The sequence below is a fragment of the Sciurus vulgaris genome (genome assembly GCF_902686455.1).
Source record: "Sciurus vulgaris genome assembly, chromosome: 5".
In the NCBI taxonomy this organism is placed as follows: Eukaryota; Metazoa; Chordata; class Mammalia; order Rodentia; family Sciuridae; genus Sciurus; species Sciurus vulgaris.
The window spans coordinates 160,044,927-160,495,378 of NC_136465.1; the positions used below are offsets into that span (position 1 = coordinate 160,044,927).

Sequence of the window (450,452 nt, forward strand, 5' to 3'; positions counted from 1 at the left end):
GGGGGCGGGGGCGGGGCGCCGGCGGGAGGCTCGCTCCGCTTCGGTGGGCGGGCAGCCTCCTCCTCCGGTCTCCTTGGGAGAGGTTTAACTGTGTGAAGACTGGCGTCCTCCGGGCGGCAGCGACGGCCCGGGGCCCTGATGCGGTGGGCAGGCCGCGAGAGCTGCGAAGGGGCCCTTCTGCAACGGCTTGGGACCCGCTCTCGCCCTCCCGCCTTACGTCTCCCGGAGGGTCCCCGATATCTGGCCTTGGTTAGAAAGAAGAGGCTTGTTTTAGCCTAGTTTCTGTGGCACTGGCCGCTGAGCAGTGTGTGACTGTTCCAGTTTTTCTGGGGTCTTTCATCAGCTTATATTTTAGTTCTTTGGAGATCTGCTGACTTGTAAAAATACCAGAGAAGAGGCTCTCATTGGAAATTCTTCCACATCCACAGTGGGGAAAAATATAAATGGGCATGGATGAGAGAACCACTTTAATTAGCATTTATCATCAGCAATTCACTGCGCGTGGTTGGCTTGATTTTGTTAGTTGCTCTCCCTGCCAGTGGTAGAGAACGCGTTTATTTTCTTTCGAAACTTCTTGTGACACCTTTGCTGCCCATTGTCCTTGGAATGGACTTCATAAATGTGAACTTGTTGATAATCAGTTGATAGGAAGGAAACTTAATAGGCACTTTGCTTCCACCAACCCAGTGATCTGCGTATAATTACTGTACATTCATTTTAGAAATAAAGTAGTGGCTCAAAGAGTTAATTGAAATTCTTAAGAAGCCACACACGGTAATTGGTTAATTCAGAACTGAACCCCAGAACTGACTCACTGCAGTCATTCACCCCACACTTCCCAATACACCTTCCTGGCCCAACGGAAAAGTAAAATGGGCAGATAATTACTGCAGATATTTGAAGAGCAGCTACTACAATACAAGACGCTGCACTATGTGCTTTCCATATTTTTATCTCAATCCTCACAAAAATCCCATGAGACGGGTACCATTTTAATCCCTTAAATGTAAAAGTAAGGAAACAGATGAGCCCAAGATCATGCAATTGGAAAGTAAAACAGCCAAGACTCAAATCCAGGTCTGCCTGCCAATAGGCCAAGATCTTAAGTAAATAAAAGGCAATCTCAAAAGACATTAAAAGATAAATACAAAAATAATTTTAAATGTTTTTTATGGAATTTAGTGTTCTGAGATTTCATTTGAATTATTTGAAATATTAGTTAAATTATGACTACTCATCGGAGGCTTCCTGAAGTATGTAAATATTGGAGCTAGTGTATGGTTTTACTTTGGGTTTTTTGTTGTAGAATATGTTTCGATGATAAGATGACATATGATCCCTGGCATAATAATACTAGCAAAACGGTTAAATAAACAAGCCATAAGGATCCATCAGATTAATTTTAAACATGGCATAGGGAAATTCTTCATCCCTTTCCTTTGTTGCCACCTAAGTAGAACATAACTTTCCTGGAATACACTGTTAGTATTCAGTTGGGCAGAGCTAAAAAAAAAAAAAAAAAAAATCACCCACATTTTTCACAAACATTTAATCATGGATGAGTTAGTGATTGGAGGCTCTGAGTCATCATTACCAAACTCATGCAACCTCTGAGGGGAAAACCTTAGTAATGATTTACTCTAAGGATCAGTTCCACAATTCCAGGTGCTCTACTGACATATGATGCTCAAAGGCAATTTTTCAACTCTATGCTTTTTTTTTAATTACCTCATAATTTCTTTTTGAAGAGAATAAAGGTTTTGGCTGTATGGGAACTAACATGTAAATTAAAAGTGAAAACATTCTTCCAAAAATCCAAAAAGAGGCACGACAAATATCCAGGTTTTTTAAATGTCCGTATTTCCTCAGGATGTTTTGAATCTGTGAATAGCAGGAGTCTCAGAAAATCTTGGGAACCAATTAGTCAATCTTGATCTCAGTCTACACAAAGAGAAATTAAGTTTTATATCTGATCTCCACTGGCATTACCAGTCCCAATATTCTATGTCTATGATGAAATATGTAATGTTTATGTAATATGTAAATGTGTAATATGTAGATTCTTCAGATTGTCTCATTTAATCCTGATAATTAGGGCTTAAGGTAGATATAATTTCTGCAGAAACTTAATTCCTTATTTTACTTTTATTTTTATCATTTATTTTAAATTCTGATATACACAAAAATAATTCTCAGTATGTTTTGGCAAGTTGAGAATTATTGCTCATATATATATTGCAAGTCACTCCTGTTGGAATTGATTAATAAAAGAAAGGACTATGGGTTGAGAGGAGAAATGAGACGTAAAGCAAAGACAAAGCAAGCATAGAAGTATTTGCAGAAAACAAATATATAAAACCTTTAGAAACATAAAAGTTATTTAAGGAACATGAATCCAAATCAGTTTGAGAACTATATTCCAAGATCTGTTTGCAGTAAGGAAAAGGATAGGATGATGTTTTGTAATGTGAAATATTAGCTAAGCTAATATAGGATAGCCCTGCAATTTGAGTGGAGTTAGAAAATACCTACTTTTCCCCTCTCATGCCCAGAAATCACTGTGACTGATAGCTGTGGAGTGGAAGTGAAGCTACACAACACAAATATAGTAGACACCTGGATAGGAGACAAGTTTTTGCCTCCTGCATTGATTGCTTGCATTTCCATTCTTCGCCTACCTGGCAGAAAATTTATCCCTCATCATCTTCTTAAGGAAACCCAAACACCAGGCATATCACAATGTTTGCAGTCTTTCTGAAGACGAACTGTCACAAGTGTTGAGGACCATGGGATGCCAACCACTTAACCTCAGGAACCAAATGAGAATCTCATCCATGTATCCTCTTTATTATCAAGTCAGGTTATGCATTTAATATCCACAAAATGCATTGATCACTACTAATACTAGACCAAGAAGGAGACTAGGACCTACCTCTCTATAAATACGTATCTTGGGACCTGCCTGTGGAGAAAGTTTTATCTGCAAAGCTGACTTCACATACCTAGCCAGACTAAAGCCTGTCTTATAAATGGGGTATGACATGATCCCTGAAACTCCAGATCATGTACAACCCAAGAATGGGATCCTAATTAGAATAAGTTATACTCTGTGTATGTATAATATGTCAAAATTCACTCTGTCATGTATATCTAAAAAGAACAAAAAATTGTTTAGAAATTAATGGGGTCTGAGCCATTTTTGAAAAGCAGACTGAAAAGGTCTTGATCCAAGAATGTAGTAGGAAGCAGAAGAAAGCCCAGTGCCTTTCTTAGGGATTCAGGAGAAAGGTGAGGCAAAAGAAAAAGAAAACCAGAGTTGAGCCTGAATCTTGTTTTGAAAGCAAGGAACTCCCACCCACTGGTAAAGTGATCCCAGTGGAAATGAGTAGGGAGAGACACCAGAAGTGTTCACTATCCTTTTAGAAAGGAGCAGACGTTTCCTCTCTAGGGAAAGTCAGAGAGGAGGAATAGAGTTCCCCCAGGATCCCAACCACACAATATTCCATTACCATCCTGCTGATTCTGCCATTACCTCCCTCCTCTCTCAGGACCAACCTGCTAATGTGATACTACCTTTGAAAGGCTGGGTGCCACAGGGTAACCCCACACACAACCCAATGAAAAATGTAGTCTTGGGGCTGGGAAGATAGCTCAGTCAGTAGAGTGCTTGCCTTGTAAACACAAGGCCCTGGGTTCGATCCTCAGCACTCAAAAAAAAAAAAAAAAGAAAAGAAAAATGTAGTCTTATCTCCAAATTATTTCTTTACGTGGAGTATCTCCCCAAAAATTCAATATATTTTCACCATCTCTTTAAGGTGAAGAAAACCCCCAGTATCCTGACAAACCATTTACTCAATCTCTAGAAGCGTTGCTAAGAAGACCCAGAAGTTCACTATCTAATTTTAACATCTTAACTCAAGTTGCCAAAGGCTAATCAATGGCTAATCCCATCTACCTCCTCCTTAACCCATTCTCTACTTCTGCCCTTCTCCTAAGGAAGAGGTCAGCAAACTTTATGTAAAAGTCCAGACACTAAATATTTTCAGCTTTGTGGGCCCTACAGCCTCTACCACACTGTTCAACTCTGCTTCTATAGCACAAAACTGCCCCTGTGCAATATTCAAACAAATGAGTCAGGCTGTGATCCAGGAAAAACTTTATTTATGTGGGCTGGGGTTGTGGCTCAGTGGTAGAGCACTTGCCTAGCATGTATGAGGCACTGGGTTCAATTCTCAGCACTGCATATAAACAAATAAAATAAAGGTCTGTTAACAATTTAAAAATATTTTTAAAAACTTATTTATGATACTTAAAGTTGAATATTGTGTCATTTTCACATTTGACAAAATAACCTTTTGACTTTTCTTTTCTTTTTCTTTTTTTGTTTGTTTACTTCACTGGCCATAGGGTCGCTGGTGGAATTGACCCAAAAGCTATAAGCCTACACATTTAGCAGTGACTTATTCTAAAGCCTCTTTGGAGGATACTGCTTCTTTGATAGGTTCAGTTTAGACATGGGGTAAAGGTACGGACAGAATCCAACTGTCCACTCTAAGCCTTCTCTCCCACCCCAGTGTGGGCAAACAGGAACCCTCCCCATCATTGAAACCTCTCTAATTCCCTGGTATCTCAAATAGACTCTCTTGTGATCTCTATCATTGTCACTTTACTGTATTATTTGGGCTTTTATTGCATGGGTGCACCCTTCTTCACCACAGTTACAGCATACATCTTGAAAAAGGGGCTTCACTGAGCCGAAACTCACTCTATGAGAGGTGGTGCTGGTGTCTTTGACCTAAGACAGGGGGCCCCACAGGACTAAGACTCAAACCTCTTGGGAGTGGGCACCACCTGGTTAGTGCTGATGCCTCTGAGGGAAAGCAATATCTGGACGTGCATACAAGAAAAACTGCAAACTGGATTCTCAACTGACGCTTCTGTACAGCCACTGCCAGGATGAAGTGCATCTGGAGGAAGTGTAGTCTCCCTCTAGCACCCTCTACTGGTGGATCCTAACAGAACCAGGTGGCAAAGTGGTAATGATGACTTGCAGAACAACACAAAACCTAAGTACAGACACACGTCACATAACGATGTTTTGATCTTCATCCAGCTACATACACAACAGTGGTTCTAGCTGTAAGCAGAAATTATATTGCTGACAGTGTTGTCATAGTTTGTGTAGGCACACTCTATGCTGTTCACGCAACAAAATTGCCTAACTACACATTTCACAGAATGCGTTGCTGTTATTAAACAATGCATGACGGTATATGAGAATGGGTTTAAATTTTAGAGGCAATAGCATAATAATTGCATAACAATGACAATAGCTGCTGCCTGGAAATGAGGTTGGTTTTAATTCTTCACATCATCATCCCTAATTTCACAACCAATATTCTATCTACAACTTCTGAGTATTCGTGATTTCCTATCCCCATTCTTAAGACTCCTGATCTTAAGCCTCTACCAAAATCCATGGACCTATTAGATTCTGCTTCCTGCCCTGGCCTCGTAGCAAAAATCCAACCATTTTCAAGAAATTAAAAAAGTGACACACTGTTTTTCACAGAATTTCACCAACTGCCTGATGATTATGTATCTCTTCAATCAGAGCCGACTTCATCACACTCTGCTACTGTCCAAAGTCTCCTTAGTCCAGAAGTTGGCTCTCCCTACAAACAGGGACCCTTAAGATTTGTGGTCCAGTTGTAACCCAACACGTTCCAACTGTTTTTCCATGGGGAATATCCTCCCTGATTTTGATAGATAAAATTTTCACTATTTTGTTATATCTACAACAAGAAATTAATAGGCATATCCTTGAAACATCAGAAAGAAGAATTGTTAAAAATATTATATGGATGGGGAATGGATAGTGAATGGATAGTAAAATGGAAATTAACTGCACAATGTTCATGTAAGCATTTTGGACAAAAATTAGATTAGGGTCAGGAAAAGTCAGTCACAGGATTCAGTCTCCAGTATCACAAAAGAAAAGAAAAGGAAGAAAAGAAAAAGAAACTTCTAAAAATAGTACAAGTGGAAACCATTCCAAAATCTCATTTGTGTTAGTTACTGGTTGCTGGTAAATGAAATATGTAGAACATAGATATATTGTTAAAATGGAATGTTGTTTATATGCATTTTATGCTTTCCCATAAAATCAAAGGAATCTTGATTTCATCAGATGCTTTTGTAAAGTCAGACAATTTTCTCCCACTTTTCTAATGTTTGATATGAGGGTAATGCATCTAGAAATTGAAACCAGAAGGCGAATGACAAGAGAGTCCAGTTAGATTTAACATTCTTTAATTTCTAATAGTCTATAACTAAATTTTAACTTTACTGCGCTATTTCTCTCAACTCCTCTTCATATATATGCGTGGGTGTAAAAAGGAGGAAATGGATACATGCTGGAAAATGTTCATTTGTTCTTACTAGTTGAACTCTTAGAAATAAGAAATCAGTTATTTCCAATTGTCATTCTGCTGCTTACACTAAATCAGATATATGGAAAATCATGGGGAAAGAATCAAAAAATTAAGTTAATAAATTATAGAATGTCAGTGTGTTAAGAAATTAATATACAGATTCTCATTAAATACTAAATATTATTTTATAAAATACTAAAAATTTATTAGGTTTTTAAAATTAAACATTAAACCTTTTGCCAGTTAGGTCTGAATAAATAATTCTAACACTAATGAAGAAAGTTTGGATTGGAACTATATTCTGGAAATGTTTATATAAAAAACAAACTCTACATAAAATGTTTGAGTTGATATTTCTGTAATCACCTCAAATCTTTTCATTGACTTATAAACCATATACAAAAAAATCCCTTCCATTTGGTGTAAAATTGGATGTAGAACAATAAATAGAAGAACATTACAAATATATTCAGAGGCATTCTTCTACGTCAGGAAAAAACAGAAGGAAATCCTGCCATCAAGTGAGGTCCAATGGCAGGAACCAAGTTGTGGCACTAAATTCCGAAAGACAAGGTAGCTGTGGTTAAGGTAATGGGCAATAGAACTGAAGTAGTCATCAGAACGATTTGACCATTCTGATTTGATCTTGGCACTGACTAGTTAAGCATGATGTCCTTAGAAACTGAATAGAACAGGGCAGACTTCTAAAATCTTATTTGATTTGCAATAGAAAAGGTCTAGGTCTTGGTAAATGGTAGTTTGACAGAAATAACCACTACAGAGTCAGAGCCCTTCCACCAATTCCCAGACACAAATCCTAAACCCTTTTCTTTTTTGAAAAAGCATCTACAGTGCCAACTATGACCACATGACCAGTTGTAGAAACAAAAACTGTAATAGCTGTGAGTAGGTCTTCCTTACTTTTGATATGAATGTGTGTGTGTGTGTGTGTGTGTGTGTGTGCGCGCGCACGCGCGTGTGTGTTTGACATTAACCAGAAGAAGAAATATAACATCAACCAGAAATGGATAAAGAGGTATTTTGTTTTCTCTTCTGGGAGAGGGTGGCATCTTTTCAATTAAGATCAAAGGATCATTACATCATCTTAAATGGAAGCATTATTTTACAATTATCTTACTTGAAATTAAGTATGATTAAAATTTGACAAAAGATAGACTTCAGTGACTGTGTATAGTGTTAAGTTAGCTAAGTTAGGAGATGCTGTTTCCCAGAATTTCCTTCTTTATACAGTCCTATGTAAAGATCGACCACAATAAACATTTGCATAAGATTTAGAAAGCTGATATGAAGCCACAACCGTTGTCATCTGAAAACAGAGGATGTCGTGGTTACTGATCCCGACCTTGTTGGTGGAGGGCAGCATCCAGGCCTGCACATCCTCCGTCTCTGGTATTATCTCCTCTGAGTTTCTTCCAAAAACAGGGACAGTTCCTTGACTTCAAGGACTAGTTTCTTCTTCAGTTCATCCATACTATCAGAGTTAGGACAGGGAGAAAGACAGCTACTTCCAGCCTTGTTGTCATTTTCAGATTGCCTTGTTCTTTTCCACCTCATGGCCCATTTTTCTTCTTGACTGACAGCCTTGTCAACCTATAGCAACGTCAGGCCCACCATCAGACAAGAAGCAGCAGCCTCATATTGGCTTCATCACCAGCTCCATCAATCAACCATGGTGGGTATCTTTTTTCTATACATTGATGGAATTAGGTTAGCTAAAATATTGTTTGATATTTGCATTCTGTTTATGAATGAGACACACTTGTAATTTCCCTTTCTTATATGTCTTTATTTCACTATGTAATGATTTGGGAGTGTTCCTTCTTTTTCAATTCACTGGTAGAGTTTTTGTAAGATTGGAAGGTCCATTGGTCATTAGTGAATTAAAGAATTTTTTTTATGTGGTAAGAGTCATATGTTTAGGTTATCATTTATGGGTGTAGTTCTAGCTACTAGAGAGACAGAGGTAGGAGGATCACTTGAGCCCAGGAGTCTGAGACCGGTCTAGGCAAAATGTAAGACTCCATGTCAAAACAAAAAACTATTCTTTTTTCTATTTTTTTTAAGTAGATCTTTTTTGTAACAGGCTTAGATTTACAGAGAAGAGAATATCATTACCATATACCTATGCCTAGTTCCCCCTATAATGAACATTACATTAGTATGGAACATTTGTTAGAATTGATGAAAAATACATTATTATTAATAGATTATTTGGATGTCCTTACTTTTTACCTAATATGACTTTTCTATCCCATGTATTAGTTTGTCATGTCTCCTTGACAGGTTTGAGGAGTGCTAGCCAAGTGTTTTGTAGCTTTCCCATCTTTTGGTATTTGTCTGATTTTTTTTTTTTTTTTTTTTTCTCATGATTAGACTGGCACTATGAGGTTTGGGGATAAAGACCACGGAGGTGAAGTGCCATTTTTATCACATCATATTGAGGATACAGAAGTGAACATGATTTATCATGACTGATATTAACCCTGATGTCTGTTTTTATTCTTCATTCTATTATCTAAAACAGTATGAAATTACTTCTGACTGAGATAGTGTCCATCAGGGGTTTTCCTCCATTTGGGCTGCTATAACAAAATCTCATAAACCGAGTAGCTTATAAACAACATAAATTTATTCTCACACTGCAGGAGGCTAGGAAGACCAAGATCAAGGCATCAGTAGATTCAGTTTATGATGAGAACCTGCTTTCTGGTTAATAGATGGAGACTTCTAGCTGTGTCCTCACATTGAGAAAGGGCCTGACAAGCTCTCTGGGTCTCCTATACTTAGGCACTAATCACAACCATCACAGCTTTGCCCTCATGACCTAATCACATCCCAAAGGGCCCTCCTCCTAATACCACCACATTAGGGGCTAGGACATAAACATATGGATTTTGGGGGGGGGGGGGGTGGCGTAAACATTCAGATGACAGCATCAAATTTCCTCTCTGTAAACTTGCCCTTTTCTCCTTTTTCCACACTATAAACAAAGTCATACTCTCACATTTTAAACAAATACATCCCACTCTTAAGGAATGAAGATTAATGCTTCCCTCCCCTGAGGCTGGAGAATCTACACAAATTATTTGGAATTCTGCACAGATTTATCTCCTCTTCCCCTTTTATTCAATAATTTATACAAGTACAAACTCATGGATATTTACTTTATACTTTGGCTCATAATCCAACACTATTTTTATTTACTGTATTGCTCAAATTGTTTCCTCTTTGGCCATTGAGAATTTGGAAGTACAAACCTAAATTACCATACTGTTTTGCTTTCCTTTGTTTCATTTGTATTTGTCCATGTATTTACCTTTACTAAGTAACTTTGTATTTTCCTGTGGCTTCAAGGTACTGACTGACATCCTTTCATTTCAACTTGATGACTCCTTGAGCACTCTTTGAAAGGAAGGTCTAGTGGTAATGAACTCTTTCTGCCTTTGTTTACCTATAGATGTATTAATTTCTCCCTCATTTTTGAAGAATGGTTATGCCACATATCAAATTTTTGGCTGACAGCTTTTTATTATAACACTTTAAATATGTCATCTCACTGCCTTTTGCTTTACAAGATTTTTGATGAGAAATCCGTTGATTATCTTACTGAAAATCCCTCGAATACGACACGTCGCATTTCTTGTGTAATTTACCTTTGACTATACTCTTTCTCTTTCAACATTTTGATTATAATCTCTCTCATATTTATCCTACTTAGAGTTTGCTCAGCTCTTAAATTTGTCTAGTCATGTCTTTTCTCAAATTTGAGAAATTTTTGGCCATTATAACTTCAAATCTTCTCTTTTTCTTTTCTTCTTCTGAGACTGTCATAATATGTGTGTAGGGGTGGTGTGTGTGTCTGCTTAATAATGTTCCATAGGTAAGTTGCTTAAGCTCTGTTCACATTTCTTCGTTATTGTTTCTTTTTGCTCATCAGATTGATAATTTCAAACAGTCTGTCTTCTGGGTCTCTGATTCTTCTTCTGCCTGGGTTAGCTGTTAAACACTTTGAGCATATTTCAATTCAGCTATTAGGCTTTTCAGTACCAGATTTCCTGTTCTTTTTTGAAAAATTCTCTTTGTTGATACTCCTCATTTCGTTTGGATATTCTGATTTCCTTTCATTCTTGGTGAATATTTTTCTTTAGCTTGTTGTTGTTGTTGTCGTTGCTGTTGTTGTAGTAGGTGGACCCAGTAACTCTATTTTATTTATTTATTTTTATGTGGTGCTGAGGATCAAACCCAGTGCCTCCCACGTATTAGGCAAATGCTCTACCACTGAGCCACACTAGCCCTTTCTTTAGTTCTTTGAGTATATATAAGTCAGCATTTTTAAGTCTTTGTCTACTAAGTTTTATGCCTGTGTTTATTTGCACGATTGTTTTTTGATATTTGGTGCCCTGAATGTATTATGTTTTCCTGTATCTTTTTAAGCCTGGTGATCTTTTGTCAAAAATTAAACATTTAAGGTTGGGATTGTAGCTCAGTGGGTGAGCATTTGCCAAGCATGTGTGAGGCATTGGGTTCGATTCTCACACCTCATGTAAATAAATAAAACAAAGGTCCATTGACAACTAAAAAGAATATTCAAAAAAATTAAACATTTGAAAAAAAAAAAAAAAACCATCTCTTCCAATCTTTAAAAACTGGTTCTGAATAGGGGAAGACCTTCACTAATCAGCCCATTATGAAAGTTTAGCGTTTCTCAGGCCTTTTGTAGTATGCTTCCTGTGTGTATGTGTGTGCATATAGTCACATGCTGCGTTTTTCATTCCCTAATACACATACTGACTTTAAATGTCTGAATTTTCCTAAGAGACCTACCTTTGCTTCTTCTTGAGGTTCAGCTGCCCTATTATATTCCTCCATCAGGAATCCCTTGCCCTAACTGCCTGTGGGTCTGTAGTCCCTTTCATTTTTCATGAACCATTTTCAGTGCTTCTTGTGGGTTCTAGACTGAAATCCAAGCTGTGCCACTTTGGGTCAGCTGAGTTCTGAATTAGGCAACATACAGACCAAGCAGGCAGCCCCTAGGCAAGTTAGAACATCAAAAATACCTTCCACTCTATTACCTCCACTTCGCAGAAGGGAACTGAGCTCCAGAAAGTTTTTCCTCAAACTGTGCTGGGCCTTGCCATTGCCAGGGAGATAATAGGACAACGGTGAAGGACAGTCCATGAAATTTCCTACTGTTTGAATGCCATTTTTTTTTTTTTTTTTTTCTGGTATTAGGGATTGAGCACAGGGGTGTTTTAACCACTGAACTACATCCCCAGTGCTTTTTTTTTTTTTTTTTTTTAATTTTTTATTTTGTGACAGGGTCTCGCTAAGGTCCCCAGGCTAGCCTTGAACTTGTGATCCTTCTGCTTCAGCCTCCTGAGTTACTGGGTTTAAAGGAATGCACCACCACATCCAGCTAATTTTTTTTCTTGACTAGGCATTCAGTTTGTTACTGTAGATCTTGACTATAAACGGCACTCATAAAGTTGTACTGGCAGCTTCTAGTTGTTTAAAGTTTCCGTGGGGGACACCCACCTGGAGCTTCCAGGTCCACCATTTTGCTGAGGTCACCACCATTCTCTCATATTCTCATGTGGTCCCAATTATATACTAGTCCACATTCAGTCACAGCTACTCGTCAAATCTACCATTAATTATTCCTCCCATTTTATAGCTCAGTGGCCTCTACTCCAGGTAAGCTGATCTTGGTTCTTTTTCTCTATTAATCTGTCTCTCTTGTATTAGTAGGGGCAGTTTACCCTGCAACCTCTATTCTCTAGTAGGTCCAAGAAAAGCCATTGATAATCAGTTTCTTCAGTTTTTTCCTAGTTGTAAGGATGGGAATGATGATTTCCAAGCTCTTTATATGTCATAACTTCAGCTTAAGTTGTATTTTTCTGGTTATTTGCCCCTTTTATCTAGGTTTTTATTGGCATACATCTAACTCCCAGATCTTTATTTCAAAATAACATTCCCCTAGGTGGGAAGCAGGATAAAGACAAATTGCTTTGTTAACTTTTTCTGAAATATAAAGAGTTGTTTTATTTTAATTTTTCTGTTGAAACTTAATTATGGATATAATACATTGGGGTTCTGGTATAATACTGGTATTTTTAATGTGCTCTCACCTCTTTTTTAAAATATTTTTAGTTGTTGATAGATCTTTTTATTTATTTGTTTGTTTGTTTATTTGTCTATTTATTTATTTATTTATATATGATGCTGAGGATCAAACCCAGGGTGTCACACATGCCAGGCGACTGCTCTACCCTTGAGCCACAACCCCTGCTCACAATCTCACCTCTTAAGTTTAAGGCTTTTTCTGCTCTACTGAAGAGGCAGTGAAATGTCAAGGTAGCCAGGTTTGCAGAGTGAAGGTTGCTTTGGCACTCCTGTTCATGGTATTATAAGATTTCACATATTTTCTTATTCTTGTGACAGTTCTTCACTACATTTTTTAAAAGACTTTTTTATGTGATACATGTCTTCATATGCATACAAGTAATTTACTCCTTCAACTGGAAAAATATGGTAGATTGCAATGTGACCACAAAGTCTTCCCATCTCTATATGCACCTACCTTTGTGTGCTACTTCCCCCCAATGTTAGTCAGTTTTGTGTTACATGACAAAAATACATTACGTAAACAACTTAAAGGAGGAAAGGAGTTCTTTTGGCTTCTGGTTTCAGAGGTTTTCGTCCCTGGTCAGCTGGCTCCATCACTTTGGGCTTAACGTGAGGCCAAACATCATGATGGAAGGGCATGGGATGGGAAAGCTGCTCAGGTCATGGCATCCAGGAAGAGGAAAGACATAAGAGAAAAAGGGGCAGGGACAAGATATAGTCCCCACTGACCTACTTCCCCTAAGTGGGAAGCAGGATAAAAACAATTTGCCTCACCTGCCTACAGTTTCCACCACTTCTGTAATCCATTCAAATTATAAATCCATCAAATGGATGAATCCACTGATGAGGTTAGGGGCCTTATGATCCTATCACTTCCTAAAAGCCTCACCTCTGAACTCTGCTGCACTGGAGACCAAGTCTTAAAGCACGAGACTTCAAGGAACATTCCAGACCCAATCCATAACAGCCCCAGCTTCTCTACACTTTGAATCTAGGTTTGGCCACATGATTTCCTTTAGCAAATGGGATATTAGCAAATGTGAAAAGGACAGAGATTTTAAGAGGACTGGCATATTGGAGCTTGACCTCTCTTGTCACTGAGAAGTCTGATACCTGAGTTAACTAATATCTAGTTCCATTTAACATGGCTTATGTTTTCTCCATGACATAAAGGCAAAATTGTCTGTCGAAAGTAAGGTGAGGTTTATATAGGAAGTTGGGGGAGAGTAAAGAAGCTCTTGATATTCATTGCAGAAGCAAATCATAAGCAAGAAGGTAAATAGTCAAAGGATATTGAAATTCCAGGAAGTTTTAGAGAATATGAACTTGTAGTATCATTCTTTTTCCCAGAACCAGATATAGAAGCAGAAAAAGCAGATTGTGGAATTGTTTCTGGGTTTCAAGATCAACACAGTGATGTTGAACATTTTGGCAAGAGAAACTCTTTAGGTGATCACTCTATGGGAAGTAACAGCCAAAATGTATTTGGAAGCTTTGTATGTGGTATATATTTAACATGGATTCTTTTTCTTAGTCCTCATGAGTTCTTGAGTTATGTACATCTAAAACTGATATCTAAAAATGAAAATACCACACTACTGCCACCACAGAGATTCTACCAGGAGTGAACTTTAGGATTGAATTAGTAGGCTACACACTTGACTAATTTTGCCTCCTACAGAATAACTTCCATTTAATTGCACTGTTTTCCCATGTCCTTTGCTGTTATCAAAAGCCATTGACATCTGTTATCATATAGGATATGGGAACATTCTTGGAAACTTAGACCCCTACTCTGTATAGTGAATTCCATACAAAGCTCCACATTTACAAAGATATTAAACTGTACCAGGAAAGTTTTGTTACCATTAAAGCATTCATTTTTCTTTTCTGATAATAATCATAAGTAATTTTTGATTCCTATGTTCCCATTAGCTCCCAGGAAATAGCCAAATTTAAGGTTAGACATATTTGTGATTTTTTTCTTCTTATCCTGTGTTTTATTCTTTATTTTACATACTTTTGTCTTGATTTTTATTGCTGTTTAGCAGTATGTTACTTGACATGTCTTTATTATCAGAGATATATGTCATAATTAAATTTGCTATCTGCCAGGTACTGCTCTAAATAATAGAATGAAAAATAAAAACAAATATAGTCCCTGCCCTCACCAAACTCCAACCAGAAATGATTAAAATGTCATAAGTGCAGGAAAAATAGCCCATTCTCTATCTTTTCCCTAATTTTTCATTTACTATCACCTAAAGCAGAAATGAGAAATACCTTAGTACTTAGTTTCTCTTTCAACAAATACTTCAAGACACAAACTTACTTTGGCCTGCAATGACACAAAGAAAGTATGAATTTCTCAATTTTGTCATCATTCAATAGTTCTTGAGTCCCCGCTATGTACCAGGAGGTTTGCCAGGTGCTGGAGATTCAGCAGTGAACAAGGCAAATGAGATCACAACCTTCATAGAACAGACATTCTGTCAGGAAGAGACATGGAACAAGTACTAACAAATGTGACGAGTGTTATACAGAAGGTGCCATCAGTGCTAGGGGCTCAAATAGTACAGACCTTCTAGCAAGTCTGAGAGCTAAGTGGAAGACTTGTCCCCAGGTGAGAGATTTGAACTGGGACCTGAGAGATGAGTGGGAAAAAGGAGACAGGAGGGCGAGAAAGAATGCCACACACAGAGTCCTTTGGGAAACACTGCACCTCACTCTGCAGCGAGTAGTTGGGAATTACACTCTCACGTCACCCTCCTTTCTTTATCTCTGCTTTTACCTTGTTTTACTTATGCTTCTACCTCATTTTACTTACTCACATCTCTCAATCATGTTTGTTTTACTCATTGAATTTAAGTTTATTGTTGTTCCTGAAAGTTAATTTCTAAATTGTATTAGGTATTTAAAAATATTTTTTCCAAATATAAAGTTACTTTTTCATTTGTTTGTGATTCTGATTCCCTTTTTAAAAAAATATTTTTTAGATGTTGATAGACTTTTATTTTGTTAATTTATTTATATGTGGTGCTGAGAATTGAACCCATTGCCTCACACATGCTAGGCAAGAGCTCTACCACTGAGTCACAACTTTAGCCTTTGATTCCCCTTTATATAATAATATTTGCCTGCTTCGAAGAAGCTTCCATCATTCTTCATTTGAAGAAAGCCAAAGTAAAACAGGACTTATACTTTAGAAAACATAGGTAGGATCAGTGAATGTGAATGGAAATAGTTTCAACAATTTGTCTGAAAACAAAGTAAGCTAAATATGAAAAAACGAATAGCAAATTCTAACTATAATTGTCCTGCATACATATGCTTTTTAGTTCTCTTGCTCTAACAAAGAAACATGTGCAACTAATTCTCTATTTATTTGCCACAATCCAAAGTCCTCCCACCTACCATATTCATAGGCTGGCTTCTTCCTGTTACCCAGCTGAGGTCCAAGCCTGCCAATATGGAGACCAAGCTGGGCTCACTTTGCAGCCAAGAACGGAAGGGGAGTCATTGTGAGATTTGGGGGACTTAGTTGCTCACATCTGACTAAATACATGTGTCTCCTACATTGGTACCTAAATGCTTTCCAAAGCACTCTTTCCATTATGCTGCAAATTACAGTTTTGTAATAGAAAAAGCACTAGCATTGTGGTCAGAAGACCTGGGTTTGAATCAGAACATCTGGGTTTCAAGTCTGGTGGAGCCTCTTCTAATCTTTGAAAATTTGTAGATCCGTAAGTGCCTACAGGAGGAATATTGCAAACCTAGCCGTAATCACAGATTGAGTGGTTTAATAGAATTCTATGTCCCCGCAGTTCTGAGGCTAGATGTACAAGATCAAGGCTTGGCAGAGTTGGTTTCTTTGAGGCCTTTCTCATTGGCTCGTCTTTCTCCTATGTCCTCTATTTTCTCTCCATGTGTGTCTTTGTGGTGATCTTAGAAGGATACCAGTCATTTTGAATTAGAGCCCACCCTAATGGCTTATTTTAACTAGGTTACCTCTTTAATAAAGATTCTATCTCCATAGGGAAACTGGTTATCCATGTATAGAAGAATGAAAATAGACCCTATCTCTCACCCTGCACAAAAATCAACTCAAAATGGATCAAAGACCTAGGAATTAGACCAGAAACTATGCAACTTCTAAAAGAAAACATAGGGTCAACACTCCAGCAAATGGGAACAGGTAAAGACTTTCTCAGTACCACCCTAAAACTCAGGAAAAAATGCCAGGAGTTAATAAATGAATAGCATCCAATTAAAATGCTTCTGCACAGCAAGGAACAATTAACTCGGAACTTATAGAATGGGGAAAAAATCTTTGCTAGCTACTCTTCTGACAGAGGATTAATATCCAGAATATATAAATAACTCAATAAAACTTAACACCAAAAGAAAAAAAATGACCCAATTAATAAATGGGCAAATGAACTAAACAGACACTTCCCAAAAGAAGAAATACAAATGGCCAACAAATACATGGAAAAATGTTCAACATCATTAGCAATTAGGGAAATGCAAATCAAAACTACACTGGGATTTTACCTCACACAGTCAGAATAGCAATTATCAAGAATACAAACAATAATAAATGCTGGAGAGAATGTGGAGAAAAAGGAACACTTTCACACTGATGGTGGGATTGTAAATTAGTACAACCACTAAGGAAAACAGTATGGAGATTTCTCAAAAGACTAGGCATGGAACCCTGGAACATGATCCACTATACCACTCCTAAAGAATTAAAGTCATTTTACTATAGTGATATATGCATACCCATGTTTATCAGCACAATTTACAACAACCAAACTGTGAAAACAGCCTAGGTGTCCATCAATGGAAGAATGGATAAAGAAAATGTGGTATATATACACAGTTAACTGAGTTTTATTCCACCATGAAGAAAAATGTAATCATGTCATTTGTAGCAAAATGAATGGAACTTGAAAACGTTATGTTAAATGAAATAAACCAAACTCAGAAGGTGAGATATCATATGTTTTCTCTCATATTTGGAAGCTAGAGAGGAAAAAGGAAAAGAAAGTTAGGGGTCGTTGGGTAGGGATTTCATGAAAATCAAAAGGAGATTAGTAGAAGAAAGGGACCAGAAAGGAGAGGGAAAAAGAGGGAGGGGAGAAGTTCTGGGGAGTGATAGTGGTCAAATTATATTGTTATATCGCATGCATGTACCAATATGTAATAGTAAATCCCATCAATAGTTACAACTATAATGCACCTATTAAAAATGTGGAAATAAATAAATAAATACAATGCAAAGACTATTTCCAAATAAGTCACATTCTGAGGTATTATGGGTTGAGAAAATATGAATTTGGAAGTACACAATTCAGCACACAGAATGAGGTTGACTATTTTGAGAATCAGATTAAGTGAAACTAAAAAACTGGAAGCACCTAGCTTTAGTGGATGTTTATTAAATAATAGTTAAATGTAAACAAGTAGTTTTTACTGCCTGGTACAGTAGTGTATTCCTGTAATCCCACAATTTGGGAGACTGAGATAGTAGGTTTGAAAGTTTGAGGCCAGCCTCACCAATAATAATAAAAAGGGTTGTGTATATAAGTTAATAATAGAGCACCCCTGGGTTCAATCCCTAGTACTACAAAATAAATAAACAAGCAAATTCTTATTTACTTACTTTTATTTATTTATTTTTGCAGTAATGGGGACTAAACCCTCTGGAAGCAAAGGGATCTACCACTGAGTTACATACCCAGAACCTTTTAATTATGAAACAGGGTCTTGCTAAGTTGCTGAGGCTGGCCTTGAATTTGTGATCCTCAGCCTCCCAAATCACTGGGATGTGCCACCATGCTTGGCTACAAGCAAGTAATTTTTAAAGTACTTATTGTTTCTAATGTTATGCATATCTTTACTTCAGAAAGATGGGTAATTTAGTGTTAAAGGTAAACTTTAAATAAGAAATCTGTATAAGGATACACAACTCCAATCTTAAATTTAAGTGCTTCAACTAACTCCTTATTGCTTTTTAGAGTCAGCAATAATCAAGGAGAAGTAACTTCCTTCAATATCCACATGATTGTATTGTTCACTAGGTTTATAAAAATTTCCTCATTTGGAGAATTCTGAGTATTTTTAAAATTCTAGTAATTGGAGCTGACTTTGCTCAGAGTTTTATTCTAGATCAAACTCTTAAGTTTGATCTTTAAATTCCATTGCTTTGCTCAGGAATTTAAAATGTGAAAATGTGCATCTATGTGTTTCCCATGCATATAGTGAAATTGTGAAATCAGCAAAAATACTGCAGCTGTATTAATAAATATATTAATAAATACATGATTAATGTAAGTCAAACATTAAAAATAGGTGAACTTTTTAGAATTTTTTCAGGGAGCAAATCTAGTCTAGAAATAGAAAAGAAAAAGACCTCCTGAATATTCTCAATCATTGAATTACTTTTCTTAAAAACTTATCAGCCCAGCGTTCTGATAATATTCAGTAGCTATGAAGTATCTATTTAATGTCCACCATGACATTTACAAATGAGAAATACGGATATCATTTGACCTTTATATATTTGATCTAAGATTTTGAATGAAGGAGGTTAAAGAATTAAGTCATGCATATAACTTGCAATCTGAAACCAGTATATTACTAGCTTGTTTTTTGGTTTGATTATGTTGTTTTAGGTAAGGAATCTACACGAAAGTAGATCACTGCAACCTGACTCAATAAAAAAGAGACTGTAAACATCTAGAGTCTAGAGACAAGGGCAACAGGGTATGTCATAGTATTTATAATTAGGGAGGCAGCACAGAAAAAATTCCAGGGTCTTGGAGTGAGGAAAGGTAAAGAAAGCAAGCACTGAAACATTCACACTGTAGGGTAGGTAGGGACTAGGTGAACTACTTTTCTTTAAAGACTATGAAATAGACCAGAACATTAAAAACACCTTCCATATAAAACATCCGAGACTCATTCTAAGGGGAGGTTCTGGGGAATGAAAATGACCAAATTGCCAGGTGCGGTGGCACATGCCTATAATCCCAGCACTCAAGAGGCTGAGCAGGAGGATCACAAACTCAAAGCCAGGTTCAGCAATTTAGTGAGGCCCCTAAGCAACATAGTGAGACCCTGTCTCTAAATAAAATATAAAAAAGGACTGGGGATGTGGCTCAATGGTTAAGGGCCCCAGGATCAATCCCCAGTACCCCCAAAAAAAACATCAAACAAGAAAGAAAGTGACCAAATTATGTTATGTGCATGTACAATCTCGCCATAATATATAATTGCAATGCGCCAATTAAAAATTTTAAAAAACTCATTCTAATGAGCAACCTTCTTCTCTAGATATACCATCACTTACATTTTTTAAAATGAAGACAGTGAAAACTTTTTATGAAATCCTTCTCTCATGTTTCCTTCGCCTTTGCCATTAGCACCCAACTTCCCCCAAAATACAGGCATCTCATTGCTCAAGGAAGGTACTTGGAAACTTACCTGAAGGTCTCTGATTTTTGGCTTCAAAAATCCCATAGGCTTCTAATGGTCTATAACACAGTACAATAACTATGGATGACAATAATTAATTGACTATTTCAAAATGACTAGTAGAGCTGAGCACAGTGGTACCTGCCTATGTAATCCCAGTGACTCCAGAGACTGAGACAGGAGGATCACTAGTTCAAAGCCAGCCTTAGCAATTTAGCAAGGCCCTAGGCAATTTAGCAAGATCTTGTCTCAAAATTTAAAAATGAGAGATTACACTCTATTTATGTATGATCTATCAACATGTATAAATGCATTTTACTGTCATGTACAACTAATAGAACAAATTTTAAATTTTTTTTTAAATTAAAAGGGTTGGGGATGTAGTTTGATGAGTTTAATCTCTGGTACCAAACAAACAAAAAAACTAGTAAAGAGGATCTTTAATGCTCTAAACACAAAGATGTGATAAATGTCTGAGATGATGCATATGCAATTACCTTGATCTGATCATAACACATCATACACACATCCTGAACTCTTACTGTCCCATGAACATGTGATTATTAAGTGTTAACTTAAAAAGTGTCATATTTTAAAAGGCACTTGAACTAATGATAAGTATCAGAAGGAGATATTTTATGCCCTGAAACCCTAACCAAGCTAAAGATAAATAGCAGCAAAGTCCTCAGATAGGTTTGTGAACTCCCCAGGAGCAGAGCAGACCTGTGGTTTTTAATAGGGGAGAGCAAGACCCCAGAGAAGAAATGATTGTTACCATGTGTTCAAGGTTAAGCAAATGGGGTATTAAACTCCTCACAAAAATTAACCTCCTCACCTATCATAGTGATGTGGATGCCAAAGAATGCTCTTGCACCTGAGTATTGCACAAGTGAGAATGGGAATTCAAATAGCAACATCTCCATGAGCAACTAAGGACCAGGAGGGGTGATGGATACTTCACAGATGCAACAGGGAACAGAAAACATTAGGGGTCAGATGGCCCCCTCTGTGTAAGTTCCCCAGAATTTTGCCACAAACCGAACAAGGAGTATGTCTGCTAAGTGAGATAGATTGAGTGAGATAGATTTCTGCCTCCCTGGCAGAATGAAATCCCAAATTAAGATGAATGCTAGAAACACATAAGAAAGTTGTATCTTTCACATCTATACTCTCCTGAGATACACATTTGCACCTTAATGTCACAGGAATTGTAGCTATCAGATAAAGGTTCTAGAATGCTGTTGCTGTTTTAATTAAGGCCATAAGTACCAATTTAGAATAAATGTTAGTGATTTAGCAATCACTTGCTTAACTGCACACTCTCTTTGGAACCAGAAATTTTGAACCATTAACCATCATAACTTTCAAAGTGGGTGTTTATAAGGAAGAAAGTTTATTGATCCAAAACATAAACAGGGATACATATTCCAGTTGTTGTTGTTGTTTTGGCTGTTTGTTGTTTTGTTTTGAGACGGGATCTTGCTACGTTGCCCAGTTTGGCTTCGAACTCCTCAGTTTCCCAAGTAACTGGGACTATAAGTTCACACCATCACACCCAGCTTAGGGCATATATTCTTTAGGAATAAATTTATAGTTTGCTTTAGTACATTAAGTGCTGTTCAGTAATTGTATTGACTCAGGCTACAATAACAATATACCATAGACTGAAAGTCTGAAATAGTAGAAATTTATTTTTTCACTGTTCTGGAGACTGGAAGTCCGTGATGCAGGTGTCAGAAAATTTGGTTTCTAGTGAGGTCTCTCTCTTTTCCTGGTTTGCAGAAGGCTGCTTTATTATGTCCTCACATGGCCTTTCCTCTGATATTTGCAAGAAGAGAGAGTACTAATTTTATTGGATCAGGATATTACCTCATTTAGCTTTATATGCTCTATCTCTAAATGCAATTATGTGGGGGCTAGGCCTTTAACATACAAATTTTGGGGAGGACACGACTCCATTTGTAGCACTAATGTTTTAGGATAAAGACCTAGAAAAGGTACCATTCTATAGGACCAAAGATATTTATTTCATTTTCCCTAGTTCTGTTAGCTTACTTTATATTTGGAGCTAAGAGGCAAATGACTTCATTCAAGACAATATTCATAGAATAAATGGCATTTAGGGGGTAATTTTGAACTACAAATTAATCTGTTTTATTTGGTTAAAAAAAGAAGCATTTTTATATTCAGTCCTAGAAATTATTTTAAATTGTAAGTGACTTACATTTCTTCTCAAATGACTGCTATTACAATAAACTGTTATTCCAGAAAACAATTTGTGAAATGCATTATTGATTGTTGGCAATGTGCTCATTTCTTTGTTAACAGAAATAACCATTCATTCTTTTGGACTGCTCCTAAAACTCTATGATTAGAAATTTTAATCCAGAATCAGAAATAAAAAAAATTTATTCTTCTAAAAGTAGATGGTGATGATGACAGTGGTGGCAAATATGATAAAAAGTTATAACTAGCTTGGTGTAAATATATTTAATTATACATTATTATCCCTTGTGTAAACTTTTCATTTTGGCAAATAATGTACTATGTCATTCACAGTGACTTGACCAGCACTTACCTTAGAGATATGCTTTAATCTCAAATCAGCTATCCAAATTTATTTTTTATTACTTTCAGTTTCCTGAATTTGCTACAGACATAAGAGAATAAGGGACAATTAAATATCAAATACTGGAGTTTGCTGGAAACTTTAAAATTATATTAAATTAATAATACCACAATCCATAGCCTATTACTCAAATCATGATAGCCTATAAATTATTTATAATATGACTATGTATTTTTAAATATTATGGCTGTATTGAGCAAAGACAATTATGCTTCCTAGAAAATGGGATGTTAGACATTTTAAGCTGAAGCTTATCAGGAACTATGTGCTGAATAGCAGTCCTTTCTTCTTTCTTTAAGAGATACCACCTTGAAGTTTAACATATATACCTTTAAGATCATTATTGAAGAATAATTTTACATACCATAAAGTTCACTCATTTTAAGTATAAAGTTGCATAATATAGAGTTGTGCAGTCACCACCAAATTCAAACGCCAGTTTGCCTTAATCAGCCTCCCCAAGCCCCTATGTCCCCCCTCAGTCCAGCCATCTCCCCACAGCTGTGAGGCAAGCACTGACCTGATCTGTTACATGCCTTTGCCTTTTCCAGAATTTCACATTCACATTTCATGTGTCTTTTGTATCTGATTTCTTTTATTTATCAATATACCACGATGCCGTTGAGAGTCCTCTATGTTCTGAATATTAGTATAACTAGTTGAGTTATATTCTGTTGAATACACATGTCACATTTTGATCATAGGCACCAGTTGACAGCTACTTGTTTTCATGGCTTGGTTATTATGGACAATGCTGCTATGCACATGTATTTTCATGTTCTTAGGTAAATGGCTAGGAGAGAAATTGCTAGGTCATGTGGTAAATATAGTTTCCACTTTTAAGACACTACCAAACTGTTTTCCAGTGGCCGTTTGCACTTAATATTCCTACCAGCAACATAGGGGAGTCCCAGCTGCACATCTTCATGTGACATTTCAGTTTTTTCAAGATGTTCAAATACATAAATGGTAGGATCTTCCTGTCATTTTAGTTTGCATTTCTCTAATACCAATGAAATTGAGCATCTGAAATGAAATTAAGATTTACCTGTGTAAATCTTTTACTTGTGTGTAGGTGGGGGGGGGTGTTTGTTTTTTAGTTAGTGTACATTTATTAAGTTGCAAAAATTCTTAATTAGATCTGGATACAAATGTTTTGTCAGATGAATATTTTGCAAATATTTTCTCAAGAGCTGTAGTGTGCCTTTTCATTTATTTACTTAATAGTTTCAACGAGCAAAAGATCTTCATTTTTTTGAAATACGTTTAACAATATTTTCACATATGATTCGTGCTTTTTGTCTTACTTCAAGGTTACAAAGATTATTCTTCCATGCTATGTTCTAGAATACATATGTCTTTGTCATTAAATGTAAGTATATGAGCCAATTTTTTAAAATTTTACTTATAGATGGACACAATACCTTTATTTTGTTTATTTTTTATGCACTGCTGAGGAGCGAACCCAGTGCCTCACCTGTGCTAGGCAAGTGCTCTACCAGCTACAACCCCAGCCCTTAAAAATCACTTGTTGAAAAGACTATTCTTTTCCCCTTTATTTTTTTTTTCAGCACCTTTACTGAAAATCAATCGACCACATAGTGTGAATTCATTTCTGAATTCTCAATTCTATCCTATTGATCTATATATCTATCTTTATGAATCCATTCATTCTTTTTAAAAATATTTTGTTTTAGTTGTAGCTGGACACAATACCTTTATTTTATTTTTATGTGGTACTGAGGATTGAACCCAGGGTCTCATACATACTAGGTGAGTGCACTACCACTGAGCCACAACCCCAGCCTCCCAAGGTGATATTTAGAGAAAATTAAGCATGTTCAATACTGTCCATTGAAGCATAGAATTTATCAAAATTTAAATATAAAAATAGACAAGGAAAATATTTTTACCACACATTTTAAAACAAAAAATGATAAATCGTTTTTAATTTTTTTACTGGAACTAGAAAAAATTAGAATGGAAAGATTTGTTGTTTGAGGAAATAAATTGCTGTTAATAACTACTGCATTGCTTATATTCACCAAGAAGAATAACTTTAAAACTTAAAAGGGTTAAATAAGCATTAATATAAGATAATTAAAGCATAGTAAGAACACACCTTTCCTTTAAACTGGTTTAAATCTTCAGCTGGCAGTGAATTACATCAGTGGATATAAAACACACTACTAGATGATGTAACCGTGGAACCACTGTCAGCAATTTTTAGAAATGGAGAACACAGAAGTTGCCAGAAGACTAAAGGTGTGCAGATGTTTCCATTTTCAAAACATAAAAGCATAGATTCCAGAAACTAAATGCTAATAAGTATGATATTGAAAGCTGGAAAAACTATAACGCAGATGAAGAATATAGTTTATCAACATCTTTTAGAGTCATCAGAAGATAAAATTTCTTCACTACACTAAATTACTTAAATTACATATCTGAAAATAACTAACATAGATCCTGAATTATTTTAAGTATCCAGTAAATATAGCTTTATAAAAAACAAACCAACCTCACACCTGTCTCTGGAAAAATCACATTACAAAAAGAAACAAGAGGATGTGAAGTCAAAAACAGAGAGAACTATACAAAAATACCTTTTTTTTTCTTTTAAGTTTTTTTTTTTATTGTAAACAAATGGGATACATGTTGTTTCTGTTTGTACATGGAGTAACAGCGTACCATTTGCGTAATTGTACATTTACATTATAGGGTAATGACGTTTGATTCATCCTGTTATTTTTTCCTTCCCCCCCACCCCTCTCACCCCTCCCACCCCTCTTTTCCCTCTATACAGTCCCTCCTTCCTCCATTCTTGCCCCCCCAACCCCCATTGTGTGTCATCATCCGCTTATCAGTGAGATCATTGGTCCTTTGGTTTTTTGAGATTGGCTTATCTCACTTAGAATTGGATATTCTCCAATTTCATCCATTTGCCTGCAGATGCCATAATTTTATCATTCTTTATAACTGAGTAATATTCCATTGTATATATATACACCACAGTTTCTTTATCCATTCATCAATTGAAGGACATCTAGGTTGGTTCCACAATCTGGCTATGAATTGAGCAGCTATGAACATTGATGTGGCTATATCTCTGTAGTATGCTGATTTTAAGTCCTTTGGGTATAGGCCAAGGAGTGGGATAGGTGGGTCAAATGGGGGGTCCTTTCCAAGTTTTCTAAGGAATCTCCACACTGCTTTCCAGAGTGGCTGCACTAATTTGCATCCCCACCAGCAATGTATGACTGTACATTTTTCCCCACATCCTCTCCAACACCAATTGTTGCTTGTATTCTTGATAATCGCCATTCTAATTGGGGTGAGATGGAATCTTAGTGTAGTTTTGATTTGCATTTCTCTTATTACTAAAGATGTTGAACATTTTTTCATACGTTTGTTGATTGCTTATAGATCTTCTGTGAAGCGTCTGTTCATATTCTTAGCCCATTTGTTGATTGGGTTATTTGTATTCTTGGTATAGAGTTTTTTGAGTTCTTTATAGATTCTGGAAATTAGTGCTCTATCTGAAGTATGAGTGGCAAAGATTTTCTCCCACTCTGTAGGCTCTCTCTTCGCATTGCCGATAGTTTCCTTTGCTGAGAGAAAGCTGTTTAGTTTGAATCTGTCCCAGTTATTGATTCTTGCTTTTATTTCTTGTGCTATGGGAGTCCTGTTAAGGAAGTCTGATCCTAAGCCAACAAGTTGAAGATTTGGACCTACTTTTTCTTCTATGAGATGCAGGGTCTCTGGTCTGATTTCAAGGTCCTTGATCCATTGTGAGTTGAGTTTTATGCAGGGTGAGAGGGGTTTAGTTTCATTCTGTTGCATATGGATTTCCAATTCTCCCAGTACCATTTGTTGAAGAGGCTATCTTTTCTCCATTGCATATTTTTGGCCCCTTTGTCTAGTATGAGAAAATTGTATTTATTTGGGTTTGTGTCCGTGTCCTCTATTCTGTACCATTGATCTACCTGTCTATTTTGGTGCCAATACCATGACATTTTTGTTACTATTGCTTTGTAGTATAGTTGAAGTTCTGGTATTGCTATACCCCCTGTTTCATTCTTCCTGCTAAGGATTGCTTTAGCTATTCTGGGTTTCTTATTCTTCCAGATGAATTTCATGATTGCTTGCTCTATTTCTGTGAGGTACATCATTGCGATTTTAATTGGAATTGCATTGAATCTGTATAGCACTTTTGGTAGTATGGCCATTTTGACAATATTAATTCTGCCTATCCAAGAACATGGGAGATCTTTCCATCTTCTAAGGTCTTCCTCAATTTCTTTCGTCAATGTTTTGTAGTGTTCATTGTAGAGATCTTTAACCTCTTTGGTTAGATTGATTCCCAAGTATTTTATTTTTTTCAAGGCTATTGCAAATGAAGTTGTTTTCCTCATTTCCCTTTCAGATATTTCATCGCTTGCTTATAAAAATGCTTTAGATTTATGCGTGTTGATTTTATAGCCTATTTTGCTGAATTCATTGATGAGGTCTAGAATACTTTTTAATATTATGAATAATTCTATACTTTAAAAAAATAGAAAATCTTGATGAAATGGCCTCATCTCAAATTATCAAAATCAGTGCCCACTCCTCACTGTGTGGCAAGGCTAATGACCCAAAGTAGAAAGTAAGAAATATTCAAATAGAAGCTAAATATATGAGTTTAGAATCCAAGGGAAAAAATCAGGATGGGAAATATAAATTTAGGAATAGTCAATGCACTTGTGGTATTTACATCCAGGAGACCAGAGGAGATCATCTGGGAAGTAAATATGGACAGAGAAAAGTCCAAGGATGGAATTGTGGGATCGTCAGAAATGTAGAAGATTCAGTAAAAGAGATTGAAGAGGGGCAGCCAGTGAGAAGGAGGGGGAAGACACGGTACAGACTGGGACTTGAAAGCCAAATGAAGGAAGAGTTTCTAAAGAAAAGAACGGTGGTGCACACCTGTAATCCCAGCAGCTGGGGAGGCTGAGGCAGGAGGATTTCAAGTTTGATTGAGGCCAGCCTGGGCAACTTAGTGAGGCCCTAAGCAAATTAGCAAGACCCTGCCTAAAAATAAAAAACAAAAAAAGTCTGGGGATGTAGCTCAGTGGTTAAGCACCCCTGGGTTCAATTCCTGGTTACCCATACCCCCACTTCCCACAAAAGGAGAGAATGATCAACTGGATCAAATGGGTACTGAGAAATCAGGTAAAATGAGGACAAAGAACAGAAGCAAAGTTGAGATTGGTCAAGAGCAGTTTCAATTAGGCACAAAAGCCAAAAGATTTGGTTCAAACTTATGGTGAAGCAACAATGGGGTAACAAGGCTGCAGTCGTTTCTCCCCTTCTGTTTTGCTGCCGCCATTATTCTGCCTTCCCCACACCATTTTACAACCTAGATTGCTAGCCCGCGAACTTCCTAGTCAGTCATTGGTCCAGATTGTTAGTAGCCTGCAAAATTCCACTTCTTAACAATAGCTCCCCCACCATCTTCTGTCTCTCTCTCTCTCTCTCTCTCTCTCTCACCCTGTGGGCAGACACTCTGCCTGTCCTCTTAATAAAATCTCTTCCATGAGTTCCCGTGTCCCAAGTGGTTTTCTGGGTGCTTTCATTGGTGCTGTGACTCAGATGGGCTCTTCTACCACCACTTAAGCAAGTGGAATCCCATCTGACACCCCAGATCCCTGGACGCTGGTCTCACCTTCCATTTGCCTGGTTGCTCTCCTCCACATCCAGACACCAGCTTCAGATTGGTGAGTTTTCCCCTAGGTCGACTTAAACACTCCTCTGCTGACCTGAGATGTGATTGTTGATCGTCTGGCACCCTTGAGATGGTTGAGGAGTGGGGGTTCCCCCAGCCATGACTTTTACTATTACAGCTGGCCCTCTCATTTGACCTTATCTGACAGATGGGTCCTGATCTTTATGGGGGAGATTCTCTCTCAGGGTTGAGGCTCCTCTTCATTTTCTCTCTTGAAAATCCTGATGTCAGTTCCTCAACTCTCTTGGCTTTTGCCCAGCACACACTGACGGGGGCAATGACTCCCCTCATTGTGCTGCCTTCTCATCTCCAGCCAATTAGTCTGTGACCTCTGGACGCCTTGGACACTGACTCGACTGTTTATTAGTCTTCACCATGGGATCTAGGTCTTCCATTCCAGCAGACTCACCCTTGGGACGTTTACTATTAGATCTTAAATCCCTTCACCTGATCCCTGACCTAGAGCCATCAAAACTTATTTGCTTGTGTAATGATATTTGACCACAGTATTCTTTAGATAATCAATCAAAATGGCCAATTAATGGCACCCTGGACCCCAATATTTTATGACACTTACACAACTTCTGCGAGTGAGCGGGCAAGTGGAAAGGATTTTCTTATCTTCAAGCTTTCTCTTTCTTGCACACTAAACCTGATCTTTGCTCTTCCTGCAAACCCCAACACCTTCTTTTGGCTTCTTCTCCCCCTCCTAATCCCTCCCCCTCCTCTGACTTCTGACTCGGCTAATAAACCACTTGCATATTGGTCCCTGTGGCAGAGGACACTCGGGCCCCTGTTCCTCTATCTCCTTTGCCATATTCTGTTTCTGCTTCCACTCCCCCACCCAGCCCACCCGCTACCACACACACGTCCTGTGCCAGGTCACCCTCACCCACTTCCCCCAGTGACTTACTGGGATTGGCAGTGGATGACTGAAGGGGCCCAGGATTTCTACAGCTGACAGCCATCACCACTCAGGAGCCCTGGGTGACTCTTATTTGGCAGGTGGGCAGCTCCCTTTCCTTATAGATACTGGAGCCACCTTTTCAGTGCTGTGGGAGTTTTGGGGACCCACTTCCCCTGCCAAATCCTCTATTGTAGGGCTAGAGGGAAAACCATACCACCCCCTAAATATCCCTCCAATAAGTTGCCATATCAGACAAATTTGTTTCATTTATTCCTTTTTGATAATTCCTACATGTCCCATTTCCCTCCTGGGAAGGGACATCCTAGCCAAATTGGGTGCCTCTATTTCCTTCTCACCCACCATGTACCTCCACCAAGACTCCTTTCCTCTCCTCATGACCTTGCAGGAATATATGAGTCTTCATAACCCCTTCCTCCCTCTCTGCTTGATCCCAAGGTCTGGGACAACCACACACCCTCTGTAGCCACATGCTCACCTGTACTCATTTGCCTAAAGGACCCAACATCCAGGCCCAAAATCCCCTTCCCCAAAGGAGTCTCTTAGGGCTTCAATCAGTCATCCAGGATTTAAGGCAGAAAGGCTTCCTGCCCCCCACCAACTCACCTTATAACACTCCCATCCTTGCACCATTTGGTGCAAGATCTCCACATCATCAACTGGGCAGTTGTCCCCACCTTCTCAATTGTGCCCAATCCCTACCCCTTGCTTTCCTCTATCCCCTCCTCCACCACATACTTCTCTGTGTTGGATTTGAAGGACACCTTTTTCACTGTCCCTCTTCATCCTGACTCACAGTATCTCTTTGCCATCACCTGGCCTGACCCTCTCACTCAAGATTCTTCTCAGCTGACCTGTACAGTTCTCCCATAGGGATTTTGGGACAGCCCAACACTGTCTCATGATCTTGCCTCTCTTACTTTTATTTCTTCCTCTCTCTTACAGTATGTTGATGATCTTCTATGCCCTCTCTCGAGGACTCCCAACAGGACACTATTAAGCTTCTAAATTTTCTGACTGATAGAGGGTATAGGGTCTCTCCAGCAAAGGTACAGCTTTCCTAATCTCAGGTTATTTTCTTAGGAGTCAGCCTTTCATCTGGATTTAAGGCCATCACTGTAGAGAGAAAAGCATTGTTGCAGAACATGCCCACTCCATCTACCAAGGAAGAAATCCTTTCCTTTCTAGGGCTAGCAGGATGTTATGATCCTGGATACCAAATTTTTCCATCCTGGTGGCTTCCTCATATGAGGCTTCAAAGGGTACTCCCACTGAACCTCTCCTCCACCCAGTGGAAGGCCCTTTCTGGACCCTAAGGAAAGCTCTTTAACAAGTCCCAGCCCTACACCTCCCTGACGTCACTGGACCCTTCTACCTGTCTCTGAGAAAAGTGGATTTGCTTTGGGGGTCTTAGGGCGCATGTTCGGTCCCACCTTTGGCTGAGTGGCATACCTAGCAAAAAGGCTAGACCCACGATAAGAGGCTGGGCACCATGTCTTGGGGTATTGGTTACAGCATTTGTCTTAACCCAGGAATCAAAAAAACTTTCCTTTGGGGCTCTCACTGAAGTGTTTTCACCTCATCATCTGTCTGAGCTTATTTATAAGGGTCTGCAAACTCTACCGCCCTGTCAAGTGTTAGCCCTGCAATCTGCTCTCATTGAGGACTCTTCCATTTCCTTTAAGACATGCCCTCCTTTAAATCCAGCCACCCTCTTACCCCTGCCTTCTAACATACATGCTTCAGTAACCCATAGCTGCCTTGAGATTCTGGACCACCACACACCACATACTCAATTTAACTAACCCTCTCATGGCACAGAGATGTTGGATGTGCATGAGAGCAGGGTTCTCTAATCTCCTGGCTAGCACCCTAGACTATAATGGTTCTTTGACTTTCAACAGCACCCCCTAGGAGCAGGTGAATATCACCCCAAAATTATCAGGAGTGCCCCTCTTCCACTTTGCTTCCAGGTGCATATCTTCCAATGGAGGACACCTTGTGGGTTCACTAGAAAAAGGGAAGTGCTCTCAGGAAGAGTGCTGCTTCTACATCAACCAATGAAGTATTGTGAAGGACAAGATCAAATAGCTGCAGGAAGACTTGGAAAGGAGAAAGAACAATTCTCCCATTTATGTCCCCAACTCCTCATAATTGCCATCATACTGGCCTTTGCCCCCTGTGCATTGAGATGTGCATAAAATCAGATTCAAAAAATTTTTTTTCTAATTAGACTATTAATCAGCTCGTATTATAGGACTATCAGGACCTTATAAAGGAAGAATCAGGGCCTGGCTACAAGTGCACTCCCCAAGGGAACTATCCAGTCCACAGTCCTCGCCTATTGCAATGACATCTCCCTCCCCTGAATCAGCTCTATGACCACTCCCAGCAGGAAGCAGTTACTAAAGATGGATCTTTGCCCATATGCCCCCCCAAAAGTGGATCTTCTTATAAAAACAAAAACAGGGGAATGAAGGAACAATGAGGGAAACAAGGTTGCAGTCATTTCTCCTTTGCTATTTTTTTGCCGCCATTATTCTGCCTCCCCAACACCATTTCACAACATATATTGCTAGCCCATGAACTTCCTAGTCCGTCATTGGTCCAGATTGTTAGTAGCCCACAAAATTCCACTTCTTAAGAATAGCTCCCTTGCCATTTTTTCTCTCTTTCTCTCTCTCTCACCCTGCTGGCAGACACTCTGCCTGTCTGCTTAATAAAATCTCTTGAGTGAATTCCTGAATTTGGAGTGGTTTTCTGGGTGCTTTCACTAGGCAAGGTGGGGCATGTCTGTAATCCCAATGCCTCTGGAGGCTAAGGCAGGAAGATTGCAAATTCAAAACCAGCCTCAGCAACTTAGCAAGGTCATAAGCAACTTAGCAAGAGGCTGTCTCAAAACAAAAAGGACTGGGGATGTGACTCAGAAGTTGAGCACCCCTGGGTTCAATCCAAAAAAGGAAAAAAAGATAAAAATGGAAAGGGACAAAAGAGGTTTTTATTCATTTGTTTTATAAGATGAGAGATTTTGCAGGGGGAAAAATATACTACAGAAAGAGAAAAACTGATGACCTAGGAAGGAGAGAAAACACTTTCAGGAGAAAAATCCATGAATGGTTTATAGACATGCAAAAGTGGAGGATTTGGCCTCATAAGGCAGCCCACATAGTGCATAGACATTGTTAGACTGAAAGATTTAGGAGGTGTTGCAAGTTTGGTTTTACAGGAAGTAGAAATTGAGACAGAGTGAGAAACCTAAAATCTTTACAAGAGAATGACTCCTATAAAAAGAAAAGATATGGGTCAGGGACATAAGACAATGATGTAGACTTCTGTGATGCTGTCCTAACAGTCTCTGTCAGCACAGCTCCAAAGGCAAGACTGCCCATTAGAGTAGTCCCACCTTGGGGGAAATGGACAAGCTCTTGAACACTGTTTGCTCTATCATTCACTGGGGGTTACTTGAGAAACTTATGACCTCAGTTTGAACTCTGAAGGCATTAATGGCTGGGAGCTGTCAGTTCCACAGTCTTCTTATAAATGGACACATATCTTCATGTCTGACACAAGGCAGGAAGATGCAAACATTATTTTTTGATTACTTCCATCTTTACAATAAGCAAAGTCATGGACTGGAATGAGACACAGGGAGGAGTGCTGGAGGTCTGTAGGAAGGGGAGAAAGCATTAAATAGTTGACTTGAAGAGGAAAGTGCATATAGAGGCATTACTAGGCAGCTCTGATGACTTCAGTAGTGTTTAGTGGTCATAAATTTAAAGAAAGTTTAGCAGAAGAATCAGAAGAAAAAGCAAGAAGCAGTGAAATAATTAAAACGTTTAGTATTATAGAGAATTGAATCTGTCAAGTTAAGGAGCAAATACCAAGAAGAAAACAGACCAATAACTAGACATTGCTATTTTTTAAATGTCAAATATTTTTAAAAATATTGTGAGCAATCAGTCAATGAAAACTAATTATATGTACAGGAGCAAGCATCATGCCACATTCATATTTCCTTGAAGAAGCAATGGAACAACATGTGAAATTAAAAGTTAAGTATCAAGAGATCTTTAACCCCAAGAAATAGAAAATCCAGTACAGCTGGTATAAAGAGTAAGGCAGATTTATTATCTCACTAGGATTTCTAACTTGTTCCCAAGAATGGCTAATTCAGTGGCTCAAGGACCATTCTTCCCATTATTTTGCTTTACCAAGTCCAGGGGATCGGTGCTGTCTTAAGTTATTCATCCTCTTACATGATATGGTCCTCTAGTTCCAGGCATTGCATGTAGAAATAACAATAATCAAGCAGAAGAAAAGAAACGATCATTGGCTAGAGTAGTGTTCCATGCCCATTCCTAAGCCAGTCACTTTAAAGGAGAATGCAATTGGCTCATTAAAGTGCATGGCTAGGTAAAGAAGAGTGGATTGCACAAATAAAACCAGCCTTTTGCTAATAAGGAATAAGGAGAAATGGCAATCAACAGCACCTCCTTTATGAGAGGAAGAAAATATTGAATATGTTGAAATTTTTTAAAAAATCAACATATGCTATCATTTTTCACTGAGGGGACATTCTCCATAAAAATACCAGATACCCTTCTTGAAAATTTTTTGAAAATATTAAAGATAACTAAGACAAATCAAAACAACTCAAAAAGGGCAAGTCATGTTATGAAAGAAGTGACAGTGATCAGTGAACCCAATAAAATAGTTACATCTTATTCATTATTTTTAATAAATATATATTCAAATTACATTAAAAACAAATGACATTTAAGCTAGGACTTGAAAACCAAGAATAATTTCGAGAGAGAAAAAGTTGAAAGAAGAGTATTCCAGACAGAAGGAATGACATGTGGGCATTTCCTTAAGGCTGGAGTGGAGATAAGCAAGCACAAAGTACATTAGGCACAGTCAGATCCTATAAGCCTTGTGCTCCATGTTAGAGACTGGAGTTTTAAGTGTATTGAAAATTCCTACTGTGTTTTAAACAGAGGAATGACATATATATTTTTTATTTTTTATAACTTTATTTTATTTATTTTTTATGTGGTGCTGAGGATTGAACCCAGTGCCTCATCTGTGCTAGGCAAGCGCTCTACCACTGAGCCCCACCCACAGCACTGCATTTTATTTTAAGATCATACTGGTTGTTCTTTAGAAAGACAGATGAGAGAGGGGAGGTAGAAGTTAGGAGGCTGTTGAAGAAATTGTCTTGGACTGGAAAAAAGTGTGAAAATTGGGAAAAGTTGATAAATGGGAAATATGTAGAGAGACTCAATAGGACAAGTTTAAGGATCACATGTGTATGAGGATGAGCTGAGAGACACTGCAGAATTAGGATCCAGACTTTGGCCTGTGTGGTCATGATTGTGCTATTTATTAAAATGGTAAGAACCAAAAGATGAATAGGTTACAAGTGGGGAGGGAAGATGGGGAAAGGAGAACCAAGAGCTCTATTATTTTCAACATTTTAAGAATTAGATGTGCTAGAAAGTCAACTCGAAATGTATCAAAGACCTAGGAATTACACCAGGAACTATGCAACTCCTAGAAGAAAATATAGGGTTAAACACTCCAACATATGGGTGCAGGAAACAACTTCCTCAGTAGGATCCCTAAAACTCAGAAAATAATGCCAGGAGTTAATAAATGGGATGGCATAAAATTAAAAAGCTTCTGCACAGCAAAGGAAACCATTAAGAATGTAAAGAGAACCTGTAGAATGGGAGAAAATCTTTGTAGCTACTCTTTTGACAGAGGATTACTATTCGCAATTCATAAAGAACTCAAAAAACTGAACACCAAAAACCAAATAACCCAATTAATAAATGGGCAAATGAACTAAATAGACACTTCTCAAAATAAGAAATAAAAATGGCCAGTAAATATTGTTAGCAATTAGGAAAATGCAAACCAAAACTACACCGAGGTTTCATCTCACTTCAGTCAGAATGGCAGCCATCAAGAACACAAACAATAATAAATGCTGGCGAGGATGTGGAGAAAAAGGAACACTTCCACACTGTTGGTGGAATTGTAAATTAGTACAACCACTATGGAAATCAGTATGGAGGCTCTGCAAAAGTCTAGGCATGGAGCCACCATACAACCCATCTATACTACTCCTCAGTATTTATCCTAAAGAATTAAAGTCATCGTACTACAGTGATACATGCTTACCCATGTTCATAACAGCACAACTCACAACCACCAAACCTAGATGTCCATCAACAAATGAATGGATAAAGAAAATGTGGCATATACACAATGGAATTTTATTCAACCATAAAGAAAAATGAAATTGTTATTTGCAGGAAAATAGATGTAACTTAGAGCATTATGTTAAGCCAAACTCAGAAAGTCAAGGAGCATGTTTTCTCTCATATTTGGAAAATAGAGAGAGGAAAAAGGGAAAAAAAAGGTGTGAGGAGGCAGTCTCATGGAAATCAAAGGGAGGTTAGTAGAGTAGTAGAAGAAAGGGACAAGGGGAGGGAGGAGGGAACAATATAATATTGGCCACATAATACTGTTATATTGTGTACAAATATGAATGTTTAATAATGAATTCTACCATTATGTACAATTATAATGCACCAATAAAAAATATGGGGGAAAAAAGAATGAGATGGATGAGATGTGCTAGACTTGGTGTCACACACCTGTAGTACCAGCTACTCAGCAGGCTAAGGCAGGAAGATTGGTTGAATCCAGGAGTTTGAGATCAACCTGGACAACATAGAGGGATCCCCACCCTGCTGCCTCCCAAAATAAGATGTATATGTGAAACATTCACCCTCCAACAGAAAATGTTAATTAGGCAGTGGGAGGTGGAAATTTAATCAACTATGGTGTTGAAAGGTGGGGCTTTGGGAGCTGATCAACATCAGTTACCAAGCTGAAGGCCCATGATTAAATTACTGGTAGCATTATAAGAGGGAGAGAGACAAGAGGACACACACACACAAACACACACACTCTCTCTCACACACTCCCTGTCTCTTGCCATGTGATGCTGTTTGTTGCCCTAGGTCTCTGCCTGCAGTTGTGGCCCCTCCACCTTGTGCCTCCAGAACTGTGAGTTAAAATAAACCTTTCTCTCTAAAACTTCCCCAGTCTGTAAGTTGATATCGGCAACAATAACAACAACAAAAAAATGGACTAATACAATTGGAGATATATTTTTAGAAGTTTGGGTACCTAGGGACTAGTGAAAACCATAGGAAATGCTGAGATTACCTAAGAAAGAAAAAGAAAATGAATCTCAGCATTTAAAGGTTGACCAGTGAAAAAAGAAATAAAGGTGAAAAAGGAACAGGCAATGAATTAAGAGGAAAACCAAGAGAGTATTAGAGTCACAGGCATATTTGATTGTGTCAACTGCAGAAATCTAGTTGTGACACAAGTTTTTATTAGATTTGGCAGCATGTAGGCCAGTGGTTAATAAAAGCAGGTCAGTTGTGTGGTTGAGGCTGGGGTAGAATTTCAGGTTGAAGTAGAATTGAGGAAACAGTGTGTGAAGAAGTGGGGACAGGGCTGGGGTTGTGGCTCAGTGGCAGAGACTTCCTTAGCATGTGTAAGGCACTCACTGGGTTCAATCGTCTACACCACATAAAAAAAAAATAGATACATAAATAAATAAAATAAAGTCATAAAAATGTTTTTTTTTTTTAAAAAGAAGTGGGACAGCTTATTTCTAGATAACTCTTCTGAGAAGAGTCTAGGCATGATGAAGACTAGATCAATATCCAGATGAAGATTCAAGGAAGTTTTTTTGTCTTTATTTTCAAAGATGGGAGATACTAGTGTATATTTGAATGCAGATTTAAAAAAATATAAGAGTGAGAGGCTGAAGATAAGAGGAAGCTGGATTTTAAGGAAAGGAATAAACATTTTCAGAAGGCTTTAAACCCACCAGTAGCTTTGAGGGAATGACATCTCAATGTATTCATCTGTCAAAAAAATAATTGAGTACCATGCGCCAGGGTATTTTAAGAATTAGTGCAATAAAAATAAACAACACAGCCAATAAACTTGGCCCCAAAGACTAAAAGTTCTAATATGTAAGGAAGATAACATGTAAACAGGTACATAAATTAGTAAGATCATTTTGAATGCTGACGAGTGCCACAAAGAGGAGGACATCTATGAGCCAGAGTAAGACCATTCTCTGCAAGCCTCCATGTATTATCCATCAGCAAAAATTAAATGGGGGTTTCTGAATCATATGGAATCCTGGCAAGATCCCATTTCTCCTTCCCCTAAAAGGCTCCCCTAAAGAGCCTTACCACCGCCTCTATTTGTGAGAATAAAAGAACAGGTATCATCATATGTTTGATCCCTACTTATGTCATTGGTCTCAATACCCCCATACATTACTCCCTGTAATCTGTACATCACGTTCCTGATCTATCTTTCATCCCTGCTCAGCACCCAAACCTCTCTGTGTGTCCTCTGGAACTCAAGGTGAATAATCAGCAAAACCACAATTTCTTCCATGTCGTCTTTAAAGAGTCCTTAATCTACTTTAACTGAAACCTGCGTTTGCCCTTAGAGCCCTACATCTCACACAGCCTCTCAAGTAATGGCCGTTTTCTTCCCACAGCCTTCATATTGAGGGCCTGGAGGTGGTGTGGATCTCTCATACTAAATATTAACATTTCCAGAACATTACATTTCCCCCTCTCTTCTCTTTAAAAGTCATCTTTGAATCTTAAAACGACCTTGAGCAGACACTACCCATTCCTGATTTTATATTGTACACTAACCCCTTCCCGGTCTTTGGTCCTTGAAGATGTTCACTTCTAGATTACTCTCACTCTCTAGTCCTCATCATCCTTCTTGGAGATTTTAACATCCACACCAATGATCCTTCCAGCACTTTGGTGCCTCAGTTCCTTTGTCTCTTGTCCTCCAGGGACATGGTCTTCCTTTCTTTGTTACCTACTCAATCCTAAAGTCATTCTAGATTTTCCATTACCATTAATAACCCCTACGGAATCTCAAATCCAAACATGCCATCCTATAAGCTCTACCTCATTTCCTCATTTCTTGAATCCCAACTTCAACCCCTCTGGGATCTAAAATCTGTTGATACTACCACTATTTCACTATTATCCTCCTTTTGCCCTTCTCTCTCTGCTCAGGTGCTGTGGATGCTATTTTGTCCCCCCCCCCCCCCAAATATATGTTGAAGTCCTAACTCCTGGTACCTGTGAATGTGACCTTACTTCAATATGGGGCTTTGTAGATGTCATCAAGTTAAGGTGAATAATTGGAATGGACCCTAATCCAATGTGACTGGTATCCTCACAAGAGAAATTTGGAAACACACAGAAGGAAGGCGGTCATGTGAAGATAGGGAGAGACTGGAACCATACTACCACAAGCCAAGGAAAGCCTGGGGCTACCAGAAGCTGTAAGAGGCAAAGAAGGAGCCCTCCCTAGAAGCTTGAGAGAGGGCATGACCCCGCCAACAACCTTGATTTTAGGCTTCTAGCCTCTAGAACTGTGAGACAAGAAATTTCTGTTGTTTAAAGCCACCCAGTTTGTGGTACTTTGTTAGACCAACCCTATGAAACTAATTTACTAGTTTAAATTACACATGGCCAAATTATAAAATGATACAATTATTAAACGGCCAAATAAAACGATTTCATACTTTCTGAATACTCTTGCCTCTTACTTTATTGTATTTGCAATAACAATAAAAATCTCATAACATCCAATTTTCAGCCCTTTCCATAACTATACTTTCACAGTGAAAACTGGCTGCAGAAAAACACACAACTCTGTTGATTGATTTCACTTAAAACACGTGATTATTAACCACCATTGGACCCTAATGTTGCTTGGCTATCATTCTGCATTTCTGTTTCATTTATTCTTCTTTTCTTCCATAAATATTTCATATCTTCGCTAAAACTCTCCAATAACTCTTCCATAACCCTTACTCTTAACTATTTCAGTGAGAAATATACTTCATTAAAGAAAACTCCACAAGCTCCCATGACCACATTTTGTCTATTGTCTTCTATGTGTTCCTATAAAATCAATCCTCCCAGTTGTGCATTATATATTACCTCCTCTTCTACTCACAAAATGTCCTTTCTCTCCTCAATGGCAAAACTTTTCCTCTCTACTAGGTCATTCCCACTATTATTTTTCCCTCATTAAAAAAATAAACAACTAAGAATTCAAGGGGTTGGGGATATAGCTCAGTTGGTAGGGTGCTTGCCTTGCAAGCACAAGGCCCTGGGTTAAAATCCCCCGCACTAAAAAAAAAAAAAAAAAAAAAAAAAAGAATAGAATTCAACAATCTCTGAATCCCACTTCTCTTCCAGCTACAGCCTCTCTTTTCCTTCACAAAACGAGATTTATTCCAGTTGCATGACAGCTGCAGTTTATACTTAATAACTCTTGACTTAATTATTAATGGTGCCCTTTTCAAATGTGTTTCAGTTTAGACTGTGACCTATGTGGTTAGCTTCCCTTTTAATGTAAAACCACTTCAAAGAGCTATCTCTGTTCATTCTGTCCAATTTCTCACTTTTTATTCTCTCTTGAGCCCCACTGCAAACAGATCTTGCCCCCACTACTCCATGAAACTGTTAATTTCAGGTCAGAGACCATATCCGTGTTGCTAAATCTAATTGTCTACTATCATTCCTCATCTTTTTAACATTTTAGAAGCATTTAACAGAGCTAATCATTAACTTCTGCATTTTTCACTTGGCTTTCAGTGCTACACACCTGATTTCCATCTCCATCACTTGGGAGGAAATATTTGTGTTCCAGGTGGTGGGAAGGAAAAAGGAATAAGTTAGGACAGGCCCCTCCCTTTAAGGAATCTTGAGTAGTTCATAAGTCTTCTGTTTGGTCAGATGACCATCTTAGCTTCCTAAGAGGCTTAGAAATATCTATCTACAATATCTATGAATATTTATTTATTTATTCTAGGCAACCACCTGAAAACTGGAAATTCTATTATTATGGAAGAAGAGGAGAAAAATATTGGGAAATAAGTACAGTGATTTTCACATTTTCTAAAGGAATGTATTTTTAAAAATAATATAACAAATTTGCTTAAAAAATAAAATTGAATAATGGTAAAAGGAGATGAGAAAATTAAAGACTGACAAAAATACTTTGGTCTCAGATTATTTGACAGGTTTCCTTCTTGCTTTTTCTTCAATGAAATTTAGAAGTGTTAAATATGTGTGCAGTCAACACAGTCAAAAAACTTAGGCTATGTTTTTGGAAATGTGATATAGTCAGTAGCTAGAGCAATGTCGGTAGCCAGAGCAGTTACACAATTGTGAGATAAAATGCTTAAATCCCAAAAGTAAAAACAAAACAGTAACAAAATATACCACACTTTTTATCTTCACCAGTAATTATGAAAAATAAAAGAACAAATGAAGACTTACCTATCACTTTTACAATTAAGTGATGATATTCACTACTAGGTGAAAGTGCTTCTGAGAATAAAAACTTTGTCAAAACTTTTGGAAAGTAATCTCTATCTTAGGAAATTAATGTCCTTTGATGCAGTTATTATACTTTTGGGAATCAATCCTAAGAAATTAATCCAATATACACATAATTATCTTGATACAAAGATATTCATTACAGAGTTCTGTACAACAGTGAAACATTGGAAAAAACCCACATGATGAATGATAGAGCAATTGATAAATCTTACTATTCTACTCCATATTACACAATTAATGTTTATAAAGAACACACAATCACATAGGGAAATGTTCATGATGTATTATAAGAGGAAAAGCATTGTTGTTGTATAAATGTAAATGTGATTGTCTACTTAGATAGTAAGATGAGAAATAACATTTAAAAATACTTAGTATGCTCAAAAACCGTATTAGAACTAAGTATACAATTCAAGCAATTGTGTTAAAAAATAGAAAAATAGAAGCAAAAGATGTTAGGCAGAATACGGAACCCCAAAGGGTTTACTTTCCTTCCTGAAATGTGTGTGTGTTCTGTCACATGGCACAAAGGATTTTGCAGAAGTATTTAAGGCTACAGACCTTATGATAGGGAGATTGTATTGATTATCCAGCTGGGCCCAATCTAATCAAGGAGCCCTTAAAAGTAGAGGCCTTTCTCCAAGGAGAAGCAGAGGACATGAGGTTAGAAGGATTTCAAGTAGGAGAACTTGTGCTGTTGCTTTGTAGGGATTGGAGAGCTAAGGAACACACGTGGTCTATAGAGGCTTCCACCAAGAGCTAGCGAGGAAACAGTACCATCAACCTGAAGCCTGGAAGCAGATCCACCCCAGAGAGAAACTCAGCCCTACTGACACCTTGATTTCAACCTTTGTGACTAGTAATGAGCCCAGCAGGGTCATGCTGTCTAACCTACTATACCATGAAATAAATTTGTGGTAATTTGTTATGGCAGCAAAAGAAAACTAATAAAAAGGGTGAATAATGTTGCCGAGGGTATCAAACCACAATGATATATAATGGTATGTTAATCAAGGGGAAACAGTTTGGCCATCTGGGCAATTATCAAGAATACAAGCAACAGTAAGTGTTGGCGAGGATGTGGGGAAAAAGGTACACTCATACATTGCTGGTGGGACTGTAAATTGGTGCAACCACTCTGGAAAGCAGTATGGAGATTCCTTAGAAAACTTGGAATGGAACACCACCATCTGACCCAGCTACCCCACTCCTCGGTTTATACCCAAAGGACTTAAAGTCAGCATACTACAACCACATCAATGTTTACAGTAGCTCAATTCATAATAGATGAACTGTGGAACCAACCTAGATACCTCTCAACAAAGAAAATGTGGAATATATACACAATGGAATATTACTCAGCCTTAAAGAATGAAATTATGGCATTTGCAGGTAAATGGATGGAACTGAAGAATAACCTAGTAAGTGAAATAAGCCAATCCCCAGGAATCAAAGGCTGAATGTTTTCTCTGACAAGCGGATGCTGATCCATAATGGGGAGTGGGTAGGGAAGAATGAAGGGACTTCAGATTGTGCAAAGTGGAGTGAGGGGAGGGGAACAGGAAAGGATGGTGAAATGAGACGGACATTATTACCCTAAACACACGAATGATTATACTACCCATGTGACTGCAGCATACACAGCCAGAGGAATGAGTGGTGCTCCATTTGCGTACAATGTGTCAAAATGCATTCTGCTGTCATGTATAACAAATTAGAATAAAAAAATAAAAAATAAAAAGTTGGTCATTTGTTTTCTTAGGAATCTGGATGGAATTGAGATGAAACTAAGGAATGGGTGGTATTATGGTTTGGATCTAGAATGTCCCACAAAGGCACATGTATTGAAGGATTCATTCTCAGTGTTCAGAAGTGGGGCTTTTGAGAAGTGATTAGATCATGAAGGCTCTAATTTAAAATACTCATTAAGGCATTAAAATAATAATTTCAGGGCATTAGTGGGAGGTGGTGGAAACCATAGGTGAGGCCTAATTAGAGCAAGGGGGTGGGAGGTCACACACCCTGGAATAGTATACCTTGTCCCCAGTCCCTTCCTCTTTCTGCTTCTCTGCTGCTAGATGAGCAGCTTTCCTCCAGCACGCCATCCTGCCACGACGTCCCACCTCACACAAGCTTAGGCCCAAAGCAGTGGAATCAGCCAACCATTGCCTGAAATCTCTGAAACGGAGCCAAAATAAATCTTTCTCAGGTATTTTGTCATGATGAAAAGCTAACCAGATGGTTACAATGTAAATGGTGAACCAACCCGTGGCTTAGGTGTTTGAAGATGTAGCTTTGTCTGGTTGTCAATATGATTAATAAAGTCATTTAGTAACAGATCTACATCATATTGCTTCTTTATCAGGTCACCGTCTTTATATGGAAGAAGGGCTGGATGAGATGGAAACTCATTTTACTGGTGCTGAGTGTTAAGTTACCCTGGGACCAGAATAAAGGTAATGTAGGTTTAGATCAGAGGCTGGCAAGATGAGGCTTACGGTCTATCTTTATTAATAGTTTTATGGAACATAGCTATGTCCATTCATTTACATACTTTCTGTAGCTTTATTTTTTTTTTTTTTTTGTGGGTTTTATTTATTTATTTATTTATTTTTTTTTTTTGCTCTGAGTATTTTTATTTTATTTTATTTTTTTTTATATTTTTTTATTGTAAACAAATGGGATACATGTTGTTTCTCCGTTTGTACATGGCATAAAGGCATACCATTTGTGTAATCATAAATTTACAGAGTAATGTTGTTTGATTCATTGTTATTTTTTCCCTTCCCCCCACCCCTCCCACCCCTCTTCACCCTCTATGTAGCTTTACTTGATAGTGGCAGAGTACAACCAAGACCATAAAATAGTTAATCTGACCTTTTGCAGAAAAAAATTTGCTGACTCCTGGCCTATACCTGAGTCTAAACAAAGTAAATGAGGGGCTGGTGATGTAGCTCAGTTAGTAGAGTGCTTGCCTCACAAGCACGAGGCCTTGGGTTCAATCCCCAGCACCGCCAAAAATAAATAAATAAATAAATAAAAAAATAAAGTAAATGAGATTTATATTAAGGTGAAAAAAAATCAATTATAAATATACAGGAGAGACATGACTCAGTAGGAATAGGCTTGAATGAAGCCAGGGGCAGTTACACATGCCTGTAATCCCACCAGTTTGGAAGGCTAAGGCAGGATTAAGTTCAAAATTAGCTTCATCAATTTAGCAAGGCCCTAACCAACTTAGGGCCTTAGCGAGACTGTCTCAAAACACAAAAAAGGGCTGGGGATGTGGCTCAGTGGTTCAATCCCTGGTGGGGGAAAAAAAAAAGTCCTGATGGATAGATATAAATCAGCACAAATATATTCAGAAAGACAAACAGCTTAGAAAGCAAGTAAACATAATCCTAACCCTAAAAGAAGCAATATCTGGACCAGTAATTGCAGTCCTACTGGAATCAGTCATGCTCCAATGTCCTTATCTTTCTTCTGCTTAGCACCTGCTAACTTGTGGTTGACACTTATTTTAGACTTCAGATCAAATGTCATCTCCTGAGAAGCCTTCAATTCCCCAAGACTAGGTTACATGTACTTATTATAACATTTTATGCATCACACTGAAATTGTCTCCTTGTCTATCTCTTCCACTAGATCAAATTTACATGGGCAGGGAGGGAGGTAGCTGGTATTCCATTGGGCCTACTACCTGCCATATACCCATTAAATTCCTCATCAATCAGACTACCTGGCTTAAGTATTTGGTTTGGGTAATTAGCAGACTGTTGATTCCCGACTCAAATCCATACCCTCCCTGCCCTTCTGATAGATAAAGTCTCAGTTTTAACTAGGTTCTTCGTTGTGTGGCTGGCCATGTGTTCAAGGTAGAATCAGTACTCCAGCCCTAGGTATGGGTCAACCTAAGCAATGATGGTTTAGGCAGGAATGTGATGCATTTAAATATAGCATGATGTAACTGGAAAGCATGCTGAGGAATTTCTGGGAGTGAGCTTTAGTTAAAAGAAATGCACAGAGGAAAATGCCTTTTATCTTCTTGCTTTTGAATGTGGCTATATTTCAAGAGGTTTTGCTTGCAACCATGAGACCAAGTAAGAGGATTAAATCCCATGTATTGAGGATGGCAGAGAAGACTAGAAGAAATCTGTCCTTGATAACACTAGTAAGCCTGTGGAACCATCTGTTTCCAATTACACTACTTTATTACTTGTATTTAAACCAATTTTAGAGTAATACTTTTAGTTGGGCTTTCCTTTGCTTGTGTATAAAAGCATGCTAATTTATGTAATGACCACATATATTTTAAGTGAGGTGCTGGCAAATGGGGTACACATCAAAATGACAAAGGTGAAGGCTTTGGAAACACTGCCTTTTGCGGAATAAAATATTAGGGATGTTTAGGCCTGGGGAGGGAAAGAAGACTTGAGAGGAGATGTAAGAGCTCTTTCATGAGGTAAGAGATAAATCTAAGACCAACATATGGTGTAGGACATTTTAAATTACTCAAGGGGCAGGGGCAGTCAAAACAATTAGACCTACCACAAAACAAAACAGACTAGGGTTAGCATTTTTTTCTCATTAAGAATTTCAGTTGTAATTTGGGGACTACCTTTAGGAAGCATTCTGAACTTGCTTTGCTGAGAGGCTTGACCTAGAGAGGCCTTATGTTACCTTTCAACTTTTTAAACGCCATGATTTTATTCTTAGGACTTTATAATATGCACTGCAATAGTAATTGTATAGCAGGAAGAAAAAGTAAGAATAAAATAACTGTTGTATATTTTCACATTTTTCATGCTTCCAACTCTAAAATTTGTCACACTAAAATGGCTTTTGGATGACAGAAAATAACAAACATCTATCATAACAACACTGAATGTAAATGGTCTCGACTCCCAAGTTAAAAGACATAGGTTGGCAGAATGGTTTAAAAAAACAAGATCCAACTATATCCTGTTTACAAGACTCATCTAATAGGCAAAGATGCTCCCAGGATGAAAGCAAAAGGATGGAAAAGAATATTCCATGCAAATGGAGTCCAAAAACAAATAGGAGTAGATATTCTCATATCTGACAAAGCAGATTTCAAGCAAAAATTAAACAGAAGAAATGGCGAAGACCACTGCCATATGGCAATGGAAACAATGCAAAAAGAGAGAAAAACAGTATATATTTATGCCCCAAATGTCAGTGTGCCTAATTACATTGCATTTCTTTTCTTGGCATTAAATCCCAGATAGATACCAATGTCATAATACTGGGTGATTTCAACACACCCCTATCATCTATAGACAAGATCAATCAAAACTAAACAAATCAACAGGCATTTGACCTAAATAATACTATAAATCTAATTGACCTATCAGACACCTACAGAATATTTCACCCCAAAACAGCTAAATTAACTTTCTCCTCAGCATTTCATAGAATCTTTTCCAAAATATTCTATGTTACAAAGTAAGTCTTGGCAAATAGTAAAAAACTGATATAATCCCATGCATCCTATCAAATCATAATGGAATGACATTAGAAATTGACAGCAAGAAAAATAACAGAAACTACATAAACACATGGTGATTGAATAGTACTTTTCTAAATGAGGAATAGAACAGAAGAGAGAAGAAATCAAGAAATTCTTAGAAAAAAATGAGGAGAGACACAACATATTGAAATGTTTGAGACAGTATAAAGTCACATATAAGAGGAAAGTGTATAGCATTGAGTACCTACATTAAAAAAAAGAAAGATCTCAATAAATAATCTAATGAAACACCTCAAGGTCCTAGAAAATGAACAAACTAATGACAAAACCATGTGAAAGCCAGGAATAATTGAGAGCAGAGCCAAAATTAATGAAATTGAGAACGGAAAAAAAAAAAAACCAGGATCAAAGCAACAAAGTGTTGGTTCTTTGAAAGGACAAACAAGATCAATAAACCCTTAGCCAAACTAACCAAAGCAGAGCAAAAACCCAAATTAACAAAATTTGTGATCAAAGTATCACTACATACATGAAATCCAAAAGATCATTAGAAACTATTTTGAAAATTTATACTCCAATCAACTAGAAAATCTAGAAGACACTGACAAATTTCTAGATATGTAACACTTCCTCAATTGAACCTGGAAGATGCAAAAAACCTACACTGACCATATCAAGTAGTGAAATTGAAATATTAATTGAAAGCCTTCCAACAAAGAAAAAGTTTGGGACCAGATGGATTTTCAGCTGAATTCTACCAGCCCTTTAAAGAAAGTATTAATACTAGTCTTCCTCAAATTATTCCATGAAATTGAAAGGGAGGGAGCACTCCTAAATACATTCTATGAAGCCAGTAAAACCCTGATTAGTACACCATGATCAAGAGGGATGCAATGTTGGTTCAACATACACAAATCAATAAATGCAATTCACCACATAAATAGAATTAAGGGCTCTTGTCAATGATCATCTAAATAGATGGAGAAAAGGCCTTTGATAAAATCTAGCACTCATTCTTGTTAAAAATGTTGGAGAAACCAGAAATAGAAGGAACTTACCTATATAGCTTATAACAGCTACATATGACAAACCCAAAGCCAACATTTTACTGAACAGAGAAAAACTGAGAGCATTTCCTCTAAAACAAGAACAAGACAAGGTTGTCTATTCTTACCACTCCTATTCAATACAGTTCTTTACAGTTCTAGCCAGAGCAATCAGGTAAAAGAAGGAAACAAAATAGATAAAAACAGTAAAAGAAGTCAAATTAGATCCTCTATCTAGAAGACTCAAAAATTCCAACCAGACTTCTAAAGCTAATAAATGAATTCAGGAAAGTGGCAGGATACAAGGTCAACATTCAGAAATCAACAGCTTTCCTGTACTCCAATAATGATTCTTCCAAGAAAGAAATCAGGGAAACTATCCCATTCACAGTAACATAAAATATTGGGGAATTAATCAAAATAAGGAGGTAAAAGATCTGTACAGTGAAAGTTATAGAACAATGAAAAAAATTGAAGACAACCTTAGAAATCTTCCCATGTTCTCAGACAGGCAGAACTAATACTGTCAAAATGACCATATTACCAAAAGTTATATACAGATTCAATGCAATCCCCAACAAAACACCAAGACATTCTTCACAGAATTAGAAAAAACAGTCTTAAAATTCATTTGAAAGAATAAAAGACCCAGAATAGCCTAAGCAATCTTGAGCAAGAAGAGTGATGCTGGAGGCATCACAAAACCTGATCTCAAATTATACTACAGAGTATATACTAGAGTAACAAAAATAGCATGGTACTGGCATTAAAAAACAGACATGAAGTCCAGTGGAATAGAATAAAAGACAGAGACAAATCCACATAGATACAGTCATCTGATACTTAACTAAAGTGCCAAAAACATACATTGGAGAAAAGATAACCTTTTTAATAAGTAGTGCTGGGAAAACAAGATATCCACATGGAAAAGAATTTAGCTAGATTTCTACCTCTTACCTTGTAACAAAAGTCAAATCAAAAGTATGTCAAACACTAAAGAATTAGACCAGAAACTCTGCAAGTGCTCAGAGGAAACATAGGGTCAACATTCCAACACACTGCTGTAGGCACTGACTTCCTTAATATGAACCCTAAAGCTCAAGTAATAAAACCAAGAATCAACAGGTGGGACAGCAGTAAATTAAACAGCTTCTGTACAGAAAAGAAAACAATTCAAAGCATAAAGAGAAAGTCTACAGAATAGGAAAATAATCTTTCCCACCTACTCATCTGACAGAGTATTAATATACAGAATGTGCAAAGAACTCAAAAAGCTCAACACCAAGAAACAAATAACCCAATCAATAAATGGACAAAAGAACTAAACAAACACTTTTCAAAAGAAGAAATACAAATGGCCAACAAACATATAAAAAAATGTTCAATAAGCAATCAGGGAAATGCAAACCAAAATTACACTGAGATATTTCAGTTAGAATGGCAATTATCAAGAATACAAATAATAAATGTTGGAGAGAACATGAGGGAAAAAGTACACTCATATAATGTTGGTGGAACTGCAAGTTAGTACAATCACTCTGGAAAGCAGTACAGATTTCCCCCAAAACTATGAATAGTATGATTCAGCTATCCCATTCCACAGTATTGACGCAAAAAACAACAACAACAAAACCCAAAACCTAAAAGCAACATCATAATAATGATATAGCCACATTGATGTTTATAGTAGTGTAATTCAGTTCTCTGGAATACTTTTGCCTTTATAATTGCAATGTTTAATATTAAAAATCTCTTTTATTTAACTGCAAAAAAACAGTAAAACAGTGAAGAAAGAAATATGCTTATAATTCCTATTTTAATTCTGGGAGAATTATAAAGTAAATATATTGAATTCAAACAACACACTAAATTGTCCCAACATCACAGGCATGATAAAAATATGAATCCAATAGCAGACAGGGTTCTGCCTCACTTTTCCTGTGCAAATTGGAATCATACCATTCTAATATATTAACACTGTTGACAGTTTATTAAAGAATTGCATGTAACTTTTTAAAAAAATAAATTGAACTCCTATATATATATTTTATATATATATATATAATATATATAATTTATATTTTAAATAATACCTGCCAAATAAATTCTATCACAGATCTTTCTTGTGTGCTTAGTGAAATTTTGTTCAATATATTTCCTTATACTTGTTCACTATGGTTATTTTATTATTGTTTTTTAAGTGCTGGGGACTGAACCTAGGAGCACTTTGCCACTGAGCTATATCCCCAGGATTTGTCTGAAGACGGGATCTCACTAAGTTGACCAGGGTGGCATTGAACTTGTGATCTTCTTGCTTTAGCCTCCTGAGTTACTGGGATTACAAGCCTACTCCACTGTGCCCAGCCTATGATTACTTTTAAATGCTCCTTCTCTGACTTTACTACATATCTATTATAGATGAAGTGATTTTAAATATTGTGAAGGATGAACTTTTCATCATACTCCAATGAATTTATTTTACCCATATCCTTCAGGGATAGTTCTGATCTTTCTCGTGTTCATTTTTGAAAATCTTGTTTATTCTTCATGATATGTGATTTAGCATTTTAAATTTTTTGTCATTCAATCAAAATGCTTTGCTGAATTATTTCAGGTTTAAACACCACTCTATTCTCCTAGCTTTCACGTAATGCTCAAGTGCTTCTAAACACAGTCAATGAATATAAGAATTATATGAAATCTCACTTGCCAGAGTTTAATATAATTTGTAAATAACAAATTGACTTTTGATTGATGACACAAAGAACACTGAAAATAAAAACTAACTTATAAGTTATACAGCAATGCTTTTTTATCTAAATAGTTTCGGAATTTTTAAAAACCCAGATTATTATTCTTGGTGATTATTCTTCCTAGCACCAAAATTTTATTGCATGTGTTTCATACTATATACTAAGCAGAAAAAAAGACATAAATGTGATTTCATATTTCTTAATATTCCCTAAAAATATTCAAATTCTCAAACATGCTAAGACTACACAATAGTGTCTACAACAAATATGCTGAATTTCAATATTTCGACATTAACATTAATTTCCCTTCAGGATAGATTATATCTAATGGTTTATAAGAAACCATCATGTTTACATTTTTACATAAAATTTTTGCACCTTTCAAAAAAGAGCACAAGAACCAAAATAAAAATGGATCAAGTATAATTTCATGAAATTAAAAAAAAAATTAGTGTTTTAATGTTTCTATATACTAGATAATTCTAACTTTTAGTAATTAATGTATTTTAAAAGGAGAATTAAAACATAGTTCAAAATTTATTTTCTATACCACAGAACTCAATGTGCAAGCTAAAATGAGATTCTCTGCAATTTAAGAAATTAGATACAACTGAAATTAAATCTGAGTATCAATTAGTTTCCCAAAGAGAAACCATTTCAGACACTACTCTTTTGGCCTTGTTTCCATTCCATTTAGCAAATGGGACCAGCAGATCTCAACAGCCACAACACCATTTGTTATAATAAAAGCCAGATGACATTCTGGCACTGTAGCAGTACCACAAAATGAGGAGCTTATTTTCCATTTATGACAACTCAACTAGAGGTTCAGATATTCCCAACCCTGAACACAGGATGAAAAATAGTCCCATTCCCTTTCTTTTCCCCCTTTTAGACATAAAGTATTTCTCCCCTTTTAATAACTAAGAGCAATTACCTTTCTTCAATCAAAAAGGGAGAATACTGGGAAAATATCCTTAATATCTTATTCATTCATTTTATTCTTTTTATAGTATTTTAAAAATATTTTTTAGTTGTTAATGGATCTTTACTCATTTTTTTTATATGTGGTGCTGAGAATTGGACCCAGTGCCTCACACAGGCTAGGCATGTGCTCTACCACTGAGCCACAACCCCAGCCCTTCATTTCTTCTTCTTTTTCTGTTTTCTGTTTTGTTATCAGAGATTGAACATAGGGGTACTTTATATCCTTGGCCCTCTTAAAACAAAACAAAACAAAACAAAAATTTTTTTTTTTTTAAATTTTGAGACAGGGTCTTGCTAAGTTGCTTACGCTGGCTTTGAACTTGCAATCCTCCTGCCTCAGACTCCCAAGCCTCTGGGATTACAAGTGTGCACGACTGTGCTCAGCTATTTTATTCTTTCAGTAAGTTCATCGAGCAGCTATGATGTGAACAAGGTTAAACAATGACAAAAACAAAATTCCTGTTCTCATGGAGTTTACAAACTAGGTCTGAGACTAATCAAACAAATACATATAAAATTACAAAGGCATTAAATGCTAGAGGTACATGATCATGAGAGAATGTATAGCAGCTGGTCTTACTCTGTGACAGAAACCAGACAAATAGAATTAACTAGGTAATGAGGAGGATATTGTACTTGAAGCCAAAGAAACAGTATGAACAAAAGTCCCATGATCAGTTCAATCCCAGCACTGCATTTAAAAAAAAAAAAAAAGAAAAAAGAAAAAAAGTCCTGATAAAGTGCTTTAATTCTCACTCCAGATACTTAAATAAGGACAATGAAGATAAAAGAAAGTGAAACATAGTATAAAATGAGGCTAAGTGATAATGATAATAGTGTGTTTTAGGTGATGTGCCCACCAGTGTTATCTTTTCAAACATTAACTTATTTAATGCTCAGAACTACTATACAAAGAGTGGTCTTAATATATGTTACTCAATAGCTCACATAAAATATTTTTTCATTAAAAAGCAATGAAAAGTCATTAAAATGTTTTAAGCTAGGAATGAGAGTCGGGGTAGGTTAATTGTCTTGATTAAAATTGCACTTTGAACAAAACAGAAATTCTGCTTGCAAGAGAGAGGGAATCCCAGGAGGGACAGAATATCTGCATAAAAACAGACACACAGTTCAATGGAATATAATAACCCAGAAATAAATTCATGCATGTATGATCAACCTATTTTCTAAAAAGATGCCAAGAACATATATACAACAGGGAAAAGATAGTCTCTTCAATAAATGGTGCTGGGAAAACTGGACATCCACAAACAGAAGAATGAAATTAAGTCCTCATCTCATACTATATACAAAAATCAACTCAAAGTGCATGCGAGTCAGGGACAGTGGCACATGGCTGTAAACCTAGCTCCTCGGGAGGCTGAGGCAGGAGGAGCGCAAGTTCAAAGTCAGCATCAGCAACTCAGTGAGACTTTCAGCAACTTACAAAGTCCTGTCTCAAAATAATAACTAAAAAGTGCTAGGGATGCAGCTCAGTGGTAAAGCACCCTGGGTTCAACTCCCAGAACAACAATGACAAAGAGATCAGAAACTGTAAAAATACTAAAAAGAGAACAGGGAAATCTCAAGTCCTATGACATTAGTCCAGGCAAAGGTTTTTTGAATACAATCCCCTAAGAGTACAGTAAGAAGAGCAAAAATTGACAAATGGGACTATACCAAACTAAAAAGATTCTGCAAGCAAAGGAAACAATAGAGTGAAGAGACAACCTATTGAACAGAATATATTTTCAAACTATATGTCAGATAAGCGGTTAATATCCAAACTATGTAAGGAAGTCAAACAATTTAACACAAGAAAATAAATAACCCAATTAAAAAACGGGCAGGTGACCTGAACTGACAGTTCTTAAAAAGATATGCAATGTTAAGAAAGATGAAAAATGCTCAGTTTCACTATATCAATAAGGGGCAAGTCAATGAGAACATGAGATATCACCTCAGACCTAATAGAATGGTTATTATTTTAAAAAGACCAAAAGATTAGTGTTGGTGAGAATGTGGAGAAAAGGCAATCCTTGTGTAGAAATGTAAACAAGTAAGCCATCATGGAAAAAGTATGATGGTTCCTGGAAAAAACGAAAAGTAGAAAGACCACATGATCTAGCAACATTACCACTCAACATACACCCAAAGAATGTTAGAGTTGAAAAGGTACCTGCAATCTCAGCTCCATTGCCTCAATATTCACAATAGCCAAGATGTGGAACTATCGATGCTTCCACTAATGAATGGATAAAGAAGATGTGTATTAGAATATATACATTATATTATTCTACTCTATAATAGAATATTATTTGGCCTTTAACAAGAAAGATATCATCATTTGTGGTAACACAGATGAACCTGGAGAAAGTTATGCTTAGGGAATAAGCCAAACACACAGAGTCAAATACTGCAAGATCTTATATTACAGGAAGAGTACAAAAAAAGTTGAACTCACAGGAAGAGTAATACAATGGTATCAAAGGCTACAGGAAAGAAGGCTGGAGAGATGTTTGTCAAACAAACAAAATTTCAGTTTGGAGGAATAAGTTCAGATCTGTGGTACTCCATGGTGACTACAGTTAAGAATAATATGCCATATATTTGAAATTTGCTGCTGAGTGCGTACCTGTAATCCCAGCTATTGGGAAGGCTGAGGCAGGATGAGCACAAGTTCCAGGACAGATCAGGCAACTTAATGAGACCCTGTCTCAATAAAAAATGAAAAGGGCTGGAGATAGAGCTCAGTGGTACAGTGCCTTTAAGTTCAATCCTTAGTACTGGATTGGGGAGAAAATTGCTAAAAGAGTAGATTTTAAGTATTTTTTTACCACCCCCAAGAAAGTACATGAGATGATACATAGGTTAAAAGTCTTGATTTAACCATTCCACAATGTGCATATACATCAACACATCATGTTGGACACCATAAACACACACAATTTTTACTTATTCATTAAAAAAGCTTCCCCAGGGTTGGGTTGTGGCTCAGTGGCAGAGCACTTGCCTAGCAATGCGTGAGGCCCTGGGTTTGATCCTCAGCACACATAAAAATAAAATAAAGGTATTGTGTCAACCTACAACTAAAACAAATTAAAAAAAAATACAAATAAAAAGCAAAACACAATTACCATTTCTATTCCCCGATCATTAATATATGCCTGCTAGGGATTTAACCAAGGAAAATTTAAGGCTATGACAACTTTATTACCAATTTAGAGTCACTTAAAGAAAAAAATTTGGTAAGTTTGTAATAGGTTTATTATTGTATTTCTCACAGTGCTATATAGTTTGGAAATAGCTTTATAAAACAAAAACTGTCCCACTATCTTTTAAGTAGTAACATATACACACAGTAACACATCAACACATGCATACTACTCAAAGTATTACCTCATTGTATAAGGAAAACAGGTTAAGACAGCAATTCCTCTCCTTACCCTGTCCTCGCTGCAAATTAATGACTAAGTTAAAGTAAAAGCATGTAACTGGGTTAAGTCAAAAGTCTGGGTTACTAACCATGATTTTAGTCAACTCACTCATCCTTTCTGAGCATTAAGGTATTCCCCCGCCCCAGACTTTCAACAATTAAATAATACCTACCTCTCAGGGTTTATTGTGGGAATTACAATGTGTTTGGACTTGTCTCGTGAATTTTAAAACTCCATAAAGTAGTATTTCTCATAAATTAAAAAAAAAAAAATCCAACAAAGCATATGGAAAGAAAGAGTATTATAGTCTCTGTTGTTTGTATGATTATCTTGGGAAGGCTACATACATTTAAAAGGAATAAGAAAACCATTCAGTTTCTATAACATTAAGCAACTGTAATAATATACCACAGAAAAACTTAAGTTTATAAGAACAGGTCCATCCTAAGAAACACTATCATCTCATGAATCCTTCTTTTCCGTAAGAGAGTCTGCTTTTGCTGAATACATACCTATAAATCAAAGGTTCATAAAGTATTTATAAGCTAAGGACATAAACTATGCATTTTAAATCTTTAACTAGATCTTTGCATTTAATCTAAGGCTATGATACAGTTTTAGATTAACATAATTTAACATGATTGTTTAAATATTTTGAGGTATTAACAATTTAATTTGTTCTTGGCTATATCCTTAGCTCCCCAAACAATGCCCGTATTTTAAAGTATTGTCAATGAAAATGAATGATACAAGAAAAAGAAAACCCTCTAGTTTACTATTTTCAATAAAACCTAAATCACTTCATTCAATACTAATGTAAATGAAATATGTATTTCCTCCCAAGCACTCAGATACAGGTATGGCTAGATATACCAAACAAGCAAAGCACCAGAAAGTGTTGCAACATGGTTTAGAATTTTCAAGTTAAAGAAAGAATAGTCCAGTTGCTCCATGTTCTTTTATATATTTATGTTTAAGAATGTAAATTTTAAAATAGACACCATTTACTTTAATTCTATCAGAAATATATTTTAAATCTTCAAAAGCCTGTTTCTTAAATACTCATGTACTTTTATTCATAATGCATGATTGAGATTCTCTCATGTTGTTTTCAACCTTAATCCTTAGAAAATAGAATTCAAAATTTACTAATGACTATTATAGAAGACTGTATACATATATATATCACATAAGTGTTAATCAAAACTAGCTTTATAAATTCATTACGTGTAAACACCCATCTGATACTACAAGAATGGTATGAAACTGTTTATGTTCATGAAAAGCAAATTCTCTGAAAATATTCGCCTCAAAGAGGAAAGATAAAAGAAATATTATAAATAGTATTAATTAAAATTTTTACAGTTACAAATGTTGCTCAATTTAGCAGGATAATTAAATTACTTCTAAGAATAAATGCTTTAAGGAATGTACAAGTAATGCTTTTAAATCACATGGCCATATATTCTAATATTTGTGCTTTTTATTTTTACATTTGTACCATCTTTTTGTTGAAAATTATAGCTTCTACGTACACAATTTACCCATCATTTTTCACATCTTCAAGTTACTTACTTTATAAGTTCAGGAGGGTGAAGATTTTTCAGAGTTCTTAAACTTATTAATTATATAATTTATTAATTTGATTAGATATTTTACAGTAATTAAATAATTATAGACTTCAGTACATAATTTTAATAACATTTAAAATGTAAGCTCCTTTTATTTTACATTAGCCCTAAAAGCATCTGTTCTTTGTAAATAATAGTAAATTATTAACAAATAGAAATAAATTCAATCTGTGTGAACATGACAGGTTTTCATTTTTCTCTTAAAAAAATGGTTATGAGATATAACAATTAGGAAATGACATCTTCTTTTCATGAGGCATATAATTATTTTACAGTATGTGCTGACTTTCCTAGATCGTACCAGTTTAAATGAGGGTTAAACCCCCAAACACAGAACAATCAAAAGATTGTAATGCTCGTACCTAATACTTTCTAAACTGGCTTTGGAATAGTCACCACTTCACCACATTCCATTTCATTTAATTTTCATGAAAAGGAAGTCTTCCACTATTGGTAATATCCACATTATAAATATAATCTTCCCACTCCAGAACTGTAATTTAAGTTCTGAGAGCCACTCCTGTTATTCAACAGTCATCTTCTTTATATGATGAAGAAGTGCATCTTTTTCCAAGTGAGCCTCTGCAAGAGCCATTTTAGCTTTAGCCAGTTCCTGTTTAAGAGATTCATTCTCTTCCATGAGCTGAAATAATAAATTTGAAAAATAAGAGAATTTAATCATTGCCAGAAAATATACACTATTTTCTAGATTATCAAAAGGTGTGATACTTGGGATAGTAAAAAATATCCAATGCTAGTCTGGGTCCAATAAAGTTAAAATTCCCTTGAGAAGTTATTTAGAAACACTTATCATAGCATTAAAAATGTCCCTAAGTTTTGACTCCATAATTCAAAACACTAACTTCTCATTTCCAAATTTAATAGTGATTTTGTTTCATTGTAATAGCCTTGGACCTCTCTACGGCTTTGGACACTGCTAACCTCCCCCTTTCCTAAACACCTCTCCTTTTACGGTCTTTATGTTGCTGCTCTCTCATTCTTCTCTCTCAACCTATGCCCACTTCATCTTTTCTTCTTAAGAACACTTAAATTTTCATATTCTATTTATTTCATAGTTGGTCTCTTTTGTCATCTGAGTCATTCTCTCAGATGGTCTCATCTACTTCCACAGCTCTACTATCATAGACAGCCTGATCTAGAATAAACCTGTTTCCTGAGCTTCAGACTCATAATCTGAATGTTCCATTAGACATTTTTTTCTAGATAGTGTTCCTTCCCATTTTAAAAATTAGGTCAAGTATTCTGTTGTCTTAACCCTCAGGAGGAGGATACAATAAAACTACGGGCTTTCTACATTTACACAGATACACGAACATATTTCAATTTCAAAGAATTCTCAGACCTCAATTAGTCTCAGCTTACAATTTCCTGCCTTATAGATAGAGAGATGTTGTTCCCTGTATTTCCCTCAATCTGTGGCGCTTGACAGTATGCTATGACCACAGAACAAACTTCTTTCCCACCAGATTTTGAGTTCTTCAATAGATAGGAACAGTATACTGCTTAATTTTACATTCCTAGCTCAGAGGGATTATCCAATAAATCCTTGGTGAACAGATGAACTCATTCTGTGTCAACTAAAACTCTGCTGAACATTTTGTTTACTTACAATGGAAAAAAAATTATAAGCAATTTGAGTGTTAGCAAATGTTAAAAGGAAGGTTCAGAAATAATAATATATCTGTGTCCATATTACTCAGTCATTAAAATAAAAATGAAGCAGATGTAACATGTAAACTGTTAAATAACAGGCACTCGGTAAGTTTCATTTAAATAAGTAAACAATGTGTTAACTATTTAGTATATTAATAATTATTTTAATTGCTGAAACTGAATCCGAAATAGGGTTTCTATTACCTGTTCTCTAGTAAAGTCAAAGGTGCATTCAGGAAAGTTTACTGGCCAAGGAACCTCTGGGCTTGTCTGAGTAGCTTGGGTGACACTATGTTGTTTCTTCAGATCATACTTTCCACTGGTCAGCAACGCTGAATCACTTCTGACATTTTCTTTCAAATCATCTCCAGTATTAAGCAGATGAGAATCTGGTCAAACAAAATGCTCAGATAAAATTTCCAAATACTTGATGAATCGTTATAATTTCTACTGTAAAAAAATAATTTAAAATGCATCTATGAGCTGGGGTTGTGGCTCAGTGGAAGAGCGCTTGCCTAGCATGTGTGAGGCACTGGGTTCGATCACCAGCACCACATAAAAATAATAAATGAGTAAAATAAAGTTATTGCATTCATCTACAACTAAAAATTTTTTTTAAATTAATCTATATATATACATCCCTATCAGTGTGAGGACATTAACGTGCAACAGAAAATGGGAAATAAAAAAACCAGTAAAACCAAAAGCTCATTCTTCAAAAAGATTTTTTTTTTTTTAAAAAAAGGATAAATTTTTAGTAAGGATGACCAAGAAAAAAAGAAATTATTAGAATCATCAAAAATAAAAAGGGGATATTCCTGCCAAACTTACAGAAACAAAAATGACAATAAAGAAATAATTGGCTAGCTAAGATGAAATCAATTCCTAGGAAGATAGAAACTACTCAAATGGACTCAAGAAGGCAATGTGAATAGACATACAGCTGGCAAAGATATTCAATCACTATTTAAAAACTATCCACAAAGAAGAACTGAGACCCAAATGGCTTTACTGATAAATTCTTTCTTTTTTTTTTTTTTTTTTTGGCAGGGGGGTGGTAGGGGATACCGGGGATTGAATTCAGGGGGCATTTTACCACTGAACTACATCCCTAGCCTTTTTATTTTTTATTCTGAGACAGGGTCTCACTAAGTTGCTTAGGGCCTTGCTAAGTTGCTGAAGCTGGCTTTGAACTTGAAATCCTCCTGTCTCAGCCTCCCAAATGGCTGGGATTACAGGTATGCACCACTGTACCTGACGTTACTGGTAAATTCTTTTAAACATTTAAAAATATTACCAAGATGATTGTGGTCATACACATGTGTCCCAGCAACAAGGGAGGCTGAGGCTGAAGGACCACAAATTCAAGGCTAGACTGGAAAACTCAGTGAGACCCCATCTCAAAATAAAATAAAAAGGGATAAAAGCTCAGTGATAGAGTGCTTACTTCGCATAAACAAGGACCTGATTTCAATTCTTAGTACTAAAAACAAACAAATAGCATCAAATCTTTATGAATTCTTCCAAAACAGAAGGGGAACACTTCAAACTCCTTCTATGAAGCCATTCTTACTATGATACTAAAGCCAAAGAACTTATAAAAAGAACTAAGACAAAAGTGCTTATGAATATGAATATGGACATTAAAATCCTTAACAAAATATTAGTGAGCTGAATCTAGCAACATATAAAAATAATTATATACCATGGCCAAGAGGGATTGATCCCAGAAGTGCAAGTTTGACCTAACATTTAAAAAAATCAATTAATATAATGCATTAAGCCAAAAGAATTATAAAAAACAAAAGTCACATGAACATAATAATACATGCAGAAGCATCTGACAAAAACCTAACACCTTTTCATGATAAAAATACTCAACAAAGTGGGAACAGAAAAATTCCTCGATCTGAAAAATGGGCATCTACAAACACCCCATATAGTTAATATCATACTTAATGGTGAATAAACTGGATACCTTCTTTTCCAAAACCACAAACAAGACAAGGATGTTTACTCTCATCACTTTAATACTGTCCTAGAGGCAACTAAGTAAGAAAAGGAAATAAAAGGTATCCATGATGGAAAGGAAGAAGTAAAATTATCTTTATTCAGAGATGACATGGTTTATGATTTTGTAAACAGAAAACAGCTATGGAATCAACTAAAAAAAACTATTAAAATTAATAAACAAGTTCAGAAAGGTAGCAAGATACAAAAATCAATATACAAAATAAATTCTATTTCTGTATACTTTATAATTAAGAACCTTAAAGTAAAATTAGAAAATAATTCCATTTAAGATCTGTTCAAAAAGAAAAAGCACAAAGCCATAGGTTCCATCCCTACTACTGCCAAAAAAGGAAAAAAAAAAAAAAAAAAGAATATTTAAGCATAAATTTAACAAAAGTGCAAAACTTGTACTCTGAAAATACAAAACATGGTTGCACTATATTGAAAAAGATTAAAGATGATTTAAATACATGGAAAATTCTCCATGTACATGGATTAAAAGACCTTATTAGTAAGATGGCAAAGCTCTCCAAATTGATCTATAGCTTTAACCTTATCACTATCAGAATCTGAGCTGGCTTTTTACAAAAATAATTATCAAGCTGATTCTAAAATTCATATGGAATTGCAAATGACCCAGAAGAGTCAAAATGTGAAAAAGTACAGTAATGCTGAATGATTCACATGTCTCAAAGTTTACTCCAAAAGTAAGCTGGTAATCAAGACAGTGTGGTATTATCATAAGGAGATGGATATGTGTGTGTGTGTGTGTGTGTGTGTAAAAGTAACAGACTTGAGCTAAATTTAAGAACCAGATCTTAGCTGGGCAAGGTGGTGCACGCCTATAATCCCAACAACTCAGGAGGCTGAGGCAGGAGGATTGTGAGTTCACAAAGCCAGCCTCAGCAAAAGTGAGGTGCTAAGCAACTCAGTGAGACCCTGTCTCAAAATCAAATACAAAATAGGGCTGGGGATGTGGCTCAGTGGTTGAGTGCCCCTGAGTTCAATCCCTGGTACCTAAAAAAAAAGAAGAAAAAAGAAAAAGAGAGAGGGGGAGAGAGAGAGACTGACCCAGATCTTTAAAAAGGAAAAAAGGTAAATCTTCATAATCTCAGAATTGGCAACAGAGTCTAAGAAAGTACAAGCCAAGCAAAAAAGCAACAAAAGAAAAAACAGATAAAATGAATTTCATTAAAATTAAAAACCTTTGTGCTTCAAAGAACTCCATATAAAAAGTAGAGCTGGGTCAGCCGCAGTGGCACACACTTGTAATACCAGTTACTTGGGAGGCTAAGAAAGGATAATCAGAAGTTCAAGGCTAGCCTGCGTAACTTAATTGGACACTGTCTTATAATAAAACAAACAGGGCTGGAGATTCAATCCCTAGTATCATTAAAAAAAAAAAAAAAAAAAGTTAACTGGGGATGTGGCTCAGTGGTACAGAGCCTGAGGAAAATTCATAAGGCCCTTGGTTCATTCTCCAGCACCACAAAAAAACAAGTAGACATCGTCTACAGAAAAGGAAGAAGTATTTGCAAATCATATTTTTCATAAGGGACTTATTATCCAAGAAAAGAACTCTTGTAACTCAATAAAAACGTTAACAGCCCAGTTTTTAAAAAAGGGCAAAGGATGTGAATGGGCAGTTCTACAAAGAAAATACACCAATACCCAACGAATACTTGCAAAATACATGATGGCACTGGCATTCATTCATTCATTCATTCATTCATTCATTCACTCATTCATTCATTTATTTTGCTGTACTGGGGATCGAACTCAGGGCCTTGTGCTTGCAAGGCAAGCACTCTAACCAGCTGAGCTATCTCCCCAGCCCGGCACTGGCTACTATTAGAGAAATGTAAATCAAAACCACAATGCCATTTCATATCCACTAAGATAACTAGTGATGGCATAAGCCTAGGCTTAAAGGGTGAACAGAAATTAATTCTTTTTCTCCTTGTTTAAGGCATTATTTACATATAATAAAAATACCAATTTAAAAAAAAAAGATAACTAGCAAATGTTGGCAAAGAATTGAAAAGTTGAAATCCTATACCTTGCTACTGGATAACATGTAAAACAGCACAGCCACTTTGGAAAAGTCTGGCAGTTCCTCAAATTAACAGTTAACCATATGACCTAGACATTTCATTCCTACCAAATACCCAAGAGGAACGAAAATACATTCATGTACAAGTATTATTCATATAGTCAAAAAGCAGAAATAACCCAAATGTCTATTAAGTGATGAGTGGTATGTTCACACAATGGAATATTATTTGACTATACAAAGCAATGAACTAATAATGACGTATACAATACACAAAAAACATTATGCTAACCAGGTTACAGGTTGCCATTTGTAAGTGTCCAGAATAGGCAAATCCATACATATAGGAAATAAATGAGTGGTTGCCTGGGGCTCAAGAAAAATGGGGTGAGTGTTAGGATAGTTTAAAAACAACAGTTTAACTGAAGTGATGTCTGCACCACTGTGAGTATACTAAAAAGCCAGTGAATTATATATATTAAACTGGTGAATGCATTGGTATGTATAGCTTGTGAATTACATCTTCAAAGGCCTGTTATTAAAATACAAGTATAGGATTGCGGACACCTTGTATGCCTAGTTCAGTGATTGCCTAGTGTATGTAAGGCCCAGGGCTTGATCCCCAATACTGCCAACAAACAAACAAATAAGAAATAACTATAAACAATAACATAGGATATACATTTACACGTCAGTCTTTTTTCTTAGTTTGGAGGACCACATAGTTCTTCAGGTTGCAAGTGAATGGAAGCATAACTTAAACTTGCTTTAAAAAAAAGAAAATGTACTTGTCTTCTAATAGTAGAGTACAAGTGATGATACCGGCTTCAGGCATGGCTGGATACTGGGATTCCTATGTTATTTTTAGGAGCTTCATTGAGTACATCACTCTCTGCTTTTCAGGGCCACTTTCCTTTTCCTCTGCAATGGTTTAGCCACTGTAGCCACTGGTGACCCTTCCTTTCTTGATGACCTCTCAAATATGCAAATAGGACTCAGAATGCTTGAGTCATAGTCAATTCATGGATCATGCATCACGTTCAAGGGCACTTTTCAATAGCAAAGCTGGGTCCTATTCCCACTCTTATTAACAGGATCATACAATAGCCAGGTCTTTCAAAATCACATGAAATAAAGGAAGAGCAGTTTATCAACTCAAACTATGAGCAGGCAGACAAACTATTTGATATAATCCCCCCTTAAAACCATTTCCAGAAAAGGAGAGTAAGTCAAAGAATACAAACACTTTTAAAGCTTTTGTTCACATTGTTGAATAACCTTCCATGATGGTTATATCAATTTCACTCCCGTTTTGTGTATAAAAATAGAATAGTTTTATCTAAATGGATAAATGCTAACAAGTTGAGTTTTGGATGGCTCTTGATTCATTTTAGTGGTACAAACTCAGAAAGTACTCATTACAATATTATCTTATACCACTTATGATTTGTGGTAATATAACTGGAAACAAAAACTATCATACTGCTTCAAACTAACATAACACCATTCAGTTCAGTATGCATTTAAGATCAACCCAAGAACTATGTCATGGGAAAGCCAAATTTTTCTCTATTCTTTCTACCTTGAGATTTTTAATACCCCTAAAATACTACTTGATCAATAATTTTAAATGTACTTTTTAAGAGTAAAACTCTTCTTTTAAATGAAATCTGACACGGAATGCAATATGAACAAAAGATAAAAGCTGGTTAAACTGGCTACAGGGACCAAGGGCTTATTCTCAGCCTATTGTTTCCCTATCCACAGAATTCTATGAATAAAAAAATCCACTGGCTACATGACTCAGAAACTCATTTATTTCAACTACTGAGAAGCAGAATAAGAAAAGGGAAGCAGAATGGAGAAGGAAAACTAAGGGGTGAGGGAAAAGGAATGGAGTCAACTAAGGAAGACGGAGGGTGGACAAAGTGAGGAGGGAGAATGGGAAGAGAGGAAGGGGAAGTGTCTGTAAGGGACTTGGAAGAGCCCTTGCCTCAAACGTGTGGAGCACTGGTTTGATCCTTAGCATCACAAAAAAAGGAATAAAATAAAGGTATTGTGTCCATCTACAACTAAAAAAAAATTTTTTTTAAATTCATGCACTCTAAGGGACATCTTAAAATTTAGGATTTCATAAAACAGTGTCTAGATGCTACTGTTCAGCATCCCAATCTAATGTCAGTATGCTGATGTGAAGATTTCTCCTGTTTCTGAGGAGGAACTTCTCTAGTAGAGTTCTCTTAAACTCTCTTGGCCACGATCCTTACCTCTTCCCAGAGAAGAAGCCATGACTTACCTGATTGATAAGTTTAGGAAAAAAGAACTATGTATGTGTAGTTCAGTCTCTTCTTACTTTGGCATATGACTTGCCCGTAAAAAGGGTGCATTTTGTTCTGCATTCTATGAAACATACCTGTAGTTTTGGGAACTAAAATATTGGAAGATAGCTGTGCAACAAGCCTCTCTTCTCAAAGACATAAGTTATCTTCCCCATCTGAGATTTTATCAGTAATGAAGCTGCCATTTTGATCTTTGCTGGCCTGACTTCAATCTGAGAGTCTCCAGTTAAGCCCAAATTCCAAAGGGGATGAGTCAAGTTAAATGTTCCTTATAAAATGTTCTGACTTCAGTGATAGTCCTACCTTTCGTGAGTTTATGGCCACATACTAACTAATCAAGTTTTGCCTCTCTGGTGTAGCACTCTGTTGAATTTTTTAACAAATACCAAACTCCCTGATGGTACTTATTCTTCTTTTGCAATGCTGAAAATGACTTTATTGTTCTTTTTCTGTTTTCATTTCATGAGGTTTTTGATAGGAGATGAAACAGATACATATATCAGTTACTCATGTTTCATCTTCAAAAAGCAACTAAAATTGTGACAACCAGAAGTAAAACATCTGTAACTACTGACTCATACTTTCCTGCTATATCACACTACTTTATAAGATCTTTATATTATATCCATTAAAACCTTGTTAGAGTGGTGAAACAAGCATTAACAGAAATTAATATCCAGAAATGTACTATGAGTAACTAATGCACAGAAAAGTACTGTAAGGATTATAAGAATTCACATCTGATTATAAAGAAAGTGTCACTAAAAATAAAAAGCTTGAAATAACATTGGAAGGATGGATTAAATTTACATAGGGGATGAGTAATTCTAATGAAGCCTAACAAGGCAAAAAAGAACATGAAGATGGAAAAGTTCAAGTCAAGTTCCATTACAAGCATAGGACACATGAGGGAGTATACAGAAAAGAACAATGAAAAACAGAACTAAGGACTTCAAGAAAGAAACACAAGAAAGATCAAGAGTCATGTAAGATCATGAAAGCCTCTCACACTTTCATTCAAAACACATTTGTAGAAAAGGTATTAAGCCAACTATGGAGGAGTTATATATACTATTTTATTATAATGTACTGAAAGTGTCCCTCAATCATCTACTACTAAACATATATACAAACATACAAAATAAATAATAAGTGAAAAGAAACAATCAGCACATAAATAACTTTGAAATTTGAGACATTCATTTAAATGATGTTTCCTTTTGGGCATGTGCGTATGTATGTACACTGGCAAATGAGCTCAGGGGCATTCTAGCACTAAGCCACAACCCCAGTCCTTTTATTTTTTATTTTGAGACAGTCTCATTATGTTGCTGAGTCTGGCTTCAAACCTGTAATCCTCCTGCTTCAGTCTCCCAACGTGCTGGGATTACAGGCATATGCCACTACACACGGCTTAAATTATTTAAAATTATTTTTCGTATATACCTCTAATATGAAAAGAGCCATCATCATTTCTCTCCACCACAAGATGATCAATATGCACAGTAACAGGAGTTGGTTCAAGAGAGACTGTGCTGCTCCGAGGACTGTCATCCTACAGGAAGGAAAATGATACTGGCATGTTCTTATTAAAGTAAATAATGAAATTAAAATGGTCATTTAATATAAATATTACTTTAGTCCACTGAAATTTAATGAATTAGGAATATATCTATACATCTTTATATGATAAAAATAAGAAAACTACCGCTCTATTATGCTATACTCTAATCTCTAAGAAGGATCTCCATATCATTCACTGTAAAGACCAATAGATTCATTTTCTTAAACAGAGTATATATTATATATTATATAAAAGGCAAATTCTTAGATATGAATCAAAGTTCAGGTAGGCAATGTGAACATTTCTAACTTGAAAATATAATTATCTTTTAACATACTTTTAAATTTATTTTTGTGTTAGAAACCTGTATCTTCATTGGCATGACAGTTGCAACAGTTTCATCTTCCAAAAAATGTTGAATATTCATAAGAGAAGATGTAAGAAACTCAGTGCTAAAGTTTTCTATATGGCATTGCAGAAATCCATTTTTTTCTGCAAGCAGAGAGTGTATTACAGCACCAGGCCCACTTTCAAACCTCAGAGAAATCTCAGGAGAGGATTTGGAATGAGTTGTAGCTTTCTGAACAGAACCTAAGAAAAATGAACATTAAAAAAATCATCGTTTTGCAGTGCTATTCAAAATATCACTTCTTTGTCATTAAGAGGTTATAATCCCTTTGTATATTAAAGCAATCAGATTAAATAGTTTAACATTTTACCACTAATTTAAGTGATATACACCATGCATACAATAATTTCAATTTTTCTAGGTAACTTTCTCCTACAAAAATGTTGCCTTTTCTGAAATTTGTTTTTTTAGGAAATAGGAAAAAACATAGTATAACTGATACAATACATACAATATACACCGTAGATACACAAATACACTCTTAAATGTATTTAAGTATTTTAAATGTATTACATTTGTAATATAATAGACAACTGTGATGAAGAAATAGTCATGACATTTAAAGTGATTCTTAAACCATTTCTCAAGAAGTAGCAAAAGCCTGAGGTTTTACACCTTCTCATTAAACTAGGCCCTTCAATAATGGAAAAGTAAATAGAGAACACCTCATAAAATTAAACCTGAAATTAAAGAACATACAAAGAAATATGATAATGATTTTCAGAGATATAAATACTCAAATTCAAAAATTTTAAATTTTATAAAAGTTCTTACAGAATATCTAATTAAAAAAATTAGGGCTGGGGTTGTAGCTTAGTGGTAGAGCGCTTGCCTAGCACGTGTGAGATACTGGGTTTGATTCTCAGCACCGCCTATAAAAAAAAGAAACTTTTAAAGAAAGGTTCGCGGAAAACTAAAAAAACAATTTTTTAAATCGAAAAGATTTTAAAAGTAAAAATAAAACTACTGGTGGGAGGGGTGGGGGTAAGGAAAAAACAACAGAATGAATCAAACACCATTACCCTATGTAAATGTATGATTACACAAATGTTATGTCTCTACTTCATGTACGGAGAAACAAGATGTACCCCATTTGTTTACAATAAAAATAAGTGAAAAAAAAAGGAAAAAAATTGCTATAAATTTTTTTTCTTACTACTGCTTTTTTTTTTCAGCTTCACATAAGTTTGGATATGTTGTGTTTTCATTTTTCTTTTGGTTAATATATTTTAAAAATTCTTTTGGTTTCTTTGATTGTTCAGAAATGTGTTATTTAGTTTATGGGTGCTTGTGAATTTTCTCATTTTCTGTTATTGATTTCTAGTTTCATCTCGCTGTTCAGAAAAAAATATTTGGAATGATTTTGATCATCTTAAGTTTATTAAAGCTTATTTTATGAAATAAAAAAATAAATAAATAAACAAAATAAAACTACTAGTGGAAAGCCTGAAGTAAATTACTTGCAAACTGGCACTCATAGTAACCATTTTTTTTGTTTTATTTTATGCTACTCAGCTCCAAAATAAATAGGAGGCAATATAAACTTGGTAGATAAATAGGAGACAAGTAAGAAGGGGAGAAGAAAGGTGAAGATAGGTGATAAGGTTAACAACCCAAAATACATTATTTAAATCTGTGTGCTAAAAGTGGATGAAAAACAAACTTCTTAGCAACTAAGAGAAAAATATGACAAGTTTCACAATTAACAGAACTCATGAACTAAAAACAAACTAGGTGTTCTGGAAAGGCAAAGTCATTTCTATTTCTGAGGAATGAAAGTTAATTATCCCAAGGGTCATCATAAGAAGACTCAACTTAATTATGTAATTTTTTTTTGCAGTGCTGGGGATTGAATCCAGGGCCTTGTGAGGCAAGCACTCTACCAACTGAGCTATATCCCCTGCCCCTCAACTTATTTAAATCTATGATGGAAAGACAATTTATTGTCTCTCAGCATGGATGTGAATACTATTATAGAAGACAGATATATATACATATTTGTAAGGAAGGGGTGGCAAGAATTCAAAGATATGTATATCTATGCACCAAATTCATACACAACTCAATTTAAAACTTTAAAGGACAGAAGTATATATAATTAATGTCAGTACCATTTATTAACATTCAAATACATAATAATGTATAAAATATAATTCTGAAATATTTGTTAAATATTTAAAGCTCAGATATTTTAATTTTTTAAAAAGAAGGTAAAAGAAACAACCACAAATTCATAATGGTTAGTGCTCTCTCCTATATCAAGAAAAAGAGTAAGAGTTAACTTGCTGATTTAGTAATAAGAGAAATTCACAACAAACTACTTGGTTAATGTAATTTTACATCCTTTTATTTATCTATACAGATATCTGCTGGGGTTGTCAGCACTCTGGTGGAGCAGATTCCTGCTTGGAGGTGTGAACCGGATGGGAAAATAAAAAGTCTGAAAATAATCAGTAAGGAATAAAAGACAATAGACAGAAATTAGATTTAAAAGTGGGGCACCTGGTAGGTCTTCCAGCCCTGATAGGAACTGGAACTGAACATGTGAAAAAGGCCCTGATCCTTTATTTACGGGGAAATACATCGAAGGATTTCTGTGTGGCAGGCTTCTTGAGGAAAACAGGATAAAGATGGGAAAAACATGTTGTTTGGGTTTGGGAGGTTACATCCATCTCCTGGTGGCTTTGTCTGAACTGTGAGCCAAGGGAGGGCACCAGCATGATCTGGGCTTTCTGGAACCTGGGAATTTCACCGGTGAGTTCCCAGAAAATAGCCTTCCTGTCTTATGTTGGCTCAAACAAACCCATAATGTATACAAGGCTTCCAACAGTTATCTACATCTGTATCTTCATACAAATGTATATATATGTTTGACATCCAGAATTAATTTCAAACAAACAGAATTTTGGGACTGGGGTTGTGGCTCAGTGGTAGAGCACTTGCCTAGCATGTGTGAGGTGCTAGGCTCGATTCTCAGTACCGCATATAAATAAATGAATAAAATAAAGGTCCATCAACAACTAAAAACAATATTAAAAAATAAAGAGTATTTTGGTGGAGCTAGAGGTACAGTTCAGTAATAGAGCACTTGTCTAGCATGTGTTAGCTCTGGATTCAATCCTGGGCAGCACAAAGAAGAAAAAAAAGTTTTGGAGCAGAGATAAAACAAAATATTAATCAAAAATCAATCCTCTCTTCTGCCCCTTATCCCCTGGTACTACTGTGCCATATTTTCCTGTGAAAAGAATCTAAGATATGCATATCATAGGGAAAAAAAACATAAAAAATTTTACGATATTGGGTTCAAGTATATACACAATAGTGTATACATACTGTTGATCAAACATGATCATTGCTAGTATTGCTTAATATCATATGAACTGTTCAAACCAAACTGTTGTTTTCCTTAGCCCTTTATTCCTGTCCCCTTCCTCCTTTTCCTTTATTTTCTTTATTATCTTCAAAAACCAACTGAGACAGTTGAGAAAAAAATAGGTATTAGCACTGACTATACAACCCACACATATAAGGAATTCCAATTTGTTTTAATTGTTTTAATTTCTTCAATTAAAAACAAAATGAAACAAAGTAATAGGACATGGTATTAAGTGAACAATAATAAAACAATAATGCAACTGGAAATAAGAGTACAATGTGAAGTGTTGGGTAGAGTACAGTAAGGTCTAGATTTTGACTTCAAATCACTTCTTTTTGCATTTTGCCAACTATGAAACTTTTTCAAATTAAAAACTTAGCTTCCTTCACTCTGCATGTTATTAGGATTTATACTTCTATTATAAAATTCCTGAATATTTAAAAACAGACATGTTGTGAACTACAAGACATAACAACAACAACAACAAAAATCCACAAGAAAAGGTTTTTATGGCAATGACTTATGAACAAATGGCACATCTCCCTGTAATTCCCTGGATGTTAGGAGATAGGATATTTGTCTGATATTATGCAAAACTGCATTTATTTCAATGTATTATGTATCAGATATAGAATTTTACACATATGGCAAAGGAAAATATAACAGCGAATTTTTTCCTAAGTGCAATTTTCCTTGAATTCAACTTATGAAATGCAGAACTGCTGATGAGCCATATATGAAATATAAAACAAGTTTGAATCACTAAATAAAGTTTTTGGTGTGAAAAGTAACTTAAAAAAAAAAAAAAAAAAAAAAATCTTACCAACTGGACGATTACAGAGGTAATGCCGAAGACTGACATTGCCTAACTGATCTGGTGTCACCTGATTCACTTGAAGACAAATTTCCGTATCTTCTCCTCGGATGTCAATTTCTCCATTAATACCAGTAATTTTAAACACCACAACTGACATCTATTAATGATTGCATAAATAATATTAGTATATAAACTAATTTAAAATAAAATTTAAGAAATAAAGAAAACACCATTAACCTCTAAAAATACAATTATGACTTATCAAACCAAAAATATATTTGTGACCTACAGAACACAGTTGTTACATTATACAGGTTGAGCATCCCTAATTAAAAGATCAGAAATTCAAAACATTTTAGATGACATGACAAAAGTGGAAAAATCCCACATGATGAAACTTTTGTTTCATGCACAAGATTATTAAAAATACTGTATAAAATTACCTTTAGCCTGTGTGCATAAGGTATATATGAAACAAATGAATTTCATGGTTAAACTCAGGTCTCATCACAAAGCTATCTCATTATATATATGCAAATATTCCAAAATCCTTTTAGATAAGGGATACTTAACCTGTAATGAGAAACTTCAGCTTCTTTTCAGTCAAGAGAAAATACTTTGATGGCAAAGATTAATTGTGCAACATTTCATGTAAAATGACTTTCACTAAAACATTGTCTTTCATAAAATTTTTCACTGGGTCGGGAGGGTTTAAAACAAACAAGTAATATTTCCTTTTTAGAAAGTTCCTTATTTTAAGGACTACCTTCCTTGCCATCAAACTTTCTGAAGTGTATTTTAAAAGAAGTAATATATAGATCAAAAAATAAAAGACAGAAAGACCCTCCCTTCCTCAGTATGAAAGAAACAAATTTAGAAAAGTAAAACAGAAGTTAATTAAGCAAGAAGCAAACATTTTCAAAGAATTCATTTTATATATTAATATCTTAAAATGTGTGCATATCAAATACAAAATAAAACTGGGAGCATTTCTTTCCATAGAATCCTTCTGAAATGATTACCAGGTCATCATGATTTTCTTGAGCACCCTCTGAATTTGTACTAATGGCATCTGGAGAAATTTCACCATAATTCTGCACAGCTGCACTGGTATTCAAACTCTCTGCTGGACTCTGATAATTTGTAGTTGAGTTCCTTTTAATTTCTGAAAATTAAAAAACTAATCCATTAAAATCAGTTTACATATGACCCAACAATGTTGCTTTTATCTAACCAACTCTTTCTCAAGTATAGCCTGTTTTAAAAATAATAATTAGATTATAATTAGCTAGCAAATAAAGAGAAACAATTTCCATAAGTTAGAGATACTAAAGTCTTAAATTTGGTATGAAAAAAAGTGTTCCATCAATGAACACAGGGTGTCTTCCCCACTGTAGCTGCAGTGCTGGTTCCTGATCAGTTTCATCTGTGTCCCCTATCTACCCACAAAGTAGTTCCAGAACTACCATGATCATCGATATGATGATTTCCCCCTCCCCTTTTTTTTTTTTTTTTTTTTGGTACTGGTGATAGCACCTGGAGTGCTCTACCACTGTCTTTTTTATTTAGAGACAGGGTCTTGCTAAATTGCCCAGATTGGCCTTGATATTGTGGATCCTCCTGCTTCTGCCTAAGTTTCTGGGATTACAGGTGTAAGTCACCATGCCAGCTTTATCTATAGTAAAAATTCTAAAAAATTATGAGTACATCACAGTTGAAACTACCATAAAACAAATTATTACAAAAAACAGATCAAAAAAACCAAAGACCTATGAAACAGAAGCTTCAATTTGTTACTTTATTCACTACTATTTAACTGGATTCTAACCTAGTGCTTGGCAATATAGTAAATGCTCAAGTTATCTATTGGATGAATGAGTCAGATAAAATTAATATAAATACAACTGGGGTATGAGGAGCCAACACAAGCATTTCCAAGGGCCTTCCTCAGAGTCAGAGGTTTAAGAAGGTATCTTTGATAATGTAGTTTTGCTGAAGTGTACAGAAAAAGAAAGTGTAAAGAAAAAGAAAGGTACAAGACTCCAAAGTGGAAAAAAGTTTGCCACAGCAAAGAAACTCAGACAAAGGCTGAAGTACAGTGAGCACATGTAAACGCACCAGAACCTAGGGCCAAATCACACAGAACACTGCAAGGTTGATGATTTTAAGTTTAATAGCCCTAGAGCAATGTAAAATGATCAGGATTAAACTGGGAAATGACACAATGAAATCTGCATTTTTAGAAGGATATTCTGCCTATGGAATGAAGAATATGCTACAAAGGGACATGAGGAGATGTAAGAAGACAAATTAGGAGACTATGGTAGGCTGGTAGTCCAGCAATGTGTTTATAAATATTTATATATATTCATAAATATATATATACATAAATATATATGCACATTTGTTAATATACGTGTATATGTGTATGACACACACATGTACATAAAAATACAAAGGTAAAGTCTGGAAGTATATATATTTCAAAAGTTAAGGGGTCTGGGGTTGTGGCTCTGTGGCAGAGCACTTGTCTAGCATGTGTGGGGCACTGGGTTCGATTCTCAGCACTGCATATAAATAAATGAATAAAAATAAAGGTCTATCAACATCTAAGAAAAAAATTTTTTTTTAAAGTTAATAATAATAGTTACTTCTGAAGTGGGGGAATGAAATCAAGGGTGTATTCAGGGTGATGTTAAAGTGGAATCTTCAATTTTTACTCTAGATATTTCCATAATATCTGATTTTTTTCCTCATCAATGCAAGAGTATTCATACATTTCCTATAAATTAAAAAAAAAAAACCCAAAGGAGTCTCCTCTTAATGAGTATCAATTCCTCTTAACAAACTGAATAATTAAGAGTTCAAGAGAACTAAGAATATATGTCATTTAAATGTTACACACAAAATCAACATTTTTCAAGATCCTAAAAGCAGTATACTGGTGGAATCTACTTTAAGATAGGAATTCACAAAGTAGGAAAAAAAATATGAACAATGATATTAATGATAGCATTTTTGTAACTGTGAAAAATTATAAACAATCTAAATATTCAACATTAGGGAAATGCATAAAAGTTAATGGTACTTTTTATGATAATTTTATATAGACAAAATGTTTCCAAAGTAGTTTATATAACATTAGGAAATACAAGTGATAAAAAGAGTTTACATAATTATAAATGTAATATGACAACAAATACATAAACATATAGGTGCACTCACACAACAGGCTATTTCCAGAATGTGAGTCTTTTGGGTGATTTTACAAATTATAGTGTATTTTCCAAGTTTTGTACACTGAATGGTAGTTATTTATTTAATTATTAGAAGAAAATCACTGTTTTTTTAAAATAAATAGGGATATTTGCCACAGGAACACTCTTTCTTAAGTATATTTGGATTATACAACAGAAATTCTGTTAAGGAAAGATTTTAAAACTATCAAGGGAACAGATTAACTAGAGATGTCTACAAATCTATGATAGTTTTTTATAATCCACATTAGTATCTCACTGACATTTAACTGGTGTGCCAAACAGGAGGTTGCTATGAATTACCTATACTAGAATTAGATTAGGGATTTTTGTTTACACGTGGTAATCATTCCCCAAATCTGGATGGCTAGTATAGCATGATGACTGCTCAAAAGCTTGGGCTTTTGAGACAGATTAGCTGATAAATCTGCCTCTATTACTTCTTGGCTATCTAATTTTGAACTAGATACCTAATTATTGGAAACTCTAATCTGTTAATCTCTTATATGGTTGTTTTGAGGATTAAAGGAAACACTATATTTTAAAGCAGCTGACAGAGTGATTAGGATATTCATTAAATGTTTACTACTGATACTAAATGACATCTATCAGATAAAGCAGACTATTATCTCTCATGAAGTGATGGTGAACAAGTAGAGGGCTTTTTTCCCTGAGTTTTATGTGAAGAGTACATGAGGTTAAGAAAACTTAATCTGTTCAGACAGAAGAGCTCAAGCTCAAAAGAGTCTCTGTTCAAATGCTAACTCTACCACTTACTATGTGACCTTGGATAAGCTGTTTAACCTCCCTAGAATTTGTTTCTTCACCTTTTAAATGGATACAATAATAGTCCCTGTCTCAGATTTATTTGAAGATTAAATATATTATGTAAAATGCTTAAAATGGTAAATGGTATATTAAGTACCTACTAAATGTTAGCTAAGAACAAACAAAAAATGACAATCCCAGTTCTACCTATGTGACTATAGGAAAATTATTTTACCTCTGGGATCCTCTATTTCAATAACTGTGAAATGGGGCTAAGAATAAATGTTTATACTCAGAGGCTTGAGACAATTTGGTAAGGCTCTAGTGCCAGAATATCTGGATTTAAACAACTTACTTAGCTGTGTTACTTGGGTTTGTCACTTAACCTGTCTGAAAATAATGGTACAGTATTGATTGTTCTGAGGGATAAATGTATTAACATATGATAGGAAGCACAAAGAATAGTGTCAAAACAGAGAAAGTGTGTTAAATAAGTGTTAGCTACTATTATTATAGGGATGCAGTTCAAAATGAATGAGATAAACTATTTATATGCCTGCTATGATCTGAATGTGTCTTTTCCAAAATTCATGTGTTGTCAAGGTAATAGGCGGGGCCTATAGGTCCTGAGGGAGCCTCAGGGGATGAGATTAAGGTCTTTTCAAAAGAGGGTTCACTTAGGGTCTTGTGCCTTTTGCCTTCCATCACATGAGATTACAGCATATCTCCCTCCTCAGGATATATATATATAACCCTCACCAGACAACCCAAACCTTCCAGTGCCCTGGTCTTGAACTTCTCAGTCTGCAGAACTATGAAAAATAAATCTCTGTTCTTTATAAATTACCCAGTATGTGGTAGTTTGTGATAGCAGCACAAAATGAACTAAGAGGGTATCTAGTAATAAAAGCAGCTATTCTAGTGATTTTATTATCAATACTTATTTTGCTATTACCTATGTTATATATATTATTATTAATTATCTAAGCTGTTTTCAACTGCACCAAGAGGTTTATTTCCCTTCAATAGAAAATTCTTTCAATTTGCCTCTGTTTTCCCATGTTTCTGTGTCTGTGGCAATAATTCTCTGCCTATGGGCCATAATTTTACTTTTATTCACAGTCTCCAATGCCTTACTGATACGACTACATCTCATACTAAGTCATTCATGGTGGACTTTACTGGATATCTCTGAATGAAATGGGGAAATCACATATTTCCATTATGCATATTAGGCCCACTTAACCAAATTTCAAGATACAGAAGTCTGTGAAATAAAGGTAGGTAGCCTTCATGTTGGCTACATTATGATCTAAATAACTGCATACACATGATTGCTGGGTATCAGCTATAAAAAGGAAGAAATAAGAAGAAATGGAATAACCAATGGAAAGGTACTCTAATATTGTGTCTAAATAAAATGAGCCTTTTGTGGGAAGACATAATAGTTATTGAATGTAACTGAAAATATTTAAATATCATTTTTTATTCTAACACTTGTTTATACATAAGAATTGTTAAATTGTATTGTTTTACCTTTTTCCAAAAACAAATGACTATCACTTCCATCACTTTCTAACAACTGTTCTTCCAAAATCATGCTATCAAGTGAAATGGTGTCCAGTGATATTTGTGAGGAACTTCTTTTCATGTTCTTATAAGAAACACAGAGTGGAGCCAGGTTGGGTGGGAGACGTTCCTTAGGCTTTCCACTGTTAACAAAATTAATAAAAAATCAGTACACATGATGGTTGCATTACTTTATAAATATATGAAAACCACTAATAAGTCACAAATAAAATCAATACACTTCATGTATACAATAGAAAAAATAATATTATTACACTTAGAGCGAAGAATTCTAACTTAAAAATAGTTCTAACAAAATTAAAATATATGCCCAGTATCCACAAGTTTTTAAATTATATTTAAAGGTGTAATAAGCTCAAAGAATTCTCATCTTGAGAAAAATCTTTTTCTGTTAACAATATCACATTTTGTCACAAGATTTTCTGCCCCAAAACAAAATATACACACGTGCACATACACTCAGCAAAACAAAAATCTCCCAAAATTCCAACACTGTTACCTTAAAGATGACTGTGATTTAAGTGTTTTAACTGTGGGTGCCTCTTCTTTTTCCAGGTTCTCAGGGAATGAAACTGCTTCTGAAAGTAAATCTTCAGCTTTAAAGACTGACTCTATGGTGTCATTTCCTTTAGTAGTTAAACTATTTGAAAGTACATTTTGATTACCATCATTATCAAATGACAGCATATTTGAGTCTTCTCTGGAGTTTAAGACACTACTTGAACCTATACAAGACAAATCCTTTCTGTCAATTATTTCTGATTCAATTTCTCCTGAACTCTTATGAACAAGTCCACTGCTTTCGTCTTCACTTATTTTACCTAAATGTTTATCTGATAAATAGTCCAGAAAAGAAGTACCTTTTTGCAGATTTGTATCACTAGCTGATTTAAAAAGCAAAGGATCCTTTAAAGGGACGTGGCTAAGATCAACACTCATAGATCTGTTATCTGACATATGATTAACAGTTACACTTCTAATTCGATTTATACCACTACTAACTTGTTTTCTTTTTGAAGACAAAAATTCTCCATTTTCTGTGGGCAAATAATCTGGAACCACTGGGCTCACACTTTCAGAAATAGGAGACTTCACAGTGTTTGCATGATCCACTGGATGTAGTAAAAGAGCCAATTCTGCACTTCTAAGTAAAATTCCAATGCAAACGGATGTCTGACTAGCAGGACTGCCAGTCACAGCTTCTACATCTTTCCTTAAGTTATCTGAAAGCAGAATAAGTGAATCATGTAGGAAAAGCAGGAGTAGATACTGGTAGTGATTGATCTGCATACTGACATGTTTATGAACGTGAACCAGGACATGAATATCTGCGTCCAATGATGAAGAGGAACATCTTAAAAATGTATCTGATGAAGAAGGCTTCTGACTAGCATTTGTCAAGGGCTCAGACTCTGTACTATAATACTCCTTCAAGAGCTTTTTCCGCTTCAGTCTGCCAGCCAGATCACTAGATTCACTTTGCGATGTATTTAGAGATACTTGATTACAAGTATGCAGCTCTTTTTGTGACTCAGCATATCTTGTTGGTTGACAAATCCAGATAGATAAAGGGAAAGAGTCTACAAAACTTATTGGTCGTCCTTTTCCACTTTTCATTCCCTCATAGTCTACCCAAAACTGAGAAAAGTACACAGCCCAAACATCCATGGCAGCAGAAGTTTTAAGAGTGTGTTTATTCAATTTGGGAGTAATATTTCCTTTATAAACTTCATGCATTTTGGTATCCTGTTCGTGAGCATGTCTCTGGAAAATTGGATGTAGAAGATTAAAACTGTCACAAGATTTGGGGAAGCTAGTATATGTTTTACTAAAAAAATCACAATCTTTGAAGTCTTGAAACAAAGCTTCTAGATCAGAATGTCGACAGTTTGGACAGTGCCTTGTATTTGTGGCGATCATTTCAGAACTCTGAATGGAAACTGCATGTGGCTGATCTTGATGACATTCAGATTTCATTTCAGAAGGAATGACAAACTAGAAGGTAAAAAAAAGTAATCAAGTCCAACTTACAAATCCATACATCTTCAAAATAAAATAATTAAGAACACAACTAGAAATTCTTTTTCTTGCCATTTCCCCATTTCCCTATCTAGTTGTTAAACACAAACTCTCCTCTTTCAGGTATTTTTATAAAATTTTTTTCTAAGAAAGATAAATTATATAATGAAGCTTTTAAATTATGAGTTTTATTTTTTCATATTTATTTTGTTCTTAACACCCAAAGGTAATAAGTATCTTTTTACTTGTTATAAGTAAAAAGTATAGCCAAGTAGTTTAATATAGTTTAATAAATGAAATGGACTTGTACATGAGTCACATGTACAAAGGTACTTAGATGATTGGCCAATAAGAAGAGAGCACATTCTTTAAAAAGAAAACATGAGTTAATAATGTATATAGAACATATTTTTTCACAAAATAAATCCATAAAAATAAATACAGTTGAGTTGAATCATTATTACAAAATGTTTACATGCCCTGAGTATGCAGTAGAAGTACCAAGTGTGGAAAGGGTATTTTTCTGTTAAGATACTTTAAATACAAATGTTTTGGAAGATGGCTGGAAGAACGAATGCGATGACTATATAGATATCATTAGAATCAGTTTTCTGGAAGAAAACTATTAAGAAAATAAACTTAAGAGGATTATTTCAAGGCATTTCTAAGATAATTCTCAAGGGTAAATTAAATCCAGTCTTCAGAATATTCCTATCAGAGAGGTAAAGGTGACTTGTTTTAGTACTACCCATACTCAGAAAATGTAAAGGCATTATAGAACTCAGTCTCGAAAAATAATTTGAAGGTTATAAAACATGCCCTTATCAGTTATATTATATAAGATCCTTGAGAAGATCTTTAGAATATTTCTGCAATACAACTGTTAAGTATTATGTGATTTTACAGAACAGAGATTAAAGGTATATAAATCTAGTTTATTAGCAACAGACCTAGAAACTGACAATGTGACTCATGTACAAGTCCATTTCATTTATTAAACTATATTAAACTACTTGGCTATACTTTTTACTTATAACAAGTAAAAAGATACTTATTACCTTTGGGTGTTAAGAACAAAATAAATATGAAAAAATAAAACTCATAATTTAAAAGCTTCATTATATAATTTATCTTTCTTAGAAAAAAATTTTATCAGCTCTAAGTTAAACAAAAATGACTGATTTTAATCTTACTTCTACAGCTCACCTTCAAATGGATAGAAATTACAGAAAGATTTTAAAAATCCATCAGAAATATATAATTAGGGGGGAAAGCAGTCCCTTAAAGCTTCTATGATTGAGAATCAGAATTAAATCTGAAATTTCATAATATTTATATTTGAATACATATCTTATACCCTGGCAATTATAAACTACCAAATTTTCTTCCATAAAAATGGTTTTGGTCTCATAGCCACTTATTTATATAATACCTTTAGCATTAAGCCATCAACTCGAATATCAACATGTTCATCAGATTTTGAATTGTCATTCAACTTGTAAACTGCCATGAACTGATTAAGGCTCTGTTTTAAATCCAACAAAAATTGATTTAACCACAGAATACTTCTTTCATCCACAGTAAACTGCAGTGCATTCAGCTGGCTATAAAGGTTGGGAGATGGAACTGCAGAGAAAAAAAAATTAAAATCCTGTTAATAAACAGTTCTAAATGTTCCTTAATAAATGAAAAGATATTTTAATAAGCTTTATTCTCTCTTAAAATAAGGCCAGGCACAGAGGAGCATGCCTGTAATATCAGCAGCTGGGGAGGCTAAGGCAGGAAGATCTAATCCTGTCTCAAAATAAAAATAAAAAGGGCTGGGAATATGGTTCAATGGTTAAGCAACCCTGGGGTTCAATCCCTGGTACCAAAAAAAAAAAAAAAAAAAAAAAAAAAAATTGAGATGTACAAAAAAATTCGAAGGATATGTGAAGGATATCAAACATAGAAAAACAACAATTTTATATGCTTCACTAACTGAAAAATACATGGCTAATCTAAAACATTTAAATGCATTAGCTGACTGAACCACTTGAGCATCCTAAAATTAAATGTACAAATAGGAAATGCTATTTAGATTTCTTTCTCTAAGGTTGTGTTTATGAAGAAGCAAACTTTTAAAAATATTACCATCTTGATGTAGTATCACATTAAAGTTGTAGTCCTCAATGACATTTCTATGAGGACTTTACTATCTGACTCTATTAATCTGTACCCTTTAAGTCTAATGACCAATATCCCACAAGAGTGGTAGGTTAGGCAGAACTCCTTGAGAGTTGGGAATATGTACTTTAATCAAGTTTTAGAATAAATCTGGAGGTAAAGTAAAACTCAGGTAATCTTTTGAGCATTTAAATAAGTACACTCTTCTTTGATAGTTCTCCCAAAATAAACACGTACAATTAAGACACATTACTTCCTAAAATCCACAATTATTTCTCTCATAAAAGCTGTGTTTCACCAAAACAGTGTGGTGAAGATCTTTTATTCCAAAAATTCTAACATATTTGCTTCTACCAAAGCTGCAAGTATGCATATCTAGAACTTTTAGACCAAATTTATTTAAGGAAAATAAATACAAAGTGTGGGAAACCAGAAGACAGAGAATATTGTAACAATGTCTTACATGTGATTATTTTTGCTTATGTGATTCATTTATTTTCTTTCCCAATTTACCAAAGATTCACTGAACGTCAACTACTTTTTGTGCATTATGCTAAGCACAATTCAAAAAGTATATATAGCATGATTTGTTTCCTTAAAAAAAGCACATATACACACAATTTATTACATGAGACAGACATGAGACCAAAAAGATGTAATAATTCAAGTCTTTCAAAGATGTATAATGTGATGTGGAAGTGTTTGTCTTGGGAGCAGAGAAAGGAAGTGTGGTACTGAAGAGATTGTATCATGGTCTGGAAGGGAAGAAAGGATAGGAAATATCAATGCTCAGATCGTGTGATTATGTTAGCCAAGAAGAAGACAAGAGAACTAGTACTCAAAGCTATAACAGAGAGAATGAAGGGGGCTGAGAAAGGAACCCGCCACACTGAACAGCACAAAGATCTACAAACCAATCTATTTCATAAATAGACGGGGAAAGGATATCTTTATGAAATAGATCATTTTGTAGATATAAAGAAATATATTTGGTTTTGGGGGAATCTTTTGCAATGCTGGAGATCAAATACGGGGTCTTGTACATGCTAGATAAGGGCTCTACCGTGGAGTTACATCCCCAGCCCCAGAGATACTTAAAAGGAGCTTGTAGAAACCTTGAATATGCTCATATCATTAAGGGAAAAGGATGTAAATCAAATATGTAAAAGAAACACATATATTAAAAACAGGATGAACACTATACTTATAAGTTGAATTATACTCCCCCTCCCAAATTCCTGTGTTGAAGTTCCTGACCCCCAGTACCTGAGAAATAAGGTAAAATGAGTTCATATGGGTAGACCCTAGTCCAACATGACTGATGTTCTTGTAAGAGAAGGTATCAAAACAGACACACATTGTGGGAAGTCCATGTGAAGACAGATATCTACAAGCCAAGAAGAGAATCCTCAGAAAAAAATTACCCTTGATCTCTCTGACTTCTATCACCCAGAATTGTGAGAAAATGTTATTTAAGTCACATTGTCTATGGTATTTATGCAACTAAATATATTTAGGTTTTAGCAGAAGTCTCTAAGTTGTAGGCTTATGGACAATTTTTTATTTTAGACATTTTCCTTTTTAAATGTAATGAGTCTGTTACTTTCACAATGGTAAAAAATAGTTAATATACTCTTAAAAAGTTAGATTGCTTACTCATGTTTAAAATAGAGATCAAGTAGCCTGAGAATTGCAAACTGATTTCTACACATGGGTGTTCAATATTTATTTTTGTCTTTGTTAGAAAAATTTCACAATAAATTTTAAAAGTTAAATATAACCTAGAAACTGTACTATGCAGTATATAGGGGTGAGGGTTTAAAATGCTAGAAAAGAATTTTGTAATTTTTTGTTTTAGAACAAAATGTACAGATTAGAGGACAGAATTATATGTAATTCCTTTGGCACAAACTGACATAGTCAGTCTAAGAATTTTAGAGTTTCACCTATTTTTTTTTTTTGGTGGTGGTAGTGGTACTAGGACTGAACCCAGGGGTGCTTTACCACTGAGCTGCATCCCCAATTTTTTTTCAAAGATGTTTTTGAGACAGGCTCTCACTAAGTTATCCAAGCTAGCCTTGAATCTGCAAATCTGCCTCTCCCTCCTGAGCTGCTAGGATTATAGGCATGTGCCACTGCACCTGGCATGGAATTACAACTTGAAAGAAAAGTCAAAAACTTGTGATAACACAACTTATTTAATCTAATCTTTTCTCAATGTGTTTTCTCTTTGACTTTCTTAGTTGAAAATAATGGAAAAAGTACCATATAAACGAAGGCATGAAGAACTCAGAGGAATTGAGACAATAGCACAACATTTTAATATTCAAAGAACACAAATGTATAATCATTTTAACTTTGGAAAGTCAGAGAAACTTACAAACAAAACTTCAAAAATTCAATGTTTCTAATAAAATATAAGTACCAAAAGTTACCCCCAATGTTAAGTGGACATTTAAAAAAAGCCAAAATAATTATCTATAATTGTCTACAAGGACAACTTCAATTTTTGATTTTTTGATTTTTCAATAAAATGGAGTTTTACACAGCTGCATACAAATAAGAGTTTTACAAAAGAATGACCTTATTCTACAAATAATCTAACGTTCATTCATTCTTCAATTAACCAATAGTCTCTAAGCACAAAAATGAGTCAAACTTCAGGGATAAAAATTAGTCATAAATATCACACAATTTCTGCAACCAAGGAAGCCACAAAAGTACTGAGGGAAAAGTATATATGAACAAATAATATGTATGGATGTTATATTACATATTGCACACTAGGATTACAAGAGTGAAAAATAGTGGACTTTTTTCACATTTATAAAACAAAAAAAAAAAAACAAAAAACAAAAAACTTTCCAAATAATTACAAAATAACAAACACTTACTTGGAAAATCCTTTCCATCTGGATAGTAATATTCTGTGAATTCTACATACACAGCTGACATTTCTTGTGGAAGATACAGGGATTTTTTATTGCAGGAAATCATACTTTTGGGGGAAGAACGGCACTGTTCTGCTGTAGAGACCTGAAAAATAATTTTTTGTTAAAATCACATTAAACAGGACTAGGAATATAGTCAGTTGGTGGAGTGCTTGCCTTGCAAGCACAAGGCCCTGAGTTCAATCCCCAGCACCGTGAGAGAGAAAAAAAAAAAAAAAAAAAAAACCACATTAAACAAAGTCATTTTCAAAGAATTTATGCAACTTGAACATCACTTTTATAGTCTTTTAATGCTACCACCAGTAATTTGTTAATGAGTATATGCCAATGCAAAATGTATTATGTATTTAACTTCATATCAAATTATTGTAAAATAATACCAACTATTTAAAAAACTTTATAATCATCTGGCATTCTTATCAATTACAAAATCAACTTTGTACACTATTCCTTGCAAAATTATTACTTTGAGCCTTAAAAGAGAAGCTAGGAAAATAATAATAAAGATATGCTATCAGATAATATAAATAAATGGCAGAGTCAGCATGTAGATCCAAGACCTCACAGCCAGAATGCTTCCGCAGTATGTTCTTTGTAATAGTTTTTCATCATAAATTCTCCATTATTATGAAAAACAATAGAGTTATATAAAGAGTTTCAGTCTGTGGTCATGAAAAAATTCTGGAGATAGGTGGTAGTCACACAACAATGTAAATATGTATTCAATGATGATTAATCGTAAATTTAAAAATAGTTATAATGGTAAATTTGTTACTTTTACCACAATAAGTAATTTAAAATAATATAGCCATAAAGAGTTTTGTCAAATAGTTTGATCTTTTAAATAATTTTCTTAAATGACTGTTATAGTTTGGACTCTAAAGACTTATGTGTTAAAGACTTTGTCATCAGTAGGTGGTTTTCTCTATCTCTATCTGTATCTCTCAATGTTATGGTTAGATTTTTTTTCATTCTCCCCAAAGAGCCAATTTTTAATTACATCAAAAAATGTAGAAGATGGGAGCATGTTGGCACATGCCTGTAATACAGGCCTTAGGAGACTGAGGCAAGAGGATTGCAAATTCAAGGGCTGTCACAAAATAAAAAGCATGGGCTGGGGATGTAGCTCAGTTGTAGAGTAATTCCTGGGCTCAATCCCCAGAACCAGAAGGAAAAATGTATATATTAATTTCCTCAAAGCTCAATCAATAAAGTTTTACTCATTTATTTATTTAAGCTAGTTTAGTAGGCATAGAGGTGCATCTTGATGTTATTTTAACTTTTTTTATTCATTCAACAAAAGTGTATATTCCTCAAATGAAGCAGAATACTTTTCCCATGGATAATGTTTCTGCTTACAATAATCTTCTGATTATTTGCATAGTTTATGAATTTGTTAGTTCCTTACCGTCCATAATTAAAGACTTTCTCTGCATAAATGGAACTAAATCCTTCTCAATTATGTGTCAACTTTTTTGGGGGGATGGTACCAGGGATTGAACACAGGGGTGTTCTACCACTCAACATTTTTTATTTTATTTTGAGGCAGCATCTGGCAATCTTTTTATCTCAGCCTCTCAAGTTGCTGAGATTACAGGTGTCTGCTACTATGCCCAGTTCAACTGACCTTATTAAACAACTGTTTATTTTTCTTTCCTTAAATGGTTAAAAAGTTATTCAAAACAGAATAAGATACTATTTTACTTTCTACTAACTTGGTTTGTTTTGGCTATGTTTGTGTCTGTGGGGTTTTCTTACTTCTCTCTCAATCATTTTAGATTATGGGTAGTTCCCCTCCCTCACTTTCCAACAGATTCACTTTAAATCTTAAAATTTAAGTCTATTTTTAATAAGCAGCATTTTATAATGAGAATATAAAGAAAGAAGCTAACTGTACAATGAGAAAATAACTGTTAATGAAGGTTTCTCAAAACTGGCACTACTGATATACTGGGGCCAGACCATTTTTAGTGGGGAGTCTGCTCTGTGCACTATATGATGTTTAGCAGCATCACTGATCTTCATCCACTAGATGTCAGCAGTACTTCTCTACAATTGTGACAATCAAAAGTGCCTTCAAACACTGCCAAATGTGATATAGAGGACAAAAATTGGCTAAGGCTGAGAACCACTGAATTAAGTAAAAACCTGTCAGATAAAGTAATAGTCTCATCAATATAAACCAGAACACAAATGTTAAGCTGTTATTTTATTTTTAAAAAATTTTAGTTGTAGATGAGCACAATTTTTTAAAATTTATTTTTATGTGGTTCTGAGGATTGAACTCAGTGCCTCACACATGCTAGGCAGATGCTCTACCACTGAGTTACAACTATAGCCCTGTTAGGCTATTTTTTAAAAATAGGAAACATATTCTACTTTGTTGGTCTCTTATGATATTGGACCATATTATGATTATAGCCTGAATAAGCCTATTACTATAAAGGTGACAGAATTATTAGCTGTAAAATTATTTCCACACTATGGCCAATACTTAATAGTCCAACAAAGTGAAAAGGGCATTTTAGTTTTTTCCACGCAGACCACTGTGTATTAAGAGATCTGACCTCTAGCTGAAGGTAATGGGACACACCTGTAATCGCAGCAACTCGGGAGGCTGAGGCAAGGTGAGTGCAAATTCAAAGACAGCCTCAGCAACTTAGTGAGGACCTAAGAAATTTAGGGAGACCCTATCTCATAATAAAACAGTGGTGCCCACCTGTAATCCCAGAGGCTTGGGAGGCTGAGGCAGGATAATTTTGAGTTCAAAGTCAGCCTCAACAACTCAGTGAGACCCTGTCACTAAATATAATACAAAATAAGGCTGGGGATGTGGCTCAGTGGTTGAGTGACCTTGAGTTCAATCCCTGGTACCAAAAACAAAGAACAAAAAAGAAAAGAAATTAGACCTCTGAAGAGTGTTCTGGCTTTTGTTCCTGCTCCTGAGATATAACAAGAAATGTTATTTCCTATTCATGGTGGGCAACTAACAGTTCATGCAAAGATGACTGTGGCTGTGGGGCTGCCCACCCTTGACAGCATTTATTTGTGTTTACAGGAGAGGAAGCTTTGGCTCATTAGCTATTAGTTCATCCTATGCCTAAGTTTGACTACATGGGCAATAATACTTCATGCATTTTATTACACAACTGTACTGGGACGCTAAAACATTCTGAGGACAAGAAAGTTTCAAATTTACAAGTCTTCCAGGATGACCTAAGCATCTTTTCCTTTGGTTATTTCTAATTTGTATTCTTTCTTTATGATAAAGGTAATAGATCACAGTGAGTTCTTTGAGTCTTTTGAGTCAATTGTTAAACCTGAGGATAGTTTTAGGAAATGCCCGAACTTGCAATTGGTATCGAAGTCTTGTGCAGCATTGGCAGTCTGAAGTACTATGCCCTTGACTTCACAGTTTGGCTAATTCTAAGTAACCCCAAAAATCAAAATTAATGAATTAATATTTTCTGTACCATCTAATTTAGCCATTTCACAAAACTAGCCAAGATGTTTTTAAATAAAATGGTGACATTAGTTATTGTTTATGTGAATACTATAAGTATCTATGAAAAGACCTAAGTTAAAAAGTAAAACATACCTGGTATATATTGAAATCTGCAAGTCTTACCACAACAGAACTTGACATAAGCTTGGCTTTGGAGTGTTGAGATAAAACTGAAGATGTTCTAGAAGTCCCTTTCAGTGTGGAATCCTTCTCTGTGAGAATCAAAAACTCCCTTTAACTTATTTAAAAAATTATTTTAACAGCATTCTTCTATTAGTAACACAGCAACTAGAAAAATAAGTGTATGCTAATTTCTCAAACAAGAAAATATATGTGGAAATACTTTACAAATGATAAAATGACAAAGAAATGTAGGTTTCTGTGATAACTATTCATTTTCAAACAGGAATCATATTTATATTTCACTTAAGTCACTCTTCTACAAGGTTAAAAATGAGAAACCTACCAGGCATTTAAGTGTTTTAAAAAAATTCTATCTGGGTACTACTTTTATTTTTAAACTATTCTTTTCTTATATTATTCTTGAAAATGCTTTGGTTCATAAGCCTATGTTGGTCTGAATGAAGGATGCACAATTTTTAAACACTGATTAGAAATAATACTTATTTACAGAAAATATTATGTAAATATAATTTCCCTAAACACACACACACACACACACACACACACACACACACACAATTAGGAGAATGCTATAATGTTGTTATAGGTAAAATACCTGTTTGTGTGTGCTGGGGAGAGGCATGTGTTGGGGATTTAGGAGGTGAACCTACATTATGATCTTTCACAGCTTGTTTAAGCATTTCAACGTTGCACTCAAATTCATGTAACAACTCATTGGCCCATCCAATTTTTGTTTTGGTTGCATCACTAAAATACATCCAATGATTACAACTATCTCCTGTAAAATGAACAACAAATATTTCACAATGCACAACTTTCATTTATTCTACTATAGACTATTCCTAATAAAATTTAGTCATTTTCTCAAGGGAGTATTTAATCTCCCTCCAAATTTACAGCCTTTACCTACAACTTCTCTAAAAAATAAGATATTTAGAATAGAGGGAAAGAGTATTAAAAACAAATGATCTGGAGGGATTTCTATCTGGAACCCATCCTTAGTGGGAGAGCACTCAAGTTTCAATTCAAAGGCACAAGAAGATTGGTCAATTTTCAGTAGATGCTCAATATTCTGGCAAATCTCCACTGAGCAGAATCCCAGAAAAATACTATAAAAAATCATTTCAGCCAGGCGCAGTGGCCCATACCTATAATCCCAGCAGCTCAGGAGACTGAGGGAGGAGAATAACAAGTTCAAAGCCAGCCTCAGCAACTTAGAGAGGCCCTAAGCAACTTAGCAAGACCCTGGCTCAAAATTTAAAAAAATTTTTAAAAAGGGTTGGGGATATGGTTCAATGGTTAAGTGCCCCTGGGTTCAATCCTTGGTACCAAAGAATAAAATAAAATAAAATGTAAATAATTTCAAATATTTGTTAAGCAACTGACAATAATCTAATCAATAAAATCAAAGAGATAATGAATGTTTAAACATTTAAGAAATGAATTTCTCACCATGGACATCAGTCATAAAGAGATACATGTTTTTGGAAGGAAATTACAAACTCAAGACTATTAGGTTTTGATATAGCAACTAAAAAAAATTATATGCACTTACAAACAATAGGAAAATTTACTCTGGCTAAAAGTTTTATCTTCCAAGATATGAACAATTTCTAAGATTTTAGGTGATAGTAAGTAAGTTACTTACATCAGGATAGGATATAAGACAAAGCCGTTCAAAAGAAAATTAAAACAAATAGCAGAACCTTTAAATATTGCCAGGTAGTGATACAGAAATAATGAACATTAGTAGGTAGAAATATGAATATTAAATTTTACTGCATTTTTTAAATTCTGGAAAATTCATTATAAAAAAGCTACATACTACCAAAAGGCAGAGATAGGTGCTAAGTTATATTACTTAATTTGGCTATAAATAATCATACTGATTTTGTTTTTATTATTTGAGAGAAAACCACCTATCAATACTTAAGGAGCCTATTAAATTTCATTTATTGATGAAATTTAGAAAGTACAGAAAAGTAAAAACAAGTACCTAGAAACCTGCATGTAATATAAATATAAATATATTATTTAAAAATGCAAGAGCTAGGCATGTAGCTCAGGGATAAAGTGCTTGCCTTAGCATGCATGAGGTCCTGGGTTATATCCCTAGAATGGGGGGTGGGGAGAATTCAAAACTTTAATTACTTGGCTTTTGTCACAACTAACAAAATAGCACAAATACATGTGTGCTGTGTTCTGATTTTTTTAAACAAGTTTTAAATCAGTAATTTAGAAAACTGTCAATTTCTAACAATTATAGTTTCTAATAATCTATATGAACTTCAATACAAAATATATGAATATATTCTATGGCAACTGTATTTTCTTGGTAAAACTGTGCTAGGAGAAAAGTAGTAAAGGTCTTTTGATCTCTTTTCTCCTTAAGAAATTAAGACACCCCGGGGAAGGGGGGAACCCTTAAAATTAATTAACCATGTATATTTAAAGCAAGATTTACATATATTAAAGAAATTATTATACAGACCTGCTTTATGATATGGATAATAATCTATGGTTAGCTGTGTAAAAGACAGTTGCATAGCACCTCCAGTAATACGTCTGTTTGACTCTGTGAGAAGAAAAGGAAAAAATTGAGAGAAAAAAACATTAAGCAAACAAAAGAAACAATATGCCACATAAAATCTATACCATAATTGAAGTCCATAAAGTAAAATCCATCTCTTTTACCATGACTGACATGTTACAAATTTTAGGAAATGCACTCCAATCTAATAAGTATGCACTGAATCCCTACTATTTGCTAAGTGCTGGACTAAAAAGGATAAAATAGTATCTAAATCCCCTAAATACTTAAGTGATAGGAGCAGAACCTTCACATTTATAAGCCCTAACCATATGTAAGGCACTGTTTTCAATTCTTTAGGCATGCTTATTCATTTCAAATAATGCCAAGAGAGAGATACAATATGCCCATAAGGAAATTGAGGAACAATGAGGATAATAGGCCAAGATCATAAAACTAGTTAAGCAAAGAGCTGGGATTTGAATCCAGGAAATCTTAACCACTTTATCACATCATTCTACCTCTTACCAAAGAGAAAACTTAGTCAATCAGATTAGATAAGTTGTCTAATACAACATAGCTAAAGTATGATCAAAAGTAGATCATATTGGCATAACTCCAAACTAAAAATTAAATTCTGAACTAAACATGGTGCTACACACCTGCAATCCCAGCTACTTGAAAGACTGAGACAGAATGATCTCAAATTCCTGGCCATTCTGGGCAACTTAGTAGGTGCTATATCAAAATAAAATTTTAAAAGGCTGGGGCTACAGCTCAATGGCAGAAATCTTGCCTTGCACATGTGAGGCCCTGGGTTCAATTCCCAGTACTAAAGAAAAAAAAAAATCAGATTTTAAACAGCATGGGCAAATCAACTAGTAGTAAAGAAAATATAACCTAAGACATAGTTATGTATACACTTTCTATAATCTGTTAACTCCAATTTACCTCAACTAGAATTTTTAGTATAGAGCAATAATCCCTTCCTACAATCCATAGAACTAAATGTTTCAGAATTGAGAATTTTTGGATTTCATGAAATTAATATGGTATATACTGTGTATCATCCAATACTCCCAGTAGTTTCTGAGGCAGCACTAAGGAATAACAAATAGTAATTCTGCAGCAAAACTTTTAAATATTTCCACTACATGGGTAAAATTAAGATGAAAAATAACATCTTGATCAGGTCAGGTTTTGCCACATTTCAGAACCTTTTGAACAGTGAATAGCAGAAGTTAACTGCAGACTATTACAGTGCAAGAGATATGTGGCAGTGGGGTTTTCCCCTTAAATAAAATCATTCCATTATGAGGGAATAATAAAGAGGAATATAAAAAAAGCTTAGAAAATACTTTCAGAAAAAGAAAAAAAAAAAAAGAAAGAGTACTTTCTAAGAAAAAATGCTTAGTACTTTACTTTGACCACCTCATTTTGTTACTTTGGTTTGCTTTAACTTTTAGATTTTCCTTTCAAATCACTAAAGCAGAAGACGACAACTATAAAACAAAAGCCACAAAGGTGGACAAAGAAAAAACAAGTCCTTCTACAAATCTTAAAACTTCAGCTTTGTCCCCCCATCCTTTTATCTGATAGCTGATTCCTGGCTGCCTTGTCTGATGAAGGGAGAGTAACTACTACTGTTAAGTATTCAGTGTTCTCACTTTCTCAGCTTTAAAAAATCCAAAGCAACAATTTTCTTGGATATAGATTCCGATTCAGATGTGAGGTACATGGGTCAAATATCTATATTTCTAAAAGATTTTCAGCTTGACTCTAATACTCACTGAAGTCCGAGAAACACTGTGCCTGAGTTAAGCTCACCTGCTGAACTCCCCAAACGCTAGTGGGCTTCTGGCAGTGAAACAGGAATGACCAGCTTTTTTCCAGGGGTATAATTTGTTAAACAACTTAGTTTTGTAGTCAATTCTATAAAGTTAAAACCATTTGAAATAAGCAGATCTTATTACCTTTTTCTTTTGCATGAATATCATCGCATATATGTAGGTCTAGATGAGAAATTACTAAGTGATGGGAAGTTTCTTTAACATCAAAGTCATTGAATAGTTTCACAATTGCATCATTTAGATCAGGCGCATTTGACGTCTGTGGTGTCTTTACTTGCTGGGTAGATGGGGTTACTGTAGAGCTCTAAAAAGGATTCAAAGCTGCATTATCATTGTCAAATAACACACATGAACTTGCACAAACAAGCAAACCTAAGTATTTTCAGTAAGGAAGACATGAAAAATAACATAATACATTTTCTTTTGTATCCATAACTCAGTTTCCCTAAAATATTTTCTGAATTACATAAGAATAAAAATAAAATTTAAACATTGGAGAACTATAAGCAATTTGAGTATGAACCCAATACTTCAGTAAATATTTGAATTATTATGTTTAGATATTTATGGCCCTTGTTCTAGTAAACAGTAACTATTAAAAGAAGTGTATTTGAATATTACTTCCAAATACTAAAAGAAAACAAATGTAAGCTCTATATACACTATTATATATCCTACAGGAAAAATATTACTTCTATGTAGAAGCCCTTGGGATATTATTTAGTATTATAAATGCTCTGGTACCTCTCAAAAGAGATATAATATATTCTTTATACTTAGATATATAGAGAAACCAAAAGAGATAAATGGTTTTGAGTTCTAATATTTTTCTCCCTGAAGAGAAAAGGCACAGAATATTGCTGAAGCATAAAGACAGATACGAATCTCTAATTTCCCAAAATAATTACATATACATAAGTATAATGTAAGATAATATATACATAAGAATACTGTGAGATAAGACCAATGATGTGGCTCAGTGGTAAAGCACTTGCCTAGCATGTACAAGGCCCCAGGTTCAATCCCCAGCATTCAAAAAAAGAATGCGGTAAGATAATCTTCCATAAATCACAGGCCACAAAACTGTATATGGAACTTTGATAATAATTATCAAAATGAAGAGCAAATTTTAAAAATTAACAACTTTCAAATTATAAGCAATTTAATATTAAAATAATTTATGGAAAATCAAAAAATATATATTTTACACATATATAACTTATACATAGTATAGCTATTAAATTTATGATCATGCCGCAAAAGTGTTTGCACAGTATACTTAGTAAATGAGAAACTCAATGAAAATGGGGAATTTAAAAAAAATGAAAAAATGAAATCTAGTTATAAAACTTTAAATTCTAGAGGCTTAAGCAAACTTTTTAATTAATTGTTAAATTGATTCCAATCAGAAAAATCACTTTTTCTTGTATTTTTCAAAGCCTTAAAAGACTAGTTTTTATGCCTATGATATACTAGTACTACGGAACCCCCCCACCCCCCACATACCCTTTAACTACATGGATATATGTTCCAAGACATCAGTGTAAATTTGAAACCTATATAGTACCTAACCCTATACACAAGCACTGGACACCACAATAGTCAGTCTGATAACCTAGACAGCTACTAAGTGACTACCAAATGGGGAGCGTACACATCATGGATACCCTGAAGGAAGGGATGATTCGTGTCCCAGGCAAGAGGAGGTAGGACAGGGTGAAATTTCATATTACTGAGAAAGGTATGCAATTTAAATCTCACGAATGATTTATTTCTGGAATTTGCCATTAAATATTTTCAGATTGTGGCTGATAACATTCCCCAGTACTTCTTTAATCATGTTTTCTCACTTCTTCATCAGGACAAATAATGATACAAATTAAACTACAAGAATTAATTTCCCTACAAATCTTTTTTTCTTAAAATGTGGTGAGTTCAGGTTTTTGGATAATAATTTCTCGGGGGCAGGGGATAGAATGGTCTATAATAAGCTTTTCTGCCTCACAAATAATCTCAAAATCTCTTATTTGTTAACATATTATTCTTTCTCTTTTGGAGAAGTGTAAGATGAAAGCTTTAAGCAAGTATTTATGACAGAAGATGGCTACCAAGTTATAAAGCTGAGCAAAGAAACACTATTAACTACTTCACTCTCTCATCCACTCTTCTGAATCTCAAAGCAATCAGAACATTCTAATGAAGCAACAGGACAACTGTATTGTAATGTGGAGAGTTACGTAAAATCACTATGAAATAATATAAAGTGACAGAAGATACTAATTAAAAAGACCAAAGACAGGAGAAAACTGAATATATTCACTTACTACAACTAGAACAAAATGCAGTTGTCTAGGCAAATAAACCCATTAGGAAATCCCTCAAAATGCTAATAACACTAGTTGTTTTAGAGCGGTAGGATTACAGAATTTTCTCCTTGCTTTTAGTTCCTAATCTATGTCTCTACTTAGTTTCTAAGCCATATTCAATTTTATATAAACATATCCATACATTAAATAAGTAAAAATTATAGTAACATCAACCTTTTTATCTATTTGTTTTTAATTGCAACCACTATCTCTGTTAGGACAACCTAATCTTCATTGTAAATCTTAATAGACTAGTATTGATATTCATGATAATAATCAAAACATTCTCTTCTACTTCAATTACATTTTTCAACTTCAAAATGGCTTTTCTTACTCTCACCTCCTTTAATCAAACCTGCTTTCTTCTTCTACATTCCCTTTTCTGGGTAACAGAACTTTCAATTATCATTCTGAAGTCCTCAACTTTTCTCTCCTCCTTATCCTCAACTGATGAAAGATTCAGATCTCTTTCCAATTTTCTGTCTTGCTATTTCCTCTTTCAAACAATTATCAAAGGCACAAGTCCACCTCTGCTCTAGACTGGCAGTCATTCTCTTCTTCAACTAACCCTCTATAATGCCACCATACCACATTTGATTGTTCTTTCTTACTTAAAAAAATTCCTTTGACTCCTAGATGCCTATAGGAAAATGTTCAAATTCCTCAACCTACATATCTAGTAGCTGCGTGCTTCTGCTTCAACACAGGCCATCTGTCCAGGAAAACTATTCAGTGCCGTAGTTCAATGGTCTGATCATCAAACTTTTAAAATTAGGTTCACCTGGAAAATTCTTAAGTGAACCACTGGATAAATATTATGTATTTGGTACAGTGTGCAAAGTTCAGCATCAATTCTATATCTACTTATTTGTTTTTATATCTATAAACTCATAGAAAAAGGTAGAAGGAATGAAAGAAATTTTGTTTTAGCATTGTGACTTGAGTATTTAAACACCTTTGAGTTAGGTGCCAATGTGAGCTATTACACAGTTATTTCAATAATCCAATAGCTGAAAAGTATTAGATCCTCCTTCTGATATGTTCAAAACAAAGATCACATGATCTGTTACACTGTCATTAGAGTCATTAATTTCCAAATGAACAGCAGCATTTCAAATTTCTATCTGTCTTATTCTCAGAGGGTATTTGTGTTTTTGTTTTTGTGTTTTCTTCCCACTTCCTACCTGGATAATCCATCAGAGACTGAGGCTGAGTCAGAAGAATTCCTTTCTTTTGTAGAGAAGAATGACAGCAATTATGGAAAGGGAGAATCAGTCTGACATGGGAAAATAAGTATTCTCAGGCAGATCAAATTTTTTTAGATGTAGATGGACACTGTGCCTTTAATTAATTTATTTATTTTTATGTGGTACTGAGGATTGAACCCAGTGCCTCACACATACCAGGTGAGCGCTCTACCACTAAGCCACAACCCCAGCCCAGATCAAATTTCTCAAAAAGCACATACCGGAGTGGAAAGTGTGAGACTCAATTTCCTTAAAACATAAAACTTGAGAAGTTGTTAATATATCTTTAGAGGGACATGTATGTCAGCCCAAACACACTGCTCTGGCAAAAACAAACCTCCTCATCTTATCAAAAAATCCCATGTTCTTTAACAATACCATAGTTTTATAGATACTACTGTCTCCTCTGAAATACATTTCTTTCCTGTCTGCCTGTGAAATGTTAACTCCTTTTAAGATGCAATCTCATTAACTTCTTTGTAAAACTTTTCCAAACTGCAAACAGTTAATTAAAACTTTCTCTGTGCTTCTATGCCTCTCCTCCTATATTTCCTCATTCTGACATTTATGTTGAATTATAGTATTTGTTTTATATTTCACTCTCTCGTTATATTCTGAGGTCTTTGGGAGCAGGGTCCAACAATATTTACTTTCACATTGCAATGGGTACCTATGTACCTTATGATATACCAGGCAGGCAAAAAACAACACTAATTTGATAGTCAATGAAAGCCTAATTCAAATGCTATTCCCTTATACCAAGCCAAATCAACAAAAAGTCACATATCTAAGATCTATTATTCTGTTTCCCAAAAAGTGGTGTTAAAGTAGTGTCAATTCATTTGTGCTTTTAATAAAATTATCAAAGACATCAACCATTGGAGATTTCCATGTCCCTTCCTTCTACAGAGATCTTCATGCATTAGCACAAATTTAATACTAGGAAAAACCAGAAAACATTTTTTCTTTTTATACAAACCAGTAATGCTTCTGATTTTAAGAAAGTGATATCTAAGAGCTGGGGAGACAGCTCAGTTGGTAGAGTGCTTGCCTTGCAAGCACAAGGCCCTGAGTTCGATCCCTAGCACCAAAAAAAAAAAAAAAAAAAAAAAAAAGAAAGAAAGTGATATTTAAATAAATCATTAAGCTTCCCCGTTTTGGGGAGTTTTGTTTTGTTTTGGAGGTACTTGGAACTGGACTCAGAAACTCTCTAACACTGTATTATATTTCGAGTCCCTTTTTTTTTTTTTTTTTTGGAGACAGGTGCTAAGTTACAGAGACGGGCCTCAAATTTGCAATCCTCCTGCCTCAGCCTCCTAAGTAGCTGGGATTACAGCAGTGTGCCCCTGTGCCTGGCTTGCTTCCTAGTTTTTTGCTCCCAGCTGTCAGAAACCTCTAACAAAAGTTTTGTTTTCAACTTCAGCAATTCCCCACTGTTATTTCTCTGTGCTATCAATTCCCACGCACTCTCTCTTGTCTATAATTATCTAGGTTTTATTACATCATCTTCCTTTACTTTAGATGTTTTAAAATTGTATTTTTTAACTTCCTAAAAAGTGATATAATATTATGTCATCAATAACTCTAGTGCTCAATACAGAGTTCCAAACCAAAGAAGCATTATATACATAATAGTATATTTACTGTTTTCACATAGATATGCATGTAAAATTACAGTAAGATATCTAGATAAAAAGGATTCCTGGAGCTGGGGAGATAGCTCAGTCAGTAGAGTGCTTGCCTTGTAAGCACAAGGTCCTGGGTTAGATCCCCAGCACCCAAAAAAAAAAAAGGATTCTTGGTCTCAATCTTACAATGCATTTCATATAAAGAAAACAGCAACTAACCATTCTGGTATTTTAACTATTTATATGTAAAGTAAGTCTTTTCTTGTTAATTTATAGCATACCTGGGTAGGTTCAGGAGCCATACTCTTCCTCTGTTCTGTTGATTTTTCTATTGCTTCACTTAGAGATTTTGCATATTGTACCATAGCCTTCAACTGGGAATCCGTCAGAACCCATAATAAATCATCCAGTATTAGAACTAACTTTGTTGCTATGACATTGCAGTCCTTTAACTGTCAGAAAAATGATTTATAAAATTAAGCCAAGAATAAAACTTATAATACACTTATAGATTTTAAGAAGCTTCGTTTTTAATAGAATCAAATATAGATATGGATACTTCTTTCATTCACCAAATATTTACTGAGTTCCTATAATATAGAAGGAATATCTCCTAGTGCTAGAGCTAACAGTGGTAACAAAAGACTAACAAATTCCTGTACCTTAACAAGTACAAGTTCTATAGCACTTACATAACCACATTTAATAACTGATAAATCACAATATTACCTGTGTTAAATCAACTAATTCTGGTAGAGAAAGGGGCATTAAAATGAATTAAAAACCAAAATTATATTTCATCCACATTTTACATTTCTGAATATCTATGTTAAACACTATACTTTGACAAATGTTTTCAATTTAATATAGTTATTTTTAGGGGCTGGGGAGATAGCTCAGTTGGTAGAGTGCTTGCCTTGTAAGCACAAGGCCCTGGGTTCGATCCCCAGCACCCCCCCAAAAAAAAAAAAAAAAAAAAGAAAAAAAAAATATAGTTATTTTTATCTACTGACCCAAGCCTATGTTGCTGAGTCTGTAATTACTGAACCCTGGTTAAAAATGTCATCACTTCCTCATTAAATTTCACCAAAAACCATAGGGGATTCACAACTTCAATATTCTTAAGTAACTCTCTTCCCCCATTTAAGTAAATTACCAGTTAAAACTAAGAGTTTTGTCACCAATAAGGGTTTTGTTGTTTATTGCTGAGCAAGATTCAATAAGAGAAATAAAATTACTTTTTTATGTTCGATTGTTTTTACAGTGCTAGGGATTGAACTCAGGGCCTTGCATATACTTGGCAAGTGCTCTAACACCAAGGTAAACTTCCAGCCCAAGAAATGAAATTATAAGACAGCAAATGTTCAATAAATATGCAGCAACTAAGAAACCTATTTAATTTATCAAAAATAAAAATTGTTTAAAATTTAAATATTAAGTCTAAAAGATGGAGGAATGTTACAACTATACTGACTTTCCATAAATATTGCTTGAGACATTATGTCACCATTAATTATTTTGCCTTGTTTTAATATGCCATCCATAGTACGCCAATAATCCACTTAAAAAGTTATTTAAAATTTCCTGTCAATACTAATGAACAAGACCCCGGTTTTGATCATCAGCAAGACACACACACACACACACACACACACACACACACACACACACACACACACAGTAATCTGGTTGACTTACTCTTCTTTTAAGTGTGACTCTGATTTTTGATTGATTAGTTATTAATCGAACAGGTGCACACATAATTTCAAGATGTGAACTTTGAGTAGCATCTGCCTCTATTCGAATCATCTGCCAATTTATTTCTTTAAATGTCAAAACCTAAGGAAAACATGGAGATTAGCTTCACACACTCATGTAAAGAAAATGAAAAATAAAAACAATGTTATCTTCTCAACTAATTTTCATGACATTCTAGAAACATTTATGTTTTTATCATGTTTTAATTTTTTAATTATGTCCATAAAATTCAGTAACACATATTCTCAATTATATTTATCATTTATAAAACTGTCAACACTTATTATTCTAAGAAAGTTAACAAAGTACAAAAGGCTCTTGAATCATGTGGCCAAAAAGGATTCCAATAATATATTTTAACTTTGTAAATTTAAAATTAAATTAAGCAATTGAAAAGTTAATACAGGGCTTGCTAATTCTTTTTTCTTTTTTTATTTGTTCTTTAACAAATAAAATGACATGACAGTAGAGTGTACTTTGACATATTAATAAGGGCTTGTTAATTCTCTAAGGTGACTTATCATAGTCAAAATATTAATGTGTCCACATTTTATAAGGATTAAGAGTAATAGAAAAAGTAGAAATATTTAAAAAGTCGAAAAGAGAAAATCCTGATAGTAGACAAATATGGCAAACATGGGCAAACATAAAATATAATTATTTTAAATTTATCATTGAAACATTTTTATAAAAAAGAAAGAAAAAAAGTTTACCTCTCCTCTCTGTGGATCTTGAATACGAGTAAATCTCAAATCTCCATGCTCCCAATTTGCATTTACACTATAGATCCTTAGCTGAGAAAGTTCAAATGATGCATTGAAGGCTTTTGCTCCAATTCGGATGACAATAGAATTTACAGAAACAGTAATTCCCTCAACAACTTTTTCAGCAAAACCATACTCACTAGAAAAACAAAGCAAAACAAAATATAATGCACTAAAGCCACACACAAAGTATTCTCACACAAGTACATATATAAAATGACAACGCTATGCCATCATTCATTTTTGTTTAAAAAGAACAAATTTGATTTGTTTTGTTAAACAATAATCTACCCTGCCTACAGTTCAGATTAGCTATAAAAATGTTCTCAAAATGTCAAAGATTTAAAAAATTGGAAGGTAGTCTGAATTAATTTACTAATAATATTCATACCTATTTAATCTCAAAAAGCCTTGTTCAATTAGCATCTATAAATAAGAGCTAAATTCTTAACATGAAGGCTATTGAGATTAAAGGGATGCGGTCAGAAAAAAATTGTATATTCTAGTTCAATTCAACAAATATTTACTTTCCCGTGTAACTGATCCTGGAACACAAAGAAAACCAAAATCCAACAGTAGCATTACAGGGCTCACAAGTTACTTGAGAGAAAAAAATATACACCCTAGTAACTGTAACAAAGTTAATAGTTCTATAAGTTTCTTATTATAATCTGCAATCAAGAGTTTTTAAAAAGGAATCAACAAAATACTTCGTAGAAGAGAGATCACTTACATAACTATGGAGAAGAACCATTTTTCCATAGGAAGAAATGCAAGAGAAGGGAAATCTTAGAAAAGGGGAAAGCAGATGAGCAAAGGCACAGAGAGGTAAGAAAGTAAAGAAAGATCACATTTCAAGGATGTAAGTAGTACACTATAACTGGAACCCAGAATATGAATGTATTTTGGCAGAAGAGGTGGTAGAAATTTGCGCAACTGGCAGATTATTTCATGTATCATCAATATGCCCATCATTTTAATTTATATCTCTATCCAGATCTCTTATTGTCACTTCAGACTGTATAATTCAAATTGTCCACCCAATCTCTCCACCTGGCTGTCTCTCACACATACAAACACAACATATCTAAAAGAGAACCCATCATTCACAACCCTCCCCATACCTGCTGGCCATTCTTCTTGACTTGCTATCTTAATGAGTGAGTATATTACTTAAATTTTCCAAGCTTCAGGGAGCTTTTTTTTTTTTTCTTTCTCTTTTTATTTTTAAGACAGGAAGGAGTTCGCTATGTTGCCCAGCCTATTCTTAAACAGATGACAGGTGATTCACCTGTCTCACAAGTAGCTATGACCAGAGGCACGTATCACTGTACCCACTTAGATAACTCATCTTTTAAATAATTTATAGATTATATGTAGAATGAGTGAAAATCTAACCACATAGACTCATTTCTTAACTCATTAATGCTTTATAAAATGTAACTATCACTTATAGAATTACTGATAGTACTAAATTATTAATAAATGTTGACAGTCTCTGAGCCTCAATTTCTTCATTTGTAAAATAAAAATACCTGCCTTAAAAGGTTGCTCTTACCTTAGGTGAAATTATATATATATATATATATATGGTAATTTACACACTCCTTGGCTTGCCTCAAGTAATTTTGTTATAAAACAAGGTGGTCAGCTATTGAGTTTAAAAAACTGAGAAATAGACAATGCTCATCAGCATCTAAGAACTGCTTTTATCCTAAGGACAAATACTGGTTACTTAAGATAGAAATAATCTTAAGAGTTAGAAAGATATTTATGTAATAATTATGTGGGAATGCCCTTTTGGAATAATCCAACCTTATCTCTTCTAATTCATTCATTTATTCTTTTTTTTTTTTTTTAATGCTGGTGTTGAGCCCAGGGCCTTAACACATGTGTTCTGCAAAGGAGATATAACCACAGCCTGAATTGTAACATTTTTAAATGTACCTGGAATTAGAGCAGGTGGGGATAGTGGTATAGCTCAGTGGAAGAGAACATGCCTAGCATGCATGAGCACCTGGAATCAATCCCCACCACAAAAAATAAATAAGTTACAATCCATATTGTAGAATCCACTGTCAAAAGGAGGAAGACTGAATCAATGACTGAAGTTTTTACTTTTTTGGTAGATACAAGGGATTGAACCCAAGAGCACTTAACATGAGCCAAATCCCAACCCGTTTTTATTTTGAGACAGGGTCTCACTAAGTTGTTGAGGGCCTCGCTAAGTTGCTGAAGCTGGTCTTGAACCTTCAATCCTCCTGCCTGAGCCTCCCAAATCTCTGGGATTACGTAGTGTACCACTGCACCTAAAGTCTACATTTTTTAGGTTATGTCATTCAATATAAACTTGAAAGATGGAATTCTAGTTTGCAAATAGGTCTCTTCAGAGTTTGAATATTTCTCAACTTAAAAAAAAGTTTACAAGACTTTGTATTAATCTTTGTAGAAATTAATCTGTGTAAACATTATCAGCCTACATAGGGAAGGGTCAGTCTAATAATTACTATTTATTTTAATCTCTTAGCTAGAAACACAAAGATCAGTGTTTTCCTACATTGCATGCCTACAGGGATTGTTGAAAATACATATTCAATATTTATATATTTTTGGTGGTACACAAAACTGGAATGGAACACAAATGAGATGAGATGGAACACAAGGGTATCCCACCACTGTGGTAATATCCTTGGCCCTTTTTGTTTTTTATTTTGAAACGGTGTATCACTAAGTTGCTCAGAATAGCCTCAAACTTGCAATACTTCTGCCTCAACCTCTTGGGTAGCTGGGAATATGGGCATGTGCCACTGCACTGGCATTAAAAAAAAAAATCATATTTCTGATACTCATTCTGGACCTAATGGATCACAATTTCAAGAGAAGGAGCTTTAAAGAATCTGTAGATTTAATATGCACCCAACTGGCTGTTACAATCAGGCAAGTCTGGAAAACACCAAAATAGATTAACCATACTGCCAAAGGTAAAAATATAAGGATAATTATCATATGTCTACAAAGCCAAAATAGTAATTTATTGATACCATAAATTAGGAAGAACTACACTAAGTGCACATGAACAAAATGGTTCACTTCTTCCACATTTAATTAAAATGTCTTTCCTTTAATATAAATTTTTAGTTTTCTTCTTTCAATAAAAGCATTTCTTTTTCTCCAATTCTTTCTGACAAGCCAATCTGAAGACCAATTACTCTATTAAACTTAAAATCATAATCTAAATTTAAAATCTCAAGTTGCTGAATGAAGCACAAATTATAAAGAAGTTAATGTGAATATTCTTTTCTCTGTCACCATTACTGTAGTCCAAACATAAAGTATACATTTGATAAATACTGTATGGCCTTCAGTCAACTCTTAGCAGCAAAAGAATCAACATTAGATTCCCATGTGGAAACATATTGATCAGACTGTAGATATTCTCAAAGCATGAACTAATATAAAGGTGGTTCAACCTTTGTGAAAGAGAAGGAGCGTAAGCACCACATTCATTTTCAAGAAGAAGCACCAAGAATACTATATGTTCAGGGCTGCCATGTTGCACAGCTTGAGGAAGTAGATTACATTAAGATACATGTGGACATTTCATGTGAATCCAAAAACAAAGCAGAAATCCTGCCGGGAAATGATGTATAGCACAAGTTTCAAATTAATTTTAATTTTTTTCTTTTGCAGTGCTGAGGATCAAATCCAGGGCCTCGTACATGCCAGACAAGCACTGCACTGGGCATGAGTTACATGCCCAGCCCAATTCAAAAGTGTTCAATGTAAAAAACAAACAGGTATTTTTGAAGAACAATTTTAATTTTTCAAGATGGTTTTACAAAATGGTTCTCATGCTTTCACCTCATAAGCACCAAACTTTAAACTTTTGAAATCCAACATGTGGAAAGTGTGAACATTTTATATTTAATGAATTTCAGAGTAACCCAAAGGTCTGTAATTTATTAAGATAGCACTAAGCTTTCAAAGTTTCATTGATAATAAATGATAATGCAGAGAAATTATAGTACCCCATGATCTGAAGGAGATTCATTCCAGACTCACAGTGGATGCCTGAAACCTTGAATAGTACTGAACCTATATACTATGTCTTTCCAATAAATTCAAACTTATGTTAAATTTTTATTTCTAACTTAAGCATAGAAGGAGATTAACAATAATATCTAATAACAGAACAATTAATGTCATCTCGCTCTCAAAACATCTTACTGTATTGTACTTACCTCTTGTGATAAAGTGAGATGATGTAAAGCCTACATCACAAGGTAAGATGAGGTGAATGACTTAGGTATTGAGACTTAATCATTTAACCTCATCTTTTTTTTAGGGGTGGGTACTGGGGATTGAACCTAGTGGTGCAAACTACATCTCCAGTCCTTTTTTTTTTTTTTTTTTTTTTTTAATTTTGAGACAGGGACTCACTCAGTTGCTTAGGGCCTTGCCAAGTTGCTGAGGCTGCCCTCAAACTTGTAATCCTCCTGCTTCAGCCTTCTGAGTCACTGAGATTATAGGTGTACACCACTGTGCCCAGCATGACTTAACCTATACTGCTACATAAGTTATTTGAACACAGCACTGTGATACACTGACCATGGATCTAATAACTCAAGGAAGCTACCAAGTAACAAATGGATGGGCAGCCTATACAGCACAGATACACCAGACAAAAGGATAATTCACATTTCCATCGGAGGCAACGAGATTTCATGCTACTTGTAATGATGTGGAATTTAAAACAATATGAATTGTTTGTCTCTGGAATTTTCTAGCTAATATTTTCAGGCTGTAATATACCATGCTGATGCTCTGCCCTTGGATAATCATTACTACTTAAAAATAAGAAAATCAAGATGAGTTCAAGTAGCTAAAAATCCCCTGCTATTTTGCAAAGTATATAACTAAATCTGTAAGATATTTGATGGGAGAAGTGACTACAGTAGAGACTTTTTGAAATTAAGAGATTTTATTTTCTTTATGTTCTGATACTGCAGATAACAGAACCAACTACAGAAAAGAACTCCCTTTGGCAGTCACACATATTAATGGGAATAGCTCACCTTTGTCCTGAAGCAGTTGCTATCGGTGATGGGCCATTAGGGGCTCTTGGTTCTTCACATGTACTCATTTCCATTATTACTTTATCTAGAGACTAGTAAGAATGTTAAAAATGTAAACAAAACAGTAAATACTGTACTTTATTTGTATTATGAAAGTATTATTTGACTATTTTCTTTTTCATTTCTTTGAGAGCATATTGAACAGTAAATGAGGAAAGTCTTAAGTGTCTCTAAAATTCTAAAAAAACAAATACCAGAAAGGAAAACAAAAGTACTCAGTTCTATCTCAAGGCATTTATCTGGTGGAAGAGTTGTGAATATTCTATGAGTGTGGGAGAAAATCAGAAGTAGCCACTAAATGATGAGGTCATCAGAATTTATGGACATACCATCTCTAAACCCAGACATATTATTGATAAATTATACAGTAATGATTAGAATTAATCACTCATAAAAGCTTATAACAATCTGAGATCTGAGATAAGACATAAAACTAATCAAAGTGTGAATTAAGTCAGAAATATGAAAAAATAAATTCCCACATATGGAAAAGGTTCTTTCCCAGGGTTTTTTCCTTCTCCCCTATTGAATAAAGAGTTAACGTCTTTAGTAGTCATCACTAACCACTTTGCTCACTCTTCATTCTCTATTTTACATGCCACATTTATTATTATCTGAACTTATCTTGTTTTGTGTACTCATTCAGTTGGTCACCTCTATTAAAATATAAGTTCCCTCAGGGCACAAAGCAGATGCTCAATAAATATTTATGACAGCCAAAGCAATCCTTAGCAAAAAAAAGTAAAACAGGAGGCATCACAATATCAGACCTTAAATTATACTACAGAGCTATAGTAACAAAAACAGCATGGTATTGTCACCAAAACAGACATGAAGACCAATGGAACATAATAGAAAACAGACTCAAACCCATATAAATACAGTTATCTCATAGAAACAAAGACACCATAAACATACAATGGGGAAAAGATAGCCTCTTCAACAAATGGTCCTGGGAAAACTGGAAATCCATATGTAGCCAAATGAAATCAACACCCCCCCCCCACACACACACACACACGAAACAACTCAAAGCGAAGGGCCAGGCCTGGGCCAGGGTGCAACAGCCCAGGAGTCCTGCTGGAGGAGGAGGACCAGGTGGAGGGGGGTGATGGGGTGCAGAGCTGCCTGGGATGGGGACAAGCGCAGCTGTCCTGCAGGGGAGGACTAGGAGCAGGCCTGAGCAGCTGCAGAAAATGGTTCCAGGGGTCAAGTGAAACTGGAAAAAAACGTATAGATACAGCATTGCTGCCTCTCCAGATGTTCTGGTGTGATATTCCAGAAAGAAATTGATCCCTTGGATTAGGTAACTGGTCATAATGAAGAAAATTAGTCTTAAAACCTTTCGGAAGTCTTTTAACTTCAATAAAAGTAAAGAAGACACTGATTTCATGGTAGTACAACAGCCATCACTAGCCAGTGACTTTGGGAAAAATGACTGCTTGTTTCGAAGCTGCTATGGTAAAGAAATGGCCAGCTACAATTACTAATAGCAAAGATGAGAAAGGTGGGAAAAGCAGATCAAAGAGCAAAAGCCTGACGGGGATCTTGAAAAGGTGACTCTGTGAAGCTGAGGCCCAAGGGAAAGGGCAGCGCGCCCTCTGGGGGTTTGGCCAAGGAGGACACCTCCTCCTCCTCAGCTCCAGTGATCTTCAAGGACGTCAGGGCACTGAGGCCCATCAGGTCCATTTCCCTCCATAGTCACCACTGCAGCCCCACGCCCTGGCCTCTCCAACCCACAAACTGAGGAGAGCTGTATCAAAATGGAAGTGAGGGTCAAAGCTTTGGTCCACTCTTCCAGTCTAAGTCCTGTGCTGATTCAAAAGGATTCAAAAGGATTTCCATGACCTTCAGACTGAAACTGTGTGCCAGGAGCAGAATGGTCCCCTCAAGCATTCAGATTCTCCCCACGGAGACTTGCATCTCCACCTGGACCAACATGTGCCTAGTTCTTAGACTTGTGTCTCAGGACTACATTCAGTACACAGTGCTTTTAGACAAGGGGATGTGTCCTCTGGAAAGACAGCTTGCAGCTATTGTCTGGACACTTCTTCGCCCATGGAGGGCTCTGCAGTTCCTCCTCAAGTGGGAGGGAGCTCTTTTGTGGAAGATGAGAATCAGGCAGACCAGGACCTAGTTGTTGCCCCACAGTCAGTGAACAGCTTGTTGACTGACACCACAGAAGTCATATTGCAGAGCCCCAGAGAAGTCTTGATGAGGTCCCTCCACTCTTGCCATTGCTACTCCAATGCAGATTAATCAGATCCAAAGGAACTTCAGTGGGCTCACTGGCACAGATGCCCAAGTGTCTGAAAGTATGCACTGTCATTTGAATTTTGATCCTAACTCTGCCCCTGGGGTGGCAAGGGTTTGTGACTCTGTGCAAAGTAGTGGTCCCATGGTTGTGACAAACCTTACTGAGGAGCAAAACAAGGATGGTACTGAAGACCAATCACATATTGGGAAGCAGAGGGGAAACTAGCAAATGTGCCCAATGGCTCTCTCTTTTCTTGTTTGGGATAGTTCTGACCACCATTATCTTGTAAGCTTGAGCTTTAATTCCCATGGTAAAACACTTCACACTAGAATCGAGCACTCAAATTGTAGGTTTAGTTTTTATGAACAACCAGATGTGAAAGGACATTATGTCCATAGCTGATCTAATTAAGCATTCAGTCAGAGACTCTGAAAATGGAGCTTTTTGTTATTCAAGATCTCGGCCTGGATCTGCAACATACCCTGTCAGACTGACCAATCCGGTGTCGAGGTTCATGAAGGTGCATTCTCTGCAGTACCTGTGTCATTTCAACATACGTCATAGACCGGAAAAGACCTAATTCAGAAACTGCCTTTGCCAAACAAAATGAAGGATTATTTATAGGAGAAGCACTACTGAAAGACTGAGAACCCTGCATCTCGCACTTTGGGAATAAGAAAAAAGGAGACCGAAATACAGTTTACAACTTTCACTGCCATTGGAATCTTTTGCTGCCATAACTATTTTAGTTCTATGTGTAAGAGTCATCGGTTTGTTTAGGGGTGGGGAAGTGTCTGCAAGGTGTCTTGGGTTTATTTTGGTTCTTTGAAAAGGGATGTCTTGAAGTTCTAGAAGTGTGAATTATCTTTCATTAGTGTGCAGAATAATCAATGTGAATTATCAGATTCTCCTTTATGCCCCCCAAATCCTTTGCTGCTATTCACTGTGATTTTTTTATGCATTAAAAGCACATTTCACGTGTCTTCAACCCTAAGTTGGATGAAACTTACAGACTGAAAATTGCTTTGACCTTTTAAATAACCAATTTTCAAAAGTTAGTATTGAATGAACATGTGGTAAAACTATTTACACATGTACTGAAAATAACTTTTTAATCTCATATTTAAAAGGATTTTTTAGAATTACGAATTGACATCATTTTAGTTACTGGGATGGAAATCTGCCACGTATCTTTACAACACTCTTCTAAATTATTTTTAAAGTTGTGCTAATATTTTTGGTTGTGAAAAGTTGCTTTTCTGTTGCCTTCATTTTCATCTTGTGATTTGTCCATTTTAATAAATGGTCTTACATTTAAAAATTATAAAAAAATATATACCATAAATTTAGCAGTTGTGTTTTTTTCTGTCATTAAACCCAGGTACAAAATGTCATAGCATAAAGACCTACAGACTGGAACGATGACTACGGAAATGGGATCAGTTCCTCTGAGAGCGTTGTTTTCGTTTTGCCTGCACTGTTCCTTTGGTTAAACGTTTTATCTGTGATTTCTTTAGTCAACATTTTCTTAGGTGAACTTGATTGGAACTAATTTTCATAAATGGACTGGATTCTCTTACAATGTTAAATTTTATATAAAAGTTTGAAGTTGATTTGAATAGAAAAAAGATTGTTTTAAAATCTGATTTATATTTTTCTTTTATGTAGTCATAATACAATGTGCTAGATTTGACTACTTCTTTCCCCTGCCCCCCAGAAAATCAGCCCTTAGTGACTTGAGTTAAAAATGTTTGGAAACTGTGGATTATCACATGAGAAAAAGATGAAAACAGTATCACAGATACACAGAAGCCTACTTCCTGCAGTTTCAGAACAGGGTTTTCATTTGTTTTGTTATTTTCACTGAACCAAGTCTTGAGTAATTTGGCCTCACGATTTTTTCTCTCTGAGTCAGTCAATGGGAAAGGATATTATGCCTGAGAATTTCTAGTTATTTTGGAATGTGGAACATTTTTTCACTTTGTGATTGTACAATGTATTTTCAGATTGTTCCATTCAGAAAACATTTCCAGCTATCCTTAAAGCAAAATGTTGAACATTTCTTCTTGTTCACTTGAAGTTTTCCTATGTCTTCCCTTCTTTAAAACACAAGGATAAAGGTCTTTGGTCCAAACTTGCTGGCTTTGTCATCGAACATCTCTGTATCCTCACTTTTTCCTTAGTTTTTTTTTTTTTTTTTTTTTTTGGGGGGGGGTTACTAGGATTCATCCCCAGCCTGTTCTTAGAGATAGAATGGAGCTATTACCAAGAAAAGGCACAATGCCATATCACAGTGTTATTGTATTTTGACTTAACAGGGGAAAGGTACTTCATTTTGGTGAGATGTTGATTGTACCTTGTTACAAAGACTCATTTTCTGATGTTTTCACCGAATAAGATAGAATATGGCATATATTCATATACTATAATAATAAAATTTAAGTGTTTACTATAAGCTATTTGGATTAAGAACTATTACAGAGCTGTAAGCTTGTGATCAAATTGATGCAAGACATTTAACTATTTTTTTTTTTTTTTGCAAAACTATTTATTTTTAAACAACTTAAAACATATCTAGGGTGAGATGGAAGTCCTTGTGCATCCACATTAGATGGGAGGTGTTGTCACAGTTGCTTGTGCTACTGGCAAGTGTTGGCATGGCTTCTCTGTGTGTCCTTGATGGAGCCAGTGGTGCAGACGCCTTGAGACCACACCTACCCATCTCTATGGATGTAGTTTGCCCCCGCATTTCCTCATAACACCATGTGCTTAAAATATGCCCATGTAGTGTCAAGATTATTCTGATCTTCATCTAAATGTTTTTAAAATTGCTTTTTTTGTTTTTTGGAGGGCAAGTCTTGATACTGTTCTAATTTGGAAAGCCAATTTTTGATGTACTTTTGTGTACCTTAAAGTAATATGCCCTATTATAATTCAACTTGAAACCTAGGTTCTGATTATATATAGATAAAAATCAAAGTATTTGCCAAGAAAATTAAATTCGTAAGCAGAAAAGTGTATTGCAAAATTTTCTGCTTATGTGTAGAGAGACACCCCTTTGACATAGGTACCTCAATATAATGTGGAAGATTGGCTTTTCTGGTACCGAAACAGTCTGGTAAAAGTGAAAAGTGGGGAAAGAGATCTTTTTCCTATAGTTTGGTCTAGATCTGATTATTAAAGTTTATGGATTCTGTTGAAAGGAAACTTAGATGATAAGAACACAAAACCTAAGTGATTCTCAAATATGTACTTAAAAGAAATCTGAGCTCTTGGAAAACAGGAAAGTTGCTTCCATTTGTGACAATAAACAAATCAGAGGTTACTTTGTTTTAAATCAAATATTTCATCATAGAGCATGATGGAGGCTGGAAGCTATTTTGAGGCTTACTATGACACTCAGTGCATTTTTATAAATTAAAAAAAAGCTATGAAAAGTACTTGAAAAATGTCTCCTTTTTCTGTCTAAGGAAAACTATTTCCTTTCTGCTTGGTGCAATATGAAAATTTAGAGGGTCACACATTATATCACAGGAAAAGACCACAGAACTAAAAATAGTTTTAAGGAAAACAGCTACCCGGGGCAGCCCTCTTGCTGTTGAAAAAAATCATGTGCCAAAAAGCAAAATAAATGGCATATAGGAAATTAAACACAAAGTAATCATTATATTTTCTGAGCCAGTATTATTGAAACAGGATAAAACTTACTGAAATCTTAAATAAATTTATGCAATGTCTCTTCTAGTGCCACAGCTCTATCTTTTTAACAGTGCTTTCAGGAATGCCAATTTTAATTACTGTACATGTCACATAGTATATGGGAGATGTTGCTTTATGAATGATTCAAAATAATATATTTTGACTTAAATTTTAATTGCTTTTCCTTGACTATGAAGTATTAATTTGAAAGTGAAATAACACTATCAGCAATAGACAGTTTTATTGAATAATAAGGAACAATAGTCAGTTCCATAAATAAATTTCTAAAGGTATTGGTACACTAGTACACAAATTTGGTTTCTTTTTTCAATCCTGTAAAGAGGTATCTTATAAACAACCTTTTTATTGATCAATCATAACATGGCAAAATGTGTAGTCACTGTTCCTGAAAAGTAAACCAAATGCTACAGCAAGATGATAAAAAATTCTTACAGAATTTTGTAAGAGTATACATGTTGGGTTAAAGAAATTTCATAGTCGTTGGAATGCCATGAAATTAATACTTGCAATCCAGATTGCTGTAGTTCCCCCCTTTTATGTATGTTTCAAATTAGGTGTGTACCGTTTGTACTGAGAACACCAGAGAACAAACTATCCAAAGGCCAACAATTTTAATACATGTTTTGGTTTGTAAACAAATTATAGTAATTTCTTACACATTTTTGGAAAGTAATTGTATAAGAGTTTATGTACCTGCTCCTAGATACAGTGTGTAAATTAAAATTTTGTTCAAAAGAAACCTCAAAGAGGATCAAAGATGTAGGTATTAGACCAGAAACCCTGCACCTAGTAGAAGAAAATGCAGGCCCAAATGTACATCATGTCAGCTTAGGAACTGACTTCCTTAACAATACTCCTAAAGCACAAGAAGTAAAATGAAATCAACAAATGGGATGGAATCAAACTAAAAAGCTTCTTCACAGCAAGGAAAATAATCAAGAATGTAAAAAGAAAGCTATTAAATGGAAGAAAATCTTTGCCACCTGCACCTCAGATATCATATTGATCTCCAGGACAAATAAAAAACTCAAAAAACTTAACCAAAAAATGAATAATCCAGGGCTGGGGTTGTGGTTCAGTGGTAGAGCATTCACCTAGTACATGTGAGGTTTGATCCTCAGCACCACATAAAAATAAATAAATATATGGGCAAATAAATAAATAATAAATGGGCAAAGGAACTGAACAGGCACTTCACAGAGGAAGAAATACAGTCAACAAATACATGAAAAAATGTGCAACACCACTAGCAGTTAGAGAAATGCAAATTAAATCTACACTGAGATTTCATCTCACTTCAGTCAGAATGGCAATTATCAAGAATACAAACAACAATAAATGTTGGCGAGGAGGTGGGGAAAAAAGTACACTCATACATTGCTGATGGGACTGCAAATTGGTGCAACCAATCTGGAAAGCAGTATGGAGATTCCCTAGAAAACTTGGAATGAAATCACCATTTGACCCAGTAATCCCACTTCGCAGTATATACCCAAAGGACTTAAAATCAGCATATTACAATGATTTAGCCACATCAATGTTCACAGCAGCTCAATTCACAATAGCTAAGCTATGGAACCAACATAGTGCCCTTCAACAGATGAATGGATAAAGAAAATGTGGTACCTATGCACAATGGAATATTACTCGGCCATAAAGAAGAATGAAATGATGGCATTTGCCGGTAAATAGATGGAACTGGAGACTATCATGCCAAGTGAAATAAGCCAATCCCAAAAAACCAAAGTCTGAATGTTCTCTCTGACATGTGGATGCTGACTATCAAGGGGGTGGGGGTGAGTATAGGTTCACCAAATTGGACAGAGGGGAATGGGGGAAAGAGAGGGAGGATGGGAATGGGAAAGACATTAAAATGAATTGAACATCACTGTCCTATGTGCAAATATGATTACATGACCAATGTAATTCTACATCACGTACAACCAAAAGAATGAGAAGGTATACTTCATATACGTATAATATGTCAAAATACATTCAACTGTCATGTATAACTAATAAGAACAAATAAAAAAATAAATATTTATGGAACTGAGGGTATAAATAACTGGTAGCACAAGCTCAGGAGGCTCAAGGTTCTGGATTCAATCTCTAACACTGAAAAAATAAATTACAGAATGAATGAATAAATGATCAAATGATCAATTTTATTCAAAAAGCAAAGTATATTAAAGAAAGCAGTACTTAATTTACTAGATCAGTAAAACAAAATACACAGAAACATCTGGATCACATGCTCTTAAAATAAGAATTCCATAGTGTGGGAAGTCATCCTTATCTAGCAGAATCAGACAGTTCCCTGTCTAGTTTCCCTGAGAAAATGACTCCCCTAAGTCCACCCTATCCTGCTCAGCACAGTAGATCCTCCTGTTTTGGGTCCATTTACCTGTGTGCCTATAAATAAAAGACAGTTGGGCTACTCCATGTTCTTAGAGGCCAGAGTTGGTAATGGCCAGACCCGTCATGCCCCTTCTCATTATTGGCTCTTGTGTATTTATTGATTTATTTATAGCCGACCTCATCCTCCAGCAGTTAACCCTTTTCTCATGCATGCAGGACATGGCAGAGAGACTCCCTACACCATAGTATGTCAATAAAGAGTTTAAATGATGCTATAAAATGTAACAACTTATATGGAACCAGCCCAAATAACCACTGACAAATGAATAGATAAAGAAAACATGATTATATTCAAAATGAAGTTTTATTCAGCCATAAAGAAGAATAAAATTGTGGCACTGACTGGTAAATGGATGGACCTGAAGAACATCATGAAAGTCAAGGATCAAATATTTTCTCTCATATGCATTAGACCAAAATAAGTTTAAGAAAAAAGAAAGAAAGAAAGAAAAGTGGGGGTATTGGAAAATTACATGAAAATAGGAGATCAGTGGACTGGAGGAAAGGGATTGAGGGGAAGGAAATTAGGACGGGAAAGGGGAGGAAGAATAGAATGAAAGTGACCAAACTATCCTATGTAACTCAGAGGTGCTCTCTGTTCACAGAAAACTCTCAATACATACATATGTGAATATACACAGTGGATTTCACCTTTATGTGTTATTTAAAAACTATAAAAAAACAGAAGAAAGACCAGTAAAGTAGGGAAAAGAGAACAGGGGAGGGAGGAAAGAAGGGAAATGGTAGGTACTAGGAACTGAATTAGAACAAAAAATATTCCATGCTTGTATAATTAAGTGAAAATGAACTCCAATATTATGTATTTAAATTTTTTTAAATGTATCAACTTAGAATATAATATTCCAAACCTGAAAAAGTATATGCTCTCCTTTTGAAGTTCAAACTTCTCATACAAAAGTTCAAAAAACTAAGTCAAATCAATACAAAAGGAAAGCTAGTGGGTGGAAAAATCCCAGAAATTGTTTCCATGAAACCAAAACATTTACAGAATAGATAACTGACATATAGAAATGTTTATTTATAGGCATTATCAAAACTCACCAAAGAGATAGGATGTGTTTTCAGTTTTGTCCATGGGATCTACAAATAAATTTTTTTTTCATTAAAATGAAGTACTAAAAATAAATATATAAAATGGTAATTAATTACAAATGCTACCTTTATATAGTGATAAACACCAAATTCTATGGGATGACTTTTTTCTTAAAATGCAAAATAATAAACGAGGCAGCTCATTCATACCTTTCAAATCAGATGTATCTATCTTATAAAAAAAATTACTAGCTGTTTTTTTCTTAATTGACTAAATAAAAATTTCAAGTTCTTTTAATTATGTTTTTCCCAGTCCTTAAAAACATATTTTAATTTAATGATTTAAATTAAGAATTCCAAGCAAAGCATAATCACTGCTGTTTATTTAACAGAATTCTGACCAATATTTTTGTAAATATTCAAACAAATACAAAAGTTAAGGCCATTAATGTAAAATGCAGGCAATATAAAAACTTAAGGCTCAACTATATCCTGCACTAAAAATGTCAAGTCTGTGTAGGTATTTGGGTCTATGGAGGATAGAACCAAAATAAAGATTACCATAAAAGTATATAGGAAGCCAGGTATGGTAGTGCACACCTATAATTCCAGCAGCTCAGAAAACTGAGGCAGGAGGATTTTGAGTTCAAAGCCAGCCTCAGCAATTTAATAAGGCACTAAGCAACTCAGTGAGACCCTGTCTCTAAATAAAATGTAAAACAGGGCTGGGGATGTGGCTCAGTGGTCCAGTGCCCCTGAGAGTTCAATCCCCGGTAACCCCCCACCCGCAAAAAAAAAAAAAAAATACAGGAAAATTTTTCAATCTTTTCTTAGAAATCCAAATTTTAATTTTGTGAAAAAAATTAACATGCAGTGTATTTCAAGTAAGTAGACTCTCAAAATAAGCCTGTTTTTTAAAAAATATTTTCAGCTGTAAATAGACATACTATCTTTATTTATTTTTTTATGTGGTACTTAGAATCCAACCCAGTACCTCACACATGCTAAGCAAGTGCTCCACCACTGAGCCACAACCCCAGCCCCTCAGACTGGTCTTTAAAAGTAAGAAGTGATACAAATCAACAAAGATAAGGATAATAACTTATAGTAAGTACAGAGTATGGTAAAAACAGTAAACAAACATTTAAAATTTTAGAAAGAGGAAACAAATGACAAAACAGGTAAAATTCCAAATAAAAGCATAATAAAAGCAAGTAAGAAATAACAGTTCTTATGCTTTCACTTGAAGTAAAATACTACTTGCTACAAATTTAAATTGTCTCATTTAGGATTAGGGATATAGCTTAATGGTAGAAAGATTGCCTAGCAGGCATAACGTCCTGAGTTTGATCCCTAGCACCATAAGAAGAGAGGGAAAAAAAGTTCCAATTGGTGAATATTATGAAAAAAATGGTTTTTGAATATGGGCCAAATTAGTTATTTTATTACTAACAAATTAATGATTTTACTTAAAATATTTATTACATTATAAATAAAATTAAAATCTATGAATATTAATGACTTCAATTATTCATAAAGTACACAGTCATAAATATTTATGCAAAGATATATTTCTTTCAACAAAGGACTTCTTCATATAATGATTTAAAACAAAATATTTTAAAGGATAGAGATGAATTAAAAAATGATAACACAAGATGAGGCCCTTCACAGATGTTAAAGTCTTACCCTAATCGATGCTTTGTTACAAAAAACTTTGTTGATAGCAAGCCACGTGGGCAAATCCAACATATTCTGGAGCACTTCTTCATCCAACTCCAAATTCTTCAGTTCACCTTCTCCTTTAAGAGTACTTAGATTTATCTTGTCAGGAGATAAATTTTTGGTAAATCTGAAAGAGAATATATGTTACATGTATTTTAGTGCCAGTTACTATATGCCAGCATCATTCTTGCAAATATACAGAGCATTAAAAACATAATAGTGGCTCTAAGAAGCACAAAACCACAGCGATAGGTTCTGCTTAATCCATGTTCAATGTGTTTTGTTGTTGTTTTGATTTCTCATATCCACAGCACTCCTATACAAAGCCTACAGTTTGGGTGGCACCCGTTTGAATGTCATGTTCCCATAAACAAGCTCTCATTCTTACTTTTTTCCAACTTGTCCAGTATTTAGTGGGTACCTACCACTATTTTCCACATGCTATGCAAACAGTGGGATTGACATTTTGTTCATTTCACTACAGACTGAATTACAGAAAGGGATAGTCCAATGCTATTAACCAAGCTACAAAGAAGGGAGGGGAATGAGCAGCAGCAGCAGTTGCAGCAAACAACAGCAACAGGTGTCATTCATTATCCCAAGAATAATGGCCAAAGGACAACAGTACTCCTTCTAGAATTATCTGGTGATTGCTGGTATTAGAAACTGATCTTAACCATTTCAGAATAAAATCTGGAACATATATACTGTGTTAAATAGTCTATTTAGAAGCCAAATTTGGTGTTTTCTGTGTGATACTTTAAAACATCAATTATTTAAAATCTTGAATTAGCTGTACAAACACCAATTTTTCTTTCTATACGAGTTAAGATAACTGAACCGAACCATAAATTTTTTTATGTAACTATTACCATTTCAATGGACCTTTATTTTATTTATTTATACGTGGTGCTGAGAATTGAACCCAAGGCCTCACACATGCCAGTGTTCTACTACTGAGCCACAATCCCAGCTCCAACCAGAAATGATAAAGGAAAGTGTCAAATATTAGAAAGGAGACAAGACCTTGTTTTTTTTTTTTTTTTTTTTTTGCAGTGCCAGTGCCAGAGATTGACCCCAGGACCTCATGCACAGCAGGTAAGCATCCCATCACTGAGTTACATTCCCAGCCCAGTAAAAATCTTTAGCTTAAAAAAATATTGGAAACAATAACAGTTAATGTAACAACTAACTTGTTCTAAGGGTTTACTATATGCCATGTGTTTATTATTCTTTGCATGCATGACAACTACACCTAATTCCTGTGATTGTCAATACTAATTTTATCTCTACTTTTGAATGAACAAACATAATAAGAAACTTGAACTTATATGCCTAATGTCACAACTATTATAATAAACTACAAAGGAATTTTGAAATACTTTCATATATATTATTTAATCCCCAAAACAATCCTAAAAAATGAAAAATTGCTAACTTTACCTAGGAAGTACTTTTGTGAAAGTGAAACCAAAGACAAAATTACTTTTTTTAAGTTAAATATTAAAGCAACCATGTCCTGAGTCATGTGCATGCTTTACATGTCAACAAGAATACCAATCAACACACACTACTTCTCCACTGATGACAAACCAGAATTTCTTGAGACAGATTCTACCTGGATTCATATTTTCTCATAGAATGTCAACTGAAAAACACAAAATTCATTTTTAACCAATATTTGACCAATGACACTAGGTTGTATTATAATGTTAAGTTTATTATACCTCCCATTAATCATGTCTGACTCAATAAGTTTTTTTCTATATTTTTATTGGTGCATTATACTTGTACCTAGTGATGGAATTTGTTATTAAATATTCATACATGCAACAACATAATTTAGCCAATATCATTCCCCAGCATTCCCTCTACCCTCACTGCCTCCCATCCCCTTGGGGCCCCTTTTCTTGATCTCCCCTTGATTTTTAGGAATTCACCCCCACCTTTGTTTTCCTTTTCTCTCTAGCATCCGCATGTGAGAGAAAATGTAGGACCCTTAACTTGAGTTTGACTTACATCACTTAACATGATGGTCTCTAGTTCCATTCACTTTCTTGCAAATGACATAATTCATTCTTCTTTAAGGGCCGAATAAAACTCCATTGTGTATATATATCACATTTTATTTATCCATTCATCTGTTGATGGACACCCAGACTGGTTCCATAGTTTACTGTGAATTGTGCTGCTACAGACAAGGGTATGCATGTATCACTATAGTAAGATGACTTTAATTCTTTAGGATAAATACCAAAAAGTGGTATATTTGGGTCAAACTGTGGTTCCATGCCTAGTCTTTGAGGAGCCTCCATACTGATTGCCATAGCAGCTGTACTAATTTACAATCCCACCAACAGTGTAAAAGTGTTGCTTTTTCTCCACACCCTTTCCAGAATTTACTATTTGTATTCTTGATGACTCCTAATCTGACTGATCTAGTCTCAGTGTAGTTTTGATTTGCATTTCCCTAAATGCTAAGGTTGAGCATTTTTTCATGTATTTATTGGCCACTTGTAGTTTTTTTTTAGATGTGTCTGTTTAGTTCATTTGCTCTTATATTAATTAGATTATTTGATTGTTATTAAGTTTTTGAGCTCTATATAGTCTAAATATTAATCCTCTGTCAGAGGAGTAGCTAGCAAAGAATTTCTCCCATTCTGTGGGTTTTCTCTTCACATTCCTAATTGTTTCCTTGCTGTGTAGAAACTTTTTAATTTGATGCCATCTCATTTACTATTTCTTGGCATTAATTCTTGAGCTTTAGGGGTCCTATTGAGAAAGTCATTGTGACTAAAAGCTGGAGTGTTGACCCTATGTTTTCTTCTACGAGTTGCATAGTTTCTGGTCTACTTCCAAGGTCTTTGATTCATTTTGAGTTGATTTTTGTGCAGGGTGAGAGACAGGGTTTAGTTTCATTCTTCCATATATGGATAACCAGCTGTCCTAGCACAATTTGTTAAAAAGGCTGTCTTTTCTTCAACATATGTTTTGGCACCTTTGTCAAGTACCAGCAGACTGTATCTGTGTGGGCTTGTCTTTGTCTTCTATTCTGTACCATTGGTCTTTAAGTCTGTACCACTAAGTTTTTGATAGGCTGTCCTTCCTAAACATAGATAATCTTTAAAACAAATGAACAGAACAACCTGTCACTTCCTTGAAGAAGAATATCAGGGCTAGAAGGAAGCATCTAATAAGTACATATTGAGGATTCATGATAGAGACACACTGGTGAGCGGTATACTTAAGGTCCCTGACCTTGTGAAGTTTTTGGTTCAGCTAATGAGACAGAAGAACAAAGAGTATGACTAAGAGAATACTGGAGGGGCCTTAATGCAGAGCTTCTTTGAAACAGAGGCTTTTGAACTCGTATCTAAAGGATGAGAAGATGACCCAGCTATACAATACCACTACTCAGTATTTGTCCTGAAGAACTAAAGTCATCATACTACAGTGAAACATGCATACCCACGTTTAAAGCAGCACAATTCACAATAGTCAAACAATGGGACCAGTCTGGGTGTCCACCAACAAATGAATGCATAAAGAATAAATGTGGGCCGGTTTCAAGATGGCGGCCTAGAGGGTGGCTGAATTTCATGTTGCTCCAGGACTCAGGATTCAAAAGAGGAGATATTGAGACACTTGGGACCAACTCAAAGCAGCCGGGTGACTCTCACCCGTTGGGAAGGCGTCCCAGATGGGACCGTGGTCCTGGAACGCAGGAAACTTTGTGAAGTAGAGCTGCCGACGAGACGCCCCTCCCCCCGCTGGAGCAGTGAACTCGGACAACGGGGAGCGCCGTAAAGGAGGCCGCTCAGCACAGCGCTGGGACTCGGAGCAACCACTGGGGCTCCGGCGGCTGCCCAGGGGAGGAGAGGCGAGGAGAGCTGTGTGGACTCAGAACACCGGGGCCTGCCCTGAGGAGGAAGAGGAGGAACGTGGCCGCTTGGATTCGGAGTGACTGCACCAGAGCTACAGGCGGTTGCCAGAGGAGAAGCCGCACGGCGAGCTGTTTGGACTCAGAACGACTGCTTCTGAACACCGGGGCCTGCCCTGAGGACGAGGAGGAGGAAGAGGAGCGCAGCCGCTTGGATTCGGGGTGACTACACCAGAGCTACAGGTGGTTGCCAGAGGAGGGGCTGCGTGGCGAGCTGTTTGGACTCAGACCACTTCTGAACCCCGGGGCCTGCCCGGAAGAGGAGGAGGAGGAGGAGGAGGAGGAGGAGCGCGGCGGGTCCTTTGGACTCGCAGTGACTGCATTAGCGCTCCAGGCGGCTGCTCAGAGGAGAAGGCGAGTGGTGAGTTGTTTGGACTTAAAGTGACAGCTCCTGAACACAGGGGGGCTGCCTGGAGGAGAAGCGTGGTGGGTCGCTTGGTCTTGAGTGGCCGCACCAGAGCTCCAGGCGGTTGCCCAGAGGACCCGTGCACCGGGTCACGTGGATTCAGAGCCACTCAGAGCGACCGCTCCTGAACACCCGGGGGGTTATCTGGAGAAGGAGGAGGAACGGGGAGGGTCACTTCGACTCGGAGTGATTGATTGCCCAGGGCTACGGGTGGTTGGTGAGAGGTGGAGGCACGCAGTGAGTTTCTTGGACTCCTAGAGACCGCACCGGAATACTGGGTGGCTCACTGGAGGAAGAGGCGTGTGGCGGGTCTCTGGGACTCAGAGTGATTGTACAGAGCCCAAGGTGGCTGCTCAGAGGAGGGGCCACATAGCCAGGCGATTAGGTGCAGAGCAGGGTCCCAGGATCTAGGAGGCTTCTTGGTGGAAGAGCCGCACAGAGACAGGCTTAGGGAGGAGCGAAGGTTCCAGGCCTGCGGACAGATTCTCTGAGGAGGGGCAGCCTAAGGAGATTCATCTGCGAAGGGTGAGGCTCCCAGGCCCAGGAGGTAGGGCCGGGCCCCTGGGAACTTTGCAGAGGAAGGCAGGCCAGCCCAGGCGGTAGCTGTAAATTGAGGGGAACCTCTAGGAGGGAACTGACCAGCAAGACCTCCCCACCGGGTGAGTCTTCCCTGCCGGGTGAGGTTTCCCCACAAGGACGGTAAAACTAGAGACTCAGGCTCAAACAGGCCTTGCCTCAGCCCGCAGCCTAGGTCCCCTTTGGATGACCATTGGTCAACAAGTGGAGGCACCTCTGCCCACTAGCAGGGATTACACCCCACCTGAAGGCCACCACTCCTAGAGAGGCAGCTTCCTTGTGGAGCACCGCATTATCAACTTCCTCCAAGACTTCAGGCTACTGAACGCTAAGGGGGGATATATATAGAAATCTTCAGGGACATTGTAAGTCAACAGAGGAAATCTGCAATATCTCAGCGGTCCACTGATACCTGAACAATATGAGAAAACAAGGAAAGAAAATGCTGCAAACAAATCTAGATGTTACATCAATAAAACCCAATGACAGCATGGCAGAAGAAATGACAGAAAAGAAGTTCAGAATGTACATAATTAAAATGATCAGAGAGTGAACTCCGACAACTAGGAGCGCCGAAAAGGAGGCCGCTCGGCACAGCGCTGGGACTCGGAGCAACCACTGGGGCTCCGGCGGCTGCCCAGGGGAGGAGTGGCGAGGAGAGCTGTGTGGACTCAGGACACCGGGGCCTGCCCTGAGGAGGAGGAGGAGGAGCGTGGCCACTTGGATTCGGAGTGACTGCACCAGAGCTACAGGCGGTTGCCAGAAGAGAAGCTGCGCGGCGAGCTGTTTGGACTCAGAACGACGCTTCTGAACCCCGGGGCCTGCCCTGAGGACGAGGAGGCGGAAGAGGAACGCGGCCGCTTGGATTCGGGGTGACTACACCAGAGCTTCAGGCGGTTGCCAGAGGAGAGGCTGCGTGGCGAGCTGTTTGGACTCAGACCACTTCTGAACCCCGGGGCCTGCCCGGAGGAGGAGGAGAAGCGCGGCGGGTCCTTTGGACTCGCAGTGACTGCATTAGCTCTCCAGGCGGCTGCTCAGAGGAGAAGGCGAGTGGTGAGTTGTTTGGACTTAAAGGGACAGCGCCTGAACACAGGGGGGCTGCCTGGAGGAGAAGCGTGGTGGGTCGCTTGGTCTTGAGTGGCCGCACCAAGAGCTCCGGGCGGTTGCCCATAGGACCCGTGCAGCGGGTCACGTGGATTCAGAGCCACTCAGAGCGACCACTCCTGAACACTCGGGGGGTTATCTGGAGGAGGAGGAGGAACGGGGAGGGTCACTTCGACTCGGAGTGATTGATTGCCCAGGGCTACGGGTGGTTGGTGGGAGGTGGAGGCACGCAGTGAGTTTCTTGAACTCCTAGTGACCGCACCGGAATACTGGGCAGCTGTCTGGAGGAAGAGGCGTGTGGCGGATCTCTGGGACTCAGAGAGATTGGACGGGGCCCCAGGTGGCTGCTCAGAGGAGGGGCCGCATAGCCAGGCAATTAGGGGCAGAGGAGGGTCCCAGGATCTAGGAGGCTTCTGGGTGGAAGAGCCGCACAGAGACAGGCTTAGGGCGGAGCAAAGGTTCCAGGCCTGCGGGCATATTCTGTGAGGAGGGGCAGCCTAAGGAGATTCATCTGCGAAGGGTGAGGCTCCCAGGCCCAGGAGGTAGGGCCGGGCCCCTGGAAACTTTGCAGAGGAAGGCAGCCCAGCCCAGGCGGTACCTGTATTTGAGGGGAACCTCTAGGAGGGTACTGACCAGCGAGACCTCCCCACCGGGTGAGTCTTCCCTGCCGGGTGAGGTTTCCCCACAAGGACGTTAAAACTAGAGACTCAGGCCCAAACAGGCCTTGCCTCAGCCCGCAGCCTAGGTCCCCTTTGGATGACCATTGGTCAACAAGTGGAGGCACCTCTGCCCACTAGCAGGGATTATACCCCTCCTGAAGGCCACCACTCCTAGAGAGGCAGCTTCCTTGTGGAGCTCCGCATTATCAACTTCCTCCAAGACTTCAGGCTACTGAAGGCTAAGGGGGGATATATATAGAAATCTTCAGGGACATTGTAAGTCAATAGAGGAAATCTGCAATATCTCAGCGGTCCACTGATACCTGAACAATATGAGAAAACAAGGAAAGAAAATGCTGCAAACAAATCTAGATGTTACATCAATAAAACCCAATGACAGCATGGCAGAAGAAATGACAGAAAAGGAGTTCAGAATGTACATAATTAAAATGATCAGAGAAGCAAACGATGAGATGAAAGAGCAAATGCAAGCATTGAATGATCGCACCAATCGACAGTTAAAAGAGCAAATACAGGAAGCAAAAGATCATTTCAATAAAGAGTTAGAGATATTGAAAAAAAACCAAACAGAAATCCTTGACATGAAGGAAACAATAAACCAAATTAAGAACTCCATAGAAAGCATATCCAATAGGATAGAACACCTGGAAGACAGAACCTCAGACATTGAAGACAAAATATTTAACCTTGAAAACAAAGTTGAACAAACAGAGAAGATGGTAAGAAATCATGAACAGAATCTACAAGAACTATGGGATATCATGAAAAGGCCAAATTTAAGAATTATTGGGATTGAGGAAGGCCTAGAGAAACAAGCCAAAGGAATGAACAATTTATTCAATAAAATAATATCAGAAAATTTCCCAAATCTGAAGAATGAAATGGAAAATCAAGTTCAAGAGGCTTATAGGACTCCAAATACACAAAATTACAACAGACCCACACCAAGGCACATTATAATGAAAATACCTAACATACAAAATAAAGACAGAATTTTAAAAGCTGTGAGAGAAAAGAACCAAATTACATTCAGGGGGAAACCAATACGGATATCAGCAGACTTTTCAATCCAGACCCTAAAAGCTAGAAGGGCCTGGAACAACATTTTTCAAGCCCTGAAAGAAAATGGATGCCAACCAAGAATCTTATACCCAGCAAAACTTACCTTCAAATTTGACGATGAAATAAAATCCTTCCATGATAAACAAAAGCTAAAAGAATTTACAAAAAGAAAGCCAGCATTACAGAACATTCTCAGCAAAATATTCCATGAGGAAGAGATAAAAAACAAAGAAGCAAATCAGCAAAGGGAGGAATTATCCTAAAGGAATTGTCAAATAAAGGAGGAAACAAGTTGTGTCAAACAAATAAATAAATAAAATTTAAAAAATGAACCAAATGACCGGGAAACCAAATCATATCTCTATAATAACCTTGAATGTTAATGGCCTGAATTCATCAATCAAAAGACATAGACTGGCAGATTGGATTAAAAAGAAAGATCCAACAATATGTTGCCTGCAAGAGACTCACCTCATAGAAAAAGATACCCATAGACTAAAGGTGAAAGGATGGGGAAAAACATACCATGCGCATGGACTCAGCAAAAAAGCTGGAGTATCCATCCTCATTTCCGATAGTGTGGACTTCAAGCCAAAGTTAGTCAGAAGGGATAAAGAAGGTCATTTCATACTGCTTAAGGGAAGCATAAATCAGCAAGATATAACAATCATAAACATCTATGCCCCAAACAGTGGCTCATCCATGTATGTCAAACAAATCCTTCTCAATTTCAGAAACCAAATAGACCATAACACAATAATACTAGGTGATTTTAACACGCCTCTCTCACCACTGGACAGATCTTCCAGACAAAAATTGAACAAAGAAACCATAGATCTCAATAACACAATCAATAATTTAGACTTAACGGACATTTATAGAATATACCATCCAACCAAGAGCGAATACACTTTCTTCTCAGCAGCACATGGATCCTTCTCTAAAATAGACCATATATTATGCCACAAAGCTAATGTTAGCAAATACAAGAAGATAGAGACACTAGCATGTATTCTATCAGATCATAATGGATTGAAGTTAGAAATAAATGAAAGAGTAAAACACAGAAACTATTCCAACATCTGGAGATTAAACAATATGCTACTATATGACGAATGGATAACAGAAGATATTAGGAAGGAAATTAAAAAATTCTTAGAGGTAAATGAGAACAAAGAAACATCATATCAAAATCTCTGGGACACTATGAAAGCAGTACTTAGAGGGAAATTTATTTCATGGAGCACATTTAATAAAAGAAGTAAAACTCAACAAATAAACGACCTAACGCTACAGCTCAAAGCCCTAGAAAAAGAAGAACAGACCAACACCAAAAGTAGTAGAAGACAGGAAATAGTTAAACTCAGAGCTGAAATCAATGAAATTGAAACAAAAGAAACAATACAAAAAATTGACAAAATAAATAGTTGGTTCTTCAAAAAAATAAACAAAATTGATAAACCTTTAGCCACACTAACAAAGAGAAGACGAGAGAAAACCCAAATCACTAAAATTCGGAATGAACAAGGAAATATCACAACAGACACGATTGAAATACAAAACATAATTAGAAGCTATTTTGAAAATCTATACTCCAACAAAATAGAAAATTTCGAAGACATCAACAGGTTTCTAGAGACATATGAATTGCCTAAACTGAACGAGGAGGACATAAACAATTTAAATAGACCAATTTCAAGTACTGAAATAGAAGAAGTCATCAAAAGCCTACCAACAAAGAAAACTCCGGGACCAGATGGGTTCTCAGCCGAGTTCTACAAAACCTTTAAAGAAGAGCTCATTCCAATACTTCTCAAAGTATTCCATAAAATAGAAGAGGAGGGAACCCTCCCAAACTCATTCTATGAAGCCAATATCACACTGATACCTAAACCAGACAGAGACTCATCAAGGAAAGAAAATTTCAGACCAATATCCTTAATGAACATCGACGCAAAAATTCTCAACAAAATTTTAGCAAATCGCATACAAAAACATATTAAAAAGATAGTCCACCATGATCAAGTGGGCTTCATCCCAGGTATGCAAGGTTGGTTCAACATGAGGAAATCAATAAACGTAATTCACCATATTAATAGACTTAAAGTCAAGAATCACATGATTATTTCAATAGATGCAGAAAAAGCATTTGATAAAATACAGCACCCCTTCATGCTCAAAACACTAGAAAAAATAGGGATAGTGGGAACATTCCTTAACATTGTAAAGGCCATTTATGCTAAGCCCATGGCTAATATCATTCTAAATGGTGAAAAACTGAAAGCATTCCCCCTAAAAACTGGAACAAGGCAGGGATGCCCTCTTTCACCACTTCTATTCAACATCGTTCTTGAGACTCTGGCCAGAGCAATTAGACAAACCAAAGAAATTAAAGGGATACGAATTGGAAAAGAAGAACTCAAACTATCCCTGTTCGCTGATGACATGATTATATATTTAGAGGAACCTGGAAATTCCACCAGAAAACTCTTAGAACTCATAAGTGAATTCAGTAAAGTAGCAGGTTACAAGATCAATGCCCATAAATCCAACGCATTTTTATACATAAGTGATGAATCTTCGGAAAGAGAAATTAGGAAAACTACCCCATTCACTATAGCCTCGAAAAAAATAAAATACTTGGGAATCAATCTCACAAAAGAGGTGAAAGACCTCTACAATGAGAACTATACAACACTAAAGAAAGAAATTAAAGAACACCTTAGAAGATGGAAAGATCTTCCATGTTCTTGGATAGGAAGAATTAATATTGTCAAAATGGCCATACTACCTAAAGTGCTATACAAATTCAATGCAATTCCAATTAAAATCCCAATGACGTACCTTACAGAAATAGAGCAAGCAATCATGAAATTCATCTGGAAGAATAAGAAACCCAGAATAGCTAAAGCAATCCTTAGCAGGAAGAGTGAAACAGGGGGTATTGCAATACCAGATCTTCAACTCTACTACAAAGCAATAGTAACAAAAACGGCATGGTATTGGTACCAAAATAGAAAGGTAGATCAATGGTACAGAATAGAGGACACGGACACAAACCCAAATAAATACAATTTTCTCATACTAGACAAAGGTGCCAAAAATATGCAATGGAGAAAAGATAGCCTCTTCAACAAATGGTGCTGGGAAAATTGGAAATCCATATGCAACAGAATGAAACTAAACCCATATCTCTCACCATGCACGAAACTAAACTCAAAATGGATTAAGGACCTCAGAATCAGACCAGAGACCCTGCAGATTATAGAAGAAAAAGTAGGTCCAAATCTTCACCTTGTTGGTCTAGGATCAGACTTCCTTAACAGGACTCCCATAGCACAAGAAATAAAAGCTAGAATCAACCACTGGGATAGATTCAAACTAAAAAGCTTTCTCTCAGCAAAGGAAACTATCAGCAATGCGAAGAAAGAGCCTACAGAGTGGGAGAATATCTTTGCCAATCATACTTCAGATAGAGCACTAATCTCCAGAATCTATAAAGAACTCAAAAAACTCTACACGAAGAATACAAATAACCCAATCAACAAATGGGCTAAGGAAATGAATAGACACTTCACAGAAGAAGATCTACAGGCAATCAACAAACATATGGAAAAATGTTCAACATCTCTAGTAATAAGAGAAATGCTAATCAAAACTACCCTAAGATTCCATCTCACCCCAATTAGAATGGCGATTATCAAGAATACGAGCAACAACAGGTGTTGGCGAGGATGTGGGGAGAAAGGTACACTCTTACATTGCTGGTGGGGCTGCAAATTAGTGCAGCCACTCTGGAAAGCAGTGTGGAGATTCCTTAGAAAACTCGGAATGGACCCTCCATTTGACCCAGCTATCCCACTCCTTGGCCTATACCCAAAGGACTTAAAATCAGCATACTACAGAGACACAGCCACATCAATGTTCATAGCTGCTCAATTCACAATAGCCAGACTGTGGAACCAACCTAGATGCCCTTCAATTGATGAGTGGATAAAGAAACTGTGGTATATACATACAATGGAATATTACTCAGCCATAAAGAATGATAAAATTATGGCATTTGCAGGCAAATGGATGAAATTGGAGAGTATCATGCTAAGTGAGAAAAGCCAATCTCAAAAAGCCAAGGGACGAATGATATCGCTAATAAGTGGAGGATGACACATAATGGGGGGGAGGGAAGGGTTAGTGTTAGGGTTAGAGTTAGAGTTAGGGAGGGGGGCAAGTATGGAGGAAGGAAGGACTGTATAGAGGGTAAAGAGGGGTGGGAGGGGTGGGGGGAAGGGAAAAAATAACAGAATGAATCAAACAACATTACTCTATGTAAATTTATGATTACACAAATGGTATGCCTTTGTGCCATGTACAAACAGAGAAACAACATGTATCCCATTTGTTTACAATAAAAAATAAATAAATAAATAAAATAAAATAAAATAAAATAAAAAATAAAATAAAATGATCAGAGAAGCAAACGATGAGATGAAAGAGCAAATGCACGCACTGAATGATGAGATGAAAGAGCAAATGCAAGCATTGAATGATCGCACCAATCGACAATTAAAAGAGCAAATACAGGAAGCAAAAGATCATTTCAATAAAGAGTTAGAGATATTGAAAAAAAAAAAAAAACAGAAGGAAACAATAAACCAAATTAAGAACTCCATAGAAAGCATATCCAATAGGATAGAACACCTGGAAGACAGAACCTCAGACATTGAAGACAAAATATTTAACCTTGAAAACAAAGTTGAACAAACAGAGAAGATGGTAAGAAATCATGAACAGAATCTACAAGAACTATGGGATATCATGAAAAGGCCAAATTTAAGAATTATTGGGATTGAGGAAGGCTTAGAGAAACAAGCCAAAGGAATGAACAATTTATTCAATAAAATAATATCAGAAAATTTCCCAAATCTGAAGAATGAAATGGAAAATCAAGTTCAAGAGGCTTATAGGACTCCAAATACACAAAATTACAACAGACCCACACCAAGGCACATTATAATGAAAATACCGAACATACAAAATAAAGACAGAATTTTAAAGGCTGTGAGAGAAAAGAACCAAATTACATTCAGGGGGAAACCAATACGGATATCAGCAGATTTTTCAATCCAGACCCTAAAAGCTAGAAGGTCCTGGAACAACATTTTTCAAGCCCTGAAAGAAAATGGATGCCAACCAAGAATCTTATACCCAGCAAAACTTACCTTCAAATTTGACGATGAAATAAAATCCTTCCATGATAAACAAAAGCTAAAAGAATTTACAAAAAGAAAGCCAGCATTACAGAACATTCTCAGCAAAATATTCCATGAGGAAGAGATGAAAAACAAAGAAGCAAATCAGCAAAGGGAGGAATTATCCTAAAGGAATTGTCAAATAAAGGAGGAAACAAGTTGTGTCAAACAAATAAATAAATAAAATTTTAAAAATGAACCAAATGACCAGGAAACCAAATCATCTCTATAATAACCCTGAATGTTAATGGCCTGAATTCATCAATCAAAAGACATAGACTGGCAGATTGGATTAAAAAGAAAGATCCAACAATATGTTGCCTGCAAGAAACTCACCTCATAGAAAAAGATACCCATAGACTAAAGGTGAAAGGATGGGGAAAAACATACCATGCACATGGACTCAGCAAAAAAGCTGGAGTATCCATCCTCATTTCAGATAATGTGGACTTCAAGCCAAAGTTAGTCAGAAGGGATAAAGAAGGTCATTTCATACTGCTTAAGGGAAGCATAAATCAGCAAGATATAACAATCATAAACATCTATGCCCCAAACAGTGGCTCATCCATGTATGTCAAACAAATCCTTCTCAATTTCAGAAACCAAATAGACCATAACACAATAATACTAGGTGATTTTAACACGCCTCTCTCACCACTGGACAGATCTTCCAGACAAAAATTGAACAAAGAAACCATAGATCTCAATAACACAATCAATAATTTAGACTTAACGGACATTTATAGAATATACCATCCAACCAAGAGCGAATACACTTTCTTCTCAGCAGCACATGGATCCTTCTCTAAAATAGACCATATATTATGCCACAAAGCTAATGTTAGCAAATACAAGAAGATAGAGACACTAGCATGTATTCTATCAGATCATAATGGATTGAAGTTAGAAATAAATGAAAGAGTAAAACACAGAAACTATTCCAACATCTGGAGATTAAACAATATGCTATTATATGACGAATGGATAACAGAAGATATTAGGAAGGAAATTAAAAAATTCTTAGAGGTAAATGAGAACAAAGAAACATCATATCAAAATCTCTGGGACACTATGAAAGCAGTACTTAGAGGGAAATTTATTTCATGGAGCGCATTTAATAAAAGAAGTAAAACTCAACAAATAAACGACCTAACGCTACAGCTCAAAGCCCTAGAAAAAGAAGAACAGAACAGCACCAAAAGTAGTAGAAGACAGGAAATAGTTAAACTCAGAGCTGAAATCAATGAAATTGAAACAAAAGAAACAATACAAAAAATTGACAAAATAAATAGTTGGTTCTTCAAAAAAATAAACAAAATTGATAAACCTTTAGCCACACTAACAAAGAGAAGACAAGAGAAAACCCAAATCACTAAAATTCGGAATGAACAAGGAAATATCACAACAGACACGATTGAAATACAAAACATAATTAGAAGCTATTTTGAAAATCTATACTCCAACAAAATAGAAAATTTCGAAGACATCAACAGGTTTCTAGAGACATATGAATTGCCTAAACTGAACGAGGAGGACATACACAATTTAAATAGACCAATTTCAAGTACTGAAATAGAAGAAGTCATCAAAAGCCTACCAACAAAGAAAAGTCCGGGACCAGATGGGTTCTCAGCCGAGTTCTACAAAACCTTTAAAGAAGAGCTCATTCCAATACTTCTCAAAGTATTCCATAAAATAGAAGAGGAGGAAACCCTCCCAAACTCATTCTATGAAGCCAATATCACACTAATACCTAAACCAGACAGAGACTCATCAAGGAAAGAAAATTTCAGACCAATATCCTTAATGAACATCGACGCAAAAATTCTCAACAAAATTTTAGCAAATCGCATACAAAAACATATTAAAAAGATAGTGCACCATGATCAAGTGGGCTTCATCCCAGGGATGCAACCATCAGGAAATCAATAAACGTAATTCACCATATTAATAAAGTCAAGAATCACATGATTATTTCAATAGATGCAGAAAAAGCATTTGATAAAATACAGTACCCCTTCATGCTCAAAACACTAGAAAAAATAGGGATAGTGGGAACATTCCTTAACATTGTAAAGGCCATTTATGCTAAGTCCAAGGCTAATATCATTCTAAATGGTGAAAAACTGAAAGCATTCCCCCTCAAAAGTGGAACAAGGCAGGGATGCCCTCTTTCACCACTTCTATTCAACATCGTTCTTGAGACTCTGGCCAGAGCAATTAGACAAACCAAAGAAATTAAAGGGATATGAATTGGAAAAGAAGATCTCAAACTATCCCTGTTCGCTGATGACATGATTATATATTTAGAGGAACCTGGAAATTCCACCAGAAAACTCTTAGAACTCATAAGTGAATTCAGTAAAGTAGCAGGTTACAAGATCAATGCTCATAAATCCAATGCATTTTTATACATAAGTGATGAATCTTCAGAAAGAGAAATTAGGAAAACTACCCCATTCACAATAGCCTCGAAAAAAATAAAATACTTGGGAATCAATCTCACAAAAGAGGTGAAAGACCTCTACAATGAGAACTATACAACACTAAAGAAAGAAATTAAAGAACACCTTAGAAGATGGAAAGATCTTCCATGTTCTTGGATAGGAAGAATTAATATTGTCAAAATGGCCATACTACCTAAAGTGCTATACAGATTCAATGCAATTCCAATTAAAATCCCAATGACGTACCTTACAGCAATAGAGCAAGCAATTATGAAATTCATCTGGAAGAATAAGAAACCCAGAATAGCTAAAGCAATCCTTAGCAGGAAGAGTGAAACAGGGGGTATTGCAATACCAGATCTTCAACTCTACTACAAAGCAATAGTAACAAAAACGGCATGGTATTGGTACCAAAATAGAAAGGTAGATCAATGGTACAGAATAGAGGACACGGACACAAACCCAAATAAATACAATTTTCCTCATATTAGACAAAGGTGCCAAAAATATGCAATGGAGAAAAGATAGCCTCTTCAACAAATGGTGCTGGGAGAATTGGAAATCCATATGCAACAGAATGAAACTAAACCCATATCTCTCACCATGCACGAAACTAAACTCAAAATGGATTAAGGACCTCGGAAGCAGACCAGAGACCCTGCAGATTATAGAAGAAAAAGTAGGTCCAAATCTTCACCTTGTTGGTCTAGGATCAGACTTCCTTAACAAGACTCCCATAGCACAAGAAATAAAAGCTAGAATCAACCACTGGGATAGATTCAAACTAAAAAGCTTTCTCTCAGCAAAGGAAACTATCAGCAATGCGAAGAAAGAGCCTACAGAGTGGGAGAAAATCTTTGCCAATCATACTTCAGTTAGAGCACTAATCTCCAGAATCTATAAAGAACTCAAAAAACTCTACTCCAAGAATTCAAATAATCCAGTCGATAAATGGGCTAAGGAAATGAATAGACACTTCACAGAAGAAGATCTACAAGCAATCAACAAACACATGGAAAAATGTTCAACATCTCTAGTAATAAGAGAAATGCAAATCAAAACCACCCTAAGATTCCATCTCACCCCAATTAGAATGGCGATTATCAAGAATACGAGCAACAACAGGTGTTGGCGAGGATGTGGGGAGAAAGGTACACTCATACATTGCTGGTGGGGCTGCAAATTAGGGCAGCCACTCTGGAAAGCAGTGTGGAGATTCCTTAGAGAACTTGGAATGGACCCTCCATTTGACCCAGCTATCCCACTCCTTGGCCTATACCCAAAGGACTTAAAATCAGCATACTACAGAGATACAGCCACATCAATGTTCATAGCTGCTCAATTCACAATAGCCAGACTGTGGAACCAACCTAGATGCCCTTCAATTGATGAGTGGATAAAGAAACTGTGGTATATATATACAATGGAATATTACTCAGCCATAAAGAATGATAAAATTATGGCATTTGCAGGCAAATGGATGAAATTGGAGAATATCATGCTAAGTGAGATAAGCCAATCTCAAAAAGCCAAGGGACGAATGATATCGCTAATAAGTGGAGGATGACACATAATGGGGGGGAGGGAAGGGTTAGTGTTAGGGTTAGAGTTAGGGTTAGGGAGGGGGGCAAATATGGAGGAAGGAAGTACTGTATAGAGGGTAAAGAGGGGTGGGAGGGGTGGGGGGAAGGGAAAAAATAACAGAATGAATCAAACAACATTACTCTATGTAAATTTATGATTACACAAATGGTATGCCTTTACGCCATGTACAAACAGAGAAACAACATGTATCCCATTTGTTTACAATAAAAAAAATAAAAAATAAAAAACAAAAAAAAGAATAAATGTGGTATATGTACACAATAAAGTTTTATTCGGCCATAAAGAAAATTGAAATTATTCATCTGCAGGAAAATGGAGAGAACTAGAGATCATTATGCTATGTGAAATAAGTAAAACTCAGAAGGTTAAGGGTATATGTTTTCTCTCACATGCAGTAACTAGAGAGGAAAAGGAGAAAAAGATGGGGGTGGATCTCATGAAAATTAAGTGAGGAAAATCAGTGAGGAAAGGGACCAAGGAGTGAGAAGTGTGGGGGGAGAGGGAAAGTGCTGGGGAATGATACGGGCCAAATTATATTGGTATACTGTGTATTCTGTGCATATACAAATATGTAACAACAAACCCAACAGAATGTACAACTATAATGCATTGATAAAAAATGTGGGAAAAAATAAAGATTGTGAAGAATTAACTAGGCAAGGAAGAGAAGGTGGCAGGCAAAGTATTCTAAGCAAGAGGAATAAAATGCATCAAAATTCTGAGGAACAACTGAGCATGGTATAAAACAGAACTGAAAAAAGATCAGCAAATGGAATATAAAAAGGCCAGGATAGCACAAGATAAATCTGGAAGGAATATGGGTAGGAAGGCAGAACATACAATGCCTTGCCAATTTCATTTATTCATTCAATAAATATTTGCTAGTACTCACAATTTAATAAGCACCAGGTATCTGAAAATGAACCAAAGATTAAAATCTCTGTCTTCATGGGAAGGAGACACAGAATAAAAAGAAATAAATCCATGGTAAGTCAGATTGTGATAATTATGAAAATAATTATAAAAATGCAAAATAAGTAGTATAAATGAAGGAGACAAAGAGAAGGAACTAGCTATGTAAATATCTGGAGGAAACATGCTCTAGGTAGAAGAACGGCAAGGGCAAAAACTTGAGATGGAAACATGCAAGACAAGTCTAAAGAACACCAAGAAGGCCAATGTGGCTGGGAAAAATAAAGGACTTTCATCTTTTAAAGAATCACTCTATTAGCGGATGATGACACATATAGGGGGTGGGAAGGGGGCAGGAATGGAGGAAGGAGGGACTCTACAGAGGGGTAAGAGGGGTGGGGGGGAGAAAAAAAATAACAGAATGAATCAAAAACTATTACCCTAGGTAAATGTATGATTACACAAATGGTATGCCTCTACTTCATGTACAAACAGAGAAACAAGATGTACCCCATTTGTTTACAATAAAAATGAATTTTAAAAAAAGAATAATCTTAACCAAAATCTGAAGTGAGGAAAAATAAATAAATAAAGCAACCATCTTTCCTCATTAACCAAATCTATTATAATTCTTAATAAAAAGTGAGTAACCTTAAATTGAAATTCTAGGCTACTGCTTTATCACTGATTCACTCCTTAAATTAGGAGGAAACAGAGAATCTGAATAAATACACAACCAAAAAAAAAAAAATCACTCTATTGAGAATATGTGAAAAAAAGGACATGGACAAAAAGGAAGCTTTTGTTATGATCCAGATGAGAAAAGATGTTGCCTTGGACCAAAACAGAACAGTGGGAAGAGGTGAGAAGGGAACAGTCCAGATATATCCTGAAGGTAAAGCCAACAGGATTTAAGGCTAACGTATGACACCAAAATTTACTTCTGAGTAAGTGGAAGAACAGTAGAGTTGCCGTACACTCTAAAAACGGAGTGAGGTAAAAGGTAAAAACAGAGAGAGAAGTAAGTTGGAATTAAGGGTCAGGGTTTAGACTTTGAACAGTCTGAGAGCTACTTCTGGAGGGCTGAGGGTATAGCTCAGTGGTAGAGGGCTTGCCTAACAGGCTTAAGGCCCTGTGTTCAATCCCCAAAGCCCAACTCCCCCACAACCTCCGCCAAAGAGATGCCATCCAGGACAAAATGTCAACTAGGTAGTAGTAAGGTATTGGCTGCAGATATAAATTTGATGATCACCAGATAAATGACAGATAGCATTTATAGTCATGAGACAGATGAGATCACTGAAGGACTGAGAATAAAAAAGAAAATGACTCAAGACCTGTGGTTATGGACCACCAAGAGTCCAACAAAATATAAAAGAAATGAAGAAGGGACATTAAGATGGTAGGGCCAGTAAGACAGGGGAGAAATCAAATCTGTTTTACTTAAAGATGAGAGAAAATTCAGCATGCTTATATGCTTTATGCTTGATGATAATGATGCAGAAAAAGAAAATTACTAATAACTAGGAAGGACCAACAATTGTTGGAGCAAATCCTTGGGAGCAGGCAGATACAGTACACAAGAGGAAGGGTTGGATTGAGAAGGCACATTGAGAATTCATGCCCAGTAAAAGGAAAAGCAGAATAGATGGCCACAGGAGCTTGTAGAAATGCTTCTTTTATTTTTAATGAAGCAAGATTACCAACTAAGAGAAGAGAGTGTTTTAGAAGAGAGAAAAATGCGTGAAACTGTCAAATAGGGGAGCAGAACAATAGGCTAGAACAACTAGGATTACAGGGGAGTACTAAAGACTCACTTAAAAATAAAGGTAACTTATTTAAAGGGAAGTCAGTTACTGTGATTTTTCTTCAGAAATTATACTTGTCTATTCTGTCAGTCATGATTTATGGTCAAGTACAATAAACAAAGAGAATGGTCATGGGAACTGAGGAATTACACAAGAGAGTGATTACAATGATGGACCACAGAATCTGCTAGGTAGAGAGGTCAAGTGCAGATAAGGACTAAAGAGCAACAGGTAAAAGACCTGGGAAGCTAGGAGGTGCCAGAATGCAATGTTTAAAACTAAAAATTACAACGCGGGTGGCAAAAGCAAGATTCAGATCTGGCTAGGGAGAAAAGTGGCTGATCACTGAAGGAGTAAAATCAAGGATCAGGAAGCCAGAACACTCGAAAGGCCCTATTCGTGGGTACTGAAATCGTCAATCATGATTATAGGAATATTATATTCCACATCAAGAATTTAGCAACAGTGGGCTGGGATTGTGGCTCAGTGGTAGATCGCTTGCCTAATGTGTGAGACACTGGGTTTGATTCTCAACACCACATGTAAATAAATGAATAAAATAAAGGTCTATCAATATCTAAAAATATTTTTTAAAAAATGATGCATGATCACCATGAGGTGATGCAACCAAGGACTGGTCCTGGGCCATTTGGATATTAAGTCTTTAAAACTGTGAGCTAAGTAAACTTCTATTTACTTCATAAGTTGCCAGTCAAACATTTCGTTACAGTGACAGAAAGGTGACTAACATACCCAGCTCAAAGAAACTCTTCTAGAAATTTGCCCTGGCTACTCCAAGACATTTACTCCCTTTGGTGTGTTTCAAAACCATTTTGTCTGTGACATCTGTCACCCCATTGATGGCCAGGGTTGATCTGGCTGATATGGCTGGCTAGGTAGGTCTTCCCTTCTTCCCTCACTCCTCCATATTTATCTTCCCCAAGCTGCACAGCTGGGAGAAGAGGATGACCTTCCCCAATAGAGGAGAACCATTCTTCAGTCAAGAGTACTTGAATAGCTCTGTTCTCCTGCAGAACCTACAAACAAGCTCTCAAGGTCCAAATCATGCCAGGATGGTGGCTCACACCTGTAATCCCAGCAGCTTGAGAGACTGAGGATCACAAGTTCAAAGCCAGCCTCAGCAACTTAGCCAGACCCTGTCTCGAAATAAAAATAAAAAGGGCTGGGGTTGTGGCTCAGTGTTTGAGTGCCCCTGGACTCAATCCCTAATACCAAAAAAAAAAAGTCAAAATAATTTTATACTATAACCATAGATATCACTTCTCAGGCACTCACAGCTATTAAGTACTGATCACTGAAAAACTTTATAGTCTTTACTTCAATTTACCTTAATAACTATAAAGTCGGCATAATATCGTCTCCATTTTTAAAGTGGTGAATCACCAGTTATGGTGGTGCAGGCCTGTAATCTCAGTGACTCAGGAGGCTGAGGCAAGTGGATCACAAGTTCAAGGACAGATTTGACAACTTAATGAGCCCCTGTTTCAAAACACACACATAGACACACACACACACACACACACACACACACACACAGATCTACATATGTAAACACTGTGTGTGTGTGTGTGTGTGTGTGTGTGTGTGTGTGTGTGTGTAAAGGAAGGCTGGGGATGAAGCTCAGTGGTAGGGTGCACCAGGGTTCAAGCCCCAGTATCAAAAACTTTAAAAAGTGACATGTGGTGATGCACAACTGTACTCACAGTGACTTGGAGACTGAGGCAGTAGGATTGCCAGTTCAAGGTCAGCCTCAGCAACTTAGCAAGTTCCTTAGCAATTCAGCAAAATGCTATCTCAAAATAAAAAAGGTTGGAGATGTAGCTCAGTGGTAAACAAACCCTGGATTCAATCTCCAGTACCCCATCAAAAGTGGGGAAACCCATTCACTAAGATGTTAAATAACACAAAAAGTGCTAGAGCCAGGAACTGAACACAGGCAGTCTGATTCTGGACTTAATGGTTTTAACTATTATACAGAACTGCTCCCAAGAAGTAACTTCAAAATACTAAGCATTTAAAACTAGTTCTACAGAGCTAGGACCATGCCTTAATAATCTCTGCATACTCTCCAGCACATAACACAATAAGTACCTAGTGCATGCTAAGAATTCCTAAGTACTCCGTAAAGAATGAGGACTGTCTGCGAGGAACACAATGTTCCCTACTCCTAAATCCAAGGGCCCAAAGGCTAGGCATAAAGTTCTTATAGATCAGTTTTTCTGGTTGTGTTTAGAAAGCTAAATTCAGGACATGTCAGTTCTTTAAGTGGAACTGCTAACAGGAAGTCTCTAGAGTGCTCTCCATTTCAGAGACAGGAAGAGAGAAGAGAAAAAGAGAAACATTTCCTAGCACTTGAAGTAGTTTTTTCACTTGGGAAAACAAAAAGTTTCTCCTTATACCTTGAGTACAAGTACTTCCAAGTAATAAACAGTTGACTACTTTCTATCATTTGTCCTACAACATCTTGTATAGTTCTAGGACAGAGTAAATTCGTCAATCTATAATTTACAAACTTAGTTATTTAATTTCAGATTTTCACCATCATCAACCCCCATGGTATACCTAGAACCAGAAGAAATTTTCCTCTATATATTGGGACTTAAATGGGTTTGCTTATACACTTGGATATATTTAATATCTAACCACTTCTTTTGTCAATCAGGCTAATGGGCTCCTTGTTTCAGTAAGTCCCTTTAATCCTTCAAATACACATCTGTTAGTACCTGTTCACCTTACTAAATCCTTCTATCCTTCACTGGTAAGACCCAATTTAGAATTTATATCCAAAAACTAGTTTTTATAACTAACTCTTTGAAGATGACCAAGAAGGGCACATGGACCATAAATTTTCAAAGAACAAATAAAATTTAAAGAACACAAAACTATCCATAATTCTTTTATTACTCAGAAGGTACTCAGAAAATTAACAATTTTTTCTAATTTATCACTAGGAACATCCATATGATTTGTAAATACAGCCACAAAGAATTAAATTTATAAAATACTTACTGACTACATGGCAATATTCAAAAAGTTTTTTGTTTTTTATTTCAGTGTTGGGCTGGGAATGTAGCTCAGTGGTAGAGCACCTGCCTAGCAAGTGTGAGGCCCTGGGTTCCATTCCCAGCACTGAACACAAAAAATTTATTTCAATGTTAAACTTAATTCCCAGTATGTTTACTTCAACTTTCTTTAAAAGGAAAGGGGAGGGGGGCGCAAGGGGAGAAGGAAGAAAGGAGGCAATAGAAAAAAATGAATCTTTAAAATTTAAATTTATCAATGATATTTGGACTTTCTGACACTTAAAAATGCTTTACTTTGTCAGATGTACTTGGCTTTCTAAGCTGTGAGAAGTGGCACATAGTTGTAGTTCCAGCTACTCAAGAAGCTGAAAAATAGGAAGATCACTGGAGCCTAGGAGTTCCAGACTGGCCTGGGCAACAAACCAAGAACATATATCAAAAAATAAAAGTCATCTGCTTACAAGCCTGCTTTATCTGTAGTATAAAAATGTCTTTTCATAAGTTTTACATTAATTTTTAATTTTTTGCACCAAACAAAAGTAGATAACTATAACTAGCTGGATGTGGTGGCACACAACTGTAATACCAGCAACTCCTGGGCTGAGGCAGGAATCCCAAGTTCCAGGCCAGCCTCAGCAATTTAGTATCTACCTATCGTTATGAAAGAAAATGAAAAATAAACCAGAAGACAATGAATTTGACTACCTTACAAGGGGTGGGGGAGGGAGGCCAAGGTGACAGGGATATTTGGAATAGCACACCTCTGAAAATACCTTTCTAAATAGTTTTAAATTATGGAAAGCACATTAATACCTCACATTAAAAAAAAACTAAAATGAGAAGGGTCTGGAAAAACCTAAAACTGCAGCAAATTCAAACAAACCTAATTGTACACCAGAAATACTATCCCATAATCATAAGGAAGGAATGATAGAAACTAATTTGAATAATTCATGAACACATTTGATTATATACAGTCTTAGTCTTAGGCAGGTGTGAGGGCAAGGAGGGACAGTAGAAAAATCAGGCAACACCTTGACTAGGCATATAAAAAAATATTCACCTCAATGTTACTTACCAAAGGAAAAAGTAAAAGAAATACAAATGTTGAAAGAGTCAAAGCCCTTCAGACTATGTGTAACAGTCAGCTTTTCATGACTGTGAACATTCCTTTAAAAAAAAATAGGAGGAAAGAAAAAAGGAGAAGGCAACAGAAAAAATGAATCTGAGAAAATCAACTTTTTTAAAACTTTACATTTGTTCTTTATATATGACAGTAGAGTGAATTTTGTCATATTATACATACATCAAGTATAACATTCTAATTAGAATTCCATTCTTGTGGTTGTACATGATGTGGAGTTTTAATAGTGGTATATTCATGTATGAACATAGGAAAGTTATGTTGGATTCAATCTATCTTTCCTAATTCCATTCCCTTAAACCTTTCCTTCATTCCCCTTTGTCTAATCCAATGAATTTCTATTCTTCCCCCCCCAACACACACACACACCCTCTTATTGTGTGTTAGCATCCACATATCAGAGAGAACATTCATCCTTTGGTTTTTGGGGACTGGTTTATTTCACTCAGGATGATAGTTTCCAATTCCATCCATTTACTGGCAAAGGCCATCATTTCATTCTTCTTCATGGCTGAGCAACATTGTATGGTGTATATATAGCACATTTTCTTTATCCATTCAACTGTTAATGGTTGCTTCCAGATCTTACCTATTGTGAACTGAGCTGCTATGAACACTGATGTGGCTGCGTCACCCTAGTATGCTGATTTTAAGTCCTTTGGGTATATATCGTGGAGTGAGATAACTGGGTCTAATGGTGGTTCCATTCCAAGTTTTCTAAGGGATCTCCATACTGCTTTCCAGAGTGGATGCACCTATTTGCAGTACCACCAGCAACATACGAGTGTACCTTTCTCAACAACATTTATCATTACTTGTATTCTTGATAATTGCCATTCTGACTGAAGTGAGATGAAATCTCAGTGTAGTTTTAATTGGCATTTCTCTGCTAGAGATGTTGAACATTTTTTCACATATATTTGTTGACCAATCATATTTCTTCCTCTGTGAAATGCCTGTTCAGTTCCCTCTGCCCATTGGGTTTTTCTGTTGTTAAATTTTTTGAGTTCTGGGAGATCCAAGATGGTGAGCTAGAGCGAGGCTGCATTCCTTGTCCCTCTGTGACTCAAGTTTCAAGTAGAGGAACTACTGTTTCTCTGTGAGGCAGCCATCTCTGCCCACTAATCCCGTTGTTTAACCACCATTCGTTTAACCATTCGTCAGCTGCAACTGGCTGCTGCCTGCCAGCATATCTCCTGCCTCTTGAGCACAATCCCTCAATGACTGCCTCCCCTCATCCACCATTTGCCTGTTTGTCCACCTCTTGCCTGCCCTTCACCCACCATCCACCCACAGACCGGCTGTTAGCAGGCAGACCGCCCACAGACCACCAGCGGATTGCCCTCTGCCCACTGCTGCCTGTAAATCCATTGTTACAGTACCCACAGGTTTGGTTACACGTGACAGGCACCACCTTGGGTCACAAGCCAGGGCCTGCAGTCGCAGCCACCACCACCATCTTGGGGCACTGCCACCTCAGTCTAGGGCCACAGGCCAGGGTCTGATATTGTCCAAGTGCCTGCTGGTCTAGTAGCATCTGAGGTCTTTCTGCTGGATGTGCTAGTGGCTGCCATTGGATGCCTCTTTGCAGGGTCACTCCTTTGTGTAAGCGAATCCCTGGTGGTCTCTCTGTAAGTTGAAAGGGCCCTGAGATCTTGGAATTGCAGCAAAGCAGAGTCTGAGAAATCTGAAGCCCAGGTCCATCAGATTGCAGCTGGGTTTGCGTGGGCCAGTACGGGTCTGGCAAGCCTGTGGAAAGTCGGAGAGTAGGGGCAATTCCCTGGGGGAAGCACAAGTTGGAGAAACTGGAGAAAACCGGGCTCTCTCCAACTCAGTGAGTCCTGCAGTGTGTGGGACTGAAGGGACCAGCTACAATGGGTGGGAAGACAGGAAGAGGGTGGGAGAGCATCATGCTATCAGCTCACCTAACCAACCAGTCCAGCACCCACCAGACTGGAGCTAAAAGCTAACATCAAACTTCAGAAAACCCCACCTATCAGCAGAAAAGGGAAGCTAAGAAAATTTCTGAAAGTCAACAGAGCAATCATTCAATTTCCATTCAGTCTTTCCTTTTTCTTTTTTTCTTTTTTGGGCCCCCTCTCATACCTCTACCATCTTTGAATCCAAATATTTTTCATGCATCAATTTCCTATGGAATGGGATATCTGAATAGTATACTACAGTTTTGTTGGGCATTCTTATATTTTTACTTTTTTTTAAATCTATATATTTTTCTCTTACCTGTCTCCCTGGATTCTCTTTCTCACTTCTCTCATACTAAAAGCCAACCTCTATTAATTCCTCCCTTGCTCTTACTGTAAATTTTTACCGTATCTTCTCTCCTTCTCCCTCGTAAATGTCATATTTTACACTACTTTTGTTCCCTCATTGCCCATCATTTGAAACAATAAACCCTTTTGGCAAACTTCCTGTTTATATTGTATACAATAGGATACATTTCTATTTATTGGGAAAAAACTATAGATGCCTTAATATGAGTTATTTGGTTTCAGATTGTATATTGTTTGCATTGGGAGCTGTTAATATTGGTCTCCCCTTAAAGGTGAGGTACTGGAAGCTTTCAGGAACACTATAATGCCACAGGGTAGAAACTGTACTGCCTCAGATCCATCGCACTAAATGGGAAGACACACAAACTACAAGAAAAAACAAGGGAACAAAGGCCTCTAACGGACCAAGATGTTCCAACAATAGAATCCATAGACAACACAGTAGAAGAAATGTCAGAGAAGGAGTTTAGAAGGTACATAGTTAGACTCATCTTCAAAATAAAGGATGGTATCAGAAAATACAGGAAGTAAAAGATCACTTTGATAAAGAGGAAGAGATTATACAAAGGAATCAAGCAGAAATCCTCAAAATGAAGTAAACAATAATCAAATAAAAATTCAACAGAAAGTATCACCAACAGACTAGACCACTTAGAAGACAGAATCTCAAGCAATGAAGACAAAATACACTCTTGAAAATAAAGTCAACCATATAGAGAAGATGGTAAGAAACCATGAACAGTACTTCCAAGAAATACAGGATAACACAAAAAGACCAAATTTAACATTTATCAGAATAGACAAAGGTGTGGTGATACAAACCAAAGGAATGTGCAATCTTTTCAATGACATATTATCAAAAAATTCCCCAAATCTAAAGAATGAAATGGAAAATCAACCACAAGAGGCTTACAGGACCCAAAATATACAAACTTACAGCAGACCCACACCAAGGCACATTATAATGAAAATGACTAACATACAGAATAAGGAAAGAATTTTAAAGGTTGTGAGGGAAAAAAATTAAATTACATATGGGGGAAACCAATTCAGATCTCAGCTGATTTCTCAACCCAGACCCTCAATGCCAGGAGATCCTGGAATAACATATATCAAGCTCTGAAAGAAAATGGATGCCAACCCAGAATTTTATATCCAGCAAAATTAAGCTTCACATTTGCAGATGAAATAAAAATATTCCATGATAAACAAAAGATAGAAGAATTTACAAATCAGGGAAGAAATTTTAAAAAATAGACGTAAATGAGAATAGCAACACAATATATCAAAATCTCTGGGACACAACGAAGGCAGTGCTAAGAGGAAAACTGGCTGCATTAGCTCATACAATAAAAGAATAAAAAGTCAGCAAATACATGATTTAACATTACATCTCAAAGTCCTAGAAAAAGAACAAACCAACACCAAAAGCAGAAGACAGGAAATAATTAAAATCAGAGCTGAAATTAATAAAATTGAAATAAAAGAAACAATTCAAAAAAATTGAGAAAACACAAAGTTGGTTCTTTGAAAACATAAATAAAATTGATAAATCCTTAACCACACTAACAAAGACAAAGAGAAAGAAAACTCAAATTACTAAAATTCATGATGAAAAAGGAAATATCACAATGGACACTATCAAAATATATTAGACAATTAGAAACTATTTTGAAAATTTATACTCAAATAAAATAGAAATTCTCAAAAACATCAACAAATTTCTAGAGACATGATCTACCCAATCTGAATCAGGAGGACATACACAATTAAAATAGGTCAATTTCAAGCAATGAAATAGAAGACACTATCAATAGCCTACTAATGAAGAAAAGCCAAGAACCAGATGGATTCTCAGCAAAGTTCTACAAGACCTTCAAAGAAGAATGAATACTCCACAAATTATTCCATGAAATAGAAAAGGAGGGAACCCTTCCAAACTCATTCTATGAGGAGGCTAGTATCACCCTGATACTAAAACCACACAAAGTCACATCAAGGAAAGAAAACTTTAAACCAATATCCCTGATGAACACAGATGCAAAAATCCTCAATAAAATTCTGGCAAATCGCATACAAAAACATATTTAAAAGATAGTACACTACAATCAAGGGGGGGGAGGGTTCATCCCAGGAATGCAGGGTTGAATCAACATACAGAAATCAATAAACATAATACATCACATCAATAGACTTAAAGACAAGAATCATATGATTATCTCAATTGATGCCGAAAAAGCATTTGACAAAACACAGCACTTCTTCATGTCCCAAACACTATAAAAATTAGGGATAGTAGGAACATATCTCAACATTGTAAAAGTTATGTATGCTAAGCCCAAGGCCAACATCATTCTAAATGGAGAAAAATTGAAAGCATTCCCTCTAAAAACTGTAACAAGACAAGGATGCCCTCTTTCACCACTTCAACATAGTCCCTGAAACTTTAGCCAGAGCAATCGGACAGACAAAAAGAAATTAAAGGGATACAAATAGGAAAAGAACAACTCAAACTATCTCTGTTGGCCAATGATATGAATCTATATTCAGAAGATCCAAAAAATTCCACTGAAAACTTATAGAACTAATAAATGAATTCAGCAAGGTGGCAGGATATAAAATCAACACTCATAAATCTAATGCATTTCTAGTCATAAGTGATGAATCCTCTGAAAGAGAAATTAGGAAAATTACCCCATTCATAATTGCCTCAAAAATAAATAAATAAACAAATACCTTGGAAATCAATCTAACCACAGAAGTGAAAGACCTCTACAATGAAAACTACAGAACTAAAGAAATAAACTGAAGAAGACCTTAGAAGATGGAAAGACATCGCATTCTCTTGGACAGGCAGAATTAATATTGTCAAAATGGCCATACTACCAAAAATGTTATACAGATTTAGTGCAATTCCTATTAAAATCCCAATGACATTCTTCATAGAACTAGAAAAAGCAAGTATGAAATTCTTTTGGAAAAAAAAGAGACCTAGAATAGCCAAAGCAATCCTTAGCAAGAAGAGTGAAACAGGAGGCAACACAATACCAGATCTTAAACCCTACTAAAGAGCTATAGTAATAAAAATAGCATGGTATTGGCACCAAAAGCAGACCAACGTTACAGAATAGAAGACACAGAGACAAACCCACGTAAATTCAGTTATTTCATACTAGACAAAGGTGCCATAAACATACATTGGAGAAAAGATAGCCTATTCAACAAATGGTGCTGGGAAAACTGGAAATCCATATGTAACAAAATGAAATTAAACCTTTATCTCTCACCCTTTACAAAAATCAACTCAAATTGGATCAAAGTCTTAGGCACTAGAACAGAGAAGAAAAAGTAGGCCCAAATCTTCATCAAGTCTGCTTAGGACCTGACTTCCTTAACAAGACTCCTAAAGCACAAGAAGTAAAATCAAGAATCAACAAATAGGATGGATTCAAACTAAAAAGCTTCTTATCAGCAAACAATCACTAACATGAAGAGAGAGCCTATACAATGGGAGAAAATCTTTTATCACATGCACTGCAGATAGAGCATTAATCTCCAGGATATATAAAGAACTCAAAAAACAGCAAAAAACAAATAACCCAACCAATAAATGGGCTAAGGAACTGAACAGACACATCACAGAAAAAGAAATACAACTGATCGAGAGCCGCTTTAGCACTCAGTCCGCCGCGCTCGCCTGCGGGAAGGACGGGTCCCCGGAGGGTCCATCCCGAGTTCCGGCTGCCTGCAGCACGGCGTTCACACCGTCACCCCTGGATCTCATCTTGAAGAACTTTGGCTGTCTTTGCGCGCTGGGGCGGGGGCTCGAGACCGAGACCTCGCCTCGGTGCTCATTGGTCTTGCCCGGGACTGGAGGCCACAACCGCTTGCTGAATGCATGCGCCAGTGGCGTCGCCCGAGACCAGAATGGTGGATCACCTGCTGATGGTCTCTTGGCACCTGGTGTTTGCATCGGGCGTCGGGAGCTGGCACTGTGGTCCTAGGCACTGGGATTACATTGCCAGGGCTGGGTCCTGTCGCTAGGCATTGGGTCTGTTGCCAAAGCTGGAGTCCTGTTGCTAGGGTCCGATACTATGTTGCCAAGGCCAGAATCCCCTTGCTAGGGCTGAGGTCTGTTACCAAGACTGGGCTTCTCTTGTTAGGGGCTGGGATTGCTTTGCCAAGGTGGGGGTCCTGTTGCTAGGGGCTGGGATAATGTTGGTAAATCTGGGGTCCTGTTGCTAGGGAGCTGGTCTTCTTGCTAGGGGCTGGAATTATGATGGCTGGGTCCTATTACTAAGGGCTGGAGTTGATCTTTGCTGCCAGGGTTGAGTCATGTGCTGGGGCTGGCCTTACTACCTGTCCTGGGTAGAAGGTGTTGAAGAACTTGAAGGCTTTTTTAGGGTTTGGATGTTATTTCTGGGGACTGGCACAATGATGCCGGAGGTGAGGGTCCTGTTTGACTTTTGGTTTTGTGGCAAGAGCCCTGATGCCTCAGAGTCTCAGGGCACTTGCTGGGGTTTTTTGTACCAGGGATTGAACCCAGGGGTGCCTAACCACTGAGTCACATCTCCAGACCTTTTTATGTTTAATTTTGAAATAGGGTCTTGCTAAGTTGCTTAGGGCTTTGCTAAATTGCTGAGACTGGCTTTGAACGCGCTGTCCTCCTGCCTCAACTCCTAAGCTGCTGGAATTACAGGCGTGTGCCACTGTGCCCGGCTATTTTGGCTCAGTGTTGGAGGTTCCATCCATGCTAAGTGACCCTGTGGCAAGGCAGAACACGCTGGTGGAGTGACTGGGGGCACAAGCTGCCCACCTGAGGAATGGAACGAGAGAGTGAGAGGACACTGAGGTCCCACATCCCCATTGATGGCAGGTCCCCCATGGCCCAAGGACCTCCCCTGGGCCTATCTCTTAAAGGTTCTGTTGCCTCCCAACAGTGCCATGCTGGGGACTAACCCTATAGCGCTGGGCCTTTGGGGACAGCCAGGATGCAGACCACAGCAAACCCAAGGTGTCACGAGCAGGCAGTGGTGTGCCGAGAAGTCTCAGCCAGTCCTCTGCAGCAAAAGCCAGGTCCTTGGGGTGCATGGTGGTCGCAGGCCGTCAGCACCCAGCAGCCTGGCCACAGCACCCCCGAGGCCACGGTCAGCCTACACAGCCCCAGCCCTCTGCAGCTGGCATGGGAACAAGATCAGCCAAGGACTGCCGTGGGCGGGGGAAGGACAGGGCAGGGCCTGTGCTATGGTGTGGGGTGGATTGTGGGCTCATGGAGGGACAAGGACGTAGTCGATTCAGGTTTGGGTGGGACTTGCAGGGAACCCGCGGCATTGCCTGGGAAAGGCCGGGCAGGTGGAGGGTGCAGTGAGCACGCGGGGAGGGCTGGGGAGGGCCCCAGAGAGCAGGGCTGCTGGAGGCCCTGGGCAGGAGGAAGGACCGGCATGGAAGCCTTGGGCACAGCCCCCCTGGGCCCCTGGGTCTCGGCACACAAGGCCTTCTGTCCCCGGACCCCAGTGTCCGGGGTTAGGGTTAGGGTCGTGGCTCTGGGACCGCAGGCCTGGGGCTCGGTGCCCAGCAGAGCGGGAGCACCGGTTCCTCTTGTCCTCAAGGAGGGGCAGGGTGGTGGGAGGCACCACCTTGCCTCTGTGTCCTCAGAGGAAGGACAAGAGTCCCTTGTTGGCTGGATGGGGCTGGCGGATGGGGGCAGAGGGTGCCCTGGCACTGGATGCAGGTGGTGTCACTCAGGAGCACCTGGTCCCCAGCCTTGCGCCAGGGACACAAAGCAAAGGTCACCAGAGAACCCAGCCTCCTGGGAGGCGTCGCCTGCTGAGGCCTCCTGCCATGGGGTCAGGTTGTCCTCTGGGCCAGGATGGAGGTCACGCCCCTGGGGAGCCTGCTCATGCCTCAGGGTGGCTCTCATCCCTCCTTTTGTCTCACACCCTTCCCCACCTCCCTCCCTGAGAATATCTGTGACTTTTGCTTCCAAAGCAGGCCCCAAACCACCACCCTGGCCATCCCAGGCAGCGCCCAGCGGGAGCCTTCGAGACCCTGTTCAGATCGTCCCCCTCTGCCCCGTCCTGCCCACGCAAACCCAGTGTGCCCCCTTGTCCACAGGACTGCTGCCCTGCTGCCTCGCTGCCTGGCCTTCGCACTGGCTCTGCCCTCTGCCTGGTGCTCCCTCCCCAGCTGCACCGGTAGCCTGAGTGGGATCCTCACTTCCTTCAGGTCTTTGCCAAAACTTCTCCTACTTGACGTGGTGTCAGAGAGAGACTGGAAGACACTGTGCTGGCAGCTCCAAAGATGGAGGCAGGGGCTGCAGCCCTCTGCAGGGTGGAAGAGGGGCCGGAGCCTCCCTGGGCCTTAGGAGCCCCACCTGGATCTGGCCCAGGGAGGCCCGCGTCTGGCTCCTGATCCCAGAACCACAAGCAAATAAATCGGTGTCTCTAAAGCCAAAAAAAAAAAAGAAAGAAAGAAATACAACTGATCAACAAACATGAAAAAATGTTCATCATCTCTAGCAATTAGAGAAATGCAAATCAAAACTACTCTAAGTGGCTAGGGCTATACCTCAGTGGTAGAGTACTTGCCTAGAATGTGTGAGGCACTGGGTTGATCCTCAGTACCACATTTAAAAAATAAGATAAAATAAAGGTATTGTGTCCATCTACAACTGAAAAACACAACAACAACTCATTTTACTCCAGTCAGAATGGTAATTATGGTAATCATCAAGAAGACAAGCAATAATAAGTGTTGGTGAAGATGTAAGGGAAAAGGTACCCTCATATGTTGCTGGTGGGACTGCAAATTGTTGCAACCACTATGGAAAGCAGTATGGGGATTTCTCGGAAAACTTGGAATGGAACCAACATTTGACCCAGTTATCCCACTCGTTGGTTTATACCCAAAGGACTTAAAATCAGCATACTACAGTGACACAGTCACATCAATGTTTATAGCAGCTCAATTCACAAGAGCTAAACTATGTAACCAACCTAGATGCCCTTCAACAGATGAATGGATAAAGAAAATGTAGTACACATACACAAAAGAATATTACGCAGCCTTAAAGAATAATGAAATGATGGCATTTGTAGGTAAATGAATGTAACTAGAGAATATAGTGCAGTGAAATAAGTCAAACCCAAGAAACCAAAGGCTGAATGTTTTCTCTGATAAAGGAATCCTGATCCATAGGATGCGGGGGGGGGGGGGGGTGGAAGGGAAGAGTGAGGGAACTTTGTATTGCGCAGAGGGGAGTGAGGGAAGGGGTGGGGCAGTGGGGATGGGAAGAATGGTGGGATGAGAAGGACATTATTATCCTATATACACGTATGATTTCACTACTGGTGTGACTCAGCACCATGTACCGGAGGAATGAGAAGTTATGCTCCAATTGTGTACAATGGAATGTATTATACTGTCATTAGAACAAATTAAAAAATTAACACTGTTTTTTTTTTTTTTTTTTTTTAGTTTTCTAGTTAACTTGGAGGTTAATGCTCTATCTGAGGTGCAGGTGGCAAAGATTCTCTTCCATTCTGTAGGCTCTCTCTTCAAGTTTTTGATTGTTTCCTTTGCTGTGGAGAGCTTTTTAGTTTGATATCATCCCATTTATGAGTCTTGATTTTACGTCTTGCACTTAATGAGTCCTGTTGAGGAAGTTGTTTCCTAAGCCAACATGATGGAGAGTTAAGCCTACACAGAAAATCAATTTATAAGGAAATATTTATTTTGGTTCAAGGTTTCAATCTACGGTCACTTGATCCTGTTGTCTTTCACAATGTAATACATTGTAGTGGGGAAAGCATGGAAGAAGAAAACTGCTCACCCCATGGGTGACTACCCAGTTACCAATGATTTACTCTTCTTGAGGAAGTGCCGCAAACACAAGGGGAAAATGCACAACTAAAATGTTTTTTAACGTACTTCCTTGATTACAGCTAATTTATCTAGAAGATGGCATGTTAATATGCTGTTCGATCATATTTTCCTTCACAAATTTGAAACTAATACATTACTCAGGATCAATCCGACAAATAATGGAGTATGACTGAGAAAAAAAAAAAAAGACCCACAACATGTTAAAACTGAAAAGTATCAAAAAGATTGTTCTCTATCATTTTCCATTCTCACAACTGCACCCAATCAAACCCTTGTATAACTGAAAACTAGTATCTCAAGATTCTGTGCTCCTAACAAGTATTAAATTCTCATTACATATGAAGAGCTATTACAAGAACCAATATCTTTAAGCAAAATTACGTTAACATCTTCTGCTTGACTATGTTCAAACAGTATTTGTAGGAGGAGAGAGAACCTTACGACATTTTAAAGTTGTACAAAAGAGAATGTTTCTAGAAAGACTTCTCAGGCTCTGATAGACTGCCAAATTCTCTGGCTATGAGCATTAAGTTATTAATCTGCAATTAGTTACATCTTTTTACAGTCCACAGACTTCACCATATAGCCATAAAGATCCCTCCAATCAAAACTAAAAACCAGATATGACTTTTCTAGAGAAACCACCATTTCCTCATTTTCTCCTTTACTCAACAGCATCCTTTCATCCCAAATGTACATCCTTTAATCTGACACTCCCCTCTCAGGGTTAGTGCTTTCTTGACCTACTCTAGGTCCCATTATTAGCAGGCTTGAAAGTGAATTAGTTAAAAGATTAAAAGATTAAAGATTGACATGATCTACAGCAAGAATCATGATTTAGTAAATGCACACTTAAACAAAAATTTCACTAAATAATAGTTTAATACAGTCTGATATGTTCTATTTCATTAGTGATCATAACCTACTAAACTGATTTTACAAGTCAAACTAAGACCCACAATTTAAAAACAAGTAGTTGTCCCTTAGTATCTCAGAAAGAATTGGTTTCAAAACCCCCACCAAGGATTTAAAATGAATAGTAAAACCTATGTATACGTCCCACATCCTCCTATATACTTTAAATCAAATGTTGGCTTAACAGTTAAAAATGCAGTAATTTAATTCAACATACTAAATGTAAAATCACATGATGACCTCAATAGGGCTATTAAAAGGCATTTGATAAAAGTCAAATAGAAACATAACTCTCAATAAACTAAAAACAGAAGAAAACTTACCCCAAACTATAAAGGATGTCTACTAAAATAAAAGTTTAAAAAAAAAAAAAAACCTACGACTAAAATCATAATTATAAGAGACTAAAATGCTTTTCCGTAAGACAGGGCCAAGGCAAGGTTGCCTGCTCTCTTTACTTTTATTCAACAGCATATTGGATATTCTGCCCAACAAAATAAAGCAAGAAAAATAAGTAAAAGGCATTCTGTTTGGAGAAGTGAAACTTCTCTTTTTTCCCAGACAACATGATCATATATACAGAAAATCCTACAAAATTTTTAGAAACATTATCAGAACCAATAAATGAGTTTAGCAACATTGCAGGAACTAAGACCAATGTTCAAATATTAAGTTGAAGGAACGAAGGAGTCAAATCAAAGAGCTCCCAAATGTGGAATAATTTGTGTAACAAAATAAATACACCAGTACTAGTTAATAACCCACACTATAAAATAAGTATTCACGGGTCAATGATGATAGATATACACAATTGGATAAGTAAATGACTGGGAGGGAATAGACAAATCTTCTATGCAGGAAAGTTCCAAATAATTTACACTGATACTTTAACCTCAAGGAATCTGAGCACACAACTTTTTATTCCTGTATTGTGGGCAGCACCTGTACTTCCTTTTAAAGTACACTCTATGAAAGTGGAAAAAAGAATAAGTTTATAATATAGACCTAACAAATACAACATCAGCCAAATGATCAAGGTAAACATCAACAATGAAAAAAAGACGTTACAATATGTACCCTTCACATGGTAACAATATATGAAAAAATGTTCAATATCTCTAGCAGTTAGAGAAAGGCAAATTAAAGAAGTGAAAGCCTATGTCCTCACAAACAATTATTTATGAATGTTCACAGCAGTTTTATTCATAAGAGGCAACAACCAGAAACAACTTAAATACTCATTAAGAGGTAAATGGGGGTGGGGGTGTACTGGGGCTGTAGCTCAGTGGTAGAACACTAGCCTCGCATGTGCAAGGCACTGGGTTCAATCCTCAGCACCACATAAAATAAATAAATAAAGACATTGTGTCCATATACAACTAAAAATATTTTTTAAAAAGAGGAAAATGGAACCAGAGACCCTGCAGATTATAGAAGAAAAAGTAGGTCCAGATCTTCAACATGTTGGCTTAGGACCAGACTTCCTCAACAGGACTCCCATAGCACAAGAAATAAAAGCAAGAAACAGTAACTGGGATAGATTCAAACTAAAAAGCTTTCTCTCAGCAAAGGAAACTATCAGCAATGCGAAGAAAGAGCCTACAGAGTGGGAGAAAATCTTTGCCAATCATACTTCAGATAGAGCACTAATCTCCAGAATATATAAAGAACTCAAAAAACTCCAAGAATGCAAATAATCCAATCGACAAATGAGCTAAGAAAATGAATAGACACTTCACAGAAGATCTACAAGCAATCAACAAACACATGGAAAAATGTTCAACATCTCTAGTAATAAGAGAAATGCAAATCAAAACCACCCTAAGATTCCATCTCACCCCAATTAGAATGGTGATTATCAAGAATACGAGCAACAACAGGTGTTGGCGAGGATGTGGGGAGAAAGGTACACTCATACATTGCTGGTGGGGCTGCAAATTAGTGCAGCCACTCTGGAAAGCAGTGTGGAGATTCCTTAGAGAACTTGGAATGGACCCTCCATTTGACCCAGCTATCCCACTCCTTGGCCTATACCCAAAGGACTTAAAATCAGCATACTACAGAGATACAGCCACATTAATGTTCATAGCTGCTCAATTCACAATAGCCAGATTGTGGAACCAACCTAGATGTCCTTATATTGATGAATGGATAAAGAAACTGTGGTATATGTATACAATGGAATATTACTCAGCCATAAAGAATGATAAAATTATGGCATTTGCAGGTAATGGATGAAATTAGAGAATATCATGCTAAGTGAGATAAGCCAATCTCAAAAAGCCAAAGGACGAATGATATCGCTAATAAGTGGATGATGACACATAATGGGGGGAGGGAAGGGTTAGTGTTAGGGTTAGAGTTAGGGTTAGGGAGGGGGGCAAGAATGGAGGAAGGAAGGACTGTATAGAGGGAAAAGAGGGGTGGGAGGGGTGGGGGGAAGGGAAAAAACAGAATGAATCAAACAACATTACTCTATGTAAATTTATGATTACACAAATTGTATGCCTTTATGCCATGTACAGAGAAACAACATGTATCCCATTTGTTTACAATAAAAAAAATAAATTAAAAAAAAGAGGAAAATGGAAAAACCTAAGCACTAATTAATAGGTAAATGGATAAACACGTAGAATATACACAATTGAATACTACTCAGCCACAAGAAGGTATGCATACAACAAAATAGGTTCATTGCAAAATAATTATGCTAAGAGAAAAACGTATACATGAATCTGTTACCTAAAATGCAAATTAACATTACAAAATGCAAACTAATATAAGTGAATATCAGGAGTTGCCAGGGATGGGGCAAAAGGGGAGGAAGAGGATTACAAAGGGGCACGAGGAAAATTTTTGAGGGTGGTGAATACGTTAATTTTCTTAATATGGTGATGGTGTCATGAGTCCATACATATTGAATTCCCATCAAATTATATATATTTTAAGCATGTGCAATTTATTGCATATAAGTTAAATTTCAAGCTATTTAAATCAGATATATAATACGTATACATGTACGTATATGTGTGTGCATACATTCTTAATATAAATGAAAGGACTTTAATAAAATACCAGTGAATAAGAGTATATAAGATATCTGAACTATGGCTTTTTGAAAATACTGCACTGTATGTGCCATTTAATGAAGATATTAAAAAACAATTAATAATTAAGTAAAAAAAATGAGTAGAACTATAGGCAACCTTCATACTAGCAACGAGTATCAGAGAATTTTAGTATTTGTAAAGTTCCTCTTATTTAACTGTCTCATTTTATTGTAGAGAATGTGAAGGCCAGAGAAATTAGGTAAACTGCTCAAGGTCACACCAATGGATATCCAAGACTATAACCCAAACCTATAATTTCAATTTAAAAGGCATCTTAGAATCAATTACCACTCTATTATTATATTGATAAATTTTCAATTCAACCTTTAGTGAGCACTTGTAGAAAATGCTCTACAAATGTAGAAAGGCATTGTAGGAATATATGGCAACTCTTACCCTCAAGGAGCTAGCTCTCAATGTCAATATGGGAAGCTTATTACATAAGTGATAACATTATTTTAAAAATAAAACCTATAATGTTAATGGAATAAGGAATCAGGTGTGCTCACGAAAACTTAAGTTACCTATTTTTTATTGTTTTTGGTGTTCTCAACTTACATAATGTTTGGTTTGGTTATTTTTGTGAATGCACATAAGGAAAATCAATCAATTGTATAACCAGTTTTTCAGCATAAACATTTAAAAAATAGAAAAGGTTTTAACTGGCAGACTATAAGCTATGTTCTGCCCACGGATATGTTTTGTCTGGCCTGCACAATGCTTTAAAAAAAAAAATCTAAATTTGTTACTAACCTTAAAAATAAATGAGTAAGCCCTACATTAAAATTTGGATATCTAGATTTTTTTGAAATGTTAGAAGACCTGAAAAAATTAGGCTCTTTGGAAACTAAGAACATAAAGACAGAGTTACTGCTTTTCCAGGGATCACACAGTTTATTTTTAAAGACAAGCATATAAACAAATCATCGAAGTACATTACAATCTTACTATGTGCCAGGCACCATGTGATAGACGTTACAATAAAAATGAGAACAGGACAAAATGGAGGCACAGGGAATGGATGATCAATTCTGTTAATACTAAAGAAGACTGTTTTGCAAGGCTTTATGGAGGAGGCAACATTTGAGATGTTTTTAAGTTTTTTGCCTGGAGAATAAGGCAGAGAAAAGGGCATTTCAGACAGAGGCAGTAAAATGTTCACGGTTATACAGTCACACACAGTGAACCCAGATGTAGTATAAGGAACTGGGTAGTTTGGAAGAAACTATGTGCCTTGAGAAATGACCAAGAAGAACTCTTGTTTCCCATAACAAGGAATATGGGTTTAATCCTATTGATCAATGTTGCTCTCACAATGCCCCTAAGGAGATTGCTCATGGTTCATCCCAGGTGGGAGAAGAAATAAAAAAGGAAAGGATAAGCCAGATAACCTCTTCGGACACTGGGTCAACTAGAAGTCTATTTTTGTCAATTTTATGTACTAAAGTTCTATCTTTAAAATTCTTTGGACAAAAAAAAAACTCTGACAAAATTAAAGAAAAACTGAAAGAGGCGCCATTAAAAGATTTTTAGTAAGAAATTAAATAAAATTCACATTTTTGAAACATTTATCTGATAATAGTGCCAAGGATGAACAGGGAAGTAGGAGACCAGAAGGAAATGAGAACATTTAATTGCAATGACTGATAAAGAAATGATTGATTAAATCTGGGTAGTGACAAATGAGATATTCAAATCTGTGCCAAGTAGTCTGCTACATCCTAGGTTTAAGATAAGAGCATAAATTTTGGAGTTATTTAAATAAAAAAGAATCACGACTGCTAAGTAAAGAAAAAGGAGTTAAATTTAGTAGGTGACCTGAAAAAACACCTAGACAGCTGTGTTTTGGGGTAGAAGAAATAAAAAATAGGGAGGAAGGAGACATAAATGAAGGACAAGGAAGTATAGTTTTAATCTGAGGTTCTGTATACCTTTCCAGGTCTGTCACTCCCCAAGCCAGTCTTTCCCCCAAGCCATCACTCTCAAATTTCTAGAAAATCTATAAATCTTAAAGTGACCATAAGTTTGCCCACTTTTAAAAATTACTTTGTGTACTATTTGCCCACCAATAAGTAGATTCAGAGAGATACAACATTTTAAGAGCTCTACAATTCAGGGGATTTTCCAATCTACTAAATCAAATAATGGAGACAATGTCAGCCTAAGAATCCTAAGATCAGATTGATGTCATCCTCACCTATCTTCTCATGCCCACTCATCAAGTTTCCTGTAAAAGAGTCAAAGCATTATTCCCTCAGGAGATGGCCCACACTCCCCTTTTATTTTGTATGTATGTATGTATGTATTTATTTATTTTTGGTACCAGGGATGGAACCCAGGGGCACTTAACCACTGAGCGACATTCCCCAGCCCTTTTATTTTTTATTTTGAGATAGGGTCTCACAAAGTTGCTTAGGACCTAAATAAATCACTGAGGCTGGTTTTGAACTTGCAATCCTCCTGCCTCAGCTTCTCAAGCCACTGGGATTACAGGCATGTGTCACTGTGCCCAGTCTACATTCTCTTTTTAATGTGTAACTGTTTACTTAAGTTTGTGTCTATGATTCATGTATGCTGAAATTCTTTTCTGTTGCATATGTTAAGAACCCCACTTGTGGTGAGTTGAGTTCCCTCTTCTCCAGGAACTCCTTGGGACCTTCTTCCAGTGACAGCTTAAACTTGGAATACAATTATAACTCTTTTTCAATAAACTCAGCACTAACTAGGCCAAAAAAGATATGTTAAGGAAATGTAACCTACAAAAAGCCAAGAATTAGAGATGTGATTGTACTTTATAAACAGCTGTCCCAGAGATTTCCTGGAGGTATATACAAAATAAGAACTATCCTTGAGTGCCATTATAAGCAAAGCTTTTAGTTATCAATATAAAATGAATCTTAATGTTTCTACCTAAGGCTAAAGCCTGGTATCTTTCCTTTGGCAACTTTGGTTGGGATCCTGATTCCCAAATGATAGCATGGTATCAAAGCAGACAAGAATGGAAAACAATGTTTAGGTCATCATACTTACACTACTGCCAGTTAGCATATGGCAACAAGTTTATCAACCATTCCAATACCCCTAGGAGAAGTATGTAATGAGTTGCACAATTCACTCATGGTTACGTTTATTTTGCAGTGCTAGGGATCAAACCCAGGGCTTCATACATGTTTACACAAGTGCTCTGCCTCTGAGCTACACCAGTCTATGGTTAGTTTTGAATTAAAAACAATTTATTTACAAGGCTTTCAGAATAGGTTCAAAGTACTTATGTAGATTAATTTCCCAAGGATTAGAAGTGTTTGATGATATGAGTTTCTTAAGTTTTTCTTTGGATCCCAAGTTAAAAGAAATCCAGCACCATTTCCATGAGTTTGGTTTTATAACATAATTGCTTTCCCTGAAAATGAATTTTTAAAGGGGACAGGGAAAGAGAGAAGAAAAGAATGTTGGGAAACCCTTATATTCCACAAAAATGAATCCCATTTGGACTACTGTTGTCTTATTTCAATCTCTATGATAAAGATTATAATTAATATTAAATACAAAAAATATACTCTTGAGTCCTTCAATGATGAATGAGAGAACTGATTAAAACATCCTCATTGGGGGTGGGGGTTGTAGCTCAGCGGTAGAGCGCTTGCCTAGCATGCATTGAGGCAATGGGTTTGATTTTCAGCACCACATATAAATAAACAAAATAAAGGTTCATCAACAACTAGAAAAATATTTTTTTTTGGAAATCCTCATTAGACAGACATGGTGGTGCATGCCTATAATTCCAGCAGCTCAGGAGGCTAAGGCAGGAAGATAATGAGTTCAAAGCCAGCCTCAGCAAAAGCAAAGTGCTAAGCAACTCAGTGAGACCCTGTCTGTAAATAAAATACAAAATAGGGCTGGGGATGTGGCTCAGTGGTTGAGTGTAGCCAAGTTCAATCCCCAGTACCAAAAAAAAACCACCTCATTACCAAAAAAGTCTTCACACCTCACTAATTATATTAGAACATGAAATTTTATCCATTATAGTAAATCAATACTAATAACTATTTCCAAATAGCTGGCTGTAAGTTATAAAATTCTCCCTTGCAACATGAGAAAGAACTGGTTACAACTTTAACTGCATTGCCAAACCTTATCTATTAGAGAAGTCATGCTTCTAAGAGAAGATTACATGAGCTGGAGGCTACCTAGTAGAGAAAGTGAAATCAGAAAATATTCTTAAAGTATCCTTACTGTGGGGCATAATAATTGCTTGCATTTACAGAAAGAAAAAAAGAAGAATGGGGAATAGAAGTATTACCTGAGGGCAGGAAATTCAGACAAAAGGTCCCTACTCCTGGTGAAAGCAAGTAGTCAGTTGCCAGGGTTTCTTAGACTCTTCTGGTACTCATTTAGGTGATTATGCAATTCACAGCACACCAATCTCCACCACAGCCAGCAGGGAACGCTGCAGGGAATGGGTACACAGAGGGCACAGAAGGGAGCAAGTTTAAGGGAAGGGAGAGGAAAGGAATGATATGATAAAAATATTTAGCTGTGGTGCACTTTAAAAAATACAGTTGTATTTCACACTGGATTAACTAAAGCAAACACTGCTTAAATTCTAAGATGAATTAAGGATTTTCTTCTGTCTACCACTGGTATTACTACTATTACATTCATATTTTTAAAAGGATTTCATATTAAAATATTAATAACAAAAATGAAATAGCTATGTTGTATGCAAGTTATACAAAGGTTGAACTGTCCAGTTTAACATTAAATGAAATCAATCAACACTGGCACTCTTCAAAACAAGCAACCTACAAATATGAATTAGCAAATCAATTTAACTGCCAAGAACCTTATTTAAAATTATAATCCTCATTTCTGAGAATACAGAGGTATAAAGTTACCAATGAAAAATAATCCATAAACCAAAGAAAGATACTATAGACTACATATACCCAAAAGTATATTAGAGAACTATAGCATGTTCTAGAAAAAAAAAAAAAACATTCAAATTAAATTTTCTAGATATGTCAACTTTTTAAACCTGCCAAGAATGTATTTAGGGCAACCAATTTATGTCCTATGAATTCTATGGAAGTCAAAGTAGTAGAACAAATTTATTTCTCCAGTCAGTTCAACATGTGTTTGAATAACTTCTACACACCACAGATGCTAAAGAAACTATGATGAACAAAAGAGCACAGGCACTGCTCTCGTAACTTGAAGGTGATTCTGCCCTTAAATAGATGACAATTCACAGAAGTAACAGAAATGAAGTGTCTGCTTTAATAAAACAAAAAGATATATTTTAAGACCTAAATGAGTTTTAAAATAAAGGAGATCAGTAAAGACTAACTCAGTTAAAACTGCCCATGAAAAATGCACTACTGGGCTGGGGAGATAGCTAGCTCAGTTGGTAGAGTGCTTGCAAGGCAAGCACAGGGCCCTGGGTTCAATCCCCAGCACACCCCCCCCCCCAAAAAAAAAGCACTACTAAAATGAAGTCTGAGAGACAACGGCCTTTCACGAAGGAATGTAGACAATCTGGGTACAGGAAGTAAGACAATAAAAGATGGGTGGGGGAAAGGGGAAGAAAAATACAGTATTGGAAAATAAAATCACTGGCAAAATGGACAAACTAAAAAAAAAAAAAAAAACTTTATCTACAGATATTTGCCTTACATAAATATTTTGTATGCATGCTCTAGTCAAACAAATTTAATGACGATTTCTATCCTCAAGTCATTTATATGCTTTTACTTCATTATTTCTTTACAAGCTAATCTAACATAGACTACCTTTGTCTCTGATCTCTCTTGTTAAAGTTGTATATAGTATTTTGCTCTGACCCTCTCGTAAGACTTATATTCTATCTTGAATTCTATTTGTTGACCCATCTACCAAAATGTTTCCAGAAAACATTTATAAACATTAACTTTATTTGTGTATCTTATAGAACATTCCATAAGTACTGGTAGAAAAAAAAAAATGAATGACCTACCAATGGAGATAATCAAATAATTATTCCTTAAAGATAAGATAAAGTTTGTATTTTTAAATGTCCCTTTCTATAATATATCTCAGTTATATATAAAGTTGCATCACAGCAGGCAGAAGTAAATGTTTGAGGCAGAAACTCAATTTAATATCTAAAAGTGTTGTTTTACCAAATTTTAAAATAACCAAACTTTCTGGTATCACCAATTTACTCCTAAATATTAATTCTTATAACAAATCACAAAGGGTTTATGAATAAACAAGAGTGGTGGAAAACACCACCTAAAGCTATGCTAATAAGTGACCAAAAAAGCCAGAGATCCTTTTCTTTCTTTTCTTTTTTTGAAACATAAGTGAATCTCTATCAAAAATGTGCAGTATTAATACATAACCATTCTTGCAATAACAAGAATTGTTTGTTTCTACTATTGAGGATTAAACCCATGGATACTCAGATATATCCTAAGCCTTTCTTAAAATTTTGAGACAGGGTCTTTCTAATTTGCCCAGACTGGTCTCAAACTTGAAAGACTCCTGTCTCGGTCTCCCTAGTAGCTGAGATTACAGGTGTGGGCCACCATGCCTGGCACCATAAATGTGCTTTTAAAATTTTTAAATCTGAGTTCATTTGCCCATTTGGGTGCATAAAAATTAAAACAGTATGAATTTACAACTAACTGAATTGGCCCAGGATGGATTCCTTTGTATTTAATTTTAAGTTGAATGTTGAGGCAAGAAATGCCTTTGACTTAAGACAATGCCAATTAAAACTTTAAAGAAGCACTAAAAGAATGGTATAAAAAACGATATTTAAAAAATCATTTTATAAAAGGGGGGGCATTAACTAGTCTATCACACCCATGAGCCTCCTTGGAGCCTCTCCTCAAAGTGGCCATCACAACACTACTGGAAGCACAAAACAATTAGTTTCAGATTTGGCACATCCAGTCTATTCTGCTGCCACTAGTCGGCACTAGGACTACAAGCACAGCCCTGCTGAGGGAGACACCTGTCACACCAGTCTGGAAGTACATACACTAGCCCCAAAAGTGCACTGGGGTTCCCTGAAAAGAGATGTGGCTCCTCTGCGAGATCCCTTTCTTAACAGTATTTTTAGGTTAAAAAATGAGTGTATAAACATAACAGAGATGTAGTTCCTAAGAGATCTCTTTTTTTAATTATTTTTTTTTAGAGGTCTCTTTCTTAATAGTATTTTTAAGTAGAAAAAAGGTACATACATATAAAGATCAAATCAAGCCTCAAAGACAAGACTAATATAGAGATTTAAAATTTATATACAACATTCATCTTGGCAACAAGACACCTTCAACATAGGTTAATGAGTTATCAGATGAACTATCAGTAAATATAAGGTCTGAAAAATAAAACAATAAATATTATATCCTGAATCATAGTGGCTTCAGTTCTCAATTTTGTTTTAATAACTTGGGTGTTGACTCCTCGTATTTATCCTGAAGAATTAAAGTAATTATACTATAGTAATACATGCATACCCATGTTCACAGCAGCACAACTCACAATGGTCAAACTGTGGAACCAGCCAAGGAATCCATCAAAGGATAACTACATAAAGAAAATGTGGCACATATTCACAATGGAATTTTATTCGGCCATAAATAAATGAAATTAAATCGCATTATGTTAAGCCCAAATCAGAAGGTCAAGGGTTATGTTTTTGGAAGCTGGAAAAGAGAAAGGGCAAGAAAGGTTAGGGGGAAATCTCATAAAAATCAAAAGGACACCAATAAAGTACAGGAAAGGGACCAAGGGGAGGGAAGGGAGGAGGGAAAGGGAAAATACTGGGTAATAACATTGGCCAAAATATTTTGTTATATTGTATGCATATACAAATATGAAACGAATTCTACCATTATGTGTAAGTACAATGAATGCACCAATAAAAAAATGAAAAAAAAAATCTTGGTGTGGATATATCTCATTTTTCACTCACAGCAGTAGTCCAAATCTTTCACTTGTAATTTACAGCAAACTGAGCACCAGTCACTCATACCCACTGCTAAATACCAATGCATAATACTAAATCTATGTAATATGCATAATTGTAAGCACATATAATTGATAAAATATCAACTTATTAAAGAAGAGCTTAGACTTTGGAAACTGCAGTACTATGGCAAAGTTTAATATTGCAAAAAGTAAAATTATGCAAACAAAAAGTGAAATTATGCAAGCAAAAAGAAATGGAGAAATTATGCTCCCGAACTTCAAAGAATTGCTGAGTCAAAATATTATGGTCCCCCAACTTCAAAGGATTGCAGAGTTTAAGGACTGTAATCATCTTACAAAGGATATTGCAGCAGGAAGGCAAAAAACCATAATAGAGTATTAAGGAGAGTGCTGAAAATTCAGTACAAGAAAAGCAAACTGTTAAGTGGGTACAACCACCTAAGCAGGCAGAAGAGAAAAATCAAATGAAATGATATTGGACCAGTAACTTTACCACTCAGCATTATCTGTCAGACCTCAAGCAAAAGACAAATCTTAACATTTTAATAATCTCCTTCACTGATACAGAAATAGAGCCCTTCTGATTCTAGGATGATAATATTACAACATGTACTAGAATCCAATTCCACTTCACTTGAGTTTTCAAATCAATCTGAAAGTAACTTTTATAAGAATCAGTATAGGGTTCTAGCTGGAAACTAATGTGAAAGAAATAGAATTCTGCTCTGTCAGGTATTTGTATATAGTACCCTTCAAAGCAACTCTCAACTCACAATTGGTTGTAGTAATTATTTATTGTATCACCCAAAGGATAACCATACAAAAACACTTCCACTGTTGTTGCCAGACTAAAACCTGTATTCTAAATCAGATCACAAATAAAAAGGGAGACCATCTTCATTTAGATAACCTAACATTCATTCAAATTAATGTATCCAAAATAGAACTCAAGTTCTCCCATAGCCTGGTCCTCCTCCAAGCTCCTCCTGTTTAGTAAACTGCAATTCCATCTTGTCAGTTGCTTATGTGAAAATCTTTGAAGTCATTCATTGTTCTCTCAATTCACATCTAGAGGTCAATCCTGGCTCTACCTTCAAAGCATATCTAAAAACTATTTCAACAACTTCACTGGTATCATTTACCTTGGTACTAGAAACTTGATTAGTTAATAATTTCTTTATTGGCCAACTGTTTTTGCCCTTGTCCTATTTTCCCACACTGCTGCCACAGTGATCTTTGGTTGAGAGCTTTCCAGTAGCTTCCAATTTCACTCAGGGTTAAGAGTCAAAGTCATTATGAGTCCCCACATTATCTGGCCCCTGTATTCTCTTTGATCTCTTCTTCATCACTCTTCACTCCACCTTTATTAGAGGCTTGGTATACTTAAAAAATGACAGGCTCTCCCACCTCTAGAAACTTTGCAATTTTTCCCACCACCTCTTTCATGTCTCTTCCCAAATAATACCTTCTCAAATAAGCCTTCCCAGTCACCAGATTTAAAACTGCAAACTCTACGTAACAACAAATCCCACCATTATGTACAACTGTAAAGCACCAATAAAAAATGTGAGCCAGGTGTAGTGGTGCACACCCCAGCAGCTCAGGAGGCTGAGGCAGGAAAATCTCAAGTTCAAAGCCAGCCTCAGCAACACAAGGTGCTGAGCAACTCAGTGAGACCCTGTCTCTAAATAAAGTACAAAACAGGGCTGGGGATATGGCTCTGTGGTTGAGTGTCCTAGTTCAATCCCCAGTACCCTCTCAATGGATGAATGAATGAATGAATAATTAATTAATTAAAAATATAAAGAATAGGGGCTGGAGTCATGGCTCAGTGGTAGAAAAATTGCCTAGCACATGTGAGGCACTGGGGTTGATTCTCAGCACTGCATATAAATAATAAACAAACAAAATAAAGGTATTGTGTCCACTTACAACTAAAAAAAAAATTTTTAAAAAGTGAAAAATAAATTTCAGATAAAGGGAAAAAAAACTACAAACTCCATTCCTAACTTTGTACCTCCTATTCCCTTTCCCTTTGTTATTTTTTCCAAAAGTACTTAACACAAATTGATATACTATGTATTTCACTTATTTATTTACTTACTCTCCTCCTCCTCTGATTAAAATGTAAACACTCATAAGAATAGACACTTTTAACTGTTTTGTTAACTGCTATATCCCTAGCACTCTGGAGCAATATTGCATAAAGTAGGCATTGAGTAAATTATCTGTTAAATAGCTGGTATGTCTAGTGTAAAATCCACATTAGAGATTTTGTAAAATGAATACTGTCAATTTAAAGAAACCAAAAATTACTCTTAAAAAAAAAAACCCAGGGACTGGGGTTGTGGCTCAGTGGTAGAGCATTTGCCTAGCGTGTGTGGGGCGCTAGGTTCGATTCTCAGTACCACATATATATAAGTAAATAAAATAAAGGTCCATCAACAACTAATAAAAATATTTAAACAAACAAACGAACAAAAAAACCCAAAGTGCCCAACATGGTGGCACTCACCTGTAATCCCAACAGCTAGGGAGGTTGAGGCAGGAGGATCCCAAGTTCAAAGCTAGCCTCAGCAACCTCTCAAGGCCCTGAGCAACCTCCAGAGACCCTGTCTCAAAAAAATTTTTAAGCACGTCTGGGTTCAATTTTTGGTATCAAAAATCAAATCAAGGCTTTCAAGATGGCGGCCTAGAGGGTTGCTGCATTTCATGTTGCTCCAGGACTCAGGATTCAAAAGAGGAGATATTGAGACGCTTGGGACCAACTCAAAGCAGCCGGGTGACTCTCACCCCCTGGGGGGGCATCCCGGATGGGACGGGGGTCCCGGAACGCAGGAAACTTTGTGAAGTAGAACTGCCGGCGAGACGCCCCTCCCCCCGCTGGAGCAGTGAACTCGGATAGCTGGGAGCGCCGTAAAGGAGGCCGCTCGGCACAGTGCTGGGACTCGGAGCAGCCACTGGGGCTCCGGCGGCTGCCCAGGGGAAGAGTGGCGAGGAGAACTGTGTGGACTCAGAACACCGGGGCCTGCCCTGAGGAGGAGGAGAGGAGCGTGGCCACTTGGATTCGGAGAGACTGCACCAGAGCTACAGGCGGTTGCCAGAGGAGAAGCCGCACGGCGAGCTGTTTGGAATAAGAACGACACTTCTGAACCCCGGGGCCTGCCCTGAGGACTAGGAGGAGGAAGAGGAGCGCGGCCGCTTGGATTCGGGTGACTACACCAGAGCTACAGGCGGTTGCCAGAGCAGGGGCTGCGTGGCGAGCTGTTTGGACTCTGACCACTTCTGAACCCCGGGGCCTGCCCGGAGGAGTAGGAGAAGGAGGAGGAGGAGCGCGGCGGGTCCTTTGGACTCGCAGTGACTGCATTAGCGCTCCAGGCGGCTGCTCAGAGGAGAAGGCGAGTGGTGAGTTGTTTGGACTTAAAGTGACAGCGCCTGAACACAGGGGGGCTGCCTGGAGGAGAAGCGTGGTGGGACGCTTGGTCTTGAGTGGCCGCACTTGAGCTCCGGGCGGTGCCCAGAGGACCCGTGCAGCGGGTCACGTGGATTCAGAGCCACTCAGAGGGACTGCTCCTGAACACCCGGGGGGTTATCTGGAGAAGGAGGAGGAACGGGGAGGGTCACTTCGACTCGGAGTGATTGATTGCCCCGGGCTACGGGTGGGGGAGGCACGAAGTGAGTTTCTGGGACTCCTAGTGACCGCACCGGAATACTGGGCGGCTGTCTGGAGGAAGAGGCCTGTGGCGGGTCTCTGGGACTCAGAGCGATTGTTCGGGGCCACAGGTGACTGCTCAGAGGAGGGGCCACATAGCCAGGCGATTAGGTGCAGAACAGGGTCCCAGGATCTAGGAGGCTTCTGGGTGGAAGAGCCGCACAGAGATAGGCTTAGGGAGGAGCAAAGGTTCCAGGCCTGTGGGCATATTCTCTGAGGAGGGGCAGCCTAAGGAGATTCATCTGCGAAGGGTGAGACTCCCAGGCCCAGGAGGTAGGGCCGGGCCCCTGGAAACTTTGCAGAGGAAGGCAGCCCAGCCCAGGCAGTAGCTGTAAATTGAGGGGAACCTCTAGGAGGAAACTGACCAGCGAGACCTCCCCACTGGGTGAGTCTTCCCTGCCTGGTGAGGTTTCCCCACAAGGACGGTAAAACCAGAGACACAGGCCCAAACAGGCCTTGCCTCAGCCCACAGCCTAGGTCCGCTTTGGATGACCATTGGTCAACAAGTGGAGGCACCTCTGCCCACTAGCAGGGAATATACCCCACCTGAAGGCCACCACTCCTAGAGAGGCAGCTTCCTTGTGGAGCACCGCATTATCAACTTCCTCCAAGACTTCAGCCTACTGAAGGCTAAGAGGGGATATATATAGAAATCTTCAGGGACATTGTAAATCAACAGAGGAAATCTGCAATATCTCAGCGGTCCACTGATATCTGAACAATATGAGAAAACAAGGAAAGAAAATGCTGCAAACAAATCTAGATGTTACATCAATAAAACCCAATGACAGCATGGCAGAAGAAATGACAGAAAAGGAGTTCAGAATGTACATAATTAAAATGATCAGAGAAGCAAACGATGAGATGAAAGAGCAAATGCAAGCATTGAATGATCGCACCAATCGACAGTTAAAAGAGCAAATACAGGAAGCAAAAGATCATTTCAATAAAGAGTTAGAGATATTGAAAAAAAACCAAACAGAAATCCTTGACATGAAGGAAACAATAAACCAAATTAAGAACTCCATAGAAAGCATATCCAATGGGATAGAACACCTGGAAGACAGAACCTCAGACATTGAAGACAAAATATTTAACCTTGAAAACAAAGTTGAACAAACAGAGAAGATGGTAAGAAATCATGAACAGAATCTACAAGAACTATGGGATATCATGAAAAGGCCAAATTTAAGAATTATTGGGATTGAGGAAGGCCTAGAGAAACAAGCCAAAGGAATGAACAACCTATTCAATGAAATAATATCAGAAAATTTCCCAAATCTGAAGAATGAAATGGAAAATCAAGTTCAAGAGGCTTACAGGACTCCAAATACACAAAATTACAACAGACCCACACCAAGGCACATTATAATGAAAATACCGAACATACAAAATAAAGACAGAATTTTAAAGGCTATGAGAGAAAAGAACCAAATTACATTCAGGGGGAAACCAATACGCATATCAGCAGATTTTTCAATCCAGACCCTAAAAGCTAGAAGGTCCTGGAACAACATTTTTCAAGCCCTGAAAGAAAATGGATGCCAACCAAGAATCTTAAACCCAGCAAAACTTACCTTCAAATTTGACGATGAAATAAAATCCTTCCATGATAAACAAAAGCTAAAAGAATTTACAAAAAGAAAGCCAGCATTACAGAACATTCTCAACAAAATATTCCATGAGGAAGAGATGAAAAACAAAGAAGCAAATCAGCAAAGGGAGGAATTATCCTAAAGGAATTGTCAAATAAAGGAGGAAACAAGTTGTGTCAAACAAATAAATAAACAAAATTTTAAAAATGAACCAAATGACCGGGAAACCAAATCATTTCTCTATAATAACCCTGAATGTTAATGGCCTGAATTCATCAATCAAAAGACATAGACTGGCAGACTGGATTAAAAAGAAAGATCCAACAATATGTTGCCTGCAAGAGACTCACCTCATAGAAAAAGATACCCATAGATTAAAGGTGAAAGGATGGGGAAAAACATACCATGCACATGGACTCAGCAAAAAAGCTGGAGTATCCATCCTCATTTCCGATAATGTGGACTTCAAGCCAAAGTTAGTCAGAAGGGATAAAGAAGGTCATTTCATACTGCTTAAGGGAAGCATAAATCAGCAAGATATAACAATCATAAACATCTATGCCCCAAACAGTGGCTCATCTATGTATGTCAAACAAATCCTTCTCAATTTCAGAAACCAAATAGACCACAACACAATAATACTAGGTGATTTTAACACGCCTCTCTCACCACTGGACAGATCTTCCAGACAAAAATTGAACAAAGAAACCATAGATCTCAGCAACACAATCAATAATTTAGACTTAACGGACATTTATAGAATATACCATCCAACCAAGAGTGAATACACTTTCTTCTCAGCAGCACATGGATCCTTCTCTAAAATAGACCATATATTATGCCACAAAGCTAATGTTAGCAAATACAAGAAGATAGAGACACTAGTATGTATTCTATCAGATCATAATGGATTGAAGTTAGAAATAAATGAAAGAGTGAAACACAGAAACTATTCCAACATCTGGAGATTAAACAATATGCTATTATATGATGAATGGATAACAGAAGATATTAGGAAGGAAATTAAAAAATTCTTAGAGGTAAATGAGAACAAAGAAACATCATATCAAAATCTCTGGGACACTATGAAAGCAGTACTTAGAGGGAAATTTATTTCATGGAGCGCATTTAATAAAAGAAGTAAAACTCAACAAATAAACAACCTAACACTACAGCTCAAAGCCCTAGAAAAAGAAGAACAGACCAGCACCAAAAGTAGTAGAAGACAGGAAATAGTTAAACTCAGAGCTGAAATCAATGAAATTGAAACAAAAGAAACAATACAAAAAATTGACAAAATAAATAGTTGGTTCTTCGAAAAAATAAGCAAAATTGATAAACCTTTAGCCACACTAACAAAGAGAAGACGAGAGAAAACCCAAATCACTAAAATTCGGAATGAACAAGGAAATATCACAACAGACAGGATGGAAATACAAAACATAATTAGAAGCTATTTTGAAAATCTATACTCCAACAAAATAGAAAATTTCGAAGACATCAACAGGTTTCTAGAGACATATGAATTTCCTAAACTGAATGAGGAGGACATAAACAATTTAAATAGACCAATTTCAAGTACTGAAATAGAAGAAGTCATCAAAAGCCTACCAACAAAGAAAAGTCCGGGACCAGATGGGTTCTCAGCCGAGTTCTACAAAACCTTTAAGGAAGAGCTCATTCCAATACTTCTCAAAGTATTCCATAAAATAGAAGAGGAGGGAACCCTCCCAAACTCATTCGATGAAGCCAATATCACACTGATACCTAAACCAGACAGAGACTCATCAAGGAAAGAAAATTTCAGACCAATATCCTTAATGAACATCGACGCAAAAATTCTCAACAAAATTTTAGCAAATCGCATACAAAAACATATTAAAAAGATAGTGCACCATGATCAAGTGGGTTTCATCCCAGGGATGCAAGGTTGGTTCAACATCAGGAAATCAATAAACGTAATTCACCATATTAATAGACTTAAAGTCAAGAATCACATGATTATTTCAATAGATGCAGAAAAAGCATTTGATAAAATACAGCACCCCTTCATGCTCAAAACACTAGAAAAAATAGGGATAGTGGGAACATTCCTTAACATTGTAAAGGCCATTTATGCTAAGCCCATGGCTAATATCATTCTAAATGGTGAAAAACTGAAAGCATTCCCCCTAAAAACTGGAACAGGGATGCCCTCTTTCACCACTTCTATTCAACATCGTTCTTGAGACTCTGGCCAGAGCAATTAGACAAACCAAAGAAATTAAAGGGATACGAATTGGAAAAGAAGAACTCAAACTATCCCTGTTCGCTGATGACATGATTATATATTTAGAGGAACCAGGAAATTCCACCAGAAAACTCTTAGAACTCATAAGTGATTTCAGTAAAGTAGCAGGTTACAAGATCAATGCCCATAAATCCAACGCATTTTTATACATAAGTGATGAATCTTCAGAAAGAGAAATTAGGAAAACTACCCCATTCACAATAGCCTCGAAAAAATAAAATACTTGGGAATCAATCTCACAAAGAGGTGAAAGACCTCTACAATGAGAACTATACAACACTAAGAAAGAAATTAAAGAACACCTTAGAAGATGGAAAGATCTTCCATGTTCTTGGATAGGAAGAATTAATATTGTCAAAATGGCCATACTACCTAAAGTGCTATACAGATTCAATGCAATTCCAATTAAAATCCCAATGACGTACCTTACAGAAATAGAGCAAGCAATTATGAAATTCATCTGGAAGAATAAGAAACCCAGAATAGCTAAAGCAATCCTTAGCAGGAAGAGTGAAACAGGGGGTATTGCAATACCAGATCTTCAACTCTACTACAAAGCAATAGTAACAAAAACGGCATGGTATGGTACCAAAATAGAAAGGTAGATCAATGGTACAGAATAGAGGACACGGACACAAACCCAAATAAATACAATTTTCTCATACTAGACAAAGGTGCCAAAAATATGCAATGGAGAAAAGATAGCCTCTTCAACAAATGGTGCTGGGAGAATTGGAAATCCATATGCAACAGAATGAAACTAAACCCATATCTCTCACCATGCACAAAACTAAACTCAAAATGGATTAAGGACCTCGGAATCAGACCAGAGACCCTGCAGATTATAGAAGAAAAAGTAGGTCCAAATCTTCACCTTGTTGGTCTAGGACCAGACTTCCTTAACAGGACTCCCATAGCACAAAAATAAAAGCTAGAATCAACCACTGGGATAGATTCAAACTAAAAAGCTTTCTCTCAGCAAAGGAAACTATCAGCAATGCGAAGAAAGAGCCTACAGAGTGGGAGAATATCTTTGCCAATCATACTTCAGATAGAGCACTAATCTCCAGAATCTATAAAGAACTCAAAAAACTCTACTCCAAGAATTCAAATAGTCCAGTCAACAAATGGGCTAAGGAAATGAATAGACACTTCACAGAAGAAGATCTACAAGCAATCAACAAACATATGGAAAAATGTTCAACATCTCTAGTAATAAGAGAAATGCAAATCAAAACCACCCTAAGATTCCATCTCACCCCAATTAGAATGGCGATTATCAAGAATACGAGCAACAACAGGTGTTGGCGAGGATGTGGGGAGAAAGGTACACTCATACACTGCTGGTGGGGTTGCAAATTAGTGCAGCCACTATGGAAAGCAGTGTGGAGATTCCTTAGAAAACTTGGAATGGAACCACCATTTGACCCAGCTATCCCACTCCTTGGCCTATACCCAAAGGACTTAAAATCTGCATACTACAGAAATACAGCCACATCAATGTTCATAGCTGCTCAATTCACAATAGCCAGACTGTGGAACCAACCTAGATGCCCTTCAATTGATGAGTGGATAAAGAAACTGTGGTATATATATACAATGGAATATTATTCAGCCATAAAGAATGATAAAATTATGACATTTGCAGGCAAATGGATGAAATTGGAGAATATCATGCTAAGTGAGATAGGCCGATCTCAAAAAGCCAAAGGACGAATGATATCGCTCATAAGTGGAGGATGACACATAATGGGGGGGAGGGAAGGGTTAGAGTTAGGGTTAGGGAGGGGGGCAAGTATGGAGGAAGGAACTACTGTATAGAGGGTAAAGAGGGGTGGGAGGGGTGGGGGGAAGGGAAAAAATAACAGAATGAATCAAACAACATTGCTCTATGTAAATTTATGATTACACAAATGGTATGCCTTTACGCCATGTACAAACAGAGAAACAACATGTATCCCATTTGTTTACAATAAAAAATAAATAAATAAATAAAAAAAGAAAATAAAAATAAAAAAAATCAAATCAAAAACAAAACAATCCCAAACCTATTTATTTATAATCCAAAAAGCAACACTTAACTCATTTTTTTCCCAGTTGCCTAATCCAAGTAAACCAAATTTCACAAATTTCATATGGCAGTACAGTTTAGAAAAACTATAGTTAGTGATCCTACTCATGCTTCTTATATCAAAATAGAATCACTGAAATTTCTCAAGAGTTGAGACCAGGTCTTATTCATTTTTGTATCCCTAATACCCAATATTTGGCACATGCAAGTACTTGAAAACCTGAAATAGATAGATTCTCAAAAATAATTTATTAAGTTTTACCATAAAAGTGAAGCATGTAAATAATCAGTCTTTAAACAATGATATGAAGTTACTATTTGGCAGCATAATCTCTAACAGATGAATCTTCCACAATGATTATAGACCTCACAATATTCACTTCCAATTATGCTTCTCTTTAGCAACTTACTTCCATGGCCATGCCTAAAAGCCTGAGCGAACTAGCTGACTTCTGCCTCTAAAATCTTAAACTTCAAGATGATACTTTCAGACAAAAACGCCAATCATTTCTTTTTGCTACTGCTCATCTTCCTGGATAGCATTTGCAATCCTTTAATTGAAAAGGTTCTTTCCTTTTCTCTCCAGATGGTAATCTTCTCTCCTCTTTCCTTTAGAGGCCCATCCCACCAACACCTTGCGAGGTACTCTATAACTCTAATCACACTGCCATTAGGTCACAAAATCCTGCAAAGGCTCAATCCTTCCTAATCTCCATAAGAATATTCTGAACATTCAAAGGTCTTCTCAGTCACCTGTTCTACTTGTTCCTTCCTCCTAGATTACAGAACAAGTCATGTTGAGACCATCAAGTAAAATTTCTTCTTACATCTTTGGAACAGGTCTGGATCCAATACTTTCTAACTCTCATTCTCCAACCTTTCTGTAAGTTCTGAAGGAAATCAATAACCTGCCTATACATTAGTTTTCTACCTAAATTACTCAAAGTACATGTAGGCTCTATATTGCCACCTTATATTGCTCCTCAACCCTGTATTCCAAAAACCAGACTACTTTACTGATCATATCCCTCTTTTATCTATAATTCTTTTAATCAGCAGTCCCCAACTCAGGGAGTAAGTTCAATTTCCTTAATGTAGCAAATGAGGGTTCTGGAAATCTAATTTGGATCACTATTACAGATACAAATAAAGCAGGAACCTTGACTCAAAATAATTCTGCCCATAATCATACCTTTGTTGCACATCCCTTTGCCATTGTTAATTGATCTAGGAATAGACAGAACTGGGCCACATAGAATTCCTGTCCCAGAATCTGAAATTTGACAGGAGAGGTCAGAGACTAGAGTTGTGAGAGATGGGTCAGCATCTCTCAATTGTGCTTCTAAGTCAGGAGCAATTTTGTCCCCCAGGGAATGTTTGGCAATGTCTGGAAGCATTAAACATCCTATGAGGCATAGAATAGCCCTCCACAAAAAAAGAATTATCTAGTCCAAAATGTCTACAGAAGTGAAGTTTAGAAACCCTGCTCCAAAAGGAAGGTTCGGGAATTCTTCCAATGAGTTTCTAGGAGATATATGGTTCCTGCCCTTCTCTTGGTTTGCCATTGAGATCTTCCTTTGATTCTGTGACCCACCACAATGACTTTTTAAGTAGTGCAGGTTTCTGTTGTTTGCAGACAAAATAAGTTTAACTAGCAAATGCCCTAGCTCAATCATTTGATACACATCTGTATACTTTAAACCAGTTTTTCAACCACCTAACTTATACTGACATTTCAGTCAAAGAATATGTTATTAAAGGGAACTGTGCTATGCATTGCAGGAAGTTCAGCAGCATCCCTGGCCTCTACCCACCAGGTGACAATAGCACTACCCCTCCAAGTCATGACAAACAAAAAATGTCTCCAACCATTGACGAATGTACCTTGAGGGGCAATATTGTCCCTGGTTGACCACCACTGCTTTAAACTATACAAAGACTCCATCCATGCACCTGAGTGTATGTCTTACCAGCCAATTCTCAGTCAGCACAAAAGGTTGTGTATAGATAGTAAGCATAAAACCTTGTGTATAGATAGTACACAATGCCCTGAGGCTCAGGGAATGAGGAGAGCATTTGTATCTGAATCTTCCCTACAGACTTTCAGGTTCCATCTTAACATATGCCCCCTTTGTGCCTGAAAACGTAATTTTGTTGTACAAATGTATACACACACACACACACACACCCCAAGTAACAGATACGAAGATCTTGAGCTGAAATGTAGCTCCCGCTCTTATTTTCTTTCTTACATTTGCTACAACTTTTAATGTTTTTTAAGAACTTTCCACTCCCTTGTGGGGAAAAAAAAAAAATTCACTTAGGAAAGCCTCTAGCAGGGCTGGGATTGTAGTTCAGTGGTAGAGTACTTGCCTAGCATATTGAGGTACTAGAATTAATTCTCAGCACCACATATAATACAACTAAATTTAAAAAATAAAGATCCACTGACAACAACAACAACAAAAAAAAAAAAAATGTAAAAAAAAAAAGAGAGAGAGAGAGAGAGAAAACTTCCAACACATGCCCTGTGCTATTCTAGTTTAAAGGATCTGAGTATTTCTCCCTCAAAGGATTTTCCTGTTTCACTTCTCTTAAAAATGTAATTTCTCAGGCTGGGATTATAGCTCAGTGGTAGAGTGCTTGCCTAGCACACATGAAGCACTGGATTCGATCCTCAGTACCACATAAAAATAAATCAATAAAGACATCAAGTCCATCTATAACTAAAAATACATTTTTTAAAAAATTTAACTCCTCTAACCTTCCCCTCCCTCAAACACACTCCCTGTCCTCCATTCAAATTAGTCAAGCACATAAACTTCTGTTTAATGTAAGAGATGCTAGGAATACAAACTAAACAATTAGCCAAGAAACTGTAGATTTATACTTCTCAAATAGTTCAGCATTTACTCAGAGCATTTTTCAATCTCTCAAGAACAACAATCTTTCATATTTCTCCCACAAATCAGCTTCTTAAATCCCTATATTCGATCAACAAAGTTTTTTAATCTCATAATTCCACTATACCTCAGTATCAAGGCTCAGAGTGAGCATTCTCTTCTCTCCTATTGTTTTCTAAACAAACTTCTTCCTTACCCGTTGAGTCCCTACATAAGATCCTATAGAATCAGGTCATTTTCCTAGTTCTTTTCCAGGACTCAAAGGTACTGTATTCATTAATGATTTAATTACCCATTGCTTCTTAAAAAGACAAGGAGACTGGTCATCTTCAAATCTTTGATAATATGGGTAGCATACAGTCTTGCCTCAAGGTAAGGGAAAGTCAGCTCAACTATGCTATTCATTCAACAAATAGTTACTGAGTATCTACTTTATGATAGCCTCAAAAGAAAAATCTCTCCCTTCATGCAGTTTACACTCATTTAAGTAGTGACAAATAGATGGCCACAGGCCACACAGATGCCTATTATAAGACAGTAATATATTTTGAGCATTTCATGTTAAACTGTAGCCCAGATCACTAGATCAATATAGTAACATCTTCATGACAATGGATAATCTATACAATTAAACTTGACCCAATTTCAAAAGTTCATTCCTACTGGAATAAAGGTGATCGATCACAAAACCTGACTTTTTTGTCTAGTATGGCCTTTAATCAAAAACTATTTTTTCTTAAAAAGTTAACAGCAATACCACTAAGATCAATATGTTAACCAAAAATATGAATGTGATACTCTTCAGTTATCTGATGTTTTGAAGTATAAAATAATGGAAAACACAAGTATTCAAAAATTTTATTTCTGAAAAAAATCACTACTATTTACCACAAAGCTATATGAAACCATATAGATTATAAAGTAAGGACTTAATTCTGAATACATAGATATTCCTTATTTTATGAAGTAAGCCATTACTGTTTTGTTCATTTGAACAAAATGAACTACAGGAGAATTAAATGCTAATGCTCTAAGACACTTATTGATTGATTTAAATTTTTGTCTAGGCATCTGGAGTGGTACTAGCTATGTACCATCATCCATGGGGAAATGAGAGAATAGGAATTCAAGTCATTTTCGTAGGTCTGAATTTTCTTAGGGAACTGGGTATGAGAAAGGGGGTGGGGCCCTGATAAAAGTATCTAAATAATGAAAGAAAGGAAATAAAACCTTTTTCCAAAATAAGATTGCACTTTACTATATGTGTACAGTTTTAAAAGAAACTTTCCACTTAGTGAAAATATTAAGAACTATATATTCAAAGACGTTGTTAATTTGCTACATTAAAACTATATCATATTCAATGTTACAAGACAGGAAAATATTTGCTGAATCACAGAAGTATTGTTTTTGTTTCCCAATATATCAACCTGTGGTATAAAACAATGTGGAAAATCAAGAATTATGTTTATTATAAAAGGCTATGGTTACACCCCAGTCTCTTCCTAGAATCAGTTTTAAGTAATCATTAGCTTACAAATTACAGAGTAGTAAGGGATCCTAACCAAGAGCTGTGACTTCCTTGTTTCCAACTTGGAACAAGATCCTACATTTAGCTTGTCTTGAGACAAATATGGAGAAGCCCGGAGCAGTAACAAACTGCCAGTCTACTGAGTCATGTTTCTGACTAAAACTGTGTTATGAAATGGAAAGAATGACATGTCTAGGGTTTAATCACACCGATGTTAACACCCTGAATTTAAGGGTCTCAAATGCAAAAGAAAGCAAAAACACTCTTTAGTAAGAATGATATGGGACTAAAATGACCCCAGTAAAAACTTGCCAAAGCTGGGAACTCTGGGTTTACACCTAAAACAAATCCTAACTGTGCAAACAGGCACACCCTGTAATGCACCAGAACGGGTACGCCAGGTGAGGGGAATTGGGAACAATCGCAAGGTTAACGTTTCACTGGGAAAACAGCCTCAGCCCCGAGTCCACACTGCGCCAGAAGCCCTCGGTTAACGGAACCGCTTTGCTCGGAGCCGGGCAAGCACCGAGTCCCAGCTGGACCTACCCCATCAATCAGGCACCGCCAGGTCAAATCCAGCCGGGGCGTCCCCCGCCCCGAAGCGCGCCGCTCCCGCAGCCCTCGGCGCTTCCCTTCGAGCCCGCCGGGGGCAGAGCCCGCCGGGGGCAGAACCCACCCACGGCGGACTCAGAGCCAGAGATCCTCCGGCGCGGCGACCTCTGCCCCGACCGCAGCTGGACAGCCCAGGGTCGCCTCCCGCAAGCTGCCAGTCCCCGCCGCCCCCGAAGCCGCAGGTTGCCTTGAGTGCAGGATGGGGCGGAGGCGGACTGGCCCCCACGCCCGCGGCGCTCACTGACCTGGAGAGGTGCTTCAAGATCTGCTTCTTGATGATCCCAGCCATGGTGCCCGGGCGGCAGGCGCCGTGCTCTTGCTGGTCCTCACACCCTCCTCACGCCGTGGCCGTCTCCTCTCTGTCCGGGCTAACCCGGCCGGAGGAGAGGCGCCTGAGCGCTCGCCCCGGGAGAGACTCGAGGCCCCGGCCGAGGCCAACAGCCGCCGCCGCCGCCCAGAACCCCGAGCATGACGCTCAGGCCTCCGCGGCCGCCGCCGGCGCCATCTTGGCTGCAGCATCACCTAAGAGACCGGGGGAGGGCGGGGGTGGCGCGGCAGGCGCAGGCTAGGCGGGCGCGGGGCGGAGTCTCCGCGGCACGAGGTGGGCGGGGAAGACTCCAGGCCCCGCCCCATCGCCCGGACCTGCCCGCCCACTCGAGCCTGCCCTCACCCTGCAGGGTCCTCGGACTCCAATCCCGTGACCTACTTAGACTTTACTCCTCCCTCTCCTCTTTCTGGCCTCTCTTCTGCTTCCATCAGTGAGTTGCCCTTGCTACTTCCACATCCTACTTCTCTTTTTCATTTCCTCAGAAATTACCCCACAAATTGCCCTATTGCTTTGTTCTTTTGACCTACTCAGCTTTATCCATACGCCTCCTTGCTTTTTATTTCTCTTTTGCTAAGATCTTTCCTTTAGCTAAATGCTGCAATTTAATGTTTTCCCTGGTTATTTCAATCCTAAGAGAAGTAAAAGTTGATAACATATCTGTACAGTCAGTCTGACAGATGAGAAGGCACAAATTCAAGTCCCTACTCTAGTTTTTTCTAGTAGTGTTTACCTGGAGAAAATTACTTTTGGCCTCACTTTCATCATCTATAAAATTGATTAGTGCCCTCACTGGAAGATGGCCGAACTGGGTGGAGGATTGGGAGGACGGATCGGTGCTGTTCGTGTATCTGGGTAACCTTTTGCTGGTCACCCATTGCAGGCAGTTTTCATAAAATTTATAACCGAACAAAACAGTTAGAATGTAGCCACTTACATGTATGATGGGGAAAACACCCCGCCAACTGGGGAGGACGGAGTTGAATAAAGCATGACCTTCCCATAAGTCATGTTGCCAAGCGGTTTACCAAAGGGTTTGACACATTCAAGTATATACGATGCATAAATGAAAGCAATTTGAGAGACTTGGGTTTAAAAAAAAAAAGGTAATCAATTAAAAAATGCAAAACTAACACTAAACTACTTGGAAACTCTGATCCACAAAAACAACTCGTTGCTGAAAATCCTTATTATGGGAACAACTTCTTTGAGCTTGTGTACCACCAATGTCACAGGTGCTGCAGAGTCTTCCTGGAGAAGACCCACTAGGGCTGGTCATGCCTTGTGGAAGAACAGGCCAGGTCACTCCTCTTCACATTGAGCTCAGTCCCTGTGCTCAAGTGTGATGCTGTTCCTTAGCCCCAGGCCTCACCTGTTGCTTCAGTCAACTTCCTGTTTCTTACCTTGAAAGTAATGTTAAGTGGAGATCAGTTGCATCTGCAGAGGAATAAACGAAGAATATGTGATTCAGTTTATGGTGTACAGTAAGAATTTTCAGACTATTTGAACCTCTCACTTAACCCTACAAAATGGTGGAACAAAATAGAACACAATGAAGTAAAAATGAGGTGAGCCTCTGAGCTCAGTGAGAACTGGATAGTCTGGTCTACATCCAGTGAGTTTGTATGGTCAGTCAACATAGGATGGGAGCTCTCTACTTGCCTATAAACCACTCTGTGTCTCCAACCTCTTAAAAGTCATAATAACCTGGTCCATAACAGCTTTCTGCTTACATTAAAAGTGTTTTAGTTTACACACTCATAGTGAACACTTGTATATTTAAAAGATACAGAAGAGAGATTAGTGGAATTAATCTTTAGCTCTTTTAATACTTCTTGGTTGTCTATTTTGAGAGAAGTTCAATTCATTTGCTCCCATTTGAACTGTTTTACCTCTAAAAATTAAAGCTATACAAATAGAAGGACATTTATGTGTAGTTTTTTACTTCTTCTTGTTTTTGTTTTGAGACAGGGTCTCACTAAATTGCTTAGGCCCTAGCTAAATTGCTGGCCTTGAACTTGTGATCCTCCTGCCTCAGCCTCTCATGTTGTTGGTATTACAGGTGTGTGCCACCATGCTTGACTTTTTTGTATTTATCTTTTGTTCAGTTGAGGGATACATCTGTTTTATTTGCACGTATAACACAAATGTCAAATATGAATTGGCTTAGGTGTGATAAAGTAATTTTGAAAGTTAGAAAAAGTTCTATTATGTTCGTATGCTTAAACATTGATATTTTAAGGAGCATTCTTCATCACAGTTTAATAAAATTATAGGCAAGTACAGGTAATTTCAGAAAACTAACCTCAAGTTCATATGGCTATAGATCAGAAAAAATTGTTTTCAGAATAAACTGGAGGGTTATAAAAATACAACTGAGAGGGGCTGGGGTTGTGGCTTAGTGGTTGAGCACTGGCCTAGCATGTGTGAGACATTAGGTTCCATCCTCAGCACCACATAAAAATAAATAAAATAAAGATATTGTGTCCATCAACAGCTAAAATATATACTAAAAAATAAAACTGAGAAATAAAATAAAATAATAAAATAGGTTAATCGTATCAGCCTTACCCACTTAGTTAGGTTGTTATATCTAAAGAACTGAGTTTATAAATATTACTTGAAATATTCTGTAAAAGGGGAGGAAATTGTTGAAATAGGAAAAAACTATTACAACTCTGTTCTTCCAGTTCACCCAACCCCAAACCAACGTTTTTCAGATGTGAAAATGACCACAAGGTGATGTCTAAAAGAGGAAAAGAAATTACACTGTGCCATGAAGGATGTATAAGGAAAGGGTGGCTTTGAAGAATGGAAAAGTTATGGAGCCCTGGGGGGTTGTGTGTGACTGTAGTCCCAGGCACTCAGGAGGTTGAGATGGGAGGACTGGTTGAGACCAGAAGTTCAGGGTCAATCTGGGCAACACGACAAGAACCCCATCTCAAAACGAGAGAGAGAGAGAGAGAGAGAGAGAGAGAGAGAGAGAAAGCAAAAGCCCTGAGGATGGAAAGAATAATGTGTGGGTTGACTGTTCACTCTCTTAATCATGTAGTAAATATCAGGCTCTGTTCAAGTGTCTAGGGTTACCTAAACAAAACCCCAAACCTGTTCCAGCCACTAAAATGTTAAGAGCCTGGCGTGAAGGTAGATTCATAATGCTAAGACCTTGAACTCTGTTCTTTGACTCTAGTGTAAATGTTGGTTCAGCCACTTGGTAACTGCATTTACACTGGGGCAAGTTTTTTACCCTTTGTTAACCTCAGTTATTTCATCTATTGGAGATAATATTAATAGTATCCAACTCACAGAATTTTATGAGGACTAAGTGAGATTAAGCATACAATAACAAAGTGCCTGTATACAGTAAACTTACTAAATGCTAGATTACTATTCATTATCATTACCAAAATCAGAAGCAAGGGAATGATCACTTAGAGACAGATTTACAGTGGAGGTATTATTTCAAAGATGAGAATAAGTAACTTAATTTGTTAAAAATAACTGACCCTGAAATTTAAAAAAATCTGAATTTGAAACCCTGCTCTGCATATTTTTTTAGCTATCTGATCAAAGGAAGTGTGTTGAACCTCTCTGAACCCTGTGGTTTATATGCTTTCATGAGGCTGTGAGGATTAACCAACATAATAATGCAAAAGTACTTAGAAGAGGGCAGGACACAATATAATGGTTGCTATTGTTATCAATTCACTAGGAAGAGAGTGTTTTGGCAAATGGAACACAATTATGAAAGAGAATTAAAGTGTGAAAGTTCAAGACTATTAATGGTAGGTGGCCTAATGTCATTAGAACAACATACAAATTCCTTTTCAAAATAATAGATATCAACCCCACAAGTTAATGATTATAACATTTTTTTTCATTGTGAAAATAAATGGTAATAATTTCGCTTTTACCTTCTCTGGATTGAGAGAATAAACAATATCACAAAACTAGCATGAAATTAGTAATGCTTCTAAATTAATTTACATATTTATTAATTGCTATTCAATTATCAAAGTATAATTTTGAAAAAATAAAAGAATGACTATCATACAAATATGCAATGAATATACATATTTATTAACCAGACGGGGGCCCTGTAATCCCGGTGGCTTCGGAGGCTGAGGCAGGAGGATTGCAAGTTCAAAGCCAGCCTCAGCAACTTAGTGAGACCCTAAGCAACTCAGCAAAACCCTGTCTTTAAATAAAATATTAAAAAGGGGTTGGGGATGTGGCACAGTGGTTAAATGCCCTTGAGTTCAATCCCTCGTACCAAATATATATATATAAACTCATTAATGCAGGAGCCAACAAGATAAGGTATGAAGCTGATCCATGCATGAAGATGACTTAAATAAATCAGTTACATGTGTTCATTATTATGTATATGTAAGTTATGTTTTTAATGCTCTTAAAATTACACACTGTCAAAATATGCATGTATTTATTTGAAAAATGGTATCTACATGTTTGACATTCTTTATGCTAAAATCTGTGAGGGGAGAGTGTGTGGTGTGAAGGTGAAGAGAGTCAGAACTTTTACTGAATGGTTTGTGCCAGAGCCAGTTCAGCTGGCTCATAAAAACCAATCATGTGCATCTCTTACCTACTCTGGGTTCAGTGTTTGGTGACTTCAAAGTAGTTTAAAATCAACCATAATGATAGTACTCATGCCATAAAAAAATAATAAGCACTACAATCCAGGGCTTATTTTCTTCTAGAGATCTAGTTGTTAAACTTTACCAGCACACCAATGTAATATGGTTGGAGGGAGATGAGATTGTAAATGTGATAGCTGGACATTATTTTATAGGCAATAGCAAGTCATGAAGACTTCTGTGATGGGTGAGTTGGGGAAGACAGTCATATTTCTTATTTAACAAAATATTTACTGATAATTATCCTTTCAGTACAGAGGATGAAGAAAAGAATGGAGGCAGGAAGTTCAGTGAGTAGGTGTGGCATTATTTCATGTGGAAGATAAGACAATATAAATAGAGTTGGAGGAAGTTCAGTGATGGATTCCAGAGATCCAGTTAAAGATAAGCATTCAAGGTAATTCAGGTTCCTAGCTTGGAGTAGTGGGTGGGTTTTGGGGAACACCAATAATTGAGATAAGTAATATAGGTGGAACAAGCAGTTATGGAGAAAATATGTGGTGCTAAATTTGTTTTCTCTAAGAATTTCTCAGGATTTCTGCATGGAAACTTTATTTTTTAAATTTTATTTATTTATTTTTTATTGTAAACAAATGGGATACATGTTGTTTCTCTGTTTGTACATGGTGTAAAGGCATACCATTTGTGTAATCATAAATTTACATAGGGTAATGTTTGACTCATTCTGTTATTTTTTCCCTTCCCCCCACCCCTTGCATGGAAACTTTATAAGGTTACATTTAAGAGTAGAAATTCTGTTTTAAGTTTCATCAGTATTTAATAATAGCTAAAGCCAAGAACAAGAATAATCTTGATTACAGAGCATGTAAGTGGTGAGGAGAGCCAAGAAAATGTGCTGATAAAAGAGGGGAGACAAGATTGAAAGAGTATATTTTGAAAGATGAAAAAAAAAAACAAATGAAATGATGACTGCTCTATAAGATTTATAAAGTACATTCATTTGGAGTAAGAGATCTTATCACTTTAATATTAGTTGGAGAAAACAGAATGACTAAGTTTGAACATAATTAAACATTCAATGCTTAATATTCCTTTTTTGATTAAAGGGATATAAATGCCAATAGAATAGAGTACCCAACTTCAAGGAATTTGCCACTTAGGCAAGTTGATAGAGGATGATCACATGATCAAAGACTGCTAGTTACTTGACTTTTATATATTCTCTTCATGAAACAATTCTTCAAGGGGATGTTAACATTTTTTTCATTTTATGTGAGGTAACTAAGGCACAGTGTGGTTAGTTACCCATCCAAGTCATGTAGTGGCAGAGCCAGGATTTGATCCAGCAGCTTAAACTTAGAGGCTGCACTCTCAACCACTTCTGTGCTTTTATTTCAATAATAGTAATAATAATAGTAGTATTTATTCATAAAATTATAAAGATTACTTAATATATGTAAAGATTTCAGGAAAACTGCCCAGTGGTGCAGGTCTGTAATCCTAGCAGGTCAGGAGGCTGAGGTAGGAGAATTGCAAGTTCAAAGTCAGCCTCAGAAATTTAGTGAGGGCTTATGCAACTTAGGGAGACCCTGCCTCAAAATAAAAAAAAAAACAAAAGGGCTGGGCTAGGTCTGTAGCTCAGTGGCAGAGCGCTTTCCTAACACTTGGGAGGAACTGGGTTTGATCTTCAACACCACATAAAAATAAACAAATAAAATAAAGGCATTCTATCCATCTACAACTACAAAAAAATAAAAGGGCTGGGGAAAAAGATTTTAGAACAGCATACACTCAGTAAGTGTTGTGTAAGTTTTAATCTTTAATCTTCATCACCCAAGGCTACACAGTCATTTTGTAGAGTCTGGATTCCAATCCAAAATTAATTTTCTTAACGATTATGAAATATAGGCCTGGAGTATTACAGGAACACGTAGGAGGAGAACCTAATTCCAGGAATGAGAAGTGAGAGGGAGTGTGACAGGAAGCCTTTTTTTTTTGGTATGGGGACTGACAGGGGCGCTTAATCACTGAGCCACATTCCCAGCCCATTTTTGTATTTTATTTAAAGACAGGGTCTCGCTGAGTTGCTTAGGGCCTCGCTAGATTGTTGAGGCTGGCTTTGAACTCGCTATCCTTCCCAAATCGCTGGAATTACAGGCGTGCACCACCACGCTCCGCAGGAAGCCTTTTTTTAGATGAGACACAGTAAACTAAGTCCTGAGGAACAAGTAGGCAGAAGAGGGGACTGTGAATGTGAGTTTAAAAGCAGGGCGGATGCCGGGCTCCACCGCGCCCTCCTGTAATCCCAACGGAGTGGGATCGCAAATTCGAGGCCGATCTCAGCAATTTAGCGAGGTCTTAAGCAATGAGTGAGACCCTGTCTCAAAATAAGAACTTTAAAAAAGGACTGGGGATGTAGTTCAGTGGCAGAGCGCGGCGGGATTCAATCCCCATTTAAAAAAAAAAAAAGTTGGTTGACAGAACAAAGCATATGTGATTCGAGGTTGGATCCTACAATCGGATGGGAATGAGGCTGGAGAGACCTCATATCCAATTCCATGCTACATATGGTTTTGCACTTTATTCTCCAAGAAATGTCGCTGTTTGAACAATAGCTCAAAGACACACCCACACACACAAAAACCGGTCCGCTGCAGGGGTTGGAAGAAACCTGCAAGTGCAAGTCAATGAATGCATTTAGCAATTCCTTCTCGTAGAATCTCGCCACCACCTAAACAGGTTAAGCTTGGAAACCATGGACGCCCGCTGACAAGCAGTCTCGCTCCTTTCCGGCGTCGTCCGTTGCTAGGGTAACCGGAAGCGCGGTCTGTCGCTCCGCCCAGCAAAACCATAGAGAACCGGAAAAAGCCTGAGCGGAAGGGTCGGAAAGGAAAGAAGCGGGTCGCGGAGGTGTGGTTGGTGTTAAAATGACGACTTTAGTGCTGGATAACGGAGCCTACAACGCTAAAATCGGCTATAGCCATGAAAATGTCTCGTAAGTATGGGCTTTCTCCGAGGGACGAGACGTAGCCCGGGGGTTTCGCGTGCTGAGCTTCAACTCCGAACATCAGCGAACTGCAAACGCCCTCGCGCGGCCCTAACCTGAGCCGGGAGATGCGCTAGTTGGAGCTGGGTTAGAGGTTGTGATGCTTTGAACTGGAATTGATTTTAGTTTTAGTTTTGGGGTGCGCAGCTCCGGAAGTGGGATGTGTCTTTCGTTTCCTAACAGGCTTCAAGAACTGAGTTTCTGACCGCGGGATAGGTCGACAAAATTCATGAACCTTCAGAAATCGTGGGCAACATTTTTGGTGTATTTGCATTTTAGGAGAAAATCGCATTTGGCGATTATAGGCTTCATCAGATCCCCAAAGGGTTCTGTGACCCTCCAAAAGTTAAAAACCACCGTTTGGGATCTAGAGACATTGAAGACTTTGAAGCCCACTGGCTCACCTGGTCGATTAGGCCACTGATACAGAAATAATACGATGACATTCAGGAGGTGTACATTCATAAAATGTGCTTATGTTTAAACTGATCAAATTCACAAATGATTCTTTGTCTTACTGTTTCTCTCTCTATTTGTGATGGTGGTGAGAATTAAATCCAGGACTTTGAACATTTGAGGAAAATGCTCTACCATTGAGCTATATCCCCAGTCCTGCACTTAACTTCTTTTAAATGTCTTTTTTCCCTTTCTTTTTTCTTTTCTTTTCTTTTCTTTTCTATCTTTCTTTTTCTTTTTTCTTTTGTGTGTGTGTTTGTGTGCGTGTGTATGTGTGCAGAAAGGATTGAACCCAGGGGCACTTTGTCACTGAACTGAATTTTTAATTTTTAAAAAAATTTTTCCCCAGCCCTTATTTATTTATTTATTTATTTATTTATTTTTATTTTGAGACAGGGCCTTGCTGATTTGCTGAGGCTGTCCTCGAACTTACAATCCTTCGGTCTCAGCCTCCTAATTTGCTGGGATCAGAGGCGTGCACAGCCGGTCCTTGCTTGTTTTTGATCTTTTGAGTCAGGTTCTCACTTTATTCCTCAGGCTAACCTTATGCTCCTGTACTTGAGTGATCCTTCTGCATCAGCCTCCCAAATAACTGGGACTGCAGGTGCCTGGCTCATTTCTCTTTCTTCTCTTCTCTTCTCTTCTCTTTCTTTTCTTTTCTTTTCTTTTCTTTTTTCCTTGAATTGAGGGTGGGTACCAGGAATTGAACTCAGGGGCACTCAACCACTGAGCCATATCCCAGCCCTATTTTGTATTTCATGTAGAGACAGGGACTCATTGAGTTGCTTAGCACTGCTTTTGATGAGGCTGGCTTTGAACTACTGATCCTCCTGTCTCAGCCTCCCGAGCTGCTGGGATAATAGGCATACACCACCGTGCTAGCCTGGCTCATTTGTTTATAAAGAGGGAAGTCAGACTGAGTAGGAATGTACCTTGTTAGTCTTTCTGGAAAACATTTTGGCAGTGTGCTTCACTGTTCATATCCTTGACCTAAATTCTGTTATAACTTTTTGTTTTTACTTCTTTTTTTATTAAATTTTTTTTCATACATGTATATAGGGTAATAATGTCTGTCTCATTCTACCATCCTTCCCACTCCACCACCCCACCCCTTCCCTTACTCTCCTCTGCATAATCCAAGGTTCCTTCATTCTTCACTACCTACCCCACACCATGGATCAGCATCCACTTATCAGAGAAAACATTTGGCCTTTGGTTTTTTTGGGATTGGCTTATTTCCACCTAGCATCATATTCTCTAGTTACATCCATTTACCTGCAAATGCCATAATTTAATTCTTCTTTAAGGCTGAGTAATATTCCATTGTGTATATGTACCACATTTTCTTTATCCATTCATCTATTGAAGGGCATCTAGGTTGGTTCCATAGTTTAGCTATTGTGAATCTATTACCTCTTAAGGAATTAACTAGAGGTTCTCCATAAGTACAAAGATTTTTTTTTTTTTTTTTTTTTTTTTTTTTTTTTTTTTAGTATTATTCATAGTCAGTGTGCACAGTTAGGGGGAAAAAAAAAGGAAAAGGAAAAAAGAAAGCTAAATAAACAAGAACAGTACCCATACAGTGGTGCATTCCTGTAATCCCAGTGTTGGGAGACTGAGGCAGCAGGATCCTAAGTTCAGAGCCAGCCTTAGTAACTTAGCAAGGTCCTAAGTGACTTAGTGTGACCCAGTCTCAAAATAAAAAATGAAAATGTGACTCAGTGATTAAGTACCCTTGGGCTCAATCCCTAGTATTCCCTCCCCACAAAATAAATAATTAAATAAATAAAATAATCAAGAATAGCAAATCGGCCAAATACATTATTATACAATCATGAGATTGACAACAGTGAGCCTATTAAAGTTATGTCCTCCAAGCATGTTTAAACATGTAGAGAAGGTGCTGACAGTGCAGAAATTGAAATAAGCTGGTTCAAAAACATACTGCAGCATTATCCTTACATCATTGTGTGTGTTTGTGTGTGTACATACATATGTGTTTGGTAATGGCTCTGGTTTGTTTTCCTACCCAGATTGTAAACTCATGGTGAGCAGCAACCAATTTAAATGTAATTCCTACTTATACCATATAACATCCTATTAATTGAAAATCTTTGGTTTCATGAAAGCACAGTTTTATGGCCAGAATTTTTAACTTCTGTATCTTTTACCAGAACTGTATTAAAGAGTTACCACATTAAAGATAGAAAGACTAGGACCTTTACCAAAGCCCTGTTTGTTATCCTGGAGTGGCCGAACTAGTATCCACCTGTAACAGTTTCTAAAAGTAATTTGAGAAAGATAAAGGGTCTGGTATAGAACCTGTTACATACTGCAATCATTTTTTTTAAAGGCATTTTTAAAATTATTTAAAGACAAAATGAGTAACACCTGCTCTGGGTATTTTGACCATTAGAACAGTAGTTAAATAAGGCACTTTTAAAATTATATAGTTAGGGGATAATTATGTCATTTGTTTCTTTGTTCCTAGGGTTATTCCTAATTGTCAGTTCAGGTCAAAAACAGCACGTCTTAAAACTTTTACTGCTAACCAGATAGATGAAATAAAAGACCCTTCTGGACTCTTCTATATCCTTCCTTTTCAAAAGGTAATCTAATTATTGTTTCTAGCATTATTGACCAAAGGTTTATATACTATGATGTGCATAGGTCTAAAAAAATTTTCTTCTTTTACTTTATTTTTTTGTGGTGCTAGGGACCAAATTGAAAATATTTTTAGGTCTCCGAGAAATATTGACTTAAATTTTAACTAATATTTAATTATAACCAAAAGTTGAAATTGTCTTGGTAAAAATAAGTGCCCATGATTTAGTTATTGATTGTGAATACTGAATTTTACTTAAATTAAATCTAGGTGGTGTGCACACATGAATTTAAGAAAAAAGCAGATAGAAACATTCTATATATTGGTGTGTCCTCTTAACCCTTGACATCTTGGTTTCATTAATTTGCAAGTTTTTAAACTTTGTATGTACATGTACTGGGGATTAAATTGAGGAGCACTCTACCACTGAGTAACGCCTCCAAACCTTTTTTAAATATTTTATTTTGAGACAAAGTCTCACTAAATTACCAAGGCTGGTCTCGAACTGCAGTCCTTCTGCCTCAGCTTCTCAAGTTGGTGGGATTGCAAGCATGTGCCACTAAGCCTGTAGTTTTTTTTTGTTGTTGTTGTTTTGTTTTAATTTTTAAAAGGAGAAAAACATATCAATATAATTGGTTGGAAACTCATACATCATTAGACTGGAAGAGGTAACCATAAAGAGATAGAACTCAGTGATTTAGAATATATTAATCTGATTTTTAAAAATTGCTCAAATAGTTTTGATAATTAAATTTATTAAAAATTTTTTAGGGCTACTTGGTGAATTGGGATGTTCAAAGACAAGTTTGGGATTACCTTTTTGGAAAAGAAATGTATCAGGTAACAAATTAAGAGTATGTATTCAAATTTTATTTCCATGTCTTAGTCAAATGAAAAATTCAGTCTTACATTTTAAGATTTATAAATTTATGAATGTTTCCAGTATATATTTAAATCACTTAAATATAGCTTTGCCTAGCTTTGATTTTCTAAATATTTAATAAATGCAAATTAGTAGAATGTCTATAGTGTGAGTTGAGATATATTGGGACAATGTATAAGTTTTAATACTTCTAAAGAATGTGTGGAAGAGCACTTTCCTTTAGACACCCAAGATGCCAAAAGGAAAAAAGATTAAGGGGAAAACTAGTGGCCCTAGCCCTGCTGTCATGAAGAAGCAAGAGACCAAGATGATAAATCCGCATATGAGAAAGAGCCTAATAATTTTGACATTGAATAGGACATCCTGCACTTCTTCCATTTGTTAAATGGCCCCATTACATCTATCCTCAGCTGCAGAGGGCTCTCCTGCTATATGTGGCTGAAAGTGCTTCCTGTGATTGACTAGTTCATCCATGCTGTGGACTGCCACACATGTATTAGACTGTTTAAACTGATCCACAAATGCAGACCAGAAACAAAGGAAGAGACAAAAGAAGGATTGTTAACCTGAGCTGAGAAGAAAGCTGCCAGCAAAGGGGATGACCCCACTAAAAGAATACCTGTCTTTTGAGCAGGAGTTAATATTGTCACCTCCGTGGTGGAAAACGGGAATGCTTAGCTGGTGGTGATTGCACAAGACTTGGATCCCATCAGGCTGGTTGTCTTCCTGCCCACTTGTGTCTTTAGATGGGGGTTCCATGCAGTATTAGCAAAGTGGAAGGAAGCCAGACTAGGACATCTTGCTCACAGGAAGACCTGCACCATCCTCACCTTCATATAGCTTAACTTGGAAAGCAAAAGAGGTCTGGATGGGGTGGTTGAAGCTGTCAAGACCAGTCACAAAGATAGATGTAATAAGAGGCTAGGTTATAGCTCAGTTGGTAGAGTGCTTGCCTCGCATGCACAGGCCCTGGGTTCAATCAAATACATATATATATATAGATAGATGTAATGAGATCCACCATCAATAGAGAGGCAGTGTTCTGGGTCCAAAATCTGTGGTTTGAATCGTCAAGTTGGAAAAGAAAAAAGCTAAAGAAACTGCCACTATAAATTGGGGTAAACATACACTGTTGATTTTATTGTGCATAAAAATTCTCCAAAAAATAACAACAGGGCTGGAGTTGTGGCTCAGTGGTGGAGCATTTGCCTAGCATGTGCAAGGTGTTCTCAGTACCACATATAAATAAAGGTCCATCAAAACTAAAAAAAAATAAAAAATAACAACAACAAACATGTAGGGGAGAATTATGTAATCTTTAATATCTTGAAATTATTTTTTTAAAAAGTTTTTACTTTTTATATATATATATATATATATATAGTTTTTAGTTGTAGGTACTCACAATACCTTTATTTTATTTTTATATGGTGCTGAGGATCAAACCCAGCGCCTCATACATGCTGGACGAGTATTCTACCACTGATCTGCAACCCCAGCCCCATCTTGAAGCTTCTTGCCTTTTTCCTTTTAAAAACAACATAGCAGTAGTTACTTGTAGTTTTATCATTCTTTTTTTTATAATTATCTTTAGCAGTTTGATAATATTTTATTAATACTAACATTAAGAAAAGTTGAATTGTGTAATAGTTAAGTGCATTGTTGCTGTAACCAGACTTGCTGAGGTCAAATCCTAGCTTTGTCTCTAAGTAGCTATATGAAGCTTGGTAACTTATTCAACTTTACTGTTTCAGTTTGCTCATCTATTAAGTGGGAAAAATAATAAGACAGTAATCCTGATGAGTGAGGATTATTTGATAATTAAATCATTTTATTTTCATATTTGAAACAAATATTGATGGAGGTCATTACAAATTATAAAAATTTGGGGGATTTTTTTCTTCCCTTAGGTTGATTTTTTAGATACTAATATTATTATCACAGAACCATATTTTAACTTCACTTCAATTCAAGAATCAATGAATGAAATTCTATTTGAAGAATATCAGTTCCAAGCAGTATTAAGAGTAAATGGTAAGTGAAAGTTCATTGAAATTGAACTGTGTGATCCTGGTGCAATAGTGCACACCTGTAATCCCATTTACTCTGGAGGGCGATGCAGAAGGATTACAAGTTTGAAGCTAGCCTTGGTAATTTAGCAATATACCCTGTCTTAAAATAAAAATTAAAAAAGAACTGGGAATGTGGCTCAGTGGTAGAGCTCCCCTGAGTTCAATCCCCAATGCCACAGGGGGAAAAAAAAAAAAAAAAGTAAACAGAAATAGAGTGAAAAAATTCTGAAAATTCCAAGTACTAGGTGGCATTCTTTAGGACTGAAGAAAGTAAAACACAGAATTTTAAAAGTAGCTAGTCCTGTAGAGTTTAGATAATTGGATTTCTCTCAGTATATGTTTTTACTAATATGATATTTCTCCCTAATAAAATTATCAGCCTCATATTTCTATTCTCCAGAATATTGGAGATTATTGGGTTCATTTTCTGTTAATTGTTGTATGCTGCTGTTATTACTGAAATTATATAGCTTAGACTGTTAGTTAATATGACAGAAAATGACCTGAAAATATCATCTAAAAGCAAGTTTATTAAAGGCTATGATTATATTATCTAATTGTGTACATGAAAGTATTTAAATATTTAGCTCATAGAATTTAAATCTATGTAAGCAATAATATGCCATAATGGTTAAGAGGATAACTTCTAGACATAGTCTCAACCAATGGGTGATTTTGTCTCCCAGGGGACTTTTGGCAATGTTCCTCTAACAACTTTTAGTTGTTGCAACTAGGAGGATGCTCCTGGTATCTAGTGGGTATAAGTCACAAATGCTGCTGTGCATCCTGTGATACATAGGAAAGTTCCCAAGAAAGGAGTTATCTGACCCAGAATGTCAGTGGTTCTGAGGTTCAGAGACCCTGCTCTAAAGCGTATCACCTAGGTTTGAATGCTGGTTCTGCTGCTTCCTAATTGTATGCCCTAGGACAAATTACTTAAAGTTCTTTGTACTTCAGGTTTCTCACCTGTAAATTGGGATTGTTGTGTATATTAAAACCCATACTCATTGCATAGAGTTGAGAAAAAAGCCTGGCATATAAATTCTCACTAAAAATTAGCTGCTGTTGTAATAATTTTTATAAGCTAAGAACTTTACTTTTGAAAACTGATGGCAAATTTCTTTTGTATTTACCATGTGTGATTTTTTTTTTAATTTAAACATAAAGATCTCATGACAGTTGTGAATATTATTACAAATTAACATTTTTCTTAAAATTCAAGGGAAATTGCCGTCTTTGTGCTTGCTTTTAGTCTGCTTCCTTTCTTTATTGATTTAAATTAATGGTTTATTTTATTTAATGCATTCTTTTTTTTTTTTTTTCTTTATAGCTGGGGCTCTCAGTGCACATAGGTATTTCCGAGATAATCCTTCTGAATTATGCTGTATCATTGTTGATAGTGGATATTCCTTTACACATATAGTTCCTTATTGTAGAAGTAAAAAGAAAAAAGAAGCAATTATTCGGTGAGTTGTATTTAATTTTCATGTTATTTCTTAGGATGAAATATGTAATAACTGAATTAAAGTTGAATTCTCCTCTTTTAGGATAAATGTGGGAGGAAAACTTTTAACCAACCATCTAAAGGAAATCATATCTTACAGGTAATAATTGGATTTGATTCTTTCAAAGGATGATGTGCTAGAAATGAACTTTCTAGAATAATTTAAAATTATATTTTACTTTAGTTGTAGCTATGGACAGCAATTCTATATGATTGCTTAATAACATATAAATACTAATGACATTTAAATTGGAAAGTTTTTTAGGATATATAATGATAGTACCTACCAAAGAGACAGTTCCAAATTCTAGAAATTTAACATATTGATTATGTGTTAAAAATTATAAATCATGTACATGGACATAGTAAAACAAATTTAAAAAGCACGTAAAGGAAAAGGATCTAAAGTGGAAAACGGATCTGCCCTCTGCCTCTTGGATCAGACCCACTCCACATAATGTATACCATTTGACATTTGAATTGCGTCTTTATGTTTTTAATCTTTATAGACCTTACTAATATATTGATTTTCTGTTTCATTGTTCTTTTTTCTTATTTTCTTTTTCTTTCTTTCTTTTTTTATTTTTTTACTTTTAATTTTGAAACAGCGTCTCACTAAGTTGCTGAGGCTGACCTTGAACTAGTGACCCTCCTGCCTCAAGCCTCCTTAGTCAATGGGATTACAGGAATGTGTCACTGCACCCAGCTACCCTTAGTACATTAAATTTTTTTCTTTTTCTTTTGAAATAATCACAGACTTAGAAAGTTGTAAGAATGGTAGTCTGATATTACTTTAATAACATTTTATATAGCTGTAATAGAATATCAAGACAATGAAATTGACATTGGTACAATGTTATTAACTAGATCATAAACCATATTCAGGTTTTACCAGTTTTTACATGCATTCATTTGTATAAGTGCATGTATAGTTATCCCATGTGTAGATTTGTGTAATCATAACCACAATTGAGAAACAGAACTATTCCTTTACCACAAAGGAACTTCTTTGTATTTCTTTATATTTGCTCCACTTGTGTTTTAGTTAACTTCTGCATTACTGGGACCAAAAGGCCTGACAAGAACAGCATAGAAGAGGGAAAGTTTATTTGGGACTCATGGTTTCCATGATCTCATTCCATAGGTGGTCAACTCCATAGCTCTGGGCCTAGCATGAGGCAAAACATCATGGTAGAAAGGGATGGAGAAGGAAAGTAGCTCAGGACATGGCAGTCAGGAAGCAGAGATAAAGCTCCACTCACCAGGGACAAAATATAAACCCCAAAGGCATGCCCCCAGTGACCTACCTCCTCTACACCAACCCTACCTACCTATAGTTACTACTCAGTTAATCCATTCAAGTGAATGAATGTACTGATCATGTTAAGACTCTCAAACCAATCATTTCACCTCTAAACTTTCCTGCATTGTCTCACACATGATCTTTTGCATGTTACCTCATATCTAAACCATAACACCCACCATATTCCTGTCTCTCCTTTCCATCTCTACATTTTTATTATTTCAAGAATGTTACAGAGGGCTGGGGAGATAGCTCAGTTGGTAGAGTGCTTGCCTTGCAAGCACAAGGCCCTGGGTTTGATCCCCAGCACCACAGGAAAAAAAAAAAAAAAAAGAATGTTACAGAGATAGAATCACATAATAACCTTTAAGATTGATTCTTTTCATTAAACATAATGCTCTACCATTTTCTGTCCCCACAACCCCCATTCTGGAGATAGAAACCAGGGCCTCACATGCTCTAACTCTGAGCTGTATGCCCAGCCCTTTATATTTTATTTTAAGATGGGATCTCACTAAGTTGCCTAGGCTGGCCTCAAATTTTTCTGCCTCAACCTCCGGCATGGCTGGCTCTTAATTATTGAGTTTATAACATTTATATGCTACTTTTTATAGTTCAATCTGTCTTGCGTTATTTAAAGTTTAATTCTAAAAATATAAAACTCATGAATAACATTTACAGTATGATGATGTCAGTGTTATTCAATATAGAACCAAAAAATAGTTGGACTCAGTTTCAGTAAGTTTGGTTATTTAATTCCTCACCCCAGTCATATTAGAAGCAGCAAGCTGGAAAGGGAGAGAAGGTTGAGGCACATTAGGATTTTAGACTTACATAATTTAAACACACACACACACACACACACACACACACACACACACAGAGAATGCTGAAGTAGCTCAGTGGTGGAGCGCTTGCCTAGCATGTACAAAACTGAGTTCAATCCCTAGCACTGCAGAGATAAACAAAAAGCACAGCAATAAAATATAACTTGAGTTACTAAGCATAAAAACAGTGGTAGAAATAGTTCAGGGTATATTTTTCTCCATACAACTTTATTGAAAATTTATTGGAATAAGACATATATAGAAGAGTATGTAAACCATGATCTACAACTGAATTTTTAAAAAGTGAACATACCCATAAACCCACAGCACAGTGGGGCTGGGGATATAGCTTAGTCGGTAGAGTGCTTGCCTCACAAGCCCAAGGCCCTGGGTTCAAATCCCCAGCCCCACAAAAACACAAACCAAAAAAAAAAAAAAAAAAAAAAACCCACAGCACAATTCAAGCAAAATATTACTGCACCCAAATCCCCCTCTGTCCTCTGGTCTGGAAAACTGCCAACCCCTAACAGGATAAGATTTATGTGTGTACCAAATGTATGTACATACATACACATGTATTTACTTATTTTTAATTCACACATAACATTTGTACATACTCATGGGGCAGTGTGATTTCAATACTTGTATACAGTATGGAATATCAGATCAGTGTAATAGGTTTATGTATCACTTCAGACATTTGTTATTTGTTTATATTGGGAATATTCAAAATCCTCTCTGCTAGCGCTTTTGAAATATTTAAATAGCTGTTTCAGCCATCATTGTCTTACTTCACCATGGAATATAAAAATTTTTCCTCCTTTTCAGTTGCGCCCCGGTACCTGTTAACCATTCTGTCTTCCCGTCTACTTCCCACGTGTCCTTCCCAGGCTCTGAGAACTACACTTCCACGATAGGTTTTTGATAGCTTTTGTGTTTTAACAATATAAAAGTTTTAAACCTTATCAGTGGTCAAAAGCCTTTGTAAACAAAACTTAGGTAAACATAAGAAGTAAATTGAAATGAATAGGCTCTACTGTTAGTCAGCTTTGTGTTACTATAACAAAGTACCTGAGATAATTAACTTAATAATGGAAAAGGTTTATTTTGGCTCACAGTTTCAGTAGTTTCAGGCTGTGATTGCTTAACACTGTGCTTTGGGTCTGTGGTGGAACATTTCATTGTGGTGGGAGTGTGTGGTGGGAGAGACCTGTTTACCTCACCTGTGGGAAGCAAAGAGAAAAACAGGAAGGACTGGGGTCCTAATATTCCCTAAAAGTGCTTCCCCAGTGACCTAACTTCCTTCTACAGGGCCCTGTCTCTTATTTAATAGAACCAAGCTGAGCACCAAGCCTTTAACACATGGGTCTTTAGGGGGACATTCTACAACCAAATTATAGTATATATAATTGTTTTATCTTTATATACATATTAGGAGCGCATATCAATCCATGAGAAAACATTTTCCTGTAAAAAATGTGTAAATGATTCTCAGAAAAAAATGAAAAAGGGTCAGTGGCACAAATAGATAATTCTCAGGGAATTGTATACAGTCAAAAGATAACAAATGGATAATTCTCAGACATGAAAAATGTTACATTCCTAGCCTGTCATGGTGGCACATGCCTGCAATCCCAGTGACTCAGTATGGGGGCTAGGCCAGTGGTTGGAGTTGGTGACGAGTCAGGAGGATCACACGTTCAAGACCAGTCTGGATAACTTAGCCAGACCTTGTCTCAAACAATACAAAGAGCTGGGGATATAACTTGGTGGTAATCAATCCCCAGTACCATTAAAAAAAAAAAAAAAAAGTTGTATTTCCTGTAGTAATATCACAGATTCAATTCAGCAAATATTTAGTACTTAGGATCTTAGGGTACTTGGACAAACAAGCAGAAATTCCTCTTCCTTAGGCGTTTACTTCTCAGAGAAAAATAACAAAATGCTGTTTTTCAAACAGTGTTGCAGTTTTTTATATGGACATTTATTGATTGCTGTTAAGACCATGACTTGAAATAACCTTTCTGGTAAACAATTTGGAAATATATTTCCAAATTTGATATTCTGTTTCCTAGAGTATGACTAATTAATGAGGTAATCAGAGATATAGATAAAAAATGCCTGTATTTCATGGATTCTGAGTTGTACTTTTTTCTTTCCCCACATTTTTATCTTTGAAATTGGTTGAATTTCCCAATCCTCGATACCTCAGAATTAGTAGTTTTTCTTCTCATTGGTACAGTGGTACATCTTAGAGAAGATGAAATGTGGTATATAATGATGTTTAGTATACAAAAGTAAAAAGATAAAAACTTTTTAATAAGTACAGAGACTGTGTTAAATACTTTTTTTTTTTTTTTTTTTTTTTTTGTGGTGCTGGGGATTTGAACCCAGGGCCTTGTGCGTGCAAGGCAAGCACTCTATCAACTGAGCTATATCCCCAGCCCTGTGTTAAATACTTTACATGTATTATCACAATCATTTACTTCTTACAATTCTGTTTAGCAGTTTTCAGCATTTATGGGATTTAATCCCAAAGAAGTAAAGTAACTTGACTGCTACAGTTGTGTTTCAAATCTAGGTTTCTGACTCCAAAATCCATGTTAATAAACACACAAGTATCTTCCCTCTGATCTAAACTTCCAAGATTAGGGACATCGATACGTATTGAGGCTTATATCGTACTAAAACAATATTTTAAAAAAATAATAGCATAAGGAAATGCTCATGAGATAATGTTTATATTGATAACAAAAAATAAATGTAATAAAATCTGAGTGCACAGAAAAATATTAAAAGGTTATAACCTCACTTATTTTTTATTTACTACACTAAATATGTATCTTCTTAGATTTGCTTATCAAATATTAAGCATCTTCTGTATGCTAGGTTCTGTGAGCTGATGGATAAAACTTCTACAATTAGAAAAGTAAGCAAAGTGTTAAGGCATTATAGCAATATTCTATTCAGAATTGTTGCAGGGGAAGTTTGCTCTTTAGTTGGGAAATCCTTAATATTAAACACCTCTGTTTTCTGTTTCCTTATCTACAAACTGGACTGAAAACCTGTCCATAGAGGAATAATGTAGAGATTAAATAGGTAGAAATGAGAGTATTCCATAAAGTTAAAAATATTTTATACATTTAAGAGTTTAATATTTTAAAAAACCAGTGACCCAAAATTTAATTTCAGAAAAACATTTTAAATAATAATTGTAAGTTATATTTAAGTTTTCTCCTTTTCAAATTTTACAATATATTTCTGTTAGGCAGCTACATGTCATGGATGAAACACATGTGATTAATCAAGTGAAAGAAGATGTATGCTATGTGTCTCAGGACTTTTACAGAGACATGGATATTGCAAAGTATGTATAATAGTAATCTAATTGAGAATTGGATTTTTGTATGATGTTATACGTAATAAAATATTTCATAAATTTGTTTCTTTTTATAGGTTAAAAGGAGAAGAAAATACAGTAATGATAGACTATGTTTTGCCTGACTTCAGCACGATTAAGAAGGGCTTTTGTAAGGTAATTTAAAAAATTGTGCTAGGCGTGTGGAATACACCTGTAACCTCAGCAGCTCCAGAAGCTGAGGCAGGAGGATTCCAAGTTCTAGGCTAGCCTCAGCAACTTAGTGAGGCCCTAAGCTGCTTAGTGAGACCCTGTCTTAAAATAAAAAGAGTTGGGGATGTAGTTCAGTGATAAAACTCTGAGTTCAATCCCCAGACTCCCCCATCAAAAAAATTTGTCAGTAATATTTCTTCAAGTGACCTTCAGTCAGGTTTGAAAAGCATTTCACATGCAGCTGGGATTGACAGAGCTTAACACAGTTGTTGATGACAGCTTTTCTGGTTGCCATTTTTCCAGTCACATATTGGATTAATAAATTTTTCACTAAATTTATTTGGAAAAAGAACTATCAACCAAATGATAGCACATGGGACAAATCTGTTATAGTTAATCTTTCTCTGTTCTCTGTTTATTTAAGGAGAGTTAGTTTATGGAGCACGCCTGCATTCTCAGCTACTCAGGGGCTGAAACAGAAGGATTCCAAGTTTGAGACCAGCCTGGACGACTTAGCAAGACCCTGTCTTGAAATAAAGAATTTTTTTTGGCTGTACTGGGGATCAAACCCCAGGGCCTTGTGCGTGCAGTGCAAGCACTCTACCAACTGAGCTATCTCCCCAGCCCTTGAAATAAACAATTCTTTAAAAAGTGGGGTCTGGGGATGTGTCTTAATGGTCGAGTGTTTGCCTAGCATGTGTGAGGCCTTGGGGTTCAATCCCCAGTAATCACCATCCCCCTCCAAAAAATAATTTAAATTTATTTGGAAACTGGTTATTTTCCTGTTAGGAAATCAAATTTATTTATTTATTTATTTAGTTAGTTAGTTAATTAGTTAGTTAGTTAGTTAGTTAGTAGTGCTGGGGATTGAACCCTGGGCCTTGTGCATGCTAGGCAAGCACTCTAACACTGAGCTCTGTCCTCAACCCCTGTTGTAAAAATTATTGACATAGCTTACCCAGGTCTGAATTTTATTAATGTTTATCCAATAGGTTTAGATTGAAAAGGGCAAAATCCAGTGCACTTTAAAGTTTTGAGAAGCAGTATGCCTTGGCTTTAAAAATGAACTAGTTTTTCCTTACCTTTGATCAGCTTAGGTAATGACAGTTCTGTGTTCAAGTAAATGTGAAGTTTGCCCTTCTGGTTGCTTGCTTGATAAGGAATGTTGGGAAGTTGAAAATCCTTAGTCATAAAAGAAAGGAGAAATGACAACAGGAAAAAAAAAGAGAAAGTTCTGGGGATATAGCTCAGTGGCTGAGTGTTCACCTAGTATGCATGAGACCCTGATTTTAATCCCTAGTACTGAAAAAAGAAAAAAAAAGAAAAGAAAAGGAGACATTTATAATGATACTCATGTAGCATATTATAGTGAAAAATTTGGATCAGCCTAAATATTCACTAACAATGCATTTTTGATATATTAATTTTATGAAATAAGCAATAGTAAGCAATAGTGAAAATGAAGTAGAGCTACATGATTAGCATGGACAAATCTCAGAAACCTGATGTTTAATAGAAAACAAGTTTTAGAAAGCAGCATACACTTAGCCTATGCAGAATAATAATTTACATTGTTTAGGTACACATAAATAAGAAGTAAAAGATTATGTGAATGATAAATTTCAAATTAAAAAGGCAAGTTTTAACTTATTTACAAAGTTCATTGAGTTGGTTGATGGATACATGAATTTTATGTAATTATTAGTATTTAGCATGCCTGAAGCTTTTATATATGTGTGTGTGTGTGTGTGTATTTTTTGACCAGATTATTGAGGTAAAACAAATCAGAATTCAGCAAGGGAAACTGGCCTCATACAAGATTGGCATTATAAAGTGATTTCAAGGATAAAAACCATGTATTTACTTAAATCAGTTGGAAACTGCTTTCTGATAGAGTGAATAAGTAGTAAAGCAATTTAAAGATTTTAGGGTTTTTTTTTTTTTTTTTTTTCATACGAAGAAACCTTAATAGAATGGAACCACATGTCTAATAAGCATCTAAAGCAGTAATGAAAATAGATAATGATAGGGACACAAGACATAGTAAAGTTTTTTTGTTCCTTGTTCTCTAGAAATTTGAATTAGTATGCTATCATAGGTAGATTATGAAGTTTCTTCTCCTATGTTTTCCTTTTCTTTCTTTTTAAGTGGAGAATGATATATAATGGAGGTCAGGGTGGTGGAGAATGAGAGAAGAATGGGGGAACTTTAGAATATGTAGAAGGAAATGAGAGGGAGGGGGTATGAAAAATGGTGGAATGAAACAGACATCATTACCCTATGTACATGTATGATTACACGAATGGTATGAATCTACATCATGTACAACCGTAGAAACGAAATGATGTACCCCATTTGTGTAGAATGGATCAAAATGCAGTCTGTAAAAAATTAAAAGCTAAATTAAAAAAATAATTTAAAAAAAAGAATGTAGGGAATAAAGCTGCTAGATTATCTTTGGGGGAATAACCATATTAGAGTCAGTAATGTTTTATTTATGTTGTTTTGGCCACAGGAGGGAAGACTACATTTTTCTAATTTTTGAGACTTCTGAAACTTCCAAGGACACAGTTAATATATTTATATTACGTATTGCTAATTATTTTTAGTCATGTGAACTAGATAATATAACTTAAACTTTTTATTTTATTTTTCTGTAAGCCAAGGGAAGAGATGGTGTTGAGTGGAAAATATAAATCTGGGGAACAAATTCTTCGTCTGGCCAACGAGAGATTTGCTGTTCCAGAAATACTCTTTAATCCTTCTGATATAGGCATTCAAGAAATGGGAATTCCAGAAGCTATTGTCTATTCAATTCAAAATTTACCTGAAGGTACATCAATAATTATAGTAAAATATTGAAGAATATAGACTTCCAGATCCCATAATGTATTTAAATAATTCTTACTTGATTTGTTTTGGATTATAAATTTTATTTTGGAAAAGTCATGGTCTATTGAAACATGAAGAAATATATATTTCCATTAATATTCAATTGCTTGAATATTTAGAAAAATTTTAATTCAATCAAAATCAACACTGAATAGAAATTTATAATTTCACAATTGGGTGGTTTTCAACTATTGATAGAACTGACTTATTCTATTATACTTGGACTACACATAGGATTAATTTTAATGAGATTACAGTATAGTGCTTCATAGTGATGTGTGGTTCTCCTAAAGCATGATTTAAGTAATTAATATTGCAGAGTTTGAGTACTTTTCTTCCTCTTATCTTCCTATTTTATAAGGAACAACCTAGGCATTAGAGAAAATCGAGCACATGCAATGTGCTTTCCTTGCATTAAAAAAAAAGAAAGAAAAAGTCATAAAACTATCACCTTCACATTTATTTCATGATTTTTTTATTAATTTCACATTTTATATAAAGTTACTATCATGCCATATACAACATTTTATACTACACTGCTTTAATGTTATGCCATGGAATTCTGTTAATACAAGGAAATTTTTTTTGGTGAACAGAAGCATTGGGTGGGATTTACTGGTGACACTTTGTAGACTTTTAAAACTTATTAACCTTATAGCACTTAATGTTTGCCACTGTATAACGAGTGAACATTCACACTTAGATCCTTTCTTTAAATGTTGTTAAAGATTTTTTTTTTTTTTATTTTCAAAAGTTAAGTATCAAAGAATAAATATATCTTATTTTGGAAATTTGGGCTTACAAGTTTAAAATTTCATGAAAGACCTTTTCATTCTACGGTAGTTTTTAATCTCAGCCTTCATTTTTAGGGAAGAAGAATTATAATTACCAAATGTCTGCTATCAAATGGTACTCATTTGTATAGCTTGCATATGCGTTAGTAGCCAGTAGTAACCCACTCCTCACTTCAGCCTTTTCTTTTAAAGATCTGTGAGCTTATATTGTTTAATGTGTCTTTCCATGTCTTTCCAGAAAGTTAAGTGAACGGATTTTCTAATGCAGTTTTTCTTCCTTTTCTCCTTTTTTTTTTTCTTTAAAGAAATGCAGCCACATTTTTTTAAGAACATTGTTTTGACTGGAGGAAATTCCCTCTTCCCAGGATTTAGGGATCGAGTTTATTCAGAAGTTCGATGTCTCACTCCCACAGACTATGATGTTTCTGTTGTGCTGCCTGAAAAGTAAGTGTTGGTTTATATAGAAACAAAACATGGATGTCATCTTGTAAGTAAGGTGGTTTTTAAGAGACTTGAGTTTAAAACCTGGTTCTTCCACCTTAGCATTTCACCTGTTGGATCCTCATTTTCTTTATCTCAAAAATTAAAATGATAAACCTCATGTTTTAGTGAATTAAATGGAATGAAGTGTAAAATGCCAGCCATCATGTTTGGTACATAACGGGTGCACAATTAACATTAGATCAGTTCCATATAGTAAATCAGTCCTTGTTCCTAAGAGATTTTTAGAGGCAAAGAAATCGAATTATCATTTATTGGATTATCTGAGAAATCATTTCTTGACAGTTTCTGTCAAGATAGAAATTGTAAGAATTGAACCATTAAGTTATGTCAATTTATAAGTTATGGAATTTTTTTAAAAATTCTAAATGTTTTCAATGAACTTTTACTTTTGGTCTTTTTTTTTTTATTTAAAATTGTTTTATATTATCTCCTAGTCTGTTTATGAGAAAGAGCAGATATTATCATTTCCACTTTAGGAGTAAAAAAGTTAAGGTAGAATTTTAGAGCCATAAGAACATACATATTATCTTGTTCAGTGTTCTTATATTATAAATAAACAAAGGCTTATGACTCAACAATAACAGTGACCAGATTAAAACCCAGTTATCTTAGTTGAATCAGGAAATCTTACCAAAAGGTATGTCTAAATAATCCACCGCTAGTGTTAGTAGCAGAGTTGCAAACAAAACCCCACATACCTGACTCTAGTTTAGAATTTTGTTTTAAAGCTAAAGAACTTTTCAAAAATGGTATTTTTCAACAATAATGTTCTATACTCTTTAGAATGTGAATTATATTGAATGTGTGTGTGTGTGTGTGTGTGTGTGTGTTACTGGGGTTTATACCCAGGAGTACTTTACCACTGAGATACATCCCAAGTCATTTTTCTATATTTGAGACAGAACTGAACTAAGTTGCTGAGGTTGGTTCTACTGCCTAATCCTCCCAAGTTGCTGAGATTATAGGCATGTGCCACCATGCCCCACAGAATATTGGTTTTTTATTCTGTATAAACACATCACAGGCCAGGGGATCCACAGAAACAGCTATTATTCTTTTATTCAGTAAATCTTGATAGTGCACCATATATATATATATATATATATATATATATATATACACACACACACACACACACACACATATGTGGGATATATAAATATCTCTCATATATATATGAGATATATAAATGATATCATATGCAGACCCTATATGTAATATAGGGTCTCTTTAAACTGCCCCAGACCTTGAACTTGTGATCCTCCTGCTTCTACCTCCTGAGTTTCTGAGATTATGGGCATGCACCACAGCACTGGGGGACAAAGACCCCAAGATTTTATAGTGGTGACCAAGATTCCTTGCCTTTTGAGTTAACTTGTGAAACTTTTAGTTATTTCTGCACCTTGAGTGATTTTCCCTTAAATTCATTTGACTAGAACTTGCAGCATTTTAGTTAGTAATTAGTGTTTCAAGCTTTCATTTGTTCATTTCTGTAAATCATCAATTGATTTCTGTAAAATCATCTGGGTTTATTTTTTTTCAGCCCCATTACTTATGCCTGGGAAGGTGGAAAATTGATATCAGAAAATGATGATTTTGAAGATATGGTGGTAACAAGAGAAGATTATGAAGAAAATGGACATAGTGTCTGTGAAGAGAAATTTGATATTTAAAAAACATTTCTGAATGAAAGCCTTGATTGGTTGTAACTGAATGAAAAGTTTAATTTCCTTGTTTCTTTTTTTTGAGTTGGGCTGGGGATTGAACGCAGGGCCTTGTGCATGGGAGGCAAGCACCCTACCAACTGAGCTATATCCCCAGCCCTCCTTGTTCCTTTTAAAGGAATTTAAGGATCTGTGTTGCATTTCATTGTAAGGCAAAGTCTTGAATTTATGTAAATACTTTGATCTGTGGCTAATTTTCAAAGATGGGTACAGGTGGGTTACAATAGTAAACTGTAACTCAGCCCATATTTTCACTTTGGAGCTAGGCTGCCATAACAGTGTTTATGCTGTTACTGAAAATATCTTTAGGAGATAAAAGAACAAATGCAGTTCATTTCTTCATAGATGAAACACAAACTTTACTGTCTCACTGCTCTGTTTTCATTAGAAAGTAGTTTTGTGTGACTTTGACTTGGAATTGGCCAAAGTGTTTATATACTTTAGTTCTCTGGTTCTTAGAACTAAGCATTTTATTTAAAAGTTGTAATGTTATTTATACATAATAAAGAAGGCTAATATATGTATGTATAATCTTTTTTTATTTAAAGTACGTTTAAAAAAGAAGAGACTGAAGGAAGTTTACTAAAGGTTTTTTGGTCACTACTATTCTGGCAGAAGTGTGTTTTGTTTAAAAAATTCTCTAATATCAAGTGGTAGACTACTTGCCCAGCATGCCTAAGTCCCTGCGTTTGCACTTACCACCACCAAAATAAAAGTACAGCTTTCCATTTTAAAGAAACAGATGACAGAGTAGTGAATGGGTCACACAGGCTTCTTGGACTGCAAGCAGAAGAAACTTCCTTGGGCTATCTTCAGCAGGACAGAAGATAGCTTGTAAAATATAAGAAAAAGGGGCTGGGGAGATAGCTCAGTCGGTAGAGTGCTTGCCTTGTAAGCACAAGGCCCTGGGTTCGATTCCCGGCCCCCCCCCCCCCCAAAAAAAAAAAAGATCTAAGAAAAAGCTGGACCAACAGCCTTAGGAAGGATAAAACTAGAGTAACTTTAGGAATCTAGGTTATAGAAGCTGAGGGACAGACTTTGTAGAGTCCTACCATCAAAATATCTCACCTCTGATTTTTTTAATATGCCATTGTGCTCATGAATCAAATGCCTAGTGGTCTGTTTACCCTTTGCTGGGATTATATGTCAACCCTATGGTTTGAGCAGCTTTGATTGAGAGCCCTACTAAGATGTGAAAAAAAGGTTTTTTCCCAAAGTATCACTGAGGTGAAAACATGGATGTTGGGCAGGGTGGAAGAGCTGTCCATTGCAATCATATTTTGGATTATATTGGTTTAGGGTCTGGTCCCAGTACTTCATAGACCAAGTCTGGTTATTATGATAGAGTTGCAAAGTGACTATGTTTGTGTGATGCTGGCTATTAGCAAGTAACTTATAGGTAATGTAGCAAGAAGATGCTGGTGACATAACACTTTCTTCAGCCAAACAATATAACTGCTAGAATTTTGAGGTGATGTGATTAGAAATAAAAAGGTAAGTGCCCATTGAAAGTACTTCTCTTGATTTATCACAACCTAATCCTGGAAGAGGAAACTGTCACTACCAATTAGGTGTTTTTCCTGTGAGGAACTGGGTTATTCTTCAAAGTCACATTCCCCAAACATACCCCAGCCTGATGTCTCCTATTATACTCTGCTGAGAATAAGGAGTAGCCTTATCAAAATAATTTTTTCCCCCTTTTTTGCAGCAATGGGGGTCAAATTCAGGGGCATGTGTATGTTAGGCAATTGAGCTCTACACCCCAGCCCCCAAATATCTTTTAGAAGTATCAGTTCTAGCCCAGTGGCTTAAGAGGCTGAGATAGGAGGATTGCAAGTTCAAAGCCAGCCTTTGGAATTTAGTAGGGCCCTCAGAAACTTAGACTATCTCAAAATAAAAAGTAAAAAGGACTGGGAATTTAGTTCAGTGGTAAAGTGCTCCTGGGTTCAATCCCCAGTACCAAAAAAGGTTCTCTTGCCCTTCTGCCTTCTGCCATGGCTTGATGCAGCATGAAGGCCCTCACCAGATATGGGCTCCTCAACCTTGAATCTCTTAGCCTCCAGATCTCTAAGAAATAAATCTATTCTTAAAGTACCCAGTCTCAGGCATTCTGTTACAGCACAAAACGGACTAAGACAGGGTCAGTGGATGGAAAATTACTATGAAGAAACCCCAGAAGTAAATATTCTGGCTAAGCAGACTAACAGGATTTTTGCTGAAGACAGGCCAGGGTGATCAGACATCCTTGGGGTTGATGGAGGATGAGAAACCTGATCAGATGTAAAGGGTGAGAGGTTCTCCTGTTAAACTGACTTAGCATTCTTGTTAAAACTATTTTACAAGGAAGTACACAGGTGGACTGAACATGTTCAGGAGTCCAACTTATGTTTGGTCAACAAAGAATCTGTCATACCTGAACTTATGAAGCATCTAAGATGTTTAAGTCTCAAGCATTATGAATCAGACTTATTTTCATGGAAATGTACTGAATGTTCTACCACAAGGTAAACTTTAATTGGAACTGGAAAGGAAAAAAAAAAAAATGCTTTGTGCATAAGTTCCCCCCAAAATGTTGAACCTAAAATTGAATGGCAAATATCCTTAGCAATTGAATTCTTTTAAAGTCTAATAACTGTAATTTATGGAGATGTCACTAGGTGGCAAGTATTTGCTGGGTTAGGGATTTTTCTTTAGAAATTAATGCCTGAGAATCTTCAAAAACATTTAATAGAAGTCAAATATCCTTTCTATGGCTGAGTCACATTCAGCCAAAGATGGCTGCACCAGGTCCAGCAGAGTAAAGGTTGTAGCTTAAACTCTGGCAGGTTAGAACTGGAGAAGCACCGACTGTTGGGAGGAGAGCAACAGGGTCAAGATGGAAAACCATAAACCACACGATACTGTCGAGGAAAACTCAATTTTTGATATCGTAGCCAGAAATATTGAACATCTACCAGAAACAGAAAGGAATCTACTTGAACATGGATCCACATGCTGCTGATAGCAGTCATTTTTTCTATGCATCTTGCATGTGATAGGCCCAAATAACTGTTGGCTTACCAATGGCAGTGCTCCCATTTTTGACAGCGAATACATCTTTCAAAGGTTTTGTAAGTTTACCTTTGAGTACAGGTACGTTTGAATTGTGAAGCATCTACTATAACACAGGGTGGACTCGCTGGTTTTGTTTCAGGAGCTCTGTAGTCTGTTTTCTTGGCTATACCTGTAAATGATGTCCTAGCAGCCAGGTATCAGCCCTGCTACCACAGAAAGGAAACACCTTAATTTACTGGATTAGAATTTCTAAGCCTATCTTCAGAGAGGTGTTATTTCCCATTTTACTTCAGACTGTATTTGCAGCATACTTTGGATCTAGACAATCTAAAAGTACTTATAAAGGACCTGAACTTGGCCTAGAAATTCACTTATTTTAAGCAATTGTATATGCAAAAATAAAATTGTAAAGATAGTCAATTATCTTTTGTAAACAAATTTAATAATATATATATGTATCTATAGATCTAGACACGTCTTATCTCAAAATAAGCTGCACTAGAGAATGTTGCAGGAATTGTCATTCAACTTAATATTTAAAGCATGCTGAAAAACTTCTAATGATTATACTGTTTCTAGATTTTATTTTACCTTAATTTGTGGCACTCACCTGATAATAATTTCCCTTTAAACCCAGATAAGTAGTAGATCCAGGTCTCTGACACCAGAGCCCATACTCTCGTCACAACATCATACACTGCCCTTGATTAGCTACTATTCACAGATAGACTGATATCCGTCAGAGAGTTGGAAGGCCCCTTTGATATTGTCTGGTCCCATCATAAATACAAATCTATGCATGTATATTTTTATTTTAGAAATTAAACACAGACTCAAAGGATAGATATTTGCCTAAGGTTTTAATCTGAGCAGCAGATCCAAGTACATGCTAATGTCCTTAAAGCATTTGTCAAAGTGTCCATCATTCATAGTGGTGACTAGCAATTCCCCCTTGATTCATGCTGCACATTAAAATGATGGTGGCTTTCCTAATAAGGAGACTTCCCATGCTATTGTAGACAGTCTACTGCATCTTTCCAGTGTTTTCCTTGTCTCTTGAGCCAGTCAGTTCTTCCACTGGAGCTATACAGATATCCTCCCCAACTCCAGAAATAACCGTATACATAAGGCAATTCTCTTCTAGTTCATAGAATTGTTCTGCTTTTTTTTTTGTTTCTTTTTTAAATGGGAAGAAACTGAAGTCATCTAGCTTCATGCTTTTATTTTAGTGTGTAAATATTTAAACTGGGCATGGCGGCATACGCCTGTAATCCCAGCAGCTCAGGAGACTAAGGCAGGATGATTGCAAATTCAAAGCCAGCCTCAGTAATTGGTGAGACCCTGTCTCAAAATACAAAATAAAGAGTTGTGGATGTATCTCAGTGTAAAGAAAAAAATATCTGAATATTTAATCTTAATCGTTTATCCACAAAGTTTGGAAAATAGCTGGGCATGGTATCTCATACCTGTAATCCCAGTAATTCTTTTTCCTATTTCTATGATTTCAAGTGACTTAAATTATAGCAGACTAAGGGGGTAGCTTGAAAATATCTTAAGAAAAGTGCAGAGTGCAGATTTTCTTAAGAAGGCTCATGTATGAAATATTCTCCTGTGAGAAAAAAAAATTTTAAGGAAATTAATTATACTAAATCCCTAATAATAGCATTTTTTCTTTTTTCTTTTGGTGATGGTACTGGGGGATTGAACCCAGAGCCACTGTACACTGAGCTACATTACCAGTACCCCCCTGCCACTTTCCTTTTTTTTTTTTTTTTTTTTTTTTAATATTTTTAGTTCTAGATGAACACAACACCTTTATTTTTTTTTTTTTTTTAATGTGGTGCTGAGGATCGAACCCAGTGCTTCATACATGCAAGGCAAGTGCTCTACCACTGAGCCACACCCTGTTCCCATCCCCAGCCCTTTTCATTTTTCAGTTTTGAAACAGGGTCTTGCCAAGTTGCTTAAGGCCCAAGTTTCAAGGCTGGCTTTGAACTTGTGATCCTTTTCCTCAGTCTCCTGAGCTGCTGGGATAACGGGGTGTGTGCCACCATGCCTGGCTGTTTGGATGGTGTTTTAATCAATTTTTTTATTTGTTTGTTTCAAACAGATGCTGGAGTTACTATTAATTTCAAGAGCCATCTGGTGAAGATATTGAATTATCCTTCCCTTTAGTTTTTCAAACTCCTTGTTCACCATGGCTTGACAAAATGTGAAACCTTAAGAAAAAAAAGTAAAATTGGAGAAGCAGGTTAAAAAAATGACAACTAAAATTACTTATTCAAATTGGCCTTAGGCTGCACTTATTTTAATTTTTTTCAAAATGTAGTAATATACCTATGCTCATACTTCCTTTGCTCCAGAGTAATAATACTGTTTCTTTACAAAATGCTTTATACTTAAGTAAAACATACTCTTACTTTATATACTTTATTTCATTTTGAAAATAACTTCAAGTAAGAGAGCAGAATCTACAGTTCTAGTTTTAAGAGGTACACATAAAGAATTTAAGTGACATGGCTAATAAACTAGAGGCATGTTCAAACCACAAAGAATCTGTGAACTCTTTTGCACTGCTCTCGGAGCTGTGTTGACCATAGGCAACGGGTACTCCCTCTGCTGACAAAGAAAACTCAGCCTCCACACACGCTAAAGCAATTCTCAGTTAGAAATCCTAAAGCCCGTTAATACCCATTTTTTGTTTTGTTTTGTTTTTTACCTATTCTCACCATAATGGCCTTTACCTAAACACACCTATAGTGTTACTTTGGAATGACAATCCTCTGAAAACTTAAAATTCTTGTACTCAACTCTATTTAGAATCTCCTCCTTCAGATAATAATAGCTAACAATGAATGCTTACCATTGCCAAGATTGAAATAATTTTTTCATTAAATCTTCTTTATTTTTTATTTTTTTATTTATTTTTTTTTTCATTAAATCTTCTTTAAAATGTAAGTATGTAGGTGTTATCAGCCATACCTTCCTGATAAAGAAAGAAATAAAACTTTGGACCACATGGCAGGCAAGATGCTGAGGTGGAATCTGAAACCAGGGTTGTCCCCTTCCAGGACTTGGGGTCTTTACTATGATGCTATACTGTCTTTAGTTCCGTCAATGCCTTATAATCTCAGAACATAAAACCTTGATGTGCCACTTTTCTTTGTTCATCAGCTTCTTTTCTAGTATCTCTTCTTTCTCATTCAATTCAGATTTATTTCAACATCTGAAACACTGTCTCGCTAACGTGTCTTCAGTTCCCTTGTATTCTTGTCCTTCTGCAACATCTGACAAAGCAAAATCTCAGCTCCTAATCATTGTGCTAATCTACCTTTTTCTGGTCCAATTTTCAAGTAAATAAGTGCTGCTGAGAAAAATCTTCTGTCTGATTGGCACCACTAAAATTTGTAATCTTCTACTTAATCTGAATAGTCAGAATTACTCATCAATTCATGAATTAGTCCTTTCTCAATTCCTTTCCCATCTATTCCATTCCTCCCTCTAACCCCTTCTCATGCTTTTCCCCCAATCCTCTCAGGCAACATAGTCTCATTCACTCACATCTATATACACTGTCACCTTTATTCCAATATCTCTCCTCCTGTTCCAGGAAAACACTTGATCTCATGCCCTTGAACTCACTTCCTTATGCCTCCTCCAGGACCTGGCTCCCTCAGCCATCTTTTTTTTTTTTTCCTTCAATGTTCCCTTTCTTCTGATTCCTTCCTCTCCACAGATCAATATGCTAAAATCTCTCCCTTACCCCAGTTATTGTCCAGTTCCTCTCTTCTTCTTCTTGTGTATCTTCTCTTCGTTGTCCATTCATTCCTCTACAGCTCACTGCAACCTGACACTTTTTTGCCTCTCCAGCTACTAAAACAGCTTTTACTAATTGGCTCCAGATAGTGTCCTGATCACCTGCCACATGGGACCCTCCATTCTAAAATGTTTCATTTCGTTGGCTTTATGGGCATAACTCCTCATTCTTTTCCTGACATTTCTTCTCTCTCATTCATAGGTTCCTCTTTACTCATACTTTGACTATTGGTGTCCCTTAAACTTTTATTCTTAGACCTCTTATTTTATTTAATAGACTGTACATGATCTCAATTTCCACCCACAGCTCGATGTCTTCCAGTTATTTATTTTTAGTGCATATCTGTCCCCTGGACTTTAAAATTATACATCTAATTGCCCTTCTGAAAATCTTAACTAGAATGTCCCACACGTATATTAAATTAAAAGCCCCAGACAGATTTACCTCTCTAAACATGTTCTCTTCCTTTTTTTTTTCTACTTGAATTGTTGGTAGTCACCCCACCTACAAACCTGAGGGTGTGTATGTGTGTTTGTTTGTTTATTGAGACAAGGTCTTGCTCTCTTTCCTTGGCTGGTCTCAAATGATCCTCCCACCTCAGCCTCTCAAGTACTAGAACTATGGATATGTGCCACCTTGCCCTGTGAGAGTTATTTGTGAATCAGCTTTTCTCCTATCCTCCAGATGTAATCAAGCACTGCCCATTTTACCTCCTGAATAGTTCTCAAGCCTGTCCCCTCCTCTGCATCTCTTGCTTCTGCCATAGTACAGGCCTACGTCATTTCTCACTGGCAATACCCTCCTAAGACCGTTTCCAGTCCCGCTGCCAACCCATCCTCCACATAGCTTCTTGCATGCTCTATCTCAAATACAATATGGGCATGTCACTTTCTTAAACATAACTTCCAATACCTTCCTGACTGCCCAGTGGGTTCCCTTGGTTGCCAAATGAGACCTATTCATGAGCTGATCTCTCTCTAGTTTCACTTCTTGTCACTCCTTGGCTGCAGTTTCTTCTGCTTACCCATTTTTGCTCACATTATTCCTTCTGTCTGGAATATCCTCTTCTCCACTTGTTTGGCTTAGCTAACTCTTCCTAATTATTTAAAGCATTATCTCTTCCACAAGCCTAGTCTGAATCCCTCAAATTAGATCAGATAATTCTCTTCCAGGTTTCCATAAACTCCTCTGGCTTGAACATATCCTTATATCATATATAATATATATATATATATTTTTTTTTTTTCCTTTTTTTGGTACTAGGGATCAAACCCACGGTGTGAAGCATGCTAGGCAAGTGCTTTACATACCACAGACCTGCATCCCCAACCCTATCCCTATCATATTTTATGATTGCTTTATATGGCTGTCTCTCATTCATTGATTCTTTCACTGAATTTTTTGGACAAACATTTATTGAACATCTATGTGGCAAATATTTTTTTTAATTTTTTTGTTGTAGATGGACATAATACCTTTATATTATTTATTTATTTTTTTAATTGGGTACTGAGGATTGAACCCAGGACCTCACACATGCTAGGCAAGTTCTTTATCACTCAACCACAACCCCAGCCCAATCACTTTGAACATTAGAATGTGAGCTAATTGGAAGCAGGAGCATTTCTTTTTTTTTTTATTATTTGGTGTTTGGCAAGTAGTCTGGCAAATAGTAGAAATAAAAAATGCTTAGTGAATAGCTGAATGAATGCATGGAATCCTAGATATGGGGAAACATTGTGAATCAACACACACATTTTAAGTGATTACTTTAAATTTGGGGAAAAGTGCATATAGCATACAGCACAGAGACAATTTGAAATTTTAAATATTTAACAACATTTTATAGTGTTACAATCTGATTTTCTGAAGAATAGATAAACATTAAAAAGAGATAAAATAGCCAGAATGGTGGCCCATGCCTATAATCCCAGAAATGCAGGAGGCTGCGGTGGGAGGATACCAAGATGGAGGCCAGCTTCAGCAACTTAGCAAGACCTTGTCTCAAAATAAGAAATACAATGGCTGGGGATATATCTCAGTTGGTAGAGTGCTTGCCTCGCAAGCACAAGGCCCTGGGTTCAATCCCCAGTACCGCAATAAATAAATAAACAAAATAAGAAATAAAAAAAAAATAAAAAGAGGCTGGGATGTGATTCAGTGTTAAGCACCCCTGGGTTCAATTCCCAGTACCAAAAGAGAGAAGGGGATGGGGGATGTTAAACAGTTAAGCTATTTAGGGGAAATTATGATCAGCTGACTCCACTTTCTCAGTGCTTCTTGCACATGGCACTGTGCAAAGCACTTATATTCATTATCTTCCTTTTAAAAAGCATACCATTGAATGAAAATAAATATTAAAATGTTTATAGTTCTTCCACTTCCCTCAAAAGCAATAAAAAATTGAATGTAAAAAGCTGATGTGGTAATGGCAGTCAATTTGAATTTATTAGGAAATTAGACAAAAAATCAAATTAATCTGAAAAGGTTCCAGATGTTAGTTTCATAATACTTCCTGAATATCACTGTTTAATTGCATCAAATAGGATACATGTGGCAACACTCCTGTTGCCATATGTCCTGTGTTCAAAGAAGGAAATTAGAAAAAAATGGCACTGACCGAGAAATTCTATGTAATAGAAGCAAATAAATTTGTGATCTCCTCTATAAATATTCTTCTAAAAATTAATAATGCTTTTGAATCTTATATTTTTAGGAAAAATGTTAGTTTTAATATATTCATGATATAAATATTTAACAACTACACTATGAAATAGTATATATATATAGTATATACGAAATAGTATTCCCATTTTATGTCAGAAAACACACAAAGGGGTTATTAAAATGGCTTGTTTGAACATTTTGGCCTTAATACCCACAGTATATCTATTATGCTATCAGACTCCCACATGAAAATCTTGGGAAATTGGTATTAAAAAATATTTTGAAGTTTTAAAAAAATTCTAAGTTAAGGATCCAGATCAGTTGCCATAAGACTTTGGGTTTTGAAAAGAATCATGGAATCTACTCAACTGGGTTGGGGGTGGTCAGGTTCCTTCTCCATAAAATTTGATCCTTTCTCTACAAAGGAAGGGGGCAGGGCTGAGAGAATAAAAAAATAAGAAAAAGAATCACACAGTCAGGGGGTGGGGGGGAAGACAACAGCACAGGAGCAAAGAATCAGACAGGTGAATGATAACTGAAGGGGAGATAAGAATCAGAAGCAGCAATGGGAAAGTTTTCACTTTCTTAGAAGAAAGGTAATCAAAGGGTTTCCGAGAAGAACTTGCCCTGGGGATATTTAAAAAATAACCTTAATAGTACCACTTTTTATAACATTATATATTTATTACATATTCATTTTTGGCATCTTTTCCAACATACTTACCAATAACCGTTACTTAATATTAAGGAAGGAACAAGTCTGAATCCATACCTGGATATGGCATCTGAATCTTCTCCATGCAGAAGCTTCTGAAGTTTCTTACTAGCCAGATCCAATAAAATAACTGGTGTCTACATAAAAACAGGGATTCCCAAATACTTAATGTGATTTTTTTTTCTAACCAAGACTTCAACATAGAAAAAATATCTCTATTTTCAACCAATGGTAGAGTAAAAGGACAACAGATGGAGAGAGGGGGTGGGTGGTAGAAGGCCTGTGAATTATAAAGGGTATGAATACTTGAACATTTTTTTGGCATTCTTAAAATCTAATTTACTGCTCTCATGTATGTCCTATATTTGAAACTAGGTTAGTGAAATGTTACCATCATTAGTGAAATGTTCGCCTATAATAAAAATGATTGTACTTCCATAATAGCACTTGTCTAAATAACCTTACATTGTAATTACATGGTCCATGTATAGAGTGGCTCTAAACATTAAAACATTGTCTTAGAATAATTAATACTTCTTTCCCAATTTTGGTTTCCCCAAAGTTAATCCTAGACTACAACACATATCTGGAGAAATAATACCTCAGCTAATATTGTTACAGAGGGTACACTCCAGCCCTTCCAGTGCTGAAGCTCATATACAGATAGCCCTTCATCATGGCTCCCAGGTGGCCACTTGTCTGGCCACTTTCCAGCCATGAAGCTGTCCTCATTAGTTCATTCTGCCACTCAATAAAAACTGAGTGATTGCTATGTGCTAGGTGCTATTTCAGGTGACAAGTAAGTAGAGCAAATTCCTGAAGTTATAGTCTCAAAGGACAGAATGCAATTTTAAAAATATATTGGGCCGGATGTGGTGATGCACACCTAACAATCCTAGCGACTCAAGAGCTGAGGTAGGAGGATTGCAAGTTCGAGGTCAGCCTGGGCAACTAAGGGAGCCCCTGTTTCAAATGACTAAAGACTGGGGATGTAGCTCAGTGGTAGACTGTCCCTGGGTTCCATCGCCAATACAGGAAAAAAATATAAATATGTGTAAGGTCAGATGCAGGTGACCAGATAGGAGTCCGACCAAAAGCGGTTGAACAAGGCTTTATTGGGATTTGGCCCTCAGGCAAGATCACCAGTCCTCCAGGGTAGAAGGCTGGAGAATCAGCGCGAGGTTCTGGCTGGCCCGGAATTGGAGTGGGAAGGCTTGAGGGTTTAGTGTCCCCCTGGGGTTGACTGGGGCCTCCTTTGATTGACGGGCGGTTGCAAGACACCACTAGGGTTTATCTGCCGGGGTCTGATTGGTTGTTCTTTGGCACATGGGGGCTGCCTGATGCTCCGCCCCTGTACAGCTGCTCAGACTATATGTATACCAGCAAATGCATAACATAATTTTAAACTGTGATATGGGTCAAAAGAAAACATGAAGTAGCAGGGTAAGAGGCTAAGCGAAGGAGGTAGACAACTCTCTCAGATAATTAGGGCTTCCATCCTTCTGAGGGGTAATATTTTAAGCATAGATCTGAACAGCTGTGAAGAAGTAAGCTATAGGAAGAACTGGAAGAAAAATGTTCCAGACTGACACTAGACAGCACAGATAAAGCCCTCTAACAGGAACAAGCTTGGCATGCTTGGGAACCTCTATATAAATACTCCCAGCTCAGCCTCTCTGAAATACCTCAGTCTCTAATCTCTGGAAACCAGTCATCAGAGACCTTTTCCTTGCTTCCTGGATCCACACCCCCTTTTCCTCCAGCCGAAGCCAAGTTCCTTTTCTTCTTTTGTGGTCTGCTACAAAATTTGAACCAATGTTTTTTTATGACATTACTACTTGTGACATGAGAGGGAGGTGGAAAAATGGAAAAATGTTTTCTAACTTCTGTGATGTATGCAGGAAAGATGCGAATTCATTTAGAGGAGGAGGAGGATAGAAGAAGAAAATGGAGAGAAGCTGAGTGGTAAGGAAGAAGAGGGAGAGGAAATATTCTTTCTAAATTCCTGATTGGAATCTGGGACCCACCTTGCAGGTAAACTATATATGAAAATTTTGGTTAATGGGAGACTCCATTACTGATACTTAGGATCACCTTCTCTTAAATAATAGAAACTTCAGTTATGGCTTGACAGAACTGCTGCAGAATTTGAATGAGCCTATTTCTTTAAGATATGAGATAACTTTTAAGTGAAAAAAAATGGAAGGAGCAATTCTATATAAAAGTGGGATTCATTGTAGTATATTTGAATCTGGACATGGCATAATTGGTAGATTTAATTCCCAAGTACTTCTCCATTCCTTTCCCTTCTCCCTCCCTTTCAATCCTGAAAAGAGCAATTTTTTTTTTTTTTTTTTTTTTTAGATGCTTAGGAGAAATAACACCACTGAAAGTACTGTCTGGTACTGAAAATTTAGTAGTGAGGCTAAAAAAGCAAATTTTTTCTAAAACGTTTTAAAGTATATTAAGAATTTGACCATGTTTTACTGGCTCTACTGTTGCCCTCTGTTTTAAGTCACCATATCTCATGCCCATATTATTTCAGTCTCCTAAAAGGTGTTCTTACTTTTGCCCTTGCTCCTTTATAATCTATTCTCAACCCAAAAGCCAGTTATCTCTATAAATGTCAGTCAAATCTCACCACTGCTTTGCTCAAACCCTCCAGTAATCTTCTGTGGGAAGCCATCCTTATCTAGCAGAATCAGACGAGGTTAACCCTCATGACACAGAGGCCTGGAACTAGCAGACAGGGAGGTCTGTCTCAGATTGCTGGCTGTGGGGTGCGGGGTGCGGGGTAGGTTTGTGATACTGCACTGTGGGCGTGGTTCCCAGTCTGGTTCTGTGATAGTTCCCCTGAGCAAATTGGCTCCCCTAACTCCACCCCATCCGGTTAATCTCAGAAGCAGCCCCTCAGGTTCCAGGCCCCTTTACCTGTGTGACTAAATGAGAGTCTGGCTACTCCATGTTGTTAGAGGCCAGAATTGGTATGGCCAGACCCATCGCGCCCCCTCTCATTTAAAAAGAGTATTGGTTCTTTTGTGTTTATTGATTAGATAAGCTTATGGGTAACTGATTGATTTATAGCCAACATCGCCCTCTGGCACTTAACCCTTTTCTCATCCACATGAACGTGGCTGAGAGACCCCCACACTCTTCTATCTTACTTCAAAGAGAACCAGCCTCCACTAGCCTGTGAGGGCTTTACTGTGATCTGCGTACCCATCACCACATTTCTCATCTCATCTTATGTCTTTCCCCTCTGTTCACCACTTTGTTGCTGTTCACACCACCCAGGCATGCATGACACCCAGGGCTTCTCTGGGAACTATTCTCCCTGCCCAAATACACTCCTCCTCTCTTTCCTTCCAGTCTTTGCTCAAATTTCATTCTCTAAGTGAATCCAACCTTGGCCACTCTATTTAACACTGTAAACTCCTGTCCATCCCTGGCCTACCCTCTCCATAAATCCCTTCAACCTGCTCTTTTTATTTTTTTTCCCCTGTGGCATTTATCATGTTCTACCAAACTATATGACTTGATGACTTATTGTGTGTGTAACTTAGTCTGTCTTCCTCCTCTTCCATATATAAGCTCCCTGAGTCTTGGATCTTTGTGTTTTGTTTGCTGATATATTTCAAGCACTTAGAACAGTGCCTAGCATATAGTAATACACAAGAAATGGGTTGAATAAATTAATATACTTGCAAATACTGAAACTGTTTTAAGTTAGTTTCCTTCTTATTAGCAGGTGTGGGGGACAGTGTTCCATCAAACTTTGCACATTACTTATTAAGTAAATTACTTACTAAGAGAATGATTTTTCTTTTTGCTTGGCACAAATAGCTAAGTAATAAATATACTCAAGCAAAAAACCAGAGATACCTAGAAAAGCTCAGAGTAATACTCCAGGAGAAACCAGATCACTTGTTCTGCCTTTACTTTTTCTTTTCTTTTATTAGAGCTTAATGGTTATATATAATGGTTCATTTTGACAAACTCATATATGCATGATTCTGCCTGTACTTTTAATAATGATTTGGTTTGCAAAACTGCTTTGGCAAGTTTTCAGACCACAATTTTGTTAATATACTGTAAGCGGAAAGATAAATATTAGGCTGAATGGTTTTTAAAGAAAAAAATGGCAAAAAATTGTAAAAATCTTACTGTAATTTTTGTCACTTGTTTTTGCAACTTTTAGGCATCAGGTTCTGATGCAATAGCCATAAAAGTAAGTAGTTGTTGTAATTCTTCTCTAATGTTGGGCAATGACATTAGATAGAGTTGTATTGCTTCAGTGCTTCTATTATTTTCTCATTTTCTATTATGTGGGTTACAAAGACAACAGAATATGGGACAAAAAATGGAGAGCAGAGTACTTAGTAGTGGATTAAAATGCTGTGGTGATAATGACTCAGGAGGCTGGGGCAGGAGGATCTCAAATTCAAGGTCAGCCTCAGCAATTTAGTGACCCTGAGAAACTTAGTGAGACCTTGTCTCAAAATTAACAATAAAAAGTACTGGGGATGTAGCTCAGTGGTTAAGTGCCCCTTGGTTCAAACCCTAGTATTAAAAAAAAAAAAAAAAAAGGCTACAGTGCTACATTTGATTTACATTTTTTCACTTTAATTTTTTAAAATTATAAAACATTTCAAATACACAGGAAATTATATAATATGCTGTGCAATTACTTCTAGCATTATCAAAGAGTATCGTGTATATAACATGATAGCTACATACAAAGCTAAAAAGGTGACATAATGTCATTCAATTCTTATTTTGCTAAAGGGTCACCAAATTAATACATCAGAAATTAGTATCTCCAGGTACTTAAGTTCTCTAATTCTTATATTACCTACATGTAAATACATGTTTCTTATAATCTGTGATATTGTACCTTAGATCTATTACATTTGCTAATACAGTTTACATGGTAGCAATAGAAATAAAATGAAAAGAAAAAAGACTCCATGAAGTACCTTGATACCGTAAAAGAAAACTATTAAAATATAATTATCATAAAATACACAAAATTTTCTATTTCAACTCATATATTTTTAAATGTTTCATTATGCAAAATTACAGTTTAAACATTCTCTCTTACCTAAAAGTTCAATAATTCCTAAATCTATATCAACATACTCATCGATTAATAGCAAATCTCTTTCTTGATTATAATACTTAACTAGTTCAGTAAAGAGTATCTTCTTCTGACTATTCAATCTTGTCTCTTCATTTCTGCTTTGCATTAACTGCTGCCTAATTGTAAATATGAATTGGTCAGGGAAATATTTCAAACATTCAATTGCTGTATTATGAATTGCTGTTATCCTTCCTGAAGAGAAAATGCAAAACAAAATAAATTATGGTTAACATTTGCATTTAATGAAAGCACTGTTTGATAAAACACAATAAAATCTAGCTTATTTTTAAACCCAAAGAAGTAACTTTTTTTCTGAGAGAATTCTTTCAATAAATTTGCTGTATAAATAAAGGACTGAATGAGGGGGAATGGATCTTTTCCTTACCAAATACCATCATACTTTTGTGTACCTTTATATTCTAGAAGTTAAAAATTTTTTTGGTCACCTTTTTGTTATTTCTAATTTTGTTAAATTTTGTTCAGAGTTCATCTGTTCCATTCCATTAGTGATTTCCCTTCCTTTTCCTGTCCAATAATGAGATGCACATAGTTCTAGTATGATTTCAAAATAAGACAGGTTGAATATCCTTTACTCAAAGTGCTTGGAGTCAAAAGTGTTTCAGATTGGGGGAGTTTTTCAGATTTGGGGATATTTGCATAGACTATTAACATCTTATCAAGTTCAGGTCTCCAAAGTTTCAAATTTCAGAGCATTTCAAATTTTCAAATTAGGGATGCTCAGCATGTAACAAATATTTCCCCAAATCAGATGCACTATTTACCCTACAACACATTGTTTTCTGCCTACCTCAATAAGATAAGAAATTTAGGATCCTATTACCCCTCCCAACACACCCCACAGACTCCTTTGGGAGGCCTTCATGTCTGCTGCTCTCCCAAATCTGCCCTACTATTGCGAAGACAGGTTGCTATTTACTATAACTTCCCTTAATGGTATATCCTTTCTTAACTTTTACACATTCACGCACAGTCCTACCACATCCACTTGGGATCTGTGTGTGTGTGCAGGTGTGCACACAAAGTGGAGAGAAGGGAAAGCATAGGTGAGAGCAAAGATCAAGTGTGTTACCTACTAATGTTTATTTTTCTCTTCACTTCTTTCTCCATCTTGGGGTTCTGATTATTTCTTTTCAGTCTAATTAAAGTATTTCCTCAAATATTTCTTAGGATAGTGATCTTTTTAAATGTATTTTTAGTTGTTGATGGACCTTTATTTTATTTATTTAAGTGTGGCTCTGAGAATCAAACCCAGTGCTTCACATATGGCAGGCAAACATTCTACCACTGAGATACAACCCCAGCACAGGATATGGTTCTTGAGTGATAAAGTATTTTTCCTGTGGGTGCTGGGGATCCTTGTGCATTCTCAGCAAGCATTCTTACCTCTGACCTCCATCCCCAGATCAATATGAATTCCTGATAATTCTTAAATATCCTTCCTTTCTCCCTCCCTTCTCTTCTTTGCTATTAAAGAATGGTAGATCTTGCCTAATATGTGTGATTCATTATCTTTTAGATCTAAGCATTGCAGATGAAGAAATTATTGACAGTGATTGTTTTCTCTTATAGATAACCTGCCCTTTATGTCTAGAAGCTTATGAAGGCAGATGGACTGCTGTCAGTTTCCAGCAGGGGCACCTAAAGAAATTCTGTTTCTTTCTCAGAAAACTTGGAATGGAAGCATCATTTGACCTAGTTATCCTACTCCTTGGCCGTATACCCAAAGTACTCAAAATCAGTATACTATAGAGACACAGCCACATCAATGTTTATAGCAGCTAAATTCACAAAAGCTAAACTATGGACCCAACCTAAGTACCCTTCAACAGATAAATGGATAAAGAAAATGTGGTATATATGCACAACAGAATATTACTCAGCCATAAAGAAGAATGAAATTATGGCATTTTCCAGTAAATGGATGGAACTGCAGACTATCATGCTAAGTGAAATAAACCAATCTCCCAAAAGAGTAATATTCTTTCTGATATGTGGATGCTAAAACACAATGGGGTAGGGGGAAAGCATGAAAATTCACTGGATTAAACAAAGGGGAATGAAGGGAAGTGAGGGGAAACATGAATAGAAAAGACAGTAGAATGAGTTGGACCTATGTGCATATATGAATGCACCTCAGTGAATCTCCAATCATGTACAACCACAAGAATGGGAAATTATACTCCATATATGTATAATATGTCAAAATACATTCTACTGTCAAGTATATCTAAAGAAGAACAAATAAAAAATTAAAAAAACACAACCTAAAAATAATAAAGAAATCCTCTTTCTTTTCTGGTGTCCTTATATTATACTTTGAGTTAAAGGCCCTTTATTTGGGTCTTTCTTATCCTATTGTGATAAAGGGAAACCTGCCATATGCAAACATGACTACAAGCTGACTAAGTGGGTTCACAGGTCTTTTAATCACTAAGCTCTTTCCAGGATCTGAAACTTTCTGGCCTTGGAGTCTAATGTTCTTTTCTTATGTGGCCCACATGGAAAGATAGCATTGTATCAGTTCTCTCTGCTGGAATCCCAATGGTACCCAAGATCTTATACCCACAGCAGCTGGTTTATCAGGAGTGACAAATCTCATGGAGCTGAGAGTAAAAGGGAAGGAAGCCTCTTTCAGGTTACAGGCTTCCCTGAATCTCTTATTCACAAAATGAAGCTGATTTTATGATAGGGCTTATCTCATTGGACTGAAAGTTTTTTCTTTTGTGTATGTTTTACTAGATTATGAACTCTTTTAGGGCAGGAATAAATAAACTCGTAATGGTTATATTATTTTATGGGTCATAAAATGTAAATGAGAACTTTGGATGTTTAGGGACAGAATAATTGACATATAAATGAATTCATATAAACAAAAACCTTTGATTACCAATGATTTTGTAATTCATAAAAAAATTGCTTTTTTTGTTAAGAGTAAATGAATATTCTCAGTGATTAATTTGTAAAACCAAGATGTTATCAGTTTATAATATGGATATGTTCTCACATCATAAAGTGCCAAAGGCAAATATGTAAAAGAAATTTTTAGTTATAAATGACTTGTCAAAAAAAAATGGTCACTTATTCAGATAGACATAGCTTGGGATAACTTCTCTGTCTAGACAAGTGTTAGAGATAACAAGATCTTCCTGTTTATTTAATTGAAGACTTTGCATTTTAGCTGGAGGCTCCAAAATATTTTCTAAGAATGGAAGATGAATCAATTGAAGAATGCTTAACAAACTTTGCTGTTTCCATATACCCTCCACAGTTGAGAAAGAAAAACAATGCTCTTATCAGGATTGATATATAAAGAACACACATTCAACCAATATTATAAAATTCTTCCATTTCTAAATACTTGAAAAGAAAAACTAATAGTAATATAATGGATTAACTCAGTGCAAGGAAAAGTTTATATTTGTTTAATTTTTCTTTTCAAGATTGATTGTTAAATAGAAATCAGGGTTATGAGCCATATTGGTTTTATTTTCTGCTCATACTGATTATAAAGTGTTATTAACTTTTAAAATCAGCACTAGACTAATTCCAAATATAAAAATCTACTAGTCATGCTTATAAATTATTTTATAAATCTGAGAGAACATGAGATTACTAATTATTTATATTTCTATTTAAAGCAACACAGATTCTTGGAGTTTGATTTTAAATTAAAATACAGGATTAGGGACATGAGTGGTGACATATGCTTGTAATCCCAGCAACTCGGAGACTGAGGCAGGAGGATGTCAAGTTTGAGGCCAGCCCCAGAAATTTAGGAAGACCCTCAGCAAAACAAGACCCTGTCTCAAAATAAAAAAAAAAAGGTTGGGGATGTAGTTCAGTGATACAGTGCCACTGGGTTCTATCCTCAGTAACAATAACAACAACAATAAAATACAGTATTAGGTTAATCTTAACTTGGACTTATGGTCATTCCAGTTGTTAATTAAATCTTCATCACTCTAGCCACCAGATCATAATGTTTTACCTTTCACTTAAACAAAATTATAAAAGCAATAACAATAGAAAATCTCTGGCAAAGCTCCCAAGTTAGTGAGTGGCCTCTGAACTGTTTGGCCCATAATTATGATTTGTGTGGTTATACAAGTAGTTTGAAAAAAATTAACTTGTATTGAAATGGGAGATTTCATGTGAGATTCTGGGTTTTAAGTGTCTTTTTAAAAAATAATAAAATCTCACAGTATTGAACCTAAATTAATGCCTGACCAGAATCAGGTGACACATATGAGGGCCACCCCATTTGGACTGGCATTTACTTTCATTTAACCACAAACCCTACCACTCTCCATTGTACCCTAAGCACTGACACTGAGTATTAGCTGCCAGTTTTGTAGTATTCTCCAGTTGTTTCTGCTACAGTAACAACCTATTTCCCAGTGCTATCTGTGTTAAGTAGGAAAAGGAAAAATAGCCTGAGAGGGCCATATATTTTAAGAAAAATTTTAGTATGTTCCTACATATCTGATAATTAATTACTGGCTCTCTGATCTGTCTGGATCCTACAGGTATCTGATTTGCTACCTCTGAGTTATTGGTCAAATATAAGATTAATATTTTTTAGTAAATACTTAAGATCATGAATAACCTCTAATTCACTGGTCAATAACTACCTTTGGGCAGGGCACTGAACCAGGTGCCAGAAAAAGACACACAACAAATAGTGGGCTTTATACAGCCATACCCTAAGTAAGGAGGCAAGGATACCACACATGAAAAGAGGGAAGGAACATCTTACCAAGTCATCAATTAGTGCAAATAGATATATTATGGAATAGTCTGAAAGGAAAAAAAAAAGACTCAACTGCAAGAAAACTGAACATTCATTCATTCAATCAACAAATATTTATTGAGACCTATTTTGGGTTATACATTGTTCTAGATGGCAGGGATATAGAAGTAACCCAAACAGGCAACTATAAAACAAGAGCAGAATGCCATTAAAAAAGAAATACTGAGAATTCGAGTGTGCTTTTAGATATCAGTAGAAAAGTTAGGGGATAAACTTGAAACTATTTGCTAATAGATAAAACCAAACAAAATTAAAAAGATGTATAATAAGAGAGAAAAAAAATATAAAACCAGAGAACTAGTTAAGAAGATCCAATATCTAAATATGAGGTTAGAATTAAAACAGAGAAGGGATGATTAGGGAAAATGGAGAAAATAATCAATGAAATTATCCAAAGAAATTTCTAGGTTGAAACAGCCCAGTGGATGAAAACAGATTTTACCTTAAAGCACATGACTTTTGAATTTCATGAAGTGTGGGATAGAGAAAGGACCCTGTGAGCTTCAGGAGTGAAGGTGGAGAAAAGATCACATTAAAAAATCACTAATCAGAATGGTTTTAGACTTCTTAACACCAACACAATAAGCAAGAAGATAATGGAGAAATGCCCTAAAAATTCTTTGGAAATTATTTCCAACCTAGAATTTTGTCAATCAAATAAGAGACTAAATAAAGAAATTTTCAGAAAAACAAATAAAAATGATCTCCTGTGTATCCTTTTTGGGAAACTACTAGACAAATGTATAAAACCAAAATGAGGAGTAAACAATAAGAAGATACAGAAGACAGGATGTAAGAGATCAGAGAGAGAGGGAGAGATAGAGATAGAGAGAGTAAGAGAGAGAGAGAGAGAGAAAGAGAGAGAGAGAGAGAGAGGCACAAAGGCTGTGTCTCTGATGGGAGATTGCAGGATCACAGCTGTGCATCAAACATAGCAGGCGACCAGTACAAAATGAAACACATCAGAAATTCAGGGAAAAGATTTACCCCAACAAGAAGAAATTGATAAAATACGTGATTTAAATGTTGGAATATGAAGCTGAAAATATATGTGAGTATAAAACAATTAAACAAAACAGAAAACAAAAAAGTATTTGTTCTAAGAAAAACAAAATGTTGTAAAGGAAAAGGAATCATGGTTTACTCAACTTTATGGCCCAAATTTTGGGAACATGGTTTATTTTTCCAAAGTGATTTTCTAATTATATCAGGAAGATTGGGGGATGGAGAGTATTTCTGAGAGAGGCAAGGAAGGAAAAAGACCCAAATTCCCATTTTTCTTTGTAGAAAATTAACGTTATGTGCCTAAAACTGAAAATTCATGAAGTAGCAATAAAAGCATGTAATTTAGAGGTGAGTTTTAATTGGCTGCCTCTGAGGAGGAGGGAATGCGTAAGGGGACAGGGTCAGGAACCGTTATTATTATTATTATTATTATTATTATTTTTTTTTTTGGAATGAAACTCGCAGGGCTATTTGAATGCTTTACATTATGTGCAAGTATAACGAAGATAAAAATGTTTACTAAAGCACAGGAAGAGTGCCAGTTTTTGTTCCCTTCTGTGTTCTTTTATGTTAAATGTGATCTTTCTGATTCTTGGTTTCCTCATCTAAAATTGGAATTTCATCCCTCACTTTACAGGTCTACTGCAAGATTACAGATAAATATAAAATGCATAACACACTGCTTAGCTCAGAAAAAGGCTCAATAAGTAGAAATTATTAATCCCTTTACTGATGAATCATATCCAACTTTAGGAATTTCTAGAGGTACCTCATGTTCTCAAGGGAAATTGATGGGAAAAGTTGTTTTTTTTTTTTTTTTAGTGGTGCTGGGATTGAACCCAGGACCTTGCACATGCTAGGCAAGCCCTCCACAACTGAACTACATGTTCAGCCACAAAACTGTACTTTTGTTGACTTCCCTTCTGCTTGTCCTCTAAATATTAGTTTCCCTTAGAGTTTTCTTCTAGGACCTCTTCCTACTTTCTTACATCCTTTGTGTACCCTATATTTTTTCCTTTTCATACCAATCTTGAGTCTTGTTGCTAAACAAAGCCTCTCCAGTGCACATATCATGCCTATCTTGCTGGTGTCGTGATTTGACCAAATGAAGTGGGCAACCATTAATGTGTCTGTTTCCCTCCTGACTGTTCCAAGGAGCTCCTCTTTCCATTACTGGTGGCCTTGTGAGAAGGAAAACACAAGCAAATGAAGCAAACAGTAAAGGGGAGTGGGACAGTAGGTAGCCTAAGTAGTTTGTTTTGAGAAAGGGAAAGAATAGAGATGTCTTGGAGGTAGTTATTCAATGGACAAAGGATATACTCATAAGATGGTCTTGGATTATAAATAATAAGGACTGGTAGTGCGACTCTTTGTTTTCCCTGGTAGTACACACGATTGCACTTCCAGGTAATCTTGTTATGATCATTGTGAAAAATAACTAAGTATATTGTTGAATTTATGTTGCTTCACCTGTCTTGTCTGATGCAACTGCTACGTAGGAGTAAACTTTTACAGGGAAGAGAAGCACAATCAACACATTAAACATAGTAATGTTATCATATTTCAAAGATCAGTTTTTGGAAACAGTAAAGTATTAGTGGTTGCCAAGGGTTAGAGGGGAGGGAAGAATGAGTAGGTGAATAGAAGAGGAGTTTTAGGGCCGTCAAACTATTTTGTGTGGTACTATAATAATGGATACATGTCATCATACATTGATTTTAAACTATGGAATGTCCTACACCAGAAGTGAACCCTAATGTGAACTATGGGCCTTGGGTGATAATAATGTTCCCGTGTAGATTCACTGATTTTAACAAATGAATCACTCTGGTGCCTGGATGCCAATAGTGGGAGGTTGTGTGTGAGTGAGTCCCATACAAGGGTGTATGGGACCTCTGTGTACTTTTCACTCACATTTTGCTCTGAAACTAAACTGGTTTTAAAGTCTGTTTTAAAAACTGAAGTCAGTTCTTCCTTACAAAGTTCTGAAAAAAAAAATGGTACAAACTGAAGTTACCTTCTTTTGAAAGCTAGAGAACAGAATTCACTGAGATATTTGGAGGTAGATCTGAATTCACACTCATTGTACTAATTTTTCTTACCAGTCTCAAGTGCTTTACATGAACTATTTTTATCTTCTGTTTGTTAAAGTAATGTGAATATTTTTAATACAAACAAGATCAAAATTTCAAATATACATTTTAATTAATTTATTAAAATTTCTTTATATGTTTCCTAGTTCCAAAAGGCAGCTTACAACAAAGGATACAAATATTAATTTAGTAAAATACTACCAAAAGAGGACAAAATAGGATTCTAAATAAAAAGAAAGCATATATGTTAATTCTAAGGTTAACACAGTTGCTATGATAAGAATAGAAAAATTTGGCTCTGAGTTTCTGGAGTATCTTGACCTTTATTATAAAGACTGTCATTTTTAAAAAAATTAGAAGGTATCAATTCTTCAGAGGACATGAAACTTTTTTTATTTTGGTATAAATTCAGAAAAATTTATGTGCCAATGTCCATCACAACAGCTTTAGAACAAATGCAGAAGTGGTTTAGTTTTTATCTGGCTATTTCTTTCCTTCCTTATAGATATAAAAAAAGAAACCAAAAAGTATAACATTGAGCTTTAGCTCAAAGAAGACAGTTCTGCCAGGGTTTAACCACAATTTTTTATAGTGTTTTAGTTAACACTAACCACTAATATTAAAGGTTCTTTTGCTTTTATTTAATCAATTAACCCATTCTCAGCATCCTATTTTCTTTTGCAAGAAACAAAATAGTGTACTATCTTGAAACCTGTAAAGACTACTGTTGGACTCTTCAGATTCTAATTCTTTTTCAATTTTGCATAACTTCATTCCTGCTGACTCAAATACTCTATGATTCATTAGAACCTGGCAAGATGAACTCCTCTAAGATGAGAGATACCACTGCTACTTTAGGCACATATTTTACATAAGGTGATTTATACCAACAGCATTAAAACCAGTAAAACAATCTTTGAATGTCCATAAATGCTGCCTCCTTGTTTTTATTTCTGTGTGGATCTGAAGGGAGTGAATAGTATTCCTGCAGTTGAGTAACTTGAAAAAGCCCAGAGAATCCTGGGAAAAAATATTTCTAATAAATTAATTAATTTATTTTGGTACTGGGCATTGAACCCAGGGGTGCTCTGTCACTGAGCCCAGCCCCTTTTTATTTTTTATTCTGAGATATGGTCTCACTAAATTGTCCAGGCTGGCCTCAAACCTGTGATCCTCCAGCTTCAGTCTCCCAAGTAGCTAGGATTACAGATGTGTGCCACCACACGTGACCCTAACAAATTTAAATTATACAAACAGAAGTAAGTTTTTCAGTTTTAACAACTTAATTTTTATCTAAATTAAAATTTTCATGGCATATCTGCTGCTAATGGCTTTAAGTTTCATCTCCCATTTTATATAAGCTATAATGTATTACCTAAATAAAATTAGACTACATTTGTCTGTCAATAATGAGCAAAACTAGGAACTTAATGTTAGCAAATATATTATCATGTAAGCTAACATACTTTTAACATTAATGATTAGCTACTAACTATTCTTAACCTTGAAGAATACTACTTTAGAATATATTGAAAAGGAATGCAGATACATTCAAGTCTATTACTATGGAGCAGTGGTCTCACCAGGGGTTTTGCTTTTTTATTTTTTCTTCTTTTATCCTTTTTGACCAATAACAAGGTGTTTCTCAAAGAGAGCTGGGCAAGGAACTGAATAAAACCAATTTATCAACTTTTTGTTTTTGTACCTGGGATTGAACCCAGGGGTGTGTAACCACTGAGCCACACCTCCAGCACTTTTTAACATTTTATTTAGAGACAGGGTCTGGCTAGGTTGCTAAGGCTGACCTTGAACACATGATCCTACTGCCTCAACCTTCTGAGTCACTGGGATTATAGGCTTGCACCACCAAGCACGACTCTCTCTTTCTCTTGTTAAGATATACATGGCAGTAGAGTGTATTTTGACATATTATACACACATGGAGTATAACTTATTCTAATAGGATCCTGTTCTTGTGGTTGTATGTGAATACTGCTGGGTATTCATATATGAATATAGGATAGTTATGTCTGGTTCATTCTACTACTTCTGTCAACTGTTCTTGTTTAGAAATTTGCTGAGAAATAATGAAAACCTGTAAATCCAAATGTCCATTACATGGGGAATAGTTAAATAAATTATGGCATAGCTTTATTATGGAATAGCAGGATGAAACAAAACTAAGTTTGTCATGGCAAAGATTTTGTTAAATATGAAAAAAACTGAAAACAAACAAACAAAAAACTCAACGAGCTAAGCAGAGTAATTTCTAAACTATGATCCTACAACCTACACACAAATATAAAGATCTGGAAGGATGAACTTCAAATTAGTAACTTTTGGGAAACAGTATTGTAATGTGGCTGATGAAAGTGGTTGTTCACTTTTCTATCTCTGAATTTTTATAATGTGCTTATACGTAGTTTTTCTTTTTAAATTAATTGAAGACAGTAAAAACTTTTTATTGAGATATAATTCACATAGCACAAAAACTTTTTTTTTTTTGCAATGGTGGGGCTAGAACCTGGGTCTTGGACATGAATCACTCTTATCACTGAGATAATGCCCAGCCCAAATTCACCCTTTCCAGGTAATTTGTATGCATGTTTGAGAAGCGCTGCTTTCCTGGACCCTCCAAGAGGGTTTTACAAAAGTAACTTCCAAAAGGCTAAGTCTGGAATCTGGGTCCTGAACTTGGGAAGGTAGGTAGCCCAGGAAGGGGCGGGTCCAGTAAAGGGGCGTGTCCAGAAAGGGGCGGGACTCAGGTCCCGCTTCCCTCACCTGCTTTCCGCCACTATCACTATATATTTGGCTAGGCTGATAGGGGTACGCGTCCTGCCTGTCTTCTTTCTCCGGCAGAAGCTACCTTTAAAGACTCACGGAACTCGGCCGGCTCTGTCCTGGGCCCGGAGGACTATGGAACCGCGGAGTCAAAAAAGTACTGCCGTAATCTCTTGCGCCGGCTCCTCCCCCTGTTCTATAGCACCGCCCCCACCTGACTCGTGGGGGCGGAGAGAAGCCCAGGGCCCGCCCCTTCCGAGCCAACCGGAAGTGACGTCATGCCCGGGCCGGCAGGTCTTTCGGTCTTCTTTCCCCTCCCATACTCTTCCTCCCCGGTCCCTTCCCTCCCTTTCCCCTTTCCTTCTCCCGCTTTAGCCTTTGCGGCCGCAGGGCTGGCGGAGACTATGGAGTAAGCAGACGGCAGCGGCAGTCGCGAAGGCTGAGCAGAAACAGCCAGAGCGCCTTTAGGGGGGCGGGGGGAACGCGCCCCAGCACCGCCCCTCCCGGGCGGAGAGTGGAGAGCCGAGAGGTAAGTGCCCGGCTGCGGGCACCGAGCGACCTCCCTCTGCGGCCGCGCTCTCACCTGGGCCTCCAGTGGTCGAGGAGGGAATGGGGAAGGACCCGTGCGCACGGTAGGCCACCAGGGGCCACCCGTGCTGGTGACTGTTGCCTAGTGACGGGCTGCAGGCCGGGCGGCCGGGCGGTGGGCGCCCACAAGAAGACTGGCTGGGGGAGCGCAACCTCGAGGGAGCGGATCCGAGAGGCCCGAGGCCGCCGAAGAGGCCTTGAGGCTACGCGGGTGACTCGGGACCCCGGTGGTCTGTCGGGAGGGAGAGCCGTCCGCGCCGGCGCGGGAGCTCGGGTTTCGGTGGTGATCTTGGTACCCATTGGGGAAATAGGACACTACTCCGGAACTGGGTGAGACGGCTCCCCTCGGTTCTGAGGTCCGGCTCCCGTAACCTGGGTCACCTACCAGGGCCCAACCCTCCCGGTGTCCTCCGACAGTAGCCTGTAGTTCTTGAATGGAAGGTTATTGTGTGTGAGGTGGGTGGGGCAGGTGTTTTGTTAAGGATAAAAGCCCCATCGGTGGTTCCAACCTTCTTGTTTTTCTGAGAGAAAAAGATGAAGATTTAGACCTATAAAGCTTGCAAAAACTTCTTGGGATTCTACTGCATACCTGTGATGAGTAATTAAACACCCAGTGTTATCAAATCTACCTCTCTCATAGTCTTGATGAGCCACCAGACTCATTGGACTTTAAAGTGCCATGTCAGTAGTGACTTAAAAGTTGCCAGCTAGAATTTTTTGCAACATCAAATTCAGAAACAGTTTGTAGGATGACACCTAAAACATATAAGTAAGTTTTCTAAATTACATGTCTCTGTTCTGAAAAATTAATAGTTTAAGCAGAATACTCCAAACCAGCCTGTCATAAAACCTAATCACGTTCCGGTGGCTCCAAAGTCAGGTTCTTGAATATTCCTTTTGGACTTTGCTAGACTTTTTTCTTCTTTTCTTTAATAAAGCTTCCTGGGGTGTGTGTAAAGGAATGGAACGGGAAGTAAGATAAGGGTCTTCATTCTGTTCAGATCTACTTTACACGTGCAGAAACTTATGCTTTTGTCTCTAAGATCCATTAACAACCCCCCCCCCCCCAATAAATACGGGCACCTTGTTCTTCCATGTAATGAAATATTTTTATACAAATCAACTCTATATTTGAGAATATAAAACTTAGACTCACATTTGAAATTCATGATCTGCCCCCTCAAGAAAAAAATAGGTTCATTTATTGTGTTTTTATCCCTTTATATAGGAATTGATTTTTGATATTTCTTTTTTTATGCCTCGTAGTCTCTCGTGAAATCCTGTTTGTCACTTTAATATCTCTTGAATCTGTCCAGATCTTCAACTCTTATTTTCTACTTTCAGCCACCATCATCTTTCCTCTGAGCTGCTCTGTTAACTTCCTGATTATTGTATACCTACATCTACTATGACCTCTTTGGTTTTTTAACTTGCTAGACTGTTTAAAAACTCAGACCTAATGACATTGTATCTATGTTTAAAATCCTTCAGTGGCTTCTTACTGTTATGATACACTGAAATGCCTTATAAACCCCTTTGGTTGGCTCTCTGATTGCCTTTCCAACCTTATCTCCCCTTAGGGTTCTGGCATCCCCTTTCTCCCTGGTCACCTTGTCTATCTTTCTGTTCTTCTGATACGCATTTGGTTATACTTTGTGGAAACATCTCTGACTCTGGAAGTACTTTTTCTTTCCTTTTCATCCAGTATTGTCTATTCATCATTGAGCTCACTTCAGGGAACATTTTGCTGATGAGGATAGATTGTCCTGATTATATGTTCTCATGACATCATTTCAGAGTTGCCATATTTACTAATACTTAAGTAGATGTTCCTCATCTCCTAATACTGTATAAATGCTTTTAAATGTTTTTTGCAATGAATGAATTCATTGAATGCTTACCAAATGTGTCAGGAATTATTCTAAGCATTCTACATACATCAGCATCTTTAATCCTCAAAACAATCATCTGAGGTTTTGCGGTGCTGGGGTTGGAACCCAGGAGCGCTCTACTATGGAGCTAAATCCCCAGCCTATTGATTTTATCTTGAGATAGTGTCTTGCTAAGTTGCTGAGGCTGGCCCCAAACTTGTCATCCTCCTGCCTCAGCCTCCCACATAGCTGGGATTACAGGCATGTGCCACTATACCTTGTTCTCACCTACCCCCATTTTATAGAAATAGTGTAGCTGGGTGCTGTGGGACCATAGAGCAGCTAGTTGATGGTCACAGCTCTGTTCAGGGTTAGAATTGATATTCAAAATCAAGATTTCTTTGTTACTGAAGATTATATACTTAAACATACAGTAATTCTCACACTTGTGGGTTTATCAGAATCACCTGGGGGGCTTGGTCAAGCTACAGAGGTCCTGACTGTACTTTTATAGATTCTGTTTCCAGACATTTGAGATAGTACTTAGATATTCATTAGAATTTGAAAACCTTTGTTTTAGATAATACTTAAGTGCTTTATGAATTTGTTCCACATATTGTGCCACACTGTGTTCTAGATTTTTTTTTTTTTTTTTGCAGTGCTGGGGATTGAACCCAGGGCCTTGTGCTTGCGAGGCAAGCACTCTACCAACTGAGCCATATCCCCAGCCCCAGAGTTTTTTTTTTTTTTTTTTTTTAAAGACAGTAGATGTACTGAAGTGACTTTATTTAGTTTAATTTCATACCCAGTTATTCCTTTTTCCTCTCCTATAGCTAAAGGGACTGAATAGAGAGAAGCTGCCAGGGCTACTGTTTCCTTTTCTTTTTTAAATTATAATAAATCAAAGACTCTTATAAAAGCTATACATTAATTATATCGACTGGAAGTATCAAAAAACCTGGGATGTTTTTCATCAGTTCTTATATGTTTATGTTACTAATTTCATTTTAATTTTTCAAATTTTTATTTTTATTTTTAACTTTTAAATTCATTTGAATTAACTATACATGACAGTAGAATGCACTTTGACACATTTGAAATGGAGTACAATTTCTCATTCTTCCGGTTATACATATACCCCACTGGTTGCATATATGTACATAGGGTAATACTCTCTGATTCATTCTACTGTTCTTCCTACCCCCATGCCCCCTCCCCTCCCTTCACTCCCCTCTACCTAATCAAAGTAACTCTATTCTTCCCTAGCTGCCCCCCACCCTATTGTGAATTATCATCCACATACCAAAGAAAACATTTGGCCTTTGGTTTTTGGGGATTGGCTTGTTTTACTTAGCATGATGGTCTCCAGTTCCATTCATCTACCTGCAAATGTGATAATTTCATTCTTCTTTACAGCTGAGTAATATTCCGTTGTGTATATGTACCATATTTTCTTTATCCATTCATCTGTTGAAGGGCACCTAGTTCCATAGTTTAGCTATTGTGAATTGAGCTACTATAAACATTGATGTAGCAGTATCTCTGTAGTATGCTGATTTTAAGTCCTTTGGGTATAAATCAAGAAGTGGGATAACTGGGTCAAGTGGTGGTTGCACTCTGAGTGTTCTGAGGAATCTCCATACTCCTTTCCATAATGGTTACACCAGTTTGCATTCCCCCCAGCAATGTATGAGTGTGCCTCTTCCCCCACATACTCGACAACATTTATTTTTGTTTGTATTCTTGATAATTACCATTCTGAGGTAAGATGAAATCTTAATTTTGATTTGCATTTCTCTAGTTGCTAAAAATGTTGAATATTTTTTCATTTATTTGTTGATTGATTGTATTAATTCTGTGAAATGTCTGCTCAGTTCCTTAGCCCATTTATTGATTGGGTTATTTGTTTTTTGGTGTTAAGTTTTTTGAGTTCTTTATATATCTTGGAGATGAATGCTCTATTTAAGTTTTGTGTGGTAAAGATTTTCTCCCTTTCTGTAGGTTCTCTCTTCTCATTAATGATTGTTCCCTTTGCTGAGAAGAAACTTTTTAGTTTGAATACATCCCATTTATTGATTCTTGATTTTTCTTCTTGTTCTTTAGGAGTCTTGTTAAGGAAGTCAGATCCTAAACTGACATGGTAAAGATTTGGGCTTGGTTTTTCTTCTGTTAGGTGCAGGGTCTCTGGTCTAGTGCCTGTCTTTGATCTACTTTGAGTTGATTTTTGTACAGGGTGAGAGATAAAGGTTTAATTTCATTTTGTTACATATGGATTTCCAATTTTCCCAGCACCATTTATTGAATAGGCTTTTGTTTGTTCAGTGAATGTTTTTGGCACCTTTGTCTAATATGAGATAACTGTATTTACATGTATGTGTCTTTTATTTTGTACCATTGGTCTACATGTCTATTCTGGTGCTAATACCATGCTAGTTTTGCTCGGTGGCTCTGTAGTAAAGTTTTACCTCTGAATTTGTGATGCCTCCTGCTTCACTCTTTTGCTAAGGATTCTTTGACTCTGGGAATTTTATTTTTCCAAATGAATTTCATGATATTTTAATTTTTTTTATGCTGAGAATGGAACCCAGGGCCTGGTGCATTCCTGGGCAAGCACACTACCATTGAACTACACCTTCAGCATTCAAGCTACTAAATTGCTGTTTTAGCATATGTTGCTTAAAATTTCTCTGTTTTTATTTAAATCTCATTGTACAGTGGTCATAAGTTTGTAACCAATGACTGAAACTACTTATTGTTTCTCCCCTTGCATTTAGCATGGTTCTTTTTACCTTTAGCATGTACCCAGTAATTTGTTGTATAGATGTGTAATTCACTGTACATAGCTAAGTCACTTAAGTTTTTTATGTTTTTTTAAAAATCAGCCTTGTCTTCTGTAAGTAGTCTGTTTTGGTTCAACTGATAATAAATTAGGTACTTCTTGTGTTTGTAAAGAGAATGATTATATTCAGCTGGTATAATCTTGGTTCTGAATAAGATTAAACATGACTTTTATTTTGTCAAAGAAACCGTTTTTTTAAATTTTTTTTTTTTTTTTTTTTTTTTTTTTTGTAGTTGTAGATGGACAGAATGTCTTTATTTATTTATTTTATGTGGTGCTAAGGATCAAACCCAGTGCCTCAAACATGGTAGGCAAATGCTCTGCCACTGAGCTTCATCCCCAACCAAATAAACCATTTCTTGAAAACTTTCTTTTAAAAAATTTCTGGTAATCTTTGAATTCTCCTACAGAAGAAACATATATTTCAAGAATATATTTCAAGGGACTGGAGTTGTGACTCAGTGATAGAGTGCTTGCTAGGCATGTGAGGCCCTGGGTTTAATACTCAGCACCACATATAAATAAATAAAATAAAAGATTCATTGACAACTAAAAAAAAAATCAAAAAATATATTTCAAAATCTTCATTCTTTAACTGTAACAAGTAAGCACTGCCTGTAGGAATATGGCTTCAATTTTTTCCCCAAATTTTGAGATGCATTTTACCAAAAGTATTTAGTTTCATAGAAATGTAATTGTAATTCAGAATTATAATGTCTTACTTTATGCATACTTCACTATATCAATGATTATGTTAGTGATATTTTAAGGCATTTACATAGAAATCTCAGACCCTCGTGCCTCTTTATGGGATGAAACATTTGAGCTCATTTTGTGTTTGTTTATACAAATGTTCTTTCTAGTCAGTATTATTATTTTGTGCTTATTGATGATCTAGTCTAGAAGTCTTAATTTACTTTGTGTGTGTGTGGGAGAGGGTAGTGGGGATTGAATCCAGGGGCACTCTACCGCTGAATCTTTCCCCAGCCCTTTTTATTTTATTTTTTAGTTTTTTGGGGTGCTTGGAGATTAAGCCCAGGGGTGCTTTACCACTGAACTACATTCCCAGTCCTTTTTTTACTTTTTATTGTGAGACAGGGTCTCTCTCACTAAGTTGAGGCTGGCCTTGAAATTGGTATCTTCCTGTCTCTCAGCCTTCCAAGTAACTGGCATGTGCTACTGTGTCCAGCTTAAAGCAGCCTTGTTATTTGCATTGAAATATTTTCAACAAAAATGGCAGCTAATCCTGCTTTTTTACATTTTATTCTTGGGGAAGTAAGGGATTCTTTGCAGTTGTGTTATTTGAAAATCCATTTTTTAAACATAAATATAAATACCTATTCTGCTGTATATAGAGTTCATGAGCAGGCAGAACTGAAAGAATTTCCAATTCCTCTTTGCTGCCTGCCAGCAGAGGCTATAATACTCAACCTACTTTGTGAGGTACAAGTAAAATCTAGTGTGACAGCAGATTCTCCTTTTGGGTCTACTGAAAGCCAGGTAATAGCTGAGCCAGGTGATAGAATGATACAATCATGGAATAGTATAGAAACTACCCTGTGTCTTGTTTTGGCTGAGATTGAGGAGGTGGTTGAATTTCAGGTGAATTCTACTAAGTATACAAGGAGAAATGGCTTACATGAGTAAAGCATTTCTGTCATTTATAACTTTGAAAAAAATGGTCTTTATTAATCAAATGAAAATTTCAAGTTACCATTTTTAAAAAAACATTTGTCTTTATTTCTAGTGTCCTTTATTTTCTTGCTTTACTTTCTAAGCTATGTATACATCACCTCTGAATTATTTATTGACATTCTTTTCAGTCTTGAGGTATTCTCTGCCTCCAGCCCTAAAATATCTTTTACTCCACTAAAATCTTACTCATGCTTCAAACCCTTCTGTCCATAGTGATCTGGCTTTTCTACTCTCCTTTGCCATATTTTCTTTTTCTCCAGCTTTTATCTGAATTGCTTTGTTTTTGCCTTGTACTTTTACTCCTACATTTCTTCCATTCTCTACTTACCTTTAAAAGCTTTTCTTACATTATCGTTTTGGAGAAACATTCTTTTTCTAGTCTTTTTGCTCCTTTAACACTCTGTGTATTCTATAGCATTTTATCTTTTCTGTAGTCTAATGCTATAGTCGTTTTACTTGTATGTCTCTTCTCTCCTTAATGGTAGATCCTCATAGTTTATTTTTCCTTTACCTCCTCTGGTTTCTTACATATGGTATTAGGTGCATAGAAGGTATTCAATACAAATTATATCACCAGATGAGTTTCCATATCTATTCTCTAGCTTGTGTACATCGTTGTTGCTTTGTTTAGGTGATGGACAGACATTTCAAATTTGAATATCAACCATGAAAATATCCTTTGTTTTTCACGCTGATGTCTTTAGTTTTCCAATCATATCATAATCTTCTCTTCCATATCTTGGCACATGGTAATATTCCCCCCACTCTTTTTTTTTTTTTTCCTACCTGAAAAACACTTATTTTTTAGTTCATCTCAGTGTTCCCATAGCTTGATATATTCATGTCTGCAATCATTGCTGTACTCTTGACAGTCTGTCTGCCACTGGACTGAGTGCCTAAGGAGCAGATATGTTTCCATTTACATCTATATTTCCAGTGTATAACAGTGCATAGCAGTACTATGTCAGGCAGGTTAGAGGAACGGAGAGGTAGGTTTTAAGTAGGATTTATATTCCTTCATTTCCCCATCAAAATCAGTAGCAGATGTTCATAAAGAACAACTTGGCATAGCAAATAAATGTTTTCATAATGCCAATAGTAACATTTTTCTAACCACTTAAAAATGCAGCAATAAATTAAAAAGGGAAAGAATACTTCCACTTATAGTTCAAGTCTTTGATAGAAGAAAGGAAATTATATTTACATAAATATAATTACTGGAGAAAACAGTGTACAGACTAGTGCTGCCTTATTCCAGTGGTTTTCAAAATTTTTTGCTTGCGTATCCAGTAAAATGATTTTGAAAAACAGCATACCTCTTTGCATGTTTTTAGGCTACTGGCATTTGATGTATTTTGTCAAGAGCTTAAATAGTTATAAAGGATCTAATTTCTAGGTTGTATATTGTGATTGTGCATTATTTTTATCAAAATTTTAGAATTGAAATATTGGAATGTAGGACTTAAACATTTACTAGTTTTGAGATCTATAGCCTTACTGACGTTTTCTGTGTTACTGAGAGAACTCTTGAAGTCTCCAATTAAAATTGTGGATTTCTGTATTCTTTCAGTTTCTGTTGCCCTTATTTTGAAAGTCTCATTGAATGTGTGTATATATATAAAATTGTTGTGTTTTCTTTGTGAATTGACAACTTTATCATTACAAAATATCCTTTTTATCTTGAAGTCTATTCTGTTATTAATATATCCATTCAAACTTGGTATACATTCTTTTACTTGCATTTTTGTATTTTTTAAGTGAATTTCTTATAAGCAACATATAGTTAGGTCTTGCCTTATAAATCCAACTTGACAATAGAGTCTTTTAATTGGAATTTTTAATAATTTACATTTAATGTAGTTATTGATGTGATTGGATTTAAGTCTGCCATCTTGCTGTGTACTTTTTGTTGGTCGCACTTGTTCTTCTCCTTCCTGTAGCCCTACTTTGTTTTGTTTCTATTCTGTTTGCTTTAGGATTCTGTCTTTCACCACTATTCACCTTTTACTTATGTTTCTTTATTACTTTAGTTATTTTAAGGTTTATAATGTATATTTTTAACTTGCCACAGTATGCCTTCAAATGTTATACTGCTTCTCATAAAATCCAAGAATCTTTCAAAAATATACTTTCATTTCTCCCATACTTTGTTTAGGTATATTTCTTCTACATACATTATAAAGACAATACATTATTACTTTTACTTTAAATGATCTGCCATCTATTAAAGATATTCTAACAAAAGTCTTTTCATATGCCCATATAATTTTTATTTTCAGTTTCCTCCATTCCTTTTGTAGATCCCAATTTCTACCCGTATCTTTTTATTTCTGTTTGAAGAGATTCCTTTAGTATTTCTTGTACAAATTATCTTTTGGCAACAAATTCTCTAGGTTTTGTTTTTCTAAGAACTCTTTGTTTCCTACTGATTTTTATTGTTCCCCCTCTTTTTTGGGACTGGGTGTTGAACCCAGGGGTAATCTCCTACTGAGCTACATCCCTAGTTCTTTTTATTTTAGACACGGTCTCAATTATGTTGCCCAGACTGGGTTTGGACTTGGTGATCCTCCTGCCTCAGTCTCCTGAGTTGTTGTCTCATTGAAACTTTTTTAAATTTTATTTTTTATATGAATCTTTTATTTATTTTTAAATAAATATTTTTATTTTTATTTGTTCTAATTAGTTATACATGACAGTAGAATGCATTTTGATAAATCATACAAAACTGGGAGTATGATTTCTCATTTTTCTGATTGTACATGTTGTAGGATCACATCAGTTATGCAGTCATATGTACATGAGGTAAAAATGTCTGTCTCACTCTATCGTTCTTCCTACCCCCTATCCCTTCTCCTCCCTCACCCCTTTTACCTAAACTAAAGTAACTCTATTCTTTTTCTAGTGCCACCCCCTCCCTTATTGTGAATTAGCATCTGCATATCAGAGAAAACATTCTTGGTTTTTTGGGATTGACTTATTTTGCTTAGCATGATATTCTCCAACTCCATCCATTTACCAGCAATTGCCATAATTTCATTCTTCTTTAAAGCTGAGTAAATATTCCATCCCATATATATTTATATATGTGTGTGTGTACATATATATATGGTGTATACACACACACACACACACACACACACACACACATTTTTTTTATCCAGGACACCTAGGTTGGTTCCATAGTTTAGGTATTGTGAATTGAGCTGCTATAAACGTTGATGTGGCTGTGTCTTAAAATCAGCATACTACAGTTTCTCATTAAATTTTCAAAATTTTTTCTTTTTGGTTGTAGATGGACACAATACCTTTGTTTGTTTATTTATTTACTTATTTATTTTTATGTGGTGCTATGGATTGAACCCAGTGCCTCACACATGCTAGGCAAGCGCTCTACCACTAAGCTACAACCCCAGCCCTCTCATTGAATTTTGAAAGTTATTTTCCCCAACATACAGGATTCTAGGTTAATAATTTCTTTAGCACTTTACTGACCTTATTCAGTTCTCTGGTAGACATAGTTCCTGACATGAAGTCTGAGGAGATTCTTGTTTTTGTTCCTCTCTATATTATTTACCTGTTTTCTACAGCCACTTTAAAGATTTTTCTTTTAATAACTGATTTTCAGCTATTTGGTATAATAGATCTAGGTATTGTTTACTTTGTGTTTTTCCTTCCTTTTGATTTATTGAATTTCTTGAAGCTTTATATAATTTTTAGGAAATTTGGAAAAATTTTGGCCATTATTTTTTCCAATAAGTTTCCTCCCCTCTCTTTATTTTGGGAATCTATTTTCATGTATAAGATCTATGATATTATCCCACAGATCACTGAGACTTTGTTCATCTTTTTTTTTTTTTTCAAATTTTTTACTCCATCTTCAAGTTTTACTATTTTCCCCCTTACACTGTGTAATCTGTTTGTCTCATCCCTGAAATTGAGATTTATTTAAACTTATTTTTCATGTCTTGAGTTTTCATTTGGCCTTTTAAAAATTCCATTTTCTTTCATTTTGTTTATGTTTTCCTTTAACTACTTTGGACCTGTGATAATTTCTACTGTCTTTGCTAATTCTGTTTATCATCTTGAAGTCAGCTTTTACTGACTGATTTTTCACTTGATTATAAGTTATATTTTCTTTTTGTCATGTCTGATTTTTTGATTGTATGCTGAACGCTTTGTTACATTGTTGAATATATGATTTTTGTGTCTGTGTCTTCCTTTGATGAGTATTGGATTTTCTTCTGGATGGCATCTTAGTTAATTAGGATTAGTTTGGCCATTTGAGAATGACTTTTTGTTTGTTAGAGAAGATTTATCTTTTATCTTTTTTTTTTTTTTTTTATTAAGAGATGGGGTCTTGATATGTTGTCCAGGCTGGCCTGTAGCTCCTGGGCTTAAGCATTTCTTTTTCCCCAACCTCCCCAGTAACTGGGAGTACAGCATCATCACTTCCAGCTAGGATAGGTTTATCCTACTAAGGCATAGTCCTGCTAAAATACCCTAGTGATCAGTGAAGACTGTCCAGCCAGTTTGAGGAGTTATTGAATGATTTTGAAGCCCTGTGTGAATTCAAACTATTCTGCTCATAAACTCTTAAATTAATTGACCTGGTAGAGTCTCAGACTGCATGTGTGCAGTTAACATGAAGGGGACCTTGTGCTCTTTTCAACATAGCTTCCTTTACTTTGAAATTCCATCCACTTCAGCATCTCTTAATTATAGTACATCCCCTCAGATAACAGGTTAGATTCTGCTTATTGTTCTATGGTTTGATATGTGCCTGGTTAGTAAGCTGGGGCAAATCCTAGGGCTCACTTTTCAGTGTGATGTCTGACCTTCTATACCACTTTAAGTCTTAAAGGGAACATGTTATATAATTGAGCAGCATTGATTTTTTTTTTTTTCCTTTATGTAGTATCCATTATGAATATGTCTTTTCCTGGTCTGTGAGAAGTGAGATTGAGAGGAAATTTTTGATTCTAGCCATAAATGTGTAGTCAAGTGTTTTGGGTTCTCTGAAGGTAAAACCAACATGTAACTTATCTGTTTGGTATTGTTTGTTATTAAACTTTTCAAACTAAATTTTGAATAAATGCTTAGACAAAAACTGATCAGTTTTCCCATAACCTTCTGTGTTTCTAGGTAACTGTAACTACCTAATACACAGCCATGGAGTCCATGCTTAATAAATTGAAGAGTACTGTTACAAAAGTAACAGCTGATGTCACTAGTGCAGTAATGGGAAATCCTGTCACCAGAGAATTTGATGTTGGTCGACACATTGCCAGTGGTGGTAATGGGCTAGCTTGGAAGATTTTTAATGGCACAAAAAAGTCTACAAAACAGGTAAGTTATTTTGTGCAGCTGGAAAAAAACACACATGCTGAGTACCATAAAGCACATGCATGCATTTTTATGTTAAGAAATGCTGAAAGTTCTTAAAAAAAATAAAAAATTCTTTAGTGGGTTCTTAAATTAACTGTTTTTTATTTCATCTTATGAAGCCACACAAAAACAAAAATTTTAAAATATATCCCGTGCCTCCTGGTTACAGATATGCTGTGCGACATAGCATACCATACCATCTTGAACCTGTTTTTGTTTACTTAATAAGATGAATATCATTTGAGCATATTAAAAGATAATAATTGGCAAAATGTGTTTTAGGTTAAAAATTGCCACAGGCCTTAAGTTTTCTTTTACATTTGTCAATAAATTATCAGCAAAATATCCAGTTAAATATTATTAACATTAAGTGTACCCTGTTTAGTGCATATTTTCCCCCCAGAGCTGGGGAATTGAACCTAGGGTTTTGCCCATGCAAGCTAGGCAAGAATCTACTTTTGAGCTATACTGCTGGTCCATTTAGTGAATTCTTATTCCCTCTTTTATTCTATAGCCTTACCGAAAATAGGCTTCTGAATTTTTTTATATGTGTGTTTACTTGATAGCTTTTGCTTTAGAAGGGATAATGGTTATGGGAAATGTTCAGTAGTGTGTTTTGGGTTGTATTATTTTGTAATCGTTTGTTTTTGGAATTAATTGTTCTTTTAGGGAAGAGTATTGTGAATTTTTTTTTTTTTAATTTGACTTAAGAGATCAGTAGATGGTTCTTAGAAATGTAGAGGATCATTAGTGTTAAATTGTATCAGCAACTTTTGTTGGAATTGTTAAGGTATAAAAAATGGTCAAGGTTTAAAATCTTTATAGAAATATGATCTTGAAAAAAAGAGTCTAAAAGTATTTTTACTTCCTTACATGTGAAATAAATATATGGCATTTAAGATGTGAGGGATTTATTACACATACTTAATGACTACCCATAATCATACAGTTGTGGGTATGCATTATTTGCTTCTTTTTAAAGTCAGCTTATTTCCCAAACAATTATACTGAAGATCAAATTGGCTTTGGTTATCCTTTTATGAATTAGGAATTCTTGGTCCTGAGACAGATTACTAGTATGTACTTCATACCTGACTTAGGAATTTTGTTTTTATTGTTTGGAAGTCTTTTCAGATCCATAGTTAGTCCATGTCGTATATACTGATTGATTTAAATTATCATTTTTGAGCATTATTTTCTGTTTCAGTTCACCAACAACCCATCTACAAAGCAAGTGGTTTCTTTTTTTTTTTTTGGGTGCTGGGGATCGAACCCAGGGCCTTGTGCTTACAAGGCAAGCACTCTACCGACTGAGCTGTCTCCCCAGCCCCAGTGGTTTCTTAAAAGTACTCACAAGTTAAAAAAGCATTTACAAAGTTATGTAAATGACCAGTCTCCTGCAACACTAACACAAATTGCTTTTACAGTCTTTTACAGCCATGTGTCATTTAATGACAGGGATATGTTCCCTGAGAGATGTGTCATTCATTGGTTTTGTTGGTGTGCTAGAATTATGATGTCATTGGGGTATATAATCTTATGGGACCACCAAAATGTTATGTAGTACATGACTATATATATAAGGAGAAAATGAACACCATTTTCATTAAGGATGTGGTAATAAAATAGCATCTCTGTACTTGAACAAAAGGATGCTAGGTATTTGTGTTGATATGATAATTTTTATGCAAAAATCCCCTGATAAGAGTAGTAATTACAGCACCTTCAAACCAGATGAAATAAAGTAAATATTTATGAAACCTGGGATGCAGCAAGATAAAGAATTAGTAAATAACAATTTCCTTGTGAACTTGGTAATTTCACTTAGAGCTTCTGTTGCTGCTTATAGAACAGGATAAGTAGGCACAAATGATAGAGCCCTATTATCAACAGCTTACTGCCAAAACTGGATTCTCTTTGAAAACTTTAATCTTTTATTTTCCCCATAATTTTAATTTTAATCTTTATTTTTGAGTACTGGGGATTGAACTCAGGGGCACACGACCACTGAGCCACAACCCCAGCCCTGTTTTGTTTTTTATTTAGAGACAGGTTGCACTGAGTTGTTTAGTGCATCACTTTTGCTGAGGCTGGCTTTGAACTCTCGATTGTCCTGCCTCAGCCTTCAGAGCCACTGTGATTACAGGTGTGCGCCACCTTGCCCGGCCATTTACCCCACCCATTTACTGCTTTTGGGGGAAGAGGTAGTTTTGAAATACATCAGTACTTCTGCTAGATATGATTTTGAATTTTCTTTCTTTGTCAGAACTGAGTATCCTATATTTGCTACTGATTAATTCTTTAGTGAAGAGCTAAGTCTGTAAACACATTGACATTAAAGCTTCATTTTTAACTTCTTCCTTAATTGAAAATATTAATTCTTTTTCAATGCTTCATTTTTATTGAGATCACATAAAGTAGGTGATCCAGAGCTGTGCTGTCCAGTATGACAGGCACTAGACACATCTATTTAAATTAAATTAAATTCCTTCGTTGTCCTAGTCTCCTTTCAACTGCTCCTATCTGTGTTGGGGACTTTGAGTTGGAGGGGGTCTCATACTGTTTCAATAGACATGAAGATGTTTTCTGTTGCTGCATGACAGTAAATACCATGATGTTCAAGTCATTGTATTTAAAGTTCACTTCATATTTTCTTCCTGAGCAAACACCCTTCACTTTTTTACATGATTTTTGAGGAGATTATTATAATGTTGTCTCCCTCCACCACCCAACAATAGTTCTGAGTTAAAAGAATCCCTATAAAAGTATATTTAAGTTAGTGGACTGAGACAGACATCATTACCCTATGTACCTATATGATTACATGAGTGGTATGAATCTACATTGTATATAACCATAGAAATGAAAAGTTGTACCCCATTTGTGTACAATGAATCAAAATGTAGTCTGTAAAAATAAAAAAAGAAAAAAGTATATTTAAGGCTTGCATTCCCTTTGAAAGTTTAGCTGGGTGTTTTTGGGTTATTTCAAGTTTACATAAATATATGGTGAATTATAATTTTAAGATCTTGTACAGTTTTTGACTTTTTAATCTAGATGTTGGAATTACTACTCTGGGAAGAATAATAATTATAGCACCTATAGAGAAAATAAAAGAAAGCAAATATTTATGAAATCTAGGATGCATCAATGTAAAAAATTAGTAAATAACAATTTACTTGTGAACTTGGTAATTTCATTGTACCTAATTGGACATATCTCTGTTAGTATTCTGGCTTTACATTCCCAGGAAAAAAATCTACAGAAATTGTTCTGCTGATATTTACTGTTTTTAAAGGACATCATTCAAGAAATTCCTTGTAGTAAATAATTTATGAGAGTAAAATAAAGACTTGCTAAGAATTGTCAGTGTATAATTGGTTTCTTGCAATAATTAAATTGAGTTCTTAAGCCAATTTTATATAAAAAGCCATTTAAAATTTTAAAAGTTACTATTTGGATAAATTTAACCAAATATGAAGTTTATGAACATGTTGAAATAGTTTCTATCAATATGGTCAGTTGATCTTTAATTATATCTGATTGTCATTTGATGCTGTCATTTAGGCTTACATACTAATGATATGAGCCATTAATGTACTTGTGGAGTTGCTTTTCTGTTTAAGCATTCAGTTAAAAGCAATTCTTAGTCCCTTGTACTCTTTCTGGACTCTGAGATCTATGTATTTTTTGAAATATAAGCTTATTTTAAAGAATTTAATGTACAACATAAAATAGTGTGCAAATCATGAGTGTATGGCTTGATGAGTGTTCACAGTGAACACATTCTTGTTACTAACATCCACATTAGGAACTAAAACATGGATCTGAGAATGTACCTTTGTGGTAGATAACTTGCCTAGTATGCCACAAGGTTTGGGTTTAATCCCCGGTATCACGAAAAGAAAACAAAAAAAAGAAAGAAAATATTACTAATGTTCTTATCCTCTCCTAGTTATATCCTCACCCTCCTCTCCAAGGGTAACCACTGTTGTGTCCTTTAACACCTTAATATGATTTTGCCTGTTTTTGAACTTTATTTAAATGAATTATATGGTATATACTGTTGTGTTTGGCTCTTTTCCTTAGCATTGTGTTCATAAGAAATATGTTGAATGTATTTATTTTCTTTAATATATAGAGTATTGCTATGAACTTTCTTGTATGTACCATTAGCATATATGACACATAACCTGGATGTGGAACTGCTCTATTTTACTACGTTCAGTATCAGTTTTCCAGAGTGGTTGTACCAGTGCACACCTCTGCCAGCAGTTACAGTTTCTCTATGCCCCTGCCAAGCTTATTACAATTAATCTTTTTAATTTCAGACATTCTGAGTAGAGGATCTAGTTAATTTTTGAGAATTCAGTGAAATACTCCCCATTTGCCTATTTCCGGAGCCATTTTAAAGGTAGCTGATAGAGACCTGGGTGTGGTGGGCACAGACTGGTAATCCCAGTGACTTGGGAGGCTGAGGCAGGAGTATCATAAGTGAGCGAGGTCCTAAGCAACTTAGTGAGCCTCTTTCAAAATTTAAAATAAAAAGGACTGGGGATGTGACTCAGTGCTGCCACAGTGCTGCTGAGTTCAATTCCCAGTGCCAAAAAAGAAAAAAAAAAGTCTGATAGGTAATTGTGTGTATAGCATTTATGCCATTGTATATCTTTTATGGCTTTGTAAGTGACTTAGTTTTTCTGTAGAACTTCATATTTAGGCTTAAAATGATTATCTGAACATAGGTACACTTTTCAAACATATTCTTTTTTTTTTGATATTTGAGAGGTATCTCTGAAACCCATGTCCTTGATTGGAGTTCTTATTGGCTTTTGTAATTTTTAAATTATACTTTATTTATATAAATCATTAAAAATGAATTTTTTGGAGGGGGGTTCCAGCAATTGTACTCAGGGTCACATGACCACTGAGCCACATCCTCAGCCCTATTTTGTATTTTATTTAGAGGCAGGATCTCAATGAGTTGCTTTCGTGCCTCGATTTTGCTGAGTCTTGCTTTGAACTCACGATCCTACTGTCTCAGCTCTCAGAAACTTTGGGATTAAAGGTGTGTACCATGAGCCCTGCAAAAAATGGAATCTTTTAAAAGTCAGCATACTGTAGCGATACATTTTGAAACTAACCTAGATGTCCATCAACAGATGAATGGATAAAGAAAATGTGGCATATATATGCAATGGAGTTTTATTCAGCCATTAAGAAAAGTGAAACTGTGTCATTTGCAGGAAAATGGAAAGAACTTTTGGAGCATCATGCTGAGTGAAATAAGCCAGACTTAAAAAGTCAAGAATCTGATGTTTTCTCTCTTGTGGAAGCTATAGAGACAAAAGGAGAAAAGGAATAGGGCAGGGGAAGTATCGCATGAAATTAGAAGGGAGACCAGTGGAGTAGATGAAGAGGGTCCAGGGTGGTAGGAAGGAGAGGGAAAGAGGAGGCCCTGGAGATGAATTTGACCAAATATTATTATGTAATTTGTGAGTATGTCACAATGAATCCTACTGTTGTGTGTAATTATAATGCACCAATAAATAAATTAATCTAAAAAATGGATTTTTTTTGGCCAAACTATAATAATTGAGGATTGTTTAACATATTGTATATTATGTACACTATGTGCACACACACATATGTATGTATAACACACATAAAATTATTTAAAATTTTTAAATTATATAAAATTATTTAAAAATTGGAATACAAAAAAATTGGAATACTATTGTTGGAAACTTAGCTTTAGATGGGAATAGGACTACTGTGAGACTGATAGTTTGTTTAAATAATTTGTAATAAAAGCAGCACAAAATTATAATTTCCATCTTACCCATACTTAATTTTACTTCCTTTCATGTAGAAAAATAATTTTACATTTTGAAATTGCCTTCAACTATTTTATACCAAGTGTTTTTTCTTTGTTTTTTTTTAAATATTAAAAAAATTAAAAAAAATTTTTAGTTGTCAGTGCACCTTTATTTATTTATATGCAGTGCGAGGGCAACTACGGTGTTATTTTGGCTTCAGGGTCATACACATTGGCCTGGTATATATTTTCCTCCTAAGTGCTTCATGAGCTTCATAACATCTCCAGTTAAATGACTTGTTTTTTACTGTGAGGATAATGAAGATTGGTTGGATTTTAAAATTTTAAACATAATAAACATTTCATTGTTCATATTTTATTTAGCCTACTAAATGTAGAGTTGGACTTGGTTCCTTCAGTATTAAAAAGTATACATTTGTCATCATTACCCTATGTATATATAAGATTACACAAATGATGTGAATCTGTATTGTGCACAACCATGGAAAGAAAAGTTGTGTCCCATTTGTGTACAGTGAATCAAAATGCAGTCTGTAAAAAAAAAAAGTATACATTTGTTATTTAATTGTCAGTATTTGTGGGTGAAGCTCACAAATATTCTGTGTAACTAAATTATAAAAGTAAACAGATTATACTTTGTATTTTAAAATAAAGGAAACCATTATGCAAAGCTTGATGTATTAGTCAAGTAATTTTAAGGGGTATGTGTTGCTGCCTTTCAGTCTTCTATAAAACTCAAGTTATTTTTAACTTACTTTAACTTAAAATTTAATTTTTATTTCATTGTTTTGAAGGAGTATTATCTCAAAGTCAGATGATAGACGAAGAGTGTGATGCTTGGCAGTCACTATTGCCCAGTCACAAAGGGTCCAGAAAATAGAAATCACAGGAAACATCTGTGTTTTGGAAAATGTCTCTGTTGGCTCATAAGAGATAGGTTAAAGGAGGGCATGATTGCTGTTAGGGAATTCCAAATGCATTACTTTATATCTCATAATGTATTTTTATTTCTTGAATAATCTTGTTTTCAAAGTTCACCTTTATAGTAAGCAAAGTAGCTTTTTAAAAATAATTAAATAGGTCTATTTCAAATGGAAATCCTCATTTGTGACAAATATTAGTTTTTAGAAGAATTTCATATTCTTTTTTTTTAAAGTGGGCTGTTGGAAAAAATACTTTTTAGTGGGTGACTTTCAGTTTGTTTTAAACGATATGCAGTGAATAAACAATAGAATACCAAATATTGCATGTATTTTGTTCTAATCAATTTTTGTGTAAAAAGTCATTTAAACTAAAGTTAATCATTGTCTACTCTTTACTGGATAGTTGAGAAAGTCATTGTTTCTTCTGTATATTTGAAATTATAATAAAAAGATGAAAAAGATTTTAATTTGAGATAATAAAATGCTTCTGTTAATTACTTACCATTATTGACTACAAGTCCAGCAATAAACGTTGGAGAGTCTTCTAGCAAGATCTAAGTACTGGATATGGGGACCAGTAAAACATTGCTTCGTGTTTTGTTTGGTTTTGCCATGCTGGGGATCCAACCCAGGCCTCACTCTTCAAGCCCTCCACTACTCAGCCACACCCCATCCCCACCAGTAAAGCATTGTTGCTTGCTTCAGAAAGCTTATAATAGAGGCAGGCAGGGCTTTTATGGAAGTGGTATGGTTAGCAGAGTGCGTAGGACAGGTTGATTATCCCTTATCTGAAGTGCTTGGTATCAGAAATGTTTACACTGAGTATTCATAACCAAAAATCTGAAACTTGAATCTTTTTGACCATCTAAGCTTCAGTTTTGGAGCATTTTGATCTGTTTTCAGATTAGAAATGCTCAGTCTGATAACAAAATAATAAACGAAAAATACAAGTTGGAAATTGATTATCATATATTCTGATGAAAGGGAAATACAGGCTAAGAGTTTTAGGAAGTTAGTATGAGGTCTGAAGAGTCAATAACACAATTTTGTGGAAATTGATTGATTTCAACTGATACAAATAGAGAGAAAAGTATTTTCAAGATAGTTGGTAGCCTGTTCTGACTTATGTAGGAATCTGTTATCTTTCACCTTAAATAATAAATGAGTCTCTTGAGTCTCTGAAAGAATTTTATGTTCTTTATTTTTTCTTTATGTTCTTTTAAGAGTGGTAAAACTAAGCTCAAGAACCATTTTATATGATCTTTTTTTTTAAGACTTAAAATATCTTGAAAAAACAAACACATTTAAATTAGATGCATTTATAAAATGTGTTATAGCAGAACACTTACTAAAATAAAATTTTGCGCATGATTGGTGCGATAGCAATTGAACTTCTAGGTTATTTTTTTTTAGTTCAAATTAATATTACATAAAACTCTTACTTTCTTCTCTTGTGTCTCTTAATGATCAAAAGGGCTAAGTTGATCTGTTTATATAGGTTGAACATTCCTAATCCAAAAAATCTGAAATCTGAAATGCTCCAACATCTAAAACCTTTTGAGTGCCAACATGATGCTGTGTGTGGAAAATACCACACCTGACCTCATGTGGTAGTCAAAATGCAAATGCACTAAAAATATTGTTTAAAGTTACTCAAGTCTATCTGAGTAAGGTATGTATGAAACGTAAGTGGAATCTGAAACACCTCTGTTCCCAAACATTTCAGATAAGGGACACTCAATCTGTATATGAATGTTATTTAAAACTGCCAGTCAACTTCAGTGCTTTCTTCCTGGAAGTATGTACCATGTTATTACTTGAGTGTTCCATATTTGTCTTTGCTATTTTTGAGGAGACAGGATGGTATATTGGTTCTAGGATTAGACTACCCAGGTTTGAGTCTTGGCTCCTCATTTTTTTTCCATGAAATCTTAGATAAAACATTTCTTTTGTTCTCTTTAGATGAGAACTCTGGGTGTCATACCTTTAAAATTATTTAGATTTATTAATCATGAGGAGACCAACAATTTGATGAGAAAAGTATTACAATGGTGCTAAAATTTTCATGGCATTAGGTTTTACTTCTATTTTTAGATTACTGACACTCAAATATAACTTTATTACTTTTATATAGTTCTTGATTAAAGTGACAATTCTTTTATTAGGAAGTGGCTGTTTTTGTCTTTGATAAAAAGCTGATTGACAAATATCAGAAATTTGAAAAGGATCAGATCATCGATTCTCTAAAACGAGGAGTCCAACAGTTAACACGGCTACGACACCCTCGTCTTCTTACTGTCCAACATCCTTTAGAAGAATCCAGGTAAATTTTTATAAAAACTTATAAGGAGATTTGTGAAAAAAGTTAAAAATTACTATATTTGAAGTCTGTTTCAAATATTATCAGTGAAAAATTGTTATAAACTGTCATTCTTATGTATTAGTTTCCTAAAATTTATTTGCATTGTGCATGTATGTTTCTTTTTTGGAATATTGATAAAGACTTTCTTCACATTTGCTTTGAGTCTATATTTAAGTGCCTACTCTATGCTCAGCACTACAGTAGTCAGAATGGAAGATGTAGAAGTATGGAGTTCATTTACTGCCTGAAAGTGACTGTCCTTGCTAATTCACTAGAATTTCTTGTCTCTGCCTCCCCCCCCCCCCCCGCCTTTTTTTTAGTACTAGGGATTGAACCCAGCAGTACTCAACCACTGAGACACATCCCCAGCCCATTTTTAATATTTTATTAGAAACAGGGTCTTGCTGAGTTGCTAAGTACCTCGCTGAGATTGGCTTAGAACTCGAGATCTTCCCGCCTTGGCCCCCTGAACTGCTTGGATTACAGGCATGCGCCACTGCGCCTGGCTATTGTCTCCTTTATGTTAAGGCAGTACTTGGGGACCAATTTTGTGTATGTGGCAAGTGGGATTCCAGGCATTCCATCTTATGTTACACCCAGCCTGTCAGTCCCATAGCCCCCAGTTACTTTACCATCTATTTTTTCTTGAAGATGATCTTGGGAAATATTGCTGGCCAGAAAATGAAATTTATGTGATCTTGACTGAACCCTCAAGCCTGTGGTGCTTTTAATACTCCTTTGGCTACCCTAGCTTTATAAACCTTTTCCACATTATTCATAGCTCCAAATGTATTTATTTGTTCCTTCTTAGCAGACTGCATTCCCTTTTTAATAGGATCCTTACTCAGGTGATTTGCTATTTGTGTTCTGTGGTCCCTAGTATTTAAGGATAGGGGAAGAATAGGCAAATGGGGGACACAGCTGGCAGAGTTCCAAGCTTCCCATCTCCTTTCAGGTAGTGTAATTTTGCTTTTGTCAGTTTGGCATATTGGGTTTCTCAAAAATTCTTACACTTTCATCTTCACTAATCAGCCCCCCTCCTTAAAAAAAAGCAGGAGATCCTTTGTCCTCACCACAACCTAAAAAAAGACAGAATTTACCATGTGAAAACTATCCTAAATGATTCACATTGTTTAACTCATTTAAATCTCACAGTTATATAGGATGAGGATCAGAGATATTCCTTAAAACTGGCAGCGATGATTCCTGAGCCCCTAGTTTTTTTTAAGTGTACCATGCTATGTTTGCCCAAAAATTTGCTCATATATGTTATCATAAAAATATCCTTATTACTTGTATCTACATCTTATAGTTCATAATTACTTTTTAGATTTCTTGAGACAACCAGTGTATTACACTTTCTCTGTCTCAGTGCTTCTTTTATAGTGATTTAAATATTATAGAACTAGAAATTTATTGTCAAACAGGAAGAGATAATTCATAGATTAAGATATCTTAATTGTGAGGTTGTAAAAATTGTAGACACATTAATAGAAATAGGAACACTTTAGGGAAGGAAAAATAATAGGTTCCAGTTGTTAAGTGAATTAATGATATTGAGATGGCATTGGAATTATCCAAAGGAAATCTCCTACAGAAAGGATAATTCATCTGAAAGTTCAGAGTTGGTGATGTGTATGGGAGTAACAGAGGCAGTAATTGAAACTGGGTTAAAATGGATTTTTTTCAAGAATATGAGTAAAAAGAGCAGTATACGGAGGAATGAACTTTGAAATGTAGGAAGGAAAAGAGCCAGGGAAGGAAAAAGGAGAAATCATTGTCATATGGCAGGAGAAAACCTGGCAGCATGTCACAGAAGCCAAGGGAGAGGGAGAAAAGACTCACTAACACTGGAGACCTCATTATGAAAAGAAAGTAAGGAATGAGAAGAATCCATTATGTTTGACTAGTGAGAGGTGGTTAGTGACATTCAAGTTTCAATGAGATGGCAGTTTGTAACTAGAAAATGCAAAAGAACCCAGGAGAAGACATGTGGGTCAAGTCCTGTTGGAGGAACTCAAAGGAGGATGGTTGAGGAATCAATAATATACTCAGGTGAAGTTTCATGTTAGATGAACTGTACTTTTTTGAGAAGTAGAAAGTGACTACTAGGTAAGTAAGGGAACCGTGGAATAGGAATTAAATAAGAGGACTGTGAATAAATGTTGTTGAATATTGAAAACAAAGAGAACAAGATTCAAGTGTATTTTGTACAAATGAAACCTATCATGGTCATTACAGGATTAAAATTTGCCCAGTTAAGGTGATAGTTTATTGTTGTGGACTTTGGGGGAAGAAAGGAATCAAGTATAATGAAGATCTGAATTTGTTGTACACAGATATTGGGAAGCTAAGTTTTGGTGGAGGTGGTGAAAGTAAATGACTGGTAATTTGTGATCGTGGAGATGGTCCTTAAGGACATATAGCATTTCTGCTCTGTGATTAATGGTAATGGAAATGAATATTCATGAAAGATTATAAGGCCTTGGAACTTTATTCTTGATGTGACCAAGGATGATTTGGGGGTCAAGAGAGAGCAAAAAATAAGAGTTGATCAAATAATTGAGTCCTAGGAAAGTATTTGAGCAATGTTAGAACAATTTGGCAAAGAATGCCTGGTGTCCTCTGGGTTAATGAAGTGAGTCGTAGGCATAAAAACAAGATATCATCCTTGATAACGACTGAACAGGCAGGAAATATGATCCTTTTTCTCTTTCAAAAATCTAAGCAGATCTGTCTCTATACATGTTGAGTATATGTGCTTTTGTTTAAAAAATAGGTTCAATACAGAAAAAAATTATTCAGGGATTGTGGACATGTGAAACAACAGAGTTCATACTTAGCGTTAAACAATCACTGTGCTGGCACAGAAGCTTGGTTTAGCCCTGTTGCTCCACTACCTTGTAATTCTTCATTGCCAGAGCCCAAAGCCCAAGGCCTAAAATGTTAAGGCTTGAGCTCAGGTGTTTGGTAATTTTAACAGCAGTAATAAGCATTTATTGAGCATGTACACTAGATGCTTTGCTATGTATTTTATATGATTATCTCATTTGATCTTCATAGTAACACTTGAAGGTGCATCTGTTACCATCATTTTACAAATGGGCATAGTGAAGCTGAGAGTTAAGGTGTCCAGTCTCACCAAGGTAGGGAATCGGAATGGTGGAACTTTGTCTTCAAAGTTTGAGGTCTTACTCAAAGTTTGATCATTACTCTATAAGGGTATTGAATGTCAACATCTAATGTTTTCTGGATTTGTAAATCTTATACATCAAAAACCAATAATTAAAAAAAACTAAAAACTGTGACACCTTAAAAAAAATGCTACATAAAGTAGATAAAAGCAAAGTCGCTTTGATTGAAGTAAGAATGGGGGACCTGGAGGTGTGCACTGTCCCTCTTCCTGACTCCTCTTGCTCCTGAGGCGTCTGGGAAGTCTGTAGGTTCCCTGAGCACATTGTGAAAATTGCAGCTTTAGAAATAAGGATATCATAGGTATGCGATACCGGTATTTTAAGTAAGTTTATTGGTTTCACAAAAGGAATAGCAATCATTTGAAGAAGCACAGTTGAAATAATATTTTATTTCCTGACCTTTTTTAAAAAATATTTTTTAGTTGTCAGTGGACCTTTGTTTTATTTATATGTGGTGCTGAGGATCAAACCCAGTGCCTCACATATGCTTTGCAAGTGCTCTACCACTGAGCCCCAGCCCCAGCCCAATTTCCTGACTTTAAGTTTTAAAAAAATGTATCAGTTGTCACAACACTTAATTTAGAAGATTGATTTGTCCAGGATAATTCATATATAAAGCCTCCTGATTTTGTTTGAAATGTGTTATAACTATGCTGAAATTTATAAACCTGAAATAGTCTACCTTATTGATAATTTAATGGAACCTTTAATAGTTTATGTATATTTGATTTTGATAATGAATAAAAAATGGTAGTATTAACTCTTTGTTTTTTAAAACAGGGACTGCTTGGCATTTTGTACAGAACCTGTTTTTGCCAGCTTAGCCAATGTTCTAGGTAACTGGGAAAATCTGCCTTCCTCTATATCTCCAGACATTAAGGATTATAAACTTTATGATGTAGAAACTAAATATGGTTTACTTCAGGTATGTACTTTTATTTAACATGTAAAAGTTTTTTCTTTTAAAATTGTTTTTGTTTTTTTCAAGTTTATTAGACATTGTAAACTATTTTGTGTAAACCTTTGGTTCTTGTTAGTAATTTGAAAATGGTTTCTGTGTTCTATCATTTTTTTCTGCAGTTTATTGTTAGGCTTGTATAATATTTTAAATATATAAAACTGATAACATTGGTAACCTTTGAGGAGGGGAACTTATTGATTGGTAAATGGGGTGAGTTCCTTTTGATTCTTTTTTGAAGTTTTATCCATGTAAATTCATTTCATAAAAAAATTACATTGAAATACAGTATTGAATAAGAATATTACTTCTCTAAAAAAATTTAGTAGATATCAAGAGATGTTGGTCTTTTCATATACTTTTAAGATTTTCCTTTCTTTTCTTACCAGAATAATATCTTCCGCTCCACAGAGTAGATTTATGCAACAGATTCTGAGATCCTGGGGGACAGAGATCATTTATTTGATTGATTATGGGGCTGGGGATTGAACCCAGGGGACATTTTACCACTAAGCTACTCCCCTGCCCTTTTGTTTGTTTTTGAGACAGATTCTTGCTAAGTTGCCCACATTGGCTTTGAACTTGTGATCCTCCTACCTCAGCCTCCAAAGTAGCTGGGATTATAAGTGTATGCCACCATGCCTGGCTGCTTTATTTATTGCTTAACAACTGTATTAAGGCATAATTGGCATACAATAAACTGCACATATGTGAAATTTGACATATATACTCCTATGAAAACATTACCAAAATCAAAATAATGCATATATATCCATCACTCTCCAAAGCTTCCTTGTACTCCTTGTAATTCTTCCCTCCTATTCTGTGCAGTCTCTCTGTATCTTGTCCCAGGAAATCAATGATTTGCTTTCTATCACTGTGGATCAGTTTGTATTTTCTAGAATTTGATAAGTAGAATCTTGTGCGTGTGTGTGTGTGTTTAAATCTGACTTCTTTCAGTCAATGTAATTTTTTGAGGTTTACCCATATTGTTGTATATATCAATAGTTGATGCTTTTTTATTGCTGAGTAGTAGTCCATTGTATGGATATACCCAGTTTGTTTATCCATTTTATCTCTTAATGGTCACTTGAGTTGTTTCTAGTTTTTGGCTAATGCTAATGAAGCTGCATGAACATTTGTGTACAAGTTTTGTATGGACATATTTGCTTTCATTTCTTCTGATTGAATAAATAACTGAGAGTGGAATGATCAGATCAAATGGTATTTGTGTGTTTCATTTTTTAAAGAAACTGACAAACTTTTTCCCAAAGTGATTACTGTCTTTCATTCCCATAAATAGTATATGAGTTTCTTTCTTTTTATCTTTGTTAAAACTCTGTATGTTTTTGTCCTTTTAATTTTAGCCATTTTAACAGGTGTGCACTAGTATCTCTTTGTGGTTTTAATTTGTATTTCCCTAATGAATAATGTTACCACCTTTTCATATGCTTCTTTGCCATATGGATATCTTCTTTGAATGTCTGTTCAGATATTTGCCCAGTTTTTTGAATGGGTTGTTTTCTTATTAATGAGTTTTTAAGATTTCTTCAAATGTTGTAGTCACAAATCTTTTGTCAGATACATAATTAACAAATACTTTCTCCCAGTCTGTGGCTTATCTTGTCATTTTCCTAACTATATTTTTTAAAGAATGGTGGTAAAAATTGTCTTTGTTATTTTTAAGTGTACATTTCATCCATTAAATCTGTTGACTTTTTGTACACCCAAGACCACCATCCACATTTCCATAACTATTTTCATCTTGCAAAACTGCACCTGGTAAACAATAACTTATACCCCACCTACTCCCAGCTTCTGGCAACTACAGTTCTACTTTCTGTCTGTAAATTTGACTACTGTGTACGCTTTATATAAATGGAATCATATAGTATTTGTCCTTTGTGACTAGTTTATTTCACTTAACAAGTCCTCAGGGTTTACCCATGTTATAGCATGTGTCAGAATTTCCTTCCTTTTTAAGGTTGAATTCATTTATCACATTATAAGAAATTCAGTTGTATATCCATCCATCCACTGACTCTTGAGTTGTTTCCATGGTTTGTCTTTTATGAATAATCTGCTATGAACACACACATACACGCGCACACACACACACACAAATATCTCTGAACTTTTCTTTTTCTGGTGTGTGTGTGTGTGTGTGTGTGTAGGTACGAGGGATTGAACCCCAGGAATACTTTACACCCCCACTTCCTTTTATTTTTGCTTTGAGACAGGGTCTTGCTAAATTGCTGAGACTGGCCTTAAACTTTGATCCTCCTTCCTCAGCCTCCTGAGTTGCTGGGATTATAGGTATGTGTCACCATGCCTGGTCAAATCTCTCTTTGAGATCCTGCTTTCAGTTCTTTGGGATATGTACTCAGAAGTAGAATTGATGAATCATATGGAGTTTCTATATTTAATTTTCTGAGGAGCCACCCTACTGTTTTCCATAAAGCCTATACCATTTTACAGTTCCACTAATAGTGCATAAAGATTTTAATTTCTCCATGTCCTTGCCAATATTTGGTGTTTTCTCTTTTCACTTTATAGTAGCTAGCCATCCTGCTGGATATAAGATGGTATCTCATTGTGTGTGTATGTATGTGTTTAATATGGAATGCTTCACAAATTTGTGTGTACCTTTGCACAGAGGCCATGCTAATCTTCTCTGTATCTTTGCAATTTTAGTATATGTGCTGCCGAAGCAAGCACTGTCATTGTGTTTTGATTTCCATTTCCTAATGGAACATCTTTTCATGTGCTTATTGACCATTCATATATCTTTGTAGAAGTGCCTATTCTTTAAGTCCTTTACCCGTTTTTAAGTCAGGTTTGTGTGTGTGTATGTATGTTATCCTGTTATAAGAGTTCTTCATATATTCTTGACATTAATCTCATACCAGATACGTAATGTGCAAGAATTTTCTTCCATTCTGTGGGTTACCTTTCACTGTGTTCTTTGATGCATTGAAAAATTTAAATTTGATATAGTCTCTTTTATGTACTTTTCCTTTTGTTGCCTTTGCTTTTGGTGTCATAGTCAATATATTATTGCCAAATCCAATGTCATGAAGCTTCCCCTGCATTTTTCTTTTAAGAGTTTTATGGTGTTAGGTCTTAGATTAAGTATTTTTTTAAAAATTTATTTTTATTGTAAACAAATGGGATACATGTTGTTTCTGTTTGTACATGGAGTAACAGCATACCATTTGTGTAATCATACATTTACATAGGGTAATGATGTTTGATTCATTCTGTTATTTTTTCCTCCCCCCCACCCCTCCCACCCCTCTTTTCCCTCTATACAGTCCCTCCTTCCTCCATTCTTGCCCACCTCCCACCACCCATTATGAGTCATCATCCGCTTATCAGCGAGATCATTCGTCCTTTGGTTTTTTGAGATTGACTTATCTCACTTAGCATGATATTCTCCAATTTCATCCATTTGCCTGCAAATGCCATAATTTTATTATTCTTTATAGCTGAGTAATATTCCATTGTGTGTGTGTGTGTGTGTGTGTGTGTATATATATATATATATATATATATATATATATATATATCACAGTTTCTTTATCCATTCATCAATTGAAGGACATCTAGGTTGGCTCCACAATCTGGCTATTGTGAATTGAGCAGCTATGAATATTGATGTGGCTGTATCTCTGTAGTATGCTGATTTTAAGTCCTTTGGGTATAGGCCGAGGAGTGGGATAGCTGGGTCAAATGGTGGTTCCATTCCAAGTTTTCTAAGGAATCTCCACACTGCTTTCCAGAGTGGCTGCACTAATTAGCAGCCCCACCAGCAATGTATGAGTGTACCTTTTTCCCCACATCCTCTCCAACACCTATTGTTGCTTGTATTCTTGATAATCACCATTCTAATTGGGATGAGATGGAATCTTAGTGTAGTTTTGATTTGCATTTCTCTTATTACTAAAAATGGTGAACATTTTTTCATATGTTTGTTGATTGCTTGTAGATCTTCTTCTGTGAAGCGTCTGTTCATATTCTTAACCCATTTGTTGATTGGGTTATTTGTATTCTTGGTGTAGAGTTTTTTGAGTTCTTTATATATTCTGGAAATTAGTGCTCTATCTGAAGTATGAGTGGCAAAGATTTTCTCCCACTCTGTAGGCCCTCTCTTTGCATTGCTGATAGTTTCCTTTGCTGAGAGAAAGCTGTTTAGTTTGTATCTGTCCCAGTTATTGATTCTAGCTTTTATTTCTTGTGCTATGGGAGTCCTGTTAAGGAAGTCTGATCCTAAGCCGACAAGTTGAAGATTTGGGCCTACTTTTTCTTCTATAAGATGCAGGGTCTCTGGTCTGATTTCAAGGTCCTTGATCCATTGTGAATTGATATTTGTGCAGGTTGAGAGATAGGGGTTTAGTTTCATTCTGTTGCATATGGATTTCCAATTCTCCCAGCACCATTTGTTGAAGAGGCTCTCTTTTCTCCATTGCATATTTTTGGCCCCTTTGTCTAGTATGAGAAAATTGTATTTATTTGGGTTTGTGTCCGTGTCCTCTATTCTGTACCATTGATCTACCTGTCTACTTTGGTGCCAATACCATGCCGTTTTTTTTACTATTGCTTTGTAGTATAGTTGAAGTTCTGGTATTGCGATACCCCCTGTTTCATTCTTCGTGCTAAGGATTGCTTTAGCTATTCTGGGTTTCTTATTCATTATTATTTCATGATTGCTTGCTCTATTTCTGTAAGTTACATCATTGGGATTTTAATTGGAATTGCATTGAATCTGTATAGCACTTTTGGTAATATGGCCATTTGGATAATATTAATTCTGCCTATCCAAGAACATGGGAGATCTTTCCATCTTCTAAGGTCTTCCTCAATTTCTTTCGTCAATGTTTTGTAGTTTTCATTGTAGAGATCTTTAACCTCTTTGGTTAGATTGATTCCCAAGTATTTTATTTTTTTTGAGGCTATTGCAAATGGAGTTGTTTTCCTCATTTCCCTTTCAGATGTTTCGTCGCTTGTGTGTAAAAATGCTTTAGGGGCTGGGGAGATAGCTCAGTCGGTAGAGCGCTTGCATTGCAAGCATAAGTCCTTGGGTTCCATCCCCAGCACTGCAAAAAAAAAAACAAAAAAACAAAAAAAAATGCTTTAGATTTATGCGTGTTGGTTTTATAGCCTGCTATTTTGCTGAATTCATTGATGAGGTCTAGAAGTTTTCTGGAGGAGGTTTTTGGATCCTCTAAATATAGAATCATGTTTTCATTAAATAGTGACAGCTTAAGTTCTTCTTTTCCTATTCTTATCCCTTTAATTTCTTTGGTCTGCCTAATTGCTCTGGCTAGAGTTTCAAGGACAATGTTGAATAGAAGTGGTGAAAGAGGACATCCCTGTCTTGTTCCCGTTTTTAAAGGGAATGCTTTCAGTTTTTCTCCATTAAGAATTATGTTGGACATGGGCTTAGCATAAATAGCCTTTACAATGTTCAGGTATGTTCCTACTATCCCAATTTTTTCTAGTGTTTTGAGCATGAAGGGGTGTTGTATTTTGTCGAATGCTTTTTCTGCATCAATTGATATAACCATATGATTCTTATCCTTAAGTCTATTGACATGATGGATTACATTTATTGATTTACGGATGTTAAACCATCCTTGCATTCCAGGGATGAACCCCACTGGATCGTGGTGCACGATTTTCTTAATATGTTTTTGGATACGGTTTGCCAATATTTTGTTAAGGATCTTTGCATCTATATTCATTCAAGGATATTGGTCTAAAATTTTCTCTCCTTGATGTGTCTTTTCCTGGTTTGGGTATGAGGGTGATATTAGCTTCATAGAATGAGTTTGGTAGGGTACCCTCCTTTTCTATTTCCTGGAATACTTTGAGACGTATTGGAATGAGTTCTTCTTTGAAGGTCTTGTAGAACTCGGCTGAGAATCTGTCTGGTCCTGGGCTTTTCTTGGATGGTAGATTTTTAATGGCTTCTTGTATTTCATTGCTTGATATTGATCTGTTTAAATTGTGTATGTCCTCCTGGTTCAGTTTGGGAGGAGCATATGTCTCTAGAAATTTGTCAATGTCTTCGGTAGTTTCTATTTTGTTGGAATACAGATTTTCAAAGTAGCTTCTCATTATGTTATGTATCTCAGTGGTGTCTGTCGTGATATTTCCTTTTTCATCATGAATTTTAGTAATTTGAGTTTTCTCTCTCCTTCTCTTTGTTAGTGTGGCTAAGGGTTTGTCTATTTTGTTTACTTTTTCAAAGAACCAACTTTTTGTTTTGTCAATTTTTTGAATTTCTTCTTTTGTTTCAATTTCATTGATTTCAGCTCTGATTTTAATTATATCCTGTCTTCTACTACTTTTGTTGTTATTCTGTTCTTCTTTTTCTAGGGCTTTGAGCTGTAATATTAGGTCATTTAGTTGTTGACTTTTCATTCTTTTCTGGAATGAGCTCCATGCAATGAATTTTCCTCTTAGTACCGCTTTCACAGTGTCCCAGAGATTGTTGTATCTTCATTTTCATTGACCTCAAAGAATTTTTTTATCTCCTCCCTGATATTTTCTGTTTCCATGTTTCATTCAATAGCATATTATTTAGTCTCCAGGTGTTGGAGTCATTTCTGTTTTTTATTTTGTCATTGATTTCTACTCTCAGTCTATTATGATCTGATAGAACACAAGGCAGTGTCTCTATTTTTTTGCATTTCCTAAGGGCTGCTTTGTGGCATAACGTATGGTCTATTTTTGAGAAGGTTCCATGTGCTGCTGAGAAGAAAGTGAATCTGCTCATTTATGGATGGAATATTCTATATATGTCTATTAAGTCTAGGTTATCGATTGTGTTATTGAGTTCTATGGTTTCTTTGGTTGGTTTTTGTTTGGAAGATCTATCTAGTGGTGACAGCGATGTGTTAAAGTCACCCAGAATTATTGTGTTGTGGTCTATGTGATTCCTGAAATTGAGAAGGATTTGTTTGATGTACAGGGATGCACCATTGTTTGGGGCATAAATATTTACTATCGTTATGTCTTCCTGATTTATGGTTCCCTTAAGCAGTATGAAATGTCCTTTTTCCCTTCTGATTAACTTTGGCTTGAAGTCCACTTTATCTGATATAAGGATGGAAACCCCCACTCTTTTACTGAGTCCACGTGCGTGGTAGGTTTTTTCCCATCCTTTCACCTTTAGTCTGTGGATGTCTTTTTCTATGAGATGTGTCTCTTGCAGGCAGCATGTTGTTGGGTCTTTCTTTTTAATCCATTCTGCCAATCTATGTCTTTTGATTGATGAGTTTAGGCCATTAACGTTCAGGGTTATTATTGAGATATGATTTGCATTCCCAGTCATTTGGGCTTATTTTTGTTTTTTAATTTGGCTTGATTTCTCCTTTGAGCGGTTCTTCTCTAAGATAGTTCCTCCCTTTGCTGACCTCCATTGTTATTTTTCATTTCTTCCTCATGGAATATTTTGTTGAGAACATTCTGTAGTGCAGGCTCTCTATTTGTAAATTCTTTTAACTTTTGTTTATCATGGAAGGATTTTATTTCATCTTCAAATCTGAAGGTTAGTTTTGCTGGGTATAGGATTCTTGGTTGGCAACCATGTTCTTTCAGAGCTTGAAATATGTTGGTCCATGTTGGTTCTAGCTTTTAGAGTCTGGGTTGAGAAGTCGGCTGCTATCTGTATTGGTCTCCCCCTAAAGGTAATCTGATGCTTTTCTCTTGTGGCCTTCAAAATCCTATCTTTATTTTGAATGTTAAGCATTTTCATTATAATGTGCCTTGGTGTGGATCTGTTGTGATTTTGTGCATTTGGTGTTCTGTAAGCCTCTTGTATTTGATTTTCCATTTCATTCTTCAGGTTTGGGAAATTTTCTGATAATATTTCATTGAATTGGTTGTTCATTCCTTTGGTTTGCCTCTCTGTGCCTTCTTCAATCCCAGTAATTCTTAAATTTGGTCTTTTCATGATGTCCCATAGTTCTTGGAGATTCTGTTCATGATTTCTTATCATCTTCTCTGTTTGGGCAACTTTATTTTCAAGATTAAATATTTTGTCTTCATTTTCTGAGGTTCTGTCTTCCAAGTGGTCTAGTCTTTTGGTGATGCTTTCCATTGAGTTTTTTTATTTGGTTTATTGTTTCCTTCATTTCAAAGATTTCCATTTGTTTTTTTTTTTTTTTTTTTGAGAATCTCTATCTCTTTGTTGAAATGATCTTTTGCTTCCTGCACTTGCTCTGTCAGCTTATTGGTATTATCATTCATTGCCTGCATTTGCTCTCGTATCTCATTCTTTGCTTCGTGAGTCATCTTAATCATGTATAATCTGAAGTCCTTTTCTGACATTTCTTCTAACATGCTGTCATTGGATTCTATTAATATAGAATCTATATTTGTTTGGATCATTTTCTTCATGTTGTTCATGTATCTTCTCCTCTAGCAGTGCAGATCTGGGGTATTGCAGCTTTCCCTCTATAGGCTTATAGTGGCAATATAGGTTCCCAAAACTTTTTTTAAGGGGAGATCAATATGAGCAGTGCCCAATTCAGACACTATGCAATCCTAGCCCAAATAGCCCCTATGAGGACAATAACAAAATAGTCATAATAAACAGAATGAGTTCAAATATTATCTTCAGTAAAACAGAGTTGCAGTAAGGTCTGCAGTTTCTAATAGAGGACAAAGAGGATGCAGAGGGATGTAGAATATACAGAAATTCTAGATAATAGAAAGGGTGAGAGTGTAATAAAAAGAAATTGGATGCTAGCATGCAAAAAAGGGAAAAAGAGACTCTGAGGGAACAGGTAAACAAAAGGAAAAGAGAGCAAGAAAAGTAAAGAAATAAAAACTTAAAATTTTTCAATAAGGAGAAAAAAGAAAATCTACAGTATAAAAGTCATATAGTAATGAAAACTCTCAGTGTTCGGTAGCCTGATGCATGAGAGGTACCTGACATTGAGGTGCAAGTCTCCAGCAGGAGTCTCAGGATGGGTTTTGCCCCACCTAAAGATTGGAGCTCTGGCTTCCAGGATTATCCAAGATGGCTGCTCTGGCTTCCAAGTGTGTTGGCAAATGGGGAGCTGCAGCTCAGGGTGTGGACGTGGTCAGCTGGAGGTCCTGGAGGTGGGGTGCGGTTGGTCAGGCAGGGGTCCTGGAGTTCGGGTGTGTTTGGTGTGGTTGCGGGATCCTGGAGGCCAGGTGCAGTTGGTCTGGGGTCCCAGTGATAGGGCGCAGTCAGTTGGTCTGGGGGTCCTTGCGGCAGGGAGCAGTCAATCGATGTGAGGGTCCCAGAGGCAGGGAGTGATCAGTTGAGCTGAGGGCTCCTAGAGACGGGGCTCAGTCAGTCTGGCCTAGATTCAGTATTTGATCATTTAGAGTTATTGGTTTTTGGTGTTGGGGATTGAACCAGGGCCTTGTACATTCTAAGCCATTGCACACTCCCACTGAGTTACATTACCTAGTTCTGATTTAATTTTTATTTATGGTGTAAAGTAAGGGTCCAACTTCATTTTTTTGTTGGGTGTTTCTGTTTTCCTCACAGTATTTGTTGAATTCTGTCCTTTCCCCATTCAGTGGTTTTAGTACCCTTGCTAAAAATCATTTGACCACATATACAAGGGTTTATTTCTGGTCAACCTAATTCTGTTTCACTAGTTTGTATGTCTGACTTTTATACCAGTCTCACACTTTGTTGATTACTGTAGCTTTGTAGTAGCATCTGATCTTTTTTCTTAATCATAAAGTGGTTCTAAAGATTCCTGAGATTATTAAATAAAAACATCTACCAAATCTGTGCCTGAAATGTGTAATATGGAAAGAATTAATTTTTCCTTATAAAATTAGGAAAATTTCTCCAGATTTGAAAAACTTTGTATATTTTCTAATTTATATTTGGTAATATGTATTTTTGAAAATGTGAATTTAAAAAAAATACTGGAGATTGAAATAAGGGGTCCTCAGCTACTGAGCTACATTCCCACTCCACCAGCCCCCACCTTTTTTTTTTTTTTATTTTGAGACAGGGTCTCACTAAGTTGCTGAGGATCTTGCTGAGTTGGTGAGACCAGCCTTGAACTTGCAATCTTCCTGCCTCAGCCTTCTGAGTCACTGGGGTTACAGGTGTGCTCCACCTCACCCACCTGAAAATGTAAATCTTAAATGAACTTCATGGGTTCAAATGTGTTGTAACTGAAGAATAGTCTTTTATTTGAAAAATACTGTTAAACCTCTAATATTTGCTTATTGTACTATTCACTTAGTAATATTTATGAATTAGAAGTAGCAGGTTATATTTAAGAGAGGTGAAAAATGAAATTGGAAAGCTGGAAACATGTCTTACTGGTGATGGGAAATAATGAAAAATTTTAAGCAGGGCAAATGACATGGTCTGATATGTATTTGAGAGCTATCAGTCTACAAGAATAGAATTTTGGGGTAGGGAAAGCATATGAGAAATAATCCCTACAACACAGAGTTTGATGGCAGGATCAAATGTGTAAATTTCTAAATGTTTATATAGTATTTGCACATAGAAAATAAGAACAGTGAAATACTATTCTTCTCTAGTATAACACTAGAGAAGAATAAACAAGACCAGTAGTAGGATCAGAGAGCTCTCCGGGGAGCGAGGTCTTTTAAGTTTGATAAATACTTTACTCTGAAAGGGGAAGCCTTTAGAGGTTTTAAGCAGGAAAAGTGACATGGTCTGGGTTATATTTAACAGATTACTCTAGCAGCTATATTGAGAATTAAAGTATACAGAAGGGCAAGAGCAGAAGCAAAGAAATGAGGTTGGTGATTGTGAGAGCAATTCCAGTCAGAGATAATGATGGCCCAGAGCAGGGACCGTGGTAAGACTGGATTTTATTCTAATTATATTATGTCAGTGGAGGTAACAGGCTTTGCTATATAAGAAAAATAGAGTAGTATAGGATAACTCAATTTTTTTTTTTTGTCCTAAACAACCAGAAAAATGAAGTGATTATTAATGAATACAGGAAAGGCTACAAGAGGAAAGAATTCAGATTCTTGAGAGAAACTCGATTTGGATTCCTCTGAGATTCAGTTGCTTATAACCTTCAAGGGGAGAGAATTCAGGAAAGTAGTCAGATGATCAAATATGCATTTTAGAACAAAGGCACAGGCTGGAAGCATTGAGAACATTCAGCACATAGGTGATAATTATAGCTTTGGGAACACCAAGAAAATGAGAATAGATGGCGAATTGCAGAGGTCCAAACATTGTGTCCAGGAGATTCAGAAAATAAGGAGGAACCAGCAGAATGGACTGAGAAGCAGTGCCCAGTGGAGTTTGAGGAAAACCAGGAACAGTGGTATTTTTGAAGTAAAAATCTACTTCTTGCCAAAATCTGCTTCTTCCTGGAGACAGAAAACTAGCCTTCCATTTTGTTTAACAAATTCTGTGATAATGTCAGGTATAGATATAAAAATTACCTACATATTAACCCAATGTGAGAATGAATGAATGTCATCTGAATATTTGAGAACAGCACAATACTATTCAGAAAAATTATGTAAAAAAATCTTAATTTTTTGCTATCTGTAACTCAATAAAAAATTCCCTCACATTTTGAACTCTGGAACTGAACAAATTTGAACAGGAAAAGGTGTTTTTTTTTTTTTTTTTTTTTTTTTTTTTTTTGTTTCAGTACTGCGGATTGAACCCAGGGCCTTGTGCTTGCAAGGCAAGCACTCTGCCAACTGAGCTATATCCCCAGCTCTGAAAAGGTGGTTTTTTTTTCTTCTGTTTATGTGCATGTAGAAAGGAACTTAATAGATAGTTGTATTGTGGTTTTATAGTTAGATTTTTTTTCTACCAATGTTTAGATTGTCCTGCCAGCTGAGAATATCTTAAACTTTTGCATTTATAATGAGACTTAATTGCTAGCTGTCATCAAGAACTGTTGTTACTTGGAGAACCAGCAGTAATTATGATTTTTTTGGAGGTGGGTTATACTGTGATTTGAACTCAGGGCCTGGAACTTCTGGGCTATATCCCCATCCCTTTTACATTTTATTTTGAGACACCCTCTCACTAAGTTGCCCACCCTTGCCTCAGATTTCCTCAGTCTCCCAAGTAGATGAGATTATAGGTGTACACCACCATGCCCAGCTAATAATTATGATTTTTTAATGACACATTGTATTGTTTTAAATAGTTTTATTTAATAGAAAATTGTTTTTTTTTTTTTTTTTTCCATTTTCAGGTTTCTGAAGGATTGTCATTTTTGCATAGCAGTGTAAAAATGGTTCATGGAAATATTACTCCAGAAAATATAATTTTGAATAAGAGTGGAGCCTGGAAAATAATGGGTTTTGATTTTTGTGTGTCTTCGACCAATCCTTCTGAACAAGAGGTAATGAAAGTTTTAATCTCTGAGTTTTCTAAAGCCATGGAAATTTGTGATAGTATCTGGAATGGACTAGAGAATTTAGTGTAATCTTGATTAACGAGTATATGTAGGCTATGTGGTACGATAGTATATTTAAATTTACATTTTTATAGAAAATTTCTAGTGTTCTTTGCAACTAAAAATATGCTTCAGCTCATTAATTCTCTAGACATTAATGTTACTTGAGAAAAGGATGTGAGAGTTAAATAAATTTAGAATTATTTGGTTAAATAGGGTTATTTCCCACTCAGAATGCCGTATATATTAACATACATAATCTCATTAGATCGTGGAATTTCCTTTATGTAGCATAATGACAGCCATAGTTATGATAGCAAAATCCTTTATTGAAGCATTTTCTGAACACTTTTCATATGTTTACTTACTTATTTATTTATTTATTTTAATTAAAATGATTTTATTTCATAAAATTTTTCCTCACAAATTTATTTTGTGATAGGGTTAAAATTATCTGTTATAACAAAGTAATTTTAACAGTTAGCAGATAACTTGTGGATAATTTTTTCCTGTATCTGCACTATTTTTTAAATATATTTACATTAATTTTTATTATGTCTGGCTTCATTTGCATATTATAAATTTTTATTTTTTTTAATTTTTATTTTTTTAGTAATCTAAAATAAAATGTTTACTTATTTAATCGTCACAACAACTCAGAGGTATAGAAACAGTACAAAGGAGTAAGTTAGGCTCATAGAATGCAATAACATGCCTGAGTTTAGGTGGTTTGTAAGTGGCAGAGTCAAAATTTGAACTTAGTGTTTCAGCTTCCAAAGCACTTGTATTTTTTTGATTAGAAGACCTGCCTATTCACACTTTGTTTAAACCCTGTTTTACATCAGTCTTTTTTTTGTTGTTGTTGTTGTTGGTTTGATTCCTGATGACATAGAAGACTTCTTGTGATGTGACTCCTGTTATATTTAAGATGTGTAATATAGACAGTTGTTAAAGGGTCTATAATTTGACCTAGGATATGTAATTTAACAAGTATTTTTAAGGGAATCAGAAAGAATTGGTCTTGGTTGTATACCTACTATGGGTCAGGCACTGTGCTAGGTCTGATTTTTACACATTTGTTTAATTTTTACTATGGTCATTTGAACCTATTAACTAAATCACATAGCTGGTTAGTGAAAGAACAAGGTTTCAAACAAGTTTCCATATAAGCCCATAAAACTTAAAGCCTGTGTATCAAAAAAGTATGAGCCTTTACATGTTCATACGGCACTTTGTATTGATAGAAGTCTTCTAGAAGAGAAGTCACAATTATCACAAGAGTTTTTGAGAATTCTTATCTCTCATTTTGTTCCATATACTTCCATATTTGGGAATCTGGGAATTTTACAATGATATTGGCATTTTTACTTACATGACTTAAGATTAAAGATAGGTTGCTCGATAATGCTTTCCTTTCATTTGAAAGATTTCATCTATGTCATCCCTTTTTTGTCTTACTACAGCCTAAGTTTCCTTGTAAAGAGTGGGACCCAAATTTACCATCATTGTGTCTTCCAAATCCTGAATATTTGGCTCCTGAGTACATACTTTCTGTGAGCTGTGAAACAGCCAGCGATATGTATTCTTTAGGAACTGTTATGTATGCTGTATTTAACAAAGGGAAACCCATATTTGAAGTCAACAAGCAAGATATTTATAAGAGTTTTAGTAGGCAGTTGGATCAGGTATTTGTCTATTAATACTTGCTTTCATTAATAATTAATTAAATGTTTCTTTTTTTCCAAAAAGTGTAGCCAAAATTCTTAAAAGAGTTGAGTGCCTCATTTTATGTTATCATAAAATCAGTTTAATAAAAGCAATTTGTATAAATAATGAAGTCTGGTTAAAGTTTGTTATTACAGTTTTAGTCATTGCATTTACCAGAGGGAATATTGAAATACGTTTTTATTTTATTTTATTTTAGGAGTGGAAACAGTTTCAGGTATTAAAGATAAATGTTTTAATTTTGTAACAGTGAAGTTAGTATTTGTTTAATCTAAAAATATATTAAGTAAAATTTTAAAAGTTTTCTTATATAGACTTAATATAAATGCATGTTTTTTGAATATTTTACACTCGTATTTACTGTTATCACTCTTGAATAGTTGAGTCGTTTAGGATCTAGTTCACTTACAAATATACCTGAGGAAGTTCGTGAACATGTGAAACTATTGTTAAATGTAACTCCAACTGTAAGACCAGATGCAGATCAAATGACAAAGGTGAGTACACACAGTTTTCTGCATTATTGACTGGGCAAAGGAAAAAAAGTTAAAATAGATTATGTTTTTCTAAAGTAAGATTTAGTCCACTGATAATATCTGTATTTTTGAATATGTTAAATATTTAATCTCTTTTAAAACAGCTAAATAATTTATGTACACAATTGCTGTGATAGGAAAGTAAGATTTCAAATAAATAGAGTCCTAACATCTGTGATTAGGTATGCAGACATTTTGGATTCCCAGGAAAAATACAATCTGTTTCACTCATATCAGAATGGATTTTAATGAATAATTAGTGCTGTCTATGCCTTCAAGGTGTTTTGCTTAATCTTTCAATATTTTAGAGGTTTATGTATATAAAAAGTTGTTGCCCAGCCAATTCAAAGGTACTGATTCTGAAAATTTGAACTTGAAAAATAATTTGCTTTCTTATTCTGATTTTTACAATTAGAATTAAGTGGTCTTTAGCATCTTGTGTTTCTGAATGTATTTTCACCATATGTGCAATTTCAGATATGAGAAGTACTTTCAACTTAATATTTATCAAAATAATTTATTTCCATATATTTAGATTCCCTTCTTTGATGATGTTGGTGCAGTAACACTTCAATATTTTGATACCTTATTCCAAAGAGATAATCTTCAGAAATCACAATTTTTCAAAGGACTGCCAAAGGTTCTACCAAAACTGCCCAAGGTTTGTGTTGATCAGTTTATTATAGCCACGATTTTTTTAATTTGAAGTTCACTTTGACTTACTATAATAACTCTTCCAAAGAAATAATAAAACTTTTGCCTTATGTATATAAATAACTATAAAAAGTTATAAATGGAAGCCAGAAAAAAGTTACGGTCCCAAAATAATTGGAATTTAAAAAGTTGAACATTAAATGTCAGAAGCCTGTGTACTTCATTGTGGAGATCACTGTTTCACCATGAGTTAAGGGGATACTTCTGTATTGATGCTAACCTTTCAATTTCTTCAAAACTTTCTCTGACATTTTTAATCATAGGGTAAAGTGGTCTAAAAAAGTGTTGGTAAATAATAAACAAAGCCAACGATTGTAAAAACTAGTAATTCCTAGTTGCAAAAATGTTTCCAGTGTTTGATCTATCAAATAGCTGTTGCTTACCTATTATTTGTCTAACCATTTATTTAAATAGTTTTATAAAAACATTTTTTGCCTTTCAGCGTGTCATTGTGCAGAGAATTTTGCCTTGTTTGACTTCAGAATTTGTAAATCCTGATATGGTACCTTTTGTTTTGCCCAATGTTTTACTGATTGCTGAGGAATGCACCAAAGAAGAATATGTCAAATTAATTCTACCTGAACTTGGCCCGGTATTTAAACAGCAGGAGCCAATCCAGGTATGTTGTAGGTATTTTTGCATATTTATCTGTTGTTATTCATGAGAATGACTACCTCTGAAAACAAAAGAAGTGAATATGTGATTTTTTAAAAATTGGGGTAAGTATATGAAACTTGATTTTTCATTAGTCAGAAGCTACTTTGAACTATTCCTAAAATTATAATTAAACTTTGCACATATTTGTCTACAGTGCTTTATAAGTTACTGTCTCAGAAAATAAGTTGTAGTGAAAATTTTCATGTGTTATTTTGTTCCCAGCTGACTTTATTGAAAGTTACAGGTTTGGGAAAAGAAATATTAACTTTCTTACCACTTTTGAAGTATCTTTGTTTATTTTATTCTGGTTTTTAGTTGATGCCAGTTGTTTCTCTGTATTTATGTTTTGCTAATAAATACTTTAATTAGAAGAGTGAAATGCTAAGAGCACCATGGGAATAATGTGTATATGTATTATTAAGTGAAAAAGTTATTCTCTCTCCCATGTGGATTCTGTAAAAATATGTATTTGTCAGATTGAAGGTCATCTGGATTTAAGAGCAGTGGGGTCACATGCCTGGATTTGAATCTGAACTTTAAAAATTTTTTTACTAGAAGTATTACTTGGTTTAGTCAGTACCACCTTCAAGCTTCCATTTCCTCATTTCTAAAATGAAAGGAGTTGTTGAGATGAATTGAACTTCTGTGGCATATATCATTTGAAATGAACTTCTGTGGCATATATCATCATCATCATCATTATTATTATTATTTTTGTGGTGCTGGGGATTGAACCTGGGGCTTTGTGCTTGGGAGGTAAGCGCTCTACCAACTGAGCTATCTCCCCAGCCCCTGCGGCATATATTATTATGTGTTTCTGTCACTATATGGCAATAGTTTGTCAACTATCAACTATTTGATGTAATGGTATTATGATTCTGTAGTCCTTCCCTTGAAAAGAGGCAGTCTATGACTAGAGTTCCTATGGACTAGGAAGGAACAAGAAAGGGAGCTGTAACCTTTGCAGCAGGGCTCATTTGGGAAAATTGGTGGAATCACACACGTTTCCTAAGCTATGTATCTGTCAAGATAGTATCCTAAGAAGCAATCTGAATTTTTGTTTGCCCCTATTGTTTGGTATTTTCCCCCCTACCTGTTCAGTTAAAAATTCCTCTTGAAACTTTTAAACTAAGTATTTGCAAACTAGTATTCTGCATGAATAGAAGGGGCAATTTAGGAATGTGGAAGCAGCCAGATGGTGGGGGAAACAATATCAGGGACAATTAAAATGTTTCTTTCCAGAATTCTTCCTTGTAGGCTTTTTTATGTCTGTATCCTCTCTTCTCTTGAACTTCATAGAAGCCAGAGATGGAATGTATTGAGGGACATCTGACTTTGTTGCCCTCAGGCTTTTTTATGTTTTTACCCAATAGCTTTTCAGATAGTTGGTACTTATGGATTAGTGATACATTACTCTACATATGTGAGATTTAGGAAATTAGTCTTTATTTAAATTATTAAACTGAGAACAGATGTTAAATATTATGCTTTTAGAAATGTTGAGAGACTTGATTTCTGTTTTTGTCTTCCATGCCTTCAGGCTAGCAACATGGTGAGTGTCAAAAGTATAAACTTATTCTTTTGAAAAAATGTTAAATTTTGGCATAAATTTAATCTCTTAAAGATTGTAGATATTAATGTTTTTCTCCCCTTTCTAAACAGATTTTATTAATTTTCCTACAAAAAATGGATTTGCTACTAACCAAAACTCCGCCTGATGAGATAAAGAACAGTGTTTTACCCATGGTTTATAGAGCACTAGAAGCTCCTTCCATTCAGATCCAGGTACAAAGCTTGTTTTTCTCCAATGATGATTTTGATTCATAAAGCAGAAAAAAGAAGTAAAGTACATTTTAGGTTTAAGTCATAACATTTCATATGAAGCCCAACAGTAAATATATTTATTGAATTACATTATTGATGTACTATTATTAAAATGTATCTGTTCATAACTAAAGAATCAGTTGATAAATACCTGTTCATGAACTAGACCTGTTGCTTTTATTTGTTAGAAATGTACTATTGTGGAAGAAAATTTGATTTACCATGGTTTGAATTATAGTTTACCTTCTTTTTGCTTCTTTCTGAATGGATAATTATCAGTGAAGATATATGTGACTTTCTCATGAAAGCATTAGGTATTTTCCATACTCATAATATTCTTTAATGCTTGATAACTCAAATTTCTATTTAGAAATACTGTTCCTTTTGCAGTGAGTTTAATTTGTATTGCAAGGAGATGGATAAACACAGTAATTTAGTGTGACCATTCTTAATTCATGTGTAGTCATGCTTTTGTCACTAACTCTGTGGGTTCCTGTGTTCTCTATTAGAAGATATCTTTAATATAAAGACACAGCTAGGCTCTAGCTGCCATATTGTGTCCCCTTGTGTGAGGGTCTAATTTCAGGTGGTCTGCCAGAGATTCTGAGTGCCAACCCTAGTTCTCCATGCGGCCCCATTTCCGCTCCAACAAGATGAAAGAAACTGTTATGAACCAGGAAACACTTGCCAAACTGCAGGCCCAAGTGGAAAAGAAACTGCTCACAGAAAGGAGGAGGTGGTTCATAGAACAGCTATAGCAGATATAAACACTTCAATTCTCCTTAAAGAAGTTAGGTATTGTTTACAAACCAAGGAACAATGATCCACTTTAACAACCCTAAGTTGGGGCATCTCTGGCAGCAAATACTTTCACCTTTACAGGCCATGCTGAGACAAAGCAACTGATAGAAAAGCTACCCAGCATCTTAAACCAGCTTGGTGCAGACAGTCTGCCTGGTTTAAGGAGACTGACTGAAAGTCTGCTCAAATAAACTGTGGAAGGAAAAACACCATTTGCTACTGGAGAGGCTGATAATGATGAAGTTCCAGATCTGTGGAGAATTTTGATGAGGTTGCTAAGAATGTGGCAAACTTAATCGATCAACTTCTGAAGAAGATAAACTTGAAAAAGTTACTGAGAGCTGCTATTTTATATTATGACTGCTTTTTAAAAATCGTTTTGTTTATGGATCTGATAAATTCTAGACCTCTAATATTTTTAAGCCTTAGCCCTTGGACACTGCAGCTCTTTTCAGATTTTGATTATACACAGTTTATTCTTTGCAGCTAATTGAGCTGAAGAAGCCTGGGAATAAAGTTTGAAACAAATGTTAATAAAGTTCTTTGCCTAGTTAAAAAAAAAAAAAAAAAGACTACTAGGACAGAAACAGAACGCTTTGTTACGCTTGAGCACAAGGAAGACAGCATGTAGGAACAGAAATCCCAGACTAACTCAGAGGACAAAAAGTGTACAGCTTTTATGGCATCTACAGGGTAGGCAGGGTCCCAGTGTCTTGATGTCATCACATGTAGAACTGGAGTTTTAATTGCACCTGTTCTCTTCATCATGCCTCTTCATGCAATTAGTGTCTCATTATAAGCTTAATCTCCACCTTGTGCGGTTTTTACTATGCTAATAAAGGTAACTGCAGATTACTTTAGAGACTATTCTATACATGAATTTGCCCCTCACCACTTGTAATTTTCTCCTTCTCCTCTGAGAAAGTCCCTAATGTTTTCAGAACAGAAAACTATTGTCCTGTTTCAGTGGTTTGATTTTTAGTGACCTTGTCTTGTCTCCCTCTGGTTTCTTGGTGTTTCTGCTGACCACATAGTTTCAGAAGACTGAGCTGATTTCCCAACCTTCTGTCTCTTGGCGTGTTATCTTAATTTTATAGCCTTGAAGATTGGTCCACTGTTTAACTCCCAATTTTCTGGTATATCTGTTAACCTGATAAGACTTGAGAGCTGGCTTGGTTGTCTCATTCCTCCATGAGAGGTTTTCCTCCCTTATTCTTAAGGGGACCTGCTTTTCATGCAGGTCCTTACTTGTCTTAACCTTGTCTTATAAAGGTGATCTTAAAACAATTACTTTGCTAAACTGTTAGTTCTGTAGCCTTTGCTATTAAAATTTTTATTATTTGGGCTCTCTGTCTGGAAAAACATTCTGGATTGCTATTAAAAGTATAATTTAGCCAGGTGCAGTGGTGCACACCTGTAATCCCAGTGACTCGGGAGGCTGAGGCAAGAGGATTGCAAGTTCGAGGCCAGTCTAATCAAATTAATGAGGCCTAAACAATTTACTGAGACCCTGTCTGAAAATAAAAAAGGGCTGGGGTTGTAGCTCACTGGTTAAGTGGCCCTGGGTTAAATCCCCAGTAAATGCTCCTCCCTTAAAAGTATAATTTAATTTTTTCACTTTGGAAAATACATACATCTCACTGCAGAAATGGCTTCATGTTTGAAGTTTATAGTCTTATTTTAAAAATTCTTTTGCCAGAGAAGAAATTCTTCCCTCACCCCCCCAAAAAAAAACTCAGAATTTTAATTTCTAAAAGTCATTAAAACTTTTTTTTTTCCTCCTTTTTGTGAACCTAGTACCATATATTTCAGGTCACTTTTTTTTTTTTTTTTTTTTTTTTTTTTTTTGCGGTCCTGGAGATTGAACCCAGGGCCTTGGGCTTGCAAGGCAAGCACTTTACCGACTGAGCCCTTCAGGTCACTTTTTAAACTCATTTCAACCTTTGTAATTTTATTCAAGGGTGTGAGGTTGTCGTCAGACCACCCCCCCCCCCCCCCCCCCCCCCCGCTTTGAATTAGATCATGGGTTGAGTGGGGAAAGTGTGCTTACCTCTGCTTTTCAGCTCTTTTTAAAGGACTCATAATTATAGCCTCTTGAAATGTTAGTGAAGGCCCAGTACAGTCAGGCTGGTTTTATATACAGAGAAATTAAGGAGGGAAGAAGGTTAAGTGTAAAAGGTGATTTTTCTTCATAGTTAAATCAACAAGCATCAGCTAGTATTTTATTAAAATAGTTAATATATAGTTAAATCTAATAGTGCAACTTTGCTAAATTTTAGAAACCAGCAGTTCTGATAATCACACAGTATAAACTTTAGTCACCAGTCTAATTAACTAGTTTCAATGTTGTCTGGTAAGAATTTGACACATTTAATCTAAACAATTGAGAGAGTTCTAGAGAAAGCAGGAAACAAGAATCTTTTCTTCAAGGTCCATGCAAGTAGAAGTCTGGAATATATCTTCTGAAATTCATTTTTAAGTACAAGTTTTAAAAGTAAAGTTTGATTATAAATATTTAAGAGACACACTTAAATATTTAGGTGGTTCTGAAGCACACTTGAAAATGTAGTAGATGGTTTACAAAAGGTAGGGTCCTTAAATAGAAGCATAAAAATACATCTGACAAAGCTTAAAAATTATTCACCTTTTAAATTAAACATTGAACTGTGTACATCACTCGACCACCAATTATAGAGAAGACATAAAATAAGAAGCTGCAAAGTTCCTGAGAATTTGCTGATTAGATTTCCTTAAGGTTTTGTTTCTTTCATTCTTCTGTTAAGTTATGCATCCTGAAAGAGCTCTCTTCTCCTTTAGCTGAGTGACTTAAACATAATTTAGCTTTGCCTGTTTATAACCTTTTGGTCTGAGTTTAATTATACAGCATAGAGCACTTTCAAATTGCTTTTAGTAATACAAGTATTAGAGGTTCTTGGCTGAAAGTCTGTCTTGTCTCTCTTTGTCTGTTTCTCTCAAAGGCCGATCTTCCCTAAGGTCACAGGAGCATAGTGTTTCACTGCTAATACTTGCCCTTTCTCTTCTCTCATTTGTGAAAAGTTGTCCCTTAAATGTAGCTTGCCGTTTTAAAAATTCTATTTTTTATATATTTTTTGTTTTTAATTGACATGGTAAGTGTACAGTGTGACATTTCAATCCATGTATATAATGTGTGAAGATCTGATTAGGGTAATATCAGCCATCTTAGGCATTTATCATTTCTTTATGTTAAAAACATTCCAGATCCTCTCTACTAGCTTTTTTGAAATATTTATTGTTGTCAACCATAGTTATCCCATTGTGCTATAGACCATCACAAGCAATTCTTCCTATCTAGCTGTGCCCCTGTACCCAGGAACCATCCTGTCTTCCTTTCCTGTATGCTTCCTAGGCTCTGATAACCAGTATTCTGTTATTTACTTTTATGAGATCAACTTTTTATCTTTCACATATAAGTGAGAACGTGGTATTTGTTTTAGTCGACATATTTCCTTCACATAGTGCCTTTAAGTTTCATTCATGTTGCTGCAAATAACAGAATTTCATTCTTTTTTATGGTTGAATAATAATAATCCATTGTATATTATATAATATCATATTTTCTTCGTTTATACATTGATTATATATCTAGGTTGTTTTCATTTCTTGGCTTTTGTGAATAGTGCTGCAGTAAACATGTAAGTGCAGGTATCTCTTCTAGGTACTGTTTTCAAATCCTTTTGGATATACACCCAGTAGAAGGATTGGTGGATTATAATTTACTTCTATTTCCAGTGTTTTGAGGAACCTCTATGCTGTTTGCCATAATGCCTCTACTAATTTGCATTCCCACCTTCTCCGCAGACATCCTCACCTGTAACTTATATTTCTTATCCACAAATTACTCAGTTACTATAGTTCTGAGAAAATACAAACATACAAACCTGTTACATCTGTGTTTGGAAATTTGGGAGTAAGTTAGAACAAATGAAATTCATTCCAGTGTTTTGGTAACCTTTTCTTAGTAGTTGATTCATTTCTGTCTGCTGACTATAAATGAACGTCTTCCTTTGCCTGGTATTGCCAGTTGCTTCTTCCCTGATATACATATGCACTTCCATTTTTCTCTGTAATGCCCTCTTCTGTGCTTTCTACAAGGATCATTTTGTTCTTACCAGTTGTCTAAAATCTGTTCTGTTGCCAGTTAGTTCTCAAGGCATTTCTTTTCCTTATCTCATTGAATCCTCAAAACTCCCTGTCTCCCTCATTTTCCTGTTATCACCATTCCCAGGTAAAATTATTTGTTTATTTTTGATGTTGGGGGTTGAACCCAGGGTCTCACAAATGCGAAGCATGTACTCTACCACTGGCTGTACTCTCAGCCTAAAATCATTTATATTGTAGCATCACGTTAGTTAGCAAGAATTAAATTTTTTCCTTTTTTTTTTTTTTTTTTTTTAAAATGAGTTATGCTTTCAGAGTTTAAAAGTATAGTTGTATCTTGGTATCTGTAGGGGATTGGTTCCAGGATCCCCTCAGATAACTAAAACCTGCAGATGTTCAAGTTCATATATAAAGCAGCATTTGAATATGATCTACGCATATTCTTCTATGTACGCTAAATTATCTCTAAACTACTTATAATTCCTAAAACAGCGTAAATGCTACACAAATAGTTGCATTGTTTAGGAAATAATGTCCCCCCATTTTTGTATCAGGGATTAAACCCAGCGTTGCTTAACCAGTGAGCTACATCCCCAGCCCTTTTTATTTTTTGAGATAGGGTCTTGCTAAGTTGCTGACGGCCCTGCTAAGTTACTGAGACTGGCTTTGAATTTTCAATCCTCCTGCCTCAGCCTCCTGAGCTGTGGGTTTACATGTGTGCGCCACCACACGCGGTGCCTTTTTGAAGTCTGTACATATTCAGTACAATTAGTTTTTTGAATAGTTTTAATTTTGATTGGTCAAATTCATGGAAGTGGAACTCATAAATACAAAGAGTCAACTCTACTTAAAAATGTAAAGAAAAGTAAATTCCTCTCTCAGAAATGACCACAGTTGACATTGATTCCAGATAAATCATTCTAGTCTTTTTAAGCTTTTATAGTCAGATGCATGTACAAAAAATTTAAAAATTGAAATTTTATAATGCCATCTTAATACATTTTCTCCTTGATATTATTAAGTACTCTAAATTTTTTAAAAGCATTATATTATATACTATCGTAGGGATATATGTAACAGCCAAGAGATCCTTTAATTAAAAGGAATATTTTTACCTGATTTTATACTTGATTTTTCCTTATGAAAGATAACAAAACCTACGCATTCTTACTTTTAAGGGGTCTCGGGTTGTAGCTCATTGGTAGAACCCCATGCTCGGAATGCAAGCCAATAAACAGATAAGGATTTGTGTTTTAAGGAAAGAGATTAGGAATCAGACCAGGGAATTTTGTGTACTGTGTGCTAGCTATTATGACCTAGTATGACTTTTATTGTTTTTGAGTTTTTGTGTTTTGTTTTTGAGATGGGATCTTGATATGTTGCCCAGGATAGTCTCTTAACTCCTGGGCTGGTCAAGTGATCCTTCCACCTCAGCTTCCATGGTGCTGGGACTAAAGGAGTACACCTCTGTTGTCTGACTTAATGATCTAGTATAACTCTGAGGAAGGTCTTCTGAGCTTATCTGTAAAACTGAAAAGTGTTTATAGCTATTCTTTTTACTGAAGAATTATTGAAAGAACAAATAATATATGAGGAAGTTTATTTCAAACTATGATAAATTAACCATACAAATGCAAAATGCTTTTGAATATGTGAGATAAAGGATGAGAGAATCTTTTTCTAAGATTGATCAGATTTATTTTCTTAATAGGAGCTCTGTCTAAACATCATTCCAACCTTTGCAAATCTTATAGACTACCCATCCATGAAAAATGCTTTGATACCAAGAATTAAAAATGCCTGTCTACAAACGTCTTCCCTTGCTGTAAGTGACTGCATATTTTTTTCAGTAATTTAAATCATTTTCTTATTGTTTAAGAACCCTATTAAACAGTGTTCATATAATTTGTCTAGGCTATAAGGAATCTGTGTACTATAAAAGTGAACTATAGTTTTTATGATATGTAATTTATAATATTACATCTCTAACCTTACCCCACTTCCCTGACTGCTTCAGTAGAAAAGCTGATTATTTTCCTCTTAGTCCTTTTCTTTTTAAACTCACAAGTTATTTTGTTCTTTGTTTTAAAGTAATCATAAGAGTTCAACTTGGTGTATAAGCCTAAAACTTTTTGAATGTCTTCCTTTTATAAATTGTCTTTACTTTTAGTCATCTGTCTTTAAATTTCTTATTCCCCTCTTGCCCCCTTTCAGAAAAAAGTAGAGGACAGTAAAATAATAAATTAATATGAGTACAAGTGTGGGAAATAGTTGTACTAAAAAATATGGACCAAAGGTCCTTTGATCACAGAATTTTAATGCTAAGTTATTTGTTAGTCAAGGAAGTAGAATAAATAACATAGTTTGCATTATCTCATACCAAGTGTAGTAAAGTCCCCAATCTTTTCTCTAACATTGAATCTAAGAATTTATCACAGTAATATTTCATTGTAGAAGTAATATTGAATACTCTCAAATAGCTTTAGAAAAGAGGGAGAAATGTCTTTCCTTTGCCTGACTAGTTCTTTATATTGATGTTTGATAAAGGGCATATTATTAAATTTGAAGATCCCATCTATCTTTATTTGATGGAATGCAAATTTAAATAAATAAACATTATTAGCTTAATATGATTATAGGCAAAAAGCAGTATGAAGGACACGGTTTTACTTTATAGCCATCTAATCCATTGCAGTTCATGTTTTTTGGTAGACTGTGGAAAACATAACATGAGAATGGGGGAAAAATCATTACCAAAATGAACGAGCATGATGAAATGAAGTTAAAAACTTTGAGTTCTTATTCTGACTTTGATATTAACTATCCTTGTGGCCTTGAGCAATTCCTTTTACCTCTCTGAGTCTTTCTTCATTATCATTAAAAGAATTTCAAAGGCAGTCCTTTTCTTTGAAGTTCTCAAAATTTATGATTGAATTTTCAAAATAGATAGTGGCAATATACATAGCTTAAAATTCAGTTTTCGAAATGCCATTTCAAAAAATCTTACTGCTATATCTTGTGGCAGTATACATTTATTTTTAGCATACATTTTCTGAAAGTATACATTCTAATTCAGTTCTGAGTACCATATTTACTTCAAAATTGTCAGATTTTATGCCAGTTTTTCTTCCAAAAAAGTGAGATGTGACCATTATGTGAATTTTTTTACCCTCCCCCAAATTGTGTTGGTATTACTTAAAAATAATTTTTTACTAACCTGTCTTTGAAATATTAGGTTGCATTAGAATACTCATGAATACATGTTAGTGCTGGTGACAATTATGTGGTAAAATGAAGGGGTATGTATGTAGGGGAACCTTAGGAAATTGAGTGAAATGATCTGCATTAATGCCCACTGATGTTTATGTCTCTGTTAAAGATGCTAACTGATGCTTAGAGAGGTGTTAGTCACAAGAATGTACAATGAATTTATTTATAACAGTAACTGCAATAGATTTGCATTTAGTATATCACTTTTTAAGTGCTTTTTTTTTTTTAATATTGGGTGTGTGAACCCAGGGACACTTAACCATTGAGCCACATTCCCAGCCCTTTCTTATTTTTTATTTTGAGACAGGGTCTTGTTAAATTGCTTAGGCCACACTAAATTGTTGAGGCTGGCTTGAATCTGCAGTCCTTCTGCCTCAGGAGACTCCTGCCTGAGTCTTTAGGATTATAGGTGTTTGCCACCATTGCCTGCATTAAGTGTTTTAGATAGCACTTTTCAGTGTTTCTGCTTACCTTCAGAGTGGCAAATGTGAGTTTCTCAATTGCATTCATTAACACATTGTCTAAGATTAAAAAATTCTAACTAGGAAATTTGTAAAACATATGTTATTAGTTAGACTTATACCTTAATATTGAAAATAAAGAAAAATAAATTCAGGTAAAATGCTCCAAGAGCTATATTAAATCCATGACTTGTGTGATTAATATTGTATACATCGTAAGATAAAGTCAGCATTTCCAGTTTCTGTTAAGAAAAAAAAAATGCATATATATATATATATTCCTGTAGATGTAGCATTTCCTTTTATAAAACTAAATCTGACAAAGTTAAGCCTTCAGATATCATCATGAATTTACAATATTTCTCATTTAAATTTCAGAAAACTCATTTTTTTCAGAAATGGAAAAGTATTTTCACTTTTCCTGTACAAATATGGTGTGATTTTAACCAAATTATTTTCCACTTTTCTTAGTTTACTTTTTTTTTAAACTGTAATTTTATTGCTGTTATAGATCTTGATGTAAAGGTATTCTATTTTAACAGATTCCAGCTAAAAACTAGGATATGACCTATTTATTAAAAGTTGAGTCAGGTTTTAGTAGCTGTGTTTAAGACATATTAGAAATAGAAAACTGCATTTTTAGGTAAATATGGATAATTTCCAATGTGAAACTCTCTAGCTTAGGAATGAATTGAACCAGATGTAGTGGCACACACCTGTAATCCCAGCAGCTTGGGAGGCTGAGGATTGAAAGTTCAGAGCCAACCTCAGCAAATTAGTGAGGCCCTGAATAACTTAGTGAGACCTTGTCTTAAAATAAAAATTAAAAAGGGTTGTGAATATGACTCAGTGGTTTAGCACCTCTGACTTCAATCCCCAGTACCCCCTCAAAGAAAAAAAAAAAAAAAAAAAAAGGAAAAAAGAAAAAGAATTGAGCCAGAGTTAAAATAAAATATTGGAATCCTTGTGAATTTATCAGTCAGTAAGGAGAATGTATTCCTTTTTAAAACTGAAATGTTCCCAAAGGAATGTTCTCAGTCAATACATATGCTAAGTACATAGTTTCTCAAATTCTCATCACTGTGTTTAAAATAATACAAAATTGAAGTCATTCCTTGTTTTCAGTTAACCAGTGTCCTAATAAAGCAATCATAAATTCTTTCTGAAGTAGGTCAGGAAAATTAGAATAAGTGAATTTCCTGTGTTAATATAACATGTCTTCAAAACCTACTTTTATTTTTGAGAGTTTAGCATATGTCTATATGAAGATTAAATTACAGTTATATTTTGTTCTATATTACACAGACTTTACATGGCTAATGCAATTTATCTATTCTAATAGGTTCGTGTGAATTCATTAGTGTGCTTAGGAAAAATTTTGGAATACTTGGATAAGTGGTTTGTACTTGACGATATACTACCCTTCTTACAACAGATTCCATCCAAGGAACCTGCAGTCCTCATGGGAATTTTAGGTAGTTGAAACTTAAGATCATTTTCTGCTACTTTATTATTTTATAGTTATGCAAATAAATTTTCCATTTTATAAAACTATTCAGCACTTAATAATTAAAAAATGGTGGCAGGATAAATGTTGTAATATAACTTTTCTGTTTTTGTTGATTTTAGTAAAAGCATTAGAATCTTGACATTTATAAAGGAATAAGGTTTGGGAGTCCTAGCTTTGCAAATATCATGATAGCAAATAATTTTCCCCATAAAATGGTAAGAGGCAAACAAAGCTACTTGAAATGCTGGTAACAGTCTTCTAAGAGGCAAAGTATTTTTTCTGCCTTACTTTATCTTCCCCCAAAGCCAATGAGATATTTATTATTATTATTATTTTTAACAATGAAACAGGCTCAGGTAAGGTTAAATTATTCAAGATTATACAGCTGGGAAGTAGTAAAGCTGATATTTAAAATTTAGATGCTTTTGAATCTTAACCAGCATGTTTTATTGCTAAGTGATTTGTTGATTAAGCATATTAGCCTTATAGCATGTTTTGTACTATTAGCAAATTACTCTGTCTAGAACTCTGTGTATAGTTAAAGTTGTGAATGTATAATCTGGAAACGTCAGTGGTTCGTTATACCAATAGAAACAGACATAACTGTGGAAGCCAAAATAAATAAATAAATAAATTTGCAAGTTTGTCTTTTACTAAATTTGAGGTTCTTTGTTTTTAAGAGAAACTGTACTACTTATTTATGTACCTTAACACTTACTATAGTGTGCAACTTACATAAATCTCTTAGTGAATATTTTTAAAATGATGAGCAAGTATTTATTATGGATCTCTGTGGATGTAGAACTCTTGGGTTGTGGTATGGATTTTTTTTTTTTGCTCAAAGAAGTTCATTTTGAGCAAGAGTTTTACATAGTAGAAAGGAACTCTGGTTCTAATCTGGGTTCTCTCAGTTCCTGGGGTGACCTTGAAAAGTTTCTTCATTTATCAAATGAGGATAAAAAATAACATTATTGTAGGATTCTTATGAGAATTCAGTGAAACAGAGATAAAATGAGCATAGTGTCTAGTAAATAAACACCTAATAAGATGTTCAATAAAATTATTGTTTGAGTGTATCAGCTTTTTGTTTGTTAATAGCAGATAGGGTGTTCTAAAGCTTTGGATTGTATAGAGAACACTTAATAAGACAAAGGTGTTCAGAGAATTAAAAGCAAATGTACATAGTTTACAACAAAAAAAAACTGTGTAATGAGTATAACAAGTGGGGTTTTGAAGGTCAAATAAATAGATGAGATAACAGGGAAGGATAGTGGGGTTAAATTTTTAAGTTTCAAACATGTTGACTTTTATTTAATAAAACAGTGAATAAAGGTATAGGTCTATACATGTACTGTACACATACTTAATTTGAAATAGATGTTTTAAGTGTAGATGCAAAGTCTGTTTTATGAACAGAGGGACATTCCGTAACCTTATTACTACACTATAAGAACTGAATCTGGATCTCATTAAACTTTTAGTGTGTTATTGTTACATGCATAAAAGAACACAGGATAAATATGTCATGGTATTTAAATCTGTACTGGTGATAAGGCTGAAGTTACTCTGATCCATATATAAGAACATCCTCATTCTTGAGGTTCTGACTGGGAAAAATTTATACTGTATCAGTTACCAAAAATTTCATGTAGAATACTGTTTGCATGATTTCTATTAACTTGTAATGTTAGCTTATAAAATTAGTCACATTCTTTTCTATCAGGTATTTACAAATGTACTTTTACTCATAAGAAGCTGGGCATCACCAAAGAGCAGCTGGCTGGAAAGGTTTTGCCTCATCTCATTCCTCTGAGTATTGAAAACAATCTCAATCTTAATCAGGTAGGAATATTTTTATGCTTATTCAATTTACTCAATATACTGTTGTCTTGGCATTATATATGTTGTATAACTATAAAAGTATATTACATATAAAAATTGCTAAAACAAGGAAAAATATGGCATAGAGTTAGATGAAGAAAGTGTATGGGTGGGAGGGAAGATAGATTAATGAAGGCCTCTTTGGGAGTTGATAAACGAGCAAGATGTTGAAAGATGAGTAGTATTTGTAACTACTTTAAATTCAGACTGAGAAGTTAAAGAACAAACTCAAGGAATGTGTTGGGGATTATATTTGTTATTCTTTGCTACTAAAATCACTGCAAATTTAGCATTGTATTTATCTCCCCATATTTTTGGTCGTGAATTTGTTTGTTTGTTTCATGGTGTTAGGGGTTGAACCCAAGCCTTGTACATGCTAGGCAAATGCTCTACCACTGACTACTCTTCTTAAAATTGCCTGCACTGTCCTTGAACTTGCCATCCTCCTGCATCAGACTCCCAAATAGCTAGGATTACAGGCATTGACCACTCATGTCTGGCTACATGTATTGTTTTAAAGCAAATCACATTATCTCACAGTTTCTATGGGTCAACCAAGCCAGGGCCTGGCTTAGTTGGAGTCTCTACTCAGAATTTCTCATAGTGTTGAGTCAAGGACTTAGGGCTCCTCTGAAGGCCCATTTGGTGGATACTCTACTTCTAAGTGCACTTAAATGGTTTCTGGAAGGATTCAGTTCCTTTTGGCAGTTGGAATGAAGGTCTCAGTTCTAGCTATGTGATAGTTGTATGACACTGTTGGTTCAAGGCCACATTGGCCTCTCCAGCATGGCAGCTTGTTTCATCAAAGCCAACAAGAGTTTGCTAGCAAGACAGTGGTCACAATCTCCTGTAATCAAGGAAATGTATTCTGTTACCTTTATGATAATTCTGTTGCGTAGAAGGGAGTCACAGGTCTTGCTTAAACTTAAAAATATGGGATTACACAAGGACATAAATAGCAGTAGGAGGAGATAAGTGGGAACCATATTAAAAGTCTGTCTGCCACAGGAAAGAAGTAATTCAGTTCAGTAGGTAGGGGAAAATGGGATAAGATAAAGTAAGACTAAAATAGATAGACTTTAAATGCCTGTTCAGTTTAGGTATTTGAACTTGGAAGATGTATATGTTTGGGCAAAGGTATAATGTGTGTTCAAAAATTATTATAAAATTCTTTCTACATCCTTTTGCTATAGTCACCATAGCTATATACTTATTCTGACTCTTCTTGAAGAGTCAGACTTTTCCTCAAAGTTTGGTTATTATAGCTTATTCTTCTCTGTAGCCCAAGCCTTAGTGCAGTGCCAAAAGCAAAAACCAAATTGAGAGAAAACTTGAGATAAAAGTAGCAACAAGCCATTTTTGTTCATGATGGAAATGGTGTTTAATGAAGTATAAAGTAGAAGTCTTAGAAGAGTTGCTACTTAACTGAGAATGTCAGAGATGGATTGGCAGGGAAAATTTAGAATGAAGGACTCAAAAGTGATTTATTGCAATGAAGGAAGCAGAAAGCTTTGAAATAAAAAGAGCTTTTGGCAGTATGGACAGTGCTGAATGAGCAATTTTGCAGGTAGTTTGTAAAGGATTTAACATTTTGTTTGAAGGAGTAGGGTAAGCCTTTGAAAGTTTGTCCCTAGACTTGATATTTTATTTCTTGTGTGGCAAGATTGGGTTTATGGTTAGCAAAATGGAGATATTGAATACAAAGGAGGAATAGGATAATATACCTAAAATTCATCTGTTTTGTAATTTCTGTTCTTAGTTCTCATATTTCTGATTTAGGATGTCTTAATATACTTCCAAATGCTTATTTTAGGATATATAATTCCATTTGAAACCTTATGTTTTCTTCAGCTTTATGATATATTTTAGGACCTATTTTCATCTTCAGATATACTTTGAATCATATCTTTCTGATATTTTACAGAAGTTAGCAGAGATATGTTCTGCTTTCCTATTCATGGTCAGGGTTCCTAATTCAGGTTCTAATGGTTGTGATTTAAAATAATTTAAGTATATTATATACTAAGTGAAAAAAGATAAAGTAACTTAGTAAAGGACATTTTAAACATTTGATTAAAAAACTGCAGATACACATATACACATATACATCTCTGATGTGTTTATGGAGAACTTCTAAGACCCCCCCCAAAACCCAGATTAGATGGTTCACTGGGACCCCATATAGGTATACTTACAGTTCCTATTTATTGTGGTGAAAAGATATAAAGCAAAATTGGGAAAGGGGAAAGATTCTTAGGGCCCAGTATGGAAGAAAGTAGACACAAACTTCTAGAGGTCTTTCCTAGTGGAATCACACAGGATGAGTTCAGTTTTGCCCAGTAATGAGTTGTGATAATACATGTGAAGTTTTACCATCTAGGGAATCTCATTGGAGACTCAGCACCCAAAGTTTTTATTGAGAGCTGATCGTATAGTATCCTCTGCCTGGGATGTTCTTAAATTCAGACTCCCAAAAGGAAAGCAGGTATTCAGCATGGGATATATTCTTTGTACAAGCAGTTTAAACACAGGAAACCACTTTTATCAGTTAATAATTTGACCCATCCTGAAATCTAAGTTCCATTCACCAATCAGAGACTGATCTGGTAAGCAGACCGTCTAAAAATAGCAGTTTAGGGCTATTGTGTTAACTCTCTTCTGCACAAACTACATGTAATAATAGGAATGAATCTCACAAACATAAAGTAAATGAAACCAGACAGACGATTCTATTTATACAAAGTATAAAAGCAGTTTAATCTACACAGCTGTAAGTCAAAATAGTGCTTGTCTGTAGGGGTTGGAGGTGGGAAATGACTAGAAGGGGGCAGAAGAAAGCTTCTGTGGTGCTGACAATGTTTTATTTCTCTGTCAGGCTCCGGGTTTCATTGGGCATGGTCAGTTTGTGAATTTTTTGAGCTGTGCATACACACACATACTTTTCTATTAGTAAACATTTTAAAAAATCTAATCGGCAGAAAGTCAGTCATGGTAAACAATTGAAGCAATATACTTTTTGTAATTCTCATGATAAGATGAAGCAGCTGTTGATAGAGCATGGTGAAAAGTAGTGCAGTGTAGCAGAAAAGACCTCAAGCTCTGGAGATAGACATAGTATGAATTCTAAATCTGCCATATAATCTATTTAGTATCTCTGAGTAAGTTGCTTGTCTCTCACTGAGCCCAAGTTTCCTTGTTTGTGAAATAGAAATATTAATAAAACTACCTTGAAGAGTCATGAAAACTAATAAAATGTGTATGTATACATATAAAGTATATATGTATAAAATATGTATTTACCTGGTACAGAGATGTAGTTATAAACTTTTGGGAGACGGGAGGACATGGTGTCATTTGAATAACTTGTTTAAGATGATCCAGAGTACCATAAGAATTATCAGCGATTAACCAAAGTTTAACCAAAAAAAGAAGAAAACCATGATGTAGTATTAGGTGTATTTTATGAAATTTAATTATTTGAAAGATGAATTGTGTTGATTTTATATTTCTGCTAATTTTTCAGAAAACAAGGTTGATTCTTGCCAAATATGTCATTTTTATAACAATTTGTTTAAACAGAACTTTTCTATATATTATTAGATGAATTGTTTCCAGATAGGATGAATTATCAGTATATAACTGTTGGGGTAAACTTACATAAGACCTTTGAATAGCTCAGCCACAGAGTTTATACTTGGTATGTGTGAGGCCCTAGGTTCAGTTCTCAGTGCCAGAAACAAAAAAACCCTGAAATAATAGCTGTCTGACAACTTAGTATATAACTCATTGAAACATGTTTTATGGAACTTAAAAGCCTCATCAACTGTCATGTCACACCATACAAAGATTGTAAAAACTTGCTGTGATATGCTAAGTTTAAATATACAATGCTTGTTGTGAGCCGCTGGAAAATGGACTATTGTGATTAACTTACTGAATCACCTTAATTGATTACTGCAAACTTGACATTTTATAACCATATCAATTTTCTTATTATACCAGTTCAATTCTTTCATTTCCGTCATAAAAGAGATGCTTAGTAGATTGGAGTCTGAACATAAGACTAAACTGGAGCAACTTCATATAATGCAAGAACAGCAGAAGTAAGTAGGTTGTAAATGAGTTTCACATTGTCCAGGAGTGAGATTAAAGTTACCTCATGATTGATATTTTAGAATATGGGATAGAAAAATTCCTGGATTTTAATTTGACCATATTTAAAACATTTAAAAATTTTCTGACATATTAAGTTGAACTGAGATAAAATAGTATGTTGAAAATCTGATATGACTTCGAGTACAAAAATGTAATATAATATTAGCATTTTCTCTGTATAAGGGATTTTTTCAGAAATAAAATTTTGTGATTTCTAGGTATTGGCCTTGTAATCTCAGGTTATTAAACACCTTATCTCTAATGTTGAGTTTTTAGAAGGACTTACATACAAATGTTATTTTTTTGAGCAAGCAGATATTATTATTAGAAAACAAAGGATAATATTATACGCCCTCTAAAGAATGATGTTACAATTTATTTGGGTTCTAATAAATTTTGAAGGCAAACAGTTTTTAGGATGTGTATTTTAAAATATCCCTTTCTTTTTTATTGCTTTGTTATAATTCAACTCTTCTATAGATCTTTGGACATAGGAAATTCGATGAATATTTCCGAGGAGACAAAAGTTACAAATGTTGGAAATCAGGTAAGATATTTAATTTTTGCAGAAAATACTTGATGGTGTGCTTTATTGAGGGGCCTTTTAAGCAATAAAATTACATTTTTATTGGAATCTCTTTGAATGATGGATTTTTTTCTGTTTCAGCAGATTGACAAGGTTTTTAACAACATTGGAACAGATCTTCTGACTTGTGAATCAGAAAGTAAAGAAGATGGGTTACAGAATAAGCATAAAAGAGTGAGTTTCTTTACTGTTTACTGCACTCCTATTGTATTGACAGATTTCCTATAAACCACGTTTTTTTTTGTTTGTTTGTTTGTTTTAGGGAATAGTATTTAGCATCTTAAAAACATTCTGTAATTATCTTTGAGTTATCTTTAGGAAATATCTTTATCAGTGGAACATGACCTACCCCAGGTTGAGAATAAAACCTGCTTAAGATTTTTGGCTTCCTTTATTACTCTACCTCCCACATGGTAGCATTTCTAGATTGCCTGTCTTTTCTCCCACTCTGTTTCCTGTGTTGATGGCAGTCATTGCCAGATTTATGCTATCCATCTACCTCGGGCTCTCCCTAATTGTTCTTCAGTTATTTAATTTCTCTCTTTACTATATTCCTGCCAGTTTGAGTTTTAAACCTTTTCCTTTCTTTTTTTAACACAACAGCCTCACCTCTCTTCTTCCCTTTGATTTGTGGTAATAACTTTAACTTTTATGGTTCATTAGACTTTGACCTTGACATTTTTGAAGAGTACCAGTCAGTTATTTGGTAGTATGGTCTTCAGTTTGTTTTGCCAATATTTTCTCATAATTAGTTAAAGGTTATTCAGTTTTGGCAAGAATACCACAGAAGTGTTGGAGTGTACCCCTCTTGGTTTATTCTTTCAGGAGTGCATAACATCAATATGACTTACTAGGGGTGAGCCAATACTATTTGAAAGATAATTTTCAAAATAGATTTGATCCCACCTCACAAGTAAATTAAAAATCTGAGAATATTTTTTCTTCTTTGTTTCCTATTAAAGTTTGTTCTTCCTCTAAATAGTAAACTTTACAATGATACTTTTCTATTGAAATTGTAGTTAGCATCCTATATAAAAAAATACTTAAGTCACTTTTTGACCTCTACTGTCATTCTTTTCTTCATTCATCAAATAACGAGTTCCTGTATGTGTTAAGGGTCTGCTGGGCTTAGTAGTTTGTAAAATTATAAGAAAATATATTGTATGACCTTAAAGGTTAGCAAAGTTAATAAAAGAAAAAGACATCAAATCAGATGCAGATGTTGGCAGTGAAAGAACATATTTGTTTAGTTCTTCCTTAGCTTTTTGGTAAGTTTCTACAATATTTTTTGAGTGAAAAAGATCAGAATTGAACAAGATCTCTCTTCAGGATGAAGTAACTTAATCATATTCTCATTGGTTGGAACAAGATGCTTCTAATGAATGATTTAAAAATAATAACCGTTTTTGTATTAGAAATACTTTAGCATAGATTCTGTGAATTTCTACCTAAAGCTAAATCTTATAGTAATTAGAAATACAACTTAGCTGTAGGAATCACCATTGTTGGAGTAGTTTGCTTTTTGTTGAAATTGTATTGCCAAATGTACCAAGATATAATTTACCAAAGAAGAAATATTTTGTTTTACAAATGGACTTATGGAAGTTGCCAGTTGATTTTTTTTTTTTTTTTTTTTTTTTTTTTTACTTTCTTTTATTTTAAGGCATCACTTACACTTGAAGAAAAACAAAAATTGGCAAAAGAACAAGAGCAGGCACAGAAGTTGAAAAGTCAGCAGCCTCTTAAACCTCAAGTACACAAACCAGTTGCTCCAGTCAAACAGGTCAGAGTTAATTTCTTTTGCATAATTTCAAGTATACTACTAGTATGGAGCATAGACTAGCTTACTATTGTTTTTAAAAGATGTATTTCAAAGAATAATTTAATATGTAGTTTCTGAAAAAGTGTGAGCATAAAGACCTTTCCAACAATTCCTTCATAACGTACCTAATGTGTAGTGTTTCATGACAGTGCTTATTACCAGTAAAGAGGAAACTGGATGAATAGGTGAGGTTTTTAAAAAAGATTAGGCCTCATAGTACCTCTTCAACTCTCTTCACCTTGAAATGACGAAGAATGTTGTTTATATACTATTAGTATATTCATGTTCTTATGTATGAATATATTCTCGAGCTAAAAGTAGTTTTCTATTTTTGGTTTTCAGTTATAGTTATTTAGGTTTGTAACATATCTATGTCACCTGACCAGTATTTACTTCCTACTGCGTTGCAGATACTATTCTGGATGCTGGTGCTATGGCAGTGAATAAAATCCTGCTTGTAGAGAGCTTACATATCTTACTAGTTTAAGAAGTAATCATATTTAAAAGCTTTCTTTAAAAATTTTTTTTCATTGCCTCTTAATCACAAGTTCTCTTTCTGAGAAGAAAAATCTTTGTAGGTTGAGAGGCAAAATTGAGACTTTATTACAAAGGTAATTATGTAAGAATGGAGGAAATGTTAATGAAATAAAAAATATAAAAATAATAACATATCCTTTTTTGTTACATAGATCTAATGAGAAGAATGCAATTTTACTTTCTGGAGATAATAGTTCACTTACTTGGGAGTTTAAAGTTTAGGTGGCAGACTTTATTTGGCCTAAAGGCTATAGTTTGCTGATTTGGTGTAGACCATTGAGCTTAATTTTAATTTTGTCCTTTATAATTTAATTTGTCACATATTTGCCAATTATGAATTAATTTGGATTTCTTGGAGATAAAAGTAATTCCCTCATATTTTTCAGACTAAGGACTTGACAGACACATTGATGGATAATATGTCATCTTTGACCAGCCTTTCTGTTAGTACCCCTAAACTTTCTACTTCGAGTACCTTCACTTCTGTTCCTTCTGCCGGTCTTGGTATGATGTTTTCTACACCAATTGATAATACAAAGAGAAATTTGACAAATGGCCTAAATGCAAACATGGGTTTTCAGACTTCAGGATTCAACCTGCCAGTTAATACAAACCAGAACTTCTTCAGTAGTACAAGCACACCTGGAGTGACCAAAATGACTTTGGGAGCACCTTCTACTTTGCCAAACTTCAGTGCTTTGAGTGTTCCTCCTGCTGGTGTGAAGCAGACTCAACAAAGACCCACAGATATGTCTGCCCTTAATAATCTCTTTGGCCCTCAGAAACCAAAAGTTAGCATGAACCAACTGTCACAACAGAAACCAAATCAGTGGCTTAATCAGTTTGTACCTCCTCAAGGTTCTCCAGTTATGGGCAGTGCGGTAATGGGAACACAGGTGAACATGATAGGACAATCTGCCTTTGGTGTGCAGGGTAATCCTTTCTTTAGCCCACAGAATTTTGCACAGCCACCAACTACTATGACCAGTAGCAGTTCAGCTAGCAATGATTTAAAAGATCTTTTTGGGTGAGGTTGCTTGCTCCTATTTTTGAAGGATTATTTCTGTTTTTTAATCATGGGTAAGCTGATTTACATCTGTATAGTTGGCTTGAAGAAACTGCTTCTATGGGAAAGTGAATGGTTCTGTGACAGAAAACACCTGTTTTCATGCCAGCCAGCATAGTAATTGTATGGACTCCTAACCAGTTGAGTTTTTTAAAGCATTGAGGATTTTTTCCCTCTTACAAACAACTCTTCAGGTTTTTAGAGACCCAGTCCTTATCAATCTCAAAGAGAAAAAGGACAACTGAGTTATCTTGACTAGCAGAATTTTTAAATCAAATGTTTATTTTGGCTCGTAAATCTTGGTGTTATTAAAAAATTGAGTTGATGGTAACTGCAGGCTCACCTGTTACATACTGTGTGGTACAGTCTACCTTTAACACGTCATTAGTCTTCATTTTAATATGTGAAAAATCTTGATGCTGTATTGATTTGTTTGCATTTAGTTTGAGAAAATGATAAGCATAAAAAGAAGGATCAGGTCATTTGCTTTTTACAATCTTATTTAAGCTTTTCCGATGAACTAATGTTGCTAATGTTGAGTACAAAAGACAGAAATACTGCAAAATTTAATTTGATTTCATTGGTTTAAAAGCATTATTAACCATCTCAAATGCAAACTAATCATTGTGAATTATATTTTAGCATGATCTGCCTCAAATAGCAATGTATTTTTCTGCATTTACATGGATATATTTAGAATCATTTTTTTTCCTACTGTGTCACAGAAGAGATATGTACTGATTTGTACTGCTATTTGACGAAGAACTCTGATGTGATTTCCCTGACTACTGCCTTCATATTTCGTTTTCGATTCAATCTTCTGAGGTTGTAGCATATACGAATCACATTTTCAAGAAGAAATTTGTAAGAATTAAACTATATTTAATGAGTAAACTTTTGAGATTTCTTCTGTATTGTTTTAAATGTAATAAACTTCTTTAAAAATGAGCAGTTATATGTTCTGGCTACCCACACATTAATTTTCAGTTGCCATGATAGTCTGAACTCATCGGTTACTACTATTAATTCTTTCTTTTCTAGGAATTCCAGGAACTCTTTGTTTGTACACTTTAATGTTCATAATCAGCCATTTTTAGAAAGGAAAGAATAAATTCTTCTAACAGGAAACATTTTATTTTTCAAAATCTCTCTCTGTTGTTTTTCTTTAATTTGCTGATCTTTCAACCACAGAGCCTTATGCTGTAAATGTCATTTGTATTTTTAAAAATTATATTTCACTGTCATGTGATAACTTTTAAAGAACCGTATGTGTATTATAGTTGCTGCCATACAGTTTATGGTTTTTAATTATCTGGAGCCAGCAATCATTTAAAATAAATCATATGGAGTTTAGTGTGCTGGTACTTTGTTTATTCATTGAATATGAATATTTGTTGAAAAATACACACATATACACAACGATATATATTTAATATGCAATGCTTGACTACAAAATGTGATGACATTAATATTGCTAACAGCATTTAGTTCAGAGGGCACTTAAAAAAATGTTAGCTCTCATATCTGGTTTTTGAAGCTATACATTGTAGCATGATTTTAGAAGGACTGATATGATTGCTAAAGAAACTTAGCCAAGAAATGAAAAACACTCGGAAGATCAAAAATGTTTTTGTCAATACATCTACAACTTGATCAAATTATTTGTCTTGTTTTTAAGCACAATATTAATATTTCTTTTGGGAAAAGTTTACATGTGGAAAAAATGACTTATTATAGGAGAACTTTTCTTTGTAACAATTCAGTAGTGACTTACTGGGAAATTATTTTTTTAAGTTTTTTTTTTTTTTTTTTTGTAGTTGTAGATGAATGAAATGCCTTTATTTGTTATGTGGTGCTAAGGATCTAACCCAGTGCCTCACATGTGCTAGGCAGGCTCTCTGCCACTAAGCCACATCCCATCCCCTGGGAAATTATTTTTTAACCTTATAAAATAACTGATACCAGTGTTGAATTCTTAATTAGAAGGAAATCTTAATATAGTAGTTTATTTGACTTGAACTTCTAAGTATGAATAGAAGTTATCTGAAAACACATGTCATTCTTAAGTAATTCTCACTGGCTAAAATTTGCTCATTCATTGAGGGAATGGTGCTACACTTTTATGAAATTGTTTCTACACTAGATCAGTTTAGTACTAGATCCCTTTATAATTATTTCAGATACTTTTAAGTCCTTTGTGCTTAGAGTAGAAAATTGGTAAGTTAAAGAGCATCCATAGACAAAATTTACAGCAAAGATTCCCTTTCATTCTCTTTTCTCCTATTGCTAAAAATGTATAATATATGTAGAAGATGTATAAAAGGAAATGGAAATAGACTAAGCCTAAGCCTGGTGTATTTTTTTTTTTTAATTTTGGAATGCTTATAACCCTCCTTTTTATTGAATAAGGAAGTGGTGTTTTCATTTTTTTGAACCTGTAAAATGGTTGCTTCACATGGTTGCTTTTACATATTAAAGATATATGTTAAAATACCTGATAGCAAGCAGAGTATGCACTGAATAAATTATAGCTTTGATAAACCTTTCTATATTAAGTTGTGGTTTTATACTTTGTGATTTACTGGTCTTGGAATTTTAGAACAAATGAATCTGTAAGAATCCAAACAACACAGGATTTTAAGAGAGAACCCACATTAGAGTATCAATCTCCTAACATGCAGTAAGACATACATTATGTTGCAACTGCTATAAAATATATACCTGGAACATAAGTTTGAGAAAATGTCTTTATTAAATGTAGTATGCTCTATTTTTTTTAGTAATTTCTTAAAAAGTTAATTTTAATCCCTAAAAGGATTTCATGACTATAATTTGAATAAAACTGTAGAAATTTATCCCTACCTCTCAGAGGAGATGTAGAAACAGAGGGCCTGACGCTTTCATGGCTTACTCAAGGAGATCAGAGGCAGGAGTAAAAGCTAGCTTTTTTCCTCCTGATCTGAAGTCCAGTGCTCTTTACCACATTGCATCCTTTATTGAATGAATTTTTTTGGAGAAGTTTTGGAGAAGTTGAAACTGATGTATGTAGCAAGTATTTGTTCAATATTTATAAGGTGCCATAAATATATTTATACTGGAAAAAATTGGTGTTGAAGAGGGAGTAGAAAGGGAGATGACAGAAAGGGAGTTTACGTAGTCAAAACAAAGCTCAGGACCGCTGCTTTGGATTGTGAGGAGGACTGGAGAATCTGAGGTGAGTAGTGGTTGCAGTACCACTGTATAACACAATTAAAGCTTACAAACTTGAGTGGAGGTGCTGTTGGAAAAGCCATTTCAAGCCATTGGAACTCGTTAGATGTTAGAATTTTTTTCTATCCAGAGTAGCCAAGTTGTTCCAGCCACTCAGGGAGGATTAGCTACCTAAAGTGCAAGCCACATCTATAATTTAAAAATTACTGGTATTCCAATTAAAAATAGGTGAAATTTAATTTTAATGTATCAGAAATATACTTTCTGCATGGGATTGATATTAAAAATTAATGAATATATTACTTTTTGTAAAGTAATTACATTTCTTTTTGGTACTTTGAGATCTAGCCTATATTTTATACTTAGCATATTTTAGTTCAGACTAGTCATATTTCAGATCTCAATAACTACATGTGACTAGTAGCTACTGAATTGAATAATGTGAGTATATATGTAAGCTGAGTAGCTATAGAAGTGAGCAGTGATAATTATCAACTACCAGGTCCTAGCTCCTCTTTTTTCCTTTTTCTTTTGCTCTGCTTTGTGCTACTGGAGCAGGACCCTATGAACTCCTCCCACACTAGCTGGCAGAATGTTAAGCTTCATCAACAGAGGGCACTGGAGTGCCACTGCAGAATGGTAGCAGCAAAATAAGCCTTCATTTCTGGGTTCTGGTTCTCCATTTTTATCCACCATTAGAAGCTCTCTAGCCCAGAGGGGCTCCACCTATACCTCATGTGACAGCCTTCCCTGCTGCCACAGAGGAGCAGCTCCAGTGGGCTGCTTCACTGGCAACTCTGCCACTCTGTGGCTCATGCCCTCTCAGAAGTCTCTTCCCTGGAAGACTGCATGTTCCTGTGGAAGCCACACCCTCAGAAGAAGTCTGACTTTCGCTGTGGGAGTGGGATAGGGGAGGAAGAGAGTCTCTTTAGAGTTTCTAGTTCATTTCTTTTTTTACCTTTCCTTAACCTAAAGGTAGTAGCTGCCTTTTTTTTTTTTTTAACACTGCTTCTGTACCCCTTCAAGTCCTCTTTTTTCCCTTTAAGTAGTTAACCAGCTTCTACTGGTTATCATTCATTGTATTTTCTGTTCAAACAGCTGATACGGTTTGCCTCCTGATTGCAACTTTACTAATAGACCCTGAATTTAATACTAAGCCATTTTAAAATGGGGCTGTGATATATGTGCTGCTAGCAAAAGATATGGAATCATATATACATATCCTAGATTAAAACCTTTCTAAAAGTTCTTTTGAAATGTGCTAGCAGTGGAGATATAGTTTAGCTACTTTAATTATACTTATTTATGCAGACCCCCTTCAATTTTTTGATATATTCCTTTGTATGGTGGCCTAGGTTCCTCCTAAACCCAGTGTTTGACTTTTATGTAAAAGTAATAAGACAGAGACTTAAGTGTCTAGAATTTGGAGGAATCAACATTGGTTTAGGATTTTTCCAAGTCTGCCCCTAAGCCTGTCAGTCTTTCTAAATGAAATGATGAAACAAGTAAAGGCATTTCCATGGGCCCACTGGGAGTATACAGTGCTTGGACTTTAGAACCAGGTAAAGGCTTTGTGTGTGTTTTCATTTAGGCTAAACTTTACACATATGTTCCTGAGCAAAATTGTTTTTAAGAAACTCTTGTCTCTTAACAGTGGGCATTCTGAAGATCATTCTTGTAAAGAGATGGAAAGGTCTTTCACTGAGGTGGGTATCCTCATTTTGTTGCTCACATTTCCTAAGGGTTTATTTCTGTGCTTAGCTTCAGTGATTTGTGAATCTACCCTCGGTCAGGAATAATACCTGTGTTCCAAGCTTGTTATAGAGCAAGCTTTATTGCCAACATTCATAATCTCATTTTTGAGAAAAAATGAAGTAGTCCCCAAATTGAGTAGTCTATTTACTTTTATAGAAATTTGAAATTAAACGAAGCCCACTATTGAGATCTGTGCTTGGGTTGCCTTGTTTGAGGCCCCCATTAAATTTCCTTTACTGTACTTAGCTTTGGACTGTGTATTGAAGCTTATATTCATGCCAGGAATGACATTGGTTTACTCTGACATCTCTGAAGACCCACGGGAGAAATTTTAGGTTTCAGTTCAAGGATAAATGTGTTTCTAAGCAACTGGTTTGACTTTATCTTTTTAAAGTCTCTGAAAAACATTGGCAGCAAAAAGGATGAGTGAGATTTACAGTGTATCTAGCAAATGTATAGGATGTAATAGTATGCAGTATTCAGTGCTTAAACCTTCACTCTGGCTTGATCTGATTTTTAAAACCCTTATTATTTGCTGTGATTTATTTTTTTTAAATTGTATCATGTTCATGGAAACTCTTTGTTAGGAATAAAATAGCTTATAAAATAAGCAGTTATCTGAATTGAATGAATTTAAATTTTCTCTCTTTTGCTAACTGACCAGAACAAGTTTTCCCAGTGATAAAATGAGGATCACACCTTTCAGGCTTATTAGGATTAGATGAACTAACACTGTAGCTAGCACGATTGGAATACATTTATTCTTCCAAACATCAGCCTTGGTGCTATAGGCTTGGGATTGTGAGGATGGGCAGCAAATGCCCTCAAGGACTTTGCACTGTGATTATAAAGTTAAGTGGGTAAGCAGCTGGTTACAGAACAGTGTGGTACATGCTGTGACAGTGCCGTGGAGGAGAGACGCCCAGTCCAGTCTAGGGCAGCCAGGAACGCTTCCCAGAAGAGATTTGGCTTGAACTCAGGTACATGGAGCCTTTTAAGAGGTTGATTTTTTTTTTTTCCCCTGCTATCAAATAATTACTTGGGAATGACATTTGCTCAAATTAAATTGGACATACTAGGAAGGGTACTAGAATAGGTAATTCCTAAAAATCCTTCTGAATTCTGAGATCATATGAAAACCATTTGTATTCAGGGAAATTTGGTCAGATAACTTTTTTCGTTGTTCTTTTTTAGTTACATGTGGCAGTAGACTGTATTTTGGCAAATTACACGTACACAGAGTATACTAATCAGGATTGCATTCTTGTGGTTGTACTTGATGTGGAGCTACCTTGGTCATGTGTTCAAATACAAGGCTAGGGATTTATGTCCGATGAATTCCACTGCCTTCCTGTTCCCCCTACGTTCCCTTTATTCCCCTTTGTCTAATCCAGTGGCCTTCTATTCCTCCCCTTCTCACCCTCCCGTGTTTTAGGTTAGCATCCACATCCACATATCAGAGAACATTGGGCTTTTGATTTTGGGGATTGGCTTATTTCACTTAGTATGATAGTCTCCACTTCCTTCCATTTACAGCGAATGCCATAATTTCATTCTTTATGGCTAAGTAATATTCCATTGTGCATATATATCACATTTTCTTTATCTATTCATCTGTTGAAGGACATCTAGGTTGATTTCATAGCTTAGCTATTGTGAGTTGAGCTGCTATGAATATTGATGTGACTGTGTCACTGTAGTATGCTGATTTTAAGTCCTTTGGATATATGCCAAGGAGGATAACTGGGTCAAATGGTGGTTCCATTCCAAGTTTTCTGAGGAATCTCCATGCTGCTTTCCAGAGTGGTTGCACCAATTTGCAGTCCCACCAGCAAGGTATGAGTGTACCTTTCTCCCCACAGCAACATTTATTGTTACTTGTATTCTTTATAATTATCATTCTGACTAGAGTAAGATGGAATCTCAGTGGAGTTTTAATTTACATTTTTCTAATTGCTAGAGATGTTGAATATTTTTTCATATATTTTTTGATCATATTTCTTCCTCTGTGAAGTGTCCATTCAGTTCCTTTGTGCACTTATTGAATGAGCTATTTTTTGGTGTTAAGTTTTTTGAGTTCTTTGTATAACTTGGAGATTAATGCTCTGAGTTGCATGTGGTAAAAGATTTTCTCCCATTTTGAGGACTCTATCTTCACATTCTTAATTATTTCCTTTGCTGCGAAGAAGCTTTTCAGTTTGATACCATACCATTTATTGATTTGTGATTTTACTTCTTGTGCTTTAGGACTCTTATTGAGGAATATGGTTCCTAGGCTGACGTGATGGAGATTTGGGCCTACTTTTTCTTCTAGTAGTTGCAGATTCTCTGGTCTAATGCCTAAGTCCTTGATCCACCTTGAGTTGACTTTTGTGCAGGGTGAAAGATAGGGATTCAATTTCATTCTGTTTCATATGGATTACCAGTTTTCCCAGCACCATTTGTTGAAGAAGCCATCTTTCCTCCAATATATGTTTATGGTGCCTTTGTTTAGGATGAGATAACTGTATTTTTGTGAGTATGTCTCTATGTCTTCTGTTCCATTGGTCTTCATGGCTGTTTTGGTGCCAGTACCATGCTGTTTTTGTTACTATAGTTCTATAATATAATTTAAGTTCTGATATCGTGATGCCTCCTGCTTCACTTTTCTCGCTTAGGATGCTTTGACTATTCTGGTCCTTATTTTTCCAAATGAATTTCATGATTGCTTTTTATAATTCTATGAAGAACATCATTGGAACCTTAATAGGAATTGCATTGAACATGTATAGAGCTTTTGGTAGTATGGCCAATTTGACAATATTAATTCTGCCTATCCAAGAATATGGGAGATCTTTCCATTTTCTGAAACTGTCTTCAATTTCTTTCTTTAGTGTTCTGTAGTTTTCATTGTAGAGGTCTTTCACCTCTTTTGTTAGATTGATTTCAAAGATTTTATATCCTGTTATGCTGCTGAATTCATTTATGAATCCTAGAAGCTTTCTGGTAGAGTTTTTTTGGTCTTCTAAATATAGAATCAATGTTGATGCAAATAGTGATAGTTAGAGCTCTTCTTTTCCTAGTTGTATCCCTTTAATTTCTTTCTTTTGTCTCATTGCTCTGGCTAGAGTTTCCAGGACTGTGTGTTGAATAGGAGTAGTGAAAGAAGGCATCCTTGTCTTGTGCCAGTTTCTAGAGGGAATGCTTTCAATTAGAATGATGTTTGCCTTGGATTTAGTGTATATTGCTTTTACAATGTTGAGGTATTTCCTACTGTACCTAGTTTTTCTAGTATTTTGAGCATGAATGGTTGCTGAATTTTGTCAAATGTTTTTTTCTGCATATGATTCTTGTCTTTAAGTCTATAAATGGATGGAGTTGGGGAATATCATGCTAAGTAAGATAAACCAATCCCAAAAAACCAAAGCCCAAATGTTTTCTCTGATAAGTGAATGTTGCTACGAAACCGGGCTAGGGTGGGTAAGGGAAGAATGGTGGAACTTTGGATAGGGCAGAGGAAATGAGGGGAGGGGAGGAAGAAGGGGGTGGGAAAGATGGTGGAATGAGACGGACATCATTACCCTATGTACATATATGATTACATGAATGGTGTGACTCTACCTTGTGTACAACCAGGGAAATGAAAAGTTGTACTCCACTTGTGAACAATGAATTGAAACGCATTCTGCTGTCATGTATAACTAAATAGAACAAATGAAAAAAAGTCTATTGATGTGGTGAATTATGTCTTTTGATTTCCAAATATTGAACCAACCTTGCATCCCTGGAATGAAACCCACTTACTTGATCATCATACATTATCTTTTTGATATATTTTTGTATGCATTTTGTCAGTATTTTATTGAGAATTTTTGTGTCAGTGTTCATCAGTTTGGTCTCAAGTTTTCTTTCCTTGATGAGTCTTTGGTTTTGGTATCAGGATGATACTAGCCTCATAGAATGAGTTTGGAAGGGTTCCCTCCTTTTCTATTTCATGGAAAAATTTGAGGAGTATTGGTTTAAATTCTTCTTTTAAGGTCTTGTAGAATTTGGTTGAGACTCATCTGGTCCTGGGCTTCTCTTTGTTGGTGGACTTTTGATAGTGTCTTTAATTTCATTGCTTGAAATTTATCTGTTTAAATTTTCTTTGTCCCCTTGATTCAATTTGGGTAGGTCATATGTCTCTAGAAATTTGTTGGTGTCTTTATGATTTTCTATGTTATTAGAGTATATATTTTCAAAGTATATATTTTCAAAGTAGCTTCTGATTACTGTCTGTATTTCAGTGGTGTCTGTAGTGTCCTTTTTCATCACACATTTTAGCAATTTGGGTTTTTGCTCTCTTTTTCTTCTTAGCTTGGCTAAGGTTTTGTCAATTTTGTTTATTTTTTCAAGGACCAACTTTTTGTTTTGTCATTTTTTTGGTTTCAGTTTCACTAATTTTGGCTGATTTTAATTATTTCCTGTCTTCTGCTTCAGATAACTTTTGATGACCAAGAATACTGGAAATGCTGGATATGGTGGTCCACACCTGTAATCCCAGTGACTTGGGAGGTTAAGGCAGGAGGATTGTGAGTTTGAAGTCAGCCTCAGGGAAAGAGAGGCATTAAGCAACTCAAGTGAGACCTTGTCTCTAAATAAAATACAAAATAGGGCTGAGGATGTGGCTCAGTGGTCGAGCCTCTGAGTTCAATTCATGATACCCCCACTCCCCCCACCCCCCCAAAAAAGAATAATGGAAATAATAAAGTTAGCTGCTTAAATTTAAGCAGGTTTTGATAGAACCAAGGATGACAGCAAGGCAAGGAGCAAAATAAGTGAGCTATAATGTTACTTTTCACAGTCATTTATACTTTATTGAATATTTTGGAACTTTAAGAATCCATGCTAAGGGACTCAATAAATGTAGACAGAATAAAGCTATTCTTTTAGAACAGTGGCTGGTTTCTGTGGGGGAAAATGTTTGGCATTAATATATTTAGTCTTTAAACTTCCAGAAGATGTCACTGTTTCCCAAATAATCGCAGTAGCCATTTTTACAGGTATATAGGCTGGAGAAAATATTGATAAAGATATCTGGCTTGTGGTATTGAATCAGTAAAAGGTTAGGACCTCAAGAGAAATACTTGTGGAAGGTGTGTTTGTTTTGCCTTGATTTTTGACACCCTAAATATTTTGTGTACCGTATATGTTGAAATTATCTGAACACTTGGGATTCCTTCCAGCTGTACCTTCAAGAAGAGTTAAAGTGGTAGAAAATCTTCCAAAATATCCTCTGATCTTGATTTTTCCCTACATTTCAGTTTTCATTGATACAGAACAGTTGCAGTACACAGTATGATACAACTGCATTTACTAAATTACCAGATTTTGTAATATATTTTTATGCTACCTAAGTGTCCTCAATTTTTTTTTTTTTTCCAAATTCATGGTGTATAAAGCAAAACTAAAGTGTTCCATGCTATAAAAATACTGGATGAAAGAAGCAAATATTTCCCCATTGTCCTCACAGGGGGAGAATTCAGACAGCATTGGAACCAATACATACTCAGAGAGCACAGGTTATACATGTTAAAGAAAAATAATTCCATCATCTTTACAGCCAGAAAAATGGTCTTAAAAATTGTCTCCATACATTTGACTTCCATCAGTAAAGTTCGCCCAATCCAGTTCCATTCGGGGTTAGAAGACTTAAAGAACATTGAAGAATGAAGCTAAAAGTGCTTTGTAAATATAAGGAAGGCATGTTCTAAGTAAATTCTTGCCTCCTATGATAAGTATGAATGATTGCATTGCCGTGTAAAGACCTGTTTCTGTATTTTAGTTATTTGATCTTTTTTCCCTCCCTCCCTCCCTCTCTCCCTCCTTTCCTTCCTTCCTTCCTTCCTTCCTTCCTTCCTTCCTTCCTTCCTTCCTTCCTTCCTTCCTTCCTTCCTTCCTTCCTTCCTTCCTTCCCTCCCTCCCTCCCTCCCTCCCTCCCTTCCTTCCTTTCTTCCCTTCCTTCCTTTCTTCCCTCCCTCCCTCCCTCCCTCCCACCCTCCTTCCTACCTTCCTTTCCTTCGCTCAAGATGTGCAGATCTTGACCATTAAAAAAAAAATCATTAATGTATTTGGGGAAAAATGTTACCTAAAATATTTAGGCAGTTATGCTAATAGACTAAAAGTAGAACTTGGTATGTTTTTGTGTGTCAATGCAACTTTGTATTTGCAAAGTAATATAGAGACATATTTAATGTGATATAAAAATTCTAGTTTAGGAACATAGACCCAACTTACAGTGCATTGAGTTTAATGGGACTAAAGTGTTTTATTGTGAATTGAAAGCAGTTTGGTGAATATAGTGAGATTTGTAATCAGATGGATTTAAATCTTGGCTCCACCCAAAATTATTATTTCAGACAAATTCTTGAGTGAGCCTCAGTTTCCTTACATGTAAAATGGGAATAATATTTAGTCATTCTAGTTTGTCTTGTTTACTTTTCCATTCTATTTTGTGAGGATAAAATGAGATCCTGAATTTCAAGTCAGCAGACAGATAGAAGGGAGCTAGAGATGTAGCTCAGTGAGGTAGCTCTTCCCTAGCATGTGCAAGGCCTTGGGGTTCAATCGCCAGACCACCCCCACCCAACATATATATATATATATATATATATATATTTATTTATTTGTATGTGCAATTGGATGGAATGACATAAAGGTTTCCAGTGTTCTCCCCTTAGAAGGGGTGTCTTACCCAGTCTGGGGTTGACAGTGGCAATCTTGGTATAAGGTCTAATACATCAGTCTCTTATGTTACTTTCTCTTTCCTCTGTTGCCAGTTTGCCTTAATTTTCCATGGAGCATTTTAATAAAAGCAAATCTATTAGTATGTAATCTCAAGAACCAGCACCCTCTTTTATTTTAAAAATTTCCAAGGTGGCAAGAATAGAACAAACTTACCTAAAGTTAGATGCTCAGTAAAGTTTTTAGAGATACAAGGATTGTGAGTTTATCTTTCCTGAGTTATGTTAAAGGTATCAATATAACCCAAAGTAGATTCACAGGATCTCAAATTACTGTTCCATGGTGGAAGAAACCCAAAGTATGGCCTTTAGGACATCCCAATTCTCCAAATTCTCCTGGCCAGGTTACCTTGGGCAAAATTTGAGTTGTGGTTTCTTTATCTGCTTGTTTGTTTCACAGGATTCTGAGAATCGGTATATAAGTTCAACTGCTAATTAAAGAATGTTAAAATTGGGAGTTCATGAAAAAGTCAAGCTTTATATACATTTTGGCTTGTAGTAATGGTAGTTATCAAGAATATACAGATTTTAAAGAATTGGGAAAAGTCTTGGATAAAGGAGAAAACATCCCAGGATGTTCTAAAGGAATGAGCAGGAAGAGAAGGAGTTGGGGATGAGAATGGAGTTGACTGGAAAAATTGCCACAGAATTTAGGATGAAGGACCCCGAAGATGACTATTCCATTTCGTTTTTTTTTTTTTTCTTTTTTCTTATGAAGTTTCTTATCCACACAGGTGTATAATATGGTTCAACTTAGCGCTGACACTGATTAAGATTCTCCATTTAACACTTTGGTTGGATTTGTTGAGATTATTTTATTGAATAAATATCTTCAGGTTGTTATTTGTCGGTTTGCTGATTTGGTCTAGGTGGTAGATAGATGGGAACAACTTGGCTTGTGGCCAGCTTTTGTGCTCTACCTATTTCACTCTTGAAGACTAGCATTCTACCTATCATTGAGCTGGACAGTCAGGCTCACCCATGTGGTGTTAGGGAGAGATGATTTGGCATTAAAGGATTTAGGTTTTTTAAAAATTGCAATAGCCAAGATTCAATATTTGCAAGGAGCAGAAACTGTCTTAGGGCAATTTTGTGTAAGGGCAGAAGTACAGCTGAGTCTAGACAGATTGGAAGGCCATTAGAAACACACACACCATTACCCTGTTTAAGTTTTGTTGTTTCATTCTTACTCTGACAGACCCATGATCTCTGCATCTCTAATCCAGACAGTGAGAGTCTCACTTTATGAATTAGAGATTAGACTTCCAACATCATTTAAGATTAACTAGCAGTCTTTCAATTCCAAAGTTAAATTACTAGGAGAATCTGGCATCTGACTGACTCAATGTAGTGCAAGTGCCGACCCCTAGTTCATTCAACAGTGGTAAGGGGGATGGGGAGCATAATATATGCAAGACTTTTGGAGGTTTTTCACAATAAAAGGGGAGGCAGTGGGGACATTGAAAGTGTCTTGACCTCTGAAGATGTTTTAGTATATATATATTTATTTTTTTTTATACTAGGGATTGAACCCAGGGGCACTTAACCACTGAGCCACATCCCCACCCCTTTTTAATTTTTTATTTTGAGACAGAGTCTCACTGAGTTACTTAGGGCCTCACTAGATGGCTGAGACTGGTCTTGAATTTACAGTTCTCTTGCTTCAGCTGCCTGAATCGCTGGGATCACAGGCATGTGCCACTACGCCTGACTTATATGTTCTTTAATGGAAGTGGATTGCTCTCTCTGTCTTCTCCTTCTTCCTTCCTTTCAGTATAGAATGAAGGGAATCCATGAAATATATTGCAGTGGCTGGACTTTTTTTTCTAATGTATCAGCAGTCTTCACATTCTTTTTTTTAAATTTATTTTTATTGTAAACAAATGGGATACATGTTGATTCTCTGTACATGGAGTAAAGGCATATCATTTGTCTTCACATTCTTAATAGGGGCCATATTTTTTTGTTTCATGGTCCTCAGTAAATTCTTCACTACACATAATTTCCTGCATCTTTGCTACATTTGACATCTAAGATGAAGGACACGTGTTTAAATGATCTGCAACAACTGGATTATACCTTCAAGGTCATCACTGCAGCCTTGTTTTCTGGAGTATGTTCAACCAACTCTCAGATACCATGCAGGGTTCCCATATGCCATGCTCTATTAAGCATGTCTGTTCCTATGTGTTTTTCTTTTGTTTGTCTCGCTCTTTCTTATCCTGGAAGCTTGCACTACCACCCTCTCATCTTGGAAGCCCTCTTCCACTCCCACCTGCAGGCTAGGTTGGCACCTTGCTTATACTCCTGAAGCTGCCGTGAGTACCACTGTGATGGACTCACTTATTCTCTGGTTCGCTTTTTTATTGCAGTTCACCTGGTATCATCACTGCCTAAAAAGGGCCTGGCATCTAGTCGAACCTCAAAAAAAGAGCCAGGAGTAGTGGCACACACTTGTAATCCTGGTGACTAAGGAGGCTGAGGCAGGAGGATTGCAAGTTGAAGGCCAGCCTGGGCAATTTAGACCCTGTCTCAAAATGAAAAATAAAAAGATCTGAGGATGTAGCTCAGTGGTAAATGTCCTTATATCCAATTCCCAGTACTTAATGGGGAAACAGCCCCCCAAAAACCAAATGGATCAATGAATGAAATGAGCCTCAGTTCTGTAAAGTCTGATTGTGTTAGTCAACTTTCCATTACTATAACAAATACGTAATATAATTAGCTTATAATGAAAAAAGATTTATTTTGGCTGATAGTTTTAAAAGTTTTTGTCTATAATCAATTGGCCCATTTGCTTTGGGCCTGTGGGAACATGTAGACGGGCAAAACTACTGGCCTCATGACTGGAAAATGAAAGAAAAGAGGAAAGGAACAGAGTCCCACAAGGGCACGTCTCCAGTCACCTAAAGACCTCCCATTAGTTCCCACATCCTAAAGGCTCCATCACCTTCCTTCCAATAGCACCGGCTGGGAAGCAATTCTTTACCACATGAACCTTTGGGGAACATTCCAGTTCCAAACTATAGCACCGACTTTATATTTTTTGACCTCTCATCAATAGCTCTAGCATAAAGTTAGGAATATAGATTCCAATGTCAGACTTCTTAGGCCCATATCCCATCTCTGATAGGTTTCTTAGCTGTGTGAACTTACTTAACCTCTCTGGGTCTCAATTTTCTCATCTGTAGGTGATATAATGATGGTACCTACTTCAGGGTGGTTGTACCTAGAAAGTGCTCCAGAAACCTTAGTGATTATTATTATCAACCATCTATCACCAAGAAACTGTAGATCTAGGTATATTTCATGAGCACTGTGTTCTGTAGAAATGCTGAGTTCTTTCAGCCGCCATTCGTCCTTAGAGATGGTTGTGGTCTTCCATTGTGTGGTAAGAGATAAGTAACCTAAGTGTGTCTGGGGATTGAGAAAGGGGTTAGAAGCTCCATCAGTGGATGTTTTCTAAGCAAGAGAGTGTGTTTATCATATTTTATTGTGATTGTATCTGCTTTTTACAAATGTGTGAGCTTTATGGAGATAGGTAAAGACTTGGTGGAGTGATTAGACATGAGGTTTTCTGAGGTCTTAAACAGTTATGTTGGCAAGATTCATGACCAAAAAACATCCTTTTAAGAGCACAAAGCTTGACGGGATATTTTGTGTAGACACTAACAAGTTGTTCCTAAAATTTATATGCAAAATGCAAAAGATCTAAAATAGCCAAAGTAGTTTTTTAAAAAGAGCTAAGTTAGAGGACTTTTCATTTTCCAATTTAAAAACTTACTATGAAGCTATAGTCAAGATGGCATAATACTGACATAATAATAGACATATAGATCAATGAAACAGAATTGAAAGTCCAAAAATAAATCTTTATATTTTTGTTCAATTGATTTTTGACAAAGGTGCCAAGGCAATTCTTTGGAGAAAGAATAGTGTTTCTAGAAACGGTGATGGGACAATTGGATATCCACATGATGAACTTGGACATTTATCCCACACCATGCATAAAAATGAACTCAAAATGGATTATAGACAAATATAAATTCTAAAACAATAAAAAGTCAGGAGAAAAACTTTGAGGCCTCAGGTTAAAGATTTTTTAGTTATAACAATAAAAACAGTTCATAGAAGAAGAAATGAATAAATGTGACATCAAGATTAAAAAAATTTGTACTTAAAAACAAGAAAATCAGAAGACAATCAGCAGACTGGGAGAAAATACTTGTAAAACGCATATCTGATGAATTTATATCCAGAATATATAATCATACTCCTCAATAATGAGCAGACAAAAATCCATTTAAAATGTTCAAAATATTTGAATAGAAATTTAATCAACAGGAATTTGGATGGTTAACAAACATATGGAAATACAGTCAGAGTAGTTAGTCATAAGGGAAATGTAAATTAAAACCATAGTGAGATGTCATTATCACACCCACTAGAATGGGTATACTAAAAATGACAGAAAACAAATATCAAAGATGTGGAGAAATGGCAACCTCCTAAAAGCTGGTGGAAATGCAAAATAGTGCAGCCACTTTGGAAGATAATTTGTCAGCTTCTTAAAGAGTTAAATATATATTTACAATATGATCCAGAAATTCTAATACTAACTATTTACCAAGGAGAAATGAAAGCATATGTCCCCATAAAGACTTGGATACAAATGTTCACCACAGTTTTTTTTTTTAATTCATTAGGTTATCAGAAATAACCTAAATGTTCATTAATAGATCAACAGATGAACAATACGTGGTCCAACTATACAATGAAATATTATTCAGCAAAAAAAAAAGAGGAACAATTACTAATACATGCTGTGACTTGAACAAACTCTTGATTCATCACACTGAAGTGAAAGAAGCCAGCCACAAGGGACCATATATTGTGTAGGCATATTTATATGAAATGGCCAGAAAAGGCAAATCTATAGAGACAGAAAGTAGATTGGTGGTTGCCTAGGACAAGGTAAGGGGTAGTAGATGGAAATCAACAGTGAATATAAAGGATCTTATTGTGCTGATGGAAATGTTCTTAAAATGCTTCATGGTTATGATTGTACAACTTGGTAAATTTATGAAGAATTATTGAATTGCTTGAAATAATTTACGAAATGCAAAATGTACTTAAGTGAAGTACAAAATATACTTCAGTAAAGTGACAGTGGGAAGAGAGGAGGAAAGAGAGAGGGAGGGAAGGAAGGAGGGAGAGAGAGAGAAAAACAACAACAAAAACCCAGGACTTTTTGAATCTGAAACCTGGCTTGCTACTTCCTAGTTGTGTGATCTCAGACAAGTCTAATTTCTCTTTGCCTGTTTCTTGTTGATTAATTTGAGGGAAGTAAGAAGTTATGAATTACAACAATGTTGGGAAGGTAGTGTTGATACTTTAATACTGGACCATTGAAAGAGCTCTGTAGATACAGCACGTGATCCTCAGTCATGAGCAGCCCTGGGGGTGTGGAGCATTGGAGCTTCTCAGATAAAGTCTTAATGGCAGCATCACTGATGCAGCCTTCACCCTGCAGTCCATATATGTTGGAGCAACATGATATTTTAACCCCAGTCCAACTGGTATTTATTTAGGTTACCAGCCAGGTCTTGCCAGAGCAGAGGACACCTGATTTGCAGGCACAGAGTAGGGACACCTCACCATTTTTATGAGGCTCTGAAGAGCAAGTGAAATTTCTGTAAGACTTGAAAATCTCCAGAGTCTACTCAGCTGAAGTGGGAAGAGGGTCACCAAAGGCAACAGGGGAGTTTGCTAAGTTCAATGAAGTTGTGCTATGGAGAGCAGAGGGACAAGAAAAAAAGGGTTCCATGGAGAGGCCTGGGTGACCTGATAAAGGGTTTATTTATAAGGAGGACAATGAGGAGCCAGCTTAATTCTAAGCAGATCTCAGATCTCAGATCTCTCAACCACATGGTCTAATGGCGTCTGTGTGCCACACCTTGAAAGAGCCTGCTCTGTTGATGAGGAGCAAATAAATGTCCCCTAGGTATTTGTGGCCTGGGGTTTGCATTCACGCTCCTCATGTGCAAGTGCTCCTCCAGGGACCACATCCATGCTAGCACCAGGCTGAGAACAGCTTCACAGCTCCCACAAGGAGAATAAAAGGCTTTAAGTGGTGTCTGGGAGCTGTCTGCAGGGCCAGACTTAAAAAAGCAGAGGACTTGTAAATGTTTCATAAACTTCACTGTGGGTGCCTGCTCTGGCTGAGAGCCTATTAATAAGCCCGGGTGGCGGAGGGGCAGGTGTCCTACTGGTTACTATAGCATTACCTGGGGAAGGATCACTCAGAGAGAGCCACAGTCCAGCTGGAGCGAAGCAGGAGGGGCTGGAGCTCAGCCACAGATGCTGCTCCCTGTCTGGGGACCCCTTGTAGGCTGGAGCCCACTTTGGCTTCTCCAGCTGCAGCCAGGGAGGGAGAAAGGCTGCGCTCAGTTTGAGTGGCTGCCTGAGACAGCGGCCACAGGCTGCTGCTGAGCTTGTAGCTTTTGCAAGGGACTGAATTCCCAGCTAGAAACCCCTGGGCCTCCTTTTTTTTTTTTTTTTGGAGGAAGAGGAGGGGGTTGAGTCTGCTTGGAAAATCTGGACTGGGTTTCATCTCCTTTTTGATTTTAAGTAGTTCCCTCTATGAGAACTGACTTCCAGGTGTTCATCAAGTGAAACAGTGCTCCGTATGCTAGAAATGAGAAAGGATGACAGTTTCTGAGGCTGACTATTAACGGCTTGGAAGTGTCCCCCATTCAAAATGCCTTTTAAAGCATTTGATACCTTTAAAGAAAAGATTTTGAAACCTGGAAAGGAAGGAGTGAAGAATGCTGTGGGAGATTCGCTGGGGATTTTGCAAAGGTAAAGTTTGAATGCAAACTTTAGATTTATTTCTGAGTAACCTCATACTGCCAACATGTGAGAGACTTTGTATCATGTATGTAAAACCACATTTTAATGAGGAGGAGGTGGGTCAGAGTTCATGGCTTCTGGACCCCTCTTCCAGAGCCAATATTCTGTGCCAGGAAGAGAGTGTGGGAGATGCATGAGAAGTACTGGGTTGAATTAGGAAATATTGTTTATCCAGCAGGATTAGCACTTACTGGTGAAGGTGATGTTACATATGTTATGTGTGGCATTGAATTAGAAAAGATTTAGGAAGATGATATTTCATGTTAATAGTAATAACAAATATAAGTTATGCTTTGAGCTGAAATAAATTGTTTTTCACTTTGGTTTTCACTATAACTGAAAATTAAATATTTGTAATTTTGTTAGCTTGTTATGTAAAATATATAAAGTGGTTCCTGATTGTATAGTTTTCAAAGAGAAGGATAGTTACAAAATAGTTTGAAGAAGGTCACTTAAAAATGAATATTCATTAAAGCAGAAAATCTCACATGATAGTAGTGGGAAATGTTCAGCACTATCATATAATTGAATGAGATTTTAGTCCACACCCAAAGTAAATATTTTTAAAGTAAAATATAACCTTATTGGCAGGAGAATTTTCCATAAATGGATGGATTGATGTGACATTTTAATCTGTTATACTTTATAGATGTAGTAAATGTCTCTCAGGTTTTATAGATGAATTAATCAGTAATCCTTATGTGTGTAACGTAAAATGATTCCTTTATCTTTCTGACATAAATATATGCGAGAAATACCCTTGATAATCTTTTTATGTGTTTGAGTAATTATTTCTAATCCTGGTGAAGGAAAATATTACCTGGCATTTCCTTTTAACTTTTCTATGTTCTCTGTTAAATTTAAAAGACTTTTACATTTAAAGGATTATTTCTGGGCAACCTATTTCTGAGATTGTGTATTTTGTGTTTCATAACATACATGCTCCTGTTAGTGTTAAATATTTCACTGTATCACTCTTGATGAGCTTTCATAATAAGAGAATGATGTTGAGTACCTTATTACTTTAGTAATTAAAAACAAAAGGACTTTGATCAGCTATGCTGAGTATCACATATAGGTGAAAACCTAGCTCAGTGACTGTACCATAAACCAGTCAAATATAGAAGATGATTATAATAACATTTTTAAAGGAGTATTTTATCCTTCTGTTGAATACTCCCCAGGTTTGTGTGGCCTTCATTTGATTAGAAATACAAAAAGAAAGCACAATGGCTTAATTGGCTTATTCAAGCGATGACAAAGGAACCTGGCAGAGACAGGAATAAAAACCATGACTTTGGATCATAGTCACTTGGTTTATAAAATATTTGCCCAAATAAACCCCCAAAAACCAAAAAATTCAGTAATTTTCTTTTGAAACTATAGGTTTTTTTTTTTTTTTTTAAGCTTAATTGCCTTTTTAAATAGGAAATTTATCTAAGTGCTGGTTTTGCTATGTTTGATTAGGTAATACACATGAAGATCTCTTTGTTTACCAAGTAGATGTGCTTTGGGATGTAACAGAATTAGTAATTTCCAAGTTGTGTGACTTCAGCCCAAAATTGAGCTGTGGTTCTAGGCTCTTTGAGCAGCTTCCTCTGAATTGCATCATAGGACAATAAAAGAAATGACTATCAAAATGCTTGAGGCAGAGAATGCACTATCCGAAGGCTAGATATTGTCATTGCTGTCGTAATTATGGAATGACGTTAGAAAAAAACAAAACTGAACCAGAATCTTTTCTTTTGGTAATTTCTAGGTAGAAATTACTGGAGGAGGAAGTAAAAATAGACATTACCACCAATCCAAGTTGATCCTCAGCTCTAGTGGTATTTGAGCAGAGCACCACAATTATTGAAAGCAGCCCTACCCTGTATTTGGTGTGAATTTTGTCTTTAAGATAATTACATGCAAAGTGCCATGCCAAGTGGGCTTTTCCACCTCACCTCATTGATTTTCACATAAGACCAGTTGACAGAATCCAATATTCAAAACAAACAAACAACAACAACAAAAACACAAAGAACTGTTTTCTTTAAAAAAAAAAATTTTTTTTGTAGTTGTAGATGGAAAATGTGTCTTTATTTGTTTTCATTTTTATGTGGTGCTGAGGATCAAAGCCAGTGCCTCACACATGCTAGGCAAGTAAGTGCTCTGCCACTGAGCTACAGCCCCAGTCCAAGAACTGTTTTCTTGGTAAGAAAACTGTTGTAACTGTTTTCTTTGAAACTGTTTGTTTTGTAAGAGGCATTTGGAAGTTGGAAACCCTGCTTTCTAACTTAGTCAGTGGGAATCATAGATGTCTTATAAAGTTTGAGCCTGAGATCATCATCTCCATGGAATTCTTGAGATCACAGTATTCCTCCTGATCAGAGAAGCATCTGAGACTTCACACACGGGGTTGATTATAGTCGGGCACTGTTAGCTTTCTTGAGAAAAGTCATCGATAAGAAGCAGCTGAACAAGGAACCAGCTAAAGGCAGGATAGTATTTCAGAAGGGTAGAATAACATTCCAAAGTGTCTAATTTGGAATACATAGATGACACAGAAGGCATTGAGCCTGGAAAGGAATGCCTGGAAATGGACATGCCGATTGGTTCAACCTCAGTGACAATGTGGGCATCTTCTGATTGCTTATGTGTAAAAAATAATAATGGCAAAAACATAGCATGTTACTGACACTGTAACTCACTTAATTCTATTAAAAACCGCATGAAGATGGGACTATTATTTTATAGATGAGGAAACCAAGATACAGAGAGGTTAAGTAACTTGTGCAAAGTCTTGTGGCTTGTAAACTGCTGAGCTGGATTTCAAACCAGATGTTCTATGCCCATCTTTTTGTTTTTAGTTTATTTTTAATTGACAAGTAATAATTACATATATTTATGAACTAGAGTGATACTTTGATGCATATATACAATGTTAAATGATGAAATCAGGGTAATTAGCATTTCCATCTCCTTAAACATGTATAATTTATTTGTATTAGAACCTTTGAATTCCTCTCCTCTAGCTCTTTATAAATAAATCCTGAGTCGTTGTGAACTGTGTCTCCCTACTGTGCTGTAGAACACTAGAATTTATTCCTGCAATCTAATGTATTTTAGTGCTGTTATCTAACTCTTCTTCCCTTTCCCTTCCCTTCCTAGCCTCTAGTGACCATTGCTCTCCCCTATGCTTCTGTGAAATCAATTTTAAACTTCTGCATATGAGTGATATCATGTGGCATTTGTCTATTGGTGCCTGGTTTGTTCTACTCATAATGCCCTCCAGTTTCATCCACGTTGCTGCAAATGTCTATGCCTATATTCTTTTTTGGGCGGGGGGGGGGACCGGGAATTAAACTCAGGGACACTTGATCACTGAGCCACATCCCCAGCCCTATTTTGAGTCAGGGTCTCACTGAGTTGCTTAGCACCTTGCTTTTGCTGAGACTGGCTTTGAACTTATGATCCTCCTGTTTAGGCCTCCCAAGCTTTTGGGATTACAGGTGTGTGCCGTGGTGCCTAGCTATGCCTATTTCTTAATCTTTCCATGTGTTGGCCCTCTGCATTCAGCAGTTGTGTGTTAAACAGCTCCATCAACAAAGCAGTGTTGAAGGTACTTTGAGATCAGGGGATGCTGGGTTGCGATGACCTCAACATCCTTTACGTTCCTGCTCACTCTGGCAACCTGACTGCAAAGGGGGCGGGTGAATCTATTAAACCAAGTCAGATCACATCTCACCCCCACTCCAAACCTCCCCATGGTTTCCTGTCGGACTCTGACTTAAAGCCAATGCCCTGTAGGACTTTGAGAAGTCTCTGACTTTATCTCTGACAGCCTTTTCCTGCCTGACTCCACTTTGTACTCATGGCCTCCTCACTCTTATCGAAGCTCCCGTGTCTGATTGGGAGCCTGTGTGTAGCCTTCATCTCTGATACCACGGTTACTTCATTCCTGAGTCCACTGCTCTAGTCACTGGGTGGCTGAGGACAGAAGCTGGCTAACGTCAACTGGCCAAGTCAGCCTGTCCATGTGTTGTTTAGTACCTCTTTCAAGTGGACACTGTCTGGCCTCTGTTTGTGTGCAACCTAAAGATCTCACACTGTATGTCCACTCTTACTGGTTTATCCACGTCTCTTCCCCAGAACCCCTTCTTCCCTGTCTTCCAATATTGCCCTTTCTAGGCCTTGATCTGCCAGCTGAGCCATTCACCACTGCCTATGAGTCCACACATGGCATCGTCTTAGAATGTTTCTCTTTCCATACAAAACGGATGGTCAGGTGACTGCTCAAAACTCTTCCTCTTGGAAGGATTTCTCCTTCTCACTTTCTTTCAGGACTACCCCTGAGTGGGATTTTCATGCAGCAGCAGTCTGTTTTCAGCTTCCTCTAACTTACCAAACTTACCATCTGTGAATTACAGTTTTTTATTTTTTACTCCTGTCATTTGTTCAAAGGTGTGAACTGATGGAGAGGCATTGGCGCAGGAGTTAGAAGTCACCTGGGAGTTTGGACCCTCTGAAGTAGGCTTCGCGACACCCTGTTGCTCTGTTGTGTTCCATCCCAGATGTACCACTTCCATCTTAAGATGTGTTATGACTTGGCAGGTTTGATGGTACTCAGCTCATGATGGGTAGTTTGGGCAACATGATCTTTTGATAGTCTATGGTCAGATGCTCCATCTTTACCAGGGCCTAGTAACATGCCGGGAGCTATGTTTTGTGTGTTGGGTATTGCTCAACTGTAGATGGCATGGCCTTGTTCCAGAATCTATGCTGTTTCTTCTGTTAGGTTTTGCCAGAAACCTCATATGGTATTTTTTCCTATGTAGATTCGTTTTATACCAGAAGTATGCTGGATAACATGGTCTTACTGGCAAGATTGCTCTTACTGCAGCCTGGACATGCTGAGGAACACATTCTTGCTTTTGGATCTCACTAATAAAAACTAGCAGCCTTTAATGTCATGGAACAAACGGGTTAGAATATTATTTCTTTTTAATTTTTTTCCTTGTCAATGGATCTTTTATTTTATTTATTTATATATGGTGCTGAGTATTGAACCTAGGGCTTCACACATGCCAGACAAGCGCTCTACCATTGAGCCACAACTCCAGCCCATAGAATATTATTGCTAAATGTGGAATTTACTGTCTCAAAAACCCAAAAAGGTATTCTAGATATCATGCTTCCTTCTTAGTGGTGGCAAGTACAAAATGCAATAGCCTTTCCTTTACTTTGAAAGGAATGTTCAGGAATGTCCAAACCACTAGGCTTCTATGAGCCTTGCTATGTAGTGGACCTTGAATCTTTGTTCTGTGTCCTCTGGAACTTGTGTTTTATTGAGACATCAAGAGACTTATTACTTCTTACTTATGAGGTCTAAACAACATATTGGTTATAATAGATGAATGTTCTGCAGAAGATCTTTCTGACAATAAGAGAGAACAAGACCATGTATATATATATATATATACATATATATATATATATAATTATTCATCAATTTATGGAAAATTCTCCTGTCAACAATAATATATTTACTGCATGCCATTCTGTGGATTCCAGGTTTCTTTGTCATGGAGACTCAACTTCTTCAGCCAATGAATTCTGGTCTAGAACCCCAGCAAGAGAGTATGACTTTCTACCAACCTTAGCCTACCTCTCATACTTCAGTTCTTGATCTTTTCTGATTATATATAAGTGACATCCTTGCTGGCTGCACATTTATTTTGCCCTAAGAGCATCATGCCATCTGTGAGGTTCCTGAGGTCAGATCCCCTGATGGTCACTGCACATCTGCTGCCCTTGCCTTTGATGGTGAAGTACCTCCACTGGCCTCTAGTGTTCTAGGACCCTGTCATCCCAGTTGCCACTAGTTTTAGAATTGTACCTCCTGCCATGAAACCATCCTGCAGAAGATGGCAGCCTCTGAGCTCAGTGTTGCTCACTGCAGCATTCTTTATTACCTTTTTTTTTTTTTTTTTGCAGTGCTGGGGATTTGAACCCAGGGCCTTGTGCTTGTAAGGCAAGCACTCTACCAACTGAGCTATAATCCCAGCCCTCTTTATTATCTTAATAAAGGGAATATCAAGCCTATTAGATCATGACCCAGTTTCATTGAGTCCCCACTTCAGGTGTTCACTCACAGGGGAAAGTTACTGACAGTCAAATCCACTTTGAGATGTGCTCTTCTGGGCTGGTGGTGTAGCTCAGTAGTAGAGTGCTTGCCTAGCACAGGTGAGGACCAGGGTTTGATCCTCAGCACCACATAAAGATGAATAAATAAAATAAAGGTATTGTGTCCATCTACAACTACAAAAAATACAGCTGTATGGAGCGACGGGAAACCCTCAAGTTATTTTAAAAATAAAGTTATGGTGGCTTAGCCTGTGTTTCTGAGCATAATACATTAATGACTAGAATTCAATACATAATTACATTTAAAAAAGTAATCAGATTCCTCTTGAGGTGTATTTTATTTATGTTTTCAAGAGGAACATTAGCAACATATTAGACCTATTTTTCTACCCTTTGCCAGGATGTTAAATTTTGTTCCATGGGATGACAATGCCCCCATATTAGTTTCCCAGGGCTGCTGTAACAAGGTACCACAAAGTGGGTGTCTTAAAGCACGAGACATTAATTTTCTTACAATTCTGGAGGCTTGAAGTAAAAAATTAAGGTATCTGCAGGGAAATGCTATCTCTGAAGAAGATTTCATCCTTGCCTCTTCCTACCTTCTGGGATTGCTGGTAATCCTTGACATTTCTTGTCTTGAAGATGCATCAATCAAGACCCCCTTTTTTTTTTCGCTTTCTTTTAAAAAATTTTTATTAGTTCTTTTTCAGTTATACATGACAATAGCATGTATTTTGACATACATGAAGTATAACTTCCCATTTTGTGGTTGTACATGATTGTGGAGTTACACTGGTCATGTATTCATATATGAGCTTAAGAAATTTATGTCTGATTTATTCTGTCTTTCCCATTTCCATCCTCCCTTCCCCCCATTCCTCCCTGTCCAATTGGTGAACCTCTACTCCCCACCTATATTGTAAGTCAACATCTGCATATCAGAGAGAGCACTTGGCCTTTAGTTTTTTGGGATTGGCTTATTTCACTTAACATGATATTCTCCAGTTCCATCCATTTACTGGCAAATGCCACAATTTCATTCTTTATGGCTGAGTAATAGTCCATTGTGTATATGTATTATGTTTTCTTTATCCATTCATCTATTGAAGGACACTTAGGTTGGTTCCAGAGCTTATCTATTGTGAATCTATTGTGAACATTGATGTGGCTATGAAACAGTAGTATGTTGATTTTACATCTTTTGGGTATATGCTGAGGAGTGGGATAACTGAGTCAAATGGTGGTTCCATTTCAACTTTTCTGAGCCTTTCCATGCTGCTTTCCAAGTGGTTGCACCAATTTGCAATCCCACCTGCAATGTGTATGAGTGGACTTTTTTCCTCATATCCTTTGCCAACATTTATTGTTACTTGTATTTTTTATAATTGCCATTCTGACTAGAGTGAGATGAATCTCAGTGTAGTTTTAATTTTCATTTCTCTAATTGCTAGAGATGTTTTACATTTTTTTCATATATTTGTCAACCAATCATATTTCTTCTTCTGTGAAGTGTCTGTTCAGTTCCTTAGTCCATTTATTGATTGGGCTATATATATATTTTTTGGTGTTAAGTTTTTTGAGTTCTTTCTATATCCTGCAGATTAATGCTCTGTCTGAAGTGTGTGTGGTAAAGATTTTCTCCCATTCTGTAGGCTTTCTTTTCTCATTCTTGCAAATCCCTGTCTTCATTGTCACATGGACTTGTCTCCTGTGTCTGTGTGTCTGCGTTAAATTTTTCTCTTCTTATAGTGATACCAGTCATTCTAATCAGGTATGACCTCATTAAAATTTTTATTTATTTATTTTTATTTTTACAGACTGCATTTTGATTCATTGTACACAAATGGGGAACATTATTTTGTTTCTATGGTTGTGCACGATGTAGATTCATACCACTTGTGTAATCATACATGTACAAAGGGTAATGATGTCTGTCTCATTCCACCATTTTTCAAACCCCACCTCCCTCTCATTTCCTTCTACGAAATCTAAAGTTCCTCCATTCTTCTCTCATCCCCCATCCCCCACCCCCACTTTATATCATCATCCACTCATCAGGGAAAACATTTGGCCTTTGGTTTTTTGGGATTGGTTTATTCCACTTAGCATGATATTCTCCAGTTCTATCCATTTATCGTCAAATGCCATAATATTTAGGCAATTAATAAATATACAAAAAAGTGTTCAACATCTCTAGTAATTAGAGAAATGCAAATTAAAACAACTCTAAGATTTCATCTTACTCCAATTAGAATGTCTATTATCAAGAACACAAACAATAATAGATGTTGGTGTGGATGTGGAGAAAAAGGCACACTTTTACATTGCTAGTGGAGTTGCAAATTGGTGCAGCCACTCTGGAAAGCAGTGTGGAGAATCCCCAGAAAACTTGGAATGGACTCACCTTTTGACCCAGCTATCACACTCCTCAGTTTATAGCCAAAGGACTTAAAATCAGCATACTACAGTAATGCAGCCACATCAATGTTTATAGCAGCTCAATTCACAATAACTAGATTGTGGAACCAACCTAGATGTCCTTCATCAAGATGAATGAATAAAGAAACTGTGGTATATATGCACAATGGAATATTATTCAGCCATAAAAATTTTGTTTAAATGTTTATAGACCTTTATTTTATTCATTTATTTATATGTGGTGCTGAGATTTGAACCCAGTGCCTCACACATGCTAGGCAAGCACTTACCACTGAGCTACAACACCAGCCCCATGACCTCATTTTAATTAGATTATATCCATAAAGATTACATTTCCAAATAAGGTCTGAGTCACACGTATTATGAATTAGGACCTCAACATGTCTTTTTGGAGGACACGATTTAATATACTTCTCCATATTGACAAATGATCCTGCTATGGTTTTGATACAGTTTGAGTGTGTACCTCAAGCCTTTGTGTGTTAAAATATAATTCTCATTGTGAGGTATTAAGAGGGTGCAAATTTAATCTAACTATGGTATTTAGAGGTGGAGCCTTTCAGAGGTGTTCAGGATTAGATAAAGTCATTAGGGTGGGGTCCCAGTGATCAGGTGGCTTTATAAGAAGAAGGAGAGAGGCCAGACAGAGAGATACACAGACATGCATGCATGCTCCCTGTGTCTTGCCACGTGATGTCCTGGACTTTGCCAGTAGGAAGACCATCATCTGATGTGACCCCTTGACCTTGGCTCTCCAGAACAATAAGCCTAACTAAACCTCTTTCTTTATAGCTCAGACATTTTGTGGTATCGTGTTACTGGCAATGAAAAGCAGACTAAGACATCTCCCTTGTCCAACTGTATTACTCCACCCCTTCCAAATTCAGCACATTCAGAATCCAGTCCCAGGCATACTTCCCAGCTTTTAGCTATAAATGTTAGTCAGATGCTGCTCCTGATCCATGCAGGGATTCAATTCTAGTGATTGGTCTGATGGCCAGAAGGGAAGGTTGGAAATAGATCCTGATGAGCTCCAGAAGCTGTGAATAGTCCACCTACTCTACCAGTGACCCACCTGGTCCTCATGGTCCTCATTCCAGTCAACTAGTGAGCAATCCAACCGAAGATCTCATTTTGCAGTCTGTTTCCAAGGACTCCTCACCTCAGGGTTAGTTCATAGTGCAAGAAGCAAAGTCCAGGACCTCTGAGCTCTTAAACCCTCATCCTTTCTTCTAACCATCTCTTCTCCTAGCCTGGGGAGGATACACACATACACACATGTATATGTATATACACATGCACGTGTGTATGTGTGTGTGTGTCTGTCTGTATTTGTTTATTTATTTTGTGCCAGGGATTAAACCCAGGGCCTTGCTTGTTCTATGTGCTCTATTACTAAGCTACACCCCAGTCCCAAAAGTTTTTTTTTTTCTTTTTCTAAGGCAGGGTCTTGCTCAAACTCACCATCCTTCTGCTTTAGCTTCCTAAGTAACTTGGATTATATGCATTCACCCCAGTGTCTATTTTTTTTTTTTTTGAGATGAGGTTTCCCTATGTTGCCCAGGCTGTTCTCAAACTCCTGGCCTCAAGTGATCCTCCTGCCTCAGCCACCTAAGTAGCTGGATTATAGATGTGTGCCACCATGACTGTCTATTTTCTTGTCTAAAGTTTGTTTTCTGTTTCTCCCAACTTTTTCCAGATATTTTTACAATAACTAAATCCTGTGAGTACTTCTTAAAGCCCAATGCAATGGTTATCGGTCAATACACGTGGAGTGAAGCACGTCATATTGTATTTTTGACATAGAATATTTAATTAATTAATTAATTATTTGCGGTGCTGGGGATTGAACCTGGGGCCTTGGGCATGCAAGACATATTTTATATATTAGCAAAATAAAATAGTCTGTACCTCCACAAAGAAATATGTTGTATTGAAGTTGTCAATTGTAACCAGCAGAATCCACTTTAGCTAAAGTGCTACGCAGTTTAGAAGAACATGTTAGGAAATACTCAAAACTCCCTGGGAGGACCAGTCTGGATGCTCCACTTCCAGGAAGAAAATAGCAGAAAGTATATTAGTATCATCCCACTGGATTGTTCTGGATAAAATGCAGTTGCTTCCACTGCCAGCTCTGAAGTACCGATTATACTTAGGCTTTGTTTCAGAAATTCAGCCATAGCAGTCATGGAGGAACAGATGCTTCCACCATTGCATTTACTACCATTTGCCTCTCCACTTCTCCTGCACACTGCATCCTCTGGTTCCTTCCTTCTGCATTTGCAACTCACTCAAGCATTTCTGATTTAGTAGAGTTTGCCCCTATTTTTGTACCAGGGACTGAACCCAGGGGTGCTTAACCACTGAGCCACATCTCTAGTCCTTTTTAATTTAATTTTTTATTTTGAGACAGAGTCTCTCTAGGTTGTTGAGGTCCTTGCTAAGTTGCTGAGGCTGGCTTTGAACTTGAGATCCTTCTGTCTCAGCCTCCCAAGTGGCTGGGATTACAGGTGTTCACCACCATGCCTGGCTAAAGTCCACCTCTTAATCCTGTACTTTAGCTGCAAGAAAACCTAGGAAAAGCAGTTTTATCTCTGTTGTTTAGACAAGATTTCATATCTCAAGAATCAGTTAACATATTGGAGAGCCGCAAATGACGGTTGTCTACTGCATAGTTTTGCTCTCAGTCTAATTTGGTAGAGATTAGTTTTAACTATAAGTTTATAAAGTTTTTTTATTATACAATAATTTTAAAAAATTTCTTTTCGTAGAATACATTTTCTCATTAGCAATTCCCACAGTGTAAAAATAATTTATTATTTATAGTTTTATATTTGTAGATAGATTATTTTAGGAAAAGTAAAACACATTTGAGGATTAAGTCTGTTTGGAATCTCTTCCTTAACTAGAATTTGTCTAAATTCAGAGCTTTCCAAGATTTCCTTCCTAGGTTTAGAAAAATATAATCTGAGAGTTTAGCTTCTCCTAATTTTTAAGTTTCCTTAGGACATGTTACCACTGATAGCTGGAATCAATTGAACAGACAGGAAAGTTTCCCAAAATTAAACACTAATTTTCTACAAAATCTTTACTCATGAATTAACAGTCTTTCCCTTCGTCCATTTTTCCCCAAGACAAACACAGAAACATGACCATATGTTGATAAAAATAAAGCTGAATTCTCTTTAAGACGTTGATAATTAAAAGGGAAAAGTCTCATATGTAAAGTTTGGTTATACTGGGAGTCTTGTAAGCTAGAAGACAACCCTTTGACTCACCAGAATGTAGAATTCGGTCACATAGTTTCTTGGATACATTTCCTCTCAAAACTTCTGCCTCAACAATTAGATTCCAAAATAACCATGTGATTAGGAGGTTTGTCCACCAGTGGACTTATCTGTCATCTCCTTACTGTGAGCTGAATGGCATGATGGAGCAGAGGTTAAGAGGCACGTGGTCAGTTCTGAAGGGTGGCACTTCCACAGCATAGCAGAAGCTTTGCAGATTCCCACATCATGACTGTTGAAATAAGAAAGCCCAGCACAGGTTAAAGGTGAGAGCACTAAAAGGCCTGCCTGGGTAGCCTTCTGCAGTGCATCCCCATGAACACAGTAATAACTTGTCCAAAGCTCTTGTGACTGTGGAGAGTGAGGTTTGCAGATGAAGTAGTCCATTGCAGAGCAAGGATTCAGATATGCAGCTGGAAGCAGGCCCAGGGGCAGAACACAAACAAATTTCTTGCTAGTCCAGTGGAGAGATGTAGCCTCAGATCCAGAATGGCAGCTTGGGGACAGGTGAATGTGCTCTGTTTCACGCTGTCCTGGGGTGGGTGGGTCCTGGAAGCATGAGCAGGTCTTGCCATTGGGGTTCAGAGGAACACAGCTGGTTCTCTTTGAACCACTGCAGAGAATACCCATTCTCAAGAGAACTGCCATCTAGCTCTTAAGCAAAAACTTAGTTTAACTATAAGAAAAACAACAGTGCAAGAATAATATGAAATGGCAATTCAGTTCAGTGTAGGGATGACAATAGGGAGTGGTGAGGACTGTGGTAAATGGGAATGCCAATTATAGCCATGGGAGTGTGGGTCTAATAATTCCAGGTCCTCACATTTTTCAAAAGAAGCCAAAAATTCCAGGTTAAACATCACACACACACATGCACACGTATACACATATACCTCCTGATATTTCAACTGACAATTTATTCAAATTAAAAAAAAATCCTTACATGTACATCATATAATATAAACAAAACATGTCTGTGGGCCAGATGTGGCTATAGAGCTGTCAGTTTGTTACCTATGGCTTAGGCTTTTGGAAATAAAAAACAAAAACCAAGAGCCTAAGTCTTTTTCTTATCCCTCCCTGCTGAAGCAAGGAGCACCAACTCTGTTTAAATGAGGGGACAGGAAAAATTACCAGGAGGAAAATAAAAGCAGCATAGGTTAATGCTTCAAAATCTGCAAAACTGCACCAGGTGTGAGGGTGGACCTTCATGTGAGATGATCGGTGCCCTTATAAGGAGAAGAAATTTGGATTACAAGAGATACTGAGGATCAATGGGACAGAAGAAAGGCCATCTGAGGACGCAGTGAGAAGGTCGCCATTTGCAAGCTAAGATTGGGGGCCTGTGTTAGTCAGCTTTAGGTTGCTGTGACCAAAATATCTGACAAGAGCAACTTAGAGGAGGGAAAGTTTATTTGGGGCTAGCAGTTTCAGAGGTCTCAGTCATTGAAAGACAACTCCATTGCTCTGGGCTCAAGGTGAAGGAGACTGAATCATGGTGGAAGGACCCAGTGGAGGAAAACTGCTCACCTCACTGTGGGGTCAGGAGGCAGGGCTGGGGGTGGGGGAACCTAAACTTAAATACAGTATATAATGTACAATAAAATGTAATGATAAGAATAATGAAGTTATGTTATAAAATAGTAAGATTAATATTATGTATATGCTCTAGTTTATGATTTCTTACCCATTTTAATTCACCTATGCCAAGTTCATTGCATAGTCATAATTGAAAACTTGGGACTTAATGGGTTAAGCTCCCCAGTCTGGTATGTTTGTTATGGCGGTCCTGGCAAACAGTATTCTAATTTGCCTTCTGAAAGGGTCACAGTTACCTCAAAGATGTTTTTTCACAGATCATTTAGTTGTCGTGTTATTGGAGAAAGGAAGGAAATTGAAAGACATTGACTACCTTCTCCATTCTAGGTACTCTGAGGTTTTCTGATTTCGTTTTAGCTTTTTAAAAATATATAGTATCTCCTTTGATCATCAAACAGTCTTGAGTGGGAGGATTTATCCGTATCTTATAGCTCAGAATTCCATAACAAATATCACATGTAACTGAATGAATTTAAAAACTCATAGAATTATACGCAAGTTCTGTTCATTTTGTGCTCCAAAAGTGGACCTTATTACCTTCAAAACAAAACCTCCTTCACAATTGGTGGGTACATTTGGATTATAAGTAAATAGTTCTGTAAGTGCCCACAGGCTAGTTAGCATGTCTTGGACAATCAGACTCTTGGTAACAGAAGCTTGCTGGACAGAAGAGTGGGCACGTACTGCCCTAGTATGTGAAGGACCAGCAACCCACAATCTGCAGCTTTCTATACTTGGAGAAACAATGACGGATGTCACCCTGGAAAGAATGAAGATGCTCAGATCTAAGAGTCTGAGGGCAGGCACAGACAGAGAGAAAACCAAATGGGGTAAATAGCTATTAGGGATAATTAAAGTCCTCCGTTTCTTAAGAAAGGAGTTCTTTTTTTCTCCCTTAAGTATTTTTCCCTTCCCCCATCCTTTCTATAAAGTTGTTTCTGAGCAGAGATGAGTAGATTCTTATCCCTGTCTCTTAAGTGCGCCACGTCAGGAGCGACGGTTGGAATTGACTCACATTTCCATTCGGTTGAAGGATTCCTTGTGTCCAGGCGCTATGCTGAGCACTGGGAATGGAGATGGCAGGAGCCATCTCCTACCCCCAGCAGGCTCATGACCCACTGGGTGGGAATCTTCATTAAAATTCACTTATGTGAACCAGCAGATCCGCTCCCACCTACTGTGCTGATGAAAACCAAACTCTCTAAGTCAGTGTGGTAAGTGTTCAAAGAATGTGTGATACCCAGAGGTGGCTGGGATGCAGGGCAGTGGTCATGCAGGGCAGTGGTCAAGCCAGTGCTTGACATGTGAGAGTCCCTGGGCTCCATCTCCAGCACCACAAAAACAAAGAACAAAGCAACCCTACGGAAACACCAGGGGTGGTATCGATCATAACATTTAGTTAATGCTCGCTTATTGATGGTAACATTTTACTCTTTGTAGTGCAGTCTCATTCAATCTTAAGAACAGGTCTGTGAGATATTGTATTTATTGTATGGATGACAAATTGTGAGATTCAGAAAGGCCAAGTTCCTTGACCAAAGTCACACAGCTGGAAGTGGGGGAGCTGGTAATCACATCCAGGTTATCTGACTGCCCGAGCCCCTGGTTCCATCACACAGTGTGAAGTTATTCTCAACCTTCTTCTCTGAGCTTGCCTATAAAAGAAATGTCCCACTCTTTTCATTTTTTATATTATAATTAGTATTACTATTATTCTGATGATTGAACCCAGGGCCTTGTACAAACCAGGAAAGCACTTTACCACTCTGAGCTACACCCCAACCCTCCTGCAATTTTAGGGTTTTAAAAACAAATTCAATCTGACTCTGAGGGCCCCCTGCCTGGTAGAAGTTAAATTTCAGTCAATTTTGATGCTTCCCTTTCTGCTGCACCCAGGTTGGGCCAAAGACTCACAGACAATTCAGGAGGTCCCTCTAGTTGTCGATTTACATTTGCTCCTGACTCCATAGTCCTTTGAAATGGTGACTCAGCTGCCACTTTGGGCAGGGAAAACTGGAACAAAGTGCCCAGGCCACCCCCACAACTCCCTACATCTGGTCTCCTCACCTGGGCAGGTGCTGCGCTAGGAGGAGGTTCTTCAGGTGGGCAGCTGTGGGTCCTGCCACTCAAGGAGCCCACCCTTCCTCCTTTGGAGATACCTGCTCTTTTCTCACCATTCTCTCCCCTTCCCCTAGCCCCAGTTCCCATACTGTTGTCTTATCCCTCTGGAAAGTCTCAGGACATCTAAGATGGCGCCATGTTGAGAGGGTGCCTGTGTTGGTTCAAGTCCTCTAAGAAGTGGACAGGAAAACAGAATTAGATACACGAGAGGTTTATTGAGGGAAAATGGAGAAGGAGCTGGAGGGGCTGGGAGAGCATCCAGACTGAATGCTATCTGTGCAGGAGATGGGCAAGGAGGGAAGCAGAAGCATTTCAGACTAGACAACTAGACATTTTGGCAAGGCCAATGGGGAATCCTGAAGCCAGTCATCTGTCAGAGGAGTCCTGCCTGTCCCTGCTGGGCTCAGTCCTTGGCAGAAAGCAGCCAGTGAAAAGCATGGTCCCTGTGCCAAAGCCAAAGCCATAGAGGAATCAGAGCACAGCAGCTGGGGCTGTCTTCCGTTAAGCTCCTCAGAGCCCCATGGTACCTGAAAATATCAGCCTGAAAATATCATTCCTCTCCATCTAGAGCATGTGCACGCTTATAGAGTTTATGAGCTTTTGACAGCTAGCAATTGTATTAATAGCAATAATAATGGAATTTACCATTTATGAATGTAAAGCTCTCTCATGTGATGCATTTACATGCATGTCAGTAAACAGCCCTATGCGATAGCTAGCCTGATTAGCCCATTTTAGAGATGGGGACTGCTATGGGCCAAATTGTCCCCACTCCCTGCTGCCACCTCCCCAATTCATATGTTGAAGTTCTAATCCAGTACTTCAGAATATAATTGTATTTGGAGATAGGACCTTTAAAGAGATCATTCAGTTAAAATGAGGTCCTTAAGGGAAACCATAACCCAAGTGACTGGTGTACTTGTAAGGAAAGGAAATTTGGACACAGGGACGTACCGAGGAAGATGATATCAATAGGTATAGGGAGAAATGGGCCAAGGAGGATGGCCTCAGGAATTTCCTTCTTTCTTTTCATTATGAATTTTTCCTTATGCTTAGTACACTTACCCCCTCCTAATTATGGCTTTTCTTCTCTGTCCATTCTTTTTCCAACGTAGAAAAATCGATGGGACCAATGAGGAGGAAGATAACATTGAACTGAATGAAGAAGGCAGGCCCGTGCAGGCATCCAGGGCACGCCCCCCACTCTGCGACTGCCACTGCTGTGGCATCCCTAAGCGTTACATCATCGCCATCATGAGTGGGTTGGGATTCTGCATTTCCTTTGGGATTCGGTGCAATCTTGGAGTTGCCATTGTGGAAATGGTCAACAACAGCACTGTGTATGTGGATGGAAAACCAGAAATTCAGGTCAGTATGGATATCTGACAGGACATTTTTTTTTTGCTCATAGCTGTGCAAATGCTCTGCCACATGAAAGAAAGCACTGTTGCTCATTCATTGATGTGGCAAGAGTGTAGAGTGACTACCATGTGCTGGGCGCTGCGTGGTGATGGGGAGAATATGGTGAACCTTGACTGGGCCTTGTCCTGACAGGAACAGACAGTAAGTGAGGACAGTTTGGGATTCTAGGGGCTATGTTTAGCGTGCACAGGCTCCTTGGGCTCATCTAGCCCAGATTTTGATATAATGAAAGAATTCCCAGAGAAAAGGGATGGCTGGAGCAGACAAAGTGTTTTGGTGGGGTGGAATAAAAGGAATATCATAAGGGAGAAAGAAACAGATGGAAACAGCACACAGGGTGTGTTTTAGGAACTGAGACCTGAGCATTTCACTTTTCTGTGCCCTGAACCCGTCTGACAACCTGGTGATAACTTATGAACCTTTTGTCAAAGTCAATGCATTAAATTCTTAAGGTAGAATGCAAAGGAGGAACAGGATGTGGTAGAGTGCTTGCCTGCCATGCATGAGCCCTGGGGTTTGAGCTGTGGAGTGTACAAGCGCGCGTGTGCGCGCACGCACACACATGCACACACACTGCAAAGGATTAAAAAGGAAACCAATTATGTTAAAATACATATACCAAAATATTAAAAAAAATCAAATTAGTGGTATAGAGACCTATGGGCTCCTTTATTAACTTATCAGATGACAAAATCTAGCAATGGCTCTATAATTGCTGGACTTTTAATTTTGAAGTACAAACAATAGTTTGAGATAGTGGTAACAACTAGTATGATTTGAACATGTTTATGACTTCCAGTAAGAGTCACTACTGGCAAAACTATTGTAGATGCTTGTCTGTACTGATAATTGCAGAAAAGGCTAAATTTTAATTAGCAGTTAGTGAAAACAAAGATGCCAGCTCTTCCCCATCCAAGTACACAGATCCATAGGAGTCCATCAGTAGGATGAGAATTCTCAGTAAGAAGGCAGAGCACCAAGAGATGGAGGTATCAAAGTCAATAGGGACCAGATCACACACAGCCTGGTAACGAGGCCGAGAGTCATGGATGCTCCAGGATGATCACCACCCAATGGGAGAAGGCCAGGTACAAGTGAGATGAGAGTGGAGGCTGAGGCTCATTTCAGAGGCTGCCATAGTCTTAAGCAAGCAAACTCTGGTGTGATTTAATAAAATTGTTTTACGATTCATTAGAAACACAAAATCTGGTTTATTTCTTAAACAATAGACCTACAAGAAGGTTATGGGAGAAAAATACCAAAATAAAATGTATGCTCACTGGACACCCAATAAATATATATTTTGCCAAACTGAACACATGCCCTGAAATGACTCCTGTGGAGATGTGTTTGCAGCGAGTTATCTAATAGTTCTCTGGTTCCTCCTACCTCTATTTGGAGAAATTTTTAGATCAGTTTCCCAGACTGGGAATTCATTGCTTTGCTGGCTGTGTATTGAAGAAGGTGTTACCTGTACTGGTTTGTGTCCTATGCAACTGTCCAGGATGGGCACATGAGATACAGTATTCTTGGACTGACATGATAGCGTGTGACATCTATTAGCATCATCTGGAACAATCTCCTGCCAAGCGCTGGCTTGGGAAAATTTGATGTCAGTCCATTAAAAACAGGTCTTCAGTTGGACTGCAGGCTTTAAAAAACAAACAAACAACAACAACAACAACAACAAACTAAGATAATTCTGCTAGAGGAAAACAGCACCATGGAGATTCTTCTAGTTTCTTTTTGATGCCACAGCTGAACCTGTCCTAAAAAGATATCCTGTCTTTTTGTCGGGGATGGTGCCAGGGTTGGGACAGAGGTAGAGAAGCATATCGTGCATTTTAAAAATAAAGAATGATGTATATTAGTGAGGTTTCAGATGTGTATCACATGCATTCTTTCAGCCTTTTGTGAGCAAGGCCGGCTAATTAAAACTTGTCTGCTGAGACCCAGATCAAAATGAGATGCTGTTTTGCATTTGTTTGTTGCCTGAAAAGACAGGCCTGGGTCAATAGAATCTGCTTTGAGGCATATAGAAAAGACATTTTGATAAAGCCGAGGAACAATGCTAGTGTGTGCTCTCTAGTTTCTCTGGTTTTGCCTTCTGGAGTCTTAGAGGAACTGATTGAGATCTAAAACGTGCTTTACATGATTCTCTCTGGCCTCCACAGTGGCAGTTCAGTAGCATTTTGGAAGTTCTAACACAACTCCAACTTACATCAGGCAATTTCTCTCTTGTCCAAGTAGAATACAGCTTAGGTATCTGCCGAGTATGTCCAACCAGATCACAAAGTGCTCTGCCTGGTACCTTTGTTCACCTGTTTATTTATTTATTTATTTATTTTGTGGGGGGAACTAGATATTTTGCATTGAGAAATGTTGCAGCCCTCATTTCTGAGAGAGAGAGAGAGAGAGAGACAGAGAGAGAGACAGAGAGAGAGACAGAGAGAGAGAGAGACAGAGAGAGGCAGTGTGAATAGGTAGAACTATGTGGTATGTGTTCTATAGGTGGCATAAAGGGTGATTTTAGCTAATGTGCAGATAATTACTTTTTAGTTTAAAAATTATGTGTTAGGACTGAGGGTGTAACTCAGTGGTAGAGCATGTGCTCAAGGCCCTAGGTTTAATCTCCGGCACTGTCTCCCCTGCAAAAGTGTTAAAACGCGTGGGGTACTAAGAATAATATCTGGCATATGGTAAGCAAAAAATGACTGAAGTTTAAGAAACCTTCTGATTATTTCACAATTACACTCAGGAAAGTCCAAAGTCCTTCCCATGGATCACAAGTATTACAGGTTAAGAGGATGGGCTTTGGAGTTGGCCAGACCTTCTTTTTAACCTGACTGCTATTATTAGCTCTGGGGTTTTGAGCAAGTTGCCCTTGTGTCCTCATCAGGGTTTGCTGGTTGCAAAGAACAGAGGTGCAGTGAGGCCAGTTCAGGTTAAAAAGGGGGTTACTGAAGGGCTGAGGGGGAATCTCATGAGAGTGAAGTGTAGGAAGCAGTTTGGTTATGGCTGCTCGTGTGGTCTGTGCCATGGACAGGGAGACCCAGACTGAGGAGGAGCTGAAGTCTAGAATATACTCCATCCAGGGGAGGAAAAAGCAGATTAGCTGAGTCTAGGCTGTGGTTTAACTCTCTCTATTCTCACCTTCCCATCAGACCTGCTAGTCAGCAGGGGAGAAGTCCACGGAGGAGAGGCACAATCCTCTTAAAAGGACACAGGAACCAGCATTTCTAGCAATTCATTGCTAATGCTCATTGACCTTATTGTAAAGGTGGAAACTCTACTATCATTCCTTCCCCCCACCCCTGCCCTTTCTTTTACTCCCCTCTACCTAATATAAAGTAACTCTATTCTTCTCTATCCACCCCTCTTATTGTGAATTAGCATCCGCATATCAGAGAAAACATTCAGCCTTTGGTTTTTTGGGTTTGGCTTATTCTCTTAGCACAATATTCTCTAATTCCATCCATTTACCAGCAAATGCCAGAATTTCATTCTTCTTTAAAGCTGAATAGTATTCCATCATATATATGTTTATACATATATACACACATATATATCACGTTTTCTTTTTTTTATTGTAAACAAATGGGATACATGTTGTTTCTCTGTTTGTACATGGCGTAAAGGCATACCATTTGTGTAATCATAAATTTACATAGGGTAATGTTGTTTGATTCATTCTGTTATTTTTTCCCTTCCCCCCACCCCTCCCACCCCTCTTTTCCCTCTATACAGTCCTTGCTTCTTCCATTCTTCCATTCTTGCCCCCCGCCCTAACCCTAACTCTAACCCTAACACTAACCCCTCCCTCCCCCCATTATGTGTCATCATCCACTTATTAGCAATATCATTCGTTCTTTAGTTTTTTGAGATTGGCTTATCTCACTTAGCATGATATTCTTCAATTTCATCCATTTGCCTGCAAATGCCATAATTTTATCATTCTTTATGGCTGAGTAATATTCCATTGTATATATATACCACAGTTTCTTTATCCACTCATCAATTGAAGGACATCTAGGTTGGCTCCACAATCTGGCTATTGTGAATTGAGCAGCTATGAACATTGATGTGGCTGTATCTCTGTAGTATGCTGATTTTAAGTCCTTTGGGTATAGGCCAAGGAGTGGGATAGCTGGGTCAAATGGTGGTTCCATTCCAAGTTTTCTAAGGAATCTCCACACTGCTTTCCAGAGTGGCTGCACTAATTTGCAGCCCCACCAGCAATGTATGAGTGTACCTGTCTCCCCACATCCTCGCCAACACCTGTTGTTGATTGTATTCTTGATAATCTCCATTCTAATTGGGGTGAGATGGAATCTTAGGGTGGTTTTGATTTGCATTTCTCTTATTACTAGAGATGCTGAACATTTTTCCATATGTTTGTTGATTGCTTGTAGATCTTCTTCTGTGAAGTGTCTATTCATTTCCTTAGCCCATTTGTTGATTGGATTATTTGCATTCTTGGTGTAGAGTTTTTTGAGTTCTTTATATATTCTGGAGATTAGTGCTCTATCTGAAGTATGATTGGCAAAGATTTTCTCCCACTCTGTAGGCTCTTTTTTGCATTGCTGATAGTTTCCTTTGCTGAGAGAAAGCTTTTTAGTTTGAATCTATCTCAGTTGTTGATTCTTGCTTTTATTTCTTGTGCTATGGGAGTCCTGTTAAGGAAGTCTCATCCTAAGCCGACATGTTGAAGATTTGGATCTACTTTTTCTTCTATAATCTGCAGGGTCTCTGGTCTGATTCCGAGGTCCTTAATCCATTTTGAGTTTAGTTTTGTGCATGGTGAGAGATGTGGGTTTAGTTTCATTCTGTTGCATATGGATTTCCAATTCTCCCAGCACCATTTGTTGAAGAGGCTATCTTTTCTCCATTGCATATTTTTGGCCCCTTTGTCTAGTATGAGAAAATTGTATTTATTTGGGTTTGTGTCCGTGTCCTCTATTCTGTACCATTGATCTACCTGTCTACTTTGGTGCCAATATCATGCCGTTTTTGTTACTATTGCTTTGTAGTAGAGTTGAAGATCTGGTATTGCGATACCCCCTGCTTCACTCTTTCTGCTAAGAATTACTTTAGCTATTCTGGGTTTCTTATTCTTCCAGATGAATTTTATAATTGCTTGCTCTATTTCTGTAAGGTACGTCATTGGGATTTTATCACATTTTCTTTATCCATTCATCTGTTAAAGGGCATCTAGATTGGTTCCATAGTTTAACTATTGTGAATTGAGCAACTAATTAGAACAAATAAAAAAAAAATGATTGAAAAGGGGCTGCTTTGAAGATCAAGTGAAATAATTTAAATATTTAATTCATTTGATGTTACTTATATCAGTTTCCTTATAACAAATTACCATAAACTTGATAGCTTAAAATAGCAGAAATTTATTTTCTCATAGTTGTACAGAACAGAAGTCTGGAATCAGATTGTTGGCAGGGCTCATCTCCTCTGATGTCTTTAGCAGAGAATCCTTCCTTGACTCTTTCAGCTTGTGGTGGCCCCAGGAGTTCCTTGGTTTGTGACAATCCCTCTATTTGCTCCCTCCATCTTCACATAGCCTTTTCTTCTCTGTGTGTCTTCTCTTCTGTCTCAAATCTCCCTCTGCCTTTCTCTTATAAAGACACTTGCCTTTGGATTTAGGACCCAGCTGGATAATCCAGAATATTTCATTTCCAGGTCATTGACTTCTCACATCTGTGAAGACCTGCATTTATATCTTCCAGGGCTTTGATGTGGATATCTTTTGGGGGCCATATTTCAGCCTACCACAGTACTTGACAAAGTGCTTGGCTTATCACAGTAATGGTTCATACAATTTTTAATTTTTAAACTTTTTTTGTGATAAGAATGCTTACCATGAGAATTACCCTGTTAATAAATTTTAAGTGTCCATTATTGTTGCCTATAAGTACAGTATTGTACAGCAGCTCTCTCCAGAGCCTGTTTATCTGGCTTGACTGAAATTTTATGCCCATTGATTAGTAACTCCCCATTTCTCTCCAACCCCTGACAACCACCATTATACTTTGATTCTGTGATTTGACTATTTCAGATGCTTTGTGTAAGTGGAATCACATAGTATTTGTCTTTTTGTGACTGTCGTATTTCCCTTAGTTCATCCAAGTTGTTGGACAATATTGAATTTCCTTATTTTTTTAAAGGCTGAATCATATTTCATTAAATGTATATACCACATTTTCTTTATTCATCTGTCAGCAGATATTCATGTCATTTCCATAACTTGGCTATCGGGAATAATGCTTCAATGAAGATGAAAGTGCAGATACCTTTGAGGTTCAGATTTTAATTCTCTTGGATAAATATCTGAAGTGAGGTTGCGGAATCATATTTTTAGTTCTTTTTTTTTAATTTTTGAGGAGCCTTTGTACTGTTTTCCATGGTGGCTGCACCATCCTGTTTTCCCACGAGCAGTATGTGCACATTCCAGTTTCTCCACATCCTCACCAGTGTGTGTCAACTTTCTGTCTTTTTTAAAAAAATACAGATTTTTTAGTTGTAGATGGACATAATACCTTTATTTTATTTATTTATTTTTATGTAGTGCTGAGTATTAAACCCAGTGCATCACACATGCTAGGCAAGTATTCTACCACTGAGCCATGACCCCAGCCCCCATCTTCTTTTGATAATGGCCATCCTGACAGGTGTGAACTAATATCTCATTATGGTTTTGACTTGTATTTCCCTGATGATTGGTGACATCGGGCATCTCTTCATATAGATGTATGGCCATCTGCTTGTCTTCCTTGGAGAAATGTCTGTTTAACTTCTTGGTCCACCATTATGATTTAATTGGGCTCAAATGATGATGGAAATTCTCAGTAGATCCAAGTGTCCTTTTCAGGTATCATTGCTTTCAGAGAAGCAGTATCTGCCCAGAGAGAAAGGCATGAGAAAGGGATGATGTGATTGACAGCAGCTGGATAAAGCAGGTAGAATGGGTTTTATTACCCTCATTAAGAAATGAGATACTTAAGACTCTGATTCCCTTTACGTGATCACTGAACTGATATCTGAATAACCTACTAAATAACCGAGTAATTCTAGAACTTATTTTTTGTTTTATTCACACTAATAAAATTTATTTTATTGATATTTAGCACTAATCACTATATACACAAGCATATATGTATCTAATTTATATATGTAATACACACATATATATAATATATATATATACATACATATACATAATTTGTGCACATCTCTTCTTTCACTAGAAGGCAAGATGCATTACAGCAAGGAGTCTCACTATCACTACTGTATCTGAAGTGTGCAAGATGCCTTACAGAAGTGTTTGTGGAATAAAAGAAGTAAAGAAGAACCTCATGGGGTTTTTATGTAGGATCATTGGTGAAAATGGTGGTCAATTGTTATTTTATCAACATACTGTATCTGATTTCTCATTTGCAGATGGCACAGTTTAACTGGGATCCAGAGACAGTGGGCCTTATCCATGGATCTTTTTTCTGGGGTTATATTGTGACACAAATTCCAGGTGGTTTCATTTCAAACAAGTTTGCTGCTAACAGGTAAGACAGATTGATATGTGTGCTGCACAGGTTATCACACAACTTTGTACTTTAAAAAAATCTGCATAATAGGGTCTTGATTTGGGGGTGCAGAATGAAAAACAGGAACCATCCAGATAAATGCAATTCATAGATATTGATCCCAGATGATCCTCTTAAGAGTCTCTTTCAATTAACTTTTTTATCAATGTAATTTACCTTACAACTCATTGATTATATAGTAAAGAGAACAATTAGCTCTGAGCCTTAAAGAAGTTGCTCCTGGTCCCTTATCCTGGCTCACCAAATTGCCTCTGTTGAGTCACTTTTCCTCACTCTCTGGGCCACAGTTATTTCATGTGTGAAATGAAAACATTGAACTAAATTGTGTTTTAGTTCCCTTTGATCAGAGATGTTCTGTAATCCTATGTACTTATGTTAACATTGTCCAGGACCATAAAGGTTCTGTCATGTGAGTATCAAGGATTTGCCTCTAGACTTCCAGTTATGTTTTTTTAATCTTCTCGAGACTCTATGGGAGTTGTTTGAGCATTTAAGTGTCTAATAACAGAATGAACTGTCTCAATAAGCAGTGAGTTATCTGTCATGTAGAGGTATTCATGCAGAGGAAGATGGCCACTTGGAGAAGATGTTGTGGAGTATACTGTATATCAGAAAAGGAATATGCAAGAGATCTCCAGGTCCCTTTCGATGTATTTCTTATATGACTTTACATAAATTGATTTCATGAAGTATATTACATTTTGTAAGGCAGTATATGTCAAACTCTGAAGTACAACTCATTAGATGGTTGTGAAATCAATATAGTGATTTACCAGTAAGTATTTTATAAAGAGAAAGAAATAGAAAAGAAGATAATAAAAAACAGAATAGAATGTATCTGAATGAATTGCATATAAGGGTAGTATTGGTTTTTGAAACTTGTTGAAGTTATATTCGTGTGTATGAGTGTAAGACTGGGCTGCAATATAAAATATATTTTAAGGGTTAAGATAAAAAAGTTTGAAAGTCACTACCCTAAGATCTAAAAATGTATAAGCATAACTGTCTTTATTTATGCTCTTACCTAATTTGTAGCTTTTATTTATTGTTACCTATTATATTATTCTTAAAAAGTGGGCAAATATTGGTTGCTATGTTTACATCTTGGTCTGTTTTAGTCAGCTTTTTTGACATTGTGACTAAAAGGACCCAATGAGGAGGAAAAGTTATATTATAGGGCTCTTGGTTTTAGAGGTTTTAGTCCAAAGAAGGCCAGTTTCATTCCTCAGGATTCGAGGTGAGGCAGAACATCATGGCAGAAGAGTGTGTCAGAGGGAAGCAGCTAACATGGTGATCAGAAAGCAGAGAGAGAGGTCTCCACTTGCCAGATACAAAAATATACCCCAAAGCCATGCCGCCAATTCCCACCTCCTCCAGCCACACCGTATCATTTCAGTTACCACTCAGTTAATCCCACCAGGCATTAATTCACGGATGAGGTTGAGGCTATAACACAATCATTTCTCCTCCAAACCTTCTTCTATTGTCTCACACAGGAGCTTTCAAGGGATGCCACATCTAAAATATAACATGGCCCTAAAAAGAAATCACACATAATATATGTAGTCTTCCATATTATGGAAAGGGTTGAAGAGTCATTAACATATGGGAGAAAGGAAGTAAATGCTGCTTGCTCTTTTTTGCTGGGTAGGGAGGAGATGGTAAGTGACATTGGCAGGAAATTTGCTAAGAGAAGCATATAACTTGTGCTGTGCTGATCTGGTCCTAAGATGCTTCTTGGATAGTCTGTGTCCCCTCATCATGCACTGAAAACGGTGTGGGAAGCAGTAAGCAAAAACCCTAAAGAGGCAGAAGCCATAGGTAATAGGAAGGGTCACTAGGGTGGAACCAGGAAGATTGGTGGGTCTTCAGCAAGTTCACTTCGATCTAGTCATTTCGTAACTTTCCAGGATATTATCCAAGCAGGACATCCCTGGGCTACCATAAACATGTCCATAATTGGTTCACCAACTGGAGCTTGGGAATGAAAGCAACTGAGGAGTCTAGCTTTGGGGACACCAGACACCAACACACCATTTACTTCTCCATATTAATGTCTCTTAATTTCCATAAGGATCTTTCATGAACTGTTAGAGTTATTGCTGATGTTTAACTGGAGTGTCTCAGCCATTCTCAGCCTGTCCAATAACACAGTGCTTCCATCCCCTAGGGTCTTTGGAGCTGCCATCTTCTTAACATCGACCTTGAACATGTTCATTCCTTCTGCGGCCAGAGTGCACTACGGCTGTGTCATGTGTGTCAGGATTTTGCAGGGTCTAGTGGAGGTAGGAGACACACTTTCCTTACAGTTTTTGATATTACTAGAGACAGCATGGTCGTTTTAGAAAATTTGGTTTTACTCAGTTTTTCTATCTCCCACCTTATCCTGCTCTCTGGTAATGGTGAAAGTTATGAATATTTTAATTAAAATGCTTTGTGTGTCTTCACATTTATACATAATAAGGGACTATTCATTCCATAGAGATCTTAGAGATAATCTAATCTAACCCCCTTTGTTTTAACAGATGATAAAACCGAAGCCCCAGACCTAACAGTTCACATAACAAGGACTCTTTCCTTTAGTGAAAGCAATGTAAATGCATTTATTAATCAATCTGTAAATTTCTGCTGGGTACAGTGGCACATACCTGTAATTCCAGCAACTCCAGAGGAAGATTCCAAGTTTGAGGCCAGTCTCAGCAACTTAACATCTTCAGTAACTTAGTGAGAAGTTGTCTCAAAAAATATAAAAAGGCTGCAGATGTAGCTCGGTGGTAGAATGGCGCATGCCCCTGGATTCAAATCCCAGTGCTGCCAAAAGAAAAAAGAAAAAAAAAAAAAAAAACTTAAGTAAATTTCTAAGGGTGAAAGATACAATTCAGTGGAGGAAGCAGCATCATTCAGAACTGCAAGGTAAATACTCTGAGATTTGCAGTCCACATGGCATCTTTAGCAATTCCTTGATATTGCTGTTATTGCACAAAAGAGCCACAGACACCGTGGAAGCAAATGGGCAGGATTGGATTCCAGTGACATTTTGGATCCTGAAATTTGATTTTCACATGATTTCTATATGCCATGAGATATTATCTTCTTTTAATTTTTTTTTCTTGAGGACTTTAAAATGTAAAAATCTTGTACAAAAACAGATCGTGGGTCAAACTGGGTCAGATTCACCAACTCCTGATGGACAACACCATTTCCCAAACTCTGTAATTCTCCTCTAACCTTTGTTATGTCCTTGTGTGACTTGTCTTACAATTCATCTATTGTTTTTCCTTAGATCAACTCTCTTCAAAAACAAAAATAAAATTCCTTATTCTATGCAACAGTATCTTTGAAATCATGGGTTTGAGGTTGCTAATTTTTTTTTGTCATAAGCATATTATAATATATATGTAACAATCATAACTAAGACGTATATTATTATTACAGCTCAAATTCAACTCTAGTCTCACTCTAGTCCCACTGAAGGGACACAGGCCATACTTTGGGAAATACTGAAGTGGTGGAAAGAATGTGACATTGGCAACCATGAAGATGAAGATGAAGATCTTTAGAAGTCACTTAATGACTCTGAGGCCTCAGCTTCTGTGCCTTAAAATGAGGGGACCTGACAGTGGGAGAAACTTCCAACACTGACATTCTTTAATAATATCAGATACAAAGACTTCCTTCGAGTTCTCCACTGGGCTTGCATTTGAATTGTGTTCGAATTTCAGTATCTGCATTATGAATCAAAATAAATGAATTATGCTATTTAGTGGCTTTTCAATCTGTTTGAACATCTAACAATACAACTTTATTTCTCATGGTTGGCAAGTCTAAGATTCAGGCAGATTCAGCAGATTCAGTATCTAGTGAGGGCCTGTTTCCTGGATCATAGCCATCTTCTCTCTGTGTCCTCATGTGGCTGAAAGGACAAGGGTGCTCCCTGTAGTCTCATATAAGGGCATCAATCCTAATCTTGAGGACTATCTTTATGCCCTAATCACCTCCCAAGGCCCATTTCCAAATACCATCATACTAGGGATTAGCTCTCAACATATGCAATTGGTGGGGACAAAAACTTCAATCGAGGGCTGGGGAGATAGCTCAGCTGGTAGAGTGCTTGCCTCACAAGCACAAGGCCCTGAGTTCGATCCCCAGTACCGCAAAACAAACAAACAAAAAAACAAAAACAAAAACAAAAACACTTTAATCTATATCAGTGTCGGGTTTTTATACTGGGTTTTTATATTGTAGACTGTAGAAGAAGCTGCATCCATGCTTTAAACACAAACAGAAATTGGAGTCAAACTTAATAATCGATTTTCAACCCTTCTGCCAGGGTGTGACTTACCCAGCCTGCCATGGGATGTGGAGCAAGTGGGCACCACCTTTGGAGAGAAGTCGGCTGGCCACAACTTCCTTTTGTGGTAAGGGTATTAGAATCATAGCAAGTTTCATTTAGAAATGCTTTCTGACTCCAAGTCACTGAAAACCTTGCTAAGACCTTAAACAGAGTCTCCTCTTTTCACCTAACAGAATTCCAAAGGTGAGTGGTTGCTGGTGTTGATTCTGGGGCTCAATGATTCATCGAAGGCATAGGCAGATTCTGACTTCTGCTCTGCAGTCCTTAGAGTGATAACATTTTATTCTTAGGCTTGCTCCATTTGTCCCTTTCATTGGGAAATCAAAAGCTTTTCTAAACCCCTCACCTGACTTCCACTCATATTTTCTTGGTTCTCATTGTGTCATAGACTCTCCTATCTGCAGAGAAGCTTAGGAAAGCAAGTGCCTAGTTTCCCTACCTTTGTAGTAGAGAAGGAGAAGAAAGAAGGTGTCGGAAGTGATTGTTAAATTAGCCAACAAATGACTTTTGCCAAAGATGAAAGTGGAAGAGATGAGATGATTAATCCTCCCACCCTTCTTCTTTTTACATTGAAACTAAAGCCCAAGACTTGCCCTGTGTCTCCTCCCATTATGGAGGTGGAATGGACCACCTGACTCTAGATATGGAACTTTCCTTACTACCCACTACTACCACACACACATTTCACAGAGATATTTAAATTAGTTGCCATTATATTCCAGATATAAATGGAGCCCATTCATCTTACTGTAAACTAAACTAGTGGCCCCCAAATAGTGATACAACTTTAATTTCTGGGGCTCCAAACTTTACCTTGCTAAAATTTTGCCTCACTCTAAGCTACCCCTTTGGGACGGGCCCTCTGGGTATCCCTGGTAGTACTCGGTGTTCTGAGGGGTCTTACCCAGGTCCTGATCCACAGTAGGAAAAGGATAGCACAGGTTCCTGCTATCAACACAGTTGTGAAATATATTTTTTTTTGTGCCTTAAGGTGCAAAAGTTACAATATGGTCGGGATGGGAACTTAGGTTTGTCCTATTTTTTTGTTTTGTTTGGTTTTATTCCTTTCTTCCTTTTTAGATAACTATTATCTTTATTGATTCATTGCAATATAATCATTAAAATAAATACGATGAAAAATGAGAGTTGTTTTTTATAAACAGTTTCTGCTGGGTATGGCAGCACACACCTATAATCTCAGTGACTCAGGAGGCCAAGGCAGGAGAATCACAAGTTTGAGGCCAGCCTGGGCACCTTAGCAAGACCCTCAGCAACTAAGGGAGACCCTGTCTCAAAATAAACCAAAAGGACGGGGGATGTAGCTCAGTGGTAAAGGGCCCCTGTATTTAATCCCCAGTATAAATGAACAAACAAACAAACAGACAAACAAACAAACCAGTTTCTGCCTATGAAAGAATCACTTGCTAAGAGAAAAGTTGATTTTACATACTATGTTTGGAACACATTTTAGTCATATAATTGTTTTAGGAACTTTTACTCTTAATTCCTAGTTTTTATTCTGGGAAGATACAAAGCATCCTCCCTTTATGGTCTAGTTTAGGGTAGGAAGATTTGGCCATAGACTCCTGGTTGTTGCTCCAGCCTAAGATCTCTCTGCTTTGTTGATATTCAGATTCCTTATCTAGGAATCAAAGTCCTCTGAGTTCTCATTTCATTGTCTTTGTCCATATGATCCAATCTACTCTCAGCATAATCCCAAATACTAGTTTAATTTTTTTCATACAGAATTTATTCTGGAAGCTGTTAACTCTTCCTCATTAAGCTCCTTAGGCTGTCTGAGCCCAGTTGAGCTGGCTTCCTTAGCTGCTGTAAAGATGGTTTGGTGTGTGAGTAGGTGTTCTAATTGGTCTGTCTGGCTTGGGGATGCAGCTCAGAGGTAAAGTACTTGCCTAGCATATCTGAAGACCTGGGTTGATTCCCAGCATCTCAAAACAAATAAGCAAACAAACATAAACAAACAGAAGAGCCCAAACTGGTCTTTCTCAAACAAAAGAGCATATTGGTCTGTTTGTGGTGACACATTCCTGGAGGGTCTTCCCATGTTGCCCCACCTCTCTGCTGATTTTTTTAAGTTCAATGCCTTTCTTAAGACAAGCGAACCTGCACTACTTCTTTATTTTTGTGAATGTTTTATTTTTATTTTTTGGCAATCAAAATGTGTCATCTTTATTCAATTTACAAGTTGCACACAGAAATGCATACAAATGCACACAATTGTTCTCTTTTACATACACAGGATCACACTATTACAGTATTTTGTAACTTCCTTTTCCCTTTCAACAATGTTTCATTTTTTATATTAAGTATTCTTACACTATAATTTTAATGATTCCATAGTAAACCACTATGTAATGGTATTATAATAATATTTGGCCAGTCACCTATTGGTCTGTTTGGGTTTCCAGTTTTTATTTATTTATTTATTTATTTTTGTTCATTGAATGTTTTATTTATCTCTTCTTCACTCTATCTCCTTTAAATAACAATACCAGTAAAGTGTTTTCTGGGAATTTGTTGTAAACTATTCAACAATGTCCCTTTCTTGTGCTTCATGTGGAATTCCATGGACAGCTAAGATATCTTACATCTTTAGCCTTTCTTATCTTTAGAAACCATCTCTGGCCTCTTGTTTGTAGTTCAAGAACATCTCCACCCTCCTACTCAACCTAGGAGAGTGTAAGGCTCCGCCCCGAAAATGACTCCCTATCCTTAGTGTGTTTTTATGATCCTACAAGGGCTGACTTAAGAAATGGTTTGAATCTCAAGGAAAGTTATCTGATCAAAGTCACTGGCCTTATTACATTTCTCAGTTAAGGTGTGGCACTGTTAAAGAATATCCACAGGAAGTGTCATTAGAAGGAAAGGCTTCAGAGTCCCACAAAAAAAGGACTTATATCTGTGTGACCTCAGGCAATTTGTTTCACCTTCCCTAGGTTTGTTTTCTCCTGTAAAATGGAAATATTGGCACCTAAGTCATCAAGCTGAAGGGTTGAATAAAATCATGGGGACAGAGTACTCAGAATAGTACTCAGCACACAGAAAGCATGCAATGTCTCACAGCTGCTGTTGGTTATTCCTGACCCTCCCTGTCCTGGCATGCCTTGGTATTACCCACCCCCTCCCAGGGTATTGGCCTAGGGCAGAAGACCACCCTCTCCACACATAGAATCAGAAGTGGCATCCTTTTTCTGACATATGCATTGGAGTCTTTCCTTATCGGTTTGAGGAATTCTGAGGTTAAAAAAAAATACGCAGTCATGGTGTACATGATAAAAGCAGTAACAGTTGGCATTTGTGTGACTATTTATTTATTTATTGCACTTCTTGGAATGGAACTCAGAGCCATGCTACCATTAAGCCACATCTCCAGCCCTTTTTATTATTTTTTAAATTTTGAGATGCATCTTGCTAAAGTTGCTCAGACTAGCCTTGAACTTGTGATTCTCTTGCCTCAGTTTCCCCAGTTGCTGGGATTACAGGCAGGTGTTACTGTACCTGGTTTATGTAACCATGTATTTTTTAAAAAATTTTTATTTGTTCTTTTTAGTTATACACGACAGTAGAATGTATTTTGACATATGATACATGGAGTATAACTTCCCATTCTTTTTGGTTATACGTGATGTGGAATTACACTGGTTATGTATCCATATATGAATGTTATGTCCCATTCGTTCTATTGTCTTTCCCATCCCCATTCCCCTGTCTTTTTTCTGACTCTTCCCTGTCCAATCCAGTGAACTTCTACTCCTTCTTCTACCCCCCTACCTATTGTGAGTCAGCATCCATATATCAGAAGGGACATTTAGCTTTTGTTTTTTTAGGATTGGCTTATTTCACTTAGCAGGATAGTCTTCACTTCCATTCATTTACTGGCAAGTGCCTTAATTTCATTCTTCTTTATGGCCGAGTAATATTCCATGGTGTATAATGTACCACATTTTCTGTATCCATTCATCTGTTGAAGGGTGCCTAGGTTGGTTCCATAGCTTAGTTATTGAGAATTGAGCTGCTATAAACATTGTTGTGACTGTATCAGTTTAATATACTGATTTTAAATCTTTTGGGTATATGCCAAGGATGGGATAATTGGGTCAAATGATGGTTCCATTCCAAGTTTTCTGAGGAAACTCCATGCTGCTTTTCAGAGTGGTTACACCAATTCACAGTTCCACAAGCAATGTATGAGTGTACCTTTCCCCTGACATCCTCACTAACATTTACTGTTACTTGAATTCTTGATAATTGCCATTCTGATTGGAGTGAGATAAAATCTCAGTGTAGTTCTAATTTGCAGTGATGTTGAACATTTTTTCATATATTTGTTGACCGATTGTATTTCTTCTTCTGTGAAGTATCTGTTCAGTTCCTTTGTCCATTTATTAAGTGGGTTATTTGTTTTTTTGGTATTAGGTTTTTTTGAGTTCTTTATATATCCTGGAGATTAATGCTCTATCTGACATGCAGGTGGTGAAAATTTTCTCCCAATCTGTAAGATCTCTCTTCACATTCTTGATTGTTTCTTCTGCTGTGAAGAAGCCTTTTAGTTCGATACGTCCCATTTACTGATTCTTGATTTTACTTCTTGTACTTTAGGAGTCTTGTTGAGGAAGTTTGTTCCTAAGCTGACGTGATGGAGATTTGGTCCTACTTTTTCTTCTAGTAATCGCAGGGTCTCTGATCTAAGGCTAGGTCCTTATTCCATTTTGAGTTGAGTTTTGTGCAGGCTCAGAGTTAGAGGTCTAATTTCATTATGCTATATGTGGGTTTCCAGGTTTCTCAGCAGTATTTGTTAAAGAGGCTGTCTTTTCTCCAATGTATGTTTATGGTGCCTTTGTCTGTATGAGATAACTGTATTTATGTGGGTGTATTTCTGTGTCTTCTATTCTGATCCATTTGTCTTCATGGTTGTTTTGGTGTCAATACCATGCTGTTATTACTATAGTTCTGTAATATAATTTAAGTTCTGATATTGTGATACCTCCTGCTTCACTTTTCTCGTTAAGGATGGCTTTGGTCATTTTGGGTCTCTTATTTTCCAAATGAATTTCATGATTGCTTTCTCTATTTCTACAAAGAATGTCATTGGAACCTTAATAGAAATTGCATTAAATCTGTATAGTGCTTTGGTAGTATGGCCATTTTGACAATATTAATTCTGTCTATCCAAGAACATGGGAGGTCTTTCCATTTTCTAAGGTCTTCTTCAATTTCTTTCTTTAGTGTTCTATAGTTTTCATTGTAGAGGTCCTTCATCTCTTTTGTTAGATTGATTCCCAAATATTTTATTTTTTTCAAGGCTATTGTGAGTGGAATAGTTTTCCTGATTTTTCTTTCAACTGATTCGTCATTGGTGAATAGAAACACAATTGAGTTGTGGGTATTAATTATATCCTGCTACTTTGCTGAATTCATTTATGAGTTCTAGGAGTTTTCTGGTAGAGTTTTGGGTCTTCTAAATGTAGAATCGTGTGGTTGGCAAATAGTGATAGTTTGAGTTCTTCTTTTCCTATTCATATCCCTTTAATTTCTTTGATTTGTCTAATTGCTCTGGCTAGAGTTTCCAGGGCTATGTTGAATAGAAGTGGTGAAAGAGGGATTCCCTGCCTTGTTTCAGTGTTTAGAGGGAATGCTTTCAATTTTCCTCCATTAGAATGATGTTGACCTTGGGTTTGGCATATATTGCTTTTGTGTAACCCTTTATTGCTTACACAGCATCTTGTATACATAGTGTAGTTTAAACTCAAATCAACCCCATGAGACAAATATTTATTCATATCTTATCTGTGAATGAATCTTTCAACTTCGTCTGGTGTAGCCTTAAAGATTCCGGAGTCCATGTTGGGCCTTTCTTGAAGGGTCAGGTGAGTTCAGAAAGATACCGTTTAATTCATTTCTCTGGAAGATCCCCCACCTCCCATTTCCTAAAGATTTTCTTTAGCATTGGACTCTGGAATGTGTGATTTCCTTACATGATGCTTATTTTTACAAAGCAAGAATTTTCTTATCCAAGGCCCAGGGGGAATTTTGGATAGAAATTTTTCAATTCAGTTAGTATTTGTTGGGGATTTGTAGGGATGGTGTTTCCTTTCTAGATGTCCTGTAGCCATAGAAGATAGGCACTCCAATTCACTGCCTCTAGCCCTTATTATCTTGTTTAGAGAAGATGAACACCCTACACAGTTAAGTATTTGCAAGGCTAAGCATTTACAAAGTAAGAAATGTAAAAGGACAAAATAACGATTTTAAGATTTTTTTTTTTTCTGGTACTGGGGATTGAATCGAGGGTAGCTTTATCACTGAGCTATATTCCCAGTCCTTTTTATTTTTTATTTTGAGACAAGGTCTTGCTAAATTGCCCAGGGTGGACTCCACCCTGCAATCCTCCTGTTCTGTAGCCTCCCAAGTTGCTGGAATTATAGATGGGCACCTGGCTAGTTTAAGGATCTTAATTGGTTTTATTTTTGATTGTGGAATTGGCAGCAGTTCATTTCATAAAATAGAATGATTATTCCAAATGGGTGGTACAGAAGAGGTTGGTTTTATGTACAGAAAAAGGCTGAAAAAAGCTGAAATGAAGAACAAAAAGCAGATTGATCATTTCAAAGTTACTTTCCTTGCAGGACAGCAGGGACAAGTGCATATGACAATGGAGAAATATCAGGCTAACATTAGGTTATCTTTTTTGTGTAAGTATTAAAATATAGAGCACTCCACCATGACCATTAAACTGGCCTGTTTGGAACATTGGTTTCTTGAAAAGTCAGATAAATAGCTTAATTTTGGATTGGTGGAAGTTCAGCATGAGTAACTTCATTTTGATTTTCAGTCTGGTCTGTTGGGGCCCAGTGCAAAAACCTCATTCAAAATAATGGCCTCCTCTAATTTTTATTCAACAGAAATTAACTTTCAAAATGTATCTATTTATGAGCTGGGGATATAGCTCAGTTGGTAGAGTGCTCACCTTGCATGCACAAGGCTCTGGGTTCAATTCCCAGCACTAAAAAAAAAAAAAAAAAAAAAGTCTCTATTTAGGAAGTGAATGGAGACAAGAACCAAGAACCTTTGCTCCGAACCCTTGCTCCATCCTGAAATTCAGTTGTTTCCTTTCCTTTTTAAAATATCAAGACTATAAAAAAAAATCCTTTTAATAGTTCAGTGTCACTTATTTAAGGATGTAGGTGAGAATCCTCCCAGCTGTGAACTCTGCAAGGCAGGTTCCATATGTTCTTTCAAAGCACCCCATGCTGTGCCTATTTAAATTCTTAAAAATTCTCTTAGATTTTTCTCATCTTCTGATTCCATTCTTTCATATACTTCCAAATCATGGCACCCGAGCAATCTTTGTCTAATCCCTGGAGGGTTCCTGGGTGAAGCTAAGGGGCATTGTGTTGACCTTCCTTTCCAGGGAGTCCTTTTTTAGGGCACACTGGGAGTGTGCCTGACTCATGCTACAAGGGCTCAGGGTGATTTGTCATCAGCTTTGTCACATGAAAATGGGCTGCAAAGGTTTCCATGGCGACTGGTCACTTTCCCTCCATCTTTTCTGGTTCCAGGCTCCTATGCAGGTGCCGTGGTTGCCATGCCTCTGGCTGGGGTACTGGTGCAGTACATTGGATGGGCCTCCGTCTTTTACATTTATGGTGAGTGGTTTGTCTTTATGAGTTCACACCGTGACTCATGGGCATGGCACTTAATTCTAGAAGGATTTGGCTCAGAGTTTATTATATGAAAGCAGAGGTTAATAAGACCAGTTTATTATATAAAAGGAACACTTATCTCTTTGAGATTAATTTAATATTTATATTAAGCTTGATTTTTTTAAAAATCAGTAAATGACAACAGGAGAGAGAAAAAAATAATTTCTCTTGGCTGAGAAATTCTTATTGTTATTTGGGAATATTTTCAAAATTGAAAAATTGAAAGAAGGAAGAAGACAAGATCATATCATCAAGCCTTCTGTTTTGAACTGCAGGTATGTTTGGGATTCTCTGGTACATGTTTTGGCTGTTGCAGGCCTATGAGTGCCCTGCAGCTCACCCCACAATCTCCAATGAGGAGAAGACATACATAGAGACAAGCATAGGAGAAGGCGCCAACTTGGCCAGTCTAAATGTAAGTAGGAATGGAAAGATAAAGTCTTGTCTCCTTTTATGGGTATTTCTCTTAGTGATTGTGTCATACTCTTCAAAAAATAAAATGTCAATATTTTCGCTAAAAATATCATGATATTTTCACTCCTTAGAAATTTAATACACCATGGAAAAGATTTTTCACATCATTGCCGGTTTATGCAATCATTGTGGCAAATTTTTGCAGAAGTTGGACCTTTTATCTACTCTTAATAAGTCAGCCTGCTTATTTTGAAGAGGTCTTTGGATTTGCAATAAGTAAGGTAAACACACGTATGCTTCAAATATTCTTGAACTTCAACTCTCTTGATTCTGAGAAAATATTTGTATGATAAAATAATTAAACTGCTGATCATAATTCATAATAGTTCTGTGACATCTAATAAATTGGAGGTAGGACAAGTTATATGTTCAGTGCATAGTATGTTGGGTATTTACTTTCTTCTTAGGATCAGATCTGTGTTAAGCTGCTTCTAAAGATTTCGTTTCTACTTAATTTGGAGGTGTTTTTCAAGCTAACTCAATGTGTATTAGTTAAGAATAAAAAGTTGTGTTTTCTTTTCTCTCTGTCAACTATGAGTAGTAGAAAGAACCTTGAAAGGTCAGTTTTTAGACGCTCTTCTCTCCACAGTGGTGGTAGTAGCAGTAACAATGATTGCTTGGGTTGGTTTAGAAAGAACTTCTTTTAGTGTCCCCAACCACTGACATTAGGCTGTTTGCAGGGAGAGAGGCTTTTGATGGTGAAACATGCTTCTCCATGGAAGAATAAAATCTCCTTCCTACAGGGAAGGAACAAGACCTAGCAGAGGTTGATGTCTGCCTAGCTATGAGTACTCAGAAGAAACCTTGGAAGAACCAGTATAGTCACCAAATGGTGGCTGCCACCAGTGAGCACTCACCCTGTGCTGGCTGCTGGGGCCTCTGTGATGAATAAAAGTCATCTTCTTCCTCAGGGCCTCTGTGATGAATAAAAGTCATCTTCTTCCAATCTGGTGGAGGAGACAGATACGGTCTATGCCTAAAATCATTCACTCGTTCGTTGTGTTTATTATTAAATTCAGGCCATCCTGGATCCCACATTAAATGTTTAAATTTGGTGGAGGCCGTGGGGGCAGTGGAATGAGGGTGAGCAGGAAATGACGGAGAGACGTCTTTTAGGAGCAATGAAAGGTGGCTGCTCACGGTTCCTTTTGCTTCCAGGTGGGTCTCTTGTCGGCAGTCCCACATATGGTGATGACAATTGTCGTGCCAATCGGAGGGCAACTGGCTGATTATCTAAGAAGCAGGAAAATTTTGACCACGACTGCTGTCAGAAAGATCATGAACTGTGGAGGTACTGTGGATTTCACAGGGAGCTTAAGCAGCTTCTGTAGAATTAGAGTAAGAAGCTTTAGAAGCCATGTCTAGTTATTGGAATGGACCTTAGAATCCCCTGAGTCCAGCAGACAGCTGAGTCCTGTCTGTCATACCCCTGCCAAGTGGCCATTCAACCTGTACCTGTGCAACCTGAGGTAGGACAACTAGCTGATGCCTGATAAATTAGCGCATACTTAAAACCAAAGAAATGTTTATTTTGCCTACTCTCAAACCAAGGCCACATGACTTCCAGTTATATATCTATTTATTATTTATCTTTTCCACACATTCTTCCACATTTATTGTTTTACATTGTTTATTTCCTTTCCTCCATCCCTTTCCACATACATGTATGTTTTGGTAAGACATAAAAGAAAATATTTTTATTATTATTATTTTTTTGGCTACTGAAGATTGAACCCATGGGCACTTTACCACCGAGCTATATCCCGACTCCTTTTCATTTTTTTATTTTGAGACGGGGACTTACTAAGTTGCCCAGGATGGTCTTGAACTTGAGATTCTCTTGCTTCAGGCTCCCAAGTCTCTGGGATTACAGGCACATACTACTGGAAAGAAAAGTATTTTTTTCTGAACAGTCTTCTTTCTTCCCAAAATATGCTTGTGCATGGGTGCATGCATACACACATAACACATGTGCACACACAAATACACAGTACACACATACCAGTCTCTTTTGATTGTTTAGTTCCTGCTTTATGTTTTCATTTTACAAAGCTAAAGTGAAAGGTGATTTCCCAAAAGAGGTAGGTGAAATTAGTCATGAACATGCAATGTTTATATCTATTCACCTTTTTTAACCTCTCCATTCTTCTCGTTTTGCTTTTTTTAAATTAGAATTTATTGAGTGATTTCTATGCCACACACTAAGCTCTTTACATATATTATCTTATTTAATCTTCATAATCCCCATATAGAGCAGGTGCTATAATTATATGCAATTTACAGAAATAAAACTGAGGCAAAATAAAGTAACTTATTGGAGTGGCAGATTCGGTGCAAGGCATTAGATCAGACTAGAACATTGCCAATCCTTCCAGTCTTTGCTGCTACCTCTTCAGGGGACTGGGTCAGGTGGGAGTGAGAGGGTATATTGAGAGAGGTCACAACTGGGATTTAAATTGAAAAGGAGGGTTTGGGCATGCTCTGATTCCAGATTAGATGGGTCAAGTCCGTTAGAAATGATTACAGTGTGGAGGGATACAGGGCAGGTATAATGACCTTACAGCACCTTGGGAATAAAGTCTGACTAAAGAGGCTGGGAACCTAGCATCTCAGCAGCCTGATTACTGGTTGGGCCTGACCTTAACTTGAGCCTTTGTGTAGGAGACTGAAGGTTGGCAGGTGCAGGCCTACTCTCTGATGTGTTGAAGGAGAACTTTTGGAGCTCTGCATTTAGGATCCTCCCCAAACAGCTACAGTAGGCAGAATAATATCCAGGTTCTAATTCTTAGAATCTCTGAATATGCTTGCTCACTTGTCAAAAGGGACTTTGTGGGCATGATTAAATTATGGATCTTGAGATTGGGAGATAATTCTATATTATCTGGGTGGGCCCAGTGTGATACAAGCATTCTTATAAGAGGAGGCAGGAGGCTGTGTCGGAGAACACAATGTGTTGTGGAGATGGGAATCAGAGTGAGGCAGTGGTGGGGATGGTGTTGTGTGCCGGTAATGAGAACTCAAAAAATTTTAAGTGTTAACAAAGTGCCTGTTGAGAAAAAGGAGAATATATATACATATATATATATATTCTCCCAAACTTCCTCCCATCTTTTAAAAAATACCTTTCACTGGCTTTTTCTTACTATTATATTTTGACATAGTATGATCAGTGAATTCTACCCAGAAACTTTTTAAAAAAAGAAAAAGAACATAGTCATCCCTCTTTGTTTAAATAGAGATGTTTGATCAGAGACAACTACCTAAAAACATAAATTTGTATGATCACTGAATAAGCCAGATTTGTTTTGCTATGACAAGACATTTTCAATGATCTTCTAGAGAATTTTAATTGTTTTCATGTTTCCTGAAAAGATACACCGGCCATTTCTCATGTAAGAAGGATCACAGATATCTTGGAGTCTGTCTTGTCCTTTTCTTTCCACAGACAAGGGGTATGTGCTCTTACAATCAGTTAAAACAAGTAGATCACCCTAGGACATGATGTTCTGTTCTAGTTCATTCTGAATCAGGGCATATTTCCAAGATCCTTGTATTCTCCACTAGAGTACCTGTAAGTAGGACTAAAAGGAAAACATTCTAGTCTGGCTGAATCAGTTGCCTGTGTGAATTCCACCCAGGCTGTTCTAGTACGAAATGAAAATGTTCTTAGGTCTTTAAATCCTAATGCTGCTTATCTTGTCAACTCTGCATAGGTTCATTTTCAAGGATCTTTTGGGTATTCCTGAAATTCAAATTTTATCCTTAAGCTCCTACAACAAAGTTCTCTCTAGCATTTTGACTACCAATAGGAACCATTTAGGTGCTCACTGCTTTTACTTGCTTTGACAATCTGCTAATAATTTGGTCATGATCACCTTTTTCTTATAAATGAATCAATACAAATCATTTCTAAGTTTTATTCTTCATACAATGTCCTCATTCTAATTCTTTGGGGGAATTAACTTTCTGGCACAATCTTTGTTGAAATGTTAAAAGAGAGTCAGCCAAATGCTTTGTTATTTAAGATAGGTTACTTCTAAAACACATATAATCAGTATATTGAACACTAGCAATTTTTCTCTGAAAAATTTGAAATTATGAAGCAAATTAAGAACAAGTATAAAATGATATAAAACCCAGTTTTCTCTCCCATTCCCCAATGTTGGGATCAAACCCAGGAGCTTGTGCATGCTGAGCAAGTGCCAGACCACTGAGCTACATCTCCAGCCCAAACCCTCAAGTTTTTTTTTTTTTTTTTGGAACTGGGGATTGAACCCAGGGGCACTTAACCACTTAACCACTGAGCCACATCCCCAGCCCTATTTTGTATTTTATTTAGAGACAGGGTCTCACTGAGTTGCTTAGTGCCTCACTTTCACTGAGGCTGGCTTTGAACTCGTGATCCTCCTGTCTCAGCTTTCCCAGCTGCTGGGATTACAGTGTGCACCACTGCACCCGGCCCAAATTCATATTTCAAAGGCACAAACTGGTTCCATAGTTTCTTTTGATTCTCTTTAGATGTCCATCTAAAATAGCAATCAATGCTTGCCTTTCTCTATGGTAATTTTGAAGAAATGGGTTCAGAAATTTAAGTGACTTAGCCAAGATTTACGATAAGTGCTGTAGCTTGTATTTCAACCTAAATGTTTTGATCCCATTTTCTTTCCTTGGTGTTAATTGGTTAAGTGTTATTTACTGAGTGTGCACTTTGTGCTAAACCAGACTTTGTGTTAAAAGTATAGTTTTGTGGGGGAGGCAGAAACACAAAGGAAAAATCACAAAGCAATATGAAAAGTTCTATAGCAAGTAAGAAGAAGAAGGAAATGTCAGTTACACTGGTGGAGGGTCAGGTAAGGCTGTCTGGGAAGCTTTCTAGAGGAAGAAATATTTGAACCAAACTTTAAAGGAGAGTCTCAAGTACAAGAGAAGATGGTGAAAGAAGAATGTCCCAGGCAAAGAATAGTACATGAAAATATGCACGGGCATGAGACAGGATTGGGAAACAGTTTTAGAGCTGTTAATGCAACACAGAGGGCTGTGTGTGGACAGGGGCAGTGAGGTCAGAGGTGAGGGCTGGCAGAAGAGGAAAATGGACCAGCAAGAGGGACTATTATATAAGGCTGTTCTATGGATGTGGAGCCCTTGACCAATGTTTCAAGCAAAGAAGGGGTTAATTAAACATGTGGTTTAGGAAGACAGCGGTGAGCAAATGGACAAGAGGAGGATGAGGAGGAAAGACCGCCAAAAAGGCTATTGTAGTTGTCTTGCTGAGAGGCAAATGAGGCCCGGGACTAAGGCAGAGACAGAGGTGGAGAAAGTGGAAGTTGGATTTGGTAGATATTTTTGAGGATAAACCCATGGATTTTTATGTGACAGCTGAGGAAGGAAGAGAAATCCAAGATGATTCTCAAGTTTCTGCACTGGGCTTTTGGTAAACATTTGTTGAACTGTGCCCATCTGCCTCACAGACCCGATTTCATTTAATCTCCCAGTATGCTACAAGGTTATATTATTATCTCCATTTCTTTTTTGAGGAGGAATTGAAGAGCTGAAATAAATTGTCCACAGTTAAACCACCATCAGTGATTGTGAGGTGGAACTGGATGCCAATCTTGTCGGACTCTATAGTCTGAGTCCTAAACACAAGTATTAGGAGATTAATCTTGAGAAGGAAAACAAAGAACTTGTTGGTGGTGGTTTGCTTTGTTTTTCTTAGGAGCAAAAAGTAGGGGAAGACTTGATTTGAATATGTTGCCTTCGATGTAACTGCAGGACAATGGTGTAGGGATGTCTAGAATCAGCAGTCTCCAGAAGGAAGCATCACCAATTGTCTCCCCCATCCCAGGCACTTCATGTACTGCAAATGGTATTTTTACCACTTTTTTTTTTCTGTCTGCTGTTGGCTGATTTTTTTTTATGAGAAAAAAATTTCATAATTTTCTCATTCATTTTTATTGTGCTGGACTCACTTATTTTGAATGAAAGGAATAGAAAGTACTTTTGTTCTGCTATGTTTTTTTGTGCAAATATATTGTGACTTTTTAAAAAAGAGACCTGAGATCTTGTTGAAGAATTTTGCCTTCTGTGTTACAAGCAGTAGGGCCCTGATTTTTATTTCAGATATCTATTACAGCTTTATGGCCATTTCTGGCAATAAATATTAATATTGTTATGTTATATTTATTTTATTTTTTTGTGGTATTGGGGACTGAACTCAGGGCTTCACACTTGCTAGGCAAGCACTCTATCCCTGAGGTATATTCCCTGCCCTTTTTAAAAAAAAAAAAAACAATTATTTTGAGACAGGCTCTTGCTAAATTGCCTGGGCTGGCCTTGAATTCACAGTCCTTCTGCCTCAGCCACCTGAAATACCATGATTACTGTGGCCATTTTGACATGTTACTTTTATGTGGGTGGCCATAACTTATGTAGTTAAAGGGGATCAGTGAAAGCATATAGAAGTTTTAGTATTTAGAAATGGTAGGTGCAGGGCTGGGGAGATATCTCAGTTGGTAGAGTGCTTGCGTTGCAAGCACAAGTCCCTGGATTCGATCCCCAGCACTGCAAAAAGAAAAAAAAAAAAAAAAAAAAAAAAAGAAATGGTAGGTGCAACGACTCATGAATTGACTAATAACATTCCTCATCCCAGGAGCATCATTGGAACCTACTGGAACCATTTGGTATTCAATGTGCATCAGGATAATGTTGAAAAGTTCACAGAACACCTGGGTGATAATAGCATGGTCACATGGGCATGGCACATCTGGGTAATAGCACTGTACTAGAATGTATGGACTAAAAACTTGGGTCCATGGAAATATGGATTCATTCTTATGTGATAAATTAATAACTCTGGCTGATATGAAAATGACCCCCCCCCCCATTGTTTCCATTTGCAGGTTTTGGCATGGAGGCAACCTTGCTCCTGGTGGTTGGTTTTTCCCATACCAAAGGGGTGGCTATCTCCTTTCTGGTGCTTGCTGTAGGATTTAGTGGCTTTGCCATTTCAGGTAAAGTGTCCTTTGTGTGTCTGAATCTTGAATCTTGTCTATAGATTGATTCATCAAATCTTAGGAGGAAGGAAAGACAAGGGTTTTGTAGCACCGTCCATCAGCAGCCAGGCCACTGCAAGAAGGAGGGCCTCTGCCCAGAGAGTTCTAGCTAGTTGGAGACTTTGTGAAATGACTGGGATGGGCTTAGTAGTCCATTCAAGCTGGAGTTAGTTGTCTTTCTTTACTCTGCCATAGAAAAAGGCACAAATGCTGTTGACTTCTCTGAGGCATGAGCAGAGATCTAAGTTTTTTTTAGGGTGGGACACTTTCTTAAATAAAGCCTTCATTAAAAAAAAAAAAAAAAAAAAAAAAGGAATGCAGGTCTGGAGAGGGAAGGGGACTTTCAGTACAGGTAGAGCAGGTAGGAACAGCAATGATGATATGAGCTTACCTTGATCAAGCAGACTCTTCCAGGCACATTCAAAACCCTAGGGCTATCAGGGCCATTAGGATCCCCATTTTATAGGAGCAGAAATCAATCTACTATGAGAAGCCAGTGTGCCACCATGTCATATCTTACAGACTTTAGAAGCTCCCTGTGCAAAACTGGATGGCGAAACAAAATTCAGTTGTTTGTCTATTTTTAAAATATTGCAATAAAAATTGTTATGTACAGATAATTTTACAGAATTGCATCTATCTCATGGCATTGTGAAGCAAGTAGTAATATCAATATTTTACTGATTTTTCATTATTTTACTAATATTTACCAAAAACTCAGAAAAACTGGGAACTTTTCTAATGTCATACAGTTGTGACAAAATAAGGACAAAGCACAGTTTTACCTGTCAGTCTGTGATCTTCCCATTATCCCAGGCTACCTAAATATCAAATAGAGTGGTAATGTGCCAGAAAAGAAAAAAGACGGAACTTCTGATCCAAACTACCCGAAAATGGAGGTTTGAGGTATCTATCAAAAGTAAATAGAGCCAATGAATAAATTAAAAAAAAAGTCGACTTTCAAAGTACCTTGCATCTAGGAATTTGGGTTTGGAAGTGCATAGACCTGGGTGTGAGACCATTCTTGACTACTTCTCATTTGTAAAAGAAAAAATTTGCTAAATTATTTAAGTTCTCATCCAGAGATTGGAGAGAGACAACCACTACTTCATGTGACTGTTGGAAGGATGGACTGAGACCTTGCATGCATTGCCCCATGCTTTCCACTAGCGAGGCGCTGCTCTCAGCACTGGGGGTATTGCAGCAAACCAATCAAACATTCTGCCCTCAGAAAGTTTACATTTGAGTGGAAACAAGGTGTTTGAAGCCCTCAGCAGAGTGACAGAGGCAAAACAAAATTATGTCTTCACTGTTGCCATTGCTCTATTATTATGCACACGAACTAAGAGTCCCGAACCTTAATGTATGAAGAAGCCACCCTAAGATCTTGCAGAATTCAGAAGCTGATTTGGTAGGCTCAGAGTGGGGCCTGAGATATGTATTTCTAACAAAGCTCCCCAATGATTGCTGATCAGCATCCTCTGAGTAACCAGGATAGAGCAGTCCTGACTTTCTTCCCGTAGGATGTTGAGGGACATCTTCCCTTGATAACTCTGTGATGTAAAAGAGATTCATATCCTGTCTTCAGAGATATTGAAACCTTCAGGTTCATATTGCTTCCTTTCCTTTGGATTGCCAATTAAGTCACAATCAGAAGGAGGGAAACCCAATGCCCCCAACCACAGCTGCTGCTTTTTTGTTGTTGTTTTCTTTTTTTTTAAAAAGCACTTACTTCATGCTTGCCACTTTCTATTTTTCTTTCCTTCTTTTTTTTGGGAGGGGGTTGGGTGGTGGTGCTGGGGATTGAACCCAAGGATGCTTAACCACAGAGCCACATCCCCAGGCCTTTTTATTTTGAGATAAGTTCTCACTAAGTTGCTGAGGCTGCCCTTGAACTTATGATCCTCCTTCCTCAGCCTCTCTAGTCACTGGGATTATGGCATGCTTGCCAATTTTAAAGCATGATCTCTCATTTAATCCCCATCACGATCTTATGATAAGGTAATTGCTATGTCCATTTTATTGATGGGGATATTGAGACTCAGAGAGGTCATTTAACTCACCCAAATAGATTGAGTGACTTAAATTGAAATAAGGTCTGACTCAACAATGACACTGTGGGAGGGACTGTATCCATGAGGGTGATAATTCCTCAGGATCTGCTGTCTGTAAACTTTATAAGGAATAAATAGGGATTCCAGGGAAGACTGGCACAATTCAGGAGCTGATTATAGACAAGACAGTCCTGACAGGTGAGGCAAGGACTGAATGATGGCCAGTTTGGGAGCACACACTCTCCCAACTTGTGTGCAAATTTTTTTTGTCTGCTACAAAAATCTATCAATATCTCAGTCACTTGGTGATTTTTCCTCCCTGAGCACCAGGATTGTGGGGCTAGAAATCTAAATGGCTCTTGTCGCATTATCTTCAGCTGAACACAGATGCCTAGGCTTTGTATCAGAATATAATACGAGACAATCATTAATTGCTTTTTATCTCTGGGTTCTTTTCTAATAAAGTATTTATCACAGTCAAATGAACTGTAAGATTAATTAATCTTGCAGCTGTTTTATATTCTGACTTTCTGGCTCTTTGATCTGAAAGAGTAGGTGTGTGTATTACAGAAATGGTTTTCTCAAAAACATTCCTTAAATGGAGGTAGGAAAAAAGCAGCCAACCAATATGCAAGATTAGGGAAAAAAAATGTTTGTTTTAAATCTTATTTTCAGGACCTTTGTACAGAATAGAGAATTAAAAAACAAAACTAAGGGAAACAAAGATATGAATAAACAAAACCTGCAACTAATTTCAGTTACTGAAAATCAGTTACTGCAATTTTAGTTACTGAAATTAGTTATTAATTAAACAACTACTTAGGGAGCGGCTTCTATGTCCCAGATACTTTGCTGGGAAGGTAGTGGTGAATGAGACAGATGTCTAACAACCTATCAAGAGCATACGTGTTAGCTTTCACCTCTAGTTAGCAGGTATTCAACATGCATTATTTAACCTAATACTCAAAACTTTATTACCCAAATTTATAGATGAAGAAACTTAGGTTCAGGAAGTTTAAATCCTTAGTCCAGGGTTGCATCTCAGAACTGAGGTCTGTCTGACTCTGAAAGGCACCATTGGGCAATATTGGCCAAGTTGATTTCCACGGCCATAAGCCTCTTTCCTAGCCTTCCCTCCTTCCTCTTGCTTCTACTCATTCTTTTCTCCTGACAAATGAATTCAACAGTGAGGTATTGGCAACATATTATTTTACCACTTCTAGCACTTTTGATAGAAGATCCCAAAGACAGGGAAATGCTTAGCAAGGACAGTGGAAGCAGCTGTGGTGACGGTGATTGAAGTAGCTTAGCTCTTCTCTAAGGGCTCCCACACACCCGTTTCTCTTGACTCTTATGCCACAGTATCTTTAAGAGGTGAGTCATAAGATCCCCATCTTTACTGATGAGGATCCTCATCTTCAGTGATGAAGGAACTAAGGCTAAAACTGCACTTGATTGTGTGGTGGAAATAAAATTCAAATCCAAATGTACAGACTCCAAATCAAGTAGGTGTGTGAAAGTGTCGAAAGTGTTTTTCAATTATAGAAGGTTCTGCTAATGTTTGTGCAAATGTTTATTATTCTGAAAAACAGCCTTTCCAATAAACTTCATGGACATGAAGGCAGACTTTCCAACAGGGTCTTTTAAGAGTGAGTCCAGGGCTAGAAGGGGGCATATTACAAAGTAAGGTTGGGTTCTACAGAGTTTGATTGTTGAATCTGAAAAGATATGGTGCAGGGTTTGGCTTTTTGGCTTTTCAGGATTCCCCAAACACTACATTTTGGAGTTCCATATCTGTAGGGTACACATTCTTCAGTTCTTCTCATCTGGGGCCCAGGTAGACATTGTTAATCATAGCATATTTGTTTTGTGCAGACACAGCCTGGTGGTGCTAAACCAAGGCCTCTTGGTAGGGTGTCCGTTAGTCAAATACTAGAGGAGATCAAGTGGATTGATGGAAATTGGGGCAAACCAAGTGTTTTCCAAAGGATATTTGAAATTCTGTTCTTGACTCTGATTCTGAGGTTTCGGCTTCACTGTAGGTTTTAACGTCAACCACCTCGACATTGCCCCCCGCTATGCAAGCATTCTCATGGGAATCTCAAATGGAGTGGGAACCCTCTCTGGAATGGTCTGTCCCCTCATTGTTGGTGCAATGACCAAGCACAAGGTAATGGTCTCCTTTGTGGCTATGGGTTACAGTAGAAGTGCTGCAAAACTTGAGATCTCAAGCCTGTAAATGTAAATATGTGTGTCCTTAACCTTGATGAAGTTGTTGGACCACTCTTTCCTCTTCTTTCCTCCCCCTCCCCCTTCTTTTTTCTTCTGTTTTTTAAATCATTACTTCTGTTTTTAAATCAGTACACCAGGATTGATTGTTGTTTGTCCATGTTTTCTCAACTAAGAAATAAAGGTTCAGGGGAGAGGGATGAAGGTCACAAAGACCCTTGAGATATCCAAAGAAGAAACTGAGGCAGTTGACTCAGGATAAATGAGTTACCAGGATTGTTTTATAATTTGAAGTGATTAAACTTTATAACTTATTTCCATCTATTGCCTAGTATGTTCTAGCAAGGATATTAGTGCTGTTATACTTCCTTGTTAAGAAGAAAATAAACAAGACATTAATGATCCTTTCTAAGAACCTCTGAGGGTGTGGCACTCAGTCTTTATTGAACCTTTGTGTATTTACACCAGCATGGGCGTACAGAGAGATCCTGCAACCCATCCAGAGTTCAACCACAGGCCACTTGATTTCTGTATCTCTATCATGGAAAAAATTTCAGGATGCCACTTATTATAGTCAGGAATTATTTGATACCATGGGGTTTTGGCCTGTTTTCTTAGTTGAATAGCTTATTACAAATATGACTTCAGAAATTCTTCCATCTTCTTTGAGAAGAAAGCGTGAGGTAACTTTCCTTGCCTGTTGAAAAAGAGGAAGATGGAATTTGGAGATTTTATAGTCAGAGAATCATGTTTTCCCTTTTTGTTCATGAGATGATAAGATTGGTAATATGCCTATTAAATCTAAGATATTATCTTATGCTAACTTTAAACACTACCCTCTCCACCTCTTGCAGTACTGGGGAGGGAAGCCAGGGCAAGTACTCTAATGCCGATTTATATCCAAGCCCCTATTTTTTGATTTACCACTTTTTATGCAGAAAATATGATTTTAAGTAAGCTATTGATCATAAAGGTTGAATATTTCAATGGCTCAGATACTGTTGTGTATACAACAGCAAGCAAGAAAGGGATTTCTGACATTTAAAATTGTTGGGTCCTAAAGCGAGTGTGACTTAGCCTACTCCAAGAGAGGAGACTACATTGGCATGTTTAGAAGAACTGTGCAATGGTGCAGCATGCATTTTTGCAAGTCATTTATTTTAAAATATATTTTTAAAATGAAAAGTCACATTCATTGTAGTCTTTTTTTTTTATTTGTTGATGGACCTTTATTTAATTTATTTATATGCGGTGCTGAGAATTGAACCTAGTGCCTCACACACGCTAGGCAAATGCTCTACCACTGAGCCACAATGCCAGCCCTCATTATGGTCTTAATGCTTATTTTGTGAGTACACAAATTAGGTACAGACTCATGTAGGTTCTGGCCATGTCCTCCTAAGAAGCACAGTGTTGCCTTGGGTTGGGCAGGTGGTTCCATCTCAGTGAAGGCCTTCAGAACACACTGCTTAAACTCTGTTTTTGGTTAAAACATTAATTGCATTTTGTTTTCCATTTAGACCCGAGAGGAATGGCAGAATGTCTTCCTTATAGCTGCACTGGTGCACTACAGTGGCGTGATCTTCTATGGTGTCTTTGCTTCTGGGGAGAAACAGGAGTGGGCTGACCCAGAGTCTCTCTCTGAGGAGAAATGTGGAATCATTGACCAAGACGAATTAGCTGAGGAGACAGAACTCAACCATGAGAATTTTGTGAGTCCCAGAAAGAAGATGTTTTATGGAGCCACCACTCAAAATTGTGAATTCCAGAAGAAGGAACATAGAGGAATGATCCTTGAGAAGGAAGAACTGACGTCCTACCAGAATGAAGAGGGGAACTTCTCAGATACATCCTAATATCTGAGAGGTGCTTCTGTCTTTTCCTCACATTAGAACCATAAAGTATCCATACTTACTGCCTTCCTCATAGCCCGGCTTGCCAGAGGGCCACATATGGGGACACTTGAGATAGGAGGGGAAAGGAAGATTAAATAGCAATATAAAAAGGAAATATTATCTTGCAATGACATGAGGATAGAGTTTGCTCTCAGTTGACAAAATAGTTTAATACATATGTGTTTGGACTGGCAGTTGGCCTTTCCTCAAAGAACTGAACTTGTGCAAAAAGGAATGGCTAGAAGAATATGGAAGACAATATCTTTTTTTTTTTTTTTGACAATATCTTTTTGTTCAAAGAAACATTGAAGGAAATGGGGTTATTTGATTCAGAGGAGAATTAATGATAGTTGCCACCATCTCTCTGATGGCAGCCCATGCAGAGGAGTCTTTCTTATTCCTATTACAGGGTACCATTCTTGGAGGCCCTCTGTTGTGCCAGGTGCTTTATAAACATTCTTATTTAATCTCCATGTATCTATAACATACATGTATTATATCTCCATTTTACAACTAAGGAAACTCAAGCAACAGGAGATTAACTTGCCCAAGGTCATCTTGCTAGGGCTAGTGCTGAGACTGGCACAACCCCAAATGGGTGGCAGGTGTAGGAAAGAAGATTTCAGCTCAGTGTAGGGAAGACATTTTTAGTAATGAAAATTGAAAATGGAATGAGTTGCCTTGTGGGTAATTCTTTTTGGGGCAGGTGTGGGGGATGGGAATGACCAAGGGAATTCAAACATAAATGAGGGTCTGGACTCAAAGAAACTTAGGGTCCCATATTACCTGATGAATCCAACCATTTTATAAATTCACAGATTTTTAAAATAGTGAGGGTCACAAATTATATGAGAGATTCCAATAAGTAAAGGTGGGGTGGGGGGAAGAAGCTAAGCAAGAGAGCCAAATTTCTAGGACTCCAATAGTCAGCATGGCTGAAAAGAAATAAACAAGGGGTTGGCTGTTCAATTTTAGCCCTTTATAATATCAAGAATGTGGTTAAATAATTCTTCAAATTACTTACAAACCTTTAAGACATTTAATAGTTTCAGAAGTAGGTTTGTGCATTTTATTAGGCAAAATTCTCTTGAAAGAATCTTCTGTTTTAAAAAAGTATATCTTTAGCCTTTTCTGCTTGTGATTATATTAGGAGGTTTGATTAAAATTATACAAAATTATGGTTGAATTTTTCATAATGACTCTATTTAGAATGATATGCAGGGAAACCACAACAAAATAGCAGTAGTTCTACAGGGAAATATTACAATGAAAAAAAAAAAAGAAAACCAAAAAACTGAGACAATTAGACCTGTAAGTGGTGTTGAAAAATTCATCTTTGATTGCATCAGGCAATAACATGGATACTCTTTAGATGTATTTAATATGTAATGTAGCATGTAAAAGATTATTTAAAAATAAAATTATTTTCTTGTTCATTGATTTTGAAAATTTTGCTTCCATTTTTAGAAGAAAAATTTAATATCATGAAAAAAGAGACTTTCTTGTAGTTTATTATAGTAAAGTGTTTTTTCCCATATATATTTCTGTTCCCTAGTTGTATCTGTGGAATTATAATGTATTTTGTAAAAAGAATAATCTTGGAATTAACAAAACAAAACAAAAAAGAAAGATCATGGATTAAAAAAATTGCCTGAATTACCATTAAATAATATTCTTTATATCAATGGTATATAATTTATATCTTTAAATCTCTTGAATGAGTTATTCCATATAAATCCCTTAGAATATGTGCTCAATAAATACCAAACATTATCTATATCATCTTTTATCCTTTTGGGGGAACTTTTCAGTTGTAAAGAAAGCATGCTTTGTCAGTTTCATTTATCAGACAGAATTTATTGTGAAAACTGTTCTATTTTCTAAGTAAAAAATATTAGAAATTATAGTAGCCAGTGGATTTTTTTTGTGTTAATAAACAAAGTAACTATATATACCACAAAAAACCCTCATGATAATTTTTGAGATAATATTATAGATTGTGATACAAAATTGTGTGTTTTCCATCATTTGAAGTTGGTGTTGTATGCAAAACTTCCACATTAGTCTTTGCACATTTTGCTGCAAACATTCATTTGTAGAGCAACACTTGGAGGGTGAGAATAGATGCTAGCAGGAAGGAAAAGCCTGAGGGTGTTGGATTCTTGAAATAAGAAGGTCTTGATTGACTTTTCCAAACAATAAAAGTTTTGGATGATCCTGAAAATGATGAGAAAAATAATAATTATTCGAGAAATAATGGACCAATGTTATTCTTGCTTGTATGTTAAATTCAACAAGTACAAATGGGAGCCTGCTATTTCTGCTTCACACTATCTTCTTCCAACCCCAATAGACCCACTCTTTTCTGTTTTTATCTCAGTTAATCACATCACCCTTTCATATAAGCCAGAACTCCTAGAGTTCGTCTTTGACTTAAAAAGAAAAATTTCCTTCTCTCTCTTTTCTGCCAAATTCACTTAATCTAACTTTCAATCTGTGGATCCACGTCTTATACCAGCTTTGAATAAGTCTCAGCCATTATCTCTTTTTTTCCCTTCCCCACTCCTTATTGAGCCATTTTCTCTTAAGATACTTCTTTTGCTTCATTTCCTCTATACTCTCTAGGAGTCTCTGACAATCTCCTATGTCTTTTCTAGCCTTTGCCTCTTTATGTGTCATTCTGATTTACTTTTTAGTTCTTTCTTCAGCAAGGTCTAGAATCTGATAAAAATTCATCCATTGTGTTCCTAATTTCAGTTATTGCATTTTCAGTTTTAGAATTTGTGTTGGTTCTTCTTTTATTTCTGCTAAGTCTTCTTAAAGATATTTCCAAGCTGGGTGTGGTGGTGCACACCCATAATCCAGCAACTAGGGAGACTGAGGTAGTAGGATTGCAAGTTCATGAGCAGCCTTGGCAATTTAGCAAGCCCCTAAGTAACTTACTGAGACCCTGTCTCAAAATAAAACATATAAAAAGGGCTAGGGGTGTAGCTAAAGTGGTAGAGCACTTGTGGGTTCAATCACCAGTACAAATAAATAAATAAATAAGTAAATATTTACAGTTTTTTACCAAATTTTTTTTCTTTTTTTTTTTTTTTTTTTTGCGATGCTGGGGATCGAACCCAGGGCCTTGTGCTTGCAACTCTACCAGCTGAGCTATCTCCCCAGCCCCTTTTACCAAAATTTTTAAACTTATATTTTATTTCCTGGAACATAGTAAGCTAAAGTTTTAAATTCTGATCAGTGCCAATATGTGGAAGCCATGTAATTATTTTTATTTTCTGTTGATTTTGCTGGTTCTTATTCATATTATCTTATCTGGGCCTACGCACCTTGTTTTCTTTAATTGTATTAGACATTGTATTTGGAAAGTTGCTTAATTTTCAGCTTAAAACAATGCCTCCCCCACTTTTTTTCTTTCAGGAAAGTTTTGTTTGTTTCTTTCAGGAGCCTGAGCCCATTGGCTATATGGCAACACCTTAGTCCAGTTGCAGGGCATGAGATATTCTGGGCTCCCAGATGATTTGAAGCCAGACTGCAGGCTGTGAGAAGGCTCTTTTACTTCCAATTCATCCTCTCCTAAAGGACAGTGCTTCGGGGTCCCAACACACACTATTTGTGTTTTTACCAGTGTCCAACTTTTTCCCCCTCCATACCAAGTCATCAAACACTGGCTTTGCTGGAATTAACAAATGCTCCCAGGAGAAAAATAGCCTCAAATGTCCAGCTCACTTCTCTGGATTTTCACCTTTTCTTAGTAGTCAAATGGCAGCCTGGTAATTTTTCACTATCACGTTGATTTTCCAGTGCTTTCAAGCAGATTGTTAAAACATGTTTTGTTCAACTTTCCTTGTGGGAAGGTTGTCTGAATTACCCAGTTTGTCATCAATGGACACTGAAATCTCTTTTATTTTGTCTTCACAGGTTCTCTTAAACTGACTATTTTCCTAGGGATTGTGTAGTAATAAATTAAACCCAAAATCTCAGTGGTTTAATACAGCAAATATTTAGTTCTCTCTTGTATTATAAGTCGAGGTTAGTAGGGTTGGGGTGGAGTGGAGGCTTGTTCTAGATAGTCATTTAGGAACCTACGGTATATTTTTCCCACTCACCATTTTGTGGCTCACCATTTGTAACATGACAACTGACCACACAATGAAGGTGAAAGAAGACACTCTGGATCTTCAATGCTTTGCTCTGAAATGACACCATCATTTTTGATTCCAGACAAAGGCCTATACTATCCACATAGCCCCAATCTAACTCCGAGGGTGGCTAGAGAATAAAGAGGAGCGTGTAGGTTCCAATCAAGCACTAAATACATCTGCTACCTACTTTCAGCCTTGATTTAGGGACTTAGAAATTCTCACTTAGCATGCTTAAATAGCCTCCTACCCCAGTGTCAAAAGTGTGTGACCCAGGACTGGGGATGTACCTCATCAGTAGACTCCTTGCCTAGCATGTGCAAGGCTCTGGGGCTCAACTCCCAGCCCCCTGGGAGCAGGGGAGACATCTTGTGACCCTGCTATGTGGCTTTCTGGAGACCTGAACTAGTTCGTAGGGAGTAAATCTTTGTATAGAAAGGCACTCTGATTCCTCTCAAGGAAAGACCAGAGGCCACAAATATATCAATTAATTAGAATACAACAGATTCTGACTTGATTCAAACTTCAGTTAATAATCAAGTTTGGAAATCTGAACTTCCCTTTAGATTACATACATCACTCACTGTTTCCAGAGTTTAGACTAACTTTTCCATACATAACCTCATTTAATTATCATGGCAACCCAATGAAGAAGGTTCAATGATTTAGTCCCAAGCATTTATTAATAAATAAATAGTGTTTCAGAGCAGAATTTAAACACAAGTCTCTAAAGGCTGTACTTTAATCTTAATTTTAAGTTAAGATTAATAATTTAATCTTCTTTTTTTTCTGTGTCGGGGATGGAACCCAGGGCTTTGCAACTATACATGCCAACCAAATACTCTAGCATGGAGCTACAGTTCTAGTCCTAATTTTTAAAAATTCTCAATTCTAATGAAATACTAGATTTGACCTAATGAATTTAACCTAATGAAATATCTAATTAAAGATTAGATTCACATTTAACGTAATCTTAATTAAATCTTAATTCTTCATATTTAATTTGTTCTCCTCAGTTTCTCCCAGCTAGCAGTAACTCCAGACAATGGTGTTCTCAGGGTCAGAAAAGTGTCACATTTGTTCCATTGAGGGGTGACCAAACTGATGGACTAAGCCTTGGCGGTTTAGTTCAGACCTAACGATCAGAACAGGTAAAAAAAACCAGACGAACAAGTGAGCTCCCTCTTCTCTCAACTGCCTGAGTGGAGTGAGACATGAGACCCAGAGGTCTGTGCTTCCCCTGCTTCCCTGGCGACACAGTAGGCAAGGTAGGAAGACTGAACCCAATGTTCACTGGATATTGGGATTGTTGGGAAGACAGAGGTTTTCCAGGTGGCTGAATTTTTCCCAGGCACCCCATGTATGGAAACAGCAAACACTATCTAATCACCTGGGACATGTCCTGCATGCCCAGGGGGTATGTTCTTCAAAATCCAGTGTGGTATTCAAGGATGATTATGCTGATGATGGCATTCAGGTTGGTCTATTAAACATGGCAGATTAAATGTAGGCTTTTATATCTGCTTTATAAAATTTTAGAAATTTAAACACTCACGAAGAAAATATAAGAATAATTACCTTTAGGAAGCTGAATGGGGATGCGTGAATCCTAACGGAAGTTTCTGCACCCAGGAAAGCAAGCAAAATTCAAGGCACCAACACCAGCACCTCTGGTGGACAGAGCAAGGGGAGTGAGGTGGGACAGGAAATAATCCTTCCAGGCTACAGTCTATTTTGTTCCCTAACTGGTGTATTCTCAAAATTGCCCATGATCCAACACAGGCTAAGACTGACCCAGAGTGGGCCACAGGTAACGTGCTAAGTTGAAGAAAACCTAATAACTGTGCAGTGACTTTGTGACCCACTGCCTGAGACATCTTTGGTGCAATACTGACTTAAGCATCTGGTTTTTCCTTCTCACCTTCTTTTCTTCCTCATCTTTCTTGGTTTATTCTCTACCACAATTCCTCTGCCTCTTTTCTTCATTTGGATTCTTCTTATTTCCCATCTTTTTTCCCACCTCCCTTCTCCCTTCTCGAATCAGAGTTTGGCTTATAGTGGTGGATGGTCAAAAAGGTGAGAATGTCTCCAATTTCTCTCACATATATTCCTACCCTTTGGTATAGTAACTATAAAATACTGGAATTAAAAAGGCAAACTCATGTAAAAAGAACCAGCATAGTTTTCTCTTAATTCATATTGCACATGACTGTAATATGTAATAAATCCTGATGAGCAATACCCTAGGGAGATAATGTTAACATTCTTGAGAAATTAATGGAAAATACTATGAAGTACCAGGAACACATAGCCATAAAGTCTGGTTAAATATTATCACTTAAAGAGCCATTTAAAATAATGCTATTTATACAATCAGAGTGAATCCTATTTCTCTGCAGATCAAATAATTATGCACAGCAAGAGCAAACATCTTGGCTTTTACTAATTACAGAAGTTTTTTTTTATGAAATAGCTTTTTATGTTTTAAGAGTGCTTCTTGCTTTAAAGTTGTTTCCAAGATTGCATGTTCAAAGATCATCTTTTAATCTTCTGCATTTTTAACAATGATGTAATGCTTCCTTGATTATTTCAGCATAATGTAGGATTGAAACACCACAGGCTGGAGTTCACACATACTTCCTTTTTAATCTTCTTTGGGAACACATTTCATAATGAGTTCTGACCTAAAATATGGTCCTGGTTTTCATCAAGTTTTTAAAAAATCTATTCTTAGCCAAAATGGAATAGTCAAATGACTCTTGGTTCTTTTTTTGTCTAGTGTTTGTGGTTTCACATGATTTGACTAAGCTAAAGGACAGGATTTCATTGTGAGCAGAAGACCTCAAGGTCCCAGGGTCCAACACTGCCCCATGAGCAGCTCCTCTGCTCTGAGGTCATAATATTTTAATGCTTTTCTAGAAAGATTGAAGACTATGGTTCTTATGAATGAATCCAACAATGCATTTAGACTCTAATTGGTCTTTAGAACATAGAAGTGTTATTTCATTTCTTATTTAAAATTCCAAAGATTTCTGTATTCCTTGTTTATAACTGTGTAACAAACTCCCCCTAAGGTTTTACGTTTTTAGAACACAAATTACTTATGCATGCTCACAGCTCTATGGACCAGCAGTCTGGGTTAGACCCAGTCAGGTGGTCCTTCTGCTGGTCTCCCCGGGGTCGCCCATGTGACTAGGTCCTTTTACACTTGACTGCGTTGGATCGTCTCACTGGCTGTTGACTGGTTCCCTGGTTCTGCTCCACATCACCTCTCATCCTCCACTAGGTTAGATTGGGCAGGGGCTTCCTTTTCTTCTCTTTCTCCTCCTCCTACCCCACTTCCTCCTCCTCCTCCTTCCTGTTTCTTTTTTTAATAGGCTTTTTAAAAAAAATTTGGTTCTTTTTGTTATACATAGCATTAAGGTTCATTTTGACATAATTATAAAAGTATAGAATATAATTTGCTCTAATTCAGTCCCCAGTTCTTCCCTTTTCCCTGTCCTCCTGCCTCCCCTGTTCCCTTCCCCCTATTCTATTGATCTTACTGCTATTTACTTAAAGCATTTTTTAAAAAATTAATGTCTCGTGGATATACATGAGGATGAGATTCACTGTGGTTTATTCATATATGTACATAGGAAAGTGAGGTCAGATTCATTCCACCATTCTTCCTTTATCCCATCCCTCCTCTCAATACCCTTTGTCTACTCACCCATCTTTCTGCTATTTTGATGGAATTCCACCCCACCCCCACTGCCACCTTTTTCCTTCCTCCCCCCCACTCCTGCCCCTACCCCTTATTTTGGACTAGTTTCCACATACCAGAGAAAACATTTGACCTTTAGCTTTATGGGTCTAGCATATTTTACTTAGCATGATATTCTCCAGTTCCATCCATTTACCGGCAAATGTCAAAATTTCATTCTTTTTTATGTATAAGTAATACTTCATTGTGTATATGTACCACATTTCCTTTACCCATTCATTCACTGAAGGGCACTTAGTTTGGTTCCGCAGCTTGGCTATTGTTAATTGTGTTGCTATAAACATTCATGTGGTCATATCCTTGTAGTATGCTGATTTTAGACCTTTTGGATATATTCTGAGGAGTGGGTTGGCTGGGTCATATGGTTATGGAGAGGTTACACTAATTTTCAGTCCCATCACAGTATATGAGTGTACCCCTAAATCCTTGCCAATACCTACTGTGATTTGTGTTCTTGATAATTGCCTTTCTGACTAGAGTGAGATGAAATCAATGTAGTTTTGATTTGCACTTCCCTAATTGCTAGAGATGTTAAACATTTTGTCATATATTTGTTGATTATTTGTATTTCTTCTTTTGAGAATCGTCTGTTCTTTTGCTCACTTATTGATTAGGTTATTTGTTTTTTTGGTGTTAATTTTTTGAGTTCTTTGTATATCCTGGAGATTCATGCTCTATCTGAGGAGTGGTGGCAAAGATCTTTTCTCATTCTGTAGGCTCTCTCTTTAAGCTCTTGTTTCCTTTGTTTGTGGAAGGTTTTTTAATTTGGGGCTTCTTTAGGTGGTGGATTCTGAGCAGTATTATAGGAGAGGATGGAAGCTGTAGTGCCTCTTTAGGCCAAGTCCGAGATATCTCATCATGTAACTTTCTACACCCTCTTGGTTACAGGACCAGGTCCAGTTCAAGAGGAGAGAAAATAGACCCTACCTCCTAATTTGAGAAGCCTCAAATTTGCATTGTGAAGAGCATCCCCACAGGAATGTGGGGACTGCTGTGGTCATCTTTGCCAACAATCTACCACAGCATCTCATCACAATCAGAATAAAAACCACATTTTCATGCACCCCTACGTCATGTGACACTGCCTGTCTTCCTTCTTGGTCCTGTATCATTCTGTCTTCCTTTTCTTCCTGGCCCCAGACTCGCCTACCTTGCTGTTCCCTGTCAGAAATGCTCCTTCCTCAATCCTTGGCTCCATCTCACCCTTCAGATCTCAGTTCAATGCCAGTCCTTCACAAGGCTGAGAGTTGCCCCTTCCACTTTCCTAGCTGCTCCTTAATTTATTGATGTTTATAATTTTATCTGTTTCATTTGTTACTCTCTGAAATCATCCCATTTTAAAGATATATGATGGGCACATATCTTTAAATGCTGGTGCACAACTGTAATCCCAGGTACCTGGGAGACCTAAGCTGGAGGATTGTGAGTTTGAGGCCAGCCTGGACGATTTAGCCAGAAAATCAAACCTGCCACAAATCAAACCAAACCAAACCAAACCAAACCAAACCATGCTTATTTTCCCACTGGGACAGAAATTCTATGAGAGTTAGGACTTTGTCTTCTTTATTCCTATATGTACGGGAATTACACTAGGCCTACAGTAATGGCTTGTCAACCTTGGCCATAGTTCGGAACCACCTGAAAGTGTATTGAGGGGGTGATGCCCAGGCTGCAGACAACTTGTGTGCCAGGAGATCCCAGATAGTAACCAAGGTTAAGAACCACTGGCCTGGCCTAAGAGGGTAAATTTCCAGAGGTAGAGGAAAGAAGGAATGATCACTGGATGCATACAATTTATTTGGTAAGAAAAAAAAAAAAACACAACTTAGGAAATCCGAGATTTATGTGGAGGAGGTTGTGGGGGAAAGGAGGCGTGCCTAGTGATGAGACACTTGGGATCAATTGTCTGAGGGTCTTAGAGCCACTGGTTAATTGCTAAAATATTCCAGGAAGAAGAAGGAAAAAAAGAGCCCAAATAAACGTTTATCGGCATGTATCATTTGACTGGTCTGTTCAAAGGTTCCTGATGCAACTCATTTTGGCAGCACTGGTATAAAACTGAGGCAGCAGTAAGTGACAAAGGTTTTATTTATCTCTGTTATTATCTGTTGACTTTTGAAGGGCTCAGTAACGAACCACAGCAGATTAGCTAACTCGGCAGAGGGGATGAAGCAATGTCTTGGGAGGCCCGAGCTTCCTCAGCCTGCTTTTCATGCTACAGCTGCCTGAACTGGGCCCAGAGAGGGAGAGGACTGGTTCCAAGCCACTCTGTTAAATGAGATTCTGACTAAAGCAAAACAAAACTACTAATTTGAGAGGGTTTACAGGAGCTGAGCTCTGATCGCACCAGGAGCGTTCATCCATTCTGTCACCTCATCAGTGCCACAACCTTGTGAGAGAGGTGTTATTTTTCCTATTTTATATTCATGAGACTAAGACACACAGAGGCTAAGTAAGTAACCTGTCTAAGGTCCCAAGTAAGTGGCAGAGCTGGGATTCAAATCCAATTATTGTTGACTATGAAAATCTTTGACCTTTCTCTGAATTATGGTGTATCCAAGTGGGAAAATCTCTTTCTCTAAAGGTCTCATAATTCCTGCCCCTTGACATCCACAAATAATGATGGTGGTGGTGATGATGATGATAATAGTAATGACAGCATGTACTTATGGGGTGCCTACCAGTGATGGCGGGCATTATTCTAGCTTCGGGAAATATATAATAAAAGAAGAAAAATCCCTGCCCTTGTGAGGAAATGGAGACAATGAACATGAAATATTGGATTTATTTTAGAGCATGATCAATGTGATGAGGAAAACAAATAGAGCAAGGTCAGAGGGATAAGAAGTATCCAAGTGCAGCAAGTTCAAATGGGGTGTTCAGGGGAGGATTCACTAAGAAGGTGATACTGGGGCAAAGACTCGGTGGTAGAGATGCAGACATCTGGAGCAAAATGTTTGCAGCATAGAAAAGCTGGTGCTGAGGCCCTGGGATGGGAACGTGGCCCATGGGTTTGAGAAAGTTTCTGTGACTAGAAAGATGAGAGCAAAGGGATTTAATGGTAGGGCACGAGGTTAGGGGTGGTGGGTTGTGGAGGCCTCTGTGCGATGATGGTGGTTGGTTCTTCCTCCTGATGAAATGAAGGTGTGGGCCAAGAGTGATGGGGTCACTTCATATATTAAAAGGATCCTGCTGGCTACTGTCTTGAGGAAAGTGAAGGGTGAGAAGGATGATCAGAGCAGACAGTAGTCCACCGCAGGAATCCAGGTGGGTTGATGACGGCTTAGACCCAGGTGGTAGCGATGGCGGAAGAGCAGTGATTGGGTTGGGGTTAAGATTCGAGGAGGAGATGAATCAAGGATGCCTACTGCCTTCCCACGGGGATCGCCTCTCCCCAGCCCAATCCTCCTAGCAGCAGTGCTACAAGAGAAGGGAGGGTGTAAAGACCTTCCCAGTGTGTGACACATGGCAAAGGGTTTGCAGACTGAGGAGAAACCAAGACATTAACTATTTCATCAAAACAATTACTCTGTACAAATGGCAGTGTTTTAAATTCGAAATTGCAAGAGTCAGAATCTAGGGCTGCCATGATCGGTGCTGGAGTAACCTCTCTGAGCTGCAGTTTCTTTTTCTGTGTATTACCTCCATGAGAGCAGACAATTTTCTGATTACTGCTGGACCCAGGCACCTTGAAGGGCACCTGACACATGGTAGGTTCTCAATAAGTAGTTGTTGAGTGACTACGTGAAAGAGACCTTTGGGGAGAATCCGTAGATCCAGGTGAGGTTAATTATTAGTGAACTAAGCAACTGCTGGGACAAACAGCTTTGGGGGAGGCCTGAGTTAAGAGGATAATTACTTTGCTTTGACACAGCCTGTCATCTCTGGTTGTTCATCTAATGAAATAATGAGGACGTCCCCTTGGAGTGTCTAGCCTCCGGTGCTCAGACACATTTCCTTAAGCCAGCAGCACCTGGACAACTTACATAAGAACAGTTCTGCTGAGTACCTTTTAGGAATGAAGAACATCTGTTCTTTGCCAGTCTCATTAGAGAGTTTCTTTGCACCATGACTCAGATCACTGGTGAAGCTAACAATGAAAATATACAAGGTACACAAAGCCAGGGGGACTGAGTTCTAATCTAGAGTCAGTGACTCCATACACCAAACCACCTGGAAGTGGCTGTAGCAAATGCTCAGGAAGCACTAGCCATTCTTTATTGTCTGTAAATTCTCCCCCTGCCTCCCTCTTCCCATCCCATTTTCCACCCTCTTCCTTTCTTCTTTGCTCATCCATTTTGTTTCCTGACACCTGTTTTGAGGCATGTTCTTTGGTACATGCAGGGGACATGGAGATGAAGGAGACACTACCCCAGTGTGTGAGGTGTCCACGTGAAACCAATTAGAAAACAGGGTGTAGGACTGGGGGTGCAGAGCTCTGGTTCAGTCCCCAGAACCACAGGGGAGAGAAGTGGAAATGGCATCATCTAGTCCATCTTTTCCCTGAGATTATTTATTGTAATAACAATGCCTGAGTAGATGCCCTTAAATTCCTCACACTTTTGAGGTCCCTTTTCTCTTCCCAATGAAATCAAGTGGTTTTAGCCTCTATTGCATTGCTGGGGGAAATCCAGTGTCCTACCTTAAGCTTTCTGAGAATTCCCTGTGGTCAGTTTTTCTTCCAGTTTCTTTCCTGTGTTCATTTGTCATCGTGTCCCCTAATTTCTCTGTGCTGCACCTGAATGGATTTACTACCAGCAACCCGGTAGCACCATTAACTGAAGGTTACTGTGGATAAGAGATTTTTACTGGGTGTTTTATGTGGATAATGGGAGATGGGCATGTAACTTAAACAGAGTAGAAAAGCAACCTCACATGCACATCAGACTTTACAATTGAAATGTATCGCTGTTTCCCTCAATTGTCCCGTCAGAGATGGTCCTCTTTAGACTTGGCTTATTGCTCTCCAAACGGGCTTGTCTTTTATTCCCCATAATTTTCTTCTATAACCCCTCCCTCAGGTCCTTCTAGAGACTGGGGTGGGGGTGGAGAGGCAAGTGTGGAAATAGAAAGACAAGAAAGAAGACTGTAGCTGAAACCCAGGCAACTCATGACGATGATTTGGACCTTCATCAATGGAAGAGGTGAGATGTGGGCACCTAGATTAAGGAAATTTTTGAAGGTGAAATTAGTTGACAGGGTTGCTGATGGATTGGACAGTGGGTTTTGAAGGGAGAAAGGTCAAGGGTAGATCCAAAATTTTTGGTCTGAGCAACAGGAAGAATAGAATTAGCAAGGGTAATTCATGTTTAATGCAGGCTATATGTAAAATATATAAAATATAAGAAAACAACAGTGGGCCATCCATCCATTCATTTACCCGTCCTTCCTGGAAATTACTTGATTACTCCCTACCACTCATAGAAATCTTCCTCCTTTTTTATAGCTGCTTAATACTCCATTGTGTGATCACATATGGGCATTTGGGTTGTTCAGTATTTTGCAGTTATAACAATGCAATGAATAAGGCATGTTTGTGTTTGTGTGTGCATGTGAATGTATAACTATTGGTAGTTATTGGAATCTTCAGAGTAGATTTCTACAAGTTGGATTGCTGGTTCAAAAAGTAAATGTCATTTTGTAATGTGTTGCCCAATTTCCTTCAAGAAGAATTTTACCACTGTGCATTATCACTGCAACATATGAGGGTGCCTGCCTATAGTCTTACAAACAGGAAGTATAGTTGTTCTCTTTAAATTTTGTCAATCTGGTAGCTGAGAAATGGTACCTCCCCAGACTTTGACTTCTGTCGCCTCAGAAGTTCAGAGATCTTTCTGAATAATATTCCTTGCATGGCAGCCTAGAAACGGCCTCCAGACTAAGCTGGAGCGATCACAGGGTTTGTCTCATTTGTTTCACTTTTCTTAGGGATAATAGTCCTTAACCCTATTATACAGTATCTAAAAATCATCATTTCATATCATTTGTCCAATTTTCTCATTGTTAAAGACAAGAGCATACAGCCAGTAATTATGGTTGGAAGTGTAAGTTGGTTCAACATTCATCTAACAAGCTCTCTGGACACAGAGAAGATACCTGAAGATTAGCAAAGCTGTAGGAAAGAATTCTAGAGCTAAATAGACACATGTTCTTGGGTCAAAAGGGTCCAGAGGAGTGAAGGCATTAAGACCCACCTTGTGAAAATTCTTAAAGAATAAAATAGAAAAAATTAAGAACTTCAATAGAGAAAGGGAAGATTTTTCTTTGAAATGGAAAGAGAAATTGCATAGTGACAGATTTCTTATTTTGCAGAATGCTAAAAGGCAGTAGACCACATTTTCCAGGGCCCAAAAGAATTTGACATGGAAACTATACTTCTATAAAGAGGCAAATCAGAATATGAGCAGAAGTAAAATTTTAAGAGAATACTGTGAATAGGTTAATAAAAACAAATGTGAAATGGATCATTTTCTTAGAAAATATATATTGCCAATATTGATTTAAGATAATATGGAAACATCAAGTAGACCTATATTCATAGAAGAAATTGAAAATTGATTTTAATATATACTTATTTATAAGATCCAGAAGTATCTACAAGAGAGTGAGTTGTTTATTTATCTATTTCTTTATTTGTGTGTTTTTTTGTGTGAGGTAATATTGAACCTGGAAACACTTAACTACTGAGTCACGTTCCCAACCCTTTTTCATTTTTTATTTTGAGGCAGGGTCTTGCTAAATTGCTTTGGACCTCACTAAATTGCTGAAGGTGACTTTGAACTGTGGTCTTCCTGCCTCAGTCTCCCAAGAGGAGAGCGTTATTGAACCTCAAGGAAGAGATGGAAAGAGGAGAAAGGTTTCTAACTCATGTAAGGAGGCTACCAGACTCTGTTACCAAAGCTAGTCTAGGATGGAGTACTAGTGAAGGTCTAGTCAGGAGACAAAACTTGCCAGCTGTGGGAAATTGATGGAATAATGGAAAGAATCAACCCCTAGATATGAGGTTGTTATCCAGGTAACAGAAGATGAAAGAGAAGGCTAAAACCTCAATGTTTACAGCAGCTGAATTAATAATAACTGAGCTATGGAACCAACCTAAGTGCCCTTCAACAGATGAATGGATAAAGATGAATGGAGAACCATGGAATATTACCATAAAGAAGAATGAAATTATGGCATTTGCTGGTGAATGGATGGAACTGGAGACTATTATGCTAAGTGAAATGAGCTAATCCCAAAGAAACAAAGGCTAAATGTTCCCTCTGATATATGGATGCTAACTCACAATAAGGATGGGGGGAAGAACAGAAATTCAGTGGATTAGACAAAGGGGAATGAAGGGAAGGGAAGGGAAGGGAGATGGGAATAGAAAAGATAGTAGAATGAACTGGATAGAACTTTACTATGTTCATACATGAATATACCACCAATGTAACTCTACATCAATGTACAAACACAAGAATGGGAAGTTATGTATGTATAATTAGTTATACATATACATTAGTTATGTATGTATAATTAGTTAAGTATGTATAATTAATTAGTATAATAAGTTATGTATGTATAATTAGCTAGACTGTGGAACCAACCCAGATGCCCTTCAATAGATGAGTGGATAAAGAAACTGTGGTATATATACATAATGAAATATTACTCAGCCATAAAGAAGAATAGAATTGTACAGAGGAAGAAGTTGGATTTATTAAAATATGGATGTTTGGAGGAAAGCCCCATGACCTGAACCTCAGATCTCTGAGGAAGGCTGCTGTCCAGCCTGAGGAGGCTGGTTCTTCTCTGCTGGTATTGGAGAACCACAGAGTACATTCAATTGTTGCAGGGGGAAATGGCTGGGGCATGGGTAAGCAGGCATTGCTGGGCTTTCTCATGCAGGAAAAGAGAGGAGATGCCAGATGGCTGTGAGCAGGAGGAAGGAATGCATCTTTTCTTCCTCTTTCAGGCTTGCAGGTCTTCTTTGTCAGGTAGAGCTTAGTAAGAAGCCAGTTGGCAAAACAAATGGGTTTGAAGAGTTTCGATCCCAGCATCACAAATCCATGTATAGAAGGTAGGCTTGGAGCTCAGAGACAACAACCTAACAACTGGCACAGAGGACACAGACACAAAGGCACACTCATGCCCACCCCATTTATAAATGGACAAAATAAATCTTAAATAAAACATCAGTACAAGAATGGATTTTTTGCTGGGTGTGGTGGTGGTGCCCACCTGTAATCCCAGTGGTCGGGGGTTACTGATGGAGGAGGATTGTGAGTTCAAAGCCAGCCTCAGCAACAGTGAGGTGCTAAGCAACTCAGTGAGACCCTGTCTCTAAATAAAATACGAAATAGGGCTGGGTATGTGGCTCAGTGGTTAAGTGCCCCTGGGTTCAAGTCCTGGTAACGCGCACACACACACACACATACACAAAGAATGAATTTCCCCTGCTAAGGATGGCATTATATGTAGTGTTAAAAGAAATGTGTGACTGACCAGAAAGTGGCATAGTTAATGGATATTTAGCCTACATAACCTTTTCTAACATTAAAAACAATCTGTAAATGTATGAATTCAGCCCTTTTGGTTATTTATCAGTAATATACTATGAATGAGGCATTATGCCAGTTCTTCCCAGACATGATTTAGTTCTCTGGACAACTCTTAGGAATTGATTTATTATCCCCATTGGCAGATGGAAAGCCGAGACTTAGAAAGTGTGAAGGCTTGCTTAATTTCTCACAGTTTCTAAGTGGTGGGTCCAACATTCCATACCAACTTCTGTCTGACTGTGGAACTCTTTCCCATGCCCTTTCCTCTTCCTTGCGCTAAATTAGTTTACCTTGAACATTTCTAAAATTGCATTATTATCTCACATAAAGCATCCCTTGACCTCATCTTTTATGCCGTGGTCCAGCAGAATATTGTGCCCTTAAACCACCAATAACACAATGAAAGAATAAACATTATATGGATAATGTAATGTCAGGAAGCCTACAAATATTTATTTTAAGTGAAGGAAGAGGGATAACTTATCACATCCATTCACAATTAAACTTTTGCCAGAAACAGGAGCTAGAAGAGAAATGTTGGCCAGTTCACTAATTTGGTGTGTGGTGTTGTCAAAATTATTCATCAGTTTAACTTCATGCTGACAAGCAATTATTTCTCTAGGGCCAAGTGAATTTCATGACCCAAACCCACCAGAGCATGGAAACTCTTAAGCATGGAACTCTAAAGATGTTCACTGTATCTATCAATGGATGACTTAAATGAATTCTTGACTGAAAAAATAGGGTGAAAAATGAATGAAGTTCCCAGAAACTTAAATTTTTCCTGAATCTTCAACCAAATATTTGAACAGATTTGTAATTTAAAAGCTACATTGATAGTTCTTAAATTATATTCTTTTCTTTAAAGACTAGTTTTTAGAGTAGTTTAGGTTCACAGCAACTTTGAGAAGGTGGTACAGAAATTTATTATATATTTCTTCCCCTGACACATGCATATCCTTTATCCACATCCTGTGAATTTGAACATAAAGATATTATTATGCCATTATAGTTTCATATAGAGAGTATTTTCAGATTTTAACTGATTTTTTGTTTATTTCTTTGTGATACTACTAAATTATGTCTTTTTTTGGTGACGTGATCATTAACATACATATCTTGGGCTAGACCTTCTCATTGGCAGATTCCTCTCTCCTTTATCTGTTCTTTTAACATTGGCATTTTTCTGAGTTCTACCCAAGGCCTTCTCTATGGTCTCCTATACTTTAATCACTCCATTTACCAGATGTGTGCAAAAAATTTATGTGTTGGGGAACCTTTGGCTAAAAATGTCAGGGGGCCCACTAATGACCTAACATAATGGTATTTAAGTATCTCAGAGAACAGTAGTCTGGAGATCATCTGTTTTAGGGCTGTTTTGGGGACTGAGAGATGTCAGCAGATATGTAGGTTTGTTCTATCTTTCAGTTCTTCCATTTATAGAACTCACAGTTTCAAGATGGCAGCTAAAGTTCTAAGCTGCAAGTTCTCAGATAACACATTTAAAGTGGAAGGAAAGGGACTTTGAAGGCAGAAGAGAGCTTTCTTTTCCTGTGGCTTTGTTTTATCAGGGAGGAAAAAAAAATTTTTTTTCACAAGTTCCCCAGTAGATTTCTTTTGACTTAGAAATGGATCATATATGCTGACTCAAACTTGTCAGTGCTAAGGAGAAATGGAGTTACCACGGTTGGTCTAACTGATTTTTATTCATCATATGAGCTGAGTATGTCACTGCTTGAACAAAATTGGGGTTATTAATATAATAATAATATAATAGCAAGGAAGATAGGGAAAATTGTTTTGAATAGTCAGTCAACCGTGTCAATCATAGCACTCAAAAAAAAAAAAAAACAAAAAACCCAATCTCTCCAACTTTGATCTACTTCACATAGACCCATTTATGCAGATGTTTGCAAAATGTCTCAGATCCCTCAGATTCGGTGAACTTAACATCTTCTCAGACAATCCTCTGCTTAAATTCATGGTTCCTGCCTGACCATACATATAAATCTCCTTCTGTTTTGATGAAATAAATGTGAGACTCTTCTGAGTGGTCATGTGGGATCACTACTTCTCAGAACAGTTCACTGTGGAAGAAAAAGGGCAAGAAATTGCTTTGTAAACTTGTTTCCATCTTTTGCCTCATGGTAAAAGACCATCCTTCAGGGCATTGAGTCTCCCTCAATGGCCATGCCTCAGTACTTCCCAAGGTAGCACCATTGGCTGGAAAAATGAGAGACTCCATGGCTAAGCCCAGTCCTCATCCCTGGGGAGGCTGAGAAAATTGGAGATATTAGAATATGAGGCCATGGTGGCAGCAGCTGGGACATGAGCCATCTCTGGGATTGTTCCAACCTGGGAAGAAAGGCAAGTGGCCAAGGCTGGAGAGCATGTGAGAATGAACAGAGCTGGCAAAGTACATAAACTGAGTTCATTTCATAAAGTAGGAGGGACTGATGAGAGGACCCTAAGCGTGCTTATGAATTGAAGAAGAAAGAAAATACACACCTGAAAGAACTCTTTCAGCCTCTTCTGATAGTTTTCTGGATACTTTTGAGTGTCATTTCTATTTTTTCAGAAATTGATCACTTTTTTTTTTCACCAAAACTTCATATGTAACAAAGTCATAATGTATTGTTCCTAGAATTAAAATATTTAAATTAAAAAATTTATTTCTCCAAATGTTAAACACTGCATTTGAAAAGCAAAACTTAAAAATTATTGACTTAAAATATAGAAGAATGTTTTATGATTTTAAGTAAGAAAGAATTTTTTAATCGGAAGATAAAAACTACAAATCATAGAAAGAAAGGACATTAAAATCTTTAAAATCCATGCATCAAAGTTAAAAGATGAGGGACAAGATATTTAGAATGCATATATATAAAATACAGTTTAAGATCACAAACATATAAAGAATAGCTATAAGGGCTGGGGATGGAGCTCTAGGGTAGAGCTCTTAGCCAGCCGTGGGTTTCATGCCCACCACCACAAAAACATAAAAAACAACAACAACAACAACAAAACTACCAATCAACAAGAAGTCCAGACAACTCAGTAGTAAAATGAGCAAAGAATTTAAAGAGACAAATCACAGAATAAGAAAACTGAATGGCAAAGACAACTAAAAATCAAAGAAATGAAAATGAAAATGAGAAAGTGTTGTATGCCTATTATATGGGCAAAAATAGAAAATCCTGAGGATATCATCTGCTAGTGAAGACATACAGAAATCAGAGTACAATGTGGTAGAACATGTTTGGAGAGCAATTTACCAAAGTCTAAGGTTGAAAGTATTTACAACACTATAATTTCATTTATTAAGCACACATCCTAGAGAACATTTGACCCTGTGCATCTGGAATTAGATGTAAGAATGCTCACAACGGTGTTGACTGAATTAGTGAAAAAAATGGAAAATAACCTTAATGATCATCCATAGGAGAATGAATACAATACAGTATGACTACAAAATAGAATTAAAACTAATGAACTAGGACCTAGTGTTATATGGAAAATCAAGTTGCAGAATGATATTCATGAAATTTCGCTCATTTAAAATTTTAAGTGGCTTATGTTTAGGTAGGGAATAAAAATGTAGAAATACATGTAGGAGTTTTAACACACAAAGCTTGTGGTGGTGTTTCCTTTTATGGAAGAAGGAAGGAAAACGGGATGGGGGAAGAGATAGGCAGGGCTTCCAGCTCTATGTCAGCTTTAATTTCTTTCCAAAACGAACAGAACCAAATGTGACAAGAACTTAAGATTTCTTGAATTAGTTTGGCTAGTGATTTCTTGGGGTTTAAAATTTTTTTTTTTTTCTGAATGCTTGAAGACTTCATACTAAAATATTTTTTAAAATAGAAACCTGAAAGTAGTAAATATAAACTTAATAAACTATAAATAGAAAAGTTAAATTGAACTTTTTTTTTTTTGGTAGTGAGGATTGAACCCAGGGTGCTTAACCACTGAGCCACATCCCCAGCCCTTTTTTTGTATTGTATTTAGAGACAGGGTCTCTCTCTAAGTTAAGTGCCTTGCTAAGTTGCTGAGGCTGGCTTTGAACTCACGATCCTCCTGCCTCAGGCTCCCAAGCAGCTGGGATTACAGGTGTGCGCCACTGTGCTGGGCAAAAACTTAAATTGAACTTTGATGTAAAACAAAGTGAAACTCAGAAACCTACAATATTTATTGGAGTTGAAAAAAAAAAAATCCCAGCCTGTGTAAAGTACCAAAATTTTTATAACCCAAAACAGTAGAGGTCTGTTGGACTCACGGGAGTCTGCAGGATGATTGCACATGAAAAGGAAAACAAAAAAGAGCAAGGAAATGAGCAGAACTTACTCTAATGGCATTCTGATTAGAATGCTTGTCACATTATCTATTGATGCTGCTGATATTTGCAAAATATCTGTATAAAGAAGGATTTAGGCAGGATACACTTTTAGTAACTGTCACCGAGAACTATAGTAAAAGTATAAACAAGGGAAAAGCCTATTTCTCTCTGACAGAAAAGTCTAAGTAGTCCAAGACTGAGGTCACAGCTCTTTGGGTGAGGGACCCTGGCTCCTGTCTTGGGCTCTGTCATTCTCGACATACAAGGTCTTCTGTGGACCCAGACGGCTGCTTAGCTTTCTCCATCAGGTCTACATTTCATCCAATATAAATGAGGCAAAAGGAAGTGATGACCAGGCTCCATGTCTCCTCAGTTGCTGACATCAAATCTACGTTTATTCTGCGTCTGCACTTAGTTGCAAGGGAGTCCGAGAAAGATGGTCTTTAACCTGGGTGTCCAAGTGCCCAGTTAACATTTAAGGGTCCTATGTGAAAGATAAAGAATAGATACTGGGGAAGGTATTAGGAATTTCTGCTCAGATGGCAAAAATAATTCTTTAACAACCGATAAGAGAATCTTCTTGGGGGGAAAATTAACTTTGTTTAGGAAAATACTTTATGGATCATTTGGATGTGAAAATAGAAACTGTAGGGTAACAGCTAGAAAGAGAGGGCAGGGTAAAAAGGGGTTTGGATGTTTCCCCGAAGAGGTCAATGGAGGTATGTAGGATTGTTTTCCCTCTGAAGACGAGGGTGGAAGGAGTGTCAAAATCCTTGACCCAACCCTGGACTCCCCGCATTTATGTTAAGTCTGTAGAGAAAAAGTGAACAATTCACAATGGAAGTACAGTCAGCTCACCGTGTCCTTGGGTTCTGTATCTGCAGATCCAACCAACCATAGGTGCCAAAAATAATTTAAAAAAAATTGTGTCTGTCTTGAACATGCACATGCATTTTTTTGTCTTGAGTCCCTAAACAATACAGCATAAAAACTATTTTCACAGAATTTACATTGTATGAGGAATTATAAGTAATGCAGAGATGAAGTATATGGGAGAATATGTGTAGGTTATGAGCCAATAATATTGTGCCATTTTATCTTAGGGATTGAGCATCTGCAGGAGTCCTGGATACCAAGGGACAACTACTCAGAACCCCTGCTCAGCTGTACACTGACTTGTTGCCTGGGAACCCAGTTTTGGAAGAGTTGTTTCTCAAGAGTCTCCTGGGTTTTCACAGGAGTGAGCTCCTGGCAGGATGCCTTCATCAGTCTTCCAGCTGTGCCTCAGTCAGCTCAGCCCAGGCCCCAGCCGGGGGCCTCCCTAAACTCAGTCTTGGGGATTTATTCATCTCTTCCCGAGCTCCCTATCAGTAAGGAGAAGGCTTCACACTAAGACTCCACATGAGAACATTGCGTGAATTGAATACTTTTGGGTTAATAAGAGTGTTGGAGAATTTTGATCAAAAGAGTCACACAAATAGTCACGAAGAAAATAGGTGATTTCTGAAATGGTAATATGGTTTATGAAAGGTCTCTGAAAATCAACTCAAAGATCTTAAAAGCTCTTGTTCTGTGGCTTAAAGTACAAAATTATGTTGAAATTGTTATGATATAAAGACCTCTTTGTATCTCAAGTGGGCTCAGAAAGTGATATTAATTTACTTATTCATTGATAAGTGCCACAGAAGATAATTTGATATATTTGATATGGTCCTTGCCATTGGTTCATTCATTGATTCTACAAATATTTGTTGAGCACTGACTATATTTGTGCCACTAGACTAGGAACAGGAGATTAATAGGAAATGAAATATTCTACCCCTCAAGGAATGCACTATGGGTGTGTGTTAGTCATAGTCACTATAGTGTGTGTGTGTGTTAGTGCATTTTCATTTCTGTGACCAAAATACCTGATAAGAACAATTTAGATGAGGAAAAGTTTATTTGGGATTCACAATTTCAGAAGTCTCAGTCTGCGTTCAGTCAACTCCATTGTCACCGGGCCAGAGATGAGGCAGAACATCATGGTGGAGGGGCATGTAGACAGGAAGCTGGGTGGGTGGGTGCGGGGAGATAGACAGATAAATATCTAGGCACTAGGAACAATACAGAATCCGCAAAGGCATGCCCCCAATGACCTACTTCCTCTAGCCACAGCTTACCCGCCTATAGTTATTGTCCATTATAGTGGTCCTTTCATATTAACCCATTAGATAGATTAATCCACTGATTAGATTACAACTCTCATAATCTAATCATGAGCTTTTGGAGGATGCCTCATATGCAAACCATATCAGGGGGAGACAGTCATAGAAATAAACAATCACAAGATGCGATGCACGCTACAGAAGAGAAAGGTTTGATGTGCGGTGCTTGTTGATAGCAAGTACACAACTTCGAAAGTCAGAGTCATTTGTGGTATCTTTTAGATTAAAACACACACACACACAACAGCAGACTGGGACACCCTTTCTGGTTTTTAAAGCATCTGCGATTTCTCTGGTATTGTTTATAGAACAGAGCCTGAGAAAATTTTTCCTGCTAACGAGCCAGAATTTAGTTTATAATTAGACAAGAGGGTTGAACAACAAGGGGTGATGGAACATGGCCGAGAATATTGGACAGGACCAAAAGGAAGCAGTTTAAAATTTATTTCAATTTGAGTTTTTAAAAGTTTCCATTTATTTTTCCTTGAAAACCAAACGCAACCCATCTTAGAGACTGGGTATTTGTTGATGAAATTGTTTGTTGTATATTTACTTGTTTTAATACAAGAGTGGCTGTTGAAACTTACATGTTGTGTCATTCCAGGTACTTTGTATACACTACCTTGTTTAAACTTCATAAGCATCTCGTGTGAGAATTCTTAGCTGTCCCATTTTACAGGTGGGGAAAGCGAGGCTCAGAAGGGACAATGCCTTCAGTTTATACTGCTAGTGGGGCAGAATTGAGGTTCTAATCCAGAGTCTGAGATTCCCAGTCCTCTCTGCTTAGTCCCTATTCCACATTGTGACCCAGATCCTGTCATTTTTATAATAAAAGTATTTTAAGTTGCTTATTATCTACATTTATACTTTGCTGACTATTTCCAAGAGATACATCAATGAAACATAATAATAAACATATAACAGGAAAATGGTTACAGTAAAGAAAGGAACTCAAGAGCCTTTTGTGGCAGGAACAAAATAATCAAACAGATCATTTTCCACATAAGTGTTTTTTGAATGAATAAAGGAATAAATTAAACTAAAATAGTGTTTAAACTTGAAAATTCTTAGAAACTAGAGCAAAAAGAGAAAAATGATGAGTTATATATCTAGCATAAGAAAGCATATAAGGTTGCATGACTTTTAATAATGAAATAACACAAATGACAATGTCTTCAAAAACAGTATTTCAGAAGAAATGGAAACAGTTTATGTACAAAAGTTATTTAAAAAAAATTTTTTTTTTGCAGTGCTGGGGATTAAACCCAGGGCCTTGTGCTTGCAAAGCAAACACTCTACTAACTGAGCTATATCCCCAGCCCAATTTTTAATGGTTTTTAAAAAACATGGAAGAGACTTTTGAAACCTTTCTATGAGGAGTTAAGCTAATATTCTCTAGCTATGTCTTCCATTTTGCTAGTTGATACAATAATTGAGCTCCTAGGTTGTAGAATTATAAGAATGCATTGGATAGAAAATCAGAGATTCCTGCAAACCTAATAAGCTGATGGACTCAGTGGATGGTAGTAGATGACCAAGGTCCAGGCCTACCACACTTTCATTTCCCTTTTCCATTTTCTGCTTGGACCACAAGCACAGGCCCAACCTAGTTCCACATTCTTTTATTTTTTCAGCACAGGGACAGAGACCAAGATCAATAAAAATGGCTTCTGCACTTAAAGAGCTTATATTCTTTTCTGTTACCCAGTAGAGGAAGAACTACTCTTGGCTCCTCACAACCCAGCTACCTCTAAAGGTTGCTCTCCAGAAATTCCAGCAGGGAAATGAAATGGGACTTACTTAGGTGTGCAGCTAGTGGATACCTTTTGCGGGGAATAGATAAATGAGACTATCGTAGATCCTGGGACCTGTGCAGGTTGAGGGACACCGTCTTGAGTGTATTAGTTGTAGAGTTTTGTGCCCAGACAGCTAGAAGAATAGCCATGTTCTCATGGCCCGCAGACATCCCCAGATCCCTCTGATTCCTAGAGGAGGAAATCCCCTCTGCCTTAGATTTCCCTGATAGGAAAAAGAGTGCAGTGTTGGAGGACTGGTGGGCCTTGGTTCAAACTCCACTATTGGGACTTGTTGGTCCTTGGCTTTAGGTGAGCCCATGAGCTGGCTGCAGCTTCCTCTGCTGTATAGCAGAGAATAGGATCCACTTTGGAAAGTTTATGTATCAAAATAATTATATGCGAAATGGAAGGTCAATACACAAGTATGATCGCTAGCTAGTTTTCTTTGATTCCTCTGTTTGTGGCATGGAGATTTAAATGATTTACCTCAGCTTTTTTTCAGTTGCTTTTCATTTTTATGCTTGTCTCCCATTTTGTTCTGTTTATGTGAAGTAGGTTTGGAGTTGACTGGCTAATATGATGCGTGAAGATAGGAAGTGCATCAGTCCCATGCATTGTTGTACAGCCGGAGGCTGGCCCAGAGCAGGGCTCCAGGAAGATGTATTGAGCTGTATTGAGCGAATGGATGAATTAATGCACAAATGAATTGGGGTGAGGCAGGGAAGGTCTGTGTCCATATCTACCCTAATTTTCATTACATCATGCACCAAGCTTCCTGATTTAGAAAATATTGTCCTTCTAATATAGGATATCTCCTTTTTGAAAGGACTAAGGGTGTCTGATGTCTCCCTACCCTCTCACTGGCCTGACTGATAGTCAAATGTTCCTTTTTCTGCTATTGCTGAAGATCTATTTAATTCTTGGAATTCACATTTACACTTCCTTCCTTTTACACTTTAGGAAGAGAAACTGGACACCGGTTCTGATGATAACTTCAGAGTCCATATGTGGTTGCTGTAGATAGTGTTTACTCATTTTATCACGTAGGTAGTAACTTTGCTTTTTCAATTTAGTGCAGTAGGCAGTTAAGTCCAGGGAAGACCACATTTGCTGATATATGGCTTAATATTATGCTCTAAGAGCAATGGTTTAAAAAATTAGCCATTAATTTAAAAAAAAAAGCCATTATTAAGAGTATTCGATCATTGTCTATGGGTTCACAGAGAAGATATTACCAAAATGATTAAGAGAGACTGATGTTTAGAAATGAATTTCAAAAATCAATTAGGAAAAAATGTTAGTAAGTCAAGTATTTAATATGCATAGATATTAATAAAATCATAAAGAATGGGCGAAACTTCCAAGAATTTTCTTTACAGGAAGAAAATGAAAGGAAGAGGTTTTGACAAAATTAAAACCAGTCATTAAAACTCAATGAGCAATGATCTTGCTTTCTGTATCAAATAATACTGGGCCTTGTTCCCGTGATAATCTGATTCTCTTTGATAATTACAGTAACAGGGAGGGCTAATACTTTGAAAATGGGTTTTGATAAAATAACAAAGTGTTCACTCTTTTTCAGCTTTATCCATGATATCTAATCTCCAGACCTGATACAGACATACTCACTTCCTCTGCCTAGAGGCAGGAAAGAGAGGGCTGGGCTGACAACATCTTATATCTCAAATAATTCATCATTCTGCAGTGAGATGCATCTCCCCAGAGTGTCACCTTGTCTTGTATCTTCCCTGTATAATGTACGACAATGAATCATTGCCAAAGAAGTGTGAGCTGGTTTCTGAAATGTAAAATCCCAGAGATTAGTGTAGCTATTCAGCTAATCTTGTGCCTGTTGTCCTAGAGTCCTGCTTGTAGGATCTGGGAGTGGGTACACTAGGGGTAGAGTCTGAATGTGAATTTCCGGAGACACAGTACCCTCAAAGGCCATAGGTTGCACAGGATGGAAGATTTCAGCTAGAACTGCAGAGGTACCACTCACTTACCTATGAGTAAGGAGGTTTAAATCTCAGACCAGAAAATAAGGTCTGTGAAAAAAAATGCTAGTTTCCATTTTGTCAAGCTGGATAGAAAAGAAATTTTGGTTCATATTAGGACTCCGCTCTGGTGTGGTCTCAAGATCTTATCCATAGTTAAAGCTTTACCAACCAGGGGTTCACCCTGGACTGCCCATTGTCACCTGTTCAGGGGTTTCTGTACCACACTTGGGATACTTAAATCTTTGGAATGACTTGGAACTTCTGGGTCTAGAACCCAACATTCTAGAAGGTTGTAGCTATTGGGTTGGAAGTCCTTCCCATCATTCAAGACAGAGTGAGGCACACATTCTCACTAAACTTCTACTTCCCAAGATTTGTAACGTCTTCCCTCTCAAGCACCAAGTACTTGATGAACCCAAAGGCAGACTAAATACTTAGCACCTTAGGAATTCACGGGCACACACACATACCTAAACACACAGAGAAATGTATAAAAGACTTTGATATTACAAAAATCATTGATCCAAAGGAAAAGCTACATTTAACTGGACTTCCTGCTTCTGATGCTGTGTTTGGAGCTCATGGTGTTGGCATCGTATCATTCTCAGTACAGGTCTCTAAAAGTCTTAATCTCATCCAGAAGTTTCTTCTTATCACTTTCTATTCGCAGGTTCCCTTCATAATTCCTTAAAGAGAGCTGTCTTCCAAGGTTTCTTCATTCTTCTTAACTGGCATATTTATGTGTGTGAGATACCTTTTTTTTGTTGTTGTTTTGTTTTATTTTATTTTTTTAGAGCACACACAATTATCTCTCCATTAGTATCCTGCCTCACTGGTCAGGCCTGGAAGTTATAAAATGACCAGAAGCAGAATGTGAAAATGATTTTCTTTTATTTTACTCAGGACCAAGGCTAGCAATCACAACTGCCAGATATAAGGGGGCCTTAGATTGCATGTTTATGATGAAGTGCCCAACTATTTTTTTTTTTTTCTGGAAACCATAGTGATGTTTCTTTCATTTGTCTTGGTCGGAAAAAAGAGTTCTTTCACATTAATTTTCTAACACTGAAGATGTATTCCTTTTAAGAAACAAATATTTAGGTTTTTTATTTTTATTTTTGCCACTTGGAATGGAATTTATTTTTTTCCAAAATATATTCCATTCTACTCTGCCTTTAAAATGAAAGATATAGGACACAGTTCAATTTTTTTCTATAGCTTTTTTGTTTGTATGTTTCCAGTACTAGGGATTGAACTTGGAACCTCACACATACTGGCTAGGCAAGCACTGAGCTGTATTCCAAGCCCCTCCCCTTTTTATTTTTATTTTGAGACAGTGTCTGGCTAGGTTGACCAGGCAGGCCTTGAATTTGTGATCCCCCTGTCTTAGCCTCTGGTGTAGCTGGGATTACAGGTGTGCACCAAGCCTGGCTCTTTCTGTAGCTATTGAACCCTTGATCTCATCTGAGTGTCTTAAAGAGAATCCCCTGGTGGTTTATGGGAGTGCTTTGGTCTCTTCAGCTGGTGTTCCCTCTCACGTTGCTCTTAAGTTCTTTCTGGTTTGCTGATGAACACCTGTCATGGTGAGGCTCTTTACCAAGTAACTGCTCTTCTGGACTGGGACGGAAGCTTGGCTTTGTGGCAGCCATTTTAATGATATAATCTACTTCCATTGAGAAGGGAGTATTAAATAAATGTTACGCACAGTGAGCCTGGGGTCTTAACCTGAACTTTCTGAGACACTGAGATATAAATAATTAAATCCCCTTTTAATGTTGAGCAAGTAGAGCCTCAGAGCAATTAAAGGAACTTACTCGGTGTTGCCCAGTGTCAGGGGCCACAGCTCTTAAACTATACACAGGCTTTTCAAATTGTGGTGCACAATCCACTGGTGGGTCATAAACTCAATCTAGTGGGTTGAGACAATTCTTTAAAAAAATGAAATAGTAAAATAAAATAGAAGATATCAAAGTAGGTGACACAGAGGAAGTGCAAGTATTTTCTTGCAAACTTCAGTTACATGTGTATGGGTGTGTGTGCTTATACCATGCTGTGGTATGAAATTTATTACCATGTGGGAATCACAGTCCAAATTTCTGGTAAAAAGCCTGCTCTGTGCCACACTTTTCCAGAGGGTGATGTTGTTAGAAATGTGATTTCTTTTAGAAAATGGCTAATACCATAACTCTTTACAACCAAAGCAAAATGAGATACAAGCTCTCTTATGTATTCTGGAAAAGTTAAACTTTCATTATGAAACTGGGTACATGAAACTATTGATGTGTTTCTCGATGACAAGCATCTTAGGCGACTTGGTCACTTGCTTTGCAGAAAGGGAATTCAAAGCTGGGTTCACTTCTACATCCTCAAGTCTAATGGAGAGGGAGAGGGGGAGCAAGTCTGCATCTTCCCTCAGAATCTGTTCCTGGGCGTTTAACAACTTTGTTTTCTTTTGACAAAGATTTTTCTCCAAATCCCATTTAAATTGCTCATGCTGCAGTTGAAGCCCTCTCCCTCTTTGTCTTCTTTGTGGCTGCAGAGAACAGCTGGTCACCATTCCCCTGACAATGAATGGTGAGACAGTCATCAAGTAGGAGTAATTGCCCTCCTTCAGAACCCACGATCTCAGCGCCTTGAGCCGTTTTTTCCTTGGTCCTATTTTCTCCCAACCCTTCAATTACTTCTTTGTTTCTTGCACTGTCCTTTGGGGATCGCTCCACAGCTTAACTCCTTATCAGCGCTGGATGTGGGAACAGGACAGATTTGGGCCTTTCTGGTCGATATTCCTCTGAATTGTCCTAGAAGGGGCCCTGCTGGACTGGCTTCTGCCTCTAGGACCCCTGAATCCCCCCTTCCCTCCCCTCACAGAACTTGGCTTCCATGTGTCCTTACAACTGTGCAGAACACCTTACCTCCTGTGACCCAGGCCTTACTTGTGATTCGCTGTTGTTAACATTCCTCCTTCCTTTACTCTGCCTCTTCCCTTAGAATGGCTCTCCTTCACTCCCCAATAGCCTCTCAGCTTCCCCATCTTTAAAGGCTGTGCTCAAATGCTCAGCTCTTCCTGATGATCAGGAGGCGGGACTCACCCACTTCTGACCAGCTTGTTCTGTTTTTCTTTAAACTCCTTTTGCTTCGTGCCTCCAGAGGTTTATGTACCTCTCATATCATTCTTTTATTTTTTCATTTATTTTTATTGTAAACAAATGGGACACATGTTGTTTCTGTTTCATATCATTCTTTTGTATTACTAATTTATAGTTGAATTTTAAAAAATAAGTAATATTTGCACATGTATAATCAAAAGATACAAAAAAGGCACACAATACACGTTTCCTAATTCTTTGTCCCCCGCCAAGGCAGGCAATTGGAATGAATTACCAGTTTCTTGTATACCACATAGATATGCTCTGCAGATTTAATTTGTGATTTTACACACACATGACATGTGTTTGTAGGGAATACATATCCTATTTGTGATAAATATACACACATACATACATACATATACCTATATGTGCTATCCATGCGGTGGGTAACTACTATACACATTTTCTGTCCTTTTTTAATCAATTAATAGTATACCTTGACTTGTATTTTATTAGGAATTTATAAAGAGCTCTATCTTTATGGTTGCATAATATTCCACCTATGAATGAACCCTCATTCATTTCATTAATCCCTACCAAAGCCATTTGATTTTTAAAATTTATCTTTTAATTTTTTACAGACTGCATTTTGATTCATTGTACACAAATGGGGCACATCATTTCGTTTCTATGGTTGTACACAATGTAGATTCATACCATTTGTGTAATCATACATGTACATAGGGTAATGATGTCTGTCTCATTCCACCATTTTTCATACCTGCCTCCCTCTCATTTCCTTCTACATAATCTAAAGTTCCAAGAGCATGAACTTTTGAATCAGACTGCCTACATGGAATTTTGGATCAATCACTTATTAGCTCTAAGACCTTCGGCAACTTGCTTAACTTCTCATTACCATTACAATAGTACCTCTTGTTACGTTTGTCCTAAGGACTGTGGTAGTCAATGTTAAGGAGTCAGAACAGTGTGTGGCACATAATGAACTCCAGTAAACACTAGCTATTGATTAGGATGTTTCCCAAGTTTTGCTGTTGCCTTCTGTGTTGCAGTAAATAGCCTTGAACACAGGGATGATATTCAAATATTTAGCAACTATTACAGCATAGGCGCTGATTAAGCAGAACCATGCTGGCTACAGAGCTGAAGCATGCTTCCAGGGGCCCTGTATTATCAGGCACTTGCCTCTTGAGTTGCTGGACTGTAGCCAGTTGTGGGGATTCTTGGGAAGGGCTGGATGTTAGGACAGCAGTGGAGTACCTGGTGGGCCAAGGAGCAGCATTTACTAATAAATAAGGAAACATTTCAGTATTTTAACACTAGTTCTGGAGCATACCAGGTGAAGTTCAAACATAACTTCGTGCGTGTGTGTGTGTATGTGTGTGTGTGTATCTATTAGAATTATTTCCTAGTGGAATTCCTAGGCTAAAGGTTGTGCACATTGCAATTTTTCCTCCTTAGAGATTGAATCAATTTATACCACCACTGGAAATATATAAAAATGCTTGTTTCTTCATTCTTGCCAGCATAATATGTTAGTGAACTTCTTCTTGTCTTTGCCCATCTGCAAAATGATACTTTAATCTGGTCTTAATTTGCATTTCTCTTTTTCATTGAATATGAATATCTTTTGAAGTGTCTAACAGCCATTAAACTTTCTTTTTTGACTGTTATTACAGTTCTTATGATTGAATGTCTTTTTCTATGTTTATTAGTCATTTATACTTTCTTCTTTGTCTTTTTGTATGCTTCAGCCATTTTTCTTTTTGTTGTCTTTTATTGATTTGTAGGAGCTCTTTATATATCATATGCCATTCATTCTTTTACTTACCTATAGAAATTTATTGCGGCTCTATAGCAGGTTTAATATTGTTCTAGGACTTGGGATACAGAAAATAAAATAAATAACAACACGGTACTTATCTTCAAGGAACTTGCTGGCAAGTGAAGGAGACAGATCAGAAAGTAAATATTTGCAATAAAGAATTAAAAGTGCTTTGAGAGGAGTGAGATGGGGTTCTGTGAGAGCACATAGGAGAGGTAACATTCATGTGGGCTATGTCTGATGAAGAACTTCTACAAAGTCTTTGAGCAGTAGATCTATCTATCTATCTATCTATCTATCTATCTATCTATTTACTTATTTTTAATGTTGGGGATTGAACCCAGAGCTTCCCATGTGCTAGGCAAACACTCTATCACTGAGTCACATTCCTAACCCTAGTAGATGCTTAATATATACTTGTTTTGCCAGTACAGACTCAGAGACTGCTCTGTTTCAGAGTCATTCTAAGGAGTTCAGTGTCATGATTTTCATTATATATGATTCTGCTCTGTAGTCAGGTCTATTCCCAGCCCCTGAAGTGCAAAAGCTTTAGTGTGAACACATCATCACCAGTACTGCAAAGCTCTAGTCTTTATGATGATAAGAGGCTTTAATTCTCTTGAAGAAAGATAGCTTACCGTTGACTATAGACTAAATTTCCCAAATGTGTTCTTCTGTTCTGTGTATGAGTAGTCTTTTAGCAACCTTTGTGTTTTAAATGAAGGTCAGTCATAAAATAGCACCCAGGTCCAAAAGTGACCTTCTTCTTTCTAGAATATCTTTTATTGAGAACCTGCTGTGAATGCTTCACATTCAATAAACCCCTGTAGCAACACATGGCATTAAGTGGATCATCCGATTTTTTTTTTTTTTTAAAGAGTTGCGTGCAATTTGAACAGTGTACTTCAGCTGGGGCTCAAACATTGAACACAAACCTTGGGCAGAACAAAAGTTCTCAATGACCACAGCTTCCCTTATGTGTGGTTCTGGTGCATGGCTGATTCTTTGAAATGGTGCATGTTGGAAACCCTCAAAGCAACTTGTACCTTATCCACTAAGGTGGGGAGTTATTGCTTCAGCTCTCACCATGCCACAGAAAGAATCCAGCTTTCCTATCAGGAAATGCCTAGTGTTTGAATTAATGGATGGAATGGGTTACATATATTTATGGAACTCAATGCAAAATGAAAATAGAGGGTCCCTTATTAAAGATTATTAAGAATTTCAAAATAATATCTGCAGCATATTGAATGCAACTGGGAGAGGCAGAGACAGATCTACAATCATAGACATAGTGAGACTAAGCTATGTGGAGAAGGGAGGTACAGGTTATTTGCAACACCCTTTCTTATAAAACCATGACTTTATAAAACTTTTTCATAGCTAATTTTGTGTAACTTTGAGAGTTCTATCACATTTCTAACAATACCATTTCCCCCCAGAGTAGGTAAATGAGATTTGTGTCCTTTTTCTGTTCTCCCTGTCTTCTTCCCCTTCAAATTATGCCTAGGGTCCAAGTCTCCTGGGCCTTGACCCAACGAGCTTTTGACTAACAGTGCTTTTCAAACTTTCTAGGCTGTGGCCTTAAAATTGTGTTCCATTGAAATTTAGGTGTTCTTAAGTGAAACAAAAGTTCCATGTTTGATATTTACCTTCCTATTTGCAGCGCAATATTTGCTATGCTATTCATTTATATACTATTTTATTGAAAAGCAAATACCAGCCATGACCCAACCTCCTAAAATGAACCACTAATAGGTCATATAACACAGCTTGAAAAAGTACTACTCAAGTGTTCACATTACTTCCTACTGAGAAGGTAGGTGAGGACTGGGGGCACCCCTGGAGAAAAGTACCATTAAGACCCTGGGGCGCTAGTGAAATGATAGAAATAGACATATTTGAAACCTATTGGGGGAATATAAATTGGCATAACCTTTCTGAAACTGATCTGCTAAGCTTATTGGAGAGTCTTACAAATGTATTTCACTCTGACTTAACAATTCCACCTCTAAAAATCAAACCCAGGAAATAACCATTGATGTGGGCAAAAATTTAGCTACAAAGGATAATCAATGCAATATCATTTATAATTGAGGAAGACTGGAAACAAACTAAATGTTCAACAGTTGGGAATTGATCAAATGAAGACTTTTTAAGGAACTGCATAGACTACCATTCAATTATGTTATATGTAACAAGGGATTTAGTGATATTAAAATGTTTATGATAAATTGGGAAAGCAGATAAAGAACAGCATATATGATGTCATTTTTGAAAAGAGAAGATATGGATATATCAAGTTGCATTTAAAAGTGTAGAAGAAAATATACCAACTATTAACAGTGTGTTCTATGACTCTAGGGTGTGTCTAGTAGGGCTGTCATAACAATATACCATTAGACCAAGGGGTTCCACCCACAGAAATGTATTTCCCAGTCTGGAGGGTGCATAGTCCAAGATCGAGATGTTGGTGACAGGCTTCCCCTGAGGCCTCTGTCTTTAATTTGACAATGGCTGCTTTCTCTCTATGTCCTCACATGGCCTTTTCTCTGTGCATGCACCACGCCTGGTATCTCTTCCTATTTTTATCTCTTTCCTCTTCTTATAAGGACATCCGTCCTATCATATTAGGACTCCACCCTTATAGCCTCATTTAACCTTTTTTTCTTTTTTTAAATTGGACTGGCTTTTTTAAAAATTGTCAGGGGCATTTTATCACTGAGCTACATTCCCAGACCTTATTATTTTTGATTTTGAGACAGGGTCTCCCTAAGTTGCTGAGGGTCTCTCTAAGTTACTGAGGCTGGCTTTGAACTTGCTGTTCTCCTGCCTTAGCCTCCTGGGTAGCCACCCCACATACATGTCATTTAAACTTAATTATCTTCTTAAAGGTCCTATTCCAAATATAGTCAACTTATGGATTTTGGGGAGACAAAATTCATCCCACATCATATGAGCTACAGGATTATATGTGAATTTTGTTTCCTTCTTTTTGATTATTGGTATTTTATAATTTTTCTACAATTATCCTTGAGTAATTTAAACTTAGTGACTTGTGGAATTAAACAAAAAAGCAATCAATAAAAGGTTCCTCTGCAAAGAAGAGAAGGGCAGGAAAGGGAAAGCAATGTACCTTTGATCTAAAAACAGTGAAGAAACACTTTTGAGACTTCCTAAGTACAATATAGTCATGTTTACCTTGTGGGTTATATATTCAGTAGACTGGTTTATGAATACTTTCTTTTTAAAAGGTTCTGATCATTAACATCCAGGCTCTGGTGAAAGTTCAGCTGCATTCCTTGTCCATCTGGAGAGCTCTCCACAATGTGACTGAGGGACAGCAGTGAGTTATTAAACTGCTGATTGCAGAGAGAGAGGTGGAGCCCCTACGTGGCGACTTGGCTTCAGGAAGCACCTGTTGGGGCCTGCCATGTACTTCCTTTGATGGTTTTTTGCCACACTTTTCATGTGATTAATTCATGTTTTTCCACACAGTAACCCTATAAATAGGTACTCTTTTCTCAGTATTGTTATTGTTTTTTTGGATGAAAGAAACTAAGGCCCAAGATTGAATTGCCAAAGATCATATATCAGACCCCAAACCAGACTCCAACTCCCTTATTCTTACACCTATGCTCTCAGCACTATCCCTACTGAGTTCCCTCTAAGTCTTGGAAATTGTTTTGGTTTTGAGAACACAGCATCTTGAGGGTTGTGGTGTTTGATAAGAAAATAATTTATTTAAGGCTGCAGAGACCAATCACTTTTTAATAACTAGATTCAGGGTTGGGACGGAGACTCACACTCATAGTGAGGCTGAAGCCCATAGGAAAAGAGATACCTTGCTTTTGCATCTTGGCTCTTTGTGTATTTCAGGGTCCAGAGTGTGATCACTGGCCTGTGAAGGTGAGTGTCCTGACTCTGTCCCCTGAATGTGGTAATCACCAGATCTCTGATTCTGAGCTAGCACCCTTGAGATACCAATATCCAAAGCTTACCTCTTCTGCCTTCCATTTATTTCAGGATCTTTTATGGTCCCTGACCTGTTGCAAATCACTGATTGGTTGGGGGGAAATTTTCAATTGACATGAGTCCTGGAGAAGGTCAAGTGTCAAGGCCTTAACAATAAAAAATGATAATTGTCATGACTGGAGATCTTTTGTGGTTGAATAGCTTTACTGCCGTATCACTAAAATTCCAGTGTGGATCACTAACAAATGGTAATGACTTCTTCCAGCTCTATCCTATTCAGCAATTAATTAAATTATCCCAGTGCTCGATAGCATTTTGTAGAAAAAATATTTTCATCTCACTTTGTCTAGGTTGATAGTGGAGGAACGTAGAGGTTGATAGGAGAAGGTATTTCAGCTTTGGGAAAAACAACCTGAATTTAAAGTCCTGCTTTGTCAATTTGATGAGCCACTCTATCTCTGAGGCTTAGTCTCCTCCTTTGTAAAAAGGTGATAATACAGCAAGAGGAAGAAGCATCTGCCTAGTGGTGTGCTGGAGCCAGCTTCCCTGGCCTCTTGAGAGTTTATTCTTAAATTTTCAGGAACTTCTGAGCTCCTTGTTAAAAACAGCCCTTATCAAAAAGTAAATGATATAAGCTTACAACAAAAGATGTTTTAAATATAAGTCAAACACTCTAAGCTCATTCCATCCTAATTATTTTACTGTATAATTATCTTTGCACTCCTGGTTATTTACACCTATTGGATCCATATGGGTGAAACTACTATGTAATGGTGGGTCACTCTTTATCTCTTCCTGTGTTTGGTAACAATACATCGTAGTTTAAAATTTGCCACAGAGAATACTCACTTGTTGGCAGTGAGCAAAATCTACAAACCAAGTCTTGACTCATTGTCTTTTTATTGTCAGCTTGAACACTATTTACATTTGGGCCTGGATAATTCTTGACTGTTGGAGGATTGTCATGCACTGTAGCATCCCTGCTCCCTACCTACTTGATGGCATGTCCCCCAAATTGTGACAATCAAAAGTGTCTCCAGATATTGCCAAATGTCTCCTGACCCCTTCTCTACATCAAGAGTCACTGGTCTGTGTAAATAAACGAAAGGGGCAGGCACAGTTATACAGCCTACAAGATAGGAAGACATTGAAAATATGACAGAGACTGTATGTGATCTACAAAGTCAAAACATTTACTTTTGACTCTTTAGGGAAAAAGTTTGTTGCCCCCTGGTCTAAATGATGGAGAAACTGTTAATGCAGATTAAACATAAAACGTTTGAGACTGTTCCATTTTTCACAAACAGAAATGAAGAAGATGTCCTTCCACCACTTGAAAACTATTAATTAAAGCTGTTCACATCATTGAGGAACAAGTGGATTTCCAACATAATTAGTATTGGAGCTAAAATAGAGTTCAGTTTACAGAAAATAATTTGTGTGAGAAAACAGTTTAACAGTAGGTCACATTTAAAATTCAGGACAGTAACTACATTGGGAAAAGAATTTTGGACTGGGATGCAAATCCACCTGTCAAATCATGGTTGAACTGCAACTGTAAGTTGTTTTCCAGGACAAGTGTTCAGCAAAAACTCCATGAAAACATTCTCAGTGGACTCAATTGGCCATATGGAGTTTGCAATATCCAAAAGTTGCTTATCTTATTATTATTTATAAAACAGGTGTTCCGTATGTTATATCAACAAAAATTTTAAATGTATGTGTATTGTGTGTGTGTGTGTGTGGTGTGCGCGCGCGCGTGCACGTGCGCATGCGTGCCCATGTGCGGGCCTGTCTCTCTGAGAGCAACTGTTAATCATTTACCAGCACAGCACTGCCCTAACTTCCTGCCTTCCATTTCTTCAGTCCTTCTTCACACTCATACTACATAGCACTGGTTTTGTCTTTCTTTCATGGGGTTCTTTAAGCCACCTCCTGCCTCAGCTTTGCCACTACTCTCAGGTGTTCCCCTTCACTTCTCCTCAATACCTTTCACTGTCAACATTTCTGAGGTCCTTCAAATATTTAACTAAAATCCCACTTCTTGGAGATACCTTTCTTGACCTCTCTGACATAGTTGAGTCCTCCCTGATGAATACCAGCACAGCACACTGTACTTTTCCTTCATAATATACTAAGAAACATTATTGTATCATTTGTATCTAAGAAACAATATTGTATCATTTCTCACTAAATTATCATATCCTGCACTAGGATGCAAGTTGCATGAAGGTGAGAATCACATCGTTTTGTTCACTATTGAATATGGCCAGTGCTTAACAAGACTACCAGGAAAATAACAAGTTCTCAATAAATGCTTGTTCCTTTTTCCCTTCTTTCTCCCTTGGCTGGATAGAATTGTTCCCATGTGTGCCAATTTTCTGTTCGTCGTGATTAATAGAATTTTTGTGATGCCCTGGATTTTTCCATTTTATCCCAATCAGTTGTTAACTCTTTACACGATTTACTTCATTACTATTATTGCTGTTCTTCTTTGTCTTAGCACCTCCCTCCCTCCTTGGAAGGTGAGCTTCCAGAGGTTAGGCCGCGGGGACTCTCTGACTTAGTATATTGCATCAGGTATCTAATTGTCTAGGACACAGTGGTCAACAAGAGAGATATCATTTATTTATGTTCTATGTGGAAAGACAGACATCAAACAAGTAAATGTATGCCAAGTGGTACTAAGTACTATGAGGGAAAATAAAGTCAGGTAAGAATGACAAATGTTGTATTTAGTGTGTGCAGGAAAGGCCCTCTCCGAAAAAGGTGAGCGGAAACCTGAATAGCAACAATGGAAGGTCTCTGGACCCCAAAGCCTTCCAGGCTGTGAAAAGTGGCGCAGAAATCCTGAGGAGGAAGTATGATTTATGGGTTCAAAGAATGGCACAGAGGCCATGTCGCTGGAGCTGGAGGCAAGGAAGTGGGGGTGAGGGCATGTAGGTCCTCGTGGGTCACTATAAAAAGTTTGGCTATTATTCTGAGGAAAACGGGAAGTCCTTGAGGGTCTTGAATAAAGGAATGGCATGTTTTCTCCCGTGTCCTTTTTTAAATAGGATCACCCTGGGCCCCAGTGCTAGAAATGAAACTGTAAAGTGCAAACAAGAAACTGGGAGACTATTAGAAGCCTATGGCAGGAATCCGGGTGAGAGCAACCTGGCTTAGACCAGACTGATGGTGGCAGAGAGGATGAGAAGGTGCCAATTCAGCACAGTGATTTTGAAGAGAAAAATGTAAGAATTTTCTGATGGATTAATTGCATGGTATGAAGAGAAACAAAAAAATGTGGACATTTTTGAAAAGGCACATATCATGCCCAGTGCTATGTTGTACACAGTCAGAGATCTAAGAGACACTCTTTCCTCATGGCTATCTAGTCCAGCTGGGCAAATCCACTGTCAGCACTGACATGCCCAGAGAAAATACTAACGGCTAATGTTTACACAACACCTCCCGTGTATGGGATTCCTTCATGTACCAGCAATTTGCCTCCTATATTGATTCATTTTAATCTTATAATCATCCCATGAAATAACATAGTAATTATATCTCTAGCTTTCAGATGAAGAAAACTGAGGTATAAGGGTGTAAGTAAAGCCTAAAGTTTAAGGTCACAAGTGGCAGAGCCAAGATTTGAACCCAGGTGGTTGGCTCAAGAGTCTTTGATGATTATCATCTCCACTGCTGCTAGAGCAAATGAAATCACAATGCGAGCTCTTATCCAAAAAGAACTGGGCTTCAAGTCCCTCAGTCAGCTGCAGAGCACAGAATGTCAGTACAAAGCCTCTTCAAAGGAGGGAGGGAGAATTGGCAGGGCAGAGGGAGTCATTGCAGCCACCTGGGACCCCATGGAGTGGAGAATGTCAACCTGAACGGATCTACAGAAACTGTTTCCTAAGAGGAGCAAATGATAACATTCCTAACAGATTTAAATGCAGGGCTTTTGCTAACTGACTTTACTTGGGAAACACACACACACAGCTATTCCGTTTCGGGGAGTTGTTAGTTTCCCAGCTGTTTGATTGATTGAGTTAACAAAGATGATGCAATACTTTTGCGACAGATGCTACGCTAAACCAAGGATGGACACCGAGGCAAGGCTGCTTCCTTGCCTGTTCTCCTGGAAAGTTTGTTCTTACAAAAGAGATAGTAGAAAACTGTAGCATAACAGGTCAGAAGAGGAGGGAACTCAAACAAAGGGTCCGAGAAGTTTGGTGGCACAGAGTAGGGGCAGGTGAGGAATGGACTGTCTTTAGGAAGAACTCGCTTTTGTTCCATGCCTGAGAAGGGTGGATGTGAAAGGAAGGTGGTGTAAGAATTACCTAAGGAAAAGCTTGGACAAAGACATGGAGGGAAGGAGAGCTTGGTATAGGTAGGCAGAGGCCGGGGTCTCCAAAGAGACAGGATGTGAGAAAAATTCTAGAAACTTCAGGTCTAGATGTTGGGAGTGAAGTGGTTTCTAGATACCTGACATTTTATGTTTAATTATTAGGCAATGAGACCCCATCAGGGAGTTTTGATTAGGAAAGTACCTACCAAGTTGCTGAGCGCCATAGTAGGCAGACAATTCATTCATGTTGTTCAAACCCAAAAATGAAAGGAATAATAATGTACAAAATTTATCAAGTGCTTGATATGCTAGGCACTTTTCTAAATATTTTAACTACTTATGCTATTAAGTTTCACTACAGTTCATGAGGCAACTTCTCTATATCTATCCATTTCACGGACGAGGAAACCAGGAGTCAGAGAGGCAAGTGTCTTGCTCCAAGTTTTGACTAATGAGTACATCTGGCCAGAGCCTGTGCTCTATGCTTGCTGTGCCGTTTTGGAAAAACGAAAAAGAGGAGAGAGAGGAGAGAACGGAGTGACAGGACCACTGTTATTCTTCAGAAAGGAAGCTGTGGTAGACCCAGCATAGCAGAGAAGTGGGGTCAGTTGGAAGTAAGAGACATTCCAAGATAGAATCAACAAAATCTGTTATTACTTGACATGGGAGGCCAGGGGAGAGAGAAGAGTCGGGGAGGCTGAGAGTGTCTAACTCCTGTCTCTGGGAAGTAATAGAGCTGTGAAAACAAATCGCCAAGAGAGGGAAGGACGACAGCAGACATTTGGGTACCCAGGAGCCTGCAAAGCGCTGGCAAAACTGGTTTTAAAAGGCGACCTCGGGACTCCTTGCCTAGTCACGTTTCCCACGCTGGGGCACCCTTGGTTTGTTCTGGGAATCTCGAGGCTTTCCCAAGGTTCCTTTCTATGTTTATATCACTTAGCAGGGAAGGATTGTTAATGACTAATCTGTGTCCATGGGGCACAGAGCCAAGGAAGAGATGCTGCGGCGAGGGCCGGAAGGCTGCTTGTGATGATCACGGTGTTTGCTGGAAACTCTCTCCTCCTCTCCTCACCCTACTGTTCCTCAACTCACCCCAGTGTGAAATCAAATTCTGAGCATTTTTAGCAAAGTTTCTTGGGATTTGGAGAGGTGGACTGGACTCAAAATTCTTCCAGGACCTTGGCTGTTCATCTCCCACCCAAAACAATCCAAGTAAGTACCTAATTCCTCTGGGTAGTGGGAGTGTCTAACTCAGGCAATGGGGGAAAAAACAGCTGCTTACAGGTTTCTCTTTGACACCTGTGATTTTTGTCAATGAATGAATTCTAAGTTTGATATACAATTCTGAAAACTGAAAAAGAAATAAAGCAACTGTAAAACATAAAGAAGCAAGAATTAATGGATCAATGGTTGCTTGCCTATTGAACAATTGTTTAGGAATATCCTTTTAACCCTTGTGGTTATCCAAAGAGAATCACTGGAGGACAGTAAATTTCAGAAATGTCGTTTTGATTCTATAGATAGCTTGACCTGAGTGCTGTCCTCTGGTGATTTGCCCGATCTTGATGAGAGTCTGGGAACATTGCTAATGTCAGATGACCAGGAAATAGGAATAGGGTGCTGAAGCCATATTACTTGGCAAGAAAAACTTTCCCCAGGAGAAGGGTAGCTCTGAAAAGTTTTCTCTTTTGACTTGAGTTATAAACTTCTCTATTGCTTTCCCTTCCTAATATGACTATGAGATGGAAATATGTTTAAGAGATGGAAAGTGAGGAAGGTTTTTTTTTATTGGTGAGGAAGAATTTTATTATTAAAATTGTCTAAGGGCTGTATCTGTAGATAAGGCATCCCCTTGTCTGCTTCTGACAGTGAATTAGGAAACTGTGGGCCTGGATCATTTCTATTAATTGAACTTTAATTTAGAAAGGAGGGGGCGAGGGGATAACAAATGATTCACCTTAGATTCTTGAAGCAACTCACACACTGAGTTTTGAAAAAAATCTGATATTGTCTCTGGCGCTACCTTAGAACAGCTTTGGTGTATTGATGATAGGGGTAGGGACACTTAAAATAATATTAATAATAAATTAGAAGGTGGGGAGGACACTTCTGAAGATGATAGATAGCTTTATGGCATAAGATCATGGTGATGATCTCACAGGTTTTTGTATGTCAACCATACCTCCATAAAGTAGTGTGTGTGTGTTTGTGTGTTCCTGTCCCTTACATGGGGGAGGAGGAGGGAAAGGGAAAGGGAAAGACGTTTGGGAAGCCATCACTGTGTTTCTAGCTGTGAATTTTATAAAACGATAAACTCTTCTCTTTGAATCACTCACTCCCTACCCCTAGTTCTCCAAATTGTGGACCCTCTTGCCATTTGCACCCTGGACTTTCTTGTTTTGCTGAGACTGTTGCAACATGACTGATGTAACTTCTAATTCATAGAAAAAAGTTCTGGGAAGAATAGAGCTGTCTTGTTCTGGGACCCTTCCTCAGTGTTTGGGACACTCTTTCCACTGTGCACCTCTGTAGCTGGTGAGGAAAAGTAAAGTCATCCTTGTCCTTTATCTTAGTTCCACATCTCCAAGATCAGGAAAGATTGTAATGGAAGACCCAGTGGTTGTGAGGCCCTGAGCTCTCAGAGGAAAAGAGAAGAAATCCATGTGTGGTGTGTGTGTGTGTGTGTGTGTGGTGTGTGTGTGTGGCACCTGTGGTGAGAGCTAACTTTAATTCGACAATCTACCAACATGTCCAGGTTTTGCCTAAATTGCCTATTTCCTTCTACAACAACACTATGAAAGTTTTGCTTATACTCATTTTACAGATGAGGAAACAGGCTCAAAAGAAGATGAGCAGCCTGTTCATGGTCAGACAGGAAGCAGCAGGGCCTGAGTTGGAGGGTAGGTTTTTCTGAATCTAAAGCCCCTTCCTTGCTTCCCTGATGTTGGAGGTTGGGAAATCTTGAAATCTGAAATGATGGGTGAGTAGGCTGACCAGCTGGCAAACATTTCAGCTTGACAGGGGCGATTTGTTAAAATCTGGAATTATTTTGAAGATTCCTAAAACCTCATGCGTAGGGCATTTTCTAAGGAATGCACCATCACAGGGGGAAGTGGAAAGTTTGCAGAGTTGTTTGTTTCAAGCAGAGGCCCAGCCTAGGAGAGCTGATTGGATGCTTTGATTATTAGCATCTTAATTAAAGACTGGAATGATCCATCGGGGGCAGGTGCTATGAATAGGATATCCTGGAGGAGCTCATGACTTCCATCGTTCACAGGGGCTGCGGATTATGAGTGCTGTGATGGGGGATATAGTTTGAAGACTTCTATTGCTGTTAGGGGGGGTGCATAAAGGAAAGAAGAGGTGCATAAAGGAAAGAAAGAATGTTCTCTCCTGATAGTGTTTCCTTTGCTTGTGTTGCTGTCTCACTTTTCTTTTAAATCCTAGCAACAGAGACCATGAGGGAACCTGAAAGAAAGAGGGACAAATTCCCCCTAGGTATACTTTTGGGTGTTGCTTGTGCATGCTAAGCACCTACTTTACCACTGAGCTACATCCCCAGTTTCCTCCTGGGTATTTTTGTTGTCCCTATGTCTTCTACAAGTGTGGATATAATAAGAGGCATCACGATATGAGTGTCCCCAACTTCATGGGGAGGTGAAAGTCATCTTACATAAAAAAAATATCCATCCTCCTTTTTTCCACTCACCTCTCCCATCCAGCACTGGGATTCCCTAACCCCATAGTTTCCACAGTGAGTTATTTTCTCTATGTATACTATTCTGCTCTCTCTCTCCTCTTTGTAAATGTGTGTCAGTACAACATTAAGACAATGTCACTTGATTGCAAAGTGAAATTGCCAATATTGCATAGGAAAAAAACATGGTTTATCTTTGCTAGACCTAAGAAATATAACAAAGTTCTGGTGATTAAAGTTAATACATACAAATATAAAGTAAAATTTTATTAGTTTTCATTTTTCAAGATAAAGTCGAATAAAAAGTTTGAAGCCTTCCTCCTCCATTTAAGTAGACTGAGATGACTTTTTCCTGGTCCCAAGGAGCCTGGGATAACTTGGGTTTGTACTTTAATTAATGTCATTAATTCAAAGAAGGAGAAGCAGCATGGCTTTGCATTTTCAAGTCTTTCAGGTATACAGAACATGGTTTTTAGTAGTCCTGGTAAATAATTTGCTTGTTTATGGAAAGGAGAGTCCTGCTGAGGTATGTTGCTGATCAGAGGAAAGCCCATTCTTCTGGGACTAACTATTTCTGATGGAGCAGAAAATTGCTGCCATTTCCTCAAGAGCCATGGAAACTCTCAGGGTAGACAGCAAGTCTACACCAGTGTGGGGCAAAGATTATGGTCGTGGTTTGGGAGTGCAGGGACGGGACAACGTAATACCATTCTAAAGTGGGAGTATGGAAGATTCTTGCTCTTTGGAGTCCAAGCTTTGAATTGGAGGCCATGATTGGGATTCAGGGGGCCAGGATCTTTTGAGACTCTATTTTTAAAACTGTGAATTTGACAGAGGATTCCATGTGATACTACAGTGGTGAATACATGTCATTGTATGTTTGTCAAAACCCATGGAACATATTATCCAAGAATGAACCCTGATATAAACTGGTCTTTGGCTGACAATGATGGGTCAGTGTAGGTTCACTGACTGTGAAAATGTACCACTCTGGTGAGGGACGTGGACAGTTAGGAGAGCATCTATCAATGCTGTGCAGAGGGTGGGTCTTTGGAGACTTTCTCTATTTTCTGTTCAGTTTTTCTGTGAACCTAAAACCATTCACCCCACCCCAAATTAATGGATTTTTAAAAATTGTGCATTTTATGTGTTTTTCCCCAACATTGAGTTTTACAATTTTCACAGAAATGCTGCACAATTCTAAAAGTGTTTTTTGTTTTTATTATTTTAAAAATATTTATTTATATTTATTTTTTCAGTTATTTTTGTGCATAGTTCTAGGAGTCAAACCCCGGACCTCACAAGCTAGGCACAAAATCTACCACTGAAGGGCACTCCCAGCCCTTAAACATGTCTTTTTTTTTTTTTTAAAGAAAACCCTTTCTCCCAGAGAAAATATGCCTTCTTCTACATCCAAAGTGTAATTGGCAAAATGGAAGACAGGAAATGATGTCTTAGGGAATAGAGGTACCTCAATGAATTCAACTTATAAAAAGATACAGCTTTATAACTCAGTCTAAAATCTCTCTTGGTCTTCCCCCAACCCTATCCACCCCTACTTCCCTCTTTCAATGTTATCACATATAAAACCACCTTACTCTGCCTACTGCCTGATATTTTATCCTATACATTGAGCTCAGTGTATTTATCCATCATCCCATTGTTGATGGTCATTTGATGTTTTCCACCTTCTCACCATTAGAAGCAATACTGCAAAGAACATTCTTGTACACATGGGCAGAGGCTTCTCCAGGAAAGATACTTATGAACTAGAATTGCATCTTATTTTAAAAGGCATTTCTAAAGAACCCCATAAACCTAAAACCTGTTCCCTCATTAGCCATGTATGTCAATAGATATTTCCATATCCTTTCTCCAACTCTGATACTTATTAAACTTAAAGCTTTTTTGGACAATCTGATAGGTGAAAATGGTATCTACTTATATTAATTTTCATTTTTCTAGTTTAAATTAATTTCAGATGTTTTCTATGTTTATTGGCCACTTATTCTTCCACTTTGGGGATTTCCTTTTTTTAATATTCTTTGCCAATTTCTCCCTTGGATTGTTTATCCTTTCTCTTTATAGGAATGATTTATATATGTTTGTATGAATATTTTGGCTGTTATTTATGTTACAAATATCATCCTCCAGTTTCAGATAGTTAGCTTTGTTTATGGCGTTTTAATTTTTGTCTTTAATCTTAATGTTGTCAAATTTATTGTTTTTCTTTTTATTTCTTGTTTAATTAGTCCTTCTCAAGCCTCAAGTTCATAAAGATAATAAAATATTTCCCCATTTTTCCATTCAATTTCATTGTTTTTAAAGTCCTTAATCCCTCTAAGGCTTATTTTAAAAGATAATGAAAGATAGAAATCTTTCTTTTTACATAGAAGAAATAGCCAATTTTCCTGACACGGTTTCTTGAATAGGCCATCCTTCTTCCACTGATTTGGGCTGAATCCATGAGCAACAGCACAAAGAACTATCTACAGTTGCTCAGAACACAATGTGTGGTTTTCCCCTCCTATAGCTAGCCCCACAACATACCATTTTCCTAGTGTTTTCCTAGTGGAACTTAATCTTTAAAGATGAACTTCAAGAATCACCCCTCAGTAATCTCCTCGTTGCACCCCTTCCTGAAACCCTCCAATGGCTGCCGTTTAGAATACATTCCAAACTCCTTCCCATGGCTAAGGAGACCAGAGCTGCCAACTTCCAGCCTCATCCCACCTCCCCATACCCTGGGGCTTGCACATCTCCAGCCTACCTGGGTTTGTGCTGTTCATCAACCCTCCAACACAGCCTCTAGCAGTTGCTGGCCACTCTGCAGGGACTTGCTTCCCCTTTGCATAACTTGTACCTTGTCCTTCACATCTTGGTTCCAATGTCTACATTTTGGAGAGATAGAGCTTGTCTCTGTCCTCTTCAAATTGTTCAACGACACTGCTCTGTCCCTTATCTCTTTTTATCTTATCATCACCCTCCGAAATCTTATTGTCAATCGATGTATCATCCACTTCTTGCTCTCTGCCTCATCCGCCACTGTGGACCTTTTCCTTAATAACATATTCTAGCCTTGGACTGAATCCAGGCTTTCCCTGAGCCTGAAATTATGGTGACCTAGAAAAACTTCAATTTTTTTCCCTGTCCTTTATGAACAAATTACATAGATACCCCACAAAGTATATGCTGCCATCAATGACTGTGTCCATCGGTGTCACCAAGGATGGTATCTTTTGTGTGTGAAGTGTTCATAGTGAACCAGGATGTGGAATCAGTGCCTAGTTTTATCTTCATCTTCTAAGAACTGGAAACTCCTCTAATCAGAGTCAAGTTAATTGGAATAGTATCTTTCCAAGGTCCCTGTCTTACAAATGGTTTATGCTAGATTAGAGGAGCTCCTTACACCATGACTTCCCATGACATACAGTTTCTAAACAAGTAATACGGATAACCAGAAGTGGGAATCCAAGCTACCAGTAACTAGGTGTCTTATTCACAATAAAAACAAACAGTGCATACCCATTTTCAAAATTATTCCTGAGTGCCTAAATTAAGACTTGGGCTACAGAATCATACAAATAGACATAAAGTAAATAAACATTTATCCCGGTTTTCTACCACAACCAAGGCTTAGACTTTGTATCATCAGGCTTCTTCCCTCTTTTTTTTTTTGTATGCTGTACTAAATTCCATCCTTACCCTTTCTGTGGATGCTACCTGGTATGGTCACTGATAATCTCATCTCGTCAACACATTTCTGGAATTTTTCCTCCTCTGGAATTTTACTAACTTCCTTCCCCAGCCCACCTTCTCCTCTAGAGTACTCTTCTTTACACAGATTTCACTGTGCTCCTCAAAATTACCAGTATCTCCCTAATGGCCAGAGTTAGGTTCCCCCAAACATTTTATGAGAAGGAATTTACTTCTTCCTCAGAAGTTTAAAAATGTATGTACTGTGAGGATACAAAGGTATGAGAGAAAAACATGTATGAAGTGGTTTCTTTACAGATGAGAAAACTTTGTATAATATATAACTATATTATGATTCATTCAGTCTTGTTTCATTATGAAATATTTCTGCCATGCAGAAAACAGAGTAATAAATTAATCTCTTGGTTTATTACCCAACTTCAGAAGGTGTTACAGAAGTTATGGAAACTCCCTCTGAACCCAACCCACTCACATCTGTGCCACTACTCGTTGAGTATGGGGTTCATCACTTTAAGTCTAGAAGTAAGAGTGGGAACAAAAGTTATTTAAAAAAAATTTATACACAACAGAGATAAACTATTGCCGGCTTTGAGAGACCATGTGTGTGTGTTATAAATATTCGGTTCTGCTATTATGACTTAAAAGCAGCCTTGGACAACAAGTAATGAAAGGGCAAATCTCCTCCTTGGCAGACTAGATTTGACCTGTATCACCGTTTCCTGACTCCTGCAGTACAGTATTGATGATAATATGTGGCATTGTTCTGCTTATCTTTAAATACATAAATTATATCAACTGTACGTATTATCTGCAACCGGACTCTTTTGTTCAATGTTTTCAATGTATCCATGTGAATCAATATGATTCGATTTCATTTTATAATCATTTATTTTAGTTTCTGGTTATAGTCATTTTTAATTACTATGTAGTACTGTGAAGCTAATAATCATCTATTGTATCCATTCTCCGACTGATTTATGCAGTTTCCAACTTTTTGCGATTGGAAACAACACAGTAAACATTTTGAACCTGTCACCCCCTAACCTAGTGAGAAGAACATGAAAAGTTTTACCATTTAAACTTTGCAGTTGTCCTATTATTTTGTTTTAAAACCCTTATTAGCTGAAGCTCAGAGTGGTGGTGTGGGAAAGAGGTGATGGGTGATAGTCCCATGGTCAGGCCTGAGCTGTGAACGGTCAGAACTGGTACTCCCCCATCTTCTCATGTCTCCTTCTCTGTGATATTTCTTCTAGACTACAGGAAAAAGAAATCTACAAAACTGAGAGTTGTAAGGGTACATTTGACTAATGGAGGCAAACCATGCTCTTAAAAGGCAAACTGAGGGGCTGAGGAGATAGCTCAGTAGGTACAGTGCTTGCCGTGTAGCAGCAGGCCCTGGGTTCGATCCCCGCACCCCCCTCCCCCAAAAAAAAAAAAAAAAAAAAAAGGCAAAACTGAATTTATAAAGGTATAAATCTTCTTTCCCTAAATATCTAGGTTTGGCACCATCCCAAATACTCAACTTCTTTAAAAGAGAGTGTGATTCAAAAGATGATAATTATCATAGTGAATAAGTGAATGAGATCATCTTAGGAAATGTTTCAAAAAAGGAGTAGAAAGGATGATATTGGTATAAGGTATGACTCTAAGATAAATGGGCAACTAAGGCCGGTCTTAATAAAAGAAGCATATAGATCAATTGGGAAGGGAAGAAGTATTTTGTGAAAATTTACCTTGTACCATAGAATAAAGTAAAGAGCAAGGAAAGTAAGCTTTAAAAAAAAATTGATATACTTAAGTACATGCAATGCAAAACTTTTCAAGAAAAGAACAGACATGTAGTAAATATGCCAGAATGTTATTACTTCAACATACAACAGCTCTTTCCAAGTCTGTAGAACACATGAACACTTTAATAGAAATGGCCAAGGACAGAAGAAACAGAAAAATATCACATATTGCCAATAAAGATGTAAAAATGTTATCAACCTCACTGCTAATCAAAGAAATGTGAGTTAATAAAAAAGATAAGATTTGTCATCTAACAAATCAGAAATGATGGTTTCAAATTGAAAATGGGGCAATGCCAATGAAAGTGTGATGAGAAAGGTACTCTTACTGCTGATGGAGTGTAAATTGAGAAAAAAATTACAGAAAGCAGCTTGGCACTTTTATGCTTCTCCTGTATTGCCTGAATTTTCTGCAATGGCCTTTTTATTTGAAAAAATATTCTCATTTAAAATATAAATTTTAACAACTTTTCAGGAAAACAGTGCATGAAGGAATTCTTGAAGTTGGGACTGGATTAAGTCGACAAAACTATTAATTGAGAATGATTATGCTAATCCCAGAGAGGGCAGTTGGTCCACCCACCTGCATTCACCCTATCCTCCCACCTCCCAGGGCATGAATGGGGGAACAAGGAATGGAGGGAGAAGGTAGGGAAGTGGGCATGTTGCAAATTCAGATAGTCTTCTTTATCTGCTCTGATTCCATATTTAATCCTTTCTATATTAACACACATGCATGGATTCATTTGAATGGAAATGATGGCTTCCTGTTATCTGGCTTTTATTACTATGGAGAGTTCTTAGCCTCTCTGTCTGAGGTTGTTCAAATTTTATTACTTAGGTAGAAATTTTAACTGTGTTTTGAAGGAGGTTTGCTTCCTCTACTGTAGGTGCTCCAACTGTTGCCTGATGAGGGTGTCTTTTTTTCTGATCTCCATTCTCTCTTTGACAATAAACCGCTTTCTTTATTTTTTGGCATGGAGAAGAATGAGCCACCTAAATGTAGAGACAGTCTCATGTGTGAGGTTTAGTTTTGATCAAGTGAGAAGTAATAATAACTAGTAATAAACTCAATCAAAAATTTAAATATTTAAAATCTTAAAGTCATGAGAAATAAAAAAAATCAAATATGTATGCATGTTAGTGGTAAAAAATTATAACATGATCAATAGTAGACTAAAGCATAGAAATGTGCTACATTAAGTTAATATTCTTCAGTGAAGTGGAATAAAATGTGAATTCAAGAAAGAAGAGGAATGATTTTTAAGTTTCCATCTACTAAGAAAACATCTTCAAGTATTTCTTTGAAGGATGAGGAAGGACATTAAGCTATGGTACTTAGATTTAATTGGATAAGTTTAACAGTAATGCAACCACATGTAAACATATCAACTTTTACAATATGACAGAAATTACATTTATTGAAAGTATATTAGATTTTAGTGAAAAACTGTAGATGTCAACCCCAAAAAATGTGTTGAAGGAGCATATTGTTTTTCAAACTTCTTTTAGGGAGAAAGTGAGTAAAAATATTTGAAGACCATTAGTGTAGAGAATAACCATTACTTATTCTCAATATATAAAATAATTCCTTTTATGGAAGGGAGGACTTGAAGGGAAAATAAACACTCCAGGGTTAAAGTCTGGGGTATCCTAGGAATTACTTTTTTTTTTTTCATTATAGTTCTTTCCCCAGTAAGAATAATTTGGAGAAAAGAGGGCACACAAATAACCCAAGTTAAAGAGATATATATATGGAAACATTTGGTAAATAGCATAAAGCTGCTAATCCCAGTAAGAAGCTGTTAGAGATAAGAAGATTCTACTATAATGATATGTGTATTATTAAGCAGATTTATATCCAAAAGATATCTTTACATTTATACACAGTTTACCTATAATTAGTTTGATTCTTTCCAAGCCTGTAAAGGGATAAGTAATAAGTACCTTTGGCTTTGCAGGTCATGCAATCTTGTGTTGCAACTACTCAGTTCTGACATTGTGGGGTGAAAGCAGCCATAGACATGCCATCAAAAATGAGTGTGGCTATGTGCCAATAAATCTTTATTTATGGACACCAGATTTCAAAATTCATATAACTTTCATATGCCAGAAAATATCCTTCTTTTGATTTTTTTCAACTATTTCAAAATGTAAACCATGCTAAACTCACAGGTGATACAAAAACAGGCTGCAGGCCAGCCTGGGCCTGCAGGTAACAGTTGGCAAACTTATTTTCAGATATAGTGTTTAAAGGCCTCTTTATGTGGGAAATGGGCATGGTATCTGGAATGGCCACAGGAATCTGGCCACTGTCATTGTATTTAGGTTAGTGTAATGGGTGACTGAGCTGGGAAGATTTACTCTCCAGTCTACTGTTTGAATTACTCTCCATGTACTAAGGTTTGGATATAGCTTGAGTGTGTCTCCTCAGGGTTCGTGTGCTGGAAGCTTGGATCTTGTATATCAATATCAAGAGATGATGGAAAGAAAAAAAAAAAAAAAAGACTAGGTCACAACAGCTCTTCCAAAACAAACAAAAAAATCCTGTGAAAATCGACTTTTCTCTTTCCTGGTAATGTTATTTTTTGTGCAGAAGTTTTTCATTTAATAATATCCAATTTATCTTAAAAAAAAAAAAAAGAGGTGGGACATAGCAGAAAGTAATTAGGTCATGAAGGTCCCATCCTCAGAAGGGCTTAGTGCTGGTCTCACAAAGTAAATTAGTTCTTCCAAGTACAGATTGTTACATAAAGCAAGGCCACTCCACACACTTGGCCCCATCAGCATGTGGCAATTTCCCTTCCCATTTCTTCCCCCTGTTGTGATAGGGACAGGGGCCTTTGCCAGGATGTCAGTGCCATGTTCCAGCTACCAGAATCACAAGTCAAATAAACTTCTTTACTTTATAGTTAGCCAGGCAGATGTTTTGTTATAGCAACACAAAACAGACTAAAACACCATTATTTCTGCTGTCATTTCAAAATTAAAGAATTTCCTTTTTATAAAAAAGAAACCCTTCAGGAGTTGTGAATCTATTGAATCTGGTTTGACTATCTGAGTTTAAAGAGTTTTGTTTCTAGCTACTCAAGGGCACCAACATGGTAAGCCTCCTGCCAGGGATAATAATCCAAATGATTCAGATTTAGGGGAATTGGACTTTCACTTGGGTGAGCAAATGATAAATTATGTCCTAAAGCTTGTGCCAATGAGAGAATGAAATCCTTATCTTATGTCATTTTTTCCAGGAAGAGCATGCCAAATGTCATGGAATTGGCAGAACTAAGCAAGAAAAGCAATAAATACAGATAATTTAAGTGAGCCAACATTTCTTTGGGGCCTGCTGTGTGCCAACCACTTGAATTTAAAGTGCCAAGTTTATATGAATATTACAGGAATCCAAAGTGAAGATGAGTATGCCTAGAAAACATTAGAGAGTTGTAATATGCTGTTAAAGTATGGGGAAGCTTTATGAACATCATTTAAGGTAAAAAAAAAAAAAAAAAAAAAAAAAAGGATAGATTCTGGGTGCAGTGGTGCATATTGTAGTTTCAGCTACTCACAAGGCTGAGGTAAGAGGATCACTTGAGCCCAGGAGTTTGGGACTGGTCTGGGTAGTATAGTCAAAGACTCTCTTTTAAAAAAAAATAAAAAGCAAAATCATTCAAGGAAAGAGAAGCACAGAGGGATACCTAAAGTCACAGTTAGAGATTTATAATCTTTTGTGTGTGCATGTGTGTTGCTGGGGATGGAACCCAGAATCTTACACACACTAGGCAAGTGCTCTACCACTGAGCTACATCTCCTTCCTATTTTTTAAAGGCCAGAGGAAATGAGACTTAAGCTACATGATATGAATTTGGTTTGAATATTAGGAAAACTTATTTACTTTTCATTGTCAAATTTCCTAATCCACAGAGAGGGGAAACTCTATCTAGAGCAGTAGTTGACTATGTTTTGGAGGGCTTTTAAATTATTTATTAAAGCACATATACACACGTACATATATTTAGTATATGGGATTTGTATGTATATTCATATCCATACTTATGCAATTGGTATTATGTATTGAAACTTGAGTCCCAAACTAACTTGTGAGTGTGAATGAGACCCCATTGTTAGCAACAACTCGCCTTTTACTGACATCGTCCTCAGGACCTCCAGCTTCCTATCAGAGTCTCTCTTCCCACTAACAGTCCCTTCCCACTAACAGAACACACTTCAGGAGTGCCTTGGGGTCTCTTTGTTCTTTATGTTCTGGGTTGGGGTGGGCAGTGCATCAGTCACCCAGTAGTCGTGTTACTCTGCTGGGTGCTTCTCTATGGTTGTGATGCTGCTTCTGTTTCACAATTGTCCCAGGAAGGTCCTGGGCTCTTTCAGGTTCAAAGTTCCACCATGCCGTGTGGCAGAGTTATTGAGGGTAAAGGTGGAGTTGAGACGAACAATCTCTCTTACTTGCTGTGTTCTGTCAAAGAGTCTGCCTTATACTTCAGTGTTTCCAAGCTTCGTTTTTATTTATAGGTCTTCCCTTCTCTCCTTTGGGTGGTAGAAAAACATCTGGAGTTAAATGCAGTTACACTGAGAATTATGCATTTCTTTAATGACTGAGTTTGTACTTTGGGATGAAAAATCACAGTTCTTAGCGCCTCCTGACTTTAGAAGTTTTCTCCCAGCAAGCATCTTGTTTTCCTGGAGTTGGATAGTAGAGTTTGGTAGGGTTGTTAGGGCTGCACATTGGCTTATTAGGTGGACCCAGGACTGCCTGATCCCCCACAGGGGACACAGCTTGTGTCCCTTCTCAGGGGGACTCTCATTTTTGCTTCTTCACTCCCTCTCTAGTGTTTTCTCACAATTCAGATGATTCCAGTATTGCCCATCTTTAAAACGACCCTGAAACCATGTCCTCTTTCAGGTACTTCCTATTCACTGACTCCTTGTCTTCTCACAAAAAAGTTCTCTACCAGAGCACCCTGTTCTTTGCCTCAGTAACATCTGAGTATTCATGTTACTTTTTCAATGTCTCTATTCCTCAATAAGCTTGGCATCATGGATCATGGATTTTTTTTTTTTTTTTTTTTTTTTTTTTTTTTTTTTGTCTTCACCATTTTATTTCCAAAGATCCAGTGAGTGGGGTTTATTGTAGAATAAATGCTCAGGAGATGATGATGAAAGCTTGAATTAATGAACAAATGAAGAAAACAGGCTCCTGGTGGATTACCTTACTGGAAGCCAGATATATCTGAAATTTAATTCTGTTTGAGCTGGGACATTTAATGAGTAAGAGAGAAATAGAGGCCAAATAGTGGGGAAATCCTAATGAAATAAATATTTGTCCAACAAAACCCTGATGTTTTCTTCCTGGGTAGTAAATGGAGACACTCCTTGGTAAACAAGATGATTTCTTGGTGGGGATAGGATAAAATGATTTGAAAATCATCCTCAGAAAGCAGCATACTTTCATTATTCAATCTTTCAAATTACTTTTTAGGAGGTAGACAGCGTCTTGGGAAGAAGGAAGGAAGACCTAGTGGTATAGCTCACAGTGAGTACGGCTTCTCTTGGACTTATTCTGGATATTTCCTCAGGATGAAACTTCAGGAATTTTGGTGAGATTTACCATTATTTTTCTTTTTGCCATAACATCTTTTTTTCTTTTCTTTTTCTTCTTCTTTGTTGAGGGAGTTGAACTGTGGCCTCACACATGTCAGCAAGTGCTCGATCACTGAGCTACATCCCCAGCCTTAGCAGAACCTCCTTTTATCACTATTCTAAAATTACTCAGGTTGACATGAGATTGAAAATGCAAGTCCTCGAAACGCTTACTAAAAGACAGAAGTAAAGAAGATTCTAGGGAAATGCTTTCTGAATTTTTGATCTGCTGACCATGCACAAATTGTCAAGAAAGTTTCAGCAGGAAGTATCCTATCACTATTGTGTTTACACAAACCTGGTCAACTTTCAAAACAAGTTTAAGAAAATAAAACATGGATTCATCCTGTTTTGTTTTTTTCTTTTCTTTCTTTCTTTCTTTTTTTTTTTAGTTGTAGATGGACACAAAACCTTTATTTGAGCTATTTATTTTTATGTGGTGCTGAGGATCGAACCCAGTGCCTCACACAGGCTAGGCAAATGCTCTACCATGAGCTACAGCCCCAGCCCAGGATTCATCTCATTTTGAATTAAAGCTTTTGTATTTGTTTCTGTTTTTCTTTCTCAATATAAAAGAAAGTCATAAAAAAAAAGTCATAACTAAAATGTCATCATATTTTGTCCAAATCTCCCAATTGCTGAAATTTAAATGAAAACATATGGTGTTTACCCAGGTAAATTAGAGAGCATCTCCTCTGAAAGCATCTTGGACATTTTTAAGTCCAAATAAGGTGTAAACATCATCACTGCTGAGAAAGGCTATGACAAAATGTCTACAAAGGAGCCATTTGCCCTTACATACGTCAGCCTTCCCTCTCCTTCCCCATCTCTGTCAACCAGCTCCACATCCACCTTGCACCATGAACTCTCTATTTATTTGCTTTTCAGGGTTTTTATTTGAAGACCACTGTAATGAAAGTGCATTCTCAAATGAAAAAGTTTGGAGGGGAACAAAAATGAATCTTATTGAACACTCCCATTTACCAGCCATGGATGAATTTTCTCTTTCTGAAAATTTATTTGGTAAGTTGTCGAATTGATTAAATATCCATAAAAAAGAAACTACCATTTGGAAATACATGAGAAAGGACCCCTAGATAATTAGTTCAATAGAGAGTCAAGAAAAAGTTTTTGTTCCTTTTAATCCTTTAAGTACTCAATAAATGTTAGCTACTCTGCCAAGTTAGAAGCAGATCGGACCTTGGATTCATTGAACCAAATTGTCTTTTTTTTTTTTTTCTTTTTAAATAGATGAGGACTGCAAGAAATCTGGGAGCTTCGTGACTTGCCCAAGGCCACGAGGCTAGATAATTAACAGAGCTGCGAGTAGCAGCTGATTCCTGCTCTAGGGCTAATTCGAATATTATTATAGCAGGTATAAAGTTTGAAATCATGATTTCTATGGTTTAATATTATATCTGTTAAAGACTGAAGTTGCTTGGGTTACAGCTCTGCAGTAGGCTTCCTTTCCAACATTCCTCCAATGCTGGGGGATCTATGGCACAGTGTCGGGATTAGTCATTTAAACTGGACTGAGGACAAATTGTACTGAGTTTCCAGTAGATCTGTAACTAGATGATACCATAAAATGATATATTGCTCCACTTTATGTGTGTATGAAAAACATCTCATTATAAAAAGTTTCAATTGAGAATATAAGCAAAGAGTCAAAATTGGGCAATATTTTGGGTGGGGCAGGCAGTCTTCCTGCCACACTCAAAACTATTCCCTTCTGTATAAGAACACTTCTGGGGTCCAGGATGCTCCCAGTCCTCATCCAACATCGATATATGAACCGTGGTAGACTATGATTGCGAAAAATGTGAGCACTTGAAATTCCCTCAAGTTCAATGTGTCGAGGCATGATTCCTTATTTGGTTTCAGATATCCCTAGGAGATATTATAGTTTACTCTATTACCCTCCTAGTCATTATCATTTTAGTGTGTAATGGGTTATCAGGTCATTTCCAAGGAAAGGTCATTATTTGCATTACCTATATACACGTCTGCCTGCCATATAGCATAAGGGCATTTAAGGGTAGTGACCATATTTTATTAATCCTTGAATCCTTAATACTTGATCTATAGCAATGTAGTAGTAAGCTATAGAAATAAGAGAGAAAGAAGCTGAGGGAAAAAATGTTGATCAGTAACGCTTGGTGAGACCAAAGGCATAGTAATTACCTGTGAAATCCAGTTCTCCTCATACTCACTCCATCTTATTTCTTCCAATTGGCTTTTCTTCATCCTGTGGATGTGGTCAAGGGCTGTGGGAAGCCCTGCCTCCCTATCTGGCCACTTGACCTTTTGCTTCTGGTCTTTAGGAAAATTAATAAGTAGCTTCTTAATTTTTGCTCAAACAGAACTCACAACAGAATTAGGACTATTAGTACATATAGACAAAGGAAATTTTCACTTAAGATGGTTTTTCAAGTAAAAACTGCCATTTCCTGTTCTGAAATTTTATAACATGTGTTGCAATCTCCCAGTCTGAACATTATTAAACCAACCTAGTCAGATTTAGTTTGTACGTGCGGAGGAAGTTGTAGGATTCTCTCACAAACTAGCCCAGTTGTAAGCTAGGGTACCAGTCGTAGGTTCACCTGAGCAGCCAGGAGGTGAAAACAATGTCGCCAACAGAGAAAATGCTGAGAAGGTGCATTCTGATTGGAAGCACCTGAAAACGATTGCTAAGGATGCAGCGAGACTCCTGTTTTCTGCATGGTGGTCCCTTTGTCTCTTTCTGGCTGGATCAATGTCCTAACACTGCATTTGAGGTTTTTGGGGATGTGTAGCACTAGGCGCTGAGCTGCGATGTTTGGCTGTTGGTCCTGGATGGAGCAGTTTCTTCACCTCTTTATCTGGTCCCCTCTTCTGGTAAGCGAATCAGAACCGCCGTGTGTGGTTAGCTTATTCCCATTAAGCTGTGGAGCCAGGCCTAAAGCATTCTCTCCAAATACATTTCCTCTGTGACCTTAGTCTTGCTCTACTCAACTACCTGGGTCAGAGGTAGGCCAAAGGGGACTGGCCTTCCTTGATTCCTTCCTTCCTCTTCTCCATCTTTTTGTGTGTCTTGATGACACATGAATTCTTTGACTCCCCCTCTGCCCCCCTGAATTTAGAGTGGAATACATCAGGAAAAAAGATTTTGGCCCATGGATGAGTAGCCCCAGGGCCTAACTTATCATTCTGGATCTTAAGCTATGCCAGAGGTGCAGAAGGGTTAATCTATCGGTCCAAATAACCAGACAGCTGGACTCTTTTCCAATGGTCTGTGCACTCAAAACTAGCAATCAAGTTATAGTAATGGCAAGTGAGGTTCTTGGCATAGAGTATGGGAGAACTCCCATTTCTTTCATTCAAATGTTGAGCACTTATGAAAAGTTGGGTATTGGTATAGAGAATTAGACAAGATCCTAATGGAGAGTGGACTCACAATAAACATGTAAAAAGTGAATAAATGAAATATCAGGTGTTATGAAAATAGCAACATAGGACAATGTCATTGGGACTGGAGGCATGGGCTGCCCTATCTGACGAAGTCAGGAAGAGCTTCTGAGGAATTGACAGTTGAATTCAGACTGAAGGACTAGAAGCTGAGAATGTTCTGGAAGGAGGGAATAGCAAATGCAAAGGCCTCAAGTGTGGACTTGGAAGGACCTTATCTTCCCATTCTTACTGAGAGCAGTAGAAAGTCTAGGGTCTTGTCTGGCTCTGGACCTGCTTTTCCATTAGCCAGCTGTGCAGCTGGAACAGCTCATTCAGGTTCAGTTGGTAAAATGGGATATTTAGGCTGAGAATTTTGGAACCTCCATCTAGTTTTAACTTTTCTTTTTTTTTTTGGTTCTGGGGATCTAACCCAGAGGCACTTTACCACTGAGCCACATCAATCTTTTATTTTTAGTTTTAGACAGGTTTTCACTAAGTTGCTGAGGCTGACCTTGAACTTGTGATCCTCCTGTCTCAGCCTCCCCAGTAGCTGGGATAACAGGTGTGTACCACCGTCCCTGGCTTAGTTTTAACATTTGGGTCCACAAAATGTGGTAGTTGCCCTGTCAGGAAGTGGTGACTCTGTGGTACTCACTTTGTATATGACTTGACCAGTCCATTCAAGGTGGCCCTGGGCATGGTCCCTCTCACTGCAGGTTAGTACAGAGTCATGATTAAATCCCAACTTGAAGATGTTGGGAAGGTGACTTGTGTCAAAGACAAATACTGTTGAGCACTCACTAATGGGTGCTGGAGACATGAAGGACCTTTTCAATGATAACTTTTAGCTTTTTCTAGAGATGGCCATGGACTCTTCATTCTTCAAGGGTTTTGCTTAAGATGAAGAGGAGTATCTCCACCCATAGAAATGATTAATCCTAAAAAGCAGAGCCTGAAGGAAGAATTGTGTGCAGACAGTGTTTACATGAGAGGTGATGGGGGAGCAGATGTGAGGACCTGGGGTAATGAGACAGGGAAGGAAGGAAAATCGTGTGAGGTGAATCATCCTGATCACGCTGTGAGCAAGGTGGGAGTAGCATAGAGAATTGTCAGCGACCGGCGTGTTTAATAACCAGTCTTTCTCTCCCCCTGGTTGAGAGTCATCCTGGGGGGTTACTGACTCCTCTGCAGTTCTGGACTGTCCTGGTGCTCGGGTCCAACTCTTTTCTGGGCTGTTGGAGATGTTCTGGTCAGAAAAAAAGGGTGAGCCGCACATTCTTGAAGTGACAGGCTGTCAGCCTCAGGTGAGTCTGAGGTGTCTGTGCTCATGTGGGATAAGTGAGCACAGCTGCAGCTCAAGTCAGAGGTGGCCAAAGGACTGTGACATCATCACCAGAAAAAGGAGGGTAAAAGCTTGGGCAAAATGGAGCTAAAGATGGGATGCTGGAATCACCTTCCTGAGTCCCTTTAATTTATTCTACTGCCCTGGTAAATCCAGATGGGAATCTAGCCTATAAGTCACTGAATCTCCATAGACGACTCAGAATGGAAGGACTTGGTGACCTGACAAGATAAGTCTCCTTTCCCTTGAGAGAGGCTACAAGCCAGGAAACTCGGTCAAAGATTAATTCAGGGGTTCAAAAAAGGCATCTCTTTGAATGAAGGCAAGGTATATGATTAGTGCATAATAAAAGGCAGTAATGACAAAGTCCACAGTTTTCCATGTTTTAACATAGCGAACAGGTAGGAGGTGGTGTATTAATTAAAATCTGTATTTTCTTTTAGCAAATTGTGATTTAAAAACTGACAAGTCACAGAACTTTAAAGATTATAAGCAAGTAATTGATAGGAGCAGATAAGCAGAGAAAATATAGTCTTATGCTTTCATGCCCCAAATTCTCAGAGTGGTGCATCCTGATTCATTTAACTCAGTAGTATTGGGAAAAGTTCACTGAATGCGAGTGGAAAAAAAGAAATGAAATTGAAAAAAAAAATAAAGTCTCCAAGGCAAGTGACACTTGAACAACAGTTCTCTGCCTTGTGAAGTAGAGGTGCTAAGGACTTCACAGCACAGGGAGGAATGAATGTGCCGTGTGGGAAAGTGTTCTGCAAACTGCAAGTCATCATGAAACATCCTAATTAAGCCAGTGTTGGAAAAGAAATGTGTTATATTTAAGTTGTTGAAATGATAAGCACTACTCCACTCATTAAAAGAAGGAAGTACTGTTTATCTTAGCATGGTTGAGTGCAAAGAATTTTCAAAGACCCAATAAAATTAGCAATATGTAAACATTGCTGGGTGCTTTAAGGAAAGGAACGCATGTTCTGTCTCATGTTGGCACTATAGTATTGCTAGCAGCAACTTTGAAATCCACATTTTATATTCTATAAATTATTGTATCTAATAGTTTTTCTGAAGTCCCATTTCTAGGGACTCAGCAAGTGACAGAAGGCAATCCTCTCCACTAATACTCCATTTCCTTTGGCTATTTCTTCTTGCTTTATGTGCCACTCAGGTATTTGTGTCCATTTTCTCTGCATTTGCTTTATTTTATTTTATTTTGAAATAGTGGGATTGAACCCAGGGCCGTGCACATGCTAGGCAAGCACTCTGCCACTGAGCTACAGCCCCAGTCTTGTGTATGCTTTATTTTATAGAAGATACTCACTTTGGAATCCAGTTCTTGCTTATGCCATAAGCTTAAATTAAGACTCTTCCAGATGTTACAGAGTCATCCAGATGTTTTAAAATACAATTAAAAATCTTGAGATGCAGTTTTGAAGAATATTTCTGACATTTGATTTCAAGAGTATTTTTCCATCTCATTGAGTTCAACTCAAGTGAATGTAGTCCTGACTTATTGGCTGAATTAAAATTAAAAAATTTCTAAAACATGGAAAGCTACCATTGGCTCAGAAAAAAAAATGAAGCTATGTTTCAGCATGCTTGAACTACTTCATCACTGTTAATTTCTTATTCACGTTTCTTCCACAGATCTAAACAGTCTCTAAAGTTTTTGTTAATTCATTGTGGCTTTGATTTTTACTCTGTCAAGGAATCTTAGATCTGTAACTCTTGGCAGTGCAATGAAGAACTTGGGGAAGGGAAGAAATGTTGAGTGAGCCTTTCCTTATTACAAAATGGATTAATGCTTCTTTAGATAGGGCATGCATAGTTTGGTAAAGGCAAATTCCTTAACTCCATGTAAATTCTTGGCCTTATCAAGTGCTCAGAAGAATACCAGGCACATGGTTAGTACCTGCACTGTGTCTGCCATTAATATCAATTCTCACAAGACTCCTATGAGGTGGATGCCATTACTATTCCCCCCTATGGTGAGAAAATGGATGTTTAAAGATGTTAAATAATCTGCTTAATGTTCATAAGTAGGCCACCATAATATAATCAGGACATAGAATCAGATTTGAATGTTTAAGGCTCCAGGCTAAGAGAACAGTCCTATTCACATTCCCAATGGAGAAAGTCTTTCCAACAAGGTCATAGTAAAGTCTGTTGACCAGCTCTCTTCTCAAGGAGAGTGCTCAGAAAAGCATTGTCAACATTTTTTTTGTGGGGCTTCCCCTTTTTTACACCTTCATAGTTGATGCCCTATTCAATGTGATTGACCTAATTCACATTGCTCCCAAATACTGCTTACCATAGTGCTGTCCAATAGAGCTTTCTGTAATGATGGAATGTTCTAGATCCACTTTGTCCACTATAGTAACCACTGTCCATGTGTGGTTTTTGAACACTTAAAATGTGACCCGAGTGAAAGAGGAACTAACTCTAATTTAACTTAGTTTAAATTTAAGTAGCCTTATACAGCTAATGGCTACTGTTGCTGATAGCACAGATATGGATGGAAAAAAGTATTTTTAGAAGAAAAAGATAACATAAGGCGGTTGATCATTTCCAAAAGATGCAATGGGATCCAAATTCATCCTACATTGAGAACAGGTCTCTTGGATCCACTAAATCATCCCACTTCTTATTTATAATAGATGTTTTTGAGCAACAGATGGGTCCATTTATGTTGACCAGTGAAAATATAGTATTCTTGAAATAGAAATTCTGAAATAGAAAATTTGGAGATTGTTTTGGTTCACATCCTTTGGGTAGTTCTTCCACCTGAGATCCTCTCAGGACAAGGAAATATCTTGGATCTTGAGGTGAGGAGAATGAGGTCAGAGAGTAAATTGATAGCAGCTTTGCAAATGGCAACCCTTAATTAAGCAATCCAAGCTGAAATATACTCACAGACCACCACTCTTTTCTTCTATCTTGGTAAATTCTGGAGAGCGTACCTTAGTTTTTCATCTACAGGATTTTGAACCAGAAGTCATGGGTTAAAGTCCCTGCTCTATCCCTTACTAACTAGGTCACTATACACAAATCACTTAACCTTACCGAGTTGCTTTTTCTCCTCTGTAAAATGGGATTGAAGACAGTGGGCCTCATAAATAATACCTTTCTCAAAGGGTAGAAGTGAAGATGCAATGAGATAATGTTATGGAACCACTTTTTGTACTTGCAAAGGCTGTAGAGAAGTCTTGGCAATCACTACATTTAAATATCACCTTTGCCTTTTAAAACTGCTTTCATGTTCATTATCTCATTTTACCTTCATAACAGTCCTGTGAGGGCAGGAATTATTCTGTGTTCTACCAACTGTTAATGTAGGAAAATGGGGCCACGGGAGCTGAGAGACTTGCTTAAGTTTATACATGTGTTTGACTATTAGGCCTGGGCTCAACTGTGGACCTACTGAATTATCTTTTAAAGCCTTCTCTCTAAAAAGTACCCAACAGTTTTAAACCTGATGTCCAGAAATTATGCTACAACGTACAAAATGGAATTATTTCTTTAGTAAGCAACCCACGGTATAACATGAGTCCAAAGCGGAGTGATTATAATAACATCAATGTATTGATGACAGGTGGTCACACAATGCGCCAAGCTTTTTATAAACATTTAATTCACATATGACTCTATGAGTCTATATAATTATCAGCTCCATTTTTTACAAACAAGGAAATAGAGGCAGAAAATGGTTAAGGTTCATGTGTTCATGGTCCACAAAGCTAGTAAATGCCAACCAAGAATGATAGTATATTAGTTTGCCAGGGCTGTTATAACAAAAGTACCATAGACTGGGTGGCTTAAGCCATAGAAATGTATTATCTTCCAGTTCTAAAGGCTAGAAATCTGAAAATCATTTGTCAGCAGGGTTGGTTTCTTCTGAGAGCTGTGAAGGAAAAATCTAGTCTAGGCCCTCTCTCGGCTTGTCAGTAGCTGTCTCCTCTCTGTCTCTTCACATTACCTTCTTTCCATGTGTCTCTGTGTACCAATTTCCCTTTTTGTAAGGACATGGGTCATGTTGGATTAGGGTCCACCCTAATTTTCATTTAAATTTGATTACATCTACCCATAAAGAGAATTTATATGGATCTTATCTCCAAACAAGGTCACATTCTGATGCATTGGGGGTTAAGACCTCAATACACAAATTTTGGGGGTAGGGTGGGACACAATTCAACACACAACAACAGATACAAACCCAGCTGGCCAAGTCAGTAGGCCTCCAGACTTCACACGTAAGTATTATTCTTTAATGCTTCCTGACATTACCTTCTTGCCTTCTAATGGGGACAACTGTCAAGACCTAGAGCATGATGCTCACTCTCCAAATACAGACTGAGAGCCACGGAACAGAAATCTACCCTGTAAAAGTTCTTAAGCTGGAAAAGTGTTGCCCAAAAATGTTTATTTAAGAGACTGGTTTCCAGCTTACTAGGCGATTTGGCATCGAGGACTTTTCTCATAAACATTTACAAATATTCTACTCTGTGATGAAGTTAATCAGTAAACCACACAACCTCTGGCCTCGCTCACTTCTTACCTAGTCTCATTTTTAGTTGCTGTGAATTAGCTAAGAATGGTAATGCAGTTTCAGGGGTTAGAAAATCCAATTCAAACTAGTCCTCACCACAGCCACACATCGTCAGGATTTGTCACAGAAATGATGAATGTGAAGCCTGCTAAAGGTAGGATACTGCTCACAGGTGGTCTCGGGTTGAGCTTCTGCATCTGGACAGAGGAAATCTGGGGGTCTTTTTCTTGAGGTTACAGCAACAGATCTTTGTCAGAGGTGACTCAGTCACACCTAGAAGACTGAGGTAGAAGGTTGGGATGGATGATTTTATAGGGTTCTAAGCAGGTAAGTATCTTATTGGAACTAGGTCTGTTTTCTCTAAAATTCTTCATGGGATAGTAGGTCCAATTAGTACCACTCTTTTAAAGTAGCACCATTGTTTAAATCAAGTGAAGTGTGAATGTTAATGTCAATGCACACTTGAAAAAAATTAAAGTACATTGCTTAATGTTTTATTTTTAAAATGGTGAGCCCCAGATCTCAGTGGAACGTTGTCTATTTAGTGACCAGCTTTAACAACTGGAACAGAACAGAGTAGAATAGAACAGAAATAAGAGTATGCCGCTCAAGAAGTAAAAGCGTTATTTCATGGAAATTTTGCTTCAGTTTATATGTGAGTTTGTACAGGTATCATGAAATAAAATGTATTTCAAACTAGGGAGTGTGATTAAAAAGCCATAAATAGATAATAAGAAATATGAAAGTAATAAAGTACTTCCACAGCAGGTTTCTCCCAACTGTCTATGGCAAATCAGATATGTGAAAATTTGAGCTCCAGGACTAGGCTATTTGTTTTCTCCAAATTAAAATATAGGTTATAATTTAAAGAAGTGTAATATAAATATTATTTTAACATTTTTCAAAACAGAAACTCTCTTTTTAAAATCTCCACCAAAAAGAAGTTCTAACCATTTTATGATAATTCTAATTATGAATTATATTTTTGACCAGAGACTTGGCAGCATACCATTTTGTTTAACTGTGATGTCTCAAAGTGACTGACACTGTATTTAGAAATGGAATTAGTTAGAAGGCTGGGAAAGCAAATTTTCTATCCCCTTCAATTTAACACACGTTTATTAAAATTTACTATGTGTCAGACTTTGTGCCAGGTGCCAGAAATAATAAAAAGGGAATATAATCTAATATTTTCCCCCCAAAAGTTCAGAGACTAACCCAATGATAACAAAAAATGTACTGAATGTATGCACAACGTTTACACAGGCACTGGCAGTTTATATTCTTTGTCTTAGTGCATCCTTATTACCATCTCTTAATAGGTGCTGACAGAGGAAGAAATAGAAACTTAAAGAAGTTCATTGTCTTTCCCCAGTTCACACATCTAGGAAACTGCAGGTGACTAGAATCTGGATTTGTCCACTCAGTAGTACACTCTTAACGCGTTTTCATACCACCTCAAGTTTAGCATGGAAGATAAGCCGTGAACAAATAAAAAATGAGTGTACATGCTTCTGATAAGCACTGTAGTAGAGGTGTGTACAGCGGGAAGGAGAGATTAGTTCCACCTGAGGGAACTGGAACAGGACTACGGAGGAGGTCATCAGCTGACAAGGCAGGAAGAGGCACGAACATGATCAGCAGACAACTTCACAAATGAAGCTGTGCCGTCCAGCCAAGACACCATGGATTACAGGAAATGAAGAGAGGCAGAGAGGCAATTTTTCTGTTCACTTTAATTCAATAAACATTCATTAGACATTTGCTATGGTCAGCATTGTGCCAGAGATAAAAAAACTAGATGGACTCTTTCTCAGGAGCATCAGAAACTGAGGTTGTGAAGTGCTGCTATTATTATGTGAACCTGATTCTCCCACTTGGGTGCACAGTGGTTCTGGTCACAAACCTTTTATATGTCTAATATGATAGTCACAAGCCACACGTGACTATTTAAATTTTCTTTACTTAGAATTAAATAGAATTAAACATTTATTTCCTTCATATTGCTAACCACATCTCCAGTGTTTGGTATCCCCATGTGGTTGGTAGTCACCATATTGATAGGTACAGAACCCATCTCAGGCAGTTCCTTTGGATGATAGTCCTTCAGGAAATCTACTAAAAGCCAGAACCTATTCAGAATTCTGTTTTCCTTTTTGAGGGTTCTCAGACTCCCCTGGAGTTTATCCATGTGTTCTCATTTAAGAACGCTTACCTAAACTTTCATAAGATTTTCTGGTTCCTTAAAATCCACATACTCTAAATTTGAATCACTTTGCCCCCACTTCCACCCCCTGATTTTCTTCTGTGTCACAAAACTTATGTATTTGTTTACTTATTTCCTTGTTTTTGTCCTGATTCTTGACATTCCATTACCTTAACACATAAACAGAGAAAGGCAGGATCCTTTTCTGTCTCGTTCACCGCTGAGAGCCTCACACGATGTCTGCCAAATAGCAAGTAAGTGTTCAATACATATTATAATGAAAGAACGGTCTCATAGTCTCATACTTTTGTCATCAAAACAGGCTGTGTTAATATATATGAATTAGCTATCTATTGGCTATCATTAAAATAGGGATTTTTTTCTAAGTTCTTTGGGGAACAACTTGTCTTTTAGTGATACTGGACTTCTTAAACCTTTCTTAACAACTGTATTTTATACTCAGAACTACCAACTAGAGAGCAGGACTGGGAGTTTTGGGTCCCATTTATGGAAGAAATTGGAACAGCCAGGGGTAGGCAGTTGTTTAAAAACTCAGTTTAATAGTGGATATTGTTCTGGTCCAACCATTTTGGAATATGTGGGCCATGCTTGTAAGCTTTATGTATGTTTACCCGTCTATTTTGTGAAGATTTTGTGAGCACACAGTGAAATACTAGAAATGAATGTCGCAGATCCCTCAGATTCGGTGACTTAACATCTTCTCAGACAATCCTCTGCTTAAATTCATGGTTCCTGCCTGACCATACATATAAATCTCCTTCTGTTTTGATGAAATAAATGTGAGACTCTTCTGAGTGGTCATGTGGGATCACTACTTCTCAGAACAGTTCACTGTGGAAGAAAAAGGGCAAGAAATTGCTTGTAAACTTGTTTCCATCTTTTGCCTCATGGTAAAAGACCATCCTTCAGGGCATTGAGTCTCCCTCAATGGCCATGCCTCAGTACTTCCCAAGGTAGCACCATTGGCTGGAAAAATGAGAGACTCCATGGCTAAGCCCAGTCCTCATCCCTGGGGAGGCTGAGAAAATTGGAGATATTAGAATATGAGGCCATGGTGGCAGCAGCTGGGACATGAGCCATCTCTGGGATTGTTCCAACCTGGGAAGAAAGGCAAGTGGCCAAGGCTGGAGAGCATGTGAGAATGAACAGAGCTGGCAAAGTACATAAACTGAGTTCATTTCATAAAGTAGGAGGGACTGATGAGAGGACCCTAAGCGTGCTTATGAATTGAAGAAGAAAGAAAATACACACCTGAAAGAACTCTTTCAGCCTCTTCTGATAGTTTTCTGGATACTTTTGAGTGTCATTTCTATTTTTCAGAAATTGATCACTTTTTTTTTTCACCAAAACTTCATATGTAACAAAGTCATAATGTATTGTTCCTAGAATTAAAATATTTAAATTAAAAAATTTATTTCTCCAAATGTTAAACACTGCATTTGAAAAGCAAAACTTAAAAATTATTGACTTAAAATATAGAAGAATGTTTTATGATTTTAAGTAAGAAAGAATTTTTTAATCGAAGATAAAAACTACAAATCATAGAAAGAAAGGACATTAAAATCTTTAAAATCCATGCATCAAAGTTAAAAGATGAGGGACAAGATATTTAGAATGCATATATATAAAATACAGTTTAAGATCACAAACTATAAAGAATAGCTATAAGGGCTGGGGATGGAGCTCTAGGGTAGAGCTCTTAGCCAGCCGTGGGTTTCATGCCCACCACCACAAAAACATAAAAAACAACAACAACAACAACAACTACCAATCAACAAGAAGTCCAGACAACTCAGTAGTAAAATGAGCAAAGAATTTAAAGAGACAAATCACAGAATAAGAAAACTGAATGGCAAAGACAACTAAAAATCAAAGAAATGAAAATGAAAATGAGAAAGTGTTGTATGCCTATTATATGGGCAAAAATAGAAAATCCTGAGGATATCATCTGCTAGTGAAGACATACAGAAATCAGAGTACAATGTGGTAGAACATGTTTGGAGAGCAATTTACCAAAGTCTAAGGTTGAAAGTATTTACAACACTATAATTTCATTTATTAAGCACACATCCTAGAGAACATTTGACCCTGTGCATCTGGAATTAGATGTAAGAATGCTCACAACGGTGTTGACTGAATTAGTGAAAAAAATGGAAAATAACCTTAATGATCATCCATAGGAGAATGAATACAATACAGTATGACTACAAAATAGAATTAAAACTAATGAACTAGGACCTAGTGTTATATGGAAAATCAAGTTGCAGAATGATATTCATGAAATTTCGCTCATTTAAAATTTTAAGTGGCTTATGTTTAGGTAGGGAATAAAAATGTAGAAATACATGTAGGAGTTTTAACACACAAAGCTTGTGGTGGTGTTTCCTTTTATGGAAGAAGGAAGGAAAACGGGATGGGGGAAGAGATAGGCAGGGCTTCCAGCTCTATGTCAGCTTTAATTTCTTTCCAAAACGAACAGAACCAAATGTGACAAGAACTTAAGATTTCTTGAATTAGTTTGGCTAGTGATTTCTTGGGGTTTAAAATTTTTTTTTTTTTTCTGAATGCTTGAAGACTTCATACTAAAATATTTTTTAAAATAGAAACCTGAAAGTAGTAAATATAAACTTAATAAACTATAAATAGAAAAGTTAAATTGAACTTTTTTTTTTTTTGGTAGTGAGGATTGAACCCAGGGTGCTTAACCACTGAGCCACATCCCCAGCCCTTTTTTTGTATTGTATTTAGAGACAGGGTCTCTCTCTAAGTTAAGTGCCTTGCTAAGTTGCTGAGGCTGGCTTTGAACTCACGATCCTCCTGCCTCAGGCTCCCAAGCAGCTGGGATTACAGGTGTGCGCCACTGTGCTGGGCAAAAACTTAAATTGAACTTTGATGTAAAACAAAGTGAAACTCAGAAACCTACAATATTTATTGGAGTTGAAAAAAAAAAAATCCCAGCCTGTGTAAAGTACCAAAATTTTTATAACCCAAAACAGTAGAGGTCTGTTGGACTCACGGGAGTCTGCAGGATGATTGCACATGAAAAGGAAAACAAAAAAGAGCAAGGAAATGAGCAGAACTTACTCTAATGGCATTCTGATTAGAATGCTTGTCACATTATCTATTGATGCTGCTGATATTTGCAAAATATCTGTATAAAGAAGGATTTAGGCAGGATACACTTTTAGTAACTGTCACCGAGAACTATAGTAAAAGTATAAACAAGGGAAAAGCCTATTTCTCTCTGACAGAAAAGTCTAAGTAGTCCAAGACTGAGGTCACAGCTCTTTGGGTGAGGGACCCTGGCTCCTGTCTTGGGCTCTGTCATTCTCGACATACAAGGTCTTCTGTGGACCCAGACGGCTGCTTAGCTTTCTCCATCAGGTCTACATTTCATCCAATATAAATGAGGCAAAAGGAAGTGATGACCAGGCTCCATGTCTCCTCAGTTGCTGACATCAAATCTACGTTTATTCGCGTCTGCACTATAGTTGCAAGGGAGTCCGAGAAAGATGGTCCCTTTAACCCTGGGTGTCCAAAGTGCCCAGTAACATTTAAGGGTCCTATGTGATATAGATAAAGAATAGATACTGGGGAAGGTATAGGAAATTTCTGCTCAGATGGCAAAAATTAATTCTTTAACAACCGATAAGAGAATCTTCTTGGGGGGAAAAAATTAACTTTGTTTAGGAAAAATACTTTATGGATCATTTGGATGTGAAAATAGAAACTGTAGGGTAACAGCTAGAAAGAGAGGGCAGGGTAAAAAGGGGTTGATTGTTTCCCCGAAGAGGTCAAGGGAGGTATGTAGGATTGTTTTCCCTCTGAAGACGAGGGTGGAAGGAGTGTCAAAATCCTGGACCCAACCCTGACTCCCCGCACTTTATGTTAAGTCTGTAGAGAAAAAGTGAACAATTCACAATGGAAGTACAGTCAGCTCACCGTTGTCCTTGGGTTCGTATCTGCAGATCCAACCAACCATAGGTGCCAAAAATAATTTAAAAAAAATTGTGTCTGTCTTGAACATGCACATGCATTTTTTGTCTTGAGTCCCTAAACAATACAGCATAAAAACTATTTTCACAGAATTACATTGTATGAGGAATTATAAGTAATTGCAGAGATGAAGTATATGGGAGAATATGTGTAGGTTATGAGCCAAATATATTGTGCCATTTTATCTTAGGGATTGCGCATCTGCAGGAGTCCTGGATACCAAGGGACAATACTCAGAACCCCTGCCTCAGCTGTACACTGACTTGTTGCCTGGGAACCCAGTTTTGGAAGAGTTGTTTCTCAAGAGTCCTCCTGCGGTTTTCACAGGAGTGAGCTCCTGGCAGGATGCCTTCAATCAGTCTTCCAGCTGTGGCCTCAGTCAGCTCAGCCCAGGCCCCAGCCGGGGGCCTCCCTAAACTCAGTCTTGGGGATTTATTCATCTCTTCCCGAGCTCCCTATCAGTAAGGAGAAGGCTTCACACTAAGACTCCACATGAGAACATTGCGTGAATTGAATACTTTTGGGTTAATAAGAGTGTGGAGAATTTTGATCAAAAGAGTCACACAAATAGTCACGAAGAAAAATAGGTGATTTCTGAAATGGTAATATGGTTTATGAAAGGTCTCTGAAAATCAACTCAAAGATCTTAAAAGCTCTTGTTCTGTGGCTTAAAGTACAAAATTTATGTTGAAATTGTTATGATATAAAGACCTCTTTGTATCTCAAGTGGGCTCAGAAAGTGATATTAATTTACTTATTCATTGATAAGTGCCACAGAAGATAATTTGATATATTGATATGGTCCTTGCCATTGGTTCATTCATTTGATTCTACAAATATTTGTTGAGCACTGACTATATTTGTGCCACTAGACTAGGAACAGGAGATTAATAGGAAATGAAATATTCTACCCCTCAAGGAATGCACTATGGGTGTGTGTTAGTCATAGTCACTATAGTGTGTGTGTGTGTTAGTGCATTTTCATTTCTGTGACCAAAATACCTGATAAGAACAATTTAGATGAGGAAAAGTTTATTTGGGATTCACAATTTCAGAAGTCTCAGTCTGCGTTCAGTCAACTCCATTGTCACCGGGCCAGAGATGAGGCAGAACATCATGGTGGAGGGTGCATGTAGACAGGAAGCTGGGTGGGGTGGGTGCGGGGGAGATAGACAGATAAATATCTAGGCACTAGGAACAATACAGAATCCGCAAGGCATGCCCCCAATGACCCTACTTCCTCTAGCCACAGCTTACCCGCCTATAGTTATTGTCCATTATAGTGGTCCTTTCATATTAACCCATTAGATAGATTAATCCACTGATTAGATTACAACTCTCATAATCTAATCATGAGCTTTTGGAGGATGCCTCATATGCAAACCATATCAGGGGGGAGACAGTCATAGAAATAAACAATCACAAGATGCGATGCACGCTACAGAAGAGAAAGGTTTGATGTGCGGTTGCTTGTTGATAGCAAGTACACAACTTCGAAAGTCAGAGTCATTGTGGTATCTTTTAGATTAAAACCACCACACACACACAACAGCAGACTGGGACCACCCTTTCTGGTTTTTAAAGCATCTGCGATTTCTCTGGTATTGTTTATAGAACAGAGCCTGAGAAATTTTTCCTGCTAACGAGCCAGAATTTAGTTTATAATTAGACAAGAGGGTTTGAACAACAAGGGGTGATGGAACATGGCCGAGAATATTGGACAGGACCAAAAGGAAGCAGTTTAAAATTTATTTCAATTGAGTTTTTTAAAAGTTTCCATTTATTTTTCCTTTGAAAACCAAACGCAACCCATTCTTAGAGACTGGGTATTTGTTGATGAAATGTTTGTTGTATATTTACTTGTTTTAATACAAGAGTGGCTGTTGAAACTTACATGTTGTGTCATTCCAGGTACTTTGTATACACTACCTTGTTTAAACTCATAAGCATTCTCGTGTGAGAATTCTTAGCTGTCCCATTTACAGGTGGGGAAAGCGAGGCTCAGAAGGGGACAATGCCTTCAGTTTATACTGCTAGTGGGGCAGAATTGAGGTTCTAATCCAGATTCTGAAGATTCCCAGTCCTCTCTGCTTAGTCCCTATTCCACATTGTGACCCAAGATCCTGTCATTTTATAATAAAAGTATTTTAAGGTTGCTTATTATCTACATTTATACTTTGCTGACTATTTCCAAGAGATACATCAATGAAACATAATAATAACATATAACAGGAAAATGGTTACAGTAAAGAAAGGAACTCAAGAGCCTTTTGTGGCAGGAACAAAATAATCAAACAGATCATTTTTCCACATAAGTGTTTTTTGAATGAAATAAAGGAATAAATTAAACTAAAATAGTGTTTTAACTTGAAAATTCTTAGAAACTAGAGCAAAAGAGAAAAATGATGAGTTATATATCTAGCATAAGAAAGCATATAAGGTTGCATGACTTTTAATAATGAATAACACAAATGACAATGTCTTCAAAAACAGTATTTCAGAAGAAATGGAAACAGTTTATGTACAAAAGTTATTTAAAAAAAATTTTTTTTTTTGCAGTGCTGGGGATTAAACCCAGGGCCTTGTGCTTGCAAAGCAAACACTCTACTAACTGAGCTATATCCCCAGCCCAATTTTTAATGGTTTTTAAAAAACATGGAAGAGCTTTTGAAACCTTTCTATGAGGAGTTAAGCTAATATTCTCTAGCTATGTCTTCCATTTTGCTAGTTGATACAATAATTGAGCTCCTAGGTTGTAGAATTATAAGAATGCATTGGATAGAAAATCAGAGATTCCTGCAAACCTAATAAGCTGATGACTCAGTGGATGGTAGTAGATGACCAAGGTCCAGGCCTACCACACTTTCATTTCCCTTTTCCATTTTCTGCTTGGACCACAAGCACAGGCCCAACCTAGTTCCCACATTCTTTTATTTTTTCAGCACAGGGACAGAGACCAAGATCAATAAAATGGCCTTCTGCACTTAAAGAGCTTATATTCTTTTCTGTTACCCAGTAGAGGAAGAACTACTCTTGGCTCCTCACAACCCAGCTACCTCTAAAGGTTGCTCTCCAGAAATTCCAGCAGGGAAATGAAATGGGACTTACTTAGGTGTGCAGCTAGTGGATACCTTTGCGGGGAATAGATAATGAGACTATCGTAGATCCTGGGACCTGTGCAGGTTGAGGGACACCGTCTTGAGTGTATTAGTTGTAGAGTTTTGTGCCCCGGACAGCTAGAAGAATAGCCATGTTCTCATGGCCCGCAGACATCCCCAGATCCCTCTAGATCCTAGAGGAGGAAATCCCCTCTGCCTTAGATTTCCCTGATAGGAAAAAGAGTGCAGTGTTGGAGGACTGGTGGGCCTTGGTTCAAAACTCCACTATTGGGACTTGTTGGTCCTTGGCTTTAGGTGAGCCCATGAGCTGGCTGCAGCTTCCTCTGCTGTATAGCAGAGAATAGGATCCACTTTGGAAAGTTTATGTATCAAAATAATTATATGCGAAATGGTAAGGTCAATACACAAGTATGATCGCTAGCTAGTTTTCTTTGATTCCTCTGTTTGTGGCATGGAGATTTAAATGATTTACCTCAGCTTTTTTTCAGTTGCTTTTCATTTTTATGCTTGTCTCCCATTTTGTTCTGTTTATGTGAAGTAGGTTTGGAGTTGACTGGCTAATATGATGCGTGAAGATAGGAAGTGCATCAGTCCCATGCATTGTTGTACAGCCGGAGGCTGGCCCAGAGGCAGGGCTCCAGGAAGATGTATTGAGCTGTATTGAGCGAATGGATGAATTAATGCACAAATGAATTGGGGTGAGGCAGGGAAGGTCTGTGTCCATAATCTACCCTAATTTTCATTACATCATGCACCAAGCTTCCTGATTTAGAAAATATTGTCCTTCTAATATAGGATATCTCCTTTTTGAAAGGACTAAGGGTGTCTGATGTCTCCCTACCCTCTCACTGGCCTGACTGATAGTCAAATGTTCCTTTTTCTGCTATTGCTGAAGATCTATTTAATTCTTGGAATTCACATTTACACTTCCTTCCTTTTACACTTTAGGAAGAGAAACTGGACACCGGTTCTGATGATAACTTCAGAGTCCATATGTGGTTGCTGTAGATAGTGTTTACTCATTTTATCACGTAGGTAGTAACTTTGCTTTTCAATTTAGTGCAGTAGGCAGTTAAGTCCAGGGAAGACCACATTTGCTGATATATGGCTTAATATTATGCTCTAAGAGCAATGGTTTAAAAAATTAGCCATTAATTTAAAAAAAAAGCCATTATTAGAGTATTCGATCATTGTCTATGGGTTCACAGAGAAGATATTACCAAAATGATTAAGAGAGACTGATGTTTAGAAATGAATTTCAAAAATCAATTAGGAAAAAATGTTAGTAAGTCAAGTATTTAATATGCATAGATATTAATAAAATCATAAAGAATGGGCGAAACTTCCAAGAATTTTCTTTACAGGAAGAAAATGAAAGGAAGAGGTTTTGACAAAATTAAAACCAGTCATTAAAACTCAATGAGCAATGATCTTGCTTTCTGTATCAAATAATACTGGGCCTTGTTCCCGTGATAATCTGATTCTCTTTGATAATTACAGTAACAGGGAGGGCTAATACTTTGAAAATGGGTTTTGATAAATAACAAAGTGTTCACTCTTTTTCAGCTTTATCCATGATATCTAATCTCCAGACCTGATACAGACATACTCACTTCCTCTGCCTAGAGGCAGGAAAGAGAGGGCTGGGCTGACAACATCTTATATCTCAAATAATTCATCATTCTGCAGTGAGATGCATCTCCCCAGAGTGTCACCTTGTCTTGTATCTTCCCTGTATAATGTACGACAATGAATCATTGCCAAAGAAGTGTGAGCTGGTTTCTGAAATGTAAAATCCCAGAGATTAGTGTAGCTATTTCAGCTAATCTTGTGCCTGTTGTCCTAGAGTCCTGCTTGTAGGATCTGGGAGTGGGTACACTAGGGGTAGAGTCTGAATGTGAATTTCCGGAGACACAGTACCCTCAAAGGCCATAGGTTGCACAGGATGGAAGATTTCAGCTAGAACTGCCAGAGGTACCACTCACTTACCTATGAGTAAGGAGGTTTAAATCTCAGACCAGAAAATAAGGTCTGTGAAAAAAATGCTAGTTTCCATTTTGTCAAGCTGGATAGAAAGAAATTTTGGTTCATATTAGGACTCCGCTCTGGTGTGGTCTCAAGATCTTATCCATAGTTAAAGCTTTACCAACCAGGGGTTCACCCTGGACTGCCCATTGTCACCTGTTCAGGGGTTTCTGTACCACACTTGGGATACTTAAATCTTTGGAATGACTTGGAACTTCTGGGTCTAGAACCCAACATTCTAGAAGGTTGTAGCTATTGGGTTGGAAGTCCTTCCCATCATTCAAGACAGAGTGAGGCACACATTCTCACTAAACTTCTACTTCCCAAGATTTGTAACGTCTTCCCTCTCAAGCACCAAGTACTTGATGAACCCAAAGGCAGACTAAATACTTAGCACCTTAGGAATTCACGGGCACACACACATACCTAAACACACAGAGAAATGTATAAAAGACTTTGATATTACAAAAATCATTGATCCAAAGGAAAAGCTACATTTAACTGGACTTCCTGCTTCTGATGCTGTGTTTGGAGCTCATGGTGTTGGCATCGTATCATTCTCAGTACAGGTCTCTAAAAGTCTTAATCTCATCCAGAAGTTTCTTCTTATCACTTTCTATTCGCAGGTTCCCTTCATAATTCCTTAAAGAGAGCTGTCTTCCAAGGTTTCTTCATTCTTCTTAACTGGCATATTTATGTGTGTGAGATACCTTTTTTTTGTTGTTGTTTTGTTTTATTTTATTTTTTAGAGCACACACAATTATCTCTCCATTTAGTATCCTGCCTCACTGGTCAGGCCTGGAAGTTATAAAATGACCAGAAGCAGAATGTGAAATGATTTCTTTTATTTTACTCAGGACCAAGGCTAGCAATCACAACTGCCAGATATAAGGGGGCCTTAGATGGCATGTTTATGATGAAGTGCCCAACTATTTTTTTTTTTTTCTGGAAACCATAGTGATGTTCTTTCATTGTCTTGGTCGGAAAAAAGAGTTCTTTCACATTAATTTTCTAACACTGAAGATGTATTCCTTTTAAGAAACAAATATTTAGGTTTTTTATTTTTATTTTTTGCCACTTGGAATGGAATTTATTTTTTTCCAAATATATTCCATTCTACTCTGCCTTTAAAATGAAAGATATAGGACACAGTTCAATTTTTTTCTATAGCTTTTTGTTGTATGTTTCCAGTACTAGGGATTGAACTTGGAACCTCACACATACTGGCTAGGCAAGCACCTGAGCTGTATTCCAAGCCCCTCCCCTTTTTATTTTTATTTGAGACAGTGTCTGGCTAGGTTGACCAGGCAGGGCTTGAATTTGTGATTCCCCCTGTCTTAGCCTCTGGTGTAGCTGGGATTACAGGTGTGCACCAAGCCTGGCTCTTTCTGTAGCTATTGAACCCTTGATCTCATCTGAGTGTCTTAAAGAGAATCCCCTGGTGGTTTATGGGAGTGCTTGGTCTCTTCAGCTGGTGTTCCCTCTCACGTTGCTCTTAAGTTCTTTCTGGTTTGCTGATGAACACCTGTCATGGTGAGGCTCTTTACCAGTAACTGCTCTTCTGGACTGGGACGGAAGCTTGGCTTTGTGGCAGCCATTTTAATGATATAATCTACTTCCATTGAGAAGGGAGTATTAAATAAATGTTACGCACAGTGAGCCTGGGGTCTTAACCTGAACTTTCTGAGACACTGAGATATAAATAATTAAATCCCCTTTTAATGTTGAGCAAGTAGAGCCTCAGAGGCAATTAAAGGAACTTACTCGGTGTTGCCCAGTGTCAGGGGCCACAGCTCTTAAACTATACACAGGCTTTTCAAATTGTGGTGCACAATCCACTGGTGGGTCATAAACTCAATCTAGTGGGTTGAGACAATTCTTTAAAAAATGAAATAGTAAAATAAAATAGAAGATATCAAAGTAGGTGACACAGAGGAAGTGCAAGTATTTTCTTGCAAACTTCAGTTACATGTGTATGGGTGTGTGTGCTTATACCATGCTGTGGTATGAAATTTATTACCATGTGGGAATCACAGTCCAAATTTCTGGAAAAAGCCTGCTCTGTGCCACACTTTTCCAGAGGGTGATGTTGTTAGAAATGTGATTTCTTTTAGAAAATGGCTAATACCATAACTCTTTACAACCAAAGCAAAATGAGATACAAGCTCTCTTATGTATTCTGGAAAAGTTAAACTTTCATTATGAAACTGGGTACATGAAACTATTGATGTGTTTCTCGATGACAAGCATCTTAGGCGACTTGGTCACTTGCTTTGCAGAAAGGGAATTCAAAGCTGGGTTCACTTCTACATCCTCAAGTCTAATGGAGAGGGAGAGGGGGAGCAAGTCTGCATCTTCCCTCAGAATCTGTTCCTGGGCGTTTAACAACTTTGTTTTCTTTTGACAAAGATTTTTCTCCAAATCCCATTAAATTGCTCATGCGCAGTTGAAGCCCTCTCCCTCTTTGTCTTCTTTGTGGCTGCAGAGAACAGCTGGTCACCATTCCCCTGACAATGAATGGTGAGACAGTCATCAAGTAGGAGTAATTGCCCTCCGTTCAGAACCCACGATCTCAGCGCCTTGAGCCGTTTTTTCCTTGGTCCTTTTCTCCCACTCCTTCAATTACTTCTTTGTTTCTTGCACTGTCCTTTGGGGATCGCTCCACAGCTTAACTCCTTATCAGCGCGGATGTGAACAGGACAGATTTGGGCCTTTCTGGTCGATATTCTCTGAATTGTCCTAGAAGGGGCCCTGCTGGACTGGCTTCTGCCTCTAGGACCCCTGAATCCCCCCTTCCCTCCCCTCACAGAACTTGGCTTCCATGTGTCCTTACAACTGTGCAGAACACCTTACCTCCTGTGACCCAGGCCTTACTTGTGATTCGCTGTTGTTAACATTCCTCCTTCCTTTACTCTGCCTCTTCCCTTAGAATGGCTCTCCTTCACTCCCCAATAGCCTCTCAGCTTCCCCATCTTTAAAGGCTGTGCTCAAATGCTCAGCTCTTCCTGATGATCAGGAGGCGGGACTCACCCACTTCTGACCAGCTTGTTCTGTTTTCTTTAAACTCCTTTTGCTTCGTGCCTCCAGAGGTTTATGTACCTCTCATATCATTCTTTTATTTTTTCATTTATTTTTATTGTAAACAATGGGACACATGTTGTTTCTGTTTCATATCATTCTTTTGTATTACTAATTTATAGTTGAATTTAAAAATAAGTAATATTTGCACATGTATAATCAAAAGATACAAAAAAGGCACACAATACACGTTTCCTAATTCTTTGTCCCCCGCCAAGGCAGGCAATTGGAATGAATTACCAGTTTCTTGTATACCACATAGATATGCTCTGCAGATTTAATTTGTGATTTTACACACACATGACATGTGTTTGTAGGGAATACATATCCTATTTGTGATAAATATACACACATACATACATACATATACCTATATGTGCTATCCATGCGGTGGGTAACTACTATACACATTTTCTGTCCTTTTTTAATCAATTAATAGTATACCTTGACTTGTATTTTATTAGGAATTTATAAAGAGCTCTATCTTTATGGTTGCATAATATTCCACCTATGAATGAACCCTCATTCATTTCATTAATCCCTACCAAAGCACATTTGATTTTTTAAAATTTATCTTTTAATTTTTTACAGACTGCATTTTGATTCATTGTACACAAATGGGGCACATCATTTCGTTTCTATGGTTGTACACAATGTAGATTCATACCATTTGTGTAATCATACATGTACATAGGGTAATGATGTCTGTCTCATTCCACCATTTTTCATACCTGCCTCCCTCTCATTTCCTTCTACATAATCTAAAGTTCCAAGAGCATGAACTTTTGAATCAGACTGCCTACATGGAATTTTGGATCAATCACTTATTAGCTCTAAGACCTTCGGCAACTTGCTTAACTTCTCATTACCATTACAATAGTACCTCTTGTTACGTTTGTCCTAAGGACTGTGGTAGTCAATGTAAGGAGTCAGAACAGTGTGTGGCACATAATGAACTCCAGTAAACACTAGCTATTGATTAGGATGTTTCCCAAGTTTTGCTGTTGCCTTCTGTGTTGCAGTAAATAGCCTTGAACACAGGGATGATATTCAAATATTTAGCAACTATTACAGCATAGGCGCTGATTAAGCAGAACCATGCTGGCTACAGAGCTGAAGCATGCTTCCAGGGGCCCTGTATTATCAGGCACTTGCCTCTTGAGTTGCTGGACTGTAGCCAGTTGTGGGGATTCTGGGAAGGGCTGGATGTTAGGACAAGCAGTGGAGTACCTGGTGGGCCAAGGAGCAGCATTTACTAATAAATAAGGAAACATTTCAGTATTTAACACTAGTTCTGGAGCATACCAGGTGAAGTTTCAAACATAACTTCGTGCGTGTGTGTGTGTATGTGTGTGTGTGTATCTATTAGAATTATTTCCTAGTGGAATTCCTAGGCTAAAGGTTGTGCACATTGCAATTTTTCCTCCTTAGAGATTGAATCAATTTATACCACCACTGGAAATATATAAAAATGCTTGTTTCTTCATTCTTGCCAGCATAATATGTTAGTGAACTTCTTCTTGTCTTTGCCCATCTGCAAAATGATACTTTAATCTGGTCTTAATTTGCATTTCTCTTTTTCATTGAATATGAATATCTTTTGAAGTGTCTAACAGCCATTAAACTTTCTTTTTTGACTGTTATTACAGTTCTTATGATTGAATGTCTTTTTCTATGTTTATTAGTCATTTATACTTTCTTCTTTGTCTTTTTGTATGCTTCAGCCATTTTTCTTTTTTGTTGTCTTTTTATTGATTTGTAGGAGCTCTTTATATATCATATGCCATTCATTCTTTTACTTACCTATAGAAATTTATTGCGGCTCTATAGCAGGTTTAATATTGTTCTAGGACTTGGGATACAGAAAATAAAATAAATAACAACACGGTACTTATCTTCAAGGAACTTGCTGGCAAGTGAAGGAGACAGATCAGAAAGTAAATATTTGCAATAAAGAATTAAAAGTGCTTTGAGAGGAGTGAGATGGGGTTCTGTGAGAGCACATAGGAGAGGTAACATTCATGTGGGCTATGTCTGATGAAGAACTTCTACAAAGTCTTTGAGCAGTAGATCTATCTATCTATCTATCTATCTATCTATCTATCTATTTACTTATTTTTAATGTTGGGGATTGAACCCAGAGCTTCCCATGTGCTAGGCAAACACTCTATCACTGAGTCACATTCCTAACCCTAGTAGATGCTTAATATATACTTGTTTTGCCAGTACAGACTCAGAGACTGCTCTGTTTCAGAGTCATTTCTAAGGAGTTCAGTGTCATGATTTTCATTATATATGATTCTGCTCTGTAGTCAGGTCTATTCCCAGCCCCTGAAGTGCAAAAGCTTTAGTGTGAACACATCATCACCAGTACTGCAAAGCTCTAGTCTTTATGATGATAAGAGGCTTTAATTCTCTTGAAGAAAGATAGCTTACCGTTGAACTATAGACTAAATTTCCCAAATGTGTTCTTCTGTTCTGTGTATGAGTAGTCTTTTAGCAACCTTTGTGTTTTAAATGAAGGTCAGTCATAAAATAGCACCCAGGTCCAAAAGTGACCTTCTTCTTTCTAGAATATCTTTTATTGAGAACCTGCTGTGAATGCTTCACATTCAATAAACCCCTGTAGCAACACATGGCATTAAGTGGATCATCCGATTTTTTTTTTTTTTTTAAAGAGTTGCGTGCAATTTGAACAGTGTACTTCAGCTGGGGCTCAAACATTGAACACAAACCTTGGGCAGAACAAAAGTTCTCAATGACCACAGCTTCCCTTATGTGTGGTTCTGGTGCATGGCTGATTCTTTGAAATGGTGCATGTTGGAAACCCTCAAAGCAACTTGTACCTTATCCACTAAGGTGGGGAGTTATTGCTTCAGCTCTCACCATGCCACAGAAAAGAATCCAGCTTTCCTATCAGGAAAATGCCTAGTGTTTGAATTAATGGATGGAATGGGTTACATATATTTATGGAACTCAATGCAAAATGAAAATAGAGGGTCCCTTATTAAAGATTATTAAGAATTTCAAAATAATATCTGCAGCATATTGAATGCAACTGGGGAGAGGCAGAGACAGATCTACAATCATAGACATAGTGAGACTAAGCTATGTGGAGAAGGGAGGTACAGGTTATTTGCAACACCCTTTCTTATAAAACCATGACTTTATAAAACTTTTTCATAGCTAATTTTGTGTAACTTTGAGAGTTCTATCACATTTCTAACAATACCATTTCCCCCCAGAGTAGGTAAATGAGATTTGTGTCCTTTTTCTGTTCTCCTGTCTTCTTCCCCTTCAAATTATGCCTAGGGTCCAAGTCTCCTGGGCCTTGACCCAACGAGCTTTTGACTAACCAGTGCTTTTCAAACTTTCTAGGCTGTGGCCTTAAAATTGTGTTCCATTGAAATTTAGGTGTTCTTAAGTGAAACAAAAGTTCCATTGTTTGATATTTACCTTCCTATTTGCAGCGCAAATATTTGCTATGCTATTCATTTATATACTATTTTATTGAAAAGCAAATACCAGCCATGACCCAACCTCCTAAAATGAACCACTAATAGGTCATATAACACAGCTTGAAAAAGTACTACTCAAGTGTTCACATTACTTCCTACTGAGAAGGGTAGGTGAGGACTGGGGGCACCCCTGGAGAAAAGTACCATTAAGACCCTGGGGCGCTAGTGAAATGATAGAAATAGACATATTTGAAACCTATTGGGGGAATATAAATTGGCATAACCTTTCTGAAACTGATCTGCTAAGCTTATTGGAGAGTCTTACAAATGTATTCACTCTGACTTAACAATTCCACCTCTAAAAATCAAACCCAGGAAATAACCATTGATGTGGGCAAAAATTTAGCTACAAAGGATAATCAATGCAATATCATTTATAATTGAGGAAGACTGGAAACAAACTAAATGTTCAACAGTTGGGAATTGATCAAATGAAGACTTTTAAGGAACTGCATAGACTACCATTCAATTATGTTATATGTAACAAGGGATTTAGTGATATTAAAATGTTTATGATAAATTGGGAAAGCAGATAAAGAACAGCATATATGATGTCATTTTTGAAAAGAGAAGATATGGATATATCAAGTTGCATTTAAAAGTGTAGAAGAAAATATACCAACTATTAACAGTGTGTTCTATGACTCTAGGGTGTGTCTAGTAGGGCTGTCATAACAATATACCATTAGACCAAGGGGTTCCACCCACAGAAATGTATTTCCCAGTCTGGAGGTGCATAGTCCAAGATCGAGATGTTGGTGACAGGCTTCCCCTGAGGCCTCTGTCTTTAATTTGACAATGGCTGCTTTCTCTCTATGTCCTCACATGGCCTTTTCTCTGTGCATGCACACGCCTGGTATCTCTTCCTATTTTTATCTCTTTCCTCTTCTTATAAGGACATCCGTCCTATCATATTAGGACTCCACCCTTATAGCCTCATTTAACCTTTTTTTCTTTTTTTTAAATTGGACTGGCTTTTTTAAAAATTGTCAGGGGCATTTTATCACTGAGCTACATTCCCAGACCTTATTATTTTTGATTTTGAGACAGGGTCTCCCTAAGTTGCTGAGGGTCTCTCTAAGTTACTGAGGCTGGCTTTGAACTTGCTGTTCTCCTGCCTTAGCCTCCTGGGTAGCCACCCCACATACATGTCATTTAAACTTAATTATCTTCTTAAAGGTCCTATTCCAAATATAGTCAACTTATGGATTTTGGGGAGACAAAATTCATCCCACATCATATGAGCTACAGGATTATATGTGAATTTTGTTTCCTTCTTTTTGATTATTGGTATTTTATAATTTTTCTACAATTATCCTTGAGTAATTTAAACTTAAGTGACTTGTGGAATTAAACAAAAAAGCAATCAATAAAAGGTTCCTCTGCAAAGAAGAGAAGGGCAGGAAAGGGAAAGCAATGTACCTTTGATCTAAAAACAGTGAAGAAACACTTTTGAGACTTCCTAAGTACAATATAGTCATGTTTTACCTTGTGGGTTATATATTCAGTAGACTGGTTTATGAATACTTTCTTTTTAAAAGGTTCTGATCATTAACATCCAGGCTCTGGTGAAAGTTCAGCTGCATTCCTTGTCCATCTGGAGAGCTCTCCACAATGTGGACTGAGGGACAGCAGTGAGTTATTAAAACTGCTGATTGCAGAGAGAGAGGTGGAGCCCCTACGTGGCGACTTGGCTTCAGGAAGCACCTGTTGGGGCCTGCCATGTACTTCCTTTGATGGTTTTTGCCACACATTTTCATGTGATTAATTCATGTTTTTCCACACAGTAACCCTATAAAATAGGTACTCTTTTCTCAGTATTGTTATTGTTTTTTGGATGAAGAAACTAAGGCCCAAAGATTGAATTGCCAAAGATCATATTATCAGACCCCAAACCAGACTCCAACTCCCTTATTCTTACACCTATGCTCTCAGCACTATCCCTACTGAGTTCCCTCTAAGTCTTGGAAATTGTTTTGGTTTTGAGAACACAGCATCTTGAGGGTTGTGGTGTTTGATAAGAAAAATAATTTATTTAAGGCTGCAGAGACCAATCACTTTTTAATAACTAGATTCAGGGTTGGGACGGAGACTCACACTCATAGTGAGGCTGAAGCCCATAGGAAAAGAGATACCTTGCTTTTGCATCTTGGCTCTTTGTGTATTTCAGGGTCCAGAGTGTGATCACTGGCCTGTGAAGGTGAGTGTCCTGACTCTGTCCCCTGAATGTGGTAATCACCAGATCTCTGATTCTGAGCTAGCACCCTTGAGATACCAATATCCAAAGCTTACCTCTTCTGCCTTCCATTTATTTCAGGATCTTTTATGGTCCCTGACCTGTTGCAAATCACTGATGGTTGGGGGAAATTTTCAATTGACATGAGTCCTGGAGAAGGTCAAGTGGTCAAGGCCTTAACAATAAAAAATGATAATTGTCATGACTGGAGATCTTTTGTGGTTGAATAGCTTTACTGCCGTATCACTAAAATTCCAGTGTGGATCACTAACAAAATGGTAATGACTTCTTCCAGCTCTATCCTATTCAGCAATTAATTAAATTATCCCAGTGCTGATAAGCATTTTGTAGAAAAAATATTTTCATCTCACTTTGTCTAGGTTGATAGTGGAGGAACGTAGAGGTTGATAGGAGAAGGTATTTCAGCTTTGGGAAAAACAACCTGAATTTAAAGTCCTGCTTTGTCAATTTGATGAGCCACTCTATCTCTGAGGCTTAGTCTCCTCCTTTGTAAAAAGGTGATAATACAGCAAGAGGAAGAAGCATCTGCCTAGTGGTGTGCTGGAGCCAGCTTCCCTGGCCTCTTGAGAGTTTATTCTTAAATTTTCAGGAACTTCTGAGCTCCTTGTTAAAAACAGCCCTTATCAAAAAGTAAATGATATAAGCTTACAACAAAAGATGTTTTAAATATAAGTCAAACACTCTAAGCTCATTCCATCCTAATTATTTTACTGTATAATTATCTTTGCACTCCTGGTTATTTACACCTATTGGATCCATATGGTGAAACTACTATGTAATGGTGGGTCACTCTTTATCTCTTCCTGTGTTTGGTAACAATACATCGGTAGTTTAAAATTTGCCACAGAGAATACTCACTTGTTGGCAGTGAGCAAAATCTACAAACCAAGTCTTGACTCATTGTCTTTTTATTGTCAGCTTGAACACTATTTACATTTGGGCCTGGATAATTCTTGACTGTTGGAGGATTGTCATGCACTGTAGCATCCCTGCTCCCTACCTACTTGATGGCATGTCCCCCAAATTGTGACAATCAAAAGTGTCTCCAGATATTGCCAAATGTCTCCTGACCCCTTCTCTACATCAAGAGTCACTGGTCTGTGTAAATAAACGAAAGGGGCAGGCACAGTTATACAGCCTACAAGATAGGAAGACATTGAAAATATGACAGAGACTGTATGTGATCTACAAAGTCTAAAACATTTACTTTTGACTCTTTAGGGAAAAAGTTTGTTGCCCCCTGGTCTAAATGATGGAGAAACTGTTAATGCAGATTAAACATAAAACGTTTGAGACTGTTCCATTTTTCACAAACAGAAATGAAGAAGATGTCCTTCCACCACTTGAAAACTATTAATTAAAGCTGTTCACATCATTGAGGAACAAGTGGATTTCCAACATAATTAGTATTGGAGCTAAAATAGAGTTCAGTTTACAGAAAATAATTTGTGTGAGAAAACAGTTTAACAGTAGGTCACATTTAAAATTCAGGACAGTAACTACATTGGGAAAAGAATTTTTGGACTGGGATGCAAATCCACCTGTCAAATCATGGTTGAACTGCAACTGTAAGTTGTTTTCCAGGACAAGTGTTCAGCAAAACTCCATGAAAACATTCTCAGTGGACTCAATTGGCCATATGGAGTTTGCAATATCCAAAAGTTGCTTATCTTATTATTATTTATAAAACAGGTGTTCCGTATGTTATATCAACAAAAATTTTAAATGTATGTGTATTGTGTGTGTGTGTGTGTGTGTGCGCGCGCGCGTGCACGTGCGCATGCGTGCCCATGTGCGGGCCTGTCTCTCTGAGAGCAACTGTTAATCATTTACCAGCACAGCACTGCCCTAACTTCCTGCCTTCCATTTCTTCAGTCCTTCTTCACACTCATACTACATAGCACTGGTTTTGTCTTTCTTTCATGGGGTTCTTTAAGCCACCTCCTGCCTCAGCTTTGCCACTACTCTCAGGTGTTCCCCTTCCTTCTCCTCAATACCTTTCACTGTCAACATTTCTGAGGTCCTTCAAATATTTAACTAAAATCCCACTTCTTGGAGGATACCTTTCTTGACCTCTCTGACATAGTTGAGTCTCCCTGATGAATACCAGCACAGCACACTGTACTTTTCCTTCATAATATACTAAGAAACATTATTGTATCATTTGTATCTAAGAAACAATATTGTATCATTTCTCACTAAATTATCATATCCTGCACTAGGATGCAAGTTGCATGAAGGTGAGAATCACATCGTTTTGTTCACTATTGAATATGGCCAGTGCTTAACAAGACTACCAGGAAAATAACAAGTTCTCAATAAATGCTTGTTCCTTTTTCCCTTCTTTCTCCCTTGGCTGGATAGAATTGTTCCCATGTGTGCCAATTTTCTGTTCGTCGTGATTAATAGAATTTTTGTGATGCCCTGGATTTTTCCATTTTATCCCAATCAGTTGTTAACTCTTTACACGATTTACTTCATTACTATTATTGCTGTTCTTCTTTGTCTTAGCACCTCCCTCCCTCCTTGGAAGGTGAGCTTCCAGAGGTTAGGCCGCGGGACTCTCTGACTTAGTATATTGCATCAGGTATCTAATTGTCTAGGACACAGTGGTCAACAAGAGAGATATCATTTATTTATGTTCTATGTGGAAAGACAGACATCAAACAAGTAAATGTATGCCAAGTGGTACTAAGTACTATGAGGGAAAATAAAGTCAGGTAAGAATGACAAATGTTGTATTTAGTGTGTGCAGGAAAGGCCTCTCCGAAAAGGTGAGCGGAAACCTGAATAGCAAACAATGGAAGGTCTCTGGACCCCAAAGCCTTCCAGGCTGTGAAAAGTGGCGCAGAAATCCTGAGGAGGAAGTATGATTTATGGGTTCAAAGAATGGCACAGAGGCCATGTCGCTGGAGCTGGAGCAAGGAAGTGGGGGTGAGGGCATGTAGGTCCTCGTGGGTCACTATAAAAAGTTTGGCTATTATTCTGAGGAAAACGGAAGTCCTTGAGGGGTCTTGAATAAAGGAATGGCATGTTTCTCCCGTGTCCTTTTTAAAATAGGATCACCCTGGCCCCAGTGCTAGAAATGAACTGTAAAGTGCAAACACAGAAACTGGGAGACTAGTTAGAAGCCTATGGCAGGAATCCGGGTGAGAGCAACCTGGCTTAGACCAGACTGATGGTGGCAGAGAGGATGAGAAGGTGCCAATTCAGCACAGTGATTTTGAAGATAAAATGTAAGAATTTTCTGATGGATTAATTGCATGGTATGAAGAGAAAACAAAAAAATGTGGACATTTTTGAAAAGGCACATATCATGCCCAGTGCTATGTTGTACACAGTCAGAGATCTAAGAGACACTCTTTCCTCATGGCTATCTAGTCCAGCTGGGCAAATCCACTGTCAGCACTGACATGCCCAGAGAAAATACTAACGGCTAATGTTTACACAACACCTCCCGTGTATGGGATTCCTTCATGTACCAGCAATTTGCCTCCTATATTGATTCATTTAATCTTTATAATCATCCCATGAAATACATAGTAATTATATCTCTAGCTTTCAGATGAAGAAACTGAGGTATAAGGGTGTAAGTAAAAGCCTAAAGTTTAAGGTCACAAGTGGCAGAGCCAAGATTTGAACCCAGGTGGTTGGCTCAAGAGTCTTTGATGATTATCATCTCCACTGCTGCTAGAGCAAATGAAATCACAATGCGAGCTCTTATCCAAAAAGAACTGGGCTTCAAGTCCCTCAGTCAGCTGCAGAGCACAGAATGTCAGTACAAAGCCTCTTCAAAGGAGGGAGGGAGAATTGGCAGGGCAGAGG

At 36.9% G+C, this 450,452-nt stretch overlaps 5 protein-coding genes, 1 long non-coding RNA gene and 3 pseudogenes across 14 annotated transcripts; 7 read left to right on the plus strand and 2 right to left on the minus strand.

Moving 5' to 3' along the window:
* Positions 1-56,296: 56,296 nt before the first annotated feature.
* BLTP3B (bridge-like lipid transfer protein family member 3B) lies at positions 56,297-176,715 on the minus strand. 2 transcript variants are annotated; one of them, XM_079141339.1, is made up of 22 exons: positions 176,434-176,715; positions 157,798-157,944; positions 115,285-115,447; positions 113,605-113,643; positions 104,088-104,179; positions 98,962-99,151; positions 98,189-98,329; positions 96,772-96,942; positions 91,373-91,553; positions 89,361-89,444; positions 87,465-87,647; positions 86,819-86,937; positions 83,164-83,305; positions 79,536-79,729; positions 76,584-78,079; positions 76,031-76,206; positions 71,492-71,634; positions 70,476-70,626; positions 66,205-66,458; positions 65,750-65,858; positions 58,103-58,287; positions 56,297-56,867 (listed from the first exon to the last, which is right to left on the minus strand). In XM_079141339.1, the coding sequence occupies exons 3-22, from the start codon at positions 115,345-115,347 to the stop codon at positions 56,748-56,750; spliced, it is 4,233 nt and encodes a 1,410-aa protein (XP_078997465.1). In that variant the 5' UTR covers positions 115,348-115,447; positions 157,798-157,944; positions 176,434-176,715; the 3' UTR covers positions 56,297-56,747. The 2 variants fall into 2 exon arrangements, with proteins under 2 accessions (XP_078997465.1, XP_078997464.1); XM_079141338.1 differs by lacking the exon at positions 157,798-157,944.
* LOC306661978 (suppressor of cytokine signaling 6-like) lies at positions 104,187-113,597 on the plus strand (annotated as a pseudogene). The gene has a single exon. The product of its transcript is annotated as a suppressor of cytokine signaling 6-like (transcript).
* Positions 176,716-183,975: 7,260 nt separating the features above from the next.
* ACTR6 (actin related protein 6) lies at positions 183,976-203,837 on the plus strand. Of its 4 annotated transcripts, XM_079141386.1 has the most exons (11): positions 183,976-184,127; positions 187,126-187,243; positions 188,011-188,079; positions 190,033-190,156; positions 191,525-191,660; positions 191,742-191,798; positions 197,097-197,195; positions 197,285-197,363; positions 200,061-200,232; positions 201,391-201,529; positions 203,133-203,837. In XM_079141386.1, the coding sequence occupies exons 1-11, from the start codon at positions 184,060-184,062 to the stop codon at positions 203,260-203,262; spliced, it is 1,191 nt and encodes a 396-aa protein (XP_078997512.1). In that variant the 5' UTR covers positions 183,976-184,059; the 3' UTR covers positions 203,263-203,837. The 4 variants fall into 4 exon arrangements, with proteins under 4 accessions (XP_078997512.1, XP_078997513.1, XP_078997514.1 ...); XM_079141387.1 differs by lacking the exon at positions 187,126-187,243 and having other exon boundaries at positions 183,986-184,127; positions 188,011-188,093; XM_079141388.1 differs by lacking the exon at positions 187,126-187,243 and having other exon boundaries at positions 184,079-184,127.
* A 140-nt stretch (positions 203,838-203,977) lies between these two features.
* LOC306661988 (transmembrane protein 126A-like) lies at positions 203,978-208,037 on the plus strand (annotated as a pseudogene). Its single transcript has one exon. The product of its transcript is annotated as a transmembrane protein 126A-like (transcript).
* A 243-nt stretch (positions 208,038-208,280) lies between these two features.
* DEPDC4 (DEP domain containing 4) lies at positions 208,281-230,304 on the minus strand (the record flags this gene model as incomplete). Its single annotated transcript, XM_079139918.1, is given in 12 exon segments — positions 208,281-208,585; positions 213,624-213,703; positions 217,452-217,499; positions 217,584-217,631; positions 217,635-217,655; positions 217,746-217,760; positions 217,764-217,861; positions 217,864-217,884; positions 218,668-218,894; positions 221,806-221,987; positions 229,682-229,855; positions 230,068-230,304. Coding segments are annotated over 12 exon segments (1,293 nt in total). The 3' UTR covers positions 208,281-208,443.
* SCYL2 (SCY1 like pseudokinase 2) lies at positions 229,694-294,122 on the plus strand. Of its 2 annotated transcripts, none has more exons than XM_079141373.1 (18): positions 229,694-229,945; positions 241,552-241,755; positions 250,719-250,876; positions 254,890-255,034; positions 267,286-267,435; positions 268,953-269,174; positions 269,595-269,711; positions 270,286-270,411; positions 270,907-271,083; positions 272,784-272,906; positions 279,598-279,711; positions 282,960-283,092; positions 284,851-284,969; positions 289,011-289,111; positions 289,644-289,710; positions 289,831-289,923; positions 291,413-291,532; positions 292,495-294,122. In XM_079141373.1, exons 2-18 carry the CDS (start codon positions 241,579-241,581, stop codon positions 293,137-293,139), a joined length of 2,787 nt encoding a protein of 928 aa, XP_078997499.1. In that variant the 5' UTR covers positions 229,694-229,945; positions 241,552-241,578; the 3' UTR covers positions 293,140-294,122. The 2 variants fall into 2 exon arrangements, with proteins under 2 accessions (XP_078997499.1, XP_078997500.1); XM_079141374.1 differs by having other exon boundaries at positions 289,834-289,923.
* On the plus strand, positions 272,921-274,393 carry LOC306661985 (transcription factor BTF3-like; annotated as a pseudogene). The gene has a single exon. The product of its transcript is annotated as a transcription factor BTF3-like (transcript).
* A 17,532-nt stretch (positions 294,123-311,654) lies between the features above and the next one.
* Positions 311,655-362,457, plus strand: SLC17A8 (solute carrier family 17 member 8). Its single transcript, XM_079141376.1, has 12 exons — positions 311,655-311,761; positions 328,503-328,755; positions 336,262-336,380; positions 338,593-338,707; positions 340,753-340,840; positions 348,354-348,440; positions 348,773-348,912; positions 349,043-349,192; positions 350,130-350,262; positions 355,871-355,981; positions 360,120-360,247; positions 361,827-362,457. Exons 1-12 carry the CDS (start codon positions 311,661-311,663, stop codon positions 362,160-362,162), a joined length of 1,761 nt encoding a protein of 586 aa, XP_078997502.1. The 5' UTR covers positions 311,655-311,660; the 3' UTR covers positions 362,163-362,457.
* Positions 362,458-403,316: 40,859 nt separating this feature from the next.
* Positions 403,317-419,214, plus strand: LOC306662439. The gene is made up of 3 exons (XR_013764110.1): positions 403,317-403,443; positions 416,924-417,041; positions 417,973-419,214. It is a non-coding gene; the product is annotated as an uncharacterized lncRNA (long non-coding RNA).
* The last annotated feature ends 31,238 nt before the right edge of the window (positions 419,215-450,452 follow it).

Excerpts from the sequence above, each read along its gene's own strand:
- BLTP3B (XM_079141338.1), bottom strand. The coding sequence starts at position 176,477 with ATGGCTGGGATCATCAAGAAGCAGATCTTGAAGCACCTCTCCAG. Across the intron at positions 96,943-98,188 it reads GAGTCACACTTAAAAGAAGA|TTAAAGGACTGCAATGTCAT; the intron begins GTAAGTCAACCA and ends TTTTTCTGACAG. Across the intron at positions 65,859-66,204 it reads ACACAAAAATAAATTTAAAA|GATGACAGTCCTCGGAGCAG; the intron begins GTATGTTAAAAG and ends TCCTTCCTGTAG.
- ACTR6 (XM_079141386.1), top strand. The coding sequence starts at position 184,060 with ATGACGACTTTAGTGCTGGATAACGGAGCCTACAACGCTAAAATCGGC. Across the intron at positions 184,128-187,125 it reads TATAGCCATGAAAATGTCTC|GGTTATTCCTAATTGTCAGT; the intron begins GTAAGTATGGGC and ends CTTTGTTCCTAG. Across the intron at positions 197,364-200,060 it reads TTAAGAAGGGCTTTTGTAAG|CCAAGGGAAGAGATGGTGTT; the intron begins GTAATTTAAAAA and ends TTTTTCTGTAAG.
- SCYL2 (XM_079141373.1), top strand. The coding sequence starts at position 241,579 with ATGGAGTCCATGCTTAATAAATTGAAGAGTACTGTTACAAAAGTAACA. Across the intron at positions 250,877-254,889 it reads CATCCTTTAGAAGAATCCAG|GGACTGCTTGGCATTTTGTA; the intron begins GTAAATTTTTAT and ends TTTTTAAAACAG. Across the intron at positions 255,035-267,285 it reads CTAAATATGGTTTACTTCAG|GTTTCTGAAGGATTGTCATT; the intron begins GTATGTACTTTT and ends TTCCATTTTCAG.
- SLC17A8 (XM_079141376.1), top strand. The coding sequence starts at position 311,661 with ATGCCTTTTAAAGCATTTGATACCTTTAAAGAAAAGATTTTGAAACCT. Across the intron at positions 311,762-328,502 it reads TCGCTGGGGATTTTGCAAAG|AAAAATCGATGGGACCAATG; the intron begins GTAAAGTTTGAA and ends TTTCCAACGTAG. Across the intron at positions 349,193-350,129 it reads TTGGATTTGCAATAAGTAAG|GTGGGTCTCTTGTCGGCAGT; the intron begins GTAAACACACGT and ends TTTTGCTTCCAG.